This window comes from Nycticebus coucang, chromosome 8 (assembly GCF_027406575.1).
Source record: "Nycticebus coucang isolate mNycCou1 chromosome 8, mNycCou1.pri, whole genome shotgun sequence".
Lineage (NCBI taxonomy): Eukaryota > Metazoa > Chordata > Mammalia > Primates > Lorisidae > Nycticebus > Nycticebus coucang.
Window position 1 is genome coordinate 6,564,248 of NC_069787.1, and position 573,998 is coordinate 7,138,245.

Genomic DNA, 573,998 nt, shown 5'->3' on the forward strand with positions numbered 1-573,998 from the left:
CCCCTCCAAAGGAGAGGGCATGGGTGAGAGGAGCAGGGCCCCGGCTCCACTGGAAGTCACAGCTCCTCTTTCATAGGGATGTGAGGAGTGAGACATGGGAAAGGTGGCAGGAGCAGAAAAGGTCCCAATAAAATGTGCAAGCCCCTTCCCCTTGGTTGGGTTGGGGACCCTCTCTGAGGCTGGGAGGACACAGGAGAGGAGCCCTTGACCAGGTTACCACACAGGAGCCTTTATTTCGACCTCTTTGCCATCTTCTTTGATGCCATCTTCTTTGGCAGGTATCTTATTTCCTTATCAAGATGGATGCCCATTAAACCAATATAAATAAACAAAAGAATACCCGCCTGTCTACCCCTTCCCATATTGCCATTCGATTAGATTACATTTTAAGAGCACACAAATGTAATGTTCCTTTCGGATCAAATTAGAAACAGGTGCACTTTTGCATAAGGCAATTAAGTTGCAGACAATATGAAGATTTGCTAAAATGCAGACACTGATGAAAATAAGTAGCCTTTTTATTTGTCATTATTGAGGCAATCTGTTGGCAAAGTGTACGTGTTAACGGTCTGACAGATCTGTGGACTCCAGCAGGCTGCTGTGAACAACTCGGAGCCGTTACGAAAGTAACAGATTTTTTTCCTTAGAAAAGATATGTACATTCTCTTCCCCATCTCCTGGTGCTATTTACAAGGCATGAGATGCCATAAATAGGAATTCCGTGGTTACATAAGGCCCCTCCCTAAAATACAAACTTCATCCAGGCAGAAGACGCATGCTGACAGTTTAACTCTTTCTTCCCTTCTGTAACCCCGTGGACAACAAGATGACCAAAGGAAGCAAGCAGGGCACTGGTCACGGGCCGGGGTCATCGATGGGCCTGCGGCAGTAGGGGCAGCAGGTGTGCTGAAGCACCAGCAGCTCATAGTCCTCCGAGTGGAACATCTGAGGAGAGACAGCCAACAGCCCTGCGCCTGGGGCCTGACAAGCTGCCCCAAAGGGAGGGAGGCTTGCCAGAGAGGCAGAGCTAGAAACAAAGGACCTGGCAGCACCTTTGAGGGACCGAAGAGGGAGAGGGGAGGGGGTGCTGAGACCCACTTTTCTGAATGAAGGCCAAAGGCACACCACTCTTGCCCTGTCCTCCTGGATTTGGGGCAGCTGCGGACAGCACAGGTCAGGCGAAGTCCACAATGGGGACAACCCAACCTTTCCCCCTAACTTGGAGCCATGGCTATGGCCCTGCAGAACTCACTTGTGCTACTCCCCCCAGAGGCTCGGCCTCCCTAGAGGGACACATGGGAAATGCAAAGCGGCAGAGGGAAGCACAGGTGGGCTGCTGGCAGTGGGCATGGTACCTGGAAGCAGGAGGGGCACATGGTGATGGAGGCATCAGGCAGCAGCGAGCGGAAGTACTGCCACTTCAGGGGCGGGGGCCAGCGCTTGATGAGGACGTCCCGTCGGCTCAGGGAGCGCAGCACTGACCGGCTCACCACCACGGGCACCAACTCCAAGCCACCCTGCTGTGGGGTGGGCGGGAGGGACACAGGGTACCGGTGCCCTCACTCAGCCATGGTAACAAGTTTATGTGGACCATGATCCAGGGGTCTTTGGGGGTCACCTGGGAGGACCTCATCACAGTGACAAGCTCCTCCTCATGCCAGCTGCCTTCTCATTGGCACCCGTGGCCTCAGGGTAGCCCTGGCTCCCAACCCCTGGGTCTTGCCCCTCCCTCAGGCAGCCACATCTGGAAGTTCTGGCCAATCCTCCTTGGTCGCAACCGCTAGTTGAAGGACCTGGGACTGCCCTCCCACAGAACACCTCAGCAGCCGACACTCAGAGGGGCACCCTCACCTCAAAGCTCAGCTTTGCCGTGAAGGGGTCATCTCCCATGGAGTCCATGGTCTCATCCAGTCGCAGAGTCTGGGAATCTGGAAGGGTCTGGTCAAGGATGGAACTTGAGGCCAAGCAGGGAACAGGCCCCATCCTCCACTTGATGTGTTAAGACTCACAAGAGCTCAGCCTATGGGTTTCCAGGTAGAGGAACAGAGGGGACACGGGCCAGGAAAGAGCTGACAACAGTGCACAGGCTGGGGAGTGGGGAAAGGAGTTCTGCTGGGCCTCTGCTGCCTTCAACCACCACCCCACACAGGCCATGGCTTCTGTGGGTCGGCAAGCAGAGGCCTGTGAGCCACTGCAAGTGGGAGAGAAATGATGGTCCCCACTGGAAAGCGTGGCCAGCAGACCCAGCATTCCTGGAGAAACACTCAGTAGTCCCCATGGAGTCTGCAGTAGTCAAGACAGCCTGAGGTCACACTTCACAGAACAGAAGGGGTAAGAGCTCCAGTAGACCCTGAGGCCAAATCAGGCCAGCTTGGAGGCCCCCAGAAGGTACCCCCTCTGTGGAGGAACTGATGTGACAGAGACAGGCCCAGGGCGAATAGACACACCAGTCGCTACCTGGCCTGAACATCTGACGGTGCCTGTAGTCAGCCCATGGGGTAGACCTGAGTTTCGTCTCCCTTCCCTTCATCAGCAAATGGCTCCCTGCATTCCCCTCTAACCCCTGCTCCTCACAGTGTGGACAGCGGCATCGCAGCCCCTGGTGCTACGGAGGTCCCAGGTGATAGCGCGCACATGCACGTGAGACGGCCCCTCCCTGTTCAGCCGCAGGCTTTAGTCTAAGGGTAGAATCTGGCCTGGACAATTACCACTGTCCCTGCTGGCCAGAGGGATAAGCTGAGGTGTGCCTGATGGTTTTGCTGAGAAGAGTGAATTGCTTTGGGGAGCTGCGAGACGGATGGGATGTGAGGTGTGTTTAGGGGGTGGGCGTGGCAGTGCTGCCCAAGAATGGAGCCACCCCACGGATAGCAGAGCCCAGAAAACTGGAGACTGCCCAGACGCATACAGCGAGCCCCGGATCCATGGGCTTCCGCCACGAGGCTTTACACGCTTTTGCTTGTCTAGCCTCTCTGAGTCATGGTTTCTGTCACTTACAAATAAAAGTGACCTGACCAGGAGAGAGGACCACCAATATGGACATCACACACTGTGTCGGCCACTTAGAAGCTATGTATGGCCAGCGCTTTTTAGGAGGCGGGGCAGGTAGCAAGACCCTCACAGGATAAGGCACGGGGCAGACCAACAAACCACTTGCCTTTTCTGAGTCTGCAGACCCTGGCCAGCTCTCTGCCCATCCCTGGCCCCCACCCTGCCACCACGTGGGCCTCTGTAATCTCTCTGGGGCCACAGGACAAGGCTCAGCAGTGGCTGTCATCCCCCCAGGCCTGGCCCTTCTGCCTGTCACCTTCGCCCCAGGCCCAGGGCACAGGATACCACTGCTCCTGATTTCTTGCCATTTGTTCTCCCGCTTGGGCCTTGGTGCCTCCAGGTCAATGAGGGAGACGGCCTCCTCGTCAGTGATGCCCTCCTCCAGGTAGAACTCCACCAGGTGCAGCACCTCTGGAGGGCAAGGGCACAGAAAGAGGGCTGAGGAGGCTGGTGGCAGGCTGGGGTGGGGGAGAAGGTGGAGTTCTTTCGCCACTGGCAGGCTTCTGCCCTCTGCCTATGCAACCTGTGCTCAGCTACCAGCAAGGGGCTGGGCCCTGAATGCCCACCCCAGCCTCCCAGTCTAAGTGCACGGCGACAGCCTCTACTCCTGGGGCACTTCATTACACAAAGCCCTGCACCAGGTTCCTAGAAATCGGTGCCAAAAGTGACTCGGTGTCATGCAGGGTGAGTGCCACATTGTCCCCAATAAACAAACAAGGCCACTCAGAGGCCTTTGGGCTTGTCTAACATCTTGTGGCCAGTAAGCAGTGCAGTAAGCCAGTCGTCCCCAGCCGCCTGGTCCCTGTGCATGGCCACAAGAACTCACCGTAAGAAGAGGCAGAGAAGACAAAGGGCTGGCGGCAGTTCACGCACACATTGCCCAGATTGTTGAGCAGCGGGTTGTTGGTGGAGCAGCGGTAGCACAAGGGCACCAGCTCCTACAAAACACACGCACCACAGCCTGCCCAAGGGCCACACCAGGAGCAGACACATGTCCTCTTCTCCCTCCTCCCCCTGGGAAGAGGAAAAGCCACCTGGGAGGGCCTGGGCCCAGCCCGGAAAACCGCATTGTCCCTGCTGGCCAAAAGGACAAGCTGAGGTGTGCCCTGGGATTATGCTGTGGTGAAGTCAGACAAAAGCCTATAGAAATATCCGAAGCCCTGTCACCTGGGCCCACTGCCTGAGATGCTGCCTTCACAGGCAGGGCTCTGTTGTCCTGGCAGCAACAATAACCACTGCCACCAATTACCAGCCACTTACCATGCTGCAGCCACTGTGCTGGCTCATTTATCCTCACTACTATTTGTATGAAAGGTATTACACGGATCCCCATTTGTTAAGAGAGAGAAATTGAGGCTCAGAAAGATTGAGACATAGCTAGGAAATGGAGCTAGGATTCGAATGCAGGTCTGTTGACTGATGCCAACTCCCTGCTCTGAGCTTAGAAGAGGGGCTGTAAAAAAGAGCGGCTGGCGAGGCTGAGGGAAAGCAGGCTGGGGCACAGAAGCCGGCTGCAGATACTGCAGGGAGGATTTACTGGAGAGCCAATACCTGCTTCCAGAAAGCGGGGAGGGCAGGGGCTCCTAGATGAGGGCCAGCCCCACAACCAGGCCCAAGGTGCAGGGGGAGTTGCCTGGGCACAGAGGTGCCTGGCCATGGAGGTGTGGCTAGGACACAGGGGCAGCCAGATTCCGGGCTGGGGACTAGGGCGGTATGAGAACAGAGAGGAGAGGGAGAGGGAGAGCAAGAGGAGTTGGCAAGCCAAGGATTGGGCAGGGGTGGAGGGCGTGGAGCCTTGAAGAGTGGCATCCATCTTTCAAACAGAACCCATGCCAGGCAAGAAATCTTCAGATGTCCCAAGAAGAAAGAAGGAGGAGCTCCCCTTTCGAGGGGCCACATCCTCACCTCACTGTCGTGGAAGGGCTTGGAGCGGATGGTCAGGCTGCCCAGCTCAATGGACTTCTGGAACCTGGCAGGGATCTGCAGGCCCTGCAGCTTGTCGTAGGCGTGCCGGGCCAGCTTGTAGGCACCCAGGGCCCTGCTCTGCTTGGCCAGAGTGAAAAGCGTATTCCTGCCATCAACAGAGTTAAGGACAGCAGAGGCCACCCCAGGCCCAAGAGCTGACACTGCCTGCCCCTGGAGTGAGCCTCATACTGGAATGCAGCTTGTGCTCGTGCTAGGAGGGCACAGGAAGGAGCCTGAAGAATTGTTTGCGCGTTTGTGAGATGGAAATGTATTTCTCAGCTAGCAAGGCCTAGGGATTTTTCCAGAGACAAAGACAGTGCAGTTTCCATTAATATTTTAACTTTGTTTAGGTTCTCTGGGCCAGCTGATGGTTCATTTTGGACCAGGCCAGAATGGCTCTTCTTGCTTTACTGAGCCTACCAGCCAGGCCCTAAAATACCTGGCACACGTGCCCTCTGCTCTAGCCTTGCCAGGTGGGGCCTGGTCCCAGACTGGGGAGCCACCCTCAGGTCCAGCTCACAGAGGCCACTGGGTGTGCAGCGCTCTGCCTGCCTGCACTTCAAGGGCCTTCTGGGTGATTTCTGGGCAGTAGCCTCACCTGTTCTCTGGGGCCCCCTCTGAGGTCCTTGGCCTGAGGTTCTGATGTCAGGTCACATCAGCTTCTGCCCTGCCCTGCTTGGCTGACCCTGCACTGTGGCCCCTCCACCTGCAGCAGCTCTGTGGAGGTGAGTTTTCTTTTCTGTCTCTACTGTGACTCCCAAGAGTCAGGGACTGTGTCGTGTCCCGTTTCCAGGTCTTCACTGGAAGACACAGGGTGAGGCTTGGGGAAGGGGTTCAATCAAATTCTGCTAACTTGAATAGAACTTGCTGGAAAGGTTGGGTGTAGGTACTGAGGCCCTGCAGGTATGGCCGGGATCTCTTGTTTGGGGTCATATGGAGTGGGCTGTCAGCAGGGGTCTGAGTCACTGAAGATGCCTCCTGCCTTGGGGGATGTTTTCCCTGAAATGTAAATGATGGGCCTGGAATCCTTTAGGGAGGCCAATTCAAACCACCAGCAGGTCAGGGCTCTCTCCTGGGAGGGGGTTTTCCTTATAGAAAAAAGGTAGGGGCTCGGTGCCTGCAGCTCAGAAGCTAGGGCGCCAGCCACATACACTGAGGGTGGCAGGTTCAAACCTGGCCCAGGCCAGCTAAACAACAATGACAACTACAACAAAAAATACTTGGGTGTTGTGGCAGCTGCCTGTAGTCCCAGCTACTTGGGAGGCTGAGGCAAGAGAATCGCTTAAGCCGAGGAGTTTGAGGTTACTGTGAGTTATGATGCCACCGCACTCTACTGAGGGAGACATAGTGAGACTCTGTCTCCAATAAAAAAAAGAAGGCAGGGCTAGGGCTGGAAAGAGGCTGAGAGGATAGTGAGATTTAGATGACAGGGATAATTATATCTTTTATGACTTTCAAAAGATCTCCAAGACTGTGGTCATTTCTCTTCAGCCCCTTCTCTGCTTTCTGCCCCTCAGTGGACCTCAATCGGGCTGCGCCCAGCCCTTCCCACACCCCACGCTCACTTTGCTTCCACCTCTGTGCCTTTCCGCATGCTGATCCTCCCCAGGAACAACCCCTTCTACCACCTTCCCTGGCTACCTCAGCCTGCAAGATGGACATTACCTTCTCCAGGCAGTCTTCCCTGCCCAGGGCCCTACCTTATTCCACCGTCGGACACAGCACACATCCACTGAACCAGGCCCTGACTTGTCACCTCCCTCATGAGATGGCAGCTTTGTTACCTGGTGGAGCAAGGCAGGTGGAGTGTATACCTTCCCACTCCCCAACCTGTGGAAGTGCCCCAGATTCCAAGCCTGAAGGCTGGGTACTTCCTCCATTTTGATTAAAGCTTCAACTGTGGATTCTGGAAGGGCTTGGGACAGTGTTGGCCAGAGACCCATTGCTGGGCTCAGCCCAGAGAGCCCTGAAAACTAATCTTCTCTTGGCACCGGCCCCTTGGCCCCCTGGCTGAGCTTCTTCTACAGTAGAACAGCAGTGGGGGGCAAGCTTGCTCTCTTCCCTGAGGGCTACTGGAGAAAGGGAAGTTCTGCCAGGAAAGTGCTCTGGAAAGATCTTCTAGGGGCCATTAGACAAGAGGGGTAGGACAGAGGGTGGGGGTGAGAGAAAGGATACACTTTAGAGATGCCCAAGGGGGTATCCTTGGTCAGGCTGTGCAGCAGGAACCTGGAGATGTTGAAAAGGGTTTCAGGAAGATGGAAACTGAACGGCTCCTCCTGCAGTGAGAGAACAGCACACAGGGACTGAATTCAACCAGCCGCTGCTGGGCCAGGCCAGCATTATTACCACCAATAGTTCTGAGTTACTCCAACAAAAGGGTGGCTTTGTTTATTGAGCACCTACTGTGTGGCACTATCTTGTGTGGTTTTGTGGCATGCATTTTTTGTTGTTAGAGACAGGGTATCACTCTGTCACTCAGGCTGGAGTACAGTGTTGTCATCATATTTCATTGTAACTGCAAACTTCTGGGCTCAAGTGATCTTCCTGCCTTAGCTTCCCGAGTACCTGAGTCTACACACATGTGCTGTCACACCCAGCCACCCAGCTTGTGACAGCATTTTTATCCTCACTGTACTGATAAGGAAATTGATACCCAGAGATGATTTGTCCACATCATTGGCTAAAATACAGCAGAGCTAGGATTCAAACCCATATTTGATTCCAAAGCCCAAGAATGCCTTTCTCCCAAGCATCTGGGGTAGGTAATTATTCCATTTTCCTGAGCCTCCAATTAGATCTAAAAGAGAAGACCTATTATGCAATTTAGGACATGGCCACTGACATAAACTGATACAAACCTGTCTTTAAAAGGAGCCATTTGACCCTTCCAGCATAAAATTACATGCCTGATCTTTGCTATGCAACACAGCCTGACCGATGTACCACCATAAACACACACACACACACACACATACGTGGGGTCCCTGAAATGGTGATCCCTGTTTCCCTGACACCTGGCACAGGCCCTGACAGGAGGCACTCAGCACACATCAGTGAAATTAATTGGTCTTCTGTACCTAGAGGCTGCCAGAAAAGCTCAGCCCAGCAGACTAAAGGGAATTTCCTATTAGGAGGAAATTGTTTTGTTTTTCTGTTTTTTTTTTTTTTTATGAGACAGAGTCTCACTATGTTGCCCTTGGTAGAGTGCTGTGACATCATAGCTCATAGCAACCTCAAACTCTTGGGCTTAAGTGATTTTCTTGCCTCAGCCTTCCAAGTAGTTGGGACTACAGGTGCCTGCCACAATACCCGGCTATTTTTTTTGGTTGCTGTTGTCATTGTTGTTTAGCAGGCCCCGGCTGGGTTTGAATCCGCCAGCCACGGTGCATGTGGCCGGAGCCTTACCCACTGTGCTGTGGGCACCGAACCTGTTTTTTTTTTGAGACAGAATCACCCTTTGTCACTCCTGGTAGAATGCCGTCATAGCTCACAGCAACCTCAAACTCTTGGGCTCAAGCGATTCTCTTGCCTCAGCCTCCCAAGTAGCTGGGACTACAGATGCCTGCCACAACACTCAGCTACTTTTAGAGACGAGGTCTCCCTCTAGCTCAGGCTCAGCTCGAACTCATGAGCTTAGGTGATCCGCCTGCCTCGGCCTCCCAGAGTGCTAAGTTTACAGGCGTGAGCTCAGCCTAGAATACCCTGTTTTCAAGGAGTCTGGCATACTGTAGGCAAACTGAGACAGTAGATTTTCTAATAAAGCTTTAGATGATGAGGATTAAAGCAGGCCAGCCACCCCTTGTGAGCACTTCCATGGTACTAAATGGACATTTCCTGAAGGATCTTTCTTCAAGGCCCTGTCATCACTGAGCCTCCAGGCCTTAGTCCCTAATGGTCTAATTCCTTTGCTCTATACTACTTTGGCTCAGAGCTCGGCACTTTCTCTTTAGTCCCCATATTTCTATAGCCTCTGTTATCTCCAAGCACTCAAGAAAACATGAAACTGGATCCCCTTCAGTGTACGAACTGGGATGAAGCCTGCCTCTGGTCCTATTGCACTAGGTGTGGAAGCTGGGAAATATTCAGAGAGAATAGGAGTGTGTGTGTGTTAGGGTGGGGGGCGTTCTTAGGATCAGCACCTCCCCTCTGGGAAAAATGCCACTGTGCATCCCAGGCAGGAGTCAGTACTTTCCTCTCCAGTCTTCCGTGCTGCTCTGCCAGGCCTTGAGGCTGAACCCAGCTACACTCATGTCCAGGCCTTGCATAGCCTGTGACCTCTGCTGGGAATGCCCTTCCTCCTCCTCTTCCCTTGTACCATCCTTCCGGTCTCCCTCCTCTCGGCTTAGAGGCCACCTCCTCACACACCTCTGAGCTTTCTCCCTGACGGACTGTCCTGTTTGCTAGACTGTGAGTTCCTCTGGGTGGGGACAATGTCAACTTCACCATTGTCCCCAGGCCTCATCACAGGGACTGTCAGTGTCACAGCAGGCATTTGCTGAATGAAGGAATGGGCCAACAAAGAAGACCTCAGCTGCCAGAGAGAGGAGCCCAGCCTTGTGCCCCAGGTGTGGGGAGGACGAGGAGCAGGCAGAGAGCTCAGGGGATGGTGTTGAGAGTAGGACTCCATGGGGACTCAGGCAAATAGACCGAGCTGGACGCTGACTTCCAAGCGGAAGTTGAGTCTGCACTCCATTTGAGGTGGAGTCTCCCCAGGTGAAAACCTTATTAGACATGAGGAGCTTTTAGGGAAAGCAAACACTAAAAAGGCAGATGAGGTCCTCTGTGACCAAGGACACTGCTGTGGGAACAGAAGCAGCACAGGGCTGACGGCAGGCCTAGCAGAGCCTATCAAAGCAGCATTTTTTTCCAGACTTTCCCAGGAGGTAAAAAATGTGCCAGAGGTCAACATAGATTAGGAGGAAAGTGCCCAGAGAGGAAGGCAGAGAGGAAGGCAGGGTCTTTGAGAGGTCAAAGAACTGTGAGACGCTCAGCCTTTGGGAGCAGGCCATGGAAAGCTGGTGTGAAGCCTCTACCTGGGATACTTACCCGGGGTTGTACTGTGCTGGGCACTCTTCCAAACACTTTTCCAATATTAATTTATTAATTATTAATTCTCACCACAATTCCATCAAGTGGGTACTGTTATTATTATTATTTGCATTTCATACAGAAGGAAACAGAGTCACAGAGAAGATAAATGACTTGTCCAAGGTCACACGATGCAGCTGAGATGTGAGGTCTCAAGAGTTCACCTTTTAAACCATATCCCAGCTCACTTTCTCTAAGATGGGACAGGCAGGGAACAGCTAAGAGCACAGGTTCTGGAGCCAGCCTGTTGGGATTCAGGCACTGCTCTGCTACCTATGAGCTGTGAGCCCTCTGTCTAGTACCTCAGTCTCTTTATCTGTCAGATGGGGATGATCACACTCATGGTGTGGTGGAAAGGATGAAATGAGTAGATACAAAAAAACCTGCAGTACATTGCGCGGTCTGTGGTCAGTGATCAATATAGCATATGACTATTGATATCTTCCCAGCTTATCAGCACAGGATAAGCTCACACCATAGGTGCTTAATCAACATTTGCTGAGTGATTGAGGAGACAAACAGGATGAAGAGGCTATTGACAACCTGTCACCTGTTCCCCACTGCCACCAGAAAGATTTAAAAAGGCTTCCTCAAAGGAATCAGGGAGTGATTAAAAAGGAGAATTATTTGGGTCTCTGGAGACAAACAAACCCTTTTGTTTTATAAAGAAGGAAACTAAAGGCCAGAAAGAGAACAAAAATTGCCCAGGAGCATACAGAATAACCTTGGCTTTCACCCTTCTAGAGGAGAGGGCCCCCTGGAAGTCCCATCCCTCTTGTCTAGAGTTTACTCAAGTCATCAAAGCATGAATCAAGCAACTAGAAAGACCTACCCCACTCTGGATTGTAATTCAGAAGCCCACAGCTTGCTGCATGTCAGAAAAGTAACTGGTCAAGGAAAAGGCAACTTGTTCTCCCCAAAGGAGACTAGGATTGCTCAGCACTAGTCATGCCCAGTGAGTCACCCAGGCACCTTACCGTGTACCGCTGAATGGCGTGGTAGCCATGGTACAGTTCAGCCAAGTGCTGGAAGTGGTGGAACTTGCCAAGCATTACATCCTTCTGGCCAGGATCTGGTGTGCAGGGGATGTGGGGCAAGAGAGGTGGAGACATGTCAAACAGTATCTGCGGCTGCCACCGGCCACAGGAGGAAGGGCCAGCTGGCAGCACTGTTGCCAGTGCCAGTTCTCCTGCAACGCAGGGGCTACGCCAAGAGAAGGGCAAAAGGCACAGCAGTGGTAAAGTCTCAACCGGGCAGAGCACGTGGCCAGGAAGGGTCTGAGAACATTTTTTTCAGGCTCTTCCTGATCTTACACTAGACCTTCCCAGGTCACTGCACTGGGGAAGCATCAGCTGTGAGGAGACACCCAGACATGCCAGAAGATCCTAGCAGGGCAAGGGTAAGCAGATACCCATTTTATTCACACTCACCTTGTGCCTTTTCCCTCTGTCACTCCTTTGTTTTTTTGGCCAGGGTCAGGTTGGAACCTGCCATCTGCGGTATATGGGGCCAGCACCCTACTCCTTGAGCCACAGGCACCTCCCCTCTGTCCCTATCAGAAGCACAAACCTCTGGCCACAACAGAAAAATGCCACCTTACACCTGGGCTTTACAGTTTTCAAACCAGAAGCCTGGCTCCATAAGGCTGCCAGTACCATTATGAAGGAAGCAGGACAGGGGTACCCCCATGGAGCCCAAGAAGGACTGCGACTTGCTGCAAGTCACCTTGTGGTCTCCATCCCAGTGTTCCCCCCACTCCTACACGGGCCTTGTCCAGTGAAGAACATCTCCCTGTCCCTTCTGCCTCTAGAACTCCCTCAATGCATCATGGGAAGTCTTGTGAAAGAAAGCAACATTCAAACTGTTTTTTTGTCCAAGCTGAGTGAGAATCTGGAGTGTTATTGTAAAGACATCTCTTGCTCATCTTTTCATTTAATTAAATTTTTTTAAACCAAGGCTCATCCAGGTCCAGCTATGGGGTCCCCATAGCAGGAGAGAGATACATTCTGAATTAGCGACACAGGGCTGGACCTCCCAACCATAACCCCAGGACAGCCTTCATACCATTCTTATGCTTATGGGCAAACTGGAAAAAGATGACACAACAGATTATGCCACTGCAAGACAGGCTTATGGACAATACATCCAATAAACAAGCCGAGGGCTTTAATTAAAACGTCCCAGCTCTTTTGATGTTTATCTTGGTGCCAGAGCGGGGTTGGGGAAAACAGCGGCCTGGCTGATGTCTACTTACCTTGAGCTATATCAAGGCACTGCATGGACAGCATCCAGTAATAATAGGCAGCGTCATTGAACCTGCTCTCCACCACAGCGTTGTGTGTGAGCTGCTCCAACACCCTGACTGCTTCTCCCTGCCGCCCGGCCTTGTGGAATGCTGGGTAGGGGGCACAAAAGTACATGCAATTTAGGGAGGGAGACAGGAAACAGGATAGAATTCCGTGGGGCTTGTAAGAGGCTGCTTTGGAAGTAGGACACTTCTCAGAGCATCTGCAGCACTTCGTTGCTGGGATGCCGCCTCTCAGGCCGAAGGCTATAAATAATGGAGGCTATGTCCTGAAAAAGTACCATGAGATATACTTCTTTTTGGCTAGGAAAAGCAACCAACTTTGGGAAGGCATGGCAGGGGCTAAATTCCATAATGAAGTCTACAGATGAAACCCCTTCATCTCCATTGAGTTTTGTTGCCCCCTCCTCCATTCTAGGGCAAAGTGCTATGTATGACTCCTGAGGTGACGCTAACAGGATTTGACACTTTATCAGGCTTGGAGATTTACAAAGCACTTTTGTTACTAATTACCTCTTTGGATCCTCACAATAGACTTATGAAGAAGAAAATATTATCCCTTTTTAAAACAAGCGATGAAATGGGCTTTGCAAGAAAGGTAAAGCATCATACCCACGGTGACAGAAGTGATCCCAGCTCAACTGGGTGAGTGCTTTTTGATGACAACCTTGAAAGATCTGGCTTGATTCTCAAAACCAAATATTTGTGAAAGCAAGTAAAAAAATTTCTCAATTGTCTCTTCATCTATTTAACAGAAATCTCCTGAGTACTCACTACATGGCCAGCCCCTTCAGGTGTTGGGGCTGCTAGTGAAGCACTTGTGGCTGTGACATTTGTTCATATGTGGGCACTCAGATAATCCAAATCCTCTGCTTTCAGCAAAGGAAAAGGTCTGGCCTTTGTTTGATTCTCATCTCCAATCTCTTGTCTGAGTACCAAGTTACTATGGCAATGTATTCTTGGAAGGGCAGACACAGACAGATGGATAGGTTGATGTGTTTTGCCCAAACATGCAGATACTTCAGCAACTGGGTGCTCTGGAAATGTTGAAGCAGTAGAGAACACACTGTCCTTCAATGGGGGATTTTAGCTGAGGAGCTCCAACAGGGAGACATTTGTTCTGCAATGTGTCCTGTGGTGGCAACTGTTACCATATAGAAGTGTAAATGAGATGCTATGGAATATGACACACCCAACTTCAATTAGAAGACTCCCTAAACAGGCAGTAAAAACAGAAGAATTAGGTTCCCCAGTTGGACAGATCCTGACCAGTTCTGGCTCTGCTGCCTGCTAGATCTGTGACTTTACACAGCACATTTGGCCTCTTTGTCTCTGCAGGGCTGTTGGCAAGATTTAAGGTTATGTAGGTTAAGTGCCCAGCCAGTGCCTGACACAGACAGAGCAATTTTTGAAATTATGATTAACATTATCTGTTAAAGCTCCTACCTGGGCTCAGCGCCCATAGCTCAGTGGTTAGGGTGCCGGCCACATACACCAAGGATGGCAGGTTTGAACCTGGCCCAGCCTGCTAAACAACAATGACAACTATAACAAAAAACAGCCAGGCGTTGTGGCAGGCGCCTGTAGTCCCAGCTACTTGGGAGGCTGAGGCAAAAGAATCACATTTGAAGTTGCCCAGGAGTTTGAAGTTGCTGTGAGCTGTGAGGCCACGGCACTCTATGGAGAGTGACATAGTGAAACTCTGTCTCAAAAAGAAAAGCTCCTACCTGCTTTGGCTCCTACTTCAGGTGCTGACAGACCTCAAGTGCAGCCCATTTTACCCATGGAAATGCTGAGGAGTGGTGGTCACCTCATTTATTAGAGCCAGAACAGAAGCTGAGTTTCTATTCTCACTTCACTCTGTGGCAGTCTTTGCTTTTTTCCTCTCTGTACCCCTTGCTCCAATTACCTCTCTCCCACTTCTTAGCTATGGGACTTCAGGCAAACAACCCTCAGTTCTCTCATCTGAGAAATGGGAATAATAATAATGGTACCTCTACCATAGGACTGATGTGAGGATTAAACTGGAAGATTCACCCGAGTACATATCATTTGGCCCAGTCACCACAGAGGCTCCAAGAGCAGACAGCACCTCCTAAGGTCCTGGCTTTTCACTAGTCCAAAGTCTTTTACCACCAAATACATCACATTCCCAAGATGAAGTCACCTATCTTGGGACCTACAGATGGGAGGGGCGTGGCAGCCTTCCTGAAGTGTGTGTCTTGGCAGTGTCTCCCTCCCCCTTCTGCAAGGTGGCAGTTTGCGCAGCCTACCTTTCTGGGCTTCCTCAAAGCGATCATTCTCTGCTAGCCACTGAGCATAGGGCACGTAGATATCAACCTTAAACTCAGGATGCTTCTCACCCAAAGCAAAGGCCTAGAGGAGCAAACACAGTCTTAATAAAGCAGCCCCTGAAGCCCCCATAAAAACATGGCACTTGGCTGAATCCATTAGGGATGTCATATTTTGCCAACCTGACAACTCAGAGGGGGAGAGCGCCTCCCCCCTCACTACCCCCAGAAATGCAAAAACAAATCAGCTCTTTGAAAACAAAAGGCAATTAACAGCAATATGCAAGTGACTGGATTCAATAACAACACAGTCTGTTTCTGGACCACAGAAGAGGCACAGAATCGGAAACATTTTATTTTGAGGGTTTGCGTGGGCTCCTGTAGCGCTGCAAACAGATTTCTTTTAATTGCAGGCGACACCTAAGGAAACAAAATTGACATTATCGTCATCACTGCTTATTAGCTGTCAAAGATGACTGCCGGCTTGGTGTTCTACGGGACCCAGTGCTGCTTCACCAAAGTCCTAGAACCACCTGTCAAGGACAGGGGAACCAGAAACAAGCCATGGAAGAAAGTTTGCCTGGTGCACAGCTAGGACTCAGTGCTTCTAAAATGCTCTAATTTATGCTGCTTGAGAAATTTACCTTGAGAAGCCATTTTTGATTCTGTCCCTGGCCCCACCTTTTCTCATCAGTGACCTTGTCACCATACCAAATGGAGCCCCTCAGAGGGCAACAAGAGGCAGACAACTGTTACCCAGAAAAGGTCCTGCTATCACTCTGCAAAATAGACCACAATGGGTGGGTGGGGCATGGTGAGGATCATGGGTGTGGTCCCTAATTCTCAGAGAATGGATGTCTCCCTGGGAGCCAGGGAGCTGGAAGGTGGGCGCTTAGCCATGGAGGGGCCGCATCAGCGCTTCTATAGGCGGCAGGCTGGCCATCTTTCCCACTGGCCTGGCTGACTTTTTTCCCTGCCCACCACACTAGAGAAGCCCAGGTTGGGGTAGGGGCCCAAAATGGAGGGGAAAAGCTGGCCCCCAGCTGGCTCTCACAGTCTGTATCTGGGAAGCAGAGATGGCATTTTCTGCTAGAATGCTACCCAGCAGGTTTTATATGTCACACAGGTGCACCTTCACATAGAGATGGATCTGAGCCTGTGGTGCTGGACAGAGGCAGCTCAGGCCAACAGCAGGTGCTAGAGCTGTCACTTCGACATTCACATCCCTGATGACTATTACAGGGCTGGCAAAGAGCAGGCAGTCAATAAAGATTTTCTGACTGACTGAATGAATGAATGAACAAATGGAAAGCTAGTACGGAAAGGCCCTCCTAGATACCCTGTCTCACAGATTTGAAGTTAAGTCTCCTGACTTCCAAAGTTCATCCTATCATCAGGGCAGCTTCTCTCCATTCAAACCCTAAACGTCCTCTCTACTTACCTACCTGTTTCTCAGGGCTCAGGTGGGACCCCCCCGCCAGCCCACAAGGCACCTTCTCCTCACCTCATCCCAGCGCTGAGTCTCCACGTGCAGCTGCACCAAGGACTTCAGGTCTCCCATCTTTAGGTAGGTCTCGGCAGCATAGCCAGGGTTATCCAGCTTCTTGAAGTAGCTAGCACACAACAGCAGAGGCTCCCGCTCAGCCTTGTCCAGCCTGCGGGCAATGTCGATCAACCTGGAGAGGGAGGAGCGGCGGGAGGAGAGGGACCACTGTGAAGTGCCTGATGAAAGGAAGTAGTGGTGGGGATTCAGGGCTTCTCAAGGACAGGCTCTATGTCCATTTATTTTGCTGTCCCCCCCCCACACCCAGTGCTAATACAGAGCCATGGCCCCTGGAAGATGCTGGATGGGTGGTTATTAAATGAGTGAGTACATATTCCAGGAACACTGCCAGGGACAAGGAGAGGTCGGCTCCAAAGGATATTGCTGGCCACCTCATATATCTTTCACAGGTATATGAAAGGTATTTACTTATCTATTTACAGCAGGGTCTGGGGATAGAAATAAATGTTTACTTATCTCCTACCAGGTACCAAGACGGTGCCATGAGTTTTCCCATGTGTGATCTCACTGAATCTTCACCACCCTAAAGGTGGGTACAATTATTCCCATTTTATAGGTGAGAAGACCGAAGTCTAGGGGAAAGGTGAAGCAAGCAGCCCAACGCCACAGCCAGGAAGTTGCAGAGTACTCTTTCTAACACCATTTCAGTAATTCTCACAGAAAGTGTGAGAATTCTTCAATGACTGGCCCTCTATAGGAAGAGGCATGTGTGGGGCCTGCGCTGAGCTCTAGAAAAAAGGCCTGCAGGAAGTCTTGATTATGTCCTCTTTCTGGCCAAGGTGGTAACCACAGCGAGGAGCCACAGGGACCAGCTGGCTCACCACTTCTTGTCCCTGGTGACCAGCCTCCCACTGCTCATGGGGACAAGCGGGCTAGATGGAACGTGCTTGTTCTGTCTGGTCAGGCTGGAGTCTAGAGCGACACCAGCTCTCCCAGGAGAAGGGATTCTGGGCAGCCTGCTCTTTGTGAGAAAGGAAGGGGAAGCAGCTGTAGCAGATCCCTGCCTCGGAGTCAGAGAAGCACAGGGAGGCCTGTCAGTCTACATGGGGAATAATAATGTCAACTAAAAATAAGACTGCTCAGCAGAGAAGGATGCATTTTTAGGGAAAGGTGGCACAGGCAGCCCCTTGGAGCCTTAGGAACATCTCACCCATCATACCAAATGTTTCTGGAGGAGAGGCACCTTTAACAGCTAGACCTGGAAAAGGGATGGATCATGCTAATGTCTCTTTCTTGAACTAGTTAAGTCTCCCCAGGGTAACCTGATACATTGCACTTACAGATGAAAGTGACACTTGAAAAACCAGAGGAATGAACAAGAACATATCTTGGGGGAAAGACTCTCTATTCAATAAATGGTGTTGGGAGAACTGGATGTCTACATGTAAAAGACTGAAACTGGACCCACACCTTTCCCCACTCACAAAAATTGATTCAAGATGGATAAAGGACTTAAATTTAAGGCATGAAACAATAAAAATCCTCAAGGAAAGCATAGGAAAAACCCTGGAAGATATTGGCCTGGGGAAAGACTTCATGAAGAAGACTGCCATGGCAATTGCAACAACAACAAAAATAAACAAATGGGACTTCATTAAACTGAAAAGCTTCTGTACAGCTAAGGAGACAATAACCAAAGCAAAGAGACAACCTACACAATGGGAAAGGATATTTGCATATTTTCAATCAGACAAAAGCTTGATAACTAGGATCTATAGAGAACTCAAATTAATCCACAGGAAAAAAGCCAACAATCCCATATATCAATGGGCAAGAGACATGAATAGAACCTTCTCTAAAGATGACAGACGAATGCCTAACAAACACATGAAAAAATGTTCATCATCTCTATATATTAGAGAAATGCAAATCAAAACAACCCTGAGATATCATCTAACCCCAGTGAGAATGGCCCACATCACAAAATCTCAAAACTGAAGCTGCTGGCGTGGATGTGGAGAGAAGGGAACACTTTTACACTGCTGGTGGGACTGCAAGTATGGAGAAACCTCAAAGCACTCAAGCTAGACCTCCCATTTGATCCTGCAATCCCATTACTGGCCATCTACCCAGAAGGAAAAAAATCCTTTTATCATAAGGACACTTGTACTAGACTGTTTATTGCAGCTCAATTTACAATCGCCAAAATGTGGAAACAGCCTAAATGCCCACCAACCCAGGAATGGATTAACAAACTGTGGTATATGTATACCATGGAATACTATTCAGCCATTAAAAAGAATGGAGACTTTACATCCTTCATATTAACCTGGATGGAAGTGGAAGACATTATTCTTAGTAAAGCATCACAAGAATGGAGAAGCATGAATCCTACGTACTCAATTTTGATATGAGGACAATTAATGACAATTAAGGTTATGGGGGGGGAGGAAAAGCAGAAAGAGGGACAGAGGGAGGGGGGTGGGGCCTTGGTGTGTGTCACACTTTATGGGGGCAAGACATGATTGCAAGAGGGACTTTACCTAACAATTGCAATCAATGTAACCTGGCTTATTGTACCCTCAATGAATCCCCAACAATAAAAAAAAAAAAAGAAAGAAAAACCAGAGGAATGAATGAAGAGACCCTAAATCACATCCTTTGTGAAAAGAGTAATTTGGGGGACAAAAATCTATGCCTCTATTTTTAACAAACTTTATTCTTGGGCAAGAGAAAGATGGAGTGATAGGTCACCCAGCAATGTCCCTTTATGAGGAGTCCACACACAAACCACATGGTGGGGCTCAAGGGGCTACCTGATCATTAACCAGCCACCTCCCCAGGTCCTGGGTGGGACACTGCTACCTGTGGACCACAGTTTTGTTTCCAGAACAACCAACCGTCTTTAGGCACAGACTGAGCCAACCTCAGGAACCCCCTCCCTTCTTGTCTTCACACTCGTATGTGCACGTGTGTGCACGACACGCACGGTCTCTGACTGCGGGAGGGCAAAGCCATCATGGCTCTGTGCAGCCCCACACCTTGCCCATTCCTCTCCTTCCGCTCTGCACCTTGGTGAAAGGCACCACGGCCAGCGAGTGCAGAGCTCGTAATCAGCATTCCGTGCCCTGGCCTGGCCCGATGCCAGGGGGCACCCTCAGTCCTTAGCTCCTCTATCTGTCTCTTGCTCCCTCCTGGTCTACTGCACTGGCCAGTTACCTGTCTCCCTTCCTCTAGTTTTCCTCCATTGTAACCCTACAGCCTGAGGCAGGTCTGACTGCACAGCCCTAGCTATAGGTCCCTTCTCTCGGCTGACAAATCTGAACCCCTCAGTCTGGCCCCTGAAGCCCTCAATGCAGCTGTCCCCTCACTTCCCACACACCTTTTATTCCAACCAGAGCCGATGTGCTCTCTTTGTGCTATTCCTCCTGCCTGCATGTCCTTTCCTTTCCTATCATCTCTACCTCTTAAAGTTCTTCAAGGCCCCTTCATGCAAAGACTACTTCCTAAGAGAAGACATCCATGGCTCCCTCCATGGGAATTCTCATTCCCTGATGTACTTACAATTTTCTTGTTCTTCTTTGGTTCCTACACTGTTAGGGACATTGAAATCACCCAGATCAGAGCCTGAAGCTTAGCTCCAAGACTTCCTGGCTGTTTGAACTTCTGTGATCACTTGTCCTTTGACCCTGGGTTTCCTCGTTAGCAAGAAGGGCCTGGAAACACCAACCTTGAGGGTATGGGGAATGAATCAAATGCCTGCAAGGTCATGGCAGCACCTGGGTTGTAGTGAGCACTCGGCAAATGCAGTCCCCTTCAGTCCCCACCACCCCTTCTCCCAGGGACTTGATAGGCGCCACAAAGGCAGCAACTGCCTTCTACCATCTCATCTCCGAAAGAACCTAGTGGCTTTCACATTTGATTAGATATTTAGAGAAACACTATTTTTTCCCTTGTCAGTCAAAACCAAGAGCTGACATGTTATGACATGCTGCCAAATGCTCCTCGGGACAGAGACTGAAACCTACATGTCAACCCAGCCATGGTTGCCACTGATCTCGATGGCCTTGACGTGCTCTCCTGCTGAGATGTACATTTCCACAGCAGCTTTGGGCTCGTTGATATTTCTGGCCCAGTCAGCCTGTTTGGTGATTAGCATCTTTGTTTCTTTGGGGTCTCCAGATCCAAGGAAATCCTGAGGAAGCATAACAAACAAAAACACTCCGGATTAGAACTTCCTGTGCCAGCATTACGTCAGGCTGCTGAAAGCTGGAGCAAGGAAGGGCTCCCTTTGGCTGAAGCAGGCAATCAGGATGCAGGCAGAGCCCATCCCTGTGTGCCTGGGTGGGGGACAGTCCCAGGTGTTTAGGAGGAGTGATGACAGGCTGCTCCACAGGTGTTCCTCGGGGATACTGGGACAGTCTCAAGGACTATGGCTCTCAATGTTTCCTTCCCTTCTCACTGATGGACATTCACGCTTCAGCTAAATGCTTTTTGGACACTTTGGAACTCTGCACTGTAGAGGGTTTATGACCAAGTTACTTTGTGTATGTGTCTCTCATATAGCTCAAGATACATGTAACTGTTTCTATAGTGATTAGACAGCATGGTTGCCTAATTTCAAGTATTCATACCCACAATCTTCATTCAGATGATACGAAGGATACCTCAGACCTCAGAGGGGGCTGAGCATGTGGCCCCCCTAAACGCACACAAACAAAATGATTTAAAGAGTTCTCGGTTAGGCCCTCTCTGCCCTTCCTCAACTATCACCACACGAGAAGATTTGCATCCGTTTGTTGCTTGAATTTAAGGACTTTGCCTGGGACAGATAACAAGCAAAACTCTTTGGTTAATTATTTCTCAACTGAATGATATGGGGTCCTGTTCTGAAGTCAGGTCTGCAGGGATGGTGGCACAGCAGGAGGCCACGAGGGCATCTGAGGTGGGGGAAGGGGCCTAGTGAGAACCCCTGAAGGAAGAGAGGCCTGTGATCCCCAAGGTTGGGGACTCAGGCCACAGAGCTTGTGCTCCTTCCACCACCACGGGGGCCTCTGAAGGGCCACGTCCAGCTTCCCTGGGTTGGGTTGGTCCTAGAATGTGTGGGAAACAATTTCAGAAAATCAGCTCTTTTCAGGATATGGTTATCCGAAATACATATGAGAGAGTTTGCCACAGTAGATAGCACCAGTGCTGGTATTTTTAAAGGTGGGGAGTTCAAAAAGTGAAATTGAGAGTGGTTCTAGCCCACATCTTCTGTATTACTAGTAAGAAGCAGTTTGTCTTAGGAATAATGTACCCTGCAGAGAGTGCTCTGTGTCAGCATCACAAAGTATAAAAAAGCACTCCTTTCCCCGTGATTAATACTCATTTGTCAGGAAAGTACAGTCAATGTATGCTAAAAACCCACTTGAACAATTAGCTCACTTTTTCTTTTCCATTTGCTTTCAGGGTAATTGTGCAGCTCCTAAAATCATGTATTAGGTCGGCCTAAGACAACCAAAAGTTTTAAGAAGGGGAGGAAGGGGCCAGGTGCAGTGGCCTATAATCCCAGCACTTGGGAGGCCAAGGTAGGTGGATTGCCTGAGTTCACAGGTTTGAGACCAGCCTGAGCTAGAGTGAGACTTCATCTCTAAAAATAGCTGGTGGCTTGGCGCCCGTAGCACAGTGGTTATAGCACCAGCCACATACACCGAGAGTGGCAGGTTCAAACCCAGCCTGGGCCAACTAATCAATAATGACAACTGTAACCAAAACTAGCCAGGTATTGTGGTGGGCACCTGTAGTCCCAGCTACATGAAAGGCTGAGGCAAAAGAATTGCTTACACCCAAGAGTTGGAGGTTGCTGTGATCTGTGACGCCACAGCACTCTACTGAGGGTGACATAATGAGACTCTGTCTCTAAATAAATAAATAAATAAATAGCCGGGCATTGTGGCAGGTGCCTATAGTCCTAGCTACTTAGGAGGCTAAGGCAAGAGAATCACTTGAGCCCAGGTGTTTGAGGTGGCTGTGAACTGTGACACCATGACACTCCACCAAGGCTGACAAAAGTAAGACTCTGTCTCAAAAAAACAGGGGGGCGGGGAGGTAGGGACATTGTTTACCCTGATGTTGAGGACCCTCTGGAGTTCACAGAGGGGAAGGGGCTGAGAATGCAGCCACTGACTATACCTAGTTTGGGCCCTTACAGACACACCTTCTACTTGTGGCAGCTACTACATGCATTTTTTATGTCAACAAAGCTGGAAACTGCCTACCTGGTTGGTGAAATGAGGTTAGCAGTTGGGGAAACAAGAATAAAAATAGCCTTCAAAAGTACCTGAGTGAGTGCTCAGTGGACCTGGGGCGACCACAGTAAGGTCAGAGGCTGGGAGAGAGCCACGAGTTTGGGTCCTTGCCCTAGTGAGACCATCCGGGCATATGGGTCCCAGGCTTGAAGGAGTCTCCAGCCCAGGAGTCCAGCTCAGGGAGCTGTGACTTAATTGTAGCTGAGTCTAAATGGTTCCTTCAAGGCTCAACAAACGGGGTTTTCAAAGGCTTTCTGGTTCCATGAAGCTAATTTACACGTTATCTAGGGGCCATGTCAAAGACTTTGTCCTGAAGTAGACAGAAAGAGGCTGTGCTGAGTGACGAATGAGACTAAACAGTGTTCTCATGCTTGGTGATTTTGATAAGGACATACTATATAAGAGTTAAGAGCATTATAATTCCCTTTATCACCATATAAACATGTCACTTATCCGGAAAGCATACAATTTATTTGTACGTGGGAATGTAATTTAAAAATTTTCTGAAAACCAGATTGAATCTTGGGAAGCAATTTTCAAGTAAACAAAAACATGCCATGTTAATAAGCACTGGGTCTCCCCCACCCCCAACATAATGTGTATGTACACACTTTGTTAATTCAGACTACTGGGCGGGGGATGGGAGGAGGGATTGAAACAGAACCAACCTACTTGGAACTGTGATCAAAAACTAAAACCAAAAACAAGTCCCAGAGTATTTACCTTCATAGAGAGACAGACCAGATGGAGTGTGTAAATGGGCTGCATTTCTGGGTGGTAGACTGTGGGCATGTGAAGCCCACCCGAAGTGTTCTGAGGGCCTCAGAGGAGAGGCAGCAATGGGGCAGCCAGAGAGAGGGATAAAGAACATGGACTCCATGGTCATGCTTGGCCCCTCTCATTTTCCTAATCTTTCTACAGCTTGGCATTTAAGGCTTTTCCCACAAATTATTCTGTACAATTCTCAGAACTAAACTAAAATGTAGCTGTGTTACCCCCTGAGGAGGAAATAGAGACTTAATGAAGAAGAGACTTTCCCCAGGTCACCTACTACACAGGAGGGACCCAGACTCATACCAGCTATCTGGGTGCCAAGGCAAGTTATTTTCTACTGCACTGCAGTGCCTGCTTGGAGAGGAGTCAAGGGCTCTACAAAGTACCATTGGTCCCAAAGAACAACCAAATCCAGCTGTTCCTGATGCCCAAATTTTACCTATGAATTTTACCTTTACCAGTTTCCAGCTTTGTTGACATAAAAAATGCATGTAGTAGCTGCATTTTAATTTGCAGTTAGAAATTTTGTCCCCATTTAAAATTCTGTTATTGCCCAAAGGAGACAAACTGACATAGGTGTTCTCACTCCAAATCTATCATGAAATCCTGCATGTGTGTGCGGCGGGAGTACGGTGGAAGATAAGAAAGGTGAACCCGAGGCACCCCAGGTCTGCCGTATGGAGTGAAGGAGTCACCATGGTGGAAGGACAGGCTGGGCTCGGGGGCTTGTCCAGGTACTGATGAACAGTAACTCCTGGGCCCCATCACAGGGAGCCATACAACCTGCAGCCCTGGGATATAATAGATGGTAGAAGATCACAGCCATCTTTGAGAACAGAAGAGCAGAAAAAAATGGGGAAGATTTTCCATCTTGAACTTGAGAGCTAGATAATTACCATTAATAGCCACTAATTGGTTGTGGCTGATGACTCACTTACTAATATGCTCACAGCCTCTTCTGACACTACTGGGAGAGGCAGATTAACAAAGGCACCTCTGCGGAAGGTAGAACCTCCTTGCTCGATGCACCCAAGGTCTTCTAACCTTGCATTAAGCTGAATTGCCAATGTCTGGGCTACTTAGCGCAACTCATTCTCACACGAGCCATCAGGAACCTGGTCCAGGAAGCTCCTCTGCCACATGTACCTTTACAGAGCTAGATATGTTGGAGACTAATTCTAACAGGCACCCTCCAAATGCCAAAGGAAATCTCTACGATCACCCACCGAGACCTGCTGGGGTGGTGTGAGGCACACTGCCCCAACACTTAGCTGGAATGAACCCATCACATGGTTGGTAGGACAAGCTTAGGCCTGAGGACATTGATTTTTTGTAGCTCCTGACAAGGTTTGAGACAATGTGTGGGAGACAGCCCCAAAGCCCTAAGCCCTCAACCTTCATTTTTTTTGGAGACAGAGTCTCACTCAGTCACCCTGGGTCTGAGCACTGTGGTATCATTATAGTTCATAGCAACCTCAAACTCTTGGACTCAAGCAATCCTCATATCTCAGCTTCCGAGTAGCTGGGGCTTCTAGCACTTGCCACCCCTAGCTAAATTTTCTATTAAAAAAAGTAAAGACAGGGTCTTGCTCTTGCTCAGGCTGGTCTCGAAACTCCTGAGCTTAAGCAATTACCTGTCTCAGCCTTCCAGAGTGCTAGGATTACAGGTGTGAGCCACTGTGTCTGGCCAGTCTTCAACCCATAATGAAGGGATACACTGGTACAGACTCACACAGCCCATGTAGCTCTGATGCTAACAAAGGTATGAATTGTCATACTCTGTCTCTTTGGTATCACCTGGAAAGGTCAGTTTTGGGTCAGATTCAACCAGCGGCAGTAGATGGTTTCTTTATCAATTTACTCATACCCTTTCCAAAGCCATTTTTCATCTGCAGCACTCTTCGGGCAAACAAGTTGGACATTGCAGGTCAGTGGGCTCCAAACGGCAGCTTGGGCCTAAGATGTGGGTAGTTTACCTTGGCATACTCAAACATGCAGAGGTCAGTGTACATGTCGAGCGCAAGGTTCTCGTGACCACTCCTCTTGTACAGTTTGGCGGCCTCATGGAACTTCCCCTGGTAGGAAAACACATCTGCCAGAAACAGGTCATTGTTGGTTTCTCCCCGCTTCTTCCTCTCCTGGAAAAATTAGAAGCACAGGAAATGGCCTCTGCAGCCATGGCAGGAAGCAGCCTTTACAAAGGTTACATGTTGCTATTTCAAGTTAAGCCCATGGGCCTTCCTATTGGAAGCTACGTTTGGCTCCTAGGCTGTTGTGTCTCTCACCTAGGTTCTGGTGGGAATGCCTGACAACAAAAGCAGATATTTTTTCCAGACAAGTGAAGATCAAAAAAAGATGCAAACCTTTGTTTGTTCAATGGAAATTCCTCAGGGTTGCTTTCCTGTATAGTCTTCCAACTGGATGGTTTGGATTGTGTGTGCTACCAACTCACCGGTGACCTCTACGGTCCCAAGCGCTCCCAAATCTGCAGGCTTGGTAGGCCAGAGTTGTGACCATGAGGACGACAGATAAGGAGAAAGCTTAGGGTTTCTGCCCAAGATGGAGACCAATAGGATAATAAATCTTTCTATGTTCCTACTTCTTTCTTCCTTTTTAAGATGGGGTTTGCTATGTTGCATCAGCTGGCATTAAACTTCTAGGCTCAAGCAATTATCCTGCTTCAGCCTCCTCGGTAGCTGGAACTGCAGGCTTGTACCAGTGGCTGGGTTTTTCCTATTTCTAAAGAGCAGGTAAGAAATACCAGCTACCGAACATCTACTGGGTGCCAGGTGCATACTTTATACACACATGGACTCTTTATTCCTTTCAGTGACCTCAGTGTAGGTATTACCACCCAAGTGTTATAGTGAAGGAAGCTGAGACAGAGGAAGGGGAGGTTAAGGTCGGATGGAGCCAGCATTTCGACTCTGACTCCACACGCTCTTTGTATCATGTAATACACCTCCTGAAGGTGTGCATATACACACACATACACACAGATGCTTAATGATACTGAGGATAAAGAGAAGTACTCTGCTCCTTCCTTCTGTGTTAAGGAACATTCATTAGTCTGCAGCTCAAGTATTTGTAAACACTCAATAGCACCAATCCCTCATCCCCAGCAGTTTCCTTTTGCTTGTTTTCAAGCAAGTGTATCACAGTGGAGGAAGATGAGACATTGAATCAAACTCTAGACAAGCTGGTGAAAGTTTTAACAGCTGGAGGCATCATGCTTCCCCACTGACAGAAATAATTTTTTAAAAAATCTATACATAGTTGAGGCTAATCAGACAAATGAACTATAGCTCCTAATAGTTGGAATGAATTAAAATCTTTCAGAGAGACCAAAAAAATAGGTTTTACTAGGTGCAGAATTTAGGCCATATCCATTCTCGGCCATATAGTAACACCATGATCAATAAAAATGGCCTGTGTACATCCAGCAGGTCCGTAGCAATCTTTTCCTCATTACCAATATAGAAACATTTCACCAACTAGAAAGAAAGAAACCTCTTGAGGAACCTGAATTCTCTAGAATAATGCTGACAACTTAAAAGCATGTGACTAAGGCCTAAGAGTGGTCAAAAAGGATCCTACTTGAAGGCACCTTCCTTTTTTTCAAGAGAGACTCTCGTAAGTTTACTTTAAATGACTTTCCAGCTCATATAGAAGCAGTAGACATTGTAAACTCAGTAGGACATAACATATAGAGTTGGTCCCCACAGACACCAGTCACTTTTGTATACAGTAAAATTTTGTTCCATGGCTTCAGATTAAGACTCCCTAGATCCAGAATAGTTGATTTAAAAATGCCGATGCTGATTAGTAAGCACAACTGGACATTACAGTTAGGTGGCTCCAAACAAGCCCTTTACCATGCAGCTAAATAACAAGATAGAGATGCTCCTTATGACGTGCTGGGGAATGTAGTAGGGAGGGAGGTGGCCTAGGGAGCATCAGCTCAGGAACAGACAGAGGGGGTTTGAACTCCAATTGAGCTTTTGGCTGTGGCCCCTTGAGCATCACACAGCCTCTCTGAGCCTTAGTTTCCTTCTGCATCAAAAAGGGATAATAGCATTAACTGACTTGTTAAGTTCTTGTAAGGATTTGGAACAGAGTGCAAATGGGTCATGCTTGGGGCACAGAGCAGACTCAACACATGGCAGCTATTGTTAGGTTTAGCAGGCTATGAGCTCCTGCAGGCCTCTCTTAGCTCTCTGCCCACTAGGCTTGGCACACAGGTTGGCCAAACACCAAACACAAAAGGTGTTTATTATGCTGAACTGAATTAGAGGGACAAGACATTTGCTGACTTCCTCACTGCTCTCATCTGGGAATTCAAGTGTATCTCACATTCCCTTAGCCTCACGATAAATCTGTTCAGGAGAAAAAATATGTGTGCCTTTTTACAGACGAGTCAGACAGCGCTGAGATACAAAGAAATTAAGAATAGTGTCTACCGCACCCAGCAAATGTTGTACCTAGAACCAGCTCCTTTAGTATGCCGCAGGCCTATCTAGATTCCATTGGCCAGGCCAGTGTTCTCAGCCAGGAATAGCAGGACTAGGGGTGCTCAGTTCAGTCTGCAGGCCTTTCTCCCCAGGCCCATTTCTAGAAGTGGCACATAGGTCATGTGCACTTGGGAAACACCTCCTATACTGGCAGACTCCCAGAGTCCGAGAGAATAGTAAGCAGCTAACCACCACCACAAGGACACACCAGTGACTGAGAACCTATTTACCTTCATAGCAATCCTACGAGGTAGGTCTGATCCCATTTCACACAGGAGAAACCAAAGCTCAGAGAGATTAGGAACCCATCTGCTTCACCCAGCTACCAAGCCAGATTGCACCCCTTCTCTAGAGCCCTGTCTCCCCCTACACGGCCACTCTGCCCCTCAGAGCAAAGCTGTGGTCCAGATGCCCAGACACCTCATGCTCCTAGGGCTCTTGCCTTCTAGAAGGGCTCCCTGAAAATGACTGATACCCAGTCAGTGATTTCTTGAGAAGGAAGAATACTCCATCTTTTACCTCAATGCTGTTGATGAGCTCTAAATATCGAAGGTCTTGTACTCTTGTGAAGGCCTACAAGGGAAGAAATAAAAAATAAAATCAGCTTTCTTCTCGGCTTCAAAAATGGGTGATTGGCTGGGGGTGGGAAGTCAAGCTTTTGAAAGTGAGCTGGTTAAGAAGAGAAAAAAAAGCATGAATTATCTTGTGTTCAGGAGGGTTATACCACCCAGCGAGGCATGGCTTTATCTATAGGATTAGACCATACAAAGAACAGCAAAGAAGTCCTGGTTGCATCAATCATCTTGGGATTAGGTAAAACAAAAGTATAATACTGCAATGTGTGATGGTGCCTCCTTGGGGACTATGCAAAGAGGAGCAAGCTGCTCTGGCACTCTGAGGCAGTGACATCGAGCAGGAGTGGGTAAGATGTACTGACTCACAGGAGACTGTGTGCACATCTTGGTGACTTAGACGGGAAGCAGGAGGCAGCTATGCTTACCCAAAGGTGCTGTAAACACAGGGCACCCAGAACCCATGAAACCAGCACAGAGGGAGGGAGGAGGGGAAAGCTGAGAAGGAATAAAAATGGTTTCTGGAGAGAGAGAGAGGGGAGGTAGGTGATGAATCACTCCAGTCCCTGGAAGGCAAACTCTTGAACTCACAGTAAAGCCAGAGACTTTAATTCATGAGCTGCTAGAAGTTTCTGAGGAACATGCAAATTGACATTAGCTCAGCTTCTGCTGCTGCTTTCAGATTCTGTAGGGGGTTTAGAGCAACATAACTTACCACATCAGACTGATTTCATGTGGCTTTGCTGTCAATATTTCTACCCAGTCAGTGATTCTTTATTATTATTATTATTATTTTTTTTTTTTGAGACAGAGTCTCAGTTTGTCATCCTGGGTAGAATGCTGTGGCATCATAGATCACAGCAACCTCAAACTCCTGGACTCAAGTGATCCTCTTGCCTCAGCCTCCTGATTAGTTGAGACTACAGGCACTCACCACAATGCCCAGCTATTTTGAGAGACGGGGGTCTCACTCTGGCTCAGGCTGGTTACGAACTCCTGAGTTCAAGCAATCCACCTGCCTTGGCCTCCCAAAGTGCTAGGATTACAGGCGTGAGCCACAACACCCGACCCACCAGTGTTTCTTTAAATTGTTCCATTGGAAATAGGCTGACACATGCCTAGAGGAGGCAGCAACTCCAAGAGCCCTTAGAATTGAAAACACAGAGAAACTTTGGCCACTAGCAGCCTCTACTTAGCTGCATGACATCCTCTCTCCAAAAGAGACTTGGGGAAATGAGAAAGTCATCCGGCCTCTGGCTGCCTCACAGATGACCACAATGTGACTTCATCTTTTCATCCCTCAAGGCCACACATCCTGTCAAAGACTGGAGACCCAGAGATGAATAAGACTTGGCCCCTGCCCCCTCCCCAATTCAGAGGCCCACATTCTAAAAGGGGAAGCAGGCAGATTAAACATATTAAATCTCCCTGAGCTAAGAGCTATACAAGTATGAAGCAGATACCCTTGAGAATATAGGTTAGCCATTGGAGCATAGGCAGTGACAGAAAGCAGGGTTAAATAAGGTATCACATGGTAGGAACCTGGCAAATGGGTTTTCTTAAAGGGAATTTATATAAGGGTAAGGCAGGGATCACAAGAACAAAGGGACAAAAGGTTAAGAGGACCTGCGTTCCATACTGAAGGTCTTATACACTACCTTCTAGTGCTGGGCTTCCTTAAAGTGCTATGAGAGGGGAAATCTGGAATGCCCAGAAAAGTGGCAGTGAGGGAAAGAAGCAGCATTCTAGTCTCAGGCCTAGCTCTGAGGTTTTCCAGCTCGGGACCTCTGAACCTATTTCTTTCCTGCTTCCAGGATTCAGCCATCTTTGTAGAAAGGGGCCAGCGTTCTGCCTGTGCTAGATTCTAGGATTTGCCCAGTGAAAAATATTTCCAAGTTCTATCAGCCTGACACATTCTGCAGAGTCAGGGTGCCTGGTCAGAGTGGTCAGAGTCACAGGGCTGGTGAATAACCTCAGCAGAGGCAGAGGGAAGTATGGGAACGGAGAAGCAACTGAACTGCAGCTCCCCTCAGGGCTGTGGTCTAGGTGCTAAGCGGCTCTCCTCTGCCATCTAGCGGGGACATCCATCTACCGCTGGGAACCACTCTCCACAAGCACGTGCCCCGGAGCAACTGGCACAGTGGAAAAAGAAAGGGATTTGGGATTTGCAAAAAATAGTAAGTTCTAGTCTATGGTCAGAATCCTGTGGCTTTTTCAAAATATCCTGTTTTACATAATAAATATATACAATATACAATTATTTTTCAATTAAAATAAAGACATAAAAAATCTTGTGGCTTTAATACAATCATTTCTATTCTTAGGGAGTGTTCTGGGGATACAGGACAGGGTGTTACATAAATAAGTCATTTCAGTTTAGGTTTTACCCATTCAAACATGTGCTGAGCACTGAGCCTGTCCAAGGCACTGTGCTAGGCAATGTGGGGTGATACCAAGATGAGGTAGTATTTAGTTACTGGGTGTAAGGAGGTGACAATCTACACTAGAGAGACTTTTAATTTCATTTCACACTAAAAACAGACCCTACGTCGTCTAAGAGTGTGTGGTATTCATCGCCCCTGCTGGCATTCCCGGGTGGGGCAGGAGAGAGAAGCTCCCTCCAGGGAGCTGCTTCTTCTCTCCTGAATTCTGAAAGCCTTCCTCTATTACCACTTTGCTATACTTAGTAGAACTAAAAATATAATACAGATACTTATCATATAATGAGAATTCTCCTTGTTTTAATGATGGCTACCCATGGCATAACCATTCCAGGTTTTAAATTCCCCTTTGTGATGTCTCTCTCAGGTAAGCCTAATGACCCTGTAGAGGTGTTTTCACCATCCCCATTTCAGAAATGGCAGGAGGGGGCGCTCTGAGAGAAGTGGCTTGCCTGAGGTCATAGAGCCCGTCATATGGCACAGCTGGTTCTCAGCCAGGCTTCTGAGTCCTAGACTGGTCGAGTCTACTTTCTTTTCATACTTATAAGTCTTGACTTACAAAAAGGTGGGCACCACACACTTCTTTGCAATTCCTTCAATTCAGGCCAGTAATATGGGCAAAATGAGAATCTCTAATTGCCTGTGGAAAGGTAGAGAGGCAAGGGAGCAGTAGGGGAAAGGGGGCTAGAAGCCATTCCTTCCTCAGGTTCTAGATGGAAGCCCAATTCACAAGTATACCTGCCCGATGCTTTACATAAATAACAGCTAGTAAGACTGATGGTCAGAATCTATCAGACATGGTTCCTATATAGTCTTACAGTCATTTTCGCATTAGATCTTCACAACTTCCCAAGGATGGGACCTATTGTCAACACAATGCTATAGAGAAGCAACCTTAGAAGGTTCTCACCTGCCCAGCTCACAGTGAAGACATGGCTGAGCTGAGCTCTACTCCCAGGTCAGCGTAACTCCAGAGCCCACTACAGTCTGCTTCTGCCTCTCCATGTCACTTGGATCCTCTTCTACCTCCTCAAGGAACCCTCCAAGGACCAAATTCCAACTCACACTGACTAGAGGCTTACCTTCTTTGCTGTTTCAAACTCTAATCCTTCTAGAGCTTCCATGGCCAGCTCACGCCAGTCAGTGTCTGTCACACCCAGGCAAGCAATTTGGTAGGCTTCTTTGAACATTTTCCTATCCAGGTACTGGTACATCGGAGCAGACTGTAGGATTTCATCAAAACAAAAACAGAAGACTGTTTTCAGAGCAATGGAAAGACGCAGTCATACAGAGCATGCCTCCAGACGTGCTCAACAACTTAATTAAAAAATGTCCGTAGAATAGTACTACAATAATCCATCGTACCCTCACAGCCTCACCCAGCACACCTTCCATTTTGCTGCCCTCCTCACAGCTGAGTCACAGTGCTCTCTAGAACAGACTTCCTGCCCATCTTCCCGTCTTTCCCACCTCTAGAGCTGTGCTGCCACCTCAGGATGTCACCCTCTCCTGAAATGTCTTTGCCCCTCCCTACCCTCTGAAAGATACCTATTTGGCTTTCAAGGCCCTGGTAAAATGTCATCTCTGCCGGAAGGCCTTCCCTGACCTCTCAAGCCACCACTCCAAAGGTAGGAATCTGAACTTCCTCTGCCCTTTGCCCAGATCTTGGATTGTACTGTAATTGCATGCTGCCTCCCTGATAAGGCAATGTTCAACTTGTGGGCCACAGTGGGGTTATACTTACCTCCTTTAGCAGGCCTTCAGTCTATGTTAGATGAAAGAATGATTGGGTTATTGAGACAAAGGGGTTTGGGATGGTCTCTTCTTAGAGGGACTGAGTCCAGAAAGGTAATAGATTTACTCCATGTTACCCAGGAAGGCTCTACAGACAAGCCTTCTAGCTCCCTGGTGGTAGGGACCAACTCCCTCCTACAAGATGGGGTTGCCTTGCTGTGAAGACCTGTGAATGGTTCCTAATAACTTCGCTTGTGTGTGTCCCAACAGGCTTGTGCAGTAGGTAATACTACTGTCTGACTATAGCGTAGGAGACAGAGAGTCAGAGAGGAAACTGACAAGAACATACACCTGGCAGACAGACAACCTGAAGCTGGAGCCAGAGGCAACTTGATTCCAGGTCCTGTGCTCTTTCCTGACTCATGTGCACTCGTGTGTGTGTGTATGTGCAAATGTGTATGTGAGAACAAGTCTGAGGTAAGCCAGGACATCTTTAATCACGAAAGCCCTTGCCCTGACTTTAGGCTAGTCATTCAGGGACCTGCTGCTATCAGCCATTTCTCTGTGCTAACAGTTCCCAAATGGGAGCTGGAAGTGCTGTTTTCTCCATTTGGGGCCTTTATCTTTGAAATTTCGGGCCCCATTTTTTAGCTTTGGAGTTGAAGGGGAAAAAATGCATTTAAAAGCTGATCTCCCCTCTGACAGGAAGAGACAGCTGCTCTGGGGTGCTTTTCTTTCCTCCATGACATCTTTCTCTCCTTTCTCCCTTTAGGGGGGCAGCAGGAGAATGGGGAGGGAATTTCAGCATGGAATGGGCTGGGAAGCAGTTGAGCTAGAACTATGCCTGGCTCAGGCTCAGCTACATCCTAGCTGGATGACTTTGAGGTAACTACATTAACTTCTCTTTAGATGCCCTGCCCAACTCAGGCTACCAGCAGCAAATGAGAGGAACTCTGAAGATGATAACGCAAGGGGCAAAAAGCAGATATGATCATTACCTCCACTGTGTTTTCTCAGCACCAGCTCCTCACCATCTCCCAGGTTCTCCAGACTTGTTCCAACCCATCTTCCCCTCTATTTGAAACATCTTCCCTGCCTCTCTGCCTTTCCAGACCTCTCAGGCCCCAGATCAAGTTTCACCGCCTACTGGAAGCTTTCTCAAACTCCCTGCACACAATAAGCTTTCCTTTTCTAAGTTCCTACAGTAAGCACACCCTGTTCCAACTTTGCTCTGTTTTGTGGTATTTGCCTGTCAGTAATAATAAGAAACAGGAACTGGGCCAGACAAAACCTGAAAGATGGATATAATTAACCCTGTTTCACAGAAAAGAAAATGAGGCCCTCAATAGTGAAAGGAGTTATTCAAGTTAACAGCTGGTTTAGGTGGCAGAATCAAGACATGAAGCTGGTGCTCCTTCCCCTAAACTGCACAACTTCTCTCTGCAGAATGCCCCATGAGAGTGGGACAGGCGCTCAGACAGCTACATCCAAATTGAGCATATGACAGAGGGTTAACATTTGGACTTGCTTGGGAGGCAAAACTGAGTGGGAGTTTTAAAAATATACTAACCGAATAAATACCCTTTGAGCTATACTTTATCTTGCTGGCACATTCCAAACATGAAGTAACCACCACCCTGAGAAGCCCTACGAGGGCTTGCTGCCCTACTTGGCAGCCCTGACAAATCAGTTCTTGCACAAGATGATGTAAATTTTGAAAGGAAACCAAAAATCCCAAGAGTGGATCTGATGCTTTCTCCCTCCTCTCTGGGCCAAAACCACAGGATGGCTGGAGGCAAGGCGACAGATAAACAGCCTTTGTCTTGAGACTGCCTTTCCTAGCCCTTGGCACTTCTGACCTGCTGCATCAGCAGGATACCCTTGGTGCAGCCAAGGGAGAACTTGGCTACTGAATCTTAAGGTCCTGGCAGAGGAAGCCCCGGGCCGTCCCTTTGGCTCCTCTTGGCCGGCCAAAGTTAGGAAGCAGCAAACTACATTTATTTTTGAGGTCAGGATGGCAATGTTGGGAGAAAATCTTTCAATAAGCAGAGCCTGTTTGGCGCAACTGAGGAAAAGTGGGTTTCTGGTGGATGCGGTGCGTGGGTTTGGGACCGGGGCAGACAAGGACAACAGGGACACAGTCCAGCAGGGGCTGTGTCGGCTTCTCCTGCTACCACTTCTCCCCACCTCACTCCCCTCTTTCTCTTGCTTTCTTACTTTTTCTTTTTCCTCAGATTTAAATTCCACTAACATTTCTGAATTCCGCTAACTGCTATGTCAGCACTACTGGTGGGCACTGCCCCAGTAACTTCTGCAGTAATGAGTAACAAGGGTATCACTGGCTTACGAGTGGACTCTAGTCTGAAGGCAAGTTGTGGGAAGGGAATGTAGACTGAGAGACCCTAGGGGAAGGGCAATCTGGAAATATGTCTAAAAATATTTCAAATGTATATAGCCTTTGACCCAGTAATTTCATTTCTAGGAATTTATACCAAGGAGTTAAGTTAGGATAGATGCAAAGACTTAGTTACAAAGATACCCACCATTTATGATAGCAAGAAAAAGCTATACAAAGCTGTACATGGCAAAAATGTCCAATAATAGGTGCTAGTTGAGTAATGTGTGGAACCTCCACAAGACAGGACAGAACGCAGGAATGCAATACAATCCTGGTGGGGGTGGGGACAGAAGAGGATGGGGTGTGGTTACGTGTGTAAAAGGGTAGCCCAACACCAGTGACCTTGTGGTGTTGGAAGCTTTTAGTGTCTTGACTTGGTAGTAGATTACACAAACCTACAAAAATGATAAACTTTACAAGAGTTTTGCAAATTGTTATCATTGGGAGAAACTGGGCAAAGTATATAAGGGATCTCTGTATTATTTCTCACAACTACAGAGGGTGCAAAAAAAATCTATACACATTTTAAGAAACAAAGAAAAAAAACTGTATTAAAATCGTAACACTCAGCCATGTGCGGGGGCTCATGCCTGTAATCCCAGCACTCTGGGAGGCTGAGGAGGATGGATCATTTGAGCTCAGGAGTTCAAGACCAACCTTAGCAAAAGTGAAACTCATCTCTACTAAAAATAGAAAAATTAGCCAGGTGTTGTGGTAGTCATCTGTCATCTCAGCTACTAGGGAGGCTGGGGTAAGAGAATTGCTTAGGCCCAAGAGTTTGAGGTTGCTCTGAGCTGACATCACAGCACTCTGTCACAGCCAACAAAGTAAGACTCTGCCTCAAAAAAAAAAAAAAAGATAAATACAAGTCACACTGAACACCTTTGTAATTGCAAAAGTCAAACATGACACATTTAATACAGTTTTTTCCTTTCTTAAAATGTGTATGTATATACTTTTGGCCCTCTCTGTATATGTGAATTTACAATTATCTTAACTTTTTTTTTGCAGTTTTTGGCTGAGGCTGGGTTTGAATCCGCCACCTCCGGCATATGGGGCCGGTGCCCTACCCCTTTGAGCCATAGGCGCTGCCCTATCTTAACATTTTAAAATGCTGGAGAAGTACATTTATTGACATGGAACCATGTTTCCAGTAGAAGGCTGACTGAAAAAAGCTAATTACTTGTTTATAGCCAACAATTCATAAAAAGTGATGGATGTGCTGTATCTGAATGTTAGCTTAGGTGGCGCCTGGCTCAAAGGAGTAGGGCGCCGGCCCCATATGCCGGAGGTGGCGGGTTCAAACGCAGCCCCGGCCAAAAAAAAGAACAGACCTCTGAATGTTAGCTTAAATTAGAAGACAACAATGAAGAAAGATGATTGCAAACCTCTCCTGTACACATATAACCTACTAAGGTTGAACAGAAAATAAATAGAAAACCTAAACAGACCAATAACAAGTAACGAGATTGAATTAGTAATAAATAGTCTTCCAACAAAGAAAAGTCCAGGACCAATGGTTCTACAGCTGAACTCTATCAAACCTTGAAAGAAGAAATAATACCAATTATTTTCACACTATTCCACAAAATTGAAGCAGAGGAAATTCTTCTCAATTCATTCTAGAAAGCCAGCATAACCCTGATAACCAAAACTAGACAAGGCCACAACAACAACAACAAAAAAAACTATAGGTCAATATACCTAACAAAAGGACTGGGCATGGCGGCTCACACCTGTAATCCTAACACTCTGGGAGGCTGAAGCAGGTGAATTGCTTAAGCTCATGAGTTCAAAAACAACCTGAGCAACAGCAAGACCCCATCTCTAAAAAACAACAACAACAAAAAAAACTAGCTAGGCATTTTGGTGGCCTTCTGTAATCCCAGCTACTTGGGAGGCTGAGGAAGAGGATCACTTGAGCCCAATAGTTTGAGGTTGCTGTGAGCTATGACACCATGGCACTCTCACCAGGGTGAAAAACTGAGACAGCTCAGTACCTATAGCTCAAGTGGGTAAGGCACCAGCTACATACACCATAGCTGGCGGGTTCGAATCCAGCCCGGGCCTGCCAAACAACAATGACAACTACAACCAAAAAATAGCTGGACATTGTGGAGGGCACCTGTAGTCCCAGCCACTTGGGAGGCTGAGGCAAGAGAATCGCTTAAGCCCAGTAGTTGGAGGTTGCTGTAAGCTGTGATGCCACAGCACTCTACCCAGGGCAACAGCTTGAGGCTCTGTCTCAAAAAGAAAGAAAGAAAGAAAGAAAAAGTGAGACTATGTCTCAAAAAACAAAAACAAAAACAAAACCTGATGAAGATAGATGCAAAAATCCTCAGCAAAATACTAGCAAACCAAATCCAACAACACATCAAAAAGACAATACACCATGAGCAAGTGGGATTTACCCCAGGAATGCAAGGATCGTTCAACAAATGCAAATCAATATGCATCATAGATCAGATAAATAGAATGAGAGACAAAAAGCATATAATCATCTTAATAGATGTAGAAAAAGATTTTAATAAAATTTAACATCCCTTCATGATTAAAAACTGTTAATAAAAGGTGGCGCCTTTGGCTCAAAGGAGTAGGGCTCCAGCCCCATATGCCGGAGGTGGCAGGTTCAAAACCAGCCCCAGCCAAAAACTGCAAAAATAAATTAATTAATTAATAAAAAAAAAACTGTTAATAAATTAGATATAGAAGGGAAGTACCTCAATACAATAAAAGCTATACATATATGACAACCCTATAGCTAAATTCTTATGGGATAGGAAAAAGCTGAAAGCTTTTCATTTAAGAATGAAATAAGACAAGGATGCCTACTCTCACCACTCTTATTAAACTAAAGTCCTAGCCAAGGAAATCAGGCAAAAGAAATAAATAAAAGGGCTCCAAATTGGAAAGGAAAAAGTCAAACCGTCCCTGTTTACAGATAACATGATTGTATATGTAGGAAACATAAAGATTTTCCAAAAAACTTTTATTTTATTTATTTATTTATTTATTTATTTTGAGACAGACTCTTACTATGTTGCCCTTATTTATTTATTTATTTATTTTGAGACAGACTCTTGCTATGTTGCCCTTGGGCTTAAGTGATTCTCTTGCCTTAGCCTCGCAAGGAGCTGGGACTACAGGTCCACCACAATGCCCAGCTATTTTGTTGCTGTAGTTGCCATTGTTGTTTGGCAGGCCCAGGCCAGGTTCAAACCTGCCAGCTTCAGTGTATGTGGCTGGCGCCCTAGCTGCTGAGCCCCCAAAAACTTTTAGAACTGATAAATAAAGTCAGCGGAATTGCACATTACAAACTAATGTACAAAAATCAGTGGCATTTTGGCGTGGCGCCCATAGCACAGTGGTTAAGGCGCCAGCCACCTACACCAAGGCTGGCAGGTCTGAACCCAGCCTGGGCCTGCTAAACCACAATGACAACTGCAACAAAAAATAGCTGGGCATTGTGGCGAGCGCCTGTAGTACCAGCTACTTGGGAGGCTGAGGCAAGGGAATCGCTTAAGCCCAACAGTTTGAGGTTGCTGTGAGCTGTGACTCCACAGCACTCTACCCAGGGCAACATAGAGAGACTCTGTCTCAAAAACAACAAGAACAACAACAAAATCAGTAGCATTTCTATACATGGACAATGAACTAGATGAAAAAGAAATCAAGAAGGTGATCAAACTCTCGCTCTTTGCTGACGATATGATCTTATATTTAGAAAAAGCCAGAGACTCAACCACAAGACTCCTGGAAGTTATCAAGAAATATAGTAATGTCTCAGGGTATAAAATCAATATCCACGAATCAGTAACCTTTGTATATGCCAATAACAGCCAAGTTGAGAAACTAATCAAAGACACAATTCCCTTCACAGTAGCTTCAAAGAAAAAGAAATATGTAGGAATGTGTCTAACAAAAGAGGTGAAGACCTCTACAAAAAGAATTATGAAACCCTAAAAAAAGAAATAGCAGAAGATATTAACAAATTCTGCACAGCTGAGGACACAACAATCAAAGCAAATAGACAACCTTCAGAATGGAAAAAGATATTTGTACATCATGAATCTGACAAAGGGTTGATAACTAGGATCTACAGAGAACTCAAAAGAGCAAACGTCTAATACTAGGCAAGAGACATGAACAGAACCTTCTCTGAGGGTGATAGATGAATGGCTAACCACCATATGAAGAAATGCTCATCATCCCTAATCATCAGAGAAATGCAAATTGAAACCACCCTAAGGTATCCCCTAACCCCAGTAAAAGATTAGGCCACATCACAAAGCCCCAAAGTTGCAGAAACTGGTACAGACGTGGAGAGAGGGGAACACTTTTATACTACTGGTGGGACTGCAAACGAATACAACCTCTTTGGAAAGAAGTATGGAGAATCCTCAAAGAACTCAAATTAGATCTCCCATTTGACCCCACAATCCTGCTACTAGGCAGAAGAAAAAAAACCCTTTTATCAAAAAGACCTTTGCACTAAGCCGGGCATTGTGGCGGGTGCCTGTAGTGCCAGCTTGGGAAGCTGAAGCAAGAGAATCGCCTAAACCCAAGAGCTGGAGGTTGCTGTGAGCTGTGATGCCACAGCACTCTACCAATGGCAACGAACTGAGACTCTGTCTCTAAAAATTAAAAAAAAAAAAAAAAAAGACGTTTGCCCTAGAATGTTTATTACAGCTGAATTTACAATCACCAAGATGTGGAAACAACCTAAATGCCCATCAACTCAAAAATGAATTAACAAGCTGTGGTATAAGTATACCATGGACTACTACTGAGCCATAAAAAAGATGGTGAACTTGGGGCTGTTCTCAGAAACCCCATGTTGGGATGCTGAGGCATACGCTGGCCGGTTCTTCAATAAAAGGACTCCTGTTTAAATTAAAAAAAAAAAAAAAGAAAAGATGGTGACTTTACATCTTTTATATTAACCTAGATGGAGTTATAACACGTTCTTCTCAGTAAAGTATCACAAGAATGGAAAAGCGAATATCCAATGTACTTAATACTAATATGAAGCTAGTAGACAATCTAATTTATGTCCATATGGGAGAAAAACTCATTTCAATTCAAGTTAGGGGGAGGGGAACAAGGGAGGAGAAGAAGGGGGAGTTGGGCCTACCCCCACTCGATGGGCACAATGTAGGGGTGTATGACACATCTTTTGGGAGTGGGACACAATGATAAGAGGGACTGTACCTAACACATTCAAATATTGTGACCTGGTTATTTGTACCCTCACATTAACGTGCAATAATAAATAAATAAATAAATAAATACCACAAAAAAAAAAAAAAGAAATCAAGAAGGCGATCTCATTTATAGTGGCTACTAAAAAAAAAAAATTTAATCAAGGATGTTGAATACTCTACAAAGAAAACTATAAAACACTGATGAAAGAAACTGAAGAGGATACAAATAGTGAAAGGATATCCCATGCTTGTGAATCAGAAGAATTAGAATTGTTAAAATGACAACACTATCGGCACAGTGCATTGGCTCACACCCATAATCCTAGCACTCTGGGAGCTGGAGGCAGGAGATCACTTCAAAATCAGCCTGAGCAAAGCGAGACCCCCATCTCTACTAAAAATAGAAAAAATAGCCAGGTTTTATGGCTGCCACCTGTAGTACCAGCCACTCAGGAGGCTAAGGCAGGAAGACTGTTTGAGCCCAGGAGTTTGAGGTTGCTATGAGCTATGGTGACACCATGGCACTCTAGCCCAGGCAACAGATTAAGACTGTATCTCCAGGCTCGGCACCTGTAGCTTAGCAGCTAGAGCTCCAGCCACATACACTGGAGCTGGTGGGTTCAAATCCAGTCTGGGCCTGCCAACCAACAATGACAACTACAACCAAAAAATAGCCGGGCATTGTGGTGGGCATCTGTAGTCCCAGCTACTTGGAAGGCTAAGGCAAGAAAATGCTTAAGCCCAAGAGTTTGAGGTTGCTGTGAGCTGTGATGCCCAACACTCTACCCAGGGCGACAAAGTGAGACTCTGATATCTCCAGAGGAGAAGGGGGAGGACAACTGGCAGAAGGAGGGAGGGCATGTGGCAGGATCTCACTTACTGTGCACATTGTAAGGGTGTGTAACTTATCCCCCAGGTGAGGGGCTCTTTTACAACTGGAACTTTACCCTGGAAGTAAGAACAACGTGATCTAAAAATGTGTGCCCTCTATATTAATTTGCAATCAAAAAAAGGGCTCTTTTGGGCAGCGCCTGTGGCTCAAAGGAGTAGGGCACCAGCCCCATATACCAGAAGTGGTGGGTTCAAACCTGGCCCCGGCCAAAAAAAAGGGGGGGGGGGCCGCTCTTTCTCAAAAAAAAAAGGGGGGGGGCGGGGGAAGAAAATAAACAGTGCTGGGAAAATTGGATATGTATATGCAGAATGAAGCTAGACCCCCATCTCTCACCCTATACAAAATCAAGGTTGGGGACATAGCTCATGCCTATAATCCCAGCACTTTGGAAGGCCAAAGTAGGATGACTGCTTGAGGTCAGGAGTTTGAGATCAGACTGGGTAACACAGCAAGACCCTGTCTGTACTAAAACACTAAAAATTGGGATCATTACTTAAGCTCAGGAGTTTGTGGCTGTAGTGAGCTGTGATCACACCATTGCACTACAGCCTGTGTGACAGAGCAAGACTTGTCCCTTAAAACACAAGGGAAATGTGTCAGGACATTGGTCTAGAAAAGGATTTTATAAATAAAATCCTCAAAGGCTGAAAAATTACCAATGGAGTACAATGTACATTATTCAAGTGATGGGTACAAAAGTCCAGACTTCACCACTATAAAATACATATATGTACTAGAATTTAACTTGTATAACCTAATTATATTAATTTTTTTTTATGGAGATAGAGTCTCATTTTGTCACCCTCTGTAAAGTACTATGGCCTCATAGCTCACAGCAACCTCAAACTCTTGGGCTCAAGAGATTCTCTTGTCTCAACTTCCCAAGTAGCCAGGACTACAGGCACCTGCCACAATGCCTGGCTACTTTTTTGTTTGTTTGTTTAGCAGGCCTAGGCTAGGTTCAAACCCATCGGCCTGGTGCATGTGGCTAGAGCCCTAACCACTGAGCTATGGGCACCCAGCCTATTTAAAAAATTTTTAAAGGAATAAAAAAAATCTCAAAAGCGCAGGCAACAACAGCGAAAATAAACAAATGAGATTATATCAAACTAAAAAGCTTCTACACAGTAAAGGAAACAATCAACAGAGTAAAAAGACAGCCTATAGAATGGGATGAAATATTTGCAAACTACTCCAACAGATGAGTACAATATCCAGAGTACACAAAGAACTGAAACATACCAACCGCAGAAAAGAAACCTAATTAAAAAATGGGCAAATTATCTGAATAGACATTTCTCAAAAGAAGACACACAACTGGCCAACACATGTATGAAAAAATGCTCAACATGACTAATCATTAGGGAAATGCAAATCAAAACCACAACGAGGCATCCTTTCTCCTCAGAGTAGTTATTATCAAAAAGACAAAAAGTGACTAATGCTGGTGAGGGTATAGAGAAAAGGGAATGCTCACGCACTACTGGTGGGGTATAAACCAGTACAGTTCTTATGGAGAACAGCATGGAGGTTCCTCAAATACCACAAACTAGAACGACCATATGTTCCAGCAGTCCCGCATTGAGGGAAAGGCAAGGGAATAATTAGACTGAAGAGACATCTATGCCCCCATTGTTCATAGAATATCCCGAATAGCCAAGATATCCAACAACAGATAAACAATTTTTTAAAATGTGGTATATATACAACATGGAATACTATTCAGTCATAAAACAAGAATGAAACTCTGTCAATTACAGCAACATCAACAGAACTGGAGGACATTAAGTGAAATAAGCCAGGAATAGAAAGTTTAACACCTCATGTTCTCACCCATATGTGGAATCAAAAAAATGTTGAACTTATAGAAATAAAAAGTAGAATAGAGGACACTAGAGGCTGGGAAGGGTAGGGGGAAGGAAAGGACAGGAAGATATTTATTAAAGGATACAAATACAGCTAGATAGAAGGATAAGTTCTAGGGTTCTATCTCACTATAAGACAACTCTAGTTAACAATTATACACTTTGAAATAGCTAGAGGGAAGATACCGGATGTTTCCAACACAGAGAAATAATAAATGTCTGAGATGATGGATATGCTAATTACACTGATCTGATGACTATACATTATACATTTTAAAAAATCACTATGTATCCCATGAATATGTACAATTACTATTTGTCAATTAAAAAGTTAAAAATAAAAGTCTCTATTTCTTGTTTACAGTCTGCATTCAGTGGAGTACTGTAAATCTGAGGTTTCATCTATAGGCAGCATTACTTATGTAGATAAAGGTCATGGAACAATATAGTATGATTCAACTTTTGTTTAAAAATGTTTATATAAAAAAATAAAAAATAAAATGTTTATATAAAATCCCTTGCTCATAATTATATATTATGCAAATACATGCATCGTATGTATGTATAGAAAAGGTCTGGGTAGATATACATACGTTTAAAGAATGACTCTGCTGAGGATGGGATTCTGAATGCTAAAATTTTCTCATGGTGCTTGTCCTGTTTTATGATAGTTGTACAGTAAGCACCACTCACCTGGCAAACACCCGGGAGATGTGCAATCAGGCCAAACCCCACTTGCGTTGTCTATCTCTGCTCTCTGGTCTGTTTCTGCCCTCTCTATGACTCCGTACTCCAGCCTCCCGTTTCTGTTCTGTGTCCTCCTAGGTCAAGGCACTTGGACAGAGTCCTGTGCTCCCTTTTTGGCTCGTAGACCTCAGCCCTACATCCCATCCCATTTATGTTCTCTTTCCCTGTCTCTCTCTCATGTACACATGCCATGACCACACATGCACTCCTGTGTATACCCTGCTGGATTCCCAGCTTTGCTGGCTCACTCCACCCTGCACTAGGCACAGCTTTCAGTAAAATATACTCTGCTGACAACACTGCCTATCTCTCCCTGTCCTGACCCAGGAAGAAAGGGAGGCTCAAAGAGGATGAGCTGTTTTCCTAAAGATACAGGTTGTATGGAGTGGAGACAGGGCTTCAGGTTCCAGGTCCTGCCTTCTACAGTGTCACGGCTGCCATTCTTGCCTCCCTCTTCCTTGCTGTCCCCTCTGCTCAGAGCACCCGTGGGGGCCCAGTTTCCTGCTCTCGTCTTCCCTGTCACTGCCAAGAGTGCACAGATGCCCTGGGTCACCTGTGGCACCTCCACGGCAGACATGGAGAAGACGTGGAGGCAGAAGATCTTGGAGCCGTTGTAGCCGACCACGAAGCCCTGCAGCTTCTGCTGGTGCACAGGAAAGGTGCTGGCTTTGATGTTGAGGTAGCCTCCTCCTGAGAAGCAGAGCATGTCTTCACACTGGGTGTTCCAGGCCACACTGTTGGCATTTGGTTCCTGAGGGACAAGGATGTAAGGATCCTGTGGGAACTGTATAGGCTCCAGCACAACTCCCCTGTCACAGCTACATACCCTACATGAAGACAATCCCACTAAACTGCTGAAGTGGGATGGAGGGATAAGGAGGAAAGGGGTCCCACAGAGTGATGGGGAGAGGGAAGAGCCTCTGTGCACTGTTGGAATGTTTGGATAAGCAACATTACTTTTGAAAAAAAATTATTCTTCCCAAATAAGAGTCCCTACGTAGCAAGTGAAAAATCAGCAAAGCAGGATTCCATGTCTGTTAAATGATAAATAAACATCGCTACACATAGAAGGTTTAAAGCTGTGGTTCTCAACCTGTTGTGACCCACAGGAACTGTATAAAAGGGCTGCAGCATTAGGAAGATTGAGAATCACTGGTTTAAAGGGATATATTCCAAAGGATTAACCAGTGATTGTTTCTGAGTAGACAAAATTGTAGAATTAAAAAATAAATCTTTTTTGGGCAGTGCCTGTAGCTCAGTGGGTAGGGCGCCGGCCCCATATACCAAGGGTGGCGGGTTCAAATCCGGCCCCAACCAAACTGCAACAAAAAAATAGCCGGGTATTGTGCTAGACTCCTGTAGTCCCAGCTACTCGGGAGGCTGAGGCAAGAGAATCGCCAAAGCACAAGAGCTGGAGGTTGCTGTGAGCTGTGACGCCACAGCACTCTACCGAGGGTGACAAAGTAAAACTCTGTCTCTAAAAAAAAAAAATAAAATAAAAATAAATAAATCTTTTTTTTTTTTTTTTCCCAGTTTTCGGCCAGGGCCGGTTTGAACCCACCACCTCCAGTATCTGGGGCCAGCCCCCTACTCCTTTGAGCCACAGGCGCTGCCTCATAAATAAATCTTTTTATTTTCTTCATTTTTTGTGTGCCCGAATTTTTCTGTGTATCACAAACATCTATTTTTTTTATAATAAGAAAAAAGAATGTGAGCCGTAACCACTGTGCTAGGGGTGCTGAGCCGAATGTGAACTGTTTTTAAAATTAGAAAATAATATACTGCTTCTGCATTTATAATTCACACATTGTAAAAATACAGCCACCTGGGTGGCAGCACCCCCTAAATCCACTGCTAAACCCTAGAGCCCCAGAGACCAGCAGCTTATTCCTTTCTTCCTAAAATCTTTCACAACATCTGAATCTTTTACAATGAGCACAATAAAAAAACACTACAGCTGTTTTCATTTGTAGGGTGCAGGGCAGTTGACAAGAGAAAAAGCCAGCAGGCAGTGTGACAGCTGGAAACGTCCATATCTTCTGGCACTTACCTTCTGAGGTAAGTCTGAGACTTACCTGATGATGTTGTTTGGGTGTTTGGCCCCTCCAAATATTATGTTGAAATTTGATGCCTAGAGTTGAAAGTGGGGTCTGCAGGGAGGTGTTTGGGTCATGGGTGTAGATACTCCAGGAATGGCTCAGTGCCTTCCCCCATACATAAGGAGGATAATGAGTTCTCTCTTTACTTCACTGATTTTTTAAATTGTTTAAAGAGCCTGGCATCTCTTCCTCCCTTTCTTTTTGCTCCCCTGCCTACCATGTGACACACCTGGTTCCCCCTTCACCTTCCACCTTGATTGGAAGCTCCCTGAAGCTCTTGCCAGAAGCAGATGGGGGGGGGGGCAGTGCTGCTGAAGCATGAGCCAAATAAACCTCTTTTCTTTATAAATTACCCAACGTCACATATGGACTAACACAACTTCCCCAGCCTACTTCAGAGGCATTGGTGGGGGGATAGGGAGGGCACATACCCATCCACTCTTTTGGAGGAAGTATGTCACTTCCACATACTTCAGTCACCCGGGGTAAAATGCCATGGTGTCATCATAGCTCACAGCAACCTCAAACTCTTGGACTCAAGTGATCCTCCTGCCTCAGCCTCCTAAGTAGTTAGGACTATACATGCTTGCCACAATGCCCAGCTAATTTTTCTACTTTTAGTAGAGACGGGTTCTCACTCTTGCTCGGGCTGGTCTCAAACTTCTGAGCTCAAGCAATGTACCCACCTCTGTCTCCCAGAGTGCTAGGATTACAGGCATGAGCCACTGCCCCTGGTCACCTTTCCCTTCTTGTATGATCCTAGACTCAGACCGAGATTCACAACTGAGGCCTGCTAACCTACCTACAGGTCAGGTGTGCATAGTGTGGATCCTAGGGAGAAGGAAAGTTAACAGTTAGGGCCCTACCTTGTGCCAAGCACTGAGCTAGATACTGTGGTATCTTTTTTATTCCTATAGCAATTCAATGAAAGGGCAATTACTAGTTTCACTTCAGAGATTAGGAGAAATTGAACCTCAGAGAGGTTCACAAATTTGCTTAAGATCACACAGTAAGTAATACAGACCCAAATCAAGCCAGGGTCAATCTGAAGGCTCTTTCTCTTCCCCACACCACTCCTCAGTGACATGAACATGTGAAGTCACCTCTGAGTTAGTAGCCAAGTAACCCCTTTCAAGTGACTGAGCCAACTCCCTATTCCAGGGACCACCCTACTGATTCTGCTGTGGAGGACAAGAAACCCTGCTAAGGAGACCTAAATCTAAGATCCATAACATTGGGAAACCCTGTATGGGCCAAGAGATTCCAGCTTTGTAGGAAACTCACTTTAGGCAAACTGGCCCTGACTGCTTACAAAGCCCTAAAGAGGCAAAGAACAGCTCGTCCAGCAGAAAGCCAATCAGGCGGCTAGGCCTGGAGTCTCTGGGCTGCCTTCTCAGTGACATACTTCCTCCAGCCCCCGGAACAAATGATGTTTAAACAACACCAATACCCAGAGAGATCTGAACAGTTCACATCTTGCTGGCTCTTTTAGTATTCTTGTGATATAAGCAGAAGGACAGACTTGCCCCTCCCTGTCCCTTTCCTTCTTTCAGATGACAAAACTGATTGTGTTTCCTTACTCATAGAAACTTGGGTTACTGATAGAAACAGGTAGGCCTCTAGTAGGTGAGATGCAGACTTCTTCAAAAGAAGCATCATCATCACCACATTAACGCATTCACTGAATACCTGCAACGTGCTCCACTTAGACTTGGTACTTAATCTCACTTATTGCTCACAGTAAACATGTAAGAAAAGTGTCACCTGCCAGCAAGGAAACCAGGTTCCCAGAGGAACCAGCACAGTCCCTGCAGCTCCTGGGTGTATGGGAAGAGTAAGCTGGGGACTGGGGCCTCTCAGACCCTGCACTTGAGCTTGGACCCTACACCTCACTGCTCCTTCTAAAGACCTGCTGGGGCAAGAGCAGGGGTGCCCCCTGCAGGGAAGAGAAAGGTTTCTAATCAAAGGACCACATCCTTGAGCACTCTCAGGGACCTCACCTGAAAAAGCAGCTCCTTTGTATGGATGTCATACACCAGGCATGTGTCGTTTTCATCTACCACAGCCAGCTTGTTTCGGGAGGCGCTCATGTCCAAGCAGCGCACAGCTGTGGCTTGTTTCAGCAGGACAATAGCAAAGAGGTTATCCACAAAGATCTTCAGGATCTGGGGAAATTTCAGAGAAGTGAGTGAGTCACTATGGCAACAACACTGGAATACCGCCAGGCTGTTGGAATCCCATGTGTTCCACAAGGACAACTCCTACTAATTTCACCAGAAGCTCTGTGCAGAGAAAAGGACTCATCAAAAGAAAAAGGTGGGTAAGGGGTGGTGGCTTGTCCTTAGGAGACCAGCAGTGTGGTTCATCAGAGGTCACCAAAGTAAAGACAGGCCTGAGATGAACCAAACTCACATTAGCGCCTGTTTGGACTAAAGATTTGTTAACGACATTGCAGCACTGGCGATACCCCCAAAGCAAAGATCTGAGCCACAAATTAACATAGGAAAAGGCTACTACAGACGTGGACAAGATGTCTGGTATAAAATGCTGCTGATGATGACAGCTACCATTTATTGCTATCCCTAGTCTCCCAGGTAACTAGGACTATAAGTGTGTACCACCACACCCAGGTAACTTTTCTAGTTTTTGTAGAGACAGGATCTTTGGGTTTGCTCTTGCTTAGGCTGGTATCCGGGTGTTTTTTTTTTTTTTTTCTTTTTTTAGAGATAGGGTTTTGCCATGTTACCCAGGCTGGAGTACAATGGCTAGTCACAGATGCAATCACAGCATACTGTAGTGTCAACTTCCTAGCTCAAGCAATAGCCCTGCCTCAGCCTCCTGAGTAGCTGGGACCACAGGTGCTGGCCACAACACCTGGCTACTTTTTTGTTGCATTTGTCATTGTTGTTTAGCAGGCCTGGGACGGGTTCAAACCCGCCAGCCCCCACGTATGTGGCCGACATCCTACCTACTGAGCTACGGGCCCCAAGCCCCATGCTCGGCTTTGACATCCCTCTTTTTGACAACCCTAGGAAACTGATGGTATCATCCTCATTTGTAAAACCTTAGCCTCAAATAGGTGAAGTGACCTGCCCAGCACCCCAAAGAACATGATCCCAGGCTGACCTGACCCCAAAGTCCATGCTGCCAGCCTCACCTGAGTAGTGAAAGCTGACTAGGAGGCGGCGCAGGCCCTACCTTCCCTTTGGCACTGCTACATGACTGCTCCACTATCTGAGGCTCTGTGACTTCCGTCCCAAGTGAAGACCTCACCAGTCTCAGCGACAAGCCATCTGCTAGACAGCTTGGCTCTCAGGCTAATGCAGTTATATTTTCACATTCAAATTTTCATGTAGCCTATTTAGGACTTTTCTTATTTTGAGCAAAGAACACATATAGAGAGAAATCTGTTTAATTTTGTGTAACCTAGATTTCTCACATCTATCTGACCAAAGGGCTCATTTTTCTTATAGCATTTACTAACTTTCTGAGGACCCAGAATTCCCTAGGACACCCGTTAGAATACACTGCAATAACCCACTTACAGCCCTAGCAGGAAGCAGACCTAAATAATAATCTCTGCCTCCCTCCCTAGCAACCCATTGAAGCTGCATCTCTAACAAATCTCCCCCTTTCTGGGTGACTTTAAACCCACTCATCTATAGCTCAGCTCTGCCAGAATCTAAGTATCCTATGGATCTGAGGGCCACTATGATTTTGACCTGAAGCTGTCCTCAGGGCTGAAACTAAACTCAGGGCTTCCCTCCAACATGCCAGTGGAAAGGAGAAGCCTTCTTCCTGGGAACCATCTTGTGGTGATCACTAGACATGTTATCTGCACCAGCAGATACTCAGGCTGATAGGAGATATGCAGGAGTACTCACCTGCCCATTCTTCAGGCCCACTAACAGACCTTCTCTTCCAGGAGGGCCACCAATCACCTTGATGTAACGAATGAGAGACTCCATCTGCCACTCTCGCTCCTTCACTCCACTGAAGGACAGGCACTGCAGCCGTTTCTCCTAGAAGCAAACCCATCTCTACACAGACATGCAACATTTAACCTAACAGGAACGCCCAGCCCTCCCAAGGAGGTCTTCCTTGACCCAAGGGATGAAAAATACCTGCACATTCCATATCTGTCTAACCTGTCCAGTCCCCATGGTTGGCATAGTTAAACCCTCATTTAAGTCTTCACCATGAAGCCAATTGAGCTTCAGACCTTCAATGCAGACCTCCATCTAGGCAGCCATAGCCAGAAACAGCTCCCAAAAGTTCACCTATTTGCCACACCTGTCCTATAACCTGTGGTACTCCTAAATTGCTTGAAGTTACAGACTCTGAAAGACACTTTGATAGTATTTTATACTAAGTGATTCCAAAAGATGTCCTCTATTTTATCATTTCCAATAGGCCTATGTGAAACCAAATCTACCCCTTTTTCCAAGAAAGATGCTAGGCTAGCCTTCTCTCAAAGTCTTTCCAAACTTTTCTTGGCACTAACCTAGATAGTTTCTAGGAATCTAAGTTAAGAAAATTTTCTTCCATGAAAAAAATCTGTCAGGAAGTAAAACTTCCTTGACTACTAAGTTGGTATAAATTTTATGTGCATATGCTTATCAAAAAAATTCCTATTTTCAATTTGTGGGACACAAATTTATGCTTTAAAGTCATTAAAATATATCTAATCCCAGCATGACAAAATGCTCTGCACTACAAAAAAGTATCCTCCAATTTACGGCCTATGCTTTTCTAACAGAGTCTGATTCATCTAGATGCCAATTAAATGAAAGCAAACAGCCACTGAGTCTGATGCAAAGGTACTTGTTTTCTAGTGACTAGTTTTAATTATTTCTTTTTTTTTTTCTTTTTTGAGACAGAGTCTCACTCTGTCACCTGGGTAGAGTGCCATGGCATCATCATAGCTCACAGCAGCCTCAAACTCTTGGGCTCAAAAGATCCTATTGCCTCAGCCTCCTGAGTAACTGGGTACCTGCCACAAAGCCCGGCTAGTTTTTTTATTTTATTTTATTTTTTGAGACAGAATCTCAAGCTTTGGCCCTGGGTATAGTGCCGTGGTGTCACAGCTCACGGCAACCTCTAGCTCTTGGGTGTAAGCGATTCTCTTGCCTCAGCCTCCCAAGTAGCTGGGACCACAGGTGCCTGCCACAATGCCCAGCTATTTTTTGGTTGTAGTTGTCATTGTTGTTTTGGTGGGCCCGGGCTGGATTCGAACCTGCCCGCTCTGATGTACATGGCTGGCACCCTAGCCACTTGAGCTATAAGCGCCTAGCCAGTTTTTCTATTTTTAGTAGAGAAGGGGTCTCACTCTTGCTCAGGCTGGTCTCAAACTCCTGAACTCAAGCAATCCTCCCACCTTGGCCTCCCAGAGTGCTAAGACTATAGGCATGAGCCACCACACCCAGCCAGTAACCAGTTTTAAAACCATGAGGTAGGTACCCTACTCTTGCAAAGAACATGGAGTGAATTCAGCCTGCCCCCTCTAACACTTTACTACCTACCTGGCAGAGGATAATGTGATCGGCGCACACCACCAGGAGGTTGCATTCGAACTTCTTGACAATCTTCTCCTTCACCCGGTAATGCATGTCTGACGAGTCATCTGAATATAACTCATATATAAGGATTTTTTCTGGCAGTTGGATAGCTAATCGATTTTTATAGATGGCAATTTTCTTGACAAGCTCTTTGCATTTAATCCGAACTGTCAAAGAAAAAAATCCAACTCTAGCAAGAGATTGTTAAGTAAGGTAGAAGGCAGAGAAATTAAAAGCTATCATTTACTTAATGCTACTGGCAATTAAAGTGAGACACTCTCATTAAAAAATCTTTACAGAGTATCTAATATGTACAATCAGCTCTGCTGAGCACTGGGATCCAAAGGCATATATATACAATACAATCTTTGTGGTCCAAAGCTTGCAAAGTGAGTACGAAAAATAAAAGTTAGTGCTACCTGCTGAATACCACATATAAATCTTAATTCCCCTGCACAGCACTGACAACCCCTGACAATCAGGAGCCTGCCTAAGTGACGGACCTCACCTCTAGCCATTCCCCACCTACCTCCTTGACATAGGGAATGGCATGGATCCATGAGAGTGGCCTCTGGACTGAATCTAAATTTTACAAAACAAATCCTTTTAACAAAGGGTTTTCTTCTGTAAAGTTTGGAATTGGTTGAGGAGCCACATGAGACCTTGAGGCTGCAGGTTCCCCACCTCTGTGTGATAATACTCTATATTCTCTCTAGAGACCTGGTAGAGAAAACGTCTCAGAAGGGACACTGCAGAGCTGGCCAAGTGGCTCCACCCCACCATCACAGCTGGAATCTTCAGAGGTGCTTCCGGATAGGATCAAAGGATGCCCATTTGAATCGGCAAGGCAACACCGAACTTGGATCCCTATGTAAAGGTACTGAGCAGTGCACTGTGGCCAGCACATCTAGATACAAATACACCTAAAATAAATGGATTCTTAGGTCATTTAACCAGCTTAGCTACATGGGTAAACACAGTAGAACCTGACGTTAGAGCTTGGACTATGCTAGGTCTGGAACCCAGACCTTCTGACTGAGCCTCTGCTGAACCACAGCCTCTGCTTATCTCTGGCAGAACGAGGACTTAACAGGAAACCAGTGGAGACTGGACTGAGGCAGAAGCACCACAGAAGGGATAAAGGTCCACAAAGACCCATGAAGGTCAAACTATCTTGGCTCCAACTTATATATGCTGTAAGTCATCTTCTCTGACCTTAATCAGAGAGTACATGTATCCCTTGAAACTACAGATATTTGCAAAACTTTAAGTCAGTGTTTTGTTTTGTTTTGTTTGTGAGAGAGAGAGGGTTTATTGCTTTCATAAGATCCTCCAAGAGCTCAATAGCCTCCTTGCCCCTGCCATAAAAAACAAGATTCAATGACCTTCATGCTTTCAGAAGACCAAGGAGAAACATTTCCTATCATTTCAAGTACCCAATCAGTAGCTCTCTCAACCTACTCCTTCCCGATGTGTGGCAGGCGGAGGGACCCTTCCTGCCTCCTACCTTTCTGCTCAGTGATCAGGTGTTGCACAATGACGTCGGTCATGCTATCCCTGTAGGCATACCGGTCCTTATAGAGCCCATGGACAGTGCTGAAAATAAGCTGGTAGAAGGAAATGGTGCCATCCTGGCAGCCTACCACCTGCAGGGTAAGAGAGTTGTCAAGTCCCAGCTGTCTGTTCCCTCTCATTCGTCAGGAACAAATACCAGTGATCTGACTCGCTAAACATGGTTGATGCTCAGAGCAATGAATGAACTTCCTCTCCTTACCACATAGTTGGATTCGGGTTTCACTTTACACGTCCACACCCAAGAGTTCTGCTCCCCAACAGTCCCAAGCCGCACTCCATCCTTGGTGAAAAGGGACACTTGCTTGTCTGACCCCCCCAGCAAAATGTACTCCCCTTTACTGAAGTAGCTGAGGCAGCAGGGGTCAAAATTCAGTGACCGATCCTTCCCAATCTAAGGAAAGAGAACACATACCAAGGAAAAAATCATTTCAGAATCCATAATTACAAAACAATTAAGGGCTTTTCCCACCAACTAATGTCTTCCCACCAGCTGGGAAGACATGAGAGCTGGCCAGCCTTATCTTCTATTTATTCCACTACAGACACGAGCCTCTCTGCCTCTGGATCACTCTACTCCTCCCAATCACAGCCAAATCCTCAACTGCTAGAGCCAGCAGTGTCTTCAACCATCCCACCAAATTGCTCCAGGTGTGTGTCTCAGCCCCTCAGTCACCCTAGAGACTGGGATGCTCTTGCTCCCACAGGCCCGTCTCTGCACACAGCTATTGCTCTGATTCCATGAGTCCCTGCAGATTCTCTTTTCTATTTTTTTTAAGTTATTTTACAAATCTGAGTTTATCCACTTTAAAACACTGCCTTTATTTTGCAAGTATGCCCATCCTATTTCTCTTTATAACAACTTTTTTGAGATATAATTTACATACCATAGAACCCACCCATTTAAAGTATACAATTCAGTGGCTTTCAACGTAGTCACAGAATTGTGCAATTATCTAATTCCAGAATATTTCTGTCACCCAAAAAGAAACCCCATACCTGCTAAGAGCCTTTTCCAATTCCTTCATTTCTGGCAACCGCTAACCTACTTTCTGTCTCTACAGATTCCCCTATTCTGGACATTTCATGTAAGTAGAATCATATAACATGGGGCCTTTTGCATCTGGTCCATCTGTGTGGTAGCAGGCAGTGGTGCTTTCTTCCTTTTCACTGCTGAATAATATTCCTTTGCATGATATAACACATTTCACTTATCCATTCAGCAGCTGATGGACATGTGGATTATTTCTACTTTTGGCTATTATGACTAATGCTGCTACAAATATTCACATACAAGTTTTTGTGTGGACATAGGTTTTCATTTCCCTTAAGCATATACCTAGAAATAGAAGTGCTGGGTCATATAGTAACTTTATATTTAAACTTTGAGGAACTGATATACTTTTACAAAGTGACTGTACCATTTTATATTCACACTGGCAGTGTGTGAGGATTCCAGTTTCTCCCTCCTGGTGGGTGTGAGGTGGTATCTCATTGTGGTTTTGATTTGCATTTCTCTGATGGTAAATGATGCTGAGCGTCATTTCATGTGCTTATTGGCCACAGAGAAATGTCTATTCAGATCTTTTTGCTCATTTTTCTTTTTATTTTCTTTTTGAACACAGAGTCTTTGTCACCCTTGGTAGAGTGCCGTTGCATCATAGCTCATAGCAACCTCAAACTCCTGGGCTTAAGTGGTTCTCTTGCTTTAGCCTCCTGAGTAGCTGGGACTACAGGCGCCAGACACAATGCCCGGCGATTTTTAGAAATGAGGTCTTGCTCTGGCTCAGGCTGGTCTCGAACCCTTCAGCTCAGGCAATTCACCCACCTAAGCCTCCCAAGTGCTGGGATTTCAGGTGTGAGCCACCATGCCTGGCCCATTTCATTCATTTTTCAATAGGATTTTCTCTTATTTCGTTGTTGAGTCGTAACGGTTCTTTATTCTACATACAACTCCCTTATCAGCTATATGATTCAAAAAAATTTTCTCCCATTCTATATACTCTCTTTTCACTTTCTTGATGGTGGCATTTGGTGAAAGATATAAAGATATAATAAATATATAGATTCAAAACACTCAGTGAACCTCAAGCAGAAAAATATAATGAATTGCTTAAACATTCCAACCTTGCTTAGGAACTTAACAAAGAATTATTATATCTTTCCATTTAAAATCAGAAGTATAAATTTAGTTACTCAATTATAATTTTTTTTTTTGAGACAGAGTCTCATTATGTCACCCTTTGTAGAGTGCCGTGGTGTCACAGCTCACAACAACCCCAAACTCTTGAGCTTCAGCAATTCTCTTGCCTCAGCCTCCCAAGTAGCTGGGACTACAGGCGCCCGCCACAATGCCCAGCTATTTTTGGGACAACACCCAGCAGTTGTCATTGTTGTTTAGCTGGCCTGGGCTGGGTTTGAACCTGACAGCCTGGGTGCATGTGGTCAGTGCTGTAACCACTGTGCTACATGCGTCAAGCTGTCAATTACAATTTTTAAATGGTTATCACAAGCCTAATCTGTTAGATATTCCAATATGGATCCTGGCATCATTCTGCCTGGGTTCCAAACCAGGCATGGTCACAGACTAAACTGCAGTGTAGAACTGGGCAAGGTGGCTCACACCTGTAATCCCACCACTCTGGAAGGCTGAGGTGGGTGGATCACTTAAGCTCAGAAGTTCGGGATCAGCCTGAGCAAGAGTGAGACCCTCATCTCTAAAAATAGCTGGGCATTGTGGCAGGCACCTGAGGAGGCTGAGGCAAGGGATCACTTGAGCCCAAGAGTTTGAGGTTACTATCATGCCACAGCACTCTACCCAGGATGACAAAATGAGACTCTATCTCAAAAAAAAAAAAAAAAGTGTAGCATAGGCCATTAAGCAAGTTACTGAACCTTTCTGTGCTTCAGTTTTCTTACATGTTAAGTGGTGATGATGATAATAGTGCCTACCTCATAGGGTTGTTATAAGGATTAAAAGAGTTAATCCTTGTAAAGAGTTTATACAATACCTAGAACTCAATAAATGTTAGCTATTATTATTACTAAACCTCTTTAATATCAAACACTTAAAATGCCAAAAATACACAAATTTTCCTAAGCTTAATACAAAGGTATGAATTTGATTTACTTCATTATCCTGTATTTAATCCTAAATCTTTCTTGAGTTAAAAGACACACACTCACCAAGAATACAATTTTATTTCTCCAAATAAGTTGTGGTTACGATTTCCACAGACTGAGGTTGCTTATCATTCGAGAACTTTAGGCCACAACATGAGCTCTGGGGCTGCACACATCTAAGACATTTCCCGTGGCCCTGACCATCATGTTAGGGTCTTTTTCACTGTTGTTATAGAAACAAGTTCTCCTTCCCTGCAAGTGCACTGCAGTTATTTGTTCCCAGGAGTCTCTAATATCCACGCCTAGTGCCTGGTACATAGTAGGAATGTCAATAAATATTTGTTGAATGATCTGATGTATACACATTAAGTGAATGAATAAATAGGGCCAGGGAAAATAGATGCTGGGAAATTAAAACGAGGGTTTTGGGAAATCAGCCATGGTAAACTGAGAAAACACTTCAATATCAATGACCTATATCTTTTTTTTTTTACTCAACTACAAAAGAAATAACCAGTAATAAGGGAGGTGTAGAAGAAATGACCTCAAAGCTAGGCTACAGATACCTGAAACCCCTCCTTCTAGCAGGACATATTCTGAAAAATAAGGATATTGTAACCCAGAAGGCTCTGTTGCATGGGCTGTATTTCCCAGTGTGTGGCTATAGTACGTAAAAATACCCACCACCTTCACTCTAATGCTTAGCATTTCTTGTCTACTAACAGATCACCCTACCACATAGTCTTTGTTTTAATCCACCCTCCACAGAAACAAGGAATTCTTGGCAACAGGAATCTGATCCTGTTATCTATGGCTCCTGAGTGTTCAAATTACATCATGTTTGAACTCCTTATTCACCCTACTTGAGGTACAATCACGTCCCCATCCTCCTCTTCAGCTCTATCTTTGCTCTACAAACTCAGGGATCCAGGTACCCTCAACAATTCCTGTTCTCTAAATTGTCATGTATTTTCACCCTACCTGCTTTAGCGTGTGCTGTTTCCTTTGCCTGAAACACCATCCCCAGTGCCCTTTGTCTAGCAACCTCCTATTCTTCCTGCTCAAAGCTCACCTCTAACAAGATCTACCTCCACTAAGCAGTGATGTCACCCTCTTTTGTGTCCCTAACGCTGTCTATTTGTAGAGCTCTTTTTATGTCACATACCACATTGGGACTGTTAGCTCTCGAGTGTGTCCTCACCAGCCAATAAGCTTTCGAAGGCTGAGGCTGTATCCTGCACAGCTCTATGTCAGCAACTCCTCCAGATTAGGTCTTACCTACGTGGGTGCTCATAAATGTTGGTAGGGGCCAACACTGTGGCTCACACTGTAACCCAAGCACTTTGGAAAGCCAAGGTAAGAGGATCACTTGGGTTTACGAGTTCGAGAGCAGCCTGGGCATCACAGTGAGATCCCCCCTCGAAAAAAAAATGTGCCCTGGGTAGAGTGCCGTGCTGTCATCATATCTCACAGCAACCTCAAACTCCTGGGTTCAAGTGATCCTCTTGCCTCAGCCTCCTGAGTAGTTAGAACTACCTACAGGCTCCCACCACAATATTTGGCTAGTTTTTCTATTTTTAATAGAGATGGGGTCTCATTCTTGCTCAGGCTGCTCCTGAACTCCTGATGTCAGCTGATCCACTTACCTCGGTTTCCCAGGGTGCTAGGATTATAAATATGAGCCACCTCATTCAGCCTATACAAAAAAATTTTTAAGGCCGGGAGCAATGGCTCACGACTGTAATCCTAGCACTCTGGGAGATGGAGGCGGTTGGATTGCTTGAGCTCACGAGTTTGAGACTAACCTGAGCAAAAGCGAGACCCCCCCCCCTACTAAAAACAGAAAAAACTGAGGTAAGAGGATCACTTGAGCCTGAGTTGGAGGTTACTGTGAACTACGACGTCAAGCCACTCTACCCAGGGTAACAACTTGAGAGTCTGTTAAAAAAAAAAAAAAAAAAATTGTTTTTTAAAAGAATTGGCCAGGTTCAGCACCTGTAGCTCAGCAGCTAGGGCACCAGCCACATACACTGGAGCTGATGGGTTCGAATCCAGTTCAGGGCCTGCCAAACAACAATGTCAACTACAACCAAAAAATAGCCGGGTGTTGTGGCGGGCACCTGTAGTCCCAGCTACTTGGGAGGCTGAGGCAAGAGAATCACTTAAGCTCAAGAGTTTGAGGTTGCTGTGAGCTGTGACACCACAGCACTCTACCGAAGGCAACATAGTAAGACTCTGTCTCAAAATAAAACAAAATAAAATAAAAATAAAAGAATTGGCCAAGTATGGTCATGTACACCTATAGTCCTACCTACTCAGGAAGCCAAGGCAGGAAAATCACTTGAGCCCAGTTCAAGGTTACAGTGAGATGGCTTGGCGCCTGTAGCTCAGCAGCTAGGGCACCAGCCACATACACTGAGGCTGGCAGGTTCAAACCTGACCCATGCCTGCCAAATAACAATAACAACTACAAAAAAAAATAGCTGGACATTGTGGTGGGCACCTTGTAGTCCCAGCTACTTGGGAGGCTGAGGCAAGAAAATCACCGGAGCCCAAGAGTTTGAGGTTGCTGTGAGCTGTGACGCCACAAGCACTCTACTGAGGGTGATATAGTGAGACTCTGTCTCAAAAAAAAAAAAAGGTTACAGTAAGATGATCATACCACTACATTCCAGCCTGGGTAACAGAGCAAGACCCTGCCTCTCTTAAAGAAAAAAAAAAAAAAAAAGCAAATAGAGGGAGTTAAGGGGATGACAAAGTGCTAGACTTTAAAGTCAAACCATCTCTAGACCTAATACTCCTAGATAAAGAGCCCACGTAGAGACTCCTCAGTTCAGTGCTTTCCCCCTTCCAGAAGCTCTGGTGCTTTTTACTTCTTCTGTATTCCTTTCTAACTGCTAATAAAAATTCTATCTTACCACTAAAATAAAAAATAATAATAATAATGAAATAAAAATAAAGTCAAACCAATCTGGGATTCAATTCCAGGATCCACCACTTACTAGCTATGTGAGAACTTAGGCATATTTCACTGCTGAGTCTTGGTCTACTTATTTTTAAAAGTTGATAATGAAAACAACCTACTTCAGTGGGCTTTATAAGAATTAAATGAGATAAAGTATGCAAAGCGCTGAGCACAGTACCTTGTAACAGTAAATGCTTAAAAAGCAGGAACTAGCATAGATAATGTATGATTAATAATAATACAGTCTCAGAAAGTAAAAGTATGCTGTAACAGGTATGACTGCAGCTGGGTTCATACAGGGCTACATACCTGTTTTCCACTCAGTTGGTAGAAGGAAAGTTTTTGTCCCCAGTCAGCTACAGCCATGATGTCATTATGTTCCTCTCTAATCAAAAGAAGACAAAAGAGGTTGTAAGGGGTCATGGCCTGTTGATGAGGATAGCCTAAGGGTTTAACAAACAACAGAAAAAGAAAACCCTGGCCAAGCTGTCAGGTTGCCAAATGTTGTACAGCTTTACTGAGGCCAAAAGTTGTAATTGGGCCCAATCCCATCAATCAGTCTAATAGGATGAAGCAACGAGGCAGCCCTCCTGGGATATGCTGCTATGTCACTGAATCCCATGCCATAAACTTATGGTGCCGAGACCCTGCCACAGCTGAACAAGATAAACTCCTTCTTTCATCCCTTCCTCGGGAGCAACTCTAAGAAAGAGCAAGGTTACAGTAGATCCAGGAGTGCTTTTTTTTTTACATAGTACTAAAAATATGGGGAGATGATAGAGAAACTTATCTCCTGCAGCAGAAGGAATTAACTGTCTATTTTTTTTATTTTTATTTTTTGGGACAGAGTCTCACTACCTCACCCTCAGTAGAGTGCTGTGGCACAACTCACAGCAACTTCAAACTCTTGGGCTTAAGTGATTCTCTTGCCTCAGCCTCCCAAGTAGCTGAGACTACAAGAGCCCACCACAATGCCCGACTAACTGTCTGATGTTTTTGATGGACAGAGGGAAACTTGCTTATTCTTAGTACAGGGAGAAAATAACACCTAAAACTAGGTTCTTCTGTAGGTAGGGTCTTTGCCTAGGTGAAATGATTTCTGACCAAATCTAATAAAAAAAATAGTAGTGAGCTCTCTGAAGAACAACTGTCTTTGACACTAAAAAGCTATGGGGATCATTGCTTGGGACTGCAGGACTGACACATAGGAGAGACGCCCTCAGCTGAGGTGCAGCAGCAGGTGACCTGGGAATCTAGTTCAATAGAAAGGCATCTCCAACCTTTGAGGCTGTGTCTTAATCCACCTAATGTTGCCTCTTGGTTTATTAACTCCAGCTTTTTTGAGCCCAGGGCCTTGAGGTCACCGGGCAGCACCAGTGGCTATACAGACAAGCATGGTGGCAGTCTTGTTTGTAAAACCAGTCACGAATGGCAGCAAGACAAATTCATAACTAAGGGAAAAGATAAAGATTGAGAGGAATGTTAACAGGATGGGGCCTGCACATGTATTGTGTGCCTGGCATTGAAGTCCAAACAATCTAAGAGCCCAGCCCACACTGAGCCCTCCTGGGGAAGCCACAGATGGCTCTGAGCTGGGCTCAACCTCCATGTGCTGGATTGGTGATTTTCAACCTCTTTTTTCCTCCTAGGGAAGCGGGACTTTTTACCAAACAAAAATTCATGTTCAGGTGCTTCTCTTGTTGAAGCACAGATGGACACCTGAAGCCCACATCTCATACCTCCTCCTTCTGTGACCCTGGGGTAGAGTTCTTCAAAGAGCCTCAGGTACAACGGAACACAATGTGGAAAGTCCCAAGCTACATCTGTTACCCAATCTGAACATCCCAGTATCTGTCCGTGTTTTCTGTAATTTGTTTTTTGTATTTTTTTTTGGGAGGGGGAGGTGTTAGGGACAGGGTCTAGCTATGTTGCCCAAGATAGACTTTGAACTTGAACTCTTGGGCTCAAGTGATCCTCCTGCATCAGCCTACCAAGTAGCTTGGACTACAGGCGTGCACCCAGCTCCCATAGGTAATCTGTTTGTTTGAGACAGTTTCTGTTGCCCTGGGGATTATAGGTAATCTTGATTAAAGAGAAGAATGGAGGATTGGGTGTGAGGATTGTGGGTAAGGTAAGAGCTTCTTCTCTGATATGTGTCCTAACAAATGCAAGGTAAAGTAGAGTGTGGGAACAAGCCAAGAAACATGTCCAGTAATAGAGGTGGTATTTAATGAATTATGAGGCATCCCCACAAGGGCTTACTGTGCAAGGCATTCAAAATCATGTTTTTCGGGGCGGCACCTGTGGCTCAAAGGAGTAGGGCGCTAGCCCCATATGCCAGAGGTGGCGGGTTCAAAATCATGTTTTTCAAAGATTTCTAATGTTATTAGAAAGAGTTTATGATGTTAAGTGAACAAAAAGGGCAGGATCTGATTTAGCTAATTATATGAACACACTAAAAGATTGAGGGGAAATACACTTAAATGCTAACAGTGGTTTCCTTAGGAGATGGCATTTTATAGAAAAGTTGAACCTTCTTCTTTAGACTTTTCAATTATTTCCTATAGTTTCTCTCTCACAGAATCACTTCATAATCCACATGTAAATTTTAGGGGTGTGTTCCCCTCTGTTGGAGGAGGTTTCACCCACAATTCCCCTAGTCCCTACACTGCTCCCCTTGCCCAAGGGGCTTAGTATAAGCATCTGCCCCAGCAGCTCTGTGTGAGGCCTGGGCCTTTCCAAGGAGGGTTCTCACTCCTTGCGACACACTCACGAGTTGTCGTCCCTGGGACTGTCGTCCTCTTCCTCTGGCTCTTCCTCCTCTGCCTCACTACCCTGACTATTGTATACTGTTGACTTCAGAGTGGAAGGAATTTCCTGAAAATATCTGTTGACAATGACTTCCTCGGCATCCTCGTTCTCTCTGGTCATCCAGAAATTCTCCCATCGGCTGTAGACAGTAAGTGGTTGTTCAAAATCACATTACCTAAAACTACACTAAAGCTATAATTTCAATATCTGTCAAAAAGCCCTGAACTCTACCCAGAGGACAGCTACCAGGTACACTGGGCATCCTGCTTCTCATGAATTAAAAATGGTAGCCTGTAGCCACAAAGTCATCTGTGGCCACAAAATCAAACAGCAGGAACTCTGGGGTAGGCTAATGGCCTTTGATGGCATTAGACATATATGGTACAGTCGGAGTTGAACAAAATTAACTCAGGAAGGAGCATAATAATGTGGTGTAGGAAAGGCAGGGGAATTAAACAACCTTCTCAATCAAGGAGGCACCTACCTGAAAAATGGCATTGGACCAATAAACAATTTACCTTTACCTTTAGAGGACTCTGTGAGAGACACTGATGGTTTCATAATAACATAGGATAACATAAATGGCATATAAAGCCATTAGTCTACTCTTCAAAGTCACATGGGCATAGAAAGGAAAAGTATGAATAAGGTTTGAGAAGGTAGATGCCAATTGTTTTGTGTACCTCTAGGCTTTAAGAACATTTATAGACTTAATTTTGACTTTTTGACAAGGGCAGCAAAAGGGCTCATAAAAAAGCTATTTATTACCAGGTGGGTAAGTATTTTGCCCAGACTGGCAAAGAAGAACTGAAAAGGGGAAAAGACAAAAATAAAGCCACAGCAAAAAGCTCAGCTATTAATTCATAAGAAAATGGCCCTCCTGTGTTGCTCTCACATACATACTCTCTCTCTGGGCTGGCCTAGATAGCGCATCTGCTAGCAAAATTTCTAGGATTTGTTCCAAAACTCAAGATACGGTCTTAAAAAATTTCATACAAATAGAACAGGTTCCAAAGCAGATCATTCAAGTGGGGTGAGAAGCGTTTGAATGCACAGAGATCTCAAAAGAGAGAAAGCCCTTCTTCATGATAGTGTCTGTCCTTGAAGGACAGCTGCAAGAGTACCTTGATGGGTTCCAGGAGATGGACCATATTGGGGAAAGGGAGCCCCCTGGCCGCTCAATCTTCACTTTTTCCTCACCATTTTTGTTCCGAATGCTGATAATCCCATTGAACATCCCCAGAGCCAAGTACTGACCATCATTTGTCCAGCTGTGCGCAAAACCAACAAAGGGAATAAGAAAAGGGACATCACACAGAAAGTAAAACAAGTGAGGATAACACTTTCATTTGAAATAAAGTCTAAGGAGACAGCAACTGCTAGGCTATGGTTTCATCATTGCCAGTCTTGACATAAAATCAGAGGACCAGACTTAAAACCCCACTTATTCCTGGAGTCAATAGTGAGAAGTGAGGGCAGCAGGACCTTCTATGAGCTCCCATAGCTACCTGTACATACTTCCATGACAGCCCTTGTGTCTGCATCTCTGGGCCAGCCCCTACTCCTCACTAAACAGGTCTAGCATCAAAGCTCTCCCCTGCATATGCTGCCTGTACAAAAACAGCCTCACATTTCCAGGCAGCCTCCATTCAGCAAAGCTGCATGTCGAGGAGGCTTGTTGCTAGATAACTGCATGAAGGCATTTGTAGTTTCCTTTCTTTTTTCTTTTCTTTTTTTTTTTTTTTTGAGACAAGAGTTTCATTTTGTCACCCTCAGTAGAGTGCCGTGGCGTCACAGCTCACAGCAACCTCCAACCCCTGGGCTTAGGTGATTCTCTTGCCTCCACCTCCCAAGTAGCTGGGACTACAGGCAGCTGCCACAACTCTTGGCTATTTTTTGTTGCAGTTTGGCCAGGGCCAGGTTCAAACCCACTACCCTCGGTATATGGGGCCAGCGCCCTACTTACTGAGCCACAGGCGCCACCCAACTTGTAGTTTTCTTAATGATCAAAGGCACTAATCTTTCCCATAAAGAACAAAAAAGGAAACACTTTTCCATTTAGCAAGACCTTTTCTGTTGTGTGAAGTAACTGGATTTGGAGAGTCTGGAAGAGGAAGGAACACAAAGCCTGTCTCGGAGCTGCACATCACTTACCTGCAGCAGGTGATCTTGCTGCTTGCTTTGTGCTTGGAGACGGACTTTTGTTCAGGAGACCACAACCCTTCAATGTACAATAATATAAAAGAAAATAGATTGGTTGAAACACTACTCAGCAATAAAAAGGAACAAACTCTTGATATATGCAACCTAGATAGATCCCCAGGGCTTTGTGCTAAGTGAAAAAACCAATCTCAAAAGGTCATATACTGCATGATTCCATTTATGTAATATTCTTGAATAACAGAATAGGAAATGGAGAACAGATTCATAGTTACAAGGGATTGGGGAAAACAGGAGACAAGAAAGGGTATCTGTGATAGAACAGTTCCGGGTGGTGGTAACATACACATGTCATAAAATGACAGAACTATACACATTTTGTGCTAGTCCTAGTTATCTGGTTTGGTTTTCCATAACAGTTACATTGGGAAAACCAGACGAAGAACACAGAGGTAATACAGTATAATCTTTTTATACTATCTTTGTAACTTACTATGAATCTATAATTCTTTCAAAAGAAAAAAAATAGATTAGTGAAATTATACCCAACTTTTCAGGTATTTAACTCTTTAAACTATAACAATTTCACTGTTCATAGCTATGAAATTAAAATGAGGGTACAATTCACCACTTTTAAGTTTTAATGATACTCTCTGAAAATACAGTTTCTTCTCCCAGGCCTCACCCACAGCACATGATCCTATCTGAGCTGTGCCATGTCCACAGGACACCAGTTGCCTGAGGCTTGCTCCCTCCTGCCCCAATGCCCTGGCTTAGTGCCCCACAGCAACAGGTATATGTCTAGAGGAGTGATTTTCAACCAGTGTGCTGTAGCATACTGGTGTACCATGAGAGGATCTTGGTGTGCCTCAAAAATTTTTAAAGATCACCAATTAAATTATTTTCAAAAGAAGTTCAAAGCATAGTAAATATATTCTCTCTCTCTTTCTCTCTCTCTCCTTTTTTTTGTTGATCAACCAAATATAAGAGTGCCACATAAGTTTAACTACAGGTTCAAGTGTGCCATGAGATAACAAGGGTTGAAAAATTCTGGTCTAGACAAAATAAACAAATTCTACTCTTTGCTGAGCCATGAAGCATGATCAAGAAGGCAATTCTACTGCAAAAATACATTGACATTTTCTGGGGGCAAGACATGATTGCAAGAGGGACTTTACTTAACAATTGGAATCAGTGTAACCTGGCTTATTGTACCCTCAATGAATCCCCAACAATAAAGAAAAAAAAATACATTGACATAGCCAAGTATATCAGACAAGTTGTATTTTCCTCCTTTCCCCTTGTTTAAAATGCCTTCCCCAAACATCTCAACCTGTGCACATGTTATCTGTGCTTCACTGAGCCAGCCTAGAGCCTCCAACTGGAGGCAATCTCTCCCTCTTGGACCTCCTTCAGCAATGTAATCACTTGACCTGGGTCCAAGCCTTGGTTCTACCACTTTCTGGTTAAGGGTCCTCCAGTGAGTCACTGAACTCACTGGAGCTACTTATTTATTTATTTTTGAGACAGAGTCTCACTCTGTTGCCCAGGCTAGAGTGCCTTGGCGTCAGCCTAGCTCACAGCAACTCAAACTACTGAGTTCAAGAGTTCCTCCTGCCTCAGCCTCCCAAGTATCTGGGTCTAGAGCAGTGGTTCTCAACCTTCCTAATGCTGCAGCCCTTTAATAATACAGTTCCTATGGGTTGCAACCCACAGGTTGAAAACCGCTATACCACAATACTTGGCTAATTTTTCTATTTTTTGTAGAGACAGGGTCTCACTCTTTTTTTTTTTTTTTTTAATTGGGGATTCATTGAGGGTACAATAAGCCAGGTTACAGTGATTGTAATTGTTAGGTAAAGTCCCTCTTGCAATCATGTCTTGCCCCCAGAAGGTGTGGCACACACCAAGGCCCCACCCCTCTCCCTCCTTCCCTCTCTCCGAGGGTCTCACTCTTGCTCAGACTGGTCTCAAACTTCTAAGCTCAAGGGATCCTCCTGTCTCAGCCTCCAAGAGTGCTAGGATTACCAGTATGAGTCACCGTGCTCCCCAGTTATATTTCAGTAAGGTAGGAAAGAAAATAATACCTGACCTCAGGGGTTGTCATAGAGCACAAATAGGAATTCATTTTTAACCCATAGCAGAGTGTCTAGCACATTGCAAGCTTTCAATGAATATTATTATTACTCAATATTATAATTTTTGCAAATCCTAACTCCTCCCAAGACCACAAGCTCCATGAGAGCGGGGATTCTGTTTTCTTTCTAATATTCCAATGTAAAAACATAGACGAGTACTTCACATGAAGAAAATGCTAACTTTTTAAAACAAATGACAGTCCCTTTTCCATTTACAATATGCTTTCAATTACTTTCTCTCTTGTGAACCTCAGAATTGTATCAGTGAAATAGATGAGGTGGGCAGTAGGTTCCTTTTAGATACAGAAACTGAAATACTGAGAGGGACTAGATCTCTGACTTCCCGTCTGACAGTTGTTCCAACTGTACCCACTACCTCTGAGCAAGGAAGACAGAACTGATGGAGCTGAAAACCAGAATCAACCTTTAATGCAGATGACCTCTGCCCATTTCACTCTCTCCATCCCGCAGACATTTTACTAACACCCCCTCTGTGCCAACACCAGGCCAACGCTGTGTATGGGGCACAGAAGAACTCTTCAAGGCATTCAGCCCCTCAGGTAGAACAATAATGATGACACGTTGCATAAGTAGTTGTTGAAACAGTGAAGAATTTCACATACTCATGGATGTGGGTCAACACAAAGTTGGGGACAAATGAACTGGGTAGTTCAGTTCATTTGGGGATGCCTCCCAGAGACAGCAACATCAAGTCAGGCCTGAGCCCTTCCGTCTTTCCTACAACATTTCTTTCCCTGGGGCCTTTCTTCTTGTCTCTGATGTCTTCTCAGAGTCAAGGTCATTAATCACTGTTTTGGTTTCTGCACATTTTTTTTTTTTTTTTTGGAGACAGAGTCTCACTATGTCGCTCTCAGTAGAGTGTGGTGGCCTCAGAGCTCACAGCAACCTCAAACTCTTGGGCTTAAGTGATTCTCTTGCCTAAGCCTCCTAAGTAGCTGGAACTACAGGTGTCCTCCACAATGCCCAGCTATTTTTTTTGTTGCAGTTGTCATTGTTGTTTAGCTGGCCTGGGCCGGGTTTGAACCCACCAACCTGGGTGTATGTGGCCAGTGCCCTACCCACTGAGCTAAGGGCATCCCCTCTGCACGTTTTTTAAGAATAATTATCAGACTCCCCTCAGCCATTGGAAGTAAAAAAGTAGAATTAACACTCTCAGAACAAAATCAGTACAACCTAGACAGATTGCAGCATTTTTAGCCTAGATTTTCAGTTTTTCCAGGACAGGACATCAAGAATCAGAACCTACCAAAGTCATTGGAGGAACAAGAAGCCAGCTGGTGGGTAACAGGATTGTAGGAGACACACTGTATAGAATCATTGTGCCTAGGAAGTAAACAACTGTAGATTAGTGTGCGGCAAACCACAAATGTCTCAGTAGCTACAACTGAAGATTTTAACCAAAAGCCCATAGCCTCTGGCTATGTGCCTGCCACGTGCTCTTCTGCAAATGATCAACAAAAAGCACAGAGATTAATTCTCCTTCTCCTGAATTGCCCCTCATTTTCATTACCACCCATTGTCCTGGCCCAGCTTTAACATCACCTCCTCTGGGTGCCATGCCATACAGCTCGAGTTAGGTGAGCTGATAAGATTATGATGTGAAGCACCTATGTTAGTGCCAGGTTCAGAGCAAGTGCTTTGTTTGTTGCTATTACTTTTACTGTTTTGTAAAGGCCTGAAAATGTAGGATGGAAGTTCAATGAAGACTTTATAGGCCATGATCTGGAAATGTGACAGATCCTCAGACAACAATAAAAACTGAGCAAGTCATATAACTTTACTTCTTTTTTTTTTTTTGAGACAGAGCTTCAAACTGTTGCCCTGGGTAGAATGCTGTGGCATCACGGCTCACAGCAACCTCCAACTCCTGGGCTCAAGTGAGTCTCCTGCCTCAGCCTCCCAAGTATCTGGGAGTATAGGCGCCCACCACAATGCCTAGCTATTTTTTGGTTGCAGCATTCATTGTTGTTTGGCAGGCCTGGGTTGGATTAGAACCCGCCAGCGCAGGTGTATGTGGCTGGCGCCTTAGCCACTTGAGCCACAGGTGCCGAGCCAGAACTTGACTTCTTATCACTCATTCATTCATTTATTCATTCATTCAGAAATCATTTGTTGATTTGCACATGCCTGTACAAAGTAGCACTATTCACAATAGCCAAGAAGTGGAAGCATCACAAGTGCCTATCAACAGATGAATGGATAGGGCCGGGTGCAGTGGCTCACGCCTGTAATCCTAGCATTCTGGGAGACCAAGGCAGGTGGATGGTCTGAGCTCACAGGTCCAAGACCAGCCTGAGCAAGTGTGAGAACTGTCTCTAAAAAACAGCCAGGCATTGTGGTGGGTGCCTGTAGTCACAGCTACTCAAGAGAATCACATGAGCCCAAGGGTTTGAGGTTGCTGTGAGCTCTGACACTGACTCCACAGCACTCTACCGAGGATGACAAAGTGAGACTCTGTCTCAAAAAAAAAAAAAAAAAAAAAAAACAGTGGCTATCGTAGCTCAGTGGGTAGGGCACCGGCCACATACACCAAGGCTGGCAGGTTCGAACCCAGTCTGGGCCAGCTAAAACAACAATGACAACTACAATAACAACAACAATAACAAAAAATAGCCAGGTGTTGTAGCAGGCACCTATAGTCCCAGCTACTTGGGAGGCTGAGGCAAGAGAATACTTAAACCCAAGACTCTGAGGTTGCTGTGAGCTGTGATGCCACATCACTCTACCGAGGGCGACATACTGAGACTCAAAAACAACAACAACAACAAAAAACCCCAGAAGAATGGATAAACAAAATATGGTCTAAAGATACAATGAAATATTATTCAGCCTTAAAAAGAAAGAGAATTCTGACACATGCCACAACATAGATAAACCTTGAGGTCATTATAGTAAGTGAAATGATCCAGTCACAAAAAGAAATACTGTATAACTTTACTTATATGAAGTACCTAGAATAGTCAAATTCATACAGATAGAAAGTAAAATGGTGGCTGCCAGAGGCTGGTATAGAGAGGAACGAGGAGTTATGTTTAAAAGGTATAGTGTTTTGGGTGGCGCCTGTGGCTCAAGGAGTAGGGCACTGGCCCCATATACTGGAGGTGACGGGTTCAAACACAGCCCTGGCCAAAAACTGCAAAAAAAGAAAAAAAAGTATAGCGTTTTAATTTTACAAAATAAAAGGAGTTTTGGAGATTGGTTCCACAATACTGTAAATATCTTACCACTATGTAAATTTTAAAAGTAGATAAGTTGATAAATTTTATGCTATGTACATTTTACCACAATTTAAAATAGGCTAGGCATGGTAGCTCATACTTGTAATCTTAGCACTTTGGGAGGCCAAGGCAGGAGGACTGCTGTACTCAAGAGTTTGAAACCAACCTGAACAAGAGCAAGACCTTGTCTCTACAAAAAATAGAAAAATTAACCAGGCATTGTGGTGGCCACCTATAGTCCCAGCTACTTGGGAGGTTGAGGCAGAAGGACCACTTGAGCCCAGGAATTTAAGGTTGCAGTGAGCTATGATAACGCCGCTGCACTCCAGCCTGGGCAACAGAGCGAGATTTTGTCTCAGAAAAAAACAACGGCGGGAGAAAAGGGAGATGGGGAGAGTCTGGAACACACTGACCTCCAAGTTTCTGGCTTTTGACACTGGATGGATGTAAGGCCATTCCCTGAGACAGGGGCATTGGTGGAAGAAACCAAGTTGGAGGTGGGTGGAATCTGTGATGTCAGATTAATTGAGATGAGTTATATGAAAATACCAGTGCTGTGCTGGCCAACCTACTAAGTGCCCAAGAAATGTTTATCACTTATCTACTACCCAATCTTCTTAGATTCACTGTCCCATAACTTACTTTCAAGTTCAACTTCAAAGAAAAAGGGTTTTGTTACATCCTTCCTTTTTTTTTTCTTTTGTTTTTCCCGAGACAGACTCTCACTTTGTTGCCTGGGATAGAGGCATAAGAGCGCAGTGGCATCATCATAACTCACTGTAGCTGCAGACTCCCAGACCCAAGTAAGCCTCCTACCTTAGCCTACTGAGCAGCTAGAACTACAGGTACATACCAGCACATCCACCTCCACCTAATTTTTAAATATTTTGTAGAAATGAGGTCTCACTATTTTACTCAGGCTGGTCTCAAACTCTTGGCCTCAGGTAATCCTCTTGCCTCAGCCTCCCAGGATGCTAGAATTATAAGCATGAACCACTGTGCCTAACATTTTTTCCAAGAGGTTTTTGCTATAATTACTCAATAAGAGCCAAACTAATGTTAATAATACCATACACCTCAATGGTTACTTACGTGTACTTCAGAATGCCTTCTAGTTTTGATGTCCAGATAATAACACTTTTGTCAGCTGATCCAGAAGCAAAGCGCTGACCTAAAAAAGTGTTTTTAAAAAGAAAATTCTCATATTTATTTTAAGCAGCATTTCCCAGAAAAAATTTCTTAGAAAACTAGTTCTTTAAGGTATCTAATAAATGAAGTTTCTTCTCTATTACTTCTTATCAGCAGTCAAGATGTTTGGGTTCCAAACCTACTCTGTCTGGTACAAAGTAAACAAAGATCTATTGAAGGCCTACTACACATAGGAATCATTTTCCATGCTCAGGATCAAGCAATGATTAAAACCCACACGGATCTCTACGTTCATGAAGTTTAGTACAGTGGAAGAAGTAGGTGTTAAATTAATTCAATGTAAATACAATGTAGTAAGAAAACACACGAATCCTATGAAAGAAAAAAGGGGATCTAGTTTTTTTTTTGCAGTTTTTTTTTTTTTTTTTTTTGCAGTTTTTGGCCGGGGCCGGGTTTGAACCTACCACCTCCAGTATATGGGGCCAGGCCCTACTCCTTTGAGCCACAGGCGCCACCAGGGATCTAGTTTTTGATTTATATTTTTCTTTTACTTGACAAATAATAATTGTACATATTTATGAGGAAAAAGGTGATGACTGATATAGGTATACATTGCAGAATGACTACATGAAGCTAATTAACATATCCATCACTTCAGATACTTTTTTATAGTGAGAACATTAAAAATTGGTTCTTTTACCATTTTTGAGTTATACGCTATTATTAACTATGATCACCATGCTGTGTGACAGATCTCAAAAACCTACTCTTCTTGTCTGACTGAAACTTTGTACACCTTGGTCACCATCTCCTAGGGGACCTAATTAGATGAGGGACGGCTTCTCTGAGAATGAGGCTCTTCCATGGATACCTAAGCAGAGCTCACACAAGTGCAAAGAGAGAGAAGTAAGACTCATCTCCATGGACAGAACAGATAAGCAAAGACCCTGAAGCAGGAAAAGCCTAGCCTGTCTGAGGGGCCAAGAGGCAGCCAGCCTGGAAGAGGGGTGGCGGAAGGATCTCGAGGCACTTGGGGGCCGCAGCAGAGATCTTGTTCTTTACCTTAAAGCAATGGGAAGCCAGAGAAAGACTTTAAACAGGAGAGTAATAGATCAGATTTGCATTTTCACACTACCTGGGCTTTATGAAAGAATGGACTGGGACAGAGGCAACATATACCATGTAATTACTTATTAATTACATTTCTACAGGTTTACAAGCATTTGAAAGATGATCAGGGTATCAGGGCAGCGAGCGACAGAGAATCTTCTCCTGCCGTGTTGGGAGATGAGGATTAAGGGGTAAGCACAGGCCAGATTTTGTACACCTTGTTAGGGATTTTTAGACTTTATTCTTAGGGCCAATCACTGCTCTAAGGCTCAATGTCTTCATCTGAAACACAGAGTGATAGTAATCCCTCCTCAGAGGCTCTTTGTGGGCATCAACTAAGGTAATATATGTAAAACACCTTTCACGGTGGCTGAAACATTAGATGTTACTGTGAGTCATAGAAATGGAAGCCACTCTTATTATTATTTCTGTCACTCATCTCGCATGCTGGTAACCAGCAGGTGATGAAAAGTATGGGCTCTGGGCCAAGCAAGGTAGCTTACACCTGTGATCCCAGCAATTTGGGAGACCAGGGTGGGAGGATTGCTTGGGATTAGGAGTTCAAGACTAGCCTGGGAACTGTATTGAGACCAGTCTCTACAAGAAATGGACAAGTAAGCTTGGTGTTAATGGCAGATGTCTATAGTCCCGGCTACTTAGGGGGCTGGGGCAGGGGGATCACTTGGGTCCAGGAGTTTGAGGTTGAGGTGGCAGTGAGCTATAATAATTCCACTGCATTCTAGCCTTGGCAACAAAGTAAGACCATGTCTGGAAAAAAAAAAAAAGTATGGGCTCTGTGGGTCAGAATTCCTAGTGATATCACTGACTCACTGACAAGTGGCACAACCTAGAACAACCTACGGAACATCTCTATGCTTTCATTTTCTCATTCAATAAATGGACACAATAATAGTATTTACCTAATAGTTGATGAGGAAATTAGATGAGAGCGAATGTGTATGTGTGTGTGTTTGTATAAAGGTAACCCTTGAACAACACAAGTCTGAACTGTGCCTTGCCATCCCTGAGACAGCAAGACCAACCTCCTCTTCCTCCTCAGCCCATTCAACATGAAGACAATGAGAATGGATTGCTTTTATAATGATTTAAATGATCCACTTCCATTTATAATGATCTTCATAATGAGCCACTTTATAATGATCCACTTCCATTTAATGAACAGTAAATGTATTTTTGCCTTCTTATGATTTTCGTTTTTTTTTTTTTTTTTTTGAGACAGAATCTTAATCTGTCTTCCTGGATAGAGTGCTATGGCATCACAACTCACAGCAACCTCAAACTCTTGGGCTTGAGCAATCCTCTTGCCTCAGCTTTCCAAGCAGCTGGGACTACAGGTGTGCCCCACCACGTCTGGCTAGTTTTTCTATTTTTAGTAGAGATAGGGTCTCATTCTTGCTCAGGCTGGTCTCAAACTCCTAGGCTCAAGTGATCCACCGGCCTTGGCCTCCCAGAGTGCTAGGATTATAGGTGTGAGCCACCACGCCCAGCCCTTAAGATTTTTTTTTTAAAACAGAGTCTCACTATGTCACCCTCGGTAAAGTGCTATGGCATCACAGCTCACAGCAACCTCAAACTCTTGGGCTTGAGCAATTCTCTTAACTCAGCCTCCCAAGTAGTTGGGATTATAGGTGTCCACCCCAACGCCCAGCTATTCTGTTGTTGTTGTTGTTGTAGTTGTCATTGTTGGCAGACCTGAGCCGGGTTTGAACCCACCAGCTCTGGTGTATGTGGCCAGTGCCCTAGCCACTTAACTAAAGGAACTGAGCCAAGATTTTCTTAATAACATTTTCCTTTCTCTATTGTAAAAATGCAGTATATAATACAGATAACATACAAAATATGTGTTGATTGTTTATGTTATTAATAAAGCTTCTAGCCAACAGTTAACCTATTAGTCGTTAAGTTTTTGGGGAGTCAAAACTTATAGACAGATTTTCAACAGCCCTACCCCCCACCCTGTTCAAGGATCAACTGTATACAAGTATACCGCTTAGAATTATTCCTGGAAAAAATAGGTACATTATAAAGTCATTCTTCATAATATTTTATGTTGTTTTTCTACGGGCTTACCAACTTTTTATCATGGTTGCTCATTAACTTACTGAACTTAAGAGAAAAATCAGAAATAAGCAGACTTAAAGAACAAAACCATAATTCAATGTATCTGTTTTCAGGTCCAAAGGGAAAAGACCCAGTAAAGAGGAATTACAAGTGTCATGAAGAGACAGCCTGGGATACTAGAAAGAACAGGGGCTCCACAGTCAGAGGACCTGGGTCAGGCCCCGTTTGGTGACTGTCACGTGTTTTAAGAAAACTATCTGCTGGCTTGGCGCCTGTAGCTCAAGTGGCTAGAGCGCTGGGCACATACACTGGAGCTGGCAGATTGGAATCCAGCCCAGGGCCCGCCAAACAACAATGACAAATATAATAAAAAAATAGCCGGGCGTTGTGGCAGGAGCCTGTAGTCCCAGCTACTTGGGAGGCTGAGGCAAGAGAATCGCTTAAGCCCAAGAGTTGGAGGTTGCTGTGAGCTGTGATGCCAGGCAGTCTACCCAGGGCAACAGCTTGAGACTATCCCAAAAAAAAAAAAAAGAAAAAGAAAACTACCTGCTTCAGAGGAGCATTGGGAAGATCAAATGAGATGTGTGTGTCAGGACTCTGGGAAATGCTATACAGGTGCCACTGCTGGCAGGTCATGCTCTGACTTCCTCCAGTGCCCTAGTGGTGTTGCAGGTCCCTCTATGCTTAGAGACTCCAGAGGCCCAACACCCCTATATACCCACTGGGCCTTGTACTAGGCCTTAGACAGGCCTAGTCCAAGTTCCTCAAAGGCCAGTAGGATGAAGCACAACCAGTTCAGCTCTTCAGGCTCCCTCATCACAGGTCTCCCCATCACATTACCTGGAACTTAAACTCAAGCACACATATAAAGACAAAGTGTGACAACCATGGCATAACATCTACAATGAAGCAAAAAATTCCTGTTATCTTTGGACCAACTGCTACATGACCTCAGCAAGTCAATTGACTTTTCGAGGTCTTTACATAGGTCTCAAGTGAAGAGATTGGGTGAAATCAGACTAAAACTATACGCACAAAATTTTGTATATACATAAATTACATGCATTTTTCTAGAGAAGGACCTGTAGCTTTCACCTGATTCTCAAAGAGGTCTGTCATCCAAAAGAAGTTAAAAACCTGGGTACTGAATAATCTCCAACATTCCTTCAAGCACTATAGCATTCACACTCTGACTTCTCAGCCGTGACCACAGAATATTATCTTTACTCCTATATCCATTTGACACATGAGGAAACTCAGACTCACGGGGACTTAATGATCAGCTCAAACTCACAGAACTTTTGGTGTTGAGCTAGGGTTAGAACTCAGACTGTGCCCGTGTTCTCCCCACTAATCCCACGCTGTGGAGTAGCATAGATTTATTTATTTATTTATTTATTTATTTTAAAGACAGTCTTACTTTGCTGCCCTCAGTAGAGTGCCGTGGCGTCACAGCAACCTCCAGCTCCTGGGCTTAGGCAATTCTCTTGCCTCAGCCTCCCAAGTAGCTGGGATTGCAGGTGCCCGCTACAACACCTGGCTATTTTTTGTTGTTGTAGTTTGGCTGGGGCTGGGTTTGAACCCGCCACCCATGGCATATAGCGCTGGCGCCCTACTCACTGAGCCGCAGGTGCCACCCCAGATTTATTTATTTTTTTATTTTTTGTTGTTGTTGTTGTTGAGACAGAGTCTCACTATGTCACCCTTGGTGGAGTGCCGTGGCGTCACAGCTCACAACAACCTCGAACTCTTGGGCTTAAGCGATTCTCTTGCCTCAGCCTCCCAAGTAGCTGGGATCACAGGCACCTGCCACAATGCCCAGCTATTTTTTATTGCAGTTGTCATTGTTGTTTTTAGTTCACCCAGGCTGGGTTCGAACCCGCCACCCTCGGTGTATGTGGCTGGCACGGTAACCACAGTGCTACAGGCACCGAGCCAACATGGATTTATTATTAACTCTCAACTTCATGCATTCATTCTCTGACCACCACCTCCCCTCCTCCCCAGCCCTCCCGGTGCACCAACTGCAATAATCCTTCAATCCCATCAGAACCTGCCATTTCTCCATTGTGGTTTTCTCTCCCTTCATTACTCACCCAATGTTTCAAGATCAATGTATATTATCACTCTTCGGCGTACACCCTCTGTTCCTCCTACTTTACCTTCAGACATATTTGCAAAACCACCTCTGGTTAAATTTACCTCTTCCACCCCTGCATCTTTGCAGCTTAAAGTAGCTAGAGAAAAGACATAATCGTAACAACTGATCTCACTTTTGATTCATGATTACGACCTTCACCTGGGCCCTTCATGTCACCAGGGATCTCACTGTACCTCCAAGGTCTATTCATTCTCTCACTATCCTAGGCAGTGATTTTACACTTTTTCCTTTCTCTTCAACTCATGTATACCTCCTTTTCCATCCTCATTCTCAGCTGATCTTGCTTCCTGTTTCACTGAAATAATGGAAGGAATGGAAGAGAATTTCCATGAGACTCTGGCTACCACACTGCCACTGCCAGCCTATGCACCTCCTACCATGCCCCTATCTAAAGCAAATGCCCCATCAATGCCCTAAATCCCATTTACCCTTGCCCACTCAACAACTTTTGTCCAGAAATTCTTTCACTTCTCTCTTATAACCTCAACTTTTCTCAATTACAACATATGCAAAACTGAACTGCTGATCCTTCACTGTAAGCTTCCTCTCCTGCAGCCCTGCCCATCTCATAAGGGGCAACTCTGTCCTTTCAGTCGCCCAAGTCCGAAACCTTGGAGTCACCCTTGTCTCCTCTTTCTTCACACCTCATAGTCAATCTGTCAGGCAATCCTATTGGCTCCACCCTCTCCACATAACCAAAATTTGATCATGTTTCACCACTTCCTCTAGCCCAACAGAAGTCTAGATGATGCTTCCCCACTCATCTCCCAGCTCCAACCCTCACTTCTTGCAGGCTATATCCAACACAGAAGCTAGAGAGATCCTTTTATACATGTTGTTTGTTTGTTTGTTTTTTGAGATGGGGTCTTACTCTGTCACACAGACTGGAGTACAATGGTGTGATCATAGCTCACTATAAATTTGAACTTCTGGGCTCAAAGGAACCTCCCACCTCAGCCTCTAAAACAGCTAGGACTATTGTCATATGCTACCACACCTGGCTAATTTTTTTTCTTTTATGGAGAGACGAGTTCTGTGGTGCCCAGACTGGAGTTAAACTCCTGGCCTCAAGCAACCCTCCTACCTTGTCCTCCCAAAGTACTGAGATTATAGGAATAAGCCACCATGCTGGCCAAGAAAGAAGGGATCCTTTTAAGATACAAATCAGATCAGATCCCTCCTCTGGTAAGAACCTTTCAGAGGTTCCCTATTTTCGCTGAGAACCAGAGCCAAAGTCAAAGTCCTCATGATGGTCCATGTGACCTGGCTACCCCATGTCTGTTACCTCTTTATTCTCATGCCCTGCCACTTCCCCCGGTTCTCTCTTCCCCAGTTTCTGGCAGGCATACTCCCACCTGAGGGCCTCTGCTGTGGCTCTTCCCTCTGCAAGGAGTTGTCCTTGGATGCCCCCCGCCAGAATCTCACTGCCCCTTGACTTCAAGTCTTTGCTCACCTGTCCCATCTCAATGAGCACACACCAGCCCTTTGTCCCTCTCAATCCCCTTCTTCTGCTTCTTCTGTAACACTCATCGCCTTCCAGCATACTGCTTAATTTACCTATTTACTATGTTTACTGTATGTCTTCCCTCATTTACCCTTCCTCCCTCCCTTCTCTCCCCACCCCTGTCTAAGAATGTAGCTCCATAAGGGCAGAGACCTTTGTCTCTTTTTTTTCTCTGATGTATTTCAAGTACCTTCAATAGTGCCTAGCACAGAGATAGCCCTCAATAAATACCTGTTGAACTGAATGATTGAGTTGAAGTCTAAGCAACTTCACTATCTCTATCTTCTGAATCCCCAAGCTGCATTTTGGCTTACTAAAAATAATTGAAGAATGACTAAGGAGAAAAATGAACAGCTGTGAGGCCATCACAGAGCCTGCAAACCCAGAGAAGCCTCTTACCATCCTTTGCATATGCCACACAGTATACAGTGTCTTTGTGTCCCTTGAGGGGCTGAACTAAGGTGCCATCAGAGGTGTCATAAACCTGGCAAAAAAGAAACAAAAGTACAGATTACCCACATGATACCTATTAGTCAGAATTCCTATATGGCTGTTACTACTATTTTTGTTTTTGTAACAAAATATTTGTCAATGTTCTGCACTGCAAAACCAGAGAAAACGTCACTTAAAGTTGGGAAGTGGAGGTCCAATTCTATATACTATGTGACCAGGAATATACCACTAATCCTCATGAATCAAAGGTTCAATTACTCTACAGAAATTCTCTATAACCTTCATTCTTTTATGAATTTGGATATATGACAAATCTAGGCAGGCCTCCTAAATAAAACCAGCACATACAAAGAGCCAGCTACAACATGATTACATTTTAGTGCTAACCCTGCCCCCCGATATCAACATCGTAGAAAGATGTTTCATACCAAGAGGTTGAAGTCACAGGCCTGAACTCTATGTGGAAGTAAGAGGAAGTGCTATAAATCCCATCTGTAACGTGAACTTAGGATATTTGGATAGCTGTGTAACATCCATCAGTACTCAGAGATTTAAAAAAATAAACCATCTGAGAAATCAAGATGAAACTTTGCAAAATGGTTAGACTGTTGGAAAAGATAACCTCTGAAGAAAAACTAAAAGGATTTGGATTGTTTACTCTGGAGAGAAGCAGTCTGCAGAACAATTTAACCCTGGTTTTAAGATTATGTAGTTTCCATACAGAGAATGGAAATTGGTCAGTCTGCTTATCTAGAGACAACAGAAATAGGAAATGGATTTACGCAGGAGGAAGGAGAGATCATACAAAAGGTTTTAGGTCAAACATAAAGAGTTCTCTGAAAGTTACTTTTATACACTAGACTAGGTTCCAAAGGGACCTTATGTTCTTTGAAGAATAGGCCAGGCACAGTAGCTCTTGCCTGTAATCCTAGCACTCTGGGAAGCCAAGAGAGGTGGATTGCTTGAGCTCATGGGTTCAAGACCAGCCTGAGCAAGAGCAAGATCCCATCTCTAAAGGAGGTTGAGGCAAGTGAATTGCTCAAGCCCAAGAGTTTGAGGTTGCTGTGAGCTATGACACCACACCATGGCACTCTACCCAGGGTGATAAAGTGAAACTCTGTCTCAAAAAACAAAAAAGAAAAGAAAGACAAGAAAAGAAAATATGAAGAATAGGATAGCATCCATATGTAACTGTTCAGGTAGGCCAGTGACTAAAAGTTGGGGTCAGGCTAACTGGCTTTTCATGGAGGGAGCACCTCCAGTCCTATTGCTTGAATTATTCTGTGGACAAATGTGAACTGACACTAGCCCAGTTTTAAAGGCATTTTTATTAATTATTTTTAATTCTTTCATGTGTGTCTCAAAGTAAAAAGGGAAAGATTAATGACTCCAAAGGAGGTATTATTGTTCACAGGTTCCTATCTGATAGACAGTTTACTTATCTGTTTTTAAGCTCATTTCCTTCCCTATTAAAAAGTAATGCCTAGTTTTTCTGTTGCCTTTTTTATCTCAAAAAAAAAAATCAAATTTCAAAGTGCTTACAAGAGGGAAGGGAGAAAAAAAGCCCTTAAAAAGGAAACTCAGACAGAATCCTACCAGCAATTTGTTTCCTGCAGCCAAAATCAGTTGAGTTCCATCAGGCTTAAATGCGAGGTCATATATACTAAACAGGAGACAAGACAAAAAAAACAATTAGGAACCAAAATGCTGAGGTCTGCTAATGGCCAGGAAAGCAAACATTATTACCATTATGAAACAATGAGTACGTTTTAAGGAGAAAAATAATGGCTAAGAATTGCATTTGATTGCAAATACCATTCAACTACCACATCTTGGCAGCCCATTCAATCATAATCCATTCCACAGTTAGCTCTAGGTCCCAATTTCCTTTTGTCCAGAAGCCAGAGGCCAGAAATGATTCAAAGGGTCAACATTTGAAGGCACTAACTCTTCTAATAATACCATAAAGTCTAAACAACCTTGGCCAGGTGTGTGGCTCGTGGCTGTAATCCTAGCATTCTGGGAGGCTGAGACAGGTGGATTGCCCGAGTTCATGAGTTCGAGACCAGCCTGAATCAGAGCACGATCCCCATCTCAAAAAAAAAAAAATGGCCAGGCATTGTGGTGGGTGCCTGTACTCCCAGCTAATTGGGAGGCTGAAGCAAGAGAATCTTAAGCCCAAGAGTTTGAGGTTGCTGTGAGGTATGACACCATGGCACTCTACGGAAGGAGACAAAATAAAACTCTGTCTCAGGGAGCACCTGTGGCTCAAAGGAGTAAGGCGCTGGGGGCGGCGCCTGTGGCTCAAGGAGTAGGGCGCCGGTCCCATATGCCAGAGGTGGCGGGTTCAAACCCAGCCCAGGCCAAAAAAAAAAAGGAGTAAGGCGCCAGCCCCATATGCCAGAGTTGGTGGATTCAAGCTCAGCCCCAGCCAAAAACTGCCAAAAAAAAAAAACCAATTCTGTCTCAAAAAAGAAAAAGAAAAAACTTAGCTGGGCTGGCTGGGCGCAGTGGCTCACGCCTGTAATCCTAGCACTCTGACAGGCTGAGGCGGTGGATAGCTTTAGCTCACAGGTTCAAGACTAGCTTGAGCAAAAAGCAAGACCCCATCTCTACTAAAAAAAAAAAAATAGAAAAACTTAGGCAAGAGGACCACTTGTGCCCAAGAGTTGGAGGTTGCTGTGAGCTATGACTCCACAGCTTTATCCAGGGTGACAGCTTGAGACTGTCTCAAAAAAAAAAAAAAAAATAGCTAGGCATTATTGGGCACCTATAGTCCCAGCTACTCAGGAGGCTGAGGAAGAAAGATTGCTTGAGCCCAAGAGTCTGAGGTTGCTGTGAGCTAGGCGGATGCTGTGGCATTCTAGCCTGGGCAGCAGAGACTCTGTTTTAAAAAAAAAAAAAAAAAAAAGTAGGGTGCCGGCCCCAGCCCCATATACCGAGGGTGGTGGGTTCAAACCTAGCCCCGGCCAAACTGCAACAACAAAAAAAATAGCCGGACTTTGTGGCAGGCGCCTATAGTCCCAGCTACTTGGGAGGCTGAGGTAAGAGAATCGCCTAGACCCAGGAGTTGGAAGTTGCTGTGAGCTGTGACGCACTAGTACTCTACTGTCTGTAAAAAAAAAAAAAAAAAAAAGGTAGAGACAACTTGAGAGAACGGGTGAGGGCTAGAAAACCCACACAAACACAGACACTCATTGAGGGCCTCTTACCTGCTAGACACCAACACATATGGGTAGATCATAGTCCCTCCCTGCCCTCCAGGACATCATCATCTAGTACGAAGGTGTGAATCAGAAACATTCACAAAAAACTACCATACGTCATCAATTCTGAGGTATACGTTTTTTCACATTTTATCATCTCTAAGGCTAGGGTGTATCTTATAATCGATGCTGTGTCAGTTAACTGGCAGCATTTTTGCTTTCTTATGATATGTACTATATCGGTAGTTTATAATTAATGACATCTTAGATTCCATGAGATACAGCATAATACTGCAATAAAGGCTTTACGAGATATACTAAAACGTGTGTTATAGGATTCAAAGGAGGACTGTTTTTAATGTATGGATAAGGCAGAAAAGGAAGGTTGAGAAAGCTTGAGTGCAGCCATTTTGGCCAATACCAGATTCTAACTGTTGCGGGAAGACAAGGCCCGATAGAAAGAGCACCCAAAACACCATGTTTATAAAAGGAAGGGCTTTATTTCAGCCGGGGGAGCGAGGCACAGAATAATTGAAAATGGCCGCGTACTCCTTTTTATCTCAGTCAGAAAGTTCCAGCCCACAGGTATTGTTCTCATTGGTCAGTTTGAATCAAGCTGGAGAAGTGGCTCCGGCTTTCATAGAACCGCTCCCTTTCACAGAAGGGGAAGCAAGCCTCAGCCTCCAGGTCCCAGGAAGTTTACAAATTCCTAAGCGCTGAGTCACCACGGGAAGGACCTCAAAAGTGTATCCTTGGGGTCTCCTTGAGATGATCCCTGTTCTCTTAGACTTTACTTTTTCCAGGTATCCTCTCTCATAACTACTCTGAACAAGGAAGTTGCCAGCAAGTGACAGCCCAGGACCACTGAAGGATGGATGAATTAGAATTACTAAGCTGGATGCCTTATAAACTGGTGGGCTACCTTTCAGTGGCAGCAGTTATGATTGACCTTTATGGTCTGACCTCAGGACAATGCTGATCACGTATGGGATTTCTGGACACATAAAAATGTTACCATTGCCCCATGAGGTGTCCCCTTCCTACTCAGGAAAAGACCCCTACTCTGTCTATAGAGTAGAATCTGTTGTCTGTCTCTCTCTCAATAAACTTTCCTATAGCTAGTTGGCTTGCTCTTCAATTCTTTCCAGTGTGAAGCCAAGAACCCACTTGGTGAGTTCAGAGGGCTTTCCTCCCTTCATTGAGACACACTCTGCACTGTTTTGATTTGAGAAAAGGATAAGAAAAAGATTCAGGAAGAAGGCTCAGCGCCTGTGGCTCAAGTGGTTAAGGTGCCAGCCATATACATCTGAGCTGGTGGGTTCGAATCCAGCCCAGGCCTGCCAAACAACAATGACGGCTGCAACCAAAAAATAGCCGGGCGTTGTGGCGGGCGCCTTTAGTCCCAGCTACTTGGGAGGCTGAAGCAAGAGAATCGCTTAAGCCCAGGAGTTGGAGGTTGCTGTGAGCTGTGACGTCGTGACACTCTACCCAGGGTGACAGCTTAAGGCTCTGTCTCAAAAAAAGGGAAGAAAACAATATTCAAAAAAGGGAGGACTTTTGAGACATGTAGGAGTAGAGTGGGTAAATAGGTAAAACATTTCAGAAAGAAAACAGAACAGCAGTCTTTTCCCGCCAGGCGTCCTCGAGTGAGTGATATCGTCTTTAAACCCCGTGTGGCAATCCCTGACGCACCGCCATGATGCCCAGGGAAGACAGGGCGAACTGGAAGTCCAACTACTTCCTTAAGATCATACAACTTTTGGATGATTATCCAAAATGCTTCATTGTGGGAGCAGAGAACGTGGGCTCCAAGCAGATGCAGCAGATCCGTATGTCTCTTCGAGGGAAGGCTGTGGTGCTGATGGACAAGAACACCATGATGCGCAAGGCCATCCGAGGGCATCTGGAAAACAACCCAGCTCTGGAGAAACTGTTGCCTCATATCCGGGGAAATGTGGGCTTTGTGTTCACCAAGGAGGACCTCACTGAGATCAGGGACATGCTGCTGGCCAATAAGGTGCCAGCTGCCGCCCATGCTGGTGCCATTGCCCCATGTGAAGTCACCATGCCAGCCCAGAACACTGGTCTGGGGCCAGAGAAGACCTCCTTCTTCCAGGCTTTAGGTATCACTACTAAAATTTCCAGGGGCACCATTGAAATCTTGAGTGATGTGCACCTGATTAAGAGTGGAGACCAAGTGGGAGCCAGTGAAGCCACACTCCTGAACATGCTGAATATCTCCCCCTTCTCCTTTGGGCTGGTCACTCAGCAGGTGTTTGACAATGGTAGCATCTACAACCCTGAAGTGCTTGACATTACAGAAGAAACTCTGCATTCTCGCTTCCTGGAGGGTGTCCGCAATGTTGCCAGTGTTTGTCTGCGGATTGGTTACCCAACTGTTGCATCAGTACCCCATTCTATCATCAATGGTTACAAGAGAGTCCTGGCTTTGTCTGTGGAGACTGATTATACCTTCCCACTTGCTGAAAAGGTCAAGGCCTTCGTGGCTGATCCATCTGCCTTTGTGGCTGCTGCCCCTGTGGCTGCCACCACCACTGCTGCTCCTGCTGCCACTGCAGCCCCAGCCAAGGTTGAAGCCAAAGAAGAGTCGGAAGAGTCGGACGAGGATATGGGATTTGGTCTCTTTGACTAATCACCAAAAAGAGCAAACTCAGCCAGCTTTATTTTCAGAACAGGCAAATAAAGGCTTCTGTTAAGTTAAAAAAAAAAAAAGAAAACAGAACAGCAAAGACATTCCCCAGATTACTGGGGAATAGCCAGTAATCTAAATAATCTAATTGACTGAAACATGTGTCTGTGTGTACAGCGAAAGAAGGCTAGAAAAACAGGCTGGAGACCCTGGGTGTCAGTGGCCGCGGCCGGGGTCTGGACCTGGAGCGGCGGGCCCGGGCGGCGGGGGTTAGGAGGTGTGGACGCAGGCAGAACTCCACAGGCCGCGTCTGGCTTGGTGATGCTGCCGCCGCCGCCCGTGCCCAAGGCCCTCGGCGTTCACCGGAGAGAGGCCAGAGTGGTTCCGGGCTGCCTCGGCACTCGCTAGATGTGTTAAGATGAAACACTGGAGAAAGGCCTTCTGAAGATAAGGAGAAGGATAAACAGAACATTGCCCACTCTGGAAAAAAGCCTTGGGTCTTTAGAAGCTGTTCTAGAAAAACTTTAGTAATGGATCAAAGGAAAAATGACAGTACTGTTCCAAGTATAACTCAATTAGAAGATTTTCTTACAGAACACAATTCCAGTGTTGTTTGGCTCCTTGTTGCTACCATTTTGTCCTGTGGATGGATTATTTACCTAACCTATTATAATTCTCGGAATGTTGGTCTTAGTTTAACACTGGTTCTTAACAGATTATATAAGCATGGCTATATTCATATTGGTTCTTTCTCTTTTTCTGTTCTTTCTGGAAAAGTCATGGTTCGTGAAATCTATTACATTACAGAAGACATGTCTGTCAGAATTCAAGATGGATTTATCATTTTTCGATGGTGGAAAATGTATAACCCAAAGCAGAAACATGATCCAAAGGCGGAAACCAGGTTGTACATCACTGTCAATGACTTTGAATTTCATGTGTATAATCGTTTGGATCTTTATGGACATCTTCAAGAATTGTTTGGTTTGGAGCCAACAATAATTCCACCCAAGAAAGAGGATGATAAAACACGGGAAAATGGAAGAACGAGAACCCAGTCTAAAATTGAAAGGTTTTATGTCATGTTTGAATTTTATTAATCTGTAGCATTTAAATGTTGCCTTTCTTAGATTGTCATTGAAACTATTCAACTGAATGCAGCCTGATCTGTATTTGTAAACTAATTAAAACTTTTAGTTATAGAAATCATTATATTCTTTATAAAACATCTATATAGAAAAAAAAAAAAAAACAGGCTGGAGACATATTACAAATATTCTTAAATGCCCCAGGCTGAGGATTTCATTGGTTCAGATGACTCTAGTAAGAACCAAGATAGCACTGTCAAAGCAGCCTATTATAAAAGTTTAGCACAGGATGAAACTTGCCTGGTACTTGTCAGTAATCTAAAAATACACTCTCACTAACTGTACTTGGAGCCCTCCCCCAAGTGCTGTGCTGACCTCTTCAAATACAGTATTTTATTTCATCCTCATAATAATTCTGTGAGATGGAGATTATTACTCTATTATAGGTAAGGACATCATGGCTCAGAGAGGTCAGGTATCTCATCCAGTGTCAAGTGACTGGCAAGTGAAAGGGCGAGGATTTCAACTCAAGCCTAACTCTAGACTCTGTGCTGTTAACCATTATACACACTGCCTTTCATCCCCTATTTTTTTTTCTTTTTTTTTTTGAGACAGTCTCACTATGTCACCCTCCATAGAGTGCAGTAGTGTCACACCTCACAGCAACCTCAAACTCTGGGACTTAAGCGATTCTCTTGCCTCAGCCTCCCAAGTAGCTGGGACTACAGTGCTGGCCACAACGCCCAGCTATTTTTTGGCTGTAGTTGTCGTTGTCTGGCAGGCTCGGGCTGGGTTCAAACCCATCAGCTCTGGTGTATGTGGCTGGCACCCTAGCCACTGAGCTACAGGCACCGAGCCCCTGTCTGTTATCCTTAACACTTTAAATACAATAGTAGCTAACATGTATTGAGTAGATTTATCACTATGCATATGAGGTGTGAGCTAAAATAAAATCCCAAGGCTCCCCCGCCAGTGGCTGACTGGACCCCCTAAAACTGAGTTGCTAGTGATGAGAAAGCAGATCACACATGCCTCATCTTATCTCCCTCCCTTTCTTAGAGATGTCCTCTATGACTCATTAACAGGCCTAAGGCTATATCCAAGACCTACCTGCAGGTCCTCAGTATACATAACAAACCACTCTGTCTCCCATTAACAGACCTTTTATCTTAACTCAAGCATTCCTTTTCCCTGACTCCAAGTCTATTTGACAAAGCCTACTTCTTTCAGCCACCATAAGTGTGTCCCCCCCCCACTTGGAGATGCCCCACCTTTTCAGGCCAACCCAATGTATGTCTTCCATGTATTGATTTATAACTTTACCTGTAATTTCCGTCTCCTTGAAATATATAAAACCAAACTATAACCCCACCACAATGAGTCCACTTGCTCAAGGCTCCTTGGGTATGGACCTGGGTCATGGTCCTCAAATTTGGTTCAGAATAATCCTCTTTATTTTACAGAGTATGCCTTCTTTTCTGTCAACATAAGTATAGTTTACATGCTTTACATGTATTATTCAACCTCAAACAAACCTATTTTGCAGATGAGAAAACAAGGCAATAACTTTCCTAAAATAAAACTGCTGGAGGTGGCGCCAGTATTCAAACCTGGGCTATCAGCCTGGAAGACCATCTCCTTTTTTATTTTATTTTTATTATATCTACATTTTTATATTGAGGGAGGGGGTAGAAAAGAAAGCAGCCCCATGGCTCAGCGCTCGTAGCACAGTGGTTACGGCATCAGCCACGTGCACCGAGGGGGGCAGGTTTGAACTCGGCCCAGGCCAGCTAAACAACTGTAACAAAAAAATAGCTGAGTGTTGTAGCAGGCACCTGTAGTCCCAGCTACTTGGGAGGCTGAGGAAAGAGAACTCTTAAGCCCAAGAGTTTGAGGTTGCTGTGAGCTATGACACCACAGCACTCTACTGAAGGTGACATAATGAGACTCTGTCTCAAAAAAAAAAAAAGCAGCCCCTACACTGGGCCCTATTCAGTGGCAGCTTCTTGTTCCATAGGGTTAAGGAAGACTTTGAGGGAATAAAGTTGTTTGGAAAAACCCAGGTGTAGTTGCTTTGTATGTCGTGATGGGTAGAAGAGACGAAGTGAAGTGTGAAGGCCCCTCACACCCACCATCTTGCCTCAGACTATGTCCTGGAACCCTGGGGCGGAGAAAGCACCACTTTCATTCCTGCTTCTTGGGATTGTTGACGGCCACGTAGTCATAGAGAACAACAAGAAAAAAGAGCGACACGCCCAGCATGTTGGCCAAGATGGCCACCTGCACGTCCGTGATCACCCTGGTCAACTCTGCTGGGCTCCAACGCCATGGGCGCACCAGCCTGAGACGGAAGACCATCTTCTAACCATTATGCTTTGTGCTCTTCGTTATCATTATTAGCATGTATCATAGTAAGCAAAATAGCTAGCAATAGATTTCAACAGCAAAGAAAAACAGGTATTATCACCTACTGAAGGTATTACATTAAGAGTTCAGGAAATTTTTTGTACAGGCTCTGTTGACTTCAGAAGCTTCCTTTAATAAAAACTTTTCACAATTATTCAACAGTTAAGCATTGTTAGAGCATAAACTTTCTTCATCTCATTTGATCCTTATGACAAACATAATTGCAGCAGACAGGACAGACACCACTGTCCCATCTCTAATAATGAGGAAACTAAAGACAGGCAAGTCGTTTGTCTCCTGTCCCAGAGATGGCTGACGAAAAAACTGGAACAAGGGTGACTGTCACACTCTTCCCAGCTCAGCATCCTTGGGTACAGAAGCAAACTCCAGCCCTGAGTTCTTCAGCTTACTCACCATTATGGGTTAACAGATCTGGGGTTTCCTTATTTCTTACACTTCCTTTCTCTGAGTCTGGGGCAGTTCCCCTAGCACATTTCACATTCTGAGAAGCAGGCTGGTACAGTGAAAGCAGAGGGGAACCAGGGCCAGAAAACCTGCCCTCCTATCCGAGCTTTCGTTCTCACCTCACAGGAGACACAAGCCAGTCTTGTACAAAGCATCTGACACGTGTAATTGCTGATAAAATACTCATCGGAGGGGTCTGCACCTCACATCTATAGTCATCGTTGGTTATGTGGCTTCCTTTCTGCCTTGTACACATATGAGCTCATCAAATTGGTTCCTGTGTGGTTTCTTCTTCAAAAGGGTCATTTGGGGTTGATTTATCAGAAAATCATTTCTGAGTTTCCTATTTGGGCTAAGTAAGAAACTATTTTCCTCACAGATATAAAAATTCATTTTATCTGAATTTCTTGAAATTTACCTTCCTAAAATATAACATACATGTCTGATTTGTCCCAATTTAAACTCTGACTACTTAGAATCTACAGTTCAGTAGGGCATGGTAGCTCATGCCTGTAATCTTAGCACTTTGTGAGGCCAAGGTAGGAGGATTGCTTGAGGTTGGGAGTTCAAGACAATATACTGAGACCTCATCTCTACAAAAAAATAGAAAAATTAGCTGGGCATGGTGGCGTGCACCTATAGTTCCAGCTAGTTGGGAAGCTGAGATAAGAGGATCATGTGAACCTGGGAATTTGAGGTCACAGTGAGTTATGACATAACTGTATGCTAGCCTAGGCAATAGAGTGAGACCATGTCTCCAAAGAAGAATCTATACAGTTCAGTTTAACTCTGAATTATATAGGCTTTTATATTTTACATTGTTTTAAATAATATCTTGTGCCTTTAATTATAGCCATACGCAATTAGAGGGCAATGGTCATGTTTTATACACTTGTGCACTCACAGCACATAGCACTATCCTAGAAACATAATAAATGTAACTGAAAATCTGACAAGATTTTATCTTGAACCCCAAGACTTCAGTTACATTATGAGATCACAGATATTCAGAATTGGAAAGGACTCTAGAGCTCGTATAGTCCAACTCCCCCATCAGGGCAAGAATTCTAGACTCTGCTTGAATACTGGGGAACTCACTGGGGAACTCACTCATTCCTTTTCTACTCTAGGATGATTTTTCTCTCTCCACCTGCTCCCTTTTATGCAGGGATTGTCAAAAAATAGATTCCACTGCAGAGAGACAGAAAGTGATTCCTGCTAATTGCCCTCTGCCAATGCCATACCCACCCCATTGTAAAATGAATTCCTAAGGTGTCTCTCCAAACCCTGCACAATCTGATCCAGCCCCACTTGTTTTGTAATCTTACACAAATTGTCCCATCTAATTAAATCTTAATTTCTTCATTTGTAAATGACATAAAAATTCTAACCTCATAGGTTGCTTTGGCAATTAAACAATATGTGCAAAAACATCTGTCTTACAGCAAATACTCAGTAAATACTAGGCGGTATGAATGGAGAGTTACAGTAATGGTAACCTGATTGGAATAGGTGGGCTGGCCTAATAAGGCATCATGACTGAGATGATCCTGGGGTGGTACATTTAAAACTCTTTCCAATCCAATTTTTCTGCCACCTGCATACTCCTGAGCTCTTGTTTATTTTGGGCAAAAAAGAAGTTGGTGGATTACTTGTAATTATCCTACAGTTGTTTTTTTTTGAGACAGAGCCTCAAGTTGTCACCCTGTGTAGAGTGCTGTCGCATCACAGCTCACAGCAACCTCCAACTTCTGGGCTTAAGCAATTCTCTTGCCTCAGCCTCCCAAGTAGCTGGGACTACAAGCACCCACCACAATGCCCAGCTATTTTTTGGTTGTAGTTGTCATTGTTGTTTGGCAGGCCTAGACTAGATTCGAATCCTCTAGTTCTGGTGTATGTGGCTGATGCCTTAGCCACTTGAGCTACATGCACCAAGCCAATCCTACAGTTTTAAAAGAGAAAAACAGGCTTGGTGTCCATAGCTCAGTGGTTAGGGCGCTGGCCACATACACCAAGGCTGGTGAGTTCGAACCCTGCCTGGGCCTGCTAAACAGTAACTCCAACCAAAAAAACAGCTGGGTGTTGTGGCGGATGCCTATAGTCCCAGCTACTTGGGAGGCTGGGGCAAGAGAATCGTTTAAGCCCTCGAGTTTGAGGTTGCTATGAGCTGTGAGGCCAGGGCGACAGCTTGAGACTCTGTCTCTAAAAAAAAAAAAAAAAGAAAGAAAGAAAGAAAGGGGCGACCCTGTGGCTCAGAGTAGGGCTCCGGTCCCACATGCCAGAAGTGGCAGGTTCAAACCCAGCCCTGGCCAAAAACTGCAAAAAAAGCAAAACAAAACATGTGTATCTGCACTTTTTCTCCACTCTCCTTAACTAGTGCGTAAAGGATGTAGCTGTTCACAACTGTAACTTTCATCATCCAGAAGAATAATGTTTTTCCCATTTGCAGGACCTCCCGGTAAATCTGTAATATCCACAGTACTGATCAGTTGTGTCCACTCTTCCTACAAACTTTGTGTATTCTAAAATAACTGTCAGTTTTTCAAATTTAACAGGCTGTTTCTTCCTATAACCAGTGATGAACTGTGTCTGAGGGCCAAAGCATGTACTCAGCATTGTCACTAATCTCTTGTCATGGAATGAGAAGCACGTCATTTTCATATCGTATTGAAAGGCATATAATTCATATTCCTGAAATATCTTCCTTTTCAGATCACTTTGAAAATCCTTCCTGGAAGCCATAACTGTTCTTGTTATATGTATTTTCATTTTATGCAATTCCTAAGCAAGGTGAGGGCTTGTGTATAAAGCAACAAAAAGTGTCAGACATCTTCCAACATCAGTACAGAACAGGAAAATCATTTTGTCGAATGAGGTCCGAACATATAACAAATAGGGAAGAGGAGAAAACAGAAGTTCACTAAATAGGAAAACACTTGGCCTATGAAGTGGCTCACACCTGTAACCTCCACACTTGGGAAGCCAAGGCAGATGGATTGTGTGAGCTCACAGGTTTGAGACCAGCCTGAGCCAGACCAAGACCTTGTCTCTAAAAATAGCCAGGTGTTGTAGTGGGCGTCTGTAGTCCCAGCTACTTGGGAGGCTGAGGCAAGACAATTGCTTGAGCCCAGGAATTTGAGGTTGGTGTGAGCTATGATACTACGGCACCAAGGGATGACAAAGTGAGACTCTGTCTCAGAAAAAAAAAGAAAGAAAGAAAGAAAGAAAACATTTGAGGCCAGACAGGGTGGCTCATACCTGTAATCCTAGCACTCTGGGAGGCAGAGGCAGGAGGATCCCTTGAGCTTAGCAGTTCAAGACCAGACTGAGCAAGAGCAAAACCCTGTCTACAAAAACCAGAAAAACTAGTCAGGCATTGTGGTGGGAGCCTGTAGTCCCAGCTACTGGGGAGGCTAAGGCACGAGGAACGCTCAATCCCCAAAGTTTGAGCTTGCTATGAGCTAGGCTGACAGCACAGCCCTCTCCAGCACTCTCACCTGGGGAATAGAATGGCACCTGTGGCTCAGTCGGTAAGGCGCCGGCCCCATATACCGAGGGTGGCGGGTTCAAACCCGGCCCCGGCCAAACTGCAACCAAAAAATAGCTGGGCGTTGTGGCGGGCGCCTGTAGTCCCAGCTACTCGGGAAGCTGAGGCAGGAGAATCGCTTAAGCCCAGGAGTTGGAGGTTGCTGTGAGCTGTGTGAGGCCACGGCACTCTACCGAGGGCCATAAAGTGAAACTCTGTCTCTACAAAAAAAAAAAAAAAAAAGCACTCTGGGTAGGAAAACAGAGTTGAGTTTTTGGTCAAAAAATATAAACTGAAATGTTTCAAGCCTGAGGGAATAGGGTCAGGAGGTCAACCTAGCAAAATGAACAATTTGACATAGAAGATAATTGTGAATTACTCTAGGTTTATAAAAAGTAGAGTAACAGGATCATAGCAGCAAGTCTTGAAAAAGAGAGTTCCTGCTGCTCAGTAAAGCTAAGACTAGAAGCAAAACAGCAGACCAGGAGACAATGGCTGATTCAGCTATGGAGGACTAATCTTTAATATCTGTTTTTTTTTTTTTTTTTTTTTAGTTCTACTATCTACTTTTTATAGTTTTTTTTTTTTTTTCCTTGTTCTGGGCTATCAGCTGGCTTATTTAGCAGCCATTGAGACTGCTGGTCTATGAACTCCTATACCCTTGAGGGTGTTTCAAACCTGTCCTGGTCAATAACCAATCTTTATCACTCAGTCACTCATTCAACAATACATCAATCCATCAAATAGTAACAACCACTATCTTGACTAGGCTCTGGAATAATTTGGAAATGAATAAGACATAGCCATTGCCTATAAAGGGTTTATAGACTTCTGAGATAAACAAATTAAAAAAAAAACTGTTATATTTGACAGACTCTAAGTTCTACAAGAGAGGAATGAACAAAATTCTGTGCCAGGGGTTGAAAACAGAGCAAATCAGGCTTCATTTGGCTAGCAAATGTTTTGTTTGGCCCAAAGGTGTTTTATTTTGTTTGTCAGATTAGGTGCCAATATGTAAAAATTAGGACATTTCACAAAAAAACCCAGATTCCTAGCTTCTGGGAAAAATAGATCTGAACAAACTAGGCCAAATTTATAGATGGTGGTAACTGGCAGGAGCTGAGCAACAGCTGCCCCTTTTAGGCACAGCATGAGCTCCCGAGTTTGCCACTCTCCTTGCCACCCTCTAATTACTCTTTGACCCTGAAGTTAAATATTCACCAACTTGTGTGATGAGTACTTTTATAATAGAGTTAAAAGTAAAATGAATTTTTTTTACTCAAATCTTTATTAAAACTTAAAACAGGGCGGCACCTGTGGCTCAAGGAGTAGGGTGCCGGTCCCATATGCCGGAGGTGGCGGGTTCAAACCTAGCCCCGGCCAAAAACCACAAAAAAAAAAAACTTAAAACAAAAAGATGTACTTGTCGGACTAAGTGTCTCAAGAAAAGTGTGATATAGAAGAATATTCCTTGAGAACACAGACAATTAATTATTCCTTGTTTTAAGATGCATATAAACATTTCCCATTTATGTTACCTGCCTGACTCCTGCAAACATTTAAATTTGCCATCTCTGTAACACAGGGGAAAAAGTTGTTAGTGGCTGAGAGCACACTGGCTTTGGAGTGAGGAAGATGCAACCTTGAAAGCTGGCTCCATTACTCACTCACTGTGTAATCTTGGCAAATTATCTACCTGCTCTGTGCTTCAATTTCCTTGTATGTATTTTTCTTCTTTTTTACTGCTTTTTCAGTTTCCTAATATGTAAAGTGCAGTAATTACACTACCAGCTTCAGAGGGTTGTTGTGATGAGACAATGAAAGAAAGGACATGGAGTTCTTAGCAAGTGCTTGGCATACAGCAAGCGTTAGCTGTCACTGGTGCAGAGCAGAAGAGAGAGAGGAACCACCTCCAAAGGGAGCCTTAAGTGATGTCTAGGATTTCAATAAAGAGATGAGGAAAGGTATACTTTTTTGCAGAGAAAGGCCTCGGCAAAAACAGAAAATGAATGGCAAGCATCTTGTCCCAGTGGCCAAAACCCAGGCTTCACAACGAAGCTGAAAAAGACCATCTAGGAAGATTCTGAAAGTCAGCTGAAGAGAACTATCTATTAAGTCAGTGTTTCCCAAAATGTACCATTTTGTGATGCATTTAGGTGATAAAAATGGAATAGGACATTAAATAACATTCAATCAAGGATGAAAAAAAGTCACCCTCTTTCAATTCTTTTGTAAACTTTCTAACAAAGAGAAAGCTGATTTGATGCTCATTTTAAGCATCTCTCCGATAGTACTCGCCAAAGTCCAGTTTTGAAGACAGCAGACCTCACTCAGGTTTACAGGCTCCCGACAGTAAACCCTAGGTAGACAGTATCTACCTACAGCTTAACACTGTTTTGTTTCTCCCTGCTTTAACTTCTACAGTTAATTCACACTTATACAGCAAGAGACACTGATTTTCATAAATGGAGAAATAAAGTTTCCGTAAAATGTAAAATCATATTCAAGCGAAAATAAATAAGAGAATTTAGAGGAAAAAAAGTCAAGTAAAAAAAGAGTATGGGGTAATATTTAAATGTGGGGGGAAACCCACTGTGACAGCGTTGCAGAGACACTGCTGCGGGTGTTAAGGGGAGGCCAGGACGGATTTGGAGTAAAGGAGCGACAAGGCCAGATCGTGATTATGGATCGATCCTCCTCAAGAGGCCACCCGAAGCGTGCCACTTCCCTCTGCCCCCTCCGACCCGCAGACGCCTCTCCCTCCGCCAGGGGCTGGAAGGTGGCCGGTGCCCAGGCCAGGGGTTCACGGCCTCAGCGCAGGCCGCAGGCCCGTTGCCCCTGACAACCACCGTGGTTCTCGCAGAGACTCCCGCCATCCCTGCCAGGGATCAGCCTCCCGCTCCTCCCGGACTGCCCGGCTCCTCACCACTGCTCAACTTTATCTCTCCAAGTCAACACGGCTCTCATCGCGGCTTCGCTCACGCCCCCGGCCCCTCCTCCTCGCCTCAGCAACGCGCTCTACTCGGCGGGCCACTTTGGCTACTTGCGCTGCCCCTGGCAACACACATGCGCAGTGAGCTACGCTCGAGGGCTCCTTTCTCTGAATGCGCATGTCTAAAGGGATCGCGAGAAAACAAAAGGACCAGGAGCCCAGAAGGCGCAAGCGCAAACAGGGCACGCGCGATTGGTCGGGATGGGCGGTGCTCCCGCCGGGATAATGGAATTGATTGGTGGAATGTGGAAATGACGGCTGCGGTCAAGGGGGCGGTCGGAAAGCAGCCGTGGAGTCTGATAGACTTTCACTATCTTCAGAATTTGGTTTTAGCCCTGTGCTCTGAGCTGAGGAAATTTCCACTCTTACTCTGCTCCACAGCCAGGGCGTCGCACCTCTTGTCTCGTTGCTGCAGCCAGCGCCTACTTAATGGGCACGGCTGCGATGGAGAGTCCGAGCCTGGGGGACCGCGGAACTGCCCCCGCGATCACGTTTAGTGAGCGCCTGAGCCCAGACCGGCAGTGTGACCTTTGGCAAGTTATTTTCCCCTTTCGGGTCTCAGTTTCTCCACCTGTAAAATGGGAGCGGGGGTGTAGATGGTGTGTCGGCCTTTCTAACCTTCCACAGAGACAGCAACATCAAGCTCCAAAGGTTTAGTTACTAGGCACTGGGGCTGGAGCTCAGGTACTTTTCTTCCTGTGGGTTTCAGCCCTGGGATGCACCCGACTTCCCAACCCAAAACGATTAGGGGGCTGGGAGGAGCAGGGAGGTTTTGTGGTGCAAGGAGAGGTCTGCTTGTGTTGGAGGATCTTGGGAAGTGCTTGGGTGTTAAGTGGTCAGGGGCGCCCCAGAAATGAGAGGACGCTACAGCCATTTATTGAGTACATGTGTATGTGTGATATGAAGCTAAGATTATTTACCTAGTTTTTTCAAACTTTAATCCTCAGAACTACCTTAAAAGAGGTGGTTTCCGGAGAAACAAGACTGGAGATAAGTAAACCGCTCTTGCATATACAGTTGTAAATGGCACAGCTGGGATTTGAGACCAAACTGTTGACTTAACAAAGTTTCAGTTTCCTTATCTATAAAATCTGAATCTATACCATTTCATAAGATCCATCCAGTTCCCCCAAATTATTTAACCCCAGATTACATCAGAAGACTACTACTAGTTAGTCACTGGTTCTGGCTTAGTTTCCATATTTATAGAAAAGTTGGTTAGCTGATCTTTCTAGATTCTTCAGCCTGTAGAATATGTAATTTAGCGATTAAGATACACTTTACTGTAGTTTTTCAATAAAAGTATGGGAAAGAAGTATTAGACCAAGATTTGGTAGACCTGGATCCTGGTATCACTTCTGCAAGTAATTTAACCTTTCTATCACTCTTCTTTTTTTTTTTAATTTTTGTTCCAACCCAAAGAAGCACAGAGATGTCACTTGATTTTATCAATAAAATGAGAGTAAACCTTATCCTACCTACCTCACAAGGTTATCATAAGGAACAAGAATGAAGGAGATTTGAAAATTCTGTATCAGAAACAAATTAACCTTTTGGAGGGTTGTAACATCTCCCAATGATGAAAGTGATAAACGCTCTCCTCAGAAAAATACACATATATGTAAAAATTTTATCTCACTCGCAAAGAAGGAGTGGTAACTCACTGACTTATTTTAGCATTTCTTGTTGATCCCAGATTAAGAGCTCAGCTATTGGTTCATATTCTCAAGTTTATGCTAAGTGTCACCAGAAATCTGTGTAATAGTCCTGTTCAGCGATAAACTAAAAAAGTTTCTAGCTTGAGCTTTTCACTGTACAGAGATTTCCAGTGCTTTATAATTCATACTGGAGAACAAGAAGCTGTTGGAAGACAAGAAGATATTCTCATTGCACAAGATTGGTCCATGCTGACTTTAATCTCCTCATTCTGATCTGAATAATCCAAGTAGTTCCTTCACTGTCATGGATTAAAATTGAATAAGCAATGGAAAGTACATTTTAAATGAGCTAACCACTTAAACTTTGTTTTTCTAGCAAAGAAGATGTTGCCGTAGGATTGGAAAGAGTAGAAGATGAGAAACAAATGATGATAAAAAGGAGTAGGGAGTGTAATCCCCTGCTACAAGAACCCATTGCTTCCACTCAGTTGGATGGTACCGCAGTGAGAGAAAGCCATAAGTCTGTCCCATGTGGATGGGAAAGAATTGTGAAGCAAAGGTTATCTGGGAAAACAGCAGGAAGATTTGATGTATACTATATCAGGTAAGCATGCAAAGTGGTGAAGCTAGTATAGCCAAATAATTTTGTCTAGAGAGATAATGGGAAAGCATAGCAGAAATCTTGGCTTTTTTTTTTTTTTTTTTTGCAGTTTTATTTTGTCCGGGCCTGAGTTTGAACCCATCACCTCCGGCATATGGGGCCAGTGCCCTACTCCATTGAGCCACAGGCACCGCCCGAAATCTTGGCTTATTTACATTTTCACCATAAAACCATTATAGATTCTATTCCTTCGGTGTCACGAATTGTATCAAGTGATTTGAAGCCAGTTACATACATTTTTTTCTTAATACTGTGATTAGTTAATGGGAAGATTGCAGTTAAATTATATAGTACTTACAAATTTATTTTATATCATCATAGAGGAAGCCATTTAAAAGTGCCATTTATCATTCTTTTTTTCAAAAGACAGCTGCCCATGGCAACATGGAAATTATTAGTTAGAAATCTGAAATGTGGTCCAATTCATTTTAAAAAACTTCTATTTACTGGCAGTAAGTTTCCTTTAATATCATTTTCTAGCCCACAAGGACTGAAGTTCAGATGCAAAAGTTCACTTGCTAATTATCTTCACAAAAATGGAGAGATGTCCCTTAAGCCAGAAGATTTTGACTTCTCAGTATCTTCTAAAAGGGTCATCAAATCAAAATATAAAGCCTGCAGCATGGCAATTCTGACATCTCAACTGCAAAATGAAAATAAAAATTCAAACTGGAACATCAGGACACGAAGCAGGTGCAAAAAAGATGTGTTTCCTCTGCCAAATAGTAGTTTGGAGTTGCAGGACAGCAGAGGACTATATAACTTTACTTCTACAGATTTGCTTTCGGAAGAAGATAAGGGCATTAATGATGTTAACTTCAGAAAAGTTAGAAAGCCCAAAGGAAAGGAGATTATTTCGAAAGGAATCCCAATTAAGAAAACTAAAAGAGGATGCAGGAAGAGTCTTTCAGGTTCCATTCAAAGTAACAGAAAAAGAGAATCTGTGTATAATACAGAAGATGCTGAAAGTGAGCCTATTGCACAGGAAAGTCAGCTTGATAGAACTTTCTGCATTTCTGACAGCAGAGCAAGTGACGAGGCCCTCAGTGTAACCAATGAAGAGAAGAACCTTGCAAAAAAAAAATCATTGAGTTCAGGATCAAATTTTTGTTTTGAACAAGTAGATTCTGGCATCACAAACAAATTATGTTTGACTAAAGAAGCCAAACACAAGAAGTATGAGGATACCTTAGTGTCTGAAGAAATCAGAACAAAAGTAGAAGTTGGGGAAAGGAAGGAACATTTCCCTACTGACATTTTAAAATGTGGCTCTGAAATGGACAACAATGGCTCACCAACCAAGAAGGACTTTACTTCTGAGGAAATATTTCAAGGTACACTGTGCCTTAAAGCGGTATTAAACGTTAGGTGATGAGTTTGTACTCCGGGATCCTGTATTTCATGGCTGTACGTGGTTAAGATACGGGAATATGGGCGGCGCCTGTGGCTCAAGGAGTAGGGCACTGGTCCCATATGCCGGAGGTGGTGGGTTCAAACCCAGCCCCGGCCAAAAAACCAAAAAAAAAAAAAAGATATGGGAATAGAACCAAGAAATAGGGCCTAAAACCAGATATTTACCAGTTGAGCCTAATACCTTATCTAACTGATCTTCAAGCCCTTTCCTGTGAAAGAAAATCAGTGGGCCACTGTTACGATGCCCCAGGAAAGGAGAGAGTCTTGCTGTTAACAGCTGCCAACATCTCTCCCCGGTGCAATAGTTGGGACTCTGCTCCCTAGCTCTGCTTTCGCTTCTTTCCCTCCTTTTTCCAGTCAGTAATCTTAAGACTATAAGGAAAATTAAAAGGCTTTACTTGTCAAAAATTTGGGGAAGACTCCATTTATACCTAAGGCCGTTGAAAATAATTGATTTCTTCTCTTCACACCCTTCCTGTTATTTAATTACTAATGTGTGACTTCCGATTTAATTTTGTGCATATCATAGTCATTTTTCCCTTCTATTATAATGCAGTGCTTCTCTAAAATGCTTCAGAGCTCTAAATAATTCAAAAGTATAATCAGACTTGGTGTCTGTAGCTCAGCGGCTAGGGCGCCAGCCACATATACTGGAGCTGGCAGCTTCTAATTCAGCCTGGGCCTGCCAAACAACGACAACTACAACCAAAAAATAGCCGGGCGTTGTGGCGGGTGCCTGTAGTCCCAGCTACTTGGGAGGCGGAGGCAAGAGAATCGCTTAAGCCCAAGAGTTTGAGGTTGCTGTGAGCTGTGACGTCACAGCACTTTACCCAGGGTGAAATAGTGAGACTCTGTCTCAAAAAAATAAATAAATAAATATATAAAATCATATAATTCATCTATTATTTGTAATATGCTCTTAATACAGAATTTAGAGCTTAGAAGTTTTACCTTTATAATACCTCAGTGACTAAGAGATAAAAGGAGCTCTTTTGAGCACACCTGTATTAAATGCATGCCTGTAATTCATTATGTCACTGTGGTATAATGAATAATTAAAGAAGAATAGTAATGTTACTTAAAATACTGTACAGAAGCAGCCTGCACAAATTTGTGGAGCAGAATATTAGGCTCAATTCCTGCTCTCAATCTTAGTTATGATTTTATGTCTTTTCTGTGCCTAGAATTTCTCTGCCTTTAAAGAAAATAGGCAAATATACTTATAAACTGTATAAGGCTTCTTCAAGTCTGTTCTTCAAAGACTTTGAGCTTCTTAAAGAAAGCTTTGAGGTTTATGTAGACTTCCTGCTAGCATAATGGGCAAATTAAATATTAAAAACATCCTTGTATGACTAAGATGGAAGTATCTTATTCATCCTATGCTTAGAGAAATCTAGCTTGCAAGGTAAGACGAAATACCCTTAAGTTACTAGGTGTCCAGTGGAATAGTCAAAACTCCCATTAGAGCTAAGCATGATGGCTCACACCTATAATCCAGCACTTTGGGAGACCAAGACAGGAGGATCACTTTACCCAGGATTCTGAGACCAGCCTGGGTAACATAGCAAGACCCCATCTCAGAAAAAAATTAGCTGGGTGTAGTGGTACATGCCTGTAGGCCCAGCTACTCAGGAAGCTGAAGCAGGATGATTGCTTGTGCCCAGGAGCTTGAGTTTACAGTAAGCTATAATCACACCACTACACTCCAGCCTGGGCCAAAGAGTAAGATCCTGTCTCAAACAAAAGAAAAAGAAACCCTTGGGTGGCGCCTGTGGCTCAGTCGGTAAGCTGCCGGCCCCATATACCGAGGGTGGCGGGTTCAAACCCAGCCCCGGCCAAACTGCAACCAAAAAATAGCCGGGCGTTGTGGCGGGTGCCTGTAGTCCCAGCTACTCTGGAGGCTGAGGCAAGAGAATCGCTTACGCCCAGGAGTTGGAGGTTGCTGTGAGCTGTGGGAGGCCACGGCACTCTACCGAGGGCCATAAAGTGAGACTCTGTCTCTACAAAAAAAAAAGAAAAAGAAACTCTTAGATGTTGCTGAGTAAACTAGTAATAAAAAAGACTAGCTAGTGGGGCGGCGCCTGTGGCTCAGCGGGTAGGGCGCCGGCCCCACATGCCGAGGGTGGTGGGTTCAAACCCGGCCCCGGCCAAACTGCAACAAAAAAATAGCCGGGCGTTGTGGCGGGCGCCTGTAATCCCAGCTACTTGGGAGGCTGAGGCAAGAGAATCACCTAAGCCTAGGAGTTGGAGGTTGCTGTGAGCTGTGTGACGCCACGGCACTCTACCAAGGGTGATAAAGTGAGACTCTGTCTCTACAAAAAAAAAAAAAAAAGACTAGCTAGTGATTATAAGAACCTACAGAAAAAGTTATCAAATAGCTAGTAAGAGTAGTTTCCTTCGTTCTCTCTTTTACTCTCTACTGGGCTTTACCTATTCAAACTAAACAGCAAAAAACGGACTAATATTTTTGGAGATCTGGATACTTGTCCCAGTCTTAGCCAATCCTAGTATCATTTTGGAGTAGTTGTTTAATTTTGAAGATTTAGTTTCTTCATCTATAAAATGGAGGTAATAACCGTCATTAGATCTGTTTTTCACATCAAGAATATTGTAAGGTAATAGGAGAAGTGAAAAAGAGGGCTTCATGCTATACAAATGCAAAGTATTTTTAACTGATATTCAAATGTAGTGTCTGTGGCTAACGGGAGTATTAAATCTGATGATTTCAGAAATTTGAGAAGTCTGATAACACTGGTTCCTAGTAGACAGAACTTCCTAAGGAGATAGTGGTCTCGGGTGTTCCAGGGTTCAAGTCTTTGGTGTATCTCCAGGTTCTGTTTTATCTGTATCCCTTTTTTTGTATAATAGTGTTCACTGCAGAAATTTTGGGAAACAGAAATAAAGAAAAGAAAAATTACCAGTTAGCAACAACCATTATGTCATTTTGGCTTATTTCATTCATAATATATATATATATTCTATTTTTTTTTTTAAAGACAGAATCTAAAGCTGTCACCCTGGGTAGAGTGCCATGGCATCACAGCTCACAGCAACCTCAAACTCTTGGGCTTAAGTGATTCTCTTGCCTCAGCCTCCCAAGTTGCTGGTACTATAGGCACCCACCACAATACCCGTCTATTTTTTATTTATTTATTTATTTATTTTTTGTTGCAGTTGTCATCGTTTTTTAGCTGGCCGGGGCCAGGTTCAAACCCGCCACCCTCAGTGTATGTAGCCAGCACCCTGCCGACAGATACATGTGCATAATCTCTATATTTTTATTTATATGTATTTTTTCTTATTTATAAAACTGGGATCACTTGGCACCTGTAGCTCAGCGGCTTGGGCGCCAGCCACATACACTGGAGCTTGCAGGTTCAAATCCAACCCCAGCCTGCCAAACAACAATTACAACTACAACCAAAGAAGAAGAAAAAAATGCTATTAAATTGGGATCCTATGTAGAATCTTGCTTTTTTCATTTAGAAGTTAATGTCACAGAAAAATATTCAAGATTAGTCTCAAAAATATTTTAATGACCACATTGTAGAAATGTCACAGTTTAAAATCCATACTATTTCTAATTTTACAATACTGTGTACTCTGAACATAAAGAGTAAAAATAAAGAACTGGTGTAACACAGTGGTAAAGGCGTGGATTCAGGAGCCAGACTGCATGGATTTGAAATATAGCTCTGACATTTAGTAGCTGTGTTACCTTGAACAAGTTACTTAGCTTCTCTGTGCCTCAATTTCCTTAAGGGTAAAGTGGAGATAAAATAGTACCAAGCTCAGGGCGGTGCCTGTGGCTCAGTGGGTAGAGTGCTGGCCCCATATACCGAGGATGGCTGGTTCGAACACGGTCCCAGCCAAACTGCAACAAAAAATAGCCGGGCATTATGGGGGGCACCTATATCCTAGCTACTCGGAAGGCTGAGGCAAAAGAATTGCCTAAGCCGAGGAGTTGAAGGTTTCTGTGAGCTGTGATACCATAGCACTCTGGTGATATTAAAAAAAAAAAATAGTACCAAGCTCTTGAGTCACTAGTAGGATTAATTGGTTAATTTTCATAAAGGGCTTAGGATAGTGCCTGTCATGCTTTATAATAGAGATGATATTATTAGCATTCCCACCTGAATATTTCTTTAAGCTGAACTATAGATTCTTTTTTTTTTTTTTTAAGACACAGTCTCACTCTTGCAACCTCAAACTCTTGGGCTCAAGCAATCCTTCTGCCTCAGCCTCCGAAGTAGCTGAGACTATAGGTGCCCACCACAATGCCCAGCTAGTTTTTCCATTTTAGATACGTAGTCTCACTCTTGCTCAGGCTGGTCTCAAATTCCTGAGCTCAAGCAATCCACCCACTTCAGCCTTCCAGAGTGCTGGGATTACAGGCATGAGCCACCATCCCTGGCTTAAAAAATCCGTAGATTCTATAAACAATGTTCACTTTTCCTTTGCAGAAGACACCATCCCACGAACACAAATAGAAAAAAGGAAAACAAGCCTGTATTTTTCCAGCAAATATAACAAAGAAGGTATATCTTTCCCAATCAAAACTCAGATTTTGTATCTCTTTTGGGTTTCTAACTCTGATGCAGTATGTTTGTTTAGCTCTTAGCCCTCCAAGACGCAAAGCCTTTAAGAAATGGACACCTCCTCGGTCACCTTTTAATCTCATTCAGGAAACACTTTTTCATGATCCATGGAAGCTCCTCATTGCAACTATATTTCTCAATCGGACCTCAGGTTTGTGGATTATTTCCATCTTTGTCTAAGTAGAGACAGTGTGGTAAGGAGAAGTCACTAAATTAATCAGGAGGCTCAGGTGCTAATTAATTTCAAGTCCGATAGTAAAATTTAGAAGCTACAGCTAAAGGGAGTATTAAATATGATACTGGAAATTTGACAAGTCAAATAACACTGGTTCCCACTAGCATGACCATGAGTAAGGCCTTTCCCTTTCTACCCTCAAACCCTTTCCCTGTAAGAAAGACTAGATGACATCTAATGGCCTTTTTAGAAAGTTAGACTACATGAAGGGACAGATTTTCATTTGTTTTCTACTTCCAGATAAGTTTTGGTCATCGGTGAAAATCAGTTCTAACATTTCTCTAACCTGTCATGTGTATATAAAAACATCTTTTTCATTGAATGCACCTTGTGTCCTATATGTTTCTACTCTAGTTATCTGTTGATCTGATTATTTAAAAACTAATATCAAGGCTGGGCGAGGTGGCTCACACCTGTACTCGTAGCACTCTGGGAGGCCGAGGTCAGTGGATTGCCTGAGCTCACAGGTTTGAGACCAACCTGAGCAAGAGTGAGACCTTGCCTCTAAAAATAGCCAGGTGTTGTGGCAGGCACCTATAGTCCCAGCTACTTGGGAGGCTGAGGCAAGAGAATCGCTTGAGCCCAGGAGTTCGGAGTTGCTGTGAGCTGTGATGCCATGGGACTGTACCAAGGGTGACAAAGTGAGACTCTATATCCAAAAATAAATAAATAAATAAATACTAATATCAGGTCATGCACAGTGGTTCACTCCTATAATCGCAGCACTTTGGAAGGCTGAAGCAGAAGGATCGTGTGAGCCCAGGAGTTCAAGGTTATAGTGCTTGCACCACTGCACTCCAGCCTAAGCAACAGAGCAAGACTTTGTCTAAAAAACGACAAACAAAAACCCCACTAATATGCAAGGCCAGTTTCAACATAATTTGGACTATTAGTCAAATAGATTAACTCTGTTGGTATTTGATTCTGAAAGTTGTTGCTGGTTCAGGTAATAGCTTTTTATCAGTGGTTAAAAAAACAAACCCTCTGAATGAGAGTTCTAGATTTCTATGTGCATCTGTAATTGGCCCACCTGGAGACTTGTTACAGTCACTTTTACTTCTCAGGCAAAATGGCAATACCTGTGCTTTGGGAGTTTCTGGAGAAGTACCCTTCAGCTGAGATAGCAAGAACCGCAGACTGGAGAGACATATCAGGACTTCTGAAACCTCTTGGTCTCTATGATCTTCGAGCAAAAACCATTATCAAGTTTTCAGGTACTTTCCCATATACCGGAAGGAAAAAAAAACAAATATTGTGCCTATTTAAGAAAGCCACATCTTAAACTTTAATTTCCCCTCAGATGCTGTATCAGTGGAAGTTTTTCTGATCAAGTACCCAAGGCATATAGAAACAGTTTTTTGCCCCAAATCACAGTCACCTACTGACCCAGGCAATAAATCTTTGTCCAGGGCTGGGCACAGTGGCTCAAGCCTGTAATCCTAGCACTCTGGGAGGCCAAGATGGGCTGATCCGCTGAGCTAGGGCGAGATCCCATCTCTAAAAATAGCCAGGCATTGTGGTGGGCACCTATAGTCCCAGCTACCGAGAGGCTGAGGCAAGAGAATCGCTTAAGCCCAAGAGTCTGAGGTTGCTGTAAGCTATGATGCCATGGCACTCTTCTGGGAGCAGCAAAGTGAGACTCCGTCTCAAAAAAATAAATAAATCCATGCCATCTGAGCATAATTAGGAGTAGAAATCAGTGAAGCAGAAAGCCTAGTCCTTGACCTCAAGGACCTTATGTCTGTCTAGTTAGCACAGCACGATATAGTGGTTAGGAAGTGGCATATGATAAGGATGCTGCAGTAATTCATAAGGAAGGGCAGTCACAACTGAGGTCGTTAGCAACTTTTATTGTCCTTTTCTATACTCTCCGTCTTGCCTGAATCACCATGTATTTAGGGGAAGGTGTCTTAGAAGCTGCCCTGATGTGTTGAATGTTGTATTCTTCAGACGAGTATCTGACAAAGCAGTGGAAGTATCCGATTGAGCTTCATGGGATTGGTAAATATGGCAACGACTCTTACCGAATTTTTTGCATCAATGAATGGAAGCAGGTGAGGCCCTCTCCCAGCCCTAACATACATACTCAGCACATTGTTGAGGGGCAGCGGGTCGTATGGGGTTTGGGGCAGCAAGGAGAGTATCTGTAGACACGCTCAAGTCCAGAAAGACCTTTTGGAATGGCCTCTGACTGACCTCCAGTGGTTTGTCACTTCTGACCCTGTTGTATCATGCCACATTCGTCTACTGTCCCTCAGCCTGACATGGCTTTCCTTCTGTGAGAAGTACACCACTGAAGGCAAGCAGGCAGATTTGGGCTTGGGAATGTACATGTTTGTTGGGTTTCTCTCTTAGTGGTCTCGGAGTATTTTTGTGGTAATGGCCCATTTGCTTACGGCAGCCTCTGGTGGCATCCTGAGAGCTGGTGGGTGGCCTGGGATGCTGCCCTCTCAGCTTATGACTCATCCTACAGCATTCAGCCAGTAGGTCTGGCCAATTCTACGCTGAAGGACACTGTCCTGTCCCTGCTTCACCAGAACAATCTGTTTACCCTCTCGGAGTCTGAAACATCCTTCTGGAAAATGGGGTATTAATACTGGTCTCTTGTCACCACCCCATGCTCCATGTTATGGGGAAGATCAGTAATAAATTGGAAAGTGGTTTGTACAGATTATTTTAATATTAGTATGATTTAAAACATTTTTAAATCCCTTTAGGTTAAAGGTCATGATGTTTAGGTATATAATCTACTGTTTCCCACAAACCTTTAAAAAGCCAATTAAAAACTATTTCTGACTAACTCACATAAGGTCTCTGTTTCCTAATATGCTGTATTTCTTCCAGGTGCACCCTGAAGACCATAAGTTAAATAAATACCATGACTGGCTTTGGGAAAATCATGAAAAATTAAGTCTGTCTTAAAACTCCTTGAAGTTTTCAAACTCATCGTTAATGTGTTGCTTTGCACTTGAGTTCTTAAGAGCTGCTTTACACACAACCAGCCATTTTCCCATAGATTTTAATTAGCCTGACGAGATGCTCACTTGTATATTTTCTTGATGTGTGTGTCACTGGTAGATCCTTATTACTGAATGTGCTAGAACATATTTTGAGACTAAATAAATAAATTACTTGACAACAATCCTAAAAATGTATGACTGTTCCGATGAAGTATGATGAGAAAGTGAAAAACACTTTTATAAACTATTAGTAATGCAAAGCAAAAAAAATTTGTGTGTGTGTGTGTATGAGAGAGGGAGAGACAGAGTCCCACTTTGTTGTCCTCAGTAGAGTGCTGTGGCATCACAGCTCACAGCAACCTCAAACTCTTGGGTTCAAGCAATTCTCTTGCCTCAGCCTCTCAAGTAGCTGGGACTACAGGCGCCTGGCACAATGCCTGGCTATTTTTTTTTTTTTTGTAGAGACAGAGTCTCACTTTATGGCCCTCGGTAGAGTGCCGTGGCCTCACACGGCTGACAGCAACCTCCAACTCCTGGGCTTAAGCGATTCTCTTGCCTCAGCCTCCCGAGTAGCTGGGACTACAGGCGCCCGCCACAACGCCCGGCTATTTTTTAGTTGCAGTTTGGCCGGGGCTGGGTTTGAACCCGCCACCCTCGGCATATGGGGCCGGCGCCCTACTGACTGAGCCACAGGCGCCGCCCAATGCCTGGCTATTTTTTAGAGATAGGGTCTCGGTCTTGTTCAGGCTGGTCTTACACTCCTGAGCTTAAGCAATCCACCTGCCTCGGCCTCCCAAGTGCTGGCATTGTGTGCTATTGATAACTGCACATTGGTTCTTAGGAATTGTAGATCTGACCCTGGCATCTGTTTGATAACCTAACATGAGTGTCTGCTTGCCACTGAGGTTCTGTTCACTGGCTTCTGGCTCATGCCTTTTACCTTGATCCCTTTGCAGAAACTCAGCTCATCGTCCAATTAGAGGGTGGGACATTTTATGCCATTTTTGTCACAGGTATTGTGATAGCTCAAATAGTGAAACATTTTACCTTTGAAAGAACTAATGAAACTGGCCAGGTGCAGTGTCTCACACCTGTAATCCTAGCACTCTGGGAGGCCGAGGCGGGTGCATTGCCTGAGTTCACAGGTTTGAGACCAGCCTGAGCAAGAGCGAGACCTTGTCTCTAAAAATAAATAAATAAATAAATAAACAAACAAACAAACAAACAAAATAGCCGGCCATTGTGGCAGGCACCTGTAGTCCCACCTCAGGCAAGAGAATCGCTTGAGTCCAAGAGTTTGAGATTGCTGTGAGCTATGATGCCATAGCACTCTACCGAGGGCGACAAAATAAAACGCTGTCTCAAAAAACAAAACAAAACACTGGGCGGCGCCTATGGCTCAGTGAGCAAGGTGCCGGCCCCATATACTGAGGGTGGTGGGTTCAAACCCAGCCCTGGCCAAAACTGCAACAATAAAATAGCCGGGCATTGTGACAGGCACCTTTAGTCCCAGCTACTCGGGAGGCTGAGGCAAGGGAATCACCTAAGCCCAGGAGCTGGAGGTTGCTGTGAGCTGTGTGATGCCACAGCACTCAACCATGGGTGATAAAGTGAAACGCCGTCTCTCTAAAAAAACAAACAAAAAATATTAAATTATTAAGTTGTAATTACCAATCACTGTTTTAAGGTATAAGTTGAAAATTAACTTGATTGAATAAATAAAAATAAATCAATTGTTGCCTTTGTTATAGACTAGTGTGTAGACAGGCTGCACAGGGATGACGCTCAAATTCTTGAAGCATTCCATATTTTAAAAGAAAAAAAAGACCAGGAAACAGGTAATGGTCAGGTGACCTCACCTGCAAGGAAGGGCAAGAACCAGTGTGACACAGTGTCAGTGGGTGGTTTCCACTTTAGTGACCAAGTGTCAGTTTTTATTTTTTTGTTTTTATTAAGTCATAACTTTGTATACTGATGCATTTATGGGGTTCAGTGTACTGATTTGATATACAATGCTTACATTGAACTAATTGAACTTACATCATCACAATTATACTCTTTTCTTAATAGTTTTGAAATGTACCATTGCATCATGCACCTTAGGTGAGGTCTCCCCAAATACCCTACCTTCTCCCACCTCCACGCTCCCCTCCCCTCTCTCTCCTCTTCTCTTCTACTTTTTGGACTGTAGGTATGTTTTACCATTCATATGAATGTGTAGGTGATTATATATTGATTTCATAGTAGTATTGAGTACACTGGATACCTTTTTCACCTTTTTTTTTTTTTTTGAGACAGAGTCTCATTATGTCTTCCTTGGTAGAGTGCTGTAGCGTCTCAGCTCACAGCAACCACAAACTCTTGAGCTTAAGCAATTCTCTGGCCTCAGCCTCCCAAACAGCTGGGACTACAGGCAGCCGCTACAATGCACAGCTATTTTTGTTGCAGTTGTCATTGTTAGTTAGCTGGCCCAGACTGGGTTCCAACCTGCCAACTTTGGTGTATGTGGCTGGCACTGTAATTACTGTGCTGTGGGCGCCAAGCCTTTTTTTTTTTTTTTTTTTTTTTTTTTTCTGTTCTTGAGATACTTTACTAAGAAGAATATGCTCAAGCTCCATCCAGGTAAACATAAAAGATGTGAAGTCTCCATCTTTTTATGGCTGCATAGTATTCCATGGTGTACATATACCACAAGTTGTTAATCCATTCATGGATCAATGGGCACTTGGGGTGTTTCCATGTCTTGGCAATTATGAATTGGGCTGCAATAAACATTCTGGTGCAAATGTCTTTGTTGTAAAATAACTTTTGATCATCTGGGTATATATCTACCTCGAAAATAAGACAGTGTCTGATTTTAAGGTGTGCTCCCAAAGATGCACTAGGTCTTATTTTCAGGGGACGTCTTATCTTTCCTGTAAGTAGGTCTTATTTTCGGAGGATGTCTTATTTTCGGGGAAGCAGGGTAGTAGAGGAATTACAGGATCGAACAGTAGTCTACTTTTACTTCCTTGAGTATTCTCCAAACTTCTTTCCAAAAAGGCTGTATTAGCTTGCATTCCCACCAGCAGTGTAAAAGTGTTCCCTTCTCTCCACATCCACACCAACATCTGTAGTTTTGGGATTTTGTTCTGTGGGCTAATCTTCCTGGAGTTAGATGATATCTCAAAGTGGTTTTGATTTGCATTTCTCTGATGATTAAGGATGATGATCATTTTTTCATGTGTTTGTAGGCCATGCTCCTGTCTTCATCAGAGAAGTTTCTGTTCAAGTCTCTCGCCCACATAGAAATGGGGTTATTTGTTCTTTTTTTATTGATTAGTTTTTCTCTGTAGATTCTAGTTATCAGACCTTTCTTGGAAGCATAACCTACAAAAATCTTCTCCCATTTTGAAGGTTGTCTGTTTACTTTACTTACTGTGCTCTTGGCTGTACAAAAGTTTTTTAGTTTGATCAGATCCCAGTAATGTATTTTTGGTGTTGCTTCAATTGCCTGGGGGATCCTCCTCATTAAATGGTCTCTCAGGCTGATTTCTTCAAGTGTTTTCCCTGAACTCTCTTCTAGTATTTTTATGTTTCATGTCTTTTATCCAGCAAGAATCAATTTTTGTTAATGGTGAAAGGCTAGTATCAGTTTTTTTTCTTTGTTTTTTTAATTGTTAAATCATAGCTGTGTACATTAGTGCAATCGCCTGTACCCATTCTAAGATGCACCATAGATGTGGCCCCACCCGTTACTCTCCCTCCACCAAAACCTCCCCCCTCCCTTCCCCTTCCTTGGCCCTTTCCCCATAGTCTTGTGCTATAGTTGGGTTATAGTCTTCATGTGAAAGCTATAATTTAGCTTCATAGTAGGGCTGGGTACATTGGATACTTTTTCTTCCATTCCTGAGATACTTTGCTAAGTAGAATATGTTCCAGCTCTATCCATGTAAACATGAAAGAGGTAAAGTCTCCATCTTTCTTTAAGGCTGCATAGTATTCCATGGTATACATGTACCACAATTTGCTAGTCCATTCATGGGTCCATGGGCACTTGGGCTTCTTCCATGACTTAGCAATTATGAATTGGGCTGCAATAAACATTCTGGTACAGATATCTTTGTTATATTGTGACTTTTGGTCTTCTGGGTATAAACCTAGTAAAGGAATTATAGGATCGAATGGCAGGTCTATTTTTAGGTCTCTAAGTGTTCTCCAAACATCCTTCCAGAAGGAACATATTACTGGGCATTCCCACCAGCAGTGTAGAAGTGTGCCCTTTCCTCCACATCCACGCCAACATTTCTGGTTTTGGGATTTTGTTATGTGGGCTACTCTTACTGGGGTTAGGTGGTATCTCAGAGTAGTTTTGATTTGCATTTCTCTGATGATTAAGGATGATGAGCTTTTTTTCATGTGTTTGTAGATCTTGCGTCAGTCTTCTTTAGAGAAGTTTCTCTTCAAGTCCCTTGCCCACCCTGAGATGGGGTCACGTGTTCTTTTCTTGTTAATACGTTTGAGTTCTCTGTGGATTCTGGTTATTAGACCTTTATCGGAGGTATAACCTGCAAATATTTTCTCCCATTCTGAGGGCTGTCTGCTTGCTTTATTCACTATGTTCTTGGCTGTGCAGAAGCTTTTTAGTTTGATCAGGTTCCAGTAGTGTATTTTTGATACTGCTTCAATTGCCTGGGGAGTCCTCCTCATAAAATATTCACCCAGGCCGATTCCTTCAAGAGTTTTCCCTGCACTTTCTTCAAGTATTTTTATAGTTTCATGTCTTAAGTTTAATTCTTTTATCTAGTGAGAGTCTATCTTAGTTAATGGTGAAAGGTGTGGGTCCAGTTTCAATCTTCTACAGGTTGCCAGCCAGTTTACCCAGCACCATTTGTTAAATAGGGAATCTTTTCCCCACTGGATGTTTTTAATTGGCTTGTCAAAGATCAAAATACAGTAAGTAGCTGGATCCATCTCTCGGTTCTCTATTCTGTTCCAGACATCTACTTCTCTGCTTTTGTGCCAGTACCGTGCTGTTTTGATCACTATGGATTTATAGTACAGTCTCAGGTCTGGTAGCGTGATTCCTCCTGCTTTGTTTTTATTGCTCAGTAATGTTTTGGCTATTCGAGGTTTTTTCTGATTCCATATAAAACGAAGTATTATTTTTTCAAGATCTTTAAAGTATAACAATGGAGCTTTAATAGGAATTGCATTAAAATTATATATTGCTTTGGGCAGTATGGACATTTTAACAATGTTGATTCTTCCCAGCCATGAGCATGGTATGTTTTTCCATCTGTTAACATCTTTGGCTATTTCTTTTCTTAGAGTTTCATAGTTCTCTTTGTAGAGATCTTTCACGTCCTTTGTTAGGTATATTCCCAAATATTTCATCTTCTTTGGCACTACTATGAAAGGAATAGAGTCCTTGACTGTTTGTTCGGCTTGGTTATTGTTGGTATATATAAAGGCTACAGATTTATGGGTGTTGATTTTGTAGCCTGAGACCTTGCTATATTCCTTGATCACTTCTAAAAGTTTTGTAGTAGAATCCCTAGTGTTTTCCAGATATACGATCATATCATCTGCGAAGGGTGAAAGTTTGATCTCTTCTGACCCTATGTGGATACCCTTGATTGCCTTTTCTTCCCTAATTGCAATGGCTAAAACTTCCATTACAATGTTAAAGAGCAATGGAGACAATGGGCAACCTTGCCTGGTTCCTGATCTAAGTGGAAATGATTTCAATTTAACTCCATTCAATACGATATTGGCTGTGGGTTTGCTGTAGATGGCCTCTATTAGTTTAAGAAATGTCCCTTCTATACCAATTTTCTTAAGTGCTCTGATCATGAAGGGATGCTGGATATTATCAAAAGCTTTTTCTGCATCAATTGAAAGAATCATATGTTCTTTATTTTAAGTTTGTTTATGTGTTGAATTACATTTATAGATTTACATATATTGAACCAGGCTTGAGACCCTGGGATAAATCCCACTTGGTCATAGTGTATAATTTTTTTGATGTGTTGTTGGATTCTGTTTGTTAGGATCTTATTGAGTATTTTAGCATCTATATTCATTAGTGATATTGGTCTATAATTTTCTTTTCTTGTTGGGTCTTTCCCTGGTTTGGGGATCAAGGTGATGTTTGCTTCGTGGAATGTGCTAAGTAATATTCCTTCTTTTTCTATATTTTGGAAGAGGTTTAGTAATATAGGTACTAGTTCTTCTTTAAAGTTTAGTTTGGTAGAATTCTGACGTAAAGCCATGTGGTCCTGGGCTTTTCTTTTTAGGGAGATTTTGTATAGTTGATGCTATTTCAGAACTTGATATATGCCTGTTCAACATTTCCACTTCGTTCTGGCTAAGTCTTGGTAGGTGGCGTGCTTCCAGGTATTGGTCGATTTCTTTCAGATTTTGATATTTGTGAGAGAAGAGTTTCTTGTAGTATTCGTTGAGGATTTCTTGAATTTCTGAGGGGTCTGTTGTTATTTCATCATTACCATTTCTGATTGATGAAATTAGAGATTTTACTCTTTTTTTCCTGGTTAGGTTGGCCAAAGGTTTATCTATTTTATTGATCTTTTCAAAAAACCAGCTTTTGGATTTATTGATCTGTTGTATAATTCTTTTGTTTTCAATTTCATTTAATTCTGCTCTGATTTTGGTTATTTCTTTTCTTCTCCTGCATTTGGGGTTGAAGTGTTCTTCTTTCTCCAGTTGCATGAGATGTCCCATTAAGTTATTGACTTCCTCTCTTTCCGTTTTCTTGAGGAAGGCTCGCAGTGCTATAAATTTCCCTCTTAGGACTGCCTTTGCAGTATCCCAGAGGTTCTGGTAATTCATGTCTTGACTGTTGTTTTGTTCCAAAAATATGGTGATTTCCTTCTTAATCTCATCTATAACCCATGTATCCTTCAGCATAAGGTTGTTTAGCTTCCATGTTTTTGTATAGATATGCAGGTTCCTGTTGTTATTGAGTTCAACTTTTATTCCATGATGGTCTGAGAAGATTCAAGGAATAATTTCTATTTTTTTAAATTTGCTGAGGTTAGATTTGTGGCCTAGGATGTGGTCGATTTTGGAGTATGTTCCGTGGGCTTATGAGAAGAATGTGTATTCAGTTTTGTTGGGATGAAATGTTCTGTAGATGTCTGTTAAGTCCAGATGTTGAATGGTTGAGTTTAAATCTAAAATTTCTTTGCTTAGCTTCTTTTTGGAGGATCTATCCAGGACTGCTAAAGGGGTGTTAAAATCTCCAACTACTATGGAAGTGGAGGAAATCGAGTTGCTCGTGTTTGTTAGAGTTTCTCTTATAAATTGAGGTGCGTTGTGGTTGGGTGCATAAATATTAATAATTGAGATCTCATCATATTGAGTATTATCTTTAACAAATATGAAGTGTCCATCCTTATCCTTAATTATTTTGGTTGATTTAAAGCCTATCGTTATGCTAAAACCACAAAACTCTGATTAAATAAAAGATCTAAATAAATGAAAATAAATAAATAAGGGCGGCGCCTGTGGCTCAAGGAGTAGGGCGCCGGTCCCATATGCCGGAGGTGGCGGGTTCAAACCCAGCCCCGGCCAAAAACCACAAAAAAAAAAAAAAAGAAAAGAAATAAATAAAGCCTATTGCGTCTGCGAACAGGATTGCAACACCTGCTTTTTTCTGCTTTCCATTTGCCTGGAATATAGATGACCATCCCTTCACTTTGAGTCTATATCTGTCTTTTAATGTAAGATGCCATTCTTGGATGCAGCAGATATCTGGCTTGAGTTTTTGTATCCAGTCCACCAACCTATGCCTCTTTAGAGGACAATTTAAACCATTCACATTAATTGAGAGTATTGATAAGCCTTTCAAGAGACCAGTGGACATTTTTAATCCTTTTACGACTGTGGAAGTTGGAATTTGATCAAAAATTTTTTGGGTGGGTTTACTTTTGTGGTGGAGAATTACGCTGGTCTTTATGGAGGATAGGTCTAAGAATGTCCTGGAGAGCTGGTATAGTTGTGGCAAATTTCTTCAACATGTGAATGTTGTTGAAGTATTTAATTTCTCCATCATGATTGAAGCTCAGTTTAGCTGGGTACAGGATCCTGGGTTGAAAGTTATTTTGTTTTAGGAGATTAAAAGTCAATGACCATCCTCTTCTAGCTTGAAAGGTTTCAGCAGAGAGATCTGCAGTTATTCTGATATTCTTCCCCTTGTAGGTAATGGTTTTCTTTCGTCTGGCAGCTTTCAGAATTTTCTCCTTCATATTAACTTTAGTGAAATTGATTATGATGTGTCTGGGGGATGTCTTATTTGGTTTGAGTCATGCTGGAGTTCTGAAACTGTCTGCTATCTGAATTTTGGAATCTCTTGGCATATCTGGAAAGTTCTCCTTCATAATCTCATGGAGAAGAGACTCTGTGCCTTGTGAAGCCACTTCGTCACTTTTGGGGATCCCTATAAGACGAATATTGGTTTTCTTCAAATTATCCGAGAGCTCTCTGAGAGAGTGTCTGTTTTTGCTCTCCATTTCTCTTCTTCTTTGAGGATTTGGGAGCATTCGAAAACTTTGTCTTCAGTGTCAGAAATCCTTTCTTCTTCTTGCTCCATTCTGTTACTGAGGGATTCTACTGTGTTTCTCAGATCTTTTAGGGATGCAACTTCTTGTCTCAATGTGTCGAAATCTTTGGTCCTTTGGTCTTTGAATCCATTGAATTCTTGAGATAACTTTTGGAATTCTAATTCGATCTTATTTGCTATCCAGATCCTGAATTCAATTTCTGACATCTCAGCTATTTGTTTGTGCATGGGGTCTTGTGCTGTTTCTGCCCCATTGATCCTTGGGGGAGTTGATCTACTCTGATTATTCATATTGCCAGAGTTTTTCTGTTGATTTTGCCTCATGATTGTTTTTCACCGTTGCCTCTGTCTGTCCTCAGAGTTGGGGAGGTGTCTCTCCAAGATTAGACCCCAGCGGGATCACTTTATTGTTGCTGGATCTTTGTAGGGAGTGACCCTGTGTAGTTCCTCTGGGGCTGTTCTAACTAGGGAGTTCTGGTTGTGGAAGCAGCTCCAGTTTGTGACACACCTGGATCCAGCAACAGGGCTGGGGGTGGTGCGCACGGTTCTGGGAGTGCCAGGCACCCAGTGACTTTGGCACAGAGAGCCCAAGGCTCCAGCAATCTCTGGCCAGGAGAAGAGCTCTGCGCAGACGCAGGGAGGGCTCCAAAGGGCACGCAGCTACCAGAGTCCCTGTCCAGATGAATGGGCTAGTGTGGAAGCTGGGAGGACACAGGAGGGAGGACGCAGGGTTGCGTGGCTCCCGCAGTTCCTGGTCAGGGAATGTGGAGGCCCGGTGGGTGCGGGTCACCGGTCGGGGGTCGCTGCACAGCTCTTATGGAGGTCTGGGTGGCGCCAAGCCCAGGAGTTTGAGGTTGCTATGAGCTGTGATGTCACGGCGGCACTCTACCCGGGGCAACAGCCCAAGGCTCCAGTGTGCCAAAGCCATCTCACTCTGCCCCTAAGGATTAAGGTGTAAGGCAGCTCAGTCCCCGCCTTTAGGTTGCTCAGTCAGTAGGTTACTTTGACCCGCCCAATCCTTGCTCTGAGACCCTGAGGGCGGAGCTTGCCGGCGGAGCTTTCACAATGGCTTCCTGCGCCCAGCTCAGTGGCTCAGTCTGGGGCCCCAGACAATGCCCAAAGTTCTCCACACTCCTGCTCAAGCTCTCCCCAAGGCAGTTCAACTGAGTGCCAAGTCCAAGAACACCGAAACAGTTCACAGGTAAGGCCTTTCCGGTTTGCAGTCTCACTGCTGCTTGTACTTAAGTTGCCGGCGTGATTAGGTCAATCGAACACACGCAACCACTTGCCAGTTTTCCACTGTTTTTGTCCTCCTCTTGGGGCCCAGAAGTCCCTTGCTGGCTCCCTGTATCCTCAAAGGGATGATTATAGGCAGATCCCACCAGCCAGAGATGCCTGGAGTCTTGTCTCCCCAGACTCGCTGTTCCCAGTTGCAAGCATATCAGTTTTTAGAAAAGGTTAGATTTTGACCAAAGAACAGTAAAACTGGCCACACCTTCCCCTCCCTAAGGCAAATATCTACTACGTAATTTTCCATCACAGTTTCATTTAATAAACATCAAAGTAGCATTCACAAAGTGCAAAGCCCTGAGCTGGGGAGGGACACAAAGATAAAAAGGCTCTGGAGAGACCCTCACAGAGAGGCACACACAATGATCTCAGTCCATCAAGAGTGTGGGCCTGTGTGGACTCAGGAAGTTAGCTCACTGCAGGGGAGCTCAGGCCACAGGGCCCTCCTAGTTCCAGGTCTGGCTCTTCCTCTTGTAGGTAAGGTTGCCTGACCACTGCCTGTTTGCTGATCTTTTCTATTTTGTTTTGTGTTTTAAAATATGAAACACTTCACAGATTTGTACATTATCCTTATGTTGGGGCCATGCTAATATTCTATCATTCCGATTTTAGTATTTGTGCTGCCAAAGCAAGCATTCTTTTTGTTTGTTTGTTTTTGAGTCAGGGTCTCCCTCTGTTGCCCTAGCTAGAGGGCAGTGGCACAATCATGGCTCATTGTAACCTCAAACTTCCGAGCTCAAGCAATCCCTTTGCCTCAGCCTCCCTAATAGCTGGGTCTCCTGGCATGTGCCACGATGCCTGGCTAATTCTTTATTGTTTGTAGAGATGAGGTCTTGCTGTGTTGCCCAAACTGGTTGCAAACTCCGGGACGCAAGCTATCATCCTACGTTGGCCTCCCAAAGTGGTAAGATTATAGGTATGAGCCACAGCACCTAGCCTAATTTTTTTAAAACAGGATAGTAGTTATTGTGATTATGAAGTTCAGACATTTAAGTGTTTAAATGGTGCCTGGCTTGCAAGAGTGCTGTGGCTGTGTTAATTTGGCCCCCTGGACGGTCTGAGTGCCTCAGGTTAAGAACAGTGCATAGCACAGAGTAAGCATTTAAGTGTTTTATTTATTATTTATTTTTTTACTTTTTAAAGTGAGATAAAACTCACCATTTAACCATTTTAACGTGTACAATTCAGTGGTTTTTAGCACATTTACAGTGTCGTACAATCATTGTTACCATCTGGTAATAGAACATTTTCCATCACCCCCAAAAGAAACTCTGTACCTGTTAGCAGTCACCTCCAGTCCTTCCCTTTCTCCATCCCCAGCAACCACTGGTCCACTCTGCCTGTCTGTAATTTGTCTGTCCTGGAGAGTTCCCAGGAATGGGATCTTCCCTAACCTGCATGGCCTTGTAGCTTGTGTCACAGGATCTTCCCTAACCTGCATGGCCTTGTAGCTTGTGTCAGTACTTCATTCCTTCCACGCCGTCTTAGAGGTACCACGTTTCATCCCTTGGTGCCTATTTCAAAGATTTATTATTAGCACTCAGGTTCTGTAATTCTAAACCATGGTCTCCTATCTAAGAGAGCAAAGCATATTAAATACCCCGCCTCTGTCTGGTCCAGACCCACTGGGTTCTTTTTTTTTTTTTTTTTTTTTTTGCAGTTTTTAAGCCAGGGTTGGGTTTGAACCCGCCACCTCTGGCATAGGGGGCCGGCGCCCTACCCCTTTGAGCCACAGGCGCCGCCGGACCCACTGGGTTCTTATAATCCTATGGAGGAGGCAGCGTCTATTCTTTGGATGAAAAAAATTGAGGCTTGGTGGCGCCCGATGGCTCACTGGGTGGGACGCGGGCCACGTACGCCGATGTGGCCCGGCCCTGGCCAGCTAAACAACAACAACTGCAACAAAAAGTGGCCAGGCGTTGTGGCTGGCACCTGCGGTCTCCGCTGCTTGGGAGGCTGAGACAAGATAGTCGCTTGAGCCCAGGAGTTTGAGGTTGCCGTGAGCTGTGACAGCACAGCACTCTACCCAGGGCGACCTAGTGACACTCTGTCTCAAAATAAATAAATAAATAAATAAATAAATAAATAAATAAATAAAAATTGAGGCTAGGCGGTGCCCGTAGCTCAGTAGATAGGGCGCCAGCCACATACACCGAGGCCGATGGGTTGGAACCCTGCCCAGGGTCACCTAAAACAATGACAACTACAACAAAATAAAATAGCCGGGCGTTGTGGGGGGCACCTGTAGTCCCAGCTACTTGGGAGACTAAGGCAAGAGAATTACTTAAACCCAAGAGTTTGAGGTTGCTGTGAGCTGTGACGCCACAGTGCTCTACCCTGGGCGACAGCTTGAGGTTCTTGTTTCAAAATAAAAAAGAAAAGAAAGAAAGAAAAATTGAGGCTTAAAGATGAGACCTGCCAGGCGTCCTAAGGTTCATGAGGATTTATTACACCAGATTCAGGGGACACTGGGCACACGAGGCAATCCTGTCTTTTACCAAGCCCATAACCAGGCAGGGCTCAGATTCGCCCTTCCACTCTGGCGCGAAAGGAGCAGCGATCAGCAGGCACTTTGGCCAAGGGTCTGTTCACTTCCTGCCCGCCTCCCAGCACGTCAGTGCGTTCAGCCAATCAGCGCAGGCCGTCTGTAGTCATGGCAACAGGATGCTTAGCTAGTGCTTAGCGCATTTAGCAAGACTTACTGTTTTCTGGTATCCCGGCACGCCCGCACAAGCAAACGCACAGAGACACAGACACATTCACACACACCCCTTAGCAACCCCTCCCTGCACCGCGATCATGGACGATTCCTGTGAAGCCATACAGTATCGGTTCTTGTCGCTGCTCGGTAAGTCCGGGGGAAGCAGTGCTGTCTGCAGGAAGCCCTTAGTGCCCGGGAAGCTCTAAGGCGGCCCGAGGGCAAGGACCAGGCCAGAGCTCTCATTGTGCCGTCTGCCCTCCGGATGAGAGGTTGCCAGGGAGTCAGGGACAGGTCGCATACATTTCTGAGATTTCCAGGCCAGGCCTAGTTGGAGGAGCTAGCCAAATTGTGTTGGTTTGGAAACAGAGGCCTGACCACGTGCCTGGGGCCCTGCAGCTCACTCTGTTTCTCTGAGGGACATTAATGCATTCTGCATTAATGAGAAGAGAAGAGGCGTGGGGAAAACTTTGGTTTTCAAAGTTTTGCCAAAAAAGTGCCAAGGACCAAGCACTGCCCTTTCAGAAGTGAAAGGCAAAGATAAACAGATAATTACAGACTAAGTAGTGAATGCTGGGTCCAGGGATAACATCCAGGAATAAGAGGTACACTGAGGGTATAGGACAGAGAAGAACAGTCTTTTCTGGAAAGAATCCTAGAAAAGATCTTTATGCTAGGGCTTAAAGGTTAAAGAGTTCTTCTTTCCAAAGGGAGAGAGGAAAACATTTGGAGAAAAGAAACAGCATCACAGAGGCCCAATCTCTTCAGGAAACTTCTGGTAGTGTCTTTGGAAATGAGGTGAGAAAAGTCAGAGGAGACAAGATGATGAGAGATCTTGTAAGCCGGGAGATAGAGAAACCCCTGACAGTGATAGGATTAGGTAGGGCCCCATCGGCAAGGGCAGAAACTGAGTGCACAGTCAGAATGAAGGGGTGAGGTGAGACCTGGGGATGGCGAGCTTGAAGATGGAAGGTCTTCTCCAGGCCTCTTCTCCAGTGAGTGCTGAACACATTAATATCCAGCAGAGAAATAGGACAAGCTGCAGCACCAGGCCACTTTTCCCAGGCACGTGGGTCAGGCCTCCAGTCAAATGCTCAGGCCAATGATGCTCAGAGGTGGGAGAGGACCCAAGCTAGAGGGGACTGATTGGTCAAAGAACATGGAAGACACAAAGATGGTGCTCAGCTAGATAGTGAGGGGACCTGGTAGATGGAGACGCCTTTCACAGAGACAGAGAAGAATGTTTTCAGAGTATCCAGGTAGGAGGCGGCAAGGGCATGGAGGCAAACTCAGGCTTAGTTGGTTAAGTTTAAGATCCTTGTAAACCATCCAAGTGTAGATATTTTAGAAGCAACTTGATCTATAAAATTGGAGCTGATTCCAAGTCATATGCATTAGTGGGCATCAAGGTCCTCATGATACAGAGCTGGAGATGCTATTTTCCAGCAATTCACCAAAATTTCGAACACAAAGGGAAAGAGGAGAGGCACCCAATATGTGTTTTCTAGGCCTTTTTGAAAACATGGAGTTGTTCCTTTGGCCACATACGTGGGAATCATAAGAAAGGTGATATTGTAGACAGCAAGGACACGGGTACTGTTCAGAAAGGCGTGCCACCCAAACATTACCATGGCAGAACTGAGTCTACAGCGTTACCCAGCATGCTGCTGACGTTGTTGTAAAGAAACAAGTTAAGGGCAAGATTCTTGCCAAAAGGATTAATGTTCACATTGAGCATATTAAGCACTCTAAGAGCTGAGACAGCTTCCTAAAAAGCATGAAGGAAAATGATCAGAAAAAGAAGGAAGCCAAAGAGAAAGGTGTCTGGGTTCAACTGGAGCACTAGCCCGCTCTGCCCAGGCAAGCTCACTCTGTGAGAACCCCTGGAAAGGAGCCTGAGCTGCAGAAGCTATTCCTCTATGAGTTCGTGGCACAGTAGGTATACAGCACAGCACACAGGAGACCCAGTTAAAAGGGAGCATGAGGTGCTAGAATCTAGTCCCCATGAGGGCATGGTGTAATAGCCATAGCAAGGTTTGTCACATTCAGTGGAAAGAAAGGCCTCTGAGCTGCTAGAACCCGTTCCCTATGAATTCATGACATAGTAAGTGTGAAAAATAAAAGGCTACTGTAAAAATGATTCTCTTCTTTGAGTAGAAGTATGGTGTCCCCTTTCCCAAAGAAACATCTTTAGGAAATTTTATTTTATTATTTATTTATTTATTTATTTATTGTGGTTTTTGGCCGGGGCTGGGTTTGAACCCGCCACCTCCGGCATATGGGACCGGCGCCCTACTCCTTGAGCCACAGGCGCCGCCCAAAATTTTCATAGTGTCCATACATAAATAAATAAATCTGTACCTGGCACAGTACCCAGCCCTGGTGATTCACAGTAAATACGCATTTGATGAATGACTAAATGCTCACTAATCCCCTGTGCTCACCTCAGTCCCTATTGATTTATACTTTTATTATTTGCCTACTATGAAAGGAACACATGGGCCTTGCAAAGAGGCTTAACAAATGAACTGAATGTCCACTCTGTGCCGGGCTGGTCACCAGGGACACGGGGAGACTACTGGGAAACTCACAGGCTGTTGGAAATGAACGATGCAGAAAGCGTCTTCATTTCATAAAAATATGGCTAGTGCTGGGCGGTGCCTGTGGCTCAAAGGGGTAGGGCGCTGGCCCCATATGCCGGAGGTGGTGGGTTCGAACCCAACCCCAGCCAAAAACTGGAAAAAAAAAGAAAATGTGGCAAGTGCTAAGTAAGGGGCTATGTAAGGGGGCTGTGGAGACCCAGAAGAGGCGCAACAGAGGGGTTGGAAAGGCTTCAGGGGACAGGGATGTCTGTGCTGAGTCTCAAATGATGAGCTGGGGATAATTGAATGAAGCAGGAGAGAGGAGAGCATGTCAGAAAGAGGAAGCAGCATGGCTTGGGAGTGTCGAGAGGTGGCATAGGGCAGGAACCACAGGCAGCTCAGCTCGGGCACAAACACAGGGTGAGGCAGAGGAGCAAGAAAAGGAGCCAGAGAAATCAGAGAAGCTGGCTGGGGCAGGAAGGTGGGCGAGGGCAGGTTCAGGAGCTGGAGCTTTGTCCTAGAGGCAGCTGGGAGCCAGGGTTGGGGTTTAAGCCAGGGAGTTTCAGTTTTTGAAAGAAAATGATAGTGACAATATTTTCAATCATGATATTACATAGACTTATATCCCTTCTGATTTTTAGGACATTTTCATATCTGGTATCTTATGTGATCTCCATAGCAACTTCAGAAGATGGATAGAGTTTATGCCATTTTAGAAATAAGAAATTTTCAGCAGGATTGGGTGGCAGCCTGGAGGGATATCAAGTAACCACTAAGAGCTGAACTCTGGGGCCAGGAACACTGAGGTTGATGTCCCAGCTCTGCTAATCAACTGTATGACCTTGGGCCTCTCTGGGCTTCAGGGTCCTTATCTGTAAAATGGGCATAACCATAGCACCAACGTCAGAAATCTATATGTCCTTAATTAATTCACCAAACATTTACTGAGCTCCCATGACGTGTAGGCACCAGGGTGGTGCCAAGGCTCTAACAGGGAACAAGAGAGATGAGGCCACAGTCTTCATAGAGCTGATGGTCTATGGGAACAGACAAATGTCAACCAAGTACTCGCACCAAGGGTCTCAAACACAACGTCTGCCTAAACCAGGAGCTTCATGAATGAACTTCATGAATGAGCTGTATGTGAGACCATAGAGAATGGTGGGGTCTGTAAAGCTGAAGAGGGCATGCTCCAGCCTAAAGTAACTCAGGTTGAAAAATTGTAAGTAATATGTCAAACAAAACAGGACCACAAGCCTTATTCGGTGTGAAGACCACCAGTTCTGAGCCCTTGATTTCCCTCGCTGTAATAAGAGGGAGAGTGCAGGCTGGGATACGCAGAGGTAAGATGAGGATATATTTGAGACTTTAGGCAAGAGAGGGACCATTCGGTCTGCGGCCTGGGGGGCGAGGAGGAGCAAGGAGGGTGTGGATGTGGGAGGGAGGCTTCCTGGAAGAGGGGGGAGCGTGTATCCAGCCTTTAGTCAGGATGGGTCTTGGATGGCTCAAGGAACAGACAGAAGCTCAAGCATCTCACATACCAGAGAGAGAAAGAAGCAAGGGATAAGACAGGGCAGGTTGGCAGAGGAAAGACACAGGACCTTATTCTGAGGAACATGGAAAGTCCTGGAAGGGTTTCAAAATGGCTGAAGGGTACGTAGCTGAAAATAATGGCACATTTATTAGGTACAAGCAACTCTAATGAAGTGACTGATTCCAAACATCTCCACCACCTAATGAAGTAGGTACCGTCCTTAGCCCCATTGTACAGAGCAGATACGGAGAAGTCAAGGGCTTGCCCAAGATCACACAGCCAGTGAATGGCAGGGCCAGGGCTCAGACTGCTTGAGAGGACCAGACAAGATCAGATTAACATGTTAAAAAGTTCATTCTGATTGTCAGTAGGAGCCTTGGGATCTGGGAGTGGAGAAGATTAAATAAGAGAAAGCATATGAAGCCATTAGGTTAGCGCCTGCGGTCAGGAGTGCCTGGTCATGTAAGATGACATTATCTTCATTATTATAGCAAGGCAATGAGAAAGCCGGGCCTAGGGTCCAGGGCCTGATGCCCAGCCTGGTGCCAAAGTATTTGTCCTTCCTGGCTTTTTTTTTTTTTTTTTCTGTGACAGAGTCTCACTATGTCACCCTTGGTAGAGTGCCGTGGTGTCCTAGCTCACAGTGACCGCAAACGCTTGGGCTCAAGTGATCCTCTTGTATCAGCCTCCCAAGTAGCTGGGACTGCAGGTGCCCACCACAACGCCTGGTTATTATTATTTTTTTTTTTTTAGAGATGAGGTCTTGCACTTGCTCAGGCTGGTCTCGAACCTGTGAGCTCAGGCAATACACCTGCCTCAACCTCCCAAAGTGTAGGATTACAGGCCTGAGCCACCATGCCCAGCCCCTGTGCCTTATAGTCCTCTTCTGGAAAGAAACTCACATTTTTAACCCTCTTCCCCAAAGGACTCTGCCAATCTGAGACTTCAGTCAACAATGAAAGCGTCAGCCAGTCCCCTGAGTTCGATTCTGAAGTGGTCATTGCCCACTGCTTCAAGCGGTTCAAGCAGAGCAAGTTCCACCTGCCTCCGAGCCGGCGGCGAGTCATCATTGTGCCTCACAGGGAGGACCAGACAGCCATCAATCCCATACCCCAACCCCAGGTGCCCCCACAGTTCATCTCCAGCTTCAAAGCCCTGGAAGCTGGAGATATCCCGCCGGAGGATAGTAAGACCTGGGTGAGCAAAAGGATGAAGCTACGGAAGGATCTGGAGTCCTTCGGTGACGTAAAGAAGTGGCTAAACAACAAGTCCGTGCTCACACCTTCAGAGGCCAAGTTCTTAGACATGATCCGCAGGAAGGAGAATGTCCGATTGGAAACCCTCATGCCTACTCCCAAGACTGCCAAGGTAAGCAGCCCCATTTGCCAGATGAAGACACTGAGAGTTCTCAGGATATGTTATCACTTCCCTCCCTTAGGTTAGTCAAGATGGGGATGGTTCACCTATTTCGCAGAGGAGCAAAAGGAAGTCCCAAAAAGGAGGTGTATTATCTATTGCTGCATGACAAATATCCCCAAATGACCTAAAGCAAAAAATATTTACTATTGCTTACAGTTTCTGAGAGCTGGGGAATCTGGGAGGGGCTCTGCTAGATGGCTCTGGCTCAGAGTCTTCCATGAGGCTGCCGTCAAGATGCTGACCTGGGCCACAGCCATGGGAAGGATTGCTTCTGAGCTGGCTTATCCACAGAACTCTGTTGGCAGGAGGCCTCTATTCCTCCCCACATGGACCTCTCCATGAGGTTGGCTGAGTCTCCTCACAGCACAGTTGCTGGCACCCGCCCCCCAGAGTGAATGGTCCAAAAAAGAGAGCAGAGGAAGAGGCTGCAGGGCCTTTCATGACCTAGTCTCTGAAGTTTCACACTATCCCTGTCACCATATGCTCTTGGTCAGAAGCGAGTCACTGAGTACTGCCCATGTTCGAGGGGAAGGAGAGAAGCCTTCATCTTAGAAAGGAGGAGAGTTGAAGAATTTGTGGACATACCTTAGAACCAACTACCCCAAAGGGAATACTTCCCGGCAATCCATCTTATGGGGTGCTTTTGAAATACTCATTCATTTGTATATTGACACATGTTTGCTAAGGGCTCGATGTGCCAAGCAGGTGCTCATGGGGCTATTCTGAGGATCCATGATTATGAGGCTGGGAGCAAAAGGAGGAGCTCCCTTTCACAAATGTGGAAATGGAAGTTCAGGGAGGCCGACACTTTGTCCAAACCTAAACAGATAGGAAATGACAGAATCAGACCAACTCCTCGTCTCTCTGTAATACTCCCTTGCAACAGAAACACTTGAAACTTTTCCCACTTCAGGTAAAGGTGGGATCAGAGGTCAGATAACGTGGGTTTAAACACAGCTGTGCTACTTCCTAGCTGTACAATCTGACCCTCAATTTCCTCACTTAAAAAATGGAGATAACTTTGTGCCTACCTCCTGGAGTTGCTGTGATGTCTAAATGGATTAATTCATATAAGATACGTAAGAAACAGCCAGGCATATAGTAAGCAATCAATAAATCTTTGCCATTTTTATTATTTTTGCAATCACAGGGGTGCTATTTGGGTTGGTTGGGCCAGAAGCTTTAGGATCAGTTCTTACTATTATCATAGCCAAAACCCAAATTTCATGAGTCTAACACATCCTTTCCTGCCCGCAGCACAGTATCTACGAATAAGCACTAGACTTGGGCTAGATACTTAGTCCTGCTGTCGTACCTGTAGAACCACTTGGGCAAGTTGCTTCACCTCTGCCCCATTCCTTTTTTTGTAAGTGGATAAAGTAATACCTAATACACCTAATAGGTGCACCTAATACCTCTTCACAGCAAACAGTCGCTGCCTACCTGCCCAAGGCCAGGGGCTTTGTCCAGTACAAGGATGGGAAACGGGAGTACATAGCTAAATAAGACTTGGATTTGATCTCAAGGTGTGTTAGTCTGTTCAGTCTGTTTTCTCTTGCTGTAACAGAATACCTGAGACTGGGCGACTGATAAAGAAAAGAACTTTATTTCCAGCCTCACAGTTCGAGAGCAGTAGTTCTTAACCTTCCTAATTGCTCCATTGTTACAAATGGAAAAAAGAGGTTGCAACCCACAGGTTGAGAACCGCTGTTCTAGAGGCTGGAAAGTCCAAGATTGAGCAGCTACATCTACTTGGCTTCAGGTGAGGGGGCCTCATGCTACATCATAACGTGGTAGACAGGGTAACAGGGCTGCTCTTGCTCTCATGCAACAGATTAATCCATCAACCCGGTAATCCATTAACCCATTCATAAGGGCTGTGCCTCTTAAAGGCCCTGCATCTTAATATCATTACACTGGGGATTGAATTTCAACCCGTGTTTCAGAGGAGATAGACATTCAAACCATAGCATAAGATGTGGCTAGGCATGGTTGCTCACACCTGTAATCCTAGCACTCTGGGAGACTGAGGCAGGAGGATCACTTCAGCTAACCATTTTGTGACCAGCCTGAGCAAGGGCAAGACCCCATCTCTACTAAAAATAGAAAAAAAAACTAGCTGGGTGTTGTAGCAGGTGTCTGTGGTTTCAGCTACTCTGGAAGCTGAGGCTGAAGGATTGCTTGAGTGCAGGTGTTTGAGGTTGTTGTCAGCTAGGCTGATGTGACAGCACTCTAGCCTGGGCAACAGAGCAAGACTGTCTCAAAATAATATTTTTTTCTTTTTTTTTTTTGAGACAGAGTCTCATTATGTCGCCCTTGGTAGAGTGCTGTGGGGCGTCACGGCTCATAGCAACATCAAACTCTTGTGCTTAAGCAATTCTCTTGCCTCAGCCTCCTAAGTAGCTGGGACTACAGGCACCCTCCGCAACACCCAGCTATTTTTTGGGTCATTGTTGTTTGGCAGGCCCGGGCCGGGCTTAAATCTGTCAGCCTCAGTGTATGTGGCCAAGTGCCCTACTCACTGAGCTATAGGCACCAAGCCTAAAAATTTTTTTAATTAAAAAAAAACACAAAAAACTGGTTGGGCATGGGGGCTCATGGCTGTAATCCTAGCACTCCGCAAGGCCGAGGCAGGTGGATTGCCTGAGCTCACAGGTTTGTGACCAGCCTGAACCAGAGCGAGACCCCATCTCTAAAAACAGCCAGGCATTGTGGCAGGCGCCTGTAGTCCCCGCTACTTGGGAGGCTGAGGCAAGAGGATCACTTGAGTCCAAGAGTTTGAGGTTGCTGTGAGCTATGATGTCACAGCACTCTACCCAGGGAGACAGAATGAGACTATCTCAAAAAAAAATAAAAAATAAAAACAAAAACAAAAAAAAAAACATAGCACAATGTATTAGTGGAGGAAGCAGACACATCAGATTGATGGCTCTACAGTTGGCTGTAGCCATTAATAAAGGAGTTTAAAACATCTGCGAGCACAGAGGAGCAATAAGCCAGGGCATAAGAAGACCTTTGTGGACCGTCACATGCTGCTCCAAGCTAAGGGAGTACTGTCATTTTTTTTTTTTTTTTGGCCGGGGCTGGGTTTGAACCCGCCACCTCTGGCATATGGGATCGGCGCCCTACCCGCTGAGCCACAGGTGCCGCCCCGGAGTACTGTCATGTCAACAGATTCCCTCTAACCTGGAGGTGGTGGAGGAAGGAGTAAGACTGGAATAGGCAAAGAATGAAAGGTCTTCCAGGCAGAGCCCAGAAGGAACAAAGGCAGCTCCATCCCGCTCCAGGAAGGGGCCCCTGAGAGCACTCCACAGGAGAGACAGGCATAGGAAGGAGATTTTTGTCTTTATGCTGTCCCAGCCCCCCATTTCAGACAACAAAACCCAAGGCCCAGAGAAGCAAAGTCTCCTAGGCATTCCATAGCCAAATGCAGCTGCTCTGAACCCAGTGCTCGTGGCCCCCATTTTGCTGCTGGGGGGAGCTGCTCAGCCTCTCTTCTATCGCCCTCCAGCTCTGTCCCATTGGCTTGTCTCCCTTGAAAGCTTCTCTGCCTCACTCTCTTACCTCTTCTAGAAGAAAGTCCCGCGACTTGCCCACCGAGTGGTGCCCCAGCTGCGGCTGCCCAAGCCCTCGGCCCTGTTTACCATGTACGCCTACCTGCAAAGCCATCGGATCAAGATTTTGGATATCTTCCGCAAGGTGGATCATCACGGAAACTTGAAGATCACCAGGGAGGAGTTCATCGAGGCCCTAAAGGCAGTAAGTGCTCCCCACTTCATGTGATTGGGTCCCCACATCACTGGAAAAGCAGACACGGGGAGCCCGAACTACCAATATCGTTACCTATAAAGCCAGATTGGAAAATGTAGGTTAACTGTAGGTAAACGGGACCTTTAAAAGCACCCCTGTACCAGTCTAACCTTGAAAAACTCTACAGGAGTGGAAACTTGGCAGAGCTAACCCATAACCAGCCAGGGAAGTCCCTCTCTTACCCAGCAGACACCAGACTGACCCCAAAGAGACGGGGCCTTCAGTTCTGCCTCTAGAACCTTCTAGATCTTCTCCAACTGTCACTGGCATATAAATCAGGGAGTATTACAGCTCTTTTAGAAATCACATAGTGGTCTTGTTCAAATGCAGCTTCTGGGCCAGAACATCCATGCAGGGCCTGAAGATGCTGCACTTCTGATAAGCTCCTGGTGATGCCTGTGGTCCTAGTTTATGGACCACACTTCTATTTTCATGGGCTATTTAATAATTTAATCTAATTTTATTTTTAATTAATTAATTAATGTATGTATTTATTTATTTATTGAGACAGAGTCTCACTTTGTTGCCCTCTGTAGAGTGCTATGGCATTAGAGCTCACAGCAACCTCAAACTCTTGGGCTCAAGTGATTCTCTTGCCTTAGCCTCCCTTGTAGTGGGACTACAGGCGCCTGCCACAATGCTTGGCTGTTTTTGTTTTTGTTGTTGTTGTTTGTTTGTTTTAGCAGGCCAAGGTCAAGTTCAAACCCACCAGCACTGGTGTACATGGCTGGCGCCCTAACCACCGAGCTGTGGATACTGAGTTCTAATTTTAAATAAGTAAAGTTAAACATCTATTTTCTCAATCACACCAGCTACATTCTCAGTGCCCAGTAGTTAACTTGTGGCAAGTGGTTCCTCTGTTAGACTGTGCAGATGGGGAACATGTCTGTCACCATAAAAAGTTCTACTGGTCTAGTAGAGTCTGCAAAATATGGCCCATAGGCCAGGCATAGTGGCTCACGCCTGTAATACTAGTACTCTGGGAGGCTGAGGCGGGTAGATTACTTGAGCTCACAAGTTCAAGACCAGCCTGAGCAAGAGTGAGAGCCCATCTCTACTTAAAATAAAAAACTGAGGCAAGAGGATCCTTTGAGCCCAAGAGTTTGAGGTTGCTGTGAAATATGATGCCACCATACTCTACCAAGGGCAACAAAGTGAGACTCTTGTCTCAAAAAAAAAAAAAAAAATTAAAATTAAAAAATAGAAAAATTAGTTAGGTGCTGTGGCAGGTGCCTATAGTCTCAGCTACTTTGGAGGCTGAGGCAGGGGGATAACTTAAACCCAAGGGTTCAAGGTTGCTGTGAGCTATGATGATGCCATGGCACTCTACCCAGGGTGAAGTGAGACTCTGTCTCAAAAAAAACAAAAAAAAAAACGAATAAAAACCAACCCAAAACAACAACTAAAAAACCCTTTCCTTCTTGAATATTCAGTATTGCTGGCAAGCCTCATATGCCTCCCAAGTTGCCCATCATCCTTGTAAGAGTAGGATGTATCGTATTCCTGATCCTATCTATCAGGGAGGTTTACGAGATGCTTGTGGACTGGGATGATAGACGTGTGAAATCATTCTTGTACCCAGTGTGGTAAATGCTGTCATTAAGATTGGCACTAAATGGGGGAAGGGAGCCCAGAGGAAGAAATAACTCTGTAAAGATAGTGGCGTCTGGACTGGGCTTTGCAGCAGGGGTGGGAGTTTTTCAGGCAGAGAGTGAAGACTGTCTAAGCAAAGGCAGAGTGTGAAAAAGTGCATGGTCTGTTCAGGAACAGGAAAGGGCTCTGTGTCCTGTACGGGGAATCTTGGGTACGAATTAGAAGTGAGTGAGAATAGGGCGGCGCCTATGGCTCAGTGAGCAGGGCGCCAGCCCCATATACCGAGGGTGGCGGGTTCAAACCCAGCCCCAGCCAAACTGCAACAAAAAAATAGCCGGGCACTGTGGCGGGCGCCTGTAGTCCCAGCTGCTCGGGAGGCTGAGGCAGGAGAATCGCCTAAGCCCAGGAGTTGCAGGTTGCTGTGAGCTGTGTGATGCCACGGCACTCTACCAAGGGCAATAAAGTGAAACTCTGTCTCTACAAAAAAAAAAAAAAGTGAGTGAGAATGAACTAGAAACAGGGCTGGGGGTGGGGCCAGGCAAGTATGGCTTTGGCCGTCAGGGCAGGACACTTGGATAGGAGCCTGCCAGTCTTGGGGACTTTTCTTCTTTCCTCAGCTCAGAGTCCCTTTGAAGTACCAAGAAGTAGAGGATATAGTGATCTATCTCAGCTCTCTTGGGAAGCACAACGCCATTACCACGGAAATTCTGGCCAACACCTACAAGCAGTGGTCTTTGGCTCAGCAGAAGAGCACTGTTCCCATCACACCGGAAAGTGAGTACACCTTTTTGCCCTCTGCCTCTACGTCCCCATCCTGGGAGCAGTCGTGGTGCAGACAGCCTTGGCCTCTCCCGAAACATTCATTTTCCAAGTGTGTTCTCCAACTTTGACTTACTGTAGTTTGGCCAACTTCTGGAATGTCTAGGCCCAGAGATCAACTAAGGAGCAGATGCTCTCTTGGGTGCCCTGCTACCACTGTGTCCATTTAACGATGAATGAGCCCCAGCTCTTATCTGAGAGGAGGATACTCCAAGAGTAGTCTCAACCCACCAGAGCCCACCTGAGAAACTGAGAACTGACCCAAATGACAAACTCCTTGTTTGTATGAGGATCCCAGGCCTCCTTCCTATTAATCCTCACTGTATCGATAAAATGTTAACTAAAATTTCTTGTTTGGGAACCAGAATTAGCACATATTTAGTGTTCACTGGAAAGTCTGCTTTGATATTCTACTGTAGGGGGTATTATAGCACTCTGCTGGGACAGTTGTATAAGTTGTCCACAGTAAAAATTCCATTTGCCAAGCTGTATGTTGGTGGGGCCACATTGGACCAACAAAGCATAGAGGCAAATTAGAAAGGGACTTGCTAAAGCTCTGTGAATTTAGTCTATAACACAAAGGTACGTGATGTTTCTTTATATTTTAGTGCCATTGTTATTGTTAAAAAAAAATTACAACTACTCGCCCGTTCCAGCACTCTCCCCAAAGGACCTTTGATTTTAGTCTAAGTGCTGTGGGAACCAAATATAACCACAGTTTTGTTTTTCTTTTCTTTTCTTTTTTTTTGAGACAGAGTTTCACTTTGTTGCCCTAGGTAGAGTGCTGTGACATCACAGCTCACAGCAACCTCCAGTTCTTGGGCTTAGGTGATTCTCTTGCCTCAGCCTCCCGAGTAGCTGGGATTACAGGTGCCCGCCACAGCACCCGGCTATTTTTTTGTTGTTGTTGCAGTTTGGCTGGGGCTGGATTTGAACCTGCCACCCTTGGTATATGGGGCTGGTGCCCTACTCACTGAGCCACAGGCGCCACTCCACAGTTTTGTTGTTCTAAATGAAACAAATCTTGCTGTAACCCTATCCACCTTGTTGACAGGAATTTAACCTCAGATATGTTTGGGGGGCTCCTTGCAATCCCTGGGGGAGGGCGGGGGGCCAGATTCCTTGGGGCAGGCAGGGCCTCTGGAGTTGATGGCCACACTGCACATGGTGCTCGGCATGCTCACTGGCAAGGTTATTTGGAGGAACCTGAATGCTTGCACAGTTGCATCCTGCATGTATCAGCACTCCCGTGTAGTAATCACCAGTGTCTGTGCAGGGCGCTTGGTGACCAGAGTGTCCTCAGGGTCCCTCACACTGGGCACACTTTCCTTCCAGTGTTCTTTGTGCCTTTTCATTATAAATTACCTTTATGTGTGCAGCTGGCTGTGCGTCATGTAAATGATGACAGTGGGCCTGTTATTTCCCAATAAAAAAACCTTGGAGCCGAGCAGCCAATATTGCTCTTGGGGCATTATCACTGAGCTCTTTCTCCCCGGAGACTAGCGCGGGACTTGGATGTCTCTCACTTTGTCTAAAGGGCAAGAGTTTGGGCACCTTGGCAGGGAAGTCCTCTGTGGGTCAGACGTTCCTTTTGCAGAATTATCTCAGTTTGTCCTTCATGTCCCCTGAAGGTCAGAGTTTCTATTTGTGCTTTACAAGGAGGCAGCTAACACCTCAGACAAGCTAAGGCACTGTCCACGGTCTAAATAGAAGGTGCTAAGGCCAGGATCTTATTTCAGCTTCAGACAATGAAGACCTGAACCAGGGTAGGGGCAGTGGGAATCTTTCAGTCGCTCAGGTCTTTGTTGAGCACCTACTATGTGCCAGGCACGCTTCTATGAACTGGGACACAGGAGTAGACAGGCCAAAGCCCCTACCTTCGATGAGCTTGCACAGAAAGGGTTAAATAAGATGATATCCAATGGTGATCTGTGCATTGAAAACAACAGAACAGAGTGATGGGGTGGTGGGCAGGCTAGGCTTCTCTGGGAAGCGGACATCAGAGTTGACACCTGAGTGATTTATAGGGGCCGGCTTCAGGGCAGTCTGGAAGGGTACCCTGGGCAGGTGGAACTGCCACGGCAAAGGCCCTAAGGCAGAAGCTTTCCGGGACAGAAAGAAGTTAGGGTGGCTGGATGGAGTGGGGGCTGGATGAGCAGTAGGACATGGGCCAGTTGGAAAGGCAGCTGGGGATGGGGGCCTAGTAGCCTGGGGAAAGGACCTTTGATTTTAGTCTAAGTGCTGTGGGAACCAAGAGGAACGAGGTGATCTGGCCCATATTTATGCTGTCTGGAAAGTATCTAGCCGTATAATACAAGAACCAGTATTAACAACGGCTGGATACTTTCTGGACAGCTGCAATACAGACATATGTATTAATATTTAAAGATTTTTAGAGACTAGGTCTCACTGTATTGCACGGGCTAGAGTACAATGGCCATTCATAGGTGTAGTCATAGCTCACCATAGACTCAATTGCCCGGGCTCAAGGGATCCCTCTGCTTCTGCCTCTGAGTGGCGTGGGCTACAGGCACTCACAACCGTGCCTGGCTCTGTCGTTTATAAAGATCCTATTTTGCCACGTGGTGGAAACAGAGCAGAGCACGTATGAGCATGGCAGCTGGAGGGCTCTGGGGGAGGTGTGCAGGTTAGGGAGGCCATCGTGGGGATGGAAAGGAGGGATACGTTCAAGGTAGAACTCGGTAGGCAAGGCCCAGACTTGTGGGAAGGGAGCAGAGGGATATCCGGGTGCCTGCCCGGCAGCGTCCATGGTCGGGCACCATCACAGTCCCTCCTTCCTTTGGGTTTTCCTTCTGACTCTAGACATGGCCAAGAACAGAGCTTCCCCAAAGAACCTGTCCAAGCAGGAAGCGGATTCAGACTCACTGTCTCCCGAGATGGACCTGCTGATGGTGCCCATGGTTGACACATACATGGAGTCACGGCCCATGACCATGGAAGAGATGGAGGAGGCAGGCAAATGGTACCGCAATCGGAGGCAGCACCCAAAGGTATCCTACCAGCCCTGGGCACAGGGCTTGGGGGCACAGGGCTTGGGGACTGGGCCAGCTGGGGTCCAAAACAGCACAGTGGCAACACCTGCTGGCTGAAGGAACCTATTGTGAGGGGGTTCTCACCTCTCACTCTTCAGTCTGTGTAAGAATAATACCTGCCTTACAAGGTTTTTGTGAAGATGAAATATAATAAGATCACATTTCTGCTGGGCATAGTGGCTGGATCCTATAATCCCAGTGACTCGGCAGGCTGAGGAAGGAGGATCGCTTGAGGTCAGGAGTTCAAGACCAGCCTGGGCAACATAGCCAGACCCTATCTCTAAAGAATGGGAAAAATTAGCCAGTTGCAGTGGTGTGCACCTGTAATCCCAGCTACTTAGGAGACAGAGGTGGGAGGATTGTTTGAGCCCAGGAATTTGAGGCTGAAATGAGCTATGATGATGCCACTGCACTCGGGTCTGGTGATAGGGTAAGACCTTGTCTCTTAAAAAATAAAAAAAGAAGGTGGCGCCTGTGGCTCAAAGGAGTAGGGCACCGGCCCCATATGTCAGAGGTGGTGGGTTCAAACCCAGCCCCAGCCAAAAACAGCAAAAAAAAAAAAAAAAAAGTGGAAAAGAGAGAGAGATATCACGTTTCTGAAAGTATTGAGTTCCCCTCTTCCCTTTTTTTTTTTTTTTGAGGCAAAGTCTCTGTCTCCGTGGGTAGAGTGCCCTGGTATCACCTGGGTTCAAGCCATCTTCTTACCTCCACCTCCCAAGTAGCTGGGATTACAGATGCCTGCCATATGCCCAGCTAGGTTTTCTATTTTTAGTAGAGACAGGGTCTTGCTTTTGCTTAGGCTGGTCTCAAACTGCTGAGCTCAAACAATCCACAAACCTTACCCTACCAGAGTGCTAGGATTACCAACATAAAACCAGCTGGCTTTCCTATTCTTTAATTACTTTTCTTCCTGAGACCAGCCCTGCATCTTCCTTGCAGGTGGATTTCGTGTGCCTGGCATAGGGCCTGACGTGGAGTAGACCCTCCAGAAATAGAGGTCCTCAAACTTTTTAAGCAGGGGGGCCAGTTCACTGTCCCTCAGACGGTTGGAGGGCCGGACTGTAGTTTAAAAAAAAAAAAAAAAGCTAGGAACAAATTCCTGTGCACACTGCACATGTCTTATTTTGAAGTAAAAAAACAAAACGGGAACAAATACAATCACACAGCCTCATGTGGCCCACGGGCCGTAGTTTGAGGACCCCTGTGTAGACCCTTCATTTCATGGCGAGTAAAGGAAGGAAGGTCTGAGTGAGTGACTTAGTTTGTCCCATAAATATTTATTGAAAGCCTCTGATGTGCCAGGCCCTCTTCAGGATGCTGTAGTGAAGGATACAGTCCCCGCCCCAGAAAGCTGACAGTCTAGTCAGGGAGGCAGACATATTACTATGTATAAATATATTAAGATATAAATACATATTTGCATATGCAATATACGTATCATAAAAGGGTAGATATTGGTTAAGTGCTGTATCAACTAAGATTTGATTAAACTGCCTAATAAGAAAACCCCAAACCTGGCAAAGTTGCTCTGTAAAGAAGCAGATAGTAAACACTTTAGGCTTTGTGGGCCATATGGTCTCTGTCACAACCACTCAGCTCTGCGGTTGTAGCATAAGCAGCCAGAGACACCTAAACAAATGAGGGTGGCTGTGTGCCAACGAAACTTTATTTATAAAAACAGGTGGTGGGCCAGATTTGGCCTCTGGGATGCAGTTTACTGATTCTGTTGTTAGAAGCTTTAAAAAGTAGATCTTTATTCCCCTTTGGTTAAAAAAAAAGCAGCAGCAGCAGCAGCAGCAGCAGAAGGCATTGACTAATAAAAGTGGTTACACGCTCCCCAGGCCCTTCTACCTTAGCACAGGCTTCCACTTCAAGGTCACAGATGGCTGCTCCTAATTTAAATGCCCACGCAGCCAAACACTTGGATGCCATTTTCAGTAGGTTGCCGCTACAGCCTGTGTACTGTGTCCGACTGCACATTATCACACAAGTGTGTGTGCACATCCGTGTACAGGGCTGTGTACGCAGAACCACGCACGCTGGCCGGTTAAGGTCTCATCGGGGATGACCTTGACCATGTGTGAATTCTCTGCTGAGTCATTGACTTCAGAACCTGAACTGCAGCCCCACAGTGCATGGTTTGCCTCTCAGGGCGGCCTCGCAGGAAGTCCCTGAGGACAACGTGGGGCGGGGAAGGGTAAGCTCCCCTCTGTTCTCTTGCAGCTCCCCATCCCCACGATCCAGTTCATGGAGCGGTGCCGCCTGGTGCGCTGTGGAAACAGGCGCTTGGACGAGCACTGCCTGCCATCCACCATCCGCGGGGAGATGAACATGCTGATTGGCATAGTCCGCAGGGACGACTTTCTGGTCTACCTGGAGTGCTGTAAGCTGTGTCAGTTCTATGGCATCCCGCTGACAGAGGAGACCCTCATGAAAGGTAAGGGGCTTGGTGGATGGCCCTTGTGAAGATACCAAAAGGCCCCAAGCTCGGACGACAGTGATGTCCGCATGAGGCACCCACGTACCCACTCAAGCTGCTGTGGCCTGTGGAAGGGACCCTGGGAATACGGAGGGGAGGAGGAGCAGCCCAGCCTGTTTCTGGATGGGGCTTCTAGAACACAGGCCTAGTAGACGTCTGGTTCCCAGCTGAGATTCAGGGGGGTCCGGGTTCTGGAACCCTGAGCTTGGTGAATTGGAAGCTTTTCCAGAGCAGGAAGCTCTAAGGACAATTCTGGGCATAAAGGAACAATTCCAATACTGAAGACAGGACAACTCCTATCAAAACCCTTCTCTAGGCCAAGCCTGTTTCTCGGTTCTTGTGCAACAAGCAGTGAGGTAGGAATGCACCTGGAGACAGACCTGCTGAGGCTCTTCACTGCCTACTCAGACATAGGACTCAGCCGAGATTATTTCCATGCTGTGTCTGCCCTCTGCATGGGGGAAGAAGGGCATATATCCAAGCTGATCTGAGCCCTCTGCATCTCTGGGTAGTGAGTGCTTCTGATGTGGGGATGGGGAAGGGCCCAGCATTTGATGGCAACTTAGTAATGCTGGTATCCCAAGCTTGTGACCTTATGAATTTATAAATATAGTGGGCAGGACTCTCTCTGTACCGTAAAAACATGAAGCAATCCAGGCACGGTGGTTCACACCTGTAATCCAAGCACTCTGGGAGGCTAAGGTGGGAAGATCCCTTGAGCTCAGGAGTTCGAGACTAGCCTGAGAAAACACTAGACCCCATCTTTACTGAAAATAGAAAAATTAGTTAGGCGTTATGGTGGGCGCCTGTAGTCCCAGCTACTTGGGAGGCTGAGGGAGGAAGATCATTTCAGCCCAAGAGCTTGAGGTTGCTGTGAGCTATGACACCACAGCACTCTACCCATGATGACAAGGTGAGACTCTGTCTCAAAAAAAATTAAATAAATAATAAAAAAATAACATGGAGCAGCAAGCAGCACACGGAGGCAAAGGTTTTTCTCATAGGAGCCTTGGAGGGAGGAACTCCTGCCATCCTGAGAAATGAAATGTAGCTTTCTGAAAAAGGAACACATCATCGGTGGTGTGACTTACTGAGAACAAGAGTTAACAGCCACAATCGACCGTTTCCACCTTCTTCCCCAGAGGGAAGGAAACATGAGTTTTCCAGGGCTAACATAACAAACTACCACCAGTCTATGGTTTACAACAAGAATTTATTTATTCTGGAGGCTTTAGAAGTCCAAGATCAAGGTGTCCGCAGAGTTGGTTTCTTCCAAGGCCTCTTTCCTTGGCTTGCAGAGGGCGGCCTCCTGGCCGCCTCTACCCCTGGGCTTCTCTCTGTGCATATGGGCCTTCGTGTCTCCCTTGTGTGTCCCCATTTCCTCTTACAGGGACACCAGTAGATTGGATTAGGGCCAACCTTTCTAGCCTCCTTTTAACTTGATCACTTGTTTTTGTTTGTTTGTTTGTTTGTTTTTTGAGACAGAGTCTCACTTTGTCAGGCAAGAGAATTGCTTGAGTGCTCTGGCATCATAGCTCACAGCAACCTCAAACTCTTGGGCTCAATCAATTGTCTTGTCTCAGCCTCCCAAGTAGCTGGGACTACAGGGGCCCGCCACAATGCCCAGCTATTAGAGATGTCTCACTCTGGCTCAGGCTGGCCTCGAACCTGTGAGCTCAGGCAATCCACCTGCCTCTGCCTCCCCGAGTGCTAGGATTATAAATGGGAGCCACCTCGCCCAGCCCTTGATCACCTCTTTAAAGGCCTTATCTTATTAAAAAAACAAAACACCCCTCCCCCCAACAAAAACAACCAAGGCCTTATCTCCAAATACAGCTAAATTCTAAGGTACTGGAGGTTAGGACTTCAACATAGGAGTTTTAGAGGGACACAATTTAGTCCATAACAGGTCTATACAGGAGAATATGGCCAAAGGCCTTCAGAAACACAGGCAAAGCAACTCCAGTGTCACTGTTGCCCACACACTGCACGACCCCTGCTTGGGCAGCCAGTTGCTGCCTGTCTAGGCCGGGAGGGCAGAGACGGAGGAGTCCTGCAGCTCTGACGCTGACTCTTCACCACTGTCGTGGCAAGTGCCTGTTGTCCCAGCTACTCTGGAGGCTGAGGCAAGAGAATTGCTTGAGCTCAAGAGTTTGAGGTTGCTGTGAGCCATGAGGCCACAGCACTCTACCGAAGGTGACAAAGTGGGACTCAGTCTAAAAAAAAAAAAAAATCCTTTCTTCCTCCTTCCTCAGCGAGCCTCACCTTCCTAGCTCATTTACACCCCCGTTTTACTCAGTGGTGGGGCTGCAGCGAGTGTCTCCCAAACACAAGCAGACATGCCACGCACCCCAGACTGCTCCCCTGGGTTGGGACTTCCCCAAATGTGCCTCCTTTGTCTGTCGGCACCAGTGCATTGAGCCACCGTTGATTCTGTCCACTGCTGTCTTTTGCTATAGGGGTGATCTTCAGCTGTCTGCGGATCTCACACTCACGGGCACCCAGGAGCATCCCATGAGTGGGCATCTTCTTGCTCCTGAACTGACCATGGCCTTGGCCACTATCTTTGGGTGTCTTTCTAACAGAGGCCTGATCTCCTGAAGGCAGAGAGATTCACATATCAGGACTCCAACTCTGTTCTAGAGTTTGGTGGGCTCAGATTCAGGGACCAGAATTCTAGAACTGGGGTATTTCAGTGAAGTTTTATTGGTTTTCTGCCTTGATTTTATAGATAATACTTGCTCATTTGAATTTTTTTTTTTTTTTAGACAGAGTCTCACTCTGTCACCCGGGCTAACGTATGATAGCCTCAGCCTAGCTCACAGCAACCTCCTGCTCCTAGGCTCAAGTGATCCCCCTGCCTTAGCTTCCCAAGAAGCTGGACTGCAGGTGCCCACCATAACACCTGGCTATTTTTTTTCTATTTTCAGTAGATATGGGGTCTCAGTTTTGCTCAGGTTGGTCTCAAACTGCTAGTCAAGCTATCCTCCTGTCTTGGCCTCCCAGAGTGCTAGGATTATAGGTGTGAGCCACCACCTTAAATTTTTTTTAAAACATAAAAATAAAAATTCCCCCAGCCTGAGTTGGCCACTATTAAAATTTCAGTGACCATCCACTTACAAATCTTTTTCTTTTCCATTTGTATAAAATAATTTCTGTAAATCTTTTAAAAATCACATACTTTTTTTTTTTTAATTTCAACTTCCTTGTTCATTCCTCTTCGTTTGAAGTACTCTTTTTTGTTGTTCATTTTCTTCTTCCTCTGGCGATATTCTTGATGTTAGTAGAGACGAGGTCTTACTCTGGCTCACTGCTGTTCATACTGGTCTCGAACCTCTGAGCTCAGGCAATCCACCTGCCTTGGCTTCCCATAGTGCTGGGACTATAGGTGTGAGCCACCACGCCTCGCCAAAATCACACATACTTTTAAAAATCATGCCTTTTGAAAATGTTGCATGCCTCTCCCTACCCTCTTCTAATTTCTTACATGCACAGAGCCTTCCCCAGTGCACATTCAACCGACATTAACAACCTGGAGTGTTAACTTCCATTACTTTTTCTAGAACATGAGATTTTTGTGGGTTAACATCTTAGGATGAGCACTTCTCAATAGCTATAGGAAGGTGGACACCCTGGCTCCTTATTTTTTATGTTCTATGTTTCTTAGAAAACTCCCCTGAGGGCTAGGGGCAGTGGGTCACACCTGTAATCCTAGCACTCTGAGAGGCCGAGGTGGGTGGATTGCTTGAGCTCACAGGTTCAAGACCATGCTGAGCCACAGTGAGAACTCCTCTCTAAAAACAGCCGGTCGGCTGGGCGCCTGTGGCTCAAGTAGCTAAGGCGCCAGCCACATACACCTGAGCTGGCGGGTTTGAATCCAGCCCGGGCCTGCCAAACAACAATGATGGCTGCAACCAAAAAATATCTGGGTGTTGTGGTGGGCGCCTGTAGTCCCAGCTACTTGGGAGGCGGAGGCAGGAGAAACGCTTGAGCCCAGGAGTTTGAGGTTGCTGTGAGCTGTGACGCCATAGCACTCTACGGAGGGTGACAAAGTGAGACTCTGTCTCAAAAAGAAAAAGAAAGGAAGATAAGAAAACTCCCCTGAGGATATCTATGAGACTAATTCAAGGCTAGGAGGAAAATGCCACCAGTTAAGTCTTGTTGGAATCTTCCTGCCTCCTCCTGAGCTCCTAACCAGCTCAGCCCTCATTGTACTCAGGCCTCAGGGCCCTTGTTGACCTGGTTACAGACTGACTCCTCATGCAGTCCCATTAGCAGTACCATCCCAAGGCCCAAGGCTACTTTCTGGATAGGGTGCTACAGCTATATGCCACATGACCCCTGGGGAGATGAGGGGGGGGGTTGTTCAAGGGACCCCTCTGCATGAGTTTTGCAATTTCTAGTGAATCTATAGCTATCCAAAAATAGCAACTTAAAAATTGCATCTGAGAAAAAAAAATTTTTTTTTCTTTTGAGACAGAATCTCACTCACTCTGTTGCCCTAGCTAGACGCCATGGCATCATCATAACTCATAGCAACTTCAAACTCTTGGGCTCAAGTGATCCTCCTGCCTCAGCCTCCTAAGTAGCTGGGACTACAGGCACCTGCCACCATGCCCGGCTAGTTTTTCTATTTTTTTTTTTTTTTTTTAGTAGAGATAGGAGTCTCACTCTTGCTCAGGCTGGTCTCAAAATCCTGAGCTCAAACAATCCACCCACCTTGGCCTCCCAGAGTGCTAGGATTACAGCAGTGAGCCACTGCACCAAGCCACAAGAAAACTTTTTAAAATAAAAATGCAATTAGGGTGGCGCCTGTGGCTCAGTGAGTAGGGTGCTGGCCCCATAAGCCGAGGGTGGCGGGTTCAAACCCAGCCCCGGCCAAACTGCAACAACAACAAAAAAAATAGCCAGGCGTTGTGGCGGGCGCCTGTAGTCCCAGCTGCTCGGGAGGCTGAGGCAAGAGAATCGCGTAAGCCCAAGAGTTAGAGGTTGCTGTGAGCTGTGTGACACCACGGCACTCTACCGAGGGCGGTACAGTGAGACTCTGTGTCTACAAAAAATATATATATAAATAAATTTTTAAAAAATGCAATTAAAAAAAAAAAGCCCCCCTCTGACCCCAAAGGCTCAGGGAGGGCAGGGGCTGTGTGAACTAACGGGCCACGCCCCTTTCTTCCCGCTGCCCACAGCGCTGCTCTACCCAGGAGACAAGGTCATTTTCCAGCATGACCAGGTGCGCCAGATCCGGCAGCCCGGGGGGTACTACTCCGACTGGAAGGTCATCCCTCCGAAGCTGGCTCTGCTCAGGGCACAGTGCCTCCGGGAGACCGTGGCCAAGAAGACTGACAAGCTGAGTTTCAGACCCCCTTTCTCTCTGCCCTTGGCCATCCTTTCAGCACAGCGGGGAGGAGGGCCTGAGATGCTGAAATAGTTGGCATGTCATGTTATGCCAGTAATCTGTGTCCCCATTGGTCACCAGCTACTGGGCAGTCCCAAGTGTCATGTCATTATATGCCTGAGGACCACAGCCTCCTGGCCTCAGCTCCCACACAGCTGCCCTCCTGACCACAGCCCTACAGAATCGCAAGGGCTCTGGAAAAGATCATGAGGAGAGCCTTATTAGAGATGGGGGAAGGCTTCACAAGTCACCAGCCAGGGGTCAGGAGCCCGACAGGGGGCACAGGGGCAGCCCCTTCTCTGCCCAGCTACCCTGCAGAGCCTGACCTTTTTTGGCAAGAGAAGGGTTTGCAGCTCCCAAGAGGAGAAAACACTGCCCTGGAGCTTGTCCCTGAATCCCCTTGAAGAAAATTACCTCCTTTGGTGATCCAAAGCCTAGGATCACCCAGATTGGGGTCGAGCAGCAGGTGACAAGCCTTGGGCACCATCAGTGGGTAACTGTAGATGGAAGGCAGCATCCCTGCAGGGGAAGGAGGGGCCAGCAACAGAGGAGGAGGGGCCAGCAGCGGAGGAGGAGGGGCCAGCAGCGGAGGAGGAGGGGCCAGCAGCAGAGGAGGAGGGGCCAGCAGCGGAGGAGGAGGGGCCAGCAGCAGAGGAGGAGGGGCCAGCAGCGGAGGAGGAGGGGCCAGCAGGTTGGACACACGGAGGGTCTGATGAGAAATGCCCGTAATCTCCTCAGCACTCGCAGATAGCACACGTCCCTCCCTTACTCACTCACTTGCTGTTCTACCCTGCTCTGGTCAGAGCATTCCCAAGAGCTGGCAGCGGCCCAGGCCGGCAGGTGGGTCCTGAGCAGCGGTCAGGCTAGTGGGTAGAATTGCAAAACTTCGCCTCCCTCTTTGACTGCCTCCCAGCCTGCAGGTGGCTGGCACCAATTCTGGAGCCCCCAACCAGGAAGTGGGTGGGAACCTGGGGAAAGGATTTTTGTCTATGCTTGGGTAGCCGCAGTTACGAAGGAGAGAGGCCCCGTAAGTCAAGAGAGACATTGGCTCTATTTTGCTACTCAGATGGGACTGTGGAAGATTCTGAGGCCAGACAGAGGCATGGCAGGAAAGAATGCTGTGACCACTAGCGAAGTCTTGAATGTTCAAGGCTGGGGCTTGTTCAGGTTGGGTTAGGCTCTGGCTGGCAGGGAAGAGGAGTCAGCGGCCCCAAAGGATTCAGATTCAGCAGCTTCTACATATTGAACATATCTCGTAATTTCCCTGGGAGGTCTCTGTTCTGCAAAGCAAGACTCAGAATAGGGAGTGGCTTGCCTAAGTCACCCGGCCAAACAGGTGATGAGGCCAGGTCTGGCTGACCCAACCTCACTGTATGTTCCCCCAGAGCATAGAGGCACAGAGTCAGGACCCCACCCCAGGTAGAAGAAATTCTCTTTTCAGACCTCTGGTTTGAGACTCAGAAATGAGCCCGCTCCTATGGCCCCTGACCTACTCCCCAAGGCCCCATTAGTCTGGACTTTCCCTCTCCTAACAAAATGCCTTTCTTTTCTCCACTAGGAAAATGCCAAAGAAAATCAAGAAAATGCAGTTTAAGGAATTTGAGGAATTCACCAGGTCTGTGGCAATCATCTAACTCTGGGAGGAAGGAAGGAAGGAAGGGAGAAAGGGAGGGAAGGAAGGGCTAGCCTCATCTTTGAGACACATCATGTTACGTGAGGCACAGCATCGGGAGCCCGGTACCCCGACCTGAGAGGCAGTGATACAACTCTAGAGAGTGCCAAGAAGCATTGCTTTGGGCCTTTCCGTGTGTTGATTCATTTAAATCCTCTCAGCAGCCCTAGGAAGGTACTCTTAGCTTACTCATTACAGAAGAGGAAACTGAGGCATACGAAAGGTCAAAGTGGTGGAGTGGTGATTTGAACCCAGCTAGGCCAGCTCCAGAGGTTGTATGCCACGCACCACATTAAAATGCCTCCAGATAACAGATGGTATATTGTTAAGACTTTGGGTTTTAGAGGCAGCAGACTGGGAATCAAACCTGCACTCAGCTACTTGCTCACTGTGTCACAGCCTCTTTAGGTCTCTGGGGCCTCACTGGTGAGGTCATCAGAATAACAGAATCTACCACATGGAAGTGCAGGGAGGACCGAGGTGCCAAAGTCCATAGCACAATAGTAAAATCTCCACTTGGGTCACAGTTGGTGCACTCAGGGAGAAGCAACCTTGACTCTGGCCTGTCAGCTATGACAACCTTCCTTCTGTCCCCTTATTTTTTAGGAAGCTGAAGAGGCCTGGTGGTCTGCAGAAAACCCATCCCAATTCATTCTGGCCAGGGCACCTTCTGGAAAAACTGTATCTCTACCTACCCACCGTGGCCACTGACAGGAGCCTAGCGCTCTTTAGTTGTATCCAGCGCCAGCCCCATGCTTACCCAGCCACCTACCATCCTGACCACTGGTGGCCCGTGAGGGAGAACTACATGACCCATGCCTATCATGATGCTGCCAAGGTCTACTACCTCAACTAGAGGGGCCCAGGTGTTGCCAGTCACAGCCATTCGGGGCCAGGGGCCAGTGTGGCTATCAGCCCAAGCCATAGACAGAGGAGTATCAAAGAGCTAGACAAAAAGTCCTTCTGATGGAATGGCCGAAGGCAAGCTCCTTCTGGACCCAAAGTGTCTAGTTTCTCAGAGGATGGATGTTTCTAGGGAAAGATGTGCAGTTTTTGACTGTTTTCTTCCCCTGACCTTTGCCCTTTTGAAATAAACCATGTTGGAGTTTTTCTCGTACACCTGTGACTCAGTTGGTGTGATTTCTTGCTCAGAATCTGTGGTCACAGAGGTGTTTGGAAAGCTCGAGCCTGGGGTAATACAGCAGGCACATTCCCTGGGATGTTGACAGGGATGCCTGAATGGCACCTCTAGCTTCTTGTCCCAGGACCTCAGGGCCCACGGGGAAGCAGCAGGCAACGTAGGTACCCCTGTGCCCTCCTCTGTGCCACTGGGTATTGCTCCCAAATCTCTTAGGTCTTTGGAAACTGAAGGCATGCTGTCTGGTTCCTGGGCCTTCTCCCTTATTTACCCACTAAGCCCATCAAGACCTTTTCCTTTGTGTCTCCTATCATGTGTGCTGCCATTAGCAACATGCTTCCTCACTCTGCACCTGTCTGACTACACATAGCCTGTAGGAGCAGCGTGACTCATGAGGTGTGGCACAGCCACAGACGCACAGGGTTCTACTAACTTTGCCACTTGCCAACGGTGGGACCTCAGACAAGACACTTCTAGTCTCCTCCAACCTCCTTTCACTGCCATAATCTCACCATAGAGTTGTCAACATACCCTTCTCACCTCTCATTCAGTAACCACATAATCCAATTTGGCTTTTGTCCCCATCTTCTGTCCCCTGGAACTGCTGTCAAGATCACCAGTGACATTTGTATTGTGTTTCAGTTGTGGAATCAAGGGTTTTTTATTTATTTATTTTTTTTGTAGAGATAGAGTCTCACTTTATGGCCCTCGGTAGAGTGCCGTGGCCTCACACATCTCACAGCAACCTCCAACTCCTGGGCTTCAGCGATTCTCTTGCCTCAGCCTCCCGAGCAGCTGGGACTACAGGCGCCCGCCACAATGCCCGGCTATTTTTTTGGTTGCAGTTTGGCCGGGGCCGGGTTTGAACCCGTCACCCTCGGTATATGGGGCCGACGCCCTACCGACTGAGCCACAGGCACTGCCCGGGTTTTTTATTTATATTGAAATTTGAATTTTTTTTTTTTCAGACAGAGTCTCACTTTATTGCCCTCAGTAAAGTGCCGTAGCATCACAGCTCACAGCAAGCTCAAACTCTTGGGCTTAAGCAAGTCTCTTGCTTCAGCCTCCCAAGTAGCTGTGACTACAGGCACCCACCACAACCCCCGTCTATTTGTTGTTGTTGTTGTTGCAGTTGTTATTGTTTTAGCAGGCCCAGGCTGAATTTGAATCCACCAGCCGGGTGTATGTGGCCGGCCCTTAACCACTGAGCAATGTGTATCAAGCCTGAAATTTGATTTTCACTTTAATATTTTTTTTTCTTGAGATAGAGTCTCACTTTGTCACCTTCAGTAGAGTGCTATATCATCATAGCTCACAGCAATATCAAACTCCTGGGCTCAAGCAAGCCTCTTGCCTCAGCCTCCTGAGTAGTTAGGAGGACAGGTGTCTGCCACAATACCCAGCTAGTTTTTCTATTTTTAGCAGATATGGGGTCTCATTCTTGCTCAGGCTGGTCTCCAACTCCTGAGCTCAAGCAATCCAACAGCCTCAGCCTCCCAGAGTGCTAGAATTACAGGTGAGCCACTGTTCCCTTTTGATTTTCACCTTAATCTTAAAAACAAAAGTTAAGCAAAACAGATCAAGAACCGCTATTTTTTTTTTTGAGACAGAGTCTCCCTACCTCACACTCATAGCGCTGTGACGTCACACTCAGTAGAGCTGTGGTGTCACAGCTCATAGCAACCTCAAACTCTTGGGCTTAAGCGATTCTCTTGCCTCAGCCTCCCAAGTAGCTGGGACTACAGGCGCCCGCCACAACGCCTGGCTATTTTTAGAGACAAGGTCTCACTCTGGCTCAGGCTGGTCTGGACTCCTGAGCTCAAGCAATCCACCTGCCTCGGCCTCCCAAGAGCTGGGAGGCGTGAGCCACTGCGCCCGGTTTAAGAACAACTGTTTTAAAAACCAGTTTAGCCTCAAGGTTTGAAGTGTGGAGAGTGGAGTCAAATCTCCAGAATACACTTTCCACATATGTAAAATGGAGAGAAAAATAGAACTTTCTTACAGAATTGTGATAAGTCTAGTAAATCCCGTTGAACGTTAGCTGTTACAGTCTCATCACTATTTACTGTATAAATTTCCATTATTAGGAAGTCTAGGGTGGCTCCTGTGGCTCAAGGGGTAGGGTGCCGGTCCCATATACCGAGGGTGGTGGGTTTAAACCCAGCCCTGGCCAAAACCTGCAAAAAAAAAAAAAAAAAGGAGGTCTATGTTTTGTTTCCTCCTGCCCACTAAGAGGCGCACTTCAGGTAGCAGAAAGGCGGACGGAAATAGTCCAAAAGCTGTGGCTTCAATTTCTGGCGGAAGTAGCCTCCCACCCCGCCAGGTCTTAGCCAAGAAAGAAATCCAAATTTCTGTGTAGACCCAAAGGCGTGCAAAATTTCAGCTTTATTCTTAGATATTAATGTCGAATAAGACACAGGTATATTCAGTATTTTTGCAGCATTATCTCTCTTGCTTGTCTTTATTTTCTTTAAAGGACCCGGAGCTGGAAATGCTCTTTTCCCTGCCAGGACCGTAGTGGTTGCTTCCCATCAGCCTTTGCGTGCCACCTTCCACTCTCTTCCTCGGCGCTACCTACGGAGGTGGCTGCCATCTCTTATTCGGTGAGTCTTAATCGTTAACCATCCGCATTTGTGCGGTCTCCATCGGGCCTCTTTGCCTGCCCTGGTGAAGAAGCCTCTCCTTTCGCGAGGTTGCCTATATGGGTTTTGTCGTTGTCGGCTTGCTGGAGCGTGTACAGGAATAGCAAAGCGGCCCGGAGGGTGAAGGGGCTTTGCCTACCGAGGCCGTTTGCTCTCCTGCGCAGGCCGCGTGGGGCCAGGTTAGTCAGAGCTGCAGGCAGTTTGATCTCTAGCGGTGCGGGGTGCTAGCTGGGGCCAGACTGCAGGGATCCCCCGTGCCGTGAAACAAGAGGTGTCGTGGTTTGACAGCTTTCAGCTCGAGTGCCTGGGTCACTGTGCTCACCAATGCCCACGAGTATTTCATTGCCTTATCCCGACGCTCTTTCTTTTCGTTCCTGGCTATCAGACTGCTGCTGTGGAACCGCCAAAAAAAAAAAAAAGTTACGGGGCCGGTTTTGTCAGTTAACAGAAATTCTGGCAGTGAGTTAGGATCTCTGGGTATATGAAGTTGAAAACGGCTCCCTTGCCTTCATAGTTCCAGGGGGCAGTCGTTTGTTCATTGGATGTGTGGTTCGTTGCGTGCATACTGTGTGCCACACAGAAAAAGTAGGTTGAGTGCCGGGAATAGAACAAAGAGGGTGCTGCAACAGAAAAATGATGAGTATCTGGGAAGACTACGTTGGGGAAGGTACACGTTGGTTCTTGAAGCTCTCCAGGTAGAGCAGTAAGTTTAAAGTTTTACAGATTTTGTAAGTACGTCATAATTTGCATATACTGTGTTTTGGCGGTATTGCAGAGCAGCAACCTAGGGGAACTATTAAGTTTTTCTTTAATAAACGCTTACTTCCTGACTGTCACTGTGCAAGCTTTCGGCATGCAGTGTCAACCCCATTTTATAGGAGGGAAAACTAACTCAGGTTCAAGTGCATCGGCGGGGGTCTGTGCAACTAAATTGACTGGGTGTTGGGACACTTAGTGGGGTGGGATTTACTGTCTTTTGGCAAGCTGAGAAGGTTTTGGGGTCTGTTTTAGGTTAGCTGTGGGCATTCTTTCTTGGTCTCTAAGAGATGACCCCTGACCTCCTGGGATCGCATCTGGAGAGCCTCTAGTGTTCTGCCAGCTTCGGAAGCAGGAGGGAAAGCGAGCCTAGCAGAGGTACCCATTCCATTCCCAGCTTGTTCTGTAGCTGGTGATTGGAAGACACTCTGCAACAACAGCTCTGGCCAGGAAAGCCGCCTTCCAGGATTTCTCTTTAACTGGGTCTGCTTCTTTCTTAAAGGCATCATGGCCGCCCTCAGACCTCTTGTGAAGCCAAAGATCGTCAAAAAGAGGACCAAGAAGTTTATCCGGCACCAGTCAGATCGATATGTCAAAATTAAGGTATATCGTCTTGGGATGAGAATGGGTGTTGGGGTGAAGAAAGGCATTCCTAACAGGCTATCAGGTTCCTGACATCACCTCGTTGGAGGATTATCTTTGGCAGATGAACGGGTTTGTGGTTGGTGGAAGAGCTCTGTAGACAGCCAGGTTTCCCTGAATGTGCCTTACTGGTACCTCAGTGCTTTTTTATTTAAAAAAAAAAAAAAAACAAGCTGAGTCTCACTCTTTTGCCCCATGTTAGAGTGCTGTGGCGTCATCGTGCCTCACAGCAACCTCAAAACTGCAGGGCTCAAGGGAATCCTTGTCTTAGCCTCCCAGTAGCTGGGACAACAGGTAGGCACTACCATGCGGTTTTTAGAGTCTGAATCTCACCCTTGCTCCGGCTGGTCTTGAACTCCTGAGCTCAAGGGATCCACCCACCTCAGCCTCCCTGAGTGCTAGGATTACAGGTGTGAGCCTCCACACCCGGCCTAAAGTGACACTTAAATGCAGAGGTATACTTGCTTTTTTAATGTGTTTAGAGGGGTTTGTATTTCTATTGTGTTTTTCAGGTGGCCTTATGACATTAGGGGAGGTAGATGATCCTTATTTTATAGACGAGAAAACTCGTCATCACATCCCATCAGAATCTTATTCACTTGCTTCAGAGTGTGAGAGTGTGTGTCTCTACTTCTGGTGGCTAAATCCTGGAGTTACTGTTTTCTTTTTTCCCATCAGAAAAGCATATAAAATAGTGAACATGAGGTGTAGTGGTTCCCTCCTGTAATCCCAGCACTTTGGAAGGCTTAAGTGGGAGCTCAGGAATTAGAAACCAGCCTGAACGAGAACAAGACCCAGTGCCTAAATAAGGTCAGCTGTATGTCATGGCATATTAGCTGTAGTCCCAGGTATTCGGGAGGCTCAAGCAGGAGGATTACTGGAGACCACAAGTTTGAGGTTGCAGTGAGCTATGACGATGCAACTGCACTCTTAACTAGAACAACAGAGTGCGACTCTGTCTCGAAAAAACAATAGTGAAGTTCTGTTACACAAAGACAACTATTATTTGGCATATTTCCTTTGTGTTTGCTGCTTTTTTCCTCCCCAGAAGGAAGAGCTGGCAGTCTGCACAGGCACTAACCCAGCTGTATATTTCTTTTAGCGTAACTGGCGGAAACCCAGAGGTATTGACAATAGGGTTCGGAGAAGATTCAAGGGCCAGATATTGATGCCTAACATTGGTTACGGGAGCAACAAGAAAACAAAGCATATGCTGCCCAGTGGTTTCCGGAAGTTTCTCGTCCACAACGTCAAGGAGCTGGAAGTGCTGCTGATGTGCAACAAGTGAGTTGGTCCCACCTCTGGGTTTAGGGTCAGAAGTCTGTTCCTATGTGAACACTTCTGACTGGAGTTGGAGATCTCTGGGATGCTTTTGGAATAGTTGTACATTCTCTGAGGAAATTCGAAGTTGTTAAGTCGTTTTCTTTTCTTTTTTTTTTTTTTTAGACAGAATCTCGCTTTGTTGCCCTCAGTAGAGTGCTGTAGTGTCACAGCTCACAGCAACCTCAAACTGTTGGGCTTAAGAGATTCTCTTGCCTCAGCCTCTCAAGTAGTTGGGACTATAGGCGCCCGCCACACATGTAGCTATTTTTTGTTGCAGTCATCATCGTCGTTTGGCTGGCCCAGGCTGGGTTTGAACCCGTCAGCCTCGGTGTATGTGGCTGGCGCCGTAACCATTGTGCCACGGGCACCAATCCTGAAGTCATTTTCTTACAGGGGTTCAAAGAATGCTTGTTGGGGATTCAAGGTGTTTCCTTTGCTGGAGAGGTTTTGTTCTCTTGTGTAGAGATCTAAGACTAGAAGAAGGGCCTTTGGTTGACCCTGCAATATCTTTTTGGCAGTAATTTCCAGGATGTTGCTTTATTTGGGGTAGGGCCAAGATCAAACGTAGCCTCAGACCTTAGAGGGTACTTTACTCTGCTGTGGTAAGGGGCAGCTCCAGAATGCCATAGGAACCGAGGAGCTGCTACCTGACTGTGGCAGGAGGCTTTGAGAGCCAGGTGAACCAGGTGGAGAAAGCAGAGGAAGACTTTGCAGGCAGAGAGAATACTTACAAAAAGGTGTAGGATGGAAGAGTGTGTGGAGGGTACACAGAGTTCTAGGTGTTCTGAGGATGAGTCTGGAGGGGATGGTATATTTTGGTTAAGCAGAGGGCAGTTTATTTTCTTCCCTTCCTGGTAAATGGAAGCCAAAAAGTTGGATTTTCCTAAATAAATTGGAACATGGAGAGAGCATGATTAACTGATAATGTCTATGTATGAGTGTGTTGATGAAGGTCTTTTGTCTATGGTGGTGGTAGACACAGTAAAAAAATGAACAAAGGGCGGCGCCTGTGGCTCAAGGAGTAGGGCGCCGGTCCCATATGCCGTAGGTGGCGGGTTTGAACCCGGCCCAGGCCAGCTGAACAGCTGCAGTAAAAAAATAGCCAGGCCTTGTGGCAGGCGCCTGTAGTCCCAGCTACTTGGGAGCCTGAGGCAAGAGAATCACGTAAGCCCAAGAGTTTGAGGTTACTATGAGCTGTAGGCCATGGCACTCTACTGAGGGCAACATAGTGAGACTCTCTCAAAAAAAAAAAAAAAAAAAGAACAAAATCAGTATTCTGATTCTGTTGCCTTCCAAGGTTGGAAATTTAACCAGGTGTTGAAACTCTGGAAATTTCTATAAGGAGGGATGAACAGGGCGGTGCCTGTGGCTCAACGGGGTAAGGCGCCTGTCCCATATGCCAGAGGTGGCGGGTTCAAGCCCAGCCCTGGCCAAAAACCACAAAAAAAAAAAGAAGGGATGAACATAGGAATTAATGGTGGCATTGCTTCTCGGCCTTTTGGCTAAGATCAAGTGTAGGAATTAATGGTGGATGCTAAAACTGCAGTGAGCAGGTTGTGAAAGACAGATACAGCTCAGTACCCTTGAGGTAGCCAACGTGATTATTCATTTGCAGTGCAGATGTTGCTGGCTGGTTGCCATACAGTTTTTTTTTTTTGAGACAGCCTCAAGCAGTCGCCCTGGGTAGAGTGCTGTAGCATCACAGCTCACAGCAACCTCCAACTCCTGAGCTCAAGTGATTTTCCTGCCTCTGCCTCCCAAGTAGCTGGGACTACAGGCACCCGCCACAATGCCTGGCTAATTTTTGGTTATAGCCATTGTTGTTTGGTGGGCCCAGGCTGGATTTGAACCTGCCAGCTCAGATATATGTGGCTGGCGCCTTAGTCACTTGAGCCACAGGCGCCGAGCCCCCATATGTTTTTAAGAGCAGTTTAGCAGTGTTTTTAAGATCCATAGAAATACTCTGTATCTCTGATCTTTGATCTATAAGCTCCATTTTAGAACGTTTGGCCTTAAAGAATTGAAAAAGCAATGAAACTATAAAACTGGTCATTGCAGGGCCGGTGCCTGTGGCTCAAGGAGTAGGGCGCCAGTCCTATATGCCAGAGGTGGCGGGTTCAAACCCAGCCCCAGCAAAAAAAACCCTGGTCATTGCAGCAATAACCAATTGGGAACAATGGAAGATATAATTAGCGAATGGTAGAGTAAATGGAATGTTGTGTCCATTCAAAGTGATGGGCGTGTGGGCAGTACAGGAAGATGCCCAAGTAGGGAGATGCGTTTTAAGTGGTAGGTACATTCTGTCCTTACTAAGCAGATACCAAGGATGAGGGGGTTTTGGATAAGAAAATCAATTGAAAAGTGTAATGCAGCCTAAATCTTAACAGAAATATTTTAAAATACAGCCACTTTGAATTTAAGTGGACTTACATATAAAACAAATTCTTTGGATTTGGTCCCCTGTCTTGTTAAGGTTATTTTCCTGCAGATTAAAGAACTGTATGCTTGGCAGTGCCCATAGCTCAGTGGGTAGGGCACCAGCCACATACACCGAGGCTGGCAGGTTCGAACCAAGTCCTAGCCAGCTAAAACACCAATGACAACTGCAACAAAAAGAAAAATAGCCGAGCGTTGTGGTGAGCACCTGTAGTCCAGCTACTTGGGAGGCTAAGGCAAGAGAATCGCTTAAGCCCATGAGTTGAAGGTCGTTGTGAACTGTGATGCCACGGCACTCTACGGAGGGCAACATGTGAGACTCCATCACAAAAAAAAAAAGAAAAAACTGTATGCTAATTGCCTCAATCACAGTCCTGCTTCTTTTTTTTTTTTCCTGAGACAGTCTCACTTTGTCACCCTTGGTAGAGTGCTATCTCTTAAGCCCAGGAGTTCAAAGCTGCTGTGAGCTGTGATGCGACAGCACTCTACTGAGGGCAACATGTGAGACTCTGTCTCAAAAAAAAAAACAAAAAAACTGTATACTAGTTGCCTCATCACAGTCCTGCTTCATCTTTTTTGTTTCTGAGACAGAGTCTCATTTTGTCACCCTTGGTAGAGTGCTATGGTGTCACAGCTCACAGCAGCCTTAAACTCCTGGGCTTAAGCGATTCTCTTGCCTCAGCCTCCCAAGTGGGGACTACAGGTGCCTGCCATAACACCTGGCTATTTTTATTTTATTTATGTATTTATTTTTTATTAAATCATAGCTGTGTACATCAATGCCCGGCTACTTTTAGAGGCAAGGTCTCACTCTGGCTCAAGCTGGTCTTGAACCTGTCAGCTCAGGCTCCCAAGTGCTGGGATTACAGGTGTGAGCCACTGCACCTGGCCCGACAGTCCTGTTTCTGTGTGCTGAAGTTGCTTCAGAGGTGAAATGTCTGTTCTTAACACATTGTTTGGACGGTTTCATAAATCACTTTACGGAGATGTCCTCGTTAGGCTAATAAGTTATCAAACTGGGGTGTGGCATTAACTGCCCTTTAAAAAGTTGTAAGGAGTCAGCACTGCCTAGCACACACACCAGCTACTCAGGAAAGAGGTATTGCATTCAAATTGAATTATATCCTCAGCAGTCAAGCTGGGAGCCCTTGGCTCATTTCAGACAGTTGGATTCTACTCTTGGACTCTTTGCAGAGAGTTCCAAAACTTCATGGGCAAGGCCATGCACCCCAAGACTGAGGGAGAACCTGGAGTGTGAGCCTGGCTTCATCCTGACCCCATCTGTCACTTGCTGTGACTTAGGAATTCACTTCCTGTATGGGCCTGTTTCCTTATTTGTAAAGTGGGGGTAATGTCTGGATTGGAAGGCTGCTGTGAAGATTAAATGAGAATGGACAAAGTGCTTTGTAAATGGAAGCCTTGTCACTGCAAGAGCCTCACTACTGCCACCATGGAGCCAGGGGAGTTGGGGTGTGGGGTGTCATTGCAGCAGCTATTTACCAAGCAGCCCTCTTTGCATGGTGGTAAAGTGACCAAAAACCATTGCCTTCTCTGTAGAATTTTCTAAGTGTTTTCAGGGCTGTCTTGCTTCTTACAACCCACTTCATTCTCTTCCAGATCTTATTGTGCAGAGATTGCTCACAACGTTTCCTCCAAGAACCGCAAAGCCATTGTGGAAAGAGCAGCCCAGCTGGCCATCAGAGTCACCAATCCCAATGCCAGGCTGCGCAGTGAAGAAAATGAATAGACAGCTGATGTGCACATGCTATTTGTGTTTAAATAAAACCATAAATACCGCCATCTGGCATTTTCCTTCCTTTTTAGTCTTCAGACTCCTGACTTTGACAGCTTGTCACAGATTGTTCTTTTCTTGTAAAACCCTTTGGAATCTTCATTTGTAAGGGGTTTGTAAAGGACATTACATCCTTGAGCAGCGAACATTGTTGTAGATGCCCAGAGTTGGTCAAGCTTTAGTGGGGGTTGGGGAGGGGAAGATGCTTGGCTCCCACACCAAGGTAGGCTCTGACACTTGATTGAAGCAGCCTGCCACTCCCAAGCAGCAGACAAGTCTCCCTACCCTTACTTTGTAAAACTGGGTGACAGCCCACGTGGTTCTTATGGAAATTGAGATAATGTGCATGCAAATATCAATGAATTTCTTACTCCCTTAAACTTTTGTGGGATTCCTAAATAGCATATTTTAACTTCCATTCAGAACAACAATAGGACGTTGAATGAATTGCTCTTCTGTGTGATCTGCTTTGCTTTTGTCACTTTCATAGTCCTTTTCTCAGGTGCTGTTTCAGGGATAATTTTCCCAGAATGTGAAGTTGTAACTGGTCATAATTAGGCCTGTTGATTGCTACTCAGAATTTTTTTTTTTTTTTTTTTGGAGCAGAGTTTCACTTTGTACCCTCAGTAGAGTGCTATAGCATCACAGCTCACAGCAACCTCAAACTCCTGGGCTCAAATGATCCTCTTGCCTCAACCTCCCAAATAGTTGGGACTACAGGTGCCACCCCAATGCCTATTTTTAGAGAGGGGTCTCCCTATTAGGCTTGTCTTTTTTTTTTTTTTTTTTGAGACGAGTGTCACTCTGTTGCCCTCAGTAGAGTGCTGTGGCGTCACAGCTCACACAGCAACCTCCAACTCTTAGGCTTAAGCGATTCTCTTGCCTCAGCCTCCCAAATAGCTGGGCCCATAGGCATCGGCCACAACTTGGCTATTTTTTTGTTGTTGGCAGTTTAGTTGGCCGGGGCCGGGTTCAAACCTGCCACCCACCTTGTATGTGGCTGGCACCGTAACCACTGGGCGCTGAGCCAGGCATGAGCTTTTTAAGAGACGGGTTTGGCTATGTTGCCCAGGTTGGCCTTGAACTAGGCTCACGTGATCCTGACTAGCTGGGACTACAGGCACGTGCCACTGTGCACAGCTAATTTAAGAGCTAAGGTCTCAACAATTGCCCAGGCTAGGGTACTCCAAATTTAACGTAACTAAATACCCTTTTTAACTATAGTCCTAAACCCTAGATAGCTAGAATTTAGCATCACTTTCAATTATGTGGTTGTGATTCTACTTTTCCCTTTTTTTTGTTTTCAGTTTTTGGCCGAGGCCGGGTTCGAACCCACCACCTCTGGTACATGGGGCCAGTACCCTACTCCTTGAGCCACAGGCACCACCCCTTTTTTTTTTTTTGTCTACTTTTCCAATAAATGGTTAAGTAGTAGTACAGGTCACAAGGGATATGGCATGTGGTACTTGTTAGTAACAAGACAAGTGCTTATAGGATGTAACCTGATAAACCCAGCAGAAATTATTGCACGGGCCACAATAGGTAAAATACTTCTCCAGGTGTGCCAGTGTGACTCAGTATTGGCATCCCATTAGATCCGTGTTTTTCAATCTTTTTTTATCTCATGGCACACTTGAAACTAAACTGTGGCACAATTATGCTGATCAAAGAAAGGGTAAAAAAGAATTACTGTGCTTTGAACTTCTTTACAAATAATTGGTGAGCTTTAAAATTTTTTGCGCACACCGGTTGAAAATCACTGCATCTCACAGGCTATCTTGTTTAAAACCTAGTCTTACTTGTGGAGTGAAATGGTCATCTTTAGGATTTCTTTTTTTTTTTTTGCAGTTTTTGTCCGGGGCTAGATTTGAACCCACCACCGCCACCGGTATATGGGCCTGGGGCTGGGGCTGGAGTTGGCGCCCTACACTTTGAGCTACAGGCACCGCCCCATCTTTAGGATTTCTTTAAATTGACTTGGGAAGTGTATTGGAGAGTCCAGCCATTGGGGATAGGAATTATGTAGAGAAAATGATTAAAAAAGAAAAAAAAGGTAAATTTAAGATCTATTTATTTATCTGGGATATAACAGAAAATACTTTGGCCTTTCACTTTTATTTCTGTGTCTTCGATACTAAAAATTAGAAATGATATTTGAAACCTTTCTCAAAGGACAAACCAACTATTTAAGTCGAAAGTTTACTGTTTCAATTAACTAGTATTTTGAAATTCAACATTAGGTCCAAGCTAGTTCAGTTGTTTACCCCATCCATTCTCTTGCCAAAAAATACCCATAATGTCTTCTGAATTTCTGATGCATCACTGCCAATTAGAAACGAAGCATTTTCAATTTTTTTAAAATTTTATTTATTATTTGAGATAAGAGTCTCACTTGGTCACCCTTAGTAGAGTGCCATGGCATATTAGCTCATGGCAACCTCAAACTCTTGGGTTCAAGCCATCCTCTTGCCTCAGCCTCCCAGGTAGCTGGAACTACAGGCGTCCGCCACAAAGCCCAGCTATTTTTTAGAGATAGGGGGTCTCACTCTGGCTCAGGCTGGTCTCGAACCGTGAGCTCAGGCAATCCACCTGCCTTGGCCTCCCATGTTCTGGGATTACAGGCATGAACCACCACGTCTGGCCAGCATTTTCAATTTTAAAAATGTGAATAACTCACATAGCAGGCTTTTTGAGATGCCCAGTGGGGACCTAACTGTCCCACAGCCCACACCAAATGCAGTGAAGAAATGAGAGGAGGGGGTGGTGTTGCTGCCTTCTAACCTTCCGCAGCTTTGAGCACAGCCTATCTCTAAGCACTAGTTTGTGAAGCGGGGACTCCCTGTTTGAAGGGATCAGGCTATGGAGTACAGCAAGAAGAGTCACTGGAAAATCCCCTATTTCTTTGGATGACTGTCCTGAGTTAAGGGGCCCAACTTTTGGCATCCTTGCAGCTTGGCTGGGGGCCAGTGAGTTTGGGTCCCTGGAGAAGGCACTGTAGGCGCTGGCCAGGAGCAGGAGGCCCCCAGTATAATAAAGGAAGGACAAAAGTAGAGGCCTGAGGCCTATATTGGTAGGAGGGCCAGGCCTCAGGCTTGGGAAGGCTCCTTTTAAGTGAGAGCCCACCTGAGCCTGGGGAGGACTAGCTGAGCTCCATTGAGTCCATGCTGTGGGTTGAAGCAGAATCCTTCTGGATGCTTTCAAAGAGGGTGGCAAGTTCAGGGTTGGACCGGATTTGGGAAGAGAAGTCAGCCATGATGGGGCTTTTCCCCGCTTCGGGGATGGTCAGCAGGGCGGCCACTGCCCTCATGGCAGAGCGTCTCAGTTCATCTTGTTTCTCAAACTCCTGCTTCACGGAACCAGCTTTGACCTAAAGTGGGAAATGATGGAAGAAACAGCTGTTCTGTGTTGAGCCTGGCCTGCACCATGGCCTCTCATTGGTCTTGGGCTTCCTCTCTGGCCCCTGTGGTCTTCCCCACCTTAAGTCCCAGCCTGCAACTCGCCTGCTCCAAGGTCTCCAGAGTGATTTCTTCAACTCCACCTCTGGACTTTCCCACAGGCTGGTTCTCTGCCCTTCAAATCAGTTTCAGCATTTCTGAGGAACTTCTGACCAATCTAAACAGCCCACCTTTATTGTTGTGACAGGCCAGTGGTGGCTCATGCCTGTAATCCCAGCACTTTAGGAGGCCAAGTGGAAGGACTACTTGAGGCCATCAGTTCAAGACCAGCCTGGGCAACACAGTGAGACCTTATCTCAACAAGAACAACAACAACAAAATGAAAATTAGCCAGGCACAGTGGCATGCACTTGAAGACAGCTTGAGCCCAGAAGTTGAGGCTGCAGAGAGCTGTGATCATGCCACTACACTCCAGCCTGGATGACCTTGTAAGACCTTGTTTCTAAAAATAATAATAATGATACTGGGGCAGCGCCTGTGGCTCAAAGGGGTAGGGCACCGGCCCCATATGCCAGAGGTGGTGGGTTCAAACCCAGCCCCGGCCAAAAACTGCAAAAAATAAAAATAAAAAAATAATAATAATAAAATAACAATAATATTATAATAATCGTGATAATAACTAGATAGTGACAAGTACTGTATTCACTTGGTTATCTCCTCTCATGGACAGCAGGGATCCAGCCTACACTTAACCATGTGTAAAATTGGCTCTGGGCACCCTAGACTAGACTGAAAGAATGCAGAGTGACAGTCTTCTAGCAGCCTCTCAACACACTCAAGTCCCTGCTGGGCAATCCCTTCTACAGATGGAGCGGGAGAGTAAACATCCAGAACTGCCTCCCGTGTGTCTGTTCCTTACTCTCTCACCATCTTCCACGTAAACAGAAAATCTCTGTGATTCCTTCATTGCTTATGGAATAAAGTTCAAATCCCTTACACTGGGCTCTTCCCAAAGAACTCTGGGTAAGAGCTCAGCATTGGGGTTGGAAAGTCCTGGCCCCAATGGCTCTGCCTCCAGGACTTTCCAACCTCTGTGAGCCTCGTGTCCCCAACTATAAATAAGAACCTCCTCTTCACAGGGTTGCTACAAGGATTAAATGATTCAACACAGGTCTATACTCTCTTCTCTGAAATCCTTGGGGCCAGATGTGCTTGGGAATCCAGGATTCCAAAAGCCTTTTGTTCTTAGAAGGTAACACTGTGCAGATAACATTCCCAGTGGGATCTAGTACCATACCCTGTGTTCAAGTACATTATTATTTTCTCCACTAAATGTATGAAAAATATGAGGATTGTCCGTACTACAGTTGTCCTTGGTATCTGGTGCGGTAGGTTCCAGGACCCCTGAGGATACTAAAATCTGTGGACATGTACCCTCATATTAATCTGAGATAAAAATAAAATCAAATCTGTGGATGCCAAGTCCCTGTAATACAATGGCACAGCATTTGCACATAACCTAGGCACACCCTTCCATAAATGTTAAATCATTTCTAGATTACTTATAACCCCTAATACAAGGCAAATGCTATGGAAATAGTTGTTTACTGTATTGTTTTATTTGAATTTTCTAATTGTTGTACTGTTATTTGTTATTGTTCTTTTTTCAAGTACTTTCAGTCTGCAGCTGGTGGAATCTTCAGAAGTGGAACCCACAGATGTGGAGGGAATTCAAGTTCATTGTCTCATACCAGTTCAAGTCAAATTTTATTTATTTATTTATGTTGTTGAGACAGAGTCTCACTATGTCATCCTCGGTAGAGTGCCGTAGCGTCACAGCTCACAGCAACCTCAAACTCTTGGGCTTAAGAGATTCTCTTGCCTCAGCCTCCCAAGTAGCTGGGACTACAGGCACCTGCCACACAGCCTGGCTATTTTTTTGTTGCAGTTGTCATTGTTGCTTTAGCTGGCCCGGGCCAGGTTCAAACTTGCCAGCCTCGGTTTAGGTGGCTGGCGCCCTGCGCACTGACCCTATGGGTGCTGCCTCAAGTCAAGTTTTGTTGCCAAACAAGTTACTAAAAAGATTTTGGTTTTCAGACATGGTAGATTTTAGAATCATGGGCAAAACACTCATCCCAGTGCCCAGCAAGCAGCACCCTCTATGCGGCCAGATGGAGTGGGCTTTTGAGGGGCCACGGAACAAAGCTGTTCTTGCAATCTTGGTCTCCTACAAGAATGTCCTGATGTTGCAGTGCTGTACAGCTCCCCTCCTCAACTGGGACATCTCTCAATGCCATACAACTCAGAGAAAACTAGAAATGATTTGGCCATGGACACTGTCCAGAGTAATGGGCCTGTAAAACCATCAGGTTTATTTGTTTGTTTGTTTAAGACAAAGTCTCACTCTGTTGCTCTGAAAGAGCGCTGTGGCATCATAGCTCACAGCAACCTCAACTCTTGGGCTCAAGAGTTCCTCCTGAGTAGCTGGGACTACAGGCGCCCACCACAATGCTCAGCTAGTTTTTCTATTGTTAGTAGCTGGTCTTGAACTCTTGAGCTCAAGTAATCCACTTGCCTCGCCTCCCAGAGTGCTGGGATTACAGGCATGAGCCACTGCACCATCAGGTTTTTTTTGATTGACTTGATACTAAGCATATGTTAAAAATTTAGACTTATAAGGCAGGTTTCTATTACCTTTCTATTACCATTTTTTTTTTTTTTGAGACAGAGTCTCACTGTGTTGCCCCAGGCTAGAGAGCCATGGCCTTAGCCTAGCTTATAGCAACCTCAAACTCCTGAGTTCAAGTGATCCTCCTGCCTCAGCCTTTGACTCCAGCTCTGCAGTTTACTAGCTGTGTAGCCTTGGCCAGTAACAGCCTTCTGGAGACTCTGTTCCTCCGTGTCTAAAAAGAATAGCAAGTACTTCATAGGGCAAAGAGAATGACTAATGAAGCACTTCACACTCCATCTGCACCATACGTATCTTTTGTTTGTCTCAAAACTCTCATAGAAGGTTCTTTTTTTTTTAGCCAGGGCTGGGTTTGAACCCACCACCTCCAGCATACGGGGCCGGCGCCCTACTCCTTGAGCCACAGGCATGGCCCGTAGAAGGTTCTCAGTAAGCAGTAACTGAATGATCTGCCGAGGACCCAGGAGGTGGTCCAGTACCTCACAAGGGGCTTACCTTGGTGGTGCAGGTGGCCCTTAGTGGCTCAATAAGCCGGTCCACCCTCTGCAGGATGGGCGCAGGACACAGGGTAGCCAGCCTGGCGAGCATGATGAAGGTCAGCATCTGCCCAGAAGGAAGGAGACAGGGTTCTTGGTGAGATGGCACAGGGGCGAAAGGAGGAGTTGGGCCCATGAGAAAAGCAGACGCTCCCCCCACCAAGCCCAGAGCCCACGTCCAGACTGTGGTGGCTCACACCTGTAATCCCAAGCTGAAGCAGGTGGATTGCTTGAGCTCAGAAGTTCCAGACAAGGCTAAGCAAGAGCAAGACCTCATCTCTACTAAAAATAGAAAAATTAGCCTGACATGCTGGTGGGTACCTGTAGTCCCAGCTACTTCTAGCTGTTTCTGATCCTAAAAAGCTGTGAAGAATGATCCTGTACCTATAACTCAGAATGTGTGTCAGGGTCAGTGCAGAGGAAAAAGAATGAGATGAAATTACTGGGTCAAAGGGGGTGGCTGAGAATCAAAAATTTTTCTGGTTATTGCCAAACCATCTTCCAGAAAGCTTCCCCAGTTGTACGCTGCCACTAAAGGTCTTTCAGACGTGGTGTCCCTTTTTTTATCAGAGAACACAACGCAGATATTTTCATGGGGGTGCCCAGAGTAGGGAGCAAAGACAAACAAGCATGGGCCCAGTGGTGTCTGGCTGCCCCAGGTCCTACCCGGATGTCATAGTGGTCCTTCAGCCCATCCTCCACATGGTTCAGGAATTCACAGATGTCCAGCTGGCCCAGGCAGCTCTCAAGCAGCGAGTACATGCACTCAAAAGCCGCCTTGCGCACGTCCAGCCCATCGTCCACCGTGTGCTTAAAGGGCCCCATCTCCACCTACAGGAGGGGAAAAAGGACTAAAGGTTGGGCAAGGTGGCCGCAGGGTGTAAGAATGTCCTGATTCAGACCCTACATCTCTGTTCAACACTGTGTTGAACCCCACATCGTGCCTTACACTCTCAAGTCTCCAAGCCTTTGCTCAACCTGCACCACCCTTTCCCCCAGGTGATAATAGTATGAACAGTAACTGTTAAATCTACTGAGCCGACTCTGAGTGCCAGGCACCGTGCTGAGCACTTAACAAATGACATCGTACACAGGCATCACAAGGGCCTTCGGAACCATGTTATCCTAATGTTATCAAATGTTATCATAAACTAAGGCTCAGACAGGTTAACTAACTTGCCCAAAGACACACTGATACTCAGTGGCTGAACCACAATTAAAAACTCAGCCAGCCTGAGCAAGGGTGAGCTATGACATTGCCTGAGCAAGCACCTGTTGTTGCCAGGTGTTGTGAGCTATGATATAAATGCTACTCTACTGAGGATGACAAAGAAAGACTCTGTCTCACAAAAAACCCCCCAAACCCGGCTGAAGGTAGTGAGCTATTGCACTTGGTTGTTCACAGTTACAGATTGAACTCCTTGTTCTGCTCTTTCCCCCTTCTCACTACTGCACTTGACTAATCTTAAAAAAACAAACAAAAAACCCAGGTCTCAGCTAAGCCACTATAAGTTGGGGACTGTAACTGTCTACGGGCCTCTCTCTCCTTTAGGCGACCATGATGAGCTCTTGGGTGGCAGAAGACATGTCTGGGGCAACTCTGAGCACTGGCACTCTACCTCCGCGCTCATTGAACACTGCTGAATGTCAACATTAGATGAGAGCCATCGAGTGCCAGCAGCGGTTCTGAGCGCTGGCAAGACTTAATTCAATCTTTATAGCACCCTTATAGTGCAGACATGATTATTATCTCATAGTGCTCATGACTGAGGTTCAGAGAGGATTAGGCTGCCCTGGCAGGGGTCACACAGCTAGGAAGTGGCGGGCAGCACCTGACCAGGCCACGTGGCCCCAGCACTTGCAGTGCTGAGCTTTATGCTGGCCCTTGCCACAGCCCTACCAGTGAGGCATAAGAGGCACAAGCTCTTGAGTTCCCAAGGGGGGCAGCTAGACCGTCCCCAGAGCTCCTGGCCCTGCTCCTCACCTCTCGGATAAGATCCCGGCAGATCTTTGTTTCCTGGTAGAGGAGGGGCAGGATGTCGTCCAGCAGGTCCCGGACCAGCGAGGGCTTGTTGTGCACAGCTGAGTTGAAGAGAGCCAGAGTGGCCCGGCGCACATTCAGGTCTGGGTCCTGTAGGCTCTCCATGAATTCTCCTGGCAGAGGACACCAGTGAGGGTGTGAGGGGAGCATGGCCGGAACACAAACTGCCTCCCTCTCCCCTCAGTTATCTGGTGACAGTGAGCTGTGCAGAACGTGGCTGCATAGGGATGAACATGTTACAAGAATCTCCTTTGTGCCAGGAACAACAGCCCTTCAAAGTTAAGAATGTGGGCTCAAGGGCAGCCTGGCTTCCAATCCGGACTCTCCTGCTTAACTGTGGGACCTTGAACAGCTTTAATGTCATGTCTAGAAAGGGAGCTCATTTTACCTGTACTTACTCTGTAAGACTGTTTTTAATGTCTTCATGTGTAAAATGGGAGGGGGGGAGTCACACCAGTATCTACACTGTAAGTCTGTTTTTAGTTTTAATAATGTAGAAATGGGCTTGGCTCCCATAGCTCAGTGGGTAGGGCGCCGGCCACATGCTCTGGGGCTGGTGGGTTCGAACCCAGCACAGGCCTGCTAAACAAAAAAAATAGCTGGGTGTCATGGCAGGCACCTGTAGTCCCAGCTACTAGGGAGGCTGAGGCAAGAGAATCACTTGAGGCCAAGAGTTGGAGGTTGCTGTGAGCTGTGATGCCACAGCTCTCTACGGAGGGTGACAAAGTGAGACTCTATCTCAATATAAAGGAAAAAAATCTGGAAATGCATTAAAAGCACATAGCAGAATGCCCAACACAGAGGAAGGACTCTATAAATGTTAAGTTGATATCACAGATGAGGCTCCTTAAGATCAGAGAGGTAACAGAACTTAAACAGAGTCACATAGCACTTCACAAAGTATAGCTTTTGTATGTGTATAGTGCTTATGGTTTGAACGTCCCTGCCAAAACCCATGCTGAAATTGATCTTTTTTTTTTTTTTTTGTAGAGACAGAATCTCACTCTATGGCGCTCGGTAGAGTGCCGTGGCCTCACACAGCTCACAGCAACCTCCAATCCTGGGCTTAAGTGATTCTTTTGCCTCAGCCTCCCGAGTAGCTGAGACTACAGGCGCCCGCCACAACGCCCGTCTATTTTTTGGTTGCAGTTTGGCTGGGGCTGGGTTTGAACGCGCCACCCTCGGCATATGGGGCCGGTGCCTTACCGACTGAGCCACAGGCGCCGCCAACCCATGCTGAAATTTAATTGCCATTGTGATGGTATTAAGAGGTTGGGCCTTTAAGAGGCGATCAGGTCCTAAAGGTGGAGCCCTCACGAAAGGATTAATGCCCTTGTTGTCAGAGTAGGTTATCATGGGAGTGGGCTCCTGTTAAAAGGGTAAGTTCGGACCACATCTTGCCTGTTTGTTGGTCACATCTCTGGATGCCTTTGCCAGATGCTAGTACCACACTATTGAACGATGAGAAATCAATTTTTCTTCTTTATAAATTACTCAGTCTGTGGTATTCTCTTATAGGAGCAGAAAACAAACTATGACATAGTTCAGGCTTCTTACAACTGTGTTAATGTTTCATATACTTAATAAATAATTAAGGATGGGAGATCCTTACAGGGATTAAAAAAAACAAAAACCCTAACTATAATCAAGATGATCAACACAACCAAGTTATGAAGGAGAAAACCACTTCCACAATACAAGCCACTTCCAGAGTATGTTGACTAGATGATCTCTGGCTAAAGACAAAAGAACCCTACGCAAAGTTAACTTTTCACAGAGGCGAGGGTCCACAGGTCTCAGACTACTAATGAGAGCTGGCTTTCTCACCATACAAGAAGGGAGACAAGGATATGGAAAGGGGGAAGGTTCCTGTGGTGCTGGACTGCAATAGGAGGCGGCTGGTGAAATCAAGGTTTTCAAGACAGGTGGGAAGGTTGTAGAGGGAAGAAAGAATGAGGGAGAGAGAAGAAAGGAGAAGGGTAGAGTGTGTGTGTTCATACACATGTGTTTGTGTACATACATGCATACATTTCCTAGTTCTGTCTGCTGAGAGGGCCTACAAGTAGCAAGGAGCACTCCTAGGGCCCAGATCTTGGATTCTAAATACCATTCTCCATTAAAATGAATCAGAGGTCCTTGAAGAAATGGCAGATTCCAGAGCCAGTGCAAGAAAGGTTCAAGATGAATTACAGCATCTTATTGTGCCCCAAGGCAAGGATATGGTCAAAGAATGGTGGAAACACATCCACAGAACAGCTGGAAGGACTCTCAGGATCTAAATCTGAGACAACCTTGAGCATCAAGATTAAACAGAAAATAGATTATAATCCATTGAATGAGATGGGAGTCTATGAGTCTATAATAGTACAAAGAAACTGATGAATAAATAAATGGGGGAGAAGAAAAAGTTCTTCCTGAGAGTAGAATGCAAATTTATAAATATGCAAATTTTTTGTTTTCCTTTTTTTTTTTTTTTTTTTTTTTTTTTTGGTTTTTTGGCCGGGGCTGGGTTTGAACCCACCACCTCTGGCATATGGGACCGGCGCCCTACTCCTTGAGCCACAGGCACCGCCCTTGTTTTCCTTTTTATTGGGGTTGGGGAACAAAGTCTCATTCTGTCACTCTGGGTAGAGTATCATGGCGTCACAGCTCACGCAACCTCAAACTCTTGGGCTCAAGTGATCCTCTTGCCTCAGCCTCCTGAGTAGCTGGGATTATAGGTCCTCACCACAATGCTGGACTAGTTTTTCTATTTTCAGTAGAGACAGGGTTTCAGTCCTGCTCAGGCTGGTCTCAAACTCCTGAGCTGAAGCAATCCACTAGTTTTGGCCTCCCAGAGTGGTAGAATTACAGCCCTGAGCCATAGCACCTGGCCAAATATAGAAGTTATAATGAAATGGTTAACTTAATAATCATTGATTCAGGCAAGAAACAATGGACGCTAAGCCTATTGGGCAAAAAATTTGCTAAGAATTTCAAATACACTAAAGGAAAACCAAAACACCCAGAAGAGGCTGCCAGGGGTGCCAGCCAAGGGCAGCTCCATCAGGATGGAGGAATCAGGTTGGGAGCCTTGTATATGCCTACAGGGGCAGGCCAGGGATGAAGCTGCTGACCACACCGCAGTAGCTTCTGGATGTGTTCTCCAATTCAGAGTGTAGTTACTGCTGATCCTTTGAGTTCACTTACCAGTGCCCCAGCAGGTGGAGATCAGCACCCCCATTTTATAGCTGAGGATGAGATGATTTGCCCACCACACTCACACAGCCAGGAAGTGGCAGAACCAGAATTCAAACCTGAGGTTGGTGGGCTCCAGGACCTCTCTCCACTCCACTGGGCTGCCCTGCCTGGATGAGGAGGACCGAGACTCTGGCATGGCTCAGTTTAAGACTGTAGGCTCCAAGCTCTGAAGGGGGAAGGGATTTGCCTTGTCCAGGAAGAACCTGGTCCTGCAGAGGCCCAGAAGGAAAGCTTAGCCTCCTTCCAGAGAAGGCTGCCTGAGCTACTCAGGCCAGAAAGTATCCCAGACAAGGGATGATCTGGGGAGCCACTCTTCCCTGCCCAATTTTGGTGCCTCTGAGAGGCATGTGAAAGGGTGGTTTTCTATGTTTACAGAGTACTTTCTCTTCCAGTAGCCCATTGGTCTCCAAGGCAACCCTGGAAGATGCATACATTTCTTGCACCCATTTGACAGATGAAGAAAGTGAGGCTCAGAGTTGAGAAGGACATGCTGGGCTTGCCTAACAACCCTGTGGCAGCAGGGAGGCAGGGACTTTCTGTGGGGGCCAGTTGCCCTCTCAGGTCTCCAACTCCCCTTGGCTACTGTATGAGGCCGGGGGGAGGGACAGAACAGTGCTGCTGGGGGTGGGAAGCAGGTGCTCACCAATATAGCTCTTCAGGAGGGGGTCGATGGGATGGGGCTGGTCTGAGATGAGGAATTTGACTGCTGTGATGACAGTGCTCCGGGTGTGTGGCCGACCTGCAGGAGCAGAGGTAACTTAGGGGCAGGGACCATCCCAGATACTCACAGGTGGGAAGGTGTCAAGGTTCTCTCCCCTGCCTCTGTGGAGGACAGAACTGTACTCTTCCACACTCAAGGCACCACCCGCACCATCTGTTAGGAAGCTGATGCTACTATTTCCCGTGGCAGCCTTGAAGTTCCCCTAAATTCTCCCTGCTGCAGCTGAGAGGAAAAGACTACCAGTTCTTGGGAGACCATACCGCAGGATGCAAGTGGAGAACTAGCAGCCCGAGACAGTGGCCATTGAAAAATGACTTCTGCTGGATGTGGCGGCACATGCCTGTAGTCTCAGCTACTCGGGAGGCTGAGGCAGGAGGACTACTTGCATCCAGTTCTGGGCTGTGGTGTGGCTATGCCGATCAGTGTCTGCACTAAGGTCAGCATCAATATGTTGACCTCCTGGGAGTAGGGGGTAGGGGTAAGGGGGCCCACCGGGTTGCCTTAGGAGGGGTAAACAGGCCCAGGTTGGAAATGGAGCAGGTCAAAGTTCTGGTGCTGATCAGTTGTGGGCTGCACCTATGAGGAGCCACTGCACTCCACGCTGGGCAACGTAGTAAGACCCCATCTCAAAAAAAAAAAAAAAACCCCAAACAAACAAAAAGACTTTCTTTGGGTTTTGAGACTGAATTAAAATTTTTAGACATATTATCTCGACGAATCCTCAGGCCAATCCTATTAATCAATAAATAATGATAAAATTTTGAAAATTATGGTTAAAGTAACTAATAAGAATGATTATTAGGCTCGGTGCCTGTGGCTCGAGCAGCTAAGGCGCCAGCCACGTACACCTGAGCTGGTGAGTTAGAATCCAGCCTGAGCCCGCTGAACAACAATGATGGCTGCAACAAAAAAAAATAGCTGGGCATTGTGGTGGGCGCCTGTAGTCCCAGCTACTTGGGAGGCGGAGGCAGAAGAATCACTTGAGCCCAGGAGTTGGAGGTTGCTGTGAGCTCTGATGCCACAGCACTTTACCCAGGGCAACAGCTTGAGGCTCTGTCTCAAAAAAATAATAATAATAAAAAAAGATTATTAATCTCTGTTTTACACTTGAGGAAAGGGAGACTCAGAGCAGTTAAGTTCATGTCTAAGGCCACATAGCAGATCTAAAATTCCCGGCAGGCCCCTCCTCCCGCACTCTCCACACAAGGGCCAGTTTGCCTCAGGCAGGCTGAAAGGGAGTCTAAGGAAAGGCAGATCACCCCCAAACGTGGCAATGGGGAACTCGCTCAACTTTGCCTTGCTTCTTGCTTTCTGAGAAGCTGAAGCGAGGGAGGGAAATACATTTCCTTTAATGGGGAAGGGAATAACTCGGCAGAATCTCCCCTGAACTGCTCACTCCTCTTCGCGCTGCCCCTGCCCCCAGCATGCTACAAGGAACAGGGTCAGGCTGTTTCCGTCAGTCTTTCCGTTCCAACCTCAGTGGGAGAAGGTTCGTATCTGGTGCTGAGGTATGAAGGAGCAGAAGTTACTGAGTGCAGATTTGTGATGCTTTCCTCTCACTTTCCACCCTGACTGGCTCCCGGGATCTGGGGTGGGTGATGAAATGGATACACGAGAACAGGATTAAGAGAGCTGAAAAGAAAGAAACGCGGCCAAGGACCACTGAGGGCAGGGAGGGGAGGTGGAAAGTAGCACAGGGGCTGTCCACCGAGCGCCGACCAGAAGTCCCAGGAACTTGCTGGAAGCAGGCCACTCATTCAGCTTGAAGCTTCCCTGCAGCTGGGAAAGTACTTTCCTCAGAAAGTAAGAAGACAGTGTGACCAGGTAGCTGGTTCCACTGGGGGCATGGGACAGGAACAAACTGGCATGTAGACACAGCAGCAGGGCTCTTCCTCATCTTGAGACCCTTGGTGCTCATGTAACATGTGTTGTCCTCCATCACACAATGTTCCTCCTGGCACCACACAGTGATGACGGTCAGACAACCCAGTACCCCGAGGAGGCCTCGACTGTGCTGACATACCTCAGACAACAGCGGCCTTTGCTTTACCCAGTACCAGTTACTGCAGGCACCACGGAGTGTACTAAGCACTCTGCTTGCATTCTGCTGACCATTATGTGGGGCCAGCTCAAAGCCAGAGGCCTTTTGTCTTGGGGACTTTCACTTGCCCAGGAGCCCCACAACCCCATCTGCCTGTTTTCTACTTCCTAGAACTGTGAACACCCCAATGATTCCCCCTAAGACAACCTAAAACATATGCACCCTTCATTCTTGCCTGGCCCTCTCCAAAGCCCAGGGACATGTCCTCCAATCCCAATCTACAATGACATCCGCTCTTGTCTCTAGGTAGCTTGAGAGCTGACTGCAAACTGCAGTCTTCAGCCCCTTAAAGAGCTGCTTTTATTAACTTTTGCCTGAAGCATTAGGCTACCATAGACACCAACGATTATGAAAATGGCGCCATAAAACTTTTAAGTATATTTGTTGTAAGGACATATCAAAGATGCTGTCCTGTGCCTTCTATCCCAGAGAGTCCCATGGGAGGAAGCTTTCAAGTCTCAGGAAACACCATGTTTCTCTAGGGCTCCTTAGCCTTTACTCCACAGACACTGTCACTCTGGTACCCAATAGCTAACTCTGCCGTGAGCGGCCTGGATGTTCAGGGCAAAGTGCCCACCTCTGAGCCGGGCTGCCTTTGCCCATGCCCCTACCTGCAGCAAGCTGTTTCTGGAAGCGAGGCAGAAGGAACGAAGGATTCACGAGGACCAGCTTCCCGATGCACTCAGCCACCACCCCCCGGGTGCCCTCCTCGGTGCCCTCGCAGTGTTGAAACAGCAGGGTCCAGATGTCCTCAGCATAAGGCTTCAGGCTATCAGGCTGGGCAGCCCCCAGGGCCTCCCTGAGCGCGTGCAGCAGCAGGTACTGCCGCCGGGGCTCAGCCTTGATCTGCCCCAGCAGGAATGGCAGGAAGTCAGGCAGGTTGCCAGCGCCCACCCGGCCCAGTGCATACGAGGCCGCAGCCCTCACGTCCTCACTGGGAGATCCCAAGGCTTCCAGAAGCACTGCCTTCAGCTCCCGCTGGGGGCCTGGCCCAGCCACTTGACCCACCTCGGCCAGGGACAGAAATGCCAGGACCTTAACCCCAGTGCTGGAATGGGGTGACCTGGCATCACAGACCAGGCGGTTAGCTGTGGCTGCCGCCTCCTGGGGACAGGCAGCTGAGAGGGCTGCCACACACCGGGCCAGCGAGTGGAACACCTGCTTGTGTAGGCCTGGTCCCCTGTCCACAGCCTGGTCATAAACGGGTGCAGTGAGCATGCCGATGAGTTTGGCATAGTCCACACATGGGGGGCGGGTCCCCACCAGAGCCTGCAGGAAGCCTTCAGAGGCTGCCAGCACCCCAGCTGGCAGTAAGGGTGAACGCAGCAGCCGCAGCAGCTCCGAGAGCACGGGGCCGCTGACCTCCACCAAAGAGGATGGCTGGGCCTGGGTCACCGTGGTGAGGAACTCCACAGCCAGCTGGGCCACATGCATGTCGCTCTCATTGACCAGGGTGGGGAGCTCAGCCAGCACCGCCCGCACGGCAGATGGCGGGAGGCTGAGTCCCTGGCCCTGGGCCAGGGCGTCCAGGGCAGCCAATGTGGCCAGCCGCAGTGCCCGCTGGTTCTTACGCAGGAATGAGGCCAGGATGGGCAGTGCCTCGGCCAGGATGGGTTGCAGGTCAAGCCTCAGTGGGGACACAGCCACCAGAGTCAGCGCCTTGACAGCAGGCAGCCGAGTGATCTCATTCCGCAGGCGATCCAAGAGCAGCAGCAAAGTGGGTTCCAGGTCATCCCCCAGTCGGTCGCCCAGGTGGCTTACAAGGTGGCCCATGCAGGAGATGGCCCGTTCCTTTACCTCCTGGTCAAGGTCAGTGGCGCGGAGTCGCGCCAGGGTGGCTGTGGACATTTCTCCAACATAAAGCTCGGGGTCCAGCATCCGAGGCCTGTCCAATGGCCACAGGGCCCGCACCAACTCCTGTAGGACCAGCAGGGCCTCAGCTGCTATCTTGTAGAAAGGGTCGGCCACACAGGCCATCACAGGTGGCAGGAGGGCAGGCAGGTGTGGGTGGAAGGCCTCAGCTGGCTCCGTGGTCAGTAGCCCCTGTAGAAAGGCTAGAGCATCCATCCGGATGGTGGAGGAGCTGGAACGGTCAGCCAGAGAGGAAACGATGCCTGCGGGGTGGGTGCAAAGGTTATGTGCCCATGGACCCTGACCCAAGGTGGGTCCTCCCTAGAAGTGGTGGAGCACCTAAACTCTTAACACAGAAGTCTCTAAGATGTCAGTGGCAGGGTTGAAGGAAACAAGGCTGGGGACTCATCTGAATCTAAGGAGTAGGGCCTGGAAGCCAGCCTTGTGCTCACTGCAGAAGGTGGAGAGCCACGGCAGGCTGCTGACCAGGGGTTCAGCCCGGGACTGGGGCCCAGGCTCTCTAGGGGATTGGGGGCTCAACTTAGGGCTGGGGCCTGGGTTCTGGAAGAGGTTCAGCATGGTGGATACCTGTGTGTAGCCTGTGTGTAGTTTAACCTACCTGGTACCAGCACAGGCATGTGCTCTGCCAGGCTGCCAGGGAGGACGCCCGCCAGCTCGGTGAGGAGGCTGAAGCAGCCCTGGCGGGCTCTGATGCTCCTATCTTTAAGCTGCCGTTGCAGGGCCTTGATCACAAGGGGCACCTGTGGGCAAGTGGAGGTGGTCAGGGACCACTGGGCAACCTCCCTACCTGCCTGCTCCCAGGTGACCTTGTCCAGGCACATCCACAGACAGGATGCCTAGCATGGGGAAGACATGTCCCAGGAACTCATCCCTCATTCTGTGCCAGGAATCTTATGACTACACACAGACCCTCCTATGTCCATGTCACATGTACAGAGTGAGGAAGTTACTAGCTCAAGGTCACACTCCATGAGGGCAAAGCAGAGGCCTGGCAGATCCCATCTGCAGGCCCCTCCACCTCCTCAGCTCTGTCCTCCCCTTAGATGAACTCCCAGTGACACTGAGAGCAGGTGTGGGACAAAGGCAGCCCACCTGTCCCCGCAGCATGTGGAGGTTGCTGCTGCTCTGGGTGGGCTCCTCCACTGCCTCCAGCCATCCTTTCAGGGGCCGGCTTTGCCGCAGCAGCACAACGTAAGCCCCATAGACATCAGCCTTGACATTCTCCTCGCGTTCCTTGAAGCGGCCGATGAGCGCAGGTGCCAGGGTGCGGTGGAAATCAGGCAGCATGTCGGGCCAGGAATCCATCAAGGCTGCGAGGCACTTGGCCGCTGCCCGGCGCACCTTCCAACTCATGTCATCATCGTCACTGTACTCATCCTCACTCTCTAGGGCAGGAACAAGATGCCTGTAGGGCCCACGTCTCCCAGGACAGGGAGCACACACCATGTTTTGCACCCTGAGGAGCAGGGCTTACCCCTGTGAGAAATAGCCTCTATTTTTTAACAAAGACCTCTGAGAGCCGGGGATGCACTAAGCACAACCTCTGAGTGCCGGGGATGCACTAAGCACAACCTCTGAGTGCCGGGGATGCACTAAGCACAACCTCTGAGAGCCGGGGATGCACTAAGCACAACCTCTGAGAGCCGGGGATGCACTAAGCACAACCTCTGATAGCCGGGGATGCACTAAGCACAACCTGTGAGTGTCAGGGATGCACTAAGCACAACCTGTGAGTGCCAGGGATGCACTAAGCACAACCTCTGAGTGCCGGGGATGCACTAAGCACAACCTCTGAGTGCCAGGGATGCACTAAGCACAACCTCTGAGTGCCAGGGATGCACTAAGCACATTGAATGCACAATTTTATCTTAGGCCATGACCACCCTGTGAGGCAGGGATTATATCTCTATTTCAGAAATGAGAAAACTGGCACTTAGAGACAGGAAGTGGCTCACCCCACGTTAGGGAAATATGTGTAGGTGAACTAGGGTGCTCCCTCTGCCTACCAGGCCCTTAATTGTTTTGACTCTATCAGGGGAAAAAATTGACTTCCAATTCTTCATTTTAGACTCAGAGAATCCATCTGGGGCACAAAACCCATCCTTTGGTTTCAGGATAGGCTGTGTGAAGATTCATTTACTGGGATTCCAGAGAGCAGAAGTGGCAGTGGCTCCCTTTGGCCTCTTCTTTCTCCACCCCCAGCCTCTCTAAGGCTTTGAGTCCAAAGGGTTCCAAGCAGGATTAATACTGAGGAAATGCTGGGTTTGTGTGGCTTTCTATTCTACAAGCTCCCCTAAAAGGCAAGAGTTCCTCAAGTCTTTACCACCACCTGGGAAATAAGGTGCTGTTAAGTCCTATTTTATAGATGACAAATGAGATTCAGGCCTGTGACACCTGCCCATCACCTGGGGAAGGCACATAACCATAAGCACCCCAAAATATAGGCTCAAGGCCAGCATGTTCCTGGCCATGCCCCACTGTTGACGCTCAGACTCTCAGAGCACTTGCATCTGGACAGGCCACATCAGCTCAGCAGATATCCCTTCTGATGCACCCATGTTTGATGCCACCCACAAAGAAATATCCACAGCTCCCTACTACTGACAAGAAAATGTCTAAACTCCCTGGTTTGGTGCTTGAGACCCCAGTATGCCTGTCCAATCTCATCCCCTGCCATTCCATCTTGTTCCAAGCACCCCATCAGGCCCTAAGTCTGTCATCTTCATTAATACCCCTAGAAACCCATCAGAGAGATGGATAGGACCACAGGCACAGGAGGAAAGAAACTCCTGAGGCCACCCCCATCCAAATATCTTTTTCCCCTGTCAGTGCCTGCCATCCACCATCAGAGCTTCCCTCTGCTCAGCTAAAAGCATTACCTCTTAAAAGCCACTAGGAAAGGCTCGGCGCCCGTAGCTCAGCAGCTAGGGCTCTGGCCACATACACCAGGGCTGGTGGGTTTGAACCTGACCCGGACCTGCCAAACAACAATGACAACTATATAAAAAAAAAAAAAGTTGGGCGTTGTGGTGGGCACCTATAGTCCTAGCTACTTGGGAGGCTGAACCAAGAGTTTGCTGTGAGCTATGACGCCACCACAGCACTCTACTCAGAGTGACAGCTTGAGACTCTGTCTAAAAAAAAAAAAAGCCACTAGAAAACGGTACAGAGAGGTAAGGGAGTCTGACAGACCTGGCTCCAAGTCCCAGCTATGCTACTTCCTAGTTGTGTTATCTCAGACAAACCTCAGCCTCAGTTTCCTTGTCGGAAATATGGGGATAATAATACCTGGTTCTGTTTGTTTTGTTTTGTTTTGTTTTGAGACAGAGTCTCACTTTGTCACCTTTGGTAGAGTGCCGTGGCATCATAGCTCATAGCAACCTCAAACTCTTGGGCTTAAGCGATTCTCTTGCCTCAGCTTCCAAGTAGCTGGGACTACAGTGCCCGGCTATTTTTAGAGATGAGGTCTCGCTCTGGCTCAGGCTGGTCTCAAACCTGTGAGCTCAGGCAACCCACTTGCCTTGGCCTCCCAAAGTGCTAGGATTACAGGAGTGAGCCACCACACCCAGCCAATAACCCAGCCTGTTTTTGAGAGCTACTATAAGGAACACAGATGTTCAATAAATGATAGTGATTATGACTATCATTAGTGTCATCTGTGCAGTCTAGGGCTGAAGCCCGAGGGAGAGTTGGCATCAGGACAGGGGCACTGTTGGCTGAGGGATCCCTACAAGGCCCACCTTCACCCACCAACGTTGTCCACGCACCTTGCTCACTGAACTCACTATCCTCTGTCTCCATCTGCTCCTCATCCTCGTCACTGTCATAGTTATAGTTGGGGTCATGCTTCAGGTATTGGAGGCAGAGGCTAGTCACGTTGGGCACATGAGGGCCCATCTCCTTGGGGCACCTGTGGGGTAGAATGGGAGAGACTGATGGATCCAGGAAGGAGAGGATGGAGACCACGCCCCCCAAAGGGTGGGTCCTGAGATTTTACTGCTTTGAGGTCAGCATCCTGCTCCCATCCCCGCCAATTTCCCAAAGAAATTCCAGGCACCCCCCACTGCACCTACTTCCTCAAGAAGGCCTCAAAGGCCTGGAGGCAGGACTCCCGGAGTTCATCATCATCAAGGTTGCAGAAATCCTCCACCAGGGGCACCAGGCGATCCAGATGGGCCCCTGCAGGGCCAGGTGGGTCACTGAAGCCAGGCCAGCTCTCTCCCGAGGTTCCCCTAGCCCACAGCAATCAGCCTGTTCCTACACCTGCCACTCTGACCACTGCAAATTCAACTCAAGAGGCTTCACAGCCAAGCAGATGTGGGATCTAGCCTTGACTGTGTCACCGGTATACTACGGTCCCTTGGGCAGGTCACATCCCTCTCTTGACCTCAGTCTACTGATCTTCACAGTCAGGACAACAATGCCTCATGGGCACAGATTTTGTAAAAATTAATAATATGATGCAGATAAAGAGTTTAGCCCTGGTCCTGGCACAGAGCACTTAATGAGCAGCATTCATTGTTAAAACCATTGTTCTTTCCTTGTCTTATTCTTCCACAGGTTGTAAGCCCATGGAAGAGAGAAGGGGGAAGGCAGGTACTGACCTAATAGATCAGGCAAGAGGGGCCTCTGCCTGGCCTCCACGCTTTCTAGAATCTCACCCTTGCCTTTCTCCAGCCACACCCTTTCCCAGTGTAAGAAGGGTATGCTGACCTGGAGGCCTCCAACATGCTTCCTGTAGACTCTACTCTGCCCAGGTACCTGGGACCCCTGAGTTCCTGCCCAACTGATCCTGAGCACTTGTCCAAACCCATGCAGGCCTCTCTCCCAGGTCCATGCTCTCAAGGGTGGCTGAGTACGGGCTGCTGTTTGGGGACAGGGGAGCGGGACAGGGTATAGACATGCCGGCTGGGATGTCTACTTGCAGTGAGACAGCCAGGAGTTAGGTGGGGTAACCGTGGGCCAATACTATCCACACTGCTTTGTTCTAGCCTGGAATTCCAGGGTGTCTGAGGACAAATTCGAACCTGATTGCAACTTTGCATTTCCAGAAAACTAATCTATGGTGACAACCGTGCAGTGTCTGCCTGGGACGAGGCAGGAGGGATGGGCTACAGGAGGTGCAAGGAAACTTCTGGGGTTGAGGGAAACATTCTGTATCTTTGTTGTCATAGTTTCACAGTTATAGGCAAAGGTCAAAACACACTGAATTGTACACTTGAAATGGGGTGGTTTATTTTATGTACATAGGTGCTCTCTCTCTACATATATACACATGGAGATATATATATATATATATATATATATAATTTTTTTTTTTTTTTTTTGAGACAGAGTCTCACTTTGTAGCCCTGGCTAGAGTGCCTTGGTGTCAGACCTCACACCAACCTCAAACTCTTGGGCTCAAGCGATCCTCTTGCCTCAGCCTCCCGAGTAGCTAGCTAGGACTACAGGCACCTGCCACAATGCCCGGCTATTTTTAGAGATGGGGTCTCACTCTTGTTCAGGCTGGTCTCAAACTCCTGAACTCAAGCGATCCACTCGCCTTGGCCTCCTAGAGTGATAGGATTATAGGTGAGCCACCTTGCCTGGTCTCAAATAGTTTTTTTTTGTGTGGTGTGTGTGTGATTTTTGGCTGGGGCTGGGTTTGAACACGCCACCTCTGGCATATGGGACCGGCGCCCTACTCCTTGAGCCACAGGCGCAGCCCCCCAATAGTTTTGTTTAAAAATTCAAACCTGGCTAACAGGTTATCAAGCTGTAACTGTCAGCATCTTATTTTATTTAACAGTTTAGTGGTATGGTTTATAATCATAATTACTCGGAGCTTCTAGATCTCAGAAGTAACTAATCCAAGCCCCTTCCTTTTAGAGCCAGACCATACATTTGGCGCTGGCTCCGCCCTCCCAATCTCGTTCCCGGAAAATAGCCGCACTCCCTGGCCTAGGAGGCGGTCCGCCTCATAGGCCCCGCCCACCGAGGAAGCCCAGCCCTTTTCCCTTGACGAGGCCCGCCCCCTCCCTTACGGTGGGCCCGTCCCCTTACCAAGGCGGTGACCCGCCTGGCGGCCGACACTGCCCAAGCACTGGATCAGGGTGCGGATGGCGGCGGGGCTGGCGGGCGCCCGCGGGCCAGGCAGCCGGTCCAGCAGGTGGTCAGCGAGCTCTGCGAAGAGGTCCGTGCTGCAGGAGGCCGCCAGGTGGCCGAGCGCCCCGATCGCTCGCTTGCGCACGGCTAGGCGCGGGCTGCTCAGCTGGGGCAGCAGACAGTGCAGGAGGCTGGCGTGGAAGGCGCCCAGCGGGACGCCCAGCCTGCAGGAGCCAGGCAGGCGTCAGGCGGGCCCACCTGGCGGGCAGTCCCAGCCAGGCACCCCCCTCTTCAGCCTCTCCTGGCCTACGCTCCAGTAACTGTGACAACTCAATGGCCTTTGAAAAATACGCCCAGCAACTGTGAGAAGGAATTATTTAAATCATTTATTGTTACATGAGAGAAAGTAAAAAGAGAAAAGACTTCTCAAGGCCCCTGGGCCAAGAAATACAAGGCCAGGACTTAAACCCAGGTGTCCAGGCTCCCAGCCTGGGGCAAAGACCCAGGGGTGATGGGTGGTGGGTACAGGGGCCCTAGTGAGGCTGCCCCTGTTTCCTGGGAGTCCAGGGCCTGCCTCAATACCACCCAGCCCCTGCCCCCTTGTTCATCTTTCTCACAGAGACCAAAGTGGTCTAAAATCTACTTTTTTTTTTTTCTTTTGAGATAGTCTCACTATGTCACCCTGGGTAGAGTGCATCACAGCTCACAGCAACCTCCAGCTCTTGGGCTTAAGCAATTCTCTTGCCTCAGCCTCCCAAGTAGCTGGGACTACAGGTACCCACCACAATGCTCAGCTATTTTTTGTTGCAGTTGTCATTGCTGTTTAGCTGGCTCGGGCCAGGTTCAAACCTGCCACCTTCAGTGTATGTGGCTGGCACCGTAACCATTGTGCTATGGGCACCAAGCCCTAAAATCTATTTCTGAAGTGGTCATTCCTCTGCTTAACTCCTTCTATGGTTCCCTAGTGCCCTCTGGATAAACTGTGCAGAGAATGGCTTCTGCACATATGGAAGACAGGCCCTGCCTGCCTCAGCAGCTTCTATCCCCACCCTCAAACAGGCCTGAAGGCTTTTCTCCTCCCACTCCACATGAGCTCACAGACCTTATCCTCCCATATCTCTATGCCCAGGCCATGCCCCTTTCCTGGTAAAGGTTTCATTTTATGTATTGGCTTGTTCACCTGGTAGGGGACAGGGGCTGTGCTGGAAGCCAGACCCAGGACCTGCCCTCATGGAATGAAAGGCTGAGTGGGTGCCTTCTTCAAATCCAGCATGAGGCTAAATGAGTTCATCATCTCCCCACATACCTGCTCCTGCTCCTGGAGTGCACCCCACCCGTTGTAGCCCCTCTGTCTGTCCACTCAGCTACTAAGGACAGATGCTAGGGGTCATCTTCAGGTCTCTGCCTGTCTCATCCAGTCCATGTCCTGGGGTAGTCTCCCTCCTGAATATAACCTGAATTCACCTGCTCACAGAGGTGCTTAACCAGTTCCCTGCCTGTGTGTTCAGTGCCCTCCCAACTGCTCTCCACAGTGCAGAAAGATCCCTGTGAAACATATAAGGACTCCTGCCCCGCCCTCCACACTCAGCTCTCCACCTGAAAGCCCAGTTCTGCCCAGTTCTGTGACTGCCGGGCACAAGCATGGCATTCCATGTCTTCTCCTGCCTCTCCCCACCAGGCTAGGGCAGCATTCCCCTTAAGCTCACCCATACCCAGCTAAGTTCTGCCCCCCTTGAAGGCTCAGCTCTCGCAGAACCCTCTCTAGGAAGGTTCTCTACCCCCAGCTGCTTGGGGGCTCCTGTGAGCTTCTATGAGCTCTGTTCTTAGGGAGTACATTCATAGTTTTATTTTATTCTAGAAACAGAGTCTTGCTCTGTTACCCAGGCTAGAGTGCAATGGGAACAATTGCCACCATCCGAGATAATACTTTTTAGAGATGGGGGGGGTCTCACTTATTGACCAGGCTGGTCTTGAACTCCTAACCTGAAGTGATTCTTCTGCCTTAGCCTTCTGGAGTGCTGAGATTATAGGTGTGAGCTGCTGGGCCAGGCCAAGTTTGATGTTGTCTGTGAACTCTTCCCTAGGAGCAAATGAGACTGATCCAACGCCATACTCCTAGCAATAGTCCAGCACCTGACATTTTTCTGGCTGCAGAGTAGGTACTGAAGTTGTGAGAGGTTTTATGGACAGCATGACCTAAGGCAGACCATGCTACCTCTCAGGGGCTGTGAAATGGTGACAGTCAAGTTTTTCTTTGCAGGGCTATTGGGGTGATTAAGGAGCCCCAAGAACTGGCCCACTGGGTAGCAGGTTCTGGATTTGTGGATTGAGTCCCTCCCTGTCCCGCTTTGCCCCCTCCTCCTCATTGCCCATGGGGACCTCCTGCACCTGCTCAACATGTCAGAGAGGATGTCCAGGGCTTCTAGCTGCACAGCCACATCTTCCTGCTGGGCGATGGCACTGGTGAGCTGGCCTGTGATCTTCCGGCACACGTTGGTGGCCAGCCCAGAGCCTGCACAGGGCACAAGGCAGGCACAATGAGGCCCTGGCCTAGGAAAAGATGCAGCTTCCAACCCTGGCTGTGTTCCTGAGCTCACATTCCTGGAGTCCTGCTAATTCAGGGAAGTTAGGGCTCCCATGGTCCAAGGTTTGACTTGAGTCCAACCAAATTAAAGGAGTTAGTGAGGGGCACTGAGGACCCAATGGCTGAGATCTGGGCTGGCTCACCCACCCCCACCCCTTCCTCCTTGTCCACTTTCACTGGGGAGGTGGGAAAAATTAAACATTTCCTTTCCTGCTTCCCTTACTGCCAAGAGTGGCCATGTGATCCAGTTCTATAAATAGAGGTCTTCTGGGGACTTCTGGAAAAAATATTTTTCTTATAAAGGGAAGGAGATATGGACAAGAGACAACCCTGTCAACTGAGCCACTAAAAGAACTACCACAGCCAGGTGTGGTGGCTCACACCTGTTATCCCAGCACTGTGGGAGGCTGAGGCAAGAGAATGGCTTGAGCTCAGGAGTTTGAGACTTGTCTGAGAGAGAGTGAGACCTCAACACAGTAAAAAAAAATGAAAAACCTTGGCTTGGCACTGGTAGCACAGTGGTTACGGTGGCAGTCACATGCACCGAGGGTGCTGGGTTTGAAACCGGCCCGGCCTGCTAAAACAACAACAACTGCAACAAAAAAATAGCTTGGTGCTGTGGCAGGCACCTGTAGTCCCAGCTACTTTGGGAAGCTGAGGCAAGAGAATGGCTTAAGCCCAAGAATTTGAGGTTGCTTGAGCTGTGATGCCACAGCACTCTACTGAGGGCCACAAAGCGAGACTCTGTCTCAAAAAAGAAAAAAAAGAAAGAAAGAAAGAAAACCCCAGCTGGGTGCCATGGCTCACACCTGTAATTCCAGCAGAGGCTGAGGCAGCAGGATGCCCACAGCGCGAGTCTGAGGTTGCAGTGAGCTATGACTCCACTGCACTCTGCTCAGGGCATAGGGTGGGACACTGTCTCAACAACAACAACAAAAAGGAACTGCCACAAAAATGGAGTAGCTGAGTCCTCCAGAATTATCATGTATTTCTTTAAACTGCCACAGCTTACATTTCCTTATTTGAGCAAAAAAAAGCATTCCTAACTGACAATAGAGCCCATCTGAATTCTCTGCCACCTACTAGCTGAGTGACCTTAGGTAAAAGTCCCTTCATCCTTCTGAGCTTTGGTTTTTTAACCATAAACTAGGACAAATAATACCAGCACCTAGTCCTGGGGACCTGGGTACCTGTGGCTGTAGGCGGGAGCTCCGAGAGTACAGTCTTGAGGCCAATGCCCGCGATGTCTCGGAGCTGCTCCTTGTCTGAGCGCATGTTGGCACAGAGGGCATCCACGATGGTCTCCACCTGGTACTCCTTCACTTTGCCCACCAGGGGACCCAGGCTGAGCAGGGAGGGAAGGTGGAAGTTGAGCCCAAAAGCCTGAGGCTCAGCCTGCATCAGGGTGCCCCTTCAGGTCCCCTCCTGCTCCTAGGGCCACATGTGCTAAGGAAAAGGCTTCACTCTACAAGGGCTCCTCTGTTTTGCCAGAAAGAGAGGTATCCACATCTTCCTGGCACCTCTCAAACCTACGTGGCTCCCTATGTTTTGGATCTCAATAGACGGCCAAACAATGGTTCTCTAACGTAAGTCTGTATTACAATCCCTGGGAGGACTTGTTACAACACAGATTACCAGGCCCCACCCCCAGAGTTCAAGTTCCCCGGTTGGTGCTGGTCCACGAACCATACTTTGAGAACCTCTGCCTTATCTTGCTTCTCAAACTCTGGTTGTGGATCAGCATCATCAGTGTCACCTGGGAACTTGTTTGGGGCACAGTCTTAGGTCCTTCCCAGAATCCTGCAGTTCCACCAGGTCTCCAGGGGGTTCAAATGCACATGAAGTTTTAAAATGGTACTAGACCACGGGTTCTCCATCTTAGCTCACAGCAACCTCAAACTCCTGGCTTAGGTGATTCTCTTGTCTCAGCCTCCTAAGTAGCTGGGACTACAGGTGCCCGCCACAACGCTCAGAGATGAGGTCTCGCTCTGGCTCAGGCTGGTCTTGAACCTGTGAGCTCAGGCAATCCATCTGCCTCGGCCTCCCAAGTGCTGGGATTATAGGCACGAGCCACTGTGCCCGGCCCCTGACCCCCAGTTCTTAACAGTGGCTGCACACTGCCATCACCTGAGGCCTTTGAAAAATGTTTACCTGGGTGCTGCCGTCAGAAAAGGCTTTAGTTACAATAGAATCTCCATAGTTGACCCCCTCTCTACACTGACCACCTCCTTAAGTTGACCAAATTTTCAAAGACCAGACATGCACCACATGTACATATTGGTACAGCAGGCCTAGTTCCTTGTGTTGGTCACCTCCAGATGTTGACCAGTTTGTTACAGTCCCTGGGATGGTCTACTTACAGAGGATCTACTGTAATTGGTTTCAAGTGGCCTGGATGGTGGGACTTTTTTATTTTTTTAAGACAGAGTCTTAGTTTGTTGCCCTCAGTACAGTGCCGTGTTGTCATAGCTCACAGCAACCTCAAACTCTTTTGCTCAAGTGATTCTCTTGCCTCAGCTTCCCGTGTAGCTGGGACTACAGGCGCCTGCCATAACGACTGGCTATTTTTTTTTTTTTGGTAGAGACAGAGTCTCACTTTACCACCCTTGGTAGAGTGCCATGATGTCACAGGGCTCACAGCAACCTCCAGCTCTTGGGCTTTCGCGATTTTCCTGCTTCAGCCTCCTGAGCAGCTGGGACTACAGGCGCCTGCCACAATGCCCGGCTATTTTTTGGTTGCAGTTCAGCTGGGGCTGGGTTTGAACCCGCCACCCTCAGTACATGAGGGCGGCGCCCTACTCACTGAGCCACAGGCGCCACCCAACAACTGGCTATTTTTCAAGAGGAGGTCTTGCTCTGGCTCAGGCTAGTCTCGAACTTGTGAGCTCAGGCAATCCATCCACCTTGGCCTCCCAGAGTGTTAGGATTATAGGCGTCAGCCACCTTGCCTGGCCTGGATGGTGAGACTTAAAAATTCTCTAGGTGGGGGTGGCACCTGCATCTCTGAGGAAGGTACAGTTTCCACAAGTGCCCCAGAGGACTGCAACGCATACTCATTTTCAAACCTTTGCTCTCTGGACTTCCTTCATCTAAATAGTCACCAAGCCCTCCATCCTACCTCCTGTAGCATTGGTTGCCAAAAGGGGTGATCCTCCCATGGCAACTTACAGGGCTTTGGTCATGATAACTATAGGGTTGGCACTTCTGGCTTTGATGCTGGGGGCAGGAACAGAAAGACAATATTGCAAAATAAAGCCCTGTGTCGTTTGGTCAGCAAGAGTTTCTACCATGCTGGGTGCATAATCCTATAATCTGTAAGCTCATGCCTATAATCCTAGCACAGCTGAGGAGGGCTGATTGCTTGATCTCAGGAGTTTGAGAACAGCCTAGGCAAGAGCGAAACCCTGTCTCTACTAAAACGTAGAAAAACTGAGACAAGAGGATCTCTTGAGCCTAAGAGTTTGAGGTTGCTGTGAGCTGCGATGCCATAGCACTCTACCCAGAGCGGCAGAAAAATAAAGAACAAAGCCAAAAAAGAGTTTCTGAGATCCCACTGGGCATTCTATACAAAAAGCCTTTCTACAATTACCTGAGTCTAGAATTTCATTTTACATATAAACACAACGTACTTGCTTGGGGGGTGGGGGGCTGAGGGGTGGTTGAGACAGGGTTTCTTTCTGTTGCTCAGGCTAGAGTGCAGTAGCATCATCATTGCTCACTGCAACCTCCAATTCCTGGGCTCAAGTAATTCTCCAGCCTCAGCCTCCTGAGTAGCTGGGATTACAGGTGTGCACCACCATGCCTGGCTAATTTTTTAATTGCTTGTAGAAACAGGGTCTTGCTATGTTGTTTACGCTGGTCTCAAACTCCTGGCCTCAAGTGATCCTCCTACCTTGGCCTCCCAAAGTGCTGGGATTGCAGGTGTGAGCCACCACCCCTGGCCTGCACTGCTTTAATATACTGTAGTCTAGATTTTCCAAGTTAGGAGGTAAACTGAAGGAAGACTGTACTTTGTGTTCTTGGAAATTTTACTGGAAAATGGTTACCACTTTGAAAAATCTCACCACTAAGACCAATGCTGCTTGTGATATCTGAGCCCCCAGTACCCGTGTTCCTGTATTCATCTCTGCTTATGAGTTCACACCTGGGTGCAGGCTTCTTGTAACTTTATTGTCACTTCTACTGTCACAGTGCCCAGGCATTTACATATTGAAACACACACTACTATACACTATGTTCCTTCTATATTTTCTTTAGGTTACAGGGACATCCAACCTGTGGCCCACAGGCACATGCTGATTTTTTTTTTTTTTTGAGACAGAATCTTACTTTATTGCCCTCGGTAGAGTGCTGTGGCATCACAGCTCACAGCAACCTCCAACTCTTGGGCTTAGGTGATTCTCTTGCCTCAGCCTCCCGAGTAGCTGGGACTACAGGCACCCACCACAATGCCCGGCTATTTTTTGGTTGCAGTTTGGCCGGGGCCGGGTTTGAACCCGCCACCCCCAGTTATGGGGCCAGGTCCCTGCCCACATGTGGCCACAGGTGCCACCCACATGCTGATTTTTTGAGGATTGTTTTGCTGATCTGTGTTGTCAGATATCCCGAAAAGTATCCACAAACCTTTTGTTTTGCTCATCCACTATCCTTAATGTTTGTGTATTTAATGTGAAGCCCAAAGCAACTCTTATTTTTCAATTTGTGGCACAGAGTAAGAAAGATTAGACACCCCTGTTAGGGCATTATATACATATTGTTTTGTAATTATATGCAGAAGTAGGTTTTATTTTTTTGGAGGGTTTTTTTTTTTTTTTTGTAGTTTCTGGCCAGGGCTGGGTTTGAACTCACCACCTCTGGCATATGGGGCCAGCATCCTACTCCTTTGAGCCACAGGTGCTGCCCCAGAAGTAGGTTTTATTATGCATGAATTTCATTTGATATTTGAAAATAGGAAAAGGGCAGTACAAGTTGCTCGATATGAAAAGGTATGTTGGTTCTGCAGCTGGGAAACCCTACCTCCCCCTGTGTGCACTCTATGACTAGAAAGATACTCCTAGACCACAAACCTGACCACATCATTCCGCTGCATGAAACCCTTTACTGAATTCTCTCTGTTCTTGGGATCCAGTTATAATTCATTAATATGCCCCCAAAAGATGCCTGTGCCCAGCTCAGAGTGTGGTTTGAGTGGTGCTGCCCCAATTCTCTCACCCTGTTGACCTTTGACCCTTGCCATTCTCAAGTCCCCTACCCATCCCAGGCATGTGCCCTGCAGACACTGTGTTTCACTTCTTCTATTCTGGAGGTAACTGACCGAGGTCTCACAATCACAACCTCACAAACCCCAGGGCCAAGCCTTTGGGGACCCTGCTGTAGAGGAGTGGACACCATGCTTGCAAAGGACAGTTACTGATTCTTATCACATTAAAAGGAAACACTGAGAACAGGACAGTCTCCTGGCAAGCATAGAGACATTTTGTGACTTGGGGGCAATCCCCCAAGTAACTCAGTGTTCCCGAAGGAGATAAGATCGGTCACTCACCAGTAAGCCCGTGTCAAACATCCTGCTTAGTACTTCTTCATGGGGGTTGTGGGGCAAGAACACATGAGGAAAGAGCAGGTGGCAGTCCTTACGCATGCAGCCCTCGTACGTCATTACCTTAACTCTCCACACCTGTTATGTATAACCTTAATAAATAGCTGCTGCAGAGGGGGCTCAGGGCTACTCTGCACTTAAGGTTAGCCCGGGCCTCCCGCAAGCTTGTACTTCTAATCCGTGCCACTCCCGGCTCCTTCCTGCAGCGACTGAGACCAGGGCCTTAGGGGTCGCGACACCCTGCCCTCAATCCCATGTCCCCTCAGCCCTTACCGCTCTAGTGCAGGTCACCCTGACCTTCTGGCTGCCTGCATCTCTGTGTGAGAGCTTTCTCTGGCTGGAGGTGCCAGGAAGTGAATAATCCTCTATCCTACTCCAGGGGTGGCCTTCAACCAAAGACCAATAATTAATGTCCCAGCTCCCTCACTCTTTGGGTGGGAAAACTCCAAGAGGGCATGTCCTATACTGTGTCCCAGGGGTCCCCAATGGGGTTGAGCTAATCATCCACAGTGGTCACTTTGTGATGCACCCTTCACTGGCTTTCTTCCTTTCCCTGCCTCACTTTCTGTCTCTTCTACCAGTTTTCAGGCACCGCCTCCAAATACACTCACACGTGAATCCTTGTCTCAGCATCTAATTCTGGGGAAGCCCAGACTAAGGCACTATCCAACAAGCGCTGCTCAACCACTGTCCTCTCAGAGGCCGGGACTCCTGGGGTGCTCCCCGTCCCCACCAAGGCCGACACTCACCACTTGACAGCCAGGTTCTGGACCTCGCCATTCTTGTCCTCCAGGAGCCTGAGCAGCATCTTCACCACCTTGCGCTCACTGTCCTCATCCAGCTGGATGGAATCCTTCTGCAACTCAGACATCAGGTCGCTAGTGGCCATGAACCTGGAAAGGGAGGACAGAGAAGGGAGGATTGCCAAGCAGCTCCTGGGCTTCAGTGGACTTGGGCAATATTTCAGAGTCCCCCTAGAGGTAGACCTTGATACAAAGATTCAAGGGCAAGGACAGCCATGTGCTGCATAACAGATTCCAACGGAGCCACCCAACAGGGATCCCATTTTCATCTCCCATACCATATACTTACTTTATCTTTTCTGTGTCTAAATACATCAAGATAAACAAGTACTCCCAGCTGTTACAATTGCCTCCAGTAGTCAGGACAGGAACACACTGTACAGGCTAATAGCAAGAGGCTGTCCCATATAGCCTAGGTGAGCAGTAAGCCTCTGGGTTTATGTAAGAACACTCTGGGATACTGGCAAAGCAATGAAATTGCCTAATGATATATTTCTCAGAATATATCGCTGTTGTTACAGGCAGCTAATGACTGGGCTGCCACAAGGAGATTAAGATGTGTGACACCACTGCCGTACAGTGGCAGACTAGAAACAGCACAGCATGCTGGCTAAATGCTTAGGGCTTCACGGTCTGTGGTTTCTGCTGCTGATGTTCGTGTGAATGTGAGCTTGGGCAAATCACTCCAACTCTCTGATCTTCAGTTTACTTCATGAGGTTGTCTGTGTACATGGTAAGCACCCAGTAAATGGCACTGCTGTCATTAGAATGGCACATTACATCATCCACATCTCACAACAGCAGGGAGAAGGGCACCAGAAGCTTGAACAGACATGCTGTGACTAAGTCAGGGGTTGGGGAGAAGCCTCTCTACCAGACAGATGGAGGAGGCTGAGCTATGTCCACCCCCATCTTAGACAATTAACTCAGTTTCTGCCCCTAGACCAGTGGGTCTCAAACCTGGCTGGCATCAGAATCACTTGCAGGGCTTGTTAAACCCTGCTGGGTTCCACCCTTAGAGTTTCCAAATCACTAGGTCTGGGGTGGGGCCCAAGAATTTGCATTTCTGCTTGTAATCTTAGCACTGTGGGAGGCCGAGGCATGAGGATCCCTTGAGTTCAGGAGTTCAAGACAAGCCTAAGCAAGAGAGACACCCTTCTCTACTAAATATAATAGAAAAACTAGCCAGGCATGGTGATGGGCACCTGTAGTTCCAGATGAGGAGGCTGAGGCAGGAGGATGCTTGAGCCCAGAAGCTGGAGATTGCTGTGAGCTAGGCTGACCCATGGCACAATAGCCTAGGCAACAGAGTGAAGCTTTGTCTCAAAAAAGAAAAAAAAAAAAAAAAAAATTTGCATTTCTAACAAGTTCCTGACTGATTGTTTGAGGGTCAGAAAACACTTTGAAAACCTAGGCCCTGGGCCAGGCTGACAGGCCATGGGCATATTTTGGAGACTAGTGTCAACAGCTGACTGGCTCACCAACCTAGTATGGGCACCAGAGTCAAGGGCTGCCCACCTCCAGGTGGGTGGATCCATGTGACCTGATGCCAAAACCTGAGGTCCTATCCCAGGCATTTGAAATTGCAGAGTCTCAGCTGGCAGGCAATGGAGATTTGGGGAATAGGGGGAGTTTACTGGGCATCAATCTGCCATAATTATGATTAATAAGAGGGTAAAACTGAGCTCTGAAACTGGTAGCCTCAGCTGTGTCCAGCTTGCAAATGTGTTTTCAAAAATTTGAATTACGTCCCTCTCAAGTGTCAAGACTCAAAGAAAAAGACAGCTTTGAATAGGCCAGTATTTGGGTAATATTGCTCAATATTTCTAAGGGAAAATACTAAGGGAGAAGCCGTTGATTAACATGAATTCAGCAGAAAACATCAGCCAAGAACTAATAGCCAAAAACCTACTTCACTACATTTTAGGAGGTGCTTATTGTCTTATTTCTGAGGTCAAAAAGGAGTATCTTAATACTTCAACATGATGGGAAGTTCCTATCAAGCATATAAAGATATACTTAAGAATGTATTTCTACTCCCAATTTGTTATAGTTTTTTTGTTGATAGATCACAAATGGTTGTTGAATATTTTGAAATGCCTTTTATGCATACATTGAGATCGTCACATGTATTTTTTCCTTTCACCTCTTTGTGATATGAATTATGTGAATATCCTCTAATGTTAAGCCTTTTGGTTCCTAAATAAATGCCATCTGGTATAAAAAAAATTTTTTTTGAATTACGGGCGGCACCTGTAGCTCAAAGGAGTAGGGCGCCGGCCCCATATGCCAGAGGTGAAGGGTTCAAACCCAGCCCCGGCCAAAAACTGCAAAAAAAAAAAAAATTTTTGAATTACTCATCAATATCTGAACACTGGGAGAGCTGACATTAAAAGCTGACTTCCAGAGTCTTCTAAGAACAGAACATCTGAATACATTGGGCCTACAATATCCAGTGACAATAACTGCTGGAGTCAGGTCCTGGCCGCCTTCTCTCCACTTCATCAGGTCCCTGCTTGGCCCACTTCACCCATTTACTGGCTCTTGCAGGCACTGGAGAGTGGAGATTTGAGGGGAAGATAGGACAGAGCCATGTGGAGAGATGCTATGAGGCTGAGGCCAGACAGAGGTGGGCCCAGAGAAGGTCTCACGCCACTGGGCGCCTTCACACCAGCCCTGGCATGATGGAGTGAGTCCATCATGACCCCTACATCCACCTCTTGTGCTGGATTCTGGCCTTTAGGCTCAGGCCTGCTGCTTGATGTCATGCTAGCCCACAGTGCCCTGTTCCTAGGGGGGAACTTGTCCATGTAATACTATTTATTTTTAACAGGTGGGTTAGCCTCAAGCTGCTGAGAAAAGGAAGGAAGCGGAACTGATAGCAAGAAGGGAGATGGGCAGGGATGACTGTGCCCACCTCTGGGCCAAGGTAAGGTCAAAAAGGAGGTCTTGATTTGAGGTAGGCCAGTGCCTGAGATGGGCCCAAGTGAGGGGACAATTTGAAAAGGCAGACAGGATCTCCAAGCTGTTTCTGCTGTAAGCCATGGGGCCCAGCTCAGCCCAGTAACCCAGGGAATGTGCTCCTTTGCTCCTCCTGCCCTGCTTTCTTCGCTACCTGTTGAACTCCTATTCATCCATCAAGAACCCAGCTTGAATGTCCCAGCTCAGGGATGACTCTGACCACCCTGCCCCACAACCCACCCACACTCCCTAAGCACAGAGGTCCCCCAGGCAGAAAGAATCCTCTCAGAGCACTCTGTACCCTTCCATCATAGCACTTCTTAATCTGTGATGTAAGTTTGGTCACCAGAGCATCACACCTTACCAGGGGTTCTCAGCCTGTGGGTTGCAATCCCTTTGTAACAATGAAAATACATCGCGGCATTAGGAAGGTTGAGAACCACTGCCTTAGACTGTAAACTTACAGAGGCAGAGACCCATTGGGTTTATCTTTGGGACTCCAGGCTCAGAAAAGAACAGCTCTGCAGAAGGCCAGGGAGACAGGGTGAGGGCAAAGGGGAGAGAGGGAGAGAACTTGCCCTTAACAGAGGTTACAGCCGAATAGCGAGGAGAAACTTGGATTCAGCAACCAGTTCTTCTGAATATGCCTCAGCATTTCAGACACCCCTGGGTTCCTGCAGATACCCAGCTCTCAGAGGAAGAAAGCCATATTGTATATGTGTGTGAGTGGAGGAATAGGAGGGAAGAAAGTGTATGACTTGGTGGATTAGAGCTTGAGCATCAAAGTTAGTTTCTTTAAGTAAGTATACTGTACTGGTCTGGCTGTTTTATCAACTGGGTGAAATGAGGTGACTGCCTCCTCTCTAGGCCTCAGTTTTTCCATGTATAAAATGAGAATTTTCTTTGCCCATGCTGCATGGCATCCTTGGGAAGTTTTTGTTTGTTTTTGCTTTTATGAGACAGAGTCTAACTCTGTCACCCTGGGTAGAATGCCAGGGTGTCATCATAGCTCACAGCAACTTCAAACTCTTGGGCTCCAGCCATCCTCTTGACTCAGCCTCCCAAGTAGCTGGAATTACAGGCACCCGCCACAATGCCTGGCTAATTTTTCTATTTTTAGTAGACTCGGGGTCTCGCTCTTGCTCAGGCTGGTCTCAAACTCCTGATTTTGAGACCAATTGCCTAAGCTCAAGCAATCCACCTGCTTAGCCTCCCAGAGTGCTAGGATTATGGGCATTAGCCATGATGCCCTGCCTCCTTGGGAGGTTTTAATCAAATGACCAGCTCCTAGCATGAGGCAGATGCTCAGATAGGCACAGAGAGGTTCCAGGAACTGCCTATGGTCACACGGCCAACTGGGTGAAGAACCAGCCCACCAGACAGGTCTCCTGGTTGTGTTTTCCAGAAATGATTTGGGAATTCCTGAGAAACCCCTGAGTTTGTGCATTTTGACTTCTGGGAGTCTCAGTGATAGAGGACCCTCCTGCTCTTAGAGCCAGGGCTCGGGAAGAGCAGTCAAAGTCTTCTTCCACCCTGTCTGGGACCCCCACTTGCAGTCACTGCCCCCTTCAAGGAACCAAAAAGGACTGTCTCAGTTTCATTCCAAAGAAACTCTAGAGACAATTCAGCTGAAACACTTGGCCTAGACAGCTGCTCTGCAGGGCCCAGCTCTCCTGGTATTTGGACTTTAAAAATAGATACCATTCTCATATGTGGGGTGGTTTTAAGTGTTCTCGAGGCTGCTGGCAGAGAGGCTGAAAGGGCTTCTCAGGCTCTAGCTGGTAGGGCCAATTCCCTCTCCTGGAGACTGGACCTGAGGCCCATTAGAGAGCAGTGCAAATCCCCGTGGTCACTGGCTGGCTATGTAACCTTGGGCAAGTCACTGCACCCTTTGAAGCCTATGGGGAACAGGAAGAATAATTACTACCATCCAGGCAGGTGGATGGACTGATATTACACACAGAGTGCACATCAAGGAGGCCTGGACTCAGAAAACATTCACTAAGCACCTGCTGTGTACCTAAGACAGGCTCTGGGGCACCAAAAGGAAGTGCACAGGGGTCCAGGAACTCAGGGCCTCTCAAGGCTGAGAAGTGATATAGCAGCTACTTGGGGTGGTGGGGGGTGTGTGATAGTTCAGGGGGGATGCCCAATCCCGCCTGGGGTCAAGAGGTATCCCAAAGAGGTGGCACCTGAGTAGGAGCTAGCACATGAAGTGGGGAGGTCCAGGAGCTGCAAAGAACTCCCTGTAAAGGTATAGAGTGGGGAGAGGGCATGGCAGATTTCTGAGTGCTAGAATCATATAGTGGCCATTTACTAAGCACATACCTGGTGCCAGCCACTCGCTTAAGCATTTCACATGTACAACCTCATTTCATTCTCATGCCAACCCTTTGGAGTGGGTTCTATTATTACCTCATTTTATAAAAACAGAAGCAGAGAGAAGCCCAGAGTGGTTAAGTAACTTGTTCATGGTCACACAGCCAACAAGTGATGGGAGCCAGGAACTGAAGCCAGGACCATGGCTCTGAAGCTTGTACTAATGTCAGGGGGCTCTGGAGGGGAGTTGAGGAATGGATTGCAGGAGAGGGCAGGGGTCAGACCAGGAGAGCAGGCCTCAGTCTTCCGTCAGGGGGTTGGAATCAGAAAGCTTCACTAACGTCTTGGCCTCTGTATTAGACTGGCCCAGATCTGGGCTCCAAGTCCTCCACTTCCTAGCTTTGTGACTGCACTTAGGCCCTTCATGCCTCTGAGCCTCAGCTGTCCTATCTGCAAAATGGAAATAAAGTGACAGATTGTTTGATAAGTGACAGAGGCTATGTTGTTCTCTATGATCTCCTTTCTGCTCTGAGGGGACAGAACTGGCCACATGACCACAGGCCCATTGCTCTCTGCCTTGGGCTTCAGTTTCCCAGGAGGATGTGAGGGCTGAACAGATGTTTCTGCCATTCTTTTCAGTTCTGTTCTCCCGCTTCTGTGATGGGAGGGGGTGGACAGGGGGAACAGCACACAAAACACAGAAGGCCCCACCCCAACCATCCCTACCTGTGCCCGCAACCCCAGACTCGGCTCGCCCCCCTCCCTCTGTATCTCAGGAAGAACCTGGGTGACTTAAAGAAGAGGACAGAACTGAAGGTCTCCGCGAAAAAGTCAGCCTGGGGGCAGAGGCACCGGGAAGCGCCGGCGCCAGGGTCCCCAGGATAGGCCGAGGGCTTTACGATGGGTTCACTGTAAAGCAGCAGGCCCGGGGGCCCAAATGCGGGAACAGAAGAGGCCGAGGAGGGATGCAGAGGGGCGGAGCTGGGCCTCTGATAGGGGACGAAAGTCAGGCTGACCACTGCACGGCGGGAGACGTAGCTGCGACTGGAGTCCCAGAGGGCAGGGCGGTGGCAGGGGGAGAGGGAGGGTAGAGCTCCGGCAGGGACCGGGTCTGCGGGGGTGCAGCTCCAGGCCGGGAGGAGAGGCAGGGGCTGCACCATCGGGGATGGAGGGCTGGCCCAGCTCTTGGGGAGGGGACCGAGACCTGGGGCCTCAGTGGGGGGCGAAGAGGCGGGAGCCGGGCGAGGGGGCGCACCTGAAGTCCTTGTCGCTGGACGTCATCTTCTCCAGGAGGCTGGAGATGTGAAAGGCGGCGGCGCTCATGGTGGCTGCGCGCCGCGGGGCCGGCCGGCAGGAGGGAATATGGCGACGCAGCCCCCTCCCCCGCCGCGGCGCGGGCTGCGCTCCCAGGACCGAAATAGCAGCCCCTGCCACGCTCCAGCCCCGCCCCCGCCCTCCGGCCACGCCCCGCCACGCCCCCGGCCACGCCCCCGGCCACGCCACGCCCCCGGGGCGCAGAGCTCGCGCGGACGCGGACGCGGACGCCGCACCGGCCAGGGTTCGGTGGTCACGGCCGCGACCCAGAACCGGCTTGCACACCCTCCTGTGACGGGAAGCTCACCCCCTTTCACCAGACAGCGCCTCCCTTTGATACCTGTGCCTGCTGGCTCTCGACTCTACTAGCTGGCCTGGGCATAATATTCAGAGATTCTGAAGTTCAAATCCCAGCTCTGCCCCCTCGGCCTTGGCCGAGTTTCTTTACCTCCTTGAGCCTCAGCTTTCCCACCCATTGGAAAAACAGGAGCTGTCAACCACAGTTGGGCAAGCCGACTAACGGACCTTTCTCTCGACCCTCCCAAAGTGCCCCCCCACCTGCTCCCCATGCTGGCCTGCCCCAGAGCAGAGCAGGAGGCCCGTGCACTCAGTCACACAAGGTTCCCTGCTCACCATCCCCAAACAGCCGGACATCAGGGTCGGTTGGTTTTTAGCAATGCAGCTGAGGGCCAGAGAAGCAAGGGGGCTTGCTGAGGGTCACACAGCCAGTGAATCTGGGAGTCAGGACTGACCTCAGACCCTGTCGCACCTCGGCCAGCAGTCCTTCCTTAAAAACACCCGAGGCCTGTGATTTGGAGCAAGATGATCCTGGCTTCACATCTCTACTGGGAGGCAACCTGGCTGTGTGGCCCCAAGACAATGACACAACTTCTCTGAACTATTTTTTCTCACCCTTAAGATGAGGATAAAAGAAATCTTCATTTAACAGGTATTCTTTGGGTACTTGGTCTCATGAGGTGGCTGCTTCTAGACCAGAGCTGTCCTACAGAACTCTGCAGTGTTGGAAGTGTTTTACGGCTATCCAATGTGACAGCCACCAGCCACATGTGGCTCTTGAGCACTAGAACTGTGACTAGTGTAATTAAGGAACTGACTTCTTGATTTTATTTACTTTTAATTAATTTAAGTAACCACCTGTGGGTAGTAGCTGCCATAGCGGACAGTGCCGTTCCAGGGGCGAAGCAGGGGACTGGACTAAAACAGCCCCTTCCTTTTAGGATTTTATATTTTAGTAAAGAAATGAGCATTAAGGAAATAAGTGACTAGATAAGGAAAATAAGAGCTGTACAAAAAATAAAAGGGGCAACTTCAGGAGAGGTGGTAGGGAGGCCCTTTACTGAGGAAAAGACATTTGGGCTAAAACCTCATCAGATGAAAAGGAGACAGCTGGGCAAAGATTTGAGGGAAGAGCTTCCCAGGCAGAGAGAACAGCAAAGGCCCTGAGGTGGGAGCAAGCCTGATATAGCTGAGAAAAGGCAATGGCTGGAATGCGGTCTGCCTCCTACTGGAGAAGAATGGGATTGGAGGAGTGCACAGGGCCCGGCTCATTACCAACCTTTCAGGCCAAAGCCAGGAGTTAGGATTTTATGTGAGAGCACTAAAGGGCCACCAGAGGGTGCAAAGCAAGGAGGGCATGTGATCGATTTATGAATATATATATTTTTCAGTTTATTAATATTTTTTATATACTAAGATCTTTCCAGCACTAAATCAGAGTGGTTTGCATTTGGGAATGGTGGTAAAGGTGGAAAGAAATGGGCAGATTCTGGTTGTATTATGGAAATAGAATACAGCAGCTTTCTTAAGGATAGAATGTTGAGTATAAGGCAGCATTTTCAACCTTTTTTGTTTTTTGTTTTTTGGCCGGGGCTGGGTTTAAACCCACCACCTCCTGCATATGGGACTGGCGCCCTACTCCTTGAGCCACAGGCGCCACCCGTTTTCAACCTTTTTTATCTCATGCACGCTTGAACCTATAGTTAAACTTTCATGGCAAACTCAAATTATGTTGATAAAAAAAGAATAAAGAATATACTTACTGTGCTTTCAACTTCTTTCAAAAATAATTTAATTAATGATCTTTAAAACATTTCGCGGCACACCTAAGATCCCCTCACAGCACACCAGTATGCTGCAGCCCACTGGTTGAAAATCACTAGTATATTTAATGTGTTGATCTAGAAAAGCTATTTTCTGCTTCTTTGCAGAAGGGAGTTATAACCAAGCTACACTGACGGCAGGTAGAGGCACACCATCAGGGGCTCTTGTACTGTTTCCATCTAAACATTACATACTTAATAGTGCCCTGCTTCACAGGCTCTGAATACAGGCTTAGGGTCATCATGTCCTGCTGGAATTTGCTGTGCAGAGCCATAAGCGTCCTGTTTTGTTAGCATCAGCTAGCTGGCAGGAATGGACCAAAGCCTTGTCTCTCACTGATGATACCTCAGATGTTGGCTGGCTATGTGAACTGCCTATTTCCTGTTACCAGAGATTTTTAACTAAATGAAAATCTATAGATTCTCTCCTCCCCCAACCCACAAAACAAAAACAAAATAATGCTTTTGAAAATTGTTTCTAGAATTTTTTTTTTTTTTTTTTTTTGTAGAGACAGAGTCTCACTTCACGGACCTCGGTAGAGTGCCATGGCATCACACAGCTCACAGCAACTTCCAACTCCTTAGGCTTAAGCGATTCTCCTGCCTCAGCCTACTGAGTAGCTGGGACTACAGGCACCCGCCACAACACCCGGCTATTTTTTGGTTGCAGTTTGGCCGGGGCCGGGTTCGAACCTGCCACCCTCAGTATATGGGGCCGGCGCCTTACCGACTGAGCCACAGGCGCCGCCCTGTTTCTAGAATTTTAAAGTAAAAAATCATGGTACTTTCCAAAATTATTTCAGAACATGACAATAGATTCCTTTAATGTAGATTCAAGATCAAAACAGCACTCCTGCTAAGCTAAGACTGTTGACTCCCAAGGGTTTTGATCAATATCATAACAAACCTTTTTTCTTTGGCATGCTCTGACTTCTGTTGTTCGCAGGAAGGGTAGGTGTGTGTGTACGCACATGTGTGCATGGATGTGTGTGTGCAGTGTCCTTCAGTATCAGTGCCTGCCTAAGTTAGGAAAACCTCATTCCTGGTTCTACGTTGAGGAGAAGGGTGTAAAAAGCAACATGAAATATTAGCCCTCGTTTTGTTTTAAATTACAAACTAATGTTAATTGTTCTCAGAACTGGATTTTTTTCCCTCAAAATTAAAACAATTTTTTCTTTTGGATTTAATGAAGTATTGCTAGCTGAAGCCAGTTTGACATGGTGAGAGAGATGTCAGACTGATAAAAGGAGTGCAGCCTGATTTAAAACCAAACCCTAGGGTGGCGCCTGTGGCTCAAAGAGTAGGGTGCCGGCTCCATATACCAGGGGTGGCAAGTTCAAACCCAGCCTTGGCCAAAACTGCAAAAAAAATAAATAAAAATGATCAAATGTTTAAAAAAAATCAATCAATAAATAAAACCAAACCCTAAGCCCTTTTAAAGAACAATAAACCATAGTTTACACGCTCAAAAAAAAAAAAAAAAGAAAAAATCACTGGTATAAAAGAGAAATTGCAGGGTTGGAACACTTTCAGGCATATATGTTAAGTAAAAGTTACCAGACACAAAAGTTTACATATTGTTTGATTTCATTTACATGAAACGTTCAGAAAACATAAAATTATACAGTGAGAGAAATCAGATCAGAAGTTGTCAGGGGCTGGGAATAGGAGATGGGGTTGCCACATGAGGCATGAGGGAACTTTTGGGGGTGATAGAAATGTTTTATGTCTTTACTGTGGTGGTGATTACGTGGCTGTGTGCTGTCAAAACTTGTCAAACAGCTTGAAAAAAAGTGAACATGGGTGGTGCCTGTGGCTCAGTGAGTAGGGTTCCAGCCCCATATACCGAGGGTGGCAGGTTCGAACCCGGCCCTGGCCAAACTGCAACAAAAAAATAGCCGGGCGTTGTGGCGGGTGCCTGTAGTCCCAGCTACTCAGTAGGCTGAGGCAGGAGAATCGCTTAAGCCTAAGGAGTTGGAAGTTGCTGTGAGCTGTGATGCCATAGTACTCTACTGAGGGCAACAAAGTGAGACTCTGTCTCAAAAAAAAAAAGTGAACATATATGTAAATTATCCCTCATTAAAGTTGATTAAAAATAATTGATGGGGCAGCACCCGTAGCACAGTGGTTACTCGGCGCCGACCATATGCACCAAGGGTGGTGGGTTCAAACCCAGCCCATCCCAGCTAGACATCAATGACAACTGCAGCCAAAAGATGGCCGGGCGTTATGGTGGGTGCCTGTAGTCCCAGCTACTTGGGAGGCTGAGGCAGGAGAATCACTTATTTCCAAGAGTTTGAGGTTGCTGTGAGCTGAGATGCCACGGCATGCTACATAGTGAGACTATCTCAAAAATATATATATAATGGGAGGTGCCTGTGGCTCAAAGGAGTAGGGCACTGGCCACATATGCCAGAGGTGGCGGATTCAAACCCAGCCCCAGCCAAAAGAAAAAAAAATATATATATATATTATTGATGAATGAATACATAAAGCCCTGGAAGTGAATGAAATCATTAGAAAGAACGTGACCAGAGATGAGTGGAGAGCCTGGGACTGTGACCTGAGGAACTCCAGCATAGGTGACCTTTGAACAACACTGTTTGAACTGCACGGGTTCACTTATGCTCAGATTTTTTTTTCAACCAAAAGCATGGGTAGAAAATACATTATTCATGGATATGAAGCCTGCATCTACGGAGGACTGATTTTGGTGTGGGTGAGTGCCGCAAGGCTGACTTCAGGACTTGAGTGTTCCTGAAGCATGGCGAGAATCCTGAAACCAATCCCCTGGGGGATGCTGAGGGACAACACTATTCAGAGGAGGAGACCCAGAAGGAGCAAGAGTGAGGTGGGAAGAAAACATAAACCTTCTTCCTGAGGTGGCCAGGAAGCCAAGGGACGAGGACTTAGGAGAAGGGAAGATCCAATGTGATGGTATACGTAGGGCCGTATCTGCTCCCTGGCACACAACCCAAAATAGCTATTACTATGGGGCTCTGGGGAGTGAGACTCTTGTCCAGATTCATGGACTGTTTCTTTAAAAAAAAATTCAAGGTGGGCGTGGTGTAATCTTAGCACTCTGGGAGGACAGCTGATTGAGGTGGGTGGAATTCAAGTCCAGACTGAACAATAGCCAAAAATAGGAAAGCTAGCCAAACATGGTGGCGGGCGCCTATAGTCCCAGCTACTCAGGAGGCTGAGGCAAGGGGATGGCTTGAGCTCAGGAGTTTGAGGTTGCTGTGAACTATTATGCCACAGCACTCTACCCAGGGAGACAGAGTGAGATTCTGTCTCAAAAAAAAAAAAAAAAGAAAGAAAAAATATTCCATCCTTCCTTTTTTATTTTTATTTTTTGAAACAGAGTCCCACTTTATTGCCCTGGGTAGAGTGCCATGGCATCATAGTTCACAGCAACCTTAAACTCTTGGGCTTAAGAGATTCTCTTGCCTCAGCCTCCTAAGTAGCTGGGACTACAGGCGCCTGCCACATGCCCAGCTGTTTTTAGAGATGGGGTCTGGCTCAGCCTTCTTCATTTCCTTATTTGTAGCTTCTTTCTTTCTTTTTTTTTTTTTGGAGAGACAGAGTTTCACTTTATGGCCCTGGGTAGAGTGCCATGGCATCATACAGCTCACAGCAACCTCCAACTCCTGGGCTTAAGCGATTCTCTTGCCTCAGCCTCCCGAGTAGCTGGGACTACAGGCGCCCGCCACAACGCCCGGCTATTTTTTGGTTGCATTTCAGCCGGGGCCAAGTTTGAACCCGCCACCCTCGGTATATGGGGCCGGCGCCTTACCAACTGAGCCACAGGTGCCGCCCTGTAGCTTCTTTCTTTGACAGTGATAAATCTTGCTCTCAATATCTGTAATATAATTACTTATTTGTTCAGTTCTAGTATACATATGTAGCATTTTCAGAATTGGTTGCCTATATCCCAGTGAGAAATAAATTCGGTAATTACAGTATTCTTTTTGTCGTTAGCCTTAGAAAATTCAGTTCAAATACTGTGTGTATGCCACAGTTACTAAAGTTAGGTGTTTCCTTCCCCATCCCTTTCACTGTGGACTGTTACTCATTTGTAACACAGTTAGGCTCATTTGTTAGTGTTTCTATTCCACTTTGGGTTGCTCTTGTTGTTTATTTATTGGGGGAGGTATGTTACCTTACCACTGTTCTAGGAGTCAAAGATAACCAAAAAGATATTCTCAGGGCAGTGTGGCTTTCTTCTCCTATGATGCTCACTTCTTTTTGTCACCTGTTTCCTATCTACCCACTGTAGGTAACTGAGCTCTTTCCTTTCTGGTTTCCCCTTTCTAGATTTCTTTTGCACAAATGAGCAGGTAACATGTACATTTTCCCATATCCCCTTCTTTCTTAAAAAACAGGCAGCACACCTTGAATACTTTTTTGCACTTCGCTTTTCTCTCCTTAACTGTATACACAGAAATCACCCCTATCAGCTCATAATGATCTCACTAATTTTTAGCTGTATGGTACTTTCATTGGGTGGAGATAAGCCACAGATTATTCAACGACTCTCCTATATTTGGCCATTTAAGTTGTTTCCAATATTTTGCAATTACAAACAATGCTGCAATGAATAACCTTATAGATATTCCAATTTTTGAAGCTGTATCTTCAGAGTAGATTCTTAGGAGTAGGATTACTGAGTTAAAAGGTAGGTACATACATAATTATAATTTTCTTAGGTAGTGCCAAAGTCCCCTCCAGAAGGGTTGCACCATTAATTGTTTGCATTCCCACTAGAAATGTAGGAAAATATCTGTTTCCATGCAGCCTCCTTAATGAGATGTCTTATCATGCCAGTGTTATTTTAGTTATGAGTGATTTGAATATTTGTTCAAATGTATGTGAGTCATTTTTATATATTTTTGTGAATTATTGTTCCTTCATTTGTCTATCCAGTTTTTAGTCTTTTGTTCCTTAATTTTTAAAAAAAACAACCCATCAATTTCAGAACAGTTTTAGATTTACAGAAAAACTGTGGACACGGTACAGAGTTCCTGTATCCCCACACCCAGTTCCCCCTAATATTAACATTTTACATTGACACGATATATTTGTTACAATGAATGAACCAACATTTATACACTACTGTCAACTAAAGGCCATATTGCTTTCAGATTTACTTAGTTTTTACCTAATGTCTTTTTTGTTTGTTTCAAGTACCACCTACATGTCTCCATCTTGGTTGTGACAGTTTCTCAGACTTCCCTTGTTTTTTATGACTTTGACAGTTTTGAGGAGTACTGGTCAGGTATTTTGCAGAATATCCTTCAATTGGAATTTGTCTAGTGATGTTATTAGGGTTAGACTAGGGGAATGAGCTTCTGGGAGGAAGACTACAGGGGAAAAGTGTCATTGTCACCACATATCAGGGGTCCATACTGTCAGTCTGAATTATTTCTGTCGATGTTAATCTTGTCCTGCAGCAGACCAGATAGTTCAAGGGAAGGAGAAGTGAGAGTTAAGCTCTGAATGCTCTGTAACTATAAGAAACACCTGTGATATAACATCTCGGTGACACCTCAGTGATAAGGGCATGGGGGAGGGAGAACACAAGAGCACATAAGAGCAGGAGAGGAGAACATCAGTGCTTGGCAGTTTCTACCCCTGTGGTGCAAATAGCCACGGGGTCACCTCTATAAATAGCCACAGGAGTGGTTAGTCCGGAGTCTCATTCTTTCATGGGCTCCCTCACTCTGATTCTTTCACTCCTCCTGCTCAGAGGGTGCTGCCTGGCGCCCTTCTAGGAAGACTGCTCAGATTTGCTCTCCTACTAAGACTGTTTCTCTTCCTCCAAGACTGTTTCTCTCTCTCCCTCCGGCTAAGACGAATAGCCCTCAGGTACCTAAGGGGAGTTGATCCTGGTGACCCAGGGTCCCAGCCCCGACCTTGACCACCTGGCTTGGGGTAGTGTTTATCAGTTTTCTTTATTATAAAGTTATTCTTTCTTTTCCTTCCCTTTCCACATTCTACTTTTGCACACCCTGTGCAGCCTGGATTTACGAAGTGGGAAGTTATGCTCCATCTCCTGAAGGGGAGAGCATCTCCATAAATTATCTCAAATTCTTCTGCCCTCTATTCTCTCCCGCTTATTTATTCAATCATTTATTTATATCAGTATGGACTCAGGGATATTTATTTTGTACTTTGAGTTATAACCCAATACTACTTCATTTTGTTGCCCAAGGTGTTCCAACTCTGGCCATAGGGAGCTCTTTCAGTTGGCTCATCGATCCTTTGACGTATACAGTCATTTTTTTTGTGTGTGTGTGTGTTTGAATACTTCCTTATTTACTGGCACTACGAGATGCTTCAGTCTCATCTTATAATGTTTTGCAATTTTTTGACCCAGTCCAAAAATCAGCCATTTCTCCAAGAAGAAATCCTTGGTTCCTTTTATTGACACTGGCACTAGAGACCAAGATCTGGGTGCTATAAGTGCTGCTGCTACTTGGGTGTCATTGTTGATAGAGCAAGGATGTGTGTGTGTGTGTGTGTGTGTATTAACCTATGCATATCCACGTATCCATGTCTTTTTTTTTTAAGCCAGAGTCTCACTCTGTTGCCCAGGCTATAGTGCTATGATGTCAGCCTAGCTCATAGCAACCACAGACTCCTGGGTTCAAGTGATTGCCTCCTGAGTAGCTAGGTCTACAGATGCCCGCCGCAAAAAAAAATCTGGCTCATTTTTTTATTTTTGGTAGAGATGGGATCTCGCTCTTGCTCGGGCTGGTCCTGAATGCCTGAACTCAAGGGATCCTCCTGTCTTAGCCTCCCAGATTGTTAAGATTACAGGCCTGAGCCATGGTGTGTGGACTTTATAAATATTTCTGTATGTATCCATTTGTATCTCTGTTAATGTAAACACATATTCACACTGATATCTCTAATTCTAATTCTTTATCCCATGGACAGTTCTGCTGCCTCCCTTGCCTTCACTCCCACTCCAAGGCTGAGAAACCTGGGTCCCCATTGTCAGCCACCCATATACCTAATTGTTCAATTCCAGCATGCATGTAGCTTGGTGTCGGGATTGCTAACCTATACCCTACAAGAAACAACTTTATCAACTAGAGGATGCTATTTACATCTATCTTCTTTTGTTGCTAGTTTTGCAGATTCCATTCATTTCCAGAGCTACTTAAGTCAGCACTTTTCTCCCTTGTCCCATTCAGTGAGGTTATTTCACGAGCCTGTAATTCAGTTAAGATTGTTTTGCCATACTCTGCATTCTATCTTACAATTCCCTGACTCTTAAATGATACTGTAAAACTTGCATATATTAAGATTCACATTGGAGGCTGTAAAGTTCTATGGGTTTCAACAAATGAATAGTGTCACGGATTCACTCTATCATATGTAGTTACTGTATATAGCTTCACCATTCTAAAAAAATCCGCCGTGCTTCACCAATGTACCTCTCCTCCTTCCCCCAAAGCCTTTGGTAACCACTGATCTTTTTACTATCTCTGTTGTTTTGCCTTTTGCAGAATGTTGTACTCTCAGAAGCATATGGTATATATTCTTTTCAGGCTGGCTTCTTTCACTTGCCAATATACATTTAAGGTTCATCCATGTCTTTTCATGAGAACCACAGAACTCTTGGCATGTAACAACTCCATCCAAACCCTGCACTGAGATTGAACCAAACTCTAGAATGGCTTCTAAAAGCATAAGAATGTGTCCCTAAATTGACCCCAGGCCCCATGGAAATACACTGAGAAAGCTGGGGCTGCCAGAGAACTTAGTATCCATTCCAGCCCAACACTGTTCAATAAACTTCTGACCTCCCTTTCTTACTAAAAATGGCTTACAGCTGTGAATCTGTATCTCTCACAATGCAAAAGTGTTTCTCTCAAGGATCTGAGACTCTTCTTTTGACATGTAGTCATCAAAAGGATGGGGCCTCTGTCTCCTAGTCTCTGAGGGGGGATAGGATCTTACTTCCACGACTGCCAATGAGCAAACATAGCTGGCCTAGTTGCATTTACACTAATCAGCCCTTTGTAATTTTTTACTTCCTGACTATTACTGAGACCCTGCTCTCTCCTTCCCTCATCCTCCCTTCAAAACATCTAATCCCCGGGCGGCACCTGTGGCTCAGTGAGTAGGGTGCTGACCCCATATACCGAGGGTGGTGGGTTCAAACCTGGCCCCGGCCAAACTGCAACAAAAAATAGCCGGGCGTTGTGGCGGGCGCCTGTAGTCTCAGCTACTCTGGAGGCTGAGGCAAGAGAATCGCCTAAGCCCAGGAGCTGGAGGTTGCTGTGAGCTGTGATGGCACAGCACTCTACCAAAGGCAATAAAGTGAGACTCTGTCTCTACCAAAAAAAAAAACAAAAAACATCTAACCTCCCTCTGTGTCTGCACAGATTGAAATGGAGCTCTGCTATTCCTTTACTTCAGTAGTTACTGACTACTAATGTCCAGCTGTATTTGTCTGTTTGTTTGTGGGGTTTGTTTCTGTTTTTTTTTTTTTTTTTTCAGAGACAGGGTCTTGCTCTATTGTCCAAACTGGAGTGCAGTGGCATAGTCATAGCTCAGCACAACCTTGAACTCCTGGGCTCAGGCAATCCTCCTGCCTTAGCCTCCCAAGTAGCTAGGCCTACAGGCATGAACCACCATGCCTAGCTAATTTTTGACTTTTTGTAGAGATGGGGTCTCACTCTGTTACCCAGGCTGGTCTCAAGCTCCTGGCCTCACATGATCCTCCTGTCTTGGCCTCCCAAAATGCTGGTGTTACAGACACGAGCCATCATGCCTGCCTGTATTTATCTTTTGAAAATAGCCCATTTCTTTTTTCTTCCGTTCTTTTCTTTCTCCCTCTCTCTCTCTTTTTTCTTTCTCTTTTGAGGCAGACTCTTGCTCTGTTACCTTGGGTAGAGTGCAGTGGTGTCATCATAGCTCATAGCAACTGCAAACTCCTGGGCTCAAGTGATCCTCCTGTCTCAGCCTCCCTAGTAGCTGGAACTATAGGCATGCGCCACAATGCCCCACTAATTTTTCTGTTTTTAGTAGAGAGAGTGAAAGACTTGGGACAGGACCCCCCACTCTGTCCTGAACGACGACGACCCCAATCAACCGCAAGAGACGGCACTTGATGCAATCAGCAAGAGGGTTTTATTCCAGCATGCTGGGGCTTAACTCGTAACTCTTTCAGGAGCAGAGGAGTCAAGCCCTGAACAGCAGGTTTTACAAGCTTATAAAGGCAAAAACTGCAAAGTAGGGAGGGGTAGCAGACATAGCAGGGGCTTTTCCAGATAAGAAGAACTCTGGCTCATTACTCATCTGTCTTAAGACAAGATCAGCAGTTAAACATTTGCTTAGCTCTTTTCTCAGAACCAGTTACCGGTTATCTGCTTCAGCTCGGGGCTATTTCCTAGAACAGTTACAAAAGGTCACATTCTTATGGTAGGGGGCGAGAGGTGCTGCTACACGGCTGGTCCCCCCCCCCCTTTTTGGATTTGGTAGTACTTTCCTTCATTCCCCCATTTGTTTTTGGGGAAGTTCTAATCATGGAACTTCTGGCTCTATGTATTCATTTTCATGGCAATCCTCCTGCCTTAGCCTCCCAAAGTGTAGGATTACAGGTATGAATCACTGCACACCCAACCTACCAGTTTCTCCAGTAATAATTCTTTCTTTGATTCTTTTTTTTCTTTTCTGTGTCCAGTTTCCTTTTTCTTTCTTTCTTTCCTTTTTTTTTGCAGTTTTTGGCCAGGGCTGGGTTTGAACCTACCACCTCTGGCGTATGGGGCTGGTGCCCTACTCCTTTGAGCCACAGGCACTGCCCCAGTTTCCTTTTTCTTAATGAGGAAATCAGGGAAGTTCTTTCAGCATGAATTTAGAAGTGGCAAACCCATTCCATCTTTTTCTGACAGTATCTTTTTTAAGTTCTTGTCTTACATATTAAGGTGTATTTAGAATTCTAAGTTGACATTTATTTTCTTTCAGCACTTTGAAAATATTATTCATTGCTTTCTGGTTTATATTGCTGCTGAGAAGTCTGCTTACATTATAACTAACCTTCCTATCTTAGTCTGTTTGGGCTGTTAAAACTGGGTGGCTCATAAATAGCAGAAATACTATTTTCATAGTCCTGGAAGCAGTAAAATCCAAGCTCAAGGTGCCAGAAGTTTTGGTATCCAGGGAGGGCCTGATTTCTGGCTCACAGCTAACTGTCTTCTCCTTGTAACCTCACCTGCGGAAGGTGCAAAGGAATTCTCCAGAGTCAGTTTTGTTTTTTTTTTTATGTATTTAAATTTCTCTTTATTTTTTAATTCTCTTTAAATTCCTTTAAATTTCTCTTTAAAGTTCTCTTTAAATTTCTCTGAGCAACATGGTGTTGATTTCAGCATACAGGTCTTGTGGATCTTATCCCTAACCATTTCATAATTTTGAAGCTTGATTACCTTTTAAGTGTTAAGCTAACTGTGTATTTCTGGAATAAACCCAACTCTTGGCATGTTTAAGATGGCTTCTTATTGTCTTCTGGTTTCCACTGTTTGGGTTCAGAAATTAGCTCTCAGTTGTTGCTCTTCTGAAGGCAATGGCTTTTCTTTTTAAGGGTATCTGTGTCTGTTTTTTTCATACCAGGTCTAGACTTTTTTAAAATCCAGTCTAGGTATGGATTCTTGAAAACCCTGCTTAGTTCTTTAGGGTTCTTTCACCAGTGCTGGGAAGCTTCAGCCACTACCTCTCCTAGTGTCCCTTCTGTGCCCCTCTGTCCCTCTCTTCCTTCAGGATCCCAATTATTATGCAGGTAAGACAGAAGGTTTCACCATATTCTTTATGTTTGTATCTCTATCATTTTGTTTCTTTGTGCTTTATTTTAGATACTTGTTTCCATCTTACAATTCACCAATTCTCTCTTCACTTGTGTCTGTTCTGCTGTTATGTCTATCCTCAGAGTACACAGTTTCAGTTTTTGTATTTTTTGGCTTTATAATTTCTACTTGGTTATTTTTCAAATCAATGTCTTTTTTTTTTTTTTGAGACAGAGTCTCACTATGTCGCCCTCAGTAGAGTACCATGGTATCACACCTCACAGCACCTTGGGCTTAAGCGATTCTCTTGCCTCAGCCTCCCAAGTAGCTGGGACTACAGGCGCCCACCACAACGCCTGGCTATTTTTTTGTTGCAGTTGTCATTGTTGTTTAGCAGGCCCAGGCTGGGTTTGAACCTGCCAGCCTCGGTGTATGTGGACGGAGCCCTAACCACGGAGCGATGGGTGCCAAGCCACAATGTCTTTTTAAAAACGTGATTTCTAGTGCCCTACCAAAATTCTCTATCCTATCTTTCATCTCCCTGAACACAGTAAGCAAGGTTATTTAAAGTTTAAGTCTTGTAAGTCTAACATTCAGAGTCTGTTTCTACCATGTAGTTGAGGCCTTCTCCCTTCATGCATCGGTTTGCTTGTTGAGTGTCAGCACCATACCATGGTCTCAATGTGCAGTACAGACCATAAAAAGGCACATGTCACCAGAAACTGTGGTGACAACTTCTTGGTTCTGAGCTTGTCTTCCTACCAACAGTCACTTCCCAGAGAGGCAGGGCCCTTAGCTTCAGCCTGGGGCCGCGCTCCGCCGCCCGCTGGTCCGCGGGGCCAGCGCCGAGGAGGCGGCGCCGGGCAGGGCACTAGCGCCCGCCTCCGCCCCCACCGCCCGCCGCCTCCCTGGCCCATGCCCGGCCCAGAGTCAGTTTTATAAGGGCAGTAAACACTATCATATTGGAAATAAAGCTTCAGCATATTAATTTGGGGGAGGGAAGACACAAACATTCAGTCTATTTCATTTCTCAAGATCATGTTATGGTCAAATATTGCTACTCTGACTCCTGCCATCATATCCACATTCCTGAAGAGAAAAAAGGGGCCAAGGTCATATGCCAAATGTGTTTTAAGGAACATTCTCAGAAGCAACCACTAGATACCTTTACTTACAACCCACTGGCCAGTCACAGGTAGCTATTGAGCACGGAAAATGTAGTCTATCTTCTGGTAGCCATGTGCCTAGATATTACCATAGAAAAGGAAGAAACAAATACTCAGTTTCTGCCACAAGGAGTTAGGACCTCCTAGTTCTTCGTGTGACATCTATAGGTCTCTCTCTGCTTCCCCAGCCGTATACCCATGCTTCAGAGTGTATTTTTGTTCTTTCTAGTTCTGTACATAATTCCCTAACACGTCCTTCACTTTTCTACCTTTGGTCTAGCTCAGGGTGTAGCCACCTGTGACCCACAGCCCAGACTCAGCCTGCCACCTGTTTTTGGAACACAGCAGCACTCAATCCATTCTGACTGTTGTCGAAGTCAAAATAAACATGTAAAAATAAAATAAAGCATGCAGAGATGAATCTCTGAGATTAAAAACTTTTGGGGGGGGGAGAAAGAATTGTAATTTGGGGCCTCATGCAGACTGGATGGGCTTTGATGTGTCTGAAGACCAAAGAGGAGGCTAGAAGAATGTTTCACATTGCTCTGTGAGGAAGGTCACTGGAGCTGGCAAGCCCGCACTGGAGGATAAAGGAATTGGACAAAATGGATCCTACAGTTGCAGCAAATTGTTTCAGCAGTTACAGATAAAACTTGTCTCAAGTTACAACAGCCAGTTTCAGCAGCCAAACTTGCAGAGAATTACATTTTTGGAGCAATGTTATGTGCTCTGAATACTTTGATCTCCTTGGCCTCTCCACTCCGTTTTAGTTGGATATGACACTGTTCTTACACCACGATGGCAGAGTGGAAGAGCTACGACAAAGAACGCCTGGCCTGCATAGCTTAAAATATTTTCTCTCTGGCAGTTTACAGAAAGTTCGCCAACTCCTGCGTCTAGCTGATCCCACAGCCCCCTTAACCCCATCTTTCTTTTTCTTTTCTTTTTTTGTTGTTGAAACAGTCTCACTTTGTCGCCCTTGGTAGTGCCATGGCGTCACAGCTCACAGCAACCTCAAGCTCTTGGGCTCAAGAGATTCTCTTGCCTCAGCCTCCCAAGTAGCTGGGACTACAGGTGCCTGCCACAGTGCCTGGCTATTTTTTGTCGTTGTTGTTGTTGTTTAGCAGGCCCACGTCGAGTTTGAACCCACCAGCCACTGGGCTACAAGCGCCCAACCCCTCACCCCATCTTTCACACAAATTGCTCCCTGAGGGGTATGCTTTTCTCCCAGGGTTATTTATATTTCAAAAGACTGGGGGAAAGGCTGGACGTCAAACGCTGAGGAATGGTCAAATAAGCTATGATGCAGCTATCCCAAGCAACGATTTAAAATTCATTATCGAAGAAGACTGGCTAAAATGTCAAAATGTTCACACTATTATATTTGGTGCTTTAGATTTAGGGATTTAATAAACAAACCCTTTCCCTTCCTCAATTAAAACACAAGAAGGCAGACAGATGAAGATAGCCATAATTAGACAAGGTGGCTTTAAATGCCCACCACACGAATTCTACTGCATGCGCAGTTCCTTCCTCCACGCCCACCGCTAACAGACACGCCCTCCTCCTGGCCCAGCTAAAGGCTGTAGGAAGCCTGGTCCCTGTTGCTGCGGGGGAAACTGCGTCCAAACTTCAGAAAGCAGCCTCTACAGTCTGGGCTCACATTTGTGAGAAACAAGATAATTTGTAGACAGAGAAAAGCCTGTTTACACCTGTCTCAACAGCGGTTGTTTCTGGGTGGGAATTCCAGATGTTTTTCTTTTTTTCTTTTCTTTTTTTGCAGTTTTTGGCCAGGGCTGGGTTTCAATCCACCACCTCCGTCATATGGGGCCGGCGCCCTACTCCTTTGGAGCCACAGGCGCCGCCCCAGATGTTTTTCTTTTTTTCCTTGACTGTATTTTATTCAAGTTGCTGTAAGGAATCAGTGCTACTTCTGCTAGGGGGTGGGAGAAGTTATTCTAAAAACAACAAAATATAAGAGTGAGTGTAAAAAGTGAAAAGAAAAAACAAAACAACCCCCCCATGAGGAATACACAATTAAATTCAAGAAGGGAGGAGGGACCGGGGAAGGGGCTCAGTGAGCCCCCACCTAATGGGCGCCATTGTAGGGGTGTGGGCACACCTCCCAGGTGAAAGATTCAACCACAACTCGGACTTTTCCTAACAAACACAAACAATGTAATCTAATCCTAGGTACCCTTGTATGGATCTGAAATAGAAAATAATAAATAAAAATTAAAAACAGTAAAATAACCAGACAAACCCAAACAACCTGCAAAACCAGCTGCCACCTCTTTGAAGCCTTCCTGGGTTTCTCCTCTCATGCCCACTTTTGCAGGCCTCTGTGCCTCCCCCAATGTCTCTTCCTGCTGTTTCTCCGGATTCATGGCAGACTGACAAGTCTCCTTTTTGACTGGGAAGGAGGCAGGAAAACAGACCTTTAGAGTCAGAGTTCATGTGTTCAAGCTCTGGCCTCACTGCTCGTCTCTCCCCCTTAAAAACCATCACCTGTGCTTCCCTCCCACCTGCCTAGAACAATGCCTGGCTGCAGACCCTGGAATAATGGGCCTGGACTGAGAGCTCTAGCAAAGAGCAAGGAAGGTGAGTTTTTAAGGATGTAAGTTTTTAAGTTCCATGACATCAGAGAGGCACTCTTGTTCTTCAGAAACATTTGGATTATGAATTCCATCTCTTTGTTTGAACTCAGGATAGATGCATTTAGCAACTGTGCCCCAGGAGAGTCTGGCTGGAAATGTTATGGAATCATCACCTTAGAATTGTTCTAGGCTTGGTGATCCCTTGGTAGAGTTGTGGGATCTGCTAGTATAGGTCTGTTCTTGGGGAGGTGTTGAACAATATCTGTGAACAAACAGTATGGGTTGACCTTTAGGACAAACACGAAGGAAGAGAAGGGGGGAGGAAATAAAAAGAAGAAAAAGGAGGGAGGGAAGGTAAGAGGAAGGGGAAAGAAGTAAAGAAGGTCGGGAGAAGGCTCTTGACAGCATCTTGAGCCCCACATCCCAAGTGTTTGAAATGGGCTTATTTCTTTTGAAAGGAGAAGATGGCTTCAGCTTGGGAATTCTCCCAAGAACTCTGGGAAGTGACTCCCCTGTGAGTGATATCTAGGTCAAGCTCAAGCTCAGGCAGATGTCACAGGACACACCTGTCCCGTGGGTGGGAGGGGCAGGTGCAGGGTGCGCAGTGATGGGAACCTGAGGATGTGACAGTGCCCAGAATTCCAACCTGCTTCTCTACCTGCTCCTCAAGGCCTGGTCACAGGTCACCCCCACCCCATGTCCCTATTATTCAAGGACCCCAGAGGAACAGAACCAACAGAATAAATATAGGTATATAGGCAGGCATTTATTGGGACAGATTAGCTCATGCAATTATGGAGGCTGAGAAGTCCTGCAATCTGCTGTCTACAAGCTGGAGGCCCAGGAAAGCTACTGGTGTGATTCCAGTCCCAGCCTGAGGTCCTAAGAATCTGTAGATATAACATTTGAGGGCTGGAGAAGAGGCAGAGAGTGAATTTGTCCTTCCTCCCCTTTTTTGTTGTATTGGGCCCTCAACAGGTTGGATGATGCCCATCAGTATTGGTGAGGGTGGATGTTACCTACTCACTCCATCCACTGATTCAAATGCTAATCTCTCCTGAAAACAGACACACCCAGCAATGTTTTACTAGCTGAGTATCCTTTAGCCCAGTCAAGTTGACACATAAAATTCACCATTAAGGCCAGGTGAGGTAGCTCATGCCTGTAATCCTAGCACCCTGGAAAGCCGAGGCAGGTGGACTGCTTGAGCTCAGGAGTTGGAGACCAACCTGAGCACGAGTGAGACCCCGTCTCTACTGAAAATAGAGAAACTAGGCAAGCATTATGTCAGGCACCTGTAGTCCCAGCTACTTGGGAGGCTGAGGCAAGAAGATTACTTGAGCCCAAGAGTTTGAGGTTGCTGTGAGCTATGGCACCCTGGCACTCTATGCAGGGTGACAGAGTGAGACTCTATTTCAAAAACAAAAAATCTACCATCACAGTTGCAGGGAGAATGGGGACCAAAGACCCCATTCAGGCAAGGGAAAGCACCCCCAGAAAAAGAGGAAAATTAAAAAGTAGGCTGAGTCAGTCAGAACAAAGAAAAGTCAGCTAGTTTACATTTAAGCCAGCCATTGCTAGCAAGCTTCCTGCCTTTTCTGAAATTCTAGCTTGTTGGGGATACAGCTTATAAACACTCTTGCTTGGGTCTGTGAGCGCTCTGAGGAAAAATGGCCATAGAAAAAACAGACAAAGACCTAGAAAGATACATTAACTGGGTCATTTCCTGCCTAGTAAACAGCCAAAGCAGATACCCATTGTGGAGAATTGCATTTGCCTGGGGCAGAGACCAAGGGAGTAGCTGGAGCCCTGAGATATGGGCAGAAGAGCTTATATTCCTTATAGCAGAGGAAGATCCTCTGTGGTGGTGATGGGAGGAAAATTCCTCCCTCCCACCGATTCCTCAGAGGAGATTATTGCTAGGGTAGGGCGTTTTACTCCACGGGGAACTAGTGGAGTTTAACACCTCCCTGGAAATCTGTGTGTGTGATCTCAAGCAGGAGGCTCTCTCAATACAAGGCTCAGACTTCAGATTTCTCAAGGCTAGTCAAACCCTTAAAAAATACGGGGCGGCGCCTGTGGCTCAAGGAGTAGGGCGCCGGACCCATATGCCAGAGGTGGCGGGTTCAAACCCAGCCCCGGCCAAAAAAAAAAAAAAAACCCTTAAAAAATAACAATAGGCACTGATATGCTCAGAGAAACTGCTGGCAACTCTGTTCTCTCATTTTACACTGTGGACTGTCTCTACAAAAAATAAAGAAATAAAGAAATAAAAGCGGAGTGGAGCAAACACTCAGAGCCATTGCTGGAATCCTACAAATGGGCAATGGACCCCTGAGCTCCCACTTTTAATTCTATTCTGTGCCACATGTTTCTTTATTGTAGTTTTGTTGTACCCGATGTGAGTGGAATTACAGAGAAAACGCCAGCACACTCAGTTCAAATTAGGTATGGGGTCCTTTATTGGCTAGCTGACAGAGATGGATTCATATCTCAAACTCTCAGCCCAGCATCACAGAAGCAGGAGTTTTTTATACCCTTCTTTCATTTGGGAGAGGGGGTTGGAATTCCTAACGCAAAGCAGTTTACAGAAGCAAAAGGCGAGGTTAGATCTATGGGGTAGGGGGTTGGGATTGAGCTATTATAAAGGGAGCCAAACGGGGTTTTGCAAGGGCCTGCATCCTGGGCTAACCTCCCCTGTATCCACGGGGTATGTTTATTTAACACTCCCCATTTCTGCAAGGCCTGTGTGCTCAAGGACAGGTCGTGAGAAAGTGGGGGGTGTGGAATGAGGAAGTACAAGATGGTGTCAATCTGGCCTTCTCAGTTTCTAACTCTATATTTCTTCAGTGAGTCTCCGCCAGTTCCACAGGTCTTAGTGGCCCCTGCCCCTGGAGCAGGACCCCGACAAAAATCCCCATGATTCTTCCCTCAACTCTAGTACATATTACATTGTGTCGTCATTATCGATCAGTGTGTGTCTCCCCAACTAGGTGTAACGAAACAGCCCTCAGCTGCTGTACACTGCACGCTTGCCATGTGCCAGCTTTTCTCCCAAGGGCTTCTTACTTCCTGAGGTAGGTGCTATTCTTTCCATTTTATAGAAGCAGAAACTGAAGCTTGGAGAGAGAGAGTCACTAGCTTAAGATCACACAGCTGGAGGGGACTCAAACTCAGCTGTGTATTTTCACAGAGCCGCTGCTCCAACCACATCTCTAATCAGCTGGCTTCTCCATCCCCCCGTGCCTAGCAAATGCTCTGGCTCTTTGGCAAATGATGGAAGGAAAAATCTCCACTTCGATCCTTACTTCCCTCACAATCTGGGGGTCTGCCACTGGATCCCAGCAACCTGCCTGCTTCATTCACTCCCCAAATATGGAAACAAGAGTTCAAACTTGTTCACTTCAAGCTACTAACATCCTTCTCTATCCCAGGGAGAAGTGGCTCACTCACTATAAACAGTGCTGTTATGGAAACTTTCAAATAGACACACAATATATTACAGTAATATAATCGCCAGCTTCCACTGTTGGCCAATCTTGCTTTGTCTTTCCTTCTGCATTTTTCCTGCTGCTGGAGATGGTCAAAACAAGTCCCAGAAAGTGTCATGTCACTGGTAGTCACTTCAGCCTGCCTCGCCAATGGATGACATAGTTTTTAGATAAATGCTACACTATTAGCACGCCTAACAAAAATAACAGCCTGCCTGTAATTCTAGCACTCTGGGAGGTTGAGGCGGGTGGATTGCTTGAGCTCATGAGATTGAGACCAGCCTGAGCAAAAGTGAGACTCCTGTCTCCACTAAAAATAGAAAAACTGAGGGCAGTGCCTGTGGCTCAAAGGAGTGGGACGCCAGCCCCATATACCGGAGATGGCAGGTTCAAACCCAGACCCTGGCCAAAAACTGCAAAAAAAAAAAAAAAGAAAAGAAAAGAAAAACTGAAGTAAAAGGATCGTTTGAGCCTGAGTTGCAGGTTGCTGTGAGCTATGACTCCACAGCACTCTACCCAAGGTGACATCTTGAAACTCTGTCTCAAAAACAAAACAAAACAAAAAATAACAATAGTAATAGTGTGATGCCTGTGGCTCAGTGAGTAGGGCGCTGGCCCCATTTACCAAGGGTGGCGGGTTCAAACCCAGCCCCGGCCAAACTGCAACAAAAAAATAGCCAGCTGTTGTGGCAGGCGCCTGTAGTCCCAGCTGCTCGGGAGGCTGAGGCAAGAGAATCACGGAAGCCCAAGAGCTGGAGGTTGCTGTGAGTCCTGTGACGGCACGGCACTCTACCCGAGGGAGGTACAGTGAGACTCTGTCTCTAAAAAAAAAAGAAAAGAAAATCCTTAAATAATTTCATACTCTATATTCAGATTTCCCAGATTATGTCAAAGTGTCAATTTTCAATTAGTTTGTAAGATGAATATTCACAAAATTCTTTTTATTTTTTTTTTTTCTTTTCACAAAATTCTTTTGAATTTCCTTCTACTTACTGTCCCTGGCCCAGCTCGGCCCCAGGAGGGGCAGAGGGCTATCAGCCTCTTACCCCTCCACCTAGAGTAGCCTGTCCCTACACCCAGCAGGCTGCCCACAGCACAGCATTTATCTGAATGGTCCTGCTCAAACCTCTTCATGGATTCTCATCTTCAACATCAAAGCTCCGAAATGATTTTCACCCACACCACTTCCGGAGACTTTGCCACACCTATACCTGCTGGTCTCATTGTTTATCACATAGTTTTAATTTTTAACATTACATATATTAATATTTCAGATTTAATATCATATTCATATTATTTTCTTTTTAACTCACATTCTTTTTTTGAGACAGAGTCTCACCTGTCACCCTTGGTAGAGTGTGGTGGCATCATAGCTCACAGCAACCTCAAACTCTTGGGCTCAAGTGATTCTCTTTCTTTTTTTGAGACAGAGTCTCACTTTGTTGCCCTTGTTGAGTGCCTTAGCGTCACAGCTCACAGCAATTCCAAACTCTTAGACTCAAGTCATCCTCCCTGTCTCAGTCTCCTAAGTAGCCGGGATTACAAGCACCAGCCACCACTCCTGGCTATTTCTTTAGAGAGGAGGGTCTCGCTCTTGCTCAGGCTGGTCTCAGACTCCTGAGCTCATGCAATTCACTCGCCTCAGCCTCCCAAAGTGCTAGGATTACAGGCATGAGCCACCACACTCGGCCCTGAATATATTTTCAAAGGAATCTTTAAGGTTACCACCCCAGATAAAACCCAGTACTATCTGCTGTATATTGAAAATAGGCTCAGTGCTGTAGCACAGTGGTTACGGTGCTAGCCACATGACTGACTGAGGCTGGCGGGATTGAACCGGCCAGGCCTGCAATGACAACAGCAACCAAAAAATAGCCAGGTGTCGTGGCAGGCACCTGTAGTTCCAGCTACTTGGAATGCTGAGGCAAGAGAATCACTTAAGCCCAAGGGTTTGAGATTTCTGTAAGGTGTGATGCCCCAGCACTCTGAGGGTGACATAGTGAGATTCTGTCTTAAAAAAGTAAAATAAAGAAAAATAAATAAATAGGCTGAGCACCTGTAGCACAGTGGTTATCATGCCAGCCACATACACCGGGGCTGGTAGGTTCGAACCAGACCCGAGCCTGCTAAACAATGATGACAACCCCAACAAAAAATAGCCAGGCATTGTGCTGGGCGCCTGTAGTCTCAGCTACTTGGGAGGCTGAGGCAAGAGAATCACTTAAGCCTAAGAGTTTGAGGTAGCTGTGAGCTGTGATGCCACTGCACTCTACCCAGGGTGACATGAGACTCTGTCCCCCCCAAAAAAATAGATAAATAAAAATAAATAAATATATAAATGAATGAATGAATTGAAAATAGCTGTTAAAAAAAAAAACAAAAACTGTCTGGGTGGGGTGAGGCGGCTCACACCTGTAATCCCAGCACTCTGGGAGACCAAGGGGCATGGATTGCTCGAGCTCAGGAGTTCAAGACCAGTCTACACAAGAGTGAGACTCTGTCTCTACTAAAAACAGAAAAAAAACTAGCCAAGCACGGGGGCATTTGCTTGTAGTCCCAGGTACTCAAGAGGGTAAGACAGGACCATTGCTCGAGCCCAGGGGTTTGAGCTGTGGTAATGCCATGGCACTCTACCCAGGGCAATAGAGTGAGCCTTGGATTTAAAAAAACCAAACCAAAATCAAAACATGAATAATAAAACAAATTATAAGGGAAGCAGAGCAAGGTTACTACATTCTAGTGAGATACCACTGCCTGGTAGAAATTTTGAGCTCTGGGACTACATTCACTTTATTAAAACAGAGGGGTGAACAAGTGGGCAGCATGTGTTAAAGGCAATAGCACCACACTGAGATTTTCTCCTACATGTAACAACAGCTTAGACTGTTTTTTTTTTTTTTTTTTTTTGCAGTTTTTGGCCGGAGCTGGGTTAGAACCTGCCACCTCTGGCATATGGGGCCGGTGCCCTACTTCTTTGAGCCCCAGGCGCCGCCCTTGACTTTTTTTTTTTTTTTTGGAGACAGAGCGTTCTCCTGGGCTCAAGCAACTCTTCTGCCTCACCCTCCCGAGCAGCTGGGACTACAGGTACCTGACAAAACGCTTAGCCATTTGTTGTTATTGTTGTTTTGAGACAGAGTCCCACTATGTCACCCTCGGTAGAGTGCCGTGATGACACAGATCACAGCAACCTCAAACTCTTCGGCCCGAGTGATTCTCTTGCCTCAGACTCCCAGGTAGCTGGCACCACAGGCGCCTACCACAATGCCTGGCTATTATTATCATTATTATTTTTTGGTTGCAGTTGTCATTGTTGCTTAGTTGGCCTGGGTGGGGTTTGAACCCACCATCCTTAGTGTATATAGCTGGTGCCAGAACCACTGTGCTACAGGCGCCGAGCCAGCTTAGACTATTATAAGCACTTTAAGTGAACTAAGTTAATATTCACAGCAACCTAATAATTGTTATCCCCATTTTATGGATGAGGAAACTGAGACTCAGAGAGGTTAAGTAACTTCCTGAGGTCACACAGCTAGTAAATCACAGAGATAGCATTCAAACCCAGAGTCATAACCACCATGTAATACTGAATCAGAGGATCCAGACAGGTTGAAATGGAATCTTTTCTTTTTTTTACTTTATGCTTCAGTGTTATTGGCCCCTGATCCTGTACCAGCTGGGATTATCTCCTGAACAAGGGCTGACTTGGGGTCACCTGCTCCTGTGGGGCAAACTCAAAGTGCTTTTCACAGCCAACTCCTCCAGCCTGGTTTTATTATCCTTCCCCCAGTGCTCACCTCCAGCTCCAGAAAGGCAGATGTCCTTTAGCTTGTTTAACTACAGGTAGTTCCCGGTGGTCTCAAGCTCAATGACAATGATGATCCTTAGTGTTCCATTTGCTTTGAATCTGTAACTGTGACACTTCCACAAGTTTTATTCCCGGGGCCAACTGTAAGAGTCAGGAGCTGCATCATAGCCCTTTTTAAACACTCTGGCTCTGCTCTGGACTCAATGCAACTCACAGCAGACCCTCAGATGAAACCTGGCTTTTGACCCTCTTAACATCTTACCTGAGTCAAGCAGTTCTGGGTGGGGGACAGCCCTCGTTTTCCTGTCCCCTTGGAGACCACCTTCCGGTGCCCCTGCTCAGAGCAGCAGAGTTGCGAGGCATCTTGCCTGTGCTTCTTTTGCCCTGTGAGTGGAGGGCGTTTCCATTTGGCCATTCCTGTAGGGACCCAGGGCTTGCATAAACACTCATCTGATTAGGGATATTGCTTCATTTCTCTTCACCCAAGTTCTCTGACCTGCAGGTAAAGCAAACCCTACAGACCTCAGCACCCATACTCAGCCATAGGGAAGTGCACCAGAGCCCCCAATCTGCCTCCTCTCCTCTCTTGTAATGATACCATGGTCTCCCACAAAGGAGGACATGCCCATGGTTGTCCCCATTGCTCTTTTCCAACAAGAGTCTTTTCACCCTCTTTTTTGGAGAGCCGATATTTATTTCTCTGGGCCCCATTGAATGCATCCAACTTCTCTATTTTGCTGCAAGGAGTTTGGTAACTGAATCCCCAAATCTTACCACTTAGACACTGTGTGACCCTGAGCAATTATGTAACCTCCCTGGGCCTCAGGGTGTTCCGTGGAGCTCACTGTGCAGTAGCTGCTGCAGGGCCAAACTCTTTCCTCACCTGGAGAAAAATTTCTATTTTCTGGATATGATTTACTGTTTGGGGAGACTGGTCCTTCTCTAGGAACAAATATCCTTCTCCTTCATCTGACTTCAGCAAGCTCAACTAAGGCAGTGGCTGCTAACTCTGTGGTGAGCATCCCTCTGAGATGACAGGGAGGGACAGGGAGGTTCTCTCCTTCCCCAAAGCATGATCACCCAGGGTCAGCAAAGTCCCTGTAACCTCTGGACCTGGGTTTCCTCATCCGTGAAATGGGCTCAAGAATGCCTGTTCAGCTGGTCTTGCAGGGTCCTATGAATTAGACAAGAGATTGACTGGTCAGCACTTTTAAAGGGTGGCCCATGGACTGGGAGAAAATATTTGCAAACCACATAGCGGACAAAGGGTTCTTTGTATATTATTTAGCACGTATAAAGAACATGTGGCATTCACCAGCAGAAATACAAACCTTTCAATAAGGAAATGGGCAAAAGACATGAGCAGACATTTTGCTAAAGAAGATATATATATATATAGATAGATGGTAACTAAGCACACGAGAAAATGTCCACCATCATTAGCCATTATGGAAATGCACAGTGAGATCGACCAGTCGGAATGATTAAAACACAAAACAGTGGGCGGTGCCTGTGGCTCAGTGGGTAGGACACCAGCCCCATATACTGAGGGTAGCGGTTTCAAACCCAGCCCCGGCCAAACTGCAACAACAACAACAACAACAAAATAGCCGGGCGTTGTGGAGGGCTCCTATATTCCCAGCTACTCGGGAGGCTGAGGCAAGAGAATCGCTTAAGCCCAGGCATTGGAGGTTGCTGTGAGCTGTGACACCATGGCACTCTACCGAGGGTGATAAAGTGAGACTCTGTCTCTACAAAAAGAAAAACAGTGACAACACCAAATGCCAGTGAGGATGCAAAGAAACTAGATCACTCACACATTGCTGGTAGGAATGGAAAATGGTACAACCACTCTGGAAAAACAGAGTATGGCAGTTCCTTAAAATACTAAACATGCAGCTTCCATATGACTCAGTAATTGCACTTCTGAGCATTTATCCCAGAGAAATGTAAATCTGTGTTCATGCGAAGACCTGTGTATGAATGTTTATATAAGCTTTATTCATAATAGCTCCAAACTGGAGACAACCAGATGTCCTTCAATAGGTGAATGGCATTCACACTGTAGAGTGCCACTCTGCAATACAAAGGAACAAGCTACTGAGACATGCAACACCAGGGTGAGTCTACAGAGAATTATGCTGCGCGAAAGAAATCAATCCCCGAAGGCTGCTTGCTGGGTGACTCAAGTATGCTAACATTCTTGAAATGACAAAATTACAGAAATGGAGAACAGATTCGTGGTTAGGGACTAGGAATGGGGGAGGTGGGAAGGAAAGTGACCATCTATAAAAAGGCAACGCGAGGGACCCTCGGATAGTGGAAATATTCTGTATTTTGACAGTGTCGATGTTAATATCCTGGTTGTGAAATTGTATTACCGTTTTTCAAGATGTTACCATTGGGGGAAGCTAGGGAAAGGGCATGTGGGATTATTGTTAAAACTTAATGTTATTGTCTCTAATAAAGAATTATCTCAAAGCAAACAATTTAATTTTTTTTTATGTGCTCAAACAGAGAAGCATTTGCTTCTAGAAGCCAAAGAGACCAATTTCTGGACCTATTTGTCTCCCCATACACAGATTTCCAGGCACGGTTTGCACTGCTGTCCTCCAGTGGTTGTCGGACTGACTGGTTCTTGGTCAGCACCCCAGGGGCTGCCTGCAAGACCAAGGTGATGCTGAGCCAGTATCCCTAACAACAGCCCAGGGACCCTACTTCAACCAAGAAAAAAAAAATCCACTTTGATCTGACAGGACATCTTACATTTTATTTGTCAAAAGGACTTTTCTGTTTAAAATTCTTCATTCTGCACTTTTCAGAATGAGCTAGGATTGACTTTTCTCATTCACTCTAAGTTTTTTGAAATTTGACTTTAGGCTCAGCACCCATAACTCAGTGGTTAGGGTGCCAGCCACATACACCAAGGCAGGTGAGTTTGAACTGGCCTGGGCCTGCTAAACAACAATGACAATTGCAACAACAACCAAAAAATAGCCGGGCGTTGTGGTGGGCTCCTGTAGTCCCAGCTTCTTGGGAGGCTGAGGCAAGAGAATCACTTGAGCTCAAGAGTTAGAGGTTGCTGTGAGCTGTGATGCCGCAGCACTCTACTGAGGGTGACATACTGAGACTCTGTCTCAAATAAAATAAAATAAAATAAAATTTGACTCTAGCCCTTGGCTTTTAAAGTAGGCACAGGTAAGCTCTCACCTAATAGGCAAAATGTAAGGGTTCAACTACAAGCTGAACTGTACCTTAGAAATGCAAACAATGTAACCTAATGATTTGTACCCTCAATTAATATGAAATAAAAAATAGGCTCAGCACCCATAGCACAGTGGTTACAGTGCCAGACACATGCACCGAGGGTGGCGGGTTCGAACCTGGCCCAGGCCTGCTAAACAACAACTGCAACAACAAAAAATAGTTTGGCATTATGGTGGGAGCCTATAGTCCCAGCTACTTGGGAAGCTGAGGCAAAAGAATTGCTTAAGCCCAAGAGTTTGAGGTTGCTATGAGCTGTGATGCCACAGCACTCTACTCAGGGCAACATAGTGAGACTCTTGTATAAAAAAAAAAATGATAATAATACAGAGAACTCAATCTATCCTTCATCTAGTTTTTCCCAATGTCTTTTGAAACTATAGTACACTATTACTACCAGGGTTTTGACATTGGTAAAATTCACTGATCTGGTTTAAAAAAAAAAAAGGGCAGGCACAGGGACCCTGGCATCTGAGATTTAGGAGGGTTTTCAGGAGCAAAGTTCCAACTTTCTACCTTCAGCCATGGCAGGCCTTCATTATGCACAATTTACACATGCAACATTTGAGGCCTGGAGGCCCAGAAGGAGTCAGGCTTAATCTAGATCTAGGAGTATTTTAAACTCCATTTCAAATACCATCGGCCATAGCACTATTTCAAAGAACATGGAGTTGCAAAGATTCCAACATACATCAGATTTTAATGCTTCAAATTTGGATTTTGTTTTGAGACAGAGTCTCACCCTGTTGCCCCCGGCTAGAGTGCTCTGGCATCAGCATAGCTCCCAACAACCTCAAACTCCTGGGCTCAAGCGATCCTCTTGCCTCAGTCTTTTGAGTAGTTGAGACTACATGCGTGTGCAACCAAGCCCAGCTAGTTTTTCTTTTTTTTTAGTGAAGACAGGTCTCATTCTTGCTCAGGCTGGTCTCAAACTCCTGACCTCAAGCAATCCACCTGCCTCAGCCTCCCAGAGTGCTGGGATTATAGACTTGAGCCACCACGCCCACCCTCAAACATGGATTTAAATGCACATGCAGGATCTTCTAAACCTATGGATTTGCTTGGAGTTTCTATGGAGGAATAGAAACAGTTCTAATTTTCAAGTCAAGGAGACCTAAATGCAAATTCTGACTCAAATACCCAGCCGTGTGACTTTGAATGAATCATTTCACCTTTCTGAACCTCATTTTTCTCTCATCTGTGAAATGGGCATACTATTCTCTGATTTAGAGAGTTCATTTAATAGATGCTTTATGATGATTAAAATAAGCCCTGAGCTCACAGACATCCTTCTGGTGACTAAATAAAAACTCATATAAAGGACCAGGGCCCTGGGTGCTCATAGTCAGTGAACATTCTTTTCCTTCTTCAGGGCATAATTCTTAGAGCCAGGAAGTCACTAGGAGTTTTGGTCAGCCTGCAGGAGCCTGTAGCTTCATCACTTGAGCACCAAGGCATAGCAAGGACAGATGTGTGTCAGCCACTGCCTCAAGCACTTTATAAGGCTGCTGTCTCCCATTTTTATGGATGGGGAGACTGAGGCTGGGCTGTCTAACTGTTGTATCCAGAGCACACGTGCCTGCTGAGTCAGGCAGGCCCGGCTGGCAGGTCTGGAATGTGGGGAAGCTGGATAATATTCTCAGCTGCTGAGCTGGCTCCCCGGGGCTGTCAGCTGTGCCCACAGGACAGTGGGAGGTTGTCCCATGAATCATCCCCCACACATAAAGGGCAAAGGGGTCACCTCAGAATGGAGCTGAGCTAGGGCCTTTCTTTCACTCCTGGCAGCTCTGTCATGAACTTGGCAATCTGCCCACAGTGAGCAGGTCGGAAATGCCTTGAGGTTTGTGTCTATCCTGTGCGAGGTACACACACAATCAGGTGATGGAGGAGGTGCAGAGAGGGACACTAAGGCTCAGAGAGGGAAGCACTGTAACCTGGGACTATATGGCAAACAGAAGATAGTGAATAGTTTTTTTGGTAGTGAAGAGTTTCTTGATGTATATGCCAGACATTTCAATCTTTAAATGATGGGAAGCATTATCTAATCCAGTGATTCTCAAACAAGTGGTCATCAGAACATCCTGGGAGGGGCCTTGTCAAAATATAGAGTATGGGTCTCACTTCCAGAGTTTGTGATTCAGTAGGTCTGAAATGGGGCCTGAGAATGTGTGTTTCTAAAAGGTTTCCAGGTGATGCCAAGGCATCTGTCCAGGGACCACATGTTGAGAATAACTAGTTCAACCTCCTTTCCCCTACTTTATGGCAGGGCTGAGTTTTCGTCTTCTTACATACCTCCAGGGGCAGAGAACTCATTGCCTGTTCTGTGAACTTATTTTGTGTCTTTCTTTGAGGGTATGATGCTGGAGCTGGCTGAATGCCAACTCTTCCGGCTTTCACCTGTGGTCTCTGAACTTCACGGTCTCATCACAAAAGAGTAACTGCAGGAGAGAGGAGACTACAATGTAAACAGGGCTCACCCCTGTAATCTTACAGAGGCAGGTGGATTGGTTGCACTCAGGAGTTCAAAACCAGCCTGAGCAAGAATGAGACCCCATCTCTAAAAAATAGCTGGGTGTTGTGGTGGGCACCTGTCATCCCAGGTACTCAGGAGGCCGAGGCAAGAGAATCACCTGAGCCCAGGAGTTTGAGGTTGCTGTGAGCTGTGACGCCACAGCACTGATCCCCATAGCGAAAGAGTGAGATTTTATCTCAAATAAATAAATAAATAAAATTTAAATTTAAAATTTTCTAGTAGCTGAATTAAAAACAGTAAAATGAAGCAGGAGAAACGCATTTTAATAATATATTTTATCCAACCCAATACATCCATAATATTATCATTTTAACAGACAGTCAATAAAAAATTATTAATGAGCTGTTGTGTGTGTGCATATTTTTTCCATTATATCACCAAGTTGTTTACATCAGTGCATATTTTACACTGACAGCACATCTCAATCCTGACCAGCCACATATCAAGGGCTGTGTATGGCTGATGGCTACTGTTTCAGACGGTGAGCGGCTCATACCTTCCCAAGACCCTGCCCCTGTCTCCCCTGCCATGGCTCATGCTCACCTGCATACTTATACCTCAGTTTCCCCATCAATCCGCAATCAAGATGTAGATTTGACTATGTCCTTCTTGAGTGGCTCCCTATTGCTCTTGGAGTACTCTCTGGCCCCTTGGTCCTGCCTCTGAGGCCCTGTCTCACTTCCCTCCCCAACCCTGAATTATCTGGAGATCCTGAGCACAGTAGTGCCTCGATGCTAAGCCCTTGCACACATGGCTCCCTCCACCTGGAATGCCCGTGGAATGTTTCTTGGGCTAGGCTTTCAGGTCACTCATTCATTCAACCAAATCTATTGAGCACCTAGTAGGTGTTAGATGCTGTCTTGGATCCTGGTGCAAACAAATACCTAATGAGGAAATATGTGTAACAAGAAAATATATATGGCTGGGCGCGGTGGCTCATGCGCATAGTCCTAATGCTTGGGGAGGCTGAGGTGGGAGGATTGCTTGAGCTCTGGAATTTAAGACCAGCCTGAGCAAGAGGGAGACCCCATCTCTACTAAAAATAGAATTAGCCAGGTATGTTGGCAGGCACCTGAAGTCTCAGCTGCTTGGGAGGCTGAGGTAGGAGGATCACTTGAACCCCGGAGTGGAATTTGACATGGCTGTGAGCCAGGCTGATGCCACACATCACTTTAGCCTGGGCAACAGACTGAGACTCCGTCTCAGAAAAAGAAGAAGGTGGACAAGGAAGAGTGAGAGGGGTGGCTGATGCTAGGTTACTGCTTTATACCTCGTGCTCAGGGGAGGCCCTTTGGAGAAGGAGACCTTCAAGTAGAGACCCGAAGAAGTAAGGGAGGGAGCCAGGTGGCTTTCTAGGGGGAGAACATTCTAGGCAAAGGGAATAGCCAGTGCAAAGGCCCTGAGTCCTGTGTGGCTGGAGCAGGGTGAGAGAGGAGCTCATAGGAACCAAGGCCAGGGAGGACAAGAGGTGTGGGCAGATGGTGCAGGACCTTGTAAGAACTTGTGCTTTATTCTGAGTGCGGAGGGAACATGGGAGGGTGCTGAGCAGGGCAGGGGCATGCACAGATTTGGGGTTGAACAGGATCCCTCTGGTTGCTGTGATGAGAACTGTCGGGGGTGAAGGCAGGAGCAGAGAGACCAGTGATAATAGTGGAAGTGAAGAGAAAGGCCTAGATTCAGGATCTTCTGAAGATGGGGCCAACGGGTTTTTCCTGAGGGGTCAGATAACGAGTATGAGAAAGCAGAGTCAGGGATGTCTCCCAGGATTTGGAGCTTAGGATATAAGTGGCCCTTCTTCTGAGAAGCCCTCCTGGAAGCCCACAGCTCCCCGGGTTTTCCTCTCTTCCCTGCAGGCTGAGGGCTCCCGGGGCAGCGCTAGGGCTTGTGCCCTGTCCTGCTGCAGTTCAATAAGTGAGTGAAAGGTGGAGGCTGAGCTGGGGTTACGTTCTGGCCTCAGCTGGGTCAGGTCCGTCCTGCCCCTCTCACCCCTCTCGCTCCTCTGGGCCCCTCTGGACCTGTGTTTTCCCACCAGCACGAGGCAAGTTGGTGTTCTCCAGCAGTGCCTCTGCCTTTAACCCTCTTTCCTCCCTAGAAGAGGACACGGGCAGGCCCCAGGCCCCAGTTTCCTCTCCTGCACCCTGCCCAACCTCAGCCTCCCAGCAGCCTTGACCGTGTCATCCTTCCCCACCGGGACCCACAGGGCGGGTTGGGACACATGGCTGGGGCCTGAGTCAGCCTCACCAATGAGGGTGGAGGGAACACCTGGGACACGCCCCCTGCTCCTCTCAGAGCTCAGCACCGCCCAGGGTGGCACAGGGCCCCCCACATCACTGCCTCCTGGATTCCCAAGGAGCTACCCGGACCTGCCCCTCCAGGAGTGCTGTGGGGAAGAGAGAGGTCAGACAGGAAGGCCTGGGGCCGCTAGCCCCTGCCGGAAGGAATGCCACCCTGGTGAGCTAATGGGGCCCAGGGCAACGTCACGGCCGCCCCGCCCCCCTCACCGTCACGGGTGCAGCCTGGCCTCTGCTTCCCCTGCCCAGCCTGGCATCCCTACAGTCGGCGCACAGCTCACCTTGCTCACCGGACAAGCTGAGGGACCACAGCCACAGGTAACGGGAGCTGAGGCTGGGTGAGCTGTGGGGTGGGGAGTTTGAAGGGAATCAGGGGAGACAGGGTCCTCGGTAGGCTGGACACTGTGTGATTCCTTGTGGACCTGGGTTTGAATCCTGACTCTGCACCTTCTCAGCTGGATGAGAACCTCAGTCTCTATCTCAGGAAAAATTGGGGACCATGACAAATATTCCCCTCCCAGGTTGTTTTGAGGTCTTTACCAGCCTACACCTGGCCATAGTGAGGGACCAGCTCCTTATTTTTTCACCAACTTGCTGCAGGACCTCCAGAAAAAACCCTTGACTTCTGTGAGCCTCAGTTTACCCATTTGTGAAACAAAGGGTTTGACTAGATCTCTGAAGGCTCCACTTACACAGCTGTTTGGGAGCCTAACAGCTTAGGAGGGTTAGGGTGTTCTCCAGAGGTATCAGACTCCACACTCTCAGCCAGTGAAGGCAGCTACCCACCCTTCTTCCCCACTGCAGGGAGCCATCCTGGCCTGAGCCAGGTCTGGTAGACTTAAGAGGAAGAAGAGGCCAGTTGTCCCCTCCAGGCCAGTGGGCACCCCTGGGGGGAAGGTGCTGAACAGAGAGTTGCATGGTGGGGAGGGGCCCAGGGGTGTGACCCCTCAGAGCCCCTGACCCCCATCCCAGGGCCACCCCTACCTGGAGGGCTGTCATTGTCATCCTCCTCCCGGAGCCACCTCTGCTCAGAGTACTTCAGCTTTCAGGTCTCAAGCCAATCTATTTTCTTTTAAAGGAGATGAGAAAGGTCGTGCGCTTGTTATTTTCTTCTGTTTTGTTTAGAAACTTCCCAGAAGTGTGCAGCGCCCTAATTGGGCAGTCGGGAGTACATGTTAGGGGGCGTGATGGGCGTGACCTCAGGCCAGCAGAGCCCCAGAGCACTAGGCTACCTGGGTTTGGAAATCAGAGAGAGAGAGAGAAAATGCACATGGCCACTGGCCCTGCCCTGGCTCCACCTTATTTCACTTTCACAACAACCCTGGGTGTGAAATCCACATTTTTAAAAAAAAATAACAGCTTTATCTAGATATGATTCACATAACATAAAATCCAATCTTGTAAAGTGTACAGCTTAAGGTTTTTGGTATATTCACTGAGTTGCGAGACCGTCATCACTATCTAATTGAGAATATTTTTGTGATCCCCAAGATGAACCTTATACTCTTTCTTAGCAATCTCTCCCCGTTCCCCCTTCTCACCGTATCTACTTTGTCTCTATGGATTTGGCTGTTCTGGATATTTCATATGAATGGAATTGGACAGCACGTGGGCCTTTCTGACTGGTTTCTTTCACTTAGCGTATGTCGTCAAGGCTCACCCAGGCTGTAGCATGAACATATTGGTACTTCATTCCTCTTCATGGCTGGATAATACTGAATTGTATGATTATATCGCATTTCAAGTATCCATTCACCAGTTAATGGACATTTGGGCTATTTCCACTTTTTACCTATTATGAGTCATGCTGTTATAAACATTCATGTGCAAGTCCCTGTGTGGATATAGGTTTTTAGTTCTCTTGGGTATACACCGAGGACTGGAATTGCTGGGTCATATGGTAACTTTATGTTTAATATTTTGAGGAACTGCCAAACTGTTTTCCAAGGTGACTGCCATTTTACACTGTTAACCAGCAGTGTTTTTTTTTTTTTTTTGCCCGGGGCTAGGTTTGAACCCACCATCTCCGGCATATGGGACCGGAGCCCTACTCCTTGAGCCACAGGCGCCGCCCAACCAGCAGTGTTACAAGGGCTTCAATTGCTCTACACCCTCAGTGACACTCGTTATTTAACATAAGTACATCTCATCTCAGTCATGCGAGTGTGAAGTGGTATCTCACAGGTTTTGATTTGCTTTTCCCTAACACTTAATGACATGGGGCATCTTTCCATGGGCTAGTGACTATTTCTACATCTTTTTTAGACAAATGTCTATTCAAACCCTTTGAACATTTATTTTATTTTTATTTATTATTTTTTTGAGACAAAGTCTCACTCTGTTGCCCAGGTTACAGTGCCATGATGTCAGCCTCGCTCACAGCAAATGGGTTCAGGTGATCCTCCTGCCTCAGCCTCCCGAGTAGCTGAGACTATAGGCTCCCACCACAACACCCGGCCAGTTTTTCTATTTTTAGATGGGGGTCTCGTTCTTGCTCCGGCTGGTCTCAAACTCCTGAGCTAAATCTAGGTCTGGGATGGACCTGGATGGATCCTTTGGGTGGATAGCCTGAGCTCAGGAGTTAGAGACAAGCCTGAGCTACAGCCAGACCCCATTTCTACTATAGCTGGGAATTGCGGTGGACACCTGTAGTCCCAGCTACTCAAGAGGCTGAGGCCAAGGATCGCTTGGGTTTGAGTTTGAGAATGCTGTGAGCTATGATGCCGCAGCACTCTACCCAGGCAACAGCATGAGACTCTGTCTGAAAAAAAAAAATCTAGGTCTGATGTTCAAGAACAGACAAGTTCTTGCATTGGACTCCTTTCTGGTTTTGGTTGTTGTCAAGTATGTGTGTGTGTGTAGGGGGAAGTATGTGAGAGAGAGGCAAGGAAAAAGAGAGAAAGATAGAAAAGGGAGACAGGAGACAGACTGAGAGTTGAGGATATGAGAGAAGCTATGTGACTGGCTCTGTGGCTGGGCACCCCCAAGCTGGGGCGATCAGAACCAAGGAAAGCCGCTTTTTTTTTTTTTTTAGACAGAGCCTCAAGCTGTTGCCCTGGGTAGAGTGCCGTGGCATCACAGCTCACAACAACCTCCAACTCCAGGGCTCAAGTGATTCTCCTGGCTCCGCTTCCCAAGTAGCTGGGACTACAGGCGCCTGCCACAATGCTCAGCTATTTTTTTTGGTTGCAGCCATCATTGTTGTTTGGCAGGCCAGGGTTGGATTCGAACCCGCCAACTCAGGTGTATGTGGCTGGCACCTTAGCCGCTTGAGCCACAGGCGCCAAGCCCCAAGGGAAGCCTTTAAAGAGTGTTTGGTTTCTGCTCATTAATCTTCAGACGTATCACTGGCGCCTCAAAAAAGTTTTGTGGAGGGCATACTCCCACCCTGGTTTTCTTTGTTCCTAAATGGGAAACAAATTCTGATTAGAACCACAACCCAAACCAGGACTAATATCCCCTGGTGACTAACTAGGCCTGAAGACCTAGAGCAGTGGTTGTCAGACTTCTCAAGAAAAACACTTTGGGTGGTGCCTGTGGCTCAGTGAGTAAGGCGCCGGCCCCATATACCGAGGGTGGCGGGTTCAAACCCAGCCCCAGCTGAACTGCAACCAAAAATAGCCAGGCGTTGTGGCAGGCGCCTGTAATCCCAGCTGCTTGGGAGGCTGAGGCAGGAGAATCGCAGAAGCCCAAGAGCTAGAGGTTGCTGTGAGTCCTGTGTACATCATGGCACTCTACTGAAGGCGGTAAGATGAGACTCTGTCTCTACAAAAAAAAAAAAAAGAAAAATACTTTGGGGATGCCCAACATATACATACCTAGAGATAGATAAATTATGCACAAGTACAGGGGTTATTGCCTAATGTCACAAGGGCCAACATATGCTTGAAGTGAATTTCATCACCAATGATAGTGGATGGGAAGCCACCTTTTATTTATCTATTTATTTTTTGAGACAGAGTCTCATTATGTCACCCTCAGCACCTGCCTCAATGCCTGTCTATCTTTTTGTTGCAGTTGTTTAGTTGGCCTGGGCCGGGTTCGAACTCGCCACCCTCAGTGTATGTGGCTGCACCGTAACCACTGTGCTACCAGCTTCAAGCCGGAAATCTACCTTTTAAATGGCTTCTTGTCCTTATTTCAGTAAGCGATTGTTTTGTGAGTGAGGCTCAGTGCCGTTGTTCCCAGCGTGGTAACGCAGCTGAGCAGGGACAGGGGAGTCTGTCTGCACTTTTCCTGTTGCTTGTTTGTCCTTTCACGATTAGACTTATCTCCATCCGTGGTTTGTTTGCAGGGATGCTTTGAGGCCGCTTGTCCACACCAAGGGGGCTGATTCATTTAACTGGCTCGGTAACAGTCTGAATGTAGAGAAGGGAAACGCGGCCGCTGCAGACATGTCTGCGCTGTGGGGCTCCCCACTCAGTGGGCGTGGTGTGCAGTGTCCGACAGGGGCTGAGGTGCTCATCAGGGCTAGACTACATGCTATTAACTATTTTTAGTAAAAAATTAAGTAGAAACAGATGAACTAGTATATTCCTCCTTCACGTTGGAGCTTATTGCTTGAGAGACTAATCGGATCTGAGTCATCCTCTGCCACGTGCTCCCCAGCTGGCCTCTCCCATGACAAGGTGCTCGGTACCACCCCAAAGCAGGTGTCATTTTTAGAAAGTTGTTTTATATATTGAGCTGGCAATTACCCTGGTGACTCCCACAAGGTACTGACCTCTCCTTCTGGGCTCACCGCTTACCTGGGCCTCTGTCCTGGAGTAGCCATGAAGTGACTTGGGGATGATGATCAGGTCCCTCCATGTGGCGGTCATTTCTAAGCTGAGAGCCCTGCTCCTCCAGCCACTTCTTTTCAGTATGGTTTCTGCATCTCCCATATCCTCTGGATTCTGTTGGCCTGTCCGGATCCTATTCTGTGCTGGATCTAGAGTGAACCCAGGATGGAGAATTAAGGTGGGTTGCAGATCACCTTCTTCACCGCAGACTCTGTGCTTCTGTTAATATGACTTAAGGCTGTGTTAATTTTGCCCTATAGCCATGTTACCTTGTTGGCCCATATCACCACTTTAACAAAGATTGGTTGCCCACCTATTATGTGCTAGGCAACAAGCTAGATGCTTGTGCTAACATGTTCTTACCTTCTAGATTGTCTTTTTAAAATCCTAGACCTTTCTGTATTAACAGTATCCAAGTTGGGCCCACCCATTCTCTTTCTGCACAGCTGTTATTTTGGATTTGGGCATTACACTTGAGTTTTTTCCCTTTCCATCTTCATGTTTAGCCTAGGTGTCATCCTCAACTCCTGAGGGGCAACCCCAGGGCCTGGCTTCATACTTTGGTGTGTTGTGGCCATGGGTTCACCCCAGATTCGGGGGCATTCCACCTAGTGTGGTCAGCTGGCCAGGCAACGTGAGTTGTTACCCCACCATCAAACTGCCTGCACTGACTTGGAACAAAGCCCTCTGCAGGTCTTCTCTCTCCTGCTTAGACTTTGCCCTTAGATCTAAGTTCATATCCAAACCCCTCCCTGCGTGGCCTTGGGCAAGTAGTCCCTTTTCCATTTCTGGGCCTCAGTTTTGATGTCCTGGTACAACATTGTGGCTTTTTTTTTTTGAGACAGAGTCTCACTCTGTCTCCCTGGGTAGAGTGCCGTGGCATCATAGCTCACAGAAACCTCAAACACTTGGGTTTAAGAGAGCCTCTTGCCCCAGCCTCCCAAGTAACTGGGACTATAGGCACCTGCCACAACCCCAGACTAATTTTTTCTATTTTTGGTAGAGACAGGACCTGGGTCTTGCTCAGGCTGGTCTCAAACTCCTGAGCTCAAGGGACCCTCCCACCTTGGCCTCCCACAGTGCTAGGATTACAGGGATGAGCCACGGTACCTGGCCTGTTCCCTGTTTTATGAATGAGAAAAAGGATCTAGAAGAGGAAAGTGATATGTCCAAGGGCACAGGGAGGGTTGAAGGGAGACCAGGACCAGACCCTCAGTCTCATCACATCTGGATTCAGTGTCCTCCCCCAGCCTTTAGCCAGCCCTGCTTTAAGATGACTCTGAGAAATAACTAACACGACATGCTGCTCACAACCTGGGATTCTGCAGCTGATGAAAAGACCATTTCTGTTCCATGTGCCTGGGCTCCCAGTGTCTGTTTTTGATTTAGTCCCCTCCCCAATCTGTCCTGGTTGAGGGATGGAGGAACTCTGGACCCAGGAGGTTGTCCAAAGGGGGCAGTGAGATTAGGTTGCTTAGGCCTGAATTCTAGGACAGAGAAACTGACCCCACCACGCCAGGGATTGAATGAGATGGCATTTTCCAAAACTATGCTGAAAGGATTCCTACCCTGATTTCTGAACTGCATTCTGGAGAAAAGGACTGTTTTTGCAGTTTGGGGAAGGACTGGATTAAATAAAGCAAAAGAGCTTTCTCTCCTGTAGGCCTTCTCGGAACCTTTATGACACTATTGTGTAATTAGGAGCTCCAATAGGGTCACTGTAGAAGGCAGTGTTGCCCAAACTTATTTGAACACATAAGTCTCTTTTCTTGGAGCATTGCAAGGGCCTACAGTTGCACCAACAAATACTCTAGGTACCTGCTGTTCTAGACTCTCTTGCAGGTCGCATAGAGCCTGAGTTCCACCGTTCTTTATTGATTGAGTAGAATAAACTTGAAGGCTTTAACTGAATGCCGACTACTAGTATCTAGAATGTCAGAGCTAGAAGAACCGTATGGAAATGCAGCCCAGTTTCCTCTACAGATAGGGAAATTGAGGTCCAGGGCAATCCAGCAGTATTTGGAAGAGGGAGGCTGGAGGCAGGCCTCCAATTGGAAGGCTATGGTAACACTCAGATGACAGGTTCTAGTGGTCAGAGTGGACCACCCTCTGCCCAGCGTGTGATGCCCTTGTTAACAATACAGATTTTCCTGAGGTATACCTTAAACCTAACTTCATACCTAACATCAGACCCCTGAATTTTTATTTATTTATTTATTGAGACTGGGTCTCACTATGTCGCCCTCAGTAGAGTCCTGTGGCTTCACAGCTCACAGCAACTCCAAACTCTTGGGCTTAAGCGATTCTCTTGCCTCAGCCTCCCAAGTAGCTGGGACTACAGGCACCCGCCACTATGCCAAGCTATTTTTTTGTTATTGTTGTCATCGATGTTTAGCGGGCTCAGGCTGGTTTCTGAACCCGCCAGCCTCGGTGCATGTGGCTGGCACCGAAACGGCTGTGCTCTCGATGTTGAGCCAGATCAGACCCCTGAATAAGTACCTCCAAAGGAGAAAGTCCTAGGAATCTGCACTGTCAACAATGCTCTGGGGGAAATCTGATTTTTTTTTTTTTTTCAGAGACAGAGTCTCACTTTATCACCCTCGGTAGAGTGCTGTGGCGTCACAGCTCACAGCAACCTTCAACTCCTGGGCTTAGGTGATTCTCTTGCCTCAGCCTCCCGAGCAGCTGGGACTACAGGTGCCCGCCACAACGCCCGGCTATTTTTTGTTACAGTTTGGCCGGGGCTGGGTTCAAACCTGCCACCCTCGGTATATGGGGCTGGCGCCCTACCCACTGAGCCACAGGTGCCGCCCAGGAAATCTGATCTTTAGCCAAATTTGGGAGACAGTGGGCAAGCCTAAGGAGAGGGGAAACTCTCCTTTACTAAGTGCCAATATTCTGGGCTTGTTATGAGCACAGTATTACTTAATCCCCCCAATATTTTAGAGGATAGACATTGATATCCCATTTTGTAGATGGGAAAATTGAGGCTAAGAGGAGCCAGGCAGTGATAAGAACACAGTTAGGTCCAGCTCTGAACCCCTGTTCCCCTTACAGGGTCTCTTGGGAGGGAGGCAGTGGGGGCAGAGAAATCAGGCTTGGGATTTAGCTGATGGCGAGGAAGGAATTGGGACCCTCTTCCTTCCTTCAAAGCTTGGGGGCACAGGAGTATAGTGGAGTCAGAGAGGGAACCGGTTTGGCATTTGCAAGGCCACAGCTGTGCCAGGTACTGGGGTAAGAGATTGTGGTAAGCAGGATAATGGCCCCCAAAGATGTCCACATCCTGCTGCCTAGAAACTGTGATTTTACATATTATGGACATGGCAAAGAGGAATGAAAGCTGCAGATAGAATTAAGTTTGCTAGTCAGCTGACCTCAACATGGGAGATTACCCTGGATGATCTGAGTGGGCCCAGTGTGGGGGAATCCCTAACAGTAGAGGCGGCAGTGAAAGGTCAGAGCGATGCGATTTGAGCCTTTCAGCTGCTGGCTTTGTGAATGGAAGAAGGAGCCACCAGCCAGAGAATGTGGATGGCCTCTAGAAGCTGAGAAAAGCAAGGAAAAAGAATAAAGAAAAAAGACAAGGAGGCTTGGCGCCTATAGTACAGTGGTTACGGTGCCGGCCACATACACCCAGGCTGGTGGGTTTGATTCCAGTCTGGGCCAGCTAAACCACAATGACAACTGCAACAACAACAAAAAAATAGCCAGGCGTTGTGGCTGGCTCCTGTAGTCCCAGCTGCTTGGGAGGCTGAGGCAAGAGAATCGCTTAAGCCCAAGAGTTAGAGGTTGCTGTGAGCTGTGACACCACAGCACTCTCCTGAGGGCGACATAGTGAGACTCTGTCTCAAAAAAAAAAAAGACAAGGAAACAGATTTTCTACTAGAGCCTCTAGAAAAAAATGCAGCCCTGTGGACATCTTGATCTTGGGTCAGTGAGATCCATGCTGGACTATCTAACAATGAGATATCATATTTGTTTTAAGCCACTAAATTTGCATATATTTGTTACCACAGTGATAGAAACTCAGTGAGCAGCTGAACCAGGTCCAGGAAGGATTTTTGACTGCCAAGTCCCACTCCAGAGGCTGGAGTGGAGAATGAAGCCTGTGGCCCCTGGTCTGCATGCAGCCTTGCCAGGCTCTGCAGAAGCTCAGAGCTGCCCCCCAACGTTTGTCTCAACTCCCAGGGTGAAACTTGGTAGAGTCGCTAGGGCCCCCAAACTAGGTGTTATGTCTGAACTCCAGGCTCGGTCAGGGACCTCTTGGGTTTCCCTATCCCTTCTCCTTTCCCTCGTGCCCCAGCATTATAACTCCCAAGCCTTAGCTGTGACTACAAGTCACAGAAAACACCCACCCTCAGCTACTAAGAAGGGGCTTTCTTGGGAGTTATGGGGGGGTCTTGGACATAGCAGAGGACAGAGTCGAGGAATGGAGAGCATATCTCTGCAGGCTCTGTCGCAGGGCAAACCCAGGCCAGTCTTCAGGGCTCTGGGTCACTCAGGTCACAAGTCAGTTTCCCAGGGGGAGTTGCTGATGCTCTAATCTGGGTGAAGGGCAGTGACCAACCCACCGTTTCTACGTAAAAGGGCACAGGGAGGGGTGTGGTCATTCTGGGGAGTCCTTATCTTAGAGCTGTGCCTGCTTGACAAGGATCTGTTTGAAATTAATGTATGCTCATTCGGGGTGGCTTGGGAAACTGGAGGAGATTACTGAGAGGACTATGCTACCCCCGTGACTCTGCCCCTGGCCTTGTACCCACGCCCTCAGCCAGGAAGGGCTTGGCACACTAAGAGCCAGTCCCAAGATGTTGTGCATTAGGGTTGGACTTCCTCAAAGCAGAATCCCATGTCACCTCTAGAAGACAGGCGCTTCACTGTCAGGTGGGCAAAACCAGCAAGTGTCCACCCTTTTGTCTGCCCTGTTCCCACTCCCTTGTCCCCAGCTGCCGGTTCTCCAACACCTCCAACACCTCCAACCCTCAAGTCCCACCCTGGGGTTGTTTAGCTGAGCGTCCTGCGTCCCTCAGTGCACCTGTGGGAGCAGTTGGCAGTCTTTAGCCCAGCATTCAAGGCCCTGGACGACCTTCCCCAGCCTCCCCACCTCCTACCCCTTCAGCTGCCTTCCCGCATCCTACTAAACTCTGTATCCTACTCTGCCACTTGCTGCCTATGGAAATTCAACCCAGTTGCCTCCTCACCTCCAAGGCGGGACACCAAATTTAGGAAACCAGGCCTGGAACCAAGAGATGAGGCTCTGGAGCCAGCCTTGCTACTGAGCTGCCAGGTCACCTTGGGCAGGTTTCTCTCCATTTCAGAGCCTCCGTTTCCCCATCTGTAAAATAGGGCAATAATCCCTACTCTGCCTCCCTCCTGGTTGTTATGAGAGTCAAGTGGGCTGAAAGGGGAAGTGCGGTGAGGCCGGTGGCTCAGCGTGCCCTGTGCCCTGACAGCACTGCTGCCTTGGGCTCAGGCCCTGCCACAGCAGGAGCTCAGGAAACCCGGGCTGAACCAAACGGGAAATCCAGTTTAGCAAGAGGCCCTGGCACCACCAATGACTAAGCAGGGCTGGCCTTTTTGGAGAAAAGTGCTATAAAGTCAGGTGTTCCATTTCCTTGTAGGATTAAATGTGGGGCTAGCTGAGAGAGCTGCCTAGAGCCTCTAACCAAGGGGCGGCTGGGGAGTGGGGCTTGTCTGTTGGGGGAGGGGGTGGACCCTTGGACAAGTCACCTTGGACGAGTCACTCTGTCTATCTGAACAAGACCACAGCTAACACGCCACGTCCTCTTTTCCTCTCCCTGTTTCTTCTTTCTTTACTTCTCTTCGTCTCAGTTCTCCACAGTCCATCTAGGCTCAAAGGAAGTCACTTGCCATGACTTTGAGATTTGAGGAGTTCCTCCCAGCAATCCCTCTGCCACTCCATGTTCTGCCACAAGGACTCTGTGCCCGTGTATTAAGCGTTGCCCTGCAGACGGATCCTTGGTTCTTACATTTTTTTTTTATATCAATTTACCCTTTCTTGTAGTAGAAAAATGGGTTGGAGGAGGTGTGGACGAGGGCGGCAAAAGAAGAGATAGGGCTCCGTCAGGGCTTACCTGTCATAGCTCCATTTCTCCCTCCTGACAGACCATTGTGTTAAGGAACTGCCCGAGGAAGTTCCCCTGACTATGAGGACACTTACTCAGGGCTCCACCAGGGGCTAAATATAAGCTGAGTCAGCATTATTTGCATAATACTCCAATGACTTGGCTGTTAGTGGCCTCTTTCCTGGTGCCAATGACAGGGGCCTGGAAAGAGGTGGCAGCATCACTTTTGTCTCCCAATATAGACTGAGAAACTATCCTCGCTCAACCACTTACTCCATATGTGGTCCCAGGCAAGTTTGTTAGCATTTCTGCACCTCAATGTTCTGACCTGTAAAATGGGCATGACCATAGTGAGCCTTTATCGGGTTGCGGTGAGGAGTACATGAGTTAATACAGTTCTAACTGGTAGAACATTGCCTGTTACATATTAAGTACTTATTACTGCTTGTTATCATCACCACCACCACCACCATTTTTGCTTTGTGCCCAGCCCTATTTAGCGTAAAAGTAACACAGCAGTGAATCAGCCTTAGTCCTTACTTGGGCTGGGCTCATGATCTAGTGGAAGAGACAAACCCTAGGTGTGTCTTTGCTGAGCCCTGGGCAGAGAGAACTGAAGGTGATTAGGTGTGGTGCTCCCTGGAGTTGTGCCCTGCACTGGGGAAGAAAAGGCAGAGTTGACTAAGCCTCAGGAGAAGCTGAGGAGCCAGGGGACAGGGTGGGAGTGGCCTCTGGGCCTCCCCGTTCCTCTCTGGACCTGCTCCTGCCAGCTGTGTTGGCCACAGCCCCTTGCCTTTGTGCCCTCTGGCCCTTCCATACTCACCCCCAACAGCCCCTCCTTCAGAAACTTTCCTTGACTAATCTGTTCTGATTTGGCCCCTGGGCTCCCATCCACCTTGACATTCTTTGTGGACTGGCCTGCAAGTTGTTCACCACAATATCCCCTGTGCTAGCACACAGTGGGTGCTTAATTAATATGTGAATGTAGGAGAGGGAAGGTATATTAGTCAGAATTGTGTTCAGCTATGAATGCCTGAAGTCCTGACTATAGAGGCTTCAACAAAAAAGAGGTTTATTTTTCTTGATAAAAAGAAAATAGGCAGCTTCTGGCAATGCCCCAGCAGGTCAACAATGTATCTATATTGTTACTGGTTTTTCCTCACGGACATAAGATGATCACTGTAGCACCTGCCATCACATTTGCTGTCAAGGGAAGAAGAGGAAGCAAGACACAGCATTGACCATATGCCTTCTTTTGCCAAGAGAGGCAAACCCCAGAACCTCAGCTGACTTCCATTCACTTCTCATTGGCCAAAACTGGGTCACGTAGCCACCCTCAGCTGCTAAGGAATCTGGGAAAACAAATATCTAACCTGGAGCTTGAAGAACAAAATTATAGTTATATTGGCAAGCAAGAAAAAAGGCCAAGGGTCGGGGAAGGAGAAGGGTTAAGAGAGTGGGGAATAGGGGTGGTGGGTATTAATTAGGCAACTAGCAGGGGGCTTACAATTTTGACAACAGGAAAGAATGGTCCAGATATGAAAATGCTATCTTTGACTAATCCTGCAGAGCAGGTAGGGGATGGGACTAGAAAAAGAGCTCATTGCTGGCGAATTTTGGTTTATTTGACATCAGCCAGTAGTTCTCTTTTTCCCATGTGGCCCTAAAACTCTTCCTCCACTCTACTTGAAATGCCATCATTAGAGATTATCTCAGCCAATGCACTGGCCACCTGCTGTATGCAAAGAGTCCTTTTCAATATATAGACATGCCCTGGAGGTTTAGTGTTATCCATCATTCATACCTTGAAATCAATTCATTTTCACAGTTAGTGACTTCCTAATGCTTGGCTGAATTGGGAATTCTTTTTCTAAAAATGGCCAGTTGGCATGGGGCCTAGGAGATGGGGGATGAGCAGGACTGGGGCTGGACAGGGAAAATCTGAGGGCAATAGGATGTCTGTAGAGGAGGAAACTCCCCTCCACTGAGGCCCTGCTAGAGGCTGTCATGCCAGTTTCACAATATTATGAGGTAAGCCCCATTATTGTCTCCATTTTACAGATGAGGAACCTGAGGCACAGCAGGAGATTAGGTAACTTACCCAAGCTTCCACAAAGCTTGGGCAAGGGGCAGAGACAGGATCCCAGACTGGGCAGTCTGACTCTAAGACACAGGGAAAAGACGTTGCCTTGCCAAAGTCTTATGGTGGAGTCCCTAGACCAGTGGTTCTCAATTAGGGGTAGGGAAACATCCTGATAATCTCTGGAGACATTTTTTGATTGTCACAATTGATGGAGAGAATGCTATTGGTATGTGAAGGAGGCTTTTAAATCTCTTACAATGCATATGACAGCAAGCTTACTGTTGGTAGCGTTGAGGTTGAGAAACGCTGGGTTAAATGAATGAGAGACCAGGGAATCCATTGTCTCAGATTTGAGGCCTCAGACTCAGGACCGGGAGAAAAAGAAATAGAGCAAGAATCAGGCTGAAGCCTGCACCTCTTGGCTAAGCTACTGTAGCAGAGACTCGAAACACAGGGGTTCCGATAAAAAAGGAGTTTATTTCTTGTGACATAGAAGTCCGGAGGTAGGCAGGTCCAAGTAGGCAAGCAGCTCTGTGAAGGAGGCCTGTGGGGACCAGGATCCTTTGCCTTTTTCAGGCCCTTCCCTGGGTGTTGCCCTTGTTTGCATGATTGAACTTGGTTCACCAACTTTATTATTTTTTGTTATTATTATTATGTACCAGAATGTTTATTGCAGCTCAATTTATAATTGCTAAGTCGTGGAAGAAGCCCAAGTGCCCATCGACCCACAAATGGATCAATAAATTGTGGTATATGTACACTATGGAATATTATGCAGCTGGAACATATTCTTCTTAGCAAAGCATCTCAAGAATGGAAGAAAAAGTATCCAATGTACTCAGTATTACTATGAAACCAATTATAGCTTTTGTATGAAAGCTATAACCCAATTATAGCCCAAGAAGAAGGGGAAAGAGGAGAGGGAGGGGATGGGGGAGGATGGGTGGAGGGAGAGTAATACTGTGCATCTTACAAGGGTACATAGGAAATTTACTAGGTGTAGAATATAAATGTCTTAACACAATAGCCAAGAAAATGCTGTGAAGGCTTTGATGAAAACATTTCAAACTGTATATAAAACCAGCACATTGTACCCCATGATTGCATTAATGTACACAGTTATGATTTAATAATAAAAAAAGCAAGACTACAAAACATTGCTGAAAGAAATTAAAGACTTAAATAAATGGAGAGATATACCATGTTCATGGATTATAAGAGTCAATATTGTTAAAAAGGCAATATTCTTCAAACTGATCTCTAGATCCAACATAGCCCCTTATTAAAAATCCTAGCATAAAGGAGGGCAGGCTGGTAAACACTGACAAGCTGCTCCCAAAATTATATAAATAATATATAAGATACAAACTTCTGTCTTATAATAACTGATCAATATGTACCATAAAGCTATAGTAACTAAGAAAGTGTAAGGCTGGTGTAGACATTTGGATCATTATGACAACAGAATACAAAAATAGACCCTCATATTGATTGGATAGTTGATTTTGACAAAGGCATCAAAAATACAGTCTTTACAAGCTGGGTGTGGTGGCTCACACCTGTAATCCAGCCCTCTGGGAGACTGAGGCGAGTGAACTAACCACCTGAGCTCACAAGTTCAAGAACAGCCTGAGCCAGAGCCAGACCCCTGTTTCTAAAGGGCGCCTGTAGTCTCAGCTACTTGGGAGGGTGAGGCAAGAGAATCGCTTGAGCCGAAGAATTTGAGGTTGCTGTGAGCTGTGACACCATGGCACTCTTACCGAGGGGAAGAAAGTGAAACTCTGTCTCTGAATCAATACTGAGAACATCATCATCTTCATCAGGAATCTCAATTATTTCTGTAGGCCTGGAAGATTCATCTTCAGAGCTATTGTCCCGGTATTGCAGGCCCAGCTTGGAGTAGAAGTCCTTCACCAAAGACTCGCAATTAGTCACTGCCCTGGATGCATCATCAAAGAGCTGGTCAACACGAGCCACTTCAGATTCTTTCTGAATTACCCATGTCTCCGATTCTGCTAGCTGCTTCTTGCACTGCTGTACATAGTCCATCTTCTCCAGGTCTTCATCCATAAACTGTTGAAGTTCCTCCACGGAAATACCTAATTCATCAACCACAGCCTGTTGCAGCTCTGCAATCTCTTCAGATTCCACTGCAGCTGTTGCTGCATCCAAACCATGCATCCAGGAAGGGAGGACATACTTTCGTCCTCAGACTCTAGACTCACGACCCAGGGGTCGGCCTCGACGAAAAGAGCGAAACTGAAAGGAAAAGGGAGCGGGGGAGGGGAACAAGCATGAGGGAGGGAAGGGGAAGCAAAAGAGACTCACCAACTTTAAATCTGCATTCAGACATACAAGAAGCAGGGAAAGGAAGTAAAGGATGAGTAGACGGGAACAGACCCAGAGCCGAAACCAGGTTGGATTAGTTGTGAGACCTAATTTTTAAATTTTCAAGAGCTTTGGGAGTTGGTTGTTAAACACAATCATCATTAAAAATTATAGTATATGTAAAATAATTAAACGATGTAAACATGCCATTAAATACATTATATTAAAAACAAAGGTAATTAAGTATTCAAAATGTATCACTCCCTAGTTTATTTTACTACATTCTGCTATCATCTGTGTTCTTGAGATTATTCACCTCTATTTCATCTGTCTGGTGAACATACTGAATCATGTTGAGCGCTACCGTGCACCTCTTCCCAGCTCTGTGCTCAGTGACATCATGCTGGTAGCTTGAAATCAAAATGGGAGTCTTTACACCACAGAAATCGACAAACTCTACAAACCTCAGCTTGTTTGGTTGATTGCCTAAATTTAAGAAAATGATCAAGAGAATCTTAGTAATGCAAATTAAACCCCAAACTGTGTTGTACCTGTAGCCATTACATGATGAATAGTACATGAAGTTGAGAAAATAGTCTTGCTAAATTTTAAAACTGTCATTTGATTCAGCAAAGACGCTGCTTGCATTGCTAACAAATGAGTGAAGTTCCAACAAATCTTTGTTGTTTCACTTTTGTCTTGCTCGTTCGTTAATGTAAAAGAAAATATCAGCCAACATTCACATTGGAGGTACTCTCATTCATCCATGAAGTACGCAACGTCCTTAGCGAATTTGGTAGCAATCAAGCATTTATTTGTGCTTTTGTGACACTGCTGTTGGCAATAGATTTATAAAAACTGATGGGATCCGCTCACATTCCATTGGCAAGAATGTAGTCACATGGCTACACTTAGCTTCAAGGGATTGTGGGAAATGTAGTCTCTAGGTGGGTAGCCAGCCGCGTGCCCAGTGAAAATCCCTGCTCAGCACCATCATGGCAACTACATGTATTTTACTCAGGAGAGAGCACCAGCTCACTGAGGTTAGCCTTTTGGACTTTCTGGGGCCACAGTTATGGCCTTCTTGTGGGTTCACCTGAAGGTCCGCCTGTATAGTTATTTATAACTCCCTCTCAGGAACTTGAGAAAGCACAGAATATGGTACCCTGCAGGGATTTTGTTTCTGCACTTTCAGGATCCCACTTCCTGCCCTCGCCTTTGGTGCTTATATATCCATTCTCCTGCCAGGCGTGTCCAGCCTGATTCCATAGTGGCCTGTGAGCAGTTTTGTGCCCCAGACCAATGTTTGGGGGTTGTTAAAAACTTTAAACAATTACACTTAATAGAGTTTAAATGAACCAAGAATGATTCTCAAATTGGGCAGCTGGCCGCAGAGTGCCTCTGGGCTGGTACGTGGCCTGAAACATTCATGGACAGAGGCCTGGCACCACAGTCCAGTCCCAAGGTGGTGGCCACCATGAAGAAGGCTGCTGCAGTTGTCACTGCTACTTTCGAAGATGGACAAAAGATAAACAGATTTGCACCGAATACGAGTAGAATCACAGAGGTGACAGAAGAAATAGAAATAAAAAAGAAACAGCTCCAAAATTTAGAAGATGCTCTGACGACATCATGCTTGCAGATGAGGGCTGTTTAATGATACCTTATCGAATTGGTGATGTTTTCATTAGCCATTCTCGGGAAGAAATACAAGAAATGTTAGAAGAAGCAAAGAAAAATCTGCAGGAAGAAATTTTTTTTTTTTTTATTGTAGTTTTAGATACAGTCTCACTGTGTCACCCTCAGTAGAATGCTGTGGCGTTACAGCTCACAGCAACCTCCAGCTCCTGGGCTTAGGTGATTCTCTTGCCTCAGCTTGCAGGAAGAAATTGATGTCTTAGAATCCAGAGTGAAATCAATTCAGCAGGTGTTAGCAGATTTGAAGGTTCAGTTATATGCAAAATTTGGGAGCAATATAAGCCTTCAAGCTGATGGAAGTTAAACATTTTATAATACTTTTTTTCTAATTTGTTTAATAAACTTGAATATTGGGTGGAACCTGTGGCTCAGGGAGTAGGGTGCCAGCCCCATATACCGAGGGTGGCATGTTCAAATCCTGCCCCGGCCAAACTGCAACAAAAAAATAGCCAAGCATTGTGGTGGGCACCTGTAGTCCCAGCTACTCGGGAGGCTGAGGCAGGAGAATCACTTGAGCCCAAGAGCCAGAAGTTGCTGTGAGCTGTGATGCCACAGCACTCTACCAAGGACCACAAAGTGAGACTGTCTCTAAAAAATAAAAAATCATAAACTTGAATATTGTTTAAAACGATAATTTCCCTTCTTCAAATGACGTGGAAAGGAAAACTTTCTTTTTAAAAACTTTTTATTTAATGGAAACTTGCCTGTTTTCACATGTCTTGCTTATTTATATTTTATATTTTGTATTAAATCATAACTTTGTACATTGTGCATTTATGGGGTTCAGTGTACTGCTTTGATATACAACATGAAATGCTTACATTGAACTAACACATCCATCACCATTATAGCCATTTCTTAATAGTTTTGAAATGTACCATTGCATCATACACATTAGGTGAGGTCCCCCCAAATACCCTGCCTCCTCCCATATCCCCCTTATTTTATATTTTTAAAAGAAGATAATATTCATCTGTGTATTTTACATTATGATTATGTCAAGTCTAGAGGCTTTATGTCATGTTATTAAAATTAGTTAAGCAATAAAAAAATTATGGACAGAAAACGGAAGTGAGGTACAAAAACAGACTGGCTACAGCTCAGCATGTGCCTTATTTGAACACGGTTTGAACAGTCGACCACCTGTGACTGGCTGGAACTCAGTAGCTGTGATTGGCTGAGACGCTGCTACACGTTACAAGATTAGGTTATAGTCTGCTTCCATATTTAGTTAGCTTACAGTTCACTATGTACAGAGTAATCTTCAGCCAAACTTATAACATGTGAGCCGGCTTTAGGTTAAACCCAATTTAACAGGATGCATGAAACCGAATATGGGCTCTGGAATCCCAGCTCTGCAAGTTATTTTGCTTCTTTCAACCCCGGTTTCCTTCTCTATAGAGTAAAGACAATAAAATTCACCGTGCAAGATTATTGTAAGGGTCAAATGAGATGATCTTTTGGGAAAATGTTTTGTTGTCTAGGAACTGCAATTCAAATGTGAGGAGTGAGTTAATACCTATTCCTACATGACTGGTGTGTGATCCGCTCAGATGGAATAATAGGCACATAAGCCCTTTATAAAACTGTTAAGCATTACACATACTGATACTAAGTTGCATCTTACTTTTTTAAAAATTTTATTTTATTTATTTTGAGACAGTCTCAATCACCCTTGGTAGAGTCTGTGGCATCATAGCTCACAGCAACCTCAAACTCTTGGGTTTGAGCAATCTTCTTGCCTCAGCCTCCCAAGTACTTGGGACCACAGATGTGTGCCACTAGGCCCAGCTGTTTTCTGTTTTAGCAAAAAGGGGGTCTCCCTCTTACTCAGGTTGGTAAGGAGCTCTCACTCTGGAGCTCAAGCAATCTACCTGCCTCAGCCTCCTAGAGTGCCAGGATTACAGGCATGAGCCACTGTACTCAGCTGCATCTTGTGTTTTTAGATAATGAAAAATTATTGATTATTTTATTATTATAAAAGCAATACTCTTAGAACTTAGGAAATGTAAGGTAAAAAGTAAGAAAATAAAAATACCTACTGACAACCCAAAATAAGTGACTGAGGCAAAGATCTCAATCAACGGAAGTTTATTAAGCCAAAGTTTGAGGATGTGCCCAGGAAAAGTACAAACCACAGAGCATCCATGGCCTGCGTTCCCCAAAGAGTGATTTGGGGGCTTCAGTTTTTTATTTTTTTATTTATTTATTTTTATTTTTTATTTTTACATATACATGTGTTTATTAGGTTTCCATTTTTTTTGCCTTCACACAATTAAAAAGGCTTAAATTTTAATAACAATAACAATGTTTAAAATAAGGACTAGAAACAAAAACCTCGTAAAGAACGAACGAACATAAATACATTCAGAAAAGGAATCAGATGATTGCTACATCGAAATATTAAGCAATAATAATAATGCAAAGAAAGTAACATTCACATTGTCAAACAAGAGTATGTCTATTATAGAATACATATATTCTATATATAGAATGCTTTGTCTCTGAGGTTCAGTATGGAGTCATCAGTTAACTTATTATTTTTTTTTAAGTCTCAAAAAATAGACAATATTTATAAATAAAAGTAACAGATAATTTTGAAAAACAGATCATGCCAAATCTTATAGACAATAGAAAAAGAAGAAATGCTTCAAAATCATTCTACTTGATCAGGGTATACCTGATATTAAAATTGAAGAAAATATATTATTATAAAGGGGAAATTACAAACATAAGTCACTTATAAATGAGGATGCAATATCCTAAACAACATATTAACAAATTGAATTAAAACTTACTGTTTAAATAATGTACTTTGGTCAAAATTAAATCCAATTTATGTGAGAATTAGTCACTATTTGATTCACAGGGATCAATCTCTCAGTCATTTCTGATTGAGGTTACTAGAGATTTTACTTTTTTATTTCTAGTTAGTCTAGCCAAAGGTTTATCTATTTTATTTATTTTTTCAAAAAACCAACTCCTTGTTTCATTGTTAATTTTCTGAAGGATTCTTTTGTTTTCAATTTCATTAATCTCTGATTTAATTTTGGATATTTCTTTTCTTCTGCTGGGTTTAGGCTTAGATTGTTCTTCTTTTTCCAATTCCATCAGATGGCTTGTGAGTTTGTTGATGTGCTCTCTTTCTGTTTTTCGAATGTAGGCATCTAAAGAGATGAATTTTCCTCTCAGGATTGTTTTTGCTATATCCCATAGGTTTTGGTAACTTGTGTCTTCATTGTTGTTATATTCAAGGAAGTTAACGATTTTTTTTTTTTTTGTGGTTTTTGGCGGGGGCTGGGTTTGAACCCGCCACCTCCGGCATATGGGACCGGCGCCCTACTCACTGAGCTACAAGCGCCGCCCAACGATTTCTTTTTTTTTTATTTCTTCCTGCACCCAACTGTCATTCAGCATAAGGTTGTTTAACTTCCATGACTTTGTGTGAGGTTGAGCATTTTTGTTGAAGTTGAGTTCCACTTTTAGTGCCTTGTGGTCTGAAGATATAAGGAGAATTTCAATTCTTTTGACTCTGTTGAGGTTTGTTTTGTGTCCTGAGATATGATCAATTTTGGAGAAAGTTCCATGGGGCGATGAGAAGAATGTATATTCTTTATCTTTGGGATGAAGTATTCCATATATATCTATCGAGCCCAGTTGTTCTAGGGTCTCATTTAAATCTCTAACATCTTTGTTTAATTTCTGTTTAGAGGATCTGTCCAGCTCTGAGAGAGGGGTGTTGAAGTCTCCTGTTATTATGGTGTTATAGGATATCATATTGCTCAAACTAAGCAAGGTCTGTTTCAAGAATCTGGGAGCATTAAATTGGGTGCATAAATATTTAGAATTGAAATGTCTTCTTGTTGTATTTTTCCCTTGACCAATATGAAGTGACCATCATTGTCTTTTTTTGACTTTAGTTGCTTTAAATCCACATGTATCTGAAAACAAGATTGCAACCCCTTTTTTCTTCTGAAGTCCGTTTGCCTGAAAAATTGACTTCCAACCTTTAACTTTGAGTTTTAATTTGTCTTTTGACGTGAGGTGTGTTTCCTGCAGATAGCAAATAGATGGCTTGTGTTTTTTAATCCAATCAGCCAATCTTTGCCTCCTCAGTGGGAAATTCAAGCCATTGACATTTATTGAGATAATTGAGAAGTGTGGTAGTGTTCTATTCAACTTATTTTGTGAAAGTCCATTGCTTGGTTTTGTCTTTTGCATCATCATGGACACTAGGTTTTGTCCTTTAATTTCTGGGTATTTTGTTGAAGGTCCATTGTGATGGTCAGTGTGTAGAACAGGTTGACATATTTTCTGTAAAATTGGTCTTGTTGTGGCAAATTTCCTCAATGTTTGCATATCAATAAAATATTTGATTTCTCTGTCAATTTTGAAGCTTAGCTTAGCAGGATACAGAATTCTGGGCTGGAAGTTGTTCTGTTTAAGTAGATTAAAGACAGATGACCATTGTCTTCTGGCCTGAAAAGTTTCATTAGAGAAGTCCGCGGTCACCTTAATGGATTTGCCCCTGTAGGTCAGTTGGTGCTTACTCCTGGCAGCTTGCAAAATCTTTACTTTTGTCTTGATTTTAGATAGATTCATCACAATGTCCCTTGGAGAAGCTCTGTTAGAGTTGAGGCAACCTGGGGTCTGATATCCCTCAGAAAGGAGTATGTCAGAATCTTTGGTGATATTTGGGAAATTTTCATTTATAATATTCTCTAGAATGGCTTCCATTCCTTTGGGGGCATTCTTCTTCCCCTTCTGGGATTCCATTAACTCATATGTTTGAATTCTTCATAGAGTTCCATAATTCTGTCAGTGACTGTTCTGCTTTCTCTCTCTTCTTTTCTGCCTCTTTTACTATCTGAGTTATCTCAAGAGCTTTATCCTCTACCTCTGAGATTCTTTCTTCTGCATGGTCTAACCTGTTGTTGATACTTTCTAATGCATCCTTTAATTCTCTAATTGACTGCTTCAGTTCCTTCAGCTCTGCTATATCCTTTCTACATTCTTCGTATCATTCATCTCTTATTTGATTCTGTTTTTGGATTTTCCATGTTCTCAGTAATTTCCTTCATTGTTTTTTGATTGTTTTCCACTTTCTCAGCAATTTCCTTCATTGTTTTCATCATCTGTATTTTAAATTCCCCTTCTGTCATTTCTAACATTTCTTTATAGGAGGAGTCCTCTGCTGTAGCTACCTCGTGATCCTAGAAGGGGTTACTCTGGACTGGTATTTCATGTTACCAGGATTTTTCTGCTGATTCTTCTTCATGAGTGCATTCTTGTATCTGTTTTCTTACCCTAATTATCCTTTCACTTCTTCTTGCTCTTTAAAGTTTTAATGAGTTCTTTTGGTATGGGACCAGAAGGATGAGAAAATTGAAAAGCAAGAAGGGAAAAAAGATTTTTAAAAGAAAGAAAAAAGAGAAAGAAGAGGGGGTAAGTAAAAGGAAATATTGACAAAAAGAAGAAAGGCATCGAAAGAAACAGGAGTAATATAGGTGTATAGTAGGGTACTAGGACCCAACCTGGAAGACCCCCAACCTCTGGGGGTGCTGGGTTGGCTGATTCCCTTGAGGTCAACAGCTCTTTGCCAGCCAGATCAGACACAGTACCCTACCTCCACCAAGTAGAGAGGAAAGCCAAAAATACTATAAATCAAACCAAAACAAACAAGCAAGAACCCTTATGGGATAACACTGGGGGGAAAAAAACAAATAATAGGGGCAGAAACACTGGCAAAAATGAAATTCTAATTGGTAAAGAAGGCAAAAATGGAAGATTATATTTAAACTAGAATAGTGAAAAAAAAAAAAAAGAGAGAAAAGAAACCAAAAAGGAAAAAAACAAGAAAAATGCCAAGGAAAAATGTTGAAAGTAAGAAAAAAACAGACAGACAAAAAAAAAAACCCAAAACCAAAGAACCAAACAGTATATATATACATCTTGCTGAATATTGTCTGGGCAACAGGTGATCTTCTGAGGTATAAGATGTTAATCACAATGTTGGTACAGCTGTACGAGATGGAGACTGGAGGCCTCTGCTGATCTCTCAGACCCCACAGGCTTGGGAGCCCAAAAGTCTCCTCAGCCCACTTAAAAGACACTCCAAACTATGAACCTTGGCCAAGCAGAAGCTTTCCAAGGAAAGCACTTAACCCCAGGATCTCTCCTGGAGTGGCTGCCTGCTTATCCAGTGCACCAAGTCCAGACTCCCACTATACCCCTGAGGGCCAAGGCTGTTGATCTGCAACACTTGGATCTCCACACTTCCCCAGCGTCTCAGACCCCGCCTTAGGGCAGCTCAGTCACTAGATTGCTGGCCCAAGGTCTCCCGGCTAATCTCCAATCTCCGTGCTGCAACACACAGGGGTGGCTCTCCCACAGCAGCTGTGCGGGCAACCCACAGCTGAATGATATTAGCTCCTTTCCAGCTCAGTGGCTCAGACCGGCCCCAGACAACGCCCAAAGTCTCTGCACACACTGGCCCAAGATCTCCTAAGGCAGTTCAATCGAGTGCCCAAGTCCAAGAAAACCAAAACAGCCCACAGGTAAGGCTTTTCCTGCTTGCAGTCTCGCTGTTGCTATGGGTACAGCTGCGGGCAGCCTTTGACCCAAAAAACGCACCTACCACTTGCCAGTTTTCCACCGCTTCTGTCCTCCTTGTGGGGTCCAGAAGTCTCTCACCAGCTTCCTGTGTCACCAAAGGGAAGCCTCTGGGCAAAACCCACCGGCCAGAGATGCCTGGAGTCTTCTCTCGCCACTCTCACTGCGCCCGGCTGCACAGAAACTGTTACTCGGCCGCCATCTTTTTTCAGGTGTGGGGACTTCAGTTTTTAAGGAGAGAGAGCAAACAGAATGAAAAAGGGGGTGGGGTGGGCAGTGATACAAATCATTACATTCTTGTGAGGCCCAGGAAATCTACATTTTATGTAAGATCAGGTCAATGTATGAAGAGAAAGAGGAAGTAAAGAAAGAAGCAGATATTTCTGTGTAGGTGGAAGAATGATCCATCTTATCTTGTCTCTGTTCTGCACCTGGGAAGGGAAACTTGTAATTCACATTCTTAGTGTGGAACTGAACAGACTTTAGTTTCAGGAGCTAGACTTTGCCTGTAGGCCTAAAGTTACAATTTGCATGTCTTTGTTTATTGGAGGCCAGCAAAAAATTTCCTTATGATGATCTGTGAAGGCAGTCCTTGTGGATGTCCGAAGCTTTCTGCCTTTCCATTGGGGATCTGGCTAACGCACAATTTTAGGAATAATTACTCATTTGGAAGAGGGTGTTGCGTGACTCAGCCTCCAGGCTTGACTTTCTATTTTGCATAAGGAATTACAGGGTGGTTGTGAGATTTTTATTTTCCTTTACACTATAATACCACTCAGAGATATCCACTATTTATATTTTGACATAGCTCCAACAATTATTAACTCATAGTCATGTGTTTTTTTTTAATTCCTCTTTTTCCCAACTCTTTAACAAAATTATTTTGAGGCAAATCCCAAATATCACATGATTTTATCATAAATATTTTAGTATCCATCTCTAAATTTAATGATATTTTCAATAAATATAACACCAATATACATATGCTTATTGTTTTGAGACGCCACGTGTGGTGGCTCACGCTTGTAATCCTAGTACTCTGGGAGGCCAAGGCAGGTGGATTACCTGAGCTCAGGAGGTCCAGATCAGCCTGAGTAACAGTAAGACCCCATCTCTACCAAAAATAGGAAAAAAAAGCCAGGCGTTAGTGGCAACTGCCTGTAGTCCCAGCTACTTGGGAGGCTGAGACAAGAGGATTGCTCAAGCCCAAGAGTTTGAGTTTGCTGTGAGCTATGATGCCACAGCACTCTACTCAGTGACAGAGTGAGACTCCGTCTGAAATAATAATAATAATAATAATAATAATAATAAAGAAACATAAAATCTGCATGAACAGAAACAAATGAAGCCCTCCCAGCAACACAAATAAACCAAACAAGATGGAACTTCCACAGGTGAATCAGAAAGGATACTGTCTACTGTGTTTCTTGGAAGTGAAATAATGGACCACAACACAGTCTTTCTCAAAACTTTTGTCACCTAAAAAGTAATTCTTATTATTATCAAAAGATGGTTATTATTCAAATTTCCCTAACCATATATTTCTTTTTTTATAAATTGTTTTTCTTATTTCTTCAAATATTGAATGTTTGTCTTTTTTTATGTATCTGCCAAACTCTTTATATATTAAGGATATTAACTGAAGTGATATTAATTATTTATTATTGTTATTCTTCCAGGAAAGCCATGGAGACTTCAGGATCCTTTTCCCAATCTGAAGACAACAGTCAAGTCCACAAAAAAACAGAAGACCTAGATTGTATGTTTGTCTTCTCTGACCCTCTGGGCAAAGTCATACAGGAGGTGGAGTCCAACAGTGGATGGGACAGAAGACCCTGCTCAGCTAATGTTGCACAATGGCTCAAATCAAATTGAAATAGGGAAGTAGTGATTTTACATATATGCACATACACCTAGATGCTCGGTCCAGTTCGTTTCCCCCCACCCTTCCTAGCTCTGGGGACCCTTAGTTGCTCTCTAAACCTCAAGAAGTCTCTGGAAAGTTGGGCTGGCACTAGGGAGAGTCTCCAGAAGATGGAAGTTTCTATATGGCCTCAGAATGAGGGATGGGGGCTTGATTAGATTGCATCTTCTCTGTAAATGACAGAGAATCTGAAATTAGTAATTACTCCACAGAGTCTGGGCAGGGGAGGGTGCTTAAAATCCCCTTGTGTGTGTGGATTGGCTCCTGTGGCTCAAGTGGCTAAGACACCAGCCACATACACCTGAGCTGGTGGGTTCGAATCCAGCCCGGGCCCGCCAAACAACAATGACAACTATAACCCCAAAATAGCTGGGCGTTGTGGTGGGCGCCTGTAGTCCCAGCTACTTGGGACGCAGAAGCAGGAGAATCCCTTGAGCCCAGGAGTTGGAGGTTGCTATGAGCTGCGATGCCACGGCACTCTACCCAGGGCGACAGCTTGAGGCTCTGTCTCAAATCAATCAATCAATCAATCAATAAAATAATTAAAATAAAATTAAATCCCCTTTTGTGAGGTCCATATTCAGAGGAATTTGTGCCTTGGGGCTTCCTGAGCCCCTGGGGACTCTAAGAGCCTTGGTTTCAAAGAAGATAATCCAGTCCCTCCAGTCTCCCCAAATCCAAGTAGAACCCTGGGAAAGGGGTGGAAAGGTAGAAAATGTTCACCCCCTTGCCTGTGTGTGTCTTGCAGATGGAGAGGCAGATTTCCATAAGCAAGATGAGAAGGCTGGAGTCTCAACCCAAAAACAACATGACAGAGACAAATCTTCCTCCTCTTCCTCATCCTCATCCTCTTCTTCCTCCTCCTCCTCAGGTAGAGCAAAGATTTAAAAATATATGTGTGTGTGTATGCCACAATACTATTCAAGAAAAATATTTACATGGAAAAAATCCCCCATATTTCGGATAACTGCAGCACTTGATACCTTATGCGTTTTTCCGCATTCCGTTCTAAAGCCCATCTATGTACGTACTTGTATGCACACAGTTATAACTGATCATATAGGCAGTTTTGTCATCCATTTAAAAGATTTCGCCACCTTATCCTCTTATCCCAAGCATTTTGCCATCTTATTCTAGTAATATCTTTGCAGCTACTTTTAATGCTTACCAACCAGCCCCTCAAGTGGCTGCAGCTCACGTAAAGTAACGTTTAGGTCTATCAGGGCACTCCAGCGCCATAGTCAAAGTGTGCGTTGTAGGTTCAAGTCCTGTCTTTGCCACTGAACTAGCTTTGTGTCCTTAGGTAAATTTCTTGGTGTCCCCATCTAGAAAATGGAGATGATACAATAGTAATACCTCCCAGGGTTATTGTGAGGATTAAATTTGTCATACAGGTAAAGTCTTAGCAGCTAGCAAGCAGCAAAAGCTCTAAAAAGAACTGTTACTATTAAGATCTTAACCCTGCCAGGTTTACCATGCTCATGAACTTCCTTGTGCAAAAGCTTTTACTTTTTGAAATTTTTGTACAAATCGTGTCTCAAGTGTTGATTCCCCACGAGTACTTTAGTGAGTTTAAAGGAATGATATCTCTAATAGGGTGTTGATTACAAATCGCCACATTAGTCCCCAAGAAATAGCAGAGTATTCGCACATTTTTTTGTTTGTTTGTTTCGAGACAGAGGCTCATTCTGTCACTCTGGGTAGAGTTCTATGCTGTCATAGCTGACAGTAACCTCAGGCTCCTGGGTTCAAGCAATCCTCTTGCCCCAGCCTCCTGAGTAGCTGGGACTACAGGCGCCCTCCACAATGCCCAAATAGTTTTTCTATTTTTAGTAGAGAGGGGATCTCACTCTTGCCCAGGGTGATCTCGAACTCCTGAGCTCAAGGGGAATCCCATCGTGATTATAGGCATGAGCCACAACGTTGGGCCTGTTCTCGCATTTTAATACTTTTAATTCAAAATGTAAGGTTAAATTTATAGCAGCAGCAATAACAATATATGCTGAGTGCTCACTGTGTACCAGATGCTGTTCCAAGCACTTGACATGGAGTAACAATTCTTACCACAACCCACTGAAGAAGGTACTATTATTATTTCCATTTTACAGGTAAGGAAACTGAGGCACAGAGAGGCTACCTGCTGTAAAGGAGTGTAATAACCAACTTGGGATTCTTTGGAGTTCTTTCAGGAGTTGGGGAGGCTGAGCTCCTGTACTAGGATTTGTTTTACTTTGCCATCATCTTGGGCTTAAGATCTTATCTGATAAATGGTTCTCTGGGCAGAAAAAAATACCCTGATCTTATGTTGTCATAGTGTAAATGATGGGACCGAGGCTCAAGGTTACAAAGTCTGTGTTTATTTCACTATTTGAGAGACAGTGGTACACAGGTCCAGGGGGTTGTTCCTAGCCAGTCTCTACATAGTTCTTGAGAGGAAGCAACCTCCCTGTGTAAGAAAAAAAAAAAAAAAAACCCCGAGAAACACACAAGCTCACCACCTACAAAATTTCGTTCTAGAAGCAGAGCTCCTAGGTACAGGGGGACTGAACCCTGTCCCTTTGGTTCTCCTCCCTGGGCTGGAGGGAATGTATGTCCTGTGGTTCTGTTGTCCCTCAAGGGGTGTTGCTGCTCCACCAATGCTGACCCCCAGGTGTGGTCACAAGCCCCTTCCCTGGAGTCTCCACAGCCCCATGGGATTGGCCATAATTAGCAGACTGAAGGCTAAGAGAAAGCAACAGGAAATAAGCTCAGAGTCCTAGAAGCACAGAGACAGACTGACATTCGGGCCCCTGGTCCCTGGTCCTGCCAGGGCTGACCTGCTACTGGAACCCAGGCTCAGGGGTGACCTGTTACCCTAGAGGCCCCTCCTTCCTCACATGCAGGGCCCCAACTCATCACCTGTGAGAGAGATGCTTCCGGCATCTTTCCCCACCACGTGCCTTTTTGTTTTTAACGTATCCTGCTGCGTGTAGAGGAAGTTGAGTTTTCAATTGTAAAAGATTACACATAGGCACACTGTAGAAAACGTAGAGCATGTAGGGAAACAGAAAGAAGGAAAACAAAAGTCACCGTTTGCTCTGTCACCCAGAGATGGCCACCAAAACGTACTATGTATTCCCTTATGTAGAATATTATTTAGTCAATAAATATTTACTGAGCACCAGCTACACACCAGCTTTTGCATCAGGCTCTCAAGACAGCAGCGATGAACAGTTGATTCTTTCTGCTGTGGTTAATTTTTTTTTCAATTTACAAAGAAAAGAGGTCTGTTTAGCTCACAGTTCTGCAGGCTAGGTAAATTTTCAAATAATTAAATTAGCATGAACAAAAATTGTCTTCATTTTAAATAGCGTGTATTCTATATCTTTTATAAAAATGTATACTATACTATTCTCATCACAGAGAATTCTTTTTTTTTTTTTTTTTTTGTGATTTTTGGCTGGGGCTGGGTTTGAACCCACCACCTCCGTCATATGGGACCGGTGCCCTACTCCTTGAGCCACAGGCGCCGCCCATCACAGAGAATTCTAAAATAATCCCCTTGCAAGTGGATGGACGTTGTCCCTGGCTGATAGAATTTGGAGTAATTTTTGTTCTCTTTATTTTCGGTATTGCTTATTTTGCAACATAAATTAACTTTATAGTAATAAGAAAGTTCTGTTTTTTTGGCATGGCTGAATATTTGTAAATTATAGAAAAGAAAGACATGGAAGTCACCCCAAATCTTCTCCTGAAATAAATACCACTGCTGTTATACACTGATTTTTAAGCACAGTTAACTTGGTTTCCTTGGATATTTTATTTATCTGTAATTGACCATGATGTCCCAAACATACTGAGGTACACACAACACTGCTGGGGCCGTCTTGGTCATCCTCAGGAAAGGGGAGTTTTCTGGCCTCAAAGCCAGAAACTCTGAGACCTGAGTTCTTGGGATGCTGACTGTCCCAACAGCACAAATGACTCTGTCATTCTTCAAGTCTTGATCAACTCCTGCTCCAGACCTGGCACCTTTGAGAGGTGGGAGGACCCAGGCCACATACTTCAGGAGCCCAAGATAGTTGGAGACCGGATCACGGGACCACTGGCCCTCAGGTCCAGAGCTAAGCACAGGCAGTTGGTGCTATAGAAATTCCAAGAAGGGAGGAGGGTGGAGGGAGGGTGATTGGTGGGATTACACCTGCGGTGCATCTTACAAGGGTACATGTGAAACTTAGTAAATGTAGAATGTAAATGTCTTAACACAATAACTAAATGTGCCAGGAAGGCTATGTTAACCAGGGTGATGAAAATGTGTCAAATGGTCTATAAAACCAGTGTATGGTGCCCCATGATTGCGTTAATGTACACAGCTATGATTTAATAAAAAAAGAAAAACGCAATTCCGAGAGAGGAAAGGCAAGACCAGAGTGAAAGCAAGCCGGGGTGTTAGAAAAGGCTTTCTACTGGAGATGTGACCTCAGTTTGACATTCTTGATAAGAAAGACAAATGGGAAAGGCTTTCCAAGTGGGTGGGAGTCACAGCAAACACCACTCCCGGAGTCAGCATGATGCAAAGTTGTAGGGAAACAGATGAGACAGCTTTTGCACTTGGCAGGATGGAAACCATCTCAGGAGCATGGTGTCTCCTGGGACTTTGTCTTATTTTCCCAAAAGCCTTATGGAGTAGGTAAGACAGCAACAAAACTATTAAGTGATCTGTCAAGGTCATATAGAAAGCTAGTGGCAGGTCTCCCATCCCTCATCTAACCCTCAATCCCCAAAGCAGAGCTCCTTCCAGCAATGGACATAGTCCCAGCTTGTTCCAGGCTGAATTTCTCCTACAGCTTGTGTTTCTTCCCTGCAGAGAGCAGTGATGAGGGCAAGCACCACAGAGTAACCAGGAAACGGCGACGGAGCCTGGGGGCTGGACACCCCCACAGCGACAGCTCACCCGGTAGGCAACAGGCCTTTCCATTTCTCTTGTGCTGACAGGGCTCATGGTGGAGTTTCTCAGCCCGACTGGGCTTGTGTGAAGATACTCTTCACAGTATTGTTTATAGTAGAGGAAAAATAGGAAAAAGCAAAACAGGTAAAGGACGCTGCCCCCTGACCTGTTTTTTAGCTCTGTTCTTCTATCTCTGACGTGGAAAAGAAAGATGCCCAATCATATCATTAATCAGATCTCATGTATACTTTGTAAAAATTCACCCTTATATGGTTATAAACAAGATTGGAAGGGAAATGTCAAATGTTAATAGGGGTTATCCCTGAATGGCAGAATGATGAGTGTTTTTTATTTTCTCCCTTTCAAAGTATCCTACACTTCAAGTCATTTACGACAAGCATGTCTTATTTTTACAGCCAAAGGAAATAATTTTTGCAAAAAAACCCAAAAACCTACAAATTTTGTGTGGGGAAAAAAAAAAAAGAGTATGGGGAAAATCGTGTTACTTAATGCCTCGTACAGAATCTGGCACACATTAAATGATTCATAAATGCTGACCATGAAGCTGGAGCTGAGCTCTGGGTTCTATTTCCAGACATAAAAATGATTAGGGGGCGGCACCAGCCAAAAACTGCAAAAAAAAAATTATGAGGAATGTGGTCCTTGTTGACAGACCTGGTAGATTCGCCACTTACTAGCTATGTGACTTTGGCAGAATAACTTACCTTTTTGAGCCTCAGTTTCCTTACTGTATAATGGGTGATTAGTTAGAAACTAATACCTTCTTCAGAGGACGTCTATGAGAAGCAAATGAAATATTAAATATAAATTACTTAGTACAGTGTTGGCACATAGTAAGTGCTCAATAAATGGTAACTGTTATTATTGACCTTGAGCAAGGCCCAGGTCCTCTCAAGTCCCGACTTCTTTCTTATTAAACTAAACAGGGTCCCTTCTGGAGGTGCTGAGTCAGGCAGCACAGCGGGAAAGCACTCGTAGTCTGTCTTGCCTCTTGAAGACCCTCCACCTTGCCCCTAGCACAAGGACAGTGGTGCTTTGTACATGGGTACAAAAGACTCATGAGAGATGGGAGTTGGCTCTGGGTCACTATGTCTGGGGTGAGCTGACCAATGGGGTTTGTCTCCATCCAGGTGGTGTCCATGAGGAACCCGATGTTTTAAAGGATGAGCTTCAACTCTATGGAGGTAACTGGTTGTCCAGTGGCTTTGGAGAAAAAAGAATTAGGCTAAGGATAGGAGGGCTTAGGGCTTTGTTAGGCAGAAACAAGGTCACGAGGGTGTTTCAGGAGCTGAAACTCCAGGAGTTGTGGCAAGCTGAGTGGTTATCACATTGGCAGATGGGGCTGGGGCGTTTTTGACCATGATGAGACTGTTTTGAGCAAACCCTGCATTCTTTTCTGAGCTATAACCTTGACTTGTGGATGACTTTGACAAGTCCTTGATAAGTCACCCAAACTTTTTGGGCTCAGCTTCCCAACCAGCAAAATGGAACATGATCAGTACTCCCTTCTCCGGAATACTGGGCTACTTGAGTGTGTAAAGAAAAGTTAGGGATTCATCTCTATAATACCCTGTTATGGAATAATTGTTTCTAAATACCCTGATTACTATAGGGAGGAGATATAAAATAATGTGGCACTTTTTAGCACTGAGATGAAATGGCAGAATTTATAAACATGAACCAGTTTGCCGAAGAGCCTGACAAATACACTGGATAAGAAAGCCTGTTTAACTTCTTTTAACCCAATATTTCCAAAATCTATGTAGTTTCCTAACGCCTGGTAATAACCCAAGAAAGACCACAGAAAAATGCTCATGTGTGCACTCAGAGAGTAAAGGTTATGTGGGTAATCTTTATAGTGTTTTATTTGCTTATCTGATTTTTTTTTTCTTTTTTAACCAAAGCAAGTATTAGTTTAGAAAAATGCTTAAATTACTCATTAGTTTAAGAAAGTTTTCACTGGGTATAAATTAAGAAAAACTTTTATTTACTTGAATTTTAAAATATTTTTTTCTTATAAAAGTAATTCAGATTCAGGGCGGCGCCTGTGGCTCAGTCGGTAAGGCGCCGGCCCCATATACCGAGAGTGGCGGGTTCAAACCCAGCCCCGGCTGAACTGCAACCAAAAAATAGCTGGGCACCTGTAGTCCCAGCTACTCGGGAGGCTGAGGCAAGAGAATCGCTTAAGCCCAGGAGTTGGAGGTTGCTGTGAGCTGTGTGAGGCCACGGCACTCTACCGAGGGCCATAAAGTGAGACTCTGTCTCTACAAAAAAAAAAAAGTAATTCAGATTCACTGTAGAAAATGCAGATGTAGTCACTTACTTGGGAATTACCTTTCCCCCCAAGCTATCAGATGTGCTCAGTAAATTACATTGTTTTCATCGTATTTCATCTTGCTTTCAGTATGTTTTCTGCACTCCTGGTATTGGCCACTCTCTGGTTACTTTGCAGATGTGGTCCCCTGTTTGCAGATTAGCCCTAAGGACAGCTCAGTGTGCTGAGTGCTGTCACGCGCTCAGCGTGTCCTGGGGCTGCTCTTAGGGACAAAATGTACAGGAGTAGGACCTGGTGTGGGGGAGACACATGGGGCACTGCTGCCCTTGAGCAGAAGAAGATGACATGTTAGAAGTCACCAGAGAACTAGAGCAGGCACCAAGGACCACATGGTGGACAGGTGGGAAGGCCACCTGGGATTAACAAGGATGCTGCAGTCAGGGCAGCTCTGTAGGGCTCACCTCACCCTCAGCAGCCCGGAAAAGTGGCTTGGCAGCTGTTGTGGGGGCCACCACTCCCTGTGTACAACTCATCTTGGCTCCACCTGCTTGAGGTCTGGGAGTCACATGGCGAGATGTCATCACCTGCACGTGGATAGCCTGAGCAGACACATTGCCAACTTGTGATCCATGTGTACAGATGCATTGTATCTGGCTTTGAGTGTTGTTGGTTTTGTTTTATTTTTTTTTTGAGACAGAGTCTCAAGCTGTCACCCTTGGTAGAGTGCCGTGGCGTCACAGCTCACAGCAACCTCCAACTCTTGGGCTTAAGCGATTCTCTTGCCTCAGCTTCCCAAGTAGCTGGGAATACAGGCACCCTCCACAATGCCCGGCTATTTTTGTTGTTGTTGTTGTTTTTGTTGCAGTTGTCATTGCTGTTTAGCTGGCCTGGGCTGGATTTGAAACCACCAGCCTTGGTGTGTATGTGGCCAGTACCTTAACCACTGAGCTACGGGCACCGCCCAACTTTGAATGTTTTTTAAAAATTATGATTGTATACTCTGGGAGGCCGAGGTGGGAGGATTGCTTGCACTCAGGAGTTCGAGACCAACCTGAGCAAGAGTGAGACCCTCATCTCTACTAAAAATAGAAAAATTAGCCAGGTGTTTTGGTGAGCACCTGTTGTCCTAGCTACTGGGGAGGCTGAGGCAAGATCACTGGAGCCCAGGAGTTTGACGTTGATGTGAGATATGATGCCCCAGCACTCTGCGCAGGGTAACTGAGTGAGACTGTGTCTCAAAAATAAAAAGTTATGGCCGGGCATGGTGGCTCACGGCTGTAGTCCTAGCGCTATGGGAGGCTGAGGCGGGTGGATTGCCTGAGCTCAGAGGTTTGAGACCAGCATGAGCCAAACTGAGCCAGAGTGAGAACCTGTCTCTACCAAAAGAAAAAGCTGGGCGTTGTGACGGGCACCCATAGTCCCAGCTACTTGGGAGGCAAAGGGCAAGAGAATCATTAAAGAAAGAAAAATAAATAAATAAATAAAAAGTTATGACTATGAATATCATTCATTCATTCTACATTTTTTTTTTCACATTTGAACATTTCTAAAATCAGGATGCACCTTACAATCACTAGCAACTTATATAGCAGCACATAAAATGATGTTACCTCTCCCAAACAATGGTGTTTCTGTTTTGTTTTTTTTTGGCCGGGGCTAGGTTTGAACCTGCCACCTCCGGCATATGAGACCAGCGCCCTACTCTTTGAGCCACAGGCACCACCCACAATGGTGTTTCTGATTTTGTGAAATACAAGAGTTGCCAATTTTTTTTTTTTTCTAAATCAGGAAGTTTACGTTAAAATCTGGTATCTTATGGGAACTTGGAAGACCTGTATGGCTAAGCAGTTGTACCATGGGTACAGCAGTTTTCCGTGGGTGCTGGATGGTGGCTGCCCTGATAAAGGGAGCAGGGACCGTCCAGCCTGAGGCAGTCCTCACCTGGCCCACTCCAGATCAAGTGGAGAGTCTCTGAGCAGGGTCTGCCTTCCCTGAGGTGTAACTTCTCCCCACCCAAAGGCTCATAGGTGTGTGATCACTGATTTTTCTTCTGTGCAGATGTCCCTGGAGACATGGTGCCCTCTGAGGAGACAGGTGAGTGTCCAGTGGGGGCAGGGGGTCATCAGTGCTGGTGTTGAGCCTGGAGGTCTGCCCATGACCTCTGTCCAGAGGGAGCCAGCTATGGTCAGGGCACCTGAGGCTCTGGGTTGCACCATGAGGCATAGAGGTTGGACAGGAGTCTAGGCAAGAGGCAAGAGCATTACAACCAGCCACCAATAGATGGAAAGATCCCTCGGAGGTTGGAGAATTCAGTGAGACTTTGTTTTAGGTCACCTCTATCCTCCTCCAGGGTGGAGGCACCTATTAAGGAACCCAAGCTGGCCTGGCACTAACATTGACTTCTCATTTCCAGGACTCCAAAGGAGAGGCTCAGACCCAGCAAGTGGTAAATATGCAAGCTCAGCTGGGGAGCTGGAGGTCTGAATTCCAGGGGGCGGGACGGGACCACAGAGACCTATGAAGGTGGGCCAGTCCCAGCCACGATGCCATCACTATCCAGAGTGTCACAATGATTCAGGAAATGGAGCTCCAGGGCAGGGGAAATGGAGTTGAAGGCAGGCTCTGCCCTGTGGAGGGAGGAGAGGTCAGTGGGGATCCCCATCTTTATCTTTTTTTTGTTTGTTTGTTTGTTTTTTTGGCCAGGGTAGGTTTGAACCTGCCACCTCTGGCATATGAGACCGGCGCCCTACTCCTTGAGCCATAGGTGCTGCCCAAGGGGATCCCCATCTTTACAGTTTTATGTAACTGGTCCTGCGGTAAGCCCCATCTCACTGAGGACAAAGCATCTAGTTAAATTCTCGGAGAAGTAAGGAAGAGAAGGTCCCATCTGTCCCACGTTGAAATTGAACACTGTCTCTCTCTCTCTTATTGCTAAGGAGAAGTGGAGGCCTCTCAGCTCAGAAGACTGAATATAAAGAAAGATGGTAAGGAAATCCGGGTTCCAGGGCTGCACCCTCCTGTCTGGTCCACATGTCTTTGAGTAAAAGGCAGCTGGCGGCCTAGAGCATGGTAATCACAGCCCACCTCTGTCCTGTGCCCTGCTGTTTGCAAATTCCTCAGCTCATTGTCCCAAGGTGGGGCAGTAATTCCCATTTCGTAGATATGGAAACTGAGGCTCAAGGATGGGGAGTAAGTAGCCTTACAGCTTGTGAGTGGCACCGCCTGGACTTGAGCCCTAGTCCTCTGCGCTTTCTGCTATCCATGGAGGCATGGAGCTGATAAACGCCTTCCAGGCCTTGTGGCCGGGATGGGGAGCTGTGTAGTTAGATTAGACTGGATTCCAGGGAAGGAGCCAGGAGAGCTGAAGGGACCTCCTCTGCCCTAGTGTTGGGATCTGTGGGGACTTCCCGAAGAAGGAGAGGGCCAGCAGGGAGGCCGTGGTTTTGACCATGGGTCCTGTTGTTCTGCGCTGTTGCAAAAGCCCCACCTTCAGCAAGCCGGGGACCTGGGCCTCTCACTCTGCCTCTGGCCAGTGGGATGCACCCGGGCCCCCTCCTTAACTTTGGTGAGATATATAAAATGAGGCTTGTTGGACCAGAACCGAGATTCCCAAAGTGCAGGCTGCAGCCAGGATGTTTCAGGACATAGCATTATACCCCAAACCCCAAAGCTATTCCTCTCTCTGTGCTTTTACTCAGGGCATGGTCTCTGTGTGGAGCCCTGGGCTGTAGATGGGTCTGGTCCTCTCTCATTGCCTCTCAGCTACAGAGCACAGGCCTCTTCCTGGGTCTGAGACTTCCACGGGCAGCAGGGGCTGGCGAGTATGTCACCATCTTATTTTGTTTGCCTTGGGTTGATTTTTATGTTAGAGGATCCTGGTTTTCCATGTAACAGTTATAACATAAAGTTTCGTTTTAAAGCGAATATATTTCTGGAAAAAAGGAATCTATTAAAAGAAAATTGGGAAGTAAATATTAGCACAGATGATCCTTGCAGTTGTAAAGGCGGTAAGTGGTGCTAAGTAGAAATGGCAAACCAGGGCGGCGCCTGTGGCTCCGTCAGTAAGGCGCCGGCCCCATATACCAAGGGTGGCGGGTTCACGCCCGGCCCCGGCTGAACTGCAACCAAAAAATAGCCGGGCATTGTGGCGGGCACCTGTAGTCCCAGCTACTCGGGAGGCTGAGGCAAGGGAATCGCCTAAGCCCAGGAGTTGGAGGTTGCTGTGAGCTATGTGACGCCACGGCACTCTACCGAGGGCCATAAAGTGAGACTCTGTCTCTACAAAAAAAAAAAAAAAAAAAATGGCACAAACCAAAGGTGCTGTGGGGGTGACTGAAGTCTGAGAAAAACTGAACGAGAATGATCCCCAAGATCCCTTCCAGCTCCAACCTTATTCTGAGTCCTTACTCTGGCCTAACCTCTGCAGCATACAAAGTGTCCCCTACTTTAACAGCCCCTCCACTCCAGCTGTTGGGACCCTCACTACATGATGTCTGGGCTTCCGTCCCATCTGCTTACCTTGTCTGTGCACACACACAGACACACACACAGACACGCTTGTGTCTACACAGACACACAGAGAGACAAGATACACATCTCAGAGACACACACACACATACACTCAGATACACACAGAGACACAGATACTCACAGACAGACACAAGTGATGCAGACACACACACACACACACACACACATATACACTCAGATACACACAGAGACACAGATACTCACAGACAGACACAAGTGATGCAGACACACACACACACACACACTCTTCTCTCGTCCAAGTCCTCCTGCCTCAACTGTCTTTAAGGCTCACCTCAACTCTCTTTCTTCCAAGTCCTCCCAGACTGCCCTGGCTGTGATGACTCCCAAATTTGTGTGGCATCTTAACACTTACACTTAAACTAAGCTCTCCCCCCCCCGCCCCCGTCTTCTATTTGATCTTGCAATGTGCTGTCTCCTCTTTTTCTTAAAAACAACACCAACATATTTTCTAAATATTATTCATCGGACGGCTGCACCTAGCACTCCAGGCGGCTGAGGCAGGTGGATCACTTAAGCTCAGGAGTTCTAGACCAGCCTGAGCAAGAGTGACTCTACCTGACTCTTCTAAAAATACAATTAGCCAGATGTGGCGGTAGGCACCTGTAGTCCCAGCTAATTGGGAGATTGAGGCAAGAGGATTGCTCAAGCCCAGGAGTTTGAGGTTTCTGTGAGCTATGACACCATGGCCGTCTACTCAGGGTGACTGAGTGAGATTCTGTCCCCACCCCACCCCCAAAAATAGACAACTGGAAAACAGATCCAGGGAGAAATTCTCTGTTGGGAATTCATTTTGCATTTCTGAAAAACTGGATGAGGAAGAGAAGAGGAAAAACTTTCTCTAATCCGCCTCGCTCCCAGGTCTCCCCATCTCTGAGTGGGCCTAAACCTGGTACTTTCTTACACAGGAAGGCTGGTTCCCCATAAAGGCACTTTTTTCCTAGAGGATAAACTGAATTTAGAGCCAAGAAAGTTCTTTTTTTTTAATTAATTACTTTTTATTAAATCACAACTTTGTACATTGATGCATTTATGGGGTTCAGGGTACTACTTCGATAACCAAGAAAGTTCTAAAATACTCATTTTGTTGTTTCCCTAGAAGCAAAAACAAACAAAATTGCCCTCCTCACTTTCCATTCACTTGCCTCCAAAATGTCCCTCAGCAGTGGTGACATCTGCCGTCAGGCTGTCCTGTGCCACTCAGGGAGCACTTTGCCATCCAACGCCCCTCAGAGTGATGTGCACCCCACTCTCCTCTTTTACCAACGGGAACACCGAGGCTCAGAGGGGTCAGGAGACTTGCCCACTGCCTCTTTTTTTTTTTTTTTTTTTTGTAGAGACACAGTCTCACTTTATGGCCCTCGGTAGAGTGCCGTGGCCTCACACAGCTTACAGCAACCTCCAACTCCTGGGCTTAGGCAATTCTCCTGCCTCAGCCTCCCGAGCAGCTGGGACTACAGGCGCCCGCCACAACGCCCGGCTATTTTTTTGTTGCAGTTTGGCTGGGGCTGGGTTTGAACCCGCCACCCTCGGCATATGGGGCCGGCGCCCTACCCGCTGAGCCACAGGCGCCGCCCCCCCACTGCCTCTTAACATCAGTGGCCAAGCAGGGCTGAATGAGGGCACTGTTCCCTGCAGACTTGTCCCAGGAAACCTGCTCTGGATCGTCTGGGGGCAGGCAGGAAAGCAGGAAAGTTGTGTTCTCTCCCCTGACCATCCCCACAGTGCCTGGCAGAGTGCAGGGGCTCTTTTACAGACCAGCCTTGGATTCCTGCCCGAGGCACAGGCCCTGCTCACTCTCAGGTCCTCTCCAAGCCTCTGTCAAAATCCTAGACCCTCTGAGCCTGTAGTGCCACACCAGGCCCAGAGAAATAGGCGCACAAGTGCGTGGAGATTCTTGGGCACTGATTTCAGTGCAGCATCAATGGGAACAGGAAAAAAATCCAGCACCTCTCACTTCATCATTGGGGGTCCAGTTAAATCAATGAGGGGAGATTTACACCACGGAACACCGTGCGGCCGCCAAGGAGAACAAGGTGGGTCTGTGTGCTCTGAGATGGAAGATGGCCTTGCTCTGTCAATGAGAAGAAAAAAGCAAACTATAGAGCAGCAGGGATATAGATCGGGCCCATTTTTGTTTTAAAAGTGTGCATATATATGCCTGGAAAAATGCTGCCAATCACTGTTCGCTTTTATGGAGTGAGATTTGACCAATGGAACTAAACTTGGCAACATTTGCATTTTTTCTAATGGCATTTAGCATTCATCTGACAAAGTATTGAGTACCTCTGTGTGCCGGCTGCTGCTCTCACTGTTGGAGGTCCCAACAGGGGACGAGACCAGCTAAAATCCCTGTCCTCCCTGGAGCCACATGGTGGGGGACACAGAGTAAACACAGAAATGAAAATATAATCAGTTGACTGGTGACAAATGTTATAAAAATAATAAACTAAGATAAAGGGTGGGTTTGGGGGTACAGTTCTAACTTGGCTGGTCAGGAGCAGTGTCTCTGCATAAAGTTCCTTTGAAGCAAAGATTTTCCGGAAAAAAAAATTGTTTTTGAGACAGAGTCTCCCTGTGGTACCCCAGGTAGAGTACAGTGATGTCATAGCTCACAGCATCCTCAAACTCCCAGGCTCAAGTGATCCTCTTGCCTCAGCCTCCTGTGTAGCTGGGGCTACAGGCTCCCACCACCATGCCCAGCTGATTTTTCTATTTTTACTTTGTCTACTTTTGTAGAGATAGGGGTCTCACTCTTGCTCGAGCTGATATCAAACTCATGAGCTCAAGCGACACCTTGACCTCCCGTAGTAGCTAGGGTTACAGGTGTGAGCCACCACACTGGGCCTGACATTTTGTCATTTAAAAGAGAGAGGAAGAAGCAAACAGCAATTCCCCACTTCTGCCTTTACAGATGAGTTTTTCCATTTCGTCCTCCTGTGCTTTGCCATTGGGGCCTTGCTGGTGTGTTATCACTATTACTCAGGTGAGGGCTGGGCTTTCGGGGAAAAGAGGAGGGAGCTGGTGTTGGGGAGCGGAGGGGAACGGGGCTGTCCAGACCTGCAAGCCAATCATCTTCTTCCTCCCACCCTTACAGACTGGTTCATGTCCCTCGGGGTCGGCCTGCTCACCTTCGCCTCCTTGGAGACAGTTGGCATCTACTTCGGGCTAGGTAAGTCCCTCTCAACACACACACACACACACATACCCACACACACTCTCACAGTCTCAGAGGGGTGGTAGCCGGGATGGCCATACTTGCTTGCTAAGGGCCAGAGATCACAACCTAAACATTTTTTTTGGTAACTTCCTTATGCTCATGTTTTCTTCCTGAACACTTGAATGTCAATGTGAGGTCAGTGGCAAAACCCCGTGGAAAAAATGGACAAGTCCATAATAATACAACAAAAACAGTTTAAGGTAGCAAACGAGCCTGGTTTGGTGCCACATGCCTGTAGTCCCAGCTCATTAGGTGGCTGAGGAGAGAAGATCCCTTGGGCCTAAGAGTTTGAGCCCAGCCGGGGCTCAAAAAATAAATAAATAGGTTCAGCGCTTATAGCTCAAACGGCTAAGGTGCCAGCCACATACACCAGAGCTGGCGGGTTCAAATCAGCCCGGGCCTGCCAAACAATAACGATAACTACAACCAAAAAAAAGTAGGCAGTCGTTGTGGCGGGCGCCTGTAGTCCCAGCTACTCTGAAGGCTGAGGCAAGAGAATCGCTTAAGCCCAGGAGTTGGAGATTGCTGTGAGCTGTGATGCCATGGCACTCTCCCCAGGGCGACAGCTTGAGGCTCTGTCTCAAAAAAATAAATAAATAAAAAATAAATAAATAAAGATGTAAAGTTACAAGTAAATAGAATTAGCTAAATGCTAAAAAGTTAGTTAATGGAGTTGGGAACTGAATTTGCCCTGTGGACTTCCTGCCACCATTCTCACTTACTGTTTACAGTTGCTGGGTTTTTTTTTTCTTTTTTTGGTGGGAGCTGGGTTTGAACCCACCACCTCTGGTATATGGGTTTGGTGCCCTACTCCTTTGAGCCACAGGCACTGCCCTGTGGTTGCCGTTTTAGTAACAGGAGCTCTGATACTCTTGTCTAAGCTCAGCACCACCGTCACAGCTTTGCTTGTAGGGGTTAGGCCTGTGTCCAAGGCTAGGGAGGTGGGAGGGTCTGACCTGACTCTTCACTCCTCGAGAGGGCACAAACCTAACCTTTCTCTTTGTCTCTTGGTAGTATACCGCATCCACAGTGTCCTGCATGGCTTCATCCCCCTCTTCCAGAAGTTTAGGCTGATGGGTAACTGTTAAATTCTTCCCATGTTCCCTCTCTCCCTATCAGGGTCTTCTGTTTTGAGAGAGGCTTAGCATATAGGAAAAAGCACAGGGCCCTCAGGCAGAGGCCCTGGTTCAAGTCCACTCCTGCCAGTTTACCAGCTCTGTGATCCTGGATGATATGATCCTATAGCCTCTTTTTTTTCTTGGCCAAGGCTGGGTTTGAACCCGCCACCTCCAGTATATGGGGCCGGCACCCTACTCCTTGAGCCACAGGTGCCACCCCCACGGTAGCCTCTTTTAGTTTCAGTTTCCTCAACTGAAAAATGAGTGTAATACTTTCTACTACATACGGTCTCCTGAAAATCAAGTGAGAAACAGATGCGAGGGGAGACTGGTTATTCCTCCTGTCCTCACAGAACTTTGCGCTTCTCCAAATGCTATCTTTACTCTGGTCGTATTTGCCTAATAGCACCTGGGGAGGTGGGTTTTGTCATCTTATGCTTGACTGTGGCTTGGAGAGGTGCAGTGACTGCCCCAGGGTCACAGCGGGAGTGGCTGGGCCAAGCTAAAGTGGCCTCTTTTTTGACCAGCAGCTCTGTGTCCGCCTTATACTAGGGAGCTATATCTTCTTTAATCCATTTGATTATTAAAAGGAAAATTAGTTACTATGACAGTGGGTCACAGAGACCAGTGGCTTCCGGATGACTATCTTATGCCAACTGTGAGGGTTTCTAGGCATCTGGGGTGAGGGTGGGGATGAGGCCTGGCTGCCGTCAGAATCCCATGCCATCCTGTGCTTTGCCTTCCAGGGTTCAGGAAGACTGACTGAGGCTGCTGCCAGGTGGCATCTGAGCCATGCCCAAGTTTGACCACCATTGCAACCCCTGAGGACAAGGACAACACAACGTTCTGGGAGACACATGGGAGGCCAAGCCAGAGCAATAAAGAGAGCACTTTTCCTTCCATGTGGTCTGAACTTTGGCACCATCCCGGGCTGGGGTGTCATTCAGGCAGCACTGGTGTGCGATCCGGCTGCTGGGGTGGAAGGCAGAGGGAGGGCATGAGGCCTGAATCAGCAGGAAGGTTCTGAGAGGCGGCTGCTCTTGGCAAATGGCAGGAGCGCCCCAGCGGTGCATGCTGGGCCTGCAGTTTCTCTAAAATCCTCAGGCTAACCTGGTGGGCTCTCAGGTCCTACAAGAGTCATGCAGGGACAGACAGATGGTCCACTGCCATGAGGCAGGGAGCCACCAGGCTGGTTGAACCTGAGGCAGGTAAAGATGTTTAAGATGTTGGGGACTGGGTGGTACCTGTGGCTCAGTGGGTGGGGCGCAGGCCCCATATATGGTGGGTGTCGGGTTCAAATCCGGCCCTGGCCAAATTGCAACAACAAAATAGCCGGGTGTTCTGGTGGGCACCTGTAGTCCCAACTATTTGGGAGTCTGAGGCAAGAGAATCGCCTAAGCCCAGGAGTTGGAGGTTGCTGTGAGCTGTGATGCTACAGCACTCTACCGAGGGCCATAAAGTGAGACTCTGTCTCTAAAAAGAAAAAAGAAAAGATGTTGGGGACTAAAGCATCTGGCCATCTTTCCTCAGCCCTATCACCCAGTGACAGCCCTGCTGCCCTGGACTCCATCAAGATTCAAATAAATATTCTCTTCCCTGCACTAAAAGAGTTCAGTATTCCTTTACCTTTCTTGAGCATGAGAACACATCTGGGTCTCCTCTGAATCCACCTAGTCAAGGCAGATGCTTTGTGCTATTGGATAAAGCCTAAAAGGTGATTAATGTGAAGCTCCTCACTCTAGGTCCAAGATTTCAGTTGCACATATTCAGAGTGGGAGACTGGGCTTTGCAACCATTCTTCTGAAAAATATCTGAGGCTGTTAGTATTCTCATTTTGGCAAATGCCAAAGGAGTGAGATGAGGGCACAAAACTGAAACCATTGCTAACGCGGGTTGCATTAATGGAAGTATAAAGTCTAAATTGAAGGAGGTGGTAGTAAGTCCTACTTTCATGGGCCGGGCCTCGCCAAGAGCATGTGTTCAGTGCCAGACTTACACATTAAGAGAGAAAGTGACAGACTAGAGAACACATGGGGGGAAAGACCAGAGTGGGAATATAAAGAACATTTGAAAGCCAGGTGTGCTGGCACACAGTTGTAGTACCAGCTGTTTGGGAGGCTGAGGTGGGAAGATTGCTTGAGCCCAGGAGTTTGAGTCTAGCCTGGACAACATAGTGAGACTCTGGTCTCTGAACAAAAAATTAAAAAATGGTTGAAGAAACGAGATTTCTTCAACTTGCAGAAAAGAAAAGTGGAGTCTTTATTAAGCTTAGAAATTCTCGAAGGACACTTCCTCAAGTGCTTCTGATGGCCTAGGTATAGTCACGAATGTTATTGGATTCAATTTTCACAGCAGCCCTAAGGTATAGGGGTCATTCCTCATTTTGGAAATGGAGAAATAGAGACTCAAAGAGATTTAGTATCTCACTCAAGGTCACATAGTGAGTAAGTGGCAGAGTGGCAGTTTGAACCCCAGCGTAGACAAAGTCTGCCTCATAGAGCTTGGCTCCTTCAGTTCCCAGTCCAGGCAGAGCGTCCTGGAGGGAGCTGGAGTTTTTTCCAGTGTTACCCAGATTTGGAGATCTCTCAAAGTTGTAGAATTTTTTTTTTTTTTAAGTGAGAGAGAAAGCCTGTAAAGAGAGAGAGAAAGCACACACCTGTAATCCCAGCTACTTGGGAGGATCCCAAGTTAAGAATTTGAGTCCAGGGGCGGCGCCTGTGGCTCAGTGAGTAGGGCGCCAGCCCCATATGCTGAGGGTGGCGGGTTCAAACCCAGCCCCGGCCAAACCGCAACCAAAAAATAGCCGGGCGTTGTGGCGGGCGCCTGTAGTCCCAGCTGCTCGGGAGGCTGAGGCAAGAGAATCGCGTAAGCCCAAGAGTTAAGAGGTTGCTGTGAGCCGTGTGACGCCACGGCACTCTACCCGAGGGCGGTACAGTGAGACTCTGTCTCTACAAAAAAAAAAGAATTTGAGTCCAGATGGGGTAAGATAGTAAGATTCCAGGGGTGGCGCCTGTGGCTCAAGGAGTAGGGCGCTGGTCCCATAGGCCAGAGGTGGCAGGTTCAAACCCAGCCCTGGCCAAAAACCACAAAAAAAAAAAAAAAAGATAGTAAGATTCCTCTCTAAAACATTAAATAAGCATTGTAAAAGTGAGAGAAGGGGGATGTCAGTGTTTTAGTTTTCTAATTGAGGACTATAAAAGAAAAACCAACTATCAATGTCATTTTACAGAAGAAATAGCTGGTTTTGTACCAAAAAAACCAGGGAAATTATCATCAGAAAAAAAATAAAGTCTAAAGTGGAATAAGTTAAGCTTCGTGAAAGTCTCACTTCATGGCCCTTTTCCTCTGATCATTGCGGTCCCATAAAAAGGTTATGTTTTGGAAACCACAAGACCAATTCCTAGGGATTTTTACCTCCTTTTTTTTTTTTTTTTTTTTTTTGAGACAGAGTCTCACTATATCACCCTTGCCCTCACAGCAATCTCAAACTCTTGGGCTCAAGCAATTTTCTTTCTTATTTTATTTTTGCAGTTTTTGGCCAGGGCTGGGTTTGAACCCGCCACCTCTGGTATATTGGGCTGGCGCCCTACTCCTTTGAGCCACAGGTGCTGCCTGTTTATTATTATTTTTTTTGAGACAGAGTTTTACCATGTTGCCCTCGGTAGAGTACTGTGCCGTCACAGCTCACGGCAACCGCCAACTCTTAGACTTAAGTGCTTAATTCTCTTGCCTCAGCCTCCCAAGTAGCCAGGACCACAGGCGCTTCCTACAACACCCAGCTACTTTTTTTGTTGGTGGTGGTACAGTTGTCATTGTTGTTTTACCAGGCTTGGGCCAGGTTCGAGCCTGCCAGCCTCTGTGTACATGGCCAGCGCCCTACCCACTGAGCTATGAGCGCTACCCTGTTTTTACATTTTTGTTAGAAAAAAAATTGACCTGAATCCCAATACCCCAAATCATCCAAAGTTAATATTTTGGTGTTTCCTGTGAGTCTTTTTAATGCATGTGTTCATTTTTTTTTTTATTTTGAACCTTTTTTTCTTTCACATATAATAAGCATTTTTTTCATAAGCCTTTTTTTTACCATTACTGTATACTCTCCACAGCATCATTTTCAGCCATTATGTACTACATATCTCTTTTTTTTCTTTTCTTTTTTTTTTTTTGGAAGCAGTCTCACTTTCTTGCTCTGACTAGAGTGCTATGGCATCAGCCTAGCTCACAGCAACCTCAGACTCCTGGGTTCAAGCAATCCTCTTGCTTCAGCCTCCTAGAGTGCTAGGATTACAAGCGTGAGCCACCTGCCCAGCCAGCACTGTGTCTATCTCAATTGACTTAATAGTCTCTCTGTATTTGGGTTAAAATATTACTGTACTAGCTAACATTTATTCAGTACTTTTTACATGCCATGTGTGGAGCTAAGGACTTTACATTCTTTTATTTATTTATTTATTTATTTTTTTGGAGACAGAGTCTTACTTTATCGCCTTCAGGAGAGTGATATGGCGTCACAGCTCACAGCGACCTTCAATTCCTGGGCTTAGGCGATTCTCTTGCCTCAGCCTCCAGAGTACCTGGGATGACAGGTGCCCGCCACAACATCCAGCTATTAATCCTTGTCATAAATCACAACTCAGTGAGGTACCATCCGTCATGATTCCCATTTGACAGATGAAAAAATCAAAAAGCTAGTTTCTGAGGTTTTGATTTCAAGCTCTTCTTCGTAACTTATTTTCTTCTAAAAGGAGCCCAGAGAACACAGATCAAATATTTACTCAACATATAAATGAGACACAAAGTTTCATGATAGAAACACCAACTTGCTGACTTGAGAACAACGTGCTTGGCCTCTCTTTATAGGAACGATGGGTTCCTGTGGCCAGCTCTGCCACTGGCTGGCTGTGAATTTGGTCAAGTCCTCCCCTCTCTCAGCCTCAGTTTCCTCATCTGTATAATGGGGAGCAGAATAGAGCCCACTTTACAGTGCTGTGGCAAGGATTACATGAGATGATTACATAAAGTCTTATACACAGACTCTGCCGCCCAGTAAGTAGATTCTCAATAAACAGGAATTATTAGATTAGAGCCGGGGCAAATCAGATGCCATTTGGGTCAGGCAGGCAGAGTCCGATAGACATAGGAAAACAGGAAGCAGAGAGAAGGGAACAGAAGAGCCTACCCCTGACCAAAGGGAGCAAAGCTGTCCACAATGTCGGGCAAGAATAGCAGCCGAGTGGTGGTATCAGTCAGCCAGGAAAGCGAAACCACAAGAATTTAAGAGAAGGAATTTGTTAAACAGGTACAGGAGGACTGAAAAGACAAACAAAAAAACAAACCCTGAAGCTCACAGCCTACAGCTGAGAGAACCACCTATGGCTGGTGGAACAAAAGAAAAGTTGGAGTTATTAGAACGGAGAAGCTTGGGAGAGCGCCCTGCGGACCAGGACCCAGACCCCTAAGGAGGGGGCACTGCCCGAGGACGCTGTGCGTGCAGGGCCCGTGAGGTCAGGCCTACGCTTTCTCAGCAGAAGCCCCAAATCCAGAGTCACAAAAAACGTTGGCAACGACCTTTTTAAAAATGTTAACTTCTGTTCTAGAAAACATTATGATAGTCACTCAAAAAATTAAAACATAGAATTACCGTGTAATCCAGTAATTCTACTTCTGGGCTTACATCTGAAAGGACTTGAAGAGATAAGTGTACACCCATGTTCATGGAAGCTTTACTCCCAATGGCTGAAACATGGAAGCAACCCCTGTCCACCAACAGGTGACCGGATAAGCAAAATGTGATGTACACTTACAATGGAATGTTATCTTTTTTTTTTTGGTTTTTGGCCGGGGCTAGGTTTGAACCCGCCACCTCCGGCATATGGGACCGGCGCCCTACTCCTTGAGCCACACACAGGCACCGCCCTACAATGGAATATTATCATCCATAGAAAGAAAGACGCAGAGTACCACAGGGATGAACCTTCACAAGAAGACAAACACTGCTGGCTCGTCACCATAGCTCAGCAGTTTGGGTGCCGGCCACATACACTGGGGCTGGCAGGTTCGAACCCAGCCCAGGCCTGCTTAACAGCAATGACAACTGCAACAAAAAAATAACTGGGCGTTGTGGCGGGCGCCTGTAGTCCCAGCTGCTTGGGAGGCTGAGGCAAGAGAATCACTTAAGCCCAAGAATTGGAGGTTGCTGTGAGCTGTGTGACACATCACTCTACCAAGGGCAACATAGTGAGACTGTCTCAAAAAAAAAAAGAAAAAAAAGATTGATTCCATGTATGATTGATTCCACTTATATAAGGTCCCTGGGGTAGTCAAATTCATAGAAACAAAAGGTAGAATTATGGGTGCCAGGGGCTGGGGGGAAGGGAGAACAGGGAATTGGTGTTTTATTTTGTTTTTAATATTACTTATTTATTTATTTAAAACAGAGTCTCACTTTGTTGCCCTGGGCTAGAGTGCAATGGCGTCATAACTCACAGCAACCTCAAACTCCTGGGCTCAATCTATCCTCCTGTCTCAGCCTCCCAAGTAGCAGGGACTATAGGAACCCACTGCAATGCCTGGCTATTTTTTTCTATTTTTAGTAGAGGCGGGGGGGTCTCACTCTTGCTCCACCCGCCTCAGCCTTCCATTGTGCCTCCCAGCACACTGTGCCCTGCAAGGGAATAAGTGTTGAATGGGAACAGAGTTTCAACTGGGAAAGAGGAAAGAGCTCCGGAGGGGGTGGTGATGGCTGCACAGTGATGTGAATGGACTTAATGCCCTTCAACAATGGTTAAAGTGGTAAGTTTTGTTATGTGCATTTCACCACAATTTTTTAAAATTTCAAATTATTAGTGGCCAAACACAACTAGATCTGGCCTGCAGGCCACAGGCTTGCTTCCCTGGGGGCTCCTCAGGTGTTAAGCTAGAGACAGGCGCTAACTGTGGTACACATAGAATGGGAGAGAAAGCCAAGCAAGGACACAGGATTACTGCTCTTTTCTCTTTTCTTTCCTTTCCTTTGTTTTGCTTTGCTTTTCTGAGACAGATGTTTAAGGAGATTCTTCTGCTAGGAGATAAGTGAAAGAGACATGGCCACTACCCACTGGGAAGCTATCTGCCCTTCTTTTCTGTGCTTCACAACTGCTCATAACCACATGCTTACGATTTTATGATGTCCTAACCTCCCTATCTTGGAATCTCAGCAAGATGGTAGAGGTTGATTCTATTTTCTTTCTGGGGAGCCCTAGAGCACAGTGGAAAGAGAACTTTGGAATCCAGCAGTGTTCTGCTTCTCTGATGAAGGCTCACCGATACGACACCTACGTGATGCTGGGCAGTTATTTAACCTCTCTACCTTTAGTTGCCTCACTGGAAATAGCAACTTTGTATGGCTATGAGAAATAACTTTTATTAATAAAAAAAAAAAAAAAGAAAGAAACAACTTTTAAAATGCACATGAAATACCCAATCCAAAACCTGTCATTCTGTTCTACTTTTCAATTTTCGGCAGCCTGGCTGCATTGTGGGTACACAGGTTCTACCCCAGTTCTGCTCCTGGTAAGCTTGGCCTCTCCAGGTCCCAGTTGTCAAAGGAGGGGCTCATGTGAGGCAGGGTATAGAAGCGTGTTGCACCCTGAGAGATAGCTCCTCAAACTTCACGCTGACTGCTGAGGGCCTGTCTGCACTAGGGTGCTACCTTCCTGGGGCCCAGCACCCAGCACTGCCCTTGGACTCTCTCATGGCTCTTTTGCCAAGCTAGAGCTCAAAGCCAGTGCCAGCCTGGGGTCTGGTTACACCTCGGGTGTCGAGTGGATTCCTGGAGCCCCAGTTCAATGTATCATCTAAAAATAAAACCTTGAATCTTGAGCCTAGGAAGGCAGGACTGAAAGGTGGAGGGTGAGGAGGAAAAGACATCTGCCCGACTGTCCTGGACTCTGCTGGGATCACCGCAGAGGGAGAACTGGGGCAGTGAGAGCGTGTTGAGGCCGTGCAAGCCAGCCTGCCCTGGGAGAAATGGACACAAGCTCAAGAGGACCACAGCAGTTGTTTGTCCCCTTCTTCTGACACAGCCCCAGGAATCCTCTGTCTACTCCAGAGGATCCAGGCCTGGACCAGAGAAACAGTGAGGAGATGCTGCTGACTGAACCCAGGGAGTGGGGAAAGCACTTGCCATTGGGTCTGGGCTTCATGGATGGAGGTGTAGGGAAGGGCTGTCCAGGCACAGGGCCCAGCGACGGCAGAGGCATGGAGGCATGAAAGAGGAGAACGTGTGCAGGCAGCAGCAGGCTGTCAGCCCCGGGCAGTCAAGGCATATGAGGTGGGAGTAGGGGTGAACCCAGCACACAGGTGGATCACTCCTCCCCCACCAGACCCTGGAGAACTGGGATAAGGAGCTGGGACTTTCATCTGAGGACGAAGGGGAACCCTGGAATGAGTTTGAGCCAAAAAATGGCAGAGGGAAGATTGCACTTCAGAAACATCACTGAACTGCTCTACTGGCCCTGTGGGGGCTGTGAGGGGCATCAGAATAAAGCTCACAGACCTCCCACTGCAGGGAGCATAACTGACCAAGGGTTGTAGTGCTCTGTGTTTGCACCAAGGCCACTGTCCCCGTGGGATATCCCCAGCCAATGCTTTACCAGGAGAATGAGACTAAGGCAAACCCACACCCAGGAGACATGGGATTCCTCTGACCACGGACTTGGGCTTTAAGGACTCACTGACACCCTGCCAAACCTTCCTTAAACCACATGGCGGACTAGGACTCTTCCACCCAACCTTCCTTCCCTCTCTTCTTCTCCTGTGGCCAGACTTACATTGCAGTTGGAGGCTTTCCCAGCCTCCCTGGTTTCCTCTCCATTCTCTCTCTCACAGATGTTTTCTCTAATAAAATCCTTGCACATTGGGCGGTGCCTGTGGCTCAGTTGGTAGGGTGCCGGCCCCTATACCGAGGGTGGCGGGTTCAAACCCGGCCCCGGCCAAACTGCAACCAAAAAAATAGCCGGGCGTTGTGGCGGGCGCCTGTAGTCCCAGCTACTCGGGAGGCTGAGGCAAGAGAATCGCTTAAGCCCAGGAGTTGGAGGTTGCTGTGAGCTGTGTGAGGCCACAGCACTCTACCGAGGGCCATAAAGTGAGACTCTGTCTCTACAAAAAAAAAAAAAAAATCCTTGCACATTTAATCTCATCCTGGCGTCAGCTTCTCAGATGGCTCAGACTAATGGCTAAGATTAGAGACAAGGGATACCCATGGCCGCAGGAACAGAAGGGAAGGGGGAATTTGAAGACATTTCAAAAAGGAATCCATAATATGACTTGAAGCACACACCTGCCATGAGTGGCTCTCCCCAAGGTTAGAGTTCTTAACACTCAGCCTGGTATTCACCCATTTCTGTATTGGCTACCCTCACGAGACTCTGAGTTTGTCAAAGGATTGAGGAAGTAAATGAATGGGTGTGGTGAAGGAAAGAGGACAGTGTAGGCGGATACCAGAGCTCTAGTTTGGGCCCCTTGGTGGATGGTCGTTGTCCATATTTGCCATTTGCCTCCCTGGTGTATTCTGTCAGTCTAATTTCTCTTTGAAGAAAAAATCTTGCTCTCCTTTGTGCTTCAAAGGATGTTATGAAGAGAGTGAGGTTTTATAGACTAAGACAGCAGACTAGAGACATCTCCTGCCAGCTACTCATGGTGAGACGGAGGAAAGTGGACATCATCCTACCTGACTAGGGGAATCTGCACAGAAACATCACTCAGGGAGCAGGAGACTCAAGGCACAGAAACATCACCCTGAAGCAGCAGGAGACTTCAGGAGCCAACAAAGAGGTCTGGAGCTGAGGAAAACCAAAACAGAAGGCAGGTGCTTGATACTGCCTGTTTTGAATGGGGCTACTTGCTAGAGCAGTGAGTAGACTTGAGCAATATCTGGTTGAACAGGTGGGGTTGAACACTTAGGCCTATTCTCCACACTGAACATCACAATGGACCACTAGCAAAGTAAACACCCACAAACGAAAGGACAAAAACCCAGCGTCCATAATGGTGCAAAGGATAAAACTAAAAAACAGACCTTCACAAAATAAGATGAATAGAACTCCATCACACTTATCAGTTCTCTTAATGTCAATGTCTCAAATTTCCCACCAAAAAGGCACAAACTGGCCAATTGGATAAAAAAGCACAAGCCACCCACATGCTATCTCCAGGAAACACAGCTAACCTTGAAAGACAAAACAAGATTCAGGGTAAAGGGTTGGAAGACAGTATTTCAGGCAAAGGGAAAACAGAAGAAAGGAGGGATCACAGTCTTATTTTCAGATACATGTGGATTTCAAGCAACTAAAGTTAAGAAAGACAAAGACGGTCATTTTATACTGGTCAAGGGAATAATACATTAAGAGAATATTTCCATTATTCCAATATTTCTAAGTATTTATGCACCCAACTTAAATGCTCCCAGATTTATGAAACAGACCTCAATTGGTCTGAGCAATATGATACCCTATAACACCATGATAGCTGGGGACATTAACAACCCTCTGGTTGAACTGGACAGATAATCTAAACAGAAACTAAACAAAGATATAAGGGACTTAAATGCAACCCTCGAACAAATGGGTTTAATAGACATATATAGAAAACACCATCCAAAGCTAAGGAATATGTTCTTCTTGTCAGCCCATGGAACATACTCCAAAATAGATCACATCTAGGTCACAAATCAAACCTCAACAAAATTAAAAGAATTGAAATTATACGTTGCATATTCTCAGATCACAAGGCAATAAAGGTGGAACTCAACTCCAACAAAAATTTACATCCCAACACAAAGGCATGGAAATTAAACAACCTTGGCGGTGCCCGTAGCTCAGTGGGTAGGGTGCCAGCCACATACACTGAGGCTGGCAAGTTCAAACCTGGCCTAGACCAGCTAAAACAACAATGACAACTGCAACAACAACAACAAAAATAGCCGGGCGTTGTGGCAGGTGACTGTAGTCCCAGCTACTTGGGAAGCTGAGGCAAGAGAATTGCTTAAGCCCAGGAGTTTGAAGTTGCTGTGAGCTGCAATGCCATGGCACTCTACCAAGAGCAACAAAGTGAGACTCTGTCTCAAAAACAAAACCCTTTCTTCTTTGGCAATCCTCATTAGCTCAATAATTAGATCTTTGTGCTACTGGAAACTGGATCTAAAAGAACCCCCTTTGCTGTAGACAACAGTGAGATGCTTGACCCCACCAGTAGCTCCAGGGGCAGGTTGTGATTGGTATCAGCCAATCAGCATATTCTAGTCATTGATTTGGGCATGAATATGTGGCAGAGATGCTAGCTGTCTCTCCGGTATCTGTGCTTACTGTTTTCCTTTTTGAGTCTTCTTGACACAGCAGCACAGCCTGTAAACCCACTAATTCAAGTTCAGAACTCAATAGAGCCCACAGTTCATTGAGTCACTAGTCTCCAAAAATGAGTGCCAACAATCTCTGCCCTCCTGGTACACATGTCCTGACCCTCCCATGTAAGAGGTAGGGTCTTCTTCCTCTCCGCTTCACTCTCAGTTGGAGTAGTGATATGCCTTGATCAAGTGGAATTTAGCACAAATGGCAGGTGACTGTCCCAGGACTAGCTTGCAAGAGGCCTGGAAGCTTCTCCTTTTTCTCTTGGAATCCAGCCTCCGTGTAAGAAATCTGACTACCCCAAACCACTCATGCTGTGGCAAAGCCCAAGAAAGCCACATGGAGAAGCCAGGTGGGGAGAGATCTAGGCAGCCCCAAGCTTACACCATCCTAGCTGAAGCACCAGATATGTGAGTGAGAAGCATCTTGAATTTTCCAACCACAACAGACACCATATGAAGCAGAATAATTGCCCAGTTAAGCTCAGATCAGATTGAAGAATCATGAAAAACAATAAGTTGCTGTTTTAAGGCACTAAGCTTTACAATGGTTTGTTGCTCTACAGTAGAAACAGAGACTTTTGCTGGGGCTTCTGAGAAAAGCATTTCCTCCTCTGTTGTGTTTTGGTGTCTGAGGGTGTGAAATTTGGAAGCACAGCCACCAGCTTGCTACCATCAGGGGCCAGTCTGAGAATGAAGGATACAGGAATTTGGTAGAACCCAGGGAGGCTGAGAAACTGAGCCCTGATAAAAAGCTGCTTCTGTAGCTAGGCCTGTTTTATGAGGCAATAAGCACCCAATTTTTTTTTCCCTTTTTTTCCCCACCCAATTTGAGTTGGAATTTCTGTCCCTTATGGCTCAAAAAGCCCCTAACCATCATATGGCAAAGACAGTACATTGCCCTGTGAAACCTGGGAAAGCAGGTTTGTGGGCAGATTTGTTAGGAGGAGAGCCTTTGCAATTATGACAAAGAGATCCAAAAATACAATGACTTAAATAAAACAGAACTTTATTTTTCTCTCGCTAACATCCTGGAGTTGAGCAGTCCAGGTTGCAGCTCCATCGTGACTTAAGGCTTTGTCACCGTAGGATCAAAGCTGGGTGATCGCTGTTACTTCCAGTCCATGGGAAGGGAGGTGAGAGGAAGTAGAAGAAAAGTAACTCCTTTTTAAGCAAGGACGCAGAAGCTGTGTGCATCATTTACATTCACATTCTGCTGATGAGAATTTTGTCACATGACCCTTCTTAGTTGCAAAGGATACTGGGAAATGTAGTCTCTTGTTGGGCAGCCATGTTCACAAGCCACCTCCAGTATTATGGAAGAACAGAATCCATTTTGGATGATACATTCTATCTTGGATGTGATGATTTTGTGGTGTCTAAGGGACATACCTTAGTACCTACCTCAGTGCATACCTTAGTATGCACATCTCATGTAGGGGTGGGAAACAGGTGAAAATCCTCCCCTGACGACATTCTACGAGTTGTCGACACATCTCAACAACACAGAGTCAGCACAACATGTATTTGGGTTCTGACTACATGCCCGGCACTACCTGAGGTGCTGGGGACAGAATGAAGAGTAGCAAGAAAATAGAACTTAGGCTCAAGGTTTGAGGAACGCTAGCATTTAAAAGTCAGGTTGAGGAGAGAAAATTCAGAAGGTGTGGCTGGGGAGAAAGGAGAAAAAATCAGGAGGGTTTATGGAAACCAAGAAGAAGAAATTCTTCAAGAGAAAGAGGTAAGTCAGTTGTTGTAAAAGACCGGGGAGAACCAAAGTAAACAATGAAAAATGTCACTGAGTCATGTCACACACATGCATTGATCAGCACTCAGCTGAAGACTTGAGGAAGACCCTCTAGAGATCTCCGGGGCTCTCCTTCTGCCGCAGTCTCCTCTCTGGTCCTCTGCCTGGAGACCTCTAGCTTTCTTGGCCTGCATGGACCCCCATCTTTTCAACGCAGTGAGATTATCAGACCACGCCTGGGTTAGTTAAGACAGAGGTCTTAGCTCAGGCTACCATAACAAAATACCACAGACTGGGTGGCAGAAACAATAAAATGTATTTCTCTCATTCTGGAGGCCAGGGAGTCCCTGATCAGGTGTCAGAATTGTCAGTTTCTGGGAGAGCTGCTCTCTTCCTGGCTTGTCCATGGCTGTGTTTTCACTGTGTCTTCACGTGGCAGAGAGAGGGAAGAACAAGAGAGCAAGAGAGAGAGGGAGAGAGAAAGAGTGACGGAGACAGAGAGGATGCTCTGGTGTTTCTTCTTGTAAGGTCACTGGCTCTGATGGATCGGGGCTCACGTTTATGACCTCATTTAATAGGGCTCACTTTTATGACCTCATTTAATCATTGCCATCTTCCATCTCCAGATACAGCCACATTGGAAGTTAGGGTGTTGGTTTTTTGTTTTTTTTTTTGAGACAAAGTCTCATACTGTTACCCTGCAGTTGAGTGCCCTAGGATCATCATAGCTCACAGTAACCTCAAACTCTTAGACTCAGGTGATCCTCTTGCTTCAGTCTCCCTAGTAGCTGGGACTACAGGTGCCCACCATAATGCCTGGCTAGTTTTTCTATTTTTAGTAGAGATGAGGTCTTGCTCTTGCTCAGGCTGGTCTTGAACTACTAAGCTCAAGCAATCTACCCGCTTTGACCTCCAAGAGTGCTAAGATTATAGGTGTGAGCCATCATGTGTGGCTGGAAGTTAGGGCTTTAACACATAAATGGGGGGGGGGCACAATTCAGTCCATAGCACACTCTCTGCACCACAGCCTGCAAACTCTCTCCAGGCAGTAGGCTGGCGCGACCATAGGCCTCACATGATTGTTTTGCTTCTCTGTAGGATCACTATCTGGTGTCTAATGTCTGAAAAAGGTTATTTCATACATTTTGTCCAGTTTTCAGTTGTTTCAAGTGGGATGTAAATCCAGTCCCTCATATCTCATCTTGGCAGCCCTGCTGGTTTTCATAAGGAGCTACTGGTGGTGTGATCCAGTCTTAGGGGAGTCCTGAGGGCAGAATTCAGGCTGGAGTCAAATGAGGTGTGAGTAGGAAGCGAGGAAGTGGAAACGTTGACTGAGGACAACGCTGTCAAGTCATGTGGCTGAGAAGGGCGTCCCAGGAGAACCTTAACAAGATCCCTTTCAACTGGCCTGAAGTCTATACTTTTGATGAATTTTCTACTTCAGCCCTCTCTTATTGGAGTGGGAAGGAAATCATTTGGTCAGATTCTGGAGCAGCTTTTAACCCCTGAAGTAGCCTTATCATCCTTTCCATCAGTCATTTAGTCACTCATCAAACCTTTACTGAGACTTTGCTCTGTCCTTGGCTGTCTGGCTATGTTTTAAATAAGGAATGCAGCAGTGAACAATACCAGCCAGAGTCTCTGTCTTCACGTCGCTCAGCAGTCCTCATCAAGATGACTTTTGCCTCCTGTCTGCCCCAGGGAACATATGGAGATATTTGGAGACATTCTTGGTTGTCACAGTGGTGGAGAGGAGGATGCCACTGGCATCTGGTTAGTAGAGGCCAGGTACGGCCCTCCATTACCAAGAGTTATCCAGCCCTAAATAGCAACAACGCTATTGAGAAACCCAGATGTGGCTTAAGCTCTGGTAGAGGGAGATGGAGAGGAAACGGAGTAAGCAATATGTGTCAGAGGGTGACAAATGCTGTGTGAGGGGGGAGTGTGGCTACAATTCTGACTTTAACCTTTTATGTGTAAATTATATAACCTAACGACTTGTACCCTCATATCAATCTGAAATAAATAATAAAAAAGGTGAGATAAGGACCGCTGGGGAAGATCTCTTGAAAAGATGACATTTGGGCAAAGGAAGCGAGGGAATAGCTGTGTAGCTTTCTGGAGAAGGAGTGTTTCAGGCAGAAGAAATGGCAAGTGCAAAGGCCCTGAGGCAGAGCATGACTGTCAGGTTGGAAGACCATCCAGAGGCCAATGTGGCTGTGAGGAGGAAGAGAGTGTAGGGAACAAGGTCGGAGAGGCAGGCAGGGGCCAGATGATGCAGGGTACTGAGTATTTCTGAAGGGGTGGGCAGTAGGGGACAGAATGTAAAGTGGCCAGGTGAGCATGACCAGATGGTGGGCGTGGCCTAGGTGCTGAAGGCCTTGGCTGTGGAGCTGAGGAGTTGGGACTGCCTTGGGATGGCAGGGCTCAGGAGGTGAAGCATCAGCTCTGAGCTTTGGAGAGAGCTCTCTGGTTGCAGAGTGGATCCAGGCGGGAGGAAGGCTGGAAGAGGGGAAACCGAGGCAGGGAGTGGGAGGATAATGGCCCTGAACATGGAGCTAAGCATCTTGGATGAACTCCAGGCTGGCATTCCTGACAAGGAAGATGTGTGTGCCTTCAGTCAAGTCCTTTTGTTGCAGGAAGATGAGGCCCAACGGAGAGAAAGAGCATCCAAACGCCATGTTTATAAGAGGAAGGGCTTTATTCACGGGCTGGGAGCTTATGACATAGAAGAATTCAAAACGGCTGTGCTCCCCAACTGGCTTGGTCTTACCCTTTTTATCTCCAGTCAAAAAGTTCCAACCCATAGGTACCTTTTTCATTGGCCAGTTTGAATCAAGCGGGAGATGCTGTTCCAGCCCCCCCAGAACTATAGGATTTCACAGAAGTGGAAATTTCCAAGTTCCAGTAAGTTAAGTCTACAAATTCCCAAGAACTGAGTCACCATGGAGAGGACCCTGTATTTATATCCTGTGATCTCCTTGAGAAGACTTGTTCTCCTAAACCTCACCCTTTCTCGGGTATCCTCTCTCACTTTCCCTTCCCTGGACCTCAGTTTCCTGAAAAAATGGGCATTCCAGAAGGTCAAGAATTTCCAGAGGTGACACATAAACATTCCATCGCAATCCAGTATCTGTTAAGTGCCACAGCTGGAGTTGAGGAAAAGCTATGGGAGCTGGGAGGAGAGAGGTTACTTTTGTGAGATGGAGCCAGAGGAGGCCTCACACAATCATTTTGACACTTTTTTCTAAGCCTTTGCTCAATGTGGAACAGTGGAAAGCAGGGTTAGGGGCAGAGGCTCCCCTGCTTTCATGAAACTCAGAGAGGCTGCTATTAATAGGAAAACAGTAAAGTGGGAAGAAACTGGTTTCAAAGTCTTGCTCTGGCTGTGCGACGTTGGGCAAGTCACTTTGATACAGGGTTCCCCCACTCAGGGCTGGACAGGGACAACCCCCACCCTTCCCACCCCCCACCCCCACATACATTTTCTAGGCTTGGGTGAGCTCAGAAGTCAGTCTCATCCCAGATCTCCATCTCCAGGCACAAACAGGCTCTCTGCAGGCTGCATTCTCTGGACCCGAAACAAGATCATGAAAAAAAGCAGCAGGATCCCTATCTCATCTGGACTGCCCCTCCTAGAGCGGGGAACACACCCTCCTGCTTTGCCCGGAGCAGGGACTGCATTCCTCTGGACTAAGGCAGTTCTAAAACTATTTTCTGCCTGCAGGCCCCTGGCCAATTATGACCTGTTTCATTCCATCTCCCCAAAACCCCTGCCTGCAGGACAGGAAAAGTGGTATATAAAGCTCTAGACAGAGGCGCACATGGGCTTCCCATGAGGGTGCCCCTTTGGCTTGCTCTGCCCCTCCTTCTCTCTCAATCAAATCTGTGCTTTTGCTTAATTCCCGTGGATTCATTCTTTGAACCTCTGAGATCAAGCACTGGGCAGAGACAAATTCCAATTACAACTTTTCTCCTCTCAGCCTCAACTTCTACCCCTCCCAGGGTGGGATATAATACTTTAATTATTGTACTGTATTATAATATGGAATATAATACTTCAGCACTACTCTCTCAAAAAGCAGTGTGAGAATAAGCGAGAGACATTTAAGACAGTGCCTGGGACCTAGAAGGTGCTCAACAAATGTTTACGATGTGCTTTAACCTCTCCCCCAACCCTTCTCGTTTACCTTAGACCTCAGAGGGGAGAACAAAGGCTCACACGTTGCTGATGTTTGAGACTGCAGCAAAGTAACCAGCTCCAGGAACACTACATGTTTGTTTGTTTTTTCTAATAATCTCCTCCCTTAACTAACTGTTGGAATTTTTTGAGTTGTTTCCCAGAAATGGTGGATTTTCTGCAAGACAAAGGAGATTCTAAAGGCCCAGAGCATGATTCCTAAGGCCAAGCATCACCATCTCCCCTGACCAACCTACCCCAGTGCACACAACCTGCCCCAGTGCTGAAGACCCTTGTTACTTACACCATGACTTGCCTCAAGGCCACTGCTTTAAAAAGCTCCTGACCTCCAAGAAGTCTGTTGCATTTTTTTAAAACTTTTTTCATCTTTATTTAATTTTTTATTAAATCATAACTGTATACATTTATGGGGTACAATGTGATGATTTGATATACAATGTGGAATGCTTAAATAAAACTGATAAACGTAACCTTCACCTCACTTACTTACATTTTGTGGTAAGACATTTGTAATCGACTCTTAGTTATTTTGGAATATACCCTTGCATTGTGCACTTTAAATGAGATGCCACCAATCGCTCTCCCCTCTCCCCTCCGCTCTCCTCCTTCTTGCTAGACTGTGTTTGGGTTTTATCATTCCTACCAGCGTGAAAGTGTTTATATATTGGTTTCATAATAGTATTGAGTACATTGGATACTTTTTTCCCTTCTTGAGATACTTTACTAAGAAGAATATGTTCCAGCTCCATCCTGGTAAACATAAAAGATGTGAAGTCTCCATCTTTTTATGGCTGAATAATATTCCATGGTGTACATATGCCACAATGTGTTAATCCATTCATAGATTGATGGGCATTCGGGCTACTTCCATGACTTGGCAATTATGAATTGGGCTACAGTAAACATTCTGGTGCAAATATCTTTGCGGTAAAATTATTTTTTTCTTTTGGGTAGATACCTAGTGATGGAATTGCCGGATCAAAGGGAAGGTCAACTTTTAATCTCCATCAATGCACCAATGTCATACTTTAAAGAACTTGAAAAAATAGTATTTTGTTTTATATAAAATCAGAAGCTTTTTTTTTTTTCTTTTAGATTCTCACTCTGGGGGTGGTGCCTGTGGCTCAGTGAGTAGGGGAACAGTCCCATATACCGAGGGTGGGGGGTTCGAACCCTGCCCCGGCCAAACTGCAACAAAAATATAGCTGGGCATGGTGGCGGGCGCCTGTAGTCCCAGCTACTCAGGAGGCTGAGGCAAGAGAATCGCTTAAGCCCAAGAGCTGGAGGTTGCTCTGAGCTGTGATGCCACAGCACTTTACCAAGGGTGACAAAGTAAGACTCTGTCTCTATAAAAAAAAAAAACAAAAACAAAAAAAGATTCTCACTCTGGGCGGTGCCCGTAGCTCAGTGGGTAGGGCATTGGCCACATACACCGAGGCTAGCAGGTTCGAACCCGGCCTGGTCCAGTTAAAAAACAATGGCAACTGTAACAACAAAAATAGCTGGGCTTTGTGGTGGGCACCTGTAGTCCCAGCTACTTGGGAGGCAAGAGAATCGCTTAAGCCCAAGAGTTTGAGGTTGCTGTGAATTGTGACACCATGGCACTCTACCCCGGGTGACAGCTTGAGACTCTGTCTCAAAAAAAAAAAAAAAAAAAAGACTGTTACTCTGTCACCCTGGGTAGAGTACCACAGCATCATAGTTCACAGCAACCTCAAATTCTTGGGCTCAAACAATCCTCTTTCCTCAGCCTCCTGAGTAGCTGGGACTATAGGTGCCCACCACAACACCCAGCAAGTTTTTCTATTTTTTTAGTAGAGATGGGGTCTCACTCTTGCTCAGGCTGGTGATGAACTCAGAAGCAATCCACTCCCATTGGCCTCCCAGAGTGCTAGAATTGCAGGTGTGAGCCACCTTCCCCTGGCTAGAAATTTGTTGTATTAAAAACCCTGTTCTTGGCTTGGCGCCTGTAGCTCAGCAGTTAGGGTGCTGGCTACATACACCAGGGTTGGCAGGTTCGAGCCTGGCCTGGGCCTGCTGAACAACAATGACAACTACAACAAAAAAATAGCCAGGGTTGTGGCGGGCACCTATAGTCCCAGCTACTTGGAAGGCTGAGGCCAGAGAATCACTTAAGCCCAAGAGTTTGAGGTTGCTGTGAGCTGTGATACCACAGCACTCTACTTAGGGTGACATAGTGAAACACTGTCTCAAAAAAAGCCCGTCTTCTTTGGCAATCCTCATTATCTCAATAATTGAATCTTTGTGCTACTGGAAACTGGATGTAGACGAACCCCCTTTGCTGTAGACAATGGTGAGATGCCTGTAGGGTTTCAGAGAGAAACCAGACCTGAGGCTCTAGGTATTCTTTTTTTTTTTTTTTGAGTCAGAATCTCAAGTTGTCACCCTGGTGTCATACCTCACAGCAAACTCCAACACTTGGGCTCAAGCAAACCTCTTGCCTCAGTTTTTCTATTTTTAGTAGAGACGGGGTGTCACTTTTTGCTCAGGCTGGTCTCGAACTTGTGAGCTTAAGCTATCCACCTGCCTCAGCCTCCAAGTAGATATTCTTTTAATAAGAAGGGGGGCCTCTGGGGAAGAGAAGAGTGGCTGGTGGGACTGGGAGGAGCGCAGTCTCACCTGCCCCGGGGCGCCTACCCCTCCCCTATATAGGAAAGCACAGCCAAGATACACAGGCCCAGGCCCTAGGAGAGCAGAAACCCCTCATGTCCCAGCTCCCATCAGCCATTCACAGCCTTAGTAAGTCACACAGACTAAGCAAGGAGTGAAGCTTGTGTGTCTTTTAAACAGGTTAATTTAGATATAATTCTTATGCCGTATAAGCCCTGCATTCAGAGACTATAATTCAACAGTTTATATTCACAGAGTTGGGCAATGATGATCACAATTTGGTTATAGGACATTGTCATCACTGCAAACAGAAACCCCCATTGGCAGTCAGTCCCCATGTCCCCTTCCCTTAGCCTCTGCACTCACAAATCCACTTTCTGTCTCTATGAATTTGCCTATTCTGAACATTTTATGTGAATGCAATTTGTCCTTCGGTTCCTTTTACTCAGCATGATGTTTTTAAGGTTTATCTATCTTGTAATATGAATCAATACTTCATTCTTTTTTGGTGGCTGAACAATATTTCATTGTAAGGAAAAAATGGACACTATTATGTGTTGTTTATCTTTTGCCTATTGATGGACATTTGGGTGGTTTCTACTTGAGGGCTGTAGTGAATAATGCTTCTGGGAGCAATTGTGTATAAGTTTTTGAGTGGACACAAGGTGCTCTAGGTAATTCTGAAGCATGCTCAAAAAAAAATTTTTTTTTTTTTTTTTGCAGTTTTTTGGTTGGGGCTGGGTTTGAACCTGCCACCACCGTCATATGGGGCCAGTGCCCTACTCCTTTGAGCCATAGGCACCACCCCAGCATGCTCAAATTTGCAAACCACTGCTGTATTCTACTGGGAGAATGTCTCACCATTTAATCCCTTCTCTCACCGACACTTTGGTTGTTTGTGGTACTTGGCTACTGCAACCATGATGCTATGGATTTTGTGCACATCTGTGCTGGTGTAGGTAGTTTCTCTGAAGTCGTGGAATTGCGTGGTCAGAAAGTGTGCTTATGTTTAGTGTTCCAATTTAAAGCCACATTTCCCCCCCCATATGATTGATTAAACTCTAGCATATTCCAGTAGCATGATCACCTCACCACCACTTGGTATTGAAGGCCTTCCCCCCGCCCCCAGGACTTCTCAGTCTCCCTCTCTTTCTTTCTCCCTCCTTCCCTCCCTCCCGTCCTTCCCTCCTTCTCTTCCTTCCTTGTTCATTGCCAATCTCCAAGGGGCAATATAGTGAACAATGTTTATCAGATAGGCAGGCTTTTTAATTTGGGACAATCTGTTAAGCATATAATATTACCTTGTTGTGTTTTAATTTGCATTTCTCTGTTTATTTAATAAGGTTTAGCATGCTGGGGGCAGTGGCTCACACCTGTAATCCCAGCACAGGACTCTGGGAGGCCAAGGTGGATGGCTTGAGCTCAGGAGTTCCAGACCAGCCTGAGCAAGAGCAAGACCCCATCTCTACCGAAAATAGAAAAACTAGCCAGGCGTTGTGATGGGCACCTGCAGTCCCAGCCACTGGGGAGGCTGAGATAGGAGGATCACTTGAACCCAACAATTTGAGGTTTCTGTGAGCTATGATGCCATGGAACTCTGCCCATGGCAACAGAGTGAGACTTTGTCTAAATAAATAAATACATACATAAATAAGGTTGAGCAATTGTTTATTTAGGGTCTACTTGGATTTCTTCCTTTGGAAGAAAAAGCTCTTCCTTTGGAAAGAGGTGGATCAAGTCTTCAGTGCATTTTTTTTTCTTCTTGAGTTGTCTGCCTTTTTTCTATTGCTTTGTAGGAATTCTTGGTGTGTATTTTTGACACTGTGCTCTGCTTATGTCTAATATATACATTTCATGACCTCTCACTCTCAACTTGTGTTTTCATATTTTACATGTCTGCTGTTAAAATCCCTAATCTTATCCCCCCAAATTTCTTGCTTTTCTGAAGGAAGGAAAGAACAATGTATCACATTAATCTTGAGATTTTAAATAATATTTGCAACACAGCATGACTTATGTGATGTTCCTGCCAAAATGTAAAAACTGAATCTAACTGTGAGGAAACAGCAGGCAAACCCAGACTGAGGGACATTTTGCAATGTAACTAATTCAATCTCTTCGAAAGTGTCAATGTCAGGCAAGACAAAGAAAGACAAAGGAGCTATTACAGACTAATGAAGGAACATGAGATTTTTTTTTTAAAAGCAGGCTCAGGCGGGGTTCAAAGGCACCAGCCCCACAGCACGTGGCTGGCGCCCTAATGAGCTACAAGCACCGAGCCTGGAACATGTGATCTTGACTTTTCCTTACCTATACAGGACGTTTTTTGTGACAATGGGCAACATTTGAATAAGGTCTGCAGATAAGACACTATCAGTGTGTCAATGTTAGTTCCTGATTTTGATAATTGTGCAGTAGTCCCCCCTTATCCACAGAGACTATGTTCCGAGACCTACACCCAAGTGAATGCCTGAAACCTTGGATAGTACGGTACCCTACATGTCCTATGATTTTTTTCCTATATGAGTTTGGACAATTAAGTTCCTGAATCCTAGAAAAAGTGCTACGTGCCCCATGGCTGAACATCACTATGGTCACCAGATGGCCAAGGGGAGTACTTTGAAGATGACCGTAGTGATATTCAGCAACGGGGGCACGTAGCACTTTTTCTAGGATGAGTTCGGGAACTTAATTGTCTGAACTTGTATACATATTTGCCTATGATAAAGTTTACTTTTAAATTAGGCACAGTGAGAAATTAACAACAATAACTGAAGGTAAAATAGAACAATTTAACAACATACCGTAATGAAAATTATGTGAATATTGTCTCTCTCTCGAAATATCTTATTTACTATACTCCCCCATTTCAGACTGTGGTTGACTGCGGATAACGAAAACCTTGGAAAGTAAAACTCCTGATAAGAATGTGAGGTGGGGGGAGGACTACTGTACTGTGATCATATGAAAGGCCTTGTTTTTAGTAAACACTCACTGAAGTATTTGGGGTAAAGAGTCATCATGGTTGTAACTTGCTCTCAAACTCAAGGGGAAAAAAGTACTTAATGGGAGAAGGATGAAATAAGTGTGGTACTATTTTAACACTTTGGAATCTGGTGAAAGCGACAGAGAAATTTTTTGTTCTAGTCTTGTAAGTTTTCTGCAGTTCTGAAATTATGTCTAAATAAAAAGTAAAAACCAAACTCTATCCACCTCCACAGCTGCTGAAATTAGAGGTGAGCCAAGGTGAGGAATCAGAGGTTTCTGCTAAAAACACAAGCAAGCTCACCGCCTGTAGCACAATGGTTACCGTGCCATCCACATACACCGAAGGTAGCGGGTTTGAACCCGGCCCAGGCCAGCTAAACAACTGCAACAAAACATAGCTGGGCGTTGAGGTGGGCACCTGTAGTCCCAGCTACTTGGGAGGCTGAAGCAAGAGAATTGTTTAAGCCTAAGCGTTGGACGTTGCTGCGAGCTGTGACAGCACAGCACTCTACAGAGGGCAACATAGTGAGACTATGTCTCAAAAAATAATAATAAAAATAATAAAAACACAAGCAATCCAAAGGAAACTATATTAAAAAAATCGTAGCAGACACTTCAAGTAAGAAGAAATCCAGGACAGCCTGCTCAGGACCCCTCCACTCTGCTGAAGCCTCTGCTTCCCTCTTTCTTTTCTTTTCAATAAATTTCCTTGCTTTCATTTAAAAAAAATAAGAGGCATTCCAATGGGCCAATGAACATATTGAAATGTGCTTACCTTATTAATTTCCAGAGAAATGCAAATTAAAATGTACACCCACCAGATTGGAGAAAATTAGCACGAGATGATACCGAAAGTGGAGCACTGGGAATGAGCATTCCTTGCTGGGTGGGAAGGTACATTTATTTGTTCAGCCACTTTGGAAAACTGTTTGGCATTATGTGTTAAACTCAGAGATACACATATATTCTGTGGCCCTGCAACTTCACTCTTAGGAGCCCAGAATGTTCACAGCAGCAATGTTCACAATAACCCCATTTTAGAAACAGCATGAATGTAGATCAACAGGATAATGATAATTTGTGGTATAATCATATATGGAATATTACACACTAATGAAAACTAGTAACCTACATCTGCATGCGACATGGATGGCCCTTACCAATATAATATTGAGTAAACCATACGGTTTTACTTATGTAATATTTCCAAAAAGACAAAAGCAACACTATATTATTTAAGGATACATATATACGGGTAATAAAACTATAAAGGACAGTGATCAAGGGAAATACCTGTGGGACGGAGGAAGGCCTGTGACTGAGGAGGAGGATGGGTGTCTAAGGTACTGGCAAGGCTTTACATCTTTACATGGGTGGTAGCCAACAGGGGTTCCCCTTATAACTACTTTTCAAGCTCCCCGTATATCCTGCATACTTTCCTGTGTATTATACAGCACAACGAAAATGATTTAAATCGCGTGTTAAATAAAAACAAAAAGTAATCTTTGCTCTTTGCTCAAGTGTAGGTGCTGTTACAGGGCATGGACACAAGAGGGGGCGCTAACCAATGAGAGGCGGCGAGGCGAGGTTCCCTAGCAACGGAGAAAAACATTGGGGAAGAAACTTCCTGAGCGGGCTAACCGATGGATTCTGGCTTCTGCACCTGCCAGGTCAGCCAGGGCCCGCTTCCGGCACCTAGACTAGGAATCGCTGACCTTTCGTGGGGGGCGGGAAGTTAAGTTAAGTTAAGTTAAGAGAAAAATTGGGTCTGCAGACCGAGGAAACTGCCCTTGTGCCACAGACCTTTCTTCTGTCTCCAATGCTAGATGATAATGAACCCTCGGGCCTTAAAGGAGGGTTCTTTTCCACGACTTCAAACACAACGGGGCTTTCCCTCGAAAACCGGAGGAATTTAAAGAACGGAGAGGAGGGACTTTGTCTCCAGCCTTCTGAGACCTCAATGTGGAGAAAGAGAGAGGAAAGAGAGAGCAAGCTCAAGCTTTCAAGATTTGGGATGCGGTGAAAGTTTTTAGGATTGTTGACAAAACAGAAGGTTTTATAATAAAAGGGTAAATAGAAAACAAAACAAAACAAAAAAAGAAAAAACAAAAGGGTAAATATTAGGTAAAGTTGAGGTTGAGTGAGGTAATAATAATTAATATATGGAGTATACACTATTAAAGGGATATTTCCTTTCTCTCACTTGATTTCACAAATCATTCTGCTATCACAGATGAAGAAACTGAAGCTCCAAGAGATGACATGGTGAACAGTCCAAAGCATTGCTTCCAAACCAGTTTACAAAAGAAGAAATAGTAACTAGCTTATTTTTAAAGGAGAGAAACTGTTAATTGTCTCTAATAAAGAAATGAAAGTTAAAACAGTGGGGAGGTAACTTACTGTCCCCATTAAATTAGCTAAACCATTTTAAATCTGAATTCCTGACAGTAGGGAAGCCCTTTGGAAACTGGCAGGCTTGTAAGTCCGCACAACTGCTTGCAACGGCCTAAACCAGTGGCTGCTCCTGAGCAGAGCAGTCTGGCAACACCTGGCAAGAGCCATAAAAATGTTCCTAGGCTTTGATGCAGCAACCTGGCTTCTGGGAGTCTAGCCTAAGGATGTAATTTAAAATTTGAAAGAAGGTGTATGGCCAAATAATTGTTGGCAGCATTATTTATGATGGTGAAACATTGGAAACAGTAAAGGGGAACAGTTCAGTGATCAAGGGAACAACCCTCTTGAGTGACATCAATGCTGTCATTAAAAAGTGATGATTCTGAAAACTGGCATCCGAGGCATTGCTGCTGTGAAATGTTAAATGGAAAACAAAAGGAGCTACAAAAATGACCTGGACACTGATCTACCTCCTAAGTAGATGCCATTTCATGAGTATAGGGATGGAACTAAGGTGGAGGATGAAAAAAATGTTGGGGAAGTGGGAATGATTTTTTCTTTCGTTTGTTTGCTTGTTTTTATAACTTTGTTTTCCCCCTTCACTTCCACTGAGAATTGACTTTTTCTTTCTTTCTTTTGAGTGGGTATTATATCAGTTAGCCACATAAGCTTACTCCAGAAAAGTCAGAAAATGTAAGAATATTAAAATATTCATAACCTCACTCGTAAAGAAACAATCTCTTCTAACACCATAGGGCATTACAAGCATTACTTTGTTAAAGGCCCCGATTGCTGGGCCCCCTTCCAAAATGTTAGATTCAGTAGATGTGGTGAGGGGCACTAGAATTTACATGTTTAACAAGCTACCAGATGATATGATGCTCCTGGACTCCAGGACACGCTTTGACAACCACTGCCTTGGTATATATCCTTATAAAGTATTCCTATGTCCACGTGTGACGCATACAAACTCCTCACCAAAAGAAAATGACATTTAATTGTTTTTCCAGATGAATTTTTTTCAAAGCACCCAACTTGTGTGACTCAACATGGTAATTTTATTTTTTTTTTTGAGACAGAGCCTCAAGCTGTCACCCTGGGTAGAGTGCCGTGGCATCAAAGCTCACAGCATCCTCCAACTCCAGGGCTCAAGCGATTCTCCTGCCTCCGCCTCCCAAGTAGCTGGGACTACAGGCACCTGCCACAACGCCTGGTTGTTTTTTAGTTGCAGCAGTCATTGTTGTTTGGTGGGCTGGGGCTGGATTTGAACCTGCCAGCTCAGGTGTACGCGGCTGGCGCCTTAGCCGCTTGAGCTACAGGCACCGAGCCAACGTAATTTTTTAAAAGATAGATAGAAAATAAATGATTTTGTCACAGCGCATTTTAGTAAGCCTTTGAAGGACCATGACTAGTATAACTACTAAACTAGGGCTGCACCCGTGGCTCAAGGAGTAGGGCGCCGGTCCCATATGCCGGAGGTGGCGAGTTCAAACCCAGCCCTGGCCAAAAAAAAAAAAAACACTACTAAACTAAATTTGCTTTTCACTGTATGGTGGTGTTGTTTCCCCTGGTTTTCTGAGGCAAATTTTACATCGTATCCTTCAGTATTTTAACACTACTTTGGGGTTTTAAACATTACTCTGCTTCTGCTTCCTTTTTGTGAAATTTATTAAGTTGTGGTTCTTTTTTTCAATTTTTTCTAAGTTGTGGTTCTTATATGTGTTTCAAATTAGGTCATGTGATGATGCTCCATTCTATTTTGACTTATTAGTATCATTCACTTTTGCCACTTAAAGTTTACATTGCTAAAGCCAGATGTGTTTTGACAATGAAATTTATGTATCAAATACTGCAGATAAAAGGAGATGCTGTGATATATGCTTATAAGGACAGTTTTTGATGACTGTACTTGCATAAACACTATGTACAATGGCAAAACAAACTTAAGAAAAAGTATTTCTATGTTATGTTCAATCAACTTAAATAAATTGCTTTGTTCTGTTTTATTTGAATTGGACTGTGCTAGGCCTAAATGCCAATTTAATATACTTTGCTAAAAAAGTTGTTTTTCCAAGCTGAGCGCAGTAGCTCATGCCTGTAATCTGGTACATGCCAACGCAGGTGGATTGCTTGAGCTCAGGAGATCAAGACCAGCCTGAGCAAGAGTGAGACTCCGTCTCCAAAAAATAGCCAGCCACTGTGGCTGGCGCCTGTACTCCCAGCTACTTGGGAGGCCGAGGTAAGAGAATCTCTTCAGCCCAAGAGTTTAAGGTTGCTGTGAGCTGTGATGCCACTGCACTCTACCCAGGGTGACATAGTGAGACTCTGTCTCAAAAAAAATAAGAAAGAAAGGAAGGATTTAGTTTATTTTCTTTTATTTATTATTTTTCAGAGACAGGGTTTCTGAAACATAATTGCCCAGGTAATCTTCAAACTCCCAAGCTCAAGCAATCCTCCAGCCTCCTGAGTAGCTGGGACTGCAGGTGCCTGACACTGTGCCTGGCTCAAAATTTTAATATATACTGTCACATTACCATGATAGAATCTCAGGTTTGCTGTATACTATGCATGTCAACTTATTTAATATTCAAAATGTATTCATTCAGTCATTCAGCATATATTCACTGAATGCTACTTGGTGCTGGTATGTCGGCGACTCAGAGATAAGCAAAACACGGTAATGGCTCACGCCTATAATCCCAGCACTCTGGGAGGCCAAGGCAAGTGGGTTGCGTGAGCTCAGAAGTTGGAGACCAGCCTGAGCAAAGCAAGATCCCATCTCTGCTAAAAATAGAAAAAAGCTAGCCAGGTGTTGTGGCAGGCATCTGTAGTTCCACCTACTTAGGAGGCTGAGGCAAGAGGATCTCTTGAGCCCAAGAGTTTGAGGTTGTTGTGAGCTTCTTGCCATAGCACTGTACCCAGGGCCACTGAGTGAGACTCTGTCTAAAAAAAAAAAAAGACAGGGTAACCCTATGAGGTGTATCCTATTTTTATTCCCATTTTGCAGATGAGGAAACTGAGACCCACGAGATGACTTGCCTAAGAACACAAGTTCTCAGTGGTGCGCCCTGAGACAGGAGGATCTCTTGAGTCCAGGAGTTCAAGACTAGCCCAGGTGACAAAGAAAGACTCCATTTCTAAAATAATATTTTTAATTTAAAAAATTAAAAAGAAAACTACACAGAGAGTAGCTGTTCCTCAGGCTGCTTCATCATTTGCATGAGGTGTATCTCTTCTGGCTCTCAGCAGCCTCCTGTTACATTGTTCCATATGAAAGGGAATGATGTTTTACTTTAGGGTGGAAACTCTTTTTCCTCTTTTTTTTTTTTCATTATAGTCCTGGAAAAATCAAATGGAGAAACATCCTGGCATACAGCTTAGGAAATACAGCGTGTCCAAAAGCTGCCAGGAATAAAAGCTAACAATACTTTCTCCACTGGGCTTCATTCCCCACTTCAAAACATTAGGCACCATTGGCTTCTTTTGATCCCAAAATTAGACTTGTTAGCAAAATTTCTAACAAAAAGCATGACAGATATGTGTGGACATGTAGCCATTTAGTTAGACCTTGTTTTTCAGTGTCCTGAACTAACTATAACTGTAATTACAATTATTACCTGACTAGTTTAGTGGTCAAGTATAAAAGTTTGTGAGTTAAATAGATTTGACAAAACAGAAAGTTTTACAATAATTATTTTTGCAACTCTCTAAGCTTCGGTTTTCTCATCCATGTATGGATAAGAATACTTCCTTTGAAACACATGCCCATAGTCCCAGCTACTCTGGAAAACAGGTGGGGGGAATCCCTTGAGCCCAAGAGTTCAAGTCCAGCCTGGCCAATGTAGATAGATCCTGTCTTTAAAACAATAAAATTAGAACCGGGCATGGTGGCTCACGTCTGTAATTACAGCTGCTTGGGAGGATCTCTTGAGCTCCAGTGTTCCAGTCCAGCCTGGGTAACAAGCAAGACCCTGTCTTTATAAAAAAGAAAAGAAAAATAATAGCCCCCATTGCAGTTGCGATGTTGGAGACGGTGTCTTTCCTACACCAGATTAACATACCTTCAAGTCCATGGCATCCAGGCAGATAGCTTATTCATTCTTTTCTGTCCCTAACAAGAAAAAAGTTCACTTTGATGTGGGGCAGACAATAATATATATTTACTATCTATTTCAAGTCTATATTTAAATAATATATATTTACTATCTATTTCAAGTCTTGTCTTTTGTCATAACATAGTCTGAAAAGATTGGATCATCTAGACAGTCTGTAAAATATCACAATGGTTCACTCTATCAGCGAAATAGTGTTACGAGGCCTGGAGAAGAAGGTACCAAGAAATAGGAGACAAACCCTACGAGAATTCAAAGGACTTCAGAAGATGGCTGATCGTTTCAGGGGCTCACCACATCAGTGAAGTTTTTAGGGGTTCAGTGTTCTGGGGCATGCCGGAAAATCCTCCCCAAAGTAAAGGACAAGTAGGAAGAGGGAGGTGGATAGGGGTTCTCGGTGTATGGCACACCTCTTGGGGGCGGGACACGATTATAAGAGGGACTTTATCTAACAAATGCAGTCAGTGTAACCTAATTCTTTGTACCATCAATGAATCCCACGCAATTAAAAAAAAAAAAGTAAAAGACAAGTATTTATAAGATACCAAAAAACCACTAAAGACAGAACACAAAACAAAGCTGAAAAGCACAGAAAAAAAAAAAAGGTACAAGTGATTTCATCTTGCTCCTCCTTAATAAGGAAGCGCAAAAGAGTTAGCGTATGTTATACTTGGAAATACTGCTGCAACTCATTTTCTCAGTGATGTGGAAGGCTGCCAACTTTGAGCAGGTCCCAGAGCAGAAAAAGAGTTCTGCAAGCAGCTCTGTCTCTTGGGCCATATGACCTGGAGGACCCTATGGGATCAGAGCTATCTGGGTTGGGAAGAGATGTGAACCCCAGAGAGAGAATCATCACCTCGAACCCTGCAGTTCTGGAGCAAGGCCATTCAGTCTGCAGCAGAGAACCATTGCCACTTGAAAAATTCCTCCAGGAGTGAGCCCTCATAAGAGGGAGCACCTGAACATGGGACATTAATGGCCCTTCAGCCAGAACTGCCCGCCACAAGCTGGGATCTTTCAGATCTGCCAAGCAATAAAGCCAGCTGGGCTCAACAGCAATGCATAGGAAGGTAAGGCATATGTGATCTGGTACAAGCAGGGCCAGAGAACATAGCACAAGACCCCTGTGGTGGCCTAGGCCCCATGTCACCCCCAGATGTTGCACCCAGCATGCCTCCTTCAGCTCACACCTATGGCTGCTTTGGGGTTTGATCCACAGAAGGGTCCTTTGGTACATGGATGCCAGTTGAAATGGAGAACAGCTGGCACCTGTGGCTCAGTGAGTAGGGCGCCGGCACCATATGCCAAGGGTGGTGGGTTCAAACCCAGCCCCGGCCAAACTGCAACAAAAAAACAGCCAGGCATTGTGGCGGGCACCTGTAGTCCCAGCTACTTGGGAGGCTGAGTCAAGAGAATCGCCTAAGCCCAGGGATTTGGAGGTTGCTGTGAGCTGTGTGAGGCCACGGCACGCACTCTACCGAGGGCGATAAGGTGAGACTCTGTCTCTACAAAAAAAAAAAGAAACTCTTTTGGGCGGGGCCTGTGGCTCAGTCGGTAAGGCGCCGGCCCCATATACCGAGGGTGGCGGGTTCAAACCCGACCCCGGCTGAACTGCAACCAAAAAATAGCTGGGCGTTGTGGCTACTCCGGAGGTTGAGGCAAGAGAATCGCTGAAGGCCAGGAGTTAGAGGTTGCTGTGAGCTGTGTGAGGCCACGGCACTCTACCAAGGGCCATAAAGTGAGACTCTGTCTCTACAAAAAAAAAAAAAAAAAAGAAAGAAAGAAATGAAATGGAGAACAGCTATACCACAGCCTCACTTAGAAGTAACTTTTAGGACAATATCGGGGAGAAATCTTCCTAATAGAACTCTGGGCAGTGCATCTTGTCATCCACTTTGTAGACAAAAGAAATGGCCTGATGTAAGAATAAAGACATCTGCACAGTGGCAAAAATGGGAAGAACAAATATGGGAAGATTAGGGACAAGGAGGTCTGGGACAGAGGGGTGTGCATCAATCCATGGGGATTGGCACAAAATGTGAATATCTCCGTATCACATCACAGGACAGCATCCATCGTGGGAGTGGTACCACACAGCCAAACAGAGGGACTCAGGCCCTTCCACAGTCCACCTCTGTCACTGGCCACCCCAGTTTTGGCACAATGGGCTCATAAATGAAGATGCTACTTGGCAAAGTTAGAGGTTCTGCATTCAGTAAGAATGATCTAGGCTCAACGCCTATAGCTCAGCCACGAGGGCACCAGCCACATACACCGGAGCTGGTGAATTCGAACCCAGCCCGGGCCTGCCAAACGACAAAGACAACTATAACAAAAAAATAGCAGGGCGTTGTGGTGGGCACCTGTAGTCCCAGCTACTTGGGAGGTTGAGGCAAGAGAATCGCTTAAGCCCAAGAGTCTGAGGTTGCTGAGAGCTGTGACGCCACAAGCACTCTACTGAGGGTGACATATTGAGACTCTGTTTCAGAAAAAAAAAAAAAAGGCGGTGCCTGTGGCTCAGTGAGTGGTTCACCAGCTCCACATACTGGGAGTGGCGTGTTCAAACCTGGCCCCGGCCAAACTGCAACAAAAAATAGCCAAGCGTTGTGGCGGGTGCCTGTAGTCCCAGCTACTGGGAAGCTGAGGCAAGAGAATCGCCTAAGCCCAAGAGCTGGAGGTTGCTGTGAGCTATGATGCCACAGCACTCTACAGAGGGCAACGGAGTGAAACTCTGTCTCTTAAAAAAAAAAATGATCTAGTTACTGCTGCTGCTTTTGTTTTTTTATTATAATCCCATGGCAGATTTTTTTTTTTAAACTTCAAACATTTTTGTTGTTGTTTGATAGAGGTTCTGATTTCAAACTCCTGGGTTCAAAGAATATTTTTGGCCTCAGTCCCCAAAGTAGCTGGGACTAAATGACCATGGCCCAGGGCTGCTGCCACTATTACATCTAATCTTCCTGGAGCAAAGATTAACATACAGCTCTCAGTGTGGCAAACTTCCTTCCAGGAGCCCCACCAGCCCCTTGGTGGCAAGTTCATTACATTGGACCCCTTTTACCTGGAAGGGGAAGCGGTCCAGCTCATCTTGCCTGGAATAGACACATTTCTTTGGGTGTGGGTTTACCTTTCCTGGCTACAGGGCCTCAGCTAATCTAAAGACTTGCAAAGTGTTTCAGCCACTGCCATTGAGTTTTAGATAACTCCCATCAGACCAAGGGACAGCAAAGGTGGTGCAGGAGTTTGCACGTAACTGTGGGCTCGACCGGGCTTAACACACACCACCTTGCCCGGGAGCTGCTGGCCTGAAGGACTTTGAGGACTTTGGGGCTGTAACCTGTATCTGAGACAGTAAACTGGGCCCCAGGAAACAAAATGGGGTTGGGGTCTCTCCCAGCCCTAATCTATAACAGAAATATCATCTCCCTTCTCCCAACAGACCTGCAAAGAGCAGGCACTTTAGCTGTTGGTTCTTCCTGACCTTTGTCCTTTGTCTCCATGCATGCAATGTTCTGTGAGAGCGATTGTACCGCGGTGCTCCCTGGAGTCTTGCTGACCCAAAGCTGCCTCCCACAGAAGCCCCCGCAGCCTTGAGGGGAAGCCTTCTTGTCAACACCAGGCAAGGCTCCAGCTCTGTTGGCCCAAAGGCTCTGTCATCCCTTCCCTTTCCTGCCATCTGAGCACATCCACGCCAGCTTTCCAGGGTGTCAGGCAAGAAACCCGGATGGGAGGTAGACTCTGATTTGATTTCTTCTCTTTCAGGTGCATTTTAATCTCATTTCAATCCATTACTCCCTAGAAAACTCTAGTCCAGTGGTTCTCAACCTGTGGGGTGTGACCCCTTTGTAACAATGAAAATACGGGCGGCGCCTGTGGCTCAGTGAGTAGGGCGCCGGCCCCATATGCCGAGGGTGGTGAGTTCAAACCCAGCCCTGGCCAAACTGCAACAACAAAAAAATAGCCGGGCGTTGTGGCGGGCGCCTGTAGTCCCAGCTGCTCAGGAGGTTGAGGCAAGAGAATCACATAAGCCCAAGAGCTGGAGGTTGCTGTGAGCCGTGTGACGCCACGGCACTCTACCAAGGGCAGTAAAGTGAGACTCTGTCTCTACAGAAAAAAAAAAAGAAAGAAAGAAAATACATCCTGCATATCAGATATTTACATTATGATTCATAACAGTAGCAAAATTACAGTTATGAAGTAGCGACGAAAATCATTTTATGGGGCCACGCCTGTGGCTCAGTGGGTAGGGCGCCGGCCCCATATACTGAGGGTGGCAGGTTCAAACCTGGTCCCGGCCAAACTGCAACAAAAAAATAGCCAGTCGTTGTGGTGGGCACCTGTGGTCCCTGCTACTCAGGAGGCTGAGGCAAGAGAATCGCCTAAACCCAAGAGCTGGAGCTTGCTGTGAGCTGTGACGTCACAGCACCCTACCGAGGGCGACAAAGTGAGACTCTGTCTCTAAAAAAAAAAAAAAAAATAGAAGCTTAGGCTGGGTGTGGCGGCTCATGCCTGTAATCCTAGCACTCTGAAAGGCTGAGGCAGGTGGATTGCTTGAGCTCAGGAGTTTGAGGCCAGCCTGAGCAACAGCAAGACCCCATCTCTAAAAATAGCCAGGTGTTGTGGCAGGCACCTATCATCCCAGCTATTTGGGAGGCTGAGGCAAGAGAATCATTTCAGCCCAAGAGTTTGAGGTTGCTGTAAGCTATGATGCCATGGCATTCTACCAAGGGTGACTGAGTGAGACTCTGTGTCAAAACAAACAAACAAAAAAAGCTTAGAGAGTCTAAAAATAAAAAAGCTCTTAGTAGCTAGAATTAAAAAAAAAAAAAAAGATACAGCTGAGACAGCAGCTTGGAAATGATACTCTGCAAGGAGGGAGCACCACCTTCCAGACAGTGGACGCTGTCTGCAGGGAGTCGAGCAAACAGATCTGGGAACCAAGGGGGGGAAGGTGCACCTCCCTCCCAGTGAGCCCCTGGGAGGATCTGGGGCCCTCAGCCCCACAGCCCTGGACTCTATAGGTCTAGAGGTCTCACTCCTTGCTGGGGATGCTCCTACCAGCAGACACAACAAGAGTCTCATTAAACCACCTGGTAAGACCACTTTAAGACAAGTGACCAGGAGACTAGCCAGCAAAAAAAGGAGTCACCTTCCTGGCAGGTTAATTGGCCAGAGTCACCAGGAGGAGGCAGATCAGCAGGACAGGGAAGAAGGCACAGGATACTCCAGATGATCCGTTAGAATACTTCTTGGTTCTTGGTTCTTCCCTAACCAATCTGATGGCAAAGGGACAGATCCAGTGTCCATGACCTGGAGTGGTGACTGGGTCATTAGTCCTCTCAGGGCCATCACTAGGTTAGCCACCTAGCTCAGCCGAGTTGCTGGCTGAGGCTGAAGGGATCTAGAAAGGATAGGAGAGGTGGTAGGGGAGGACTAGTGGTTATAGCCTGAAACTAGCTTGCCCCGAGAGCTACAGCCTAGTCCACTAACCCTCCTAAGCTGGTCTCGGATGGGCTTAGCTTATTTTAGAAAGTGATGGGATGAGGCAGCGCCTGTGTCTCAGTGGGTAGGGCACCGGCCCCATATACCGAGGGTGGCAGGTTCGAACCCAGCCCCGGCTGAACTGCAACAAAAAATAGCCAGGCATTGTGGTGGGCGCCTGTAATCCCAGCTACTGGGGAGGCTGAGGCTAGAGAATCGCCTAAGCCCAAGAGCTGGAGGTTGCTGTGTGCTGTGACGCCACAGCACTCTACCGAGGGCGACAAAGTGAAACTCTGTCTCTAAAAAAAAAAAAAAAAGAAAAGGAAAGAAAGACAGTGATGGGATCCTCAGGTGCAGGGCTGTGGTGGACACGGGGGTGTCTTGCTTAGATATCCTCCTTGAGGACCAAGGCACTCACTCCTCAGGTGTCAGGAGTCATGGTCTCTACAGGAACAGTCTCCTCTTTGGGGATAGTCCTGGGCTGTTATTTTTTACTTTTTATTTATTTTATTGTATTTTTATTAAATCATAGCTGTGTACATTAATGCAGTCATGGGGCACCATGCGCTGGTTTTATATACAATTGGAATTATTTTCATCACACTGGTTAACATAACCTTCCTGGCATTTCTTAGTCATTGTGTTCAGACATTTGTATTCTACATTTAGTAAGTTTCACATGTACCCTTGTAAGATGCACCATAGGTGTGGTCCCACCGATTACCCTCCCTAGGCTATTATTGATATGGGAAGAAAAAAACATGGTGCCCTCCTGTCCATTCAGACCAACTCTGAAGGGTCATCCCAGTTTCAGAGCTCGCTGTGACTGGGATCGCTTACGTTTCCACTGCAGTTCATCATCTCCCTCCGTGAAACGCTGCTTCCTCACCCCATCAGGTATTGTTCCTGAGATTACTCTCCAGGGAACCTCCTGCATGCCAGTGTCCTCTCAGAGTTTGTTTCCTAGGGAACCTGGCCTAACACACTGTACACATTCTTAACCACACTGGTGAATGTCAAAACTGTTCCCAAGATAATTGTCCAGCTGACATGCCTACCAGCAAGGCCGAGAGTTCCATTTACTCTGCATCCTTGCCAAATTCTAGTATTAGCTTTCTCATTTTTAGCCAATCTGATGCATATAAAATGGAGCCTTTTATGCTGTTGAAATGATTGATTTAAAACAAACAAAAAATGGAAGCTCATTGTGGTCTTTTTTTTTTTTTGAGAGAGGGTCTTGCTCTGTCACCTGGGCAGGGGTGCAGTGGTGTCCTCACAGCTCAGTGCAAACTTAAACTCCTGGCCTCAAGCAATCCTCCTACCTCTGCCTCCCAAACTACTTGGATTATAGGCATGAGCCAGGGCAGCGCCTGTGGCTCAGTGGGTAGGGCACCGGCCCCATATACCGAAGGTGGTGGGTTCGAACCTGGCCCCAGCCAAAGTGCAACAAGGAATAGCCGGGTGTTATGGTGGGAGCCTGTAGTCTCACCTACTTGGGAGGCTGAGACAAGAGAATCTCCTAAGCATGGGAGCTGGAGTTTGCTGTGAGCTGTGACGTCACAGTACTCCACCAAGGGCAATAAAGAGAGACTCTGTCTCTTAAAAAAAAAAAAACAGGCATGAGCCAGCACACCCCTCATCATGGCTTTATTGTTTTGGTTGTTTGTTCGTTTGCTTATTGGAGACAAGATTTCCCTGTGTTGCCCAGGCTGGAGTGACCCTTCACAGGTGCGATCATACGTCACTGCAGCCTCTAACTCCTGGGCTCAAGGGGTCCTCCAACCTCAGCTTCCCTAACAGCTGGGACCACAGGCTCTGTGTGCCAGGCCACGGTTTTAATTCACCTTTCCCTGGTGACTGTTGAGTTTGAGCACCTTCTCACGGGTTTACTGGCCATTTGGATTTCCTCCTGGAGAACAGCCCCAGCTGCTTTGCCTGTTCCTGTCTCATGGTCCCATTCTTTCATGCAGGCCGGCAAGGAAGCAAGTGCTCAGTTACTTAGTGAGTCCAAGATCACGGGAGTGGCTTTCCTTCAGTCCTCTTCTGACTTGACTTCTGAGCCGCCGAAGATTTGGTTGGCCACTCCCTCCTTCTACCGTCCTCTTCTCTCGGCTTCCTGGACCCTGAGAAAGGTCATTCCTCATTTTCCCTCTAGCTCTCTGGCTGGCCTTGTGCAGGCCCAACTGGCAATGCTGGGCTTCCTCAGATCTCCGTCCTTGACCCCTTCTCGTCTTACTCTGGACTTTGGCCCTGAGCAAGCTCTCCCTCAGCCTCAGCTGCAGTTCCCACCTCCACATACTGAAAATGTCAACATTCCTTGCCTTGGACACTTACATGTAGACATCCCAAAGCCTCTCAACCTCATCATAACCAACACGGAATTCATGCTTTTCCCTCAAAAACCTGGTCATTGTCCAGCCGTCCTTGCTTCAGGAAAGATCTCACAATCCTTCAATTCTAAATGTCACAAATCCAGGAATCCCTCTCTCCCGCCCTCTATCTGAGCTTCAGGACCAGCGTTGGTTATCTTCAGTTTATCCCTCCACTCCCGGCCCTTCTCCAGCCCACTCTCTGCATCAAGAATATGATTATATGGACACCTTCCGTGGACTTCCTTGCGCTTTAATTCCTGATTGGGTTTGGCCAGTGGTGTTTTAGTTATTTATTGCTACATAATAAACTACTCCACAACTTAGTGACTTAAAAATACCATCATTATGTTATCTCTCTTAACTCGGTAGGTTGACAAGAGTCATGGGGCAGCGCCTGTGGCTCAAAGGGTTGGGCGTTGACCCCATATGCCGGAGGTAGTGGGTTCAAGCCCGGCCCTGGCCAAAAACTGAAAAAAAAAAAAAAAAAGAAGAGTCATGGTGGTCACCTCTGCCCTATATGACGTCAGCTTAGGCAGCAATCATCAGGGGATAACCTGCACAGTGGCATTCTCATGTCTGGCAGCCTGGTGTACATGGCTAGAAGTCTGGGCTCAGCCAAACTGGAAAGGCTGAACTCCCTTTTTCCAAGTCATTTTAGGGCTTCTCCCTCTCCCTAAGGTCTTTTCCTGTGGAATTTCCAGCACAAGGTAACAACGTTTTTTATACAACAGCTCAGGGTCACCCAAACATCAAAAGCTAAAACTTGTAGGCCCTCTTGATTCTTCAGCTCAGAGCTGGCTTGATGTCACTTCTAACACCTTCTGTTGGTTAAAGTAGGTCGCAGAACCCGCCCAGATATGGTGTGGGAGCGCTGGAAGGCATGATTCATTGGGGCTGTCTTTGGAAACGAGCCACCATTCTACTATCTGGCCCCCAGAGTCCCTCTTACATGCAAAGTGAACCCTCCCACCTCCCATAACCCCTAAAGTCTCATCCCACTTCAGCCTGAGGCCCAGGCGTGAAGTCAAGTTACTCATCCACAAAATCTCCTCCAGGAGTGGATCAGGCACTTGGGTGTGGCTGCTCTTGAACTAAAGACCTGTGAACTGAAGAGACAAGTTATCTGCCCTCACATACCCATGGCACCAGCAGGAAACAGGAACTGGACACCACAGTACACGCTCTCATTCAGGAAGGGGAGACCTAAAGCAGTCACAGGTCCATGGCAATGCAGAATTCTCCCTGCTCCAGGAGTGGGACACATATGTTGATTAAAGCCCAGGCCTGCGTCCTGGGAATGGTGCTATCTGGTTCTTGGCTTAGCCCTCTGAGTCATCCTCTTTTCCATAAGAAATGGTCCATGTCTGCTTGTTTTCTGTATGCAGGAAGTTGGGCCACACAAGTTGCCTTTTATTTATTTATTTATTTTTTCTTTCTTTTTTTTTTTGTAGAGACAGAGTTTTACTTTTTCGCCCTTGGAAGAGTGCTGTGGCGTCACACAGCTCACAGTAACCTCCAACTCCTGGGCTTAGGCGATTCTCCTGCCTCAGCCTCCCGAGTAGCTGGGACTACAGGCGCCCGCCACAACGCCCGGCTATTTTTTTTTTGTTGCAGTTTGGCCCGGGCCGGGTTTGAACCCGCCACCCTCGGTATATGGGGCTGGCGCCCTGCTCACTGAGCCACAGGCGCTGCCCTCTTTTTTTTTTTTTTTTTTTAGAGAGACAGAGTCTCACTCTATTGCCCTCAGCAGAGTGCCATGCTGTCACAGCTCACAGCAACCTCCAACGCCTGGGCTTAGGCAATTCTCTTGCCTCAGCTTCTTGAGTAGCTGGGACCACAGGTGCCCGCCACAATGCCCGGCTATTCCTTGTTGCAGTTTGGCAGTCTTGGTATTCGAACCTGCCACTCTTGGTATACCTGGACGGTGCCCTACCTACTGAGCCACAGCACCGCCCGCTGCGTTTTATTTTTAAATGTCTTTATGCCTTTTAGTCCAAGTTAGTACAATTTTTTTTTTTTTTTTTGAGACAGAGTCTCACTCTATTGCCCAGGCTAGAGTGCCATGGTGTCAGCCTAGCTCACAATAAATTCAAACTCCCGTGTTCAAGCACCTCCTGCCTCAGCCTCCCAAGTAGCTGGGACTACAGGCAGTCACACAACATCTGGCTAATTTTTCTATTTTTAGTAAAGTCAAGATTTTATTTTTTGCCCAGGGTGTTCTTGAACTCAACCAATCCTCTTGCCTTGGCCTCCCAGAGTGCTAGGATTATAGGCATGAGATACTGCGTCCCACCCAAGTTAGTACAGTTATAAACTTTGAGAGTTTCCTATGCATCAAATTAAAATCCACTCCATTAGACAAAAGCTACCCTTATATTTCTTTCTGAGACAGGCTCTTTTCTGGTTTGCGCCCTACGGAGGCTGCTAAAAGACAATGTCCTGAAATTCTTAGAAGCCTTTTGTCTAGCTTAGAGGCTCTGCCTGGCAATCCCTTAAATCTTCCTGTGGGTTCAACAAAAAGGTCTTATGGCTGCACCCTGATCTTCACCCTGAGCCACCTTTTCCTGGGAGCACCCTGGATGTGATCTTTGGAAACAGATTATTCTCCTCCCCCCAGGTTTTTATTTCTTTGAGGATCTTTATTTATTGTTAAAGGCTGGAAATGAGAAACAGTTTTCTTTTCTTTTCTTTTCTTTTCTTTTCATTTTCTTTTGTTTTTTCTTTTTTTGAGACAAGAGTCTGACTCTGTCACCCTGGCTAGAGTGCTATGGAGTCATCACAGGTCACTGCAACTTCAAACTTTTGGGCTCAAGTGATCCTCTTGCCTCGGCCTCCCAAGTAGCTGGGACTATAGGTTCTCACCAAAATACCCAGCTAGTTTTTCTATTTTTGGTAGAGACAGGGTCTTGTTCTTGCTTGGGCTGGTCTCAAACTCCTAAGCTCAAGCGATCCACCTGCTTTAGCCTCCCAAAGTGCTAGGATTACAAGTGTGAGCCATAACACCCAGCTAAGAGTTTTCTTTTCTTTCTTTCTTTTTTTAATTGTTAAATCATAGCTGTGTACATTAGTGCAATCAAGGGGTACAATGTGCTGGTTTCATATACAATCTGAAATATTCTCATCAAACTGTTCAACGTAGCCTTCATGGCATTTTCTTTTCTTTTTTTTTTATTTTTAATTTCAGTTTGCTTGTTCATTCTTCTTTGTTTGAAGTACTCCTTTTTTGTTCATTTTCTTCTTCCTCTGGCGGTGCTGGCTGTTTTTGATGTTGTTAGTAGAGACGGGGTCTTACTCTGGCTCACTGCTGCTCATACTGGTCTTGAACCTCTGATCTCAGACAATCCACCTGCCTTGGCCTCCCACAGCGTTGGGACTACAGGCGTGAGCCACCACGCCTGGCCATGGCATTTTCTTAGTAATTGTATGTAGACATTTGTATTCTGCATTTAGTAAGTTTTGCCTGTACCCATTGCAAGATGCACCATAGGTGGGGCCCCACCCATTACCCTCCCTTGACCCTAACCTCCCCCCTCCCTTCCCCTTCCTTGGCCCTTTCCTCATAGTCTTGTGCTATAGTTGGGTTATAGTCTTCATGTGAAAGCTATAATTTAGCTTCATAGTAGGGCTGAGTACAATGGATACTTTTTCTTCCATTCCTGAGATACTTTGCTAAGAAGAATATGTTCCAGCTCCATCCATGTAAACATGAAAGAGGTAAAGTCTCCATCTTCCTTTAAGGCTACATAGTATTCCATGGTATACATGTACCACAATTTGCTAGTCCATTCGTGGGTCGATGGGCACTTGGGCTTCTTCCATGACTTAGTAATTATGAATTGGGCTGCAATAAACATTCTGGTACAGATGTCTTTGTTATATTGTGATTTTTGGTCTTCTGGGTATAATAAGTCGAGATCTTATTTTTTGCCCAGGCTGTTCTTGAACTCCTATAATTCCTAATAAAGGAATTCCTTATTAGGAATTATAGGAAAAATTCCTTTACTAGGAATTATAGGATCGAATGGCAGGTCTATTTTTAGGTCTCTAAGTATTCTCCAAACATCCTTTCAGAAGGAACATATTACTGGGCATTCCCACCAGCAGTGTAGAAGTGTGCCCTTTTCTCCACCTCCATGCCAACATCTCTGGTTTTGGGATTTTGTTATGTGGGCTACTCTTACTGGGGTTAGGTGATATCTCAAAGTAGTTTTGATTTGCGTTTCTCTGATGATTAAGGATGATGAGCTTTTTTTCATGTGTTTGTAGATCATGCGTCTGTCTTCTTTAGAGAAGTTTCTCTTCAAGTCCCTTGCCCACCCTGAGATGGGATCACGTGTTCTTTTCTTGCTAATACATTTGATTCTCTGTGGATTCTGGTTATTAGACCTTTATCGGAGGTATAACCTGCAAATATTTTCTCCCATTCTGAGGGCTGTCTGCTTGCTTTACTTACTATGTTCTTGGCTGTGCCGAAGCTTTCGAGTTTGATCAGGTCCCAGTAGTGTATTTTTGATACTGCTTCAATTGCCTGGGGAGTCCTCCTCATAAAATATTCACCCAGGTCGATTCATTCAAGAGTTCTCCCTGTACTTGATCTTCAAGTATTTTTATAGTTTCATGTCTTAAGTTTAAATCTTTTATCCAGCGAGAGTCTATCTTAGTGAATGGTGAAAGGTGTGGGTCCAGTTTCAATCTTCTACAGGTTGCCAGCCAGTTCACCCAGTACCATTTGTTAAATAGGGAATCTTTTCCCCACTGAATGTTTTTAATTGGCTTGTCAAAGATCAAATAACGGTAAGTAGCTGGATTCATCTCTTGGTTCTCTATTCTGTTCTAGACATCTACTTCTCTGTTTTTGTGCCAATATCATGCTGTTTTGATCACTGTCGATTTATAGCACAGTCTCAGGTCTGGTAGCGTGATTCTTCCTGCTTTGTTTTTATTGCTCAGTAATGTTTTGGCTATTCGAGGTTTTTGTCTGATTCCATATAAAACAAAGTATTATTTTTTCAAGATCTTTAAAATATGACAATGGAGCTTTAATAGGAATTGCATTAAAATTATATATTGCTTTGGGCAGTATGGACATTTTAACAATGTTGATTCTTCCCAGCCATGAGCATGGTATGTTTTTCCATCTGTTAATATCTTTGGCTATTTCTTTTCTTAGAGTTTCATAGTTCTCTTTTTAGAGAGCTTTCACGTCTTTTGTTAGGTATACTCCCAAATATTTCATCTTCTTTGGCACTACTGTGAAAGGAGTAGAGTCCTTGACTGTTTTTTCGGCTTGGTTATTGTTGATATATATGAAGGCTACAGATTTATGGGTGTTGATTTTCTAGCCTGAGACATTGCTATATTCCTTGATCACTTCTAAAAGTTTTGTAGTAGAATCCCTACTGTTTTCCAGATATACGATCATATCATCTGCGAAGGGTGAAAGTTTGATCTCTTCTGACCCTATGTGGATACCCTTGATTGCCTTTTCTTCCCTAATTGCAAGGGCTAGAACTTCCATTACAATGTTAAAGAGCAGTGGAGACAATGGGCAACCTTGCCTGGTTCCTGATCTAAGTGGAAATGATTTCAATTTAACTCCATTCAATATGATATTGGCTGTGGGTTTGCTGTAGATGGCCTCTACTAGTTTAAGAAATGTCCCTTCTATACCAATTTTCTTAAGTGTTCTGATCATGAAGGGATGCTGGATATTATCAAAAGGTTTTTCTGCGTCAATTAAGAGAATCTTAAGGTCTTTATTTTTTAGTTTGTTTATGTGCTGATTACATTTATAGAGTTATGTATATTAAACCAGCCTTGAGATCCCAGGATAAGTCCCACTTGGTCATGGTGTATAATTTTTTTTGACATGTTGTTGGATTCTGTTTGTTAGGATCTTATTGAGTAGTTTTGCATCAATATTCATTAGTGATATTGGTTTATAATTTTCTTTTCTTGTTGGGTCTTTCCCTGGTTTGGGGATCAAGGTGATATTTGCTTCATAGAATGTGTTGGGTAATATTCCTTTTTTTTCTATATTTTGGAAGAGGTTTAGTAATATAGGTACTAGTTCTTCTTTAAAGGTTTGGTAGAATTCTGACGTAAAGCCATCTGGTCCTGGGCTTTTCTTTTTAGGGAGATTTTGTATAGTTGATTCTATTTCAGAACTTGATATAGGCCTGTTCAACATTTCCACTTTGTTCTGGCTAAGTTTTGGTAGGTGGCGTACTTCCAGGTATTGGTCGATTTCTTTCAGATTTTCGTATTTCTGAGAGTAGAGTTTCTTGTAGTATTCATTAAGGATTTTTTGAATTTCTGAGGGGTCTGTTGTTATTTCATCGTTACCATTTCTGATTGATGAAATTAGAGATTTTACTCTTTTTTTCCTGGTTAAGTTGGCCAAAGGTTTATCTATTTTATTGACCTTTTCAAAAAACCAACTTTTGGATTTATTGATCTGTGTTTGATAATTGATAATTCTTTTGTTTTCAATTTCATTTAATTCTGCTCTGATTTTGGTTATTTCTTTTCTTCTGCTGGATTTGAGGTTGGAGTGTTCTTCCTTCTCCAGTTGCTTGAGATGTCCCATTAAGTTATTAACTTCCTCTCTTTCTGTTTTCTTGAGGAAAGCTTGCAATGCTATAAATTTCCCTCTAAGGACTACCTTTGCAGTATCCCAGAGATTCTGGTAATTCATGTCTTGATTGTTGTTTTGTTCCAAAAGTTTGGTGATTTCCTTCTTAATCTCGTCTATAACCCATCTATCCTTCAGCATAAGGTTGTTTAGCTTCCATGCTTTTGTATGGGTATGCAGGTTCCTGTTGTTATTGAGTTCAACTTTTATTCCATGATGGTCTGAGAAGATGCAAGGAATAAGTTCTATTTTTTAAAATTTGCTGAGGTTAGATTTGTGGCCTAGGATGTGGTTGATTTTGGAGTATGTTCCGTGGGCTGATGAGAAGAAAGTATATTCAGTTTTGTTGGGATGAAATGTTCTGTAGATGTCTGTTAAGTCCAGATGTTGAATGGTTGAGTTTAAATCTAAAATTTCTTTGCTTAGCTTCTTTTTGGAGGATCTATCCAGCGCTGCTAAAGGGGTGTTAAAACCTCCAACTACTATGGAACTGGTGGAAATCAAGTTGCTCATATCTGTTAGAGTTTCTCTTATAAATTGAGGTGTGTTCTGGTTGGTTGTGTAAATATTAATAATTGAAATCTCATCATATTGAGTATTACCTTTAACAAATATGAAAGTTTGTTTAAAGCCTATTGCATCTGCGCATAGGATTACAATGCCTGCTTTTTTCTGCTTTCCATTTGCCTGGAGTATAGATGACCATCCCTTCACCTTGAGTCTATATTTGTCTTTTAATGTAAGATGCGATTCTTGTATGCAGCAGATATCTGGCTTGAGTTTTTGCATCAGGTCAGCCAACCTATGCCTCTTTAGGGGACAATTTAAACCATTCACATTGATTGAGGCTATTGATAAGCCTTTCGAGAGTCTGGTGGACATTTTTAATCCTTTTGCGACTGTGGAAGTTGAAATTTGATCAAAATGTTCTGGGTGGGTTTACTTTTGTGGTAGAGGATTACGCTGGTCTTTATGAAGGATAGGTCTGAGAATATCCTGGAGAGCTGATTTAGTTATGGCAAATTTCTTCAACATGTGAATGTCATTGAAGTATTTAATTTCTCTGTCATAATTGAAACTCAGTTTAGCTGGGTACAGGATCCTGGGTTGAAAGTTATTTTGTTGGGCAGCGCCTGTGGCTCAAGGAGTAGGGCACCGGTCCCATATGCCAGAGGTGGCAGGTTCAAACACAGCCCCAGCCAAAAAAAAAAAGTTATTTTGTTTTAGGAGATTAAAAGTCAATGACCATCCTCTTGTAGCTTGAAAGGTTTCAGCAGAGAGATCTGCAGTTATTCTAATATTCTTGCCCTTGTAGGTGATGGTTTTCTTTCATCTGGCTGCTTTCAGAATTTTGTCCTTCATATTAACTTTAGTGAAATTGATCATGATGTGTCTGGGGGAATGTCTTATTTGGGTTGAGTCATGCTGGAGTTCTGAAACTGTCTGCTATCTGAATTTTAGAATCTCTTGGCATGTTTGGAAAGTTCTCCTTCATAATCTCATGGAGAAGAGACTCTGTGCCTTGTGAAGCCACTTTGTCACTTTCGGGGATCCCTATAAGATGAATATTGGTTTTCTTCGAATTATCCCAGAGCTCTCTGAGAGAGCGATGTGTTTTTGCCCTCCATTTCTCTTCCTCTTTGAGAGTTTGGGAGCATTGAAAGCTTTGTCTTCAATGTCGGAAATCCTTTCTTCTGCTTGCTCCATTCTGTTACTGAGGGATTCTACTGTGTTTCTGAGATCTTTGAAGGCTGCAACTTCTTGTCTCAATGTGTCAAAATCTTTGGTCATTTGGTCTTTGAATTCTTGAGATATCTTTTGGGTTACTGCTTGGAATTCTAATTCAATCTTATTTGCTCTCCAGATTCTGAATTCGATTTCTGACATCTCAGCTATTTGTTTGTGCATGGGGTCTTGTGCTGTGTCTGCCCCGTTGATCCATGGGGGAGTTGATCTACTCTGATTATTCATATTGCCAGAGTTTTTCTTTTGATTTCACCTCATGATTGTTTTTCACCATTGCCTATGGCTGTCCTCAGAGTTGGGGAGGTAACTCTCAAAGATTAGACCCCAGCGGGATCACTCTATTATTGCTGGATCTTTGTAGGGAGTGACCCTGTGTAGTTCCTCTGGGGCTGCCCCAGCCAGGGAGTTCTGGTTGTGGAAGCAGCTCCGGAGTGTGACACACCTGGATCCAGCAAAAGTGTGGGAGGTGGTGCACACGGTTCTGGGAGTGCCTGGTGCCCAGTGACTTTGGCACAGAGAGCCCAAGGCTCCAGCAGTCTCTGGCCAGGAGAAGGGCTCTATGCAGAGGCAGAGAGGGCTCTGGAGGGCATGCAACTACCAGAGTCCCTGGCCAGCTGAGCGGGCCGGTGTGGAGGCAGGGAGGGTACAGGCGGGAAGATGCATGGTTGCACGGCTCCCGCAGTTCCTGGTCAGGGCATGTGGAGGCCCGGCAGGCGTGGGTCGCGGGTCAAGGTTTGCGGTGCAGTTCTTGTGGAGGTCTGGGTGTCGCCGAGCCCAGGAGTTTGAAGTTGCTATGAGCTGTGACACCACAGCACTCTACCCAGGGCAATAGCCCGAGCCAGTGTGCTAAAACCAGTCTCACTCTGCCCCTGAGGGTTAAGGCTGTAAGGCAGCTCAGTCCCTGTCTTTAGGCTGCTCAGTCACTAGGTTACTAACTCCCACCCGATCCTTGCTCTGTGACCCTGAGTGCGGAGCTTGCCAGGGCAGTTCTCTCACAATGGCTCCCTGCAGCCCACAGCCGAACACTATTAGCTCCGTCCGGCTCAGCGGCTCAGTCTGGGGCCCTAGACAATGCCCAAAGTTCTCAATGCTCAAGCTCTCCCCAAGGCAGTTCAACTGGGTGCCAAGACCAAAAACACCAAAACAGTTCACAGGTAAGGCCTTTCCAGTTTGCAGTCTCACTGCTGCTTGTACATACGGCTGCCAGCGGGATTAGTTTGATTGAACACAAGCAACCACTTGCCAGTTTTCCACTGTTCTTGTCCTCCTCTTGGGGTCCAGGGGTCCCTTGCTGACTCCCTGTATCCTCAAAGGGATGATTATGGGTAGATTCCACCAGCCAGAGATGCCTGGAGTCTTATCTCCCCAGACTCACCGTGCCCAGTTGCAGGGAAGCTATTACTTGGCCGCCATCTTGCTCCACCATGTTTTTTTTTTTTTTTTTTTTTTTTTTGAGACAGAGCCTCAAGCTGTCGCCCTGGGTAGAGTGCCATGGTGTCACAGCTCACAGCAATCTCCCACTCTTGAGCTTAAGCGATTCTCTTGCCTCAGCCTCCCAGGTAGCTAGGACTAAGGGCACCCACCACATTGCCTGGCTATTTTTTGGTTGTAGTTATCATAGTTGTTTGACAGGCCCAGGCTGGATCCAAACCTGCCAGCTCCGGTGTATGTGGCTGGTGCCTTAGCTGCTTGAGCTACAGGTGCCGAGCTATATTTAATTATTTATTCATTGCATTTTTGTGAGACACAGTTTCACTGTATTGACCTAGGCTAGAGTGCCATGACATCAGCCTAGCTTAAGGCAACCTCAAACTCTTGGGCTCAAGGGATTCTCTTGCCTCAGCCTCCTGAGTAGCTGGGACCACAAGTGCCTACCACAGCCCTTGGTTAATTTTTCTATTTTTATGAGAGATGGGGTCTTGCTCTTGCTCAGGCTTATCTCTAACTCCTGTGCTCAAGGGATCCTCCCACCTTAGCCTCCAGAGCACTAGGAGTACAGACATGAGCCTAAGTACCCAGCTGAAAACTTCCTTTAGATTCTGCTTAAATACTGAAGAGTTTATCTGTCTAGCCACACCTTCTGATATGCAGCTAGCATGAACCAGTTGGTTCTTTCAACATCTTGCCTTAGCCAAATCAACAAGTTTATGAAGTATATTTTCTATTTCCCACGTTATTATGGGGAAGAGTTTTACCGAATACATAAGTCAAGTCCCCTTTACTCAGCCTTCAATAACAATTTTCGTAATAGTCCTTCAAGATTCTAATAGTGATTCTGCCATCCAAAAGACCACCAGGATGACTAAATAGTAGAAAAAAGAGCTTCTTTGGCAATATCAGTTTGCAAATCAGGAAGAGACAGTCCCAGATGTGTGTTAGAGGCACTTTCTCTTTGAAGAGGGAAAGACAGGTTTTATGCCTCACAGAGCCTGTGACACACAATAAAGTCACACATATTCAGCAGGTTTGAGGAAAAAGATGTACGTATCAATGAGGGAAACTGAGTGTATGCGTGTTGGACAAACATGTATACACGAATAACGTTCATCCCATGTTCACTTTAGGGTGTGGTTTTAGCATTAAAATGATGTGGAAATTGGCTCTTTAGATCAAAAGATGAGCTATAGGACACAAAGACAGTTTGTATGCGGCCTCTATAAACTGTCTGAAACTGGCTGAAGGTCTGCAATTACTTCTCTGAAGAGAATGCAAGGTACTGTTCAATCAGAATTTTAATGGTCTGAGTTGTAAATGAGAGTTAGCAGTCATCTGATAGCTCCCCATTGTTAGGAAGGTCAGAGACCTAGGGATCTAGAAATTTGCCATGCCAGCCAATCTCTGATTCCTCTACCCATAGATAACTTTGTTTCCTTAATCTTAGGGCCTGTCTTCACTGATAATGGGGCATCTATTTTTTTCTCTCAGATCAAAATCCCCTCATGGCCTGTTTAGCCTCTGCCTGGTGCCTTGTCCCTAAGTCAATGGAATATTTTTTCAGTGTTAGTTATTTGGTGCCCCTCTCTTCTAGACATCAATGCCTCTTTTAGTTAGCTATTGCTGATAGCAATCACCCCAATAGTTAATGGCTTAAAACAATATCTGTGTATTATCTTTTATGATTTAGAATCATAAAATTGACCAGGCACAGCTCCAAATGATGCTAGCTGGGACAACAGTCATCTAGGGCCTCAACTGGGCTGGAATGTCCAGGATGGCTCATTCACACGGCTGGCACCTTGTTGAGGACAGGTCAAAGTCTAGACTCAGCTAGAGCACATGGGGCCTCTCTCTTTCTCTTTACTTGGCTTCTCCATGGGCAGGAGAGCATGGGACAAGTTTCATAAATGTTCCATCCCTAGATATGCCCCATTCCTCAGCTGTTTCTGTTCTGCCAAGGAGGCTCCACCTCTGTACCCTTCTGACAGGGAACCATTTACTGACCACTTGAGATTTGTCTGTTCTGTCCTATGCTGAGTGTTGGCTAGAGACTTCACATGTACTTTCCCCCTTACGCCTCAAGGCAAATCTAGTTAGGTAGATACTGCTTCCTTATTTTATAATGTTCAGTGACTTGCTCAAGGTCCTTGAGCTAGAATCCAGGTCCATCTGACTGTACAACTTTGCCCTCTTCAGTACACTGCCCATGCAGACCCACAGGGTCAATTAGCGAACTCTATAGCAAGGTTGCTGTGGGCTGAGAAACTTATGGACTTTTAGGTATGATATAAGTAGCAGGGGGAATGGCCTGAAAAGGGGTAAAACTATTTTCTAGTTCTTTAAAACCTTTCCCACTCTCTCTGGAAATTAAAACCTGCATCCCTGCCTCAAGCTAGTGATCCAGAGAGGCAAAAGAGTGTCATTTGTTCTTGGTACCATAGGAGATGGCTGAAGGGAATTGTCTGGGTGGAGATCACTGAGGTCACAAGATTGTCTTAGCCAGATGATCAAAATCAGATCAAAATCAGCCACTCTAATGAAACTAATTTAGGGCTTTCACATGAAAGCTATAACCCAGCTACAACCTAAGAATAGGGGGAAGGGGGAAAGGGAGGGGGGGAGGGGATAGAGGGAGGGGGATTGGTGGGATTTCACCTGCCGTGCATCTTACAGGAGTATATGTGAAACTTAGTAGATGTGGAATGTAAATGTCTTGGCACAATAACTAGGAAAGTGCCAGGAAGGCTATGTTAGCCATTGTGATGAAAATATGTCAAACGGGGGCGGCGCCTGTAGCTCAGTGAGTAGGGCGCCGGCCCCATATGCCGAGGGTGGTGGGTTCAAACCCAGCCCTGGCCAAACTGCAACAACAACAAAAAAAAATAGCCGGGCGTTGTGGCGGACACCTGTAGTCCCAGCTGCTTGGGAGGCTGAGGCAAGAGAATCACATAAGCCCAAGAGCTGGAGGTTGCTGTGAGCTGTGTGATGCCACGGCACTCTACTGAGGGCAGTAAAGTGAGACTCTGTCTCTACAAAAAAAAAAAAAGTATGTCAAACAGTCTATGAAGCTAGTGTATGATGCCCCATGATCATATCTATGTACACAGCTATGATTTAATAATAAATAAATAAATAATGCAAAATGTAAAAAAAAAAACAAAAACAAAATCAGCCACTATAGTGGAACAGCAATAGCCTGAAGCTGAAAATCTCCCCTACCTCACTGCTCAGAGCTAGGACATTGGTACTTTAAGATGGGAGTCTGCTAACCTTCTCATCTGCTGGCAAATTAATAAATAAATTTCTCTTTCCTTCTCCTCAAACTGCTTGTCCTCATTCTTCTGATGCAGCCTTGGGAACAAGTGCTGAATTTTTAGTAAAATATAGACATACACATGGCAGATGTAAGGTGCAAATGTAGGTTTTCCCCGTACAGCTCAGTGATACTTACATCTGTACATGCTCATGCGACAACCACCAAGATCAAGATTTAGAACATCTCATCGCTTGAACTCAGGAGTTCAAAACCAGCCTTAGCAAGAGGGAGACATTGCCTCTACTAAAATAAATAAATAAATAAATAAATAAGAAAAATTAGCAGGCCACTGTGGCAGGTGCCTGTAGTCCCAGCTACTCAGGAGGCTGAGGCAGGAGGATTGCTTGAACCTGAAAGTTTGAGGTTGCTGTGAGCTAGGCTAACACCATGGCACTCTAGCCTGGACAAAAGAGTGAGACTGTTAAAAAAAAAAAAAAAAAAAGATTTAAAATACCTCCAGCACCCTTACAAATTTCCCATGCTTCTCCACAATCCATACACCTCTGGCTTCTATCATCAGCGATTAGTTTTGTATATTCCTGTCTTGGTGGTAATGTGAAAAGAGACTTGAAATCATAGTTCTTCCCAATTGGATGACCAATTGGATGACCTTGGCAAGTTACTAACTTCTCACATGTTAGTTCCATCTCTACTTTCACACAACTTTCACCCCTCCTGCTTGAAGGGCTCTAAGGGTTCCTAACCGTTAGCACAGTCCTGACGGTGGGGTAAGAACCTAAAGAGTAGGTGCTGAATTGTCCAGAGCAAGGAGAGGGGAGGCAGAGGGCTGCTGCGGAGCACTTTGGGGTAACAGACCTTTGCTCACCAAAGCACTTAACCATATGTGTGCCCTGAGGAGGAAATCCTTATTCCATTTAGAGATGATGTGGCTTGAGGCTTTTATTTCAAGGCAAAAAACAGTTAAGAGAAAAAAAAGTATGGGGATAACTTTTTTTTTTTTAGAGACAGAATCTCACTTGGTCACCCTCAATAGAGTGCTGTGGCATCACAGCTCACAGCAACCTCCAGCTCTTGGGCTTAGGCGATTCTCTTGCCTTAGCCTCCCAAGTAGCTAGGACTACAGGTGCCCACCACAACGCCTGGCTATTTTTTTGTTGCAGTCTGACCGAGGCCAAGTTTGGATCCAGAACCCTCGGTATATGGGGCCGGCATCCTACCCACTAGGCCACAGGCACTGCCCACTTTTTTTTTTTTTAAAGGTAGAGTCTCACTCTGTCTGTTGCCCTGGGTAGAGTGTGGTGGAGTCATAGCAAACTCAAACTCTTGGGCTCGAGTGATCCTCTTGCCTCCGTCGTCCAAGTAGCCGGGACTAAAGGCACCCATCATAACATCTGGCTACTTTTTCTATTTGTAGTAGAGACAAGGTCTCGCCCTTGCTCAAGCTGGTCAGGAACTCTTGAGCTCAAGTGATCCACCTGCCGTGGCCTCCCAGAGTGCTGGGATTACAGGCATGAGCCACCATGCAGGGCCTAAGACATTCTTAACGGGTCTCAGAATTCCGAGGTTAAAGAAACTGTTAGAGACAGGAAAAGCACTAGACTCACATAAATAGTATTAGGGAAGCACAAACTTTGGGATCAGAAATTCCTGGGTTTAAATTCTAGCTCCCCCAGTTACTATCCTGTATGATCTTGTGTAAATCACCTCCATCCTCTGAACCTCAACTTCCCTGTCTGTGAAATGGAAAAGACAATCCAGACCTGGTTATCTAGCACCACCTCCCTCCAAATACGGGCATCTGTGACTCTGTGACTCCTGCGTGCCTCTCACCAGTCAGAAACTGAGGGTCAGGGTTCCTCTAGGGAGCCAGGGCCATCAAACAGGAGGCCCATTAGAGTTAGGCTGCAGGTTGACAGTCTGGGCCCAAGGACTCTGCAGATCTGTCTCAGTTTTCTTATTTAATTTGACATTACATCTTAAGGGGCTCCTAATAAAATCCTGGAATTGCATAGAATTTTCCAAAAACACTGCCTCGCACTTTAATAATTGTGCATCTCTGGTCTGCCACAGGCCTTACCCCTCCTGAGTACTGACAGGCTGCTTGACTGCCTCCCCACACCTGCCAGGCCCCTGGTGGCTTTCTTAAATCTCTGTGTCTTCCTTGGCACCAACGGAGGTGCCAGATGATGGCAGACTCGTACAGGGTCCTTCCTATGTGTCAGACACTGCTTCAAGTACTTTTTCCATATGAATCTTCATGCCCCCTATGAGATAGATGCTATCATCAGCTTCTGTGGTGAGGAATCACAAGCAAAGAAATGCTAAATATCTGACCCATGACACACGACCAGGAGGCAGACGTGCTCAGATTTATTTATTATTTATTTATTTTTTTTACATATACATGTGTTTATTAGGTTTCCACTTTTTGCCTTCACAAAATTAAAAAGGCTTAAACTTTAATAACAATAACAATGTTTAAGATAAAGGCTAGAAACAAAAACCTCATAACAAACGAAGATAAATACATTCAGGAAAGAAATCAGACGATTGCTGCATCAAGATATTAAGCAATAATAATAATAATGCAAAGAAAGTAAACTTCACATTGTCAAATAAGAGTATATCTATTATAGAATGCTTTGACTCTTATTTACTTGATTTTTGGTAGGGTGTGGTCTTGGCTAAAGAACAACCAGACCAACCAAAAGCAAGACAAGTGTGAAACAAAGTTTACCGAGGAAGAGAAAGATAGGTTTACAGAGCAGAACATGATATAGGTTTACAGAGCAAGACAGATTGGCCCTAGACAATGAACAGGCCCCCTTGTTGACACAAAGGCAGAGTTCGGATTTAGAGTCAGGTAGCCTGGCTACTGTGTGGTGTTAACTACTATACTGCATTGTCCCTGCCAGAGACACTGAGAGCTTTCTCCCATTTATTTTGCTGTTCTGATAATAAAAGAGATACATGTAGATTAAAAAAAAAATACAGAAAAGTTTATACAAGTAAAAAGGCCAGGTGTAGTGGCTCATACCTATAATCCCAGCACTCTGGGAGGCTGAGGGGGGCAGATAGCCTGAGCTCACAAGTTCGAGACCAGCCTGACCCAGAGTGAGACCCTGTCTCTAAAATTAGCCAGATGTTGTGATGGGTACCTGCAATCTCAGCTAATTGAGAGGCTGAGGCAAGAGAATTGCTTGAGTACAAAAATCTGAGGTTGCTGTGAGCTATGACACAACAGCATTCTACTGGGGGTGACAAGGCAAGACTCTGTCTCAAAAAAAAAAAAAGTCTCAGATTTTTAACCCCCTACCTCTCCAAAAGTAACATTTTAAGTTCATCTGTATAAATTTTTTTATTTTAATATTTGTTTGTTTGTTTGTTTATTTTTGAGATAGCTGAGTAGCTCAGACTACACGTGCCTACCACAACGCCGGGCCAATTTTTCTATTTTTAGTAGAGATGGGGGGGTCTTGCTCTTGCTCAGGCTGGTCTCAAGCTCCTGAGCTCAAGCAATCCTCCCATCTCAGCCTCCCAGCATGCTGGGATTACAGGTGTGAGCCACCACACCCAGCCTCAGATTTATTTTACATAAAATGAGATACCATTCATGTATAATAAAATCCTTCAGTGTTGAGAAAATGACTCAGAGCTCCCAGCTGAGTGCCATTCAGCCTGGGTTTGGATCTCCTAGCTTTTCCTCTGCCTAACTGTGTTTCTTTCTGGACAAGAAACTTGATCTACGTCTCAGTCTTCCCTTCTGTAAAATAGTACTGACAGCCCAAACTCGCAGAGCAGGCCTAAACATCAATGAGATCATATATAGGAAATGCTTAGCATGGTCTCTGGCATCCAATGGATGCTGAACAGAAGTTTAGCTATGATTGATCATGATTACTCATGGCTGAAGTATGCTCCTTAGATTTGGTAAGACACCAGCCCAAGGAAGAGAGGGGTAAAGAGTCTGAGGGCTGAGGCACCCAGCATGAAGGCAACACCTGTGGAGGGCCAAGAGCAGTCTAAAAAGTGAGGGGCAGGGGGGCGGTGTATATGTGTATATACCAGCCAGGGCTGAAGGCTGCAGGAGCTGTGGGTTCCAACAGGCATGATAGAACTGGGCCCGAGTCTGCAGCCTGAGCCAGCCAGGCCCTTGAAGAGGAGGAGGATTCCCTTGGAGTGTGCTCATCCACCCTGTCTGTAATAGTCACCCTGCACTGAAACTGGGCCTGCAGGCTCTGCCCTCCAAGTAAATAGGTGTTGCTATTCTAAGAGAGGCCTGTGATAAAAATACTTGCTTTGCTTTGGAGGCTGTTTTTTTTAAAGTCATGAAAATAACAAAGCAGTAGGCTGCCTATTTTAGGTTGGGGCTATTGGCTTGCTTTCAAAGTCACGGCCCTCATGAGATTTATTTAGACACAGGTCACTGCACCCTTTGCCACATGTTGAGGGTCCTTATAACAAGCCAGTATGGATGCACCTAAGAGTCTCTGGGGCTTATACCTGAGGGCCTGAGTCAGAAGAAAGGGCAGGGCCACTGTTTATAAGCCCGATGTAAGGCCCTACTCTCCTCCGCTCTCCCACCAAGTTCTCTGGAGGTGGAGCTGCCACCCTGCCTCTCTCCCCACCTTAGGAATCCTGCGTTAGGGTGGCACTGGGGTGTGGGGAATGCTCCCCGACTTCTCTATAAATCAGACTATCATGTGGCAGATTTAGAGTCAGGCAGAGTTCCTGTTTGGGCCAGGATTTTTCCATCCTCAGGGAACCGAAGGGTGCCTTTGGGGACTGAGAAAGACACTCTCGAGGAGACGGCCTAAGATTACAGCGCAGCTGGAGTGGAAAAAAAAACCTGTGCAGACTTAAGTTTGAATCTTGACCCTGCCCCATGCTAGATATGTGACCTTAGGCAGGTAACTTTACCTCTCCGATCTCTTGTTTTCTTGTTAGTAAAATAGAGATAATAAAGCTGAACTTCTAGGATGTAGAAGTGTTAAAGAAGGTAATGTACTTCGAAGTCCCTAATACAGCCAGGGATGGTGGTGTAACCTCGTACATACAAGGTGGCTGCCAACCACCGAGTCTGGAAACACAGAGGAATTTTCAGAATCAATGGCTTATTGGTAACGTATACTAAATTTCTCTATAGTGCCAGATGTTAGGGTTATCTTGTGGTAATACAATTGCTAGCACTTATATGGTGCTTACCATGTGCCAGGCACTGTTATAAATGCTTTACATATTAACATATAAACTCATTACTCCTTTGTAACAACCCCATGAAGTAGGTGCCATGTTTTTCCCACTTGACAGATAAGAAAACTGAGATTCAGACATTAACGACTTACCCAAGTGCACACAGCTAGCAAGTGGCAAAACCGAGAATCAAACCCAGACAGTTCACTGTTACACTTTCCGACCCTATGTCGGACCTCGTCTGACATGATGATTTTCCTGGTCCGCTCTGATGTCAGAAGACTTCGGACCCTTTTTTTGGTTGGGTTTGTTCCCTCACTCCGCTGTCAGAGCTTGTCCTGATGCGTTTCCTCATGTAGTAAGGGCTCTAGCCAACCGATAGCGTGGTTGTACTCTTTCCGATTCTGGGCAGACCGTGTGTTCTGATGTGAACAGGTGTTTGTGCGCTGTATTCCCATGGCTGTGCTGATAGGAAAATGGCAGGGAGAAGGCATGTGAGTGACAGCAGTATTTCAGTGTGGATTTTTGAGGACAATGAGCTTGAAAGGGAGTTTCGTGAAGTGAGCATGAAGAAATTCATTCCGTAGGCAGTGATAATAGTTCCAGTGAATCTGAAGCTACTGATGAGAAAGAAAGTGACGATAATACACAACATGGAATAAGTAGCTGGAAGGTTTATTGTGATGGTGATGGTGATCTCATAAAGTTCCCATAGTCTATCACGCAACAGGGGTTCGTTCTTCCTCCAAGGGCTCGGCCGAAAACTGAACTTGAGTATTTCCAGCTCTTTTTCTCAGATGATCTTATTGGTAAAACTGTGATTGCAATAAATATGTATGCAGCAGAAAAAATGCAGAAGGTGACTCCACTAATAAAACGCTCAATGCGGCAGACGTGGAAGGATGTTTCATCAGAAGAAATGAAGGTGTTCTTTGGTATAATACTGAACATGGCTCTGAATTTGAAAGCACAATTAGTTGACTATTTTACTGAAGATTGGCTAGGCTGAATCTCATTCTTCAAGGATGTTTTCTCTCATCTCCACTTCCCCCCTAATATTTTGTATGTTGCTTTTAATTCCTCCTAACGCAACTCAAGACGTGTCCCCAAGGGAGCAAGATGAAAAATGTTAGTGAGTATATTGACAATAATGCAAAGAATTTCATATACCAGGAAGACAATGAGAGGATAGAAGGTTTCAAAGGAAGAATACAATTCAAATGCTACAATCCAAAGAAGGCTACAAAGTGGGGCCTACGAATTTGTTGCCTGTGTGATTCAGAAAATGGTTATGTGTTTTCTCAAATTCCTTATGATGGCAAAACAACAACAGAAAGTCTTATTCATCCTGATTTGCCATTTACATCTCAAATAGTGATTCATTTGGCACAAGTTTTGCAAGCACATGTGAGTGCTTCAGGCGATCACATTACACTGACAGGCTTCTACACAAGCCCTCAATTTGCTCCAGAATTGCATAAAATGAAAATACATGTAACAGAAAAAGGCTACTAGGAAGGATTTTCCAAGTGAAATGATAAAGACGAAACTTCCGGAATATGAATTATGTGCCTAACAATGTGATAGGAAAACAAGGTATTTCTCGGTCAATGACAAGAGGATAGTGACAATGCTGAGTACATTCTTTGGCCCTCGGACACAATTGATCACTGGTTATAGGAAGAAACATCTTATTCGATTTGAAAAGCCAACAGTTATTTTAGAATACACAAAGTTTATGGGAAGAGTGGACAGAGCTGATCAGTACTGTGGATGTTACGGATTTACAAGGAGGTCCTGAAAATGCTGGAATAAGTTATTCTTCTGGCTGATGGAAGTTGGAGTTGTGAACAGCTACATCCTTTATTCATTGGATAAGGAGGAGAGTGGAGAAAAGCGCAGACGCACCTTTCTAACAGGAGAAATCTCATCACTTAATTTGTGAGCAATGTAAGGACCAGAAATGCAAGAAAGCAGGGAAGACCATTATCTTCTTACACTGGGGAAAGGCTAAAAGAGAAGATGCATTTTACAATGCAAAATGAAAAAAAAAATCCACAAAGGACTGTGTGGTTTGCAACAGAAGAAATAAGAAAGGTGGAAGGAGAGAAACCTTTCCCACTGTGGGACACACAAGAGGAAGCCTGAACTTCATCCTGGAGATGGCTTCAAGAAGTATCGCACTCAAAAAAATTATAAACAAAAACAGGCTCGGCACCTGGAGCTCAGCGGCTGGGGTGCCAGCCACATACACTGGAGCTGGTGGGTTCAAAACCAGCCTGGGCCTGCCAAACAATAGTGACAAGTACAACCAAAAAAAAAAAATAGCCGGGCACTATGGCGGGCACCTGTAGTCCCAGCTACTTGGGAGGCTGAGGCATGCGATTGCTTAAGCCCAAGAGTTTGAGGTTGCTGTGAGCTGTGATGTCACAGTACTCTACTGAGGGCGACATAGTGAGACTCTGTCTCAGTAAATAAATAAACAAAAACACTTCAATTATTTTATGTAAGCAAAAATAGTTAATAAAATCATTAGGTGAGTTCATTTTTATGTTTTCCTCTTTTAAGACTGTAAGATAATGACATGTAATCCACCAGCCTCTTTCCTGCCCAAAACAAATAAGAGCTGGGGAGTATGCCAGTGGCGAAGATTGGATTGAGATTTACCATGATAACCTTGTTTCTTTTTCTAGTACAACTAATTTCTTGACACTCAGATAATGCTAATAGGTGAAAATAATGACAAAAACTATTATAACGGTTCACAAAATCTTAGCATTGCAAAGAATCTTCAGAGGTCAACCACAGACTGATTGTCTTAACTCTGCCTTTCTCAGTCAAAAATACATGAGAAGTAGTCAGGAATTTTTTTTTTTCTTAAGACAGAGTTTCACTTTTTTGTCCTTAGTAGAGTACTGTGGCATCATAGCTCACAGCAGTCTCAAACTCTTGGGCTCAAGTCATCCTCCTGTCTCAGTCTCCCATAGAGCTGGAACTACAGGCACCTGCCACCACTCCCAGCTATTTTTAGAGATGGGATCTCTCTCTTGTTCAGGCTAGTCTTGAACTTCTGAGCTCAAGCAACCCACTTGCCTCGGCCTCCCAGACAGCTAGGATTACAGGCATGAGCCACTGCGTCCAGCCCCAACAAATATTTTTTTTGGGGGGTGGTTCTCTCTATTGCCCAGGCTAGACTCAACCTCCTAGGTTCAAGGGAGCCTCTTACCTCAGCCTCCTGATTAGCTAGGACTATAGACACACACCACCATACTTGGCTACAAATATTTTTTTTACTTTGCCTAAACTGGTAGATGAGAAGTGGTCTCCCAGGGTAGCTTTTCTTATTATTATGATGATGGCTGCCTTTTTCTGTTTGATTTATTTGCATGTTCCTTTCTTTTCTCTCTCTCTCTTTTTTGAGACAAAGTCTCACTCTGTTGCCCTGGGTAGAGTGCTGCAGCATCACAGCTCACAGCAACTTCAAACTCTTGATCTCAAGCTGTTCTCTTGCCTCAGCCTCCTGAGTAGCTGGGACTACAGGTGCCCATCACAACAGCCAGCTAGTTTTTCTATTTTTAGTAGAGAAATTTTTAGGTCTCATTCTTGCTCAGGCAATCCACCCTCCTTGGCCTCCCAGAGTGCTAGGATTATAGGCTTGAGCCACCACACCCAGATGCAAGTTCCTTTCTGTAAATTGTCACCTCATATCCTGCAACTATTTTTCTGTTGAGTTCTTGGTTTCTTCTTAATTGATTCTTGAAACTCTTTTCATGTTAGGGAAACGAATCCTTTGCCTATGAATTGAATTGCAAATAATCTTTCCCAGTTTGCCATTTGGTCTTTGATTCTGTTTAAGGTATTTGTTACCATGCAGAAAGTTGACTTTTATGTAGGTAAATTTATTAATCTGTTCTTTTATGGCTTCTAGCATTTGTATCAGGTTTAGATTTGGGGATTTCCCTTGTATTGAAAAAAAATTTTTTTTTAATTTTCCTATGTTTTCCACTAGTATTTCTAATGGTTTCGTTTTTTAGATTTAAATCTTCCAGTCACTTGGATTTCATTTTGGTGTAACTTGCAAAGTAGAGGTCCAACTCTTCCTCCCTTTTTCTAGATGGCAGGAAAATAGCACTTTTGATCCTATTCACCATGTCTGGTGTTTCCACTTTCAGTACGGGATCATTTCTCTCCAGTTCCAATTTCAATGAGGGAAATCTGTCCTTAATTTGGTATTATCCATGTCTAGGGATGCCATAACAAAGTAGGACAAATTTAGTAGCTCAAAACAAATTTCTGTTCTGGGGGCCAGAAGTCTGAGATCAAGGTGTTAGCAGAACTATGCCCTTGCTAAGACTTGGGTAGAGTCCTTCCTTCCTTGCCTCTTCCTAGGGCCCGGCATCCTTGGTGTCCCTTGCCTGTAGCTGCTTCTGCTGTCACATGCCATTCTCCTGTGTGTCTGTCTTCTCTTTGTATAAAGACATCAGTCATACTGGGTGAGTGTCCACCCTACTCAGCTACACCTTCATCTTAGCCAGAGTCAATCTGCGGAGACCCTATTTCCCAATAAGATCACGTTTGTTAAGTTCTGGGAGCTAGGACTTTAACCTGTCTTTTGAGAGGACAAAATTCAACCCATAGCATTTGGTTCTTTAAAAAGATCTAAGCTCTAGAAAGGATAGCTTAAAAGCCATAGAATAAATGATAAATAAAAATATCAAAATAATAAAAAAAATCTATCAAATTATCAAAAGACAGCTGATAGTCTAAAAGTCTCTAAAAGTTGGCCAGTGTGGAGGCTCATGCCTGCAATCCTAGCACTCTAGCCAAAGCAGGTGGATTGCTTGAGCTCAGGGGAGATTAAAACCAGCCTGAGCAAGAATGAGACCCATCTCTGCTAAAAAATAGAAAAATTAGTTGGCATTGTGGCGGATGTCTGTAGTCCCAACTACTCGGGAGGCTAAGGCAAGAGGATTCCTTCAGCCCAGGAGTTTGAGGCTGCTGTGAGCTATGATGCCAGGGCACTGTACCTAGGAGGACACAGTGAGATTCTGTCTAAAAAAAAAAAAAAAAAATCGGGCGGCACCTGTAGCTCAGTGAGTAGGGCACTGGCCACATACACCAAGGCTAGAGGGTTCAAACCCAGCTGGGCCAGCTAAACAACAATGACAACTGCAACAACAGCAACAAAAAAATAGCCAGGCATTGTGGCAGGTGCCTGTAGTCCAGCTACTTGGGAGGCTGAGGCAAGAGAATTGGGTAAGCCCAAGAGTTGGTGTTTGCTGTGAGCTGTGATGCCACAACACTCTACCCAGGGCAACATCTTGAGACTCGGTCTCAAAAAAAAAAAATCTCAAATCACCACCACAATAATAACAACTGTCACTACAAAATCACTAAAAATAAAACAAAACAGTTTCAAAATTAAACCTCAAACAAAAGACTAGCAATAAACATTTGCAGCAAATAGATATCATAAGTTAACTTCTTTTTTTTTTTTTTTTTTTGTAGAGACAGAGTCTCACTTTATGGCCCTCAGTAGAGTGCCGTGGCCTCACACAGCTCACAGCAACCTCCAACTCCTGGGCTCAAGCGATTCTCTTGCCTTAGCCTCCCGAGCAGCTGGGACTACAGGCGCCCGCCACAACGCCCAGCTATTTTTTGGTTGCAGTTTGACCGGGGCTGGGTTTGAACTCGCCACCCTCGGTATATGGGGCTGGCGCCCTACCGACTGAGCCACAGGCGCCACCCATAAGTTAACTTCTTTATCATAAAAAATAATTCATACACTTGGCGCCCGTAGGACAGTGGTTACGGCACCAGTCTCATATACCGAAGTTGGCAGATTCAAACCCCAGCCTGGACTGGCTAACCAACAATGACAACTGCAAAAAAAAAAAAAAAAAATAGCCAGGCCATTGTGGCAGGCCCCTGTTAGTCCCAGCTATCTGGGAGGCTGAGGCAGGAGAATCACTTAGGCCCAAGAGTTTGAGGCAACAGAGTGCCATGGCACTCTACCAAGGGTGACAAAGTGAGACTCTGTCTCAAAAAATAATAATAATAATAATTCACACATATTGATAAGAAAAAAATATCAATGCTACAATTGTCTAAGGTCATGAACAGTTAAATTAGAGAACAGGGAACTATATATGGGGAAGTATTCACCCCCACAATTAATCAAAGAGATACAACTTAAAATAATGATAAAGTACTTTCCTTTTTCTAATAACCAACAGAAGAAAAAATCATAATATTTTGTGTTAGAGAAACTGTAGTGAAACTGGTAATTTTACATGCCACTGGTGGTGTTAAATTGGTACTCTTTTGGAAAGCAAGTTGGCAATACAGACAAAGGGTGATAAAAATTTTTGTGTTTATGCCGATTTTCGGGTATTTTCTTTTTTTTTATTAAATCATTGCAATGTACTGTGTACATTAATGCAATAACGGGGTACAATGTGCTGGTTTTATATACAATTTGAAATATTTTCATAAAACTGGTTAACATAGCCTTCACCGCATTTTCTTAGTGTGTTAAGACATTTATATTCCACACTTAGTAAATTTAACATGTACCCTTGTAAAATGCGCATAGGTGTGGTTCCACCAATTACCCTCTTTCCACCCATCCTCCCCTCTCCCTTCCCCTCCCTTTCCTCTTTCCTCATATTCTTAGATTATAATTGGGTTATAGCTTTCATATGAAAGCTATGAATTGGTTTCATAGTGGGGCTGAGTACATTGGATACTTTTTCTTCCATTCTTGAGATAGTTTGCTAAGATGAATATGTTACAGCTCCATCCATGTAAACATGAAAGAGGTAAAATCTTCATCTTTTTAAGGCTGTATAGTATTCCATGGTGTACATATACCACAATTTATTGATCCATTCATGGGTCAATGGGCACTTGGGCTTCTTCCATGACTTAGCAATTATGAATTGGGCTGCAATAAACATTCTGGTACAAATATCTTTGTTATAATGTGATTTTTGGTCTTCTGGATATATACCTAGAAGAGGAATTACAGGATCAAATGGCAGGTCTATTTTTAGATCTCTAAGTGATCTCCAAACATCTTTCCAAAAGGAACGTATTAGTTTGCATTCCCACCAGCAGTGTAGAATTGTTCCCTTTTCTCCACATCCACACCAATATCTCTGGTTAGGGGATTTTGTAATGTGGGCTAATCTTACTGGAGTTAGGTGATTTCTCAAAGTGGTTTTGATTTGCATTTCTCTGATGATGAGTATTTTTTCATGTATCTGTTGGCCGTGCACCTGTCTTCCTCAGAGAAGTTTCTCTTCAAGTCCCTTGCCCAGCCTGAGATGGGATCACTTGTTCTTTTCTTGCTAATACATTTGAGTTCTCTGTGGATTCTGGTTATTAAACCTTCGTCGGAGACATAACCTGCAAATATCTCTTCTCCCATTCTGAGGGCTGTCTGCTTGCTTTACTTTCTGTGTTCTTGGCTGTACAGAAGCTTTTTAGTTTGATCAGATCCCAGTAATGTATTTTTGGTGTTGCTTCAAATGCCCAGGGGGTCCTCCTCATAAAATATTCGCCCAGGCCAATTTCTTCAAGTGTTTTCCCTGCACTTTCTTCTAGTATTTTTATAGTTTCATGTCTTAAGTTTAAATCTTTAATCCAGTGAGAGTCTATTTTAGTTAATGGTGAAAGGTGTGGGTCCAGTTTCAGTCTTCTACAGGTTGCCAGCCAGTTCACCCAGCACCATTTGTTAAATAGGGAATCTTTTCCCCACTGAATGTTTTTAATTGGCTTATCAAAGATCAAATAACTGTAAATAGCTGGATTCATCTCTTGGTTCTCTATTCTGTTCCATACATCTACCTCTCTGTTTTTGTGCCAGTACCATGCTGTTTTGATCACTATTGATTTATAGTATAATCTAAGATCTGGTAGTGTTATTCCCCCTGCTTTGTCTGAATAATGTCTTGGCTATTCAAAGTTTTTTCTGATTCCATATAAAATGAAGTATTATTTTTTCAAGATTTTTAAGTATGACAGTGGAAATTTAATAGGGATTGCATTAAAATTGTATATTGCGGGGCAGTGCCTGTGGTTCAAGGAGTAGGGTACCAGCCCCATATACCGGGGTTGGCGGGTTCAAGCCTGGCCCCAGCCAATATTGCAAAAAATAAAAAAGAGGAAAAATAAATAAAGAAAATTGTATGTTGGGGTAGTATGAACATTTTAACAGTGTTGATTCTTCCCAACCATGAGCATGGTATGTTTTTCCATTTGTCAACATCTTCAGCTATTTCTTTCCTTAGAGTCTCATAGTTCTCTTTGTAGAGATCTTTCATGTCATTTGTTAGGTAAAGTCCCAAATAGTTCATCTTCTTTGGCACTACTGTGAAAGGAATAGAGTCCTTGACTACTGTTGGTATATATAAAGGCTATAGATTTATGAGTGTTGATTTTGTAACCTGAGATGCTGCTGTATTCCTTGATCACTTCTAAGAGTTTTGTAATAGAATCCCTGGTGTTTTCCAGATATACAATCGTATCATCTGCAAAGAGTGAAAGTTTGATCTCCTCTGACCCTATATGGATACCCTTGCCTTTTTTTGCCTAATTCTGATGGCTAAGACTTCCATTACAATGTTAAAAAGCAGTGGAGACATGGGCAACCTTACCTGGTTCCTGATCTAAGTGGAAATGATTTGAATTTAACTGCATTCAATACGATATTGGCTGTGGGTTTGCTGTAGATGACCTCTATCAGTTTAAGAAATGTTTCTTCTATACCAATTTTCTTAGTGTTCCGATCATGAAAGGATGCTGGATATTATCAAAAGCTTTATCTGGGGCAGTGCCTGTGGCTCAATGAGTAGGGCACCAGCCCCACATACTGAGGGTGGTGGGTTCAAACCCAGCCTGGCCAAACTGCAACAAAGAAATAGCCAGGCATTGTGGTGGGCGCCTATAGTCCCACCTACTTGGGAGGCTGAGGCAAGAGAATTGCCTACATCCAAGAGCTGGAGGTTGCTGTGAGCTGTGATGCCACAGTACTCTACCAAGGACAACAAAGTGAGACACTGTCTCTAAAAAAAAATAGCTTTTCCTGCATCAGTTGAGAGAATCATATGGTCTTTGTTTTTTTTGTTTATGCAATGAATTATATTTATAGATTTACATATTTTGAACCAGCCTTGAGACCCTTGGATAAAACCCACTTGGTCATGGTGTATAATTTGTTTGATGTGTTGCTGGATTCTGTTTGCTAGGATCTTGTTGAATATTTTTGCATCAATATTAATTAGTGATATTGGTCTATAATTTTCTTTTCTTGTTGGGTCTTTTCCTGGTTTAGGGATCAAGGTGATGTTTGCTTCATAGAACGTGTTGGGTAGTATTCCTTCTTTTTCTGTATTTTGGAAAAGGTTAAGTAATATAGGTACCAGTTCCTTTTTAAAGGTTTGTAGAATTCTGATGTGAAGCCATCTGGTCCCGTGCTTTTCTTTTTAGGGAGATTTTGTATGGCTGATGCTATTTCAGAACTTGATATAGATCTGTTCAACATTTCCACTACATTCTGGCTTTGTCTTCGATGTCAGAAATTCTTTCTTCTGCCTGCTCCATTCTTTTACTGAGGGATTCTACTGTATTTCTCAGATCTTTGAGGGCTGCAAGTTCTTGTCTCAATGTGTCAAAATCTTTGGTGATTTTGTCTTTGAATTCATTGAATTTTTGAGACAACTTTTGAAATGCTCCTTGAATTTCTAATTCCAACCTTACTTCCATTCTATTAATCTTATTTGCAATCCAAATTCTGAATTTGATATCTAACATCTCAGCCATTTGTTTATGAATGGGATATTCTGGTGTGTCCGCCACGTCGTTCCTTGGGGGAGTTGATCTACTGTGATTAATCATGTTGCTGAAATTTTTCCTGGTGAGGGCACCTTTTCTGCAGCTGAAGAGTGGGAGTGCTAGGGGATGTGAGGCTGGGAAATGTAGCTGTACTGGCCAGGCGATCTGAGCTAGCTGGTGTCCTGGTGAGGGTCAGAGTGGGTTTTGGATCGGGGAGTGTGACAGTGGAGAAGGTGCTATGGCTGACCTTGGACTCTGCCTTACAGCTCATTTCCCCATCTTCTGATCTCAGTTTTCAGTGTGAGTCGTGCAATTTGACCTCCAGGCCTGTACTTTTGTCTTACATTTTTAGAAAGTTTTGAGTGGGTAGCATACTCATATGGTTCAAAATTCAAAAAAAATTTTTTTTTTTTTTGTAGAGACAGAGTTTCACTTTATTGCCCTTGGTAGAGTGCCGTGGTGTCAAACAGCTCATAGCAACCTCCAACTTCTGGGCTTAGGCGATTCTCCTTCGGCCTTCCAAGTAGTTGGGACTACAGGCGCCCGCCACAATGCCCGGCTATTTTGTTTGTTGCAGTTTGGCGGGGGCTGGGTTTGAACCCGCCACCCTCGGTATATGGGGCCGGTGCCCTGCTCACTGAGCCACAGGTGCCGCCCCAAAATTCAACATTTTTATAAAGCTAGGCAGTGCAAACTATTTTTTCCCACTCCTGTATCCCATCTACCCAGTTTGCACTCTCCTCCTGGCCTGTGATCACTGTCAGTAGTATTTGGTGCATCCTCCAGACATACTTTTAGTCTTTAGAAGCAAATGTTTTCCTCTCTTTTCACCAAAAGGAGCATATTGTTCATGTTGGGTTCCAAGTCCTAAAAAGTCAGGGTTTCAGGCAGTTGCCTGGGTCCTCAGTTCTTGGAAGGCTTTTTTTATTATTATTATTATTTTTTGAAACAAAATCTCACTCCTGGGTAGAGTGCCGTAATGTCATCATAGCTCACAGCAACCTCAAACTCTTAGGCTCAAGTGGTCCTCCGGCCTCAGCCTCCCAAGTACCTGGGACTACAGGCACCTGCCATAGCGCCTAGCTATTTTTTTTTCTTTTCATTTTTAATAGAGGTGGGTAAGAGGTTAAGAACTGAACATGAGAGGTTATTCCAAGACATGAACGAAAGTAAGCAGAATCCAGGTTCTGTGTGGGCAACATGGCCTTTATTCTCCTGGGTGCTAGCTGGCTGATTTTGAAAAACCCAGCACGTGGGTTAAGGTAGGATGGGAATATAATAAGAATTGGCAAGGGGGATAGGGATTGCTTCATTCATTCCTTCCTGGGTGGGACTTTCACACACTCATTCCTTCTTGGGCAGGACATCCTTTCCTGGGTGGGATGGTTCTATTTGGGCAGGTCCCTACATTTGACCCTACATCCCGATCTTTTTAGTCTATTATAAGGAGCTGGAGTGATAGGTGTGGTGTCTCTGACTGCTTCCTGCGGGTTCAGGGTCGATGTGGGCTGCCTGTAAGGAAAAAAGGGAGGGGACATGAGTGGCGTTTACAGGGACACTCTTGGATCTTCAGTCTGAACTGGCTGATATCCACATAGGGTGAGGATCTGAGTGGTTGTTTTTCAGGTGACTGGTCAATAAATTGGGAGATGAGGTGGAGGCTTATTGGTCCAAAACTGAGAATGAGAAAGATCATAATTAGTGGCCCTGAAATAAGAAATAACCAAGGAGGCCAGGAATTGAATAAGAACCAGGGATTAGACAGATTCAAGATCTGTTTGTCTGTGTTTGATTCATTCTTGGAGTTCTTTTACCTTGCCTGTGATTATTACTGACTGGTTTACAAAGAAACAACATTCTTCTCCCAAAAAACACATGTGCCTCCTTTTTCTGCTGTGAGTAAATCTTAAGGCTCAGAGATCTTGGAGGATTACTGCTAAGAGACACGGGTGCATGTGGTTACAGAGACGGACTCCAGGAGGGTCAGTTTGGTAACCCCAATTGGGGTCTTCCCGGGGGAAGGCCCTAGCAGGGTTTGGTCTGTCCTTCATGGGTCTTTGGTGTGAATCTGGGCCTGGGTCCAGACCTGCTCCCTCTCCTCCGAAGTCAGGGTGGAGGTGAGGATGACATAAATCATGCCAGGTTAGATGTTATTGAGTTAGATATCTAAATTCTTGAGAGTATTTTGTGAGATCTATGGAGAACGAACCTAGTTTCTGACCTCTGTGGGACAGATCTGAGAGAGAAAAAGGGACATGAACCCTGATGATACCTTCCATTCCTACAACCTCTCAGAGGGGATATAGAGGTTGTGGTGGTCCAAAAGTGGAAAGTCCAAAAGTGTGGCCAGATCTAGTATGAGTTGGGGAAGTTGGGTCTGCTATCTTTCCTTTCCTGCCTGGTCTGCCATCTTTTCTTTTTTGTGTATTTGTGGCGGAAGGTGGGTGGGGGGTGGTGGAGAGAGGGGGGATGGGGTGGAGTTCTGTGGGTAGGAGGTTCAGGGAGGGGGGCTGTGGAGGGGCAGAAGGGGAGGGTTATCTGCTGGGTTGAAGGAAGACAATGGAGAATAAAGGGATTCAGGGAAGGTTGGTTTGGCCTGTGCAAGGAAAATTTGAGAGTGTTCACAAGACAACACAAAAAAGGAACATTTCGGTGGAGGAGGAAGGCCTGGATGTAAGGGATTTACAACCATCTGCCCAATCTCTGACAGTAAGTGTTGAGGTTATGAGGATTGAAAGGTCAAAGGTGCCATTTTCAGGCCACTGTGAGCCATTGTCTACTTTGTACATAGGCCAAGCAGTATTACAGAAAAAGATGAGGCGTTTAGGTTTAAGGTCAGGATGAAAGTGTAGAGGCTTGAGGTGAGTTAAAAGGCAGCTGAAAGATGAAGGGGGAATCCGTGATTGAGTGGTCCCCATATTGGAAACTGGAGGTAGAAAATAAATGAGGTTAAAGTGAGGATGAAAAAGGAACTTATGAGGGGGAGGAGGAAGGAAGTGGCTGAGGCTGGGGCTAGGGAGGTTACCATCCTCTCTGAAGGAGTTTTTATTTTTGAGACAGAGTTTCCCTATGTCACCCTCAAGAGAGTGCTGTGGTGTCACAACCTACAGCAACCTCAAGCGATTGGGCTTGGGTTTAAGCGATTCTCTTACCTCAGCCTCCCAAGTAGCTGGGACTTCAGGCGCCTGCCACAACACCTGGCTATTTTTTTGTTGCAGTTGTCATTGTTGTTGAAATGGCCTGGGCTGGTTTTGAACCCACTAGCCTGGGTGTATGTGGCTGGCGCCATAACCACTGTGCTATGGCGCCGAGCTGCCCTGAAGGATTTTTAACCAACCAGAAAAGAGTGTCCGGGCCCACGGCAGGGAATCCCCACACACGAAGCACTGGATGTGTGAGTCTGACCCACCGGGGTTAGTCCATGACTGGCGCTGGATTTAGGAGGCATGAAGTCAGGAGTTTTTTTGGCCCAGAACGGACAAAGAGAAGAGAAGTTAAAACATGCTCAGAGAAAGGTTATATATGAATGCTTAAAAGGCCTAGAAATGGAGGAAGAGGGAGAGTGGAGTTGGAGTGGAGTTAAAAAGGCTCAGAAAGGTGTTATAAATGAATCCTCACCTCACTAATAAATGGATAAATTCTAGGCAGGGTGGTAGAGGGGTCCCCTCATTTCCCTTCATCTCATCAGAACAAGAGTCTGTCTAGCTCTCAATGGGTTCGATGGGGTGTATCTTGGCCCCCCCACCCCAGGCTTTTCCCCATCCTGGGTTCTCTAGCACCAAAATGAGAGGTTAAGGACCGAAAATGAGAGATTATTGCAAGACATAAATGAAAGGAAGCAGAGTCCAAGTTCTGTTGGCAACATGGCCTTTATTCACTTGGGTGTGAGCAGGCTGAGTTTGAAAAAGAAGTCAGCATGTGGGTTAAGGCGGGGTGGGAATATAAGCGTTCAGGGTAGGGGAAGTAGGGATTGGCACATTCATTCCTTCCTGGGCGGGACTTTCACGCACTCATACCTTCCTGGCCAGGATGTTCTTTCTTGGGCTTGACGGTTCTATTTGGGTGTGTCCCTACATTGGGCCATCATAATGGGGTCTCACTCTTGCTCAGGCTGGTCTCCAACTCCTAAGCTCGAGCAATCCGCCCATCTCAGAATACGAGGATTACAGGTGTGCGCCACTGCGCCCAGCTTCTTCGAATGCTCTTGATTAAAAAATGACCAGATACCGGGTGGTGCCTGTGGCTCAAAGGAGTAGGGTGCCAACCCCATATGCCAGAGGTGGCAGGTTCAAACCCAGCCCCAGCCAAAAACTGCAAAAACTGTGGGGAAAAAAAAAAAAAAAGACCAGGGAGGCGCCTGTGGCTCAGTCGGTAAGGCGCCGGCCCCATATGCCGAGGGTGGCGGGTTCAAACCCGGCCCCGGCTGAACTGCAACCAAAAAATAGCCGGGCGTTGTGGCGGGCGCCTGTAGTCCCAGCTACTCGGGAGGCTGAGGCAGGAGAATCGCTTAAGCCCAGGAGTTGGAGGTTGCTGTGAGCTGTGTGAGGCCACGGCACTCTACCGAGGGCCATAAAGTGAGACTCTGTCTCTACAAAAAAAAAAAAAAAAAAAAAGACCAGATACCCCAAAGTAAGGCAAACTTGAACAAAGTTTTTTTTTTTTTTTTTGTAGAGACAGAGTTTCACTTTATGGCCCTCGGTAGAATGCCGTGGCCTCACACAGCTCACAGCAACCTCCAACTCCTGGGCGTAGGCGATTCTCTTGCCTCAGCCTCCCGAGTAGCTGGGACTACAGGTGCCCGCCACAACGCCCAGCTATTTTTTGGTTGCAGTTCAGCCGGGGCCGGGTTTGAACCCGCCACCCTCGGCATATGGGGCCGGCGCCTTACCGACTGAGCCACAGGCGCCGCCCAACTTGAACAAAGTTTTATCAAGAAAGAGAAAGATAGTTCAGAGTAAGAACAAGACATAAGCTTACAGAGCATGGTATGTTCACCATAGACAGCGAACAGACTTCCACTGTCGTGACAAGGAAAAAAGCCTTTGAATATGGCTGGGGGTTCTCTTTTATATTGCCTGGGTTAGCCCCACCTCATGGTTCAGAGGTCACCTTGGAACCAGAGTCTTCCTGCCCATATGGACCTCCCATGAGCCTCTCTGAGAGCCCATGGTGGTGTGGATCACAATGTAGATTTAAGCTAATGACATGATAATTAGCCTTAAGCCTGTTCTAGGTCCCCTTTAAGACTCTATTGTACATATGAGGTTTGGATTTTTTTTTTTTAGAGACAGATTCTCACTCTATCGCCCTTGGTAGAGTGCCATGGTGTCACAGCTCACAGCAACCTCCAACTCCTGGGCTTAGGCGATTCTCTTGCCTCAGCCTCCCGAGTAGCTGGGACTACAGGTGCCCACCACAACGCCTGGCTATTTTTTTGTTACAGTTTGGCCGGGGCCAGGTTCGAACCCACTACCCTTGGTATATGGAGCCAGCACCCTACGCCCTGAGCCACAGGCACTGCCCTGAGTTTTGGCTGTTGGGCTGAAGCAGTGATTTTAATTTTAAACCAGTGTTCTGGGAGATGATCTTAAGGGTGACCTAAAATTTTTTAAAGATAATTAATTAAATAATTTTTGAAAGAAGTTTAAAGCACAGTAAGTATATCCTTTTTTTAACTTTTTTTTTTTTTGATCAACATAATTTAAGTGTGCTGGGGAAGTTTAACTATAGGTTCAAATGTGCTATGAGATTAAAAACATTAAAAAAACACTGGCTTAGAGTCTTCTACATTCCTTTGTAATTGGCATGATAAGTTCTGATTGGCAGATTGGTAGGGATGTCCCTCTCTTCCAGTTGTCAGTAGTTACTTGGGATAGAATTAAGGTGGGTGGCATTGAGATGGGGGCCCGGGAGCTGCGTTCTTGTCCTCCTTCCCCAGATTCCTAGCTATCTACCTAACATTCACTGCGTTTCATCTCTTGGTTTGTTTATTTTTCCATTCAAAAGTATTTCTTGGACAGCTTTCCATTTCAGTACACAGAGAGTTCATCATTCTTACAGCTGCATGGTATCTGTTTAGATTACAAGCAACAAGGCAAGGAATAACCTGTTCAGACATTGATGTATCTATAGGATAAATTGCTATGTATCTATGAGATAAATTCCAAAGAGGAGAATTTCTGGAACAAAAGATGTATGCATTTATAATTTTGATACTGCCACACTAACTTTCATAGAAATGAAATTGTTCCAATGTATATGCCCCCAAGTAATTTATGAAAGTCCAAGTCTTAATTTTTTTTTTTTTGAGACAAAAGTCTTGCTCTGTGCAGTGATGTCATCATAGGTCACAGCAACCTCAAATTCATGGACTCAGTGATCCTCTTGCCTCAGCCTCCCAAGTAGCTGGGACTACAGGTTTGTGCCACCACATCTGGCTAATTTTTCTATTCTTTGTATGCAGATGGGATCTCTTTCTTGCTCAGGGTGATCTTGAACTCCTGACCTCTAGATATCCTTCTGCCTTGGTCTCCCAGAGTGCTAGGATTACAGGCATGAGCCTCTGTCTGTGCCTTGCCAAGATCTTAATTTGTACTGCTTCCAAGATGACTGTACTAGGCTTTCCTGCAAATGAGGCCATATATTGTGGCATGCATACGGTGGCTACCATCCCAGCAGCTAGCCCCACACCCCCATCGTGGACGACCCATTATGGCTTGAATGGGAATGACACTGGGCCAGACATCTTTTGCCCTTCCAGACTTCCTCTTCATCATTCTTTCCGCACTCTGCCTCAGGGAGTCAATCTCCAACTCCAGAAAACTGCTTGCTGTTTCCCAAACATAATCATACAAATTATACCTCTATGCCTTTGCCTATACTGTTCCCACTTCCTGCCCTGCATTCTTCCTCAGTCTGGAACATTCCAACTCATCCTTCAAGACAGCTAAAATGCCTCAGCGGAGGCTTTCCAGACACTCCAAGGCAAAGCTGGTCCCTTCCTCCCTCTGCTGGGTACCCTCCCACAGGCGTCCATAACAGCACATTCACACACAAGACCTAGCGGGGTGTTTGTTTACATGGCTGTCTCTCTCTCTGCACCCAGCTCAGGCCAGGTCCCACACCTCAACCTCATCTGTGACTAAAATTAAACTCGCTGGAGGGGCATGTAAAGGCCACAAGTGTGGGAGCCAGCCTCTGTCCTCAGCCTGTCCTGCCCTGGTTCTCTGTGCTCTAAGCATACTGCCTGCACGCCTGTCCCGCGGGCCTGCACGCCCTGTTCTGTTTAGCACGCCCTTCCTCTTGCTCTTCTCCTTCAGTGCCAAGCTTCCCCATCAGCTCCTGAGAGACCTTCCTTGATACTGAATCTAAAGGCACATCCCTTCCTTTTCTATCATTCTGCAGTCATTCCCTTCATGGACGTTATCAAATCCTAATTGTCATGTTTTGTTTCACTTGCTTGCTGCCTGTCTCCCCCGTTAGACCTTAAATTTTTGTGGGCAGGTACATCACTGCCACGGGACCACCGCTAACACAGGCCTGGCATATATTAGGTACATATTATAGAAATTGTTTTTTGTTTCTTTTTACAGCATTAAGTCATTATGTCCAAGAGTATTACAGAAATTTTTATCAACAAAATGCGGAATGAACAAATGAACAGGTCTAACTCCTTGCTCCACCACTTACCAGCTTTGTGTCTTTGGATTAATTAATCACCCTCTCTGAAGGGCTCCTCATTTAAGTTTGAGGTCTTTCATTGGTTGAGTATTGGAGATTGTGTAAAAATGCCTGATATATCAAGAATCTCTATAAATGGCAGCTGTTATTTTCTTTCCTGCATCTGAAAAATGTGTCCTTTTTGCCAGCCTTAAAGATCTTGCTGTCCAACTTTCAAAAGAAATTTCTGTGGAGTTTTAACAAATGTATAGAAAACTATACACACCAATTTTACACACATAACCTAGGTAGCCACCTCTCAAATTAATGTTTCCGTGTTATCCTCTGTCAACCCCCATCCTTTGTCCCACATGTGACTCCTCCCATTCTTTCCCTCCTCTGTATGATCTGACATCATCATGTCCATTCTAGTCTTCCTTCAAACCATTTTAGACCATTCCGTTCCCCTATTCCTCTTCTGAAACCTTTCCTAGTAATTCTAGTTCTCCTCACCTCTCCTACTACCAAACCAGGTCCCCAAAGGAACATGCCACCCACCATGTAAATATGTTCCTAGCACCACTTTTCATAATAGCCTAACAATAGAAACAGCACAAATGCCCATCAACAGATGAATGGATAAACAAAATGCGTAAATTTTTTTTTTTCAGAGTCTGTCACTCAGGCTAGAGTGCAGTGATGTGATCATTGTTCACCGTAGCCTTGAATTCCTGGGCTTGAGTGCACACGCCTGTCATCCCAGTTACTCTGGAGGCTGAGACGGGAGGAACCCTTGAGCCTAGGAGTTTGGGTACAGTGAGCTATGATGATGCCACTGCACTCCAGCTGCCTTAAGCTTCCAAGCTGCTGGTACCATCATGCCCAGCACTAAAGGTCATTCTAATCTTTCAGTTGATCTGTAAGGATGGCTACTTCACTAAAAAAAAAAAAAAAATATTGAGGTGAAATTCACATACTTGAAATTAACTATTTACTGACATTTATTCATTCACTTAGACAGTCTCACTCATTCATTCATTTAGATAGTCTCACTGTTGCCCAGGCTACAGTGTTATGGCGTCCGCCTAGCTTACGGCATCCCAAACTCCTGGGCTCAAGGGATCCTTCTGCCTCAGCCTCCCCAGTAGCTGGAACTACAGGTGCACACTACCACTCCAAGCTAACTTGTCTTATTTTTAGTAGAGATGGCGTCTCCCTCTTGCTCAGGCTGGTCTCCAACTCCTGAGCTCAAGGGATCCTCCTACCTCAGCCATCTAGAGTGCTAGGACTGTAGGCATGAGCCATCACATAGAGTAAATTAACCATTTTAAAGTGATTATTTAGTGGCATTTAATATACTTACAGTCTTGTGCAACCACTACCTCTAGTTCTAAAATATTTCTATTACTCTAAAGTCAAACCTTTACCCATTAAGCAGTTTCTCCCCATCCCCTAAACCTCTGGGGTTTAAACTGTAAAGTGCTGGGCAAATTTAGCTGGAGGTGCCTGAAAGTAGGAAAGGCTGGAGGGTCAGCAGGTGTGGCTTCATTGTTCTGCTTCAAGTAGTAAGATGATGATAATAGGAGATAGCTATCATAATTACATCTAACACTTACGAGCCAGGCACTGTTCCAAGTACTTTACATCTGAAACTTACTAAATCCTTACAACTCTGAGGTAGTTATCATCATGTTTTCATTATAGATGATAAAACTGAGGAACTAAGGTTGAAATGGCTTGTCCAAGTCACAGATAAGGAAGTGGAGGAGTCCAAATTTGAACATAAGCAATCAGGCTCCAGATACTGCAGTCTCAACCCTGAGCTCCCCATGTTTTATCTCATTTAACCCTACAAGGTGGTGTTATTGTTATTATTCCCATTATAAGTCTCCCTCATATAGGTCTTTCTCCTATATTTATATTCATGTTGGGCCACATACTCCTATTGTTATCTCCTTTTTTTTTTTTTTTAAGTCAGGGTCTTGCTCTGTCACCCAGCTAGGGTGCAGTGGCATCATCATAGCTCACTGCAACCCAAACTCTTAGGCTCAAGTGATCCCCCTGTCTCAGCCTCCAGAGTAGCTGGGACAACAGGTGTGGGCCACTATGCCTGGCCAATCTATTTTTTGCAGGGACAGCAGGGTATTGCTTTTGCTCAGGTTAGTCTCAAACTTCTGACCTCAAGGGATGCTCCTGCTTCAGCCTTCCTTCCCCAGAGGGTTACAGGCATGAACCACCTTGCTCAGCCTTTGCTTCATTTTTCTTTACACTATGCCTATTACAACCTGAATATATTTATACTTTATTTTGGTCTCTCATTACTAGAAGACAGGGATTTTGATTACTGTTGACTTTCCAAAATCCAGAACGATGTGTGTGGTACATAATAGGTTCTCAAAAAAGGAATGGTGCAGTGTTAGGCAATACTACATATTCTGCTTGCCTGTTTGAGTCAATAGGGTATCATTCATACGCAATGTTCTTTTTAAACTTAAAATTTTGGATAAAAATATCATTACATCTAGCTGATTCTTTGATGGGTGATATCCCACAGTGTGCATGAGACACCATTCATTTAACCAGTGTCTTAATAATCCACATTTCCCCCCCAGTGGGGTAATAAACATCTTTACACAAATCTTTTGTGCATGTGTGTCCTTATTTCTCTGATTGCTAGGAGGAACGGGATATACATTAAAAATGTTAGTAGATAATGTCAAATGGCCCTCTGATATCCAGTCCTGTCAGCGCTACGTGAAGACACGACAGGTTTCAACGTTATCTTGAACCAAAGTGGATATTATCGGTCTCTTTAATTAACAGTTTACCAATCTGATGGGGGGGGAGGGAGAAACGAACCCCCAATTTGCAAATGAGGAAACGAAAGCTTAAAAAGGCTTAGGAAGGGGGGGCGCCTGTGGCTCAAAGGAGTAGGGCGCTGGCCCCAAGTGCCGGAGGTGGAGAGTTCAAACCCAGCCCCGGCCAAAAAATGCAAAATAAAAGAAAAAAGAAAGGCTTAGGAAGGCCGTAGCCCCACCTATGCCGGAGGCCGTGGCACGGAGGCCAGGAGTTGGAGGCTGCAGTGAGCTATGATCACGCCACGGCACTACAATCTGGGAGACAAGGCGAAACCCTGCGTAAAAAAAAAAAAAAAAAGCTTCAGAAACTTTCCCAAATAGCCAGCGATGGGCTGAGCCATGATTCGGCATCTGATATGTCCGACTGTAGAAAGGAAAACTCGGTACTGCGGTGTTGCGCGTCCTCGGGCACGTCCGATGATCTCTGGGCCTTGCGACGCTGTCAGTCCTTCCGCCCTCTAGGCCTCAGGCCCCTCAGGGACGGCGGAACAGAGGCTCTTCCCAGTTTCTTTTTTTTTTTTTTCTCTTCCCAGTTTCCATCTGCACCTCCGCAGAGCCCGCAGTTCGCTTTCACAGCCTCCTCTGCTCCAAAATGGCGGCCGCCGGCGTCTCCCGGCCACGCCTCCGGAGGCGGGGCCTGAGTCCAGGCCAGAGCGATGGATGTCCGAGCCGAGTCTGAAGTCGACCGAGGAGAGCTCGCCCAGAAGCCGAGCCCCGGTGGCGCCGCAGGGCGGGAGGAGGAGCACCGAGTGGAGCGCTCGCTTGCCGGGGCGGCCCGAGAGTATCTCCATCGCGGGCGTTGGGGCCGCCATCTTAGATGGCTAGAGTGAGGCGAGAACGAGCGTGAGGCGGGAAGGCTTCTCTGTCTCTCTCGTTGGGCCCGGAAAAGGGTCAGTTGGCTGGGCTTTGGGGCGTGTGCCCTGAGGCGCGGAGCGCAGGTGCTACGATGCGGGGGCTGCCCGGGGCCCCGTCCCCTGGGCTGGGGACGCGCCGAATGTGACCGCCTCCCGCTCCCTCGCCCGCCGCGGGGAGGAGGAGCGGACCAGACGCTGCCGCCGGACGACGGGACACTGGGGCGGCCCGGCTCCCTCAGGTAGGCGGGAGGGCCTGGGGAGCGCGGCGCCGCGGCGAGGGGCCTGGGCGGAGCTGATGGAGCGTCTGGGCGGCTGCCGGGCGGAGGGCGCCAGCCAGGCCGCTGTCACCCCGAGCGGCGCTGGGCGGGGACCCGGTGCCCGGTGTCATGGCTGGCGAGCCCGCTTTCCACATCCACACTCAGATTTCCTTGTGTTTTGCGGAAACGTGCCAGCTCCACCCCTGTGCCCGGCGCGCATTCCTCCTCTTGGCAGTGGGAAAATCCGCCCAGAACCGCCCGGGATCCGCGTTGTCACCCAGACGGGCTGAGTCCTGCTCTGTCCAGCCGCGGAGCGGGGACCCGGGCTCGCCGCCTCTCAGAGTCCCTCGAGTGACAGGTTTGGGGAAGAGAGGAGGAAATGGACCGGGGCCTCGCCGTGGGTTCCAGGACTGCGGGTGACTAACGAACGGTTTGGGGTGCTTTGGAAGGAAGGGCCGGGGCTCTCTGTTGTGCGAAGTGAGAGCCGCCGGGGCGCTCCGGTCCTCCAGCTGCCCAGGCTCCTTGCAGAGCTCGTCGATGCCCGGAGAGGGGAGTTTGGGCATCACGAGAGGCGAGGCGGCTGTGCTCATTCATTGTTCTCTTTCCGGGGCTCTGGGTGTGCCTCTGGTGGGAAAAATGATAGGGCTCATGTGTCTCCTTGAGAGGTGACTGGGTTGGGAGGGGGTGTCACTTAATCTAAGTGGGGTGTGCATTCAGCGCACGTTTGGGGAGCGTTTCTGCCCGCCTGGCTCTCTGGGCGGAGTGGAGAGTCTGCCCTCTCTGCGCTCCCAAGGCCTGAAAACAATGCGGCGCGATAAGGGTTGGTTTACCAAGTGTGGGAATTTAGTTTTGCTTGGGAATGTGGACGCTTGTACACCGGAGGAGACTTTCGCAGCAAGTTGTGAAGGACTGGTAAGCGCTTGCTCACCAGGTGAGGAGGAGCTAAGGGAACAGCTGATACAAAGGCAGGCAGAAGTTCCAGTGAGTTTGGGGAGCAGCAAATTGCCCGTGGTGCAGGGCAGAAATGGTGAGAGATGAAGAGTGTAAAAAGTTGCTGGATTGGGAAGGGTCTGCCTTGGTTGTATCTAGTGGCGCACTAGCTGATTCCATTCGGATGATTTTAAATGAAGTGTTGTATATCAAGTGTTTTGCACTTGAATGAACTGAACTTAAATTCCAAAAGATGGTTGCATAAGATTCTTGTAAAGTTCTATATGGTCACAAGAATGTTAGCTTTATAAATTAGCTCTACTAATTCTGAAATTAAATGGCTGTTGACAATATAAACCGTGTTCCCCAATCTTGTAGAAATTGGCAGATTATATAAAACAAACATCTGAAAAAGTGTAGAATGCACGTTAGTATTTTTCGTTTAATAAATTATTATATAGGGTAAACTTTTTCTTTGAATTGATTCCCTGGATTCCAATTCTGTTACACTTTTTTTTTTTTTTTTGAGACAGAGTGTCACTATGTCGCCCTTAGTAGAGTGCTGTAAAGTCACAGCTCACAGCAACCTCAAATTCTTGGGCTTAAGTGATTCTCTTGCCTCAGCCTCCAGAGTAGCTAGGGCTACAGGCACCGGCCACAATGCCCAGCTATTTTTCGGTTGCAGTTGTCATTGTTGTTTAGCAAGCCCGGGCCAGGCTCGAACCCTCCACCTTCAGTGTATGTGGCTGGCACCCTACTCACTGAGCTACAGGCGCCGAGCCCTGTTACAAATTCTTTAGCTCTGTGAACATAATTTTCCTAAAATAGTTTTATTATGATTAATGCTTATGCTAACGTGATTATTATGATATTAACAGACTTCAACTAGCAGTTACTAAATCTTTCTTGGGTTGTGATGATTATGTACCACTGAAGAACATGTATATTCTTTTGGCTTGTTTTTAACCTTTATCACTCAAGGGCTAAGCTGCTTAAAATGCAACAGAAACATTTGATCTGGTTGAACATCGGATGCTTGGAAAATAAACCTGTTACTGTTTTTGTTCTAAAAGCTTATCTTTTAGGTGTGTGGTGTTTGTGATTATAAATTGTAGTGGAATTGCTTAGTTTTGTTCAAATCTTGACAGTAGTTCAAAAAAATGTGTGTCTTCAAATTAGAAGGTTTGAACATGTCTTATGGGATTTGGTTTTAGCAGAAGAAAAGTGAGAAGCAGATGAAGCTGGTCATTTATGATAAAAAATAAAAGATAATGTGAAGAATGGTTTGACATCAAGTATTATAGTCGCTCTGAGGCTACTTTGCTTTTAGTTTAAAACATACCATTTATTGGCTCTGAAGATTAAACACACTTCATACTTCTTGGAAGTAAATTTTGACTTTTTCAAATGTACTAGATTATTTATAAAATGGGAAATGTAATAATTAAACTATGTCAAGTAGTCTATTAGTAGTAAATGTGATTCTACTACATTTTAAATTTTAGATGAAAACTTTATTGGTAACCTACTGGCTAAAAATAGAAAAGTGTTACACTAAGGAGTACTTTTGTTTGTATACTAGGAACATAATAGGCCATACATAATAATCTTGATCATGGGAGGAGCTTGTTAGGGAAACACATGCCTTAAAGTTGGCTTGTAGAAGAGAGTTTTAAGTACTGAGTTTGAAAAGGCAGAGGACTAATGTGATAGTGAGGGAGTTTAGAAAACCATGAAATTGAACTTTGGCTTGAAAAGTTTTTTTTTTTTTTTTTTTAAAGTTGTGCAGATCATGAAGTTCTTTCATCAAAGCAAATGACTATTGGGTAGAAAAATTGCTCACTTTGACTAAATTATTCAGAAAATCAAAGAACGCTGGGTTAATTTAGGAAGGGGTTGTTTAGGAATTAGGTCTTAATTTTTGGGGTGATTTTATATATGTATATGTATGAATGGGTAGAATTCCTAATTGCTCATCTGTCTGGATTCAAAATACAGTACTAGATACTCGTGTCGTAATTCAGTTGGTACATCTAGTATAGGGCTAAGTACTACCCTGTTTCCCCGAAAATAAGACACCCTCCAAAAATAAGACCTACTTACAGGAAAGATAAGACGTCCCCTGAAAATAAGACCTAGCACATCTTTGGGAGCACACCTTAAAATAAGACACTGTCTTATTTTTGGGGAAACAGGGTATCATGACCTATAATCGTCAATGATAATAATGGCTGGATATTTTATTTTTGCCTTGAAGTTGTGAATAAAAATTCCTTAATTACATATTAAAGTTTTCATCTTTAATTTTACAGTGTTTGAGTCGTTCTGTTACTTTGTTTCTCCCAGAATTGCTAGCATAAACGCTCTATGATTTTTGTATTTAACTTGATCTGTTTGCCTTTCTTCTAAAAATTACTCTTAGAAACTCAATTTAACCCAGGAAAATGTCAAGTGGGTGTTGTTTCTTTGTTATTGGTTTTGGCCCAGGCTATCTGAGGTTGCTTTGGCAAAGTACTTCCGAAGTGTGTTAATTGTGTTAATTGGCATCGCATTCCAATCAGTATACATAGTATTTTTTGAGTAACACTTGACACACAGTTTTATTTTTAGAACGGATTCTAAGGGATCTTACTGGGTGGGGATTAGCAGTCCTCAAACTCTAGTTTACAGTTTAAAAATCTTTGTGATTTAAAGGTTGTTTACAGTTTTAGGTAATAAATGGGAAGCAGCAGATAATAACAATCAGTGTTTTAAGAGAACCCAATGTATGTAATTGCATCTGAGGACCCTTGTGAATTGTACGGTGTCATCTTCTCTTTCTGTTTGTTGGATTTAATTTATTGTCATTCAGTAGTTAGAGTAAGGACATCTTTATGGTTTTAGTCCTTTTTTTCTTTCTTTTTTCTTTGTGTGTGTGTCTCAGAATCTTGCTCTGTCGCCCAGGCTAGAGTGCTGTGGCCTCAGCCTAGCTCACTGCCACCTCAAACTCCTGGGATCAAGCAGACCTCATCCTCCTGGTAGTGCAGGTGTGTTTCATGACACCTGGCTAATTTTTCTATTTTTAGTATAGACAAGGTCTTCCTTTGGTCAGGCTAGTCTTGAACTCCTGACCTCAAGTGATTCTCCTGCCTCAGGCTCCCAAAGTGGAGGATTACAGGTGTGAGCCACCACTCCTGTGTGGTTTTAGTCTTTTTTTTTGTGTGTGGTTTTTGGCCGGGGCTGGATTTGAACCCGCCACCTCCAGCATATGGGACCAGCGCCCTACTCCTTGAGCCACAGGCGCTGCCCGGTTTTAGTCTTTTTTTTTTTTTTCTTCCAACGTGCTGTGGAATGTATGTGGTCTGATTTCTTTGAGACTGCCTAATACTAGGCATCACATTTGGACAAACAATTTCCCTTCATCCTCAAAGATAGCTAGTGAAAGAGTTGGACTAGTTAGTGGTTACTATGTCTTTATAATTACAGGTTTTCGTTTTTAATCTATGTACTTGGAAAGTATCCTTTTCAACTTTGGGTATCTTTTAATATTTACCTAGTTTTGGGATAGATGAAATCCCAGTTTTTCCCCGGAAGAACACAACTCTTGATGTCTTTGGCAATCTAATTGGGAAGCTCAGGGTTTCTGGGAGAAGCATATCCTTGGATCCAAGTCATTTAGAAAGTAGCTCCTTCAAACCACCAATCGTGTGTTGAAAAAACCTAATAAAGATAAAAAAAAAAGAAAGAAAAGGAGTTCCTACTTGCATTTAAGATAATTATTTACAATACAAGAAACTAAACACAGTTTATATGTCCAGCAATAAATAATAAAATGATTAACTAAACTGTAGACTAGGCACTTGATGAAACAATGTGCTTTTCATTTAATATGGCATATATGAAGCATTTATGACATGGAAAATGATGAACACAATTGTGTGTATGGAATTATTAAACTTGCATTAAAAAACACCCAAAACTTGGCGGCGCCTGTGGCTCAGTGAGTAGGGCGCCGGCCCCATATGCCGAGGGTGGCGGGTTCAAACCCAGCCCTGGCCAAACCGCAACAAAAAAATAGCCGGGCGTTGTGGTGGGCGCCTGTAGTCCCAGCTGCTCGGGAGGCTGAGGCAAGAGAATTGCGTAGGCCCAAGAGTTGGAGGTTGCTGTGAGCCGTGTGACGCCACGGCACTCTACCCCAGGGCGGTACAGTGAGACTCTGTCTCTACAAAAAAAAAAAAAAAAAAAAAAAACACCCAAAACTCAGTATAGTTGTCCCCCCCCTTCCATAATTTCTGTTATCTGTGGTCAACCATGATGGTACAGTACAATAAGAGAAGTAGAGAGAACACATTTACATAACTTTTTTTTCAAAGCACCATTTTTTATTTATTTTTATTTTTTTTAATAGTTTTGAAATGTACCATTGCATCATGCAAATTAGGTGAGGTCCCCCACAAATCCCCTCCCTCCTCCCCTATCCCTCCTCCCCTTCCCCCTCTCCTCTTCCCTTCTACTTTCTGGACTATAGTTATGTTTTGCCATTCGTATGAGTGTGTAGGTGGTTATATATTGATTTCATAGTAATATTGAGTACATTGGATACTTTTTTTCCCATGCTTGAGATACTTCACTAAGAAGAATTACTCCATCCAGGTAAACATAAAAGATGTGAAGTCTCCATCTTTTTTATGGCTGCATAGTATTCCATGGTGTACATATACCACATTTTGTTAATCCATTCATGGGTCAGTGAGCACTTGGGCTGTTTCCTTGTCTTGGTTATTGTGAATTGGGCTGCAGTAAACATTTTGGTGCAAATGTCTTTGTTGCAAAGTAATTTTTGATCATCTGGGTATATACCTAGTAGAGGCATTGCAGGATGGAATGGTAGGTCTACTTTTAATTCCTTGAGTGTTTTCCAAACTTCTTACCAAAAGGGTTGTATTAGCTTGCATTCCCACCAGCAGTGTAGAAGCGTTCCCTTCTTTCCACATCCACGCCAACATCTGTAGTGTTGGGATTTTGTGATGTGAGTTAATCTTACCGGAGTTAGGTGATATGTCAAAGTGGTTTTGAACTGCATTTCTGTGATGATTAAAGATGATGAGCATTTTTTCATGTGTTTGTAGGCGATGAGCCTGTCTTCATCAGAGAAGTTTCTGTTCAAGTCTCTTGCACACATAGAAATAGGGTTATTTATTATTTTCTTACTGATTTGTTTGAGTTCTCTGTAGATTCTAGTTATCATACCTTTGTTGGAAGCATAACCTGCAAAAATCTTCTCCCATTCTGAAGGTTGTCTGTTTGCTTTACTTATTGTGCTCTTGGCTGTGCAAAGGCTTTTTAGTTTGATCAGATCCCAGTAATGTATTTTTGGTGTTGCTTCAATTGCCTGGGGGGTTCTCCTCATCAAGTGTTCTCCCAGGCTGATTTCTTCAAGTGTTTTTCCTGCACTCTCTTCTAATATTTTTATAGTTTCATGCCCTAAGTTTAAATCTTTTATCCAGTGAAAATCAATTTTTGTTAATGGTGAAAGGTGTGGGTCCAGTTTCAGTCTTCTACAGGTTGCCAGCAAGTTCACCCAGCACCATTTGTTAAATAGGGAGATTTCCCCCCAATGAATATTTTTGATAGGCTTGTTGAAGATCAAATGGCGATAAGTAGCTGGGTTCATCTTTTGGTTCTCTATTTACATGATTTTTATTATACTATAGTAACAGTTCTCAACCTGTGGGTCACGACCCCTTTGTAACAATGAAAATACATCCTGCATATCAGATATTTACATTACGATTCATAACAGTAACAAAATTACAGTTATAAAGTAGCAACGAAAATAATTTTATGGTTGGGGATCACCACAACATGAGGAACTGTATTAAAGGGTCGCGGCATTAGGAGGCATTAGGAAGGTTGAGAACCACTGCGCTGTAGTTATATTTTATTACTAGTTATTGTTAACCTCTTACTGTGCCTAATTTATAAATTAAACTTGATCTTAGGTATGTATGTATAGGAAAAACATAGTATATACAGTATAAGTTTCAGTATTATCCTCAATTTCAGCTCCACTGAGGATCTTAGAATATATGTGCTGTAGACTGCTATTACAAGGGAATATCATTCAGTTATAAAAATAAATGTACAAATATATACTACAACATGGATGGATCTTGTAAACATTATGCTAAGTGAGAGAAGCCATCTAGAATTATTCCATTTATTATTCTGAAATGTCCAGAATTGGCAAATCCATAGAGACAGAAAATATCATAGATTAGGGGCTGGGGGAAGTGAAGAATAGGCAGTTATGGTGATAGGGGTTTGCTTTGGGGGCAGTAAAAATGTTCTAAACTTGATTGGGGAGGTGGATGTACAACACTGAATATAATAAAAGCCATTGAATTGTACCCTGTAAATAGGTGAATTATATGTCAAAGTTGTTTAAAAAGAAAACCCCCAAAACTTACACATAGGAAGAAAATACATGCAGATAACGGTGGTTGCTAAATGGTAGAAAAAGGATAATTTTCCTTTTTGTATTCTTTTATACTTTCCAGATTCTCTGAATATGTTGTTTTTATAATAGAAAAATACAATTTCATAAAGTTGAATGAATTTTGTTTATGGTATGAGCCTTTATATCATTACATACATTCAATCACTTGTCAATTATATTTTTGAGATTCTTTTTTTTTTTTTGTAGAGACAGAGTCTCACTTTATGGCCCTCGGTAGAGGGCCGTGGCCTCACACAGCTCACAGCAGCCTCCAACTCCTGGGCTTAAGCGATTCTCTTGCCTCAACCTCCCGAGTAGCTGGGACTACAGGCGCCTGCCACAACGCCCGGCTATTTTTTGGTTGCAGTTTGGCTGGGGCCGGGTTTGAACCCGCCATCCTCGGTATATGGGGCCGGCGCCTTACCGACTGAGCCACAGGCGCCGCCCTTATTTTTGAGATTCTTTCAGCTGCTTTTTACTATCTCCAGATTAGTTCAGGTCTTTATTACTATTTGCCTAGGCTGTTGGGAACTTTTGAACTGAACTTCTTTTTCTCACTTATTTCCATGCCAGTGCATTCTCCACATTACTGCAAAATTCACTTTCTTAACATACAGATTCTTAAAAATTAAATTTTATTTATTTATTTTTGAATAAGTAATACAGTCACATGCCACTCCCCCCCGACCCCCCCAAAAAAGACAGTCTTGCTTTGTTACCCAGGCTGGAGTACAATGGTGTGATCGTACCTCACTGCAGCCTCAAACTCTTGGGCTGGAGGGATCCTCCCTCATCACCCTCCTAAGTAGCTATGATTATAGGCACATGACACCATCCCCAGATAATTTTTTTTAATTATTTTCTGTAGAGACAGGATTTCACTGTGTTGCCCAAACTGGTCTTTGAATTCCTGGCTCTAAGCAATTCTCATGCCTTGGCCTCCCAATGTGATAGGTTCACAAAATTTAGATGACAGATACAGTAATTTATGCTATGCATAGTGATTCTACTTTTCCCTTTGTTGCTTAGCTTCCCAGCTTTCTTTCATGGAGGGAAATATGTACGTTATTGGTTTCTTTTTTTATTAATTCCTTTTTCTTCTTTTCTTTTCCTACCCTTTGCATCTCAGGCTGATGTCATGGGTTCTTCTGTACCCTACTTTGCAATGAAACAAGAATAATTTAAGGATAGATATGCTGGCTGTACTTTCTTACTCAAATATTCCAAGGGTCTCCATTGCCTACCAGACTAAATATATACAGTTCTTGCCTTTGTGTCTTGCTCATATGACCTCCTCCTGCTATATTAGTGTCATTTCCAAAGCCATTTCTTAAAAGCACATAGTAGGTGTAGGTTACTGCACTTGGTGCAGAGAGTAAGGCAACTTCCTGCCTTCAAGAACCTTATCTAATAGGGAGAGGCTGACATGATTTCCTTACTTTTATCTGTTACTCTTTCAAGAGCCATTTCAGACACCATCTTCTTACAATCATTTCCTGATCTTTTGCTCTCCTTCCCACTCATTACTGTTATTTTCCTTCCTTAGCCCCTCCTTCAAAGCCTTCTTGTTTGTTTTTCTTTTTTTCTTTCTCCTTTTTCTTAAGCATTCATTCGTATGAAAAATACCTTTGTTTTTCTTCTGGCCTTTATTGTATAATAAGTTATTTGTAACCTGTCCCATTAGATTATAAACTCAAATTGAAGCATCCTACTCAGTGTTTAATTCTTTGTTTATTGAAATTTTTGAAAAAATTTTCCATTTGAAAGGCTGATGGACCAGGCCTGTGTGCTTCAGTGAAAAGTGTTGAACATAAATTCCAACACTTAATATTAGGTTTTAGAAGACTTTTTTTTAACCTTGAATGGTTTGTGTAACAACTCTTCTCGGTACTGTCTGTACACTGTGTACTTTATATGTATTTATTGTGACCCTTTAAAAAATATATTTGTTTACTATTCTCTTCTTTTTGAAGACTGTGTCTTAATTTTGAGTATGAAAATTGTAAAACTGGCTGGCCCCTGATTGTGGCTCAATTTGTGGAATGTAAGGTACTATTAATGTTTATTGAGGCGAATTTTTGTATAAGATGTCATATGTCTGAGTAGACTTAAGCTTCTTAAAGATGGGGCATGTTTTATTCTTGTTTATATAGGGTGGCCATAAAGTTTATGTGCAATTTATAATAGTGTGCAATTTAAGATTGCATACAAACTTTATGGCCATTTTGTATGTCAAGTTCTTAAAACCTTGTCTTACTCTTACAGTAAGCAATAGTTGAATGAGTGGAGACTCAGAGGTTAATCGTGTAGATTTAGGTTTTTTCCCCCTGCCATTACATACCAAAAATGCTTACAATAAAGAGGGTATACATGGTAAATTCAAACTCAGAACTCCGTATTTTAAGGTATCTGTTGGAGAAGTTACCTTGCTTAATTCTCCCCCTCTATTGGGCATCATCTGAGTTCTGGATCCTCACCGTTAGCTCCTTGAGGCTGTTTGCCTGCTTTGCAGCTCGCTGACTCATTGGCTCAAGTAGTTCTTGACCTGCTGGCTGTTTGCTTCTGCATTCATAGGTTTTAGACCTGGAAGAAAGTTAACCAGAGAGGATAAGAGGAGAATAATTATTCTTCTGTCTTCCTAGGATTAGTGTGTGATTGTGAGAGTGGAGATCATGATTTTACTGATTAGTATTATCTAGCTGTCTGACATTGTAAAATGGGCCCCTAGGTTGTGTGTATTTATGCCCACCTGTGCACGTGTTAAAATGTAACAGAACATTTACCTTTTTTTTTAGAGAAGAGTCTCACTTTGTCACCCTCAGTAGAGTGCCATGGCATCACAGCTCACAAGAACCTCAAACTCTTGGGCTTAAACAATTCTTTTGCCTCAGCCTCCCCAATAGCTGGGACTACAAGTGCCTACCATAATGCCCGGCTATTTTTAGAGATGAGGTCTCGCTCTTGACTCAGGTTGGTCTCAAACTGGTAAACTCAGGCAATTCACCAGCCTCGGCCTCCTACCCCCCCCATCTCTGAGTGCTAGGATTATAGTCGTGAGCCAGGCCTAGCTAACATTTACTATTTTTAACCATTAAAATTTCTTACTGTGAAATATACATAACATTTGCCATTTTAGTCACTTTAAGTGTACAAGTGTACACTACAAAGTGTACAATATAACATTAAGTACATTCACGGTGTCTTGTAACCATCACCACTACTCACTTCCAGAACTTTTTCATTACCTCAAACAGAAATTCTGTACCCATTAAGCCTGTCCCCAAACCCTGGGTCAGGGACTGGTACTGGTCATTGTCAGTGGCCTGTTAAGAAGCAGACCTCATAGCAAGAGGTAAGCCATAGGCAAGCAAGCAAAGTGTCACCTGTATTTACAGCTGCTCCTCGTTATGTTCTCCTTTGCTAGCTTCACCGCCTAAGCTCTGCCTCCTGTCAGAGCAGCAGCAGCATTAGATTCTCATGGGAACACGAACCCTATGTAAATTGCATGAGTGATCATGCTTTTTAGGAAAATCTAAATGCTTGATAATCTAAGGTGGAGCTGAGGGCTATGATGGAGAACAGCTGCAAATAACCCCCTTGGTTTGTGGAAAAATTGTTGTCTTCTGTAAAACCCATCCCTGGTGCCAGAAAGTTTGGGGACCTCTGTATTAAGCAATAACTACTCATTTGTCCCTATCCTCAGCCCCTGGTGACCTCTGTTCTAATTTCTATGAATTTGTCTATTTCAGGTACCTGATTGATAGAAGGGGAGTCGTACATGTCTGACTTATTTCACTTAGCTTGTTTTCAAGGTACTTGCATGTGGTGGCATGTATTAGTACTTTACTCCATTTTATGGCTGAATAATACTCCATTGTATGGATCTATCCCGTTTTGTTTATATATTCATCTGTTGATGAACACTTAGGTTGTCTCTACCATTTGGCTGTTGTGAATAATGTTTCTATGAACATTGGTATACAAATACCTGTTTGAGTTTCTGCTTTCAGTACTTTTAGGTGTATATGTAGGAGTGGAATTGCTGGATCATATGGTAATTCTGTTTAACTTTGTGAGGACCTGCCATACTATTTACACAGTGGCTATACCATTTTACATTCCTACCAGGAAAGTACAAGGGTTCCATTTTCTTCACATCTTTTTCAACATTTGTTACTTTCCTTTTTTTTTTTTTTTTTTTTTGTAGATAGTAGCCATCCCTTTGACTGTGAAATGGCCATAGGCTTTTTAAAAATTAATAATTAGGGCAGCGCCTGTGGCTCAGTGAGTAGGGCGCTGGCCCCATATGCCGAGGGTGACGGGTTCAAGCCCAGCCCCGGCCAAACTGCAACAAAAAAATAGCCGGGCGTTGTGGCGGGCGCCTGTAGTCCCAGCTACTCGGGAGGCTGAGGAAAGAGAATCGCGTAAGCCCAAGAGTTAGAGGTTGCTGTGAGCCGTGTGATGCCACAGCACTCTACCCGAGGGCGGTACAGTGAGACTCTGTCTCTAAAAAAAAAAAAATTAATAATTAGGGGGCGGCACCTGTGGCTCAAGCAGTAGGGTGCCGGTCCCATATGCCGGAGGTTGCAGGTTCAAACCCAGCCCTGGCCAAAAACCACACACACACAAAAAAAATAATAATTAGGGCGGCGCCTGTGGCTCAGTCGGTAAGGCGCCAGCCCCATATACCGAGGGTGACGGGTTCAAACCCGGCCCCGGCCAAACTGCAAACAAAAAATAGCGGGCCTTGTGGCGGGCGCCTGTAGTCCCAGCTACTTCGGAGGCTGAGGCAAGAGAATCGCTTAAGCCCAGGAGTTGGAGGTTGCTGTGAGCTGTGTGAGGCCATGGCACTCTACTGAGGGCCATAAAGTGAGACTCTGTCTCTACAAAAGAAAAAAAAGAAGTTGTGTATATTTAGATCTGATGCATTATTTTCTCCCTCTTAAGTATATTAGTATATAATGTTCTTCAGAGAGAAATTTGTTATAAAATTAATGACTCATCTTTAATAAAGAATAAAGTTTTTCTATAAGGTGGTATGGGTAGTTGTCATTACCTTCTTTATATCCTCATACTTCTTTAATCTAAAATGTATTTAGCTAACCAGTGATAGATGATTTCATTTAATACTGGGTGATAGATGCAGTCTTGAACAGCGTGGGGTTGAATAACCCCTTGAATAACCTCTTCCCACAATCAAAAATGTGAATATAACTTTTTGACTCCCCTAAAATGTAACTATTAATACTAATAATTATTGACCAGGAAGCCTTACCAATAACATAAACAGTTGATGAGCACATATTTTGTATGTTACATGTATATTCTTACAATAAAGTAACCTTGGGAAAATAAAATATTATTTAAAAAATCATAAGAAAGAAAATACATTGATAGTACTGTATTGTCTTTATTGACTCTGTTAAGTTTATGAATCATTTGTCTGAAATGGCAGGCATCCGCAGCTGTAGACCTCAATCTATATTACATATAAAGCAATTCAGCTTTTTTGTGTAATATCATGGCTTTTTTCTGCTTCTTGGACTCACCTCCAACATCCCTAGTGTTACTTTATAAGGATCCCATGGTGTTATTTAAGATTTATGGTATTGCACTAAAAAGATTGAAAACTACTTGAGACCCTATGAGAGAATCACTTTTTACTGCAGTGTGCAATTTCACAGGGACATATGTGGATACTTGCAACATATGAATTCACTACAATAGCAATAGGAGGGGTGGTGCCTGTGGCTCAGTGAGCAGGGCGCTGGCCCCAAATACCGAGGGTGGCGCGTTCAAACCCAGCTCCAGCCAAACTGCAACAAAAAATAGCCGGGCGTTGTGGTGGGTGCCTGTAGTCCCAGCTACTCGGGAGGCTGAGGCAAGAGAATCACCTAAGTTCAAGAGCTGGAGGTTACTGTGAGCTGTGATGCCACGGCACTATACTGAGGGTGACAAAGTGAGACTCTGTCTCTAAAAGAAAAAAGCAATAGGAGTTTGCTATGCAATTATTATAGTAGTATAGCATATCCTATAGTTTTATGCAGTTATGATTTAATAATGCAAATGGTACCATGTATCGTCTATAAATATATATACGTTTGGATAAATTTTAACTTACAATAAGATTTGTATGTATCTTATTATAGTAAGTGATAAAATGGACTATTTTCTACATATGGCTCATGCATTCATGACACACGTAACATTTTCTTAAATTTTTTGATATTTCCAGACTATGAGCTGAGGTTCATCAGTGAATTTTTCAAATCGTTGAAAATCTCCAAAAAATTTTCCAATACATAGTATTTGTTATACTCTGGTTTCTCTTCAGATCATATAAATCTTTTGCCTTTTACCAATATATGTGTATTAAAAAAATGTGTAAGTGGATCTGTACAGTTCAAACCTTTTGTTCAAGGGTTAATTGTATGTTAAATGAAAACAAGATAATAAAATATATACAGTATGATCCCAGTTTTATAAAAATAATATTTATAAGTATGTATCTGTACATAGAAAAAGACTGGCTGTGTAGGTCTACAATGCTTACAAATGCCATTCATAGGTTATTTTAGAGTTTTGGGTGGGTATTTTCCCATATTTTTAGTTTTTCTTGCCCTCTTTGAATATTTATTGTATAAGTAGTCAATGTATCTTTCAAAAAGTTAGTAGTTTGGTAATTATTGGAAAAAATTATGTATGTATGGCATCTGTTTGGGATTGTTAACATGGAGGAAAACATTGAAGAATAATGATAGGTTATTTGGGGGAATAAAACAAAAGGATAAAGCAAAGAAGGGACTTTAAAAAAATCCCACTGATTGTATGTACTTTAAGTGCTATCTTGCTTGTAATCCCAACACTTTAGGAGGCTGAGGTGGGAAGATCCCTTGAGGCCAAGAGTTCGAGACTAGCCCAGCATTGGTAGTGAGACCTATTGCTACAAAAAATATGATTAGTTAGGTATGGTGGCATGCTTCTTGGGAAGCAGAGGCATGAGGATCCCTTCAGCCCAGGAGTTTAAAGCTGCAGTGAGCTATTATTGGGCCATTTGCACATCAGCCTGGGGTGGTAGAGTGGGACTTTGTCTCTGGAGAAGAAAAAGAAAACCTGTGTTTTCAAGGGGAAGGATTTGCTATTTATAAGTGTGTCACGAAATTAAACATAAAAGATTTATAATAAAAGGAATAAACAAAAGGCTGTACTTTCATCATCAGACTCATTTCTTTCCCTTCTTTTCTGTTCTCATTTCACTTTGGCTTTTGTTTTAGCTGTGGTTCAGTCTGTTGAAATGCTCTCTTCAACCTTAAGTACTACAACAAAATCATCCTTCCTTGTTCACCTCTTCCTTCAGTCAAGTGACCATTCCACACTTAAATTTCTTATAATAGTATAGTTTTCTTAAGAATCCCTCCCCCTTGGCTTGGGGCCTGTGGCTCAAGTGGCTAAGGTGCCAGCCACATACACTTGAGCTGGTGGGTTCGAATCCAGCCCGGGCCTGCCAAACAATAATGACAGCTGCAACCAAAAAATAGCTGGGCGTTGTGGTGGGCATCTGTAGTCCCAGCTACTTGGGAGGCGGAGGCAGGAGAATCTCTTGAGCCCAGGAGTTGGAGGTTGCTGTGAGCTGTGATGCCACGACACTCTACCCAGGGCGACAGCTTGAAGCTCTGTCTGAAAAAAAAAAAAAAAAAAAGAATCCCTCCCCCTTGCTGGGTGTGGTGGCTCACACCTGTAATCCTAGCACTCTGGGAGGCTGAGGCAGAAGGATTGCTTGAGTTCAGGAGTTTGAGACCAACCTGAGCAAGAGCGAGACCCCTTCTCTATTAAAAAAAGAAAAACTAGCTGGGCGTCCTAGTGGACACCTGCAGTCCCAGCTACTGGGGAGACTGAGACAGGTGCATCACTTGAATCCAAGGAGTTTGAGGTTGCTGTGAGCTATGATGCAGTAGCTCACAGCAACCCACACTACCCTATTCTACACAGGCTGACAGAGTGAGACTCCTCAAAACAAAACAACAACCAAAAAAGAATACCTTCCCACAAAATTACCATTGTTGTTTGTCTTCCTGAAAGTACAATGCCTAGCACCTTTTCCATTGTTTGTAAAGGTGGGGATTTTTACTTCTTTAAAAATTCCTGGAAGGCCAGGGTCATGTCTTTCTGAACTTTGTATTCTTCAAAGCAGCTAACAGTTGAAAGTAGATTCTTAGAAATTGTTGAATGAATGGTGTTCCTTACTCTTCTTTCCTTCTCATTCTATGCCAGTTTGTAGTCTACAGAGTGTTATTCTAGTTCTTTAGATTATATGTTAGGGTTTTTTTTTTTTTTTTTTTTTGGAGACAGAGTCTCACTCTGTTGCCCAGGCTAGAGTACCTTGGTGTCAGCTTAGCTCACAGCAACCTCAAACTCTTTGGGTTCAATAATCCTCCTGCCTCAACTTTCCAAGTAGCTAGGACTACAAGCGCCTGCCACAATGCCCGACTAATTTTTTTGTATTTTGAGTAGAGCTGGGGTCTTGCTTTTGCTCAGGCTGGTCTCCAACTCCTGAGCTCAAGGGATCCTCTCACCTGGACCTCCCAGAGTGCTAAGATTGCAGGGGTGAGCTACTGAGCCTGGCCTTCTATGTTAGTATCTTTATGTGGTAGATAGTGATTTAGTATCCATGAAAAAGGGTTAGGATAAACATTGTAATTATACTTTTTCTCCATTACTGTTACATTCAGAAGGTATTTGAGCACCTAATTTTGTGCAAGGGTTGGTGTAGGATTACATAGATTATATTTTCATGTTGTGTTTTGTTTTAATCCGTTGTCAAAGTCACTGGGTATAATTCTATAGCTTTAATGAATTTAGTATCCATGAAAAAGGGTTAGGATAAACATAGTAATTATACTTTTTCTCCATTACTGTTACATTCAGAAGGTATTTGAGCACCTAATTTTGTGCAAGGGTTGGTGTATGATTACATAGATTATATTTTCATGTTGTGTTTTGTTTTAATCCATTGTCAAAGTCACTGGGTATAATTCTATAGCTTTAATGAATTAATGGTCTAATTAACAGGGAAACTTAAACATACCCTTCTTTTGAGAAAATTATTATCAAAAGTTCAAAATAATTTCCGAAAAACAAATGATACTATCAATTTTTCAGGTGTCTTACTATAATTCTGACAAGTTTTTGAAGCAGAGTTTGTGGAGTGAAACCACTAAAGACTAGGGAATCTTTCTGTTTAAAAGCCATTGACTGCAGAGGAACTGTAGGAGAGCTAGCTGAGTCAGATGGTTATTTCTTGAAATTGCTTTGGCAATATGTAAATAAGGGGGAGTTCCTCTTATCTTGAGGACACATCCTATTGTCTGTCCCCAAATGAGTGATGCCAGTGTGCAAAATGGTTGATTCGCTTATTTTATATATTGTGTCTTTGTTTTTGAGGAGAGTTAATGCTTTGTTTTTTTTTTTTTGTAGAGACAGAGTCTCACTGTACCGCCCTCGGGTAGAGTGCCGTGGCGTCACACGGCTCACAGCAACCTCCAACTCCTGGGCTTAAGCGATTCTCTTGCCTCAGCCTCCGGAGTAGCTGGGACTACAGGCGCCCACCACAACGCCCGGCTATTTTTTGGTTGCAGTTTGGCCGGGGCTGAGGTTTGAACCCGCCACTCGGCATATGGGGCCGGCGCCCTACTCACTGAGCCACAGGCGCCACCCTAATGCTTTGTTTTAAAACCCCTTGTTGAATATGCAAGAACTGCTACTAAAATTCCTGCCTTTTATGTGGAAGAGAAATTTTAGGAGTTGTGTTTCCAGGTGATTCATTTAAGCACGGTGAGATAAATGAGAGATCTTTGTTTCCTTTCCCCCTTGAGTATGTGGCCATTTCTTTTAACCCCACCTGGCCACCAGAATGATTATTTTCTTTGTACATTGTGTACTTTGGTACTTGTATTAATGATGTACTTTGTAAATGGGTATATTCTTTTAAAAAAATTTAATAGTTGCTGCCTAAGCGGTGCCCCTAGCGCACTGGGTAGGGTGCCAGCCACATATACTGAGGCTGGCGGGTTCGAATCTGACCCGGCCCAGCTAAAGCAACAATGACAATTGCAACAGAAAACTAGCTGGGCGTTGTGGTGGGTGCCTGTAGTCCCTGCTACTCGGGAGGCTGAAGCAAGAAAATTGCTTAAGCCCAAGACTTTGAGGTTGCTGTGAGCTGTGACGCCATAGCACTCTATCCAGGGCGGCAGCTTGAGACTCTGTCACTTCAAAATAATTTAAAAAGAAAATAATGGAAAATTGGTTTCTGGAATTAAAAATGAAGTTGACTGTAGATACCTTTCAGTATGGAAATGATTATTTTGGCATAATTATTTTTGAACTAGCTTGTATTAAATCTGTAGTTTTAAAATTACCCCTTTTAAAACACTAGAATCTGTTTTTAGACTTGTGTGATTCCCCTCAAGCCCTGCATCTTTTGGAAGGGAAGGGTGGCTCATTTCTTCATGTGAGTTTATGCTGGCTAGTCATCTGATGAAGTTACCAGTTCGTGGTTAGAAATTGAGAAAGAGGAGTGAGGAAATTGAAAATATTGACACATACATACCACCTTGCAGTGCATCAGAGTGCCCTTTTGGACTAGTTGAGAAACTAGCATAAGCCTTTTCCAAACTAGACATATTGTTGTTTCCTAGCTTGAATGATGTGAATATTTGAGCATGTGTATTCAGCAGAAACTTTTTATGTGTAAAGGTGATTTTTTTCCAGTGTTGTGTGACCATTTGAAAAAAAAAATTTTTTTTAAAGAACAAAACACTTATTCCCTAAAGGAAGCTTGAGTAAAAAAATTTTTTAATACCTATTTTTTTCTCTCTTTTTTTTTTATTGTTAAATCTTAGCTGTGTACATTAGTGCAATCGCCTGTACTTAATACCTATTATGCCATAAATTTGTATGGGATAGTTTCCAGCAGCTCAGGCTCCTTTCCATTGCTTCTTAATAAAGTTTGCTTCTCTGGGTGGAGCATGCTGGCCCTTCAGTTGAACCCCAGTACCTTTCTCTTTATTCTGATAATTTTTCTGATAGTGTTTCAGGAAGCTATCTTTGCTCTTAGAGTGCTTATTTAATAAGCCCTTACATTAATTCTCTTGGCAAGAAACTTGCCCTTGTTGATTTACAACAATGCCAGCAGCATGCTGGGTAACATTGTGTGGTCTCTTCAGTTTTCCCGTGGTAACTTTTGTGGGGCTTCCTTTTTGAATAGTACCCATTCTTTTGATGTATACAATATCATCTTTCTTGTAGATATGCATGTTTTCTAAAAGGCCTAGAGGATTTATATTGGGCAACTCTCCTTTTTCCCTTTGCGTTCCCCATTTTAATGAATTACTGGAAGATGATTCCACCAAAAGGCCAAGTTGGGGCAGTCTTGAAATTGATCACCCAGTCTGTCATAAGGACCAAGATTGGACTGAAGAAAGGAATGAGTTTAAAGAGAAATGAATTCAGCGATATCACATTATAAGACATTAAAATAAGGCTGTCTAACTATGGTTTTGCCCTGCCAATAATAGTGTTTTTTAATAGTACAGGCAATTTTATTTATTTATATTTGAATTTATGAGACACAGTCTCACCAGGTAGAGTGCTAGGACGTCATAGCTCACAGCAACCTCAAACTCTTGAGCTTGAGAAATCTTGCTCCAGCCTCCCAAGTAGCTGGGACTACAGGTGCCGGGCACAACGCCTGGCTAGTTTTTTTTCTGTTTTTAGGAGAGACAGGGGTCTTGCTTTTGCCTTAGGCTAATGTCCAACTCCTGAGCTCAAAGCAGTCCATCTGCCTCAGCCTTCCAAAGTGCTTGCTAGGATTACAGGTGTGAGCCAGTACAGGTAATTTCAGCCACCATTCCTCACAATGAAGTATAAGTTCTCATGACAGGTTTTGGTTGCATGAAAATGAAAGTGAATTTATTCCTTTGTCATTTTCAGTTCACACAAGAGTTTGGCCATCTTAATAGTTGAGTTTGATTCTTTTATATAAAGATATACTTTTTTTTTTTTTTTTTGAGACAGAGTCTCACTATGTTGCCTTCAGTAGAGAGCTGTGGCATCACAGCTCACAGCAACCTCAAACTCTTGGGTTTAAGTGAGTCCTCTTGTCTCAGTTTCCTGAGTAGCTGGGACTACAGGCGCCCGCCACAACGCCCAGCTATTTTTTTTGTTGTTGCAGTTGTCATTGTTGTTTAGCTGGCCCGGGCCTGGTTTGAACCCGTCAGCCTTGGTGTATGTGGCTGGCGCTGTAATCATTGTACTATGTCCGCCAAGCCTACAAAGATACACTTTTAAAAAAGATCCCTAGGCTGGGCACGGTGGCTTAGCCTATAATCCCAGCCCTCTGGGAGGCTGGTGGGAGGATTGTCTGAGCTAACGAGTTGGATACCAGCCTGAGCCAGAGTGAGACCTTGTCTCTAAAATTAGCTAGGTGTTGTGGTGGGCACCTGTAGTCCCAGCTACTTGGGAGGCTGAGGCAAGAGAATTGCTTGAGCCTAAGAATTTGAGGTTGCTATGAGCTGTAATGCTATGGCACTCTACCAAGGGCATCAAAATGAGACTCTGTCCCAAAAAAGTAAATAAAAGTGATTCCTAATTATGATAATAGCTTACCTTTATTGTTTGACTAGTATAATCAGGTTCTTTTAAGAGTTTACCTTAATTCATTTAATCTAAGCAAACTGGTGATACAGGTACATTGTTTAACTTTAAAATACTTTATTTTAAAAAGGAAGAAATAGATGGAGACCTTAAATATAGGCCATGTATTTAGCGAGAGATTAAAAGGATTTTCTAGGGTAATTTCGGCTGTATGTTCTCTTCACCTGAGAAATTTTAAACTCTTAGGGGGTCATGCAAATTTACTATATGAGTGTTTGTGTTAGGTTCTCAGGATGTTTTCTGTTTTATAATTTTATTTATGACCTGTAGTAGTTCCATTTCCTTCTTACAGGCCTTGTAGAACCAGCCCCACCTAATTCCCATATTATTTCTTTAACTAAATTACAGAATTTTTGAGGATAGAGATTAAATCTTAAACAAAATTGCCCCTTTCATTGCTCACTGCCTTCTTTTTGCATAGAACTCCCAGAGATATCTTTTAAAGAGTTGTTTTTCCTAAACTTTGTTGACCTGACTTAATTTGTTACTCTTTTTTTCACTGTAAGATTATAATGAGTCATTTAACTATTCTTAAAAATTAGTTTAAGGATCTAATTTAAAATAACACTTTTGGATGAAAGTGTTGGAAAATAACAACCTTTCCTTTACCACCAGTTAATATGTCGTATGTCCTTAAACTTCTAGGAAACTTCATATCACTTATGTATGTATAAAATACACTCAGTTTATTCAAGTATTTTCAGTGAGATTGGGGGCTCAGACTGAAGCCTTTTATTCTAAAATGCTGAGGGGTACCTGATGTTTTTTATTTGCCATTTAGTGAAAGACTTACTCTTTGGGAAGTTTTCTGTGCTAATTTTGCCAATTTTTATGAGAGTGTTTAAAATGCCTAGAATTTTAGGCAATACTCTGATATGAGCTTAGTGAAAAGATTTCTAAAATGATTGAATTGGTTTTTGGAATCTTAATGTTTCATTATATGTGGGTCATTAGGAAAGTTTTAAGATACAAAATTCAAGAAACATAAAATCTGCACAGACAGAAACCAATGAAGCCCTCCCAAAAGCCTGATAAGCTGAGCAAGTTGAAACTTGCACAAGTGAATCAGAAAGGACGCTGTCAACTTTCTTGGAAGTGAAATAATGGACTATAACAGTCTGTCTGAAAACTTTTGTAGTGACCTATGTACATTTAAGTAATCAAAACTGAGTAGATGCAAGTCTTTGGAATAGTGTTCTGATCAGAATAGCTATTGGAGTCATTAAAAAAATGTATGTATATATATTTAGTTTATTACTAGTATTTCTCCTCCTCGATCCCCCCCCCCCCCCTTTGCTACAGTCTTGCTCTGTTGTCCCTGCTAGAGTACAGGGGCCTCGTCATGGTTCACTGCAACCTCAAACTCTTGGGCTCAGGCAGTCCTCCTGCCTCAGCCTCCTGGGACAACAGTCTTGCGCCACTGAGGAAGGCCTGCTAATTTTCGTATTTTTCTTAGAGACAGGATCTCACTCTTGCTGAGCCTTGTATTAAACCTCTGAGCTCAGGCAATCCTCTTGCCTTAGCCTTCCAGAGTGCTAAGATTATAGGTGTAATCTGCACCAGACCTATACCCCTATTTTCTAATCTCATATTAATAATTTATCAGAAAGATACAGTATAAAATATTTTATTTAGTTCTGACATTCACTTCAAATAACATTGTATATTATATATAGTTGGTAAAACTTTTTTACATGTATTTTATTTTAAGAACAATCAAGCAGGATTTTTATATTTTTCTTGAGCATTAAGTATGTTTATTTTCTCTCATTTAATATTGTCTCATTTCTCATATCCTGGAGAAATAAGAAACTTTTTGAGGAAATGATAAGTAGGGGTGGAGAGAGAGATTTTCTAAAAAGTTGCATTGGTTAATTACAGGTGGGTTTAGGAATGTGGTATTGTTACTTACAGGTTCTAAGTTATAGAATAATGGGTAAATAATTGCCTCATGCAGGCTCTGCAGAGGATTTCTGAGAATCTGGGGACAATTTTCAATGAGCAAATGAATAAGGTAATACATAGTCAATATGGGGAAATACAGATTTCTCCAAGTAATATGAGAGTTTAACAGTCTTTCACAGTTGATCTGTACTTTCTGGAACCTAGGACTTAGTTTTCGGAAAATAGTAACATAGTGGTTAAGAATTTTAGGCATTGAGCTCAGAAAAACCCAGGCTGGAGGATGAAGAAATATCTAGAAGAATTCCACATCATTCCCAGTCAATAGAACATTATTTATAATCAGTAGACATTGTTGCTCGTATAAGAGATAATAAAAGGTAACACTTACTGTCTCAGGCTAACACTATGTGTTTCCCATATATTATTTAATCCTTACATTTTAAGAAACATGCCAAGTAGAGAAGAAAGAAATACAAGTAAATCTTAAATTTAGATGTCAGTAAGGAAAATGCTATTTAAAAATATAGGCACCTTAACATATCCAGGTTGTTACGCTAGATGTGGATTTTTTTTTTTTAATTGTTTGGGATTCATTGAAGGTGCAAAGAATTAGATTACACTGATTTGTGTTTGTCAGGTAAAGTCCCTCTTGTAATTGTGGATATTTTAAGCTCTTGCTACCAGTTGCTCCTCCTCCCTCTGCTTTCAAACCAAGGAGAAGGCCGGGCACAGTGGCTCACTTCTGTATTTCCAGCATTCTGGGATACAGAGGCAGGTGGATTGCCTGAACTCACAGGTTCAAGAGCAGCCTGAGCCAGAGTGATACCTCGTCTTAAAAATAGCCAGGCTTTGTGGCGGGCACCTATAGTCCTAGCTTCTTGGGAGGCTGAGGCAAGGATCGCTTAAGCCCAAGAGTTTGAGGTTGCTGTGAGCTGTGATGCCACGGCATTCTACCAAGGGTGACAAAGTGAGATCCTGTTTCAAAAAAACAAAACAAAACAAACAAACAAAAAAAACCCCAAGGAGAAGCTCAGGGCAGCTAGATAATATTACAACAGAATTTTAACTCTAGTCCAGTGCCTGGGTTATTTTGATGTATAGGAATTCTTTTTTTTCTTTCTTTCTTTCAGAGACAGAGTTTCACTTTGTTGCCCTTGGTAGAGTACTATTGGCGTCACAGGTCACAGCAACCTCCAACTCCTGGGCTTAGGAGATTCTCTTGCCTCAGCCTCCGGAGTAGCTGGGACTACAGGCACCCACTACAACGCCCAGCTATTTTTTGTTTGGCCAGGGCCAGGTTCAAACCCATCACCCACAGTATATGGGGCCGGCGACCTACTCACTGAGCCACAGGCGTTGCCCAGGAATTCTTTTGTATGGATTAATATTCAGAATTAATGAGTCATGATTTGTACTTCTGCAGTTTTCTAATTAGGTGAATATTTTATTTTTCTAAGCTTATTTATTACCAACTCTGGGGATAAAATTAGAAATTTGTCTCTTATGCAAATTAACCTGGTTGGACTAACCAGGTCCAACCCTGCTTAGCTTTCAAGGTTGCAGGACATTTGGGCACTTGCAGAGTGGTGTGTAGACAACTTAAAAAGAAATTTGTAATATGTTCATTGCATTTCTACTAGTATTGCGTTCTTATCCATTTGCATGAATAAAAAATATTTTTGCTATATCATCTGTATCATTTAATGGGTAAGAAGAAAGGAAGGGCATGTTAGAAAAAGCATACAGCTCTTCTAAGGTAAAGAATTTAAACTAAATCCTTTATTATTTAGAAATGAAGACAGATTTTTAATTGCTTATGATATAAAAGACATAGTTTTGTTTTTTTTTTTCCTTCTGAGACAGAATCTTACTCTGTGCCCCAGGCTAGAGTGCCATGGCATCAGCCTACCTCACAGCAACCTCAGACTCCTGGGTTCAAGTGATCCTCCTGCCTCATCTTCTCAGAAGCTGGGACTACAGGTGCCCGCCACCATGCCCACCTAATTTTTCTGCTTTTAGTAGAGACAGGATCTCTTCTCTTGCTCAGACTGGTCTTGAATTCCTGGGCTCAAGGGATCCTCCTGTCTTGGCCTTCCAGAGTGGTAGGACTGCAGGAGTGAGCTACTGCACCTGTCCAACATAGTTTTTATAGTATTTTTCTTTCCTACACACAGAGGTCTGATGCATAATTTACAAATAGTATTGATTTCAAAGTAGTACAATAGTAAACATTAAATAAAAAAATTTTTTCAGGAAGTATGGAGAATTCTCAAAGAACTCAAATTAGACCTCCCATTTGATTCTGCAGTCCCATTACTAGGCATCTACCCAGTAGAAAAAAAAATCCTTTTATCATAAAGACATTTGCACTATACTGTTTTTTTTTTTTTTTTTTTTTTTTACAGACAGAGTCTCACTTTATCACCCTCGGTAGAGCCATGGTGTCATGGCTCACAACAACCTCCAGCTCTTGGACTTAGGATTCTCTTGCCTCAGCCTCCCAAGTAGCTGGGACTACAGATGCCTGCCACAACGCACAGCTGTCTTTTTGTTGCAGTTTGGCTGGGGCTGTATTCCAACCCGCCACCCTTGGTATATGGGGCCAGTGCCCTCTACTCACTGAGCCACAGGCGCTGCCCTACACTAGACTGTTCATTGCAGCTCGATTTACAATCACCAAAATGTGCAAACAACCTAAATGCCCACCATCCCAGAAATGGATTAACAAACTGTAGTATATGTATACTATGGAATACTATTTAGCCACTAAAAAAGATGGAGTCTTTACAACTTTTGTATTAACTTGGATTGGGGTGGACCACATTCTTCTTAATAAAGCATAATAAGAATGGAGAAGCAAGAATCTAATGTACTGTATTCTAATATGAAGGTAGTAGATGAGCTAACACAAGGTGGGGGGTAGAGAAATGAGGGAGTGGGGAGAGGGGAGGTGAGGAGGATGAGGGGTCACAGTGTATGGTATGCCTTTTGGGCAGGGACATAATCATAAGAGAGACTTTACCTGACAAATGCAGTCAGTATAACTTAACTCTCTGTACCCTCAATGAATCTCAAACAATAAAAACAATTTGTTTTCAAGTCCAGAGTTACTTAAATCAGTGTATTATAATAGAAAACTATAATTTAAAGTTTGAGGGGCTGAAGTTTGTTTTTTGGGGGCGGGGGCGTCTTAAATTGTCACTAAACTTTTTTTTTGCAGTTTTTGGCCAGGGCTGGGTTTGAACCCACCACCTCTGGCATATGGGGCTGGCACCCTGCTCCTTTGAGCCACAGGTGCCGCCCTTGAACTTTTTCTTCATTAAAAAAGAGGTAGTGTGGGGCAGTGCCTGTGGCTCAAGGAGTAGGGCGCTGGTCCCATATGCCGGAGGTGGCGGGTTCAAACCCAGCCCCGGCCAAAAATCACAAAAAAAACAAAAAAAGAGGTAGTGTGAATATACCTGCATTTGCTTGCTTAGTTCTTTACTGTCCTGTGAGATACTGGGAAGGAGAACCTAATAAACGGAAAAGTTCTATAAAATCCTAAGTTTTCGTGACTAAAGCAAACTGTCTGGAGTCAATGTCAACCACACAAAATGCTCCCTTCTCAGGGTTAGAGACAAGGCATAGGGGAAAGATAGTCAGCCTTAATCCTGAGTTTGTCTAACTGCTTCTTGACTCTTTTTAGGGCAGAAGTTTTAAGACTTTTGATTCTTGTACACTTAACTCCTGAAAAACTTGCTGGATTAATCAGGATTGTAATAATTAGTTTTTCTTACCCGTGGCTGAAGGTATCTAATCCCATCTTTCAGGAGAGGAGCTATGAAAGGAGAATGCATGAGAAGGTTGAGAGAAGGGCCACATCTCTAGAATTTGGTAAAGTAATTTTACCACTTAAATATTATTCATGCCTCAGTCTTTAATGTGGGAGATGTGCAAATATTAGGACTCAACTTACTTAAAATGCTACCCAGTGTAATAGTAATATTTTAATAATTACAGGCTTATCAGATTTGACTTATCCTGAAGCTACTTAATAGTGTGCTACTCCCTAATACCCTTAAACCTTGTTGAACATAATCTTGCTTTCTTATTTTTTATTTTTTTTGCAGTTTCTAGCTGGGGCTGGATTTGAACCCGCCACCTCCGGCATATGGGGCCGGCACCCTACTCCTTTGAGCCACAGGCGCCACCCTGCTTTCTTGTTTTTTATAGCATATGGTAAACTTAAAAAGCAAAACCAACAACAGAAACCTTCCCAGGGTTTTTTAAAGTTTGTTTTCTAGGGCGGCACCTGTGGCTCAAAGGGGTAGGGCACCGGCTCCATATGCTGAGGTGGCGGGTTCAAACCCAGCCCTGGCCAGAAACTGCAAAAAAAAAAAAAAAGAATAAATAAAGTTTGTTTTCTAATTTATACTTTATTAATCTGGTACTATTTACTCATTTTTATTTTTATTTATTTATTTTGAGATAGTCTTACTGTGTTGTTCAGGCTAGAGTGCCATGGCATCAGCCTAGCTCATAGCAACCTCAAATTCCTTGGGTCAGGTGATCCTCCTGTTTCAGCCTCCCTCCTTTTGCCTCAGCCTCTGGAGTAGCTGGGACTACAGATGCCTGCCAGGACACCCAGCTGATTTTTTTCTACTTTTAGTAGAGAAAGAGTCTTGCTTTTGCTCAGGCTGGTCTTGGAACTCCAGGCTCAAGGGATTCGCTTACCTATGCCTCCCAGAGTGCTAGGATTATAGGCATTAGCCACTTGGCTCTACCCTATTTATTCATTTTTTAGAAATGCCTCTGAATGCAGCTGAAATTATTTCTAGAGCTGGACCACAGGGTGAGAAGCTAAAATTATGAACTGTGTTGAGTTCATAATATCTTTATCACAACCTGGTATTCTTCTAAATTAGAGTAAATTCTGTAGGGTATCCTACGTAAGATTACTTCTCAGCAATTTGTAAGGAATTGTACTAGGAAATAAACCAGCTTTCTTTTTAATTTTTAGACAAGTCAACTTTTCCCAAAGAAGGCCTGGCTTCTGTGCTTACTACTCTTTTAACTTTGTTTGATCCTTAATATGTTTGCATACCCAACAGTATTCCTACCTGCTACAACCTGTTTCTCAGCCACATGATGCTTAGTGTGGATTGGGGCATGAGGGTTATATGAGCAGTGCTCAGAACTCTGGAAGTTCTTTGGAAATACTGTACACATTTTTGCCTTAGCCAGCAGAATATGACTTCTCTGCTGATGCTTGGAAATGGAGAAGTGGCTTTTATTTTATTTTATTTATTTATTTTTGAGACAGAGTCTCAAGCTGTCATTGTGGGTAGAGTACCATGATGTCACAGCTCACAGCAACCTCAAACTCTTGGGCTTAAGTGTTTCTCTTGCCTCAACCTCCCAGGGAGCTGGGACTACAGGTGCCCACCACAACTCCCAGCTGTTTTTTGGTTGTAGTTGTCATTGTTTGGTAGGCACAGGCTGGGTTTGAACCCGCCATCTCTGATGTATGTGGCTAGTGCCCTAGCTGCTGAGCTACAGGCGCTGAGCCGGGAGAAGTGACTTTTAAAAAGATAATTAGCAGCAGTTGTCTTTGGTGGTCCCACAGATCCTTGTCTTGCTTCAACAGTGTTTGGGCAGAACAGACCTGGGGACTCCTTTTCTTCCAGCCTTTGGCAGCTTTCCAGTCTCCTCCTTTTCCACTTGCAATCTCTGGGACCATCTTCACAGCCATCTTCTGCTTCTGGAGCCAGCTAACACTTTTTATTTTTATTTTTTTGTAGTTAGCTCCTTATTACCAACCATGAGCTCTCCGATTTGTCAGAATTATTCCACCTATGTGGAGGTAGCTGTCAACAACTGCCTGGTCAGTTTGTATCTGCAGGCCTCCCACACCTACCTCTCTCTGGGCTATACTATTTCTTTTTTTTTTTTTTTTGTAGAGACAGAGTCTCACTTTATGGCCCTCGGTAGAGTGCCATGGCCTCACACAGCTCACAGCAACCTCCAGCTCCTGGGCTTAAGCGATTCTCTTGCCTCAGCCTCCCGAGTAGCTGGGACTACAGGCGCCCGCCACAACGCCCGGCTATTTTTTGGTTGCAGTTTGGCCGGGGCTGGGTTTGAACCCGCCACCCTCGGTATATGGGGCCGGTGCCTTACCGACTGAGCCACAGGCGCCGCCCTGGGCTATACTATTTCAACTTTGACTATGTGGCTTTGAAAGACGTGGGCCACTTCTTCCACGTGTTGGTGGAGGAGAGCTAAGGCGCTGAGCATCTTAGAAGATGCAAAACCAGCATGGCGGCCACTCTCTTCCACGATGTGCAGAAGCCATCTCAAGATGAGTGGGTTACAACCCTGGATGCAATGGAAGCTGCCATGGCCCTGGAGAAGAGCCTGAGCCAGGCTCTTTTGGATCTTCATACCTTGGGTGCTGCCTGCACAGACCCTCATCTCTGTGACTTCCTGGAGACTCACTCCTGGATGAGGAAGTGAAACTCATCAAAAAGATGGGCGACCACCTGGCCAGCCTCCACAGGCTGGCCAGCCTCTGGGCTGGGCTGGGCTGGGCAACTATCTCTTCAAAAGGCTCACTCTCAAGCAGGACTAGGAGCCTGTGGAGCCCTTCTCAAAGTATCAGGGCTTTTGCCGGTGCTTCTCCCTCCAGCCACAAGACAGCTTTTTAACCACCCTGGAGTATTGGACCATATGAAGATAAAGCCTTGTGCAGGCTGGATGCAGTTGCTCATCCCTACAATCCTAGAACTCAGGGAGGCAGAGGCGGGTGGACTGCCTGAGCTCACAGGTTCAAGACCTTGTCTCTAAAAATAGCTGGGCATTGTGGTGGGCGTCTGTAGTCCCAGCTACATGGGAGGCTGAGGCAATAGAATTGCTTAAGCCCAAGAGTTGGAGGTTGCTGTGAGTGGTGATGCAACGGCACTTACCAAGGGCTACAAAGTGAGACTGTCTCAAAAAAAAAAAAAAAGAAAAGAAAAAAAACCTTTGTGCAGCACCTACAAAAAGAAAAAAGATAATCTTACTTCTTCAACAGGTAGGGGATGAAAATCAATGGCTTTCTGCTTTTATTCTTTTCTATCTTCATAGCTTTCCACTTGGCATATAGAAGAAAACTTACTGGCTCTATTGGTGCATTTTGTTCATGGAATTTCTCAAGAATGCATTTCTGATTTTTTAAAATATGAATTTACTATAAAAGTTGAGTTTTTATTAAGATTCCTATAGTTTTTGAATAGAGAGTTGAAAAACTTACTTTGAAGCTAGAAATTAGCTAGTTAGTTGTGACCTGTACAACTTGTTGACATTCAGCAGTCCCTTGCTTTTATTCATTGAGAAATTGGCTTTGCTGGGCAAAAGATATGAACAGAAGCTTTTCAAAAGAGGATAGAGTAATGGCCAATAAATATAAGAAAATATGTACAACGTCTCTGTCATCAGGGAAATGCAAATCAAAACTACAATGAAATACCGCCTAACTCCAGTGAGATGGCTTTTGTACACAAGTCCCAAAACAACATATGATGGTGTGGATACAGAGAGAACACTTACACACTGTTGGTGGAACTGCATATAAGTGCAACCTCTAGGGAAAGTAGTAACCTCAGAGAACTAAAAGTAAATCTGTCTTTTGATCCAGCAATCCCACTACTGAGTACTTAGCCAAAGGAAGAAAAATATGGTATATAAAAAGACACTTGCACCCAAATTTTTATAGCAGCACAATTCACAATTGCAAAGATGTGGAAACAGCCCAAGTGCCCATCAGTATGCCAGTGTATTAATAAAATGTAGTATATGTATACATATACTACTCAGTTCTACTCAGCCATAAAAAAATGGGGAACTATACCTTTTGCAACAACCTGGATGGAACTGGAAACCATCCTCCTAGGTGAAGTATCACAGGAATGGAAAAAACAAACACCGTATGTGCTCACTTTTTAATTGGATCTATTCTAAAGGCTCAACATGCATGTGTACATATGATAGTAAAATTCAATGAAAATCAAGGAGATGGGAGGAGGGGAGAGGATGAGTAAATTTACATTTAACAGTAAATTCACATTTAACATTTAGATGTTAGAGTCTAGGAGAGGGACACAATTGTAACCTTGACTCAGACGAGAATATTTGTGCCCCCATAACATGAAATTGAAAAAAAAAAAAGGAAAGAAATTGGCTTCATTCTTTTACTAAAATGGAGAGGTATTCTTAGGGCTTCAACATAGCCTGCTGTATTTGGCCCGTAGTAAGTCTAGAGGCCACTATCTGATAATAGAATCCTTTGCAAACATGATGTGAAGGTAGCTTTTTTCTCATAGTTTAGTATTTATGTTTTCTGGAATTGCTGGAAACAATGACAGAATTTTGTTTGCTTTTCTCCTTAATTCTACTAAATGGTTGGTTCATGGCTGACAATTTATGTACTATGGATGAGAATATTTTAAATGACTACCCAAGAATTTAAAGTACAACGAGCATTATATGAAAAAAAAATTGGGGGACATTCTCCCTAATATTTGGAAATTGCTATTTTTCCTTTAAGCTGAACTATTTTTTTTCTCCATGGCTGAAATCCTTCTGTTTCTACACATTCTTTTCCATTTTACATGATCTCTTATTTGTGTTGAAAAGCACATTTTTGGCTGGGAATGGTAGCCCACACCTAATCCTAGCATTTTAGTAGACTAAAGTGGGTTGATCTCTTGAGGCTAGGAGTTTTGAGACCAGTCTGGGCAACGTAGGAAGACCCTGCCTCTGCAAAAGATTAAAAAATTATCCTGGCATGGTGGTGCTTGCCTGTAGTCCCAACTACTCTGGAGGCTGAGGCAGGAGGATCACCTGAGCCCAGGCATTCAATGTTGCTGTGGGCTCTGATCTGGCTATTGTTGTACCCTAGCCTGGGTGATTCCAAAATCCTGTCTTAAGAATAAAATAAGATAAAATAAATTAAAAAAATTGAACCCTCTGCATTTCTTTTGCGGGAGCGCTGTAGCGTAAAACTATTTTCTATTTTTAACAGTGTACGTTTAGGACAAATTGGGTAGGTATGTAAGTAGAAAATGTATGTATTATTTTAGTGTTACAGCAGGTGAACGAGAATGGTGTGTGGAAATGCCAATCGGTAGTAGTAAATAAAACTTTGTAAATACCTTATGCATAGTATAGAGTTTGCTGACAGCTTCAACTGGGTGTTATCAGCTAGTTTCTGTCATTTGGGATTTATTTGATGAACTGCGTTATATGATTTTAGCTGACTTGCCAGTTAACAGTTATTCTGGCTGATTCTTAGCTGACTGCCAGTCAACAATTATTCTGTGCCGATTCTGCAGTTTTTCCACAATTGTCAGTGTTCTAGTCCTGACTATAGTTCTTCAGCATAGTGTAGTTCATAAATGACAGCACTGATGACTTGTGTGAGAACTCACCACTTGCCAGATTGCCCAGATGCCGGCATTTGTGATTCATTCAGGAAATATATCTTAAGGACCTACTATATGCTAGAGCACACTGGTGTGCTGTAAAAAATTTTAAAAACCATTAATTAATTTTCAAAAGAAGTTCAAAGCACAGTAAATCTAATTTTTTTGATCAATTTAAGTATCCCAGGAATGGATTAACAAACTGTGGTATATGTATACTATGGAACACTATTTGCCCACTAAAAAAGATGGAGACTTCACATCTTTTGTATTAACCCAGATGGAGGTGGAACTTATTGTTCTTAGTAGTAAAGCATCACGAGAATGGAGAGGCAAGAATCCAGTCCCTCTAATGTAATATGAAGGCAGCATATGAAGAAGCATCTTCTAATATGAAGATGAACTAGTTCCACCTTCGTCCTGGGATGATGGGCATTTAGGTTGTTTCCACAGTTTGGCAATTGTAATTGAGTTGCAATAAACAGTCTAGTGCAAATGTCCTTATGATAAAAGCAATTTTTTTCTTCAGGGTAGATGTGCAATAATGGGATTGCAGGATCAAATGGGAGGTCTAAGTTTGAGTTCTTTGAGGATTCTCCATACTTCCTTCCAAAAAGGTTGTAGTACAAGTTGGCAGTCCCACCACCAATGTAAAAGTGTCCCTTTTCTCTGCATCCACGCCAGGATCTGCAGCTTTGAGACTTTATGATGTGGGCCATCACTGGGGTTAGGTGATATCTTAGGGTAGTTTTGATTTGCATTTCTCTGATAATTAGGGGTGAAGAGCATTTTTTCATATGTATGTTAGCCATTTGTCTTTTTTATTCTAGTCATGATTCCTGCCCAGTGATAGATGGGATTGTTGGGCCTTTTTTTGTTGATTTAATTTGAGTTCTCTGTAGATCCTAGTTATCAAGCTTTTGTCTGATTCATAATATGCAAATATCTTCTCCCATTCTGAAGGTTGTCTGTTTGCTTTGGTTGTCATTTCCTTAGCTGTACAGAAGCTTTTCAGTTAATTAAGTCCCATTTGTTTATTTTTGTTGCAGTCGCCATGGAAGTCTTCTTCATAAAATCTTTCCCTAGGCCGGTATCTTCAAGGGTTTTCTTTCCCCATATTTTCTTTGAGTATTTTTATTGTTTTTTTTTTGTAGAGACAGAGTCTCACTTTAGTGCCCTTGGTAGAGTACCGTGGCATCATAGCTCATAGCAACTTCCCAACTCCTGGGCTTAGGCAACTCTCTTGCCTCAGCTTCCCGAGTAGCTGGGACTATAGGTGCACGCCAGAACACTCGGCTATTTTTTTGTTCAGTTTGGCCAGGGCTGGGTTTGAACCCGCCACCCATGGTATATGGGGCTGGCGCCCTACTCACTGGGTCACAGGGACCACCTGAGGATTTTTATTGTTTCATGCCTTAGATTTAAATCTATTATCCATCTTGAATCAATTTTTGTAAGTGGTAAAAGGTGCAGGCCCAGTTTCAGACTTTTGCATGTGGTTATCCAGTTCTCCCAGCACCATTTATTGAACAGGGATTCTTTCCCCAGTTTTATGTTCTTGTTTGGTTTATCAAAGATCGGGTGACTATAACAGGTTAGTGTCATCTCATGGTTTTCTATTCAGTCCCAAATGTCATTGTCTCTATTTTTGTGCCAATACCATGCTGTTTTGATCACTATGGCCTTGTAGAATAGTTGAAAGTCTGATAGGGTGACAACCCCTGGCTTTGTTTTTATTACTAAGAATGCCATGTCTATACAGGGTTTCTTCTGGTTCCATACAAAACGAAGAGTTATTTTTTTCCAAATCTTTTTTTTTTTTTTTTTTCCTGCAGTTTTTGCCTGGGCTCGGTTTGAACCCACCACCTCCAGCATATGGGGCCGGCACCCTACTCCTTTGAGCCACACGTGCTGTCCTATTTTTTCCAAATCTTGAAAGTATGATGATAGTATTTTAATGGGGATTGCATTGAATCTGTGGATTGCTTTGGATAGTACAGACATTTCCACCATGTTGATTCTTCCCAGCCATGAGCATGGTATATTCTTCCATTTGTTAATAAGAGGTCCTTCACCTCTTTTATTAAGTATATTCTTAGGTATTCCTTTTTTTTTTTTTTCCTGAAGCTACTATGGAAGGAATTGTGTCCTTGATTAGCTCTCATCTTGGCTATTACTGGTATGTAGAAAGGCTACTGATTTGTGGACATTGATTTTATATCCTGAGACATTGCTGTATTCTTTGATCACGTCTAGGAGTCTTTCGGGTTCTCTAAGAGACTATGAAATCATATCGTCAGCAAAGAGTGAGAGTTTGATCCTCTGCCCCCATTTGGATGCCCTTTATTTCCTTCTCTTGCCTGATTGTATTGGCTAGAATTTCCAGCATTAGGGTGAATAGCAGTGGCGATACAGGACAACCCTGTCTGGTTCCAGTTCTAAGTGGAAAAAGCCTTCTATTTTACTCCATTCAGTATAAGATTAGCTGTGTGTTTGTCATTGATGTTTTTGATCACGTTAAGAAATGTGCCACCTATGCCTAAATTCTTAGGTGTTCTAATTAGAAAAGGATGCTAAATTTTACCGAGTGCTTTTTCTGCATCTATTGAGTGGACCATATGGTCTTTGCTTTTGTTTCTGTTGATATGGTGAATTATGTTTATGGACTTGAGTATGGTAAACCAACCTTGCATCCCAGGGATGAAACCTACTTGGTCGGGATGAATATGATTTTTTTTTTTTAATGTGTAGCTGTAATCTATTGGCTAGGATTTTTTTTTTTTTGTAGAGACAGAGTCTTACTTTATGGCCCTGGGTAGAGTGCCGTGGCCTCACACAGCTCAGAGCAACCTCCAACTCCTGGGCTTAAGCGATTCTCTTGCCTCAGTCTCCCGAGTAGCTGGGACTACAGGCGCCCGCCACAACGCCCGGCTAAATTGGCTAGGATTTTATTGAGAATTTTTGGATCTATATTTGTTAGTGAAATTGGTCTGAAATTCTCCTTTTTAATTGGGTCTTTTCCTGGTTTTGGTATCAGGATGATGTTTCCTTCATAAACATGTTGTGGAAGGTCCTTCCTTCTCAATTTTTTTGAATAATTTCTGCAGTATGGGTATAAGCTCTTCTTTGAAGGTTTCATAGAATTCTGGTGTGAAGCCATCTGGACCAGGGCATTTTTTTTTGTTGTTGGGAGATTTTTTGTTGTTTCTTCAATTTCATTTCTTGAAATCAGTCCGTTTAAGAGATCTATTTCCTCTTAAGTCAAGGGAGAGGGTGTGATTCCAGGTATTGATCTATTTCTCCCACATTGTCAAATTTCTGGGCATAGTGTTTCTTGTAATACTCAGAAATGATCTCTTGTATCTCTGTGGCATCTGTTATTTCCTCTAACATGCTATCTTTTTAATGACACAGTAGGCTTAGGCAACTGTAAACGTTCTTTTTTATTATTGTGGTTAAATATATATCATAAAATTTATCATGTTGAAAAATTATCATTTATCATGTCATTTAAGTGACATTAAGTGCATTCATATTGCCCTGCAGCCATTACCACCATCTATTTCCAGAACTTTTACATCAGTTCACACTGAAACTCTGCCCATTAAATTCCACATAGACCCTCCCTGCAGCTCCTGGCAACCACCATTCTACTTTTTTATCTCTATGAATTTGATTACTCTATATGCATTACATAAGGGAATCATCCAATGTTTGTCCTTTGGTGACTGGCTTATTTCACGTAGGAAAGTGTCCTCACAGTTCATCTAGGTGGTAGCCTGTGTCATAATTTCTTTCCTTTTTAAGGTTGATAATATTCCATTATATATCTGGACCACATTTGGCTATTCATTCATCTGTGGATAGACTTGAGTTGGTTCCACTTTTTGGCTGTTATGAATAAGAGTGCTATAAACAGGGGTGTACAAGTACCTCTTTCAGTCCTGCTTTCTATTATTCGTGGTAGATATACGGTCTGACGAGTTTGCAAAATCATCCTAGAAAAAGTGCTACATACCCCACTGATGAATATCCCTATGCTCACTGAAAAGTACTTCTCTTGAGAAGCTGTGCACCAACTCCAGAACCTTCAAACCAGTTTTGGAACTCTTTTTCTGGAATGACCACCATATCACTCTTGACGTCCTGAATCAATATGTCTTCCTTTCAATATTTCCTTTATTTTGGGTAAAGAAAAAAGTGACTGGGGGCCAACTCAGGTGAGTAGGTAGGGTGTTCTAATACAGTTAATTATTTATTGGCTAAAAACTCCCTCAACATAGTGTTCATCGGTGAGCAAATCTATAAATATAGTACATCACATAAATAAAAAAAAGGCCATATGATTCTCTTAATTGATGCAAAAAAAGCTTTCGATAATATCTAGCACCCTTTCGTGATCAGAACACTTAAGAAAATAGGCATAGAAGGGAGATTTCCTTTTTTTTTACTGACAGCATCTCACTTTGTCGCCCTTGGTAGAGTGCCCATGGCGTCACAGCTCACAGCAACCTCCAGCTCTTGGGCTTAGGTGATTCTCTTGCCTCAGCTTCCCAAGTAGCTGGTACTGTAGGTGCCCGCCACGATGCTCGGATATTTTTTGTTGCAGTTTGACTGGGGCCGGGTTTGAACCCACCACCCTCAGTCTATGGGGCCAGTGCTCTACTCACTGAGCCACAGGCACCGCCGTCGAAGGGAGATTTCTTAAACTTATAGAGGGCATCTGCAGCAAACCCACAGTCGGTAATATCATATTGAATGGAGTAAAATTGAAAACATTTCCACTCAGATCAGGAACTAGGCAAGGATGCTAATCGTCTCTACTGCTGTTCAACATAGTAATGGAAGTCTTAGCCATCGCAATCAGGTAAGAGAAGGCGATCAAGGGTATCCAAATAGGGTCAGAGGAGATCAAACTCTCACTCTTTGCTGATGACATAATACTATACCTGGAAAATCCCAGGGACTCAACTACAAAACTCTTAGAAGTGATCAGGGAATACAGCAGTGTCTCAAGATACAAAATCAATGCTTACAAATCAGTAGCTTTTATATATGCCAATATTAGTCAAGCTGAAAATATAGTCAAGGACTATTCCTTTTATAGTAGTACCAAAGAAGATGAAATATCTGGGAATTTACCTAACAAAGGATGTGAAAGATCTCTAAAAGAGAATTATGAAACTCTGAGAAAAGAAATAGCTGAAGACCAAGTGCCCATTGACCCACGAATGTGTACCAGCAAATTGTGGTACATGTATACCGTACATGTACCGTAAGGAATATTATGCAGCCTTAAAGAAAGATCAAGACTTTACCTCTTTCATGTTTACATGGATGGAGCTGGAGCATATTCTTCTTAGCAAAGTATCTCAGGAATGGAAGAAAAAGTATCCAATGTGCTCAGCCCTACTATGAAGCTAATTTATAGCTTTCACATGAAGGCTATAACCCAACTATAGCACAAGAATATGGGGAAAGGGCCAAGGAAGGGGAAGGGAGAGGGGAGGTTAAGGTGGAGGGAGGGTAATGGGTGGGGCCACACCTACGTGCATCTTGGAATGGGTACAGGCGAAACTTACTAAATGCAGAATACAAATGTCTACATACAGTAACTAAGAAAATGCCATGAAGGCTATGTTGAACAGTTTGATGAGAATATTTCAGATTGTATATGAAATCAGCACATTGTACCCCTTGATTGCACTAATGTACACAGCTGTGATTTAACAATAAAAAAAAATAAAAGAAATAGCTGAAGATGTTAACAAATGGAAAAACATACCATGCTTATGGCTGGGAAGAATCAACATTGTTAAAATGTCCGTACTACTCAAAGCAATCTACAGATTTAATGCAGTCCCTATTAAAGCACCATTGTCATATTTTAAAGAACTTGAAAAAATAGTGCTTTTTTTTTTTATTTTTTTTTTTTTTGTAGAGACAGAGTATCACTTTACCACCCTTGGTAGAGTGCCATGATGTCACAGGACTCACAGCAACCTCCAGCTCTTGGGCTTTCGCGTTTCTCCTGCCTCAGCCTCCCCAGCAGCTGGGACTACAGGCGCCCGCCACAACGCCCGACTATTTTTTGGTTGCAGTTCAGCCGGGGCTAGGTTTGAACTCGCCACCCTCGATATATGGGGCCAGCGCCCTACTCACTGAGCCACAGGCACCACCCCAATAGTGCTTCATTTTATATGGAATCAGAAAAACCTCAAATAGTCAATACATTATTCAGAAATAAAAACAAATCAGGAGGTATCACATTACCAGACTTCAGGCTATGCTATAAATCTATAGTGATCAAAACAGTATGGTACTGGCACAAAAACAGAGAGGTAGATTTATGGAACAGAATAGAGAACCAAGAGATGAACACAGCTACTTATTGTCATTTTATTTTTGACAAGCCTATCAAAAGATGGTGGGGTTGGCTCGGTGCCTGTAGCACAGTGGTTACGGCCCCAGCCACATACACCGAGGCTGGTGGGTTCAAACCTAGCCCAGGCCAGCTAAAAGAGTAATGACAACTGCAATAAAAAATAGCTAGGCATTGCAGTGGGCACCTGTAGTCCCAGCTACTTGGGAGGCTGAGGCAAGAGAATCGCTTAAGTCCAAGAGTTTGAGGCTGTGAGCTGTGACCCCATGGCACTCTACCCAGGGCGATATAATGAGACTCTGTCTCAAAAACAAACAAACAAACATGCAGTGGGGGAAAGACTCCCTGTTTAACAAATGGTGCTGCGTGAACTGGCTGGCGACCTGTAGAAGACTGAGACTGGACCCACACCTTTCACCATTAATAAAAATTGATTTCATTGAATAAAAGATTTAAACTTAAGACATTAAACTATAAAAATACCAGAAAAGTGTGCAGGGAAATTACTTGAAGAAATCAACCTGGGAGAACACTTTATGAGGAAGGACCCACCCCCGGCAATTGAAGCAACACCAAAAATACATTACTTGGATCTGATCAAACTAAAAAGCTTTTGCACAGCTAAGAGCACAGTAAGTAAAGGAAACAGACAACCTTCAGAATGGGAGAAGATTTTTGCAGGTTATGCTTCCAACAAAGGTCTGATAACTAGGATCCATAGAAAACTCAAACTAATCAATAAGAAAAGAACAAATAACCCTATTGCTATGTGGGCAAGAGACTTGAACAGAAACTTCTCTGATGAAGACAGGCACATGGCCTACAAACACATGAATAAATGCTCATCATCTTTAATCATCAGAGAAATGCAGTTCAAAACCACTTTGAGATATCGTCTAACTCCAGTAAGTTAGCCCATATAACAAAATCCCCAAACTACATATGTTGGCGTGGATATGGAGAGAAAGGAACATTTCTACACTGCTGGTGGGAAAGCAAGCTAATACAACCTTTTTAGAAAGAAGTTTGGAGAATACTTAAGGGACTAAAACTAAACCTACCATTTGATCCTGCAGTTCCTCTACTAGATATATACCCAGATGATCAAAAATCATTTTACAAGAAAGACATTTGCACCAGAATGTTTATGGCAGCCCGATTCATAATTGCCAAGACATAGAAACAGCCCAAGTGCCTATCAATCCGTGAATGGATTAACAAATTGTGGTACACCATGGAATACTATGCAGCCATAAAATGATGGAGACTTCACATCTTTTATGTTTACCTGGATGGAGCTGGAACATATTCTTCTTAGTAAAGTATCTCGAGAATGGGGAAAAAAAGTATCCAGTGTACTCAATACTGCTATGAAATCAGTATATAATCACCTACACATTCATATGAATGGTAAAACATAACTATAGTTGAGAAAGTAGAAGGAAAGAGGAGAAAGGGCAGGGGAGGAGGGAGGATATTTGGGGGGACCTCACCTAATGGGCATGGTGTAATGGTACATTTTAAAACTATTAAGGGAAGAATGTAATTGTGGTGGCTGTGTTAATCAATTGGTTCAATATAAGCATTTCACGTTATATATCAAATCAGTACACTGAACCCCATTAATGCATCAAAGGACACAGTTATGATTTAATGAAAACAACAAAAAATAAATAAAAACAAAAAACAAAAGATTTTCCTGTTTCTCTTTTTGTGTTTATTTTGGTCTGCTGTGGTGCTTACAGTCAGCTGATGATTTTGATTCACAATTTGACAACTTTTTGCAATGTTTTCATCAGTTCTGCTCATTGCTGGCCATCCTGACCGAATTTCATCAGTGACATTTTCCCTTCAGAAAAATGTTTAATCCATTTGTAGACTGCCATTTTCATGGCATTATCTCCATAAACTTGGACTAACATGTCCCTGATTTTACTTCTACTCTTGCCAAGTTTAACAAGAAATTGAATGTTTGTTTGTTGCTCTAATTCAAGCTCCGACATTTTTGCAACAGCACACAAAAACATACAACTATACTGAACACTATTCAGTAAAATGCCACCACATGTTGACACAAACACAACTGTGAGATACTGATATACCAGAGTTATGCAACTTTATTGAGTTGCTTGTACAGTGCTGACAATGTAAGTGCTTAGTGGTAAGTTCATGAACTTAATTGTCAGACCTATACCCAGCAGTGAAATTGTTGGATATTACTGTAATTCCATATGTTTAAATTTTATTTTATTTTATTTATTCAATTTTTCTGAGACAGAGTCTTACTCTGTCACCCAGGCCATAGCCTCAGCCTAACTCACAGCAGCCCCAGACTCCTGGGCTAAAGCAATTTTCTTGCCTCAGCCTTTTGAGTAGTAGCTGGGATTACAGGTGTGTGGCACCACACCAGGTTATTTTTTTATTTTTAGGAGATACGGGGTCTTGATTTGCTCAGGCTGGTCTCTTGACCTCAAGCTATCCTCTTGCCTCAACCTTCCAGAGTGTTAGAATTACAGGTGTCAGCTACTGCGCCTGACCGATTTTTAATTTTTTTTTTTTTACAAACTCTATGTCATTTCTACAACAGCAACACCATTTGACCTTCCCACCAGCAATGCAAAAGGGTTCTGGTTTCTCAACATCCGCCCTGCCTCCCTCCCTCCCTCCCTTCATTCCTCCCTCCCTTCCTTCCTGATTATAGTATGAAGTGGTATCTCCTTGTGGTTTTGATTTGCATTTTCCCAATGATTAGTGATGGTGAGCGTCTTTTTATGTTCTTTTTGACTAATTACATATCTTCTTTGGAGAAATGTTTATTTATATCCTTTACCTGTTCTTAAATTGGGTTGTCTTTTTTAACTGTTGACTTATAAGAGTTCTTCCTTATGCTATAGAAAAAATATATTTTCTAGATATCAGCTCCTTAATGATATGATTTGCAAATATTTTCTCCCATTCATTGGTTATCTTTTAAATTTTTTTTTTTTTTTTTTTTGAGGTAAGGTTTTGCTCTGTTGCTGGGGCTAGAACGTGGTGGCATCATCATAGCTCACTGCAACCTCAAATTCCTGGCTCAAGTGATTCTCCTCCCTCAACCTCCTGAGTAGGTGGGATTACAAGGGCATGTCACTACGCTTGGTTAATTTTTCTATTTCTTTATAGAGATGGGGGTCTTGCTACATTGTCCAAGCTGGTCTTGAACTCCTGGCCTCACATAGTCTTCTCACTGTCCTCTCATTCAACCTTCTAAATGCTAGGATTAAAGGTGTGAAACCTTGGCCTCTTTCTACCTTTTTAAAAAATCCACTTTATCTTATGTGATCTTTTTATTTTCACTTTTTAAAAACACTTTAAAAGTGGGGTTTTTTTTTGTTTGTTTGTTTGTTTTTGAGACAGAGTCTCACTATGTCACCATCACGGTAGAATGCCGGTGGCGAAACAGCTCACAGCAACCTCAAACTCTTGGGCTTAAGTGATTCTCTTGCCTCAGCCTCCCAAGTAGCTGGGACTACAGGCGCCCACCGCAACACCTGGCTATTTTTTTATTGTAGTTGTCATTGTTGATTTTAGCTGGCCCGGGCTGGGTTTGAACATGCCAGCCTTGGTGTATGTGGCCGACTCCCTACCCACTGAGCTACAGGTGCCGCCTGCATAAAAGTTTTTAGTCTTGATGAAGTCCACTTTATCTGCTTTTTCTTTTGTTGCTTATGCTTTTGGTGTACAGTTAAGAAACTGCTACCAAATTCAAGGTCATGAAGATTTATTTACTCTTGTGTTTTTTTCTAAGCTTTTTATAATTTTTGCTTACATTTACTTCTTGATCTATTGAGTTAAATTTTGTATATGGTACAAGGTAGAAGTCTAATGTTATTTCTTTGGATATAGTTATCTAATTCTCCAAGCACCAGTTGTGGGATGTTGAATTGATTGGTTCCCTTTGCATTTCTATTCTGATTTCATTGGTCTGTATATCTGTCTTACACCAGCACCACAGTCTTGATTACTATAGCTTTGTAATACATTTTAAAATTTGGAAGTGTGAGTTCTCTAACCTTGTTCTTTCTCGAGATTGTTTTGGTTATGATGGATCCCTTGGTTCCCTGTAAATGTTAGAACTGTGTATTACTTTCTAGAAAGAAGTCAACTGGCACTCTAATAGGGATTGCTTCGAATCCATAGATGTTTTGGAGATTATTACTATCTTAATAGCAAACTTACTTTTATTGCTTTGATATATTAATAATACATGGTCCAACATTCTCAGCTCATAGCTCCTGACTTTATATGTCCTCAGTTCTACAGACTTCTGGTTAGTCTCTCAATTTCAGATCAAGTTCCCAGCTAGAATCCTTGCTACACTCAGTTGTAGTAGGGAGTAGAAGGGTAGGATCATGAATGTAAACACGTAAACATTGCTGTTAGGGGCTTATTTCTATCTGTGAAGGAAGGGATTTCTCAAAAGAGGAGTATAGGTTTGAGAGACAACATAGAGTTGTTCACCTCACTTTTTATTGATGGAAGAAGTAGTTCAGGGTGGAAATGCTGTGGAACACCCAGTGTAGTGAAGTAGAGCTTTGAGGTACATTCCATAGTTGAGGTAAGAGAGAAAAGAAGCCAGCAAAGCAGATAGAGGAGGTGTAGTTGGAGAGAAACCCCCTTGAAGTTCAGTATGATGAAAGTGTCTTTAGAAGAAAGAGTCTTAGGCTGAGAAAAACTCTAGATTTGGTAGAATTTTATGGCAATTTGATTTAAGAGCTTAACAGGTAAGTAATGGCAAAGTACAAGGTCATTTGTTTAATGTATTGCTTCTGCTAGACCAGTGTTTCCTTAATTTCAGTCATTGAGGTACTACCATCATGATTTTATTAGAGCAGAGAACTAACTATAGTATTGGTTATTTTTATTTATTTATTATTATTTTTTTTTAGAGATAGGTTCTTACTTCATCGCCCTCGGTAGAGTGCTGTGGTATCACAGCTCAGAGCAACCTCCAGCTCTTCAGCTTAGGCGATTCTCTTGCCTCAGCCTCCCGAGTAGCTGGGATTTCAGGTGCCCACCACAGCGCCCGGCTATTTTTTGTTGTTGTTGTTGTTTCAGTTTGACCAGGGCCAGGTTTGAACCCGCCACGCTCAGTATATGGGGCTGGTGCCCTACTCAGTGAGCCACAGTTGCTGCCCAGTGTTGGTTATTTAATATTTTCTCTTAAATAGCTCACTGTAGAAATATATTTACTTTTAAATGGAAGCTTTAAAACACTACTATATATAGAAAATCAGTGTAGGCATTTCTGCAAAATGTGGTAAGTGCTCCTGAAAACTGTTAACATTTTGCTAAATCATATACCCAAAATAACAGGACTCAAGGGCAAATAAGGACAGAACACTTAACAACTATTATGTGATTTAAAAACTCTAATATATGAATTTTAATACAGAATTATAGTTTGAAAGGCACTTTAAATTCCTAGAGAATATTTACTACAGTAAATATAGAGCTTTCCCTTTAAAAAAGGTAAAAGTAGTTTGAGGCTGGTGAGTTATGGACGAAGGGCATAAGCAAAAGGGGCAAAGCAGGGGCAAGCCTCGTTGATGGAAATACAGAGGGTGAATGAGTGTGGTATCTTATCTCATGTTGATTTCTTTTGCACAAAAATGGGGGGGAACGCTGTTACAAGCACTTTAAAAACACATCAAAATGAACCCAAGAGGATCACATATACCACTTAGATTCCTCTGCTGATATTTTTATAAAACAGAAACAACAATATTAATTTTTAGTTATATATTATGGTCTGTCAGTGGCTTTGAGATAGAAATCTTTTTTTTTTTTTTTTTTTTTTTTACTTTTTAAAAAATTTTTATATATTTATTTATTTATTTGCAGTTTTGACCAGGGTCGGGTTTAGACCTGCCACTCTCGGTATATGGGACCAGCGCCCTACTCCCTGAGCCACAGGCGCCACCTTTTTTTTTTTTTTTTTTTAATTAAAAAGGGAGATTAGAAGTGTTAAATAGGTATTAAAAGATACACTGGCACGAAACTGAGACTTCCTCCTTATCATAATCTTTATCTGATTCAGTTTTTAGTTTATGTCATGTATACATTTCCCCTAAAGTCATTTTTTAAACCTTCAATAATGTATGTCCCATGCTTTGGAAACACTGTGTTGCTAGGCTCTTTTATTTAGTTGTTCGACTGCTTGGACTGTCATAGGTCTTACAGTTTTTAAAAGGATACCTCCCTCCTCTGCACAGAAGACAATAAACATAAAGAGGCTATGGGGTCATGTACAAAACTTTTAAAATGTGGGCTGTTTCCTTCCTTCCCTTCTGCTCCTTCTCCTCCAACTTCTCCCTGCTCCCAAGAAAAGAAAGGAAAAAAAGCCTGTGTAGGTGATAGTTTGAGATTGCTAGAAAAGGTCACATAATTAAGATTCTTATGCCTGGTGTATGTAGCCCTCCACTATCCCATTGGGGATTTCCTTCGTTTCTTTCATGTGTTGGATGTCCTGTTTCCTATAGACATTCTTGAGAAAGCGATTATGGAAGGCAAAATGAATGAATGAATGAATTTAACTCTAGAAGTTTATGGAAACTTCTGGTACCCCATTATTGTATAATTTAATGTGTTGGGCATTCATTGGGGTATTTTAATCTGATATAGTTCTAATTTTTCTGTTGTGGGTTTTTTCTCTTGTGTGTTTTGGTCTTTGTCGCCCATGTTAAAGGCTCTCCTAAAATAATGACTGGTAATCTTTGGCAGTTTTTAAAAGGATAGGATTAAGAAACTGATGGGAATCTTTGAGTATATGGATGAGGTTTGTTGTCTTTGTTTCATTGTAAGGTAGAGGAACTCAGGATTATTAGTTTCTTTGAATCAGGTTGTATAGCTGAGGAAGAGGCTGCTGGTTTCCTCAAACATTCAGTTAACATAATTTTCAGAATAGTATCCATGCTCTCAACAGTGCTGGGAAAATCTGCTAGTCTAGAGACCTTTTAGACTAGTCTGGGACTTCTTATTAGAAATATTTCAGAGAATTCTTTGGGAAGTAGGCTGTTGAGTTTTACTTTTTTTCATAGGAGTATAAAAAACACAAAATACTCTCACTTAACACTTAACTTGCTAATGGAAAGCTGACCTAATGTGGAATTCTTAAAAAGGTTATGCCCACTGGTGTTGGTTGCCTTTATCAATTTCTGTCTCTACCCTCTCTAAATTTTAGAAGACCTTTATCACTTCTGAGAAAGATGAAGTAGTAGAATAACAACCTTCCCTTTTCAGGTTAAACCTAGCCCTCCCCCCAAAAAATCAGGAAAAAAAGGTGACCAACCATTTTAATCTTAAAAACAAAACCCACTACTTGGGAGGCTGAAGCAAGAGAATCACTTGAGCCCAAGAGTTTGAGGTTGCTGTGAGGTCTGATGCCCTGGCACTCTACCAAGGGCAACAAAGTGAGACTCTGTCTCAAAAAAAAAAAAAAAATCACCCTAGTCTAGTCTTACAATATTAAAAATATGACCAGCCTGAGTGACAGTGAGACCTCGTCTCTACTAATCATAGAAAAAAAGCTGGGAGTTCTGTGTGTGACTGTAGTCCCAGCTACTCGGGAGGCTGATGCAGAAGGATTGCTTGAGCCCAGGAGTTTGAGGTTACTGTGAGTTAGGCTGATGTTATGGCACTCCAGCCTGGAACAACAGAGTGAGACTGTCTCAAAAAATAAAATAAAATAAAAAATAAAAACATGACAACAGTATCCACACATAATTTGTACCTTTGGATCCAGTAATTCCATGCATAAGGTAGTAAGCAAAATATCATATATTTGAAGGTATTTATTTCAGTTCTCTATTAGGACAAATAAAACACATCATTGTTGTAAGATGCATTCTGTGTAGCAGTCCTCCTGAGTAGCTGTGACTATAGGCACAGGTCTGTAAAGATTTTAAAATTTGAAAAAAATGTGTGACTTAAAAATGGAAAAAAAAATTGTATCAAATGCAATAGAGTATGATTAGAAAAATAATTACCAGATGTTTAAAATTTAATTTGGACTGGGCATAGTGGTACATGCCTATAATCTCAGCACTGTGGGAGACCAAGGTAAGAAAATTGCTTGAGGCCAGGAGTTTGAGACCAGCCTGAGCAATGTAACTGGACCATATCTCTATAAAAAATTACAAAATTAGCTGGGCATGGTGGCGTGTACCTGTAGTCCCAGCTACTCAGGAGGATTGCTTGAGTCCAAGAGTTTCAGGTTGCAGTGAGATGAGCTATTACGATGCTACTGCACTTTAGCCAGGGCAAGAGTGAGACCTTATCTAAAAAAAAAGAAAAGAAAGAAAAAAGAACAAAATTAAATTTGAGCAGCACCTGTAGCTCTGTGGGTAGGGTGCTGGCCACATACACTGAGGCTGGTGGGTTTGAACCCGGCCAAGGCCAGACAAAATCAACAACAACAACAAATAGCCGGGCATTGTGGTGGGTGCCTGTAGTCCCAGCTACTTGGAGGCTGAGGCAAGAGAATCACTTAAGCCCAAGAGTTTGAGGTTGCTGTGAGCTGTGATGTTACAGCACTCTTCTGAGGGAAACATAGTGAGACCCTGTCTCTAAAAAAGTAAATTTGAAGGAGAATACTGTAACATAGAATTTGGATTGAGAATGCAGTTGTGTAAAGTCCATATATATGTTGGCAAAGATTAGGGCTACAACTTGCCCCAAAATTATTATTGCTAAATAGAAAAAGGTCCCCTCTGCACAGATGTAGCTCTCAAAGACAGAGAATCAGCTAGCAGGACAGCCCCCTTCATGGGAATTAGGAAAATCCTCTTCTAGGCTGATTGTTTATGTATGTGTCCAGGCACATGGATTAGCAAGTGAAGCATGGGCTGAATTTCCCACCCTCTCTCATCTCCTATTGTAGGTGTTCTTGTGTAGAAAAGAAGCTCTAACAAAATCGTTCACTATGTGTTAGGTGCAGTACTAAGTGCTTTACAAGCAATATTGAACAACATTCGTAACATTACATGAGATAAGTATTATTATCCTTATTTTACAGTTAATTCTTCAGCCTAGACATTTTCTGAACATCACAATCATATATCTAACTGCCTGTGTAGTTAATTTTCAGTATATCAGCTGGGGTAATCCTCTTAAGATGCAAGATGATGGTTGTCACTCTCTGCTCAAAACCTTTCAATGGCTTCTTATTTTCTTTTCTCTCAGTAAAGGGCACAAGGCATTATGTTAACTGCATTGTCCCTGATCCTCTCTAGCTGTACTCTCTCATTTAGCTCTGTTCTCTTTGCTCTTCCTTGTACACAGGGTTTTCACTGGCTGTCCGCTGCCTGGAATGTTCTCGGGAGCCATCTACAAGTAAAACTCACTTACTTCCAGATCTTGGCTTGACTGTTACCTCTTCATTGAGTCCTGCTCTTACCTCACTATGTAAATGGGAACCTGTCTCCCTCCCATCAGCACTTAGCACCAACTATTATATAATTTATTGTGTTTGCCTCTGCTGGAAGATAGGCTTCTCATAAGATCAGATCTTTCTTTCTTGTTCACTAACCTAGTTAGTAAAGAAAATTGGTGTGTGGGAAAATGAAGCAATTGGGCCAAAGGCCATACAGCTAATAAAAAGTAGAGGTAGATTTTGAGCTGATATTGTGCCTCTAATACTAGAAGATGATATCCCAAAATGTTGTGATAGGGTGAATAAGATCATAGGTAACTTTTTCGCTTTGTCCACATCCCCAAATTTAATTTTTTATTTTATTATAAATAAAAGTAAAATTAAAAGTAAATTACCAGAGTAGGAAAAAAGAGCCAGATATCAGGAAGCTAGAGCAGGCAGCCACAAGGTTAAAATCTGGTACTTCTTTGCACTGATCTTGTGTGTGTGTGATGGTATGATGAAGCCTTGATAAAACTTGTGAATAAAACTGGTAAGGTGGCCCAGGCCTGTAATCCTAGCTCTGAGAGGCTGAGGGGGGTGGATTGCTTGAACTCAGGAGTTCAAGACCAGCCTGAGCAAGAGCAAGGAAGGCCCTGTCTCTACTAAAAATGGAAAAACTAGCCAGGTATGTGGTGGCTTATGCCTGTAATCCCGCTTGGGAGGCAGAGGTAAGAGGATTGTTCAAGCCTAATAGTTTGAGGTTGCTGTGAGCTATGATGCTATGGCACTCTACCCAGGGCGACAGGGTGAGCCTCTGTCTCTAAAAAAAAACCCCAAACAAACAAACTTGTTCTGTCAGTAATCTTGGCTCTATATCTTACTAGACAATTTTACTTAACCTTTATAGTCCTCAGGATAGTTCCTCATCTCCAAAATCAGTATAATAGCCTCTCTTACAATAATGTTTAGTAGCTATTAGCTAATATCATTATCATTGTTGCAACTGCTTAGTTGGTGTAGAATTTTCAGAAATTTATTTTTTTGTGGATATATCTTGTTGCCAGTAGGGAATCAACCTATCAACCACACATCCCACTTTTTCTTTTTCCTTTATCAGCATATATATGAGGTCTGACAATTAAGGTCAGAAACTCACCCTAGAAAAAGTGCTATGTGCCTCATTGGTGAATATCATAAGGTCATGATGACGCCAGGTATGTGGTGATGGCCAGCAACTCTTTACAGCAATTTTGGAACTTTCTGGAATGGCCAGCAAAGCTGTCATCGTTGTTACCTTTGATATCCTGAATGGCATCAAAATGTCTTCCTTTCACTATTTCCTTTATCTTTCAGTAAAGAAAAAAGTCATGGGGGGGGGCAGATCAGGTGGGAAGGGTGGGTATTCTAATACAATTTCTTGTTTACTAGCTAAAAACTACCTCATAGACAGTGCTATGGTGCTGTGTGAACTGGTGCATTGTTTTGATGCCAGAGCCATAAGTTGTTGGCTGATATTTTCAGTTATGATTTTCTTGTTTTTCTGTGAATGTTTACTTGGTCTGGTATGCTTCTCATAGTCAGCCGATGATTTTGATGTACAATTTGACAACTCTTTGCAATGTTTTCATCAGTTCTGCTTGAGATACTGGCCATCCTGACCCCTCAGAAAAACATTTAATCCATTTTGTAGACTACTGTTTTCTTCAGGTCATTATCGCCATAAACTTGGACTAACACGTCCCTGATTTTACTTCTACTCTTGCCAGGTTTAACAAGAAATTGAACGTTTGTTTGTTGCTCTAATTCAAGCTCTGACATTTTTGCAACAGCACACAACTGTACTGAACACTACTCAGCAAAACGCCACCACATGTCGACACAAACACAGCTGTGAGATAATGAAATGCCAAAGTTCTGAAACCTTAACTGAGTTGTCTGTAAGTGCTGCCAATGCAGTTGTACCATGGCAAGTTTGAAATTTAATTGTCAGACTTTGTATTTTTACTATATGTGCTGCCTGAGCAAGCATAGACCTGGTATTTTTAAAGAAAGCTGGTCATATCTTACCAAAGTGATCTCCTGACCACTGATGGGTTGTGCATTGTAGTTTGAAAAAATGCTGAGTATACTTTAGAAAAGAAAGAGACTTGACATTTTGAAGTCTTTTTCCTGAAGAAGCTGTTATTATGAAGAACTATCTTGTCTTTGTTTATATCATATTGGGTGATATTTTAGTTACACCACAAAAAGGGCCCAAAGAAGGCAACTGAAGTGAATCTCAAGATAGAATGCGTGTCAGGTTGTTCAGGGACTTGGCTTTTTGAGTTGTGTTGCATAATTTAGTGCCATGTGCCTTTCTACTCTAGATTTTTTGTTTCTTGTAAATTCAAATACTATTTAGAGTTTATAAGCCCATCTTTTTTTTTTTTTTTTTTTTGAGGCAGAGACTCAAGCTGTTGCCCTGGGTAGAGTGCTGTGGCATCACAGCTCATAGCAACCTCCAACTCCTGGGCTCAAGAGATTCTCTTGCCTCAGCCTCCCAAGTAGCTGGGACTACAGGCTCCTGCCACAATGCCCGGCTATTTTGTGGTTGCAGTCGTCATTGTTATTTGGCGGGCCCAGGCTGGATTCGAACATGCCAGCTCAGGTGTATATGTTTGACGCCTTAGCTGCTTGAGCTACAGGCACAGAGCCTAGCCCATCTTTTTATCCCCCTTGAGACAGGGCTGGCTCTGTTGTCTAGGCTGTCCTTGAAGTCCTTGGGACTATAGGCATAAGCCCCCCAGCTATAAGCCCATTGTTTAGTTTGAATATAGCAAAGATTTTACATGCTAACTTTCTTTTCTTTTTCTTTCTTTCTTTTTTTTGGAGACAGAGTCTCTGTTGCCATGGTGGCATAGCTCACAGCAACCTCAAATTCCTGGGCTCAAACAATCCACTTGCCTCAGCCACCTGAATAGCTGGGACTGTGGGTGTTGTACCACCACACGCGGCTAGTTTCTCTATTTTTTAGTAGAGACAGGGTCTCACTCTTGCTCAGGCTAGTCTTTTTTTTTGTAGAGACAGAGTCTCACTTTGTGGCCCTTGGTAGAGTGCCGTGGCCTCACAAAACTCACAGCAACCTCCAACTCCTGGGCTTAAGCGATTCTCTTGCCTCAGCCTCCCGAGTAGCTGGGACTACAGGCACCCGCCACAATGCCCGGCTATTTTTTGGTTGCAGTTTGGCTGGGGCCGGTGCCCTACCGACTGAGCCACAGGCGCCGCCCCTCAGGCTAGTCTTGAACTCCTCAGTTCAAGCAATCCACCCACCTCAGCCTCCCAGAGTGCTAGGATTACGGATTACAAGTGTGAGCCACCATGGCTGGCTACACTCTTAACTTTCTGAAAAGAAATAGTCACGTAGGGAATAAATGTGATTGACAAGCAAACTATGATAATAAAACGGACATTTTGATATACAAAGAAATAGTTCTGAAAAGATAAAGTTTAGACTATAAAAATCATGAATTACATAATTAAAGCAAATATATCCTCAAACTCCAGGTGGCAGAAAGATACATGAAACCAATAAAAGGCAAAATTTTTTGTGAATTTATGGACCCTACCACTCTCACAAATAATGTAGGATAGAAAAAATAAATTCAGAGAAATTTATACAGAGTCATGATTGACAGACGTAGAGTGGGTGACTGTGGAGAGCTAAGAACTGTAGTATCTGGCAATTACTATCACACCACCTTTTTTCTCTCTTCCTTTTTCTTTTTTACAAGTAGCTGGGACTACAGGCACTGGCCACAACGCCTGGCTAATTTTTGGTTGCAGCCATGACTGTTGTTTGGCAGGCCTGGGCTGGATTCGAACCCACCAGCTCAGGCATATGTGGCTGGCGCCTTAGCTGCTTGAGCCGTAGGTGCTGAGCCAGAAGTCTTACTTTTAAGAAGTTTGCTTGGGGCAGCGCCTGTGATTCAGTGAGTAGGGTGCTGGCTCCATATACCGAGGGTGGCAGGTTCGAACCAGGCCCCGGCCAAACTGCAGCAACAACAACAACAAAAAAGAAGCTTGCTAAAGTAGTAACACATGGCTGCAATCCCAGGAGGCTGAGACAGGAAGATTACTGGACTGCAGGCACATGAATTGTACCTGTTTGCATAAATATTCTATAAATTAGACATTTTGCCAGTGTACTAGGGCATTGTCCTTTCCTAGGAGGTTTTTTTTTTTAAAAAACTAGTCTTGCTAGCCAGGTGTTGTGGTGGGCGCCTGTAGTCCCAGCTACTCGGGAGGCTGAGGCAAGAGAATCGCTTAAGCCCAGGAGTTGGAGGTTGCTGTGAGCTGTGTGAGGCCACGGCACTCTACCGAGGGCCATAAAGTGAGACTCTGTCTCTACAAAAAAAAAAAACAAAAACAAAAAAACTAGTCTTGCTATAAATTGTCCCAGTTTTAGTTCTGTGGCTTTGAGTCTGAGGTAATTAACAGTTTTTTGATATTTTTATGTTGCAGTAAATATTCATGTGTGTTTGTGCAGTGCTGGGTGTTTTTCTCTTGTAGGATGGATGGTCAAATGAAATGTGAATTTAAATCTTTAATTAATAGACATCGTTAAATTGTTACATTAGACCAGTGTTTTTCAACCTTTTCTATCTCATAGCACACTTGAACCCATAGTTGAACTTCTGCTGTACCCTTACATTATGTTGATAAAAAAAAGTAAAAAAAAAAAAAAAAGAATAGACTTACTGTACTATTTAGAAAATAATTTAATGATCTTTAAAAATTTTTGAGGCATACCAGTTGAAAATCCCTGGGTTACACTGTTGTGGTTTACACTCTTAGCAGTATATAAAAAAGGTAGATTGCCTTCAAATGCTTGTGCTAGATATTTTCAGTCTTTTAAATTTTATAAATCGGATTTTTTTTTTTTTTTAAGGCAACTGTGAAACAAAGTTTATTGAAGAAGAGAAAGGTAGGCTTGGGCTGCGCCTGTGGCTCAAAGGAGTAGGGTGCCGGCCCCATATGCTGGTGGTGGCGGGTTCAAACCCAGCCCCTGCCAAAAACTGCAAAAAAAAAAAAAAAAAAAGAAAGAAAGATAGGCTTGGAAAGATAGGCTTACAGAATAAGAAAGCTTACAAAGCAGGATACATTTGCCAATAGACAGTGAAGGGCCTCCATTGCCAGGGCAAGAAGCAAAGAGGCCCATAAATCTGATATTAAAAATAATATTTTACTTAATGATTTGTGTTTTTCTACTTTACATAGAAACATATGTTCATTAGCCTTTATATTTCCTTTCTGTGGATTTAATTCCCTGTTTTTTGTTTTTTTTTTCTACCTTGTGGCATTGTTCGTCTTTCTCTTACTAGTTTTCAGGAGTTCTTTGTATATTAGGAATAATCCTTTATAATGAAATGTATATGTCTTTTTAAATGATTTGTTTCTTCCAACATGATGAATTTTTCCATTCATGAAAGAATGCATTTGTTTTTAAAACTTTTCTATAGAGCTGTGAAAGATCTTTCACATTGAGAAGTGGATTTCTGCTTTAGCCTATGTGTTTTTTTTTTTTTTTTTTTGTAGAGACAGAGTTTCACTTTATGGCCCTCGGTAGAGTGCCGTGGCCTCACACAGCTCACAGCAACCTCCAACTCCTGGGCTTAAGCGATTCTCTTGCCTCAGCCTCCCGGGTAGCTGGGACTACAAGCGCCCGCCACAACGCCCGGCTATTTTTTGGTTGCAGTTTGGCCGGGGCGGGTTCGAACCCGCCACCCTCGGTATATGGGGCCGGCGCCTTATCGACTGAGCCACAGGCGCTGCCCTAGCCTATGTGGTTTTAGCAAGTGTCTAGGTGTGTGTATGTGGCTTTGTGTGGATATATATATGTTTGTTTGTTTTTTAACATGGAGCATGTAATCAGATCAGAGAGAGAAATCACAGTGTTGGAAGCTAGATCTACATTTACGTTTGAGACTAGTATAAACAGAATTTCTGAATGTCTTCATTTGAGATTGAGATATGTTGCTGCCATATGATCTTTTTAGAAGATGCCTTTTTCTTGCTTTCAGATGCCTGCTCTTTAGTAAATTGATTAAGGAATACTTCAGTATAGAGTTTTCTGTGATGAACAGGTTAGAGGTATTCCCTATAACCCTGGGGCAACTAGTAGGGCCCTTGGCCTTGGATCATTAGGCTTATAACTTCTAGCTGGAGCAGCCTTGTGTGCATACTTCAGTATTTCTGGTAAATATGATCCATTATTTTGTATGAGTATGGTGACATGAAAAAGGTTAGGAAGCACTGACTTGGCATGCTTCTTAGCCTGTAAGTGGTTTTGATATGGAGATGGAAAAATGAAGATTATGAATGATAAATAATCTAAAACTTGAATGAAAATAGGTATGTTTTTGTTAGCTTTTATTTAAAGTTATTGTAGGATGCTGTCTACTCAGCACTGTATTTTCTGTATCTGAAAGACTTAGAATTCATTGTAATGTAGGTGTCCATAAAGTTCATGTGCAGTCAAAAAATATGTATTTTCAATTTGTTTAAAAATATATTTTAAATTGCACACGAACTTTATGGACACACTGTATGTTCTTGGACTGAAGTTATATTTAAGTCTTCTAAGTGGGTTCTTTATTAATAGAATCTAATACATAGTTGTCCCCCATAATTAAATATAGAATGAAATTTATTGCAGTTTGTCCTTTGTTGAATGATAAGGTATTTTTAACGATGTACTACAAAATGGAGATTTAATTCACATATAGTAGTTCTTGACAGGTCTTTTTATAAAAAATTTACCTTTTGTAGCATTATTCTGGTTTCATTTCTTTCTGTCTTTCCTTTTCCATTTTCTTTCTTTTTAAAGACAGGTTCTCATTGTATTGCTCAGACTAGAGTCCAGTAGCATCATAGTAACTCACTGTAGCTTCAAACTACTGGGCTCAAGTGATCCTCCTGCCTCAGCCCCTTGAGTAGCTGGGACTACAAGTACATATCATCATACCCATCTAATTTTTCTATTTTTTGTAAAGACAAGGTCTCATGATGTTACTCAGGTTAGTCTCAAACTCTTGGCCTCCCAAAGTGCTTGGATTACAAGGCTGAGCCACCTCTCCTGGCCTCAGGTTTCTAACTTAATTTATTTAATAGATATGTGAATGCCTTTGTGTTCCAGGTACTGTATTAAGTGCTAATAAGAATACAGCAGTAGACTCGGCGCCTGTGGCTCAAGCGGCTAAGGCTCTAGCCACATATACCTGAGCTGGCGGGTTTGAATCCAGCCCAGGGCCTGCCAAATAACAATGACGGCTGCAACCAAAAAAATAGCCGGGCGTTGTGGTGGGCGCCTGTAGTCCCAGCTACTTTGGAGGCAGAGGCAGGAGAATCACTTGAGCCCAGGAGTTGGAGGTTGCTGTGAGCTGTGATGCCATGGCACTCTACCCAGGCCGACAGCTTGAGGCTCTGTCTCAAAAAAAAAAAAAAAGAAAAAGAAGAATGCAGCAGTAATCAATATTGTCAGGGTCCTACCCTTATAAAGCAAGAAGGAAGGTAGGAAGACTGACTAAAGCTTTTAAACAGTCTAACATAGTAGTAAGTGTCATGCAGAAGTAAAATAGGGTTATTTGATGGGGCTATTTTGGTTAGTGTGGATAGTGAAAGCCTCTCTAAAAGAGATGTCTCTTGGGTGAAGACAAGTGTGAAAAAAGCCAGTTGTTTTTGAAGTTTCAGTCATTCAGGTGAAGGAGATACATTTAAAAGTCCTCAGGCATGGGCGGCACCTGTGGCTCAGTTGGTAAGGCGCCGGCCCCAAATACCGAGGGTGGTGGATTCAAACCCAGCCCTGGCCAAACTGCAACCAAAAAATAGCCGGGCGTTGTGGCGGGCGCCTGTAGTCCCAGCTACTTGGGAGGCTGAGGCAAGAGAATCGCTTAAGCCCAGGAGTTGGAGTTGCTGTGAGCTGTGTGATGCTATGGCACTCTACCGAGGGCCATAAAGTGAGACTCTGTCTCTACAGAAAAAAAAAAATAAATTAATAAACTATGAAAAAATTCCTATGCACACTGCACATATCTTATTTTGAAGTAAAAAACAAAACGGGAACAAATACAATTCACACCGCTTCATGTGGCCCGTGGGCTGCAGTTTGAGGACACCTGCCTTAGAGTAATGGTTCTCAACCTAGGGTTGTCTTTTTAACAATGAAAATACGTTGTGGGGCAGTGCCTGTGGCTCAGTGAGTAGGGTGCTGACCCCAAATACTGAGGGTGGTGGATTCAAACCTGGTCCCGGCCAAACTGCAACAAAAAATAGCCGTGTGTTGTGGCGGGCACCTGTGGTCCCAGCTACTGGGGAGGCTGAGGCAAGAGAATCGCCTAAGCCCAGGAGCTGGAGGTTGCTGTGAGCTGTGACGGCACCGCACTCTACCAAGGGCAATAAAGTGAGACTCTGTCTCTACGAAAAAAAAAAAATATATAGATATATATATATATATAGAAAGAAAGAAAGAAAATACATTGTGACATTAGGAAGGTTGAGAACTACTGCCTTAGAGGCTTTGTTAGGGAGTTTAGATTTTTTTTTTTTAAACGTTAGAAATTTTGACTTTAATAATTATTGGTAAGAGCAGAGTACACTTGTTTATAGTGTGGGCAGTTGTAACAGTTGACTTTTTCTTCCATACAGCAATCATTACATTCAAGGTATATTTTGACATTGACCAAGAAATCATTTTAAAAAGTAAGTGTGTGTGCAGCCCAGTTCATAATTGCTAAGTCATGGAAGAAGCCCTAGTGCCCATCGACCCATGAATGGATTAATAAATTGTGGTATATGTACACCATGAAATATTATGCAGCCTTAAAGAAAGATGGAGACTTTACCTCTTTCATGTTTACATGGATGGAGCTGGAACATATTCTTCTTAGTAAAGTATCTCAAGAATGGAAGAAAAAATATCCAATGTACCCAGCCCTACTCTGAAACTAAATTATAGATTTCATATGAAAGCTATAACCCAATTATAGCCCAAGAATATGGGGAAAGGGGAAAGGGAAGGGGGGAAGATGGGTGGAGGGAGGGTGATTGGTGGGACCACACCTATGGTGCATCTTACAAGGGTACATGTGAAATTTACTAAATGTAGAATATGAATGTCTTAACACAATAAGTAAGAAAATGTCATGAAGGCTATGTTAACCAGTTTGATGCAAATATTTCAAGTTGTATATAAAACCAGCACATTGTGCCCAATGATTGCATTAATGTACACAGCTGTGATTTAATTAAAAAAAAAAAAAAAAGGTAAGTGTGTGTGAAAGAAGGGACTAGTGAAAACGGCTTAGGAAACAGGCAGTTATGCTCTTATCTGTATGTTAGCGTGGAGTTATGGGCCCAGAGAGAGGCTTCTGAAAGAACCAGCATGCTGCCAACAGCTAAAGGTTTGAATTATTCTGATAGAGGGCATCCATTTTGGATTCTTGAAGAAATCACAAACATGGAACTACAGAAAAACACAGACTTTTCTAAAAGTGAAGAAGAAAACAATGATTGAAAAATGAGAGGCTTAGGATTGTATGTGTATAATGAAAACACATTATACACATACGCATATAAAGTGGCTAATATTTACAGTTTATTAAATGTCTTTATTTTTAATTTTGCAATTTTGAAGTGTTTTTAAATTTCAAAATACTAATGGGGGAATTTATATTTTATTCTGAATCTTAAATGGGAGTAGCATGGTAAGTTGTATTTTTTTTTTTTGCAGTTTTTGGCCAAGGCTGGGTTTGAACCCGCCACCTCTGGCATATGGGGCCGGCGCCCTACTCTTTGGAGCCACAGGCGCCGCCCAATAAGTTGTAATTTTAAGATTGTTTTGGCTGCTGTGTAGATCATCGGGAGTCAGGCCATTTCAGGCTAGTGAGATGCTCAGATGAGTCGTCCCTCTTTCTCTTTCCTCACCTATTTTTCTCTCTTCTGGCCCTAAACTCCTTCATCTCGTCCTCCTTTGTTGGAAAAAGAGAAGGATCTAAGGAAGTGGAATGGTAGGTAACCCAAAAAGTGACCTCGTGGTAACCTGGGGATAGAAGTACAAGGGAGTCAGGCAGGGGTCAGGTTTTAGTGCCAGAGGTAGGAGGCACTGCATCATGGCCCTGTCACTTCCAGGCTGCTGTTCTATCACTTGTCCTGCTGTTCCCCTTTATAGAAATAAAACAGGCTGATAAAAGTTTATAGTATAATAGCAAAATATATAAAAGATAAATAGGTAATATATGAAATAAAAATCCTTCACAATCCTGCTGAAATAAACAGTTTGCTGTTTTTCTTTTATTTATTTATTTATTTATTTTTTGTGGAGACAGAGTCTCACTGTACCGCCCTAGGATAGAGTACCGTGGCGTCACACGGCTCACAGCAACCTCTGACTCTTGGGCTTATGTGATTCTCTTGCCTCAGCCTCCCAAGTAGCTGGGACTACAGGCGCCCATCACAACGCCCGGCTATTTTTTTGTTGTAGTTTGGCCGGGGCTGGGTTTGAACCCGCCACCCTCAGCATATGGGGCCGGTGCCCTACTCACTGAGCCACAGGCGCCGCCCTGTTGTTTTTCTTTTAAAGACAAGTTCTCGCTCTGTCGATCACAGTTCACTGCAACTTCCAAGTCCCAGGATCAGACGATCCTCCTGGCTTAGCCTCCCCAGTAGCTAGGATTATAGGCATGTGCCACCACACTTGCCTAATTTTGTTTGTTTTTAGAGTTGGGGTCTCACCATGTTGGGCAGGCTTGTCTTGAACTCCTGGCCTCCCAAAGTGCTAGGATTTACAGGCATAAGCCACCACACCTGGCCTGACTGATTTTTTTCAGTGTTACATGTGGGAAGTGTAAGTGATATGGAGTTAGAGCAGCTCAGTTCTGAATCCCAGTCCTGCCACTTAACAGCTAGCTGTGTGTGTGGGCGGCACCTGTGGCTCAGTGGGTAGGGCACTGGCCCCATATACCAAGGGTGGCGGGTTTGAACCTGGCTCTGGCTGGTTAAAACAGCAATGACAACTGCAACAACAACAAAAAATAACCAGGCATTGTGGTGGGCACCTGTAGTCCCAGCTACTTGGGAGGCTGAGGCAAGAGAATTACTTAAGCTCAAGGGTTGCAGGTTGCTGTGAGCTGTGATGCCACAGCACTCTACCAAGGGTGATATAGTGAGACGCTGTCTCAAAAAAAAAAAGCTATGTGTGAGAAATACTGTATAATGGGGATGTAATTCCTACGTAGAAAATCACAGTAAGGATTAAGGTAAATACTGAGAGGAATGTATGCTGTTTATGTTGCCTCATAAAAATAGGCTCCTAGAAGGTGGTAGCATTGTTCATAATAAGACAAAACAAGTTTTTGTGAAGAAAAGAGGGTTGGGAAGATAAGATACCCTATCAACCTTAAGATTTTCTAAAGTAGGAAACAAACCCTTCACTTCTGGTAGTTGCAGACTTGTAAGCCAGCCCTGGGACATTGCAAGTCCTAATGCCCAAAGTAGAGCATCTGACTGACTTTTGGTGACTGGACTTGTATAGCGGTTACCTTGTTTTGCAATTAAAACATTTGACCTTTTTGGGTTAGATGACTGTTTCTGCTTGCTTCTGTTTATAAGCTTTGTATCTTTTTTTTTTTTTTTGTAGAGACAGATTCTCACTGTACCACCCTCGGGTAGAGTGCCTTGGTGTCACACGGCTCACAGCAACCTCTAACTCTTGGGCTTACGCGATTCTCTTGCCTCAGCCTCCCAAGCAGCTGGGACTACAGGCGCCCACCACAATGCCCGGCTATTTTTTTGTTGCAGTTTGGCCGGGGCTGGGTTTGAACCCGCCACCCTCAGCATATGGGGCCGGTGCCCTACTCACTGAGCCATAGGCGCTGCCCTAAGCTTTGTTTCTATACCAAAATAAAACTCTGAATGGGAAAATTCATGGACTTCACATTTAAACAGATACAGAATCTGGTTATTTTACCCATCACCTGGGCATTCTTGAGCGAGTAGCATGACTTCTCTATTTAAAAAAAGAAAGAAGGCAGCAGGGGTGGCTTACATCTGTAATCCCAGCACTTTGGGAGGCAGAAGCAGGAAGATCACTGGAGGCCATGAGTTCTAGACTACCCTGAGCAACATCGTGAAACCCCCCAGCTCTACAAAAATAACAATAAAAATATTAGCCAAGTGTAGTATCACATGCCTGTAATTCCAAGTACAGGTTGCAAAGAGCTATGATTGCACCACTGTATTCTAGCCTGGGTGACAAAAAAAAAAGAAAAAAGAAAACATGGGTGGAGGAAGGCATTTTAAAAAGCTTTGAGGTTTTTTTGGTTTGTTTTTTTAAAGAGACAGAGTATTACTTTGTTGCCCTCAGTAGAGTGCTGTGGCGTCACAGCTCACAGCAACCTCCAGCTCTTGGACATAGGTGATCCTCTTGCCTCAGCCTCCAGAGTAGCTGGGACTACATGCACCTGCCACACGCCGGGCTATTTTTTTGTTGCAGTTTGGCTGGAGGACCGGGTTCAAACCTACCACCCTCTGTATATGGGGTCAGTGCCCCACTCACTGAGCCACAGGCTCCACCCAAAGCTTTGAGGTTTTTATATAAATTAAATGAGATAATTATAAAGTGTCTTCCATACATCTTAGAAGTATGTTTTCTTTCTTTCTTTTTTTGTTTCTTTTTGAGACACAGTCGTATTCCTTTGCCCTGGGTAGGGTACTTTGGCATCAGCCTAGCTCCCGGTGACCTCAAACACCTGCCTCAGCCACCTGAGGAGCTAGGACCACAGGCAGCCACCAAAACGCCTGGCTAACTTTTCTACTTTTAGTAGAGATGGGACCTTACTGTTGCTCAGGTTGGTCTCGAGCTCCTGAGCTCAAGGGATCCTCTCAGAGTGCTAGGATTGTAGGCATGAGCCACAGTGCCCAGCTTAGAAGTGTGTTCTTTTCCTTCCTTAAAGGCATAAATTATGGCTTACACTTTATAGAGGTATTTCTCACAGTACTAATGTGTTGCTCACAGTCAAGGGCAGTTGCTCATACTTAATGTACAAAAACCAATGACAAAGAGAAATGTAACAGAAAAAGTATTAGACTAGAAGTCAAGAGACTCAGTGATATTCTGGGTTGGCTTTAAACTAGCAACATAACCCTCGATAAGTCTTTTTGTCCATAGTTCTTTCTTCTTCATTTTTGATTTGTCTATGAAATATATTATAGAAATATATTATTACCAAAGTTTTTCATTTCTAGTTAATTTAAGCAGAAGATATCACTTACTAAAAATCCACATGCTGTAATTTTCAAAATTATTCTTTATATTCTTGGGTTAAGTGCTTTTATTCCAGAATTATAATTATTTATCTTTTTTTTTTTTTTTTAAACCAGGTTTAAGGAGTGTTTAAGCTGCATCAATGGAGCACATACAGGGGGCTTGGAAGACGATCAGCAATGGTTTTGGATTTAAAGATGCGGTGTTCGATGGCTCCAGCTGCATCTCCCCTACAATAGTTCAGCAGTTTGGCTATCAGCGCCGGGCGTCAGATGATGGCAAACTCACAGATTCTTCTAAGACAAGCAACACTATACGAGTTTTCTTGCCGAACAAGCAAAGAACAGTGGTATGTGAACATTCTTCTTAGGAAATTTAGCTATTTCTCTGCCTGTAGAAAACATTATGGATTATGTTGCCCAACTTAAAGACAGGCAGAATCTTCACTGTCGTATTTTGGATCTTTCTTCCAGTTCCTGCTTGTTCTGTTTCTTCTACTTCACTAGCATGAAGTACTTGTGAGATGAAATTTTTTGTTAGGAAGATCAACCATTTTGTTGCAAATAAAATTTTTGATCAGAAAAATACACATTTGTTTATAGGACAAATCAGCTTATTTTCCTCTTTGGTGAATGTTCATGTTTGCATGTACATTTCAGTGAGTCAAACAAATTAGAGATGTAGAAAGGGAAGGTTTATCATTTTATGTTAAACACCATAACATCATAGCCATGTTGTTGATGTTAACAGCTAAATGTGTACTTTCCACACTCATGCAACATATATAAACATATAATTAAAGGTTTCCTCTCCTTTAGAGTAATCTTATTATTTGTATTATCCTGAAAAATATTTTCTCCCAATTAATATATGATGGACTATCTCCCCTTCAGGTCTTTATAAATATAATAATATAGTATTTAATAAATACATAATGTGACGTACTATGAAAGTGCCATTTTTTACTCAAGTGCCTACCTATTGCTGGACAATTCAGGGTTTTTTTTGTGTGTGTGTGTGTGTTATGTGTTTTCTTTACCATTACAGGCAATGCTATCTTAAATGATCTACCTATACCACTACAGACTCGTACATGTATTTCTGGGCTTACCTTTCCAAGAGGTGTTGCAGCCTGTGTTGGTCCTAAAGATGGTCCTTTGTTTGTAGGTAAACGTACGAAATGGAATGAGCTTGCATGACTGCCTTATGAAGGCACTCAAGGTGAGGGGCCTGCAACCGGAGTGCTGTGCAGTGTTCAGACTTCTCCATGAACACAAAGGGTAAGAACTCAAAAATCAGTTATCTCCTTCAGACCGGTAAGGTTCTCCTAGCTTCAAATAATAACTGTTTACATTTTTTAAAAAGTACTAGCTTCCTATAGAATATTGTACATTTGTATACCCTTGTTTGTAAAGAGACAATTCAGAAAAATAAGGTATTAAGAATTAGAAATTATTGCTGGGACATTGTTTTGAAAAATAAGATACATGTTAGGGATACATGTTAGGTATTAATAGTGTTTCTAAGGATGGAAACAGTAACACTAGATGGTATTTCTTGAAACAAAAATTTTTCTTTGTGTTTGCTATAATGCATTAGTAAGTACTGAACCCCTGTTGTTTGATAGACGTAAGGCCAAAAGATGCAGGAGAATTTCTGCTTGAGGGAAGTTAATGTTCATACTTTTTCTAAGGATGGTGGCAAGATAGAAACATCCACTCAAAGACTAGGAGTAATATCTCATAGCAGCATAAATGTCCATAATTATCCATTACCCATTTCCCCCCCCCCCAAATATGGAGAAACCTTCTAGAAGGTTCTTTTAACTTTACTGTCTTGAAAAGTTGCACTTTTTGTTACTGATCTTCAGCTTACATCTTTCATGTTTCAAGGAGTTCCTCAGTTTAAGAGTAGTCCAGGGAATGAATCTACTCCAAGGGATGATCTTAATTCCTTTCAGTTTAGGGAGCAGTTTGTTGAATTGCAAATCTTTGACGCGTATGTCAGCTTTAATTAGTTGGTTGTAGCCTTAGGTTGGTCCCCAAGCCAATCCATAGAGTTCCTGAAGGACTAGAGAGATTCTGAGATGGGAGGTGGGGTGGGGGGTTGTTGATCTACTGGCCTCCAAGCCTATGTTGGTTTAAAGCTACCCCTACTCCAAGTTTATTCGGATAGACAAGTGCCTGCAGACTGATCAGAAAATAGTGCTTCCCCTCCTTTTCTTCATTAGGGCAAACAGGACTTTGGAGTGGATTTACCAGACTATGTGTAGGGAATTATATTAAGGAATATATTATAAAAATCACTACAGAAGTTTTGCAACAGACTGTGTTATGGTCTATTATTTCACTTATAAGAAACAACAGTTGTCAGTGTCCTTTATGATTCACCTGTACAAATTTCAACATGCTCAGCTTGTGTTGCTCAGAGGGCTTCATTTGTTTCCTTCTGTGCACATTTTATGTTTCTTGATCTTTGTGTATCTCAAAACTTTCATAGTGACCCACATATTTACTGTTAGATAACTAGAAAAATGGCTTTGAATAGGCTTCTGCTAAGTGATGAGTATATTTTCTCTTTACCTGAGTATATTCTTCCTTCAGGAAATAAGCCAGATTAATTGGACAAGACATGAGAAAGGAATATGGGCATTACTTTTTAAGTTACATGTATTAAATTTTTTGTTTTATTATTCTAAGCACAGAAAGAGTGGTTTCAGAGTACATTTTAAGACAGTTATGTCTCCCATAGACTTATACACATATTTATAGACCCTGCAGCTCTATAGATCTGAGTCTGTTATTATAGAAAAGTGTGTTTCATTTGTGCTTCCTTTATATATCTTCTAGATGGAAATAGGCTATTGAAGACCAAATTTTGATTCTGTAGCAATATTTATAACCTATTTCACAGGATTTTAGGATTTTTTATGATTTTAATGTCAATGTACAATTTAATATGTATTTACTTTATCATGGGATTGTTATATATCATTGTTTAAAGAATACTTTAAGAGCACAGGCTTTGGCTTGGTGCCTGTGGCTCAAGAGGCTAAGGTGCCAGCCACATACACCTGAACTGGCGGGTTCGAATCTAGCCCGGGCCCACCAAACAATAATGACGGCTGTAACCAAAAAAATAGCCGGACGTTGTGGCAGGCACCTGTAGTCCCAGCTACTTGGGAGGCGGAGACAGGAGAATCCCTTGAGCCTAGGAGTTTGAGGTTGCTATGAGCTGTGATGCCACAGTACTCTACCCAGGGCAATAGCTTGGGGCTCTGTCTCAAAAAAAAAAAAAAAAACACAGGCTTTGGAGTACAGACTCCAAAAAAAAAAAAAAAGAGCACAGACTTTGATTCCAGGCTAGGCCCTCAAAACTCACTGTGTGACCTTGAGTAAGTTACGTTCTTAGAACGCAAATTTTCTCATTTAATTCACTTTTGAATTAAATTAACTAATTTATAGTTTCGTATAAATTAAATAAGCTAATGTATGGATTAAGTAATGTTTATATAGCATACAATTAATGGTAGCTGTTATTTACATTGAACTCCTATCTTGTTGAAACATTTCCCTTTCATATTATGTTTTTTAAAAATCTTTTTTAGTAAAAAAGCCCGTTTAGATTGGAATACTGATGCTGCCTCTTTGATTGGAGAAGAACTTCAAGTAGATTTCCTGGATCATGTTCCCCTCACAACACACAACTTTGTAAGTTGCAGATCTCTCTCTGTGGGGTGTTGATTGCTTTGCCTGGCGTAACAGGAATTCACTGCTGGTAATAAGCATATATATTATTGATTGTTTAAAACACTGTTATGCCATTGTTTACTGTAAGGCAATTTAGATTTCATTAGCTGTGTACTTTATTGATTGTACAAATACTAGAAGTAGGATTCTTCATTTTGTCAAAACTCAGGGGTGGGGGAAGAAATTACTATGTCTTTTTTCATCTTTCATTTATTCAGCATAATTTACACCTTTATTCCTACAGGCTCGGAAGACGTTCCTGAAGCTTGCCTTCTGTGACATCTGTCAGAAGTTCCTGCTAAATGGATTTCGATGTCAGACTTGTGGCTACAAATTTCATGAGCACTGTAGCACCAAAGTACCTACTATGTGTGTGGACTGGAGTAATATCAGACAACTCTTGTAAGACCTTTTTCTCCCCCCACCCCCTGCCCCCAAAGAATGTAGAGATAGGGAATATACGTGTATATACTTTTAAGGGTGCTTATACATTTTGACAAGTCTGGGCTCTAGACTTGTGAAATGAATTATTGTGATCTAGAAACCAACTACTTTAGAAACATAGTTCTAAAACTAGCTAGGTCGAATGTGGCTTTGTGACCCCAAAATGAGCACGTAGGACCTATTCATTATCTATCACATAGAGATTGACATGCTGTGATTTAGTAAAGAAAAGAACAAGATTTTGGGCTTTTCTTTCTTAACAGTATCAGGGTTACTTGTAGACATGAATGACCCTGTATTTTGATGAATATGCTGATTGGCCATTGATATTGAAAAGGAACAGAAAACACGGTGCTATTTTCTTCACCTCAAACAGGTGAAAACTTTATTATTTAGAAGACTCTTCCTTCCATTAGCAGACATGCCCGTTACCAAAATATATTTCATTTTTTATTAAATTTAAAAGTTTAGGCCAAGTGCGGTGGATCATGCCTATAATCCTAGCACTCTGGGAGACCTAGGTGGGTGGATTGTCTGAGCTTACAAGTTTGAGACCAGCCTGAGCCAGAACAAGACCTGGTCTCTAAAAACAGCTGGGCATTGTGGTGGGTGCCTCCCAAGTAGCTGGGACTACTTGGGAGGCTGAGGCAAGAGAATCGCTTGAGGCCAAGAGTTTGAGGTTGCTGTGAGCTGTGATGCCACTGCACTCTACCAGGGGCAACAAAGTAAGAGACTCTGTCTCAAAAAATAATTTAAAGTTGGGTGGCGCCTGTGGCCCAGTGGGTAGGGTGCCGGCCCTGTATATGAAGGGTGGCAAGTTCAAACCCGCCCACGGCCAAACTGCAACAAAAAAATAGCCAGATGTTGTGGCAGGCGCCTGTAGTCCCAGCTACTTGGGAGGCTGAGGCAAGAGAATCGCCTAAGCCCAGGAGTTGGAGGTTGCTGTGAGCCGCGTGACTCCACAGCACTCTACTGAGGGCGATAAAATGAGACTCTGTCTCTACGAAAAAAAAAATTAAAGTTTAAATTAAAAGTGCATGTCCCAAATGGCCTTTTAAATACTGTTAACACAGATAATGAAAAGCTAAAGTCCTGCTTATCCTTTTATGAAGTTATTAGAAAAACCCTGGGAATGTTATCATTAAACCATGATGGTAGCATCTTTTTTGCTTTTGTGATTCATGGTTAAGTTACATGTTGATTTTGGAGCGAGAATTTGAGTAGCATAAATGGCACAAGTTTTGGAGTCCAACAAATGTGTCAACGTCTCAGTGGTTACTAACTGTAAACACCTCTGAACCTCAGTTCATCTGAAAAGGGGATATTAATTCCTTGCATTGTACTTGCAAGGATTAGCTGAGATAACATAAAATTTAGCACAAGTCCCAGCTTATGGAGAAGTTACCTAATTAATCTCCTTTCTTCCTGTCTTTGAGTTTTGGTGCTAAATATGATTTATTGTCCATATTTTAGTTTTTTCACATATGTGTTTCACAATGGAATGTTTCCAGAAAAGCTGTATGTGATATTGGTTATAAAATGCCCTATTGCAACTTTAAAAAACATAATTTTGATATAACTGGACATTTGACCAGTCTTTCCTGGAAATGCACACTGAAATCTGTGTATTCATTTACAGGTCAATATTATTCACATTCTGTAATTATGCAAACCCAGTTATTTGGCATGGTGGTTCCTTTACATCCAGGTAGCCTAAAACAGTACAGGCAGATACAACTAGAAAAAATCCAGTTTGAGTAGCTATAAGTTTGCAAGGCAAAGCAGGCTGTATCTTTCTGTAAAATTACTGCAAGTCTGTAAACTAGTATTTCCCTTCTTTCATTTAGATTGTTTCCAAATTCTACCATTGGTGATAGTGGGGTCCCAGCACTGCCTTCTTTCACAATGCGTCGTATGCGAGAGTCTGTTTCCCGGATACCTGTTAGGTAATTTTTTACCTATAGCTTTTCTTTTGGAAAGTTACATTAGGGTTGGTGGGTTGGAAGGCCAAGTTCCTTTGCATTCCCTCCCCTCTCTCTCTGTAAACCCCTTGCTGCCTCTGTGGAATTTGATAATGGTATTACAGCAAAACGTTCAGGTTTATCTTTGTGGTCCTGTAGTCCTTACATTCTGAAAATGACTTTGATTACATACAGTTATCATAGCACACCCCTTAATATCTCATTACATTTTAAAGAGCTTGAGATTCTGCTTTCCTCAATATGTAGTAAGTTGAGCCTCAAAGAAAGGGTCCCCAAATTGAATACAGTGATTCAGTAAAATTAAAATCCTTGACTTTGAAGTGTTTGTTCTGGCCTTACATTGCTAAAAACCATTGTATTTAGTAGACGGCTGTCTTTAAAAAATCAAATGAGAGAAAATTGATGTAAATATCTTTCCTCATGTGACTATGAGCTTCCACATAACTTGTTCTTGAGTTACTCAGTTTTTAAAATCAGAGTTTTGTTCAATACACATATCTTTTAGTTTTACACATGTATTTGGAACCAAAGTAAAATCTATGTCTTGTCCAAAATATCTTACTTCAATCAGATAAAACCACCATGGCCCAAATAAAGCCACCACATGCCTGAAATTCTAGCACTTTCAGAGGCCAAGGCAGGAAGATGGCTTGAGGCCAGGAGTTCAAGACCAGCCTGAGAAACAGAGTGAAACCTTGTCTAAAAAAAGAAAGAATAGAATAAAATAAAATAAATTAGTCAGGCACAGTGGTGCACACTTATAGTGCTATCTATTCAGGAGGTTGAGGTAAGGGATTTCTTGAGCCTAGAAGTTAAGATCTTCAGTGAGCTATGATCACACCACAGTGCTCCAGCCTGGGGAACAAAGCAAAACTCTTATCTTCAAAAAAAGGGGGGGGGGTACTAACATGAAAATTGTTAAAGGTAGCATATTTCAGAGAAAGAATTTATATTGAAAGATATCTAGATATATATTTGTATATGGCTCTTATTCATTTGAAAAGCAAGTATGCCCCAAAATTGTACTTGCCTGTAAAGATTAGAAGAAACTGGGTCTCTGAAGATAAAAACAGAGAATTATGTGTGAAGGCAACAATTTCCCTTAGAGAAACTAGCTTTTTTCCCCTTGAATTCGTAGGTGAGTGTTACCTGAATTGAACAAAGCTCAAACTGATCTTTAGAGCAAATAATGAAAATATTTTACTTCTTAATGCACTTTCCCAGTTTGGTTAGTGGGAGGGTGGGTTTGGCTGGAAGAGCCCAGTGATTAGTTTCACAATTAGGTATTACAATCAAAAACTAAATTCTCAATTTAGTGTGCTGGTTGTAGGGGAAAGGATGCACAGTGGGTAAAATTTTGGCCCTTCTGCAGACTCAGTAGGTCTAACTTAGGTGGTTAAAATTTTCCTTAAAGTTCTCTAATTTAGTCTCTAAATGAAACTGGACAAGTTCCACCTAACTTTATAGGTGGTGGTGTGGCTGACAAATGTTAACCTGTTCTTTCCTAGAGATGCTATAAAAATTTGGAGTAATCTGTGGAGGTGATTTATTAAAAAGAAGAAAATATATATGTTTTGTTCTCTTCTCCATTGAATTCCAAGCACATATATTATTTTTTCCTTTTTTAAAAACTTGCATCCAAAGGCACCTAGACAGAAAAGAATTTTTAGCTGGCATATATTTGAAAGAATGGAACATTTTATCAAAGGTTACATAGGTAGAGTTTGTTCCTGAGTGGTGTCTTTTTGTTTTGTTTCGAACAGAGTCTTACTTTATTGCCCTCGGTAGAGTACTGTGGCATCACAGCTCACAGCAACCTCCAACTCCTGGGCTTAGGCAATTCTCTTGCCTCAGCCTCCCGAGTAGCTGGGACTACAGGCGCCTGCCAGAATGCCCAGCTATTTTTTGGTTGTAGTTTGGCCGAGGCCAGGTTGGAACCCACCACCCTCGATATATGGGACCGGCACCCTACCCACTGAGCCACAGGCAACGCCCTCGTTTTTGTTTTTTGAGACAGTCTTGCTTTGTTGCCTGGGCTACAGTGCAGTGGTGTGATCATAACTCACTGAGTCTGAAACTCCTGGGCTCAAGAGATCCTCCTGCTTCAGCCTCCCAAGTAGCTCAGACTACAGGGGTGTGCCACCACTCCCTGCTAATTTTTAAATTTTTTGCAGAGATGGGGTCTCACTATGTCGCCAAGGCTGGTCTTGGCTTCCTGACTTCAAGCAATCCTCACACCTTGGCTTTCCAAAGTCCTATGACTATAGGCATGAGCCACCATGCCCAGAGACACTAAGCATTTTAATAAAATTAGGTTGTTGAAAAACTACCAGGGGGGAGGCCGGAGTGCCAATCATGAAATTTTCTTTCTCCTCCTCGCCTAGTTCCCAGCACAGATATTCCACACCTCACGCCTTCACGTTCAACACCTCCAGCCCCTCCTCTGAAGGTTCCCTCTCCCAGAGGCAGAGGTCAACGTCCACACCTAATGTCCACATGGTCAGCACCACTCTTCCTGTGGACAGCAGGATGATTGAGGTAATAGGGCCCCTTGTGGGTGGTGATGAGTATCAGTCAGTTAATGTCATGGGTATGGTTTGATTATTATTTCAGTGCGTTTGGGGTATCAAACCTGATCAGAAATGTTCCAGCACTTCCTCAGTTCCCCAGACTTTTTTTTTTTTCTGAGACAGAGTCTTATTTTGTCACCCTTGGTAGAGTACTGTGGTGTCACAGCTCACAGCAACCTCCAGCTCTTGGGCTTAGGAGATTCTCTTGCCTCAGCCTCCTGAGTGGCTGGGACTGCAGGTGCCCGCTACAATGCCCAGCTATTTTTTTTTTTTTGCAGTTTGACCAGGGCCAGGTTCGAATCTGCCACCCTCGGTATATGGGGCCGGCACCCTACTTACTGAACCACAGGCGCTGCCCAGTTCCCCAGACTTTTAAAATTTCTTTTTAACCCATATCTTTATTTAGGCTGGCTGAATAATCCAGTTAGTAGTTATATCATTCAAGCAGAGAACTAAAACTTCCTGAAGAAATGTTGCCCTTTAAACTCATTCTTCCCACGTCAGACGTGAATAGGATTTCCTGAGCTGGCGCGTAAGGTACATAAAGAGTACTTTCATTTTGGTGTGGGAAAGAAAAGAATAGTTATGGAGAACTGCAAGCGCTCTAGATGACTTTTAAGTGACTTTATTTAGAAATGAGAGGGTGGAGTCATAGGTTTTTTTTGTTGTTGTTGTTTTGAGACAGAGCCTCAAACCCTGGGTAGAGTGCTGGGGCATCACAGCTCACAGCTACCTCCAACTCCTGGCTTAAGTGATTCTCTTGCCTCAGCCTCCCGAGTAGCTGGGACTACAGGCGCCCACCACAACACCCGGCTCTTTTTTTTTGTAGTTGTCATTGTTTGGCAGGCCCAGGCTGGATTCGAACCCATCAGCTCTGGTGTATGTGGCTGGCGCCTTTGCTGCTTGAGCTACAGGCACCGAGCCGTTGTAGGGTTTTAATAAGCAGATATGTAGGGAGATATAAAAATGCCAGAAACTAGTGTTTTCATACTGCTTTTTCTTTTCTTGGCTTTTTGATACTTTCTGTTTATTTGGTTTACTTTCTGCTTCATCTTTAATAACAACTGAATACAATTAAAATACTTCCTTTGTTCTTTACTTCTCATTGCTTTGGATAGAATAACAGCCTAAATACTTCTTCCAGGACATGGTCCAGACGATTTTGTTTGAAGGGAAGAGTAGGTATTTTTTTGTTGTTGTTGCAGTTTTGGCTGGGGCCAGGTTCGAACCCGCCACCCTCGGTATACGGGGCAGGCACCCTACTCACTGAGCCACAGACGCCACACAGAGTAGGTATTTTTCTTCATGCTTTTGCTTTCTTGTAATTAACAGGATTGCTAAGACCGTCAGTCAGTAAACTATCAAAAATGAAACAGTTGCTAAGTTAAATTTATATTTCTTGCTAGATCTCTTTCCATATTTTCTTTTGGCAATAGAGTACATGGTATGGAGTATCACTAACAGGTGAAGTAAATTTATCAAGTTAGGTTGGATGCATTTGTGTGTACCTGTATCCCAGACTGAGGGAGGAGGATCAATTGAGCCTAGGAGTCTGAGGCTACAGTGAGCTAGAATCACGCCACCACACTCCAGTCTGGGCAACATAGCAAGATCCCATCTCTTAAAAAAAAAAAAAAAAATTTTTTTTTTTTTTTTTTTTTTCTTGGGTGGTGCCTGTGGCTCAAAGGAGTAGAGCGCTGGCCCCATATGCTGGAGGTGGCAGGTTCAAATCCAGCCCTGGCCAAAAACTGCAAAAAAAATTTTTTTTTCTCAAGTTAAATTTTGAGGGCGAGAGATTTTTATTGTTTTTGTTTTTTTAAATCAATTCTAGGCCAGGCATGGTAGCCTAGATCTGTAATCCTAGCCTTCTGGGAGGCCAAGGTCGAAGGATTGCTTGATGCCAGGAGTTTGAGACTAGCCTAAGCAACAGAGTGAGACTCTATTTCTACAAACATTGGAAAATTTAGGCTAGTGTGATGGTGTGTGCCTGTAGTCCCAGCTACTCAAGAGGCTGAGACAGGCAGATTGATTGACCCTAAGAGTTTGAGGTTGCAGTGAGCTATCATGATGCCTCTGCACACTAGCCCAGGCAGCAGAGCAAAACTCTGTCTCAAAAAAAGAAAAAGAATTCAATTAAAATCTAATGTTAGACTTATTTAATTAGTGCTCACATCGTATTCTATTTACACATTAGAAATGTGTCATTTTGACTGATATGCTCTGGGAAATCCTTTCTTAAAAGCTTACCAGAGGAAGGGGGCGGAGCAAGATGGTAGACCAGAAGGACCGTTCAGCTGAGATCTAGAACTACTGGGAAAAAAAGAGAGAACCCAGTCGTACCTGGCACAGGGACCTTACACAGAGTCATGGCTAAGGGAGCACAATGAGGAGACGGTGAGCTGGATACGGCGTATGATCTAGAGCAGTGGAAATCTGATGAATTACGCAAGTGATTGCAACTGACTGAGATCGGCTAACCTCCCACAGAGATCCAGGACAGGAGGAAGCCTTTCCAGAGTTTTAAGTTGTTGGAGGAAGCTACATGCTGAGTGGAAAGTTTGGTAGAGTGGGCGGACTCGAACAGTACACAGCATCAGATTGGAATCCCAGAATGGATTTGCCATACATTTGGTGGCTGGTGAGGCTGGAGATGATCTTGGCAGCCAGGACCAGCTGGCTGGGAAGATCATGAGAAGGTCTTTAGCAGGGGCCTAAAACACAGCCATCTTAATTCCACCTGCCAGGATCAGAAGGCCACTCTTGGGACAGGCTGAGGGACTCCCACACCCCCAAGCAAACGGTAGTCGGGGGCACTGTGAGACCTGCCCCTGAAGGATTCTTGTGAGCTTTAAGATCCCAACCCCGCAGGGTCTGAATGCTGAGGAAACAATCAGGCAATCACCAAAGATAGCATGTTAGAGGAAATAACAGATGCCACCGAGATACAAGAGATCATTTCTGAGTACTACAAGAAACTTTTTTTTTTTTGTAGAGACAGAGTCTCACTGTACCGCCCTCCAGTAGAGTGCCATGACATCACAGGACTCACAGCAACCTCTAGCTCTTGGGCTTACACAATTCTCTTGCCTCAGCCTCCCGAGCAGCTGGGACTACAGGTGCCCGCCACAACACCCAGCTATTTTTTGGTTGCAGTTTGGCCAGGGCTAGGTTTGAACCCGCCACCCTCACTATATGGGGCCAGCGCCCTTCTCACTGAGCCACAGGTGCCGCCTTACAAGAAACTCTTTTGCCCAGAAATTTGACGACGTGGAGGATCAATACCTGGAATCACACCCTCTCCCTTGACTTGAGGAAGTAGATCTATTGAGCAGACCAATTTCAAGAACTGAGATTGAAGAAACAATAAAAAAAATCTCCCAACAACAACAAAAAGCCCTGGTTCAGATGGCTTCATACCAGAATTCTATGAAACCTTCAAAGAAGAGCTTATACCCATACTGCAGAAATTATTCAAAAAAATTGAGAAGGAAGGACCTTCCACAACATGTTTATGAAGGAAACATCATCCTGATACCAAAACCAGGAAAAGACCCAATTAAAAAGGAGAATTTCGGACCAATTTCACTAATGAATATAGATCCAAAAATTCTCAATAAAATCCTAGCCAAAAGATTACAGCTACACAGTAAAAAAAAAAAAATCATTCATCCCAACCAAGTCGGTTTCATCCCTGGGATGCAAGGCTGGTTTACCATACGCAAGTCCATAAACATAATTCACCATTATGACAGAAACAAAAGCAAAGACCATATGGTCCTCTCAATAGATGCAGAAAAAGCACTCAATAAAATTCAGCATCCTTTTCTTTTCTTTTCAGCATCCTTTTCTAATTAGAACACTTAAGAATTTAGGCATAGGTGGCACATTTCTTAACGTGATCAAAGACATCAACGACAAACACACAGCTAATCTTATACTGAATGGAGTAAAATGGAAGACTTTTTCCACTTAGAACTGGAACCAGACAGGGTTGTCCTGTATCGCCACTGCTATTCACCCTAATGCTGGAAATTCTAGCCAATACAATCAGGCAAGAGAAGGAAATAAAGGGCATCCAAATGGGGGCAAAGGAGGTCAAACTCTCATGCTTTGCTGACTATATGATTTCATAGACTCTTAGAGAACCTGAAAGACTCCTGGAAGTGATCAAAGAATACAGCAATGTCTCAGGATGTAAAATCATTGTCCACAAATCAGTAGCCTTTCTACATACCAGTAACAGCCAAGATGAGAGCTAATCAGGGACACAATTCCCTCCACAGTAGCTTCAGAAAAAAAAGAAGAAAAGGAATACCTAAGAATATACTTAACAAAAGAGGTGAAGGACCTCTTATTAACAAATGGAAGAATACGCTCATGGCTGGGAAGAATCAACATGGTGGAAATGTCTGTACTATCCAAAACAATCTACAGATTCACTGTAATCCCCGTTAAAATACCATCATCATACTTTCAAGATTTGGAAAAAATAACTCTTCATTTTGTATGGAACCAGAAGAAACCCTGTATAGACACGGCATTCTTAGTAATAAAAACAAAGCCGTGGGTGTCACCCTACCAGATTTTCAACTATTCTACAAGGCCATAGTGATCAAAACAGCATGATATTGGCACAAAAATAGAGACTGACATTTGGGACTGAATAGAAAACCATGAGATGACACTAACCTGTTACAGTCACCCGATGTTTGATAAAACAAACAAGAACATAACACTGGGGAAAAGAATCCCTGTTAAATAAATGGTGTTGGGAAAACTGGAAAACCACATGCAAAAGACTGAAACTGGGCCTGCCCCTCTTACCACTTAAAAAAATTGATTCAAGATGGGTAAAAGATTTAAATTTAAGGCATCAAACAATAAATTCCTCAAAGAAAGTATGGGGAAACCTCTTGTAGATATCGGCCTGGGGAATGAGTTTACGAAGAAGACTTCCTTGGCAGTTGCAACAACAAAAATAAACAAATGGGACTTAATTAACTGAAAAGCTTCTGTACAGCTAAGGAAAGGACAACCAAAGCAAACAGACAACCTTCAGAATGGAAGAAGATATTTGCATATTATGAATGAGACAAAAGCTTGATAACTAGGATCTACAGAGAACTCAAAAAAAAACCCAACAATCCCATCCATCACTGGGCAGGAATCACGAATAGAATAAAAAAGACAGACAAATGGCTAACATACATATGAAAAAATGCTCATCGTCCCTAGTCATCAGAGAAATGCAAATCAAAACTACCCTGAGATATCACCTAACCCCAAGTGAGAATGGCCCACATCATAAGGTCTCAAAGCTGCAGATGGATGGATGTGGAGTGAAGGGAACACTTTTACACTGCCGGTGAGACTGCCAACTAATACAACCTTTTTGGAAAGAAGTATGGAGAATCCTCAAAGAACTCAAATTAGACCTCCCATTTGATCCTGCAATCCCATTATTGGGCATCTACCCAGAAGAAAAAAAAATCCTTTTATCATAAGGACATTTGCTGTTTATTGCAGCTCAATTTACAATCACCAAAATGTACAAACAACCTAAATGCCTACCATCCCAGGAATGGATTAACCAACTGTGGTATATGTACACCATGGACTACTATTCAGCCACTAAAAAAAGATGGGACTTTACATCTTTTGTATTAACCTGGATGGAGGTGGAACTCATTCTTCTTAGTAAAGCATCACAAGAATGGAGAAACAAGAATCTAATGTACTCAGTTATAATATGAAGGCAGTAGATGAGCTAATAGAAGGTGGGGGGGGTAGGGAAATGAACAAGTGAGGAGAGGGGAGGAGACAGAGGGGTGTGCGGATCACGGTGTATGGCATAACTCTTGGGGTGGGATACAATTACAAGAGGGACTTTAACAAATGAAATTGGTATAACCTAATTATTTGTACCCTTAATGAATCCCAAGCAAAAATAAATAAATAAAAAGAATTAGGTGAATTCTTAGTTGCAGCTTTGAAAAATACACTATCCAATATGGTAGCCACCAGATACATAAGACTGTTAAGAAACTTGAAATGGGGCAGCGCCTGTGGCTCAAAGAGTAGGGTGCTAGCCCCATATGCCAGAGGTGGTAGGTTCAAACCCAGCCCCGGCCAAAAACTGCAAAAAAAAAAAAAAAATAGCCGGGCTTTGTGGCGGGCGCCTGTAGTCCCAGCTACTCGGGAGGCTGAGGCAAGAGAATCACTTGAGCCCAGGAGTTGGAGGTTGCTGTGAGCTGTGTGAGGCCACGGCACTCTACCAAGGGCCATAAAGTGAGACTCTGTCTCTATAAAAAAAAAAAAAAAAAAGAAACTTGAAATGTGTGGGCCGCGCCTGTGGCTCAGTGGGTAGGGTGCCAGCCCCATATGCTGAGGGTGGCGGGTTCAAACCCTGCCCCGCCCAAACTGCAACAAAAAATAGCCGGGCATTGTGGCAGGCACCTGTAGTCCTAGCTACTCGGGAGGCTAAGGCAAGAGAATCGCCTAAGCCCAGGAGTTGGAGGTTGGTGTGAGCTGTGACGCCAAGACACTCTACCGAGGGCGGTAACATGAGACTCTTGTCTTTAAAAAAAAAAAAAAAAAAGCTCGAAATGTGGGTAGTCAAAATTTAGATATGCTGTTACTGTGAAATACATTCCAGATTTTGAATACTTAATTCCAAAAATGCAAAATATTTCATAAACATTGTTTAATACTGAGTATATGTAGAAATAATATTTTAGATATTTAATCCAAATATTTGACTGGGTTAAATAAAATATATTATTAAAATTAAAAAAAGAAATGCTTACCAGAGGTAATGTGCTCAGTCTGCATCATGAATTGTTCACTGAAAAGCCTTAGGAGCACCCGTCAGATCAGGCACTGTTTCTCTCCTCAGACCTCAAATCAGTTGATAGACTTGTCCTGCCACGACTGTGAGGAGGTCATTATAAGCTATGAATTTTATTATTTCTGTGTCATTTTTTCTTGTGTAAATACTCTAATACCCAGAGGGAACATTGTAAGTGAACATTTAACAATTTTTATTACAAAATCACTAGTATGGTTATTCTGCTTAGCACTTTTTGTATTTTGAAAACAGATTAAATTTTGGTCCTTGTTTTCTTGTCATTTTTTGATCACAGGGGTCAGGTGTTTTTCTTTTTGAGATAGCTCTGTTCCCCTGGGTAGAGTGCACTGGTGTCATCATGGCTCACAGCAACCTCAAACTCCTAGGCGCAAGTGATCCTCCTGTCTCAGCCTCCCATGTAGCTGGGACTGTAGGTGCTCACCACAGTGCCTGGCTAATTTTTCCGATTTTGTAGAGATGAGGTCTCGATCTTGCTTAGTTAGGCTGGTCTTGAGCTCCTGAGTTGAAACCAATCTTTCTGCCTTGGCCTCCCAGAGTGTTAGGATTACAGGTGTGAGCCCCTGTGCCAGGTCGGTTATTCAGTATTTTTAAAGTGGACATTGTTGCTTTATTTAAATTTTTGTAGTTTCTTTAATATTTAGATTCAGGATAATTGAAAAATTCTTTCTAGGATAAAGTAATGTAGCTGTAGAAATTAGCACAGAATAAACTGTAGAGTATATAATGGATACAGGGAAGAAGATTACTATGACATGAAGAAAAAATTGCTAGCACATGGGAATATAATTCTGGTTAATAAAAATACGCTGTGTTGACTCGGTGCCTGTAGCTCAGCAGGTAGGGTGCCAACCACAAATACCAGAGCTGGCAGGTTCGAACCTAGCCTGGGCCTGCTAAACAACAGTGACAGCTACAACCAAAAAATAGCCGGGCGTTTTGGCAGGTGCCTATAGTCCAGCTACTTGGGAGGCTGAGGCAAAAGAATTGCTTAAGCCCAAGAGTTTGAGTTTGCTGTGAGCTGTGACACCATGCCACTCTACCTAGGACGACATGGTGAGACTCAGTCTCCAAAAAAAAAAAAAAAAATACACTTCTGTGTTATGCTTTGGCTAAACTAAGAACAGATTAGTTAGATAATTAAGGTTGTCTAATAATAGCTATGAGCTACAGAGGCTGAATACACTGTTGAAATCCAGATTAATTTTGGCCAGTGTTTTGCCCACCTGGCAGTTAACTTGCCAAACTTAAAATATATGGATTCCTGGGCTTCCCACCTCTAGCTCTCAGAGATACTTAATCCTAGTGTGGGGGGTGCAGAGGAACTCTTTATTCTTACACACCTCTTCAGCTGATTCTGAGGACTAACCACATTTGGGAAACAGAACTAGGCTTTATGGGTGGGGGACAGCTTGGTTTATGATTCTTTTTTCTTGTAAAGATGTTATTGAATGGGAACATTCTAGTTATAGTTGTGTTGAACCAAGTATCTTAGTTATATACAAAAAACAATAGGACTTCCCAGAATAATATCATTTTTGAGGAAATGGGGCCAAGTGGTTTTATATTATTCTGTTATAAATTCTCCAAGTACAAATTTTTAAAGTTAGTTAGGATTTAGGTCTAAGGGAGGCCCCCGCAAACAGATCCTAATCAGTTCTAAAGGTAGCCTTTCAGTTCTCGCATCAGTAGAATGTAACTAATTTCAGAACTTACCCATAAGATATGAAGCAGCATTTTGTGGTGAACGGGGGTTATGGGTTGAAATCCACGGATGATAGATTCTGGCTATATTTCTGCCACCTTTTTATGTAACCCTGGCTAAGTCTCTTTACCTGTTCAGATGTGTTTTCTTACATATGGATGTAGGTTTTGGAGTTGGAGATTTGTGGTCTTTCCATGATTTTCGGTTTGGATGAAGTATGTAGTCATAGTGCTTTACCCTTATCAAATCCAACTTCTGGCCAGTTTACCCTAACCCCTAGTGGGATAAGAGTGAGCTTGGTTAGCTGGCCATAGACCCCCCACCCCCACCCTTTTTTTTTTATTCTCACTGGAGCAAGATCCAAAGTTTTAGAGACACCTGAGTAATAATTTTCCTTGAAAGAGTATGTTTGTTGTATGCATTGTTTTGCCTGAGTAAAATAAGGTTTTTCACTATATATGAAAAATTAATACCAATTGTTCTAATATTTGATGAAAAACCAATCTTGGAGGTAGTGACCACTGATATTTCATGAATTTAATCAAGGAAAGTTGAATAGAGTATGTTATTAGACTTTTATGTTTTAGAGGTTTTATAATTCATTTTGTTCCTGCAAATCCTCATCCTTTCTTTTCCCTTCCCCAGAGGAAATCTTTTCTGATTTACTGGTTGACCAGCTTTTCCTTTCTGTTTCAGGATGCAATTCGAAGTCACAGCGAATCAGGTACTTTTCCGTAGTTCTTTAACAAATAGTAATGGGCTTTTTCTTTTTATTGCTGTGTATCTTCTGTTGGCTTATCCATGTGTGGATTCTGTTTGTCTATTAAGCTTCACCTTCAGCCCTGTCCAGCAGCCCCAACAATCTGAGCCCAACAGGCTGGTCACAGCCTAAAACACCTGTGCCAGCACAAAGAGAGCGGGCACCAGGACCCGGGACCCAGGAGAAGAACAAAATTGTGAGTATGGCCAAGGGTACCTCCTGCCAGTTAGGGTTCAGTGAGAAAAACCTAGATGAAGATTAGATTATCTGTCTCTTAAAAAAAAAAAAGAAAGAAAAAGAAATTGGAATTATGGTTTACTATGTCTTATTTTTAAATGACATGGGAACACATGGGTTTGGGTTGGTCCTTTCATTAATGCCTTTGTTACTAGGATTCCATAGAGTGTATTAATAATTTCTGCCTGTTTCAGAGGCCTCGTGGACAGAGAGATTCAAGCTATTACTGGGAGATAGAAGCCAGTGAAGTGATGCTTTCCACCCGGATTGGGTCAGGCTCCTTTGGAACTGTTTATAAGGGCAAGTGGCATGGTAAGTTTGGGGCCCTCCCTTTACTGTAGGGGTCCAGAGAGGTTCTAGAGAAAACACTTTCCCATAGATACTTGATTACATCTAAAGACTGAACTTACTATCTCTGAAATTACAGCACATTCCTTTTAGACTCATAGTTTTTTAATTAACATCATAAAGTTGCTGGGATAATTAGAAATTAGTGAACAAGATTTGACCCCTATAATCAAAAGTCAAGGGTGCTTCAGCTTCCTTATAAACTGATCATAGATAGAGTTTGCACATGGAACATGCTTCAAAACTCCTTAAATCTGCTGCTATGGAGAAAGCATGGATCCTAGAAGTTTGAAGCTGGAAAAGACCACTAAGGAATTTTGTATCCAAGAAAACTGAGGTCCAGAGAGGGGGTCTTACTTGTCTGTGACCAAACATTCGGGCAGATGAAAGCCAGTAACTTCCTAAAATTGCTTCTTTTTGCTCTGCTCTAGAAATAGTTGTGGATATCTCCATCAAACAGGGAATTCATAGACTTAGTTCTTGAATCTTTATACGTAGTATTAGTGTTCTTATTTTAATAGAAAATGCTGTCATTTGGAAGAAAGGTACTGTTTATGTAGCTATAGCTTGTGTATTTTGGCAACATATTTAACATTATCAGGTTTGGTTTTTTTTTGTTTGTTTTATTTTATTTTATTTTTTTATTGTTCGGGATTCATTGAGGGTACAATAAGCCAGTTACACTGATTGCAATTGTTAGGTAAAGTCCCTCTTGCAACATTATCAGGTTTTTATTGACTCTGGATTTACAACTTTAACAAATACAGGCAGTATTTTCTTGAAAATGCTTTATGTTCCCAAAAAGTCATCTCTTCTAAATTCAGATTATAATAAAGCAAAACCCTAAAGTGCCCAGATGACTGTATTTCTGCTTTGGGTGTGACTATAGTTATCTTTATAGACAAATGGTCAAAGATTGAGCATCAGATGATTGGAACATTAAAGTGCAAGGTGTTGAAAACTAAGAAACAGTTTCTTAGTACCTCGTTGCTTTTTAAGACAGGGGTTTTTGCCACTTGAAGTTAATCATCTGACACATTTCTGGTTCTTTAGGGGAATTTGTAAATTACATGTAGGATGATTCCTTTTTCTTTGAAAATTGCATCTAATATATACCGTTGGCCTGCCTCCCAGCTCCCAGAGAAATGATACTATTGCTGAATATTTTAGATTTTACAAATATCCTGGGGATCCCTTAGGGAAGAAGAATATAAGCCTTTTTTTTTTTTTTTTTTTGAAACAAAGTTTTACCTTGTCACCCTCGGTAGAGTGCTGTGGCATCACAGCTCATAGCCACCTCAAATTCTTGGGCTTAAGTGATTCTCTTGCCTCAGCCTCCCGAGTAGCTGAGACTACAGGCACCCGCCACAACGCCTGGCTATTTTTTGTTTGTAGTTGTCATTGTTGTTTAGCAAGCCCAGGCTGGGCTCAAACCCGCTAGCTTTGGTGTATGTGGCTATGGGCGCAAACCAGAACCACGAGTATTTTATAGGGTAGAGTGCATGTATCTGAGATAACAGGGCTGCCAGGGATTATAGGGAGCAGAGCAGTGGATATTGTATTTAATGCTTGCATTTGATCGTTTTTATATTACATTTTAAAAGCCAATAGAGGCAGCTTAAGTTGTATCAAAATTTAATTTTCCTCTGCTTGAGCCCTTTTTTTTTTTTGGATTCATAATTTTGCAGAGCAAGAGTACATAGTATTGCTTATGACCTTGTATTTTCTCTCAATAGTCTGAGCTTTTAAAACTATGATAAGATGTATTTGTTGTAGTGTTAGTATGTAGATAACATGTTTTTAAGATTCTAGGATTTTGTAAATTAGAGTCTCAAAAATCAGAGGATTCAGGAGCAGCAACCTCCAACTTGGGCTCAAGTGATCCTCTTGCCTCAGTTTTTCTATTTTTAATAGAGACAGGCGTTTCGCTGTTGCTCAGGCTGGTCTCGAACTCATGAGCTCAAGTATCCACCTGCCTGGCCTCCTAGTGCTAGGATTATAGGAGTGAGCCACCGCATCCGGCCTTCTTTCTTTTTTCTTTTAAGTAGAGACAGGGTCTCATTCTTTCTCAGATTGCTCTCAGAGTGTTAGGATTATAGGCATGAGTCACCTTGGCCTGATGAAAAAATTTTTGAACTCAGCAGCTGTGGAAAGGGTCTCAAAGCAAGGTAGAGGCCTCAGATGCATGAACTGTAGCCCGCATATTTAAGTAAGGGGGAGTTCCTCAGGCCCAAACTCAGACACTCCTTTTGGAGGTCACATTGGTCAACTTTTGCTAATTATATTAGAGGAATGAAGCCAGTCCCAGGGGCTGTCAGAATGATGGCAGCAGGAATAATCACTGACAGTATGAGAAGTAGAAAGACCCTCTAACACATCTGCAAACATAAGAAGAACATCCTTGGGCCACTTAAATGGGGCCAGCAGCCTGGTGTAACCAGCCAGGGGGAGGGACTGGGGTGCATGGAAGAGGAGGAGTGGTGTTCATTCTGTTCTGCTTCAGAAAGGAGAGGTGTAAAGAATAACGAGACAATCCCAAATGGTTAAAGCAGGAAAACGACTTTATGTTTAAAAAGGTAAAAACATTTAAGCTAATGACATGATAACATTTAAAAAAAGGTAAAAACATTCCAAGTTTTTATTTGCCTCTAACTTTGCTATTAAAGGAAAGAAGTTTTGGTTTGATACATAGTAACTACTTCATGGTCTACCTTCCATAGGACATTGCCTAGCGATAAATGTTTTATGTTTGATTGTTTTATGTCCTTTAAATGTTATAAGATCACCAGCTGAAAGGATGTTTGGATAATTCCAAAAGGGAAAGATAAAATATCACTGTACAGTTTTCACTTGAGAAGTGTCAGTTTGAAAAGAGCGAGGAGTGAGCATGAAGCAGTGTATGACTGCCTCCTGCGGGGAGTGCTGGGAAGGGCAATTTAGGAATGCCCAAGGGCTGCTGAGCCAGGTCAGAGAGCCACCTTTGTTTTGGGCCCAGGCCTAATTCTGTAGACTTGGGGCAAGGTAAGGTCCGTCTGGGGACTGAGTCCCAAATTTCCCCTTGCCTTGCTGACAATTTCATCTTAAAGTTCATTTTTTCATTCATTGTTTCCTGAGGTTGGTTGGTTGGTTTTTTGGCATTCTTCTAGGGGCTAGGAAATGAAGTGGTGAACAAAACAGATAAAAATTCTCATGCAATTTCTAGTCTAGTGGTGACAATAAGAAAAATAAAGTATGTAGTATAAGTGCTAAAGAAGGGCCAGGTACAGTGGCTCACACCTGTAGTCCCAGCACTCTGGGAGGCTGAGGTGGGAGACTTGGCTTGAGCTCAGAAGTTCAAGGCCAGCCTGAACACGAGTGAGACCCCCAGCTCTACAAAAATTAGAAAAACTAGCCAGGCATTATGGTAGGTATCTGTAGTCACAGCTACTTAGGAGGTTGAGGCAGGAAGATTGCTTAAGCCCAGGAGTCTGAGTTGCAGTGAGATAGTATCTTGCCACTGCACTCTACCTGGGGTGAAAGAGCAAGACTCCGTCTCACAAACATTAAAAATAAAGTAAATGCAGCTTGGCGCCCCTAGCACAGTGGTTACAGTGCCAGCCACATACACCAAGGGTGGCGAGTTGGAAAACGGCCCAGGCCAGCTAAACAACAATGACAACTGCAACAAAAAATAGCTGGGCATTTTGGTGGGGGCTGAGACTCTGTATCAAAAACAATAAGATAAAATAAAATAAAAGCTAAGGAGAAAAATGGAGGAAAGTAGATAGGGAGTGGAGAGGCAGGCCTGGTTCACAATTTTTAGTTGCATTGGTCAGAGACAAGTTTGGCAAGAAGGAAGCGTTCACGTGGAGGCCAGAAGGTGGTGCAGATGCCGGGAAGCCGCAACAGCAAGTGCGGAGAGCTGGAGACCTGAGTGGCTGTGGCAGCACAGACAAGGGGGAGAGTAATGGAGGGAGGCCCACGGGTGGGATGTTGTGGGCACCTGTAAAGACTGGGTATCATTTGGCTGAAATGGTGTCCAGGATTTTATGAGACCTTTGGAGAAGTTTAGTCGTCCTTTGCTTGAAAACCAGGGTGATGGGGGCTGTCCATTTGGGACCCCAGTCCGCTGCTGGAGATTCTGTTCCCCCTCATCTGTCTTTTTTTTTTTTTTTTTTTTGCGGTTTCCAGCCAGGGCTGGGTTTGAACCCACCACCTCTGGCATAAGGGGCTGGCACCCTACTCCTTTGAGCCACAGGCGCCGCCCCCACTCATCTATCTCTTTTACTTTTCATCTTTTAGTGAAACTCTATCCTTTTGCTTAAAAAAAAAAACACCAAACCAGGGTGATGGGCAGCTCATTACCTAAGACCCCGTTTTCATCTCCAGACAGTTCCTACCAGTAAAAAATCATTTTTTGTTTGTTTGTTTTTTTGAGACAGAGTCTCACTTTGTCTCCCTTGGTAGAGTGCCGTGGCATCACAGCTCATAGCAACCTCCAACTCTTGGACTTTAGCAATTCTCTTGCCACAGCCTCCCAAGTAGCTAGGACAATAGGCGCCCACCACAATGCTTGGCTATATTTTTGCTTGTAGTTGTCATTGTTGTTTGGCAGGCCCGGGCTGGATTTGAACCTGCCAGCTCTGGTGTATGTGGCTGGTGCCCTAGCCACTGAGCTATAGGCCTTAAATCTGTTTTGGAATCCTCTCATGGCAGTCCTTGTATTATTTACATATATATGAAGATAGTGCTGTAGTATAGAATATAGCTCTGGCTTTTGTAAAGTATTGCATATAATCTATTACTTCACTGTGTAAGGTTAGTTGGCTGGCAGATGGGTTTCCACAGGATATAGGCTGTCTTTGGTTTGACCCTGTTCTGTCAGTGACAGGCAGAAGTAGATGTGGATGAAAAAGTAAGAAGACTTCAGCTGCCTCTGATGATGGAACTTTTAACAAGGATAAGTCCTGTTCATTGTTCCAAAGAGTAGAAGCTAGAGGTGGAGAATGTAATAGTGTATATGAAAGTCACCAATTTCAGTCCAGTTGACTACAAGGTTAGAGTTAAGTCATGGTGAATGGGCATTAGCTGTGAGTGCTGAAGTTCCATTACTGATGAGAACCAGAATGATACGGGGAAGTTGAGTCCAGCGACAACTAGAGCATGCCCAGAGGAGGAATGGGACTGAAAACCAGGTCTGTGAAATAGGCAAGTCCCAAGAAGCAGCTCCTTCTGAGCATCTTCCAGCATCTTCCTATACCTCCTTCCTACACCCTGCCCCTTCTCCTCCCTTGGAAGGCTCTGCCCTTGGGTGGAGCCTGGGCCTCATCACTGCCATCTCACACCTTCCTTTCTGTTCCCACTGTCAGCCATTGAAACTTGAGATGATAAAGCCAGAGACGACAGGGAGGCAGTTGAACCATTATACATAAGAACCATCTCTATCACTTTGCTCCCCAAAAGTGAAGTGAGGAATACTCCATCAGAGAGGCTGCAAGGGGGTGCTGCAGGGCACTGCACCTGACATGTGGAGGGGCTTAGTCAGCACTCAGGTGCCTTTCAGCTGACTCCTACTTCGACTATTCGAAGGCCATGTTTTAGTAAACTTATTTGTCATGGAAATTTGAGATCTTTATAGGACTTCAAGTAATTTATTATAATTACTATTATAAATGTTATTGATATTAAAACTTCAAAGTGGCTTCTAAATCTGTAGCACATAAAAATTGGAAGTGATCCCTGACTGGATGCTTCTGAAGCTAATGCCAAGGGGCTGGTTTTAGTCCCATACCTGACGGTGAGGTGTCAGTACTGTGGGAAGAACTGTGACTGGGCATTCTAGCTCCAGCACTTTTTCCTTTGGGCAGTGACTAAACTTCTCTGCTTACTTCTGTAAATGAGGATAACGGTCTTTACATCATGGGGTGTTTGTAAGGAGAGAAGGAGATAAAAATATACATAGTGCCAGGATAGTTAAGTATAGTAAGCAGTCACTATGTATTATTGGATTACTTCCTAATCATTAAAAACAAAGGAGCTTCATTTCTATATATAAGATTTTTTTTCCTTTTTTAAGACAGTGTCACTCTGTTGCCCCAGGTTAGAGTGCTGTGGCATTAGCCTAGCTCACAGCAACCTCTAACTCCTGAGCTCAAGCAATCCTGCCTGAGCCTACAGCAAGTAGCTGAGACTATAGGCAATTGCCACAATGCCTGGTTAATTTTTTTTTTATTTTTAGTAAAGATAGGGTCTCACTCTTGCTCAGTCTGGTCTCGAGCTCCCACTTCCACCTCCTAGAGTGTAAGGATTACAGGCATAAGCCACAGCATCTGGCCTCAATAGATATCTGACTTTTTACCTGCAACCATCTCAGTTCTCACTGAAGTATGTATGCTGAGTTCGGCATCAACAGCTTGCTAAATGGTTTGCTTCCCTTACACCATCGTTTAGGCCCCAGACGTCTTGTACATGTTGGGGCATTCACATAATCACTAATTGTATCCCTACAGGCCAAGGTTGATTTGAATCCTTTAAATCAAGCCTATTGCCAGTTGTGGTGGCTTATGTCTGTAATCCTAACACTCTGGGAGGTCAAGGCAGGTGGATCACCTGAGCTCAGGAGTTCAAGACCAGCCTGAGCAAGAGCAAAACCCCATTTCTACTAAAAATAGAAAAATTAGCTGAGCATTGTGGCAGGCACCTGTAGACCCGGCTGCTCAGGAGGCTGAGGCAAGAGGATTGCTTGAGCCCTGGAGTTTGAGGTTGCTCTGAGTTATGACGCTATAGCACTCTATCCAGGGTGACTCTGTGAGACGCTGTCTCAAGAAAAAAAAAAAAAGAACAAAAAAATCAGGCCTAGTAAGGGTCTGTGAGGTGGATAAGGAATAACAACTAATCTATTTAACTTTTTTCAGCCACTTGAATTATTGAGAAATTTGGAGATTTATATGATTCTTTGGATAAGCGATTCATTGTATTTCCTCAAAACTTCCAGAAGGTCATTTGAAAATTAAGATCATTAAATTGATTGCACTGACCACAAACTCATTTGTAGGAGACGTTGCAGTAAAGATCCTAAAGGTTGTTGACCCAACCCCAGAGCAGTTCCAGGCCTTCAGGAATGAAGTGGCTGTCCTGCGGTGAGTAGAAAGCTGGCCTGTCCAATCCCCCAGTCGTGGATTGGGGAGGGGTATTGGAACTACAGAGGAAGGGGCTAGGACTCGAGATGGAGTTCCTATGGCTGGACATCCCTTCCCTAGAAGTAAAAGAATGTGTCTTTCCAGTTTATGTGGTTGTCACCTCTTTCAAGAAGAGCCCTTTTTCTTGAAAACACTCTCCTCAGGGCACACTAACTTCAGTCGCCCAGGTTCTGTCTCCTGGTTCTGGTTTGAGGTAGGGAGAAATAGGTGTTCATTTTACCTTTATTTCCAAGTGCACTTTTTGTAGCCAGGTTGCCTCATTCTGAGTTTCAAATCTTTGAGTCGTTTTTAGACTCGAAGGAATAAAGTACATCACGGTGGCTTCTACAGAAGAGGGGTTCTTTTGTTTCCTCAGAACACCAACTAGATCATCAGCTGTCTTGTGCATTTGCTCTTGCAGCCTCTGCACACTGGGAGTGTGGGTAGTGTCAAGACCACACAGAATCCAGTATCCATGGGAAAGCACAGTAATCTTCCCTAAGCATTTTCTTTCCCCTCCCCAGCAAAACACGGCATGTGAACATTCTGCTCTTCATGGGGTACATGACAAAGGACAACCTGGCGATTGTGACTCAGTGGTGTGAGGGCAGCAGCCTCTATAAACACCTGCACGTCCAGGAGACCAAGTTTCAGATGTTCCAGTTAATTGAAATTGCCCGGCAGACGGCTCAGGGAATGGAGTGAGTAAATGGCCTGCCGACTCTCTCTGGGGTCCAGCGTCACCCTGTCCCTACATCAGAACCAAGAGCTAGAAAAGCCTTCTAGTCCATTAAGTAAACTCAGTGATGTCTTTGCACAGCTGGACTGGAGGGGATCAGTTATTAGGACTGATAATTTTCAGATTCCTCGCCCAAGCTAGGTTGCCCCCTTGGGTTTCCAATTCATGCTCCAGCTGCTCCCCTAGATCCATCCTGAGACCTCAGGATATAGTAGGGCCAGACACCTTCTGCTTGGACAGCTGTGGTGGTGCCCTGTGCTGAGATGGCTGAGGCATGGCCCAGCCACAGAGTTCCACATGAGGTTTGACCAGGTGCCACTTTCTGGGTATTGTCCTTTTAGAGAAGGCTTTTTAAAGGTCACCCTCAGCTTCTTTTATTAGATAGTGTTCTTCCGGGTGTCTGCTTGACACATTCCTTAAGTGCTTCTCAAGCTTTCCCTTCAAGCGTCACTTAAGGTAGAGGAACAAGAACTCCTTATACCCCTAGATAAAGCTCAGCTTGCAAGCACTACCTAAATTCTCATATTCTGTTTTTAAAATTCATATGGAGGTTTCATTCTCTGTATTTTAAGAAGTAGTCAGTATTATGTTTTAGGAAAAAATTATTGATACACATTTATCGAGGAAAAAATATATTTATATAAATCACATACCATACAGCTCACCCTGTTAAAGTGTACAATTCATTAGTTTTCTAGTATATTCAGAGTTGTGCAGCTAGCTGTCACCACTACCTAAATTTAGAAAATTTTATCACCCCAAGGAGCCAGGCACAATGGCTCACGCCTGTATTTCCAGTACTCTGAGAGGCCAAGGTGGGTGGATTGCCTGAGCTCACAGGTTCAAGACCAGCCTGAGCCAGAGCGAGACCTCGTCTCTAAAAATAGCTGGGCTTTGTGGCGGCACCTGTAGTCCCAGCTACTTGGGAGGCTACAGCAAGAGAATCACTTGAGCCTAAGAGTTTGAGGTTGCTATGAGCTATGATGTCATGATGCTCTACTCAGGGCGACAAAGTGAGACTCTGTCTTAAAAAAAAAAAAAAGAAAGAAAGAGAAGAAAAATAAATTTTATCACCCCAGAAAGAAACCCTATACCCATTAGTTGTCACCCCACATGCCTCCCACCTCGTGACAGTCTTAATTTCTGTCTCTATGGATTTTGCCTGCTTTGTACGTTTCATATAAATGGAATCATGCAAGGTGTAATACAGTTATACACAGCATAATATTTCTTTTTTTTTTTTTTGTAGAGACAGAGTCTCACTGTACCGCCCTCGGGTAGAGTGCTGTGACGTCACACGGCTCACAGCAACCTCCAACTCCTGGGCTTACGCGATTCTCTTGCCTCAGCCTCCCAAGCAGCTGGGACTACAGGCACCCGCCATAATGCCTGGCTATTTTTTGGTTGCATTTTGGCCGGGGCTGGGTTTGAACCCGCCACCCTCGGTATATGGGGCCGGCGCCCTGCTCACTGAGCCACAGGCGCCACCCATACACAACATAATATTTCAATGACAGACTGCATATGGGACAGTGAATTCACATGATTTATAATACTGTATTTTTACTGTACTGTTTCTGTGTTGAGACACAAACACCATTGTGTTGCAGCTGCCTTCAGTACTCAGCACAGTAGCACACTGTACTAGGAGCAGCAGGCTGTGCCATCTAGGCTGTACACACTATGATGTCAGTATAATGGTGAAACGGCTTCATGCCCTGTCTCTCAGAAGACAGCCTATGGTTAAGCAATGCCTGGCTGCCTTACCATATTTTCAGGGTTAATCCAAGTGTAGCATGTGTCAGTACCTCATTCCTTTTTGTGGCTCAATAATAAATATTCCATATGGGTAGACCATATTATTCATTCATCACTTGATGGACATTGGGTTTTCAGAATTACTTAAGTGAGTCAAATTGATGTTTAAAGAAGTGCTGGCATGTCTGTGCTGTGGCCTCCCCTTCAGGAAGGAGTGATGTGGAGCAGACTGAGCAGCAGCAGGCCAGCCAGGCCCTGTGTGTAGCACTGTGCTGGGAGCCAGGCATTCAATGGCTTGACTTCTTAGCTGCAGTTTGAAACTGCTTTCTACTCATGTCCCTCAAACTGTTCTATTTCTTTTCCTTTCACAGCTATTTGCATGCAAAGAACATTATCCACAGAGACATGAAATCCAACAGTATCCTTTGGTGGTTAAGTTTCTTTTGAATGCTCAGTTCTAAATTTAGGGAAACAGAAGGGAGCCTTTTTATCACAAGTGGTTCTTGGTGCCAGGGGGATAATATCGATATCTTATTTAGGCATAGAAGAGGAAGCAAGAAAAGTCAGAAAGTTAACTTCTGTAAGAACCAGTTCTGAGGGACACTTGCTCCTGGCATGCTCTCCAGCAGCGTCTGTCTCCTGGACACACTGAGAGTGCTGTCTAGGGAAGGTCCTTTCTAAGTTTATCTCAGCAAAAGTGATTTGGAAACATTCCCAGGAGAACTGAGATAACAACATGGTTGGGTTATGCTTGAAATAGGTATAATTTTATTACATTGTTTATTACTGATTTAACTGGGGGAGGATTGGCTTTTGTCTTTTATGTTTATTTCTAGTTTGTGGACTGTGTGTATCTGGTCAGAAAGTAACTACAGGACAAGTGTTGGCAGTCTTTCTAGAATTACTGCTTAAAATCATCTTTAATGTACACAAGTGGGTTTCTTTAGAGGTCACTGTTGGAAACTCCCTCTTTCTATGTTTTATTTTTATAGAAGGAAGAATGAGAGAAGGTGATTTTTGTGTTCTAAAGCATGAAATTTAATAGTTCTGAATCTGCCACCTTCCTTTACAGCTGAACTTTTTGTTTCTTGGGCAGGGTGAGGCATAGTAATGGTGTTGAATTGGATCATGGGACACGGCCTATTTGGGGTACGTGTCTAAGGCATAGAAGACCTTTCATTGGTATTGTTTTGGCAGCCAAACACCATACCATAAAAGCAGACACCACAGATTTAAGGAGGTATGAATCCTGGGGGCCAACGGGTCATAAGTTGGGCTTGAACTGCCTAACTTTCTTACCCAGAAGCTAGCTGACTTGACTCTCATTTTGGTTTTGGGGAGGGTGGTTGGTTATTTTTTGGAGAAGGAATCTCACTCTGTGGCCATAGCTAAAGTACAGTAGCATCATCATAGTTAATTGCAACCTCAAACTCCTGGGCTCAAGTGATTCTCCTGCCTCAGCCCTGAATAGCTGGGACTACAGGGGCTCACCACTACACCTGGCTAATTTTTCTATGTTAGAGCAGAGTTTCACTCTTGTTCAGGTTGGTCTTGAACCCCTGAGCCCAAGCAATCCTTCCACTTTGGCTTCCCAGAGTGCTAGGATTGATTACAGGCGTGAGCCATTGCACCTGGACATCTTCGGTTCTCATTTTTAAAGTCACAAAGTGGCACTAAGTCTAGCGAGAAATTTCTTCAGACATCAGCGCTCAGTAAGGGATTTGCTATTTTGTTAACCGGTCATATTCATTGGTTATTTGGGGGCAGAACACCTGCAGAAACAACTGTGAGCCGTCAGCAGGCCATGCTCAGCCCTCTGGGGAGCACCTGGGGAAACTTCTATTCTTTGTCTTGGGGTTTCACCTCTATTATGTGGAAAGATCACAGGGGCAGAGACCTGGCACCTAGACATGGAAGTGGTGGAAACTGGCTTTGTTTTTTGGCTGGGCTGAAATTTTGATACAGTGACCAATCCCTGTCTGCTTCCTGGAAGAGGGTCATTTCTAGACTTTCAGAAACCACAGCAAATTAATTCAGTGCCAAGAGGGCTGGGACAGAGGGAAGATGGAGAGAGTAGTGTTCTAAAGGAAGTTTTTCAAAACTATCTTGACCATTTTTTTGAAACCAGAGTCCTTAACAAGCATTGAGATATATTTCTCCATGAAGGCCTAACAGTGAAAATTGGAGATTTTGGTTTGGCAACAGTAAAGTCACGCTGGAGTGGGTCTCAGCAGGTTGAACAACCCACTGGCTCTATCCTGTGGATGGTAAGGAACCTGGGCTCCCTCTAGGAGTTTTCTGGTACAGGGCAGCAAAAAGGAATGCCCCATGGAAACTTAAAGCATTTCTGTTCGTTCCTCCAATGTCCAGATGACCCTCAGTGTCAGACAGCCTGGGGCAAATGTGGATTTTCCCCAAGGAAGGTGAAGGTTAGGACCATGCTAAAGCTTGGTGTGGATAGGAGTCAGTAAGCTAGATGACAAAGTGCTGGGTCCTGGTCAGAGGTCAGGATTCCTGAGCTGGCTTTAGCCAGCCCCTGAGAGTCAAGAGTCCACTGGGGAAGAGGAATGAACTCTTTTAAAACAGATGGAAGGAACAGTCTGGTCCCTGGCTATCTGTGGGGCCTGTCACATGGTGGTAAATGCACTTTGTCCCTGCAGGCCCCAGAGGTGATCCGAATGCAGGATAACAACCCATTCAGCTTCCAGTCTGATGTCTACTCCTACGGTATTGTGTTGTATGAGTTGATGACGGGGGAGCTTCCTTACTCCCACATCAACAATCGAGATCAGGTGAGCCTATTAGCACTTAAGGACCTAAGTGTGGGCACCTCTGGGCCTCCTGCAAACCTTGGCAGTGAGAGCGTTAAGAGTTGTTACTTTCTGTTGTCCATTGATGCATTTGCCCAGATATTGTTTTTCCTTTAGATCATCTTCATGGTGGGCCGAGGGTATGCCTCCCCAGATCTCAGTAAGTTATACAAGAATTGCCCGAAAGCAATGAAGAGGCTGGTAGCTGACTGTGTGAAGAAAGTTAAGGAAGAGAGGCCTCTTTTTCCCCAGGTAAGCCTTAACTCAAGAGTGCTGGAACTGGATTAAAGGAAGAATTCTTTTTTTCTTTTTTTTTTTTTTTTTTTTGTGGCTTTTGGCTGGGGCTGGCTTTGAACCCGCCACCTCCGGCATATGGGACCGGCGCCCTACTCCTTGAGCCACAGGCGCTGCCCAGGAAGAATTTTTTTAAGAGACACTTTGTTGCCCAGGCTAGAGTGCTAGTCTAATCTTGAAGTCAAGTGATCCTCCTGTCTCAGTCTCCCAAGAAGCTGGGGCTACAGGTGCCTACCACAACACCTGGCCATTGTTTTCTATTTTTAGTAGAAACAGGGTCTCACTGTATTGTTCAGACTGGTCTTAAACTCCTGAGCTCAAGCAGTCCTCCTGGAGTAGCTTCCCAGAGTGCTGGGATTACAGGCGTGAGCCACTGTGCTTGGCCAAGCAAGGGTGTTTTTTGTTTTGTTTTGAGACAGACTCTATGTCACCCTGGGTAGAGTGCCATGGTATCACAGCTCACAGCAACCTCCAACTCCTGGGCTCAAGTGATTCTCTTGCCTCAGCCTCCCCAAGTAGCTGGGACTATAGGCGCCCGCTACAACACCTGGCTATTTTTTGGCTATAGTCATTGTTTGGCAGGCCCGGGCTGGATTTGAGCCCACCAGCTCTGATGTATGTGGCTGGCGCCCTCACCACTGAGCTACATGTGCCAAACCCAAACAACAATGAGGTGGAAGATGTTTTTGTTTTATAGAAAGGGGAGCCCATGTATCCCACATGGGGAGGTGATGGTATAGCCTGTGTCTTTGTACTCCTGGGTGAAAGCTACTTTGGGGAAGCACCAAGCCAGTGAGACTGTTCTGGGCCTTGTTTCAGATCCTGTCTTCCATTGAGCTGCTCCAACACTCTCTACCGAAGATCAACCGGAGTGCTTCTGAGCCATCCCTGCACCGGGCGGCCCACACTGAGGATATCAATGCTTGCACACTGACCACGTCCCCGAGACTGCCCATTTTCTAGTGGACTTTGCACCTGCACTCAGGCTGCTGGGGAAGAAGGGCTGTCAGCAGGCACCACTCTTCTGCCCTTTCTATGGGGGCAGAGCACCTGTATTCAGAGAAGCTGCTGCTAAGGACCTTCTAGACTGCTCACAGGGCCTTAACTTCACGTTGCCTTCTTTTCTACCCCTTTTGGCCCTGGGAGAAGGAAGCCATTCATGCCCCTGGTCTATCCTGCTCCTTCCCCTCACGCCCCATGCTCAGGGCCCCACTTTCTCCAGATGTACGCGTGGATGCGGATGCAATACTGAAGCTGGGACCCAGCTCTTGGCTATACAAGTACTTTTAGGGGAAGTAAAGAGTGCAGGCAGTCTAGCCTTGATGTGGGACACATGGGACTTTGAAATGGGCTTATATCACAGGAGAGACTTTCTTCAGAGGTAGCGGGTGCAGCACCAGGCGTTTTGCACATAACGCACCAAGCAGCCCAGGACTGCCGAGATGCCGGCCGCCTGCGGGAAACTGCTTTGGTACAATGGAACTTGGGGACACATCTTCTTTCCACAGCCTCTGAGGTGTCTGGCACATGGGGCTGGTTTTCCAGGTGAGGCGCTTGGCCTGCCCTCTCAGGGAGCAGTCTTCCATCATGGAGCAGTCTTCCTTCCATCATGCTGAATTCCGTCTTCCAGGAATGCCCCTATGGGGCAGGGCCACAGGGCCAGCCTTGTTTCTCTAGTCATCATGTGGATGCTGAGAAGCCAGGGACACAGGCTTCCTTGACGATTTGGGTTTTAATTGTTTTTATTGCGCTTGACAAAATACAGTTATCTGATGGTCCCTCAATTATGATATTTTAATAAAATAAATTAAATTTAGGTCTAATGGCTGTTACCTCCTTTTCAGGTAATACTGAGCTCTGTTCAAGAAGCAGAAAATGCTGGGAGGCCAAGGCAGGTGTATTGCCTGAGCAAGTGTGAGAAGGTGTTGTGGCGGGTGCCTATAGTTCCAGCTTCTCAGAAGGCTGAGACGAGAATCACTTGAGCCCAAGAGTTGGAAGCTTCTGTGAGCTATGACACCAATGCACTCTATACCGAGGGTGCCAAAGTGAGAATCTGTCTCAAAAAAAAAATAAGAACCAGAAAATGGGCCCACAGTCTAGACTAGGAATAAATTTTATTTAGCCTCTGTCTACGTTATTTATAACTCTTTAATGAAGAGTTAAAAATTAAGCAAAAAATACTCCAAACTCAGGATATTAAGTAATACATTTTATAAAATATTTGATATCCACAGCTTTTTTCTTTTTTTACAAAAATAAATTCAGGTTTGTAACAAGTTTGTTGTGGTTCACAAGGTCGTAATTGCCCTCAATCTTAACCACTGCTGGGCCAGAATCAAAAACTTCCTTGGATGCCATGAAGTTTTTAGAAAATTCCTAGTTAAAGCCCAGCTTTACAACCAGACGAGATGGCTTGAGTGTGACACACACTACAGAAGCACAGGTGTGTTCTGAGCCCTCAGAGCAATCGCCTGGATGGGCAGGGACCCCTCCACTCCAGACCCCAGCACCAGCCAGACAGCAGGCTGGACTGCCGCCACCCAGTACTTCCTGTGAACTCCAAGAATCTCCTAACAGGGAGAAAGCTGTATACTTTCACTCTGTTTGCTGCTTATGGTAACAAGACTACTGCTCCAGCCTGGGACATTTTGAGAGAACTCAAAAGAATGACTATCCTTAAAGCCGTCGATAAAGTTTTATGCCACAGCTGTGCAATCCCTTAACATTGTGTGTTCTTAGAAAGCTCTACATAAATCAAAATTTTGACCATGCACTATTTAAATACACTTAGAGAAATCTGCCACTTAGAGGCATCTTTTCAGAGTTGAAGAATCCTTTGGTAAGAAAAAGCTGGTGCATTAAGGGCAGGGAGAAAAGGATCAAAAAGGTCAAGAGCCAGGATTTTAAAAGGCAGTCACTCAAAACAGTCTGAAAGGTTAGGTGGTCCCCCTGAAGGGGCTTGAAGTATAACTATAAAAATACAATTCCATACACTTAATTAGGTTATTTTATGTCCTTCACTCTTCCCGCGCCTGTAGTAATGGAGAGTGGACGAGACGAAGGTTAAGGACGCCCCACTCAGATCCGAGCCACACACCACCTCGAGCCGCAGCACAGGGAAGCTCACCTCCTAGCTTGGGAAAGTTTTGGCTGGCAGAGCCCAAGATGCAGGAGTGACCATCTACCCTCTAAGGTTCTGATGACTCCACTCCAGAAAGGTGCATGAAGAGGTCCCCAAGCTCTGTCATGTCAACATCTTCGGTGTTGGAGACATGTTGGCTTTCTCGGTTCTCGATGAAATCCCAGAGCCTCACTGAACTAAAGAACTGCAAAACAGCCAGCAAACATGCTCAGTCACTGCTAAAGACAACATGAAGGTTTGACTTTTATCCACCCCGTTTATCTGCTGCCAAAGCTAGTATAGTAGAAAGGGGGCCAAGAACAGTAACCGGAAGTACCCACTACTCAAGTGTCCCCAACTAGAGACAGCACAGCCCTTACCCTCACGGTGCCTTCAGAACTGAGCTGTTTCCGAGGTTTCTCAGGCTCCGCTAGCCGCCCGTCAGGGTAAGCATGGCGATAAAGGCATTTGCTTCCAAATGGGCAGGTCCCCTTTCCTTGCTCGAAATACTTACAAGGTTTTTTTCTGAAAAGCAGGAAGAAAAGTTCAAGAGGCTGATGGGGTCCAGATCAGCCACTGCCTTCATCCTCACCTGTGTTCCAGGTGAGGAGAGGCTAAATGATTTGTCTCAGGTCACACAAGCTGGGTTCTTCCTTCCAAGGGGGTGAACATCCCACAGTTGTCCAGCCTCATACTGGACATAAACCTGCCCAAGGCTGTGTGTGGCGCTTCCCAGCCCTCCAGGAACTCCTGCACCTTCTGAGCCAGCAGGCAGCACCCAGAGAGCTAAGCCAGGTCTGGGTGCTGAAGTGAGAGTCCCTAAGGAGCTCCTCCCAGGCAAGCAGCCCTTCCTCAGGCCAGCAGCACTATATGGTGACTATAGCTACAGGATACCAGGACTCTACAGTCACAGGGAAAGCACTGGATTTTAGCTAAAGCTATGGTCTCAGTCTAATTTTCCTTTGTCCCCACTCTAAAGGAGGGCTTCTTAACTCTTCTCGTGCTGTGGACCTCAGAACAGTATTTTTAAATGCATGAAGCACATAGGTCTTAATATTTATCAAAAAGTTCAAAAAATTTTCCCCTATCTCTGAATTCTATCCACTGCCCCCGATGTTAACCCTGCTCCTAAGAAAACTCAAAATCAAAAAATTCCCATTTCTACCTGCTCAAATGATATTTGGCTAATTCAATCATAAATGACCCCCAAATGAAGAAAAAAAGATGCCCAAGAAATGAGAGGGCCATCTGAGCGTACTAAAGATGGGCAAGTTGTAGAAATAAAGCCAAAGCACTGCAGGGGCTCAGGCTGGGCCCAGGGGGCTGGGTGCGTGCAGGGGGCAGATTAGGAAGGGGCAGGGACTCCCAACTCCAGCAGCCGTCTGTCTTCTCAGACCAAGGGGTGGCTAGAGGCCTGTGGTGTGGTTCAGAGACAGACTTCAGAGCAGCTTAAGGAAAAGCTCCCTGGAGGCTCTTCTGATTCCAGCACCGGAGGTGGGGAAATGACCTGAGGCAGAGCAGGTGTGGACTGACATCCCAGCCAGAGGTTCCCAGCAGACTTTAAAGGACCACTTCTGAACAGTCTGCTGTATCCCAGGGCACTTGCTTTAGTAAACTCATCAGGTTAAAAAAATTATTCTCTAGCACCCCCCCACCCCCTTCCCCAGGAATTGTTCTTCTCTCAGCCATATCTGGTCACCAAGGCCAAAAGCCTCCCATTCACTGACTCCTCTTTGCTAGCTCTCACACCCAGTTTCATTTCCAATTCACCTTCCAAACCTAACAGTCCTCTGGTCTACCACACTACTGGAGACTTCTGGACACCGTCCTCTGCCTCCCTGCCACAGTCATCTCCTAAGAGGGCTCTTCCCACACCACCAGTTTCTAACCTTGTCACAACAGAGGAGCCTTCTTTAAGCCTTCCTTAAAGACCATGGTAACACTGGGTTTCAAAGCCCCTCCGGTTTCAGTCTCATCTTTGTCTCTGTAAGTCCCACCACACCCTCCTACACACCTGTTTCAAATTGTTCAGGAACTGTTCTCCCTGCTCCCATCACAAAACCCTTTTGTGCCCAGGTCCTTTCATCCCCTCCCCCACACAGAGGCTCCTGCTTCGGGGCTCAGGGTCCCTCTACTACCCCAACACCCCCAGGTGCATCCAGGCGCTCTCTGTGGTGACATATGGGCTTGGGCCTCTCTGATGAAGAATGTGCCATCATAAGACCTATATCACCATAATTACCCTCTTTTAATTTCTCATGAAATCATGTGGCTCACTACAAAAATTTTGAGACAGACTATGTTATGGTCCATTATTTCACTTCCAAAAAACACAGTCGACAGTGTCCCAGTGTCCTTTCTGATTCACCCACGAGTTTCAACTTGCTCAGCTTGTGAGTATTGCTGAGAGGACTTGATTTGTTTCTGTCCATGGATTTTATGTTTCTAGACTTTTTATAATGACTTGTATCTTAGCACTCTCTCTGTTACATCCCCTAGAGGTGCTTAGCTCAAAGGTGCCTGGGCCACAGTGGTACTCAGTAAATGTTTGTGGTATGCATGAAAACAGTTACCACAGGAAAGCAAGAATAGGAAAGACCCACACAGCAATAACATGAGAATTTTCAGACTGCTCTTCAGCAGAGCACCTTCCTACAAGCTGGCAGCCCTCTGCCTTGCCACACCTGCCCTCTTCTGGACACACAATAAAATTACATAAGGAAAAAGGGTAAAATATCAAGCCTGTGTCACTGAGTAACTGATACACAACAAAAGGGACCATTAAAAAAAGGCTACATAGGGTGGCACCTGTGGCTCAAAGGGGTAGGGCGCTGGCCCCATATGCCAGAGGTGGCGGGTTCAAACCCAGCCCTGGCCAAAACTGCAAAAAAAAAAAAAAAAAAAAAAGGCTACATAGCCAGGAGTGGTGGCTCACGCCTGTAATCCTAGCACTCTGGGAGGCTGAGGATGGTGGGTTGCCTGAGCTCACAGGTTCGAGACCAGCCTGAGCAAGAGTGAGACCCCCGTCTCTAAAAAATAGCTGGGCGTTGTGGCAGGTGCCTGTAGTCCCAATTACCAAGGAGGCTAAGGCAAGAGAATCACTTTGAGCCAAAGAGTTTGAGGTTGCTGTGAGCTATGAAGCCATAGCCCTCTACCAAAGGGGACAAAGACTCTGCCTCAAAAAAAGAAAGAAAGAAAAACAGCAACTCGGTTAAAAATATAAAAACTGAGCCGAGATTTGAACTGCTGCCCAAGTTTGAATTAAAACAATTTACCTATCTGTTAAACACATCAATACTTTACAGATGCATGTAACAGAATCCACAATCTCTACAATGTAACATTTATAATGTCAAGGACAAAATCTAAAATTACTAGACATACTAAGAGTCAGGAAAATATAACCCATTCTTTTTTTTTTTTTTTTTTTTAGAGACAGAGTCGTACTTTATCCCCCTCGGTAGAGTGCTATGGCATCACAGCTCACAGCAACCTCCAACTCCTGGGCTTAGGGCCACGTCAGCCTCCCTAGCAGCAGGCATCCACCACAATGTCCCGCTATTTCCTGTTGCAGTTTGGCTGCCCCCATATATAACCCATTCTTAAGACAACAGAAACCAACTTCAAGACAGTAAGGATTACAAAACAGCTGTTATAACTATTAAAATATATTCAAGGAGATGAACAAAGAAAGAAAAAAATTGAAAAAATGAACAGAGCCCAGAGACTCTAAGGATAATAACAAAAAATCCACACATGTGAAATTAGAGTACCAGCAGGAAAAGAAAAAACAGCAGAAAAAAAAATTTGATGAAACAATGACCAAAATTTCCCTAAATTTAGTGAATGACATAAATTTAGAGATTCAATGAATATTTAACAGTATAACATACGGAAAACCACTTCAAAGCAAAATGTGAAAATGCCGAAACCAAGATAAAATCTGGATACCAACTCAAGAAAAATGATACATTACACCTAGAATCGCCACAGACTTCTCAGCAGAGACTGGAGTGGCCAGATTATTGTTCGAGGGCATCTGCAAAGCATTGAAAGAAGGAAAAGACCCTGTTAACTCAGAATTCTACTGAAAGAGAGGCAAAGATGAAAACAGGGAGACCAATTAGACCAATATATTAGAACAGAAGTCTCGGCTGGGCGCGGTGGCTCATGCCTGTAATCCTAGCACTCTGAGAGGCCAAGGTGGTGGACTGCCTGAGCTCACAGGTTCAAGACCAGCCTGAGCAAGAGTGAGACCTTGTCTCTAAAAAAAAAAAAAAAAAAAATTAGCCAGACACTGTAGTGGTCCCAGCTACTCGGGAGGCTGTAGCAAGAAAATGACGTCAGCTCAAGACTTTGAGGCTGCTGTGACATATGACGCCACAGCATTCCACAGAGGGCAACAAAGTGAGACTCTGTCTCCAAAAAAAAAAAAAAAAAAAAGCTCGGTGCCTGTGGCTCAAGTGGCAAAAGGCACCAGCCACACACACCTGAACTGGCAGGTTTGAATCCAGCCTGGGCCTGCCAAACAACAATGACGGCTACAACCAAAAAATAGCCAGGCTTTGTCGTAGGCACCTGCAGTCCCAGCTACTTAGAGGCGGAGGCAGGAGAAGCGCTTGAACCCAGGAGTTGGAGGTTGCTGTGAGCTGTGATGCCACAGCACTCTACCCAGTGCGACAGCTTGAGGCGCTGTCTCAAATAAAAAAAAAAAAAAGTCTGTCCCTGTTGCCCCGGTAGTGGTGCCAAAGAATCGTAGCTCACAGCAACTCAAACTCTTGGGCTCAAAGAGGCCAGGTGAAGTGGCTCACACCTGTAATCCTAGCACTCTGGGAGCCTGAGCTCACAGGTTCAAGACCAGCCTGAGCAAGAATGACACCCCATCTTCTAAAAATAGCAGGGTGCTGTGGTAGGTGTCTGTAGTCTAAGCTAGTTGGGACTTGAGGCAAGAGAATCACTTCAGTCAAAGGGTTTGAGGTTGCTGTGAGCTATGACACCACAGTACTCTACTGAAAGTGACAAAGTGAGACTCTGTCTCAAAAAAACAAACAAAAAAAAACTCTTGGGCTCAAGCAATCCCCGTCTCAGCCTTCCCAGTAGCTGGAACCATAGGTGCCTGCCACCACGCCTGCCTAATTTTTCTATTTTTAGTAGAGACGTGGTCTTGCTATTGCTCAGGCTGGTCTTGAACTCCTGAGCTCAGGCGATCCACTCACCTCGGTCTCCTGGAGTGCTAGGATTATAGGCATGAGCCACCTTGCCTAGCTTAAGAGCCATTTCTGATAAAAAGAAAATTAAGTGCAGACTGGGCACCCGAAGCTCAGTGGTTAGGGTGCCGGCCACATGTTCCAGGCATTCTGGGGTTCCTCCCCAGCCCTCAGCCTCTGGCTTCCCCTCTCTCCTGAGCCCTGATCACCCTGTCACGTTTCCATATTTACCTTCTTTGTTCCTTCTTATGTTATTTTCCTTCACTGTCCTGTGGGAACTTTGGGGTTCTATCTGCTTGCTTTGGTGCTGTATTCCCAGCACTAGAAAAGGCCTATTATAGGAGATCCTCAATAAAATTTGTTACCTGAATAAATGACCACAGATGCCAAGTTGACCTTAGTCAGAAACCTGGGTTCCTGGGGAACACTACTCTGCTTGGGAACTAAGCAAATCCATGTCACCATGTCCCTGCTCATCTCCGTATCCCAAAGCACGGTATATGGTACCTGAGAAGGAACACGCCCCAAGTGGCCTCAGCTCCCACAACCACACTCCTGAGAGGGAGGGGGAGGCCGGAAAGTGAAACCTCAGACATACGGTAGAGCCAGGCAGACACCAGGGGCAGGTCTGAACTCAAAGCACTTACCCCATCCCCTGTTTGAAAGCTTCAATCAATTCGTTCTTTTTATTCTGATCTTCCACCCAATACACACTTGGAATCACAAACTCTGATATCACGCGGCATTCTGGACAAGACCTGAAAGAAGAATCAAGTGGTGAGGCAGGGATCACGGTACAAACCTCGCGCACACTCCCCCGCTAAGCCCCTTGCTCAATGCGGGGCCATTGCAGGCACTTCCTTAACCAGAAAATCCAAAGATCAGATCACGATCATTTAAGAACCTTACTTACTACTAAAAACAGCATTTTCTCCATAATAAAAGGACAACCCAATTTAAAAATGAGCAAAGGATTTGAGTAGGCATTTCTCTAAAATAAGCACATAATACAATGCTCAGTATCATTAGTTACAGGGGAATGCAAATCAAGACCACACCAAGATTCTGCTACACGCCCACGAGGACGGCTAAAATCAGAAACAAAGACAAAAGGAGCACCAGTGAGGATGTGGGGAAATCAGAATAATGCGAGGACTTCAGAAAATAGTTTGGAATTTCCTCTAACAGTTAAATGTAGAGTTACCACAAAACCCAGCAATCCCACTCCCAGGTTTACACTCACGAGAAATGAAAACATATTTCCACCTGAAAGACTGTATATGAATGTTCACAGCAGCATTATTCATAACAGCTAAAAAGTGGACGCAACACGGATGTCCATAGCTGAGGAAGAAAGAAAAATCCCCCATCTCCCCATTTAGGAGAGGAGGAGGAGGGACGCACGGATGGGGCTCTGACACAGGCACCCTCCGACGTCTGCTGAGTGAAAGCGGTCTGTCCCAAAAGGCCCATGGTACGCCACTCCACTTACTGTACATCCTAACCAGGCAAGTCCGTACAAGCAGAAACTAGATTCGATTCATGACACACTAAATCGTGCACTCCTCTCTCAGTGAAGCTGTTATTTGAAGGAGACTGCTGTGACTTTCAGAAGGCTACTGAACCTCTCCGTGCCTGTTCCTTTATCTGTACAAGGCTAAGGGCCGTGCAGAGCTCCTAACAGCACAGTGCCGCAGTCAGCTCTTGAGATGGGCAGCACATCTCCTGTCCTGCTGGAGAGTTAGAGCACCCCCTATTGGCTACATGAACACATCCCACATAGCTTCATGCAAACTACTTCACAGACATAATCCCATTACTCATTTTTAAAAATCTTTTTAAGATTAAAAAAATGAAGCTCAAGAAGCTTAACAGGCAACGGGCCTAAGGGCAGACCACTAGTTACGGTTAGCGCTGGATATGAACACAAGGCTGGGAGACGAAACCAGCCAGGGCCATTTAACACCTTTTCCCATAGATCAGCGGTTCTTAACCTGTGGGTCGTGAGCCTTTGTAACAATGAAAATACATCCTGCATATCAGATATTTACATGACGATTCATAACAGTAGCAAAATTACAGTTATGAAGTAGCGACGAAAATAATTTTATGGTTGGGGGTCACCACAACACGAGGAACTGAATTAAAGGGTCACGGCATTAGGAAGGTTGAGAACCGCTGCCATAGATGATCTCTGCTGATCTTCCCAACACCTCGAAAGCTTGGGAGAAACCGCTGCCCATCTTTTACAGGATAAGGCATTTGGGCTCAGAAAGAGAAACTGACTTACTAAGTTGGTGCAGGGGGGCCAGGACTCACCAGTTACTCTGCATTAAAACACCTCTGGAGGGCAAGGGAAGCTGAAAAGTGGATGGAGGAAGGTCCCCGATCAAACATTCTCCCCAGCTCCTATAGCGAGGATCTGTGTGTACTTACTTAATGATCATGTTTTCAAACTGCTTGGCACACCGCCACTGCCGGATGCAGGACAAGCAGTACGTGTGGCTGCAGTTGGAGAGGATCCCAAACCTCCTCTCGGAGGCCGAGGCCTTCTCAAGGATCACTTCCATGCAGATACTGCACACTTTGTCCTGACTTGCCTGCAAGGCAAAGGCCTTTTCCATTTCGAGTTCGAACGTGGACATGCAAACCTGAAGTACAGAGAGGATAGGGAGAAACCTCAGGTCGTGGGCTGCAGAGAACCTACAAGTAGCTGCAGCCACAGTGCCACCCGATTCAGGACATAAAGATCTCTCTCAGAACCATCACTGGTCCAGCCCCTTCCTTTCCTAGTATGACATGGTCACCTCCAATTTAGAGCTGAGACCATGCAGATCCAAAATAGTTAAAAAACTTGTGTGGGGGGCGGTGCCTGTGGCTCAGTCGGTAAGGCGCCGGCCCCATATACCGAGGGTGGCGGGTTCAAACCCGGCCCCGGCTGAACTGCGACCAAAAAATAGCTGGGTGTTGTGGCGGACGCCTGTAGTCCCAGCTACTCGGGAGGCTGAGGCAAGAGAATCGCTTAAGCCCAGGAGTTGGAGGTTGCTGTGAGCTGTGTGAGGCCACGGCACTCTACCGAGGGCCATGAAGTGAAACTCTGTCTCTACAAAAAAAAAAAAAAACCAAAAAACTTGTGTGGGGCTGCAGAGTCCCTGAGGGCTGGGACCCTCATCTCTAGCTCTTCTGGATACTGCCTCCCCTCACTATCAGAAATGCTGGCTCTGGGCCGGGCGCAGTGGCTCATGCCTATAATCCTAGCACTCTGGGAGGCTGAGATGGGTGGATTGCCTAAGCTGACAGGTTCAAGACCAGCCTGAGCCAGAGCGAGAGGCTCTCTCTAAAAGTAGCCAGGCATTGTGGTGGGTGCCTGTAGTCCCAGCTACTTGGGAGCCTAAGGCAAGAGAATCACTTAAGCCAAAGAGTTTGAGGTTGCTGTGAGCTGTGATGCCACAGCACTCTACTGAAGGCAACAGCTTGAGACTCTGTTTCCAAAAAAAAAAAATGCTGGCTCTTGGCCAGGTGTGGTGGCTCACACCTATAATCCTAGCACTTTGGGAGGCCAAGGAGAGTGGATTGCTTGAGCTCAGGAGTTCAAGTCCAGCCTGCGCCAGAGTGAGACTGCCATCTCTAAAAATAGCTGGGCGTTGTGGTGGGTGCCTGTAGTCCTAGCTACTTGGGAACCTGAGGCAAGAGGATTGCTTGAGCCCACAAGTTTGAGGTTGCTGTGAGCTATGACATCATAGTACTCTAGTGAGGGTAACAAAAAAAAAAAAAAAAAGAAACACTGGCTGTATTCAATACTAATTTGAAACTGGTAGGTGAACAACAGGCCCACATGAGAGAGAAAACACAAATTCAAGAAGTGGGGCAGGGGGAAGGGGCTCAGTAAGCTTTGACCTCAGGGGTACCACACAGGAGTATACAGCACACCTCCTGGGAGAAGGACTCAAGTACAACTTGGTCTTTTCCTAACAAATGCAAACAATGTAACCTAATTGTATGTACCCTCATATTAACCTGAAACTTAAAAGAAGTATAGGATAGTAAACACATACAAAAATAAAATTAAAAAAAAAAAAAAAAAAAGAAATGCTGACTCATTCTTAGCAAGGCTTAAGGCTGACAGCCTGGAGTTATGGGTAAGCAGTTACCACTTCTCCCCAAGAAAATGACTTTTTGAGTTCTTTCCTTTCCTAGGCACAGCCTGAATTCCTCCCACGTGCTGGCATTTGACCCTTGGGAGCTCAGCACCTAGATGTGAGACAAACCGGCACTCACAGCACAGAGAGGCACTCACAGCACAGAGACGGCGCTAGTGCAGGGAACGCTATGCATCTGCCTCGCTGGGAAGGCAACGGAGCGGCTCCTCCCCAGCCCTGCCGAGGAGGCAGCACTCAGCGACCCTTCCCAGAGAGGGGGCTCTTTTGGACTGTGAACACCAACACCATTTTGATCCCCTTAGTATTTAGTGCTCATCTGAAGTAACCTGCTGTCTTGACACTGTTCCCAGGAGCGTCTCCTCATCTCTCCCGGCTGGTTCACAGCCTGTACAGAGCACAGAGCCCAGCCTGAGGCACAGCCCCTCACCACCACGGACATTAATGACATTAGCGAGCCCTTCCAACACCTGGCTCCTCAGACGCTGATTTACGCTCCTCTCCTCGATTCTTCCAAAACTCAGCCTAGGTGGGTCCCAGACACAACAATGTACAAAGCTGGGGAGGGAGGGCATACTGTGTGTGTGTGTGTGGGGGGGGACACACACAGTACACACACCCTGTGCCCCTGGGCTCGAGGTGGTCTCTGAACTTTGCAAACTTTGCGTTGTTTCATGTTTCTGATGCCACTTTTCTTTTTATTCTAAATAATCAAAACACTGGCAAAATGACAACAGGAAAAAGGATCTAAAAATGGACGTAAATAAGCCTGGCACATGATGCAGGCATTCCTGACAGAAAGATACCTACAGGAACACTGACAAGTGTCACTTAGTATGTTTCAACTGGGTTTTTTTGTTTTTTTGGCTTCAATTTCCATAAAAGTACATTTCAGGTTTCCTATGAGTTCACTCAAAGGTTCCCAACTTCACCTTCTCATGAGCTTTCCTCTGCTCTGGGTCAAAGGGGTGCAGAACTCGCAGCCTACAGATGTCACACACTTCGCCGTGCAGGTAGACGCAGGAATCCCCAAACCGGCACTCCCCAGCAGCCGCGTATGGGCACAGCTGCTGCTCGCTGCTGTGGGAGCTGCTGGCTTCCAGGCCATCAAGGCCACTCCTGATGGCATCCAGGTAGGAATGCGGCTTCATCTCAGGGCTGGGCTGGGGGTCACTGCGGCTGCCTGGATTACTCACCAGACTCAAGTGTGTCTTTTCTTCAGCCATGCCAGAGAGATCTGAACAGAAAACACACCACACACGCACACATGAAAACTGGCCCAGTCTTTCTGGTGAGGCATTAGCCAAAACCTAAAAAATTACGTGACTGTGGCGTAAGGAATTCCACTCGAGCGCAAACGACAAAATAAACAGTCCAAAAAGGGAAAGACAAAAGGAACAGTGTAAAATGTCTTATAACACTTATAATACTAAAAAACAAACAAAAAAACCCAGCATGACAGATAAATAGCAAAACAATATATTTATACAAAAGAACATTAAAGTTATTGTTTAAAAATGACAAATATGGCCAGGCACGGTGGCTCATGCCTGTAATCCCAGCACTGTGGGAGGCTTAGGAGGGAGAAATGCTTGAGCTCAGGAGTTTGAGACTCGCCTGAGTGAGAATGAGACCCCAACTCCTAAAAAAGTGGAAAAACCCAGCTGGGTGCCACAGCAAGCGTCTGTAATCCCAGTGGCTTCGGAGGCTGAGGCAGCAGCATGCCCACAGCCCGAGTCTGAGGTTGCAATGAGCTATGACGCCACTGCCCTCCGCTCAGGGCACAAGGTTGGACTCTGTCTCAACAACAAGAAGAACAAAAAAGGCAAAGAAATAAAAATTAAAAATAAGCAAGGAAATAAAAAAAAATAAAAATGGCAAATAGGAAAATGCCAGCACATGGAGCAGTTAACATTAAAACAGACCATAAAAGGCTCTTTATACTTAGTTCTGTTTTCTCTGTTTTTGAGACAGAGTCTCACTATGGTGCCCTTGGTACAGTGCCGTGGTGGCGCCACAGCTCACAGCAACCTCTAACTCTTGGGCTTAAGCGATTCTCTTACCTCAGCCTCCCAGGTAGCTGGGACCACAAGGCCCGGCTACTTTTGTTGTTGTTGCAGTTGTCATTGTTTTAGCTGGCCCAGGCCGGGTTTGAATCCGCCAGCCTCAGTGTATGTGGCTGGTGCTCTACCCACTGAGCTACAGACACCACCAGCACTTAGTTTTGAAATGAGGAGCCTGACGCTTCTCATCAACTGGACACCATATAAAGATAGTGGTCACACAATGACGGATGCAATTGGGGCTGAACCCAGCTTTGGGCACAAGGTCAAATACACCATCCAAATGCTCTGCAGGCACATGGAGCCCTTGTTAGAAGGGTTCTGGAGTCTCTCCATTTGGACAACCGGGAGGGACACTGGCTCAAGAGCATCTTGACCAGAGAAGGACAGAAGGGAACACTACAGAGAAGACAACTCTTCAAACAGATTCAAGGAAAGGCTTCTGCTCACTCACTTCGGTCTCTAAGTACCAATGTTCTCTTTTCACGCTTCCCAGGTTCAAGTGAATTAGTTTTCACAACAGATGCAGTGAGGTCGGAAGAAGGGTGAGGGCCATGGAAACCTGAGGAGGGCACACTGTGGGGCACGGTGCCCACAGCACCACCAGATGCAGCAGGGGGCCTCGTGTGATCATACCTAAACAAAACACACGGCAGGTGCATTACAGACCATCCCCCATCCATGCAACCCACTGCCCAGACTTCAGCGGGCCCCCTGCTCCACTTACTGTGATGGAGAAGGAGACCGTCTTTTCCAACAGTTAAATTTTAATAGGCTTATCAATCAGCCTATCACCTACACTTGTGTCACTGTGGGACCTGAGTGGGTAGAACACCCACTCCAGACCACCCAAAGAAAGCCCAAAAGTTCCAAACAGACATTGAGCTGACATTTCCTGGTGCCTAACCAACCCAGGCTTATTTGGGCAGGAGTCCCCAAATGTTGACAAGGGCCAGTGTAATAGCTGGAGACCAGCCCCTCTTATGGGACACCCACTGGCAGGTGGACAGGGAGAGCCACCTTCGATTCTCCCCACTGCACAGAGGAAGGAGTGGAAGAATCTTTGTAGTCCAGGAAAGGACAGATGAGCTCTTTGCTGTGCAAGCCCCAGCAGGTTTTGGTAATTTTTTCCATCTACCAATTCCACAACTTGCCAAAGGAAGGCTCCACATGCACATAATGCTCACTGCAGGGATACCTGGACCAAACACTGGAAGCCACTTAAATGTTTAAAAGAGGAATAGTTAATTAAATGTTGGTACATTAATTCATGAAACATTATAAAATTATAGTTAGGAGGTAAAACCTCAGAAGAGAAAAAAAGCTTGTGACATGTTAAGTGGCAGAAAAAAGCAAGACATAAAATCTTACATTTACCATGAGTGCAATTTACAACTATATATTCATGAGCATAAGGACTGAAAAGTATTTTTAAAAATGAACAAAAGTTTTGGGGTACTGAAACCGAGGTTTTAAGCTTATTTGGCATACTTTTTGTAATGTCCTATTACTTTTAAATGGAAATTCCCCCTCATCAAGACCCATGCTCTGAACGAAGCGGAGTCACAGCTGGGGCCCGCCATGGAGTCCTTGCCTGCACCGAGTTCCGTAGGCACAGTGCCCCTTCTGATAGTATTTACAGATGGTGGACGGCTTGCTGTTTGCTAAGTCGTGTGAGAACAGGCACTGGCTTCCTTCCCGACATACACCATGCATAAAATACCTGAGGAGACAAGCACAGGCACGCAATGTTCAGAAGCACACTTTGCTTTATAAAAATCAGCACATTCTTTTTTAAAATTTTTTTTGAGACAGAGTCTCACTATGTTGCCTCGGTGGAGTGCCGTGATGTCATAGCTCACAGCAACCTCAACCTCCTGGGCTTAAGTGATTCTCTTGCCTCAGCCTCCCAAGTAGCTGGGACTACAGGTGCACACCACAACACCCAGTTTTTTGTTGTTGTTGTTGTTGTTTTTGGTTGTAATTGTCATTGTTGGCAGGCCTGGGCTGGGTTTGAACCCGCCAGCTCCAATGTATGTGGCTGGCGCCCTAGCCACTGAGCCACAGACGCTAAGTCAAAATCAGCATATTCTTTTTTTTTTTTTTTTTTTTTTTTTTTTTGTAGAGACAGAGTCTTACTGTACCACCCTCGGGTAGAGTGCCGTGGCGTCACACGGCTCACAGCAACCTCTAACTCTTGGGCTTACGCGATTCTCCTGCCTCAGCCTCCCGAGCAGCTGGGACTACAGGCGCCCGCCACAACGCCCGGCCATTTTTTTGTTGCAGTTTGGCCGGGGCTGGGTTTGAACCCGCCACCCTCGGCATATGGGGCCGGCGCCCTACTCACTGAGCCACAGGCACCGCCCCAAAATCAGCATATTCTTAAACCTAACTACAGGTATGCCTTACCAGACCTAGATAATTTTTAATTTTTTTTCTAGAGACATAGATAGTCTTGCTATGTTGCCCAGGTTGGCCTTGAACTCCTGGGCTCAAGTGACCCTCCTGGACCACTCAAAGCACTAGGATTACAGGCATGAGCCACGACATTTGGCCTCTACAAAAAATTTCTTGGGCAGCGCCTGTGGCTCAAAGGAGTAGGGCCACAGGTGGCAGGTTCAAACCCAGCCCCAGCCGAAAATGGGGGAAAAAAAAAAAAATTCTTAAAAATCAGCCAAATGGGGCGGCACCTGTGGCTCAAGGAGTAGGGTGCTGGTCCCATATGCTGGAGGTGGCGGGTTCAAACCCAGCCCCGGCCAAAAACAAAAAACAAAAAACAAACAAAAAAACCAGCCAAATGTGGGGCAACACCCATAGTTCAGTGGGTAGGGCGCCACCATGTACACCAAGGCTGGCGGATTCAAACCCGGCCTGGGCCTGCTAAGCAACAAAAACAACTACAACCAGAAAATAAGCATATGTTGTGGCGGGCGCCTGTAGTCCCAGCTACTTGGGAGGCTGAGGCAGGAGAATTGCTTAAGCCCAAGAGTTTGAGGTTGCTGTGAACTGTGATGCCACAGCACTCTACCCCAAGCCACAGCTTGAGGCTCTGTCTCAATAAATAAATAATCAGCCAAATGTGGTGGTACATGCCTATAGTCCCAGCTACTCAGGAGACTGAGGTGGGAAGCCTGCTTAAGCCCAGGAGTTTGAGGTTACAGTGTGCTATGATCATTCCACTGCACTCCAACATTGTGACAGAGACCCTGTCTCTTAAAAACAAACAATCCTTGGTATTAAGGATAAACTCCTCCTGATAACTGAGAAAATACTCCATGAAAAACTGTTCTGTCTGTTCTCATGAAACTCAAAGGGTATGACAAATGGAGTCAGAGATCTAGGCTCAAGATCCCGCTCTGTCCCTTACAAACATCACAAAGCATCTCCCCTGAGCCTCACTACCTTTATTTATAAAATGGAGAATTACATCACCTACTTTACTGGGTTGTAGTAAGGATTAAATACCACAATGAGGCATCAAAAGATACATACAGATGCTCCTCGTCTTATAATGGAGTTATGTCCCAGTAAACCACTACAAGTTTAAAATGAGTCAAAACACATTTAACACACCTAACCTACTGAACACCATAGCTTACTTAGCCTAGCCTTCCTTAAACATACTCAGAACATTATGTTAGCCTACAATTGGGGAAAACCATCTAACAAAAGTCTATTTTATAACAAAGTATTGAATAATCTCACGTAATTTACGGAACATGCTACTCCTGAAAGTGAAAAACAGAATGGTTGGTTGTATGCGTGCCCAGCACAGCTCCTACTGTGCACATCACTTGTCATCTCATAGTCACAATACCATGATTTCAACCACCCTAAGGCAATTATCGTTAAGTCAGAGACTTTTTTTTTTTTCCAGAGACCTTTCTGTATAAAAATGTTCCACTGAGATATCAAATCTGTCCTTGAAGGAATACCCAGCACAGGACTGACAGGGATTCTGATTCCGTCCAGCTGGAAGGAAGAGACCTGGCTGAGTACTGAGGGCGAACAGTAGAGAGACTGCAATGGGACATGTTTTGGTATTAAGGATAAACTCGTCCTAGAGTAAGAGTATTTTAGGCAGGTGCGATGGCTCAACGCCTATAATCTTAGCACTCTGACAGGCTGAAACAGGTGGACTGCTTGAGCTCCGGAGTTCCAGATCAGCCTGAATAGAGTGAGACTCTGTCTAAATTTAAAAAATAGTAAAATAAAATAAAATCATAAAAATGAATTTCTGGCCGGCCAAGGAAGGAGGATCCCTTGAACTCAGGAGTTTCAGATAAGCCTGAACAAGAGTGAGACCCCATCTCTACTAAAAAAAATAGAAGAAAAAAATAGTATGGAAGTTTCTCAAAAACTTAAAAATAGATTTACCATATGATCCAGCAATTTCACTTCTGGGTATATACACTAAAGAATTAAAAGCAGAGACTCAAACAAGTATTTGTATAATTGTGTTCACAGCAGCATTGTAACCCAATCAATGTCCATCTTTTTCATCATCTCATAGTCAAACTGAACATCACAGCCTAGCCTGGCCCGGCCTGACTAACAAGATGTGGTCCAGCCAGGCACAGTGGCTTGTGCTTACAATCCCAGCTACTCGGGAGGCTGAGGCAGGAGGATTGCTTGAGAGCTGAAGATTGAGACCAGCCTGGGCAACACAGCAATATTACATCTCTCAAAAAAATAAGATAAAATATGGCTCGGCGCCTGTAGCTCAAGTGGCTAAGGCGCAAGCCACATACACCTGAGCTAGCGAGTTCAAATCCAACCCGGCGGCCAAACGACGACGGCTGCAACCAAAAAATAACTGGGCATTGTGGCGGTCTCCTGTAGTCCCTCCCAGCTACTTGGGAGGCGGAGGCAGAAGAATGGGTTGAGACCAGGGGTTGAAGGTTGCTGTGAGCTGTGATGTCACAGCACTCTACCCAGGGCAATAGCTTGAGGCTCAGTCTCAAAATAAATACATAAATATAAAAAAGATGTGGTACAATCAACCTTAAGAAGGAAATTCTGACACATGCTACCAAATAAGGACATTATCCTGAGGGAAATCAGCGAGTCAAAAAAAGGTATCATTTCACTCCTTCTACGAAGTACCCAGAGTCGTCAAATTCATGGAGGACAGAAAGGTGGCTGCCAAGGGCTGGGACAGGTAGACATGGAAGTTGCTATTTAAGGGGTACAGACTTTCAGTTTTCCAAGACAGAGAGTTGTAGAGATTGGTTACACAACAATGTAAATGTACTTAACACTACAGAAATACAAAAATTGCTAGGGTGTTAAATTTTACATTCTGTAGGAGGTCTAACAATTAAGTTTGCAAACTCATCCCAGGAGAAGTGCTCTGGAGGGCGGGCTGGGTGCTGGCGTCAGTGCTTAGCTTCCTAAGGGGAGTATTTTTTTCCTAGGATGAGTTTGGGAACTTAATTTTTACCTGGCCATGTATATTTTACTATAATAAAAAAAAAAATTTTAAACCAGTATAAACATCCTACTCAGGGAAGAGCATATTCTTGTTTACTGGCAAAGCTGTCACCATTTCATTGGAATCAGATTCTAACCTGCACAAGTAACATTCTTCACTTTAAAAATCTGAAGAGTAGGGTGGCGCCTGTGGCTCAGTGGGTAAGGTGCCGGCCCCATATACCAAGGGTGGCGGGTTCAAAACCGGCCCCGGCTGAACTGCAACCAAAAAATAGCCAGGCGTTGTGGCGGGCGCCTGTAGTTCCAGCTACTTGGGAGGCTGAGGCAAGAGAATCGCTTAAGCCCAGGAGTTGGAGGTTGCTGTGAGCTGTGTGAGGCCACGGCACTCCACCGAGGGCCATAAAGTGAGACTCTGTCTCTACAAAAAAAAAAAAAAAATCTGAAGAGTAATGGCTATTGGACAAACTTTTTTAAACTATTGTTTAAATGTTTCTAGGAAGCTGAGTTCACTCCAACTGGCAATAGAAAGATGAGGTACCAAGTCTGAAATGACTGTGGGTGAAGTCGTATGCTGTATCCTGCAGTGGATTCCTACACTTTTTAATCATACTTGGAGGAATGGATCTTTCTAGTAATATTCTGGAAATTACCAGGGCATCAACTTTAAATATAGGCCTGAGTTTTTAGAGGGAATTCCCTGATAATAAATAAAATGCTTAATTCATGTGGAAAAAAAGGTATAAACAGTATGATCTCATTTTGGTTAAAAATTATAAATGTATATAAACATGCATTTTTTTAATCTAGAAAAATATATAAAAGTATGTTAAGAGTGGCAATCTTTGAGGAAAATATGTATCTTCTAACATACAAATTATGTATCTTTTTGCCACCTGTATCTTCCAACATACAAATTATGTGCATGATCTGGGTGCAGTGTCTCCTGCTTGTAATCCTAGCACTCTGGGGGGCCAGGGTGAGTGGACTGCCTGAGCTCAGGAGTTCCAGACCAGCCTGAGCAAGAGCAAGACACCACCTCTACTAAAAATAGAAAAAACTAGCCTGGTGCTGCGGTGGGCACCTGTATTGTATTCCCAGCTACCTGGGAGGCTGAGGCAGGAGGATTACTTGAACCCAGGAGTTTGAGGTTGCTGTGAGCTATGATGCTGTGGCACTGTAGCCTGGGTAACAGAGTGAGGCTGTTTCAAAAAAAAAAAAAAGGGAAGAAAGGGAGGGAGAGAGAGAGGCAGGCTTATTAAAAACTAAAATCTTGCTATGAAACTTTTTGAAAAGGAGCTTTATTATCATATTTTTAAAAAAGAAAGAAAAAGAGCTTTACCTGTGAAGCCATGTTTTTAGTTTACTTTAAAAATATTATGGAAAATTTCCAACACATACCAAAGTACACAAAGAGCAGAATGACCTCCTGAGACATGCCCAGCCCCAGCTTGCATGCTGTCAACTCACAGCCCATCTGGTTTCACCGACTTCCCTTCTCTCCTGCGTGAGTATGACAGTTTACCCTCGGTAAGGGATACCCCTGATCCATAGCCCTTGAGAGAAGAGTTTGGGGCAAAGGGGATCCTCCTTCCCGCTGAACAAGTACATTATAAAAAAATACATGATACGAGAAAAACACACACGATTTGATGAATAGTGACTATCAATAGCACTTTCCTCTCCTGTATCTTATCTAATCCTGACAACCTCCACGATGCAAAGCGGAATGCCAGGGCTCAGAGAGGTGATGTGACTCACAGAAGATACATCTGCTAGGTCTGGGGGCCCAAGGACTTTCCTGATAGCTCTGACCTTTTCTCAACAATATGGCCTTTCCCATCACAATGCCTTTTTGAAGCACGGCCCCTGAAACACTGCTCCCTGTGTTTTATCCCACTGAATTATTATAACCTACCTTCTTCAATGCCACAGAAAGTTGCTTCCCACAGACTTACTGATGGATCTACACGGTAAGGTGCTTCCCAAGACAGGGCCCCAGGCCCTCCAGAGCAGTGATTCTCAAGCACTGAGTCACGAAAAATTTTAAAGATCATGAATTATTTTTGAAAGAAGCTTTAAAGCACATTAAGTCTTCTTTTTTCATTCTTTTTTAAATCAACAGAGTTTAAGTGTGCTGCAGGTTCAAGTGTGCCCTGAGATAAAAAAGGCTGAAACACACTGATCTAAATCTAGTGCTCTTGAACATGTAGTTAGGAACATCTGGTCTCCGATGAATGCTTAGGAATATCTTCAGGGAGGCACAGCTGGGACACAACTAAATGTAAGTGGATACAGAAGGCTTAAACCTGGCACCTGGCATGCACCTGTAGCTCGAGCTATTCAGGAGGCTGAGGCAGAAGAGTCACTTCATCTGGGTAGTTCGAGGCTACAGTGAGCTATGATCACACCACTGCACTCCAGCCTGGGTGACGGAAAAAAGAAGCAAGCCTGACCCTAACCATTTAAAAGTCTGCAGAACTGAAGGAGACCACAGACAGAAGGGGGCTCCCAGGGAGCACACTGCTGTACTTCTGCCTGGGGCACTGCCAGCCAGCACCACGAGACTGAAGAGCTGCCATCCCTCCTTGCTGAGCAAGTAATTTCCTAACTTCTTCATCTGTTTATCTCCCTAAAGCAGAAGTGTTGACTAGGCCCACCTGGGCTCAAGCGATTCTCTTGCCTCAGCCTCCCAAGTAGCTGGGACTACTGGTGCCCACCAGGACGCCCAGATATGGCTATTTTTGTTGCAGTTGTCATTGTTGTTTAGCAGGCCCGGACCGGGTTCAAACCTGCCTGCCTCAGTGTATATGGCTGGCGCCCTAATCACTGAGCTACAGGTGCCGAACCTGTATCTAAGCATTTTGATAATTCTTTTTAAGAAACAGTACTCAGGGCGGCGCCTGTGGCTCAGTGAGTAGGGCGCCGGCCCCATGTGCCGAGGGTGGTGGGTTCAAACCGGCCCCGGCCAAACTGCAACAAAAAAAAAATAGCCAGGCGTTGTGGCGGGCGCCTGTAGTCCCAGCTGCTCGGGAGGCTGAGGCAAGAGAATCGCGTAAGCCCAAGAGTTGGAGGTTGCTGTGAGCCGTGTGACGCACTCTACCTGAGGGCAGTACAGTGAGACTCTATCTCTACAAAAAAAAAAAAAAAAAAAAGAAACAGTACTCAAGGCTCAGCACCTGTGGCTTAAGGGGCTAAGGCACCAGCCACATACACCTGAGCTGGTGGGTTCGAATCCTTTCCCAGCCCACCAAACAACAATGACAGCTGCAACCAAAAGATAGCCGGGTGTTATGGCGGGCGCCTGTAGTCCCAGCCACTCGGGAGGTGGAGGCAGGAGAATTGCTTGAGCCCAGGAGTTGGAGGCTCCTGTGAGCTGTGATGGCACAGCTCTCTAACCAGGGCAACAACAGCTTGAGGCTCTGTCTCGAAAAGGAAAAAAAAAAGAAACTACTCAAAACAGCAATCTTTGATGAAAAAAAAAACAAAAAACCCTTGTCAAAAACCAAGTATGTATGAATGACAAAGAGCTATCAGGATTGGTAAACTCATAAATAGTGGAAGAAGACTGGCTCAAAGTGGCAATATAAACAGTTACACAAAAGTGAGAGCTCATAAGTACTTCATACTTTCTTTTGTAACAACTAGACCAGAGAATTTCCTAAAGAATCAGGGTAGAAGACTACCAGAGGTCCTCTACCAGATACTGTTGGTTAATTCAGGCAGGCAAGAGAAAAACTACACGTATGCCTTTTATAATTCTACCACCACATCCCATAAGTACTATTCAGAAAACTTTCTTCCTAACTGTACAAATTTCCATTAAAAAACCAAATATTTAACTGCCAACCAGAACTTCTAGTTTTGTCATTTACAAACTGGTGACTTCTTGCAAGCCACTGCACTTCTGTTAAGTGAATGAGCTGAGATTTAAACAAGCTCAAAAATAACTTCTAGACCACCATTAATACCTCAGTAAAGGCAAATGTGAAACCAACGTTATATAAGCGGTGAAGCCAGCCCAGGCCTATTTTTGTAGCACATGTCACCGGCCCCACGCCCTGGTAACACAAAACTACCTGGAGCACGTCCTGCCCGCTGTTTGCAGCATCTCTACTGCCCACTTACGGTCATTCCTCTCCATCTATGTGACAGTAAATTGAATCCCGCCTCTTTCACGTTGCGCTTTATAATGAATTTCAACCGCTCACTCTTCATGATGGACAAACCATCTACTGTATCTTCCAAAGGAAGGGACTGAGACACAGCTGGGTAAGGGGAGAGGGACAAAAACCGGACAGGGTAAGCATGTAGCTGGAGACTCAGAAAAGGGAAGTTAGTTAATTCTGGGAAACACTCCGAAGCGGTCTGTTACCCTGGGTGAGCTATTGTAAGCTGCAAAGGGTATGGGGTTTACTACTGGCCACAGAACTGCCAGCAGCTCTAGCTGCAGCTAAGAGCTGAGCCAACCAACCAATCCCATTTCTCACTTGACGTCAACGGTGCCTCTCTCTCTAGCAGAACACTTGCAAATCATTTCCAAGTACATGGGTGATTTGCATTCTCCGTGTCTCCTTTCTTTACATTTTGCTACATATTTTCACAGGCTAAAGTTTTATGGCTGACACACTGAACAGAGAAAAGTTGAAAGTATTCCTACTTAGAACTGGAACCACACAAAGACGCCCACTATTGCCACTACTTTTAAACACAGTGCTGGGCTCGGTGCCCATAGCTCAGTGGTTAGGGTGCTGGCCACATCCACTGGGGCTGGCAGGTTGGACCTGGCCCGGGCCTGCTAAACAACAATGACAACTCAAACAAAAAATAGCCAGGCGTGTGTGGGCCGCCGGTAGTCCCAGCTACTCGGGAGGCTGAGACAAGAGAATCGTTTAAGCCCATGAGTTTGAGGTTGCTGTGAGCTGTGATGCCATAGCATTCCACTGAGGATGACATAGTGAGACTCTGTCCCAAAAAATTTTATAAAATAAAATAAACATAGTGCTGGAAGTTTCAGCCAATGCAAACAGACAAGAAAAAAATATTAAGGGTAGCCAAATGGGAGCACAAGAGGTCCAACTATTGCTCTTTGTAGATGACATGATCCTATATTTAGAAAACCCCAAGGACTCAACCACCAAGAATCCTCAAAGTAATCAAGAAATACAGCAACATTTCATGTATGCCAACAACAGTGAAGCTGAAAATCAAATCAAACCTACAATACCCTATTCGCAGCAACATCAAACAAAAGGAAATGCCTTGGAATATATTTAACAAAGAATGCGAAAGATCTCAACAGAGAATTACAAAGCACTGAAAAAAATAGCAGAGGATGTCAATGGATGGCAGTATTATCATGATCACGGCTTCGAAGAATAAACATTGTTGAAATGTCTACATTACCCACAGCTATCTACAGATTTAATGCAACCCTCATTAAAATACCAACATCTTACTTTGATTATCTTGAAAAAATAATCCTACATTTTGTATGGAACCATAAAAAAACAAAACTGAATTGCTAACACAATTTTTTTTTTTTTTTTTGTAGAGACAGAGTCTCACTGTACCGCCCTCAGGTAGAGTGCCGTGGCATCACACGGCTCACAGCAACCTCTAACTCTTGGGCTTACGTGATTCTCCTGCCTCAGCCTCCCGAGCAGCTGGGACTACAGGCGCCCGCCACAACGCCCGGCTATTTTTTTGTTGCAGTTTGGCCGGGGCTGGGTTTGAACCCGCCACCCTCGGCATATGGGGCCGGCGCCCTACTCACTGAGCCACAGGCACTGCCCTGCTAACACAATTTTAAGAAATAATAAATTGGGAGGGATCACCTTACCAGACTTCAGGTTATACTACAAATTCAAAACTACATAGTAGTGGCATAAAAATAGATACTTAGATCTCTGGAACAGAATAGAGAATCCAGAGATGAAACCAGACTCATACAGCCATCTAATCTTTTTTTCTGTGTGTGTGTTTTTTGGCCGGGGCTGGGTTTGAACCCGCCACCTCCGTCATATGGGACCGGCACCCCACTCCTTGAGCCACAGGCACCGCCCCAGCCATCTAATCTTTGACAAAGCAAACAAAAGCATTCACTGGAGAAAAGAATCCCTATTTAATAAACGGTGCTGAGAGAACTGGTTAGCCACATGTAAGAGAATGAAACTGGACCCATACCTCCACACTCACAAAGCTGGGAGTGGTGGCTCATCCCTATAATCCTAGCACTTTGGGAAGCTGAGACAGGTGGGTGCCCGGAGATCAGGAAATCAAAATCAGCCTGAGCAAGAGTCGAGACCCCATCTCTACTAAAAACAAAAACTAGCCAGGTGTTATGGCGAGTGCCTGTAGTCCCAGCTACTTGGGAGGCCAAGGCAAGAAGATCAATAGAACCCAGTGGTTTGAGGTTGCTCTGAGTTATGATATGATATCACAGGACTCTACCCAGGGCAACAGAGTAAAACTGTCTCAAAAGAATAAAAAAAAAATTAACTCATGATGGATAAAAGACCTAAATCTGGCCAGTCTCAGTGACTCATGCATTCTGAGAGCCCAACACAGGTGGATCCCTTGGGCTTTTAAGTTTGAGACTGATCTGAGCTACACCCATCTTTACTAAAAATAGGAAAGAAAAAAAAAAAAAACTAGCCAGGAGTTGTGGTGTGTGCCTATAATCCAAGCTACTTGGGAGGCCTGAGGCAAGAGGATTGCTTGAGCCCAAGAGTTTGAGGTTGCTGTGAGCTAAGATGATGCCTCGGCACTCTACCCAGGAAGACAAAAAGAGAGGAGGTGAGGGGTGGTGCCTGTGGCTCAGTGAGTAGGGTGCCAGGCCCCATATACTGAGGGTGGTGAGTTCAACCCGGTCCCGGCCAAACTGCAACAAAAAATAGCTGAGAGTTATGGTGGGCGCCTATAGTCCCAGCTACTCAGGAGGCTGAGGCAAGAGAATCAATCGCCTAAGCCCAGGAGTTGGAGGTTGCTGTGAGCTGTGATGCCACAGAACTCTACCAAGGGTGATAAAATGAGACTCTGTCTCTTAAAAAAAAAAAAAAAAATAACAACAGAAGAAGTCAGAGCCTATAGCGGCTAGGGTGCCAGCCACATACACCGGAGCTGGCAGCTTTGAACCCATCCAAGCCTGCTAAACAACAATGACAACTACAACCAAAAAATAGCGGGTGTTGTGGCAGGTACCTGTAGTCCCAGCTACTTGGGAAGCTGAGGAAAGAGAGTTGCTTAAGCCCAAGAGTTGGAGGTTGCGGTGAGCTGTGATGCCACAGCACTCTACTAAGGGCGACACACTCAGACTCTGTCTCCAAAAAAAAAAAAAAAAAAAAGATGACAAGGGGAGGTGGGAAGGGGGCTCAGAAGCTCCCCACCCATCGTGCACACTGCATGGACATATGGCGCATTCCCTGGGTGTAGGACACAGCTACGACTCTCACTCCAACTTTTCATGTGTAAATTATATAAACTAATGGTTTGTACCCTCATACTAATTCTGAAATTTTAATTAAAAAATAAAATAAAATTTTATGGCTATACTGCTTGTGATCCATTGAGGGGAAAGGAAATGAACACTAGGCAGTGGTAGGCTTAAAACAAACTTACTGATTAGAGGTGGGGATGGAATAAAGTCGTGTGGTGGCTAAGTGAAGATGTAAGTCAGACTGCTTGCCTGGTGACTCTTGAGCAATTTATTTAAACTTCTAGGACCCAGTTTCCCCACCTATATTATGATAACACTGTACTTACTTCACAGACTGCTGTGAGGTTTAACTGAGAAAACACATGTTATGTGCCTTACACAAAATAAACGCTCTAGATGGTTTGCTGCCACGGGTTTTTTCATCAGCCCTGCGGATTATGCATTGCCATCCTTGTCTTACAGAGGGGGAAACTGTGGCACAGCAGAGTCCAGAACTGCTCAACTCTGGACCACCCCAGACTCTTTTACTACCACTTGCCAACTGAAATGATCTCTCCTGTGGTTGCCAGGATGTCCCTGTGTTGGTGTCAGATTCTTTTGATCTTGAGGTTTGAAGAATGAAACCACGGACCATGCTCATCAGCAACAGGCCAGAGTTTAATGACAGGGAAGACTGATGAGTAAAAGGGGGAAACAGAACCTCTAGCGGAGGAGTGGGGGGAATCCAAGTGGGAATGCTTCCCCAGTATTTGGTCTAAGGTGGTTTAAATCCTATCCGCCAGCAGGAGATTGGCCAGAGGTCTGCCAGCAGAAAATAATCCTAAAATTAGCACAGGAATGCAGTCCTTGTAGTCTTTGCCTCAGGCAAGAAATTAGTGCCTGTGCTCCCTACTCAGAGGAACAACCCAGAATCCATCAACCATCAGACTGCTTGGTTCCTGACCTTGCTAGAACTTGGCCTGGAAAAGGTTTGTGGCTAGATAGGGCTCTGTGATGAGACTAATTTCTGAGCTCACTGAGGCCTAGAATGTGGGGGAACCTTGTATCAATGTTTCCTGACTTCAGACTCAAAAGCCTTAGGCTTAACTATCACAAAGCAATGAAATTTTAGGTTTTCTACCAGTGATTATGCGATGAAGAGACTTTCTATCACATTAGAGGGGGGAAAAATTGGTTGCCAAGCTATAAGGGCCTACACCAGGGCTCTGAAAACAGACTGGAGTCTTACAGAGATGGTTAAGGGAAAATCAGGTAGAGTGGCAGGTCACGGGATCGGGAAAAGCAGACTGACAACTATATAAGCTGCCATTCTTGGCAATAAATATATGGGGGGCGGGGTCCTGTGTAATTAGGTTTGGGAATCCTAGCATTTGACATCCATCTTTTGGAAAGACGTAATTCATATTAAAATAGAAGCAAAAAGCATTGTTCTGCCATTCAACACTTCATATACATCACATCCCACAGTGAGGGAAACAAGCCTAACAGAAGTACTCCTCACCTGAGACAAAAAAGGAAAAACAGCTCAGCACCCTGCTTAGATCTGGTCCCCCAAATAAACCATACCTTAAACATTTTTGTTTTGTTTTCAGACAGAAGTCTCACAAGGTCACCCTGTGTAGAGCATCAAGGCATCATACCTCACAGCAACCTCAAACTCCTGGATTCGAGCAATCCTGTTGGCTCAGCCTCCCGAGTACATGGGACTACTGGCACCCACTGCAACAATCAGATAGTTTTTCTATTTTTATTAGAGATGGGGTCTCACTCTTGCTCAGGCTGGTCTTAAACTCCTGAGCTCAAGCAATCCACATACCTCTATCTCCCAGAATGCCTGGATTACAGGCGTAAACCGCTGTGCCCAGCCACACTTTTTTTTTTAGAGACAGAGTCTCACTTTGTTACCCTCAGTAGAGTGCCGTGGCATTACAGCTCACAGCAACCCCCAGCTCTTTGGTTTAGGGGATTCTTTTACCTCAGCCTCCCAAGTAGCTGAGACTATAGGCATCCGCCACAACACCAGGCTATTTTTTTCTTGCAGTTTGGCCAGGGCCTGGTTTGAACTTGCCACCCTTGGTATATGGAGGTGGTGCCCTACTCACTGAGACACAGGCGCCACCCCCACATTTTTGTTTTTTGAGACAGTCTTGCTCTGTTGCCCCAGATAGAATGCAGTGGTATCATCATAGCTTACTGCACCTTCAAACTCCTGCCTTAGCCTCCTGAGTAGCTTGGATTGCTGGTGCAGCATGCCTGGCCAATTTTTCTTTCTTTCTTTCTTTTTTTGTAGAGATGGTGGTGTCTTGCTTTTGGTCAGGCTGGTCTTGAACTCCTGACTTAAAGGGACTGTCCAGCCTTGGCCTCCCAGAGTGCTAGGATTAAGGAGTAAACCATCCAGGGCCTGTAATCCTAGCACTCTGGGAGCCTGAGGCCATACCTTAAACATTTCCTGTAAATTATCAATTGTGGAGATAAGGCTTTTGTGAATAAGATAATAAAGACAAAAGCTTTTCCTGAAAAACTCACTAAGTAAACTTGCTATTCTTTATAGTATTGCCGTTTTTTCTGCATTTAAATACCTGCTCTGTTTATTGTCAAGGCACTCCCTTGGAAGGCCTTACACCCCTTTATAAATTTCTTTTCCTTTTACATGTCTTTGCATGAGTTCTTATTTCATAGGAGCAAAAGGGGGTGGCTCACGCCTGTAATCCTAGCACTCTGGAAGGCCAAGGTAGGTGGATTGCCTGACCTCACAGGTTTGTGACCAGCCGGAGCAAGAGTGAGACCCCCGTCTCTAAAAATAGCAGGCCCTTGTGGCAGGTGCCTGTAGTCCCAGCTACTTGGGAGACTGAGGCAAGAAAATTGCTTGAGCCCAAGAATTTGAGGTTGTCGTGAGCTATGACATCACAGCTCTCCATTCTACGGCGAAAGTGAGATTTTGTCTCAAAAACAAACAAAAATTTTGAAAAGTCCTGCAGTAAAAAGATTTTAATTTACCATTATTCCAAATTTATTTAGAGACCATACAGTCTACGAGAGCAGGACCTCTGATGTTACACCTTTGCCACTCAGAAGTTGAATGACCTTGGGTAAGTCACTTCAATGCTGAGGGTCAGTTTCAATTCTGTGGGACAACGCTGGTTGCTGCCCACTACAGCTTATGATTGGCAGCACCTAAGTTTCAATTCTGTGGGACAACGCTGGTTGCTGCCCACTACAGCTTATGATTGGCAGCACCTAAAAGAGCTCTCAGCAAATTGTAAGCACCCCACCTCCAATTAGTTCAGAAGAGATCCCCTCCCACTGTTCCAATTCATTTGGTTTATATGGAGTGACATTCTGTAGGATACCTCTGCTAAGAAACAAGAACTAAAGCTTTCAAGCCAGGCCAGGAGAGGTGGCTCACACCTGTAATACCAGCACTCTGGGAGGCTGAGGTGGATGGGTGGATTGAGCTTACAAGTTTGAGATCAGCCTGAGCAAAAGCAAGACCCCATCTCTAAAAAAATAGCCAGACATTGTGGTGGATACCTATAGTCCCAGCTACTTGGGAGGCTGAGGCAAGAGGATCAGTTCAGCCCAATAGTTTGAGGTTGCTGTGCTATGACACCAGGCAGGGGCATTATAACTGGGGGCAAGAATGTGAGACTGTCTCAAAAAAAAAAAAAAAAAATAAGCTTTCAGGCCAACCTATCTTTGGTGTACAAGGAAAAAATCAAAATGATACTGATTTAAGTTCATGTTCCTGCATTCAGATGTGAAATTCTGGGCAAATCTCAAGTCTTTCTGAGCATAAAGTTTCCTTATTTGTAAAATCAGATGCTACACAGCATTGAGATTCAATGAGAAAACATTAACCTAAATGTGTACTGTTTTGTGGACACATCTCAGGAGATCAGGTACATGAATGGTAGAATTAAACCATAAAGCAGAAGTTTTTTTCCCAACTATTTATATGAGATATATATATATATATTTTTTTAATTAAATCATAGCTGTGTACATTAGTATGATCATGGGGCACCATACACTTGGTTCATAGACCGTTTGACACATTTTCATCACACTAGTTAACATAGCCTTCCTGTCATTTTCTTAGCTATTTTGCTAAGACCTTTACATTCCACATTTACTAAGATTCACATATACCCTTGTGAGATGCACCGCAGGTGTAATCCCATCAATCCCCCTCCCTCCACCTCCCTCCCCCCTCCCTCCCCTCCCTTTCCCCCTTCCCCCTATTCTTAGGTTGTAACTGGGTTATAGCTTTCATGTGAAGGTCCTAAATTACAGAAGTTTTTCTAAGTAGCTACCAATTAGCTTCACAATACACAATGATATAGAAACACTTCCTCCCACAAGGAAAACTTTATAGGCACTAAGGGCAAATTTCTGACAAATGCTGAACACAAGCCACCTGGGCCTTGGCAAATTGGCTGAATAATGAACATATTATAACGCTAACAAAAAACTATTTGCATAGTCACTTCTCAATTACTCATACCAAGGAAGAAAAGTAACAACACACATTAAACTTTGTATTAAGTAATGGAACTATACGATTCTTTAGCAATGTTTCCCACACAGGTTTTACTGAAACCAATTATTAAAATGAAATCCGTATTTTCCAAGGAAACAACTCAATAGGACTAGCTCGCCAATACCAGTAAGCCACAAGTTTATCAAGAAACGAGAGTGTTACAACTTAACTATTTCTATTCCACAGTAGCAGTCACCGGGTAGCTACCTGGTTTTCAACAAGGTAGCCACTCCTAAAGTAGCTCTCTCAGTAAGACAAGGGTACCACCCAACTGCTTTCGATCTCAGTTTCTTGCACTGTAAAATGGGAATAATTGTTCCGTAGAGTTATAGTAAAGCCTAGTGATGATACTACACATAAAGGACTCGGAATATATGCAGGGCGCTTAAGAGATTTTTCAGGAAATGCTACGTGGTACCTGCTGTTATTTTCCACACGATTCTTACTTGCTAAATGTCTGCAAACTTCTGGTTGCAGCTGGGTTCTTCAAACTCTCGTGCGATGCGAAGGAGGCTTTCTTTGAGGCCCGTATGATCGATCAGCTACGGACTCCTGCCTGGTATCTCCATTTGGAAATGGCCTCCTGGTTGTCTCTTTACTCAATTCTAAATCTCCTTCTCCAGTTAAACTGTGAGCCCCGAGAGCCCCGAGCACCCTGCATGGCCCTGGCTAGCAACCTTCTTCCAGCAGCCCTCCGCGCTCCTGGACCACGAGAGCCCGGCACGCACCAGCTGGACACCTGCCCTGCCCAGAAAAGCCCCGCGGCCAACAGCTGAGAAACTTTCCGCCCCAGCCTCAGTTTCCCCGGGCACCGGCCACCCAGGGCCCGAGAGCTGCCCGAAGTGGCCTGGCGCCCCCAGCCCCCTGCGCACTGACCTGCAAGTGACCTGTTTGGTACTCATGGTGTCTGGGCTGGAGGGCAGTCGTCGCTCCGCCGCCTCTCGTTACTGCGGCCGCCGCCTGGGCCCTGACCCGGCCCATCCCGCGCAGCCGCGTCACGCCAGCGCAGGCCGCCCCTCGCGTGCGTCAGCTTTGTAGCGCCGGCGGGAAACCTCCGCGCCGTCACAATTGGTTCCGCAGCGGGGCTGGGTAACCGGCGTCCCCCGACCCCAGGCATTTCCAAGCCTGCGGAGCCGGCGTTCTGGTCCTGCCAGTCTTATCCGGATGTCCACTGGGAGTTGCTACGATTCTGCCTCCATCTCCAGGCGTCCCCTCCCTGGAGTCATCTCATCCCACCCGGTGGCAAATTCCCACCTTAATCCCAAATGCTCCTACCTGTCCAGACTCGCGCTCCCACTTAAGGAAATTCCTTAGCGCGTCCCCAACTGCGCTTTTTCAAAAATCTCTACCACCCCTTCAAGTTTGGGTCCTCATTTTCTTTCCTGGTATGCCCCTGCTACCAGAAGATGCTATGCATCTTCCAATTCCTAGGGGGGGAAGCCCCAGAAGTTATGGTTGGCCCCTCCTTTAGTTCTCTGAGTGCTGGAGCTCCTGCCCTCGCACCCGCATCCCGCGGGTCCCTCCCTGTCGATTCCCACCACCTTGGAGCAACCACCCCTTCCCGCCCAGGCCGTGCGGTAGCCTTTCACCTGGTCTCTCGCTTCGGTTCCTACCCTCTTCTTGTCTGTCGTCGCACAAATTCCATTTTTAAAACACAGATCTTGTCACTCAACTCCTTTCCATCTTTCAACGATTTCCCATTGCTTTTTAAAATGTTTTACTTGCTCAGCGCCATTAGCACAGTGTTTACGGCGCCAGCCACGTACACCCGGGCTGGCGGGTTCAAACCCAGCCCGGGCCTGCTAACAACAATGACAACTGCAACAAAAATTAGCCGGGCGTTGTGGTGGGCGCCTGTAGTCCCAGCTACTCGGGAGGCTGAGACAAGAGAATCGTTTAAGCCCATGAGTTTGAGGTTGCTGTGAGCTGTGACGCCATAGCACCCCACTGAGGACGACATAGAGAGACTCTGTCTCAAAAAAATAAAAATAAAATGTTTTACTTTAAAATAATTGAGAGATCAATGCACAACATACGTGCACAAGACACACAGATATCCCTCTATGAATTTCTGCATAGGCACGCACCTGTGAAACAACCAACCAGATCAAAGTAAAGAATATCGAAACCCCCCCCAGAAGGCTCCCTTATGGCCCATCTCAGTCAATGCCTCCAAGGCATTTATTTTCACCACCAGCACTATAGTTTTGCTTGTTCTTGACCTCTGTATTCAGTATACACACTTTTGTCTGCCTTCTTTTGACTAACATTTTTATCTGTGACATCTTTCCATGTTCTTTTACTTTGTTATAAAAATATTGAGTCTTCTAATGAATAAGCATGGTATAGACTTCCATTTCTTACGACTTCTGATAATTTTTTCAAGAATTTGGGGATATTTCAGAAATTTTGCAGTTTTTGTAACAATGGTCAGTCTTTATAGTGAAATAATAGAAAAATTATTAACTCATGGTTTTTCTTTCCTTTTTGGCCGGGGCTGGGTTATGAACCTGCCACCTCCAGGCATATGGGGCCGGCACCCTACTCCTTTGAGCCACAGGAGCCGCCCTAACTCATAGTTTTTCAACAAGGCATAACATCTCTCTGCTTGCAAGTAGCACTCTCACAAACATCTTTTTTCCGTATGTCTTTCCATAGTGTTATCACATAAACCATGGTGTAGAAAACCCATTTATTCACTGATATGACACTGACCTGAGTCACATGCACACCTGTCCAAAGAGGGACATTTTTCAATGATAGTGTTGGTAGAACAGAAGGTAGAGCAATTCTAAATTTGTCTGAACCTAAAAACATAGCTACAAAATATGTAAAACAAATGTAGAACAAACTAAAGAGTATAGACAATTCCACATTGGGATCCCATTAGAAATAAGAAAAAAATAGAAAAACATTCAGCTGTTTAGAAATTAAGCAGGATAGGGCGGCGCCTGTGGCTCAGTGAGTAGGGCGCCGGCCCCATATGCCGAGGGTGGCGGGTTCAAACCCAGCCCCGGCCAAACTGCAACAAAAAAAAATAGCCGGGTGCTGTGGCGGGCACCTGTAGTCCCAGCTACTCGGGAGGCTGAGGCAAGAGAATCGCTTAAGCCCAGGTGCTGGAGGTTGCTGTGAGCTGTGTGATGCCACGGCACTCTACCAAGGGCCATAAAGTGAGACTCTGTCTCTACAAAAAAAAAAAAAAAGAAATTAAGCAGGATGGGGTGGCGCCTGTGGCTCAGTGAGTAGGGCGCCAGCCCCATATGCCGAGGGTGGTGGGTTCAAACCCAGCCCCAGCCAAACTGCAACAAAAAAATAGCCGGGCGTTGTGGCGGGCGCCTGTAGTCCCAGCTACTCAGGAGGCTGAGGCAAGAGAATCGCCTAAACCCGGGAGTTGGAGGTTGCTGTGAGCTGTGACGCCACAGCTCTCTACCGAGAGTGATAAAGTGAGACTCTGTCTCAAAAAAAAAAAATAGCTGGGCATTGTGGCCGGTGCCGGTAGTCCCAGCTACTTGGGAGGCGGAGGCAAGAGAATCACTTGAGTCCAGGAGTTTGAAGTTGCTGTGAGTTGTGATGCCACAGCTCTCTACCCAGAGTGACAGCCTGAGGCTCCATCTCAAAAAAAAAAAAGTAAAGAAATTAAGCAGGATGCTTTTTGTTTTGAGACAGAGTCTCACTTTGTTGCCCTTGGTAGAGTGCTGTAGCGTCCCAGCTCACAGCAACCTCAAACTTTAGGGCTCAAGCGATTCTCCTGACTGAGCTTCCTAAGTACCTGGGACTATAGGCACCCACCACAATGACCGGCTAGTTTTAGAGATGGAGCCTTGCTCTAGCTTAGGTTGGTTTTGAACTCTTGAGCTCAAGCAATCCACAAGCCTCGGCCTCCCAGACTGCTAGAATTACAGGCATGAGCCACTGCACCAGCCTTTTCTCTATTTTTAGTAGAAATGCAGTCTCTCTTTTGTTCAGGTTGGTCTCAAATTTCTCAGCTCAAGCATTCCACTGCCTTGGCCTCCCAGAGTGCTAGGATTACAGGCATGAGCCACTGCATCCAGCCAGTTACAGGATATTCTAATTCCATAGTTTCCTGTATCCTGGAGAACTAAAATTTTCATTGTAGAAGAGATACAAATATAACACAGACCAGGTTAAGTAAAAGCTCTGTAGTCCTAAACTTGAATTAAAAATAGTATCAACTTGTGGAATATTTCATCTTTATGTGTGCATGTGTGTGCGCTTTTTAAAATCCTGGTCTATGAGCACGTAGAGATCATAACCAATCCAGCAGTAAAGAGCGCCCCCCAGCGGACAGATTGTAGTCTTTTTTTTTTTTTTCTTTTTGAGAAGGAAAGAAAAGTCTATTAATTTGCCAACAAATGAGAAGGTTGGCAGACTCCCATTTTAAAGTACTGACATCCTCCAGGTTTAAGGTCTTTTAATGGTACCTTCATAGACTTTCCAATTTAAAGAAAGTAGGGTTTCTTGGAGAAATGGTTGATTCCAGGTCTGGGGCAGGAATGGATAAACCCAAGCATTTTGACATAGTAGATAAGAAAGAAATCATCAGAGATTCCTAGGGTGATATGAAAAGGACTCAAGAGCCAATTGAAGAAGCTAAAGACAAGACAATTTGAGCTTCAATAAGAGTGAAAATGTCATTGGATTAGAATGCATCTGACATGTTTACATCTGTGAGTTTATCGTGACCTTTAGGGAAAAGGATATGAAACCAACTGGGACATTCTGAGTGTGACAGAGACACTCTCACTATCTTGAAATGTGAGTAAAGAATCAGGCACATGTCCAATCCTTCCTGTAGGACTGACTGAGCCACTGGGTAACTAAGTAACAGCCGAGGGGAAGTGTCTCCTTATAAAATCATTCTAGCTCAGGCACAAGGACAAAATGATGCACTTAGACGATCCTCCCTGAGCCAGCCTCAAGAATGAGCAGATTTCTAGGCATTTAGAATGGGCGCCAATGTCATCCCAGAGTACAGGCCAGCCAGGATGTGCTTTTTTTTTTTTTTTTGGTTTTTTGGCCAGGGCTGGGTTTGAACCCGACATCTCTGGCATATGGGACCGATGCCCTACTCCTTGAGCCACAGGGGCCGCCCAAGAGGAAAGCTTCACTATTTTTTTTTTTTCGGTTGCAGTTTGGCAGGGGCTGGGTTTGAATCCGCCACCTTCGGTATATGGGGCCAGTGCCCTGCTCACTGAGCGACAGGTGCCGCCCCAGGATGTGCTTTTAAATGAAAGAAGCTGCCGCCCCCTGCCGTCTTGCCCAGGGATCAAACCCGAGTCTGAGCCAGTCTCTAGAAGCAGCTGCCAGGTGGACAGAGCCGCATGTTGAAGCAAACCCGGCTGGAGGACACGGTCAGCAACGTCAGACTTTGGGAGACGCTATGACAGATGAGTCGGTGCCTCACAGATAAATTACAAGGGAAACAGAGGGGAGAAAGGGTTAAAACATACATCCAAAACACTGTGATGGATAAGACTAAATCATTATAGCTACAGATGCACACTGGGGTGATGAACCCCCAAAATAAACACAAGCAATGATGCCTACAAATATGAGATTCGAGGTCACTCTTGGAGGGAAGAAGGGGGGCTCAAAATGGGATGGACTCGAGAGGATGCAGAGATCTCTGAGATGGCAGGAATATTCTAGTGTTTCCCCGTGTGGTAGTTCTAAGAGATTGACATGAGAATAATTCATTAAATGACACATTTGTTTTGTGTAGTATTCTGTATCTATGTTTTATAACAATATTTTAAAAAGTAGAGATAAGGTAAGAAAAAAATGCTTGTGTTGGTAAAAACTGCTAGTGTATTAAAAATGTTTATTAAGCCTGGGCGCAGTGGCTCACGCCTGTAATCCTAGCACTCTGGGAGGCCAAGTGGGTGGATTGCTTGAGTTCAGGAGTTCAAGAACAGCCTGAGCAAAAGCGAGACCCTGTTTCTAAAAAATAGCTGGGACTGGGGCAGGCCCCTGTAACCCTGGCTGTCTGGGTGCCTGTAGTCACCCTGGGTAGAGTGCCTTGGTGTCACAGCTCACAGCAACCTCAGAATCTTGGGTTTAAGTGATCTTTCCTCAGCCTCTGGAGTAGCTGGAATTCCTTTGTTTTTTCTCCATTTCCATGGCTTCACTTGATTAGCCTTTAAAAAAAAAAACAGTATACAGTACAAAAACATTGGAGTTTTCACAAAGTATGTGGAAATAGTCACCTGATGTACAATTAGCTGATATACCATAATAGAATATGGGGGGTGGTGGGGTGGGAAAACATTATGGAAGAAACAAAGGGTACTACTTTTTTTTTGAGACAGAGTCTCACTAGGTCACCCTTAGTAGAGTGCTGTGGCGTCACAGCTCACAGCAACCTCAAACTCTTGGGCTTAAGTGATTCTCTTGCCTCAGCCTCCCAAGTAGGTGGGACTACAGGTGCCTGCCCCAACGCCTGGCTATTTTTTGTCGCAGTTATTATTGTTGTTTAGCTGGCCCACCGGCTTCAGTGTATGTGGCCAGCACTGTAACCAATGTGCTACAGGTGCCAAGCCAAGGGTACTACTTTCTAAAAAAATATTTTTGTGCAGTTATTTAAAATTATTTTAAAATAGTACATGTAGTAAAATGAACAGCTTGATGGTTTTTCACAATCTGAATAAATCAATGCCCAGATAATGAATCAGAACAGCCCCAGAAATAATCTCTGCCCTTTCCTAGTCAGTATTGTCCTCCTAGGATGATCACTATCCTTATTTCTAATGGTGCCGTTCATTTTTTTTTTTTTTTTTGAGACAGAGCCTCAAGCTGTCGCCCTAGATAGAGTGCTGTGGCATCACAGCTCACAGCAACCTCCAACTCCTGGACTCAAGTGATTTTCCTGCCTCCACCTCCCAAGTAGCTGGGACTATAGGCACCTGCCACAACGCCCAGCTATTTTTTGGTTGCAGCCATCATTGTTGTTTGGTAAGCCGGAGCTGGATTCAAACCCACCAGCTCAGGTGTAGGTGGCTGGTGCCCTAGCTGGTTGAGCCACAGGTGCTGAGCCGGTGCTCTCTTAATTTTTTAAGAAAAAGATTACTTTTGCAATATAAAATGTTGACATAAAATAGTCTTAAAGTATTTATTTATGCAATAACGAAGCAATATAACTTATTCTGGGAACACAAAAATGAAAGTCAGTCTCCAATCCTAACAAGTTCACAGACTAATATGAAAAACAAAACTAACTAGTAACAAAGTTCTGGTAAAAATATGAATCTGGTAGTACTGTTAGTGAAAGGGACGACTAGAGGGAGGAGGTCTTTAAGGGACGGACGGGAGCTGGCTGGAAACTAGCTCTTTAAGAAACCGGTCTCTGGGCAGCCTGGTTACTGGTTAATGCTACCTGGATGACGTCATTGTTGATCAGGTTACTCCGGGCAGCCTGCACTTGCCAGCTGTATAATGAGGAAGAGGAAGAAAGGTCTTCTGGTAGCCCAGGGGCGAAAGCTATGCACCGGGCAGAAGCTGGAAAGCCCTTAATTAAATTCAGCCACTGTGAGAAATCCATCTACAGCTTCAGCGCGCCCCAGCGCTGCCCCCTCTGCGGGCAGGCCCTGGGCTCGCAGAGGCTGGAGGAGGCGCCTGTGAGCATCGCTAACCCGTTTACCAACGGGCATCAAGAAAAATACTGCTTCCTCCTCAGACCCACGCAGGGAACATTTCTCAGGTACTGTGGGTTTTTTTTTTTTTTTTAAGTGTTACGTTGAATTGTGCAACCTTTGCGTGTTTTATTCACTAAAACTTTCTTTTCCTAACGGTTCTATACAGCCCGAGGTCTGGTGGACAATCTTTCCAGTGCTTTGGCCTTACATCCTGAGATGTAGGCCTCGTGGCTTCATAAAAACAGATGGGGGCTCACATATGTTCCTGCAGAAAGTGCAAGAACACATGTCGCCTGTGTAGAGAGCAGACCTGCTCATACAGCTTTATGGAGAGAAATGCGTGCTAAGATGCTAACGGGAGGGTGGCCCTGCAGCTAATGTCATCCTGGTGACACCTGGACTGCCAGTAAGTTGAAGAATAGAGCTGGTCTATTTCCATTATAGACACCAACTGGCTTTAAGAATGAATTCAGAACTCGTGAGAGAGGGTTATACCTTATTGGCCCTGTGGATTTTACAAATGGGACTGACCAGCCCTGTGGAAGCCAGGCTTCAGAAGACCATCGATGCCACCAAATGAAGGTGCAAGCCTTAGGAAGTGTCGTTTGGCTCCTGTGTATCATTACAGTGTAATGCTCCTTGAAATCTACCCTCCTAACTCTCTTGTCCTCTCATGAGTCCTGGTTTGGGACAAGAAAAATTAGAGTTGACTACTCACTTTCCTGCTTACTAACTACTTTAATCAATTTCCTTCTGGTCCCTATGAGGATTAAATGAGCCAAAGTGTATGAAGGGTATTGATCCAGGGGCAGCACCCGTAGCTCAGTGGGTAGGGCGCTGGCCACATGCACCAAGGCTGGTGGGTTCGAACCTGGCCCAGGCCAGCTAAAATGACAATGACAACTGCAACAAAAAAATAGCTGGGTATTATGGTGGGTGCCTGTAGTCCCAGCTACTTGGGAGGCTGAGACAAGAGAATTGCTTAAGCTCAGGAGTTTGAGGATGCTGTGAGCTGTGACACCATGGCACTCTATCCAGGATGATAGCGATAGCTTGAGACTGTCTCAAAAAAAAGGGGGGTATTGATCCAACTGCTGGGTGCTGAGCTGTCCAGGGATGACAGCACAGCCTCTGGTGTCACAAAGCCCCCAATTCCTTAGCCGGGCATTGTGGCGGGCGCCTGTAGTCCCAGCTACTTGGGAGGCTGAGGCAAGAGAATCGCTTAAGCCCAGGAGTTGGAGGTTGCTGTGAGCTGTGTGAGGCCACGGCCCTCTACCGAGGGCCATAAAGTGAGACTCTGTCTCTAAAAAAAAAAAAAAAAAGAAAAACAAAGCCCCCAATTCCTATCCTGTTTAACCAGCTCTAGGACCCTCTGCAAGTCTCTGGTTCCTTATCAGTAAAAATCACACTGTTTTGCAAAGTTGTGAGGCTTAGCTGTAGATAAGGCATATAAACCTGGCTTAAGCATCAGTTACGATATTTCACCAACATGCTCCTTCCCATCCCACCCTCTTCATATTTGCCTCAGGCTCTAACTCCATAGCCTGGCAGAACCTTTGTTGCCACCTTAATCAGAATTGTGCCGGGCTCGGCAGCTCACTCCCGTAATCTTAGCACTTTGGGAGGCCGAGATGGGAGGATCCCTTGAGCTCAGGAGTCCAAGACCAGCCTGAGCAAGATGAGACCCCATCTCTACTAAAAATAGAAAGGCTGGGTTTGGTGGCTCATGCCTGTAATCCCAGCACTCTGGGAGGTTGAGGTGGGTGGATTGCCTGAGCTCACGAGTTTGAGACCAGCCTGAGCTAGAGTGAGACCCCCGTCTCTAAAAATAGCTGGGTGCTGTGGTGGGCGCCTATAGTACCAGCTACTTGGGAGGCTGAGGCAAGAGAATCGTGTGAGCCCAAGGGTTTGAGGTTGCTGTGAGCTATGATGCCACAGCACTCTACCGAGGGCAACAAATTGAGACTCTGTTTCAAAATAAATAAATAAATAAAAACTAGCCAGGCATTGGGCAGGGGCTTGTAGTCCCAGCTACTTTACTTGGGAGGCTAAGGCATGAGGATCTCTTGAGCCCAGGAGTTTGAGGTTGCTGTGAGCTGATGGCACAGCACTCTAGCCTGGGGCAACAGAGTGAGACTCTGTCTCAAAACACACAACCAAACGAACATGCAGCCCAAATGTTAATAGTCCCTCATTCATGCTAACTCGGAGTCCTTAGCTGGCTGACTCCAAAAGCTTTGGAATAAAGTGGTCAAAATTTGGAATTCATTTTCCCGTAACGTTGGTTCCATTCAACAAATCCTTACCGAGCAGCTCTACGTGGGAAATGCTAGGGATGTCACAGTGAACAAGCCACAGCTCTTCTCCCAAGATGAGACACATGAAAGGCCTTCAGAGTGGCCCTTAATAAGCATCTATTTGTTCTATGATGTGGTTGTGACGCTGACAGGCCTGGTCTCACTGGCAGAAGGGAAGTGGTGGTGTTGGAACAGGTCACATGCTTTGGCATCCTCCTGTCCCTTTCAGGTGCTGAGGCCAGCATCTGCAGAGACCCCAAGATACCCCCTTCCCTTCAGACCTTCTAAGGGCCTTAAGGCAGTGGTTCTCAACCTGTGGGTCACGACCCCTTTTTAACAATGAAACTACATTGCAGCATTAGGAAGGTTGAGAACCATTGCTCTAAAGCCAAGTTCCAAATTATTTCCTTCCTTCTCACCCAAATTTCCAAACCCACAGTACTGCTTCCTATAACTCACCCGAGACAAGGTCATGTTCTTGGTAAGAGAACTGGTGGTGACCCAAAGGAATCACCCACATCTGATCTAACTAGGTTGGACTCTCTCAGGGCTGCCCTATATGGTTGCGGGTTGTAGACAGCGTAGTGATCTAGACCAAGGCCGTGATGGGGGCTGAAACTTAGCTGCACTCCTCTCGTCAACCAAGCTCCCAGTGCAGAACTGCGTGTGCAGGAAGAAGGGGCAGCTTTTCCTAATTTGTACAAAGGTGTCACATGGTCCTGCCCCTCTCACATGCTTCTGTAACACTGTAATTTTTTTTTAACCTTTACAATACTTTTTAGTTTATTAAAAACTTGTTGGGGTGGTGCCTGTGGCTCAAAAGGGTAGGGCGCTGGCCCCATACGCTGGAGGTGGCGGGTTCAAACCCAGCCCTGGCCATAAACTGGAAAAACAACAACAACAACAACAACAACAAAAATCTCGTTGGGCTCAGTGCCTGTAGCTCAGCGGCTAGGGCACCAGCCACATACACCAGAGCTGGCAGGTTCAAACCCAGCCTGGGCCTGCTAAACAAGGACAACTACAACCAAAAAATAGCCGGACTTTGGGGCGGGTGCCTGTAGTCCCAGCTACTTGGGAGGCCAAGGCAAGAGAATCACTTGAGCCCAAGAGTTAGAGGTTGCTGTGAGCTGTGATGCCACAGCACTCCACTGAGGGCAACATAGTGAGGCTCTGCCTTAAAAAGTAAATAAATAAAAACTTGTTGATGGGTGGCGCCTGTGGCTCAGTCGGTAGGGCGCCAGCCCCATATACCAAGGGTGGTGGGTTCAAACCCGGCCCCGGCCAAACTGCAACCAAAAAATAGCCGGGTGTTGTGGCGGGCGCCTGTAGTCCCAGCTACTCGGGAGGCTGAGGCAAGAGAATCGCTTAAGCCCAGGAGTTGGAGGTTGCTGTGAGCTGTGTGAGGTCACGGCACTCTACCGAGGGGTATAAAGTGAGACTGTCTCTACAAAAAAAAAAAAAAAAAAAACTTGTTGAACTAAATCAAAAAGTCTCTGGAAGTGAGCAAAATCCATAAGGGCAGGAATCTTGTGTTGTCTCCTTCAGTGTCACATAGCCCTTCACTCATGACAGGCCCAGAGTGGACACCCAATAAACATCTGTTGCACAACTAAGAAATAACTGAAAGGTGGGGAGGAAATGTCTGGATGGTGGGGTACAAAGAATAGCCATGTGCTCAGGGAGCGCCTGGGGGCAGCAGTTTCCCCAGAGGGCTGGTATTAGCCACTGGGCTGTTTGCTTATCCAAGTGTCATTCTCAACTTGGGAGCACATGGTGTCTCAAAAATGTCAAAGTGGCTGCAACAGGATGACCTGGGGAAAATCGCTGTGAGAAAGTGGGGCAGCTATTAGTGTCTTTGGCCATTTTAAAGCTCAGGACTGTTGCTTTAGGGAGGAACCAAATATCCAGAGCTGTGGTCTGACAAAGAAGCTTCATCATTTAAAAATTATCTCTGATTTATCTGACACCTCTGTGGGGCAGGACTCACTAGGCATTTTATTCTTCCTAGCCGCTTGCTAGGAAGCTTATGATATTCCCATTTTACAGGTGAGGAAACTGAGATTAGAGAGAGTCACATGCCCAGTATCCCAGGGCTAGCAAGTGATGGCCTGGGATCGTATATGAAGATTCAGTTATATGGAGTTATACAGTTAATGAACATTCTTGTGTGCAGAATAATTTCAGAAGACAAGGGCTGTGCAGGAGAAGCAGGCATGGCTGCTATTTTAGTTTTGAAGGTCGAGGTCCACTAATGCACTCCGGGTCCTTCCAGCCACAACAGCCTAAGGAAGAAAGAGTACAGAGCTCTTTTAGCAGCTGACCTCCAGGTGGGCCCTGGGCAGCGGATGGCAGGCTGAATCTATGCTCTCTCAGGGTGGCCTTCCAGAACACTTCCATTACTGGGGTTCTAAGAAAATCCAGATTGGGGTAGGGGGCAGGGGAGTATTTTCTACTTCAAATGTATAATACTTTTCCTTTAGTGAGCTTTAAAAAGGCCTTCCCCCAACCTGGACGCCAGCATGAGTTCTGGTACCAGCTGAGAGGGGAGGCCCACAGCATACTTCCCACCTTAGTACCAATTCTTTCTGCCAAACACATGCAAACAAATCCGTGTTTCTTTCAGGGAGTATGATGGAAGGTCTGATCTTCATGTTGGAATAACTAACACAAATGGTGAGTGCATTTTCTTACCTTTTTATTTAGCTTAACACCCTTGCCCCTCCAATACCCAGTTATAGGAGAGCACCATTTCTGAGAAGATATGTTCATGGCAACATTTATTTTTATTTACTTACTTAATTTTATTATTATTATTTTGAGACGGAGTCTCACTTTGTCACCCTTGGTAGAGTGCCGTGATGTCATAGCTCATAGCAACCTCAAACTCTTGGGCTCAAGTGATCCTCTTGTCTCAGCCTTTCGAGTAGCGGGGACTACGGGCACCCGCCACAACACCTGGCTATTTTTTAGAGATCGGGTCTCACTCTTGCTCAAGCTGGTCTTGAACCTGCAATCCACCCACCTCGCTTCCCAGAGTGTTGGGTGTACAGGCGTGAGCCACCACATCCAGCCCCATGGCAACATTTAACCAGCAATTCCTTCCTTCACTGGGGTCTCCTACTGCCCCATGAGGTGCGTATTGCTAAATATGCAATGAGAGGCAGTGAGAAATATTTGACTTCATGGCAAGTTATTACTAAAAAAACTAAACATTTTAAAGTTATTTAACGTTTTCTCAGTGAAGAGTCTTGAAAACCTGAAAAGTTTTTGTTGATCTTTGGGAGAGGAAAAAACAGATGCTCAGAAGATCTGCTCAATTTATTTATTTATTTTAGAGACAGAGTCTTACTTTGTCATCCTCGGTAGAGTGCTGTCACATCATAGCTCACAGTAACCTCCAGCTTTTGGGCTTAGGCGATTCTCTTGCCTCAGCCTCTCGAGTAGCTGGGACTATAGGCACCTGCCACAAAGCCTGGCAATTTTTAGACATGAGATCTTGCTCTGGCTCAGCCTGGTCTCAAACCCATGAACTCAGGCAATCCACCCACCTTGGCCTCCCAGAGTGCTAGGATTACAGGCATGAGCCACTGCACCCGGCCCTAAGGTAAATTTTCTTTCTTTCTTTTTTTTTTTTTTTGTAGAGACAGAGTCTCACTTTATGGCCCTCGGTAGAGTGCCGTGGCCTCACACAGCTCACAGCAACCTCCAACTCCTGGGCTTAAGCGATTCTCTTGCCTCAGCCTCCCGAGTAGCTGGGACTACAGGCGCCCGCCACAACGCCCGGCTATTTTTTTGGTTGCAGTTTGGCCGGGGCCGGGTTTGAACCCGCCACCCTCGGTAATGGGGCCGGCACCTTACCGACTGAGCCACAGGCACTGCCCCTAAGGTAAATTTTCAACAAAAAAAATTGTTTTGACCAAATCTAGCTCTGAGGGCACTAAGTTTACCATCCCTGAAACCAGAAGCATTTCTTTTTTTCTGAGACATAGTGTCACTCCGGCACCCTGAGTAGAGTGCTGTGGCATTGTAGCTCACAGTAACCTCAACCTCTGGGGCTCAAGCGGTCCCCTTGCCTCAGCCTCCCGGGTAGCTGGGACTACAAGCTGGAAGCATTCTTTTCTACAGGACAAAGGTCAGGGTGCAGTCCGTTGCAGGAAGTGTGGATGGAAATGAGAGCCAGGTGAGGCTCAAATCACAGGCCTCACAGGTGAAGTCTGATAACAGCCTTTGCTTAACCCCTGGAGACAAGAGAAACTAGTACTGTGACCAGAAACCAGAACAGGTGTTTTTGAACCCAGCTTTACCCACCTGAGCAGTCACACTTACTCCTAATATTTATCAGTGGAAATTCATTGCTGAATTAAGGAAACACTGTAGAGGGATCTGCAAATAGAGAATTCTGATAACAATATTTGGAGATGATTATCCTGGCGTCTCTGTTTCCTGAGGACAACCTCACAACCTGAGCAGCAGGGAGAACAAGAACGGGTTTCCCTGAAGGAGACGCTTCGCTGAGAAGGGGGTGGGGGGCAAGGAGAAGGGTGCCGGGGCTAGTAAACCCTCCCTGACTCCAGCCAAGACCCTATCTAAATCTCATTAGATGGATGGAAGGAGATTATTCTAGAATCTCTCCCGTCCTTTGTACGTTGCTCTCTGGCAGTTAGAGGAAAAGGCCACCAGAATTTACGTGATGTTCCCAAGTTGGCTGCTGTCATTTTTCTGACGTCCCTTTTTCACAGAGGGGCATTTTTTTCCTAGAGTCTCTGCATGACTTTGGCTCTGGTTTGCAGGAGTTGTGTATAATTACAACATGCATGGTGTCCAGCGAGATGACTCAGGGTGGGAGCAGAGCATAAGCATCCCCTTACTGCAGCCCAACATGTACGGACTGATGGATCAGTGGGACAAGTACCTGGAAGACTTCTCCACCTCAGGGCCCTGGCTGCCCCACAGGTAGGTGGCTGCAAAGACCTGAGCTGCACTTAGCTTCCTGCTGAGCCCACCCTGAGATAGCAGTGCCTATAATGGAAGTTGAATTACTTCAGGTTTTCGGCAGAGGTGGGTCAGCATACCTTTATACACCCAAATCACAGCATTTATTTTAGTTATGTGACTAAGTATTTTTACATATAAATAGCAAAAGTCATGACGTTACATATCTTTAAAACAATGCTCAAAATGTAAAAATATTGAAAGTCCATATTTTCGGCCAGGTGCAGTGGCTCATGCCTGTAAGGGAGACCAAGGTGGGTGGATTGGTTGAGCTCAGGAGTTCAAGACCAGCCTGAGCAAGAGCGAGACCCTATCTGTACTAAAAATAGAAAAACTAGCTGGACATCATGGTGGGCATTTGTAGTCCCACCTACTCAGAAGGCTGAGGCAGGAGGATCGCCTGAGCTCAAAGGTTGGAGGTTGCTGTGAGCCATAATGATGCCACGACACTCTATATAAGGCAACTGAGTAAAGATTGTCTCAAAAAAAACCCCTCATATTTTATTAGTTTTAGCGATTCTGAAATTAATTTTTCAACTCCTCATTCCCTCAACACTTTAAAAGCTGTACAGGTACAGCATACTTAACATTGTTTGGAGGATTTTCTTGAAATAATTTTAAACACTGTGGGATATCATAAAACTCAGATATAGAATTTCACTTTTTTTTTTTTTTTGAGACAGAGCCTCAAGCTATTGTCCTTAATAGAGTGCCGTAGCATCACAGCTCACAGCAACCTCCAACTCCTGAGCTTAAGCGATTCTCTTGCCTCAACCTCCCAAGTAGCTGGGACTATAGGTGCCCGCCATGACACCTGGCTATTTTTTGGCTGTAGTTGTCATTGTTGTTTGGCAGGCCCAGGCTAGAGTCAAACCTGCCAGCTCTGGTGTATGTGGCTGGTGCCTTAGCCGCTTGAGCTACAGGCACCAAACCAGAATTTCACTTCTAAAATCTAAAATTTCAGTGAAATTAAGTCCCCCAAATTGGCAGTTTACATGCAACTAAGTCACCACCCTGAACATGATGGGGAGACTGTGCCTACTTGTCCTTAAGTAGCAGGTATAATAGTCCACGATGCTAATTGCCCCCCAGAGTTGCACCTCTAGCTTTGTAACCAAGTGGTCAGCACACATAGGCTCCAGCTCGCACCCAGGAGGAGCTCGATTTCAATCACCAAAGTCCTTCAGTAGCTTCACAGCCTGTTCCTGAGTAGCTTTTTATTTATTTAGTTAGTTATTTGAGACAGAGTCTCAAGCTGTTGCCTTGAGTAGAGTGCCATGGCATCACAGCTCACAGCAGCCTCAAACTCTTGGGTTTAAGCGATTCTCTTGCCTCAGCCCCCCAAGTAGCTGGGACTACAGGCGCCTGACACAACGCCCTGGTATCTGAACAGCTTTTATAACGCAACCTTCCCTCCCCCCTGACCCTGCTCTGTAAGGTACGAAGAAGACCGTCACAACTGCTACAGTTATGCCCTCACCTTCATTAACTGTGTCCTGACCACAGAAGGGAAAGTGCAACTGGACAAGAGTGAATTCACAGAGAGATACGTGGTCCCAAGGACAAGGCTGGCTTCCAAGTACATCACACTCCACCGCGCAGTAGAGGAGCAGGGCTTCTATGTGACTGACCGTCCCCACCCAGAGACACGCCCTCCTTCTGGCAGCGGTTTGTGCTGACCCCTGTGAGCGCACAGGGGACTGGACGTTCAGAAGCTACTACCTTTCATAAGTACTGCAGAGTTCCCAGCGCACTGGACTGTGGCTGATAAAGTGGGCAGCTTCCCCTTACATGTATTTCAGCTATTATAGCCTGAGAATTTACAAAATTAATAAAGATTGTCCTGGGTTCAAAAAAATATATGCATTACAACTAAATTATCTTACACCAGTTGGGTTTTTAGACTGAGCATCTACATCACAGCATGAAGTGGTAGCACCTTTTATTCACAGCAGTGGAAGCTGCTCCTATAAATTAATTCAGGCCGAACAAACTCACTTTTCAATATGGATCCAGAAAGTGGGAATTTGAAGGGAGGGAAGTGAGTGAGATGTAAGTTACGAAGGAATGAGAAGCTTGCCCTAATGGTTTTTATTTTAAAAAGCACATGGTTTCCTCCTTTTTTTATGATTAAAATTCAGTTGAAGCCCCCATAGCTGACCACCTCCTTAAGCCGACCTAATTTTCATAGACTGGACATGCACCACATGTAAGTATCAGCACAGTAGGCCTAGCTCCTTATGTTGACCACCTCTGTTGACCAGTTGGTTACAGTCCCCTGGGTGGTCGACTTACAGAGGTTCCACTGTGTGTCCGTGTGTTTACGTATAAAGCACGTGGCAACCTTGTGACAGTGAACAATAGTAAAACTAAACAAAAACCATCAGAATCTAAGTCAGATAATGGCTACTCCTTTCTGGTGGGCTCTTCTGAGCCTACATGCACAATCTGGGCTTGCAGATGCTCAACTCAGTAAAACATTAGTCTGTCTCCTTTTCATTTGGCCTGACCTGACGCACGCAGATCGGGGTGTTGGGTTTGCCATTGAAAAGGATTTCTTCTGCTCACTCAAAATACAAAATTTAGAAAGGACATGAAGGGCATATCTTCTTTCTGTCATATAATACTTTTGGGAGGAGGAAAGGGGAAACTGGGATGAATTAACTATGAAGAAATGAGGTGACTTTTTTTTTTTTTGTAGAGACAGAGTCTCACTGTACCGCCCTCGGGTAGAGTGCCATGGCGTCACACGGCTCACAGCAACCTCCAGCTCTTGGGCTTACGCGATTCTCTTGCCTCAGCCTCCCGAGCAGCTGGGACTACAGGCGCCAGCCACAACGCCCGGCTATTTTGTTGTTGCAGTTTGGCCGGGGCTGGGTTTGAACCCGCCACCCTCGGCATATGGGGCTGGTGCCCTACTCACTGAGCCACAGGCGCCGCCCGAAATGAGGTGACTTTTAACAAGTGTATTAGAATCTGAATACCTAAATAATCATCAAACTTCAAATGGCCAATGTGCAAAACATTTTAGAATTCCTGTTTGGAATTAATTGAGAAATCACATTGTTTTTGACCATGTGTGATACATACTCCACTTAATCTCATTCCCCAGCCTTGGCAAAAAAAAAAAAAAGTCTAATTTCTACAAACCAAAGCCCTCTTCAAGGTACCAATAATTACTTTGTGTTAAAATAACGTAATGGAAAGCCTGTATGCTGAGATGGATCCAACACCCAGGTTCCTGTTATATTCAAACTAAATGAAACTTAGTTGGCCAATCACGAATAGTTAACTGAACATTTGTTATATAATAGGATACCTCCCACCATGATAATCCAGATAACTTTCGACCAACCAATTTCTTTTTTTTTTTTTTTTAGGACACATTAAAATTTGCTTTAATACTTCTCTGGGGGGAAAAAAAAAACCACACTTGTAGCGAATGGACAAGAAACATTTTTATGCTATTATTTGTATCTACCATGCCATGAATTCATAGGGGAAGAGGTTCCAGCAGCTCAGGGAGGCACCTTGCCATTTAATGTGACAAAGTGTTGATTGACTTGAATTCGTGGGAAATAGGTTCCAGCACCTTGTATCACTGTTACATGGGGACTATTGGTTATCTTGTGTGCCCCTGCTGTACACATATTATGCCATGAGCTCATGGGGAATAAATAGGTTCCAGCACCTAAAAACATGGGTTCACTAGTACTCCTGAGTGCTATGTCATATGCTTATTATGCCATGAATTCACAGGGAATGGGTTCCAGGAGCTCAGGCTCCTTTCCGTTAGTTCTCACAAAGTGGGCTTCTCTGGGTGGCGCAGGCTGGCGCTTCAGTTGAACCCAGGTACCTTTCTCTTTGGCTTCCTTCTTTTTCTGATCATTTTCCCTCACGCATTTCAGGAAGCTATCTCGGCTCTTAGAGTGCTTAATATGCTCAATACGAACATTAATCCTCTTTGCGAGGATCTTGCCCTTAACTTGTTTGTTTACAACAATGCCAACAGCATGCTGGGTAACACTGTAAACTCTTCCAGTTTTGCCATGGTGACATCTGTGTGGCATGCCTTTTTGAACAGTACCCATTCCCTTGATGTCTACAATATCACCTTTCTTGTAGATTCGCATATATGTGGCCAAAGGAACAACTCCATGTTTTCTAAAAGGCCCAGAGAACATGTATCGGGGGCCTCTCCTCTTTCCCTTTGTGTTTGTCATTTTGGTGAATTACTGGAAGATGGCGTCTCCGGCCGAAAGCCCAATTTCTTTACTGTGCTTCCTTATTCATCCTATAAAAGCCTTCCCTGCAAACTCCTCTGTGTAGGAGCCCTGACCACTTTTGGTTTGGTGGTGCCTGATTCACAAATCACCATTTGCCCAAATAAATTTTCTAAAATGTAATGTGCCTTATCTTTTAACTCTTAGTCATAAAGATATTTATCAGAAAACTTGCTACAGATCCTTAAAGCTTGTTACCAAAGAGGCATTTGGTCAGTATTTTAGCACAGGCAACTTAAGTGGGAAAAAAGTGCATGGCAAACCAGTGTTAGCATTTGTAAGTTCAGCTACTTCTCTTTATTAGAAATACACAACTGCTTACCAGAATATGAAGCCATTTTGAACAGAGTGGTGGTTGGTTTTCAATGGTGTTCAAGAAGTTATGAAGACCCCAGAGGGTAAAGGAGAGAGAATTCCAATTTGCCCCCAATCTCTTGCACTCCAGTTCAGGACTCATCTTCTCTAATTCTTTATCCAGTTGACAGTAATAGCAGCAGCTGCATTTCATGAGTATTCGCAAGAGACTCCACATCAGACTGAACACTTCTTATACCTGCCATTCTCAAGCCGACTCTCTGAGGTAAGGCCTAACATTATGCCCGGTTTATAGATGAAAAGAGAAACCGAGGAAATGACTTCCCAAAGTCACACAGTGGCAAAACTGGGGGTCAAACCCAGGTCTTACTGCAAAGCCTGTGCCCTTAAACCCTGGGTCATGCTCCTTGGCCAAGAGTACAGTCACAGGCAGTTGGACTCAGAATGTGGGGCAGCTGAGCTAGCAGTTTCCCATCATTAGAGAAGATGAAAAAAATAAGGATTTGCCTTCAACATTCAAATATCTAAATGAGGTAAATAACAGGTCATAAAAAAATCCAGCTCAGATAGCACTTGTTAATATTAGGAATGCCTATTTCATGCTAACTTCTCTTAACAGCTATATCGTTTGATTTTCAAGTGAAGCTTCCAGGGGTGTCCAACCTGTGGCCCATGGACCACGTGTGGATGGACTTTTTTGCTTATCTGTAGTGGTGAATATCATGAAAATTATGCATGGACACCTTTTTTTTTTTCTCATCAGCTTTAGTGTTTGTGTATTTAATATGTGCCCAAAGCAACTTTTTTTTTTTTCAGTGTGGTGCAAAGAAGCCACAAGGTTGGACACCCCTGTGAGATGGTCCCCATTTCCTATTTTAGGGGCTGATTTTCAACTTAGAGGTGATACTGGCAGTAAGTGGCCTCATTCCTTCTTTAGGATATAAATTCCTTGCTTTTGGCTTGGCGCCTGTAGCTCAATGGCTAGGGCGCCAGCCACATACACTGGAGCTGGCAGGTTTGAATCCAGCCCGGGCCTGCCAAACAATAACAACTATAACAACAAAAAAAATAGCTGTTCATTGTGGTGGGCACCTGTAGTCCCAGAAATTTGGGAGGTTGAGGCAAGAGAATCGCTTAAGCCCAAGAGTTTGAGGTTGCTGTGAGCTGTGACACCACGGTACTCTATCCGGGATGACATAGTGAAACTCTGTCTCAAAAAAAAAAAAAAATTCCCTGCTTTTATAAAAATCACCTACCAATCTATAGGTATTACCCCGAATCAAGAAAACTAGGCAATGATTTACACCAATAGATGGCAATGTTGATCAGTTCTGTATAACTGTGACCTGAGACTCCTTCAATCACTTTCCTTTATGTGTCAGCTGCATGTTTTACTGAAGCGGTTATGGAGACTCAGCACTGGTACCAAGTCTGCTCCCCAGACCAAGGCTAGGGTTCTTCCTGGTACCTCCCAGTAAACGCTGCTTCACTTCATTGTTTAGCACTGCCTCGGGCACACAGCTGGGACTCAGCCAATACTCAGGGGATGACCACTGGGCTCCTTTTCACAGCCAGTGCCTGTTAACCAATCTGAAAGACTAGCCAGGCGCGATGGCTCACGCCTGTAATCCTAGCACTCTGGGAGGTCAAGGTGAGTGGATTGCCTGAGCTCAGGGGTTTGAGACCAGGCGGAGCAAGACCCTGTTTCTACTAAAAAAAAGTAGCCGTGTATGGTGGTGCACACCGGTAGTTCCAGCTACCGGGGAGGCTGAGGCAAGAGGATTGCTCAAGCCCAAGAGAATGAAGTTGCTATGAGCTATGATGCCAAGGCACTCTGTCTCAAAAAAAAAAAAGAAAACTAAACTAAAATGACACAAAGGAATTGTTTGCACTGCCTCTCCAACATGTGTGAATCACTCCTATAAGCAGGATGGCGTCCAGCTCCCTCTGTCCAGCAGGTACCTACTCCAGTGTCTCCCCTCCTTCCACTCTCCTCAATTGTCTTCACTACTTCGCCTCAAACTATTTCTCTAGGACTTCCTTCTCCACTGTCTTTACCTACCGGGGCATAAAATAGGCTTTTCACCTCCTAGAGCAGCGGTTCTCAACCTGTGGGTCACGACCCCTCAGTAACAATGAAAATACATCCTGCATATCAGATATTTACAGCCCTCTTTCAGGAACAGATTAGACATGGGTAACAGGGATGCCAGTGTAGAAAAGTACTTTGTAAACTGTACCGTATAAATGTAAATTATTACCATTAAGATCAGAGAATACATTTCCTTGTTGCTGGAAGAGTCCTCCGGGGACTCATCTAGTCCAACTGCCCATTGATTGGATGAGGCCAGAGGTATGAAGTGCAGGGTCACTCAGAGACAGTGACCAACTCAATGACACAGAGCACAGGGCTCTTCTTCCTCCCTTACGTAATTTTATCTTTTAAAACACTGATAATTTTCTAGTGCTGGGAGCATCAGGTCTTTTAAAACTTTTAAACTAATGGGTGACTATAGAGAAAGGACTTTCTACTCATCCCTGAACATGGTATATTTATTGTAGGAGACTCAATAGTTGCTGGTGAAATTAGAAATCTGAGGTTGGACTTTTAAAGTTCATCTTGATCACTCCTCTCTCGTGAAGAAACCCATCGACTTAAAATCACCTCCTGCAAACAATCAAAACAAAAGGTGACTGAATTTACAAAAGAGCAACATGAGAACATTCCAAGCACTTGATGTCACAGCTACATATGGCAAAGAGCTGCCTGTACCACGACAATACCAGTCACACCTTTGTAACTGAAACACCTGGAGAAGATGGCAACCTCTGGCCTTCTGATTTCAAGATCCTTCTTTTTTAAGTACCAAAGAAGGCAAGAAAAGAAAGACTTCATCGTTATCTGCTGGACCCCTCTTAATGAAAGGATTTGTTATGTAACATTTGGATTCAGTCAAAAGGCTGCAATTAAGGACCAGGTTTCCTTAAGAGTGCAGGTTCCCCACCCCTGAAACCTTACATGCTGATAGTATCAACCCTAATCACGCCAAGATTTTAAAAGCTAAATTTGCCTCAGCTGTGGTATTCTACTAGCACAGTTCAGGAGTGTGCCTGCTGGTATGAAAGCTAGTAACCAACACTGCAGCTAGGTCTATGACAGTGTTACTGCATCTGGGTCAGCCACTGAGAAGGGAGAAATGGGTTTTCATCAGCATTTTATGAAACACTAATCTGGTGGAGATGAACAGGACCAAGTGAATGGACCAGCTGGTTGGTAGTGGGTGGTGTGAGTGAGGTGGAAGGGCGAGAGGTAGGACAGAGAAGGCAAATAAGGAATCACTGGATGTGAAGAGGAGCCCGGGACAAGGCCAAGGACTCACCGGACGTGAAGAGGAGCCCGGGACAAGGCCAAGGACTCACCGGACGTGAAGAGGAGCCCGGGACAAGGCCAAGGACTCACCGGACGTGAAGAGGAGCCCGGGACAAGGCCAAGGACTCACCGGACGTGAAGAGGAGCCCGGGACAAGGCCAAGGACTCACCGGACGTGAAGAGGAGCCCGGGACAAGGCCAAGGACTCACCGGACGTGAAGAGGAGCCCGGGACAAGGCCAAGGACTCACCGGACGTGAAGAGGAGCCCGGGACAAGGCCAAGGACTCACCGGACGTGAAGAGGAGCCTGGGACAAGGCCAAGGCTCTCCATGAGGGGTGCAGAAATGTGAAGACTGGGTGACTGGACAAGGAACGTGGCAGTCCTGGCAGAGCAAAATCAGCCAAGACAAGAGAGGCGTCTCCACTCGACACTGAAGCCCAGATGCCAGACAAGCAGTATGGGGGGGGGGAATCCACAGGGTCACCTCGGGTTCCTGGGAATGAGGCCTGGGAGAGGTCCTGGCCCGAAAAGACGTGGCAGGCTGTCTGTGGGAGCAGTTTCAACTGAGTGATGGGGACATAGTGTCTGTGGGAGCAGTTTCAACTGAGTGATGGGGAATAGTGTCCGATGGGTACAGTGGGGAAAAGCTGAGAGACGGGCTGAAGAGCCTAAGAAGGCTTTCTGTTGGCCGGGCGTGATGGCTCCTGCCTGGAATCCCAGCACTCTGGAAGGCTGAGGCAGGTGGATTGCCTAAGCTCACAGGGTTTGAGACCTGCCAGAGCAAGAGCCAGACTCCGTCTCAAAAAACAGCTGGGGGTTGTGGTGGGCGCCTGTAGTCCCTGCTATTTGGGAGGCTGAGGCAAGAGAATCACTTAAGCCCAGGAATTTGAGGTTGCTGTGAGCTATGGCTTCACAGTACTCTACTGAGAGTGACAAAGTAAGACTGTCTCAAAAAAAAAAAAAAAAAAAAAAAAAGAAAGTCTTTCTGTTACCAAGGAAAGACTGTCTACATTTATTTTCTTGAGACCACATGTTCCAGAAGATATAAGATGATGTACGTAATCTTTGGGATGATGTGAATTTGTCTGAGTTTACCTACCTGAACTTTAATTCTTTTCATACATTCTGGTGACTCCATTTCTTTGTCAGTCATGGTAGAGGGTTTAATCAAATAGCACAGCATAAGTTCCTATTGAGAAATAAAAAAACATTTCTGAATCCTAGGTAAACAAATGTACAAATTTGGGTGCATCAGCAGGAGATGCGGGCAACCTCCATTCCCTCCCACTGTGTGCTCCTGGATACCCACAGGGGGCTCCAGTTTCCTCCTGGGCCTTCCTACCTGGGGCTCACGTTCTTGACTAAGGATTTCCCATTTACTAATCACTGCCATGGGAAGAGAATGTAAATAAAGCAGATATAGTGTTCATAAACACAGATTTTTAAATACTAAATACAGTAAGTTCTCATTTAAAGTTATCAATAGGTTTTTTTTTTTGAGACAAAGTCTCACTATGTTGTCCTCAGTAGAGTGCCGTGCTGTCACAGCTCACAGCAACCTCAAATTCTTGGGCTTAAGAGATTCTCTTGCCTCAGCTTCCCAAGTAGTTGGGACTACAGGTGCCTGCCACAATGCCCAGTTACTTTTTATTGCAGTTGTCATTGTTGTTTAGCTGGCCTAGGCTGGGTTTGAACCTGCCACCCTGGGTGTATATGGCTGGCGCCGTAACCACTGTGCTACAGGTGCCAAGCCATCAACAGGTTCTTGGAAACTGACTTTCAAGCAAATGATGTACAGTAGTTCCTCAAATAACTTCTTCCCTTTCAAAGTAGTTTCCTTGATAAAGAAAAAAAACAAACTGGTTTTGTTATACATGTGTTGCTTAAAAATCATAGTTCCCAAGAACCTATTGACAATGTGAAGTGAAGGCTTAATATATGCTTCAATGGGCGGTGCCTGTGGCTCAAGGAGTAGGACACCAGCCCCATATACCGGAGATGGCAGGTTCAAACCCGGCAAAAAAAAAAAAAAAGAAATACACACACACACACACACACACACACGCTTCAAGTCCCATAAAGTGAGCATTAAGAAACCAGGACAGGGCGGCGCCTGTGGCTCAAGGAGTAGGGCGCCGGTCCCATATGCCAGAGGTGGTGGGTTCAAACCCAGCCCAGGCCAAAAACCAAAAAAAAAAAAAAAAGAAACCAGGACAGGAATATGGAAACAGTACAGGTTCTCTATTTTCTTTTTGAGACAGAGTCTTACTCTGCTGCTCAGGCTACAGTGCCATGGCATCAGCCTAGCTCACAGCACCCTCAACCTCCTGGGTTCAAGCGATCCTCCTGCCTCAGCCTCCCAAGTACCTGGGATTACAGGCATGAGCCACCACACCTGGCTAATTTTTAAAATTTTTTTTTTTTTTTTGTAGAGACAGAGTTTCACTTTATTGCCCTCGGGAGAGTGCCCTGGCATCGCACAGCTCACAGCAACCTCCAACTCCTGGGCTTAGGCGATTCTCCTGCCTCAGCCTCCCGAGTAGCTGGGACTACAGGTGCCTGCCACAATGCCCGGCTATTTTTTTGTTGAAGTTTGGCCGGGGCTGGGTTTGAACCCGCCACCCTCGGCATATGGGGCCGGCGCCCTGCTCACTGAGCCACAGGCGCCGCCCTTAAATTTTTTATAGAGACAGAGTCTTGCTTTGCTGCTCAGGTTGGTCTTGAACTCCTGGCCTCATTCCTTGGTCTTAAGCAAGCCCTCGACAGGACACAGAGGAACACAAGCTGGGAAACCAGATGGCTGAGGGTCTGAATCCCAGATCTTGGATTTCTGAACCTTCGATTTCTCATCCTGGCCAGGTACAGTGGCTCACATCTATAATCCTAGTACTCTGGGAAGCCAAGGCAGGAGTTTGAGACCAGCCTGAGTAAGAGTGAGACCTTGTCCCCATCTCTACAAAAAAAATAATTAGTTTGGTAGGTGGTACAGGCCTGTAGTCCCAGCTCTGGGACTCTGGAGACTCTGAAGGAGGAGGATCGCGTGAACCCAGGAGTTGGAGGTTGCAGTGAGCTATGATGATACCACTGAACTCTAGCCAGGGCAACAGAGTGAGACTGTCCGAAAATAAAACAAAATCCTCATCCTTAGTATGGGGATAATAGTGTGGTGAGAAAAAAAGTATTTAGCAATGTACATGAAGTCTCTTCCTCTCTCTCTAAGAGATCTGCAAGCTCTCAGATGCATCAGCAATGTTTTGACTCCTTTGTGAATGCATGAGTGAGTGAATGTTAAACTGCAACAGAAAGATGCCCACGGGACCCATCCCCTGGAAAGCCAGGCAACGCCTATCTTGATCAGATCACCAGTCACTGGTGCTTAGATCAGTTGGCAGGAGGGAGTGAACACTGAGACACAATGCAAGGGAGGACAACTTCTAGCCCTTACTGGGTTAGAATCTTCTAGAACGTCACTGTTAGAAATGCTATGACGTGTCTATAAATGACTCTTTTTTTTTTTTTTTTTTTTTGTAGAGACAGAGTTTCACTTTATGGCCCTCGGTAGAGTGCCGTGGCCTCACACAGCTCACAGCAACCTCCAACTCCTGGGCTTAAGCGATTCTCTTGCCTCAGCCTCCCGAGTAGCTGGGACTACAGGCGCCCGCCACAACGCCCGGCTATTTTTTGGTTGTAGTTTGGCTGGGGCCGGGTTTGAACCCATCACCCTTGGTATATGGGGCCGGCACCTTACCGACTGACCCACAGGCGCCGCCCTATAAATGACTCTTGATACTACCACATTTAAGGAGGAAAAAAAAAAAAAAGGAAATCGAACCACATGACACTTGAATGCCAAAGCTGACGTTGTGCTACCTTGGACACGTTAACTGAAACTCTGCTCAAGGCCGCCAGTGACTTCCAACTGAAAGGTCTGCGGAGAGAGCCTTCAAAATGATCGCTGACTAGCTCAATAATGACAGAGTAACTGGAAAACACAGAAAAAACTATTACACATTTACAAAATGAAAAGCATGAAATCAGTCTGTTTAAAAAGATCAGTGTTTGTCCTACTAAGGCACAGACAAGAAAATTTACAGCAACTGATCTAAATTCCCCTATACTGCTGAGAAAATATTAATGCAAAATTCATATTTTTAAGTTATAAATTTTACCCTGATTTCAACATTTGTTTAATGAAAAGAGAAATATTTTTCCCAATATGAAAGTTGTAAATTCACTTACCTGTTTAGACACTATTATCCATAGAAATTAAGATGAACAATTACTATACAGATTAACTCAATGTTTAACAGTAAGACACGTATTATCATAACCTGTATCTTAGGTAACAATGTTAGTGGACAAGGCATAGCCATAGAGCAGCTAACCCTGTCAGGCCAGGAGGAATATGACTTTTGTTTCTATAGCACCAAAAAAATTTAATAGAAAGCCAAACATTTCTCATGTCCCTTTAAGCCACTGATTTAAAAATCACTCCAAACCTTGCATGGTAAAATGGAGGGCCTTTCCGATACAGCACTGTAAAGAAGAAAAAAAAAAGAAGAAAATGTATAAGCACTCAAAATCGACAACTCACTGCATTATTTAATTTTGCTTCTTCTCCAAAGGGAGGCAAACATTCAATTATCTGTGTGATGACAATCTGCACCATGCCTGTAGTCTGTTTTTGAAATCCAATCTATTTTCTTGCCCTGAAACAAATCCAAGTAGTAAAGCAAATTTGTCACTAAGACCCTATCGTCTTCGTCCCAACCTACAAATACATTCCAAAGTCAAGTATAAGTGATTCTTGTCTCGTCTCACACTCTTCAGGGTAAGTGTATGAGTTGCACCAAGAGTGAAGTTCATATTACAGGGACCAACATTTTGTTACTCACTTCATACCAATATAATTCAAAGCATCCAGGTGGCTACTCTGGCCAGGTCCTGTGCCAGGTGTTGGGGACCTGAAGGAAGTGGGTCAACTCAGTCTGTAGAATCTGGAAGAGCAGCTGGGACAAGGAGCCGGGGACAGTGACTCTGGACCCTCACAGGAAGCCCCCTGGCAGTACAGAGACCAGCCCCCAGTTTACTGAACTCGCCCTTCCTCCTCCCAGGCATGTGGCTAGCCGCAGCTCTCAGTCTCTCCTGCGGCAGGCATGGCCGTGTGTCATGTGACACTACCAGGCGGGCCCTGAAAACCCTCCTGTGTACAAAGCCTGTGCTTGCTCCCTTCTGAAGGTGACCTTGAAGCCACATGTTGAAGACCATGCGCCGCAAGAAGCATGAGTTACTGAAGCATCTTCTGGAGGTGATCTGCTGCCTCTCCAAGTCAGAAACACAGATTTAGTATCTCACATGAAAAAAAAAAAAAAGAACTCTACTGCGGAGCCCAGGATTCAGGGTTTCTATGTAACTATAGCTGTGGGAATTACCATTAACTAACACATGATCACATCTGTAAGCTCTTGGCTGTCTGTGCTAAAACCAAAGCAGGGAAGTTCAAGGAAAAGTTTTGTTTCCCTTGAGGAACTGGCATCATGGTCCTCTTGGACATATTAATCCTGTCGCTAATCACATTTTCCTTTGGCTCAGGAAGCTCAGTGCCAAATTTGTAGCATCATTTTAGTAACCGTATAGGACCCCAAGGACAACATAGCAACCCTTCACTTAGTCTTGTTTTGCTAGTCTATATTTTCCACAATCATGTTTCCTTATTTATTCTATCTCATATTTAAACTGTATTTTTTTTTTTTTTTGGGGAGACAGAGTTTCACTATGTCGCCCTTGGTAGAGTGCTGTAGCATCACAGCTCACAGCAACCTCAAACTCTTAGGCTTAAGTGATTCTCTTCCCTCAGCTTCCCAAGTAGGTGGGACCAGGTGCCCACCACAACGCCCGGCTATTTTTTTGTTGTTGTTGTAGCAAATTTGATACTCTTATTCTCTCAAAACTGCAGTCTCCCTATCAGACAGTAAGGATAATAAGAGCATCAACTGTACAGAACTGCTTACAAGGACTAAATGATAACAAATGCAAAAGAGTGCAAAGCTTGGTATTGATAATAGTTGTGATTATTATAGTGATATGATTATTCTCACTTGGCAGATGAGGACAGAAGTCCAGAGGACAGGCACTGCCATAGATCATACAATCTTATGGCTAATGAGAGGTGGGGGGTTGTATTTAGAATCTTTTTCTTGGGCGGCACCTGAGGCTCAAGGAGTAGGGCGCCGGTCCCACATGCCAGAGGTGGTGGGTTCAAACCCAGCCCCGGCCAAAAACCACACACACACACAAAAAAAGAACTAGAATCTTTTTCTTTCATTTCTCTTTTTTTCTTTCTTTCCTCCCTCCCTTTCTTCCTCCTTCTCCTTCCTCTTTGTCTTTCTCTTTCTTTCTCCCTCCCTTTCTTTCTTCTTTTCTTTTTTTTTTTTTTTTGAGACAGAGCCTCACTCTGTCACCCAGTCATGGCATCACAGCTCACAGCAACCTCAAACTCTTGGGCTTAAGAGATCCTCTTGCTTCAGCCTCCCAAGTAGCTGCTGAAACCACAGGTGCCTGCCACAACGCCCAGTTAGTTTTTTGTTTTTGTAGAGACGAAACACAGTAAAGTGCTAGGATTACAGGCATGAGCCACCATGCCCAGCCCTAGACTCTTCTTCTCACATTACAGAGCAAACAAGAGGAAAAGTCTGAATTGGGGCTGCAAACTTCTAACCCTGGGCTTTCTCCCTAGACTACCTTCTCTCTTTCTGCACTTTAACCTTCCACCCCAATCCAAATATCCAATACTCTTACCTAAGCCCAAAGGAGGAGACATTCTTAGAAGGCTGGCAACAGAACGAATGGTTTGATTTTTCGGGGGAAATCTGACCCAAACCCTGCTGAGTTACGTACGTAGATCTGTGCCGTATTTGAGTCCCACTTTGGGAACCCAGCCCTTGCTCCGGAAGTGGTGGTAGGCCATGTAGGTCGTCCTGAATGTGGGCTGAACTACAGAGAAAGTCTTCCAGAGCTTCAGGATTGTTAAAGGCTCCTGAAATTATTTTTTAAACATCAGTGTTAGGTATGCATTCGCCCCTCTTCCAGCAGAGCATCAACATCCACACCAGCTCTGGAGCTGAGGCAGCACCAAACCCAAGGCTTAATCAGGAGGCCCGCCCTGCCCTGCACAGTGTGGTGACCGCCAGCCACCCACCGCTTGTCCGAACTGAGAGAAGCTCTCAGTGTAAAATACACACTGAATTCCTACGTAGCATGGAAAAAAAAGAATGTAAAACTATCCCAATAATTTTAGGTATGCAAAATAAACTACATGATATAGTATTAAAATTAAACTATGTAATATGTTATTGAAATGAATTTCATCTTGTTTTCTTTTCTTTCCTTTTTAAAAATTTCTATTCTTTATAGACATCTTGCATCATCATCTGGTTTTCTTTTTTGAAACTTTTTAAATGTGGGTACCCAGGAAATGTAGTTATATATGTGCCCCCCATTTGAGGTTCCCATAACACTCCATGGAGAACAGAGCTCCACAGGACACAGAAAAGGCTTCTTAGAGGTTGAGAAGTAGCCCCGGGAAAGGGAATGGAAGGTTTTGGGGAGGTGCTGAGCTGGGGAGAACATTCTAGCTGGAGGAATGAGTGTGTGCCTGTGGGCTCAAGTGTAAGTTGAAGGACAGCAATTCCAGCATTTTACAGACCCTTAACAAATAACTACTCTATGCTAGGCCACATTTGGAAAAGCCAAAAAAATATATATATATATTTTTTATAAGACAGAGTCTTATTTTGTCGACCTCGGTAGAGTGCGGTGGCATCACGGCTCACAGCAACTTCTAGCTCTTGGGCTTAGGTGATTCTCTTGCCTCAGCCTCCCAAGTAGCCGGGACTACAGGCACCTGCCACAACACCCGGCTATTTTTTGTTGCAGTTTGGCCGGGGCTGGGTTTGAACCTGCTACCCTTGGTATATGCGGCCAACGCCCTACCCACTGAGCCACAGGCACCAACCAAAGCCAAAAATAATTTTATACTAAAAGTTTCAAAAAAAAAAAAAAAGATGCTGGCTTGGCGCCTGTGGCTCAAGCAGCTAAGCGCCAGCCACATACACCTGAGCTGGCGGGTTCGAATCCAGCCTGGGCCCACCAAACAACAATGACAGCTGCAACCAAAAAATAGCTGGGCATTGTGGCGGGCACCTGTAGTCCCAGCTACTTGGGAGGCGGAGGCAGGAGAATGGCTTGAGCCCAGGAGTTGGAGATTACTGTGAGCTGTGATGCCATGGCACTCTACCCAGGGTGACAGCTTGAGGCTTTGTCTGAAAAAAAAAAAAAACAAAAAAAAAAGATAAGATGCTCCATTTAGTCTTTGAAACTAGAGAATTTGTTGTTAGATGACACAAACTAAATAATCCAATTACTTAAAAGAAACTTTAAAAAAATGTCTCTTTTTTCTTAGTATTCATTGGTCATAAGCACCTATGGCATTAAAAGAGAATTTTACTTGCTTCCTTTTTTTTTCTGTCTTACTTTGTTGTCCTTGGTAGAGTGTCGGGCCTTCACATCTCACAGCAACCTCCAGCTCCTGGGCTTAGGCGATTCTCTTGCCTCAGCCTCCCGAGTAGCTGGGACAACAGGCACCCACCACAACGCCCATCTATTTTCAGAGACGAGGTCTCACTCTGGCTCAGGTTGATCTTGAACTCGTGAGCTCAGGCAATCCACTCACCTTGGCCTCTCAGAGTGCTTGGATTACAGGCATGAGCCACTGTGCCTGGCTTTGTTTCTTTTTTTTTTTGAGACAGAGTTTCACTTTGTTGCCCTGGGTACAGTGCCATGGCATCATAGCTCACAGCAAGCTCAAACTCTTGGGCGTAAGCAACCCTCTTGCCTCAGCCTTCCAGGTAGCTGGGACTATAGGTGACCCCCACAACACCTGGCTATTTTTAGAGATGTGTCTTATTCTTGCTCAGACTGGTCTCGAACTCCTGAGCTCAAGCAATCCATTTGCCTGGGCTTCCCAAAGTTCTGGGATTACAGTGAGCCACTGTGCCTGGCTGAGAATTTTGTTTCTAATGCAGGAGTTGAAGAGAATGAGAATGGTTTGGTCTAGAGAATATTCTGACATAACAATAAAAAAAGTACAAGAAGAAGAAAATACGCAAGTTTGGGAAGTTTGATGGGTTCACTTCAATGCTCAGTTGAACAATTCTTCAGCTGGTTTAGGGCTCACTCACTCAGTGGGATTTGCTCACTGTGGCTCAGCCTGTATTAAAGACAGACTTTAATACCATTAACAAGCCAGAGTTAGTTTTTGTTTTTCCTTTGTTTTCTTATTTGCAGTTGTCCCTAACGTGAAAATTCCATACGTATGTGGTCTTCTTCAAATCCCAGTGCAAGAAAAACACTCAACCCCTCCTCTAACTAGCAAAGCCTTGTGGAGAAAGCTGAATTTCCAATGTGGATACCCCGATGTGGTTTGTGTGTTGAGGATTCTATGCAGCAACTGCAGTGTTTTGACAAATTCTGTTGATGCCTGTGAGCGGAGGGAGGGTGGGGCCAAGAATGGCCACCATCTGGGAAACTGAACCGTCGGGCAGACTCATTTCCAAACCACTGGACTACTAAACAATATTTATGTGATTAGAATCTGATGAATGATAAAATTATGTGCTCCAAGAACCAAATAAAATAAAATACACTTTTACCTTTCTCTCTTTTTAACTTTTAAAATCTACTTTACCATTCTGTTCACCTTTTTAATTTTATTCCAAATATTTTGAATGGGTATTATACTCACATGATTTTTAAATTCAAAAAGTACAAAAAGTATCCAGTTTAATGTTTCCTCCTCCCCATGGCCTCAGCGCCCCTGCCTAGAACCAGGCCCCCTACTGTGCATCACCCTCCCGTACCACCTTTCCTCTACAGGCAGCAGGCTATAGCCCCCAAAACCTCAAAATCATGGGCACTGGAGGTATCTGGATATATATTCAAATACTAATTCTAACCAGACTAGCTGTGTGACCTTGGGTGAATCTTATTTTCTTCAAGCCCCATATGTAGAATTCTTACCCTGTGGAGGGAAGCACTAGAGATACTGTGTGTAACGTGCCTAATGCTCAGCCTTTACCAAAGTAGGTGCCAATTATGGGTAGCTTGTACTTTTGTTGTTGATTTTTATTTATTTATTTTTTTTGTAGAGACAGAGTCTCACTTTATGGCCCTCTGTAGAGTGCCGTGGCATCACACAGCTCACAGCAACCTCCAACTCCTGGGCTTAAGCGATTCTCTTGCCTCAGCCTCCCGAGTAGCTGGGACTACAGGCGCCCGCCACAACGCCCGGCTATTTTTTTTTTTTATTGCAGTTTGGCCGGGGCTGGGTCTGAACCTGCCACCCTCGGTATATGGGGCCGGCGCCTTACCAACTGAGCCACAGGCGCCGCCCTGTTGTTGATTTTTAATACTGCCCAGATGCAGATTTTCCGATCAGTATACAGTATAAGATATGATACTTCTTCTAGTCCTTATGAATTAAATGTAATCTAATTTACCCAGATAATCTCAATTCAGGGACTCAAACCCAAAATTAGAGAAAAAAATTCAATTCCTATTTTATTTAGAAGAAGTAAATACATTTGTACTAAATCAGTACACTTGCTTTTTTTTTTTTTTGCAGTTTTTGGCCAGGGCTGGGTTTGAACCCACCACCTGCGGCCTATGGGGCCGGTGCCCTACTCCTTTGAGTCACAGGCACCGTCCCAGCTTTTTGTTTTTTGAGAGAAGAGTCCAGCTCTGTCACACAGGCTAGAGTGCAGTGGTTTGACCATAGCTCACTGCAACCTTGAACTTGGGTTGAACCTTGGGTTCAAGTGATCCTTCTGCCTGCTCAGACTTTTGAGTAGCTAGGACTATAGGGCTGTCCTGCCTTGCCCAGCTAATTTTTCTTCTTTTGTAGGGATAGGTCTCACTCTGTTGCCCGGGCTGGTCTCAAACTCCTGGTCTTAAGCAATCCTCCCACCTCAGCCTCCTGAAGCACCAAGTACAGGCAGGAGCCGCTGAGCCCAGCACAACCTGCTTCTGACACCAGGGACGTTTGGAGCCGATTGTGTGGAAGCCAAGTGTCTTACCTTCTCATAGTAGATGCTTAGACATCCTAGGGCATAGACCAGGAAGAAGGCCTAAAGACAGAGCAAGCAGAAAATGTTCATGAGAAGTTGTGCCACATTCCTGAGACATTATTTCACAGACTGATTTCTCTTCGCGCCTTCACCTCAAATACAAACTGATGTTCTGAAATGATCAGCAAAATGGTCACACATTTTTGAACATAAATGGTTCATTCAAATTTCAAGGATAAGAAATCTAAGAAAATATGAATGTTACAAACAGCTTAAACCAGTAAAAAATAATACACTGGTATGAATTTTCCCATAAAGTATTTTTTTCCCTTAAAAACTACATAAGTGAACTGAAGAATGTTGTTGTCAGCTAGAGCAGCAGAAGCCTGTGCTTATTTGGCCACCCCTGTAAAATTAAATAACCATATTCAACTAAATATACACAGGAAAAAATGTGTGGAAAGGGCCGTGCAGATGTTGTTCACATGCCACACTGAGGCTCTCCACAGTCCCTGCTGTGAAGTGATTCTCTGTAACTCTGTCTGCTCTGACTCCATTACGTAATGTTTTTTACGCTATGCTGGAGGAATGGCAGAGATAGCCCTAGTTGAATAAAATCACACTTTAATGGAAATAAAAATACCTTCCTAATAAAAATAATATGCTGCCAAATACTGATACCAGCCAAAGAGCCTTGTGTGGTTGGCTCTGCCTGACTCAGGTGCTGAGATTCTTGGACACCACGGAACAGACTCCATGAGACTGGTGCACAGAAGGCAGTGAGCAAATGGTAGCTAGTAGTAAAGCAAGTGACCTTTCTTTTTATATATGAGGGTGAAAGATTAGATTCATAACCAAACAACAAATACTCTGCTTCTGCTCTCCCTGCCACCACCAGTGAGCACAGACCCCTGTCCTGCTTCTGTGCAACAGCAAGGCCTGGACAAACCCACTCAGCCTGTTTCCGCACTGGACAAACCCACTCAGCCTGTTTCCCCCCACAAACCCAGCACACCCACAGGAACAATGGACTCCACAAGCTAAGTATGAGCCCGGAGTTCCAAGGGGCTGACACCTTAGTGACCCGTCAGAAATCGCCCAAATCCACAACTCTGCCATTCTCTGCCTGGCTATCTTACAACATTTCTCTTCACAGCAGAGGTTCTCAAAGGGTGGTCTGAGGATACTGGGGTCCCCAAGATCCTTGCAGGAGAACTCAAGGTCCAAACACTTCCACAATATTACAGAGTAATTTCTCATCATGTCATTCTCTCCAGCAGCTACAAGACAGGTAACAGCACCAGAGACTGAAGCCAAAAGCAGAAGTGAGGATTGAGGTGACTTCTAGGAGGCAGGACCTTAAAGCAATTTGCAAAAATGAAAAACAAAGCCATTTTCACTTAAGTTTTTTTTTTGGCAGTTCTTTTTTGGCCGCGGCCGGGTTTGAACCCGCCACCTCTGGTATATGGGGCCGGCGCCCTATTCCTTGAGCCACAGACATTGCCTGCAAGTTTTGTTTTAAAAAATGTAGTTACTGGCCTTTTTGCCCTGGGAAGGGGGCCTGCTGCTGTCTGTGGCAAACTTATCTTGCTCTGTGAACTCTTCCTCAATTACCTGTTTCATGCTTGAGAAAAATAAATAAATACAAAGCACAAATAAAAAGAAAAAGAAAATGTAAGAAACATTATGTTGGGCGGTGCCTGTGGCTCATTGAGTAGGGCGCTGGCCCCATATGCCGAGGGTGGCAGGTTCAAACCCAGCCCCGGCCAAACTGCAACAACAACAAAAAAAATAGCCAGGCGTTGTGGAGGGCGCCTGTCGTCCCAGCTGCTCGGGAGGCTGAGGCAAGAGAATCGCGTAAGCCCAAGATTTAGAGGTTGCTGTGAGCCGTGTGACGCCACGGCACTCTACCCGAGGGCGGTACAGTGAGACTCTGTCTCTACAAAAAAAAAAAAGAAACATTATGTTAAGATTAATGGGTTTGTAAATGTGTTAAGACACTCACAATTTTTGTTTTAATTTGTAATTGGTAAACACTAACAGAGCTTACATAAAAATGCTCTTTAGTAGTTTGTGAAAGAAGAGGGTCCTTATCTAACAAAATCAATCAATGTAACCTAGTTCTGTGTACCCTCAATGAATCCCTAACAATAAAATAGTAATAATAGTCATAATTTGTGAAAGAGAAAATAACGGGTGGGCTCATCTATACAGCGTGACAAGGCAGCCATGTGCCTTGTAATCTCTGCCAGCCCGTGATTTCTGTGGGCCCCAGGAAAAGAAAGGCAAGATGGAGGCGACGGGGGACTGATGGTGTTGGTCCTCTGCCTCCCCAGAACAGGTCTGCTGGGAACAGGACTTCTGAAAGGCACATATGTCTGGAAGGCTGTGGGCTATAGCCTTGCTGGCTATAACTGAGGTCTCCAGAACCACACAGCTCTTCTTAAAATTGAAGGTGTTTATGCCCAAGATGAAACTGAATTCTATTTGGGCAAAGATGTGCTTATGTATATAAAGCAAAGAACACCACAGTGAATACTGCCGGCAAACCGAACAAAACGAGGATGTAATCTCAGGAAGGGAACTCAGGGCCTACGGAAACAGTGGCATGGTCGTGCCAAATTCTGAAGCAACTCTCCTGCTAAGGCCACAGAATCCATGGGATGCTATACCCCTCGAGGAAACTGATGAAAAGCAAATAAAAGAGGATTTCTACTCTTGCATTTTTATTAAGTGGCATAAAGTGGCTTGATGACACGTTGCTTTAGCCTGACTGAAATCCAGAGCTTCTCTGGACGTAAATGTGGTCACCCATTATTACACTTCCCCCCATCACTGTCCTGGTCCTAGCTGGTGGTGGTGGCTTTCTTCTAGAATTCTGTGACAGCCCATTCTTCACAGCAGCCAGTTTCATCTCCTTAGCATATGAACATCATGTTACTTCCCTCACCAAAACCCTCCAAAGTGCTTTCATTGCCCTTAGAATAAAGTCCAATTGCTCGCTACCAGCTCTGGGTCCCTGTGCGATCTGACCACCCCACTTTTTAGCTGTACCAGCTGCACTTCCTGTCTTGAATACACAAAGCTCATTCCTGTCTTTGTCTCCGTAATTGCTATTCCCACTATCAGGCATGTTCTGCCCCAGATTCAAAGGTCAATGCTAGAGAGGTCTTCCCTGACTACCCACCCGAAGTAACCCCACCTTCATCATTTTCCTCAGAGCAGTTATTTTTGTCTTAAAATAACTTACACTTTGGCGGCGCCGGCCCCATGTGCCAAGGGTGGCAGGTTCGGACCCAGCCCCAGCCAAACCGCAACAGAAAAATAGCTGGGCGTTGTGGCGGGCGCCTGTAGTCCCAGCTACTCGGGAGGCTGAGGCAAGAGAATCGTGTAAGCCCAAGAGTTAGAGGTTGCTGTGAGCCGTGTGACGCCATGGCACTCTACTCGAGGGCGGTACAGTGAGACTCTGTCTCTACAAAAAAAAAAAATAAATAAATAACTTACACTTCTCTCCCACTAGAATGTAAATTCCAGCACAGCAGAACCTGTTTGCTATTTCTTTGGCCTAAAAGAGGGTACTGGGGTGTCTAATCTTTTTTGTTGCATGTTGGAAGAAGAGTTGTTCTGGGCCATACATTAAGTATACAAACTTTAAGAAAAACTGGTGAGCAAAAAAAAAAAAAAAAGGTTTGTGCATACTTTTTGTGATATCTGATACCAAGCAACATGGTCCTCAAATAATCTGCAAACAGGCTACAGGATGTAGGTTAGACACTCCTGCTAGCACTTGGTGGGTGCTCAAAGCTTGTGCTCAAGGGATAAAAAGGACACATGCCCAGATCCCGCCCTTGGCTTAGGCCCAGACAGCTAGAGCGCCCACCAGCAGGTCTCTGCGCCTGACTCAGCTAGTCTCTCTGGTGCCAGCACTTAATGTTCTACTCCTTCTAGCTGCGATTCACAGCTCTGCTAGGTAGCCAATAATCTTCCCATCACCCACTGTTTTTCAGAGGGACTACAATGTAAATTGTGACCAAAAGGTGCAGTGGGAAAAACAAAGTTGTTTTCTCAAATGGCTGAGTCCCTTTCATTTTGTCACAATTGGCACTTCTTGGTTCAGAATAGTGTGACACGAATGAAGTCTGAGATCTGAAAGACCCAGGTTCAAATCGTCATCATTAGTGAAGACCTTGGAAGTTGTCACTTGGAATTCTCTGTGCTTCCTTTCTACAATCTTAAAGATCTGATAAGAGCTTATAAAGATTTCATAAGGTTACATCTTATAAAGATTCAATAAGCCATGCCACAGTGCCTAAATGCTCAATCCATTTTAGTTTCCTTCTCTTTCTAAAAACTGTTTGGACAGCATAGCTTAAAAACAAGTTCAATCCAATCACTACCTGATTAGAGATTCATTCCTGGTATCCGCTAGGATGTAAGTTCTTCAGAAGCTGATATCTTTTCATTATCAGCAAACATGTTTCCCCAAGAGTGAATGAAATCAATATCCCATTTTTATTTGTCTAAAATGATACAGCTTTTATGAAATCTAAGCAAACTGTTAGGAGGTACTTATTACAGATCGAGAGGATCTTTTCAATAGTTTAATTTACAATTACAACATCAGTAGACTGGGGAGGTCTATGGAGGTTGTCAATTATGTCCTCTGAGATTTCATTAGTAAGTTTTTGCTTGTATAATACTATAATACCATGAAGGGATGACTTAAATGATGGTTTGAAACACCACGTTTGCAGCTGCATGCTGCCAACGCTTGTAGTTAGGGCCTACAAGCATTGCAATGGAAAAACACATCTTCATAACAAATATCTAAGAAGCAATGGAACACACTAGCTCACTGGCCCAGCAACTTAATTATCCATACAGAGTGAACATTAAATCATCACCATGTTGGCTCATGAAGGGTTCTGGCTAAAAGCAGAGGTAAGGGAGGTGTCGGATGTGAAGGACGCTATCCAGCATGCCTGAATTACAGCTCCAACTAGGCAGGTGCCCAACCATTCCACTTACGATCCAGTCACTGTATGAAAGACCAAGTCACTGTGTAATATATCCACTATTTAAGTAAAAGATCCATTTTATGATCATTATCAACAATTTAGAGACAGTATATATGTGCAGCCAGGGAGGGAATAGAAGCAGGAGCTGCCTGAGCACCTATTATAAGTGCCAGGCACTATGTTGGACGTTGTATAGACATTATTGTTTGTGTTAAAGTAATTGTGATGTCCAACACTAAGTGCGAAATTGAGCAGAACTGCGATGTTAATTTAAGCAAAAATGTATGATTTCCAACAAGTGTTTTGTTTTGTGAATATTAGCTCTCCCTCAGCATAAACACATCTTTCTCCAAAGTACCCATAAGCAAAATTCCATTGAAGTTCTTTTTAAAGGTACAGAAAATACGTTCATCTGAAAATATCTGCCACTTTGTTTTAAAACAATATATAATAAAGAACTGAACTAAAGCTACGTCTTCATTCCCTCCAGAAAGTCAGCCAACTTAGTAAGGAGTGAGGACATGATGAGGGCTATGTGCCTCCCAGGCAAGGCCCTGTGCATGCACCATACCTCACCAACCTGCACCGGGATTCCGAGGGAGGCAATACCTGGCATGTTACACACGAGAACATGAAAGAACAACAAGAACGCTGCCTCGTGTGTGCTACGCTGCATGCTGCAAATACTTTCTTCCCATTTCATCTTGTGCCAGTAATTATCATTTTGCCTTTAACACAGAATTTCAAATGCTTCAGTAATCAAATCTACATATTATGGCCTCTCAGAAAACCTTATCAATCTCTCAAAAGTACATTAATATTTATCCTTGTTTTCTATTTTAAAAATTTCCTTTAAATCTTTAATTGGCCTGGAATTTATTTAGGTATTAGGAGACAGGATTACGGCTTTATCTTTTTCCAAATAGCTCATCGGCTGTCTCCAAAGTGAATCTTTTCCCCACTGATACGAAATACAAATTTTATTATATACCCATCTACAAATGGGTCTGTTTTTAGACTCTTACTAGCCCAATCTTTCCATGCCTCCACCCTATACCAACACTACTTTTTAAAATACTAATTACTGTTACTTTATAATTCATTTAACTGACCTTTATTTTTAATAATTTTTTCTTGGCTAGTCTCATTATTCCAACTGAAGAATCACTGAAGTCTACAGCCATACCAACCCGAATGCACCCAAACTTTCCTGACCTCCAAAGTTAAGCAGGGTTAGGCCTAGTTAGTACTTAGATAGCGTGGCAGGCTAACTGGAAACACTCGGTGTTGTAGAACCTAAAAAAAAAAAAAAAAATGAATAGCAAAACCATGCTCCTTTTCTTTCCTTCTCATTAGCAAATGCCTTTTTTTTTTTTTTTTTGAGACAGTCTCCCTCCGTCACCCTGCCTGGGTAGAGTACCATGGCATCACAGCTCACAGCAAGCTCAAACTCTCTTGGGCTTGAGCAATCCTCTTGCCTCAGCCTCCCAAGTAGCTGGGATTACAGGCACCCACCACTACACCCAGCTAGTTTTTCTATTTTTAGCAGAGACGGGTCTCACTCTTGCCCAAGCTGGTCTCTAACTTCTGAGCTCAAGTAATCCACTCTTCTTGGCCTCCCAGAATGTGATAATTACAGGCGTGAGCCACCCAGCCTGGCCAGCAAACACTTTTTAAACCAGACCTTCACAGCAGTTCAGCTGAAGTTTCCCATATGTCTGAGTAAAAAAATAAGCAGAAATGTATTTGTGGAGAAAAATAAGAGTAGTTTTTAAAACCTTATTCAGAGTCGGGCACAACGGCTCACGCCTGTAATCCTAGCACTCTAGGAGGCCAAAGCAGGTGGATTGCTTGAATTCAGCAGTTCCAGACCAGCCTAAGCAAGAGCAAGACCCCATCTCTAAAAATAACCGGGTGTCATGGTGGGCACCTGTAGTCTCAGGTACTCGGGAAGCTGAGGCAAGAGAATCTCTTGAGTTTGAGATTGCTGTGAGTTGTGATGCCATAGTACTGTTGAGGGTGACAAAGTGAGACTCTCTCTCAAAAAAAAAAAAAAGAAAAAAAAATATATATATTATTCAGATGGCTCTAATGTGCCAAATAGACTCAAGCTGTCTCACAGTCTGAGTCTACAGAAAGCTTTCAAAAGTTTAGATATATGAGGCCCAGAGCAGTGGTTCATGCCTATAATACTAGCACTCTGGAAGGCAGAGATGGGTGGATTGCTAGAGCTCAGAAGTTCAAGGCCAGCCTGAGCAAGAGTGACGTACCATCTCTAAAAAAAGGGGGGTGGGGGGACATGGAAAAAGGAGTGGTTAGTGTATAAGAGGGAATGAGTCTGGGGCATAAGAGGAAGCGTATGCGAGCCCAGACCATCACACTGTCAGGCACATGGCGAGTCGGCACCTGGCTCACCATGGTAACCCCAATCTGGCTCTCTCCCCAGTCTTCCTGTGTAAGGACTAGTTTTCTGTTTTTTTTTTTTTTTTTTTAAAGAAATTTCATCATCTACTCTAAATATAAGAAGCAATACACAGAGGCACTAGTTAAGCAGCTGCAAACTTGGGAGTTACAAGAAGCCAGCAGGCCCCTGCAACAGATCCGCAACTTACCAATGTCAGCATAGTTAAAGAACAGGCCAGTCAGAGAGGACAGTTAGGAAACACAGCAAAGGGGGAGGTGGTGAAGCTGGCGAGGTCTCTGCACCGAGCAGGGAAGGGACTCGAACCCAAAGGTTCAGCTGGTAGCTCCAGTGGCACATCCTCCTCTGCTCCAGTCTAAGACGTCTGACGGAGTCTCAGTTTAAGGGTGGCTTTTCAGGCAAAAGAAATGCTACCACAGTAAGTACAATAATGAAAAGGAAGGCAGACATAAAAATCTGAGAATCGGCCAGGCTTGGTAGCTCAGGCCTATAATCCTAGCACTTTGGGAGCCCAAAGCAGGAGGACTGCTTGAGCCCAGGAGTCTAAGGTTGCAGTGAAATATGATGAACCAACTGCACTTGCACTAGTGAGACAGACTGAGACCCTGTCTCAAAAATAAATAAATATTAAGCGCCGGGTGCGGTGGCTCACACATGTAATCCTAGCACTTTTGGAGGCTGAGGTGGGTGGATTGCTTGAGCTCAGGGGTTCGAGACCAGCCTGAGCAATAAGGAGATCCCATCTCTAAAAAATAGCTGGGCATTAACTGGCTGGCTCTTGTAGTCCCAGCTACTTGGGAGGCTGAGGCAAGATGATCACTTGAACACAAGAGTTTGAGATTGCTGTGAAGTATGACACCACAACACTCTACCCAGGGCAACAGAGTGAGACTATAAAATAAATAAAATCTTAAGAATCTTCAGAATCAAGAAAAAGCCTTTTCCCCCTTGTGGAAAAGGCCATGGGAGCCTGGTATCAGTAAGCATTTGAAGTTTTCAACACACTTCTCAGGCTGATTGTGTGCTTACCAAGAAGTCTTCCAATTTTAGTATCTTTCCTCACTTAAATTTTCTACATAAAGAGAATGTGCCAGTCTAGAAAGGGCAGTGGCTGGGCCTCAGCACAGATGTGGTTTAATTGAAGTTAATAAACTGCCACTCTGGTTTATTCACCAGGTGCTCCCGAGCGCTGCAGAGCATCAGTCTTTCCTTGTGCTCTGACAAAATCAAACTTCTTAGTCCTTGAAGTGGAGGATTGGACCTGGAATGCAGGGCCTCGCTGGGTTGCTACCTTGGAGGAATCCAGTCTGGGAACAAGTGAGCTGGTCTGCAACACCTCAATCAAACCGCCACCCTTCACCCCATTAGTTTCCCAGCAGCACACACAGAACAGTAAATTGAACATATTTGGGACCTGGAGAAATATGGGTCAATTTTCTAGTAACTGTTAATCTCTTTAACCTTCAAAAGTTGACCACTCTAACTTTATGACAGAATTATGCAATCGCTTTTAATTTACAGTGAAAACAATGTTCATTTGATTGATTTTGGGGGGGATAGTCCCTCTCTCAGACCAGCTTGTTTTTCCTCACTGGATCTTGTTAATTAGTGTGTCCTTGTCAGATGCAGGACAGGACTTCTAACTCTTTAGAAGTTACAGGGGTAACTCAGTTACTGTGTCAAAATTCCAGTGTCTGTTCTGAGTCACAGCAGAGGCATGAAAACACCCCTACCAGCTGCACATCCAAATTTGTGGTGAGTCAAAGACCAAACATTTCCTGCCAATGCTGAGCAGATCTTTAAGCCAGCTGTGCCTTACCCTTCTCAATCCCTGACAAGATCTACTGTGCATGGCCACAGCCGGCCCCCATCCCAGCCCTGATGGCGTGCCTGTTCCCGACCAACACTTAGAGAAACATGTAAGCCCTACAAGTGGTGTGCCAAACGCGGTGATTCACTTGAAGGAAATCCGACAAAACACAACCGAGAAGCAGAGCTAGGTTTGACTGCACACTCCTTGAAAACTCCTGTGACACGTCTCTGGACTGTTCTCAGGCACCAAGCAGCTTTCAAGAATGCAGAGTCATCGCATTTCCTATTACTCTCACTTTTTTCTGCAGTGTGTCTTAAGAGGAGGGACCCAGACAGCTGCAGTTCTTTTCATTTGTTGATAAAAAATAGCACCTGGTCAACTGAAACAGTGAGGCTGAACTCCCAGTTGTCCGACACCTATACTCTCTGTCCACTGCTGCCACCGACCAGGGTCGAGAGGCTGGCCAGCTCCAGGGCTCCAGCCCAACCTCCTCCTATTCTGGCCAGTACCCTCCTGCCACCAGGACCAGGTCAGACTCCGACCTGGGGCTGCACCCTTCACATCGGGTCCTCCTCTGCCACTTTTGAAGGCTGACTGCCTGGGAGAGCCATGGAATCCCGATGTCCACATGGCAACCCCTGCTTATCCTTTAACATTCTCAGCTTCAGGGCGGTGCCTGTGGCTCAGCGGGTAGGGCACCGGCCCCATATGCCGAGGGTGGTAGGTTCAAACCCGGCCCCGGCCAAACTGCAACAAAAAAATAGCTGGGCGTTGTGGCGGGCGCCTGTAGTCCCAGCTACTTGGGAGGCTGAGGCAAGAGAATCGCCTAAGCTCAAGAGTTGGAGGTTGCTGTGAGCTGTGTGATGCCACGGCACTCTACCGAGGGCGACAAAGTGAGACTCTGTCTCTACAAAAAAAAAAAAAATTCTCAGCTTCATGACTGTAAATTCTTTCCACCTCAGCTGTGGCCCTGATGGTCTCCACCAGCTTCTCTACAAATCCCCTACCTTGTACCTTCATTCGTGTAACAAATGATTATTATGCACCTAACAGATATCCGGCATCGGGCCCAAGGATACGGAAGGCGCAATACTGGCACGGTCCACATGCTGCACTGCGCTCATCCTGTTGAACTGTAATGATTTCTGGGTTGTCTGCAGGACTGGAGTCAGTCTATTTATTTCTGTATTGGTAGTAGTCAATGCTTGGCACAGTTTAGTGTCCAGTGGATATTTTTGTGATTATAAAAGAGAGTGAGTTCTAAGTAGCTACTAAACAGCTTTTTCTTTTTTATTTTTAGACAGAGTCTCATTTGGTTGCCCTCAGTAGAGTTCCGTGGTGTCACAGCTCACAGCAACCTCAAAGTCTTGGGCTCAAGCGATTCTATTGCCTCGGCCTCCCAAGTAGCCGGGACCACAGTGCCTACCCCACCACCTGGCTATTTTTTTAGAGATGAGGTCTACTCTGGCTCAAACTTGGTCTTGAACTTGTAAGCTCAGGCAATCCACCCACCTCAGCCTCCCAGAGTGCTAGGAGCTTTTTCAAGTAATAATAATAATGACAAAACAGCAGGCACCAACCTTACTAAACATTTACTACGAACCAGGCGCTGTGTTGAATCCATTTCATGCATAATTTAATTTCTAGAGCATCCTAAGAAGGTGTTGTGTATCCCCCACTTAAAGAGAAGAAACCCGAGACTCTGAGAGGTCAAACACCCATGGGGACCAGCAGTCCTGTCTGACAGAGCTCTTCGGGAAGGCTAGGACGCTCCCTATGTGAGCTGTCCAATAGCCACTGGCTACAGCAGTTGCAGGGTTTGAAATGTGACTGGTGCAACTGAGAAATGAAAGTTTGAATCTTATTCAATTTTAATTAGCTTAATTTAAATAGTGACATATGGCTACTGGCTACAGTATTTCCTGGCAGACTAAGTTGCCTCATTTGTAAAATTAAGAGATAAAATAGTTCTTTCCTGCTCTGAAAGCCTGGGCTTTTTACTACTGGTCTCTCCGCAGGGAAGGAAGCAGACTCGGAAAGAGAGAACGTGGAGACCCAATTCCCTTCCTGTGCACAAAGCCGGGAAGTTCCAACACATATGTACTCCACAGCACTGCTGCGACCTGTAGACACCAGGAACCACGCTGGATGCTTCTCTAGAAAAACACAGAGCTGCTGGCGAAGGCGGGTGCCCCAGAAGTAATGCTACCTTCAGAGGCAGGAAGGGCTTACCTGTGTGCAGTGTTAACAGAGCAGGAGAGGAGGGACTGAACACAAAGTGAGCACCGATGGGAGAAACCCCAACTCAGGGGGACAACGCAAAGCCGGTCATGGAAGAACAATTTTGGACACCTTTGTAGACGCAGCTGCTGCATTAACAAAAGCAGTGGTTCTCAACCTTTCTAATGTCGCAACCCTTTAATACAGTTCCTCATACTGTGGGGACCCCCAACGATAAAATTATTTTCATTGCTACTTCATAACTGTAATGAATCGTAATGTAAATATCTGACCTGCAGGATGTATTTTCATTATTACAAAGGGGTCGCAACCCACAGGTTGAGAACAGCTGCACTAAAGGGAACGTATACTTTTAGTGATTCTACAGGAGGAAATAAATCTATTTACTTAATTAGCAGTCACTATGGGATCTGAATCATGAATCACAGCTTATTAAAAGCCGGTGAAACTCCATGAATATACTCAAAAGCAGTGAGTTTAACTCTTTAAACAGACAAACTGTATGGTATGTGGATTAAAAGCTGGTGAAAATTAACATAACATTCAGTTGATCTGAAAGCCTGATAAGAAAAATACTCAGATAAATCCCTTGAATCCTGTGTGGAGTGTGGAATGATATAGGGAAACATCACATGTGTATTTCAGAATTGATTTGATGAAATAAATGGTGAGGAGTGAAATTTAGGCAGGCCTACTATGGAAGCTGCTCGTGATGATTTCAATACTGAATGACCATATTCAATTACTGAGTCACATATAGAACCAGACCGTGAGGTAGGTTCACATGTGCGGTGTGCCCAGGCCCACAGGCCAATGGCTGGAGTGGCGACCTGTTGAAAACATACCTCTTCTAGGCTGAGCTGCAAATACTCAAAGATCCTATAAGGATTTCTTCTGCATATTAATCTCTTTCTTTGTACCAACTAAAGAGAAAGAAATAAAACATATCAGAACAAATGGAAGCACTATGTCATTCAGAAGAGACTGTATTTTAAAATGAACATTTTTCTTGTAAAAGTCTCAAGATTCACATGCTGTTGGGTTAACACCGTCAAAAAAAAAAAAAAGGCTTTTAAAAATACTTTTGTGAAAAAGAAAGCTTTAACTTTTCCATTAACATTTTGATTTATTTCCTGCAGTCGAGACCATTTTGTGGGTGCATTTTACGTGGTGTTTTTTTCTGCCCACCTGTATGGGCCTCATAAGCACGTTCTGTGCTCTCAGTATGACTTCATGAACCTTACCCTATGGCTACGTATTTCAAGGGGGTATTTCACAGATTATTTAACCATTAGATTACTTCTAAGTTTTAGTGACTAGAGACAATTCCAGGGTACCAGCCTGTCACAGAATGCCCTTCACGAGGCGCCTCTGAATCAGCTCTCCCAGGCTTCTTCCGTGATGGCTGAGTTCTACGTGTGAGGCCCCCCGGCAGCTGTACTCAAGATCATGTGTAATCACCACTGTATTTCCTTTTCTCCCAAACAAGGGAGAAATAATATTGGCCTTGCTTTAATTTATACATTTTTAAAAAGTTAAAGTTATTTGTAAATTGTGAGGTATTATTTGAATACGGCCCTCACAGCTGCTGAGCCACTGAGGCCAAGACCCAGAACCTGCTGGTAACCTCTGATCTTACCAAGCCAGCTACCAGCCACAGGGAGAGGGCATCCCTGCTCACCAACACCTCCAGGAACAGATGGCTCCGGAGGAAATGCTTTCTTTCTTTTTTTTTTTTTGTAGAGACAGAGTCTCACTGTACGGCCCTCGGTAGAGTGCCATGACGTCACACAGATCACAGCAACCTCCAGCTCTTGGGCTTATGCGATTCTCTTGCCTCAGCCTCCAGAGCAGAGGAAATGCTTTCTTTTCTTTTCTTTCTTTTTTTTTTTTTTTTTTTGAGATAGAGCCTCAAGCTGTCACCCTAGGTAGAGTGCTGTGGCATCACAGCTCCCAGCAACCTCCAACTCCTGGGCTCAAGCGATTCTCCTGTCTCCGCCTCCCAAGTAGCTGGGACTACAGGCACCCACCACAATGCCCAGCTATTTTTTGGTTGCAGCCATCATTGTTGTTTGGCGGGCCTGGGCTGGATTCGAACCCGCCAGCTCAGGTGTATGTGTCTGGCGCCTTAGCCGCTTTAGCCACAGGCACCGAGCCGAAATGCTTTATTTTCTACTTACTTTCCCATCTGGGGCATCCTCCCTCTCGTTCCTGTCACTTAGCGCTTCCTCCACAAGCACATACTCATGGTCAGTCCCTCTCTCTCCCGCACAGAGGAGACACGCCTGTTTGCTGCCGTCCTCAGGATGAGGGCCACACTGGGGGATGACAGCACCTTCTGTGCGGCAGCTGACTTGGGGTGGAGGTGCAGCGTCATGTACCAGGCGGTCACGGGAGCTGTTGGCAGTTGCTGTGTCTCGCCCACTGCCCTCCTGTGGGCAGTCTGAGGGCTCACTCGGATCCTCCACAGCATCTGACTTCTCAGGGTCTCCATTCATCACAGGAAGCTTCTCTCTCCCCACTGTACCTTCCATGTTGGAGACCATTTCAGAGGTAAGCTCATCGGGCAACTGCACTTCTTCCTCTCTTTTTATACAAGGATGCTCAAGTGGTTTTGTGAAATCCTCGATGATTCTGTGCACTGTACTCTCATCCTGCCCCTGTCTACCCATAAGCTGTGCCATCCATGCTACACGACGCCGATATCTGCAAGATAGAAACAGTATCAGTGAAAAAGACTGGAAGGTGGTACCCAAAATGTTCACTGTGGTTTCACTAAATGCTAGATAAGTAAGGATATTTTTTTTTTATATTTCATTCTATATGCTTGATTTGAGAAAAAATTAATCCCCCATTTAACAAAGTTATGAAAATTTATGGAATTTAAAACTAGTGAACCAGGCGATGCCTGTGGCTCAGTCGGTAAGGCCCCATATACCGAGGATGGTGGGTTCAAACCTGGCCCCGGCCAAACTGCAACCAAAAAAATAGCCGGGCATTTTAGCGGGCGCCTGTAGTCCCAGCTACTCGGGAGGCTGAGGCAAGGGAATTGCCTAAGCCCAAGAGTTGGAGGTTGCTGTGAGCTGTGTGAGGCCACGGCAGTCTACCGAGGGCTATAAAGTGAGACTCTGTCTCTACAAAAAAACACAAAAAACTAGTGAACCAAGTGATTCAGGTAAAGAGAAAAAGTAGCCACTCTTTTATCAGGATTTGTTTTGTTTTTCAACTTTGGGTATCACGATGTTTTCAGAAAGAGAGAGACAGTCCATTCATAATATGAACAACCGGGCGGCCTCTGTGGCTCAAAGGAGTAGGGCGCCGGCCCCATATGCCGGAGGTGGTGGGTTCAAACCCAGTCCCGGCCAAAAACTGCAACAAAACAAAAATCCCCCCGAAACCATAATATGAACAACCTTTGTTTAGCTAAAATATCCTCTTCACTGATAGGTAAAGAAATGATTTGGTTTATATATATCTCTTTATATATCCAAAATTCTAATAGAAATGACCCCTTTTTCCATAATTTTCAGAGTGTATTTTAATGAGAAAAAATATGTTAAATTTTTAAAACTTGAAGGCAACACTTAAAACACTTCCTAAATTGCGAAAAAATTATAGGCAAGACTATCCACATGTAACAAGTCCGCTGGGATAAGAACACACGACGTAAGAACCACCATGTGTTGGAGAGCTGAAGACCAGAGGGCCCAGGAAATGTGAGGCAAGTATTTTTTGCCTCGTCATATAGTGATTACTCTGAAAAGTAGTTGGCTTATGAGAAGGCGGATGCGATTTTACTCTCCACCTTGTTTTGCCTATGTTTAGATGATCATGTCATCGTTTATCAACTGCCCCCTCTCACACCTTACACAAGGAAACTGAAGTCTGCCATGCCTAAAAAAGAGATTTGTAGCCTCTTACCCCGGATTCCTAAGAGCTCCCAAGCCGTCCATACCCTACCAATCCCACATGGAGATGAGCATGCATCCCTTCCTATTAAGGGATGTATCTCAGATTTAAAGATTGAAGCCTCGCGAGGCTCCCCTAATGCCTGAGAGGGGAGTATGACGCAGTGTCTTCGGTGTTGTACATTTTATGTTCAGCCCTTTCTCACTTGTAACTGTGTGACCATGCAAATTACTTAACTGCCTGTGCTTCCGCTTCCCCACCCATCAAATGGGGACGGCAGTGCTACGCCCTCAAAGGGCTCCTGTTAGGGAGGACTACGAATGCAGCTGCCCCCAAACAGCAGGGTGTCTTCTCACCCGTGAGGTGGCCACTCATGCATATGGTTAAAAAAATTACCTGAGAGATCTAAAAAAAAATCTCAGCCCTTCATTGGCTCTATAGGGCTTCTGAATCTCCTTCAGAAGAGATTTGAACACAAATCTTTGTGTCAGTGTGTATTTTTCTGGCAAAGGGACCCACAACTGTTGTCAAATTCCTTGACTCAAAAAACATGAAAGAATCACTGAGTTAAAGGTTCAACAATTCCTCGTGTGAGAGGAAGCTCTGGAGCCAAGAGAGCACACAGAGGGCTTTGCTCTGGTCTTTGCAGGAGAGCAGATAAGGCAGACGTGGGTTCCAACACTTGCGTTGTCGCGCTCTCGTACTGGCTGCAGGACGCTGCCTCCCCAAGGCTCGGTGCTCATCTACAAACCAGGGATAACCTATCTCCCTTCTGGGGTGGCAGCAAGGATTAAAAGATGCAAGACAGGGTGGCGCCCGCAGCTCAGTGGGTAGGGCGCTGGCCATGTACACCATGGCTGGCAGGGTCAAACCTGGCCTGGGCCAGCTAAAACAACAATGACAAGTGCAAGAAAAATAGCCGGGCATTGTGGCGGGCACCTGTAGTCCCAGCTACTTGGGAGGCTGAGGCAAGAGAATCATCTAAGCCCAGGAGCTGGAGGTTGCTGTGAGCTGTGATGCCACAGCACTCTACCGAGAGTGACAAAATGAGACTCTGTCTCTAAAAAAAGAAAAGAAAGAAAAAAAATAGCATGTTAACGAATGGAAATGTACACCTTAACTAGGTGTTCTGAGAGCAGCAGCAGTGTGTGGGGACAAGCTGGCCACAGGACATCAGGGCTCTGGAGCTGACCCTTCTGCGAGGCTCTGAGCTGGGCCCATTACCCTTTCCACCTCTTTGCTCTTCTGCGCGTACCAGAACTGTGCCTGGGGAGTCCTGCCTCCTGGTGATCTCAGAGGATCACTAAGGAAGTTCAAAGGGCACATGGCCACAAAAACGTGTGGAAGAAAGTCTCTGAGAGAGACTGGTGATGAAGAGCCAGATACACAGATGACCCGGACCAATGGCGTACGGGCCTCGGAGCTGAGGGTGACCTCTCACCGACTGGCAACACCTTAAAAGCCAAGTCCTGCTGAGACCGTCCTGAGACATGCTGGAAAAGGTGCAGGGAGAGAAACGTGAGGAGTGAAAGATGAGGCAGAAAGTGTCGTGGGGACAGAGCAGTACGACCAGCAGTGGTCACAGGACTGGTGAAAAGCAGAGCCTTCAGGGTGGCAAGGACACAGGACAGTCCCAGGCAGACGCACCACAGCCTTGCGTTTCTACACCCTTGGGCATACTTCTCCCATTTACAGGTACCCTGACCCTGAGCATACCCTGAGCTCCTCATGGTTCCATTTCTTCACTGTCAAATACGGACAATAACACAACAGACCTCCTAGGAGTCACGCAAGGACTCAAGGAGAGAACGCACAGTCCTGCCATCAACACAGCGCTTAGCACAGGAACACGCTCAGGAAATGTCAGTCCAGACAGCGACTTTATTGTTCTCATTATGTGCTAACTCCTCTCAGGCTCTGGAGTGGGGCCCACGTAGTCTTGGGCACGCGAGTTAAGCACAGGGTTTATGTTTTATCTACGAAACCGAAACGACGACAGCACCTACCCTCCAAGGTTTCCCGAGAAGATGAAATGAGGTAATGCAAATAAAGCACATGGAGAGGGGCAGGGACTGGCTCCGCTGGAGCAGCGGGTGCCGCCTCTCTCACAACTCTTGTACAGGAGAGCCCGACCGTTTACTTCTCTCCCACCAGACCTGACAGATAGTATCTTTAGACATGTTTGAATTCACACAGGGAAAGGAGCTGTGGTAACCTGAAGATTTCTTCTTAAAAAATAATACCCACACAAGCACACCCTCCTCCCAGCAACATTCCCACCCAGTCACTATGCATCACGTCTGTCCCTTTTTCCTTGGTTTCCTTCCTAATGCAAATTCACTGCAAACAGACGGCAGGACTGAACGTCCGAATCTTGCAAAGAAGATGCAGCATTCATGACGTCAGGGAAAGGGACCTAACTACAGGCAACGTGGTTAAAAAATGAGAATCTGGCAGTTAGATAAGTCTTGAAGAAAAAAATCAACTAGGGGGATAACAGAACGAGGCTTATCAAAAGTGTTAAGGAGGCAGGAGAGTGGATTGATTTTATAGAAGGCCTGTTTACTAGTGAATATTTCATATTGTTATTCTGTTTCCCAGAGCAACTCTATAACTGCAGGGCCTTGGGTAATGAATAGTTGGATCACGTCCTGAACTACATTTAATAAAAACACATGGGAGGATTGTCATGCATTGAATCATGTCCCCTCCCCCAAATCACATTCAAGTCCTAAGCTGTAGAACCTGAGAATATGACCGTACTTGGAAATAGGGTCTTTGCAGATGGAATCGACCTAAGATGAGGAAGAGCAGATCTGGACCGCAACACACAGGGAGAACACTGTGTGCTGACGGAGGAGGAGATGAGAGCAACCCGCCTGTGAGTCGAGGACACCCAGGCCTGCTGAGCGCCACCTACCCGGGAGCCTTCTGGGGAGGCCGCCCTGCTGACGGCAGTTTGGACTTCTAGCCTCCTGAACTGTGAAAGCATAAATTTCTGTTGTTTCAAGCCATTTAGTTTGTGGTACTTCGTTAGGTCGGTCCGAGGAAATTAATATAAGGATCAATAAAACTTCTTGGAATGCTATACTACAGTGCTCACATCCTCAAACTGGCTTGACCTCATATCATCTTTATGACCAACCTAATGGGGACGCAGTTCTTATAGATGGGCTCCTGCTGTTTCTGAATCCTTGGTCTTGGCCGTGGCAACCTGTTCGCACCATAGCCCCTTGGCATGGGGCCCCTGCCAGGTTCTTAGCTGGCCTCTCTCACATACCAGAACCCCACCCAATCCTAGCCATTGGGTTATAGCCACTGAGACCTCGCTGGTGCCTCCTTGCCATTCTGCTGGCCGTGGGGTTACACGGCAACGCCTCTAAAAAGGAGGTGTTGATTTCTGCCAGTATGTGCTAGAAGCAATTATGAAAAAATCACTGTGGACTTCAGTTTTACAAGGTTTCACGGAAGCGCTGACTTGAACTGCACCGTAAGGATAATGAGTTCTGGGATGGATGGTGAGTAAGTTAACAAACTCTTACTGCAAAGGTGGGACTGTAGAAAGGAGCAGGGTCCAGTCCCTGCTCTCCAAGGACTGACAGCCCAAACCCCACATGTGAGGGACGACAAAGTGCCTCGTCCTACAGTAGTCTCTTCGGGAGCCAGACAAGTAGCACTCAGGCCAGCAGAAGGGGTGAGAGAAACAAAGGAGAGGTGACCCGTGAGCAGGGCAGAGGAGGTGCTGTTATCAGCCAGGCAGGATGGTGCAGTCAGGGGGAAATGTTTGGGCAAGGTCTAGGAGTGAAGGAGGAATGGCCTCTGTGAACGTCTCTTCCATTCCACAGAGCAGCATGAGGGAGGTCAGGACCGTCTAGAGCCCACGCAGGCAGGATGCCAGCCTGCAACCTAGGGCGAGCATCTGAGCACTTAAAAAGGAGCCTTTACAGGATAGTTTAAGGAATTCAACTGGCAAAATATTAATCTAAGCAAACTTACTGCATTTCAAAACTGATCTGATCCACATTAAATTCAGACATAATTTTCAAGCATACATCTGCTACCAAAAAAACAACACAGAGAAAGTGGGGCTTAGACTGGCACCTCGGGCAAGACTACCTAAAACAGCTCTGACTTAAACCGTGACTTTCACCAAAGCCAGAGTTCATGGTAACTTACTTCTCTGACGTGATGACAGGCATGTTTGTCTTCGTATCTGTAACAACAAACAAGTTCTGTTAATTTCAGATAATTTTCTTTAAGGGAAAAAAACCACTAAAAACCTATGAGCAACAAAGAAAATTTCAAGATTCACAAAATCACACACCCAGAAGGTTAACACTGTTCAGTCAGTGATGGCAAAAACACGCTTTATATTTCATCCTTCCGCCCCCTCATCACTGGCAGATGTTGCCATCACTCCCTCTTGCCGGGCTTGACGGGACCTGGAAACCCCAGCCCAGCAGTGAAGGTACACAAGAGGAAACCTCTCCGCCAGGCCCGAGCTCTCATGCCTGCGCTCAGATGAGAATGCTTAGGCCCTAAGGTGCACGCTCTGCCTCTTGACTCCTCATGTGTGTCAAGAAAAGCTTGGGAAAGTGCCAGTTTGGGGATATGGATTTGTCTAGGAGTGAAGAAGGAAAAGCCTCTTTGTCTGACTCCACAGTGCAGCGGGAAGAGGAGTCCTGGACTCTGGCTCTAGCTCTGCGTCTTCCCAACTGAAATGCATAACAGGTTACCCAATGGTCTGGGTTTGCATCTGGGTCCTCTCTGATTCTGCCATCAGGCAAGTCTTTCTCCTTTCCCAAACTCGGCCTCCTCTGCCTGCTTTAAAGGTGTGGAATAAATGATGCTCATCTTGAAAACCCTACGAAAATGAGCACACCCAACCCAGATCAGCACACCTATCCAGAAAAACTATAGACGAATGAGCACTCTGGCTGCTGTTAACAACCACGGATTTACTCGGGACGCTGAGGCCAGAGAATTGTTTGAACCCAAGAATTTGAGGTTGCTGTGAGCTATGACACCATGGCACTCAACCCCAGGGCGACTAAGTGAAACTCTGTCTCAAAATAAACAACAACAAAAAAACAACCCATGGATTTCAGGGTCGTTTATTAAGCGCAGCATTATTGTGACAAAAGATAACTGACACAAATTCCCATTAGGACTGAAGAGTCAAATCTGGGGGTTTTGTGTTTTTCAAATCGCTGTTGTAAATTACTCAAAATAATTTCCCCCTGTTTGATTATATAACCAACTTGATATATACATTAATATATACATTTCTCTTAAAAAAATTACATTTTAAAATTTTATTTGTTTTAGGGGCAGCGCCTGTGGCTCAAAGCAGTGGGACGCCGGCCCCATATGCCGGAGGTGGTGGGTTCAAAACCAGCCCCGGCCAAAAACTGCAAAAAAAAAAAAGTTATTTGTTTTATAATTATGTAATATAATACACTTACAAGGTTTCAAAGTCAAATCTACAAAATCTCACATTTCTCTTCATCCTGTTTTATCCCTTCCCATAGGCATTTAAAAAAAATTATGGTTTATCCTTCCATTTAAAAATATACGTAAATATACATGTATTTATGCTTCCTTCTCTTTCGGTAAACTATAGCACACTGTGTACATTCCTTTATCTTACTCTCTTTACTTAAGAATATACCCCAGAGATCCCCGTTCCTACCTCGGCTCCACGGTGCATTAAATAAACGCACTATGATTTATTCAAATGGTTCCCTCCGGATGGACATTTGGGTTGTTCTGAGTCTTTGAATATTACAGTGGTGTAATGAATAGCCTTGTGCTATTTCTTTTCATATTTTTGCCAGTCCATCATTAAGATAAATTCCTACAGATGGGATTTCTGGGTTAAAACTAAATATGTGTACCGGGACACTGGATATCCACAGGCCAAACAATTAATTTGAATCCTTACTTTATGCCTTCTAATGAATTAAAAATGGACCAAGAACCTATACTTAAAAGTGAAAACTATAAAACTCTTAGCAAAAAAAAAACAAAGAAGAAAATCTGCATGATTTAGATTTGGCAATGGTTTCTTAAGATAGCCAAAGCATAGGAAATGAAAGAAAAAGTACATAAATTATACTTCATTAAAACGAAAAACTTCCACCACTTCACACCCATTAGGATGACTATTATTTAAAAACAAACAAACAAACAAAAAAAGCAGTGTAGGCAAAAATGTGGCCAAACGGGAACCTGCGGAGTATTAATGGTAGGAACGTAAAATGGTCCAACCAATCTGGAAAACAGTTCGGTGGTTTCCTCTGGGAGGCTGAGGAGGGTGGACTGCTTGAGTTCAGGAGTTCAAGACCAGCCTGAGCAAGAGCAAGACCCCACCTCTAAAAAGTAGCTGGGCATTGTGGCAGGCGTCTGCTGTCCTAGCTACTTGGGAAGCTGAGGCAAGAGAATCACTTGAGCCCAAGAGTTTGAGGCTGCTGTGAGCTATGACACCACAGCACACTACAGTGACAAAGTGAGACTCTGTCTCAAAAAGAAAAAAAAAAGAAACAAACAAACAAAAAGTTGTTAGCATATGAATTACCATATAATCCAATAATTCCACCCTTGGGTATATAACTAAAAACTGAAAACAGAGATTCAAATAGATACTTATATGCTAATGTTCACAATAATATTTATTCACAACAATCAAAATGTAGAAATAACCTAAGTGTCCATCAAGAGGTGAATGGTTATACAAAATGTGCTATGAAATATTATTCAGCCATAAAGAGCAATGAAGTTCTGATAGGGATGAATCCCGAAAACACAGTAAGTTTAAAAAAAGCTACATACAGGGCAGCGCCTGTGGCTCAGTGAGTGGGGCGCCAGCCCCATATACCAACGGTGGCAGGTTCAAACCCAGCCCCGGCCAAACTGCAACAAAAAATATAGCCAGGCGTTGTGGCGGGCGCCTGTAGTCCCAGCTACTCAGGAGGCTGAGGCAAGAGAATCGCCTAAGCCCAGGAGTTGGAGGTTGCTGTGAGCCGTGTGATGCCAAGGCACTCTACCCAGGGCGATAAAGTGAGACTCTGTCTCTACAAAAAAAAAAAAAAAAAAGCTACATACAAAAGGACAAATACTGTTATGATTCTGCTTACATATGAAATATCTAGAATAGGTAAATTCATAGACAGAAAATATAAAGGTTACCAAGGACTCACAGGAGAGGGGAATGAAAGAACAAGAAAGTAAAATACATATATAATTTATCTTGGAGAACATTTAGGGCAGCAGGTCTCAACCTGTGGGTCGCGACCCCTTTGTAACAATGAAACTACATCCTGCATATTGGATATTTACATTATGATTCATAACAGTAGCAAAATTACAGTTACGAAGTAGCAACGAAAATAATTTTATGGTTGGGCCTCACCACACAACATGAGGAACTGTATTAAAGGGCCATGGCATTAGAAAGGTTGAGAACCACTGATTTAGGGGATTAAACACAAAGCATGTGCCATTTTGACAGACCGTGCGGATGTCCCCTCTGTGAGGGCTGCACCACATCACCTGCACCCTCACAGCAATGCCTAAGAGGTTCTCTCTCTGGGTCTCGTCAAAGCAGCATGCTGCCAAACTGCAGGACTTGTGCCTGAGTGCTTACATGGTATGGTAGTGCGGCTGAATCTGTACATTTTCTTATAACAAAACATTAAAAAATTCCTAATTCTGTTTTAATCTGCTTGTGTTGGTTAAGTATTACCAGGAGAGTCTGAGAGTTCCTTAGAGAAACTAAACTAAAAGATTTGTAAGTTAAAGAAAAGAGAACCACCAAGCGAGGGCTACGCACATCACTTTGCTTTGACAAATAGGTCCATGTCATGGTTATTGTAAATTCTAATTCTAGAAATAAAATACAAAACTCAGTTTGCATAGTGCCATGGGTGAACAGTACTTAATTACCAATACCTTCCACATGCGATGAATAATACTTTTGATAATTCTAGAAAGAAGATAAAACACATTTTCACCAATCATAAGAATCCTTTTACTTTGATTAGAATTAGCCTCATTAACATTTTGGGAAGTAAAATCACCAATATACGTGTTACATCTCCTCTAGAATTTTACTATATAACCTGAGGTGCAAGGTTAAAAATGAAAGAAAATGATAATTTTCCAAAAGCACCAAATGATGCACAAGTTTACCTTTCCATTTAGCAACCAGCTTAGGATCTGAAACTGTGAAGTTTGGACGGCTTTTTGAAAGAATACCTTTTCCGAAATAACCCTTCCAGGAAGAGAAAAAAGAAAGTTAGTTCACATTTAGTTACCAGTTTTTCAGGTAAGGTAGACTCTACATCATCCCCCCACATCTGCAGGGATTGGTTTTAGAACCTCCCCCATGGGTGCCAAGTCCTTCCTAAGTTCCTGATATATAATGGCATAGTATTGGCATATAACCTACCCCCATGCTCCCATATACTTTAAATCATCTCTAGATTACTTATAATACCTAATGCAATGTAAATGCTACGTAAATAGTTGTTATACTATATGGTATAGTGACCAATAGTACAGACACAGTTATCCCTCCTGAATATTTTCATTCTGCTGTATCTATGTACGTGGAACCCACAGATACAGAGGGTTGGCTGTTGCTATTTAACAAGAGGTTCACCCCGCTTTCCAGTTTCCTTTTCTAACAATGACTGATGCTGCTCTCAGCATGCCACTTCTCCAACCATTTTTAGAGTACTAACAAGTTTTTAGCACACCTCATCTATCCCATAACCAGTGATTTTAGTCTAGGTCTAAGAGGCTGAGGGCAGGCACAGGGCGAGTTCCTTCTTCATACGTGGTTCATACACACAGAGTGTCTGAAAGTAGAAGCCGTGCCACTAGGTACAAAAATCTTCTGGATTCTTCTGTACTCCAGAATTGAAGTAGTCCTCTCATTTCAGCTGATTCCAAAAACAACATATATCTCCTCTCCTCCTTTATTTATGTTTTTTGTTTGTTTGTTTTTTTGAGACAGAGTCTCACCCTCAGTAGAGTGCCGTGGCATTACAGCTCACAGCAACTTCAAACTCTTGGGCTTAAGCTATTCTCTTGCCTCAGCCTCCCAAATAGCTGGGACTACAGGCGCCCGCCACAACGCCCGGCTATTTTGTTGTTGTAGTTGTTGTTTAGCTGGCCTGGACCGGATTCAAATCTGCCAACCCCAGTATATGTGGCCAGTGCCCTAACCGCTGCGCTACGGGCACTGGCTATTTGTTTGTTGTAGTTGTCATTGTTGTTTAGCAGGCCTGGGCCGGGTTCGAACCCGCCAGCCCCAGTGTATGTGGCCGGTGCCCTAACCGCTGTGCTACGGGCACTGGCTATTTTTTTGTTGTAGTTGTCACTGTTTAGCAGGCCTGGGCTGGGTTCAAACCTGCCAGCGCCAGGGCATGTGGCCAGGGACCCTAACCACTGAGCTATGGGCACCGAGCCCTCCTCCTTTAATGATAAAATATTTAAACACATATTGGTGGGACTGCAAACTAATATAACCTCTTTGGAGGGAAATACGGAGAATCCTCCAAAAATTCAAATCAGACCTCCCATTTGATCCTGCAATCTCATTACTAGGCATCTACCCAGAAGAAAAAAATCATTTTATCATAAGAGCATTTGTACTAGACTGTTTATCACAGGTCAATTGACAATTGCTAAGATGTGGAAACAACTTAAATGCCCACCCACCCAGGAATGAATTAACAAGCTGTGGCATATGCACACCACGGAGTACCATTCAGGCATACAAAAGAGGGAGACTTTACATCTTTTCTATGAACCTGGATAGAGGTGGACCACATTCTTCTTAGTAAACTATCACAAGAATGGAGAAGCAAGAATCCAATGTACTCAATACTAACATGAAGACAGTAGATGAACTAATTACACTCCAACATAAGAGAAAAACTCCAATCAGTTCTCTGATGTGGTGACAGGCATGTCTGTCTTCACATCTGTAACAACAAACAAGTTCTGGGGGGCAGGAGAGGGGAGAAGGGAGGGGGATGAGTGTGTTCCCACTTAATGGGCACAATGTTGGGGATATGGCACAGGTCTTGAGGGTGGGACACAATTATAAGAGGGACTCTACCTAAAACATGCGCTCATTGTAGCCTAATTCTTGTATCCTCAACTCAACGTGAAACAATAAAATAAAATTTAAACACATAGCAAACCGAAATAAAACAAACACCCTTTACCCTCCACTCAGATGTAACAATCAGAATGAACAGCATGTAGGGCACTTTATTAAGCCTCTTGCTTAAAGTTACATACTGCAAAGGAAGGTTTTACTGCTAAGCTGAGGGGGATGGTGTCCCCGGCCTACTCAGACTCCCAACTCACCAGGGTCAGTGCTACCCACTCTTCTATAAAATGGCAAAAAAGGCACATTTATAGAGACAGGAAGCTGATAAATGGCTGCCTTGGGCTGGAAGTGGGAGAAGGGATTAAGTGCAACCAGCACAAGGAAACTCTCTGTGGTGATGGGAACATTTTAAAACTGGATTGCGGTGAGGGTTGCACAACTCTGACAATCATTTAATTGTACACATACAATGGTAAATTTTATGGCTGTAAATTATACCTCAATAAAGCTGTTTAAAAAAAAAAAATGCCCCCAGCAATGAAGAGACTATGGAATAAAACAACAACAAAAAGAAAGCTCCCAGTCTTAACCCCAACCTACCACTGCTGGAAAACAGTAAAGACTAGAACTTGTCCTCATCTAAGCCCAGCTCCCAGACCCAGGCAAGGAGCGACATTCCAAAGTCTCACCGGATTGGTGTGCAAGCTGGAACAATACGCCACTCTGCGGCTACCTCTGGAGTGGAAAGTGAGTGAGTGGGAATTTTCACTTTTTACCCCTCACGTAAACAATCAACATGGATTGCTTTGATAATTCAAAGGCAAAATGGTGAATCCATCGCCCCTGCTTCATGGCTGAATACTAATATAGATTTGTAGGTTGGGGGCACTCCATCTGTCATTGTATTAACTTTATAACTTTGGGGCATTTCATTCAAATTGTACTGTTCTTACACTGGACTAGCTGCCAGGAAAGAGTGTGCGCCATTTACGGTTCATGTGGGGTGGGGGCTGGGAGGGTGGATGGGAGGGGAAGGAAGGAAGGAGAGTTGCCTGCTCAGGGCTGTTAGAGAGTAACGCACACAGGGCCTGCACTGACTTTCCCATACAGCTGCTTCATGTCTTCTGGGCTCCTCACAATCACGTTGTTATTCATCAGCTCCGCACGGAAGATCCTGAATTCTTTCTCAAGACTTTGGTCCTGACCGAAAGGGATTGGCCATGGAGACTCATAATTTTCATGTACTCTTCTTTTCCTTTTGGGGGCATGAAATACTGCTTCTGCCATTTTCCCGGAGAACTAGTCTTTAAAGAGGAGAAAAGCAGCAGAAAGAAACAATCGGTCAATAATCACGTTTATCAAAAATGTTCGGTATGTTTATACACAGGGTAAGAAAACTTGGTAGTCTGTGGGGGGAAAACAGTATTTATAAAGCAATGAACTAAAAGACACAGAGTAATAAGAACACTCTGTGTGAGCGGTATAAGTCACATTCACCTTCTATTGCAATTAATCCTCAGAGCAGCCCCCAAGAAGTCAGTGGTATTATCTCTCTCCAATGAAACCCAGGGACATGCTCAAAGATGCAAAGCTAAGTCTCCTGAGAACAAGCATAATAGGATTTCTGTCTATCAGGATTACGTCCATTCTTTCCATTAGCCAACAGACATTTACTGAGTACCTACCAGGAGATCCCTAATAATCTCAGGTGCTGGAGATATACAAATAAAACCAAGAGAGACCCTGTCTTCAACAAATTAAATCTAGCAAGCAGAGCACTTAATTTTCCAAAAAGGGGATCTTAAAATACATTCTAAATATTGGGTCAATCATCTCCCAATTTTTTTTTTTTTTTTTGTAGAGACAGAGTCTCACTGTACCGCCCTCGGGTAGAGTGCCGTGGCGTCACACGGCTCACAGCAACCTCTAACTCTTGGGCTTACGCGATTCTCCTGCCTCAGCCTCCCAAGGAGCTGGGACCACAGGCGCCCGCCACAACACCCAGCTATTTTTTTGTTGCGGTTTGGCTGGGGCTGGGTTTGAACCCGCCACCCTCGGCATATGGGGCTGGCGCCCTACTCACTGAGCCACAGGCACCGCCCCCATCTCCCAATTTTTAAAGTAAATTAGTATGTAATAATGATGGCAATGGTTATATAAGGGTCTATTATACATCCCTAAATAAATGCTAGAGCCTTTGAGCAGGGATTCTAAACCCAGATTACAAGGGCTGGAAGTGACTTTACCCTTCTAGCTGTGTGATTTGTCCATCTCTCTGTGCTTTGGCTTCCTTATCTGCAAAATAGGGGCAAAATCAGACTGTCTTATAGTTTAGTGCTCAGAACAGTACCCGGCACACAGTGAGCACCACACAGGTCTCAGCGACAATTTTTACTACAGGATGAACACTGGCAGTGCCATCTCCTCAGTGAGGAACTAGACCCAGGTTAGAGAGATGTGTGAAGGGCCCCGAGAGAGGCAGCCCTGGGTGACCCCGTGTCTGACGAACTCTGAAGCCCACGCTCTTCTCTCTGGGTTCTGCTTTAAGCAGAGGTAGCATCTGTCTACTTTTATATGACAGCTACCCCGTTTCCCCAAAAATAAGACATCCTCCGAAAATAACACCTACTCATAGGAAAGATAAGATGTCCCCTGAAAATAAGACCTAGTGCATCTTTGGGAGCACACCTTAAAATAAGACACTGTCTTATTTTCGGGGAAACAGGGTATTTCTCAAGGTCAGAAGCTAAAGGGTTACCGAGCAATTATAGAATTACCAGCTGTGTACCCAGCACTGTGCAGGAGAAAAGGAAGCTAAAGCCAGTACCTCTTCCTTCCGGGTCTCATAGTGGACCCGAGGAGATAAAACAAGCATATAATACACATGAAAGTGAGTCGGAGGTAACGAAACTGGCTGCAATCCATTAACAGCTAAAGGAAGGAAGTAAAGTCGAGTGCCTTGTGTGATGCAGACACAGAGCCACAGCAGATGCATTTAACAGAGAGAAACGTAACCATATGGGAGGGAATAAAACGTAAGATTGCAAGAAAGTCTCCTTACTCAACGAGCAGATGCTCTGGGCTGAGATGGAAGACCTGAGCCTGCTGCTCCCTCAGTATTAAGTCTGTACTTGATTTCGACTGAGCGGTTATCTGGTGCTTAAAGATACAGGGGAGCCAGATCATGCACACACATTTAACCTTCACAGCTCCAAGATCTCACCCAGGGAAAATACAAAGATTACATGGTTCTCAACCTTCCTAATGCCGCAGCCCTTTAATACAGTTCCTGTGGGTCGCGACAGGTTGAGAACTGCTGCTCTACATGTTACTGTTAGCATGACGCTCAACCCTCTACAGGGGAGAAAGGAAGATTCAGAGGGATTGAGAAAGCAATTTCAAAGATGACAATCAAACGAGACGAGTCAGCAAGCTGGAATCCTCCTCGAAGTAACCAAGTGTTCCAAGCAGGAACACGCTAGAATAATTTAATTTCTAAACAAGGTCCCTCAATGGAATTACATACTGAGCATTACTGTGTATATGATAGATTTATGCCTACATATTGATGTACTGTATTTATAACAAAACCACGTCTACTGCATGTTCATAGGAAACATAAGAGATTCTCTTCCAAGGGCATTTTGACTAGACTTCTACCATATTTGCTGACTTATTCCTCAATCCAAACCAATAATTATATCAAGTACTCAACTGAAGATACAACAATGTATTCCAAAACTGAAAATAAATACTGGGTTAGCTGTTGGGGGGGGGAGGTAAGATGTTGGCCTCTAGTAAGGTAACTTTTTAGGGATTTCCAAGAACAATTTGGACTTATTCTGAGATTTTTCACTTTTACGACTTAACCTCTGTTCAGCATTTGACTTGCATGTATTACATTTGGAATCAAGAAGTTCCAATTAAATTCTCTCTCTCTTTTTTTTTTTTGTAGAGACAGAGTCTCACCTGATCGCCCTCGGTAGAGTGCCGTGGCGTCACACAGCTCACAGCAACCTCCAAATCTTTGGGTTTAGGCGATTCCCTTGACTCAGCCTCACAAGTAGCTGGGACTACAGGCGCCCGCCACAACGCCCGGCTATTTTTTTTTTTGTTGCAGTTTGGCCGGGGCTGGGTTTGAACCCGCCACCCTCGGCATATGGGGCCGGCGCCCTACCCGCTGAGCCACAGGCGCCGCCCCCTCCAATTAAATTCTCTTGACAAATAAAAATGAAAAGTTGTATTTTAATTTGCCTGGTTTGTTCAAGATTTTCCCTTTCAGGCTGCTGTCATACTCTAAAGAAAAGGTTAAGACTGAGCTGTGACACTTGAATTCTACACTCTAACTTAAGTGTGTGAGGTGGAAGAGCCTCACACACTTAAGAGCTACAAAACATGGGTGGCGACTGTGGCTCAGTGGGTAAGGTGCCAGCCCCATATACCGAGGGTGGTGGGTTCAAACCCAGCCCTGGCCAAACTGCAACAACAAAAAAAATAGCCGGGAGTCATGGCGGGTGCCTATAATCCCAGCTACTCGGGAGGCTGAGACAAGAGAATCACCTAAATCCAAGGATTTGGAGGTTTCTGTGAGCTGTGACAGACACCACGGCTCTCTACCGAGGGTTAATAAGTGAAACTGTCTCCAAAAAAAAAAAAAAAATTAAGAGCTACAAAACACCTGTTAAACCTCATGATCCAGGTTCTAGCATCGCTCTGCTCACGTGACTGCACATACAAGAATTAGCTCACAATAGGCCTCTCTTACATGCAAAGCTGCCATTATTACTGTGTGACCTTGCAAGACCCAGTTAAGCTTCTCAGCCCAGTTTCATTCATCTTCAAATTGAACAGAACTGGAAAATAGTCTAGCAATTACTCAAAATGTCAAAGAGTTACCATATGATCTGGCAATTCCCCTAAGTATAGGTCCAAGAGAAAACATATGTTCATGAAAACATTTGTACATGAATGCTCATAGCAGTATTATTCATAATGATGAAGTGTAAACCCTCAAATTTCCACCAATATATAACTACATCAACAAAATGTGGTTTATCCATACGATGGAATATTATTTGGCCAGAAAAAGGAATGACGTTCTGATATATTCAACATGGAATGAACCTTGAAAGTATTACGCTAAGAACCTAGACACAAACCACCACATATGAGCTGCTAACACAAAATGTCCAGAATAGGCAAAACAGATAAGTTAGGGGTTACCAGGAGACCAAGAGAAATGGATAGTGATCACTAATAGATACAGGTGTACAAAGGGCAATGGAATGTTTTAAAATTAGATTGCAGGGATGGTTTTACAATTCTGAAAACATATACTAAGACTGCTGAAGTGTACTTTCCCTTTTCTTTTTTTTTTTTTTTTTGGCCGGGGCTGGGTTTGAACCCGGCCACCTCCAGCATATGGGACCGGCGCCCTACTCCTTGAGCTACAGGCACCACCCTGAAGTGTACTTTTCAAAAGGGTAGGTTTTATGGAATTACAGTAGATCCTCTACAGTTGACCATGTCCCTGAATTGACCACCTTAAGTTGACCTAATTTTCACAGATCAGACATGCACCACATATACGTATCAGTACAGTAGGCCTAGTTATGTTGACTGCCTCTGTATACTGACCAGTTTGTTATAGTCTCTTGGGTGGTCATCATACAGAGGTTCATTGTATTTTCGATCTGAGGTTGGATGACTTTGTAGATTTGGGATCTGTGGATTCGAAGGGCTGGATCGTACTACCCTTAATTCACAAAAGAGAAGCCGTGCCTGAAGCAAGCACACAAAAAAACATAGAGAAGACTAGATTGGTAGTCAGGAGATTTGGGATGCAAAGGCTGGTTGAGACTTGGGAGTCACTGCAGGTTCTTGAGCAAAGAATAATGACTGAAGTGCAGATGAAGAAAATTAACTTGGGAGTGGCACGTAACTTAGCCACCCTCAAATCTTAATGCCCAGACTATACCTGCAATTAACTGGATCATAATTTCTGGGGTGGACCAGTTAACTTCAACACCTGGCCAATCGGGTAGGACAAGGTGCTCTATTCAAATTCAATCCCAACCCGTCCCTGAGGTAAGTACTATTTTTATTTCTATTGTACAGATAAAGGAAGCGACTCCTAGGGGCTAAGTGCACCTGTAAGGAATCATGACTTCTCTTTTCCCAAACTTGGGCATGCCTGACTCTAGCATGAGGAGACTTACTATCAAAGGCTAGGCCTTGCTTTTCATTCTTCTCTTGAACTGACAATCTAACACCTTTTAGGTATTCAGTAAATATCTACCTGAAAGGCAAACAAAAAGGGGACAGCTGGCTCCATTTAATTTTCCAACTCCCTTGACCCGGGTGCCAAATAAGCCTGGTTAAACTCTCCCAGCCAGCAAAGGATTAACAAAACTCATTTGAAGCTCCATCTGGGTACCCCCTGGGCTCAGAGAGCCAGGGATGAAAGAGACAGGGTGAACAATCCTGCCTCTGGGGAGCTTTCAAGTTGGAACCTGAGAATATGACATAAATAGATAATAAGCCTTTGAACACTGGTGTGAGGATGAGCTAGGTAACTGTAGGGAAGGCACCTCCAACAGGGCAGGGCCTACCACCTGTAAAGTGCTTGCCCGAGTAGCTGCAACTGCAATAAACCATTGAGCACAAGCCAAAAAGAGTTACAGGCGGGATGAATTCGTAACTCCCGGTCTTAACCCTTAGCTTCTTCCCTTGAACGTGCACCTGTTCCAACATCACTTAGAAATGAGGCTCCTCGTGGCAGAGCGTCAGATGGACCTTGGCAACCCTGGCCCCCAGCACTGGGCGAGGCCTCAGTGTCTCCAGAAGGTGCAAAGGGCTGCAGATGTGAGGAGAAGGAGCGGAGGAGCTAACGCCCGGCCGAACTTCAGTAGCCTGTCTCCTAGCCCGGCCGTCTCATCCAGCAATGCAACCGCAGTAAAGTCCCTGGACCCTTTTCGCTCTCGACCTGGAAGGCTTTCGGAGGAACGCGGTCTCCCCCGGCCGCGGCATCCCTCTACCATAAAAGAGCCGCAGAGCTCAGCTACACCGGACGCCTTACCTTTCTCAGCCCCACGCGCTCGCCGTTACCCCAGCAACGCCGGCCAGGAGGAAGACTTCGCGGCCGTCAAGCAGGGCGGCCGCAAAGCCGGCAGAGTGCGCAGCCGCAGACCTCGCAGGCCCGTGCGCCGGGTGTTGGCGTAGTGCGCCTGCGCACGGCCTGCAGGCGTAGGTTCTTTGCGCAGGTTGATGCTGCTCCGGCTTAGGCCGAGGTAACCTGTTGACTTTAATGTGCTACCAGGATTACACGTAGGCAAACAGCTCTTCTGCACAGATTCAGTTGTTTAATCCTCACAACAATTTCGCAAGACCCATTTTACAGATGAGATACAGTTTATTGCTAAGTTCACACACACTGTCACGATTCTAGTAAAACAAAGTAAAAGTCTTGAGCTTTTGGAGATAGGGGATGCTTGAGGCGACCGGACTCAAACGGCCCTGGCCCAGAGGAAACTGACCTCAGCTTTCTCGATGTAAAATGTGAGGAGTCATTGCAGAGCCAAGCATGCTATGCAGGAACTTGTAAGGGCGCTTCTCCCAGACATGTGACGCAAAGTCACCGTGTGTCCTTTGCAGTGCGGAGGACACAGGCAGGCCTGCGTTTAAACCCCATCTGACCCCCTCACTGCCTGTGGGATTTTGAGCAAGTGACTTAACCTTTCTGAGCCTGAGTTTCCTCTGCTAAAATAAGCAAAAGTGTGATGGGAGTATAAAGTTTCTCCTGACTTTGTTATTTTAAAGGAGGCTTAAGGACAGGCTCTCTGGCGCATAGGCTGAGCAGGAGGAAAGGTGAATGAAAAGGAAGAGTGGCAAATAAGGCTGGCGCTATGTGTGATGACAGACTTTGAATTCTGGACCTTTTTCAGCTTTCTCTTGCATTCAGGCTTTTGTGAACGCTGTTGCCTCTGCCTGGAGCATTCTACAGGCATAAGCCACCAGGACTGCCAGAATTAGAAGATTTAACAGTGGAAGGGAAGTCAGTTGTCCATTTTGACTTCTTATTTTTTGGTGTTTTTTTTTTGAGATAGAGTCTCACTTTGTCACCGTTAGTAGAGTGCCATGGTGTCATAGCTCACAACAACCTCAAACTCTTGGGCTTAAGCAATTCTCTTGCCTCAGCCTCCCAAGTAGCTGGGACTACAGGCGCCTGCCACAATGCCCTGCTATTCTTAGAGATGAGGTCTAGCTCTGGCTCAGGCTGGTGTCAAACCTGTGAGCTAACGCGCAACCTCCTACCCCACCTCCTGCCTCCCAGAGTGCTAGGATTACAGGCATGAGCCACCACACCCAGCCGCCATTTCAACTTCTTTATTTCACTAATAGGGAAACAGGTCCAGGAACAGGTAAAGTAGCTCGCCTATAACCTCAGCACTTTGAGAAGCTGAGACAGGAGGACTCCATGAGCTCAAGAAGTTCAAGGCTTCAGTTGAGCTTTGACTGTGCCTCTATATTCCAACCTGGGTGACAGAGTGAGACCTAGTCCCTACAAAAGAAAATAGGTCCAAAGGTGCTGGGAGTTGCTACAGGTAACTAAGCAATTCTGAAATGGGGATGAGACTAGAGCCCAGGTCTCTTAAATCCCAGCTCACAACACTGAAGGATTTGGGATGTTAGGTGACATCATCCGGAGCCCTCACAGTGGGTCTGAAGCAAAAGCTACTGAATAAGAGATTCTTCCTCAAGATGTTATCCTCAAAGTGCATTTAAACCATTTATTGTGGTCATTTTCAAACATACATAAAAATAGAATAGTCTAATAAATCATTGCTTCCACAACTTTTTTTTTTTTTTTTGTAGAGACAGAGTTTCACTTTATGGCCCTTGGCCTCACACAGCTCACAGCAACCTCCAACTCCTGGGCTTAAGCGATTCTCTTGCCTCAGCCTCCCGAGTAGCTGGGACTACAGGCACCCGCCACAACACCCAGCTATTTTTTGGTTGCAGTTTGGCCGGGGCTGGGTTTGAACCCGTCACCCTCGGTATATGGGGCTGGCGCCTTACCGACTGAGCCACAGGCGCCGCCCTGCTTCCACAACTTTCAACCTTTGGTATCATGTTTCCTTTGAATTCCCCATATACATACTTTTATTCCCCTTTTAATACATATATGTGTATCAACTGTGAAGTAGATTCTCATTATTTGAGATAGGTCTGTTCTATGAAGTTACCAAAAACACTAACTTAGTGAACACTGAACTATTGTTCGGTTTAGGTTCCTGTGACTTTCTGGTCGTGACATTTCCATCAACCGATCAGTATCTAACCTCGTTTTATGTGTGTTTCTGTTTGAAGACACCTTACAGAATTGAACACTGAACTCATAGCCAGCAGCACTTGTGCCTAAACAAAGGTTATCTAACACACATATTTCCAGTAAGGCCCATTTCATGGGGCTGGAGAACTCTAGATAGCACTTAAGCTGGAGCCAGAGAGGCTTATGGGAGGTCTGCATGTGCAGTAAGACTCTGGTTCCAAGGTAACCTCTGAACCACCAGGAAAAGGAAAGAGAAGTTTATTAATTTGTTACCAAATGAAGAGGCTGTCAGACTCCTATCTAAAAGTATCAGCATCCTGCTTCTGAGTAGAAGTACAGAGTTTTTAAATGGAATGTTTCTTATCTTAAATTTAAATCTTTTATCCAGTGAGAGTCAATTTTTATAAGTAGTGACAGTGTGGGAAAAGCTCTTCATGATATTGGCCTGGGAAAAGAGTTTATGAAGAAGACCCCTTTGGCAATTGCAGTAACACCAAAAAATAAATAAACGGGACACGATCAAGCTAAAAGGCTTCTGCACACCCAAGGGCATGACAACTAAAGCAAACAGACAACCTTCAGAATAGGAACATATAGCTGCATGCTATGAATCTGACAAAGGGCTGATAAATAGAATCTACAGAGAACTCAAACTATTCAACAAAAAAAAGAGTAAACAATCTCATTTACAGGTGGACGAGAGACATAAACAGAACCTTCTCCCAGGAAAACAGACATATGGCCAACAACCATAGGAAAAAATGCTGATCTTCCCTAATTATCTGAGAAATGCAAATGAAAACCATCCGGAGATATAACCTAACCCTGATGAGAATAGCCCACATCACAAAGTCCTAAAGCAGCAAATGCTGGTATGGATGTGGAGAGAAGGGAACACATTAACACTGTTGGTAGGATTGCAAATTAATACAGCCTCTTTGGAAGGAAGTATGGAGAATCCTCAAAGAGCTAAAAGTAGACCTTCCATTGTAACCTGCAATCCCATTACTAGGTATCCACCCAGAAGAAAAAAAAATCATTTTACCATGAGGACATTTGTGCTTGAATGTTTATTGCAGCTCAATTCACAATCACCAAGATGTGGAAACAACCCAAGTGCCCATCAACCCAAGAATGGACTAGTAAACTGTGGCATATGTATATCACAGAATACTATTCAGCCATAAAAAAGATGGAAACTTTACATCTTTTGTATTAACCTGATTGGAGTCGAAGAATATTCTTCTTGGTAAAGTATCGTAAGAATGGAAAAATGAGTGTTCGATGTACTCAATATGAATATGAAATCAATAGATACACAACTATATGCCCACATGAGAGAAAAACATAATTAAATTCAAGTGGGGGGAGGATGAAGAGGGGGTGGGGACAGAGTAAGAGGTAGGAGGATTGGTAAGCTCTCACCTAATGGGCACCATGTAAGGGTATATAGCCCCTGAGTGAAGGGCTCAACTACAACTTGGACTTTACCTAACTAATGCAAAAATGTAACCTAATCGTTTGTACTCTTATATTAATCTGAAATAAGAAAAACTACAACTGTAAAAAAAAAAAGGGGGGGTGGCGCCTGTGGCTCAAAGGGATAAGGCACCGGCCCCATATGCTGGAGGTGGCGGGTTCAAACCCAGCCCCGGCCAAAAATCACAAAAAAAAAAAAAAAAAAAAAAAGCACTCAAGAGCCATTTTAAACAGCTAAATCACCAAGAAAAAGCACAAATGCAAAAAGCATGGCACTAAACTGGAGCTCAAAAGCACTCTTATTTGTGACATGAGAGCTGGAACTGGAAAGCAGAGAGTCTCCTTGTTCAGCCTCAGCTGGGAATCTGCATATTGGGTCAAATTTTTGGCAGCTCTGTGCATACACACAGCTGTGGGTGACTGTGAAAGCAAAGATAGTTGATTTTGATGTTGCAAATAAATTTTAGCAAGTAGATGAGTTTGCAGATAACAATTCAGGAATAAGAAGGATTGACTATGTCAGTATATCTCCAATTTCATTACTACATCTAACAAAATGAACAATAATCCTTAATATTATTTATCTGTGAAGTGTTGCACAGAAACACCATGGAGTATTGGGATAGACAGATACACTAAAAAAAAAACACCCAGGGCTCGCTTCGGCAGCACATATACTAAAATTGGAACGATACAGAGAAGGTTAGCATGGCCCCTGCGCAAGGATGACACACAAATTCATGAAGCATTCCATATTTTTGTGCCCATCGATCCACGAATGGATTAATAAATTGTGGTATATGTTACATCATGGAATATTATGCGGCCTTAAATAAAGATGGAGACTTTACCTCTTTCATGTTTACATCGATGGAGCTGGAACATATTCTTCTTAGTAAAGTATCTCAAGAATGGAAGAAAAAGTATCCAATGTACTCAGCTCTACTATGAAACTAATTTATGGCTTTCACATGAAAGCTATAACCCAGTTACAACCTAAGAATAGGGAGAAGGGGGAAAGGGAGGGGAGGGAGGGGGGAGGTGGGCAGAGGGAAGGGGCTTGGTGGGATTACACCTGCAGTGCATCTTACAAGGGTACATGTGAAACTTAGTAAATGTGGAAAGTAAATGTCTTAGCACAATAACTAAGAAAATGCCAGGAAGGCTATGTTAACCAGTGTGATGAAAATGTGTCAAACGGTCTATGAAACCAGTGTATGGTGCCCCATGATTATGTTAATGTACACAGCTATGATTTAATTAAAAAAAAACCAAAACGCTCAAAACCCCAGTTGATTTGAAATTCAACTTCACCTGAGTTTCCTGTATTTTATCTGGCCATCCTAATGACAATTTATTGGGCATTTACTATGTGCCAGCCACTTGGCATCTATCATCTTATTTAATTCTCGTAACAGGCCTGTGAGATGGGTGTTATTACCTCCATTTCACAGCTGAGGCCATAGTATCACAGCTAGGAAGCAGTGGAGGTCAGCTGAGGATCCAGATGCATGGGGTTTATGTTCATTTCAATCCATCTTGCTGGATAGGGGAGAGCAGTGCATGAACGTAACACAATATTCAATATTGAAATACAAAAATGACCAACAGTAAGTGTTGGTGGGAGGTCAGGGAAGACCAGGATGGGTTAAAGGGTCCAGGAGGCTTCTGGGAAGAGCTGGCCTATCAGCTGAGCCAGGAAGGACGGTTAGCATCAAAAGGTGCAGAGGAGGGAGGCAGATGGGGGTCTGGGGCACGGGCTGGCCCACGTGCAAAGTTGGAATGGGCTCCCAGGTTCTGGAGCCAGGGAGGAGCTGGGCCTGGCCGGGGCAGGAGGTCGGAGCTGTGATAAGGTCCGATAGGTAGGGCGGGGACCGATTGTGGAGGCACTTGAATTCCAGGCTTGGTTTTTGGACTTTACCCTGTAGACAGTGGGGAGCCACCAGCGTTTCTGAGCAGGGCAGGGCAGCCCCAGCTGTCGCGCCATTGTTTTTCCAAGACAGGGGTGAACCTTGTAGTAGTTCATGGGGTCCACCAGATGGAGACATTTCAGCAAATTTAAACTATCTAGTGACTCATGGACACCTCCGGGGGCTGAAAACATACTGGGACCCCACTAGCCCGCCATGTGTTCACTGCCAGCATGTTTAACAGAAAAAGCAAAGGCTGTGAAACAAAAATCAAATCCGGGACTTAGTTTAGCCTCACTCTGCTGGTGAGATGAAACCTCAGATAATGTCGCAGCTTTGGAGAAATTGGGTGAGCAGAACGAGAGGTCAGAGGGTTGTTACTAGTTCCCTGTGTATATTAGGTAGCACTGAAGCCTCACAACAGCTTTTTGAGGTAGTTGTTATTATTCCCATTTTCCGGGTGAGGAAACTGAGATTCTAAAGCAGCGGTTCTCCACCTGTGGGTCGTGACCCCTTTATAACAATGAAAATACATCCTGCATGTCAGATATTTACATTACAATTCATAACAGTAGCAAAATTATAATTATGAAGTAGCAACGAAAATAATTTTATGGTAGGGGGTCCCCACAACACGAGGAACTGTATTAAAGGGTCGCAGTGTTAGGAAGGTTGAGAACCACTATTCTAAAGGGTACATCTGCTCTGTTATTTACTGAGCTGACACCTGGGTGGGCAGAGGATATGGTGAGTACCCAAGGCATTGCTTTGCCGGGTGTATCCTACGGGCCAGAGGCTCCTTGTGCAAAGGGCTGCACCTTACCTCAGATCCTGCTTTGGTTGACAGAAAAACCTCTGGTACTGATGATGAGGGCTCTGCAGACCTCTACCATTTGCACTAATCTAGGTACTTTTTAGAGATAGACTCACTTACTGCTCTCCAACAACCTGGTGAATAGGTAAGAAAACAAATTCAGAGAGATGATGGGGCTCACACAGGGAGTAAGCACCAGAAGGGGCTCGGATTCTGGTGTGCCTACGCCCGCCCTGTACCTTCAACAATCAAACATACTCCACTTCTCTAAGTTTCTTAGAGAAACTTGGGCATCTGTGCCTGATGAGACACATAGAAAGATTTTTATCAAAGTGTCATGGTTTGTAATTAAAGGAGACAACCTAAATGTCCATCCCTAGAGGACTGGACATATACAGTGCAGCAGAAAACATCCAGACAGTGGAATACCAGGCATCTAAAAGGAAAGAATGAGCTGCTTTACATAGAGTAGATGTGAACGTGGAGAAAGTTCAAAAACATAACATTTGGTGAAAAAGGCAAGATGCAGAACAATATGGATTGTATGGTATCTTTTATGTAAGTTAAAATAGAAAATGATATCAAATACTGAATGCCTGTATAGGTATGTTGAATTATTTCAAAGGATCATACACCAAGTTCATTGCTGATCTGTGGGACTTGGTAGTGGATAAAGGACTTTAGCTTTATCTCTAATGTTTTATTTTCAAAAAGGAAAAAAAAAATCCCACAAAACTAGAAGCAAATATGGGTGGTAGGAATATGGGTGACTGTGAATTATCTGTTGTATTTATGTGTGTACTTTAATATTTTCACAAAGATGCTTCAGGCGAATAAATAAACACAATGCTAGGAAACAGCAAAACGAAAGTAACTTTCCTATATAAGATCTACTGTTTGTGGATGGTGGTTGCTGGAACTCTGAGAAGGCTAAAGAGACCTGGAGAAGGTGGTTACGGGAAGTGGCCCACAGGTGCCAGTCCTGCCAAGCACAGGCCTGGGATTTGTTGGTATGACAACGTGGGGTGGCAAGGTCCTACTCATGAGCATTTCCAGGGTGAGAACGCAGTCCTGGCATCCCACAAATGGTGCCCCCATGCTGTGACTGCTGTCACTGCTGGGGAGAAGCAATCATCAGGGGAGGCCATGAGACCCCTCCAAGGAAGAACTAGAGAACCAAGGAGGGGGTGTAGGGGCCCTGGGGAAACGTGGCTTCGCTGTGGCAGCCAGGCGGCTAGTAGCAACCACACACTCGGGCTTCTCCCCGCCCCACTTTTTGCTCATTTTCTCTGAACTCCTGGTCACATATCATTTCATGGTCCCATAGATGTGTCCTTGATGTGCCATGCTCACTTTTGAGCACCAGGTGCTCCAACTGGAAAATAAGGGCAATTCCCCCTTTGTCCATCTCCCAGGGCTGCTGAGGTGACAAGCATGACAAGTCACGGGTGCTAACATTCTTTGTAAACTTGTCATCACTACGACGAAATAAAGCATTATGTCTTTCCCCTCTTCCTTTACCTCTGTCATATTATACAGAATACTCTGGGCTACACAGTGAGCCCAGCAGGTAACTTTCTTGGCTCATTTGGCCCTTTTGCCTGTGTTGATGCTAAACCAATGCAATGTACTTTATGATCTCATATGGTCTGTAAGGAGGTATAGAGAACCTTTTGTGTTTTGTTTTGCCCCTCTCCCTCTCTCAGTGTAACATGAAAATCTTCTTTGTTCCAAGTTGCTTTTGTCTTATGTGTGACCCACTGCAGGTCACCACTTGTAAACTCAGATTACAATTTCCTGGGTGGCTGAAACACAGGAACGAGAGAAGAGGCCCAACGTAGCCAAAACTCAGGCTCGCCTCCTTGCCTGGGTACATCCTCCTCACATTCAAAAGGCCTGAATTCCAGGCAAACCAGGAATTCTGTCCCAGTCATCAAATTTGAAACCAAAACTCAGCAAAGACTTATATTTGCTGCCAGAGAACAAATAGCTTTTTCTTTTCTTTCTCATTTTTTTCCGCCCAAACAAAACATCCTCTTATGAAATATGTCTAATTTGCAATATTTACTTTCCCTTTATTTAATAACAGGAAAGGGTTTGCTGGAGTTTTGTTGATTTTTGCATTTCTTATTAAAATTCTTAAGGGGGTTATGGGGGAACTTAATCAGCAAAAAAGGAGGAGGAAAAAAAATCTCATCTGCATTCCAGGACTTATTAATGGAGGAAACTTGCTGTTTGTTTAAGAGCATTTTCTGATGGGAGAAGGCAAATCGTTACATGTTTCAGAGCCTTCCTCTCTGATTTTTTCTTTATTGTGCTTCCTGCTTGACTGTTTCTAGAATGTCTCTGAATCCCTTGTTCTAAACTTTCTTCCCAAGAAGATGGAACTGGAGTTTCTGCCCCACTGCCCGGCTGGGAGGGAAGCTCAGATTCACTGAAGGCCCCCATGCAGCTGCTGTATACATAATCTCAGTTTGCCTCAAACCAGCCCTCCAGGGCAGACTTACGGGGTGAAGTTCCCCTGTCTAATTTCACTTTCCTTGTACCTTATACGCCTTGGGACCATAAGGAAAGAATTCCGAGTATTCACGGACTCCTACACCCCAAGGAGTCCTCACAGCAACTCTCTGAGATGGCAAGACAAACTCTAGCTCAGAGAGGGAAAAAGACTTGTTACAATGTCACACATCTCAAGGGTGCAGAGCAGGGATCTGGGTTGTGCACTACCTGACCTTCACATCTGTGCTTATCTCAGCTCACCACATGCTCCTGGGGGTCAACACACCCCTGACGTCTAAGAGATCTTGGTCCTGCCTTCCTTCCTTGGTTCCAGAACTAGACTCCAAGTAACATCAAAGATTTTGTCTTTATATTTTCATTCTACAAGAAATACTTATGTTTACTATGTGTACACATTATTATGATTGTATACATTATATTATTCTTATCATAAGTACGTATATTTCTAGAATAGCGCCTTGAATGGAGTGAGTCTTGATAAACGGCATTTCCAGCTAGTCAAGTCCCAATGTTCTCCTTCTTACAGACGAGAAGTCTAGAAAGAATCAGGATTTACCCGAGGCCCTCGGTACCAGAAAGAGAATCAGGTCTCCAGTTTCTCTCCATGTGGTGCTTCCCCAAGCATGTCCAGTTCATTCGGTCCATGCTGGAGGTTTGGGACACCCGGATGAACCAGACATAATATTTCATGTCAAGGTTCTTATGGGCTAGCGGTGGTGGGTGCTCTGGGAAGTGAATCCTTCAACAGTGTGGCAAATGTTCTGACTGAGGGGCTGTAAGGAGGGAGGAAGCTCAGGAAATGACTTTCTCGAGGAGTGGACTTTTGATGGGTCTTAAAGGAGGAATTGGCGAGTTGGGGAGGGCACCGGGCAGAGCCATCTGTGTGAGCAAGAGGCCCATGGAGCTCTGATCCATCTGCTGGGGAGAAGAGGCAAACCCAGAGAGGAGAGTGGGGACCCAGCTGTGGAAGCACCTTGCACGCTGGCCTTGGGAATTTGGGTCTTGTCCCAAGGGTGGTGGGGGATGTGGCAGGAAGGCTGGAAGGAGGGGAGTGACTCAGTCAAATTTGGTGCAGGAAGATGACTCTGGAGGCCTGGGGTGGAGGAGTGTAGACAGGGCTGAGGGCCATCAGGGCGGAGGGTACAGAGTATTCCCAGGCCTTGCACGGCCACAGCCTGTTGGTCCCCGTTCCTGGAGTGAAATCTCGCTGTCCTTCACACTCTGTCACCTCCTGCCCCAGGAACCTTCCTAGGCCACCAGCTCTGCTATCTGATTCCCTGTTGTTTCTCCTCTTCTTGGAGTTACACCACTTAGTACCTTCTTTCACGTCCTCAGTCCCTCTGTAGCAACAGATCTTGACCTTTTGGAAGTCAGAGACCCCTCTGAGAGTCTAAGGAAAAACGTAGTTCTCATGCCAGAAAAATGTGCGTATAGGTAAGCCCCCAACAGGGAATGCACTGTGGAGTTGTGCAGATCCCCCTAAAGCTGCTTTGGAAGGAGGAAAGGGACAAGCTTCCAAACAACCAAGAAGCAGACACCCAAAAAGGCATCCAGGAATGGGTAGGCAGTCCTGCGAGGCAGAGGGATTTGGAATGAAGATCACCCTCTGGGAGTTCAAGTATCCAACCGAGACGGGACCCTAGGCCAGAGAGGGCTCTAAGTGGATGGAGTGATATTTTTAAAGAAAGAACACATCCTTCTGGAGAAAGATTGGGCCACCAGGGAGGAAGGACAGAGGAAGGAGGAGGGTCCCAGCAGAAGGTCCATCTTCTCCTGGTCCCGTTAAACACTGGGCTCCCGAAACCGAACCAGCCCTTTTCCCCCTGTGTGCTCCCCCTGGACGTTCTGATTTGAATTTGGCTTTCTGTGGAGTGTGCCTGCAGGGAGCTGATGTGTTGGCTGGAGGACATGTGCATCCGGTCCCTTTGGCAGTTATGATCTTGTTGTAAATTAGTAAATTGGGAACAGACAATTCACAGAAGGAGCAATTCAAATGACTAATAAGCATATGAAGAAAAAAAGTGCATCCTCCCCAGTATTCAAAGAAATGTAAATTCAAACCAAAACCAAGATTGTTTCCAACCTATTACATTAGAAAGGATTTCTTTTTTAAAGTTAGTACATTTTGCTGGGAAAGGGGTACTAGGGGCACCTATGTTCTGCTGATGGGAGGAGCATGTGATCTGCTGGGGTGGGTGACTCTGGGTCCCCTGTGTGTGTTCTTTGAACGCCCACAGAATCCATCCAGGCAATCTCATCTGCTGGAGAGGAATGGCCGGAGGAGTCTCTTTGTGAATTGGTTCAGCAAATGTTTACTGGGCGTCTAGTGTGTGCCAACAGAGGCCACATAGAAATCTTTATCCCAAATGCCAATGGTGTCAGACCACAAGGGAAGCTGGTAAAGGAGAGGAGATGGAAAGGGAGGTGAGGGGACAAGAACATCACCTTTTCCCCCAGCCCACTGCTATCTCCTGCTAGTTCTGAGACTTGTCAGACTCCACCAACCCAGGGGATCAGGTCAGGTGCGCTTGTTGGAACAGCAGGAAGCTGAGGGCTTCCACCTGGGCCCACTGCAGAGGGGCTGATCTCATAGGTCTGATACGGATATAGCCCGAGTATTTTTTAAAAGCATCCCAGGTATTTCAATGTGCAGGCTGGATTGAGAACTAGCCAGAAAATGGAAAGTAAGAAACTCAGTACAAAGTGGTTGTTAAAAGCACAGGCTCTGGGGCCAGACAGACCTGGATCAAGCCCCTGCTGGACCGCTTCCTTCCTGGGTTCCCTCGGGCAGGACACTTCTCCTCTTTGAGGGTTGGTGCTTTTCTTGGTAAGAGAGAAACCAAATGTCTGCCCCATGTTGTCACTGTGAGGGTGAAATGAGACGCTATGTGTAACAGCTCAGTGGGGCTGGATGCTGTTCTGGTTATGATTATTAATGGGCAGCCAGACACCATCAAACACCAAGTCCAGCAGGAGCAAGGGGCACTGGCCACCGAAGGTTTCTGAAAACTGCAAAGAAGGAAAACTCTCCATTGAAACAGCCCTGGTCATCTGCTTATTTTTTTTCCCCGTGAATTGGGAGCATATCCCTGTGGATCGTACGTGAGCTCTAGGAATTCATGTTCCAGCTGACTGTGCAGATGGGAAACACCATGTAATTCTATCCCAAGAATCATTAATGTAGGAAGGGATGGAGCTGACCGGCATCAGGACTCACATGGCTTTTCAATGCCAAGGTTTACTGGCCTCACTTCCATAAAGACAGCAGTCAGGAGCCTGGGCTTAGGGGCCCTCAGAGCTGATTCTGCTGGATTCCACCACTCACAAGCTGTGTGACCTTGGCCGAGTAACTTTGCCTCTCTGAGACTCATCAATTTCCTTGTCTCTAACATGGGAATAAAACTGGTTCCTACCACAACTGGATTTGGGGAGGTGAAGTGGGAGAATGCTGGTAAAGTTACCAACATAGGATCTGGCCTGTGGCGAGGCCTGAGAGAATGACCCAGAGAGGAACAGCCCTTCCCATGGCAGTCTGGCTCCCTTGGGGGGCTCACCCCACACACTGGGAGCTTGGGAGTATAATTGCTGAGTGTCTTATCAAGTCTCCTGTTTTCTGTGTCACACCTGGTTGCTATTTGGGGAACATGTATGATACTGAATTGGCCTCTTTCCTGTCACAGATAAGAAACGGAGGCTCCCAGAGGGTCAATGGCAGAGGTCATGAGGTCCCATACTCGATGGAGAGGAGAACCCCTGTCTCTTCATTCCCAGCCATCCACCTTTCACAAGGGGCCCATACCTGGAGGAGAGGTAGACCTCCAGCTGCCTCCTTGGGCAGTCAACTTCAGTGGGGGTGGAGTGGGCAGGAAAGAGGGATTGCAGACACCCTGGGGACTCCTGCCAGAGGTGGGTGAGGATTTGCAGGTGGCCAGAGGAGCAGGGTGAGCGAGGGGAGGAGGAGGGATTATTACGGGTATGGTGACTCATCTGTACCAATAAGCTGGTGAGACATAAAGAAACCGCGGGTACAGAAAGATGAAATGGGATAACATACTTGAAAGTGCTCTGAAAAGAGTAAATCAACCTAACAGCAGGGGCTCTGGCTTCCAAAAAAGCTGGATTCAAAGCCTGCTTCTGGAACTTACCTGGGACCATGGGCAAGTGGCTTGTGAGCTTCTGTTTGCTCACCTGAAAGGTGGGGTTGGTAGTAGTGGCTGCTTAGTGGGGCGTTCTGATGATTAAAGCACATAATGCAGGCAGTGTGGGTGACTCTGCCTGGCGCATGGCAATGCTTGTCAGCTGCAGCGAGGAGGAAGTTGGGCCCCTGTGTCTCTCTACCCAAGTCTTACCCACCCTTCAGCCTCACCTCATTTCCCTGGGTAGGCAAACCCTGTCTGTCCCTTGTCTTCACTCTCATGACATTTTAGCTGAGCCTTTCCCACATCTCTTATCTGACCAGGCCAGGCGTTCATTGTATTTCAGGAGCAATCACCTCCAGTGTCCTGGGATTCTACTGGGCCAGGTCTGGGTCTTATTCATTTCTGTGCCCCACTGTGCCCCAACCCTCTCCAAAGCATCCTCAGTAAACCCTTGTTGAATGACCGGAAGGCAGAAACAGCAGCTGGGTAGCCGCTTTCTTGGTCTTGCTACCAGAAAAGAATACATCATTTGAACTCAAGACGTACAGAGAAGACGGGAACTTGCAAATATATTTTTAAAAATTCTGCCAAGTTCTTAGGATTAGTACTATTTAATTCATTTTTTTTTTTTTTATGAATAGAGCTTCCTGTTTGTTTTGAGGCTGTCATATGTATTAAGGAATGAGAACTTCCCATATCACCCACAGGATGATAAATCCACCTGAAATGTTTGTTAAAGAACTGGGCAAAGAAAGTGGGCCCAATTGTAGAAAGCCCTAGGACAGGCCATCAGCAACAGCCTAAACAGGTAAAAAGAAAAAGTATCCACTTTTGCTAGAAAGTTTGAGAACTTGCATTTATGTGCCCTTGTGTGACGTGACCTCCCTGTAAAATGGGGGAAACAGAGGTGCCCAGGCAAGGACATTGAGAGGTTTGATGGTGACAACATGCACTGTGTCTGGCGGGTGGTAGGTGCCTGACAGCTCCAGCCACTGTGGCGACTACCACCTAGCAATAACTGGGCTTCTTTTTTGGACTAATTACGTGAGGCTGACAACGAGTTTGCATAATAAAATGATCTGTACCCATCTCTAAGCATGCGTACAACCCAATGTCTTTTAATTAGGCAAACATTTCAAGATAAAGGTTTTGATTTTGAGTCTTTCTATTAAATGGGAGGTAGAGGGGCAGTGTCAAGGAAGTATCTGGCAGGGTAGGAGCTCAGGGCGCTGAATGCTTGGCTGGCAGGAACTTCTTCAAATACGCAGCTGAACCTACACTTTGTCCATTATTGATGTCCCCTCAAAACCAACCGATCAACCCAACAACCAAGAAAGAAAACCACTCATCTTCTAAATATTCCCTGGGCTGATAAGAATTTCCTTCCTTTTTTCCTTCCTGCCTCCCTTCCTATCAGTGTTAAATCGCTCTTCAGAGCCTCCTTTCTGTTTGATAATTTCTCCGGTCCAGCTCTTCCGTTCTCAGGACAGGAGGGCCCCGGTGCTTCTCTGCCCCTCCTTGCCCACTGGTCACAGGCAAATGTCCTGCGTCTCTGTACTTATCTGGAGCCGTGTGGCACAAACAGTATGGTCAGGGGACTGACCCTTTTCCTCCTTGCTGCCACCTTCTCACAGGTGACAACACTCTGCCTTTGTGACCCTGTATGTGGATCTGGACGGGGCTTCCAATCCCTGCTCTATTGCCTACCACTGGGTGGCCTTGAGCAAGGTAAAAACCATCAGTGTGGGGTAACTCTAGAACCTCCGCATAGGGGTAGGTGAAGATTGAGGAGCTAGCTAGATACTAAGGGTTTACTCTCAAGCAGGCACACAGTAAGTGCTCCATAAATGTTGTCTACTTTAGCTATTAATACAGAAGAGCATGCAGTGCCACATAGGAGAAGTCTCATGCTGAATGTGAGCCCAATCCCAGGGCCCACTCGGCCAGTTCACCGAGTCAGCCCTATGGGCTAATGCAGTGTTGTGTCACTATAGAACACCCAGGAAAATGTGGGGTACAGTGGATTTTAGAGAAGCTCAGGCCAGGACCCTGTCCCTCCTGCCTTGGGCTTCCAGAGGGTGCCCTGCCTTGGCACAAGAGTGAACATGCCAAGCAAATCAGGTTTGTAAATAAGAAAATCCTGTGTGTTCTGACAGACAATTGGAGGAACATGCCTAGTGTGCAGGCACAGAGATAACACACTGTTTTCTGAGGCCTGTTTCAATCTGCACTTTGCCAACTGTGGGCTGACTCTGGCTGCCAGCTGCTAGAATAAGGCTGAATAATGATCACCATCAATCGCTATTTATTTCTTTGTTCATTTATTTATGTAACAGCTTTACTGAGATATAATTCATACACCAATTCACCCTTTCAAAGTGTACAATTGGGTGGTTTTTAATTATGCGGGTATTCTTGGAGTTTTGTAACCATCACCACAGTCAATTTTAGGATGTTTTTAGCACCCCCCTCCCCAAAGAAATCCTCTATCCCTGGGTACCCTTCCCTCCTCAGTCCCTCCAGCTGTAGGCAATCCTAACATAGTTCCCATCTATGGCTTTGCCTCTTCTTGACATTTTGTATAAATTGATTCATACACTACGTGGTCTTCTGGGACTGGCTTCTTTCACTCAGCATAACGTTTTTCAAGGTTCATCCATGTCGAAGCCTGGGTCACTACTCTGTTCCTTTTTATGGCTGAATACTTTCCCAGGTTAGCTTATCCATTCACCTGCTGATGGATACTAAGGTTGTTTTGACTGTCATGAGTCACGTTGCTATGAACATTTATGTACGTGTCTTTGTGTGGATGTGTGTTCTCATTCCACTTGTGAAAGCACTTAGGAGAATTTCTAGATCACATGGTAAAGTGTGTACTTAGCTTTATGATAAACTGGCAACGTGTTTCCCCCAGTGGCCGTACCATGATGCAACCCCATCAGCAGGGTGTGAGAGTTCTAGATGCTCCACATCCTCATCAACACTTGCTGTGGTCAGTCTTTTTTGCTTTAGCTCTTCTGACGATGGGATAGTGGGGCCTAGCAGTGTTCGCTTGCATTCTGCACTGCAATTACCTGTCCACACTCTCAGCCACCATTCCCTGCCAGTGAGCCCTGCATCAGACCCGGGATGAGGAAGAGATAGTACCAGCCCTGGAGGGACCCACCGTTGGCGTCTGGGGGCTTTGCTTACCACGTTAGCCTCCATTTCCAAGATGTCTTTGCTGAGTGAACACAGGGGAGTGGGCGCTGATAGTGGAACGTCAGACAAAGCAAAGAGAAAGTGGCTGGATGGTTGGGAGGGGAAGCTGGGCAGGGGCAAAGCTCAGTGCTTAGTTAGCAATTTGCAGGTTGGCTGCTTTTGTTTTTTCAGCGCATTGGAATCTCCTGGCTACTAGTCTTTTATTTCCTTTAATTAGCCTTCCCTGCTGATGATGAGGGGTCAAGCTCTCTAGGAAGTATTCCAGACAACTCTGCCTGACAGACAGACATCCCAGTGATCTCCAAGTTCACTGCTTTGGGCTAAAATGCATCCTATTTCCCATCCCCTGACCTGACTGAAGGCAGAACAGTTTCACTTCTGGTGCTTTGAATTTTCATTCCCTACACTAAATAAGTATATTATTTACAAAATATTGCTATCACCTAGAGAATATCTCCCAGGGAAGAATTAAACAGTTACACATTAAAACCTTTTAATAATGCAGGCATGCGTCAGCTGGCATTCGAGTTCTTGCCTCTGCAGTCTCACTCAGAGTCTCTTTGGTAGAAAAATTACTGACGTTTAAAAGCTAAGTTGACTCCCTTGATGGACACTTGGTTGTAAACCTGGGCACCATCAGAAATTCCATAAATGGTAGCAATTCATACAGTCACCACTTTGGGGAGGCCGATTTCTTGAATACGGTGAGGACATTTAAAAAGTTTGTAGCAAAATCCTCAGAAGTTGATCAAACACAGAGCACCAGAGGCGGAAATCACAGAGCCCACTGTTTTCTGATTAATCTGACCCGCTGACAGCCATGATCTAATCCTGGAAGATTACTTTCCCACTTCCTAGACTTAGTAGAGACTCCAAAATGTGCGCTCTGACTCCCTGCCTGCTGCTCTTTCCCCAGGTCCACATGCCTAACCTAGGCGCTTTTGTTTTCTGATTTCTTAGAGACAGGGACTTGCTATGTTGCCCAGGCTGGAGTGCATTGTCTGTCACGGGCACCACATTGTTACTGATCAACATGGGAGTTTTGACCTGCTATATTTCCCACATGAGCTGGTTCATCTCTCCTTAGGCAATCTGGTGGCCACTCATTTCCAATAAGTCACTATATTGAGGCTGAATTTAGTGTGGACGCACAATCCTGCCCAGCACACCACCCTGGGCCCAGGCAACCTCCTCAGCAACTGGGATTACAGGCATGTGCCTGACTTGCCTTGGTTTTGAAGGAAATTCTGGCCACTAAACAATATTTGATACTAAAGAAGATTTTAAAGAAAAAACTAGACGGACTTGGTTACTGCCCATCCTGCAGAGAAGATGGGTCCAAAGGAGCTCAGCTTGACATCTACACACACGCCCTCCTGCTCTCTCTCAAAGGGCTGGTCTCTGTTCATTCAGCTGAGATACCCTGGGTTGAGCGCTGGGAATCTTGGGATAAATCAGACATAATCTCTAATAGATCTCTAATCAGACATAATCTCTCTTTCAGGCTCACGGTCCAGGGCCAGAGACAGATGTAGAAAGACAAAAAACTGCAGGATAGGTGTCATGACACAGAGACGGACAGGGCAGTCTGGAAGCACAGAGGAGAAAGCAGCTCTTTGGAGCACAGTTTAGGTCTATTCTCACAGAAAAGAGGACATTTGACCTGTGCCTTGAAGGATGAATAGCAGTTCAGTGGAAGGAAACAGAAGGAGCGACCTCCCAGTCAGGAGGATGTGCACGGGGCGTCAGGGGCGAAACCACACAGCAAGTTCCGGAGGCTGAGGGTCCTCGGGTAAGCATGGAGCAAAGGGTGGGTGGGAGAAATGGTGGGAGGAAAGCTGGCAAGCTCAGCAGAGGCCAGACCCCAGAGAATCTGAGGGTCAAGCTGAGGTGTTTAGGCCTAAACCGCAGAAAGGTTTGGAGCAGGGGAGTGACCTGGTCAGAGTATGTTCTTGAGAGAGTGCCCTGGCTACCATGAGAGGGAACGGCTGGAGAGAGTAAGGCTGGGCGTGATTATGCAGGGCCCTGGGTCAGTGCCAGCATGGCCTGTGGCTGTGCAGTGTGCCAGCACCAGGCCTGGTACCTGGGATTGGAAGTCAGCTGGCAGCACTTCCAACGGAAGCTGGAGTCTGCTTGTTGCACCACTGACAACCTCTTCCCAGTGCCACCTAGCTCAATCCCCAGCAACCAGAGGGAGACATTTACCCTCCTCCCCTCTCAGACCCCTGGGACACTATGAGTCACTCCTATTCCAGGGTAGGAAAATAGCCAGAGCTCTACTGGGCTTGCAACGACCCCAGTAGGCCAGGCGCCATCTCCTTGGTTCCCAAATTCCTCACAATGAGTGTCCTTAGCCTGACTGACAACCCAGCTCCTCTTACAGTCATGTAGCACTCCGGGAGACAGGTTGACCAGGGCTGTTAGAAACCTTGCTTTTCAGAGAAGAAAATGAGGAAATCAAAGTACAGAGAGGCCTTGTCCAAACTCCCAGGAGTAAGAAAGGGTCTTTGGATTCCCAAAGCCTTGTTCCAGACTGCTTCACACAAAGGGTCAAATGCTATAGATAAATTTTCAGTTCTAATGACCACTCCCATTTTGCAGATGAGGAAACTGAGGCTTCATATACGTGGGTTACATAGTGTAAAAGGCTTGTCCTTCAGATGGCTCATGGACATACGAAGTCACCTCCTAAATCTGAAAAAAGACTTGGATCAAAATCTCCTTCCACCCTGGCAACAGTCGAACCTGCTTTGCTAAGCCAGGGCCGATGAAGACACAGGCCTCTGGAGACGGCAATATTTTCCCATCGACAGGGCAGATGACTTGCAAAACACCCCGGCATTAAGAGGGGTTTTTGCAACAGAACTGTTGTGACAAGGCAAAGAGACCACAGTGCTCTGGGACTTTTCTTCATCTTTTAAAAAAAGAATCTTATTTTTTTTCTCTTTTTTTTGACAAATAATTCAGATCCCAGGCCAGCATCAGAACAGCCAAGGGAAGTCGCCCTTCCCCCCTGGTGGCACCCATTTCCTCCCGGGCCCAGGAGAGAGGGGCCCAGCTGCTATCTCCCCAGCGGTCTCTCGGAGCCAGGTAGCTGGGGGTTTGTTTTATGGATGGGTCTGTTGTGAGTCAATATGATAATGTTTCCTGTGAGAACTTTATTTCCCTGCATTGTTTGCAAAGTCTGTGTGTGTCTGAGCACGTACACCTAATCAGTTTGCTGTGAGTTTGCTGTGCCCTGGTGAGCAGGGCACCGCTGGGGGCGGAGAAAGTAGGGGGTCGGGGAAGCCAGACTCAGGTTGTCCCCATCTCCTATGGTGGCAGGGACAGACGGGGTGACTCACATGCCCTGGCCTCACCTTCTCTTGCTGAAGCCACTGAGCTGGCTGTATTGACTGTACCCACCTTAGATGTTTATATTTGGAAAGGGCAGGAGGGCACTTTCAGCCCCATGATTTGCAGGTGGGAAAACCAAGAGACGTTATAAGACTGGTCTAAGCTGAAACAACCAGTAAGGAGGAACACGGAAGGCAGGGTCTCTGGAGCTATCTGGTCCTGGGTTCAAATCCTAACTTTGCCACTTGTCATCGGCCAAGTCACTTTGTCAGCCTCAGTTGCTTCAACTGCCAAGTGGGTTAACGACACTCACCTCTTAGACCAGCTGCGAGCATCTCAGACACACACCACACGCACCACAGAAGGTGCTTGGAAAGCATTCATTCTTTCCCCTATTTTCTCTTAAATAAAAGTTAAGAGCTGGGACTTGTAGGTGAAGTCTACATGATAAATGCCTTTGGGACTACAGAGTCATCAGCATGTCCAGTGCAGAACAGTCCTCCTTGGGGACTATTTAATCAAAGCCACTGGGCTCCTGAAGTTTCCAGAATAGAGAGGAAATCGCCTCGGTGCTAAGAGATGGCTATCAGTATTAGTCAGTAGCTTAGCCAAGAGTGTTTAAAGAAGAAGAAAGAAAAAGAAGAAAAACAGTATCCCTCAAGGCCCCCCAATGTTCTCCTTGGCTGCCTAACCCGCTGCTCACTTCCTCCCCTGCCCACGGTCAGACTCCGCAATGTCCCCACTCCTGCTTCTGACCTCCTCTGGCTTGGTGGCATCTCTGTCTTTTCTTCTGATGCTCATTTTCAACTTCAGCTGCTATGGAACTTTCCAGTGAGGAGAGGATAGTGGTTGTTTTGATGTGTCCATCATTCATCTCCCTATCTTCTAAAATCAGGGTCCAACTTTGGTTTTGAGACACCCTTCCTCCACCATGAGGTACAGTCTTTACCAGATGGTCCATAGAGGCGCCCAACTGTTTTGGGCCAAGCCAAGCCAACCAGATGCCCTTCTCCTGGAATCTGAATCTCAAAGGGAATAATAGGACGTGGGTAGAGCTGTGGCATCCCATGGAGGATTCCTAAAGAAACAAGCCAGGTTGCAGCCTCGACTCTGGGAGCTGCCTTTGACATGCCTGTCCATGGCATGATTAGCCAGCCCACTCCCTCACGCCTTCTCAGTAAATTGTGTGAGTCCTGTAGCTACAGCTGTTGTAAGTTGCTTGCAACCAGAGCATCTTAAGTAATGAACAGTGTGCACGTATATGCGTAGATATCCCGCCCCTCACCTTGTCCTAAGGGCAGGGACTGAGCATTAATTCACTCATTCATTTATTCATCAAACCATTCCCACGTACCTACTCTGTGCTGGAAGTTGGAGGGTTCAGAAATGAACTACAATGCCTGCTCCAGGCAGCCCTACGTCTAGTATGCCCTTGTAAAAAAGTGCCAGTTCTTCCTTCAGCCCTCATTCACTCATTCCCAGTGAGCACCCAGGGACTCTGCTGGGGCTGGGCGGACAACCTAGAGGGCAGAATCCCGGCCGGCATGGAATCCTTAACAATGTGCACAAAGTCGGTGTTCAAGATGAACTCGGAATGCCAGAGGTCAGAGTCTGAAGGCTGTCCAGAACTCACACAGCCAGTGGTTTCCAAACAATGTTGTGGGGTCCCCAGGGCTGAATATTGGTGTTCATAAAATAGTCAACTTTTTACAAACAGCTTTATTGAGGCATAATTTACATACCATAAATTTACCCATTGCAAGTGCACCATCCAAGGTTTTTTAGAAAATACATGGAGTTGCCTAACCACCACCACAATCCAATTTTAGAATGTTCCCACCACCCTAGAAAGTTCCCTCCTGCCTGTTTGCAAGTCAATCTTTGCTTGAAGCATTCTGGAAGTTGGGGGATTCAGAAATGAACTACAATGCCTGCTCCAAGCAGCCCTAGGTCTAGTATGCCCTTGTAAAAAAGTGCCAGTTCTTCCTAGTTTTTTAAAAAGAGAAAACAAAATCCGAGAACCCAGGATCTATTGTAAACCACTTGTTCTACTGATGGGGAAACCGAGGCCCAGAGAGAAGTAAGGGCCTGCTGAGGACCGCGGCGAGTCCATAACATTGCTGAGACTCAGCACCAGAGCAGCTGATTTCAAATCCCAGGTTTTCTCTCATGAGAGGCAATTCCAAGGGGGAGGAGCGTCTTAGGGTCATGTGGCATGAGTTCCAATCATGGCTTCACCATTTATAAGCTGTGTGATCATACATAAGTTGTTTGACCTCTCTGGGCCTCGGTTTCTTTATCAGCAACTGTGGAGGAGCATAGCAGCTTCCCTGAAGGGTTGCATGCAGTCCACAAGATCACATCTATAAGGCCTGGGGCACAGTATATGGCCCAGAGTGAGCGCTCAGGGAAAGCTGGCAGCTAAAAATCATTTCACCATATTGTCATTTCCCTATATGCGCTCCAAAATTTGGAAGCAAAAAAGATGGTGATCAAACACAATCAGGCCTGGCCCCAAATGGAAATGGGTGTACCGAGGCAGCTTTCTAAGAAGATGGTGCAACACCACGCCCTGGTGTCCTCCTCCTGCTGGGCCAATGGAGTAACTGTGGGGAGTGGGGGTCTTGCTCAAGTCGCCTCTGATTTGAGCTGTTCCTTCTCCCCAGTTTCAGCGTTTCTCAACAGGTCTGCACCAGACACATTTCATCATCATCCTGGGGAGCCTGGCTCTCTTCCTGCCCCCACCCAGAAGGGCCAGATGTGATGGAGGCTGGTTTTGTGATTCTGGACAGTCAGGAGAGACGGGGGGCTGCCTGCCTCCCTGCCGTGGATGAAGCATCTGAGCTTAATAAAGACGGGATGGGCGCCCAGGAAGGAAGGAAGGCGTCTTACCGCAGTGCCGCCTGCTTTGATGTGTCATCTCTGTCAGCCTGACCAAAGAGGGTATTAATATCATGCCTACTTGATAGTTGAGGAAGCTGAAATTCAGAGAAAGAGGAGGGCGATTTGCCCAGGCAGGGGGGCTCCAAGAAACATATGCTCCAAGGTGGACCAAGAAAAACCAGAAACAAGAGACCAGAGGTGGGGTTAGGTGTAGGTAATATGGTTCCCAGGAGGCAGAGTGACTTTTTTTTAGGCACACATATAGTAGACATATTTTAGACACATTGGAAAGAGTTCTATCTTTGAAACAGAGCAAATATGACTTTGAGCAAGTGACTTTACCCGAGACTTGGTTTGGGGGAAGGGACTGGCTCATTTGCTGGGCTATGCTAGTGATCAGAGCTCTTGCTTGGCAGTGAGATACTTACCAAGCTCCTCCAGAGTGCTGGGCCCTGAGAACACACGGATGAAGTGACTCCCCTAAACCCGAGGGCTTCCCAGTCTATGGAATGGGCAAATTCCCACGGTAAGCCAGGTGTTGCGGGAGATACCTGTAGCTTCAGCTACTTGGGAGGCTGAGGCAAGAGAATCGCTTAAGCCCAGGAGTTGAAGGTTGCTGTGAGCTGTGACATAAGAGTGCTCTAGTGAGGGTGACAAAGTGAAACGCCATTCCCAAAAAAACAACAATAAAAAACCCCATAGTAATCCAAGTTTGATGTTGATGAAGATTAGAATCACGGTGCTACTGGAGCATGAGGAGAGAGTGGGGGACGGCAGATCTGGCCTAGAAGGATAGATTGACTGTTGACAGCTCGACAAGCTTTGTGGCCCCATGTAGCTCAGGTGGTGCGGGGCAAGGCTGGAAAGGATGGCTGATTTCAGATCACGAATGAAGGGGCATTCTAACTTTATCATGCAAGTCATAGGGAGCCATGAAAGGTGTTTGAGCAGGGGAATGGCATGACCAGAGGGGTCTTTAAAAAGGTGATCTGGTGGCAGTTACACTTCAATCAACAGGGAAAATGGGAGAGACCTGCCTTTGGGGCCCTTCCTCAGACTCCACAATGGAATGAAAGAGCACACCCAAAGTGAGCACCAACTATGTGTTAGACACCTGCTGAATTTGGAAATCAATGTGCTGGGGTAATGGGGTAACTGCCAGAGAGCTGATGACAACTCAGGGGATGGGCCCAACCTGGAGAAGATGGCTCAGCTCCAGCAAAGAGAGGCACAGAAGAAGCAAAACATGGTCAAGGGCACTGACCAGTGGTCCACCTTTACTCCAAGAGCAGACACTCTGAGACCCACTGTCTCAGGCCACCATGCCCAGGTGTTGCCGCCACTAACCAGGAAAACCACTGTCAGCCCCGTGCTCCGCTCACTGCAGCTCAGACGGTGATGCCACAGCATTTCCAGGGCTTCCCCCACTGTGCCATTGCAGCCATGAACACCAGGTCTACCCTTATGCTCAGGCTAACACTTGCTGCTCTGGCCCAGTGGGTATATGCAATGGAGGAACCTCTAGGCTGTACCTGTGGAGAAAAGGTTTGGTGGGGGAGAGGGGGGCAGACGTCCCGTGTCTAACTTCACACCTCTCAAGTGAGAGTTGTTCCTGCTGAGCCCTAGCTGCCTTTGCCCCGACACTCCAAAGGGCAGACACAGGCCTGAGCCCACCATACTCAAGGTTCAGGTCCAGAGCCACCCAAGGCCAGCTCAGGCAGCAGTGGCTGGAGTTACTCCCTCCAGGAGGCCTAAGACCTTGACCTTGTAGCCTAAGAGTTCAAAGGAGAGCAAGGCCACCAAAGGCCAAGAAATGACCTTAGATGTGTACTAAAAAGGACAAAGACAAGAACTTAGGTAGAAGAGAAAATATTATTATTAAGAGAGGGGATGGAGGCTGGGTCCAGTGCTCACGCCTGTAATCCTAGCACTCTGGGAGGCTGAGGCAGGTGGATTGACCTGAGCTCAGCAGTTCGAGACCAGCCTGAGCCAGAGCAAGACCTCGTCTCTAAAAAAAAAAGCCGGGCATTGTGGCAGGCGCCTGTAGTCCCAGCTACTTGGGAGGCTGAGGCAAGAGAATTGCTTGAACCCAAGAGTTTGAGGTTGCTGTGAGCTGTGATGCCACAGCACTCTACTGAGGGTGATAAAGTGAGACTCTGTCTCAAAAAAATAAAATAAAAATAAAATTGGAAAAACAAAAAAACTTCAAACTAAAACAATTAAATACAAAATTCAAGAAAAATAAAAACAAAAGAGAGGGGATGGAAAACAGTGAGAAAACTGAGTGATCCTATTTGTGTTTGGTATAGATGTGTATGTTCTTGGAAGGATAATTTTTGGCCTAATTTCTGCCTTGTTCTTGTGAATGTAAGGGACTCAAGAAAGAGGGGCATCATTGCCTCCCACAATCAGCTTTCCTCCAGAGAATTTCACCTCTCCAAAGCCTGTGCTCCCAGAGGTGACAGAGCTGGACTGTTCTGGATGAAGAGGGGCCCAAGAATTAGATGCAATAGAAATGATTTATAAAGGCTGTGTCTACGAAGACTAGAGGTCTCCATAGGAGGGGACCTACGGGGAAGGGAACCTACAACTGAGCTGCTGAGGGGTGGGGGGCTCGGAGACCCACAGGGGCAGACACCACAGCCATAGCCACCAGAGCTTGGGAAGGGCCCCCGGGCCTCCAGCTTGACCTTCAGGAACAGAGCAGCCGCTGAGTAGTACTGCGGAAGTGGGCACAAGAGAAAACGTCCCCATCTGCAAACCCATCTGCCACGTTCTGGACGGCCCTACCCTGAAAATACACTGATCGGGTTTAGAAAGAAAATATATTTATTTTTATCCTCAAGTGTTCAGTGAAACAATTTCATACCCTGTTATGCAAACAGAAAAGTCGATGGAAAAGGAAACCACCATGAAAACATAGTGCTTGGATTTGCTTTTGCCCTGGTATTGTCCACAGTTAGTCTGCAATGAATGGGAATTTTTTTTTCTCATGAAACTTTTTTAAGAAGCAGGTCCCCAAACAGCATTTTGGTTAAAAATTATGTACATGTATGTAACACTGGACAAAAGTCTTGGAGGATGTTAACAGCACTTATATCTGGGTAGTCAGGTTGCATGCAATTGGTTTGTAATTTCTAACTTCCATTCTGAAATGAATATCTGAAATGAATTGTTTGAAATAGAGAATTTCATTCTCTTTTGGCTACGGATTTTTCTACAACAAAATGAACTACAGTATGTAGCAAAGAAAAAAATAGATGAAATCTTTTTAAAAGAGGAGGTAGAAAGTCACTTCTCCACCAGCCCCCACCCCCCCACAAACAAGAAGAAGGAAGAACATTGCGGGGGAGGGTGGATGGTCTCAGCAAGGCCTGGAGGTGACATTTCAGTGAGCCTGGGTTGAGTTAAGGACAATCGGACGGGTGCCTGTGTTGAGTAATGTTTGGCTGGGCAGGGAGGGTGGAACCAGATTTCAAAAACTGTCCATCAAATCCTTATCCATCCCAACATGAGTGTTTGCAACAAGCTTTTGGGAAAGAGCTCTTATCTGCCTGTGTGCGGCATATAGCCCGGAGGCCCCAAGACTGGATGGGAGGCCTCTCCTGCGTCACTGAACACGAACCCTCATTATGATTATTCACTCACCAGGCATTTCTTGGGTCCCTGCTGTGCTGGGCTCTGGGATGTGCAGATGAATGTGATAAGGTTGGTGGAGGGAGCTCCTTCAGACAGACCTGGGTTAGAGTCTCAGGTCCGCCTCTTCATGGCTGAGCAGCCTGTGGCAAGTTACCTACCCTCTCTGAGCTTCAGCTCATTTCTCCGTGAGAATGATGAGAATGAGACCTTCTCCACGGGGGGCTATCACCCGAGTTAGGCTTAGCACAGGCTAAGCCCCAGGCCTGGAGACTAACAGGTGCGTAGATGCTCAAGAGAGGTCGTGCTCCTGGGTCCTTCTCTTCGACCTCCTGCAACTTCCTCTTCTTCAGAATCAGAGGGGAGAGGCAGGTGTAAAAAACAGTCATAATGATGGAAATAATACTGATGATACTACCATGTATTAGGCATTTGTTCGTGGCAATTCCTGTGCTCAGAGTTGAGCAGCATTTCATAACCCTGAAAGGAGTCAGTCACTATTCCTATTCTACAGAGAAAGGTGTTGAGGGTCAAAGAGGCCAAGCAATCTGTCCAAGGACACACGGCTAGGATGTGGTGGAGGTGGGATGCCACTCTAGTCTGGCTTGCCCTTGGCTGTGAAACTGTATTTTCTCCAACACAGAGTTCTGTCCAGCATGTTGCTGGGCCTTGGACCCTCCACTGGAGTTTTCCAGGCTATGTGTTAGGCAGATGCAAGGGTTTGTAGATGGTGACTGTGCCCACAAGGGGTTCCCAGGTTTACGTGCACTCAAGGTCTTGGATACAGAGGCCCTGTGTCCCCAACCCCAGCTTTGAGGATGGTGGCCTACATCGATTACAACAACCATCAATATGTTAGGTAGCTTGATTTAGCCACTGCATAATGTAAACATTTCAAAACATCATGGCGTACATAATAAATACAGGCAATTTGATTTGTCGGTTAAAAATGATTAACATAGGCAGGGCTGAGTACAGTGGTGTTCACAACTGACTGATCACAACCAGTGACAGATTGCTTTGTTCCTTCTCCACTCCCATGGCTTCACTTGATTAGCCTTAAAAAAATAAATACATACAATAAATAACATAAAGTGTTAAAAAAATCCCCAACTCATCAGGTCAATGAGTATTTACCGAGTGCTTCCAGCAGGCCCTCAGGAGGCGTCTGCAGCACAGAGACTCTCATTCCAATACTAGGTATGAGGAAGCTGAGACTCACACAGGTCTAGGCCCCCGCCTGGAGCCACAGAGCTTGCAAGTGGCGGATCAGGACTTGAAGACAGATCTGTCAGGCAGCTAATGCTCCATGTTCAACCCCTAGGCTACCCTGTAAATTTGGACTGTCACTTCAGCAGGGATCCTGTTGTAAACACAAGGCAATGGCATCCTTCCCAAGGAGCCCTGTCCTTTGAATGGAGGTGAGAGAGTGTGGCAGAAAGAGGCACTCAATGACCCTGTGGGCTTGGGTGTGTCGTGTCTGCTCTCTGGTCTCAGTTTCCTCATCTGTAAGAGGTAGCAATGATACTCTCACCCCTAGAATTTTGCAGACCTGTGAAATACTGTGTATTTAATGCCCTGTCGTGTGGCTGCCATTCCACGGATGCCCAACAAAAGCTTGTTGTGTTTGTAGCTAAGGAGCCTGGCGTTGTTTATCGGAGCCTCTGACTAGCAAACCCTTGACCCAAACCGTTGCACAACACTGGTCCTGATCATATGAGCCTTTGTGCCAGAGCTTGGGTCCTCTGAGTCCCCGAGGTCTGATGTTGAGATGTTGAGGCTCCATGCGTGTGGCAATAATTGCTTCACATGGCGGCTGCTCTTCTTGCAATGGGGAGTATGGAGGCAGCCAAGAGCTCGGTGGTGTCACCTCCATGTGCTCCGTCCCAGAGCGGGCCTGCTCTGCTTAGGGATTGCTAAATATGGCCATGTGTCCCTGGCACCATTCATGGAGCTCATGCCAGGGATAATGAGGGCTAGAGGGAGGTACACATGGTCCCAGAGCCCACCATTTGTAGGGTAACAGGAGTCCAACCTACCATTTCTCCCATTTGTCTACTTTCTACCTAAGAGAGAGACCTGCGTTCATATCCAGTTTCCACCACTCTTTAGCTCCATGACCACAGATGACTCACTTCCCTTCTCTAAGACTTAGTTTCCTCATCTGTGACATGGAGTTTATCATTCCTGCAGTTCAGGGCTGTAAAGATTAAACAATGTGATGGATGTGAAGGGTCCAGCCCAAGACCTGGCTCAAAGGCAGTGCTGAGTTAGTGAGTTTCCTGGTGACCTTGGACAACCTCCTTTGCTCTCTGGATTTCAGTTATTTTTCACATCTAACACAAGATCTAATGGCTTCTAGGGGCCTTTCTCCTGGTTTGTTCAAAATAGGAACAGCAATCTTGGGTGGTATCAGTCATCAGTCAGAAAACAGAGGGGCAGGGGCAGCTCTGTGTCAATCAGCTGCTCAGTTGGAGGCTCTGGGCAAGTTGTAGGGAAACCTGTGGTGTTCTGCCCTCACCTTCTAAGCAGTAAGGGGCTTCTTGCAGGGCCAGAATGGGTGACACCTGGCTCACTGCTCACTATGAACATACCTGATCACTCTCCTGGGCCACTTTTACTCACTTGAGTCTTTTCAATTTATGGTTCTCTTAAGTACTAATTTGTACTAGCCTCCCCTTACTCAATCTATGCCTTAACTTCCTAAAAGGAAGGGGCTGTGGACCAGGCCTTGCACAGTTCTGGGGCATAGTCAATAGTTACCAAACACTAACCAAGCACCTGTAAGGCCAGCTCTGTGCTCAACTGGGCATGCAGGCAGCCATTCTCCAAGAGAGTTCCTGATGGTTCCAGCCTCCTGGTATTCGTGCTCTTACAGTCACCAACCATGGTGAATAGGGCGGCCTGTGTGACCAATAGGATCTTGTGTAAATGACAGAATATGATTCCCAAGACTAGGTCATAGGAGGCACTGTAGACTCCGCCTAGCTCATCTGGATTACTTTCTCCAGGGGAAGCCAGCTGCCATGCAGTGAAGGCACTCAAACAGGGAGGTCTATGCAGCAAGGAACTGTCAACCCCTCATGTGCACTAGTCAGTTAGGGCTGCCGTAACATAATTTCACACCCTAGACTGAACAACAGAAATCAATTCCTTCCTTCTGGAAGTTGAAAGTCCAAAATCAAGCTGGCAGCAGGGCTCGTTTCTGGGGAGGGCTCTCTCCTTGACCTGCAGATGGCCAGCTTCCCACTGTGCCCTCACACGGCCTTTTTCTCTGGGTGTGCATGCTTCTGGTGTTTCTTCCTCTTTTTATAAGGATATCATCCCTCTTGGATTACAACCATCTTTATGACTTCATATAACCTTAATTGGCTCCATAAAGGCCCTATTTCCAAATACATTCACATCAGGAGTTAGGGCTTCAACATATGTATTTTGGATGAATGCCTTCAGTTCCAAACAGCATGTGAGTGAGCCATCTTGGAAACGAATCCTACAGACCCAGTCAAGCCTTCAGATGGGATAGCCCCAGATGACATCTTTTTTTCTTTCTTTTTGAGACAGAGTCTCACTCTGTTGCCCAGGCTAGAGTGCCATGGTGTCACAGCTCGCAGCAACCTCAAACTCTTGGGCATAAGCGATTCTCTTGCCTCAGCCTCCCAAGTAGCTGGGCCACAATATCTGGCTAGTTTTTCTATTTTTAGTAGATATGGGGCTTTGCTCTTGCTCAGGCTGGTTTTGAACTCCTGAACTTAAGCAATTTTCCTACCTTGGCCTCCTAGAGTGCTAGGATTATAGGTGCGAGCCACCACACCCAAAACTCAGCTAATATCTTGGTGCACTCTTATGACACACTCAGAGACCAATCTCCTCTGTATTTCTAACCCACAGACACTGTGAGATAATAAAATGATTATTGTAGTTGTCAGCCACCATATTTTGGGGTAATTTGTTATGCAGCAGTAAAATAACTGATAAACCAGGGGTATCAAAGGCATATCTAGCCTGGGTGCAGTGGCTCACTCTAGCAAGCCAAGGCAGGAGGATTACTTGAGGTCAGATGTTTGAGACCAGCCTGAGAAAAAGCAAGACACCATCTCTACAAAAATAGAAAAAATTAGCTCATCACGGTGGCTCATGCTTGTAGTCCAAGCTACTTGAGAGGCTAAGGCAGGAGGATTGCTTGAGCCCAGAAATTTGAGGTTGCAGTGAGCTATACTAAGGCCACTGCACTCTAGCCCCTGAGACAGAATAAGACTCTGTTTTTTTTAAGAAAAGGTACATCCGGGCAGGTGGAGCAAGATGGCAGCCGAGTATCAGCTTCCCTGCAACTGGGCACCATGAGTCTGGGGAGATAAGACACCAGGCATCTCTGGCTGGTGGGATCTGCCTATAATCATCCCTTTGAGGATACAGGGAGTCAGCAAGGGACTTCTGGACCCCAAGAGGAGGACAAAAACAGTGGAAAACTGGCAAGTGATTGCATGTGTTCTATTGACCTAATCCCGCCAGCAGCTGTAAATACAAGCAGCAGTGAGACTGCAAACCGGAAAGGCCTTACCTGTGAACTGTTTTGGTGTTTTTGGACTTGGCACTCAGTTGAACTGCCCTAGGAAGAGCTTGAGCAGGAGTGTGGAGAAATTTGGGCATTGCCTAGGGCCCCAGACTGAGCCACTGAGCAGATGGAGCTAATAGTGTTCGGCTATGGGCCACAGGGAGGCGATGTGAGAGAACTGCCCCAGCAAGCTCTGCCCTCAGGGTCGCAGAGCAAGGATCAGGCGGGAGCTAGTAACCTATCAACTGAGCAGCCTAAAGGCAGAGACTGAGCTGCCTTACAGCCTTAACCATCAGGGGCAGAGTGAGACTGGTTTTGGCACACTGGAGCCTTGGGCTGTTGCCCTGGGTAGAGTGCCGTGGCATCACAGCTCATAGCAACCTCAAACTCCTGGACTTGGTGCTGCCCGGACCTCCATAAGAGCTATGCTGCAACCCCTGACCTGCAACCCGCGCCCGCAGGGCCTCCGCATGCCCTGACCAGGAACTGTGGGAGCCGTGCAACCCTGCGTCCTCCCTCTTGTACCCTCCCTGCCTCCACACTGGCCCACTCGTCTGGCCAGGGACTCTGGTAGCTGTGTGCCCTCTGGAGCCCTCCCTGCCTCTGCACAGAGCCCTTCTCCTGGCCAGAGACTGCTGGAGCCTTGGGCTTTCTGTGCCAAAGTCACTGGGCGCCAGGCACTCCCAGAACAGTGCACACCACCTCCCGCCCTGTTGCTGGATCTGGATGTGTCACACTCCGGAGCTGCTTCCACAACCAGAACTCCCTGGCTGGGGCAGCCCCAGAGGAACTACACAGTGTCACTCCCTACAAAGATCCAGCAACAATAGAGTGATCCCGCTGGGGTATAATCTTGGAGAAAAACCTCCCCAACTCTGAGGACAGCCAGAGGCAACAGTGAAAAACAATCATGAGGTAAAATCAACAGAAAAACTCTGGCAATATGAATAATCAGAGCAGATTAACTCCCCCAAGGATCAATGGGGCAGACACAGCACAAGATCCCACGCACAAACAAATAGCTGAGATGTCAGAAATCGAATTCAGAATCTGGATAGCAAATAAGATTGAATTAGAACTCTAAGCAGTAACCCAAAAGATATCTCAAAAATTAAACAAATTCAAAGACCAAATGACCAAAGATTTTGACACATTGAGACAAGAATTTGCATCCCTCAAAGATCTGAGAAACACAGTAGAATCCCTCAGTAACAGAATGGAGCAAGCAGAAGAAAGGATTTCTGACATTGAAGACAAAGTTTTTGAACGCTCCCAAACTCTCAAAGAGGATGAGAAATGGAGGGCAAAACCAGACCACTCTCTCAGAGAACTCTGGGATAATTCGAAGAAAACCAATATTCATCTTATAGGGATCCCCAAAAGTGACAAAGTGGCTTCACAAGGCACAGAGTCTCTTCTCCAGGAGATTATGAAGGAGAACTTTCCAGACATGCCAAGAGATTCTGAAATTCAGATAGCAGTTTCAGAACTCCAGCAGGACTCAACCAAGACCCATCACAATCAATTTCACTAAAGTTAATATGAAGGAGAAAATTCTAAAAGCAGCCAGACGAAAGAAAACCATCACCTACAAGGGCAAGAATATTAGAATAACTGCAGATCTCTCTGCTACAACCTTTCAAGCTAGAAGAGGATGGTCATCGACTTTTAATCTCCTAAAACAAAATAACTTTTAACCCAGGATCCTGTACCCAGCTAAACTGAGTTTCATTTATGATGGAGAAATTAAATACTTTAATGACATTCACATGTTGAAGAAATTTGCCATAACTAAACCAGCTCTCCAGGATATTCTCAGACCTATCCTTCATTAAGACCAGCGTAATCCTCCACTACAAAAGTAAACCCACCCAGAAAATTTTGATCAAATTCCAACTTCCACAGTCACAAAAGGATTAAAAATGTCCACCGGACTCTCGAAAGACTTATCAATAGTCTCAATTAATGTGAATGGTTTAAATTGTCCTCTAAAGAGGCACAGGTTGGCTGACTGGATACAAAAACTCAAGCCAGATATCTGCTGCATACAAGAATCGCATCTTACATTAAAAGACAAATATAGACTCAAGGTGAAGGGACGGTCATCTATACTCCAGGCAAATGGAAAGCAGAAAAAAGCAGGCATTGCAATCCTATTTGCAGATGCAATAGGCTTTAAACCAACCTTCATATTTGTTAAAGGTAATACTCAATATGATGAGATTTCAATTATTAATATTTATGCACCCAACCAGAACGCACCTCAATTTATAAGAGAAACTCTAACAGACATGAGCAACTTGATTTCCTCCACTTCCATAGTAGTTGGAGATTTTAACACCCCTTTAGCAGTGCTGGATAGATCCTCCAAAAAGAAGCTAAGCAAAGAAATTTTAGATTTAAACTTAACCATTCAACATCTGGACTTAACAGACATCTACAGAACATTTCATCCCAACAAAACTGAATACACTTTCTTCTCATCAGCCCATGGAACATACTCCAAAATCGACCACATCCTAGGCCACAAATCTAACCTCAGAAAATTTAAAAAAATAGAAATTATTCCTTGCATCTTCTCAGACCATCATGGAATAAAAGTTGAACTCAATAACAACAGGCACCTGCATACTCATACAAAAACATGGAAGCTAAATAACCTTATGCTGAAAGATAGATGGGTTATAGACGAGATTAAGAAGGAAATCACCAAATTTTTGGAACAAAACAACAATCAAGACACGAATTATCAGAACCTCTGGGATACTGCAAAGGCAGTCCTAAGAGGGAAATTTATAGCATTGCAAGCCCTCCTCAAGAAAATGGAAAGAGAGGAATTTAATAACTTAATGGGTCATCTCAAGCAACTGGAGAAGGAAGAACACTCCAACCCCAAACTCAGCAGAAGAAAATAAATAACCAAAATCAGAGCATAATTAAATGAAATTGAAAACAAAAGAATTATACAACAGATCAATAAATCCAAAAGTTGGTTTTTTGAAAAGGTCAATAAAATAGATAAACCTTTGGCCAACCTAACCAGGTAAAAAAGAGTAACATCTCCAATTTCATCAATCAGAAATGGTAACGATGAAATAACAACAGACCCCTCAGAAATTCAAAAAATCCTTAATCAATACTACAAGAAACTCTACTCTCAGAAATATGAAAATCTGAAAGAAATCGACCAATACCTGGAAGTATGCCACCTACCAAGACTTAGCCAGAATGAAGTGGAAATGTTGAACAGGCCTCTAGCTCAAGTTCTGAAATAGAATCAACTATACAAAATCTCCCTAAAAAGAAAAGCCCAGGACCAGATGGCTTTACGTCAGAATTCTACCAAACCTTTAAAGAAGAACTAGTACCTATATTACTAAACCTCTTCCAAAATATAGAAAAAGAAGGAATATTACCCAACACATTCTATGAAGCAAACATCACCTTGATCCCCAAACCAGGGAAAGACCCAACAAGAAAAGAAAATTATAGACCAATATCACTAATGAATATTGATGCTAAAATACTCAATAAGATCCTAACAAACAGAATCCAACAACACATCAAAAAAATTATACACCACAACCAAGTGGGATTTATCCCAGGGTCTCAAGGCTGGTTCAATATACGTAAATCTATAAATGTAATTCAGCACATAAACAAACTAAAAAATAAGGACCATATGATTCTTTCAATTGATGCAGAAAAAGCTTTTGATAATATCCAGCATCCCTTCATGATCAGAACACTTAAGAAAATTGGTATAGAAGGGACATTTCTTAAACTAATAGAGGCCATCTACAGCAAACCCACAGCCTATATCGAATTGAATGGAGTTATATTGAAATCATTTCCACTCAGATCAGGAACCAGGCAAGGTCGCCCATTGTCTCCATTGCTCTTTAACATTGCAATGGAAGTTTTAGCCATTGCAGTTAGGGAAGAAAAGGTGATCAAGGGTATCCACATAGGGTCAGAAGAGATCAAACTTTCACTCTTCACAGATGATATGATCGTATATCTGGAAAACACTAGGGATTCTACTACAAAACTTTTAGAAGTGATCAAGGAATACAGCAATGTCTCAGGCTACAAAATCAACACCCATAAATCTGTAGCCTTTATATATACCAACAATAACCAAGCCGAAAAAACAGTCAAGGACTCTACTCCTTTCACAGTAGTGCCAAAGAAGATGAAATATTTGGGAGTATACCTAACAAAGGACGTGAAAGATCTCTACAAAGAGAACCATGAAACTCTAAGAAAAGAAATAGCTGAAGATGTTAACAAATGAAAAAACATACCATGCTCATGGCTGGGAAGAATTAACATTGTTAAAATGTCTATACTACCCAAAACAATATATAATTTTAATGCAATTCCTATTAAAGCTCCATTGTCATATTTTAAAGATCTTGAAAAAATAATACTTTGTTTTATTTGGAATCAGAAAAAACCTCAAATAGCCAAAACACTACTCAGCAATAAAAACACAGCAGGAGGAATCACGCTACCAGACCTGAGACTGTACTATAAATCAATAGTGATCAAAACAGCATGGTATTGGCACAAAAACAGAGAAGTAGATGTCTGGAACAGAATAGAGAACCAAGAGATGAATCCAGCTACTCACCGTTATTTGATCTTCGACAAGCCAATTAAAAACATTCAGTGGGGAAAAGATTCCCTATTTAACAAATGGTGCTGGGTAAACTGGCTGGCAACCTGTAGAAGATTGAAACTGGACCCACACCTTTCACCATTAACTGAGATAGACTCTCACTGGATAAAAGATTTAAACTTAAGACATGAAACTATAAAAATAGTTTAGTGCAGGGAAATAGAAAACTATAAAAATAGTTTAGTGCAATAGAAAGTGCAGGGAAAACTCTTGAAGGAATCGGCCTGGGTGAATATTTTATGAGGAAGACTCCCCAGAAAATTGAAGCAGTATCAAAAATACACTACTGGGACCTGATCAAACTAAAAAGCTTCTGCACAGCCAAGAACATAGTAAGTAAAGCAAGCAGACAGCCCTCAGAATGGGAGAAAATATTTGCAGGTTATACCTCTGATAAAGGTGTAACAACCAGAATCCGCAGTTCTCTGTAAACGTAAACGTATTAGCAAGAAAAGAACGTGTGATCCCATCTCAGGGTGGGCAAGGGACCTGAAGAGAAACTTCTCTAAAGAAGACAGACGCATGATCTACAAACACATGAAAAAAAGCTCATCATCCTTAATCATCAGAGAAATGCAAATCAAAACTACTTTGAGATATCACCTAACCCCAGTAAGAGTAGCCCACGTAACAAAATCCCAAAACCAGAGATGTTGGTGTGGATGTGGAGAAAAGGGCACACTTCTACACTGCTGGTGGGAACGCACACTAATACGTTCCTTCTGGAAGGATGTTTGGAGAATACTTAGAGACCTAAAAATAGACCTGCCATTTGATCCTATAATTCCTTTACTAGGTTTATACCCAGAAGACCAAAAATCACAATATAACAAAGACATCTATCTGCACCAGAATGTTTATTGCAGCCCAATTCATAATTGCTAAGTCATGGAAGAAGCCCAAGTGCCCACTGACCCATGAATGGACTAGAAAATTGTGGTACATGTATACCATGGAATGTTATGCAGCCTTAAAGAAAGATGGAGACTTTACCTCTTTCGTGTTTACATGGATGGAGCTGGAACATATTCTTCTTAGCAAAGTATCTCAGCATTGGAAGAAAAAGCATCCAATGTACTCAGCCCTACTATGAAGCTATAGTTTTCACACAAAGGCTATAACCCAACTATAGCACAAGACTATGAGGAAAGGGCCAAGGAAGGGGAAGGGAGGGGGGAGGTTAGGGTGGAGGGAGGGTAATGGGTGGGGCCCCACTTAGGGTGCATCTTAGAATGGGTACAGGCGAAACTTACTAAATGCAGAATACAAATGTCTACATTCAATAACTAAGAAAATGCCATGAAGGCTACGTTGAACAGTTTGATGAGAATATTTCAGATTGTCTATGAAACCAGCACATTGTACCCCTTGATTGCACTAATGTACACAGCTATGATTTCACAATAAAAAAATTAAAAAATTAAAAAAAAAAGAAAAGGTACATTTCACTTCTGACTTGCTGATTTTCCACTTCTGATTCTGACTTGCTCTCAGCCTCTGGTGCCAACACATGATATTTTTCCTGCATGAAAGTTTTTTTGCAATCGTGGTTTACTAACCAGCTCTTTCAGAATCACCTGGGACATTGGTCTAGAATGGCAGCTGTTGGACTCTACACAAGACCTATTTTGCAGATGGCTGTGGATGGGCCATGATATATCCCTGGGATCACTTCCGATTTCAGCCATGGCTAGGGTGGACAGTTTGGTGTAAGTTCAGACTCATCCACATAATCAGAGCCCCTCACCAGGTGAGCACAGCACATGTTTTCACATTCTACCCCAGGACTTGCTAGGGCACCAGCCACATACACCGGAGCTGGGGGATTTGACTCCAAACTGGGCCTGCCAAACAACAATGATGGCTATAACCAAAAAGAAAAAAAGTAGCCGGGTGTTGTGGCGGGTGCTTGTAGTAGCTACTTGGGAGGCTGAAGCAAGAGAATCGCTTAAGCCCAAGAGTTTGAGGTTGCTGTGAGCTGTGACGCCAGAGCACTCTACCCAGGGTGACAGCTTGAGACTCTGTCACAAAAAACAAAAACAAAAAAACAACTCTTCAAAGTACCCAATCTGAGTGTGTCTGCTGTTTCCTGATGAGGTTCTGACACAATTCTCTATGTGCTTCGTGCCCTGTTGTAGGTGGAATAAATCACCTGTTTCTTTGAGGTGATTGCAGTGGTTGCAAAGTATTTGCTCCTCCAGTCCTTTTCCTTTGGCTACAGCCTAGATTTTGATTTGGAGAAGTTCTCACCTCCCCAGTTTGGTCAAGGTGGGGCCAGATCCCTCTCTTTCCGGGATGCTCATGGGACACCGGGATAAGCCCTTTGGCTTTTTTGCATCTCCTCAGCACAGTGATTGGTTAGGTGGTATATCATGTGACCTTGGCTGCTAAATCAGGTTGAAGTTTAGACATCAGCAGGTGGTGCCTGAAAAACCTGGCCTTTTCTGGTCTGGAGCCACCAGGCCTGGGCTGGATTTCTTGGGAGTATCACACCTGGGTTGAGGTGCAGTGTGGGAAAATGGCTTCCTTCTCTGCCAACTTATTGGGTGAATTACTCCGCAATTCCACGTCTCACTTCTTTAAAAGGGGCATAGTAACTTACTAAGTCCCTTGCTGGGTTCTTGTGAGACTAAATGAGGTAACTCATGAAAAGAATTGGAACGGAGATTTTACTAAGGCAACTCTTCTAGGCTTTACCCAGAGGCCTCTTCTGTCTTAGGATCCAGACAGAAATCTATGAACCTGGGCTGGGAAGAGATTTGAGTGACAACCTCCTGTTTACTTGGAATTGCACCTCCCACCAGTGAAGGCTTTGTTACCAGTTCAAGCTCCTCAAACCTAAGTCACTGTTATTCTTAAGAGACTTCTGGTGGTGGCTCACGCCTATAATCCTAGCATTCTGGAAGGCTGAAATGGGTGGATCAACTGAGCTGTGAGTTTGAGACCAGCCTGAGCAAGAGCAAGACCCTGTCTCTACTAAAAATAGCCAGTGTTATGGCAGGTGCCTGTAGTCCCAGCTACTTGGGAGGCTGAGGCAAGAGTATTGCTTGAGCCCAAGTTTGAGCACAAGATTTTGAGGTTCCTGTGAGCTATGATGGCACAGCACTCAACCCACGGAGACAGAGTAAGACACTGTCTCCAAAAAAGCAAACAAAAAAACAAGAGGGACTTTTGGCTACTCATAGGACTGCCTTTGAGTGGTTCTATTCCACTGGCTCCCAGAAGTGTCCAGCCATGTTGGAACCATCCTCCCCAATCAGAACCTGATTTTACCAAATTTCCATCAGACAAGGCTCTCTAAAGAGCAGTGGGAGCTGGTCCTGGGAGGCGTCCTGCTGGGAGGGGCTTTGATCGCAGGTTTTGGCTCACAGGACGGGGAGGGGAGCACCATGCTTGCTCTCCTGCTCTCTAAGATCTCCTCCAAGGCCTCCTTAGTAATTGCTGCAGAGACTGCCCCCAGTACCCTTTGCAAATGGCCATTTGGTCCCAGCCAGGTCTGGACCTGCCGTGAAGCAGGACAAGAAAAAGGGAGGGATCTTTCCTAGCACTAGAGTTTCATTTCAAAGTGAAACCGGCTCTATTCAGGTCTCCCTTTAAAAGGTGCAAACTTTCCAATGTCCAAGGGGCCTTTGGGGATCTGAATTCTTCCTTCTTTCCCACCATTCCTTCACATGAGCCCCATGACCCATCCCAGTGGAGTGCTTCGTGGCTCTGGAAGCAGGCTGTGCTTGGTTACAACTCGGCCTTTACCTTTCCCTGTTCCTTCCACCTGGAGCGCTCTTCCTCTTTCTCCGCTTGAGAAACTCCTGCTGAACATTTCAGACACAGCTCAGGTGTCGCTTCCTCCACCCTCCCCGTGGACATAGGGGCTCTGCTCTGTGCCCAAAGCCTCCTGCACTAAGTCCCATCACTGTCCTCTTCCCTGTGCTCGTAGCTGCTGCTCTACTGGCCTGCCTTGTTCACTAAGGGGTGCATTTCTTAAAGCCAGGACCCAGGATGGGTTCCCCTCAGTGTCCCCAGAACACAGGGTCTGGTATACAGTAGGGACTCAGAGTGTTCTCACTGTATCACTGTCCTAACTCTGGCCACCATTATTGCTAAGTTGGTATCTCAGTTTGGGCTCCCCCACAAGCCGACCCTGAGTGAGGGTTTAAAATGTTACGTTGTTTACATGGCAGGTGGAGAGGACAGCAGTGAAGGGGTGGAGAAGTGAGACCTGGAAGCGGAGTCAGCCAAAAAAAGGTGTTTTCCAGCAGCTTGCCACTGTGGGAGATTGGATCTTGAACCCATTTGAGAAATCTGAGTCAGTGCAGAACTGACAGCCCTCCTGAGCATGACGGAGCTGGGATATTTATGGCCCAGCTACTATCAGCCCTTGTCCAGGGCTGCCCATCCAGTCTGCTGCGTGGAGGTCAGGCGGTGAGCCCGGGGGACACAGGTGAGACTTCCTGCAACAGGTCCCTCAACCGCCAGTCTCTCTGCTGCAATCCCCACCTCACTCTGCTTTAGGGCAGGCACAGTGTCACTCACCTTTATGTTCCTAGTATTTAGCAATAGGACCTGTCTCAGAGGAGATCCCTGGTGGGCATTGAAAAAAAAATGAATGAATGAATGAGTGAGTGAATAAGTGATTCAATGGAGCGGCTATCAAGTAGGAACATTTTTCCTCCCTAGCAGGAGAAATAGGGGTCTGGTGAACCCTGGGCGAGAGAGAGCTGGCCGGAGGTAGAGGTGGGCAGTACCCAGTCAGGTGGCCGTGATGAAGGGCTCTTTTCACATGTTTTATGGGGTGGGGAGGCTCCCAGGCCTCAGGACCTTGCTGCTGTGGGCACAGCTTCCGTCTTGGGCCTGTGGGGATTGCGTGACTCCTGGAATGCTGGGCCCAGGGCGTGGAGGTGAGCAAACGCCATTAGCCATATCGCTGATCTCCCGGCGCAGATATGGAAGTTTGAGGAGGCCCAGCCGGCTCTGCCCAACTGTAAAGAGACGTGATTGAGGCAGGTCATAGGAAGGTGGCAGTGATTAAGGGGGGGGTCGGGTCCTGCTGACTTCCTGCCCAGCAGGTAGTGGTGACCGAGGCAGGAGAGGAAGGGATGTTAGTCATAGTATAAACCCTCTCACGGAGCTCATAAAACTCGGGCAGGGAGTTTGTTGGGGGACCTCCAATAGCTGCAGGGAGAAACCCCGACTCCCTGGGGGCTGAAATTGTACCCTCCTCAGGCACCGAGACAGCAGGTCTAGGCAGAGTAATACTCCCTGGGCGCCCGTGATTTTTAGTTTACAATGTTTGCGAAGCACCTTCTCTTTCCATTTTCTCATTCAATTGCCCGGCTATGACTGGACAGCGGTAGTCATCTCCATTTTATTGATGAGAAAACTGAGGCCTCAAGATTCTAGGTCCAGAAAATACTGGACTGAAAGGAAGACTACACAGGGATTCAGACCAGGGGCCTGAATTCCAACCACAGCCAATCTAGGTTAGATTTTCGCTGTGGCTTAAGTTCAGGGACCCAGGTCAGGGTGAGGTTGGGGAGTTTCCTGGGCTGGGACCCAGAGGCAGGAGCCTATAGGGAAAAGGAATCTAAAAGTGAAAGGACTCTGCCCTCTGGGGCCCTGCCATCTGTCTGGGCCACTGCTTCCTGATAATAAAACTCTCTCTGTCTTAAAGGCGAGACAGGGGCTCAGGGGAGTTTGCCTTTGAGTTACAGGGGAGAATTGAGTCCTGTGAAGGAGTCAGCAAGGCACGCTCTTGAGTGGAGTGTGTGTCTTTTTGTGGAGACAGTGTGGTAGG

General features: G+C 45.0%; 12 protein-coding genes, 3 non-coding genes and 3 pseudogenes across 35 annotated transcripts; 11 read left to right on the top strand and 7 right to left on the bottom strand.

Annotated features, from left to right (window-relative positions):
* Nucleotides 1–218: 218 nt before the first annotated feature.
* On the bottom strand, nucleotides 219–94,177 carry IFT122 (intraflagellar transport 122). Of its 7 annotated transcripts, XM_053599165.1 has the most exons (30): nucleotides 94,021–94,177; nucleotides 79,350–79,416; nucleotides 77,700–77,784; nucleotides 70,387–70,465; nucleotides 67,323–67,399; nucleotides 63,912–63,978; nucleotides 62,882–63,028; nucleotides 61,720–61,896; nucleotides 59,256–59,331; nucleotides 53,061–53,252; nucleotides 52,794–52,932; nucleotides 51,251–51,453; nucleotides 49,613–49,750; nucleotides 47,729–47,893; nucleotides 44,183–44,380; nucleotides 31,872–32,012; nucleotides 28,296–28,349; nucleotides 25,242–25,403; nucleotides 20,230–20,396; nucleotides 16,202–16,373; nucleotides 14,680–14,782; nucleotides 12,356–12,496; nucleotides 11,079–11,173; nucleotides 7,189–7,289; nucleotides 4,954–5,119; nucleotides 3,875–3,986; nucleotides 3,334–3,459; nucleotides 1,852–1,928; nucleotides 1,356–1,520; nucleotides 219–945 (listed from the first exon to the last, which is right to left on the bottom strand). In XM_053599165.1, exons 1-30 carry the CDS (start codon nucleotides 94,059–94,061, stop codon nucleotides 856–858), a joined length of 3,723 nt encoding a protein of 1,240 aa, XP_053455140.1. In that variant the 5' UTR covers nucleotides 94,062–94,177; the 3' UTR covers nucleotides 219–855. The 7 variants fall into 7 exon arrangements, 3 of the variants coding, with proteins under 3 accessions (XP_053455140.1, XP_053455139.1, XP_053455138.1); XM_053599164.1 differs by lacking the exon at nucleotides 61,720–61,896 and having other exon boundaries at nucleotides 1,356–1,517; XM_053599163.1 differs by lacking the exon at nucleotides 61,720–61,896.
* LOC128591579 (60S acidic ribosomal protein P0-like) lies at nucleotides 82,587–83,669 on the top strand. Its single transcript, XM_053599179.1, has one exon. The coding sequence runs from the start codon at nucleotides 82,656–82,658 to the stop codon at nucleotides 83,610–83,612; it is 957 nt and encodes a 318-aa protein (XP_053455154.1). The 5' UTR covers nucleotides 82,587–82,655; the 3' UTR covers nucleotides 83,613–83,669.
* LOC128592322 (dolichyl-diphosphooligosaccharide--protein glycosyltransferase subunit 4-like) lies at nucleotides 86,845–87,055 on the bottom strand. The gene has a single exon (XM_053600238.1). It carries the CDS (start codon nucleotides 87,053–87,055, stop codon nucleotides 86,882–86,884), a length of 174 nt encoding a protein of 57 aa, XP_053456213.1. The 3' UTR covers nucleotides 86,845–86,881.
* A 136-nt stretch (nucleotides 94,178–94,313) lies between the features above and the next one.
* Nucleotides 94,314–105,793, top strand: MBD4 (methyl-CpG binding domain 4, DNA glycosylase). 2 transcript variants are annotated; one of them, XM_053599182.1, is made up of 8 exons: nucleotides 94,314–94,619; nucleotides 96,121–96,348; nucleotides 96,886–97,739; nucleotides 102,282–102,356; nucleotides 102,433–102,567; nucleotides 103,716–103,865; nucleotides 104,602–104,705; nucleotides 105,496–105,793. In XM_053599182.1, exons 1-8 carry the CDS (start codon nucleotides 94,516–94,518, stop codon nucleotides 105,571–105,573), a joined length of 1,728 nt encoding a protein of 575 aa, XP_053455157.1. In that variant the 5' UTR covers nucleotides 94,314–94,515; the 3' UTR covers nucleotides 105,574–105,793. The 2 variants fall into 2 exon arrangements, with proteins under 2 accessions (XP_053455157.1, XP_053455158.1); XM_053599183.1 differs by lacking the exons at nucleotides 94,314–94,619; nucleotides 96,886–97,739 and having other exon boundaries at nucleotides 96,182–96,348.
* Nucleotides 105,794–115,997: 10,204 nt separating this feature from the next.
* On the bottom strand, nucleotides 115,998–116,096 carry LOC128592962 (uncharacterized; annotated as a pseudogene).
* A 2,101-nt stretch (nucleotides 116,097–118,197) lies between these two features.
* Nucleotides 118,198–143,626, top strand: EFCAB12 (EF-hand calcium binding domain 12). Of its 2 annotated transcripts, none has more exons than XM_053599184.1 (9): nucleotides 118,198–118,312; nucleotides 123,204–123,646; nucleotides 127,271–127,456; nucleotides 129,718–129,874; nucleotides 132,743–132,930; nucleotides 135,196–135,409; nucleotides 140,641–140,800; nucleotides 142,408–142,464; nucleotides 143,128–143,626. In XM_053599184.1, exons 1-9 carry the CDS (start codon nucleotides 118,264–118,266, stop codon nucleotides 143,375–143,377), a joined length of 1,704 nt encoding a protein of 567 aa, XP_053455159.1. In that variant the 5' UTR covers nucleotides 118,198–118,263; the 3' UTR covers nucleotides 143,378–143,626. The 2 variants fall into 2 exon arrangements, with proteins under 2 accessions (XP_053455159.1, XP_053455160.1); XM_053599185.1 differs by having other exon boundaries at nucleotides 127,274–127,456.
* A 2,565-nt stretch (nucleotides 143,627–146,191) lies between these two features.
* On the top strand, nucleotides 146,192–153,258 carry RPL32 (ribosomal protein L32). 6 transcript variants are annotated; one of them, XM_053599188.1, is made up of 5 exons: nucleotides 146,221–146,262; nucleotides 147,313–147,435; nucleotides 147,560–147,660; nucleotides 148,802–148,983; nucleotides 153,076–153,258. In XM_053599188.1, exons 3-5 carry the CDS (start codon nucleotides 147,565–147,567, stop codon nucleotides 153,203–153,205), a joined length of 408 nt encoding a protein of 135 aa, XP_053455163.1. In that variant the 5' UTR covers nucleotides 146,221–146,262; nucleotides 147,313–147,435; nucleotides 147,560–147,564; the 3' UTR covers nucleotides 153,206–153,258. The 6 variants fall into 6 exon arrangements, with proteins under 6 accessions (XP_053455162.1, XP_053455163.1, XP_053455167.1 ...); XM_053599192.1 differs by lacking the exon at nucleotides 153,076–153,258 and adding an exon at nucleotides 152,653–152,755; XM_053599189.1 differs by lacking the exon at nucleotides 146,221–146,262 and adding an exon at nucleotides 146,275–146,480.
* On the top strand, nucleotides 147,357–147,496 carry LOC128593020 (small nucleolar RNA SNORA7). Its single transcript, XR_008382206.1, has one exon. It is a non-coding gene; the product is annotated as a small nucleolar RNA SNORA7 (small nucleolar RNA).
* A 2,261-nt stretch (nucleotides 153,259–155,519) lies between the features above and the next one.
* Nucleotides 155,520–191,611, bottom strand: CAND2 (cullin associated and neddylation dissociated 2 (putative)). Of its 2 annotated transcripts, XM_053599193.1 has the most exons (15): nucleotides 191,451–191,610; nucleotides 184,862–185,005; nucleotides 179,707–179,861; nucleotides 178,321–178,444; nucleotides 175,891–176,156; nucleotides 173,919–174,024; nucleotides 173,613–173,755; nucleotides 170,938–171,230; nucleotides 170,444–170,585; nucleotides 168,585–170,087; nucleotides 165,795–165,890; nucleotides 161,855–162,024; nucleotides 160,537–160,701; nucleotides 159,830–159,937; nucleotides 155,520–156,617 (listed from the first exon to the last, which is right to left on the bottom strand). In XM_053599193.1, exons 1-15 carry the CDS (start codon nucleotides 191,516–191,518, stop codon nucleotides 156,390–156,392), a joined length of 3,711 nt encoding a protein of 1,236 aa, XP_053455168.1. In that variant the 5' UTR covers nucleotides 191,519–191,610; the 3' UTR covers nucleotides 155,520–156,389. The 2 variants fall into 2 exon arrangements, with proteins under 2 accessions (XP_053455168.1, XP_053455169.1); XM_053599194.1 differs by lacking the exon at nucleotides 165,795–165,890 and having other exon boundaries at nucleotides 191,451–191,611.
* Nucleotides 191,612–192,025: 414 nt separating this feature from the next.
* LOC128592437 (histone-lysine N-methyltransferase SETDB1-like) lies at nucleotides 192,026–238,714 on the bottom strand (annotated as a pseudogene).
* Nucleotides 223,749–266,089, top strand: TMEM40 (transmembrane protein 40). The gene is made up of 13 exons (XM_053600094.1): nucleotides 223,749–223,887; nucleotides 246,983–247,099; nucleotides 248,834–248,913; nucleotides 249,827–249,949; nucleotides 253,925–254,014; nucleotides 255,157–255,210; nucleotides 258,360–258,395; nucleotides 258,715–258,747; nucleotides 259,238–259,285; nucleotides 263,764–263,835; nucleotides 263,947–264,021; nucleotides 265,084–265,146; nucleotides 265,934–266,089. Exons 3-13 carry the CDS (start codon nucleotides 248,841–248,843, stop codon nucleotides 265,951–265,953), a joined length of 687 nt encoding a protein of 228 aa, XP_053456069.1. The 5' UTR covers nucleotides 223,749–223,887; nucleotides 246,983–247,099; nucleotides 248,834–248,840; the 3' UTR covers nucleotides 265,954–266,089.
* LOC128592220 (prefoldin subunit 4-like) lies at nucleotides 240,316–240,846 on the top strand (annotated as a pseudogene).
* Nucleotides 266,090–341,841: 75,752 nt separating the features above from the next.
* Nucleotides 341,842–436,013, top strand: RAF1 (Raf-1 proto-oncogene, serine/threonine kinase). 3 transcript variants are annotated; one of them, XM_053600081.1, is made up of 17 exons: nucleotides 341,842–342,227; nucleotides 402,896–403,128; nucleotides 403,947–404,059; nucleotides 406,387–406,489; nucleotides 406,773–406,930; nucleotides 408,820–408,918; nucleotides 411,339–411,492; nucleotides 420,791–420,818; nucleotides 420,923–421,050; nucleotides 421,286–421,403; nucleotides 428,473–428,557; nucleotides 429,121–429,297; nucleotides 431,465–431,511; nucleotides 433,242–433,360; nucleotides 433,754–433,885; nucleotides 434,021–434,155; nucleotides 435,017–436,013. In XM_053600081.1, the coding sequence occupies exons 2-17, from the start codon at nucleotides 402,922–402,924 to the stop codon at nucleotides 435,158–435,160; spliced, it is 1,947 nt and encodes a 648-aa protein (XP_053456056.1). In that variant the 5' UTR covers nucleotides 341,842–342,227; nucleotides 402,896–402,921; the 3' UTR covers nucleotides 435,161–436,013. The 3 variants fall into 3 exon arrangements, with proteins under 3 accessions (XP_053456056.1, XP_053456057.1, XP_053456058.1); XM_053600082.1 differs by lacking the exon at nucleotides 341,842–342,227 and adding an exon at nucleotides 342,327–342,661; XM_053600083.1 differs by lacking the exons at nucleotides 341,842–342,227; nucleotides 403,947–404,059 and having other exon boundaries at nucleotides 403,052–403,128.
* Nucleotides 436,014–436,393: 380 nt separating this feature from the next.
* On the bottom strand, nucleotides 436,394–467,177 carry MKRN2 (makorin ring finger protein 2). The gene is made up of 8 exons (XM_053600093.1): nucleotides 467,030–467,177; nucleotides 450,340–450,468; nucleotides 449,200–449,381; nucleotides 447,615–447,919; nucleotides 444,962–445,176; nucleotides 443,173–443,283; nucleotides 437,699–437,843; nucleotides 436,394–437,523 (listed from the first exon to the last, which is right to left on the bottom strand). Exons 1-8 carry the CDS (start codon nucleotides 467,053–467,055, stop codon nucleotides 437,386–437,388), a joined length of 1,251 nt encoding a protein of 416 aa, XP_053456068.1. The 5' UTR covers nucleotides 467,056–467,177; the 3' UTR covers nucleotides 436,394–437,385.
* LOC128593012 (small nucleolar RNA SNORA24) lies at nucleotides 454,191–454,332 on the top strand. Its single transcript, XR_008382201.1, has one exon. It is a non-coding gene; the product is annotated as a small nucleolar RNA SNORA24 (small nucleolar RNA).
* Nucleotides 467,178–473,583: 6,406 nt separating the features above from the next.
* MKRN2OS (MKRN2 opposite strand) lies at nucleotides 473,584–483,047 on the top strand. Of its 2 annotated transcripts, none has more exons than XM_053600095.1 (4): nucleotides 473,584–473,870; nucleotides 478,729–478,778; nucleotides 480,896–481,058; nucleotides 482,536–483,043. In XM_053600095.1, the coding sequence occupies exons 1-4, from the start codon at nucleotides 473,653–473,655 to the stop codon at nucleotides 482,774–482,776; spliced, it is 672 nt and encodes a 223-aa protein (XP_053456070.1). In that variant the 5' UTR covers nucleotides 473,584–473,652; the 3' UTR covers nucleotides 482,777–483,043. The 2 variants fall into 2 exon arrangements, with proteins under 2 accessions (XP_053456070.1, XP_053456071.1); XM_053600096.1 differs by having other exon boundaries at nucleotides 473,836–473,870; nucleotides 480,864–481,058; nucleotides 482,536–483,047.
* A 2,613-nt stretch (nucleotides 483,048–485,660) lies between these two features.
* Nucleotides 485,661–532,873, bottom strand: TSEN2 (tRNA splicing endonuclease subunit 2). 4 transcript variants are annotated; one of them, XM_053600090.1, is made up of 12 exons: nucleotides 532,798–532,873; nucleotides 526,818–527,023; nucleotides 523,784–523,865; nucleotides 519,770–519,806; nucleotides 513,865–514,390; nucleotides 512,530–512,607; nucleotides 500,200–500,250; nucleotides 495,965–496,103; nucleotides 493,567–493,603; nucleotides 492,938–493,049; nucleotides 490,167–490,256; nucleotides 485,661–488,363 (listed from the first exon to the last, which is right to left on the bottom strand). In XM_053600090.1, exons 2-12 carry the CDS (start codon nucleotides 527,004–527,006, stop codon nucleotides 488,304–488,306), a joined length of 1,401 nt encoding a protein of 466 aa, XP_053456065.1. In that variant the 5' UTR covers nucleotides 527,007–527,023; nucleotides 532,798–532,873; the 3' UTR covers nucleotides 485,661–488,303. The 4 variants fall into 4 exon arrangements, with proteins under 4 accessions (XP_053456065.1, XP_053456064.1, XP_053456067.1 ...); XM_053600089.1 differs by lacking the exon at nucleotides 532,798–532,873 and adding an exon at nucleotides 532,461–532,769; XM_053600092.1 differs by lacking the exon at nucleotides 532,798–532,873 and adding an exon at nucleotides 531,357–531,460.
* Nucleotides 532,874–537,182: 4,309 nt separating this feature from the next.
* On the top strand, nucleotides 537,183–537,289 carry LOC128592851 (U6 spliceosomal RNA). The gene has a single exon (XR_008382063.1). It is a non-coding gene; the product is annotated as a U6 spliceosomal RNA (small nuclear RNA).
* Nucleotides 537,290–573,998: the final 36,709 nt, after the last annotated feature.

Coding starts and splice junctions, on each gene's coding strand:
- RAF1 (XM_053600081.1), top strand. CDS start 402,922: ATGGAGCACATACAGGGGGCTTGGAAGACGATCAGCAATGGTTTTGGA. Junction 411,493..420,790: donor TGGACAGCAGGATGATTGAG/GTAATAGGGCCC, acceptor TTTCTGTTTCAG/GATGCAATTCGAAGTCACAG. Junction 420,819..420,922: donor TCGAAGTCACAGCGAATCAG/GTACTTTTCCGT, acceptor TTGTCTATTAAG/CTTCACCTTCAGCCCTGTCC.
- TMEM40 (XM_053600094.1), top strand. CDS start 248,841: ATGGAGACTTCAGGATCCTTTTCCCAATCTGAAGACAACAGTCAAGTC. Junction 249,950..253,924: donor TTCTTCCTCCTCCTCCTCAG/GTAGAGCAAAGA, acceptor TCTTCCCTGCAG/AGAGCAGTGATGAGGGCAAG. Junction 258,396..258,714: donor GGTGCCCTCTGAGGAGACAG/GTGAGTGTCCAG, acceptor TCTCATTTCCAG/GACTCCAAAGGAGAGGCTCA.
- TSEN2 (XM_053600090.1), bottom strand. CDS start 527,006: ATGGCAGAAGCAGTATTTCATGCCCCCAAAAGGAAAAGAAGAGTACAT. Junction 496,104..500,199: donor TAAGCATCTACTATGAGAAG/GTAAGACACTTG, acceptor AAATAATTTCAG/GAGCCTTTAACAATCCTGAA. Junction 490,257..492,937: donor TTTCAGTTAACGTGTCCAAG/GTAGCACAACGT, acceptor ATTTCTCAATAG/GAACTTATGCTGTGCTATTT.
- MKRN2 (XM_053600093.1), bottom strand. CDS start 467,055: ATGAGTACCAAACAGGTCACTTGCAG. Junction 449,382..450,339: donor GCCTACGGAACTCGGTGCAG/GCAAGGACTCCA, acceptor TGTTTTGTTTAG/GTATGATCACACGAGGCCCC. Junction 437,524..437,698: donor GTTCTGAAGGCACCGTGAGG/GTAAGGGCTGTG, acceptor GCTGTTTTGCAG/TTCTTTAGTTCAGTGAGGCT.
- LOC128591579 (XM_053599179.1), top strand. CDS start 82,656: ATGATGCCCAGGGAAGACAGGGCGAACTGGAAGTCCAACTACTTCCTT.
- RPL32 (XM_053599187.1), top strand. CDS start 147,565: ATGGCCGCCCTCAGACCTCTTGTGAAGCCAAAGATCGTCAAAAAGAGG. Junction 147,661..148,801: donor ATCGATATGTCAAAATTAAG/GTATATCGTCTT, acceptor TATTTCTTTTAG/CGTAACTGGCGGAAACCCAG. Junction 148,984..153,075: donor GTGCTGCTGATGTGCAACAA/GTGAGTTGGTCC, acceptor ATTCTCTTCCAG/ATCTTATTGTGCAGAGATTG.
- CAND2 (XM_053599193.1), bottom strand. CDS start 191,518: ATGAGCGCCGCCGCCTTTCACATCTCCAGCCTCCTGGAGAAGATGACG. Junction 173,756..173,918: donor TTTGAGGCCTTCTTGAGGAA/GTAGGTGCAGTG, acceptor TCTACCCCACAG/GTGCCCCAAGGAGATGGGCC. Junction 156,618..159,829: donor GGGCCACCTGCACCACCAAG/GTAAGCCCCTTG, acceptor TTCCCACTTTAG/GTCAAAGCTGGTTCCGTGAA.
- IFT122 (XM_053599165.1), bottom strand. CDS start 94,061: ATGAGAGCCGTGTTGACTTGGAGAGATAAAGTTGAGCAGTG. Junction 49,751..51,250: donor ATCACATTATCCTCTGCCAG/GTAGGTAGTAAA, acceptor GTTTGCTTCTAG/GAGAAACGGCTGCAGTGCCT. Junction 16,374..20,229: donor AACCATGGCTGGGTTGACAT/GTAGGTTTCAGT, acceptor CTCCCTCTCCAG/GTTGATCGACATTGCCCGCA.
- MBD4 (XM_053599182.1), top strand. CDS start 94,516: ATGGGCACGGCTGCGATGGAGAGTCCGAGCCTGGGGGACCGCGGAACT. Junction 96,349..96,885: donor TTTGATGTATACTATATCAG/GTAAGCATGCAA, acceptor ATCATTTTCTAG/CCCACAAGGACTGAAGTTCA. Junction 102,357..102,432: donor CAGCAAATATAACAAAGAAG/GTATATCTTTCC, acceptor ATGTTTGTTTAG/CTCTTAGCCCTCCAAGACGC.
- MKRN2OS (XM_053600095.1), top strand. CDS start 473,653: ATGCACCGGGCAGAAGCTGGAAAGCCCTTAATTAAATTCAGCCACTGT. Junction 478,779..480,895: donor TGGAATAACTAACACAAATG/GTGAGTGCATTT, acceptor TCTGGTTTGCAG/GAGTTGTGTATAATTACAAC. Junction 481,059..482,535: donor GGGCCCTGGCTGCCCCACAG/GTAGGTGGCTGC, acceptor CTGCTCTGTAAG/GTACGAAGAAGACCGTCACA.
- LOC128592322 (XM_053600238.1), bottom strand. CDS start 87,055: ATGGTCTTCCGTCTCAGGCTGGTGCGCCCATGGCGTTGGAGCCCAGCA.
- EFCAB12 (XM_053599184.1), top strand. CDS start 118,264: ATGGACGATTCCTGTGAAGCCATACAGTATCGGTTCTTGTCGCTGCTC. Junction 127,457..129,717: donor TCATCGAGGCCCTAAAGGCA/GTAAGTGCTCCC, acceptor TTCTTTCCTCAG/CTCAGAGTCCCTTTGAAGTA. Junction 142,465..143,127: donor GAATTTGAGGAATTCACCAG/GTCTGTGGCAAT, acceptor CTTATTTTTTAG/GAAGCTGAAGAGGCCTGGTG.